A 576716-nucleotide genomic window follows, 5' to 3' on the forward strand; every position below is an offset into this window, starting at 1 on the left:
GAAAGGGGGAGAGAAGAGTCCAGGCAAAGTGAAGAACAGGGTTGACCCTATGGAAGCAGGAAGGGGAAAAGGCTGGGTGATAGCAGACGTCCCTGGGGCATCCAACTTAGCTAGAAGGTAGAACTCAGCTCACATGTGCCCTGCATTTGGCAAACACAATCTGGTTTAATCCTCACAAACAGATCCGCAACTTCCACTATTTCATTTCACAGATGCGGACACCAAGTGTCAGTGTGTAAAGAAAGTTCTTTAAGGTCATATGCCTGGCGCTAGAGTCAAGCCTGGTTCTGTGAGACACCAAGATAGATATAAGAAGGAAAAGAAAAATGATGGTTCATAGGATGGGAAAAGGCAAAGGAGAAGTGGAGAGAGATGTCAAAGACAATGACTCTGTGTTATCTTTATACCCGTAAACATTATCATCACTGACAGGAAAGGGAAGCCAGGAAGAGTAAGCTTCTGAAGGAAGAGCGTGTCTTTGCTTTTTGATAAAATCAGTTTAAAAGCCAGAGAGATAATTCGTTGGAAATTTCATATAAAGCGGTATTTAGCAAGCTGGAGAAGGCTTCTGCAGCTGGGGGCAGTTTGCCGATGTCTCTGGCCCTGCTGGGCACCACCTGGCTGCCAGAAGGGCCAGGTGGTTATCTCAGTACGTGTATGAGCCGTTTGGGAAGGCCTGAGGAATAGATGATAGTTAGAAATGTGAGCCTGGAACTTGAGAGAGGGGTGTGTGACTAGAAATAAACTTTTGAGAGTAAAAATAATGTTACCTGACATTTTCTTTATGGCTTGCAAAGTACCTTCATATGCTTTATTGCTACCCATGGGTTAAGCAGAAGAAGTTTTTTTTGTTTTTTGTTTTTTTCCATTTTACAGATAAGGAAACTGTGTTCTATTAGAGAGGCCATTGAAAAATTTAAGTTCATATTACTAAGTGCAGGTTGGGATGGGAATCCAACTTTTCTGTCTCCAAATGTGATGTGCTTTCCACTACATGAAGTCCAGCCCACTAGACCCAGAATGAACTCAGATTTTTCCCAGTTGAAATGGGAAAGTTAAATGTCTTTTTACTTGTTTATATTTCAAGGTGCTCATTGGTGTACCGGTGGCTTTCTTAGTAGCTGATGGTAGGAAAACTGACAGCAAACCTAGAGAATCGTGCCAGGGCCCTCTGTTCATGCCAGGCCCTGAGTATAAGCAGATGCCCTGCACATGCCGGTTAGGCCAGCTGGACTGAGACGTCTGGCAAGGCTGCCTTCTCCCTAATAGTTTCCCCAGGGAGAGTCCTGGAGAGCGACTTTGGGCCTCTGGTTTCCATTGACTGACAAACTTAAATGACATGATGAGTCACCCGTCAGCTGGGAGACTCACTACTCAAGATTCCGGCCAATCAGATGTGGAGGGGCTCAGGATGGCAGGAGGGTAATATGGCTTTTCACTTATAAATAACTCCAGGGCATCTGTGGAGCTGGCTTTGGGTCCTCTCTTTTTACGTCACCCCAAGAAGACCACTGGTTCTGGACCGATAACATTTCCGTTTGCCCAATGGTTGGCTCAGAAAAAGGGATGGTGATGAGAATCTTGTATCTTGTAATATATGTCCACACCCATAAAACCTACACATGCCCTGGGTATTTGGAACAAAGTAAGACTCATTAGAAAATAATGATTGTTTTCAAGTGTGCGTGGTTTGCTGCTGATCCCTTTTTTTGTTTCTTTTCCCCTTGATCCTGCCACTAGATCCTCGGGTTACATTGCCAAGTGTTAGTAAGAACTGGTGTGACAATGGCAGACTCCATTCTTAAAAGGATCTACAAGTCAAATCTGGTTAACATTCCAAATCAGTATAATAAAAACATTCCCAAGCCCTGAAAGATAGTACAGACCAACTACAATTTGCTAGTGTTCTTCAAATCAAATTTTCTTCTCAGGATAATTTAACATAGACAAGCTTCCTTTGCCTTGTCTTTATCCACACAGAAGTCACTTATTCAAATGCAGAAAATAAATAAATAAAAGGAGAGTATTGACTTTTTAATGACTGCCAATCATGTTGTATCAATTTGCCTTTCCTCTCCATGAGATAACTGCTATCTGAAGGCAGCTGTTCTGTAAAAAAATATTTGTACTCTGAGAAGTCACATATTTAAATCTCACAAAAGGCTATCAAAGGTCAAGAAAGTTCCCACATCACAACTCGACATGTGCAGTTCGGAGTGCTTTCTGAATAGTAAAGCCAAGTTGTGTTAGGACACAAATAATTTCCAAGGAATGATTTTGTTGGTAGCAAATCAATAACCTTTAGAATGATCTGTAAGAGAGTTCCTACAGTTTCTTCAAATGTCCTAGGAAATATTGCTCATGAACTCAACACTGCTCTTGACTTCTCTACTTTGCCAGGTAACCTGCTAAAGGGACCTTAACTTTGAGAAGTCAGACGGTGACTGAGGAGCAATAAAACACTAAGATGAGACATGAGAAGTATTCAGAGAGGTACAGAAATGCCCAAGGTGGCACAGCTAATAAGTGGCAGAGCCCTGATTTAGACCCTCGGAGTCTGGTTCTAGGGTCTATGCATTAACCCTCTATGCTCTAACAGAACACTCCCTCTCTGGGGAAACCACACACATAAAGCACAGTACTTAGATTTATAGGTTCTCAGGCTTGAAAGGGTCTCCAAAAGACTGAATTATTCACATAAAGTTTCCTACCATGGGTTGTCCTGCCTAACTGTGAATCAGTCTAGTATTAAGGAAATCACTGTCTCCAAGGGCTACACATTTTATATCTGGACTGTTCTGACTTTAGTGAAGCAAAAAAAAATACCCATATAGCCGGTGATATCAATAAATATTTATTGAGCACCTATTCTGTGCCAGGTGCTAGGGATACGGCAGTGAACAAAACAAAGCTCCTTATTTGGAAAGACATTGGTGGAGACAAGACTATATAGTGAAGGGTGCTACAAAGAAAACTAAGGTGCAGTAAGTGGGGTAAGGAGGGGCCGGGGTGGGGAGGTGCTAGTTTCTATAGGGAAGGTCTGTGAATGCTTCTCAACGGCAGGAAGTGAGCTGCCCCGTGAATACCTGGGGGGAGAGTGAGCCAGAACAGGGAGCAGCAGGAGTGAGGTGGGAGAGAGCTTAGTGTGTCTGCAGAAGAGCAGAACAAGGGAAGCAGGTGAGGGCAGAGAGGGATGGGGGATGGGGAGGGGTCACAGAGGGTCTCCTTAGCCGCGGCAAGGACTCTGGCTTTTACTCGGAGGGAAATCGTTTCCCACACCAGTTTCTCTGTATCTGCACATAATCCATCGCATCTGCTTCCTAACTCTCACATCCATCCTCCTCCTTTCGGTTTGCCTTCCTCTCACCCCGGCTTGGGCTGCCATCACCTCCTCAGCTGCCATGGTAACGTCACCAAGCCAGGTCCCTTCTCCTGTCTCTTCCCCCGCAGTCCATTGGCACACCTCTCGTCCGGTCACCCGGGACTCAGGGAAAGGAGCTCACAGTGTCTGCCTGTCCTGAAGGATCAAACCACTCTCAGCACAGCCAACCGGTTACACTGGCTTCCCGCTGCTTCCGAACTAGTGGTCCTCCCCAGCCCCACACCACCCCCTGCCCCCCCCCCCACTTCCAGTCAAAGAGGATGCGTACACAGCCCCTGAAGCTCTTGCTTCTGCTTGTGCTAATCCCTAGCCTGGACGCCCTCCCTCCATCTCCACATGCCCCAAAGCTGCTCATTTCCCAGTCCCCTCTCGTGTTCTCCAGTTCCCTGAAGCTGTGCTTCCTCCCCCATCTGATGAGATTTACTGTGCCCATGGCTCCATATTGTCCTCTCCCAGGATAATCAATCTGGTTGACTGATGTTTTGTTAGCTGTGTTCTTGTCTTTCCCTCCTATTCAATCGTAAACTCTTCAAAGCCAGGTGAACTCAGGGCTCCACTAGACCATTCGATACCTTTTCTGAGAAATAAAAAAAAGCACCCCTTCATCTGAGTGAAAGCAAACCAATGTCAGAGAGCATGGCTTGAAAAGGATAGCACGGGCTGGCCATATTCACCCCCCTGGACCAGGCAGCCTCGGGCAAGACACAACTTTACATCTCTACATGGTGGCCCTAGAAACACTATCTTACTTGATTTTGGATCTCTGACACTGCCTTGCACAGTGCCTTGCCTGAATAAAACCTTAAAATTTGCTGAATTGAATCCCAATCCTGATTTTGGGAATGTGAGAATCAAAAGAAAAGAAGATGTTGTGTTTGGGGTTGGAGATGGGTGGGTGGGTCTGTGGACACTCGAGTTTTATGCTTTGACTGGTTCTGTAACAATAGTCTGAGCAATGATGATAACACAGGGCCAACACAGAAGACTGTGGGTTGTGAGTGCATAGTTTCAAAATAACTCATTTTGAAGTTGACCATTGAATTCAGGGTTTGTCGGTCAGTTTTACGTTGAGGTGTGCTTTAGCTCAGCTAAGATGTGCACATTTTGGTTTTAGATGTGTAGCCCACATGGATTAGGAAGAAGTAGCAACTGTTGATTAGGCAAGATTGAGAATCTAAGAGACAACCTGACCTGAGATGAAGTGAAGTGACCTTGAGCAAGTTATTTAATGGCTTAAGACTCAACTTTCCCATCCGTAAAATGGAATGATAATTCCTAACTTAGAGAATTTTGATGCAGATTTACTACAATAATCATGAAGTGCCTTCCATGGAGGCACTTTTTTCTTTCCCTTTTTTATAAATTTATTTATTTATTTTTGGCTGCGTTGGGTCTTCGTTGCTGCACACGGGCTTTCTCTAGTTGCGGCAAGTGCGGGCTACTCTTTGTTGCGGTATGCGGGCTTCTCGTTGCGGTGGCTTCTCTTGTTGCGAAGCATGGGCTCTAGGCATGTGGGCTTCAGTAGTTGTGGCACGCGGGCTCCAGAGCACAGGCTCAGTAGTTGTGGCACACGGGCCTAGCTGCTCCGTGGCATATGGGATCTTCCCGGACCAGGGCTCGAACCTGTGTCCCCTTCATTGGCAGGTGGATTCTTAACCACTGTGCCACCAGGGAAGTCCCCATGGAGGCACTTTTAAAATGGTGATTATAAGTATTATTACCCGAGATCAACAGAAGTATCCCTGGTACAGAAGGAACAGAGTAGTGGGGATGGTGATTGGCTGGCTTTTGAGTTTCCACATACTTTCTGGCCTAGGATGTGAATTATTCTAATGGGTATTCCTCTCTCTCTCTCTCTCTCACACACACACACACATACACACACACACCCCCATATACACACACTCACATGCTCACATGCAATTAAGTGTTCTATGAACCTTTGGCTATGTTTTAAATATAATTTCATTTAAAGCCATGCTATGTGCCAGTTTGAGGCCCCAGATTAAATAGTTAGAATGTGACCCTGATTCCAAGTATTAAGGGGAGGAAAAAATTGTTTAAACTATGTCATCAAGAAATGTAATTTATTCACGATTTTAGAGGGTCATGTTGATGCCAGAGCATGTCCTGGGGCTCTGCCTGGGCAGCATACTCACGAATAAGCAAACCGGATCCACCCATACGAATTGTAGTTTTAGACAATTTACCTTCACGTAGTAAAGAGGGCCCCAGGCAAGGATCGTGGCTTGGGGAGAGTAACAAGTTTTCCTCTAGATGTAAATGCCATTCCTGGAGGTACCAAGGCATCAAGACTTGACTGTCTCAAAGTAAACTTTGGTAGAAATTGTAGGTATTTATGTATTCATCTTGCTCATTTGGAGAGCACAGACCTCAGACTGAAGACCTAGTGTGGACTCCCAGTTCAAGGAGATGTTGGGCAGATGAGTCTTTTAGGGCCCATTTATAAAGTGGGGATGAGTTTATATTTGCAGGGCTATTATGAGCACTCGATAGGGTAACCTTAGTAACCCTTGAAAGCACTTGGTATACAAAGTGTTCTGTGTGAGTTTCTTTCCCATAGCATGGCTGGAGTTCAATAAATACTTATTAATAATAAATAGTTATTAGTGAAAGAATTTCCTTCCTTCTTTTCCACTGAAGTGCCCAGTACCTTCCTATTACCATTTCAGGTGTACTTAAAATCTCACCACTTGTTTCCAGTTTCCATTCATGCTATAGCTCAGACAAGAGTTTCCTCTATGCTAGTTAAGGCTTCGGGGAAGAGGAAATCGGACAGGAAAGAGTTGAATCTGGAGAAGGGTTGAGTCTGGCAAGACCTGGAGGTGAAGGCAAGGTCAGATTCTGGCAATATCTTTTCTAGGCTCTAGAAGGGAGTTCCAGGCCTCCTTCCTCATAGACAACTTGGCCAGCAGTTGTCCACGCTACCTCATTATTATCAGGATTTCTATGACTCTCCTGGCTAGTGAAGCCGCATCTAAGCAGTGGGCTTCTGACACAGACCCCGCCTTGACCTCAGGCTCTTGTGTGCTCCCCAACTCCAACTCTTCAAGTCACGCCAGTCCCACCCCTTCACTGTCCTTGTGGTCTCATCTCTCCTGGCGCCAACATCTTTCCAGACTTGCCTCTTCAACCCCACTGCTGCCCATTCCCGTTGCTAACAAACACACACCACGGATCTGTCTTCTGTTTGATCCAACTGTGAGGGTTTTGAGATCCCAGGTCCATGCCCACAGTGAGAATACCACGTTGGAGAAGGGCAGGCAGCAAAGGAAAAGACAGAAGCGAACTTTTGCAGGGAAGAACTTTCAAAGTGCATGTTCATACCCTGAAGAATGCCCAGTTCAGAGTTTTTGGGGAAAAAAAAATAATTTGTAGATCAAGTCTCTTTTGGCTCTTTGTGGAGTTTTCCAAATTTCTTCTGGGAGGTCCCCATTCTGTGCCCGGGGGAGAGGAAAACCCACACCTGGGAGGTCAGCTTGTCTTTTCCGTGCCTGTCTTCGTCCTGAGGAGTCCTGAGAGGTAGGGCAGTCCTTGCACGTGGCCTCAGCCCAGGCTCTGTGGGGAGGAATGAAGCTCCACTCAGACATTCCAGCGGCTGCTCGAACCCAGCGGCACTTTGTTAAGTTCTGGGCCACACCCTCTCCTTTGAGTGTTTGCTGGTATTGCTGTGGCAGCCAAATGCCCTTTCTTTATGTTCCCCTCTCCTTGCCCCACACCAGTCAGCTCCATCACCAACACCTCTACTGTGGGTCTCTTCAGATTCCTTCCTAGTCGCCAAGGGACATGGAAGCTACAGGGTGAGGATCAAAACATCATCCCCTGTCTGATACCCGAGAGTGAGGAAGGTCCAGAGATCTGAAGTGCATTAGACTGACCTTCTTGGTCAGGGGTTACCGTGGTGTAGACACAGCAGACCCATGGGTGTGGCTGAACGCTTCTGTTCTAGAACTGTAGAGACATCTGAGTAGCTGGAATGGTCTGCCTGAGAATACGACCAGGCTGGAGGGTGGGAATGACTTTTACGCCAGTAGAGATACAAAAGTCAGTGAGATCAGACATGGGAGGAATTCCATTTCCATGCATGCCAGTAAACTCACATCACAAGAATCCGTGAAAGTGCATAGGCCCAGCTCCCTAGCCACGCCTTCTCCACGGCAGGGACTGACGCTGTGCTGATGACCAGGAAGAAGCAGCAAGACGTGGACATGTAAAGATTGCCGAGTCTCGTTTGTCGGTTCTGCTGCATACAAGGAAAGCCCGACACCCCCGTCAGCAAAACAAAACAAAGAGAAACAAAAGACAAAAAAAGCATGTTCAGTCAAGTTTTGCTGTTGGGTTAGTTGAATCACCCTGTTGACCTCACATAGGTTCCAAATCCCGGGGTGATTTAGGTGGGACACATGGCAGCATTGGAGAGCAGTAAAAAGGGTACACTCTGGCTCCCATACTTACCTGCCTTATGGCCTTGGGAAAGTTACTTAAGATTTCCAACTTCCCTCATCTGTAGAATGTAGATATTAACAGTATCTGTCCACAGGCTTGTTGGGAGAATTAGACAAGAGAAGCCATGTCAAAGTGATTGGATGGTGCCTGGCACATAATAAGCAATCAATCAATGTTACTCGCTATTAAAAACAACAACGTCTTCAGTGACAAATCTCACATAAAATGGTAAAACCTCTTAGAGAAAGTTCAGTTTCAAGGATAGCACGTTGTAGTATATACAGAAGTTGAAATATAATGTTGTATACATGAAACATGTAATGTTATAAACCAGCGTTACCTAAAAAAAACCATAGGGAAAAAAGAATGCATAGTATAAACTTGAAACATGTTTTCTTGCTACCCTATAATGTTGTCAAGAAAAAGCTACTGGGAAAGGATAATAGCTGTGGCACTTGTGGCTCCATTTCAGTGTCTAAAAACAGTAAAGACAGCCAGGGGGCACCAATACTGTGGAGCATTTACTAGGTGTGTTCCAGGCATTGTGCTAAGCGCCTCCAAAGCATTATCTCATTTCATCTTCAGGCCACTTGTGCCAGTTATTAAGCTACTGTCTCTCAGCTCAAACCCACCCTCTTGTCCTCTGCTTTGTGAGGCTGCTGTTGAAACACTGCAAGCTTCAGTTCTTTTGTGTCAGTTTCATGTCAGGTTTCATCAGTAGGGGCCACTAGGGGGAGATTGGAAGAAAGAAGGAGAAAGGACTGGTTGGTTCATTTGGGTTTACTTGCGGTTCAAGCAGCACCATCCTGCCAATGGCTCTTTACCGTGGCAGCAGCAGTTGGTTCTAGTCTCTGTCTTCTTTGTGCCCTTGAAGGACCAGCTCTATTATGTTCTCACAAAGAAACTCCATCACCAAGCAAATGGTCTCTCCTGGAGGAAACCTACTTTCTGTTTCCTCCCTTTGTTCTCTGAGTCCAAGAGGGGTGGCTGCTTCCTGCAGTTATTCATACCTCTGTGTTATCTCAGTATTTCAAACGGTTTTGCTCTTTTGCTCCTCCAGTGTCTTTTAACCAATTCCCTACATTAAATTCTCTCTGTGGAAATCTTGACCGGATCTTAACTGACACACTGTTCAAGAGGCAGAAACAGATGGAGACTTTGAAATCCTTTGTTTCCTGCCACCTAAGGTACCAAATTAACACCATTAAGACTATCTTAAAATACAGATTTAGAAATGAAAAAAGACAGTTCAGAAAACATAAATAAAATGCTGTGAAAGTGATCACGTAGTAATGGGGCCAGAGGTTTCAGAAATGTGTTTTTTGTTCTCACTCTATTTCCATTATTAATGCACAATGAACCTATGTTCACTTTTGTATACGTCATAAGTTATATGACATTATTATATTATATTATGGTGCATACATAAATGATTTTCCTGGATAGTCCTGATTTTAGGTATTCTGTGTCTATTCTTTTTCTATAAGTTAGGGAAGACAAATGCATGGCACACATCTTGCCATTCAGCATTTCCATATCCATGTTAGGCATTCATCACTCATCTCACCACTCTTTCTGGACAGATACAGATCCAGTCTCAGAATCCTTTTCAAATTACAGGCAGTGGGACTTCCCTTGTGGTGTAGTAGTTGGGAATCTGCCTGCCAATGCAGGGGATATGGGTTTGATCCCTGGTCTGGGAGGATCCCACATGCCGCAGAGCAACTAAGCCTGTGTGCCACGACTACTGAGCCTGTGCTGTAGAGCCCACGAGCCACAACTACTGAGCTTGCGTGCCCTAGAGCCCACACATCACAACTCCTGAGCCCATGTGCCACAACTACTGAAGCCCACGTGCTCTAGGGCCTGTGTGCTGCAACTACTGAGGCTGCGTGCTGCAACTACTGAAGCCCGTAAGCCTAGAGCCTGTGTTCCACAACAAGAGAAGCCACCACACCGCAACGAAGAGTAGCCCCCACTCGCTGCAACTAGGGAAAGCCTGTGTGCAGCAACAAAGACCCAACGCAGCCAGAAAAAAAAAGAAAAAAAAAATCACAGGCAGCCACTACACTTGATCAAATTTAGCACTCAAGTGAAAACCCATTCGCCATCCTTGTTGTGATCTATCTTCAAGTTTATGGAAATTTCTTTACTTTTGTCATCAGAATTTATCTTCCAGATTGTCATTCAGACCCTAAAGAGTTATAAAATTTTTATGCCATATGATATGCAATAATTTTTAGTTCGAAGTACGTATTAGTTAAGACCCAGTTAGGAAAGCAGAACACATTTTAGATAATTCAATAGAGAAAATTCAAAATGGAAAACTAATTAGAAAGGCTTTGGAATAACAGAAAGGGCATGTGAAAAATCGTGGGCCAACCCAAATATTGGCAACAGCAGGAAGCTCCTGCTTTGAGGAGATAAGACCCTGTTACTAAAACTCAGGACTTGGAGCCACCTAAAGGGAGATGAAAGCATGGCAGGAATTTGCTGGAGGAGTTCTGAGGCCAGAGAGGCAGCTGGAATCACAAAGAAGATGCTAAGGACACCATCCAGTCAGAGAGAGGAAGAAATACACTGGTTTCCTCCCTCTCCCCGTCCTCCAGTCTTCCACAAGTGCCTGCCATGGTCCCACGGGCTGGAAGCCTGTTGGCAAGGCTGTGTGGAAAATGTAGCTTGCAAGAGCCAGCTCTCTGTGACACAGAGCAGAGCAGCAGAAGGCTGGGGAATGGATCTGAGGACAAAGAGGCAGTTGGCTTTAGAGTAGTATGGGCATTAACAAGTTATACTCAACAGTCACTGGGGCAAAATGGCAGTGAAGGCATGTCCAGCCTTGTCTTATCGACAGGCTCTTAGGTCCCGGGACATCACAAGGACATGGCAGGAGACGGTTTCATCTCTAAGCCAGTAGGTCACAGAACACCGTCTGACTCATTGGACAGCAAAGGCCTCAGGGTCACCTGACATTTGAATTTTTCTGAACAAAGGAAGTTGCTCCTAATTATTAAGCACAGAATATGGCTGAGGTTTTCTTCCTGGGGGAGGTAGCAAGAAATCAATTACACTAATGTGTAGCGCTGTGTGAACAGACATATTCATAAACTCTAAGAAAAGGCAGTTTTGGTGAAGAAACAAGATATCAAAACCTGTGCATCCCTACAGGAATCAATTTGATTACAGCACACACTGCAAAGCCCTGGCACAAAGAGGGGTTTTTTTTTTCCCCTCACTTTGGAATAGTGCAGACATGAGCCAAAGCCTGGAGTCCCACATGTATCAAGAGAAATTGTCAGCTGTTCTATATAACGCTGAGGTTTCATTTGACACTAAGCTGCTCATTCATTGGTTCACTTGAAATGACAATGAAAAAGGAGGTGGTGATGGAAACAGGGCTGGGAGCCAGTAGGTTATCAAAATCAGGCTGGGTCCTGGATCAACATGTCAAGCTATGCTGTCCTGAAGGGCAGGAGGCTTTTGTTTCCCAAGATCTCACTCAAGTATCGGGTGTTACCAAGGATGCATGCAGAGCACAGAGAACAGGGCAAAAGAACCATTAAAAGCCAACACAAGGCTACGTTCAACAGATAGAGCTTGAGTCACGGTTTTTCTTGACTCTGCATTATCCTCATGAGAGAGACAGACAAAAAACAAGCCAAACAAATCCCAAACCAAGCCAAACAGACAAACAAGCAAACAAGCTTGGAAACAAGCTATGCATCCTGAGTTGTTTTCCTAATCGTGGTAGTTTTGTATTGATCCAGCCACATTCTCTTTTATGGTCTGACATAGGGTAACCAGCCAGTGATTTGTAAAAATCTCAGTGGGAGTTTTTCCCTTTCTAGGAAACTCAATAAGAAGCCAACTCATGAATGGCGGAGGCAGGATGGTGTAATGGTTAGAGTCAGACAGCCCTTGGTTGAGAGGCCTTACTTCTACTTCACTGTGAACTGGGGCAAGTTATATAAAATCTCTGAGATTCTGCTTCCTCTTTCCTGAGAGTATCCAGTTCACAGAATTGCATGAACATTGAGGACGAGCCTGCAGTTAAAGTGTTTAGCACGGTGCCTGGCACACTTTAAGTGTGGGATGTACACATTCACATCCAGGAAGTTCCAAATGCAAAGGGGCAGAAAAGCAAAATAATTAGAAGAAACCCTTCCCTTCTAATGTTCCTATTTTGTCCCCAATTGTCTTCTCCTTTCTCTTTTTTTTCTTTTGCTGGCCCTGGAACAACTGTCCCCCTTCCCAGGGCTTCCACTAAGTTCCTGAGGTTCGCCCTCTGAGAGGTATTGGGGTGAAGCCTTCTTTTTTGCTCTTCTCTGTTGCAGAAGAGATTCACTGCTGCAAGGTGGTGAGAGGGACGTTATGTTTACGTAGCCCAGCCTGGGTAAAATCACCTCTTCCTTTCATGGTGAATTCACACCCAGGACAGAAACTTAGATGCTCTGTCACTGGCTGGGTGGAATAGACACCATTGAGCTCTCATCCGATCCCCTTTATTTAGCAGACCAATCCCCATAGTGGCTTAAAGCAATAACCATTTTATTGTGTTGCATAATTTTCAGGGCCAGGAATTCAGGCGGGGCTTGGCAGGTGATTCTTCTCTTCCATGTGACATTGATAGAGGTCGCTGGGTGGTGTGCAGCTGGCAGAGGGACGGGTCTCGTGGGGCCAAGACAGCTTCATTCATGTGTCTGGTGCCTTAGCTGGAATGTCTGGAAGGCTGGGCTCAGCTGGGACAGTGGCCCAGAGTGCTTACATGTGATGTCTCCAGCATGGTGGCCCCAGCACGGTGGCCTCAGATTTCTTCTCCAAGAGTAAGAGTTCCAGAGAAAAAGGCAGAAGCCCCAAGGCCTTTTATGACTCAGACCTGGAAGTCAGAGATTTCCACTACCATTCTCATCTATTGGTCAAAACAGTCATCAACCTGCCCAGATTCAAGGGCAGAGGCAGTAGAACACCATTCTAGTTGGGAGGCGTGTCGAAGAATTTATGGGGCCATCTTTTAAAACTGCCAGTCTTCGTCTTCTTTTAATAATTCCCACTTGCGCGCACAGACCAGAACTCTCACGGTTACTTTTCAAGAGGGCCAACTAGTGCCTAGGCACTTAATAGCTGGCTATTGAAGAATTTAAAGGGAATCATATGCGTTGGTGGCAGCACAGATAACATCTATTTAAAGTTACATTGTAGAGAGGGGGCAAAAAAGACTGAGGGTTCTGAGCTACAGTTCATATTAGCCAGCCTCTCCCAAATGCCTCTACAGAATGCAAGAGAAGAATGTGTCAGGCAGGGCCTTTTGCAACATTATTCTTAGATGCCCAACGTATAAATTTCAGCAACTCCCATAGAGTCCTGTATGTCTCTGTCATAGTTCTTGTCACCCTTTTAATGATGGGTTCAATGTCTAACTTTCCCTATAAAATGCCATTCTCGGTGACGGAGAACAAGCTTGTCCTACCACCCAGTGTATCTCCCGCACCAGGCACAGTGTCTGAAATGCAGCAGATGTGCAATAAATACATTTCACTGGCTAATTATTTGGAGATGGTAGAAAGAAGATGAGAATAGCTAGTACCTAACAATAAGCTTATAATTTGCTGTGAAGGATTTAACTTTTTTTCTACATAAGATGATGGGCTATAAGGCCTATGTATGTGTCAATAGAATCTAAAGTATAACATTTAAAGCTTTAATAATTCCCCAGTTGGTCTAACCAGATCACTCCGATTATTAAAAGACACAGGTAACATCCACACACCCGACACTTACTGACAGCTTTGTTTATTATTTAGTTGATTATTCCATTTGTATAATCGTACAATGATTCTCTTTTAAACAATACTGCTATACCTGAAGTTGGTCACACTATATTCTCCCTTCCTTCTATAGTAGTAAAGTGGGTTTTTTTTCACACTCAGGTTTTTAATAGAACATTTTCGAATATCAAGAAGTGCGATTAACTGAAAGTAACGAACGGACCAAACTCCATGGAAAACGACTGCACACTCTGTTAAAGGTCTAGTGCTATTACAGTGGGCCACGTCCATTCAGGAGGAAACACCAGTGGCCTCGTGGGATCCCGGGGCTGGCAGAGTGTTGGTGGGTATAAGCAACTCCCTTAAGACCTGTTTGGCAGCTTGGAAAGTTGAGGTTTAATAGTGGCCCCGTCCATCACCCTTCTAGTCAGAATGGGTTCCTCCAGTCAAACTGTGGGCAGTGTTGTCAAGGTGTGAGCGAGCTTGCCTTCCTTGGGCAAAATCCTCGAGTGAAATCCTCAGGGGGCCCAAGCACTCTCTCTTGCTCCATTCATATTGGCCTTATTTTTAACTTGAAAGTAGGTGGGACCCAGGTATAGAGGTTGTGTGTACAGTGTGCATGTGTGCGTATAGAGTGTGTGTGTGTAGTTTGTGTATGTAACGTGTCTGTAGTGTGTGTGAATAGTGTGTGCGTAGACTGTGTATATATAGTGTGTCTGTAGTGTGTGTATATTGTGTGTGTGTATATTCTGGGTAGTGTGTATAGTGTGTTGTGTGTGTACAGTGTGTATGTAGTGTGTGTGTATACACTGTGGGTGTAGAGTGTATGTGTAGTGTGTACATCTGTGGCTGCGTGTAGTATGTAGTGTGTGTGTGTAGTGTGTGTGCCTATGTGTAGTGTGTATAGTATATGTATAGGGTGTGTGCATACAGTCTGTATGTGTATAGCGTGTGTGCCTATAGTTCATATTTGTGTAGTGTGTAAATAATGTGTATAGCCTACACTGTGTGTGTGTAGTGTGTACATATGTACAGTGTGTATACTGTGCATGTAGTATGTGTATATACTGTGTGTAGAGTGTGTGTTGTGTGTGTTGTGTAGTATGTGTACACACTGTGTAGAGTTTGTAGAGTGTGTGTGTAGTGTGTGCACATGTAGTGTGTGTGTTGCGTGTGTAGTGTGTGCATGTGTCTGGTGTGTGTAATATGTGTATATACTGTCGAGTGTGTACAGTGTGGGTAGTGTGTGTTTTGTGTGTGTAGTGTGTGTATATACTGTGTAGAGTGCGTGTTGTGTGTGCGTGTGTGCACATACTGTGTGTATGTGTGGAGGGCACAGGGGACACTGAAGGAGGGAGAGGGTCCCAGAGGGAGAAGGAGAAGGACGGGGCTGAGGAGGAAGGGTATCAGGCAGGAGAAGCAGACAAAGATGAGGAGGGGCCTGGGGGGAGACAGGAGGAGGGAGGGAAAGCGTGAGCGTGCTTTATTTTAATAACACAGAAGGAGGGACAAGGAACGGTGTCCCTGATGCCACTCCCCAGCCCCCCGCTCTGGCCCGAGGTCCTGGTCCTCTGCTGTGCAGACCCAGCTTTCTGTGCAGACTTGAATAAAGGAGTAGCAGCGGCGAAACCAGCTCTCACCAAGGCCCCGCCCCATTGGCTGGGGTCCCACTGCTGCCTCCTGTACCCCTTCCTCTCCGGTCAAGGTGAGACACTGGCTTCTGAGGCTTTTCACCCACCGCCCGGCATTGACCCCAGGTGGGTCTCAGAGTTTTCTGCCAGCCTTTGCTCTGGAACTGAGGGGGGTGCGTTCCAGAGTCGATATACTGTCTTTCCATCTTTCTGCAGAAAGATGCAGAGAGGGGCGTGAGGTCACCTGTGCTTGCAGCCCTGCCATAGGCTCACTCCCAGGCACTGGCGGGGAGAAGGCTTGTGCTGCAGATCCGTGGTCCCAAAGGGCACCCCGGCTGCAGGGTTAGGATGCACTCTGCCCTCCTCCCACTGCAACGCACTGCAGGCATATCTGTGCCACGGAGGTAGGGGGCCAGGGAGAGCTGCGCGCCCCGGCAGAACGGAAAGCAGAGCTGAGGAGGGCGAGGGGTTAAAATCCTGTGCTCTGGAGTCCGACAGCCTGAATTCAAATGGTGGTTCAGGTAGGTAAGAAACGAGCTGTTGTTAGAATTCAGCGATATGTAAAGTGCTTAGAGCAGCGTCTGGCACACAGTAAGCACTCAACAAACAAGCTCTGTCATTCTAACCATTTAGAAAAAAATTCAATAGGGCTCAATGACAGGCCTTATAGATTCTGCATCTCCTTCCTGACCTTTCTCTTGTGTTTCCAAATGAGGAGCCCTGGTCAAAGGCAGGGTGGCTGAAAGTGTGCGTTCAGGCCTCTGAGGTGTGTGAGGACAATTAAGGCCATTGCTGGTCCACAGGGCCCTGCAGAGCTCTTTCTGAGAGGCTGGACTTCCCGTTGGCCAGGCCCCCACTTGTGCCAGTGCCAGTGCTCAGGGAGCAGGGCAGAAGCAGTGGCCTGGCCCTTACCTGTGGTCAGGGGAGCTCACCTACACAGAACCTCTGCTGCTCCTGGCAACTAGATGGGGGGTGAAAATGGTGGAATCCTCATCTAGAGAAATGATTTGCAAAACTAGCAACATAACTAAGCAAATTTGGCAAAGGATGGAAGTGTTTTGTGATGGGTAATAACTTGAGTTCACTAAAACACTGATATGGACGTCTTGACCCGTCCTGACCAGAGCGGACATCAGCCAGGACGGATCTGTGCAAGGTAAGCGGCGCGGACACCACAGAGAATCCGGGCATGCCATGTGCACTACTGATCTGCAGAAGTTCACCCTGGAGGTACAGGAGTTCTTTTAAAAGAAGAAACTACATTTTTTTTCTAGAACATGGACTGCTAACCAGACTCCCAGGTAGACTGCTCTGCAGGTGCATTAGACAGGTAGCATTTTATTGCCTCTTAAAGATATATTGTTCAGAGGAGAGGGCAGAGTTCTTCCAGAGGGAGATTTAATTCCCTTAAAATGGGGGAGGACCTAAAAATCCAGGAGGCCGACGGGGGCCCATAATGGAGGCTAAGTTCACCTTTGCAGCGTGAAGATAGCAGTCGGAAGGCTGGGGAAGGGGGGTGGGAAACCATGAGACCTACACAGGGCCCACCTTCCCAGTTTTCTTGCTGTTGTTGTCTGTGAGCAGAGCTTAGGCTCTTAGTGTGAGAGCTTCCCTAGGACATCTGAGGCTGGGGTCTGAGGCCACTCTACAACTTTCCGGCCTCATCTCTGTCCCCAGGTGCAAGGGACATAGGAACTCAGTGAGCACAGGGTGCGCCAACCTGATGGCCCTTTCATGAGAAGCATGGCAGAACCCGAGCATTTTGATGAACCTCTTGGACAAAAAAAATGAACAAAACAAATTAACCGCAAAACAAGCCCCAAAGTAATTCCCGAAGAAGAAATTTAGGAAGCCCGGGCTAGCAGGCTTACTGACCACACAGATGGAGAACATGATACCCGAGAAGTTCTGCAGGAAGCAAGGATCACCTTCTCCCTGGTTTAGATGTTGCCTGTGGAGGTTTGAACGTTCCCTTAAAAATATTAAAAATCCACACACCAACCCAGACATTTCCCCTCCTTTTCTCCTGCTTCCTTTTGGCAGCTGCTCTCTGGCGTCACGGCGCTAGATGTCCTTGCTGGCCCCATAATCGTTGTAAGGGATGCTCAGGGTCTGCTCCTCACACGTCTTCCTAAGGTCCCGGCTAAGCTCTGACCAGTCAAGTCCGTAGGGCTTGATCTCGCTGTAGCGGCAGCCCAGGTACTTGAGGGGGCTGCGTCGCAAGCTTATCCTGGGTTCCTGAAGGAGTCCATTGCACCAGCTGCTGAGATCCCCAAGCTGAGAAAGGATGAGGCCAGCTTTCCTACGGAGCAAGCATGGAGTATGCGCAGGTTAGAAAGAAGAGAAGGCAGGAAAGGTACACAGTGTGAGACTTTAAACTTCAAGAGGGAAGAGCCCCGTTTATTTTGCTTACTGTGCCATGGTTGGCACTTAGAAGAGGGGGGAACCTCCATAAATACTTGGCAAGAAAATGAATGAATGAATGGAAGAATGAATGAATGAATGAATGAATGAAATAATTAATTAATAAAGATGGACGAGCAAAGTAGGGCACCAAAATGGAAACAAAGAAACAAAATGCAATAAGGACAAATAAAGAAGAGAAAATGACATACTTTAGTGGGAATTTATGCTCTTTTAAAATCATAGAGCTGACAAATCAGATCAATTTACTTTAAAGCCAGTAATTTATCACCATTAAATGACAAATAATGTGTTTGACTGGGTATTTCCCTTTTCAAGGGTATTTCTGAACTGAGTAGAAGCAGCCAATATATTGCACTTTGGAGGATATCAAGTGTAACTAATTATGCCTGTATGAAGGTAATTATAGTGTAATAAGGGCACGAACAATAATGCCCTCAGTGCACATGGACATAGGGTCATTCTTTGGGAAAATGCAGACTCTCAGTGGCACGCATCACCTAATTAACCCCCAGGTGAGCTCCTGCTCTGTTCTGCAATCTCCCTCGGAAAGTCAGGAGGCCAGTGCCCTTGAGACCCCTGAGACCCCATCCAAAGAGTGGGAAGAAGAGGAGGTGATGAGAGGGCACCTGAGCTGTTGCAGATCCCTGAGAGAATGGGAGGAGGAGGGCAAGGTCTCCCCAAGTTCACGCACGCTGGAAAGGAGTGATCCCACTGGGCCAAGGATAGAGTGTGAGACCCCCTGCGCGTAGCTTGGGGAAGCGGGCTATCGCCAGGATCTAGCTCACCGGTGTACGGCTTCTTCTTGGCATCTACTTCTGGTGTTAGAGATGGGACTGCCTGATAGCCAGTTCTCAGCCCGCACTGGCTTTGACTCTGAACACTTAGGATAAGTGAAAGAACGGGGATCCCCTCATTTAGCGGTGTTCTTTCCCTTCTTCAAAAAACCATGGGTGACCAGAGACCCATGAAAGAATAGTCTCTTATTCCAACAAGCCCATGGTGAGGCTCTAAAATCTGTTCTGGAAAGTTCAATGAACAGGACCCCTTGCAGTATTTATCAACTGCTAGGCTAACTTCACATGTGAGGAAGCATCTCTTTTCTAATTCAATCAACAATTCTTTCCAGAAACTGGAAGTTTCTTCACCAAGTTTAGAATGAGCTCTCAAGAACAAGAAGCACATTCATTTCATGCCTCTTCTTCCGTCCTGGCTACAAGCATCACAAGGGGTGAGCTCACCGCATTCCTAGGAGGGCAAGCGAGAGACGGGCGGGGATGACGGACGTTGGAAGCAAGGTGTTGAGCTGTGGCAGCAAAGTCAAGGGACCAAGAGAGTGTGAGGTCATCGGAGGCCAGTCAAGTTTTCTCCCACTGCAATGGTGGGTCAGAGAAAATCAAACAAACACTCTGCCGACTAAGTCACATCTTATGCAGATTGCCTCTCCTCTGCCCATCAGCCTCGGCCGTTTGGCCAAGCAGGCTTTCCAAAAGTCGTCATCAACAGGGACTTTGGTGGCCTTCCTCTTAATCTATCCTGCTGCATCCTGCTGCATGTCATTAGCTGTTGACACATTCTTGGGATGTGGACAAAGGGGGAGAGAAGAAAGAGTGATGGGCAGCATCTGCCTCATCTTGAAGAAATGGATAAAGGAACACATCCTAGCCATCCTTTCAAACAAATGGATTTAATTAGCCCATGGAGTTTTTTGTGGCTATTTTCATTGCTCACTTTTTAAAAAAGATAATAATTAATTTGGGTATGTCCTTGACCATCTCAGAGCCTTCTTCTTTCTTAAGAGCAATGCGACCAATGTTGTCCTCAAAGTATTTCAACTCTCATGGAGGCTTCCATGAATTTTAATGGAATTGGATTTAACTGAAGCAAGGGAATACTTTCTGCTTGCTTGCAGGGCGTATGTACCCTCTGACCCTTTTGTATTTATTCTCACAACTAACTCCAAAGTGGGTTGAAGTATCTCAAGGCAGGAGACTTCTTGTTTCCTGTGGTTCTACCCCAGATCCATGATACTGAAAAGCAAAACTTGATTTTCCACGAGCTAATGAAACTACAATTTTTCCCCCTAATATATAGCCTTAAAAAAACCAGTATTACACATGAAAGAGTCTCCTGGGAAGACTCTTGAGAGCCTTCTCTTTTTGAGAAGACAGTGTCAAGTCAGCAGCAGCCCTTACTTTACAATGAGATCCACATTTTTTTTCCCCTGCTCACTTTCTTCATTAACCAATTTTCCTTCTGACTCTTGAGTTACAAGAGAGAAATTTTAAAAGCAGTCCAAATTCCCTTGGAAATCAAGATGATGTATGCAATGTTAGTGCTATTCAAATTGTGACATTTATGCTCCCTGACAAAGAACTGCATATATGTACTCAATAAATGTCAGAAGGAGGGAGGAAGGGAGCAGGAAAGGGAAGGGGGAGGAGGGAGCATGAAGGGAATTGGGGAGAGAGCTGGAAAGAGGGGATGGTATTAGGTATGAGTAATAATAAGGGCAGGAGTAATGGTAAGGTATGGAGCAGGGAGGCTATTTCTTAATATATATCTACCTTCTAACCCAGGGTTTGCTTTTTACCAAAATTGAGACAGAACAAATTAAAGGCCCCTTATATATTTCCCTCTGTGTCCTGTCCATAGCCATGGCATCTGTTTGCCCAAGAATAACCAACCTTTATAAACTTTGGGAAATAATTTATGGAATGCAGAAAGCTTCTTCCTGACCTTACACATAAAATCATTTTATTTTAGGAAGGTAATCCTAAATTTCCTCCTTTCTTCAAAAGTAAGAAAATAGGCAGGGGGGCGGGGGATGTCCTGTACAATGGTCTTCTAGGAAAGTTTATAAATTCAGGTCATAAGAGGCATCCTGAGACTAAGTCTACTTTCCGATTGATCAGATGTCAGACAAACGGGATGACTTTTCGGTGATACTTTTATTGATCCCTTTTGGCAGGAGAGCAAGAATTCTGAGTGCCAGAGGATCCTACTGTATTGATTTTCTTCATTTATTTTCTTCCTCTCTTTCTTTCTCTTCTTTCCTTCCTTCCCTCCCTCCCTCCCTTCCTTCCCCTATTTTTTTTTTTCTTTATGAACTCCTAAATAGTTTGGGGACATATAAGTTTGGGGACATTCCATGTGAAAAGCCTCTTCACTGTGTTTATCTGAAAATCTTAGTATTTCCAGAGAAATCTTCTCTTCTCAGAGCAGCAATACACAGCCATGTTGAATGGAACAAACGAAAGGTGTTATCTCTATCTACGCATTCTTCCCATTCCTCTCTTTCCAAGAACTCTATCTGGGTTATATAACCTAAAAGCAGGGGTACTGAGTATTAGGAAGTTGTAGCCTCGGGGCCAGGGCAAGTTGGCAAACACTACATTATCCTAACTTTGGCCAAGTTAGATGTCAAGATGGGTCATTGGCTACCCCCATTCTGCTTTTCAAGAGAATGTAGAACTTAGCTCGAAATACGTCTGTATAGTGCACATAACATACGTAAAGTTCATATGCAGTAAATATTTTGGGATAACCTCTTCAATAATATTCCTAATTTTCTTTCAAAAGACTAAGCTTTTGGCTCCTACAGTTTAGCCTTTGGAATGCTGTGTCAGCATGATAAAGAGGGGGTAAAACAGCTCAAGGGCAAAGGTTTTTTCAGAGTTCAGGAAATGCATTCATGGCTTGACTTAAACACAGCATAAATACAGCTTATCCATAACTAATCAGTATGAACTGAGCTGTCTAAAAGCACAGGACTTACAGCAGCTAAGCTCACCCAGGATATCTGCAAATTCATGAGTGCAGTATTATAGTGGAAGAGGTACAAAATTTCAAAAAGCTGAGGTTCTTTAAAAGAGATAATAAAGCTTATTGATTACCTGGGGCCTAATTCATCCTCACATCGCCAGGTGAATTCTCCAAAACTCTCATAATGCTGGTTATAGTGGTAGAGGACTCGATGGAGGGTGGGGGAACCCAGATCCAGAAGGGTGTTGTAGGCGGTCTGCTGCTCCTTCCCACTGGTATAGCCATTGAAGAGATTGTAGATCTTGTCTGCTATTTCTGAGGATGGGAGAAAAGGCCAATAAATAAGATTTTATACATATATATATATATATATACACACACACACACATATACATATATATATATACACATATACATAAATGATTATAAATACAGGCACGTAGGTGTGTATATGCATGTATATGTGTGTGTATATATACACGCATATGTGTGTGTGTGTGTGTGTGTGTGTGTGTGTGTGTGTGTGTGATATTACTCAAAGAATACTGAACCTACTGCCCTGTCAGGTTTCAGTTTTCTCTTCTATAAAATGAAAGGCTTCAAATAGAATCTCTCTAAGGTCAATTTCGGTGATAATATTCTTTGTCTTCACCCATGTTTCCTAATAATACAGAGCCTGAGGCAAGAGCTCATAGATTGAAACTTTATTGGCAAATGCAATCCCAGAGAAGCAGAAGGGAGGACAGAGAGAAACGAGGCAGGAAAGGAGGCAGAGTGAAGATAAGAAATTGCTCTAAGGAGCTGATGGCCATGTTTTGCAGGAGAGGATGTATGAAGCTATTGGATCCTCACTGGTCCATCTGGGGGAGAATAGAAGAAGACTTTATATCCAGCTCCCATTCAGGATTGGTCCGTGGGGACTTTTCACATTTGCCCCCATGAGGCATTAACTAGCCTGCACCTCTAGGCTAGACAAAGTGGGTCCTGCAAAAGCAATGGGGAAGCCCTGGGCAGCAGGGAGCAGCCTTCGGCTCAGGGATGAAGTCAGGAACTGTCAGGTCACGCCTCCAGCAACGTGAAGAACCTGGAGTAGCCACAGTGCCAAAAGCAACCTGGTCCCGTGACTGCAGGAATGCAGGTCTTTTTGCTAGGGCCACCCAGGCAGGTAGTAAGGCAAGCTTGCAGATCTGTGCTGACATGTACGTTGAATCCAGTGCATTCTGCGGTTCCAAACGAGTGATCTTTTGGCTTAATTTATACCTCTTATATTTCTGCCTCCAAGGTATACATTTCTAAGATTGAACTTGGTGATGTGGCAAAGTGGCAATGAATTTGTGTAGCCATGGCATTTTTTCCTGTGGAGCTCAAAGCACTTTATCATTAAATATTTTCTCATTAAACCTGTCAGAAAGGAGATTTGTTGACATTTTCTTCCTAAACAGCTGGGAACTGAGATCTGGAGAGCTCTGTCTCAGATCCAGTGTTAAATCTGGGGATGAAGAGACTAAGTCTACAGGCTTCTAAGCCAGACTTTGCCCACTTGACCCCCTGTTAGCCTAAAGGCCCTGATCCCTTGTCACCACTCCAAGTGAATTCAAGGCTGCTGGTGACGACTGAGTCATCATTTTAAGAGTTTCCTGGGTTGGAATGAATAAAATTTCTACCTCTACTCTGCCCAAGCATTGCAATAATTTCCCTTTTTGTCTATCTTGCCCATTGCCTATGAAAATAGGAGCCAGACCTTACTTCCTCAGTGTCCTGAGTGGCAAGAACAAGGCCAGACAAAATAATAGATCAAAAAATGTTAGCTAAATGAATGAAATTTATGACCTTGGCAGTCATTTGAATCCACTTTGGTGGAGGGTTTCTGGTGATATATCTCCAGACTTGGGTTGTACCAACCCTTTAGCAATTAAACCCTTGTAACCAGCATCTTTAAGCTGCGATAAAAATAATTTCAGCTGAGAAACCCATTCAGGTTTTCAGGACTTTAAAATCCTCAGGTTGTTAAAATAAGATCAAGAGATAAAGTAGACAGTGATTTAGACTATAAAGATCTCTGGTATTTATTATATAGAATATAAAGAATATAAATAAAAATTATATAGGATATAAAGAGCTCTGGTATTTATGTATTAACAGCCTATTGATTGCCAAGAACTTTACATGTGTGAATTCTAATCCTCATACCACGACTGCACAATGAATACGAATGTCTTTGTGCTACAAATGAGGCCAGGTTACCTGCCCAAGGTCATATAGCCAGTGTGGGCTGGAGTCAAGCTTTAAAACTCTATCTATCTTCCATTGCTCTTTTGCATCTATGCTCAGGGGATGGTAGTGTTTAACCAATTTAAGATACAGGAGGCAGGGTCTTGGGGGATGCTTTCTGGGGTGACTATTTCTGGTGGAGGACATTGCCCTGGCTGGCCCATAAATTCCAAGTAAGAGAGAGTCCTAGTAGATATGCAGGGAGTCTGTCATTTCTGGAGTAGAAATGGAAAGAAGCAGAAGGACTATTCTAAGAGCTGTGCTTGTTCACTGGGAGGCAGGGAGTACGTACTTAAAGAAGAATGACCAGCAGTGCAGAAACGCAGGTGAACAGACCAGAGCCCAGACAGGGAGGTTCGGGGTTCCTTCTCCCATCCTTTTACTGCTGTCAATCTGTTCTTATTTCCGGTGATGGGACATAGCATCCCAGGCCTAAGGCCCTGGTTGTGACAGTCTGCTGAGCAACAGTGATGACTGAGGTGTTTTCTGGCATATTTACTATTCTCCTAACACAACAGTAATATACAGCTAGAGTAGGCTAATGCTTCCCGTTAGCAGAAGCATTTGTGCCTGAGACCAGATGGGATAGTCACAGTTTCTACCATAAATCTCCTAAAACCAAGATAATCTAACGCCAGGGTGTGCTTAAAAGGCTTCATCGGTAAATGGGTTATTATATTCAGAAAGATCTACATGCTAGGCTCCTAGAGACCGAGTATTTCTGGCCCCTCCTAGCTCCACTGAGGGAATTTATGGATATTATTTCATTAGCCTTCATAGCACCTCAAGAATTCACTAACTCAAAGAAAGTTAAAGACTATAAGATATTTTTGGTTATCATTTAACCCAGCTTTCAGCTTCACAGAAGTCTCGAGTTTTCCAAAATAGGTATCTGTCTTCCCTCTCTTTGACATGCATGGTGTTCAGGAATATTTAAAATGCAGGTGAAGAGATGGCAGGGTGTTTACATACACAGCTCCATCACAAAAAAAAAAAAAAGAGAAGGGAGCCAAGATCTCTCGGGCATCAGAATAAATGAACAGGGCTGGGACTGAAGGCTTCAGACCCAAAGGTATGGTTAAGAATAGGCACCATGACATCAAATGGAGTTGGGCTCCACTACTCTAGCTGTGTGGCCTTGGACATGTTACTTAACCTCTCTGGGTTTTAGTTTCCTTGTCTGCTTAGTGATGGTTAATAACACATATCCTCCAAGATTATTGGGAGGCTAAGAGTGTTATCGAATGTCAAGCATTTCTTTAGCACGGTGTCTGGACAAAGCAAGTACACTTTTATTCATTAATTTATTCCATAAATATTTTTACTGAGTGCTTACCACGTGCTTGACATTTTTCTAGGTACTTGGCTACACCAGGGAGAAACTTTGACAAAAGTCCTCATCCTATGACACTTACAGTCTGGTGGTAGGACACATTCAGTTAAGCAATAAACATAATAAATAAGTAAAATACAGTGTGTTAGAAAGTGGGAAAAAGTAAAACAAGAGAAGGAAGATTGGGAGTGCTGGATGGGGCATTGCAATTTTAAATAGAGGGGTATCACTGAAAAGATGACAATCAAGCCATGGCTTGGAGGAGGGGAGAGAATGATCTGTGAGGATATCTGGGGCATAGCATAGAAGGGAGAGGAAATGCCAGCACGGAGTCCCCTCAGCTATGGTGGGCAGCAGATCTGAAAGCAGCAATAAGCCATGGTGTTTGGAAGTGAGTGAGGGGGAGAGTTGGGCAATAGCAGATATTATTTTTTTAAATTACTGTTACTGGTTCTCTACTAGATCATGCTTTTCCCAATGCCATGAGACAGAGAGAGACTGAAACACAAGAGTCCAAGAGTGGGGAAATAGTCTTATTTAAATGAGAGGAGTGACTCCAGGGGAAGAAGGGAGCTTCCTTATCCCCCAGCAGTGGTTGCTCTTTTTCCTATGAAATAAGAATCCTGGCAAGCACCTATACCTTCTGCCAGTGGCTTCCTTGGCTGCTGTAACAAAAGTCTCCTGAGTGGAGGTCCTAAGTCATCATTTGCATTATTTCGGGGGCAGCTACCTGAAACCCCAGTCTGTCCCCACACTGAAGTAACTGACCATAGAATTCCACATGAAAACTTGAGGACAATCAATCCCAACTGGCTTTATATTTTTGTCATTCTAAGCACTGTCCAAATTGCAAAGCCCCTTTCCCCCATCCTCCAAGTCTGTCTGTCCTCTCCCCTACCCTTCTCTCCCCATGCTGCTCTGTGCTTCCTTCACACCAATGATTCTCAAACTTGAGAATTAAACTCGATTCACAACCTGGAAGGCTTGTGAAAGCACAGATTTCTGGTTCCCACTGGAGCTCCTGATCCAGTAGGTCTCAGCTGGAACCTGAGTACTGGCAAATCTAACAAGTTCCAAGGTGACGCTGATGCTGCTGGTCTGGACCACACTTTGAGCACCACTGTTCTGTGCTCACTCATTCTCTCAAAACTTTCTTACTTCCTCTGGGACCAACACTGTTACATGGCAACCAACTCTCCCTTCACCCTTGACCTTGGCACACGCTCTTCCTTCCCTCCATATCCCTGTGTTGGCTGAAACCTGCATGACACCTTCTCCAGTATTGAGGGATCCTTCTCATACCCCAGAAAAGAGCCATCTCCCCGAAAACAATTATTTCTCTCAATATATGTAAAAGTCCCTCCACTTTAAAAACTTACCTGTCTCTTTCTATTTCCCACCACTCACTTCCTAACTACGCTTCTCCAGACATGGCAGAATCTAGCATCTGGTTATCTTCTCCACCTCATTTCTTATCACCATTTTGGGTGACTTCACTGCCAAAATGAAAGGCCTGCTTAAGTCTAGAGACTCCCCCATCATCAAAGCCAATCATTGGGCTGAGAACTTCTCCATTTCTTCTCTGAAATAATAAATCCAAATATCACGTACGTACTGTGAACACAACCTCTTTTCATGGTTCCTATACTACTTATTGCTACCAAATCTGTTCTTCAGTGACAGAAACCCCAAGTCCTTTGACATCTTTGTTCACTCCAGGCATCAGTCCTGTATTTACATCCTTGCGTACCCAACCTGATCTACGCGGCCCATTGCTAGTGTCCTCAACTAGCTTGCTCCGTCTTCTGCCTTTCCTTTACCTTCACATAGGCTGCCAGGGTCTGCCAGGGAAAAATCACAAGCAGTTGAACTAGGTGGTCTTGCTTGCATTCCCTGAGCACTTTGGACACACCTCTATACATCACTTTTCACAATATAGGATAAGGCTGGAATAACTCTTCTTTCTCTTATGCTCCACATCCAATCCATTTAGCAAATCCTTTTGGTTCTACCATCAAAATAATTTAGAATTGGACCACGTCTCATCACCTATATCCTGATCATTCTAGTTTAAAACAATATCATCTTTCCTCTGTATTCCCATAGCCTTCTAATTGGTCTTCCCACTTCCACCTTGGACCCAATATTTGGAGTCCATGCTCAACAAAGCAGACAGAACGATCCTGTAAGTCTGATTATGTCATTCTTCTGCCCAAAGTTTTCCAGGGCTTCCCATCCCAGTCCCTAGCAGAATCCCATTGCCTACTCTGATGACCAAGCACAACAGGATCTGCCCCACAGCCTCTCAGAGCTCCTCTCCTGCTCCTTTCCTTCTCATCATCTTTCTCACCAGAGGAGCCTCCTTTCTCTTCTTCAAACACGCCAAGGATGTCTGCACTGCGGTTCCTCTACTGGAATGAACCACACCTCCAGATATCTGTGAGTTTTCCTCCTTCTCCTTCTTCCCAGCCCACTCTAGTTGAAATTCTACCCCCTGCACTTCCTAAACCATTCCTCTGCTTATATGTCTCCATAACGTATGTCACTATCTGAAATGTTATTTATTTTGCTACTTTTTTCCTTTGTCACCCCTGCTTAAATATAATCTCCATGAGGCAGGGGAATTTTGCCCCCAATGCCTAGACCAGGTATTTAGTAAGGGCTTAAAATAAGTTGTCTGATTTGATAAATTCATGAAATCTGATTATAAAGTTCTTGAAAACAGATTCTGAGCCTAGTTCTTTTTGTTTCTTCAGCATCTAACACCAGGCTGTGGTATTAATTAATAAATGACTGTGGAAGAAGCAAATGAAGAAATGGATAGGATTTATGTTTGGCATCAGGAAAGGAGGATGGATGTTGGAGGAAAGATGGATGAGAACTAGCTTTCACTTAGTGAAGCCACATGAAGAACCCTTGAAGGTCATGCCCCAACCTAGAGACTAGGTTGACCTTATTACTGACTCTAGCCTTTCCTGCTGGGAAAAGGGTGTTTTCAGTAAAACATGGGTAGAAACTTCCTTGCTCAGTGACTTTACTGTCATGAGGCAGTAAAATTCTTCATAGAAAGTATCTAGTTTAGGAAAATGATCGTATAAGAAATAGGGTCTGGACTGACATGGACACACTGATGTGTATAAAATTGATGACTAATAAGAACCTGTTGTATAAAAAAATAAATAAAATAAGATTAAAAAAGAAATAGGGTCTGGCTTCCTGCTAGATAATTAGGAGCTGAGGTCATGCTCTGGGTCAATTAAAAGGTAATTCCCATTTGTCACTAGTTGTAAACTCAACCCAAGTGAGCTATATTTATGATCACCATCTGGGTTTGAAGGAGGCAAAGCATGTTTTTTGGTATAACGGCCAGGCCTGTATTAATTTGCAAGGATGTCCTCAATTAGTCTAACTCATTAATCTCCACATCTGCCCGGTAAAGGACTCCTTTCTGGCTGAAGGATAACGGGACCTGGGAATGTTATTTCATTCTCTCAGCATTAAATTGCTTCTCGTGCTCCCAGCTGGTCTGCTGGGATTTCAGAAAGTCTTCTTTTTCAGGGAGCACAGATGGTCAGAAGCACATCTTGATATGCTTTGGGGACTAGAATTAACACAAAGAAGCCTCATAGAGAAATAGTATACTGGTCTCTCCTGGGCAGATTATTCTTTGTTGGCCACTCTTTATTCCAGAGTTGCTTCTATCCATCTATTCCTGCATGTGGCATTGTGTGGCATCTCTCCTACGTGCTAATCACCCCACTGATGTCCAACCAGCCTGCTGCCTATTCAGCAAACAAGTCCAAGGTGCCTACCACTGCTGGCAAGGACATCAGCAAATTCTCCCAAACGGAAATAGCTGGGACACCTTCTCATCACCTGTTCTTACTCTGGCTTGGAGTAAGAAATCAACAGATGATGAAATAAGTGTAACTTGGGTCCTTCCCAGTCTCTCATCTAGGTGTTTTCAACCCCAGATGCTGCTTTCATCATCAAGGGATTTCAGAGACCTTCAAAAGTCATTCAGTCCATACCCTACAAACCAGGCAACACTCACTCCAGAGAGAAGCACATTTGTCTTATACTTAAAGGTCTCCATTCTACTATAACATCTCAGTGGACACCAATAATCCTGAAAAGGAGAATTATTTTGCTATATAACTTAACATTATTTTTTAATGTATTGATATGTCTTTTCTTCATCAGTATTGAGAGACAAAGAAAGGTTTTCAGTCTTTTACATAATAATCCTCTAAAAATCTAATTTAACATTGCAAGCAAAATAAGGATTGATGTCGAATAATGAGTCTGAGCACAGGCCCTGTAAGATGCTAGCTTTGTGACCCTGGTCAGCTTACTTACTCTGCTCTGAATCTCAATGTCTACATCTATAAAATGGGGGCAATATTCTATTTATTCAGTAAATATTTATTAAGTTTAGTTAGGTCCCATTTGTTAATTTTTGTTTTTATTTTCTTTACGAGGTAGGTCAAAAAAGATCTTGCTGTGGTTTATGTCACAGTGTTTTTCCTATGTTTTCCTCTAAGAGTTTTATCGGGTCTGATCTTACATTTAGGTCTTTAATCCATTTTGAGTTTACTCTTGTGTGTGGCGTCAGGTAGTGTTCTAATGTCATTCTTTTACATGTAGCTGTCCGGTTTTCCCAGCACCACTTATTGAAGAGGTTGCCTTTCCTCCATTGTATATTTTTGCCTCTTTTGTCATAGATTAGGTGACCAAAGGTGTGTGGGTTTATCTCTGGGCCTTCTATTCTGGTCCTTTGATCTATATTTCTGTTTTTGTGCCAGTATCATACTGTCTTGATTACTAAGCTTTGTAGAATAGTTTGAAGTCAGGGAGCCTGATTCCTCCAGCTCTGTTTTTCTTTCTCAAGATTGCTTTGTCTATCTGGGATCTTTTGTGTTTCCATGCAAATTGTAAAAGGAAACCATAAACTAGACAAAAAGACAACCCTCAGAGTGAGAGAAGATATTTGCAAATGAAGCAATGGACAAAGGATTAATCTCCAGAATATACAAACAGCTCATGGAGCTCAATATAAAAAAAACAACCCAATAGAAATATGAGCAGAAGACCTAAACAGACCTCTCTCCAAAGAAGACATACAGATGGCCAAGAGGCACATAAAAAGATGCTCACCATCACTAATTATTAGAGAAATGCAAATCAAAACTACAATGAGGTATCACCTCACACAGGTCAGAATGGCCATCATCAAAATATCTACAAACAATAAATGCTGGAGAGGGTGTGGAGAAAAGGGAACCCTCATACACTGTTGATGGGAATGTAAATTGATACAGTCACTATGGAAAACAGTATGGCGGTTCCTTAAAAAACTAAAAATAGAACTACCATATGACCCAGCAATAACACTACTGGGCATATACCCTGAGAAAACCATAATTCAAAAGGACACATGTATCCCAATGTTCACTGCAGCACTATTTACAATAGCCAGGACATGAAAACAACATAATCTCCAACAACAGATGAATGGATAAAGAAGATGTGGTACATATATATACAATGGAATATTACTTAGCCATAAAAAGGAATGAAGTAGGGTCATTTGTAGAGATGTAGATGGACCTAGAGTCTGTCATACAGAGTGAAGTAAGTCAGAAAGAGAAAAAAATATATCATATAGTAACGCATATATGTGGAATCTAGAAAAATGGTACAGGTGAACCTATTTGCAGGGCAGGAATAGAGACACAGACACAGAGAATGGACATGTGGACATGGCGGGGAAGGGGAGGGTGGGACAAATTGGGAGATTAGGATTGACATACATACACTACCATGCATGAAATAGATAGATAGTGGGAACCTGCTATAATGCACAGGAAGCTCAGCTTGGTGCTCTGTGATGACCTAGATGGGTGGGATTAGGGGGGTGGGAGGTCCAAGAGGGAGGGGATATATGTATACGTATAACTGATTCACTTTGCTGTACAGCAGAAACTAACACAACATTGTAAAGCAATTATCCTCCAATAAAAATAAATAAATACATAAATACATAAATAAATAAATATTTATTGAGTTCCTACTTGAGAACAAACTCTATGCGTGGTTAATGATCTTAACAGAGACATTGACTGATGTTGGAAGTTTAGGCTGGGTAAGTTTCAATAAGAGAGATATTGTGTCTAAGCTGATGTGCTAGTAGCCTGAAAATCATCTTGTTCATGGCTCCTGACTCCAGTTGTATGAGGTTGACCATGAGGGACACAATCTCACAAGGTATACTCCTTAATATTTACTGAATACTTACTACTGGACAGGCACTTAAAAACACTTTACATAAATTCACTAATTTAACTCTCACTAGAAACTTATTATCTAGGGTACCATTTTCCCCCACCCCATTTTACAGAGTAGTAAACTGAGGCACAAGGTGAAGTAACCTGCTCAAGGTCAAGTAGTTAGGTGGTAGAGCAGAAATTTGACCCTGGGTGGTCTGACTCCAGAGTCTAAGTTTCCTGGAACGAGTCAGTCACCATGCTCCTTTCTAAGTATTAGGGACATAATCATAGGCAAACAGGGACCAAAACTCTGCTCTCATGGAACTCACTGTCTAATGAGGTAAATAGATATTGAACAAAGCATTATAATAACAAACTGAGATAAATGTTCTGAAGGAAAGAAACACGGTACTATGAGGGCATCTAGCAGTGGCCCTGGACCCCTTCCCTACTGAGGAAGGACACTTGCTCTGAGCTCTGCAGGCCGAGAGGAGTTAATCAGTGAAAGGGGTGGAACTGGAGAGTATTTGAGGTAGTGAGACTAACATGTGCAAAGGCTCCTTGTTGGAAATGGAAATGGTGTGTTGGAGGAACTGAGAAAGGCAGTGAGGCTTCAGGAAATACAGAGATTGATGGGGAGTGTGGGCAAGAAGAGGCTGGTGAAGTGGGCAAGGGCCCCTCCATTTAAGTCCTAATATGCCTGTTACATATTTTGATCTTCATCACAAGAGGAATAGCAATCCATTAAAGAGTTGTAAGACGAGGCGTTAATATGATCACATTTCTGTGTTGAAAATAACAGTGCCTTTAACATGCCATGCATGTTAAATGAGGCAATAAATGAAAGTCCTTTCAGAAGGTGTAAAGTGCTACAGCATCAGTGATTTTAATTAAAGTAGGTCTAGGTCTCTCTACCCACTGTGACTTTGCATCACCCTTTGAACACTGTGGGATTGTGTCAACTCATAGCCAACTTCATACAGCTGGAGTCAGGAGCCACAGTTAAGGTGATTTGAGGTGTACCACACGCCAGCTTGGCAACAGCATTTCTCTTATTGAAACTTGCACAACCTAAACTTCTAGCATCAGTCACCATCTCTGTTAATGTGCGTATGCTGTCGGTCCATTAGCAGTCCAACTGTTAATAGAAATTACTAGTTGATCAGATCACTTTAACTGGTGCCAGAGCCCCACAGAAGTGGTGCCCAAGAGAGTTAAATTCTGGTTGTGGAGGGGATGTAATAAGCCTTAGAGCAAGTGACGATATCAAGACCTCCAGGGAGCTTCATGAGGAGAAGAAGCAGCGAGAAGTGTGCTATTCGTGTAATGATGTTGACTGAAAACAAACTCTTCCTAATTGACAGGGGCTCATTCTGGTGCACTGAAGAGGGACAATTCTTTACCAAAGAACTGGTCCATAACAACTCTAAAATATAGAATGACACCTCTTTGGTAGGGAGGGAGGGATATAGCAATTAATTCTAAATCTGTAGGCTTCCTATGCTGTAATTCAAAATAATCTTTCAGATGTGTACCAAAAAATACGAAGAGAGTAAGTTATCCGATCAGCATCCTGAGGGCAGAGGTCACAGGTACTAAAGCACCTTGTACCACGTACCTAAGCACCTGGTGTATCGCCATGTGTGTCTGGGGCTTTCACCAGTATCTCCTACTGGCTCTCTGACTTACAGACTATGTGTAATAACGGGATGCAATGCAGATTTCCGCCGGAGGCAGAGGTTGAGGAATTCCTGGAAAGGAGATGCTCCGGTCCTGAGCCTTGAACTCCCCCCCTTCCCTGCTGAACTCCAGGTTGTTCTGTTTGACTCTCTTGCTCCCCCTTTCCCCATGGCGAGGGGAGGTCCCTGGAGCAACCCTCTGCAGACTCTGCTGGCCTCAGCGTCTCTTACCTTGGGCTTTGACATCATCCACCACTGGGCAAGGGGTCTTCACGATCACGTCACTTGGCCTGGAGCGTCGTCCTGTGTTGTCCACTCCCCACAGGGTGAACCTGGCAGGGAGGGGAGGGTAGCATTAACAGAGAGAACCTGCGGTCCAGCTGACAGCCAAGCCTTACCGGATGGGCGGGTTTGCCCCTGGCTGCTCTCGCCACCCTGCCAGGCACTTACTGCCATCACCAGGTCATAAAGTATGCAGTCTAGAGCCTCTTGCTGCTTCCTGGTAGGTCTTGGGCTGTCATTTGCTGTCTTGAGGATATTACCTCATGGCGAGCGTCACGGCATAGAGCAGTGGTTCTCAAAGTGGGGTCCCCAGACCAGCAGCGCCACCGGGGAAGTTGAGAGTAATGAACATTCTCATGCCCCATGCCAGACCTACTGAATCAGAAACTCTAGGGGTGGGGACAAAAATCTGTGCTAGGACAAGCCTTCCAGGTGATTCTGATGCCAGTTACATTCTGACAACCACCAAGCTGAGGGAAAGAGCGTGTATCTGTGGAAACAGATGGTCTGAAGTGGGTCTGAAGCCTCCACTCCCTGCCATGTGGAGTTGTAGTTAACTCCTCTGAGCTTTATTTTCCCGATTCTGTGAAATGGAGCTGATGATAAAACTGCTTGTAGGTCATTGCGATGATGAAATGAGATAATAAAGCACGGGAAGACCTAGCGCAGTACCTGGAGCTCAATGATGTTGCATAAATTATATTAATTCTGTTCTGTCCATCTTGTACCCAGTTGAGGCTTTTATGCCGAGCACTGAGGACAATTTTCCTCTTTAAGTCAGAAGTGAAAACGCCAGAGCTGGGGGGTCCTGACTTGCCTGTGACTAGGGGTTCTATTTCCTGCATGCAGCTCCTTCTGACCCACTTAGATGCTACCCGCCATGGACCAGGAGTCCAGAGTGGAAACCTTATGCTACCCCTGGCAACGAGAAGATGTGGTTCTAAGAGCCCCCTCCACCCTTCAACACACACACACACACACATACATATACATACACACATCAGGAAGAGGATGAAGACCCGGCCATCAAAGGCTGAATGTAAAATTTCCCCCTTGGGTGATGGAATTGGATGGAGAGGAAAGAGCAACACCAGGTTCTGCTACTCAGAGAGGAATTTGAATATACGCATAAAGATAACCTCTGGTGTCGGTGCCCGGGACCTCTAACAACTAATCTAGTGAGTCTAAAGCAAATCATTAATGCTGCCTTTCTTGTCTATTTCTCTGTTGCTGTGTCGCCATGGGAGGTTCCATTTATTGGCAAGTCTGGATTTTCTTTCCTCTTGGCAGAGCTACAGGGAGGAAGAGAGGTGAAAAGAAGAAAGATGCCCCGAGACAGAGGGTCCAGGTACATGTTAAGGTAAATGAGCCTCAGACAGCTGAACCGATGAGGTAGAAAAGAAATGGAAATTGCCTAATGATTCTGCCAGGAAATATAAGTTTCTCTCAGCAGAGAAAAGACAGCCTTGCATCTAGGACTGCCTCCCCACAGAGAAGCCCAGGAAACGGTCAGTGTTAAGAACCTGTGTGTCCTGATGTGTTGTTTTCCCTCCCTCTGCCTTCTCCAGTCTCATGCTGGAATCACATCCCACTGGCCCAGCTGGGTGCAGACCTGCCCGTGTGCTCCCGCGGGACTGCCCAGCCTCCTTGCTGTCAGTCAGACAAGGACCAGGTGCTTGGCTTTCTCATCTTATCTGCACAAGGTGTCTCTGTCCGTTCTACAGTCCTCTGCTTCTTGTCTTGCTACTCAGTTCAGATCTACCACCTTACCTAGTACTAAACCCCTCTCCCACCCTCATCCGAAATCCAGGGACTGGCTTCTCCCCCGTCACCATCCCTCCCCTCCTAGGTCTGAGTGAGCCCTTTGCATCCAGCCTCACACACTGGGCTGCCTGGATCCCTAGCAATGGCAGCCCCTGGAATTTTTCATCATTCCCCACCCCCCATATACACACCTGATCAGCCTTTTGCTACTATTTGCTACTATTTCTAGAACTGTGACTGAGGCCACCAAACCTGAAGCCAGCATATCCGCTCTACCCTGTCTGGCACCTGCTCCATTTCCCAGTCGTATCCCACAACCCGGTCTCAGGCCAGGTCTCAACTCCCTCCTCTGCCCTTCTGCTCCAGACCACCTTGAGCTGCTTCTCAGAGATGGGCCCCGAGGTACCCAGGGCAGACTGCAGACCTGCATCTCATGATAAGGGGTTCCCAGATGGGTGAATTCCCCCTCACCCTCATGTGCCCTTCATGGAGCAGGAATCTCTCTCACTGGAGATCCTGACGACAGGGCCCCTGACGTGTAGGAAGTCCGTCTCCCTGCTCAGAGGTGGGTCGCTTGATCTTTGTTGCAGACTCTGCCCTGACCTCACTTCTGGCTGTCCCTTCTCGTCAGAGTCAGGAGATAGGAAGCCCTGTTTGATGCCCAGGCACTGGCAAAGTCACAGGGCTGCTAGTGTGAGCCAGGCCCTGGGCCCCGGTTCTCACCTCTGTGCTCTCTTCCTTCACCGGTCCCTCCCCAACTGTGTGTCTGAGCCCACACTCCTGAGCCCCCGCCCTGAGATCCAGACTGCCTGCTGTCATGTCCTCTGTAAGATGGCCCTGCTTCATCTTTTCCCGTCCGCCTCCCAGGGCCCCGAGCATTGCCCTGGGACTCCAGGTCAGGGCTGGCATCTTGCTACATGGGCTTACATGTAGCCCATGGGCTACATGACGCTGTCTGCCTGGATATTTACAGGCTTAGGGGTCACCTGCCCTAGACTGTCTACGGTGGGTTCCAGCCACCTTTTGCAGCACACCCTTACTTAACCTTGAACCTTTAACTTCTAGCAATTTCCCTGGACCGTGGTGAGACATGTCCTAAGCTTCAGATACCAAAGTGGCTGCCAGATGGGCGCTCTCTCTCAGCGCCTGGGGTGGAGTTCATCCTCACCCCTTCCCGCTGTCCCACTCCTCCGAGTTTGCTTTGTGCTCCGTCCTGCTGTGAGTTCCCACTAACTCTACTGGATCTTGGGCTGGGATGAAATTGTGTGTGATGTAATTAATTCTCATTATTCTCACGGGGCAATTAGTATAAAAATTTAGGGTCCTAAGCCCTTACCATTTTTAATAGCAAAGCCCTTACCTTTATTAGGAAACAAAAGTCTTCCCACATCCATCTAAGTAGAGAGGATGCCTGACCTAAAAACCCATCCTCAGCGGTCCCGGCTCCCGGCTCCCTCGGTCCTGGAGGGACCCTGAGGAGTAGCCAGATTATTTTTACTATTGAAGCCAGCCTGGGGAACACTCTACACGTTTCATGTGGCAATGTCGTGTGCAGTTATTCCAGGAAGGTCCTCCGTTTATAGTCAGCAGCATCTTTTCCGCCACTGGACACTCGTAGGATAGTAAGAGGATTATAGCCGGAATTACTGGACAGAAGAGACAAGCCCTGCTCCCAGTCCGGAGGGATAATGTGTAAGTACATTCACTGTCTCGTCCAAAGCTCCCGGGCCCTTTCCACCTCTGCCTGGCTGCTGGGACTGTTCAGCCTGTTGTTAGAGCCTGTGTGACGACATGTATATCGTGTGTGTGCGTGCGTGCGTGCGTGTGTGTGTGTGTGTGAACCAACGCAGCCCTGCTCTGGCTCCAGGGCTGATGTTTTAAAGACTGAAACTTGAAGTGCATGGAGCATCCTTGGGCCTCCTGCCAGGGGCTGACTGTCTCGGTCTGCGACTTTCACACTTGCCCCCTCCAGGTGTGGTGGTTTCTACGGATGGCTACGAATCCACTCCCTTTTTCTGAATGATCTGTTCATTGTCTCATGCTCCCTAAGGCAGCGGCTCTGCTGTGAGCACACGCTGTGGTGGGGTGTGGTAGGCTACAAGGCCGGGGAGTCACCTCCCAGCTCTGGCCTCAGTTTCCTCATCTGTAAAATGAAGATATAGTACCAGACACACTTTAAAGACACAGACCTCCTAGAGAATGGACTTGAGGATATGGGGAGGGGGAAGGGTAAGCGGTGACAAAGTGAGAGAGTGGCATGGACATATATACACTACCAAACGTAAAATAGATGGCTAGTGGGAAGCAGCCGCATAGCACAGGGAGATCAGCTCGGTGCTTTGTGACCACTTAGAGGGGTGGGATAGGGAGAGTGGGAGGGAGACGCAAGAGGGAAGAGATATGGGAACATATGTATATGTATAACTGATTCACTTTGTTATAAGGCAGAAACTAACACACCATTGTAAAGCAATTATACTCCAATAAAGATGTTAAAAAATATATATATTTGTAGTTTTCAGCATACACATCTTTTGCCTCCTTAGTTGGGTTTGTTCCCTGGGTATTTTATTCTTTTTGGTGCTATTGCTAATGGGTTATATTCATAATTTTCTTTTCAGATAGTTTATTATTAGTTTATAGAATGTAACCGATTTTTGTATGTTGATTTTGTATTCTGCAACTTGAATTTGAAATAAATCCTGAATTTATCAAAAAAAAAAAAAAAAAATCTCTTTTAACCAGGGATTCTTAACTGTTTTTGTACAGTCGACCCTTCTCAGAATAATGCTTTTCCAATGCATTAAAGTGCATAGGATGACAAAGTAAGCCATCTATACTGAAAGGCCATTCTGCCTCCGTGGACCCCAGATGAAGAGCCAGCCCTATGCTTGCACGTGAGTTATAAGATCATGCTTGATCTTTCCAGTAGCCTGGACTGGTTGGGGAGTGAGACGCACATAAGAGAATGCAAACCTTGATTCAATTCTTAACCACCCGCCACACCCAGACAACAAGCTGTGTGATTCTGAGGAAGTTACTCAGTGTTGCTGAACCTCAGTTTCCTCATCTATAAAATGGGAACAATAACCCTAATCTCACAGGGTCGGGGGTGGGGGTTCCCAGAAGCACCTACACGTAGTGAGCCCTCCGTAAATGAAGGCTGCCTTCCTCCATATTACGGATAAGAAAACTTAGTTGCAGAAACGTTCAGTGTTCTGCTTAATCACTTAGTGGTTAGAAACAAAATCAGGTTTGGGGCCCATGTGTTCTCAACTCTTAATGCAGGGCTCCTGTCCTTGCACCAGGGACTGAAGCTCTGGTCCACTCGATGGCTCTGCAGGGAGGAACGTCTCTCCCAGGCCCGCCGGCATGCTCTCTGCACATGATCTGCAGCGCCACCTAGTGGAAATTGGCTGTTTTTTTCCCTCTGCCCAGTGCACTGTCTCTTAATTTCTTCAGCAATCAATCTTGACAGAACGTTTGTGTTTTACAAGACTTAAGAGGGAGACACTAGAAGCTCACCTAGGATAGCAGAGTGGGAGAAGCCATCGGCCTCGGGTCTTTGTGAAATGTAGCCAGACCAAGGCCCACATGAGGAGGGTCCCAGAGTGGGTAAGGGCTGGCACTCCTAACGGACAACCACGCCAGCCTCGAGCTCGTAGGAACTTTGAAATTCCTAATTAACATTTGTTACTTAGTGACAGGAATTATTGAGCCCTCATTATAAATGGTAATTCCAGTTTCACTGAGTTTGAGGCATTTACAGCGGGTTAGGTGTTCCATGTTCCCAAATCTTTGTTCCTTTTACCTGTTCCCCCCACTAATGAAGGGCCAGGCTGCCCAAATCTCAGGCCAGCTGATGAGAATCCTAAGTAGACTTTCCTTTGTCCTACTATTATCATTTACGTCTCTCTATATTTTCCAACCCCTCCAGAATACCACTTGTCTTTATGTGTTTTACTTTCATCAGCCTGGCCCCTTGGTTACATCTCCTTCCTGTACTGAAGATATTCAGCCTGAGCATCTAAGTTCATCTTGCAATCCATGCCACTCACATTTCTAGTGCTTTTCATCTTTGAACTCTTCCACTATGGAAATGGAAATGATTTATTCCAGAAACCTTGACTCTGTTCCCGTGACCTCATCTGTAAACTGTTAAATGTTTTTCATACTGATGGGGTCAAAGAGTCCCAGAACTACATCACTATGAATTCTGCCTTCGCCCCACCGCAATTTTCCCGTCATGACTTAGATTCCATCACTATCTCTCCTCTCTTGGTGTCTTTTATGTCTGCTTCGCAAATACTTTACTGTTGTTCCCAGAGCACCAAGGGAAACGGGGAAGAGCTACCAGAAAGAATAGAGCTGTTCCAAGTGCCATAATACTTGGAGCTCGCTGTACTTTCTTTGAAGGAAGACCATCTCTCACCTCTATAAACTATCTATTTCAATGCCACTAGAGCAGAATTCTTGGTATTCTACTCCTTTCCTCCAAAACAAAATTAATCATCTCCTCTGACTTAACAGCATTCACTCTATTTTCCCGAGCTCACTTTCTTCTACCCCCTTTATTCACTATCTGCTTCTACCCTGTTGTCTACTCGCCGCTCACCATAGCATGCCTCTTTGCCTTTGCCCTTGTTGTTTCCTCTGCCCGGTGTGCCTTTTCCAACGTTACGCTTCCTACTGAAATTCTACACAACCTAATTCAGATGACATCCTCTCTAGTTAGAAAGAATCACTTCTTTCTTTTCTACAACAGGTTCCTTGCTCTTTTACATCTAGCTTTAATTTCAGTCTGCCTGATGTTAATGTTAGTTGTTTATATGTTTTCCTTCTGTTGCAAACTAGGATGGGACTATACTATCTTTCTTGATCCTCCCCCTCCAGTACCGAGAAGGTTCTCTATAATGCTGACTGAGACAAGGCTTGAGACACTCATATTTTTCAAAGTCTCTAAAGGAACTCAAGTAGCCAAAAGGAACCAGCTAAAAGCCTGGAGGCATTCAGGGTAAGGAATAACTAGACAGGTGTCTGTCACTCACATGTAGATGGTGTCAGGTTCCAGGCATCGTATGATCAGAGAGATGGTGGTGAGCTGCTTGTCTGGGACCTGAGAGGGCATCGCACAAGGAGACTTTGCTCCGGAGATGATGTCATCAACAAAGCTCAGCACCGTTTCTGCCCAGAGGGGAAGGAATGGAAAAGGCATGAGAAACAGTGATGGCCAAGCGACGCCTGGTTGGGATTGACTCCGTTAGAACTTAACATTAAAATCACTCGGTCCCCGGTCTTCTCAAATTCCTAGTAGGGAAAGGAGACCCAGAAGGAATGGTCTTTTTCTGTTTCATATTTAATCAGTTTGGAGCCATCTGTCCAGAGTTAGCTGAGACGACCAAGGCAAGATGTACGTAGCACATCTGTGAGCTCTTTTATGACATGTTCTTGGCTTGGGCAGAATACAGCTGTTCTGGTCAATGGTCATTGCCAGACCTTTGCAGTACCTGTGCACATCAGGGAAGGGCCTCGGAAGAAGCAGTAGCCAGCTCTCCATGCCCGAAGGCAGTGCATATGTTTCCAAGCCACTGTGATAGTTTCACCAGAAGCTATTTACCCTGCACTAGACTGTAGATGCTACCACCCTGTGGTGCCCATACTCATGCGTCAGTTTTAGGAATGATTTATGTTCACCTTTCCCTATGTGTAGACAGTAAAATACTAAGGCATGAAACATTTTTCATGGGGTGTTTCCACTCCTTTAAGACGCCTCTCTTCTAGCTGTACCTGGCAAAAGCAAGGTTTGCTTTAGGACAAGACATGGGGTAATAAGCACATCTGTTCCTACATGCTTTTGCCTGGGCGGGGCGGGGAGTGGGGGTTATTAGCAAAGAAACTTTTTTCTGTAATCACGGCAGTGGTTAACACAGAATTGTTTCCTAATTGTGGGCTAGGATAACTAGTGTACTGTATTGTTGTTTCTTTGTGTGCCTAGAGACAGTGAAATGGACACCTCTTTTTTAAACAAAAACAAAATCAAAACAAGCCTTTGTCAGATGCTCACTATGCAAAAACTCTCAAATGGAAAAGATGGCTGCTGCTTCTCCCTGCTCCTCCTACGTTGCCCAGGGATACTGGGGACCCAGGGCAAAGCCAGGAGGCAGGACATGTTCCTTTTCTTTTCTTTTTGCCGCCCTGGATCAAGATGAGCCTGTGAAGTGGGAGATGCTCACCTGTCTCCACTTTGGAGTGGTCCATCCTGTCAGTGACCTTTTCTTGACGGATGAGGTAATCTACAATCTGCACCCCGATCGGAGGCTCTGAGTGTTCCCACTCCAGGACCACGAGGGTGCTGCTGGGCTCGTGAACCATGGAGAGTCTGAGCCTGAGTGCAGACGGAAAGAAACATGAAATGGGGGCCCAGCCGAGACCTGTGATGTCTTCTGATACCACCACTGGCCACCTTCTCAATTATCATTATAGCGTAAACTCTTCTTTCTGACCTTTCTTAACCAACCACTAGGATGATTTCTTTGAGGGTGTGTCTCCTTCACTGTAAAATAAAGCTTCTTGAAGATCCTTAAAGTCTATATTTTGTTCACCTAAGTGCCTGTTACAAATTGGGAACTCAACATATGTTTGTAAATAAATAAATAAGCAGGTGAGTCAAACATGAATGAATGCCTGCATTTTACAGGGTTAGTGGATAGGGCCTCTGGAGTAGCGCTTTATAGGGCTTGAAAATGTAATTTCCGGGTTTGCTCTTGAAAAATAAGAAAATCTGCCTATAATGCTCATACCAAGGCCCACTAAAGGTGATGTCTGGGAGAGCCCTGCATTAAGAAGGACAGTCAGCTCAGCTTCGAGAACATTACAGGATTGCCCTGCTGGCGGAACCCTGGCCTCCCCTCTTGCTACGGGTACTAACACGTGCTCAGTTTGCAGGTAATGCTCATAGGGGGCTTTACCGGGCCAGAGAAAGTTTGACACATGTCAAGTTCCCCTCAGGGCATCATCCTACGTCTGCACACTCAGGTTCTGATTGCAGTTTCTGTCTTTACTCTTGGGTTTCTGTGCACATCCTGATTCCAGACTCTAGTCTTTCCTTGCTTTTCCCAATTCACTGTCTCCTTGTGTCATGTAAATTGTCCATTTTGACCACTCTGCCATCTCGTAACTCTTTATGCCTTGTAGAGACTCAATAAACACTATTAACATTCATTGGCATGGATTGTCTAATGACCCAAGAGGTTTCAATTCTCTGCCTTGTTCTGACTTCATGTGTGTGTGTTAGGTTTCTCACTTGCTTCTTGTCCCGTTTCTTCCTAGACCACTGGCTTTAGGGAGTTTTCCCTGTTTATCTCACGCCAGCCTCCCTCCCTTACATGAGTCTCTGCCATTCATTCCCAACCTTGGCTCCCATATCTCATGACCACCCATAATCCTGGTGCTCTAGCCTCCACTCAGCTCACCAGACGTGTCATTGGTCTCAAGGATCCCCAGGCAAGGTACTGTGGATGGATCCCATCAAAGCAATGTTCAATTACAATTCAACAAATATTTATTAAGCACCCACTACTTATAAGAATGTGCTCGGTGCTGAAGACGCACTGGGGAAAAAGCCAACTCCAGCCCCTTCTTTTATGGAGTGGTCACTAGACCAACATACAAATTATACATGTGATTGTAATAATGTGTGATAAGAACTTTAACAAGAAATCATGGGAAGCTGTGGGAGCAACAGTAAGGAATTCAACTGGTGGGAAAATAACACAAACCACATGCTCTTTAGTGGCTTACTATGAAGGAGTGCATAGTTTGCATATGACATGAAAGATGGAACAGACCCAAAACAGTGCGGATATTCATTAATTAGAATCATATGCAGAGGACTATTTTGAAGAAAAAAGCATTAGGAAGCTTAAGTAAGTAACTAAGCCTTACTGAGAACTCAGATTCCATGAAAATATGGACTAAGGCTGGCCTCTACTGAGAAATAGGAGTATGTATGATTTAAACAGGCTTGTGTAAAACTAGAGTGCATTTCTATATCCAACTACCGATAAAAATTCAAGAAATTACGGTTTGCGGCTGGAAGAAGTGATTAGAGTTGACAAGAAAAGTGAAGTCCTTTACAGATGTTCCTGTTTATGGAAATTTAGCCCAATTTGATCTCTTTTGCTATGACATTTAGTAAATGCAGATTTAGAAATGAAATCAGCCCTAGGACACTAATGGCTGGATCTGGCATCCACCTGATGATAACAATTTCGTAGCTTTAGTGTTGTGTGTCAAAGGTAGCTTTCTTAGTTGGTGAATCAGTCTAGAAGCACCATCTTCTAGAGTTCCCTTTCTACCAAAAGAAAGACCTTTTACTAATAATGGGCTTGATTCTCTTTTGAGCTAAGAGGTCTAAGTCATGGCTGTAAACAGCAAGAAGCCAATGGCTGGTGTGTCTAAAATGACCCACATAGAGAAGGCCTGTAGACAAAGGAAGACATTGGCTTGTAATGACCCTGTACCACTGTGCTCTCCTCTTTCTCAATGTTCTTCCTGCTCAGTCCTGGCCCTTTAATGCCCACCCACACTTTCATGGAACAGACCAGATGGCAGTATGCACACAGACCAGCCTCTCACTTGCTGGTTTCCTCCTGCCATCTTGCTCCCGCTTAGTCAGCCCTGCAGTTACTAAGTCCTAATCCTCCCTTTGGGCTCTCTTTGCCTTACCAATCCATGCTCCTCCAGCTCGTCCTACCATCCCTCTTTATTAGACACAATATTTCTGTGCTTCACTCCCAAGGCAGATGCCACATTCGAGGCTAACAGGGGTTCCTGCCCTTTACATGAGTTCAGCCAGTTCTGTTCAGCCTTCCTCCGAGTGTATGAAAACTGGATACGTTCATTTTCAGCCACCTTTGCAGCCCTTTGTACTCTGTTCACCCCTCAAATGCAGATGCCCCTTAATGCACATCCCTGACCCTCTGCTCTTCCCAGTTGACAGTCGTTCTGGAGCATCCTTTCTCACAGCTGTGGTTCCATGTCTCATTTCTTTGGGGCTGAGTTCAATCTTCTTATCTCGAGTGTTCACTTTGTTATAGGGCTCCAGATCATCTTTCCTCATGACCGCTGACTATCTCTATAGGACTGCCCCACTATACTTCTAAGGCAGGTCCAAATGGAACCAACCTCCTTCTCAAACCTGCTTATCCTGCGATGCTTCTTTTCTCAGCTGTAGCCTGTTCATCTTCCCAGACACTGAGGTCATAAGTCTTAAGTCCATTCTCAACTTTTCCTTCCTTCTCACTCCCACAGTCAACCAGTCACCAAACCCTGCTGGTTCTACCCAAAGTCATCTCTCAGTTGTATCCTCTGTGTACTATACTATTATGGTTAAGATCACGGTCTCTTAGCTATGGCCCTGCTTCCTGCTCTATGACTGTGGAAAAACTGTTCAGTCCATCTGAATCCATTTCCCTGTCTATTAAAGAGGGGGTGGTGATAACAGTACCTAACTGCTCCACACATTGCCCGACACCCAGTAAGTGTGTTGTTGTCCTGGGTCTTATTACTGATCTCTATCTTCCTCCATTGCAACATTACATTTACCCCTCTTTTCTTCTAGCCATGCTCTCCTGCTTTCTCCACCTTTGGGGAGAAATTGAAGTGCTATGTCCTTTATGAAGCCTTCACTATTCTTCAAGTTCAGACTTGACTGTTTCCTTTTCACACTGTCTTTAAATGTCTCATATAACTCATATCCTACTATTTCTGCTACTGTTAAATTGGTTCACTTGCCTCCCTAGAAGACTGAAAGCGCCCCGAAGGCAGGTACTGCACCATGTTTTTCTTTCTGTTCCCCAGTACCCAGCCCATTGCTTGGAAGAGAGTAGACACTCTTCAAAATATGTTTGCAGAATAATGGCGAGGCACCCAAGCCAGAGAAAGGCCGAGAAAGGGAATCGTACACGGGCTGTGGGAGAGGCGCACAGGCAGGGAGTCCGTCAGTTCCGAAAGCGGTGGGGTCACATCGACACCAGTCCTCGATGACATCTCCTGTCCCGGAGCACCAGAGGGAGCTCATGGTGGCCTCCAGCAAGAGCTGCAAGAGAGGGCAGAGAAAAGAGTAAGCATCAGGGAGCCAGGGCTGGGTGCCCAGAGTCAAGAGACAGAGCATCAGGGCTCTGCTTGGCCCTAAATAACTCCAGTCAGCAGCTTGTAGCACCACGTCTCCATTTACTTCTACCCCAGGAGAGTGTTTCTGGGAAGCCTGGACCTTGTAGGACCTGTAGGGTGTCTCTGTCTCATTAGCATAATAGTTCATCCCTGTGGTTGAGGGCCGTCATCTTGGAATCAAGTCTTATTCCACCTCGCATCTCCCTCCCTCCCATTCCGCACCATCATTCCACACCTAGGGTTCTAGAGACATGACCTCTTCCCCATACGCTCAGCAGGGCCAGTCTTGACCACTCTCCCTCGGGCCAGAGGCACTCAGCCTTTTCTCAAATGCCTCTCTGAGCATCCTTCTCTGCCCTCTTCACCCTGCCCCAGTATTTCCTCTGCATTCCTTCAGCATGCCTTGTATCTCACTTACAATATGTATGCAGTTCTGCTTTGGGTTGTGATTATGCATTAGGCCTCTCTTTCCTCGTAGGTAGAAGGTAGAAACCATGAGACACACAGGCTAAGAGCTGTGCTCTGGGGCAGTCCCTCTGGGTGAGAACTCCAGCTCTGCCAACCACTGCCATGTGACCTTGGGCAAATTACATAAACTCAGGCTCCTCAATGGTAAAATGGGATAAAAACAGCACTTTCCTTATAAGGATGTTGTGACAATTAGATGAAATAAATACATGCCAAAGGGCATGGCATAGTGCCTATGCTATGCACACATTAGTTGCATATAAATAGTACACGTTAGTCATCAATAAATAACAGCAATTGTTATCGTCTTTGAATGACAGGGTTGGGTCTTATGTGGAAGCTTGTAAATAACACAGAACCTAGAGTAATTCTTTACATACAGTGGTTTCACAGCAGATATTCACTATTCAATTAAAGGACAAGATAAAATTCGATCACTGAGGGAACAGAACTTATGAGAGGGGCAAGTCCCTGGTGAGGAACTGGGTCCTGACAGGCACTGACCCCTGTGTGAGGCCCTGCTGCCTCAACCCCAGCCCAGGGCGGGGGAGAGCCTGAGACAGCCCGCAGGGCAAGCTCAGGGCTTTCTCTCCAGGTCAACTCAACCTCTGCAGCCTCTGCTTTGCCTTTGATTCTCTTCCCTCTGTTTCATCCTCACCACACCCACACATAATGGATAAATTAGAGAAATGAAACAGCTATCCTGGAAAGTTTTAGGCCAAACAATTAAAAGAAAGAAAAAAAGAGAAGAGGATAAGAAAAAGAAAAAGAAGAGATAATCCTACAAAAATCAACATGTCCAAGCCCAAAGCCAGTATCCTATGTCCCATCCATCCCAGGTTACAAGAGATGACATAAAGTTCATACTGACCCCCCTCTTTGAATTGGGAGCCTCAAGGGAGCAGAGATTCTCTGTTATCACTATGATTTGTGTAGAGCTTTAGAATTTACAAAGCCCTTAATTTATTTTTTTCCCTATTTTTTTATAAACATCTTTATTGGAGTATAATTGCTTTACAATGGTGTGTTAGTTTCTGCTGGATAACAAAGTGAATCAGCTATACGTATACATATATCCCCATATCCCCTCCCTCTTGCATCTCCCTCCTACTCTCCTTATCCCACCTCTCTAGGTGGACACAAAGCACAGAGCTGATCTCCCTGTGCTATGTGGCTGCTTCCCACTAGCTATCTGTTTTACATTTGGTAGTGTATATGTGTCCATGCCACTCTCTCACTTTGTCCCAGCTTACGCTTCCCCCTCCCCATGTCCTCAAGTCCATTCTCTACATCTGCATCTTTATTCCTGTCCTGCCCCTAGGTTCATCAGAACCAATTTTTATTTTAGATTCCATATATATGCGTTAGCATACGGTATTTGTTTTTCTCTTTCTGACTTACTTCACTCTGTATGACAGTCTCTAGGTCCATCCACCTCACTACAAATAACTCAATTTCGTTTCTTTTTATGGCTGAGTAATATTCCATTGTATACATGTGTCACATCTTCTTTATCCATTCATTTGTCGATGGACACTTAGGTTGCTTCCATGTCCTGGCTATTGTAAATAGAGCTGCAATGAACACTGTGGTACATGACTCTTTTTGAATTATGGCTTTCTCAGGGTATATGCCCAGTAGTGGGATTGCTGGGTCGTATGGTACTTCTATTTTTAGTTTTTAAAGGAACCTCCATACTGTTCTCCATAGTGGCTGTATCAATTTACATTCCCACCAACAGTGCAGGAGGGTTCCCTTTTCTCCACACCCTCTCCAGCATTTATTGTTTGTAGATTTTTTGATGATGGCCATTCTGACTGGTGTGAGATGATACCTCATCGTAGTTTTGATCTGCATTTCTCTAATGATTAGTGATGTTGAGCATCCTTTCATGTGTTTGTTGGCAATCTGTATATCTTCTGTGGAGAAATGTCTATTTAGGTCTTCTGCCCATTTTTGAATTGGGTTGTTTGTTTTTTTGATATTGAGCTGCATGAGCTGCCTGTATATTTTGGAGATTAATCCTTTGTCAGTTGCTTCATCTGCAAATATTTTCTCCCATTCTGAGGGTTGTCATTTTGTCTCGTTTATGGTTTCCTTTGCTGTGCAAAAGCTTTTAAGTTTCATTAGGTCCCATTTGTTTATTTTTGTTTTTATTTCCATTTCTCTAGGAGCTGGGTCAAAAAGGATCTTGCTGTGATGTATGTCATAGAGTGTTCTGCCTATGTTTTCCTCTAAGAGTTTTATAGTGTCTGGCCTAACATTTAGGTCTTTAATCCATTTTGAATTTATGTTTGTGTATGGGGTTAGGGAGTGTTCTAATTTCATTCTTTCTCATGTAGCTGTCCAGTTTTCCCAGCACCATTTATTGAAGAAGCTGTCTTTTCTCCATTGTATACTCTTGCCTCCTTTATCAAAGATAAGGTGACCATATGTGTGTGGGTTTATCTCTGGCCTTTCTATTCTGTTCCATTGATCTATATTTCTGTTTTTGTGCCACTACCATACTGTCTTGATTACTGTAGCTTTGTAGTATAGTCTGAAGTCAGGGAGCCTGATTCCTCCAGCTCCATTTTTCTTTCTCAGGATTGCTTTGGCTATTTGGGGTCTTTTGTGTTTCCATATAAATTGTGACTTTTTTGCTCTAGTTCTATGAAAAATGCCACTGGTAGTTTGATAGGGATTGCACTGAAATCTGTAGATTGCTTTGGGTAGTATAGTCATTTTCACAATGTTGATTCTTCCAATCCGAGAACATGGTATATCTCTCCATCTGTTTGTATCATCTTTAATTTCCATGATCAGTGTCTTATAGTTTTCTGCATACAGGTCTTTTGTCAAAGGAGAAGTAACAACTGACACTGCAGAAATACAAAGGTTCATGAGAGATTACTACAAGCAACTCTATGCCAATAAAATGAACAACCTGGAAAAAATGGACAAATTCTTAGAAAAACACAACCTCCTGAGACTGAACTAGGAAGAAATAGAAAATATAAACAGATCAATCACAAGCACTGAAATTGAAACTGTGATGAAAAATCTTCCAACAAACAAAAGCCCAGGAGCAGGCAGATTCACAGGCGAATTCTATCAAACATTTAGAGAAGAGTTAACACCTATGCTTCTCAAAATCTTCCAAAATATAGCAGAGGGAGGAACACTCCCAAACTCACTCTACAATGCCACCATCACTCTGATACCAAAACCAGACAAAGATGTCACAAAAAAAGAAAACTATAGAGCAATATCACTGATGAACATAGATGCAAAAATCCTCAACAAAATACTAGCAAACAGAATCCAACAGCACATTAAAAAGATCATACACCATGATCAAGTGGGGTCCATCCCAGGAAAGCAAGGATTCTTCAATATACACAAATCAATCAATGTGATGATAAACCATATTAACAAATTGAAGGAGAAAATCCATATGATTATCTCAATAGATGTAGAAAAAGCTTTTGACAAAATTCAACACCCATTTATGACAAAAACTCTCCAGAAAGTAGGCATAGAGGGAACTTACCTCAACATAATAAAGGCCATATATGACAAACCCACAGCCAACGTCATTCTCAGTGGTGAAAAACTGAAACCATTTCCACTAAGATCAGGAACAAGAAAAGGTTGCCCACTCTCACCACTATTATTCAACAGTTTTGGAAGTTTTAGCCACAGCAATCAGAGAATAAAAAGAAATAAAAGGAATCCAAATCAGAATAGAAGAAGTAAAACTGTCACTGTTTGCAGATGACATGGTACTATACATAGAGAATCCCAAAAATGTTACCAGAAAACTACTAGAGCTAGTCAATGAATTTGGTAAAGTAGCAGGATATAAAATTAATGCACAGAAATCTCTTGCATTCCTATACACTAATGATGAAAAATCTGAAAGAGAAATTAAGGAAACACTCCCATTTACCATTGCAACAAAAAGAATAAAATACCTAGGAATAAACCTACCTAAGGATACAAAGCCCTTTAAATGCTAACACTTTTGTAAGGGAGCAGACCCTATGGGGCCTTCTGGGGGCAGACCCTTCCCCCATATCCTCTGCTTTAGCTCCTCTCTGAAGTGCCTAGATAATAGTATCTGATGCACATTTCCTGAGTTGTTTTACAGATGTGAAAACCCCCCAGCAAATGGAAGATGTTAACTACTTGATGACCATGAGCAAGTAGCCCTCAGGCCTCCTGGAGCCTAAGGACTGATAATGTTAACCCCTGCGACACCAGCCTGTTACCACACCATCAACCAATCAGAGAACTGTGCACAAGTTGATCACACACCCTGCAACCCCTCTCCCTCACCTGGGCTTTAAAGTTGTTTTCCTGAAAGCCTTTGGGGAGTTTGGGGTTTTAGAGCACAAGCCACCTGTCCTCCTTGTATTGGCACTTTTACAATAAACGCTGCATTTTCCTTCACCACAATCTGGTGTCAGTAGATTGGATTTACTGTGCGCGGGTGAGCAGACCCGAGTTTGGTTTAGTAACACTTTAATTTGAGCTCCATGTTAGACAGTTATCATGATTCACAGTGGAGGACACTTAGAGTCCAAAAGGTTAGGTAACTTGCTCATGGTCACAGGTTAGTAAATGGGTAACAGGATGGAGTTGACATCTCAGGCTTGATGGAAACATCAAGCTCTCTTGATTAACACCGTATCCACCAGCTTCCAGGATGAATACCAGTTTACAGTAGGTACTCACTTTATGCTTTACCTGACTAAACCAAATTCAAATCGAAAGGTGTATTTTTTTAACTAGGAAAACAGACATCCTTTGAGATAAGCAGAATAAAGAGGACATCATGGCTGCAGCCTTACAGTCTTCGATCGACTATTATTGGCTAAGTACCTGTAGGGACGATTTCCTGTCCTAAGCATTAAGGATACAGTGCATAAGATATATATGGCCCCTGCTTGCATTAAGTCTTACAGCTAAATAATAAACAAACAAAAGTTATATAAATAACCATAACTGTGATAAGGGCTCCAGAAAAGGGTGAAATGGTGGCAGGAGGGACAAGGAGGGGGCCGATCTCACAGAGGAGTTTGGGAAGGCCTCCATGAGCTTGGAGGGATAGGTCAAGAGTAATCCGGTCACAAAGCTTGCAGGGGCGGGGAGGAGCGGGGGCAAAGAGATGCTAAGAAAGTGAGAGGGTGGCAGGCCGATTACAGAGAGTCCTTAGGACACCATATGGGGTGGGTGTCACATTCTAAGAGCAACAGGAAACCATCAAAGTGTTTCAAACAGGGGAGCAACCTGACCAGATTTTCCTTCCAAAGGTATTGATGACAATACGTATGATGACAAACATTCTAAATGCCATTTCAGACCATTTGCTGAGAGTTCCTACTCTCTAAATCCTGGGCAAGTGGTAACTGTGTAGGTAGGATGAGGGTACAAGAGAGGAATCAAGAAGGAACACTTTGGGAAAGGAAGAGAAAGGAAAACTACATTTTTCTTAGTACCTACAATGTGCCAGGCATTGCATATGAATCCTTGTTTGTTATTAGATTTAATCCTGATTCCAGAAAAGAAATCAAATTTTCCAATTTTTTTTTAAAGATTTTTAAAAAATTAATTAATTAATTAATATTTTTGGCTGTGTTGGGTCTTCGTTTCTGTGCGAGGGCTTTCTCCAGTTGCGGCAAGCGGGGGCCACTCTTCATCGCGGTGCGCGGGCCTTTCACTATCGCTGCCTCTTGTTGCGGAGCACAGGCTCCAGACGCGCAGGCTCAGTAGTTGTGGCTCATGGGCCTAGTTGCTCCGCGGCATGTGGGATCTTCCCAGACCAGGGCTCGAACCCGTGTCCCCTGCATTAGCAGGCAGATTCTCAACCACTGCGCCACCAGGGAAGCCCAAATTTTCCAATTTCTATTATTTTTCTCTAAGGAAAGCAGGTGAACTTTTTTTTTTAATATAAATTTATTTATTTTTACTTTTGGCTGCATTGGGTCTTCGTTGCTACACGTAGGTTTTCTCTAGTTGTGGCGAGCGGGGGCTACTCTTCCTTGCTGTGCGTGGGCTTCTCACTGCGGTGGCTTCTCTTGTTGTGGAGCACAGGCTCTAGGTACGCAGGTTTCAGTAGTTGTGGCACGCGGGCTCAGTAGTTGTGGCTTGCGGGCTCTAGAACGCAGGCTCAGTAGCTGTGGCGCACAGGCTTAGCTGCTCCGAGGCATGTGGGATCTTCCCAGGCCAGAGCTTGAACCCCGTGTCCCCTGCATTGGCAGGCGGATTCTTAACCACTGAGCCACCAGGAAAGTCCAAGCAGCTGAACTTTCAAGCCAAGTTCATCTATCCATTCATTTGTCCATTTATTCATCATTTTGTTCATTCATTCTGCAGAATGCCAACTATGTGTGACTACTGCTGGGCACTGGGATTCCATAGAAGAGAAAGTTTCTCATAGTCTAGAGGAGAGTGAACAACTATATAAACACTAGGACAGTAGGTGATGCATGCTTTAAAAGATGTATGCACATATACAGTGGGAGCTACATGAAGGAACATCGGGTTGGCCTGGGAGTGTAAGGGAGAGTCATGTTTGAGCTGAAACTTGGAAGTAACAGTAAGAGTTTGCCAGTGGCAGTAATGTGGGAAAAGGTACTTCTGGGAGAAAGAGTTGCAAGTCTGAAGGGCCAGATGCATGGGAGAAAATGTGTTTTGTTTAAGGAGGTACAAGGAGTTAAATTTTGGAGGATAAAGCACAAAGTATAGAGTGGGTACAGCCTAACCATGTAAGCGAAGACAAAATCGGAGAGTGAACTGCCCTTGTAATGATGTGCTAAGGACTTTAGATTTATTCAATAGATTCTGCAGAGCCACTGAATTACCTTGCTGGTATATGATCAGAAGTCCATATTAGACTTAAGACTAATTAGTTAGATGACTCTGACCCATCTAACAGGGAAACCAGGAAGAAGGCTACTGTAACAAGAAGATGGTGGCCTGATATTAACAACGGATGACTGAAATAGTTAGGCTGTGACAGGGGGTATAATAAAAAGAGGATGGATTTGAGATATTTGTGGCCCTAGGTGATGGATTAGGTGTTGGGGACAAGAAAAGTCTAGGAAGCATCCCTGGTCTCCAATTTGGGCAACTTGGTAGAAAAGAATGCCATTCACTGAAGTGGAAGCACAAGCAGGTATAGTTTAGGGTGGAAGGTGGTGAGTTCAAGTTTGTTGGGTTTGAGACACCTGGTTTGTTATATGGTTTGACCTACTTGTTTCTAAATTGCAATCACAGACTAGACTGAAATATGGCATTGGAGATTATTTAGTCCAACAGAAGGAAGACAATGAGGCCAAGAGGTTGGAAAACCGGCCCGAAGATCTACCAGACAGGTAGGGATAGGAACACACCGAGTTACTAATGCCAGGACTTAGCTCCCCTCCCCTGGTCCTTTGCTTCATCACTCCTCATCTCTATTCCTTGGTAGAAAGGGCACAATTAGAAAGAAAAGCAGAGGAGTGGAGAGAATGGTGAACACAGAAAATGTCTAAGGAAGAAGAGAGAGAAGAAACAGATATGGTGACTGAACTCCTGCTCAGGCCACCTTTCTATGTGTTTAGAAATTAAAGGTTCAAAATATGGCCAGATGGGAGGTATCTCTCAACCACTCTCCTAAGACCAGTGCAGGGAGACAGGGAGGGGCTAAATTCTGGCAAGCAGGGGATCCAGAAAGGGGCGTTGCTAAAGACAAAAATTCCTTCAGCTTCCTCATTCTGCGGGTACTGGTCCGACGGGAAGCAGGGGCTCCAGGCCCCCCTCTCCCACCAAGTTCTTGCCTGTCTGCAGCTTCGCATGCCCCGTCCCATAGGATGGTTCTATGCGTGAGCTCCCTGATTCTGCTGCTCCCAGCCAAGTGCACAGGAGCTCCTGGGGTACCAACTGCAGCAGCCTTGGGTGCTCACAGAAGACAGAGTGGGACAGGTAAGGGGAGGGCTGGGCATTGGATTAAAAGCACTGCAGCTTTGGGGTTTCCACGGTGACACAAGCCCCTCCTTCTCCTCATCCTTTCAAGCCCACCTCCAGTGGTCTCTTCTCTCCCACTTCTCTTCCCATAGTCACTTCTATCAGATTGAAGAGAAATTTGCAGGCCAAAGGAACAATTTATCGTTTTTGTTCCTGTGAAAAACCTTATTTTCCAACACTCAATGAAGTATCTGTAGCAGAGGCAGAGAGGCGAGAGAAACACACACACATGCAAAATCCCTCCTGTTGGTTTGAGCATCGCCTATGAAACAAACTGTGACGCACCAGGTGTCCCTTAAAAGAGAAAAGAGAAAGCAATTATCACCCCACCTGGAGAGACACCTCTCAGACAGGCAAGCAGCTCACTGCTGTGACTCTACTATATCTTTTCCCCAAAGTGGCTTTGCCTAGTCTCAGAAGTCCCCCACCCTGAGCTTTTGTGTTTTTTATTTTTGTCATTGTTGTTGTTGTTGTCTGTGTTTTGACCCGCTCTGTTCTTAACGTCCTTGAGAAGATCAGAGAGCTAGGAAATGAGGTAAGTCACTGCCTCTGCTGCATTTATTTAGCTTACCCTTTGGGTCCATTCATTTCCCGCTAGCACCTTGGGAAAGGGAGGGGCAGAGGAAAAAAAAGGAGTGGCTGGGAAATGTCATGACCCAGCTGCATAACATAAGGCGGAAAGATCTGCATGGACGTGGAGTTTTGTTCTTAAGAGTCAGAGTGATGGGCAGAAAACCAACCCCCTCCAGACTAAGGTGGGCAGATCCTTCCCTTGGGGATCTGTACCTAATGTGCTCCTTCTAGCCTGCAGACCCAGTCTTGGATCAGTTAGGGGAGCTGGTCCACCTGCCGTGCCAACGAGGGGGTGGTACTGTTGAGTCCCCTCCCACAACCACCCCCTGAGGCTTTCTGAACAAAGCTTTGGTGACTGTGATTGCTATGCCTCCTTATCTCCCTTCTTCCTTCCAGCCCTTGTTGCTCAAAGACCTGTACAAATGCCGAGCGGTGACTCCTGAGTCATCACCATGGGTGTTGCAGATGCATTGATTTGATTTAATATGCAAAAATGCAAATCTAAGCAAATTAGGTGGCTGGAGTAGTTAAATAAGAAGTCTCACTCTCCATATTGTAGCGTTGAGCTCAGCTGACCCTGTCACCTCCTCAGGCCATTTGGAAAGCCCTCTGTTGTTGTTGATGCCACCTTGAACCACGAGTCCCAGGCCTCTTACCCTCTGTGTCTGGTTGTTGGTGACCAGTTCATAGATGGGGGCTGCTCTGGTCACCTCCAGCAGAACTGGCTCGGCAGGGGTGTCAGGGCTGGATGTCACATGACACAGGGGGCAGGACGAGGGGCACCGTCCCTTGCTCTGGCACTCCATGCGGACTCCAGCCGCCATGCGCTTGGTGCCAGACTCTGACAAGCTGGCAATGTATTCTGGGAATGTCAGCACCTTGGGGTCTCTTTCCCGCTCCTCTGACTCGTCGGATGGGGAGTTGCCTGCCAGACACAAAATAAAAAGGAACAGTGAGGGAGGTGAAACAGCAGGGACTTGCATGGCCTCGTGGCCCCTGAGTGCTAGACTCAAGTCCTTGAGAGGTCAGAAAATGACTCTGAGGGGGTAAGAATGTGATGCTGTTATCCCACTCAATTTGGGGAACCCATCCTCCCAGAAACCCACACAGCTGGAAATGACCCTTCCAAATGTGAAAGCAGGTTTTCTTCCTTTCTGAGAATCATCAGCTCCACGGATCCTTTCAGACGGATGCTTCTGCGGTATCTGTTGCAGGATTTATGGCTGTCATCAATAATATAAACAATAATAGCAGTGATTATTCTATGAATCATTTTCTTCATCTAAAAATGAAGATATTAATAATACCTACCTCTAGCATTGGGTTATAAATAAACAGCCAACTATTTTTAGAGCACAAAACACAATGGCTAGTGCATGTTGAAGCATCCTCATCATAGTTTCCATCATAACTATCAGTAAGATTTATCAAGTCTGTACAGTGAAAGTGAGATCTGTTACAGATCTCCCTTAACCCCTATAACAACTCTCCGCATGAGCTCTGTCATTACACCCATTTTATAGATGAGGAAAGCGAGGCCAAGAGCCTCAAGATCACACAGCTGGTGTACAGTGAGATCTGAAATTGGAATCCGGTCTTGTCTGATCCTAAAGCTGTTAAGTCATAGGGAATAACAGGACTTCTCTGCTTCATTATTAATCAAGGTATTAAAGATACAGAGGGAAGTTTGACTTGTTCAGAAAGATTTGCACTACAAAGCCTGAAAGATGGGTCCACATTGCCCTTGATTGATGAGTAAAAGGTATTTGGGGAAGCTCTTGATTTACTTTTGGTGACGAACATTGGAAATGCCTACCAGAAGAGTTTTTCCCTATGGAAGAAAGCATTGCTTGATATTTCTCTTCCAAGCCTTCATGATTTTTCATTTAATTTATTAAGTCTAAAGAAAGATGGAAGCAGAACCTGCTAACAAAAAGCTTTGGGTTCCTTAGGAGATCCCTGGTCCTTTGTGCACAGTTGTATGTCTGAATGTGAAACGATTTCAGGGAGACGGCTGGGCTTTTGGGAACAATAGGCAGACACAGAATGTTCCTTCTGGTCCTCAGGCTCATCCAGAGTGCCAAGCTTGAGGGACCAGATCTTTGGGGAAACTGGTTGGAAGGATTTTCAAAGCGGTTCCAGAAGGTAATTGTGAGATGCGACTTATGACTTCATAGCAGAGTTCCCTCTTACGGGGCTCAGGGAGCACTGCTATTCTCCCCTTGTTTGCGATGTAATGTAAGACGGTTTGGAAGCGTCCAGAGGCATTTCAGCACTGCTGTTCCCCACAGGAGCGTCGCCCCTGTGCGGATGAGGCATTTTTACCAGCAGCTCCATTGACACCAGATTCCCTCTGGGTGCAAAGGCAAACACTCACTTAGAAACTATAAATATGGACTATAATTTATTTCACACGTGCATTTTGTTTAATAACGGATCAAAGATTGAGCTCAAGCCCTTGCTAGGTTATAAGAGAACTGCATAACCGCACACACCAAAACCAAGAATGATGGCCTCCAATAGGAGGTCCAGAAGCCCACACCAGCTAGCCCCAGAGTCAACTCCAAGCCAGGTGTACATCTTGATTGACATTCAGGCTCATGAAACTTAGTGAACCCCACTGGGAGGGTTCGTAAAGCGGCCACGACCTGGCAGGACTCTCCACACCCAGCCCCTGGCCAGGTCTCCAATCTTCTTCAACAGGCTGTATGAACTGGGCTGCGATAAGTGGGCGTGGGGTGAGAGCTTTGCAACTGTGATGTGATTTCTAGAAAAACAGGCCCTCGTTTTAAAAAAAAAAAAAAAAAAACCAGTAAAGAGACCATGCTTCTTTTCAAGATAAGATTTAAAACATTTCACTGTGCAAGCCTTGCCGGGGAGCTGGAGGGTCTCTTGCTGGCCCTCCTGACCCTCACAAGCACTTCATTATCCATCCATGTGTCATCGCAACCTCCCAGTTGAGAAAGTATTCAACAAAGAGGCTGCGAAAAGCATTTCTACGAAATGACCACTAGATGGTGATATCAGTTCTAAAATGACTTTTGTGAGAGGAAAGAAAAGGCGTGATCAATCCGGTGTGGCCACTTTGGTACCACAGAAGATAAACTTACGGAAAAGTAACACCTGGCTACTTTAAAAAAAAAAAAAAGGCCATGGTACAATTTCCTTTCAATCAAATAATAAAAAGCCGAGTAAAACAAATCCATAAAACTTATCCTAAAGAGAAAAATAGAGAGAGAGAGAGAGACATAATTGTGAGAGACACAAGATAAGGAAGGGAAAATAAAACTCTAAAGGGAAAATAAAAATCCCCCTCCACATCCTTCACATGGAGTATAGTTTATTTCAAGGGGGAAATAATATGCCACCAAATTACTCTCACTTTTACTCCCCAAACACCCAGAAACTACCCCTGCACCCTACATACACATCCGTATATATGACATATAACCCCTGCCCATTCATCACTTAGGGTGCACCGTCTGACAGACAAATTGGGCCACGAGAGGGCACTGCAACCCCAAACGCAGTCGAGCTGAGTGACAGCCTCCCTGCCCTCCAGCGCTGCATCATTAAGGCTTGTAATTGCTGTAAACATTTGAGGGGCTGCTCCCCTTGCTTCCGTCTTCTGGCTTTCCCAATTAAAATCAAGATGCAACTAATCCCCTTCAGTATCCTTCAGCCCTGGATTGGTGTAAGATTAGGACGTAGAGAAGCACAGGAAGGGGTTTACAGAGGAAGATGGTGAGAGGTCACCAAACTCTTGTTTTCATCAGAATTGTATTTTCCTTCTCCTGATAATATTCAGGCCCATATAGAGCAGGCCCTGCTGGAGGCCAAGATGAATCGCCCCTCTGGTCCCCTCATCATGCAGGATGGAGCTGTCTAGAGAGGAGCGAGATTTACACAGAAGTAATGAGCAGCTAACTCCCCAAAGCCATCTATTCAGGCTCCAGCGAAGAATAGATGTGTGTGTATGAGAGAGATTTTTCAAAAAGGAAATGCATTTTCCATGCACCATTAAAGATACAATCGGGAAATACTCCTTAAAACGATGGAGTCCCGTGGTGAAAGCCCAGATAAATCTCCCTTTGCCCAAAGAGCGCACCAATAACCATCGTGTCTGTGGGGAGTGAAAGAGTTCAAACGTAAAAGCTTCAGGAGAGTCTGAGCTTTGACATTTGCTTTTAACCCCCAGCTCAGTGTTGGAGTGGGTGGTGGCGAGGTCTGTGTGTGGAGAGTGGAGGGAAGAGTCTCTGCCTTATTTCCTTAAGGTTCAATGGCCACCTTCCTCCATTGTCCACTCCAATGACAGTCCTTTCTTACTTCATCCCTCTGCTGCCCTCTAGATCCTGGGTAGAAATGCTCTAGTAATTTGAGACACTATCTTGTTTCTTAATAAAATGAACATTCTATTTCAACAAATACACAGTTTCTGGACAAAAATAAGCTACAATTAAGGTCTTAAAAGAATATAACTGACAAAGGTAACTTCTGACCAAGAATACCCAAGTGTGCCCGCACCCCCCCCCAACTCAGCCCCGTTTGCAAAATTCACCCTATTGCTCTCAGGGGAGGCTCTGGGGTCCTCATCACACTTAGCTTTCTTACAAGTAGAAGAACAGCCAACCTGGAATGTCGTTAACAACCCCAAAACTGCAAAGCGTTCTGCAAATACAGTTTGCTATAAATAAATGCCATTTGCTTTAGGCTAAATCTGTATCCTACAGCACACAGTGGATGAATTTCCCCAATAGAATATTGTGGTATGAGATTATTGGCATCCTCAGTGTTCAAAATCTCTTTGTGGATGTGCCTGTGGCCTTAGGCATGTACCTATTGACCAACCTAGACTCAGGAGCATAGGAGGATGATAAAAGTCACTGACCATCCTCATGCAGGGTCTGCTCTGCTGCTGGAAACTGACAGGTCATGAAGGTGAATTAGTTGTTATGAAGTAAATTGGTACCATTCCTGTAGGATTCTGGGACTGCTTAAGAATCTCTCTCCTGAGTTGGTGCCCAAGGCAATGAGATGTTAATGACATCACAGCTAGAACTACAGAGGCAGTTCATTAGGCAGCCAAGAAAAATCAAATGCAAACTTGTCAGATCCCAGCTTTTGGAGACAGCTTAGGACCCACAGGAAAGAAAGCTTGACATGGGGTAAATGAAGCACAGCCATAGTGAACTGCACCCTGAAGCCCACGGACACCCTGATTTCCATGACCTACCCCCACTCCCACTCCCCCCACCCCAGTCTACTGTTCACACCAGAAATTCTGAAGTTACCCGAATTTACATTTCCACCCATGTACCCAGGCTCAAATCAGCCTCTTAGGGTGTTTAATTATGTCTGTAAACAGAGAGGGTCAGGTTGCTCTGGATGGCCTTAAATTGAACTCCTAGATCTGCCAAGAGACACACTTTCTGAGACCTGACCAAAATACAATACGATAGATTCATAATCAGGGACAAGTGGATAGGGCATGACCCGGCCACTTCTCTCTACACCTCAATAGGAGATAATGGGTGCTCTGGGGGCAGGGATTGTGTCTTCTTCATATTTGAAACTCCTTTCCCTGGTTTAGGTGTATATATCCATTTCCATATCTCTTTCTATCTATGTCTATCTATATATCCATAGATATATTTTTTTTTTTGGAGGGAAAAGGGGAGTGAATTAGTAAGTCATGACCATAGATTTAAATTTTAAAAACAAGTCAAACATAAAGAATAAAGCCAACGCATCTGTAAATAGTCTCTAGCCCCTTGCCAAAGCTTCAAGCAATCAACTAGAAAGAAAAAAAACGTTATCTGATGACAGCCAAAGCTACATTTCTAGCTGGGATTGCTTCCCCAAGTATAACAGAACTTAATATGCTTGCTTGGAAATCCATCTGAATGTTCAATAGGCACCTCAAACTCAATGTGTCCCAAACTGCAGTCCTCATGTCTCCACACCCTCCCAGCAACCTGTTCCTCCTTCCGTAGGTCCTTGCTCAGCAAAGGGCATCAATTTCCCTATTGCTCGAGCCAGAAATCCTGGCTTCTTTGTGGGTTCCTTCTTGCTCTCCCAATCAATCTTAAATCTATGTACTTTACCTCCCCCAAGCCATCCACTTCTCTGCCAGGTCTGAGTCAGACTGCCTGGGCTTGATTTCTGACCTTACCACTTGTTAGCTGTGTAATTTGGGGGCAGTTTCTTAACCTTTCTGTGCCTGGGTTTTCTCTTACATAACATGGAGATGATAATAATAACTGATTTAGTCAGGCTGTGGTAACGATGGACTGATAAAATCTATGCAGAGAGTTTAGCGGAGCTGGGACATAGTGAGTACTCTCTAAAATTAATGATTCTCACAATGCCTGTCTACTTACCTACGCTGCTGCCAGACACACCATCAAATGATGGGCTCCTTGAAGGACGAAATTATGTCTTGTTCGCCACTATAATATCCCACAGTGCCTAACATGTAACGTAACTAATGCATTTGACAATTCATTAAACAAATATTTATGGAATGCCTACAAATGTTTGTCCAACTAATAAATCATTTATAATGACTTGTATACAAAGTGACTACTCCCTGTGTTCTGCAGGTACTAACTAGACAGGCTGGGTTTAATTTCATTTCTCACCTTGCTGTCCTGGGTTCTTTTGAGATTTTCTAGTTTTCTTCGAAGAAGAGAGACATCAACTCAGAGTGAGTTCCACTACTTTCATGTACAAACGGGAATTGGTCAGAGATAATCTCGTTGCAAAGATTTGAGATAATATTGCAAAAATACATTCTGCAAATTTTGAAAGTATACACACATATCTCAAAGGTTACTAATGTGCACTGGGTAATCACCTTGGGACTTAAGGATTTACGCTTAAGAAAAGGGGTAGCCGATTGTGGCACTGAAGAGCAGGCAGTGATTCTCCTGTGACTATAAAATGTGAGAAAGTTGTGGTCACTAATGTCACGATGTGTCAAAAGGCCGTGATTGGTGTCCTGGGCCTGCGGGGCCATGGGTACCAGTAGCTGAGCTGGAGGTACATTGCTGTGGGGTTCTAGGCAGCTCTGAGAGCTGAGCGATAGCATTGTACTGGGATTCAACATTGTGTGGACCACTTCACCAGCAAACAAGGCAGTGTGACAGCAAGAGAGAGAGGCATTCTGGACCCCAAGGACGGTCACAGAGAACCACGCCTTCTGTACTTTTTCTACTCTGCCCAGTCTCAGCCTGCACACTGCAGCCCATCCACCTTTCCCACTACACATTCATCAACTACCCATTAGCTCAGAGGAAGCACATCTTTCTTTTGGGATTAAATACTAGACAACTGGGCTTCCCTGATGGCGCAGTGGTTGAGAATCTGCTTGCCAATGCAGGGGACACGGGTTCGATCCCTGGTCCGGGAAGATCCCACATGCTGTGGAGCAACTAAGACCGTGTGCCACAGTTACTGAGCCTGTGCTCTAGAGCCAGCGAGCCACAACTACTGAGCCTACAAGCCACAACTACTGAAGCCCACATGCCTAGAGCCCGTGCTCTGCAACAAGAGAAGCCACCACAATGAGAAGCCCACTCACCGCAACGAAGACCCAACACAGCCTAAAATAAATAAATTTAAAAAAAAAAGAATACTAGACAACTATCCAACATGTTCAGAAACAGTCCCAATTCCACAGAGTTTATACTCTTGTCCTTTCTTACAAATAAATCCACAATTAAAAAACAAAAATCCTTTGTCAGGATGTATCCTTTGTGTTCTAAAATTAAAGTTACATTAAGAGGTACAAACTACTAAGTATAAAATAAATAAGATACAGGGATGTAATGTAAACCAAAAAAATATTAAAGTTACTGAACACTTCAGCTCTAGTTCTTTGGTATTCCTTCAGGAAATTTCTGGAAATAGCAGATCAGATGGTCTTTGTTATAAGCATGAACAGCATGTCTGGGTGTGGTGAAGTCCAGTGTAATAGTCAGTGGTCATCAAATACCCACTGGGCACCTCAGCAAAGCACCATTAACGGGGACGTTCAAGAAAAGGTGCCTTCTGGAAAATTAAATGTTTTGTTTAACTGGCACTTAGCAGAAAATGCTTAGTTTTCCTCCAGTTCTTGTTGACATTTTTCTTCTCTAAAAATGTTGTTTTCCAATTTTCTGCCTCCCTCATGAAGCATGACCTACCAAACAGAATTAAACCTTTCCCCAAGGCGCCTGCAGGTGATGATTTTGTTCATCAATTATGACCATGCAGATGTGGAAGCTGTAGGAGACAGAAAGAAAATGGTATCTCGTCCCCAAACGGCTCTTAAAAAGTGGATCAATAACATAAGGTTACATTTTCTGAAGATTGCCCCCCTCTTAATAGGCACGTTGTCAAACAAATAATTGCCTGGTTGAGGGTCCTGGTTCAGTAGGTTCATGTGAAATTGAAGTTTTGGTGTAGCTGCAGTGCTTTGTCTTTGCCAAAAGCTGTTAGTCAGCTTTGATGTGGGAACAGTTTTAATTTCATAACAAATTGGCAAATTGGCCAAAGCCTCCGTCAGCCTCTTTTTGGTCAGTAATAGTGATGTTCCATTTGGGATGAGAAGTTGAGTCCAAGAAATAGCAGGAGAGCAGCCTCTACCAAGGAATCAATAAAAACACAAAGATAGCCTTTGTCTAGCAGTGACCCCAAGTGCTAAAAAAAAAAGTGACCTCTTTTCAATCTTAAACTTAGTGTGAAAAGGAAAATATGAAGACAGCCCAGTGATGCAACCACCACTTTAAAGATGCCTGAATATGCGTCTCTAAACAGCCCAGGCGTCTCAAGAGGAACAAAAATAAAATCCAAGAATTCCTGGGAAGCCCTAAAGCTTTTACTACAAAAATGAGCTCTTCTAATCAGCTAGACTGCTCGTCCCCAGTGGGCAAGAAGCTGCCTCTGTTTTGTTGGATCATCGCGGCTCTCACCCAGGCCCTGCACTTGATAAGCGTTCAACAAACACACAGGGATGGAAAGAAGCAAAAGGTTTTTAGCTCTTTCTACTCTCTGACTGCCTGCAATTCCTCAAGGCTGCAACCTAAAGCCTCATTAGGATTCATCATAAAGGCCAGGCCAGGAAGCCTGAGTGGCTCAGAGGGATTGTCCGGAAGCACTTGGGCACAGAACACTTAGTGCACACATGTGTGGGCTGTGGGAGACCCGGTGGATATCACTGTTGTCCCAACACACCCTTAAAGTGTCTTTCTTTCCCTTTTCCTTTCTTTCTCTCTCTTTCTCTCCCTTCCTTCCTCCCTCCCCACCTCTCTTTTCTTTCTTCCCTCCTTCCTTCCTCCCTCCCCCCCCCTTTTCTTTCTTCCCTACCTTCCAACCTTCCGTGTGTGTGTATATATATATATATATATATATATATGCCACGCTGCTCCCATCATCCCTAGCAGAAGGTACTTAGTGCCCGTGTCCAGAGGGGTACCTACCACACTGTAACAGACTGAGTTTAGTTTTATGTCTCGTCCGTCCCACTCACTTCCAGGGTGGGACTTGCTCATCTCTGCATCCCTAGAGCCCAGCACCTGGTACTCTGTAGGTACTCCCTATCACAAATTGTAATAAATTTGTGTGTGCATTGTCTAACACCCACATTTATAATGTTTATATGATTCCGGTTTTTCATTTTCCTGTTACAGTCTCATTTCTTTATTCACCAAATGCCTCTCATGTGACTCTCGGTGGATGGCCAAGTTTTTTGTTCATATCAAATCTTTCCTGTTTCGTTTCCTAAGGCTGCCATAACAAATGACACCACATGGGTGGCTTAAAACAACAAAAATTTATTTCTCCAGTTCTGGGGGTTAAAAGTCGAAAGCCATGGTGTCGGCAGGACCACAGTCCCTCTGAAGGCTCTAGGGGAGGATCCTTCCTGCCTCTTCTAGCTTCTGGTGGCTCCTGGCAATCCTTGGTGTTCCTTGGCTTATAGCTGCATCACTCCAATCTTGGCCTCAGGTGTTACCTGGCCTTCTTCTCTGTGTGTGTGTGTCCAAATCTCCCTCTGCCTTCTCTTGGAAAGACACAAGGCCCACCCTAAATCCAGGATAACCTCATCTAAATTACATCAGCAAAGACTCTATTTCCAAATAAGGTCACAATGTGAGGTTCCAGATGGACATTGATTTTGGGGGGACGCTATCCAACCCACTGGAACAGCCTCAGCCTCTAACACTGTGACACTGACAGTCAGCCCTGCCCTGCCCCACAGCCAGTGATGATTCATTGGCTGGCCATTTGGGGGCTGGTCATCCATCCCCTTGACCTCCTCCCAGCACAATGGGAAGAGGGAAGAAGTTTCCAGCTCCATCAGCGTCCCCAGCCCACCCGCAGCTGTGTGCAGCCGGATTGAAGATGGCCCCCAAGGCCTCAGAGGATCAAGAACCAGCCCTGAAGCCCTGTTGGCTAAATCTCAAAGGCATCAGGGTCCCCCATCTCATCCACAGGCCAGCTGATGATTCTCATGTACCTCCTCCTGGTAGGGAAGAGGAGAACAGGCCAAAGGGACCTGGGCCACAGAGGCTGTCCCCTTAACTCATTGCTCCTGCCTCTCCAAACTCCATCATAAGGTAGATTTCCCTGTGAAATGGATGAGCATTGCCAGACTTTTTTTTTAAAGTATAATTATCAATATGAAGATTATTGATGATAACACCACATCTTATAGCTTACAATGCGTGGTATCATTTTTTTATCCATTTTCTTTATTTTTTGAAAATTCAACTTGTGATTCCAAATGGTAAAGATAGTTAAAAAAAAAAAAAGTTAATATCTTCTTGGCTTGATACTAAATTTATTGTAGTTATTATTCCAATAACTATCCATTGCATTAAAGCTTCTTCCAAAGCAGCAAAAATAAACAAACAAACAAACAAACAAACAAACCTGACATAGAGATTCAGAGTCACAGCCTTCCGGATGTGCAGAGCTGCAGTAGATTATCCCTGCTGATGCGCTACAGACAGAGCAGCATGGAGAGAGGGAGGGGGAGGGAGGACGAGGCTGGGAGAGAGGTGAAAATGAGGAACACCCGTGGGATTAGTTATTTTCAAATCTCCATTAGCAGAAAGACCACGTGAGGAGTGGGCAAGCTCAGCGGGCCACCAGGAAAGAACTTTCTGTGCCCCTGTCTGGAGATTAAAGGCTTTTTTTCCCCCAGCCTTGTTTTCCAGTCTGGAAGGCTTAGATGAGAAGCCAAGTGTGCACCCCCCAGACCACTCAGGAGCCGGTGCCTTCCCTCTTTCCTGGTCCTCCCCAAGAAGGAGCCAGAAAAACACAGGGGAATAGCCCGGGGTCAAGTAGAGGGAGAAAACTGTAATAGAAACAGAGAGAGTGTAGAGAGAGAGCAGGGAGCTCCCTGCACCAGCTTTGGCCTCTGCTAATGTTGAGGGCTCCACTGGGGGCCTCTGTGAGCTTCCTGCCAGATCCACAGAGTGAAATTGATGCTTCCCTTTGTTCACCACGCAGCTTTATTTCTCAGCTGGGCGTGCCCATGAGCGCCTTTAGCTTTGCCAGGACCATCAGCAGAGCAACATTCTCTTTGTGACTCCATTTATTCCATCTCTTCTCCTATTGGCTCCAGCTCCTACCTCATCACCTCTTTTCTTTCTCGCTTCAAACCTGGACAAGAAGAGAACAGTCTGGGGACACCCCGTGACAATTCTGAAATGGGTAAAACTGACATATGACCATTACTTGCCTTGTCTCCACATTACAAAAACTCGGCAGTACATTGTGTACAGAGTGTGTGCGTGTGTGTGTGTGTGTGTGTGTGTGTTCGGGGTGCTAACCTGAGTTACCGGGGCAGGTGGGAGGCCTCGGGGCTTGTGTGGCTCCACAGCGAGAGATTTGATGCCTTGCTGGATGCTGCAAGGACTCACTTATAAATATCTTTAACTACCAAATGGTCTAGAAATTTTTAATAAAAATATTATTCAATAATACTACTACTCCAACAGGCAAGGGAATGTTATAACGGTCTCCATTTTCCTCTCGATGCTCATCTAGCTTCTGTTTTGCAAATGAATTTGGATGTTAAATCCTTTTGTTGCCCTGACCAATTTATTCTGCAAATTAACTATATATGAGAGGACTTAAAGTCCATTACCACTTAGCTTTGCCTCACTGAAATTTATGCTCCTTTCCTGCTCCTTGGAGCCCTGAGCTCAAATAGACTGTGGCTCCTGATGGTGATTTTGGATTCCACACGTGTCCCACACCTCTTGGTCCTCTTGAGTTTAAAATGCACTGAGTGGACCAGGCTCTTTTCAGCTCCTGGTAACTTGTGCCCTCTGTTATCAGACTCTCTGGTCTCTGCAGCTGCCTGTCCAAACTTAATGAAACTCTCATTATAAGATGGGGTTTCACCCAGAGCTTCAACCCACACTGGTCTGTGTGGGCCACTCAGTGGCTCAGCCTGGTGGCAACACCATTTGTAAATGGTGGAAAGAGCCGGATGCATGGGAAAGCAAAGGTTACAAGATGAAGAGGCTGGCAATGAATGGAGCATGGCTGCTAAGCCCATGAATATCTTAGATTGTATTAAGAAAGTGTAGTGACCAAGGTGATGGAGAGAGACAGTGCCTTGTCAAGCCACACGCCTTGAGTTGGTTTAGGATTGAGTGTCACAAGTGGGGAGAGACTCCAATGAAAGGCCAGGCAGTCAGGATTCCGGGGCACCTGGAGACAGTGTCATATGAACACTGGCTGAAGGAACTGGGGCAGTTAGAATGGATACAGGGAGACTTGGAAGCAGACTTAGCAGTGCTCTCTGTAAATATCTGAAGGGTCGTCATGTGGAAGAGGGATCTCATGAATTCTGTATATCTCAGAGGGCAGAATGAAGATCCAAGGGAGGGATCTTATTAAGTGAGAGGGAGTTGAGTTGACTGAACCACAAATTTTCATTGAGTGCTACTATGTGTCAGGTACAGTACTCAGTGCTAATGTACACAGATAAATAAGAAAAAAGAAAGCTCATTTTCCAGTGTGCATGGTGGGAGGAGTAGATAGAAAAGGAGACAATGATACGACAGGGAGTGATATTAGAGGCATGGAAGACAGGCTTTGGGCACACCTAGGAGGAAGTTTTGAAACCTACGGCTGAGGGTGGGGAGGCTAAAGGAAATCTCTTGGTTCCTTCAAGGACAATTTTTATATTAATTTATAACTGATACCAAGTAGGATGGGCAGCCTTGGAGATGACGAGCACTGGCTAGCAGCAGGGTTCCTGTAGATGCCAGACAGCCACTTGTCAGGGATGTCACAGCATGGGGAGCATTTCAGAAGAATGAGTTCCACGTCCCTTTTTTTTTTTTTTTTTATGCTTGTACTCATGGTTTATTACAGTCAAAGGATATAGATTAAGATCAGCAAAGAGAAAAGTCCAGGAGAAACTAGACGTGAGCTTCCAGTGGAGTCATATAGACAGCACTAAATGTTAAACGTCTATTATCCTGTGACCTGATCTTCTCAGTATTTCCTTAAATCAGCAGGGTGGAGTGGGGGATATACATGTTACCAGGCACACCAAATGGTTCTGACTTCAGATAACATGTTGGAGGTCACCAAGAGTCATTTATTTTATAAATATCGTCAGAACACTTCTTAAAAATTCTACAACTAACCCGAGTATGTAAAAGAGATGAAAGTCAGGAATAGACTCCTTAGGCATTTAACATCATTACTGTTTGGTAAAAATAAACAACTCTATTGTTTATGGAGCCATTCAAGCATCTTCTCAGAGCCCCAGGGTACAAGCAGCCTAATTTGAAAACTACTGATTCAGACTCTGATGACAATGGCCTGAACTGTTCCAGAAGTAACCAAGCATGCTCCCCAGCCAACAGGACCACATGCTGGCCCTGGGAAGGGTATTGCCACAAGGAGCAGATTCCAACTGGCCATCTACGGTCACCTTGCCTGCTGGATTTTGCTAGAAAAAAGCACTGTGTGGTCAGTCTTACTTTAGGTGCGTAATAACGAAGGTCAGAAAACTTTTATACTCTTAATCAAAAATAGACCTACTCAATCATGCATGTTCATCTCATAAAGAAAGGATTTCATGGAAAGTGAAAAGGAGGGAACACCTATGCAGACAGTTCCATGCAGGGGGACGAAAAAATAAGGGGCAATTGTAGAAGCCAGACCTAATACTCTCCTTCAGACAATGATTAAAAGGTGTGTATATATCAACAAATTCCACTGTTAACTCATCTAATTCAAATGCCATAAGGAAAACTTAATCCTGACGTTCAACCCAGGAAAGTAACGTAAAATCACAGTGGCAGTTACTTCCCTGAATTCTTGTAATTATAGTAGATACTAAAATAATTATAAATGCTAAAAAGACATAACTTTGTGGTTTCTTCCTTGAAGGAAGCTCTTACTCGTGTAGCAGGGCCCAGTTGGCAGTTACGATAACCAATAAAGATAACCATCTTGTTTCTTTCCCCATTAAAGCCAAGGTCTCCTATAATGTCTAACTCTCTCTCATGCACACACATGCTTTGTTTTTTTCCATAAAAAGATGACTGGGCAGTGACTTACAGGGAATAGCAACAGTCACAGCCCCAGAAGCCAGCCAGCCAGCCAGACATGGCCCCACTCAGCCACCGAGCCAGCAGAAGCTCCCAGACCCAACGGTGTATGAGGACATGGTCTATGAGGAGGCCAGAGTCTCTGGGACCCTTGAAGTTGGACCACCAGTCAAAGTGGGAAAGCCGATGTCTGGTCCTGGAAATGAAGGGGAAGGCCATTGAGGGGTGCAGCAGTCCTTCTGGTCTCAGAGTGAGCACCAGAGGCGGATGCTGGGAGCATGTCATATCCCAGGCTCCCACCTCAGCTGGCAAAGACCCATGTTCAAATTCAGAGCTCAGAGACTTATCATAATGCTTCACCACTTTGAGCTGAAGTTTCCTTATCTGTAAAATGGGTTTATAACAGAACTTATCTCATCTCATAGAATTGTTCTGAGATTAAATGGGATAATAAAGACAAAGCCCTTAGCACGGCCTCTGGTATCTTAGCTTTCAATGGCAGCCATTGTTCACCATCATTACTCCATTGCCTAGCACAGTCTTGGCACCCAATAGGTACTCAATAAATACATAATGATTTTTCTTAAATTGATGCTCAAGAAAAACAAAACAAAACAAAACAAAAACCAACCGAGGATCTCTATGGGCTAGAGATAGCAGAATACTCAAGAATACTCAGTAACAGGGACTAAAGTAGCAGGCTTCAAGTCTGCAGGAACTTAACCCACCAAGGTGGCTATAAAGTCAGTTCCTACATAGTAAAGGGATCAGAAGTCCCTCACATTGTGGGGAAACAAAACGAGGATTGAGGAAGGGCTCCAACACTTGCCCCCCAAAACGAGGCTGAGAAAGCCATGACTTAGTCCAGACCTCTGACAGTCCCGAGCTGCCTGACTGAGCCGGCAGGAGGTAGCAGAGACAGAATATGTCTGAGTCACTGGCTTCAGTACTGGAGTCACAAAGTCCCCAAGAGCCCCACGGGATGGGAAAGAGGGAAGGAAGAGATGCCATTAAATTTATAATTCGTTTATGACAACATCCTTCCACGTACAGGTTTGATGCATGACATCAATCAAAAGATGTGGTTGGTTGTCTCTCAGGCATCCTTGCTATTGACGGCAAGCCTGTTCAGAGTGACGTGATCTCTACCATCCCAAGGGGACCCTCAAGGCTGCAACCAATTTCTCTGGGAATTGGGTGATTCTTTAATTAATGTTAGGGGGGAAAGGGGTAGAAAAGATGCTGAGCTTTAACTAATTCAAATAAAAATGCTACACTAGTGGCATAAGATTAAATTTTGATCTCCCAAACCAACCTTTCAAGTTACAAAATATTTCTCCCTGAAATGCAATGCTATTTGGATGGTGCTTGCATGGGGTGGATAGTTTATAAATGCTAGTATTTCAGGACCTCCACTCCACGTCTTGAATGATTATTTACAATACTTAGGTGTTAGTACTAAAAGAGTGCTAGGATTTTTAGATTCTTTCTTATTTTCACAGAAAAGAGAGAAAGCAAATCCCTCCTAGGTATCAGCAAGATCTCAGGGGTATCTTTCCCTTGTATCAATCTGGAATCAAAAACCCACAGCGAAATACAGAAAATAAGCCACTTCAGATATATTAAGTCATGAATTCTATCTGTTTCTAAAGCTTGCCACTATAGGGTCTTGTATTTAATTTTCATTCCTATGGTAACAAGTCTACTGGAGGATAATTCGGATATTTGTCTTTATTCTAGTCTAATGCCAAACGAATAAAGGAACAAAATGGAAAGAATATCTGTCCTTATGTGCATGTGCACGCATGCACACACACACACACCCCTAACAAAATACAACCTCTCTCCCAATGCCAGGAATTTAAAGGGTGTCAAGAAAGCTGAGAGACTAGGACCCTTTTAAAATGATAGATAAGAAAATTCATCTTTAACTTCTCCAAATCCCTGAGGCACATCTAATTTTGTACTTTCAGAAATAGTAGGAATCGAATGTTGTCAACAAGTAACCGGTGCTGAAATTTTGTGTGTATAGTGGTAAGTACTCATTTCAAGGTTGTTACCATTATTTATTTTTTTGAGTGTACATCTTTTTAGACCCTTTTTATGTTTCTGTCTTCAGACTCCCAGGACTTTCTTTCCATCGCAAAGTTGGTTGACATCAGGCAAAATCAGAAGACCCAAACTGGAACTCAATTCAACAGAGCAAATACTAAGTTACTGAATGTCTGTTTACAAGGTACTGTTCAAGTCTTCTGAATATACCAAAATGAATTATGTGTAATCCCTACATTCAAAGGATGTATATTACCTTATAGAGGCGATAAGACAGACATACAGAATTTAAGTGCTATTTTTTTTTTTTTAAAGGATCAAAGAAGGACCAGATAATATCAGGACAGTTAGATCAGGGGAGGCTTCACTGAGGAGGGAGCTGTTGGGCTTGGCCTTGAGGAATAACAGCATCCTTAATAACAAGAGCTACCGACCACTTATGGCAGGAATTGGCACATTTTTCGGTAAAGGGTCAGATAGTAAATATTTCAGTCTTTGCAGGCTACTCAATTATGCCTTTGAGTGTGAAAGCAGCCACAGACAATACGTAAATGAATGCTTATGGTTCTGTTCCAATAAAACGTTATTTGTGGATACTGAAATTTAAATTCTATATAATTTTCACATGTCATAAAATATTATTTTCCTTTTTATTATTATTTTCCATTTATTTAAAGAGAAACCATTCTTAGCTTGTGTGCCATCCAATCACAGGAAGCAGGTCAGATATGCCTCCTGGTCATATTTGCTGACCCCTGATCTATGGTGCTCTCACTATAAATTTAATGCTTTGTTATACTTGATCTCATTGAATCCTTACACCTTGCTCTGTATCTTTTCTAGATATCCAAAGTGAAGCTTAGAGAACTAAGGTTATACAGATTTCAAAAACCTTGCTTTTAACCACTAGGCCATACTGTCTCCCAGTGATGGTAAGGAACGCATGGGAATGGTGAAATGAATAGGTTTTCTTTGGCCAGGGGCATTTAATCATAAAAATACTTTAAACAATGAATATGAGGTTTGCTATCATGGCTGACTCATAGTAAACTCATTTTACATCTCTGTTATCACCACATTCTCTATTTTCACAAGTCATGCCGGGCATGGGTATAATGTTTAATAACATCTACTGTCCAGAATATAATATTCTCCCATATTTGAAGAAAAGACAACAGCCTTCTAGCATTTGTTCCAACCTCCCCACTCCCACTCCCACCCATGGTTGCCCAGAGCCACAAATGGAAGGTGTTGTTTGGCCCTGCAGGTAATGAGAAGCTTGGAGACATAATTCTCTCCAAGTTGCTGACTTCCCTCTTTCTTTCTCTCCTCATCATTTCGAGCAACGATTCTATCTTACATGGTTTCTTTACTGTCTACTGTTTAAAAGCAATTTTATGAGCTAGAGAAGATGGAAAGGAAACAGGAGTTGCCATAGTCTCTCATCACCTGTTAAGATGACCCCAGGTGGTGTCTCAATCCTTCTTTGGTCACCTTCTTTCTCCAAACAGAGGTAAAGTATCCTTTACACTGTCTGTGGAGTTGTTCACAAATGTAGGATCACACTGGGTTGTCAGCTTCCAGATTCAATGGCAGGTTCATTAGTTAGTCAGTATACGTCTATTAAAGATCTATACCCAGATCTTTCTGTTATGTACCCAGGATTGTGTTGGGTACTGTGGAGAGCTCTAAAGTATGAGACTGACCTCAAAGAGTTTGCAACCTATCTGGGATAGCAAGATAACAAAACATAATAATAATAGTAATTATAAGAATAGCAGCTGCTCTCTATTACACATCTTGGCACTCTGTGGAACACTTTCCATGTATTCTGTCAAGTAGAAAGCAAATCTAGACTTAGTAGGGAGTGCCTTATTCAAAAAGACTATTGCAAGACATGGCTGGGAGACTACTGCAATAATAGGGAGAGACAATTATAATTGGGAGAATGCTCTGATAAGGTCTGCCAACATCTCGAAAGTTAGAAAAAAAGAGTTTTTCTTTTATAGAGAGAAGTAAACAAAGCTAGAAAGAACCACATGTGGGCAGGTGGTATGAGGCCAGCCCATTCTCAGGAGGGGCTGTATACTGGCTCAGGCTGAAGGTGGGCTACAATTCAGGAGCCTGGAGGAAGGAAGGAAGTTTAACCAAAGTCTGATTAACAAGCATTCTGTTTTGAATGATCAGTGGGGACAAGCAGTTCAGCTAATCATTTATATGACAAAGAATGGGAATTTTGAGGGATCTGTGAGTCTTGTAAGTCTCAGGGGGAAGGATGGTTCTTTGCAGCAAGCCATCTTGTAGAACATGAAGGGATGACTGGATTTCTTAATCTCCAGGTAAGAGTTAACACTGAGGTCAGTTCTCCATATTGACCTTCGTGGTTGGTGCTGAAATTGTCCCTATTTTAGAGATGACAAAATTGAGCAACAGAGAGGTTAATTACTTTGCCCAAGTTCACAGCGTGCTCACTAGAAGAGGTGGAACTTATACCCAGGTCTGTCTGACTCCAGGGTATCCAAGCAGTCCTCTATCACATGGCTGAGACTGTAAGAAGAGAAGAGCGGTTATCATTGAGGCTGGAGAAGTCCCAGAAGGCTTCATGAAAGACTATGTTTGGAAGAATGGGAGAAGCTGACCAGGTAGTTAGGACAATGAAGATTATCAGGGTAAGGGCAGTAAGGTGAAAAAAAAAATAGAGGTGAAGGTAGCCAAGGAGACCATTAAAGAGTTTAACTCTGTGACACAAGAGGTTTTAACTGGAAAAATAATGAGCAATACAGTTACATAGATAGCATAGGGCCATATTGAATGGGCCCCTGAAGAAGCAGACCAGGGATTTAAGGCTTGAAGCAACACTTACGAGCCAGGCTTTGCTAGAGCTAGACAGGAAACAGCACAAAGGATGAAAATAGCCAAGGAATATGAGTCAGGTGGTGAAATGTAGACTGAATGAATGAATGAATGTTTGAATGAATGAAAAACTAGAGGCCAAAATGACTAGCCAGGGGGCTGTAGTAACAATGCAGGCGTGGAGGTCTGGGGGTCAGACTGGGGTGACAACCATGTGCAGAGAATGAGGGGTAAACTGGGGGAGTATTTCAGAAGAAACAAGAGGATTTGGTGCCAGATCTGGAGAGAGGAATTTAAAGGGAAAGCTTCTCCCTTATTAGAAGCAGCATAACTAAAAACTCAGAATTTTTCTAAGTAGATCTCATAGAACTTGTTTTTAGGATCTGTTGATAGCATTACTCAAAGTAACAAACAGACAGACAAAAAAATTTTCAAGCTCTAATGTGAGGGAGCAACCTGAGTAAAAGTTACGCAGGTTTTTGGTAAATCTTCAAAAAGCCTTTAAAATGCTCATATGTAGGGACTTCCCGGTAGTCCAGTGGTAAAGAATCCGCCTTCCAATGCAGGGGACACGGGTTCGATCCTTGATCGGGAAACTAAGATCCCACATGCCGAGGGGCAACTAAGCCCATGGGCCACAACTACCAAGCCTTTGCGTCTCAACTACAGAGCCCACACGCCCTGGAGCCCGCGCGTCTCTAGAGAGAGAAAACCCGCACACCACAACTAGAGAGAAGCCCGTGCACCGCAGCGAATGATCCCACATGCCGCAACGAAGACTCAATGTAGCCAAAAAAAAAAAAAAAAAATTCTCATATGTATTGCACATCTCCAAGAAGGAAATATAGCAGGCAGTGCTGTCAAAAATAATCTGAACACGGAATTCACGTCTTGTAGAAAATCTGTGGGACTAGTGTGCTAGAGCCCATCCTGGAAAATCTCCTAATGGTTACATTATTGAGGACCTACTATGGGCCAGAGGCTCTGCCAGCCTTAACACTCTTGGTCCTGACTATCCTCTGCAATATTCTCATTATCCTGCTTTGCAGATGAGGATTTGTCTTAAAATCACTCAGCCACCGAGTCTCTTAACTCCCAAATCCTCCTTCTCCCGTTGCATCCTGCTTCCTTCCACATCATAGATATACAAGATCTTCGGAAACAGACTTCCCCGGCTTTTTTGAAAACACCTGATTACTGCATTTTGCTGAGTTGTTTTCGACAATTTCTGAAGTCCTTTCCTGGGATGCAGGATTTCATGCATCACGGGCCTGCTGATACCAGCTTGCAATCTGTTGGCATTCACCTGCTGTTATACACAGCTTCCGGTGGTATCATTCGGATTTTAGATTACTCCTCTCCTTTTGTTCCCCAGAACCTGACATCTATAAACATGACAATACAGAAAGGAAAGGGCACGAGGAGCAATTTCCAGCTTCTTAATATGGGCTGGTGTGACGTGGGGAGGAGAGGGAGGGCACGGATAAGGTCCTGACATCTCACGTGGCCCTGGAATTGACATGTACCACACTAATGCTCACAGTTGCCGCCATCACAAACTGCTTGGTGTTAAATTTAGATAAAAACCAATTAAAAGATAACAAGTAAACATATGCTCGGGATGGCAAGGATCTGAGTGTTTACAGAAATATGACTTCTAGCTGCTGCAGGAAAGCATTGGCGTGTTTTAGAAACCTGAATCCTCCCCGCCCAACTCATTCTCCATCTTTCACCCATGGCCCTAGTTCATCTCCGCCCAAATGGCTTTCAGGGAAAAAGCTGTAGTGATTTTTACTGTGGTGGATGGACTCACTTGTATCTGAAACCCAGAGATCATGAAGATCACCGTTGACCCTTTTCCCCTACACTAGGCCAGACTACTGAGTCTGGGCTGGGTTCAAGGAATTGTTGGCATCATGCTTTGAGCTGGGTTCAAGGTGCTTCTACTTAGGGTTCCAGCCAAAGAGCAGGCTGTTAGTGAGATAAGGACGCAGGTGAGTAGGTAGGTTTCCCATTCCACCCTTGCATCTCAGCAAGGCATGCCTGCAGTTCAGGAGCCCCTAGAAAGGGAGATACTGCTAGGATGGACACCCCAGAAAGGTGAGTTTGCTGCCTTTGGCATCCTCTGCCGTGTCAGCATCCAGAAGCAAACTGTACTATCATGAAGAGCAAAAATTCTGCTGCTCAGCAATCCACGTCAGCTCAGTTTAATGTCTGGACTAAAGAGTTTTCAATTCTTGCTGTTCCATAATTGGGGAAATCACCACAGGAGCCACAAGTTTTCCATTTATGCCTACCTAGGAAACTTCCAGGGCTGGGCCTTGCCATGGCTTACTGCATCCTCACCCTCCACGTCCAAAGAGTCACCTATTAGTGATATTTCCAAAAGTATTGTCACATCCATCTTACACTTGACGTTTCCTCCCCCTTACTCCAGACCCTCAGCAGTTCCCATCCAGTCTACTCCAAAATTGTCCTGACTGGTCAACCTACCTCTAGTTTTCACATCTCCCAGTCATCCGTACTGTCCAGACGTAAGCTTCTAATGCACAAGAGGAACATATCCTTTCTCTGCTGAAATCCTTCAATAACTCCTAAACCACAGTAAGATATAAGTAAGTCCTTCAAACCGCTTTAAGTTAGAAGTAGGAGGATAGGGCTTGGCCAGTGGGCCCTTTATACCTGCCTCCCCACCCCAGTTCCCCCTCACGTTTTCTCATTCCCCGTGTTTATGTGCCTTGCCTTTTCCTACTTAGAACACCCTTCTCTCAGAGGTTGCCCCTCAATGTCCACCCACCTTCCATCTCTTTGTCCAGGCAACACTTCCTCCAGGAAGGCTTTCTCAATCCTACGGGCTAGGAGCCCCTCTTCCGTGCTGACTGTTCTCGGGTCTCTTATAGTCCGTATCACACTATATTGTAATTTCTGGTTTACTGGACACCCTCCCGCATATTTTATGAACAGCTGGAGCACAGGGCCCAGCTCTTATTCATCAGCGTATTCCGGACACTTAGCATTGGACCTGGGATTCAATATACTTTTGGCAGTAGGCACTTAGTGAGTGTTTCTTAAGTTGTGGAATGGAATTCTCTCCCCAGGACTGGGATAGCAAGGTAAGCTGGGCAGAGTAAGGACTTTATTTTGTTCGCTATTATGTTGATAATGCCTAGTAATAATAAAACTGTTAAGAGTGGACAATCTCAGGGAGGGGGTGTTTATCCCGGGACAGCCTTGTGGGATGATCGAAAATTCAAAGAGATGTACCCAGGCAGTGGAACAAGCGTCCCGAGCCCTTCCGGTTTTTAGCACAGGCAGAAAGCAATGTACAGATCTGTGAGACAAGGATGATGAATGATCAAGCCTGGGTTCCTCCTGGTTCTGCCACTCTGTGTGTGACCACAGACTAGTGTCTTCACACTGTGGGCCTCAGCTCCTCCCCCTGGAATTAGATGTACAGGTGTGCCAGTGGGAGGAGCGGGGGCATCCGGCAAAAGCACATGGTCTGTGGGCAGACGTCCCGCATGGGGAATGGTTCCACCGCTCAGCATCCCAAGGACCTGGGACAACACGCTCGCTCTGAAGATACCCCAAGGGACAGGGCTCTGCTTTGCAAAGTGCCTTTCAGGGCTTTACAATTCAAAGTGAAGCCATTGTGACTGAGCACAGCTCACCAAGACCCTTCACCAGACAAGGTCATAACGTGTAACCTACCTCCTCACTTCATAGGGTGGTGAGAAGTACGAGATATATGAAAAATACTAATAATTGTAAGTTTCTGCACATATATTACCAGGGCCTTTGCAGTTATATAATATTTTAGGATTCTCTAAAGGAACACTGCTCTAAGGCAATGATGTTTGACCTACAAATCTCACTCAGCAGGACAAGACAGCCGCCCACTGTCCTCTTCACCACAGCCTTCTTCTGATTCTCCCACCTCCCGGCTGCTCCCTCACGGTCTCCTTTGCTGAGCTCCCCCGCAACCTGCCACCTCTGCTCGGCCTCTAAGTGTGGGAGCAACTCAGAGCTTGGGCCTGGGCCCGCTTCTCTTCTCTTCTCCGTCTTCCTCCCTGGGTGAGCTCATCCGAGATGCTGGTTGAACTCTGCAGGCTCAGATTGGCATCTCTAGCACCGACCTCCCTTCTGAGCTCCAGACCTGCACATCTAACTGGCTCCTTGACTTCTCCACTTGGCTGTCTCCATGGAAACTCAAAGTCTGCATGAAGCTCTATATTCCCCACCATCCCCCAACCTCTTCCATCCCATTGCCGCCCAGTTTGTAAATGGTGCCCCAGCATAATCAGTTGCTCAAGCAAATATCTAGGAATTATCTCGACTCCTCTTCGCCTCCTCCGCCCTGTCTTCAAGTTTCTCTATTCCACAAACCAACCTTACCCAGTTCTTTCCTCTCCATGTCCACTGCCAGGGTTCCTGCTTTAGGTCCTTAACTGGTGTCCTTGTGTCCACTCTGGCCTCCCTTGAAGCTATTCTCCACCCAGTGCAGGACGGATCCTAACATATAGGCCATGCAGAGTCACGGGGCAGTTGCCTCCGTGTCTGTGCATGGCCATCCTTGTCCTTTCCAGCTCCAGCCAGGCCATGGTTTCCTCACTCCCTAGGCTGCAATCCCACTGGGCTGCCCCACCTCAGGACTTTGCACTGGCCATTCCCCCTTCCTGGGATGCCTTTTCTCCAGCGCATCTTCCACATCTCAACATAAACACCACTCATACCCTCCCTGAAGACCCTTTCTAAAGAGGATACTGACTCTGTCACCCTTCATCACAGCACCCTCTTCATTCCCCTCATTGCCCAAAGTTTCTAGTATTTTGTTTATTCTTTATTTACTTGTTTATATTCTGTCTCATCCATGTCTTCTCCGTGAGAGCAGGGATCATGTTCCTTCTACAGTGCTGATTGTCCAATGCCTACACAAAGTAGAAACTCAATAAATATGCATTGAATCATCATTCCATTTTTCCATCATTCCATCATCAACCATTTTTTAAAATGGTTGATTGAATTATAAGAGAGCTTTTCTTTGGTTTCAATTTGCTTTTACGTGTATCTGTAGATCATTAATGATCTTTACCAGCCCAACAAATGCAGGATGCATGATCTATACAGGGCCCAACACATGAGTTACCCTTGAAGGGAGATATTGTGGAAATTCTCAAGAAATAACACTTCTTCTTTCTACCCAGCTCTGTAAAAGAATGCAGCGATCAGCAAATCTTGGGGGCTGGCGTCTCCTGATTATCTACATCCACATTACTGTGATCAATATTGACTGTGAACACACTGTGAGCAGAGTCTAAGGCAACAGCTATGGGGAGACGCAAAGAAGTGGGCAGAGTCCCTGCTGTCTAAAGGAGAAGGCAAAACAGACCAAATAAAAATACATAAAGCCATAAATGCCCCAAACACATCAATATAAATAGAACCAATTACCACGGTAATACACTGGACTTGTAATAAATTTACAGGAGGGACCATAGCAGTCAAGGTGGGCAACAGAGGCACAGACAAAGAGAGACTTTATAAGCTGCCTCTGTGGAATCAACCTGATTAAAGAAAAACCCCAAGGAAACAAAAAACTGTCAAGGGAGTCCAGGATGTTGGTTTACCCGATTAGGCTGTTCTTCCCTGTCACTGGCACTCACATTTCACCTACAAAGCACATATTTTAACTGGCAGATTTATTGAAAAATTGTGCTGGAGAAATGCTTCTTTCTACCTTTCTTTTTCTTTCTTTCTGTGTTATTTTTTTTTGTAATCGGCCAAAGAAAAATTAAGTCTTTTGAACCTGCTTGATTTTTGCAGTTGCTCTAAACTGAGGGCTTCTGTGGTGTTACATTCTAACTATGTGGAATGAACCCTGTCCCCTGCCAGACTTAACCAGGTGGACGGGCCTTGTGTGGTTATGACTTAGCCAAGCTATCTATTCCTTGCTAATCATGTTAGGCTTTAAGGGGAGATGGGTGTGACCACTTTCTGGAGCCCCAGGCCATGAACTCCGTTTAGGCAGGTACGGTCCCCTCTCTGGCCTCAGTGGGCAGTCACCAGAGCACAGGTAGTCTACAAACAGCCCTGCACGAAGCAGCAAGGCAGTGGTGTGGGCACCACACGTGACCCAGGGATGGCCCAACCTGGTCCAACAGCCCCTCGCCCCAGGAATTGTTGGTGGTGCAAGGGGTCTTCACCTAAAGCTCTCCACATGTGCCCCTTTGTTTCCCCGCTTCCGTGTCTCACAGATTGCTCCTGGGGGCAGCAGCCACCTTCAGTATGGGCACTTCAGTAGTTGACAGGATATGCAGAGCTCTGCCCCCTGAGAAACTTTCCAAGGAGTGGGATGAACTCTCAAGGTGGAAAGTATGTTCCGGACCTCACAGTGACCTTCTTTGCCTCTTTCGTGGGTCCCCCAGAGGGTTCAACCATGCTGTCCCATAGATACTGACTAGCCAATTGCAAGGAGAGAAGAAGTAAGATGAGGCTGGCAAAGGAAAGAGTTATGCTTTACACCTCAACATCTAGAATCCCACAGTGGGTTAGGAGCCTTCTTTTATTACCCATCATATTCCTGATGCCCAGCACAGCACCTGATCTACAGTAAACAATACACATTTCTGAATGAATGCTTAAACATCATTGCCTTGCAGAACTCACAGCCTTCCCTCAAGGTGCTGCTAATTGAGGTCTACGTGTTCCTGACTCTGCTGGCAGCAAAATTAACAGCAATAATGTCAAAGTACACTTGGGAATTTTTTAGACGGAAGTTGATCTGATTGGAAAACCATCTTCCTCTCATCAGTAACGGAGACAGAAATGATGTATTCTGGAGCCTTTGACTGTTGTAACATTAATCAGCTGCATTTTGTAGTATAGCTGGCAGTTGGGGCCAGGTTTGAAAACGATGTCAACTACTCTCATTTTTTTTTTTCCTAAATTAATTACTTACCTAATCCATTTTTTGCTGATTTCCTTGACATTAGTTTTTTTCTTATGTGTTTTTAATTTTTCCTCTTAATTTATATCTTTTAATAATTGAACCAACTTCCAAAGAGTTCCATGAGATTCAGGGAGGCTGTCTCTAACAACAGAGGCATGGAAACTAGGAATGAACCAGAAATGGTTAGTGGCCAAATGGGTAAGCTTAGATGAAAGGGGTTTGTTGATGTGTTGGTTTAAGTCAGCGTAGTTTTATGTCTTGTGTTTCAGTTTAGACACAAGTTGCATGTTACACCTAACACATACCCCCTTACCCCCTCCCTCCCTACAAAGAAAACTTTCCTACTTGCTTTATTTTTAAAAAAGCAATTATAGGAAAGGTGGTAAAAGAAAGACTATTGTTGGCTCCTTCAACATTAACTGGTAGCCAGAAGCTTGAAGTAACGATCGCAAATTGGAGGTCCACACATGGATTTACCCCAGTTCCTAGTATGTAACCTCAGTCCTACCTCGTGCTGATCGCTTGGTTTTAAAGACTAGTCTATTTTTCTAATGTCAAATCCCAGGACATGACGTAATTCCGGGGTCGGGGGGCAAGTGGATAATGTCCCCCACACAAAACAATCAATCCTGTGGCTATGGAAGAGGGATGACAAGGGGGTGGGCTGGTGCCGGGGGGCTGAAGGGGAAGGTGTTTGAGGAGATGCTGTCCTGGACAATACGGTGCCATTTCCATTGGAAGAGGAAAAGGAGGAGGGAAAAGTATGGTATTTGCTCATTTATTCATTCAACCAATATTTATTGATTGCCTGCTAGATTCGGTGCATGGCGTTATGTATTGCAAAAGATGGGGTAGGAATAGGGAGTGACCTCAGAGATTTGCTAGAGACAGCCCTCACCTTCCAGAAACTGGTGACCTCCTCAGGCCTCTGAGAATACAAGAGCTTTCTTCTAAAGCAGATTATTCATGGAAAACAGGAGGAGACAGGAGCCTAACAAAAACCCAAAAACTACTAATCAGTTATCTTTCTACCTCAACATCCACTTATGTTGGAACCTGGGTTTTTACTAGGGCCAGGGTCCCACCTCTGGGGCACGAGAGGAATGACAGTCCGCATCTGTATGCAGGCAGTGGAACCAGACAGCACAGGCTTTGAGTTACAGGTAACAGGGAAGGCTAGTACAGCTGGACACTTGCATGAATTTTCCCCCTTTGGAGAATGCACCTGACAGCTCCTTTGCATTTAAAAAGCAGTAACACTCAGGCTGCTTATCAAAAAAACGTCCCCAGGGATTCTTTTCCACAGAGAGCATATTCTTACAGCCTCCCTTACCCCACCAAAAAGAAAAAAATCCCTCTCATATGGGTGGTGTTTATTTCCTGGTCTTTTCTTAGCAAAGGAGCTATAACTGGGACTGAAAATAGCAGCCAAAAGATGTGATTCTGGTCTTAATTTTTGTAATGGAGGTTTGACGTCTCCTGTTCCACTAGCCTAATTAGTGATTTTTGACTTCTAAAATATACATCAGTGTTTCTGTGAAGAAAAAATTTACCCAGTTTTACTGACATCTCCTTGACGTTTTGATCAGCTGCTATTTTGTTCAAAAATAGTGAACTGAACTGCAAATTTCACTGAAATAATGCTAGTACTAATAATAGTCATAATAATATGAGTCACAATGCACTGAACAGTTACAGTATGCTAGACATTGTGTTTCATAAATAATTATTGTACTCGACCCTTACACTATCCTTACTTGTAAGCTAAGTATCAATAGCCCTATTTTACAGACATGGAAACTGAGGCTCACAGCCATTAATTAAACTTCTCAATAAAAATTTTGATGCCAATCTGACTCTAAATCCTCACTATAAACAGCTGCATTAAGCTCCTTCCATTGCAGTATCAGTTGAGTTAGCCTATTTATCCTTGAGCCAGGCAATATTAAATGTTGCATTCTGTTATGAGAAGTAGAAATCATTTGCTGAATATGTAGAAGTCACAGAACACTAAAAGTAGAAGAAACTCTAAGTATAATCTAATTCAAGTTAGTTATTATACAGATGGGAAGATGATTTTGAAGAGGGCTAAGTAATTTACCCACGGTCAGCTGGCTGACTAATGGTTCAACTGAGACCAATAACCCAGATCTCCTGACTCCCCATCCAGTGCTCTTTCCCTCAACATGCTGCCTTAGAGTTGGATGGACAATATAGACATATTACCACTTAAGACACAAGGCACCCATCCCAAAAGATGTGGGAAGCCCAAGTGATGTCAAGTTCAGATTTCCACATTTGGGGCAGGATTTCCCACTGCCTCACCATTTATCTTGTAATTTTTTCCCAACATATTTTTTTGTGCAGAGATAAACTATTAGTTTTGGTATGGAGACCATGGCTTAAGACCGAGATAAAAGTCATGGTAGATATATGTATTGTACTCTTAAGCCTGTCGCCATATGCTTATTTCTCTTGGGTCTATAGCACCACGGCCAGCCCACCTGAGCATTGATCTAAATGTTGGATAAAAGATGATGGGCTAAACAAATTGATCTCAGCTTAGCTTACTGAATCTAGGAAACAGAACAAGTGTGGCTAGAAGTAGAGCTTCTTCTCTCCATATTCCACCAGAGAATCCAGGCCTCTTTCTTCTCAGTCATGTTGGTTAACAGTCTGATATTTACCAACTAACTTCTATACGCCCTACCTGATGCTAGAAGCTATGAGAATTCAAAAAATTACGAAGCTTTTGCATTTGCTATGTCCCCTACCTGGACTGTTCGGCCCCCCGATCTTTGCGTGCTCTGTCTTGTCTGCCAGGTCTCAGCTCAAACTCACCCCTTCATTACCACCATTGAGGCCTTCTCTGTGCCTGCCATCTTCTTCTTCTTTTTTTTTTTTTTGGCCTCTCGGCATGCAGGATCTTAGTTCCCAGACCAGGGATTGAACCTGTGCCCCATGCAATGGAAGCATGGAGTCTTAACCACTGGACCAGCAGGGAAGTGCCCTGTGCCTGCCATCTTAATCAGCTCCCCCACCCATTCTCCAGTCACCCTCTATTATACCCCCTGATTTTAGTTTCTTCATAGTATCTGTCACTATCTAGAATTATTGCTTTCATTTGTCACTTGCCACTTTCTTTCTCTCTTCGCTAAGATATAAGCTCCATAGAAGCAGGAAGCTTTTCTGCATCACTCACCATTATTTGACCAGTGCCTAAACCAGTGTTTAGATATAGAAGGAACTGAATAAATGAATGAATGAGCCCACTCTCAGGAAGCAATCCATCAAGTTGTGAAGGCAAAACTTACATACTTGGAGGAGAGAATAATCCAGAAAACTATATAATCAACTACTAAATTGTATATTATGGACAAGATGCCACTACTGTCAGACCCATCATTATATGAAAGGAGTTTGACATCACCACCAGAATTGTCGCATCAACTAAAATAATAGCCAGGTAAAAATAGGAAACTCCAATAATTTTTGGTTTTGAGAGGAAAAAAAGTGGGGACCTCTTGAACACTATTTTAAAAAAGAGAGAGAATGTTGGAGGTAGTAAGATGAGGGCAGTGCTGCCTACAGCACAAAGTGTTTTTAAAAAAACAGCTCATCACCTTTAATCCTGCTCGTTGGCATGCTTCCAATTCCCTTCAGTGCCTGAGGGCTCAAGACTGTTCAATTCTGCACACAAGCCTAATGATCAATGGCTTCATCAGAGAAAAGTCCTGGCCTAACGTGAAAACCATTCAGGCTCGTCCTCCTGCCTGTGACAGACTCTCCGCTGTGGAGATGATACCAGGACACAGCCCTGGAGGCCACCGTGCCGTGGCTCCCGTGTTGAAGTTCCTGCACTGGACGTGGTGAGCAGGGATGATGGGGAAACCCACTCCCTGTTGGTCTTCGAGGAGAGAATCTAGCTTTGCTATTCAGAATGTGGTCCTCAGACTAGCAGCTTTGGTGTCATCCAAGAGCTTGTTAGACATGCAGAATCTCAGGCCCCACCCAGACTCACTGAATCAGAATCGCCATTTCAACAACATCCCAGGTGATACATACGCATATGAAATTCTGAAAAGCACTGCTGTACAGAAAAACAAAAACTCCTCCAGAAACTGGGTCATCATCGTATATCATGGCCAAGAAAAAAAAAAAAAATCCCACAACAAATAACCAAAAATCCTGAAAACTCAAGATGAAAGGCAGTGGATCCTTCCTGAAGTCTAACCATGGTTGACAACTGGCCCTGTAGTGGTCACTTTAGACCAGTCACCTGGCTTCAATTCCATCTTGATCCTACTTCCATTGTGTCCACTCATCTTCCCACCTTCATCTCTTCTTGCGTCACCGGCAGGCAAAGCAGCAAGCTGCCATTTGCAATGTATCTCAGTAAGTGAAGGCCTCCTTCTTACCCTCGCTCTGCCACTTACTGCTTAGGTGACCACATGCAAGTTTTTTAAGCTCTCTGAGGCTTTATTTTCTTATCTATAAATAGGGAATGTAAGACTTAAGTGATGTGTATGTTTGAGGATTAAATGAGAACAGTTATGTAACAGGCTGTTTGGTAATATTATTTTGGTAACTTCTTCCCTCAACCTACAGATCCAGTTTACTCCGGACTCTGCATCAGAGCCTGGGGACTTGAAGACTCAAAATAAATCCTCACACATATGTTTAGAAAAGCTTAGATCCTCTTGGAAGCCTCTGTTTATGATACCACCCGGCTCAGCATCAGTGGCACCTTCATCAGGCCTGTCTGCCTGGGAATGCCATAGAACAGATGTCTTCTCTAAACCCCCTCTCTGCTCACTTCAGGGTTTTGCATGTAGCAGGCCCTCAGCAAACGTTTGTTGAATGAATTAATTAATCATTGAAAGAAAATAGCTGTATGCCATAATCGCTTTGCCACTTGCGTGCTAACTTTGTCATTGTAAATGTGCATAAAAAGAGCCTTTGCAGCTGGTTTGCAACCCTGGGGTTGTAAAACATAAAGCATTATACGAACTTAAGTTATTACTCTTCATTGGCATCAAATACACAAGACTAGGTCTCTGCTGACCAGCACTCACAGACTGGATCAGAGGCTGATGGCTGATTCAGCTGTTGTTTTTGCTTCAGCCATGGAAGAAATCTGTTCACTATCCTGGGCAGATGAGCCAACTGAGTCTTTCTTGGGCTCTGTCTGCCCAAAAAATAATTGATGAAAAATAGAAAACGTGGCATCCTGTGTGGTAGAAATACAATGCCATCCAGGTGGTTTACTTCTTTCTTTGATTCTAATCTAACTTAAGACTTCTCAGAGCTAGAGGGTCCCCTTAAGGGACAAACTCTCAACTTGTGTCTTGGAAGAAGAGGAAGCTATTCTTCTTAGCTTTCCCCATGGAAAGGAAGCAACTGGCTGGAAACCAACCAACCAACCCCCTGTGGATTATGCCCCAACCCCCAGTGGATTATGGACTACAAGGTACAACAGAAAGGAAGAGCTTGCTTATTGCCAATTGTCAACCCAGATAACCCCAATGATATGCCCCAAAAGCAATGGCAAGGAAAAGCTATGGCAAAGGTCAGATCTAACGCAGCAATGAAAGTGATATTGGAAAAGAAAAGGAAGAAAGATCTGAGGAAATCCACTCCTGAATGGAGTACCAAAAAAAGAAAAAAAAAAAAAAAGAAATAAAGAGAGAAAGAAAATGTACTGAGCTTAGTGTGTCAGGTTGAGGATTAAAATTAAGCCCTTGGAAGTTCTTATTTGAAGAAGGTTCAAATTTTGGTCACTTCTCTGGAATCTACAGATCTATGGCTCTTTTTACTGGTTTCTTCTGAAGTAAGAACAAAATAAAGGATCTATTCCTTCAACAAACAGTACAACAGATGCTAATAATATGCCAGGCCCTGTGTCAGGGGTGAAGACTCAAAGATTGGTAAGAAATGATCCTATTGTTTTGCACTTACTCCCAGATTTCTATCCAAAGTTCAGCTCTTTGTGGATACAATTGTGTGATTTGTTTTTTTCCAGTTAACTTTCTAAGTCTTTACTCTAGATAACAGAAACTTTTCAGAATATAATTTTCAGTGTGTTAAAAAAGTTTTATTATAAAAGTGGCACATGCTTATTGTAGGAAGAGCAACACAGAAGTTTTTAGTACAAAAAAAAAAAGCCCCTACCCTATACCATACCCCTAATCTTGAAACAAACAGATAATTTGTGTGTGTGTGTGTGTGTGTGTACATACATACACACACACATATATAAATATACATAGATAGTGAGAGAGAGGCTAAAGATTATACTTATATAGATGTGTATATGCATATATTTATATATAACATTTTTAAAGCAGACAAGACCCTAATATATTTACTTTTCTGCAACTTTCTTTGTTCACTTCCACATGGCTAGGAATAGAATATATTTGGATAGATAGACAGTAAACTGTAGTACTAGTTGCCTGGTTGCCTCTGGGGAGTGGAACTAGATGACTGCGAAATAAGAGTGAGAGGAAGATGTATTTTTCACTTTATTCTGTTTTACACATTTTGCATTTTTTAAATAAACTTTTTAAATTACAAAAAGAAGGGAAATATGGTACATGCTGTCAAGTCTATTATCATGGGATACAGTCATACAGGGAAATGTCAAGAGTACTGTCAGAGGATATATATAAGGAGCTCCAAGAGCATAAAACAGGAAGCACAGAATTCTGACTAGAGCATCAAGGAAGGCTTGGTGGAAGTGGTGATGTTAGAACTGGCTCTTGAAGAGTAGAAAGGTGATGGTAGAATAGGGGTAGATAGAGGACAAGGTTAGGTAGGCTCAGAAGTGTGGAAAGGCTCAATCTCCTCTTCTGAACCAGTGGGAAACTTGACCCTGGACCCAGAGTTGGGGCCTGACACTGGGTCAAGGTATCATTTAATTGCAGATGGCAATTTATAGAGCTGAAGGGGGCGATTAAAAGACACAAGCAAGAAACAGAAATCATAGCCAGGAAGACTAATCTGCTGATCCTAAGGGCCTAAGGAGAGAATAAGATCCATCCAGAAATGAGGCAAAGGAACAGACACCAGGGAATGGAGTAGGGTCAGGGGGCCGGGTGGGCAAGAGAGGGCCCAAGAGAAAATTTCTGAGTGGGACAAGTAATTGTGGAGACTTTAGAGCACATACCTCTGGCCTCAGACTGGGGCAGGAAGGGAGACTCGGAGGCCTTAAACTGTCTGGAATCAAATGCAAGGGTTTTGGATTGATAGCAAGCAGTCTTGTGTCATCAGAGTGGAGGAATGCTCAGGGTAGGGAATGGTCAGTGATGCAGCAGCCGGAGAGGGTGGAGGGTGTGGTAGGCTGAATATTTGCTCCCAAAGATGCCCAGGTCCTAATTTCTAGAACCTATGAATGTTACCTGTGCCTGGCAAAAGAGATTTTGCAGATATGCTTAAATTAAGACTCTTGAGATGGGGAGATTATCCTGCATTATCTGGGTGGACCCAATGTAATCAAAAGGGTCCTTATGTGAGGAGGCAGGAAGAGTCAGAGAGAAGACCATGTGACTCAGACATTGGAGTGATGCACTTTGAAGATGGAGAAAGGGGCCACAAGCCAAGGAATACAGGTGGCCACTATGAGCTGGAAAGGGCAAAAAAGGGGTTCTCTTCTAGAGCCTCTAGAAGGATCCTCCAGCCCCACTAGTACCTTGAGCTTAGACCACTGAAACTGATTTTGGACCTCTGGCTCCAGAACTTTCAGGAAATAAATTTATGTTGTTTTAAGCCACCAAGTTTGCAGTCATTTGTTACAGCAGCCATAGGAAACTAATACAGGGAGTGAAGCCATGTTCATGCTGAGAAGGCAGTAAGGCATTAGTGAAGGGCTCCAAGCTGAAGAGTCATGTCATTAAGGGACATTTTAAAAAGATAACAGATAGTGAAATGCAGAATGGATGAGAGTGGCAGGAAACTGAAGAAAAGGAGGCACCTGAGGATGCTATTTCAATATTTCTTATGAGAGCTGATACTGTAAACTCATACAATTTTGAGAAATGGATGAGAATACACCTGCTGAAGAAATATTTAGGGGGTAAAAAGAACAGAACTTGTAAATGGTTGAATGTGGAGGGTGGAGGAGAATATAAAAGACCCCTCACTTTATATTTTGACCCATCAATGTGGTTCACGAATCTACTAGCAGATACAGAGAAAAGTGATGCTGATCATTGAGGTGCCTATAGAATATCCAGGTAGAAATGGTAAACACTCACAGACAAATGAGCTTTTGAATTTCAGGGAGAAGGGAAGGATTTGAGATGTGGGTTGATGTAGATACAAAAGAGAATCACCCAGCAACAGTGAAGAAGAGATGAACATTAAGGATGAAATCCTAGAAAATGACCAAAATGTAAGCAATTTCTTTAGAGGAGTGAGGGCAAAAAAGAATGAGAAATAAAGGCCAAAGATTTATGAAGAGAATCTGGACAGAATAGCATCAGGGACACAAAGGGAGAGGATTTGCAAGAAGGCAGCCCTGGCCAAAAGGGACAAATTCTTTAGCTGAGATAGATGAAATGGTCACAGAATAGAAAAAATGAACCTCTGCTTATAAAGTCTTTGATTTCCTTCTCCAGAGCAATTTCTGTAGTGTGACGGGGCTGAAAGCAATTATTTGAAGAGTGAAAAGAAGTTGAGGAAGTAGAGAAAAGATGTATAAACTACTCGCTCAAGAAATTTGATGGTGACATGTTGAAAGGAAACAGTGGTAAAAGAGTTGCATATTTATAAAAATATTATTTTTTGGAAAATAGAAGGTTGGGGAAGGGATAATTGTGGCTGAAGAGGTTTCAGAGATTAAAAAAGAGGAGGCTAATGAATGAGTGAGGACTAAGAGGAAGCAGAGAGGGAAGGAAGGAAGTGTACAGGTGGAGAGATTCACCTGAAGAGGAGGAACTCACTGCATTTCCTGAGGCGCAAGGGCAAAGGATGATGAGAAAAGATGGAAGTCAGTTTAGAAGTAGAGAGAGCGAGGTTGGAAATTTCAATTCAGATAGTCTTTATTTGCTCTGCAAAAGAAAAAGAAGAGAGGCTAATCTTAGACCGTGAGAAATGGAAATATGTTATTCATGGGCTCCAGTCAGACTTATCTTAAGACAGGTGCTCCTAAATATTGGTCTGACCAAACCATATAGTGGTTGTATGACGAATAAGTGGCTGTTGAATAAAAGGCTGCCTCCTGAAGATCTGTTCAAAAATATCCATCTCTGAGTTCTTATCAGTCAGGCATACCTAAAGCATTTTATGTGTCTATGATAAAACCCACGTGGGAAGTCACCACATCAGAAGGGCTTTTAACCACCATTCCCACTGAGACCACCCCAACTGCCATCACTAACAACAACCTCAACAATAACAAACACTTGTTGAGGGATTGTCATGTGCCCAGCTCTGTGCTGGACCCTGGGATTTTAAAGTTGAATAAGGCATAGAACCTACCCTCGAGAAGTTGTGTAGCGATTTGTAGAAAGAAGAGGAAAGTCTTTAACTTAAATGTGTGACCTGAGAAAGCCTCTCACATAAAGGGGGACTCCTAGGATCCATAAACTGTCAGAGCTGGAAGAAACTACAGAAGGCTTTACAGGGGAGATGCCGATAGTTAACTGACTAAACAAAAGTCACCTGGCAGATTCTAGAGTCCCAGCCCTTCAGTCCTACGATCTTTCCATTTCATTTCACCCCTGATAAACCTCTTTCCTATTCAATCCATAAGCAATTTTAGGTATCTAATCATAGGTACAAAAGCAAAGAACAAAAAACCCCTTTTCATTGGAAAGTTTTTAAAGTTAGAATAGGCAAGAACATACAATTAAAGGACTCAAGTCTAAAAAGGTGTCACTTTCATGCCATGGTAGGTATAGCCCTCTCAGAACACTTGTCACCACTAGTGTATAAATTCCATTCTGGAGTAATCCTCTCCAGAGTGCAGAAAAGCAGAAGAAAATCTTCCTTTGTCTTATGCACTTATAATTCTTAATCAGTAGTGTGCTTCGTGCTTTTGGAATAAAAAGAAATTAGTGCCTAGGGAGAAGAAAAATATTTAAGGGTAAGAGTCACATCCAACAATAAGAGAGATAAACTCTGTGACACAGAGGTAAGATTCAGGAGTCAGCTGGGGGGCAGGTATACGTGGACAATTGCAAGAGATCAAAATAAACATACTATAATGTTTGAATATCTTTTAATATCAATAACAAGCAAGGGGTGATATACATCATATTTATGAGAACTAAAGCCAACAGTTGGACTGTGACAAAACTAGTTCCTGTGTGTAAGAATGGAGAGGGATAGGGCATAGTGCCAAGGCCATGGACAAATTTCCCTCCTGGGCTTAGTATTTAACCTTAAGGATACTACAGTGCTCAGGATAGACGCAAGAGGTAGAACCAGGAGTTCTGAGGAAGGTCAGACTCGCATCTCCCAGCAGTCCTAGAGTCTGGTAATCCTTGAACCACTGGCAAACAGAAATAGAGGAGGCTTTAGTCCTTTGGTTCAGTCACTAGGCTCTGGCATGGAAACGTAACAAAGTTTTGCCAGCTGGAACTGGTCTTATCGAAATGTGCTTACATTATACTCCTTCTTGGCAAATTGGAATCAGAACAATTTTAAGATGCTGAAGTTTGAAGGGATACAAGAAGCCTGTGGTTGTGTCTTTGAGCTTAGAGGAATCAGGACCTGGGGGGGAAGCCTGCAGTCCAGGTACAAGCCTCTTGCTTCTTTTGGAAGAAAGCTCCAAGCCAGAAGAGGGGCTCTCATGCCTCTACTACCTCTTGAGCAAGACAAAACAGAAAATCTGTATGGAGCTCAGAGAACCAACAGCATCTCAGCCACGGGAGCATATTTTCCCCCACTGTAGCACTGATGACAGCAGGGGATCCCTAGTCTCAGAGGGACCCTTGATCATTAAATCTTAGGATGACCTACTTCTTGAGTTTTCACTGTGCTAATTTCATCACTTGCCCTTTAGCAACTCACACATCCATAATTTGAGCTCATCAGAATGCCATGAGGATAAGCTCAGAAGAAGAAATTCCACGAATGGAAATTCTAAACCAGTCTTGGTTGATCAGAACACAAATTTACCAGCCAGTACTCCTCCTACATCAGAAGGTGATTCAAGAGGTTTCAGAAATTCCAATTTCTTATACTTACTTGGGCTGAATACTAACTTGCCATCAAACAGTGGACCAAGATTTATTTGTGAGGCTGTTATCCAGAGCTATACAAACACCTGGGGCAATGGAGATTTCCTCATAGCACAGAGCAGTAGGAAAAATGCTCCTAAACACAGGGCAGGATGGAGTGAGAAGGGGTTTACTATGCAATTACCAGAAGGGGTTGCCAGCCAGTGTAGGATGGGATTGCCGGAGGCAGGGAGCGGTGGGGGAGACCGCAATGCTCTCCTTTTCTCCCCTACTCCATAAGAACAGTCTAGTATTTTGCCCGTGCTATGGTAACAGGATGCATGGTAGCTGGTAAGACCTTTAGAAGACTCTCTCTATGATAACCAGCTCAGTGGCCATACAGTTTGGACCCCCTCCTGCATATAAAGTTTTCCCAAATACTCCCATTTTGACATTCGGTTTTAGCAACCAAACCTTGGCAACTTAAAGGGTGGGCAAGAACATCGAGGCAAATATGAATTAGTCCTTCACCTACAGACTCCCTGTTTTTGGTCCTACAGATGTACCTAGGCAGCCAGGACTTGCACAGGGAGTAGAACTTGCTTATGAGCACGTCACTCACCTTTGCTGATGTCTTCATATTCCAGCCAGAGTCGCCGCTGGACCTGCTTGTTTGGGTACCAGATAGAGCAGGATTCCTCAAAGCCGTAGATAGCTTCCTGGATGTAATGGTTGCCAAACTGGTCCAACAAGGCTACAAAATCCCCACGAGATGTAGCCCCGTCTAGGGAGTGGAGAGCATTGCTGAGGGCTATGGAGAAATGTCACCCAAGAAAAAGAGTGAGGACTTACAATACGGGTATCTGGATTCCCAGGCCATCCAGCCTCAATGTGCAAGTGCCATGTGGCCCAAAGTGATGTTGGAGAGCTGGCTGGAGCTACCAGGTACTTCCAGGTAGCTAAATCAGACATTTCAGTTCCTAAAAGAATATTTCTTCCACCCAGTTAGTTATGTTGTTAACTTCGTGCAAGTTAAGTATAACATTATCAAATCTCCACTACCTCCCTGCTTAAGTCAAAGTTTTTTTTTTTTCAAATCACAAGTCATGACATTAAATCAATGTAGTGAGCTCAAATAATAGCATTTAAAAAATGAAAAAGAATAGCACAGTCTAAAATAGAAACGCAAATACCAGCAGAGAACATTTCACTTGGGAAGATGAAGTATGGCTTCATGAACCTTCTGTGGTGTGTACGTGGGGACGTGCCTGTGCACAAGGTCGCAGTGTAAAATGTGCTGTAACTGTGGGTAGTGACCAAAAAAGTTTTCAGGATGCTGCCTTCATGCAGAGAAATGGGTAATGGGAAGATAATGGAAGAAGAAAGGTAAGGAAAGCCACTAAAACACTGCTTATATTTATTTAAGAAAATCAAAAGTATAAAGACTTTGAAATGGCAAATGGAGGAAAGAATCTGTTTGCCTGCTCCCCCTCCTCCCCAGACAAATCTCCTTGGATTTGCCTTCCCTGTTTAAGAGAATCATATTTGTCAGAAAGATAACCTATGGCAAATTTTCCAAATCCAATACCTTCTCTACCTGACCAACTCTGTACAGCCTTCTTTTTGACACACCTGTGTCCTACCAGGACAAGGCAGAGCCCGGCCCAGGCTTGAGACCTCAAGTGCAGAGGTCCACATCGTCCATGATGCCATGTGTGGCTTTTAAAAGCACATGGCAACAGAGATACGTGATTGTTAACCCCTGATATGCATAGCACCTGTGCTGCGTGCAAACTGAGTATGTGAAAAATACTGCCGCATTTTTCTAGGATGAAGAGTAACTTAGTCTGTTCCAAGTGTTTTCTGCACCAGCAGAGTTCACTTCAGTAATAGCCACATCCCAATCCCTTCTTGCCAAGAACTCTTTCGTGATAGAAAATAAAAAGTTCTGAGTCCCTTTGTGTACTTTGGAGATGTTCTATATCCTTAATGCCTCTTCTTTCTCTAGTATATGTCTCACTTCTCTTCACAACCCTCTATCTATCCCCTACCCTCTATCTCTCTCTAGTTGGCCCTAAGGCTCGGCCTCCCTGTTGCTGACCCTGAGTCCTCTCTCCTTTGTCTTGTCACCCTTTGCCAACAATCGCATCTGGCTCTAGTTACCCTTTTATTCAACACAGCAAAGCCAGACTCTGGAGCATAAACTTCAGGTCTGGTACATTCTTTAGGTAGCCCCAGAGGAAGGAGTAGAGTAATATTCTTCTGGTCCATGGGGATGAGGCAGAATAGGGATATAAACCTATGTTAACGCCACTTTGTAGAAACTTTCTCTTTTGCAAATTGCACAGTGGGATTGCTCAAATGCTAGGAAAAACTTGACTCAAGGCATTTATCACTAAGATTTGAAGAATACTTATACAAGGTGCCTCATTTTTCTGTTTTGGAACAATTTATCCTAAGTTCAGAATTCACTACTCCTTAACTTATTAGATATAAAGATATATATATATCTTTATATATATAAAACATAGATGTAGATGTAGATAAATCTACATCCATCTATCTATCTATCTATCTATCCATCTATCTTGCCTACTTGCTTTTAGGAACCATAGCTGTTTTCTATTTTTCCACTCCCCTTCCTCTTTCTTGCTCTCTTTCCCTTATTTCTTTCATCATATAGAACCTCTAAAGTAGAGTAAAGTATACTCTTTGCATTTGGAAAGTTTTATTCTGTCAATTTATAAAAAGTTTGCTTTTGCATATCCTCTCTACACACTGGGTGACCCCAGGAAATATGATAAAGTAAGTGTTTAAATTTATCTCCAGTGGTTCCCGCCTTGCCCTTTCCATCTCTTCTATTATCCAAGATAAAACTTGCAATTTAATCTATGCTAAGAAAATGATCCGATTCCAGCCATTTGCCCTGAAGGGTGAATCGAGTGACTAGGTTATAGATCTCGTGGAGTGGCTGCATTTTGGATGGCATCTTCAACATTGATAAAAGGCTTGTGCCCTTGGGAAGAAACGCCACACCCCAGGAGCAGGTGGGAGGGATGGCTTGCAGCTGTGCTCACCCTGAGAGACAGTCACTTGTTTGAGTTTGATGTGGTACATCACAGAGCGGACCTTCCAGTGCTGCAGGACGGGGTATCCGGACACCTCGCTGAAGTTCACCATCCCTAGGGACAGAGGAAATGCGGGCTCAGTGCATGTAGTGGATTCTCAAGTCCCAAGTCTACTGGGTTAGGGGGTGTAACTGTGAGGTAATGAGAGAGCATTTTTGGATGGAGAAAATTTCTGGAATCATAGTAACAACAGCTATCACTTATTGAACCTATACTCTGTGCCAGGCATTTGGCTAAGCACTTTGTATACAGTCATATGATCCTTGTGAACTAGGTGTTATTGTCTGCATCTTATAAATGAGGGAACTGAAGCTTAGAGAGGAGTTTGCATAAGGGCCCTAGGCCACCAGGATAAAGTTCCAGATGTGTCTGAGACCAGGACAGGGTTTGTGACTATTCTACTACAATACTCCCTTAATAAACTCATATGAAACTCTGGGCTTACTGTAACACACAGGTTTTTACTCTCTTTAATAGCTGCAATAATTGACTCAGCTCAAGTTCCTGATAACATCGATTTTTGTGTCCCATTTAACTGATTTGTGTTCCGTATTTAAGTTTTAATTACTCTGAAGCTGATAATGCTTGTTTCGTCTTTACCAGGAGGGACAGTGTCAGCATGACTAAGTTAGTAAGGGGCAGGAATGGGCCCTATACTGAGTGTCATCTATGTGCTAGACACATGATAGGCACTTTATTTGTGGTCCCTATTTTACAGATGGGAAAACTGAGGCTCTGGGAAGCCAAGTTACTTACCCAAGGTCATTCTCAATAAATACATCCTTGTAGCCTCTTAGTGATATTGTAATGAGATGTTCTTGCTTGAACACCTTGGAGAAAGAGTGGCACTCTACTTGAGTTCTAGCCATTACTATAAATATAAAATGCTACAGAAACAAAATAATTAGGCCACAGGAAATTAAAAAATCACCTTGCTAAGTTTAGAGCACCAATTTTGGCTTCATTTCTATGCCTGATGTATGCACATGTGTGCATATATATGTACATATGCAAATATAATGGCCACATATATGATAAATTTAGATAGATAGTGAGTGTGTGTGTATAAATATAATGGCAATAATACATATGTAGTGAATTATCCTGCCATTTTGACCCATGCTTTCTTCAGGCTAAATCAACTAATTTAGTGCCTCAACTGGATGAAGAGTAGGTAGGATTAATTAGCTGCTTGTCGACTCTCATCAAATTAGGTGAGTAATTGCCAAATTTCCATTTCTGTGTGAATCATATGGGAATAATTATCGGTAGAAAAACAGGAAAAAAGGTCAGAAGAGGTGCTTACTGAATCAATTGCTTAAATTTGATCTCAGGTAATCAAAGATAAGTTACTTGAAACTAAAAGAAGGTTTTCAGCAATTTTCCTTTCAAATGCTCTTCTTTTAGGGCATTAAGCTTTGTGACGGCAGTCATACTTCTGCATACTCTGGCTTTTCGCCTTTATGTTAATTGTAAAAGCGTATAAAGGAAATTCTAACTTTACAAGTTTAAGGCTCCAGTCACATACCTCCAAGGTACGTTTCATTAGAGTTATAACGTGCATGCTCTGTAAAGCTGTTCTACGTAGTATGCATTCTCTAGCGACGCTAGCTCATCAGCTTGCTGTTATTTCAGAAACTCTATTAATAAAAAGATAGCAAGCCCGATAAATAAAGGTTTTTCAGTATATCAGAAAACATTCCCTTTAATGGACTTGTTTCCTAGCAGGAAAAGAAAAGGGCAGGAAATCAGGAGGCGGGAGCTCTAAGGCACCCATGTTGCCCAAGGGGGCAGTTTCTGCCTGCCAATCAACTGGCCTGAGCTTCCTCTCTGGCTACCTGGCCAGGGGACCTTGCGATTCTCAGTTGCTGCATCTGTAAAGTGAGCGGCTTAGCTCAGATGACCCCTTGTTTCCTTTTCAATTCTGTGATTCCAACCAGCTGTGTGACTTGGGGCTAGGCAACTCATTTCCTTCAGTTTTCGTATCTGAAAAGTAGGGATGATAGTATTCATCCTGCCTACTTTACAGGTAGGTTGTCAGGACAAAATAAAGTTACGGGTATAAAAGCACATTGAGAAAAGATAAAACATCATATCCATACATGGTTTCCATAATGTTGTCACCCTTCTCCCTACCTCTCTCTCATCACTTCTAATTGTGTGAACTTGACATTTGTTAATTGACGTTTTTGTTATAAATTCCCAGGCCTTAGTTCAGGTCAGTAGAGGGAAGGGAAAATAAAAGAAGCACGGCTGTTGGCGGTAGGCAGGAATGACAGTGTCCCACATTCGCCCAGGATGAGCCAAACAACCGAACTCCATTACTTCACTGCTAAACAACAATTCTACTGAGCGCATTTATGCTACACCATAGTCAGGGAAACAGTTATATAACCGTTAATGCTCAGGAAATGTTGTTCTGTGCCCACTTACAGATAATATTCCCATTAGTTAAAAGGAAAGGGATATTTTAAAATATATATTTTCTTGCTGAGTCATAGGATTCTTTCTCCTACATTGCAAGTGTGCCCTTGCAACGCGGTTAGTTCCAGTTTTTTATTTCATTTTATTATTATTTGTGATACATTTGTGAATGACTTTTTTTCCAAACAAAATATCTCTGTTTTCTCAAGAAAGAACATTATTTTTCCCTACATATGCTTGAAAAAAGAATGACTGAATAGACCTATGTGAAAGAAAAAGAAAGAAAGAAAGAAAGAAAGAAAGAAAGAAAGAAAGAGAAAGGAAGGAAGAAAGAAAGAAAAAGAAAGAAGGGAGGAAAGAAGGAAAGCAAGCAGGCAGGCAAGGTAGGAAAGAAAGAAAGAAAACAGAAAGAAGAAGGAAAGAGGAAGGAAAGAGGGAGGAAGGAAACAAGAAAGGGAGGGAGGAAGGGAGAGAAGGAAGGAGGGAGGAAGAAAGAAAGAAAGTTAGTTTTCTCCTGTTATTTTATTGAAATGTCAAGGGGATGTTTAAGATTTCGTGATTATGGCACCCATCGGACCCATGAATGTGACCAGCAGCCTCCTCTTCCTCCTTGATCTGCCTCTGGACTCTTTTTTTTTCTCAGCTGAGAGACTGAAAATACAAATGGATGATGGGCAGACCACATGTAAAAACAGAGCTCTGACCCACAATCTGCAGCAACCAGCCCAGCAAACCACCCTATTATCTACAGCAACCAGCCCAAGAAGCTAATCTACCGTCTCTAAGTCAGACTTGTAGGAAGTCAGACCACTATCTCTTCTAGTTCAGGAAGCCAAATAATAACCCCTGTAACAATCAGGCCAAACTCACCAGGACTTGATTAATAACTGACAGCTTCCCTCAGTTTTGTTCTTGCTTCCAAGTTAGGTTCCTCCAGAGAAAGTCAAATAGGTCTCCTAAACATTTCCCTAAGAATACCTCACTCCTGGTTAGTTGGATCACCTGCCAACAGCTTACATGCCTATCAGGGCATATCTGAAGCCCTCCCTTTTTTCCACTCTGAAGCTTTCCTACTTCTCTGCCTGCCTCTCAGTCTCTGCCAAAATGCAAGTGATGGGGGCTGACTCCCTTGCTGTGTGTAAATAACCTTCACCTGTTTTCATTTTGTTGGTCTTCATTTATTTCCACACAACTTATAACACCAAAAAGGCTGGTAAAGCATAAGAGCTCTTAACTGTTTTGGTAAGGAAGGAGGTAATCAGCAAGATAAAACACGCACATCAGAAATTTTCCAGTACATTCTTTAAGCCAATAATTCTGAAAGATCGAAATAGCTGTTATGTGTAAAAGGATTCTCTAGTTAAATAGATTTGGGAATTGCTGGGCTAAGTAAAGTAAAAGGTATTTCTTTAGTGCAGGACTTCTTGGACTCTGTTCCATGCTCAGGTGCGGCAAATTGCTGAGAGGTAGATGCTACTGTCTTTCCAAATTATTTGAAGATAGAACCTATTTATGAGTGGAGGGCTGGTTTTTCATGAAAAAAGCATGCTTGAAAATGCTGATATAGAAGAATCTGAAGATCACTTTCGCTCTAAAATCTTTTAAGCTTGTAGGTGTACGGGGATTGTGACCTATAATAGCACATAGTGCGGCATGATATGACATTCTCTGTATGACTCTCAAGAAAGATACAATTAAAATGTTCCCAGAATTCGGAAATAAATATGGAAGAAAAGTGGTCAACCATCTATTTAACTGATTCTTCTAGTTATTCTGGGCTTTGAAAAAACAAGACTGATTCCTTCTTACACCAAAGGAAATACCTGCTCTTGGACTAACTGGTATCACTTCTTAATCAAAATACATTAGAAAGAAAGGCTGGGTAGAAAACTAGCAGGTCAAGAAAAGTTCTCTGTACTTTTAGGAATGTCACTGTCTCAAGACCATGAAAAAGGAAAGGTCCCACCAGGACATCCTTCCACTCCTTTTGCCTCTGATATACCAAATCAGGAGAGGTCCAAGGGCACAAGGAAGAAAGACGTTTCTCTTGTGGATTTGAACAAAGTTTGGATCTTTTTCTTATTTCCAAAGATGGAGATTCAGACACATGTTTTTTCCTGATGTTTCTCAGATCTATCCTCCCCAAAAAGCTCAGGTAGCATCCAGCACTACTCTGTGTCTTCCCAGCCTGACAACTGAAAGTATAGCTCCTCACCTCCATGTAAGTTCTAATGCGTGAGAGAGTTGTCCTGGTGACTCTTTAAACAGAAGCCAGGTAGTTTATTGGCAGTGTGGCGCCTGCCCTACTTCTGTGCGCCATCTCACACCTCCTTTACAAGGCATTTTACACACACCCGACAAGTGTTTCTCAGACAATGACAGGGAAACAAGAAAACTAGATTGCCAAACACTAGAGATGTAGGCTTTCAGGACACACCCAGAGGTGCACTTTAATTTTTTTCAGGTGTGTGTGTGTGTGTGTGTGTGTGTGTGTGTGTGATCTTTTAGAAGGCAGCTTATTTCGATGAGATTTATTTCTGGTCCAGAATATATCTAATTGTTTTCTCTCTTGCTCCCTTTCCTTCTTCTATAAGGAAAACACAGTTTGGTAGTTTGAATGTTCATATTTTCTTTCTTCCTTGGTATATTTATTTATTTAATAAACATACATCTCAGTATGTATCAGGGACTGTTTTTAAAACTTTATGAATATTTATTCCTCATACTAATCCTATAAGAAAGATAATACTATAATATCCATTTTTACAGGTAAAAACCTGAGCCATGGAGAAGGTAAGTAACTTGTCCAAGATCACACAGCCATTTGAGCTTAGCTGTCAGGATCCAGAGCCTAAGCTAGTGATCACTATGCTATACTAACTCAGACAGACCTACTTCTAATCCCATTCCGGTCTAAACGAAATTTTCGGACATAACTTGATATCTGAAAAAGGCTTACACTCAGTTCAAGCCATTCTTCAGAAAAGGGGAAAATAAAGGGGAGAAGGGTCTAGAATAAGGAAGACAGAGAATGAAGAAGGGAGAGGAGTAATGGAGAAATGAACAAAGCTGACAGTGGAAGAGCTCATGTCGAGACTCCTAGTAAGTGAAGCTGAGTTCCCGGTTGGCTGCCTCTTAAGGGTCCCTGGAACACTTTGAAATGCCTTCTTTGGTCCAGGAGGTGCTAACTGGGGGTCTTTAGCGGCACAGAAAGGAGAAGCGACCCCTAGTATTCCTGCCTCTCCCAATCAGCCCATACCTTTGTTCCACAGTGAGCCGAGGAGAAGAGTGCCATTGGGCTCAAAGCAACATTGAGTGACAGGTGTTATGATCCCCATCTTATGATGGGGGCCATGAGACCCCAAGAGACTGTATTGTCTAATGTCACACAGCTAGAAAGTAGCAGAGCCAGGAGTCAAACCCAGGGTCGTTTGACAACAAAGCTCTATCATTCTCTATTCTCTCACACTGCTCTAGAAGCACTTGCCGGGGAACCAATGACAGATATTTAGGCTCTAAGCGATCCACCTTTCTACCTCTTCTGTGACCTAGTCACTTCCTCTAATCCACTGAGAACTCTGAACTCTTACATATCTATTATTTCATTTGTTTTCAAAGCATCCCAATAAGACTAGCAGGGAAAGGTATTATTATGGCCATTTTGCAGATAATGATGTAATAACATTGGCCGTTTTACTGACAAATAATCCTACTAGTGTTCAGTTTTAGGACTGAGCTTTTATCACATATCAAGAAAATCACTGGCTTTGAAACCAAAATAAGCAAGGTCAAGAGTCTTGAGCTCACAGAATCATAGGGAGCTGCTTGTTTGTTTCTGCCAGTTAAGTAAGGTGTGTGGCACACTCACCAGTCAAGAAGTCTGGGTCCGGGGTTGGTTCTGAGATTTCCTCCAGGCACTGGTTCTCCAGGGGGACAGTGGCCACCACAAGACCATCTGGCAGTTGCTGGTCTAAACCTCGAGCAAAGTTGTTTTGCCTGGAAACAGAGGCCGACTTTCATCTCTGAGTGTTCAAGTGAACCCCACTCTTTGGTGAGCGATCTATGTCTCAACCCACAATGGACAAAAAACTTCCCCTCGCCCTGAACCCCACTCAATGTACATGTCTGAAGCAAGACACAAGTGTGAGAAGCAGGGCAAGGGCTGAGGGAAATGAGAAATAAACCAGCTGAAAAGGTCTACTTACAAGATCGAGAATATTCTTCCCCCCATCCCACCCCAGTCCCTACTCCCTGATCCCCTCTCCACAAGATCTGGGCAAATGCAGCCACCACAATATTCATTATGACACCTCACTGCTTGCCATTGGCAAATGAGGTCCCAGGCTAAAAGGGGAAATTTTAGTAAAGTCTACTGTCTGTAACAGAAAACAAAACTGACTCCAAAAAATAGCTCGAATGTTTACTATCAGTTTGCTTGTAAGAGTCCAGACCTAGCTTGCTATCAACTGCTGGTCCATATTATAACACTTTCAACATCATTATCATCATCACCATCATCTCCTGAAACGCATGGATTCTGAGGACAATGTACTCAAATAACCTAAGATAGATTAGGGACAGGGGTCAAATGGAGAATTTCCTAGAAATATTCTAAGTCAGTGGTTTGAAACATTTTGTTCTCAAGACCCCCTTTACACTCTTAAAAATAATTGAAGGCCCCAAGTAGCCTTTGTTTATGTAGATTATATCTACATTTACCATATTTACCATATTAGAAATTGAAAGAAAAAATTAAAAAATATTTATTGATATATTTTTAGATGACAATAATAAATCCATTAAATATTAACATGTCTTGAAAAATGATGAGATGAGTGGCATTACTTTACATTTTTTGCAAGTGTTTTAAAATGTCTGATTTCATAGAAGACAGCTGAATTCTCACCTCTGCATTCAACTTATTGCAATATATTGTTTGGATTGAAGTATATGAAGGAAACCCATCCTCTCTGTAGTTGGAAAAGGCAGGACTTTGAATATCCCCTGAGAGGATCTCAGGGACCCACAGGGATTCTTGGACCATACTGAGGACCTATGCTAGACTGACTCATTCACCAAGACTCAGAGGGATGATAGAACCTGAGCATTTTGTGGTGGCTTCCATGGAAAATCTTGTAGTCTCTGCCTGGGCAAGGTAAAAATTTATTTAACATTTTACTGTTCAGGGTTCTTGGGTTCTGGAAGGAGGAGTGTGAACCTAGTAAAGACCAGGGGAGAGAAAATAACCTATCCTTTTAGGGTCACATTTACCTGGATCCAAGATACAAGACTTTATGCTGACTTTAAGACCCATCAGAGAAGAGATCCATCAATAGCCCTGAATAACCAGTGCTATGGACGTGGGGTTCACCTGAATGTTCCTTTCAGCACCTGTCCAGCAGCCACTTCCTTGGAATGGTTGTTGTAACCAAAGAACATCTCCCCAAAGAGGGTCTGGTTCATGGGGAGCTCTCTGCTTTCCCCACAGTCACCTCCCTCTGGACAGGTCTCTGTGATGAGTTGGCAAGAGCGTCCATCCACACCAAGCTTGTAATCTTCGATGCACCTAGCATGGTGGAAAGCTCAAGATAAGAAGTTATTCCATCAATGAGCCATGCAGCCGACACAACCCAATAGACTGGAAAAAAATGCCTTGGGAGAATGTGGGATAGCCAAAGATTATGAGTATCCTGATTTGATTTTGTCCCCTATATAACTCAGTTTCTTAGGTCTATAAACCGAGTCTTCTTGCATTATGTGATCATACAGAACCTCTCACCTTTCCTTCGCAGATAAGTGCTTCCAGAGCTCTGCCGTTCTTTCTCCTCTAACAAGTGTAGGATTTCCCAGATAGGTCTGAGTAAGAATCACTGGATATAAGCTTATAAATGAGTTAACACATTTCAATCCAAAATATTCTAGAGTCTTTCTCCAGAACAATCTATATGGCCAGACCCTGCATTTGTTTGGAGGGTAATTAGGCAGCAAAAAGAATGACACTGTGCTTAAGAAATTAATAACCTTCTAACCTGGTCCTGTGACAAGCCAGCTAAGAAATTAAAAAGATTGATCATCTTGCAGCTGTGCTCTGTTTGAATATATCCAAACACAAGATCAACCCATATTAACTCCCCCTTAATTCAGAGTAGCATTCCTGAACTAAAGAGATGTTAGGGCATGTTGTGTGGACACCTCCTTGATACCCTCCCCATTAAGCATGTGCAGTTACTCTAATGCAAGAGCAATACTGATGTTGGTAGACACGGGTCAATAACCCATAAGTCATTAATTGGACTTTATTTGTAGTTATAGTGAGAAGAACATAACTTGTTCGTTCAAGTAAGAACGGCTTTGATAAAGCTGTCATTTTAAAAGCATATTGATGTAATTTGGGTCTCTCCTTAGAAACATACCAAATGTGGAATTTATAGATCTTCATGACATTAAAACACATCATTTATTGCTATCTATAGTAATTGTTGCAATAAGATAAAGACCTCTGTTCTATATAGAGGAACAAATTATCATAGTTTTAAGTGGTGAGAAGCAATATTATCATGGCAATAACACCACCCTTTACTGGGTTACCTTGAATTAGTTGATTGAACTCCACATCTGTAAAAGTGAGAAAAACAGTAGCTGCTTTGTTGGGTTACTGGGAAGATTAAGTGAGACACTTAACTCAAAGAACTTACGCTGTGCCTAGCCTATAGTAGGTGCTCAATAAATGCTGCTATCGTCATTAGCAGAGGTACAAATGAAGCCTATGTTAATGCAACTTTGTTTTCCCCATTCACCATTTACATATCGTGTGAACAGGTGTGAGCAGAGCTCTTTAATTATAAGTGCATGTGATTTGGTCTTTCTAAAGAACCTCAAATCAAGGACTTCTTTTGGAAGGCTATATATAGTGGCTTGGAGAGTGCTAAATGTACATGTGTACCAAATTCTGATGAAATAGGAAAGAAAGTCCAGTTAGGGACCTACTGTATTAGTCCAGGCAACAGACCTGATTTGAGACCCACAAAGGACTTCATGGCACCAGCTTAGGTCTGGGACAAGATAAAGTGGTTCCTTCCTTGAGCCATAACACAGTGTTTCTGGAAAGAATTTTAAATTTGGCTGGTTCCTTCTTAGTCCATCCTGAGCATCTTGACAACTTGCCCTTTCACACTGCCCCATCTCTCCCATTCTCCTTTGTGCTCATGGCCGCACATCCCATCGTAAACTCCTTTGAGAGAGAGGAGACCAGATCTCACATCCTACTGTGTCTCCTATATCTGACACCTAACTAGGTTGTCTGCACAAAGTGGGTGCTCAAATATATGTTTATCAAATAAATAAATTCTATGCTACTTTGGCTAAATTTACCTCATTAATCGAAGTGGGTCAACCATAAGGATAACATTATAGAGATTTTAAAATTGAGATCAAGCTTCCGTTTATGGAATGGGATTTTACAAGAAACTAAACAGGAAAATTGCCACTTGCAAAGAAAGAAAATAAAATGAAATACAATAAAATAACATTACTCGTCCACTGAATAATCTTCTCATGATTATTCAGCAGGCACTGGCTTTCAGCAACAATCCAGCATGTCCCTTCTTTGATAATTGATTGGTTTCACACAATCTTTCCCAAGCTTTTGGACTGTGGAATCCTTTTGTCACAAAACAATTAACATAGCACCACAAACACAGTTTGGAAATTCTGGTGTAAGCAGGCAATGATTTAGGTAAACCCCTAGGTCAGTTTCCTCATTTTCAGTGGTGACACTAGATTTTCCCTAAGGGTCCTTCCAACTCTGACTTTAAAAATGCTCCTCCTCCAGTCCTGAAGGCTCTTTCCTCAGAGCCTAAGGGCTGGCCTAAAGTGACCAGTTCACCTGGATTTACTTTCCTGAAAGTCCCTCATCCCAATAAGCCGGTTGGCCTCATGAGCAGCTCAACTCACCCGCAGAACATGAGGATGTTGTACACAGCGGGGTCGTCCGGGAAGGGCGCCATCTGCTGCAGACACAGCTGCTCACAGCCACCGTTGAAGCCATCCGAGCAGTCCACCCCGATGTGGCGGTCATAGCAACCAGAGCTGTCCTTCATGGGGCTGAGTCCGGATGGGCACTGGCACAATCAGAAAGCATCCACACAGGTGGGTGAACCCGGGACCTGGGTTCTCTGGGAACCAGAGTGTAACCACTGATGCCTATTTTTAGCATTCAGCCTTGAAAACATCAACATTGGTAAGTAATGCACGAGTTTCCCACTATGCTGGACTCCCTGTAAAAGCCAGTGACCTTTTTTGACATCTCGCTTCTTCTCTCTGGGCACAGATCACACACATTTGCATTAAAGCTGATTCCTCCAAGCAGGCTGGACGGGAGCATTGCAGCAAGACAGGGCCGAGGTGTGCTGGCCTCCCAGTTGGGCCTCAGGCGGGCAGGAGAGTGGAAGTGATGGGCCTGAATTAAAATGCATTAGGAGAGACTCCTTTGGGCTAGGGGAAAGGAGTGCTGCTGTTTGGACTTAGGATTAATAGGACTTTATTTTTGACATCCAAAGCACTTTGTCAACGTTGGTACCGGATGGCAGTGTTGGAGAAAGCGGGCTGAGCCAGGGCTGCCGGCCGGAAGCAGGAAGTGGACTTTCTCTGTGACCTTGGCCGGAGCCACTCTCTCCTAGTGAGAGTGGCGGTACTCATGACCTTCCCACCTCAAGGATGCCCTGAGGAAGATGCACAGACAAGGTACCTGCTACATGAGCACCCACAGGTGCCATACTTGGGTTTGGGCTTTATCCCAGTTCCCTGGACACTCAGTGTAAAACATTTAGCTTTTCTGTACCACCACGTCCTCAATAAACTACCCAAGAATGACAGCAGAGGAGATAATGCAGGAAGAAATAATCAGGCAGGTCCCAGGCAAGATGAAAAGGCTTGGTGAGCAGTAGGAACCGTCACAAGGGATCCACGAGGGGCCAGGCAGTGTCTAATATGCCTGCATCTTACTCACGTAACCCTCACAGCATCCCGTAAGGTAAGCGGGATGATCATCCTCATTTTACACGTGAAGAAACTGGGGCACAGAAAGTTTAACCTCCCTAACGTCACATGGCTGATCATGGCAGGACCACACCTGAAACCTTGGCAGGCTGCCTATGGAGTCCGTGACTTGGCCGCACCATCACCAGCTCACAGCACAATCAGGCTCTCCCACAACAGTCACTGTTGACTGAACACTTAACTAGTAGCCGGGCGCTATGCTATGTGCTTTAGGTATTTCATCTCACAGCACCCTGTATTCTCCTCATTTAATAGACCTGGAAACTATTAACATTGCCAATCAACGCATGAACTTCTTACTGCACTGGATTCCATCTAAAAGCCAATGAATATTTTTTGCCATCCTGCTTCTTCTGTCTATGCAAAAGATACTCTGCGTTTACATTCCTGCTGATTCTTTCCAACAGGCTGGAAGGGGAAAGATAACTTGCCCAGGGTCCAGCAGCTTATATGGGGCACAGCTGGGGGTCTGTCTAGATCTGACCTGATTTTAGTGACTGCTATACACCTACTGTCAGCTAGCTAAAACACTCCTCCAAAACTAAAACCAAACAACAAAAAAAAAGCCTTTTAAAACTTGGTAGAACCGTGTTAAACACCTCCTCTCCTGCCCTGCTGCCTGGCTGGCTCTTGCTCCTGGTTGCCAAGCACCTTGGCCTAGTAGCCTGGAGCTGTCACAGGTGTGCCTCTGAAAACCCACCTCCCCTCTCTCCATGCTTCCCAACTGAAGATCACAGCAGGATGGGCACTGTTTGCTGACACTAATTCTGCAATTTCCCAAACAAATGGCCCCCTCATGAGCCTGCCAGGCTCCCAGCCTGGTCCATCCCCTTTCTCCCCAGGAAGCCAGCTGGAGTGCTGGAAGGTGACAGCATTTAAGGATGTTTCCAAGGGCTGCCTCATGCTGTACACACCCAGATGTTTCAGATGATGGTGAACGAGCAAATGAGGCAGCTGAGGATTGCACCCCACATTTCTATAGCCCCCTCCACGCACCCACTTTCTTGGCCACCCAGCTGTTAGGCCAGATTTGCGACCAGAAGGGAGCTGGCTTCACCACTGTGAAGCTGCCCAGGCATGGACATGGTGGGTATTGAAACACAGAAGTTTGATTGGAATTAAATGGGCTGCACTGGTTGCCATGAGTTCTTTTTTCCTTCTATAAAGCTTGAGAAGAGCCATCAAAGTAGAGACAAAGCCAGTGCTCCTGTTGTTCCCACCTCACGTGGTTTCAACCCTGGTACCAGCTAGCTACCTCAGTCACTAGCCAGGACTCCCCATCTTCTCAACCACCTGCCTTCTTTTCAGAATGTCCCATCAAGCGTGATATTTGACAAAGACGTCACCAAATGAAACCCGAGCAGGCTTTGTTCCAGAATCCCCAAACCTGGCACATCCACATCTTGTCTGGCCCTGGTGTCTAGATAACCATCGCTGTGCCAGATTGGACCACCTGATGTTTACACTTTCGTAGGAGATTTGGAAAGAAGACAGCTGCCTTGTCCAAGTTGGATTTCTTTTCTCATAAGTAAAGCTAAAAATAATAATAACAGCTATTGGGAATTAAGCAATTCCATGTGCAGGACAATCTACATAAATTATCTTCAATCTCACAATTAGACTTTCTTCCCCTTATTTTATAAGTGAACAGACTTAGACTCGGAAAGATTAGTAGTAACTTGTTTAAGGTCACAGAGGTGGAAAACGGCAGAATCAGAATTTGGACCTAGTTCTATCTGACCCCAGTGTTCATTTGTGTCCCTTCCACTCTGGCATACTGCTTCTCAAGTGTGAGAAAAGCTGGATTTTTGGAATTGCTAAAGAATAAAGTCAGTGTGTCAACAAAATAAAGCAATCCCGTAGATTTGTTGTTTGTTTGTTCAATTGTCGTAGGCAATTCCTTGAGTACATTCTGGAATCAATTATGGATTTGTAGATCCAGCCTAATATTCTCTCTCTCCCCTTCTCTTCACACACACACACACACACACACACACCGTATTATGGGTGCATATATTTATAGGACAAAACACTGCAAACTGTCCAGAGCAATGACCTTGAAGGCAAGACAAGATCCTCAATCACTAAAAAAGATGTAATTATCTTTACTGCGCTGTAACTTACTTGGGCTGCAGTTCAGAGTAAAACATTTTTGAAAGATTTCAAAAAAAGGAAGCTGAAACCAAAAATAGAGTTTTCTTCTTAACTCTTGCTGAACCAGAACTCCCATCCCCAAGGAGTCTAATCAATCAAGTTTCCCACGGTATAAATTTGCTTTTGTTTTTGCCTGAATATTTCATGTGCTGTTATAGTCACATTTTGAGCTCCTCAAAATCTATATCTAAACACAAAGAAACTATAGGCTCCAAATCATGGCCTCTTCCTAGAAGTATCTGCAGCCAGAGACCAGTTGTCAGGAGAGAAATCCGGCCTCCAGGAGGAGCTTGAATTTTCCCTCTGCAAGTGCTGGCCATTCTCTTCTGCCGGCTTGTGGACAATCCCTCCACTTCTTCCTTAAAAGAGAACTGTTTGCTCAGGATTGAGCACCAAGTTCAGACATTAACCCCTCTTTGCATAGGTTACATTTAGCAGTCCCAGGAAGAAAACTCCATTTATTATGGCAACCACCCTCCCCCATCAAGAAAGTCTAATAAATGAGCTCATATTTCAGTGACCCCTAAAATACACAAGGTTAATCATCTTTCATGTGATGCTCATGGCTTCTTGACTTATCACTGGTCTAAAGCATAATGTGCTAATGAGATTTAAATGATTCTCCCCATTGAATTCCTTTTCTTCACTGTCTTTCCTCTCTGTTTCTACCAATGATTTTTGGTTGATTAATTACTTAGGAGTCTAGTCAAATCTTACTCAGCCTGAGACACACACACCTCAGTTCCAGATTATGAGGTGGAGGCTCTGTTGGCAGATGAATATGACTGATGGACACAGGAGTGTATTCAGGGCCCCTGGGAGAAGAGGAACAACTTTCTGCAGCTGAGCCTGCCTTGCCTTACCTGGATGATTCATAAGACATGCAACCATAATTCCTACTCGAAATAGGTTCTTTTTCACAACATGGTAGTCTTATCCTTTTCATAAATAATGATTTCCCCGGCTGTTTGATGGGCTTTCACATGTAAGCCCAAGCCATGCAGGAGCAAGGGGGAAAAGTCTGATGGAATTAAATTTATATTTCAGCTTCCTGCCCCCACTTCTCTGAACGCTTCTGAGGCATAGCCTTCTGTTTACTGTCCTACAGAGAGAACGAGAGATGGTCATCTGTAATGGTCTCCGCACATCTGCGCTCCAGTAGAGGGGAAATGACATATTCTGTGGGAAACCATTGTGGACGGCAAGTGGACAGAAGGGCGGCAGGGTCGCTGGGTAATTCAGTGCTCATTAGAGCATAATGCTCTGGCAAGGAAGGTCATGTGTTCAATACATGAGAAAGCAGGACAGCAGACCTCTCGCCTTCCAAGGCCACAGTCTGCTCACCTAAGGGTGTGCAGACACCTCACAAAGCAGAAGGCATTTTGGGGGGTCACTGTCAGGATGAGTGTGAAGATAAGGAAGAAGCAGTAGAGCACAGGCTTTCCATTTTTATAATTTTTTAAAAATAGTTTTATAGTGTTGGAAATCATTTTCAAACTTCAAATACGGTTTTATATTAAACCTCAGTAGGTAGGCTTGGTAAGAATCAAGATGCTCTGGTTAAAGCTGGGAGAGAGGAGACTAGAGTCCTACCCACCAAGGCTGCTCCAGTTCCCACTGCTGTCTCCCACTGATGGCACCAAGGATGTCTGCGACATAATCCCTGGAACCTGTGACAAAAGGAGCTTTGCAGATCACGTTAAGGCTCTTGAGATGAGGAGATGATCCTGGGTTAACCAGGTGAGCTCAATGTAATCACAAGGCTCCTTAAAAGTGGAAGAGGGAGGACAGAAGAGAAGAGAGAGATGTCCTACAGAAGAATGGTCAGGAAAATGCAATGTAGCTGGCTTTAAAGATGGAGGAAGGGGACCATGAGCCCAAACATGTGGGCAGCCTCTAGAAGCTGGAAAAGACCAGGAACAGAGCCTCCAGAAAGGAATGCAGCCCTGCTGACACCTTCATGTTAGCCCAGGGACACGGAATTGGATTCTCACCTACTGAGCTGTAAGATAATAAAATCGCTGTTGTTTTAGGCCATCAAACCTGTGGTAATTTGTTACAGCAGCAATAGGCCACTAACACATGGACTCTGCAGGACCCTCTGGGGCTCCACGGAACAGAGACCGGCACTCCTGTGCTGTGCAGGTGGGGACCACTGCTCCCACCCTGGCACGGTGAGGACAATGGGTAGGAGTAAGACCTGTTGTCCGCGGTGGGAGGCGGACCTCTGCTCCAGGAATCATCCAAAAGTTCAGCAATCCCGCCGTTGGAGAGTGGTCTGGTTTGGAACGAAGTGACTGAGGCTGGTACAAGGCTATGCCTTTCACGGGTATTTGTTTCCTGTCCCCAGAGACTACATAAACAACAGGGCAATTAATTGGGTAGCAATTAACCCTGTGGGAGTCCATGCATAACAGAGAGACGTGTCCTGCCTTCCTAGAAAGAAGGAAGGTTGAGCAGCTGATGTGGACCAAGCCCACCTGTCTGGCTTGAACTCAGTCAGGAAAATATGCGGTCGAACCTGTCTCTTCCCGCATCTCTGTCCCTTTCCCAGGTTCATTAAGGGCCAGCATGCACTGAGTGCCTCCTCTCCTTCTTTCATAAGCATATGCCTTTCCAGGGAAGCCTTTCAGTTCAACACTCAGAGAACTGAATGTCAGGGTTGATGTGGATGGAACAAGGAAGGCAGCCCGATTCTCTCCACACTGCAGGTGCTGCAGCTGATGCCCTTGTCCCTGGTCCTCCTCCAGATGACACGGAACCCCTGGGCTAATGGGCTAACACACCAAGGCTGCGGGATGGTACTGATGCCCAGTGGAATCAGATCAGGCTCAACGTCAAGTTTTTCTCAGTAGGGTCACAAGATTATGAGGTGGCCCATCAGCTCTCAAGCCCCAGTCCTCCTGCCTCAGGGATCCCGTGCTTCACAGCCAATGAGAAACAGTCAGTTGAATGGGCCTGGCCCCCTTCTCCCTCCAAGAGCCACATGGGCCAGTGACTTCAAAGTCTTATGCTAATGCCAAGTGCTGGTATAATTGGGTGACTTCTGCAGTGGCTCCGATTTGTAAATGCAGCGGCCTTATTGCAAATGCATATTCATTGGAACTATTCCTGCAAGCTCCGTCTCACAGATCAGTCTTAAAAGTACAAAAATACATCAGCACGGCAATATGCCAACTAAAAGGGGCTGGGATCACCAACAGAAGGCAAACCCTGAGGGGCTCAGAGAAAGGGCAGAGAAGTGGGAAGAGATGGGGAATATATCCATGTGCACATGTGTGAGTGTGTGGGCATGCTCAAACTCGTATGAGGGTGGTAGGGGAGGGATGTTTACATGTGTGCACACACAGTGTTCCAGTACTTATAATGACCCACCCGAGAGAGCAGCAAGGGAGGAAAGGTTAAAATCTGGATGAAGAAATGCAGGTTGAATAGTTTTTAAAAAACGTGTCTCAGCTGGGAACTCCATTAGACAGTGGAATTGTCTCCTGAGGGTGCCGGTTGGGAAGCTCATTGCTTAAGACATCTGAAAGCGGACTAGCTATAGGGAGGGGAGCACCTGGGACATCGACTTACCTCCTGGCTGCCTTTGGAAGACACGACCTACAGAGCGCTTTTCTTTGTGTTCTCCTGGTAGTCCTCTCTGTTCTGCCTGCCCTTCCTTTTGATGGACCGGCCAGGTCCTCTGCCTCCCTGCCCCTCAGCCCTCTCTCTTTCCATTTTCTTTTCTTTCTCTTCTGTCCCTTCTCAGAGGAATCAGGCTCCTGCCAACTGCTGCCCAATCTGTGAAAGTCTGGGGAGGCCTTTGGGCTGAGAGAGTCGCACTCTGGACCCAGGTACGTATCCATCTTTGATGGAGAAGAGCTTCCTGGACAGGTGCTCAGAGACAGGGAAGTAGGGGGTGTGAAAGATGGAATTGGCCCCAGCATCCTCACAGCTTGCCCCTGCTCTGGGCCCCTTTACAAGAGCACAGCTGTCAGACTGGGAAGCAAGATGAGGTTCCATATCCTCTCCAGAGCTGGAAGCTCCCGGCTCTGCCCGGAAACCCTGCATAACAACGTGTCTCAGTGAATCACCTCTTCCTCTCTTTTATGCCAACTCTGTGTATGGCTTTCCCGTCTTTCTTCTCTGCCCTGTTCCCTCTCCTCTCTGTCAGGGTTGCATCATTCTGCCCTCAAAAGAAGGGAAGGCTGAAACCTGACAATGGTGTTGATGGGCATGAAAATGACTAATATAAAGGCACCAGGAGCTGAAGCCTTGCCCATCTGCTCCTGCCTCCATTTACCCGCATGGGTCCATCAGTCTTCATATCCACGGCATGGGAGATAGCTTGGTCCACTCTAACCCAAATAGTCTTTCTAGTTCATAGCATCACATAGTTTACACGTAGCGAAAGTCCATACAGCTGATAAAGTAGAAAACCACATTTGGGGAAGCAGGACTTCACTGCTATGGTCTCAAAGAGGACATATTTTTATTTCTTCTCTGCCATTCCTGGCATAACTTACTTCTTTCATCATTCTGGCCTTAGGTATGTGTCTTCTAAAATTTCCTATTATAGTCAATGTAATTTGACTCCTGACAAAGGTAGGTTTCTTCTAGAATTTCCCACTATAGTAAATGCAGTCTATTTCCTACCAGAGTCAATATTATACTATTAAGCAGTTATTTGTTCTCAAATTGTTTGAGGGGATCCCTCATCAACTAGAGTGCAAGACTGGCAAGAAAGAACCATGCTACATAGTTCATGACATTTTCCTAGGATAGTTATAGTACACACAATAGGGGCTCCATAAATACCTCTTGATTAAATGACTGGTAATTAGCTCCTCATCTCTGTCAAAAGAAAATTCATAATGTAGACTAGACGGTAGTTACAACTAGGGAGGAATCAATCTTGACCCTCTCTTTTACTCACAGTATGCTTTCAACTCTATCTGCATTGTGTCTTATCCTGTGGCCCCTCTTCCTGAAATTACAAGCTCGACAGGGCAGACATACCACGCAACCAGTGGAGTCCAGCTTGCGATCTGAGATGCAACGGAAGTTCTTACTGCAGCCCCCATTATCCTTGCTGCAATCACGGACTGGTCCAAAGGAATCTAAGAGGACCTCCAGGCTGTCAAAGGAGGATGAGGTCATCAGCTCCTCTCTGTAGGGAGAAAGTGCAGGAGGTAGGAGGAGGCCAGGGGACGCCAGGTGCAACAGGTAGCCTCACATTCCACATTGCTGTCTGGCCAACCGGATCATGTCTTACTCTCTCTTACAAATATTAAAGATCAACCATACTCTGAGCCTTGAACTAACAAATTGTGGACATTCTCCATCTCTGGGAAATAAGCCAAGGCTGTAACTCCTGGTCAAAGAAGAAGGTCTCAACTCAGGCAAGGAAATTAACATTTTATTGCCTGTCAGTCCAGAGGGTCTGTGGGAAGTGCTTATAAACTCTAATTTTATGTCCTCTCTCGGTACACGAGACTTGGGGTGTGCACTATTGACCCAGATAGTGTAGATCCTGGCACTGCATCTGGGGAATTGGAAGGCAGCCTGCCAACTTCTCCTTCCAGCTTGTCTTGATTCCCTTCCCAGCACCTTGGGCATTCAGGTAGTTTCCCACTCGGCCTCCCAAACCCATTGTGGGCCTCAGCGTCCCGAGGCTGGACTCACCTGACCTCCACAGCATCCTCCATCACTGTCATGTCTGTCTTACACTTTGCCGATGGGTTGATGGCCAGTTCAGCTGGTGGAATCACAAAGCTCTTGCTGAGGGGCAACCACATGCCCTCCCCGAGGGTGTAGGTGAATCTGCAGAGACACCCAACACCAGCTGGTTATGACTGGCGGGATAAGCACCCCACTGGAGGACCTGGCACTCTACCTCCAGCTGCTTCCTTCTTAACCCTCGTAGTCCTCTCCAAAAAGGAGAGCTTATTGTCATTTTATGGATGAGATGATCGAGTCTGAGGCAGGCAGAGAGGCCTACCTCTGCTCACGTGTCCAGCCGGTTGGAGAACTGATGATGGCATCCACTTGCCCGCTGTTAAAAGTGTCTTTTTTTTTCATATCATAAGCAATCAAGTTCCAGTTTCCTTCAGATTTGAAACTGGGTTTCCCCGATCTTAAGTCAGATATAATTGGAAGCATTTTAATTGGAAAGATGTACAGGCCTCCCACCATTCCCATCCCCCACGTTGCACACCCACAGTGGTAGCAACGGTTTCTCTCTGTGCCTGAAGGAGCCCTACCAAGGAAAAGAAAGAAGAAAAGCTCCCTTTTTCTGGCTTCTGTGTGATGGGAGCGGAAATGACTGAAGCCAGGAGCCTCCCAGGAGGAGAGAAGAGGGATGAAGAAGGCAGGCCCAGATGTATTCTCCGCACTCCTACCCATACCCCTAGCTAATGCCGCTAACCCTCAGGAGACAGGGAAGATTTTTCTTTTTTCTTATAACAAGGGCTAAAAGGAATAGCCAGGAGCCTCCCAGGAGGAGAGAAGAGGGATGAAGAAGGCAGGCCCAGATGTATTCTCCGCACTCCTACCCATACCCCTAGCTAATGCCGCTAACCCTCAGGAGACAGGGAAGATTTTTCCTTTTTCTTATAACAAGGGCTAAAAGGAATAAAGGAATCAATCAGCATTTCACGGGAGAGCTTAAGGAAACCATGAGAGATTATTTGTTTATTTATTCATTCATTTTATTTCAAAGGCATTCAAATCCTCTGTGTTCACAGTCAAAAATAGTCCCTGGGATAAAAGCCAGTGTGGGTGGGATAGCACGAGGCTGTGGCAGTCTGGCGTCCCCTTCCCACTTTAAGTGCAGGGAGGAACAATGGAAGGATGCGTACAATTGAACGGAACCAGCACCGGCTCCATTAGCAAGCTGGTCACAGAGCACCACTTCAGACTCCCGCTCCTTTCCCCTAACCTGTACACTCCCCTCTCCACTCCCCAGGTTGCCTGAGATGCTAGGAAACCAGACTGATGACATGAGATCTTTTATGAGACGTGTAGCCCTCTGCAGGACGCGGGCCACAGAGAATCCCCACTGACCAAGGCTCATGAGTTATAAGCAGCCAAGCCCTGTGATTTTCATGCACTCCCTAAACAACAGACCTGGGCAACAGAGCAGCTGAAAGAAGAGAAAGCAGGCACCCAGGGGAGAAGCAAAACCACTGAGCAAGTGGGACGTGGCCAGGATTGGGGAGATTTCTCCCTCATTCCCAGCCGTACTCTCAGTCCCCTACTTCTTGGACCTGTGGGGCAAACCTCTGCATTAAGCAGCATTGAAATAGCAGATATCCTTTTTGCTCTGAAGAAGGCACTCGACTCTCCCTGCCCACAGGAACAGGAGGCTAGGGTGGGGCTAGGTTTGTGCAGGAGGGGTCTCTACCAGGTGACGGAGACCCATTACTAGGGGGACAGAAGAGGAAACCCACCACCCACTCTTCTGTGAAGCAGCTGGTGAAATTGAAGGCATGCCAGTTCCTTCACACATACACACACACACACACACACACACACACACACACACACACAATCACCTGGCAAGATTAAGGAGCCAAATTCAGGGCAGGTGATTGCCCCAAGGTGCCTGGAACCTGGGACTTAAGGAAGAATGTGGGTTCAAGGCAACAACATTTAAGTGAGTTTCGTAATGGGCATTGTTAAGACAGGGAGACTCTAATAGGCAGGCTGGGGTGGGCACACCACTGATCTTACGCATAATACACTGTTTCAGAGAGGACATATGCAATATTGAACGGTACCAGGGAGAAGGCGGTTTATTTGGACATAGACGGGAGTTTTTGTTTTCTATTTCGGTTTTAAAATGACAAGTTTTGCATTGATGCAGAGCAACAAATCTGTGACCTGTAGCTTATAACTTCTGTAACAGATTTTAGAAGACGGTTGGCAATTCTAGCATATTTCTTTTGGGAGAGAGATCCATGTCCATCCAGTCTCACAGTTTTCCCTTCCTCCTCTGCATGCAGTAATCTTTCGAAAGGAAATGCAAACCACATCTTTCTCCAGCTGACACTGTTTAAGGGCACCCAGACCCACAGAACACCGTCCACACCTCCGAAGATGTCACACTTCAGCTTCTTCTTTCACCAAGCCCTGCTTCAAACTCTGTGTTCCTACAATGCGATCTGACTGTAACTCCAAAAGTCGTCCTAATTTTCTCGCCTCTTTGCCTTTGCTCTTAATAGTCCTTCTTTCTGAATTTTCCTTCCTCTCTCCTTTGCCACACTCCCACTCATTTTAAGACTCAGTTAAGGTCGCATCTCTTCCTGAAAGCCCTCCAGGGCCTTCATGCTCTTAGGCTGAGTAAGGGACTCTCTTCTGCGTACGTACACATGGTGCCTTGTCACCCCTGAGATGTTGATCTGCACCCATCTTTTCATGTGTCCATCACCATTCATAAGAACGTGCTCTCTTGGTAGGCAGAGGACGGTTCTTTGTCATCTTTGTATCCCCACTGCCAAACATAATTTCTGACCCAGGAATGTCACTCCATAAATATTTATTGACTGCTCGACAAGGAGATTTAGCTATGCTCTTTAGTTTGAACAGGCTGCTAGGGGAGATAATCCCAATTTTCCAATTTAAAGATAGAAATGGTGGTGAAAATTACTCTTCATTTAAAACAGGATATGGGTTAACCTCTGGGTTTGAATACATTTGATGTTTGAGATGGATCTGGGTTTGATAGGATAAAGAACTTCCTCAGAGCACAGAAACTTCTGAAACATGACACTCTACCAAGTTAACAAGAAAACCTTCACTCTCTGGTAGGGTCAAGGTGAAACCTTGTAGGGGAAGCAAAGTCAGGTGTGGGTAGAGACTAACCTTTATTGAGAACTTTCTAAAGGCAGGTGCTCTTAGAGTTGCCTCATTTATCCTCACAACAGCCCTCTGAGGTTAGTCATTTGGTCCCATTTTACCAAGCCATCAACCAACATTTTAAGAAGTTTTGTAACCTCCCCAAGGTCACCTCTCCATAAGTGGGAAGGAGGGGGGTTGGTCTGATTCTCAGAGTATTGCTCAGAGCCGCTTTCCAGCCCATGTTGGCTCATGCCTATGAAATTCTAAAGTTTTCTTTTATCTGCAAAATCTACGGAGTGACTCCAAAAACTAAATATAGAACAAACTGTCAGAGGAAAGCTGCGTCCTAAAATCTCATCTATCCCTCATCCATGCAGATTTGGCAGGAACAACTTCAAAAAGGCACCAAAGAGAAGTTGGGTGAATATCTGAAATGCTTTCCCAGGTTGGGCCTTCTCGCATGACAGCTGGTGGTGACCACTGCAGTTAATGGCTCAGCTGTGGGCTGAGTCCTGCACATGGCCCTTTTGAACTAGAGCTTGAAATTTCTGTCCAGAAGCAAGGGCTTGCCAGAAAGCACTGGACAGAAAAAGCCTGTGCTCTCATCGTGGCTTGGCATGATATAGAATGTGGGAAAACTGATAAATGGCTCTTAGCCTGGCATCTCCACCCTTTCTTAGAGAAAGCCATGCCAGAATGAGGTATTATTCCAAAGGATGCAGGTACGCATTTGGGAGGAAGGTCTCTGAGAGAAAAATTTGGTCTGTACTCACCCCTGCCACGAGAGGGCCTAGTGGAATGGAGTGATCCTAGCTACCATAGAAAGAACATCTTCAGTATAAAGCTGAGTTGGGTGAGGAGACTTATTCTGGAGATTCAGGGTTCCCTTGGACCCTTTGAGTCTAGCTTGGACCCTTCCCAGGTTCTTTGGGATTACAGATTACCAAGGTTAGGTTAGGTATCAAGGTTTTTTCCTAATCTGGCTAGGAAATACCTGACATGATCATCTACAGATATTTATTGAAGACCAACTATGTTTAAAATGGTATGTTAGATATTAAATATTTAAAACCATATAGGGTATTTCCCCGCCCTTCAGGAAGACAACCATTTCATTGGAGAAGCAAATAGGCAAATTAAAAATCAACATGAAATAAATAATTGACAAATAAATATTAAAGCTAGTATATATACAAATTTGGAAGGAAGAAGTCATTGTGGATTGACGCAATGGATTGGAGAAGCTTCAGGCCAGTGTTTCTCAATCCTGGGTACAGATTAGAATTACTGTGGTGTTTTAAAAAACACTCATGCCCTGGTCCCACCTCCCAGAACTTTTGAATTAATTGGTTTATTCTGGGTAAGATCATTGGTAATTTTTTTTTTTTCTTTTTTTTTGCCACACCAGATGGCATGTGGGATCCTAGTTCCCCGACCAGGGATTGAACTCGTGGCCCCTGCCTTGGAAGCCCAGAGTCTTATCCACTCTCACTGGGGATTCTCATGGAGGCCCATGGTTGGAGAACAATTCTTGGATGAGACTGTAAATTCCTTGACATCAGGGACTATCTTGGTCACATTTGTTTGGTCATATCTACATCATCTTGAACAGTACCTTGCAATAGTAGGTGCTCAATAGATGTTGAGTTTAGCTGAAACTGGGTCTAGACCATGACAATGGGTAGTGTTTATAGTAGGAGAAGAATATGCATAGAGGACAGAGTCTGAGCAGATGTGCAGAGTGGGAAATATGCAAGTTGTCAGGGGCAGTGGATCAGTTAGAAGGTAGATTTGACTATGAATGGAAGGTTCTATAAGAGAAAAGCAGCTTATTAAGAGGGAGTTGTACATTGACATTCAATTGTGGAAAGATTTGAAAGTCAGAATTTAAATTTTATTCCACAGTCCAGGGAAATACGCAGTGGCTTGGAATTTATCAAGACTCTAAATCGTAAGTGAACAGAGTAGCAAGTAAATAGTCATTTAGCTCCTTTAAGAAATTGCAGTCACTGACCAGGTCATAGAATTTTCCGGACTGGCCACTGGCAGTTGGTTTACTCAGATCACAGAAGGTTCTCATTAAAATTCTTAGTACCTGAAATAAGGAGGTCATGACCTGGTGTTTTCATCTGAGAGACTAGTTACTGTTATGTTAAGGATCAAAATGATTAAACACTTATTGATTAACCCACTGGTTTCTGAGATAGTTGACTGCATGGGTCAAACCACACATGTGATCCCCTCTGTAGTGATTGGGTATCACATCTAGTTGGTACTTAACAAGCTTGAAAAGAACAAATGATGCTTGTGGGGATGGAAGCACATTTTTTGAGCAGGTTCTACTCTAAAAGCAATTTCATTAAGGGCCTGGTTTTTCAAAGTGTTAGTTTCGGACCTTTAGGGGAGAGGGAACTTATCCATGTTAACAGAACTCCACCAGGCTCTCCATCTGCCTTATCTTTATCACCCTTCATAAGTTCCAACAGACCAGCAGCAGGAAAAAGGGAGAAAAAAGTTTGCCAAATAATAAATCATTGTTGGAAAGTTTAAATGCCCGAGTCATAGTCTAAGGAATATAGCTAACACCTCTTGTGGCACAAATCCTCAAAAGCAGCCTGTGGCCAATGTCATTAACATGACCCAGCCCATCCCCGGAGAGACATCGGGAGAGAAAAGGGCAAGGGAAGGCTCTGTGAGGAAGTGGTTCTGTGAATCTGCACTCTAGCTAGAAGCGTGCCTTAGGAGAGCACGGCAGTGGCAGAACCCAGAGCATCCAAGGCAGCAGGGAGGAGCAGGAGAAGCTGAGGCAGAGAAGCCAGCTCGAGGAGGCAAATGCAGGAGCAAAATGAACACCAAGGCCAGGACTGGCTGACAGAGAGGGTCTGGGGAAGGGGTTTGGAAAGACAGCAGTGAATAGGTGAGACTCCTCACAGTGTATGAGTGCAGTGAGAACAAGGAAGCAAGTTTTCCATTCGCTCACCATTCCTCCAGTATGGCTATGCAGTAGCTTAATGCCTCCTTTGACATCAGACACGCGGGCAGGACTATCTACTTCTTCTCCCAGAGGGCTTGCTCATGAAGGGAGATGTATTCGTGTCCATACCTCCTGCACAAGCATAATCTCTGGCACTTAGTGGGTACTCAGTTGATGCACGTTAAGTGAAAAATAGATTGACAGACAGAATAAACGGATGATAAGATCTTAGCTTGGAAATGAACTTGTGTTCCAGCTAAGGTCTGGTGTGAACTAAACTTTATGAAAATCTCATAGTTCATGGCTGGCACCCAAATTCTTCCTGTGCTTGCTGACTTTTCTAATATGTACCATTCCCAGGTGTGTAGGTAGAAATTTGGGAGGGACTAGGAACATCCAATTTGTTCAGGAGGGTGGTAGATGAAAGAAAATGATAATGAGGTATAGCTGAGAAAGGAGGGAGGCAGGGATGGGAGGGATTAATTTTGAACAACTTAAGTCTTTATGAGGAAGGTGCAAATTAGATGCAAAATGAAGAGGCAAAAACTAACATTAGTTGCTTGTTCTGTGTCAGTTTCTGTGCCAGGGGCTTTCCCTGCATTATCTCATATACTCCTCACAACAATAGAGCAAGGCATGTAATGAAGCTCTGTTTAACAAATGTGGAAACTGGGGGCTCCAAGAGGTTAAGTAAATGACTGGGGGTCACAGAGCAGGCAAGGAAGGAAGCCAGGACCCCAACAGAATCTGTCCGGCCTCAACATCCTCCATGCTGTCACTGGATGAAGGGGGGCAAGCGCTGCTGTTACTAGGAGGGCAGAATGACTAAAAGTGTTCCCCATTTTATAAATTATCACTAGGAAAGGAAGTTCAGTGGGAAGTGGGACATGGGGCTTGCAGAGATATAAAAGCAAGTCCCTAGACAACAACTTACCTGAATATTTTATCAGAAGGCTGTTCTCCCAAAACCAGGTCAAAGCCTCGCTGAAATATTGTATAAGGCCAAGGCCTGAAAGGAGAAATAGCATGCAATTAAAGTCAACCAACAAACACTCCCTGAATGTCTACTCTGTGCCAGTTACCATACCAGGTTCTGGAGACCCAAAGACAAAGAGGACATAGTCCCTCAAGGATCCCACTAAAGTGAGCTTACAAGACCTGGAATGCTGGAACCCAATCAAGAACAGGATCAATGCAAAAATCACTGACCCACTAGGAAAGTGGAATTTAATAGACATGACAATTGGAACTCTGTACAGAGTAAAATTATAATAATGTCCGTAAGATGTTATGGAAAAACCCAAACGAACTTTTTGGCCAACCCAATAGATTTAACAGACACTTAGCTTTGCCTCACTGAAGAAAGAGAAGCAGTATGATTTCTTGGAAAGACGAAGCCTCTGGAATCAGACAGTTCTGGGTTCAAACTCTGTTCTGCTGTTGAGCCAACTGTCTACCTCTGGGCAGATTATTTGCCTTGTTGAGTTTAATTTCATCACTTGTAAAAACAGATCTGCTAATAGCTGCTTCACAGACCACCGTGAAGATGAAGCAAACCTTTTAGGCCAAGGTCACAGTTCATATCGGGTCCTCAACATGCCCCCTTTCCCTCAAAATGACATGAAGGTTCTGGGTCTTTGACGGGTTCCAGATGGTTTCAATCATTATAATGTCACTCATTCAATCAGAAACAACTGAAATGGTAGTTTTGAATAAGACTTAAATACGGGTCTCTCTAGTGAGCACCTGGACGTCCCATGTACTTGAAAGTAACAAATCTATTCCTTTTCAATAGTATATATCTCTTCACTAACCCAGATGTCCAACCCCAAAATTATTTACTCCTTCAAGCAAGACGTATAAAGCCCAGCCTTGTGCAGGTACTAGATATTGTGCACGTGGGGTGAACTGGGCCCTTGCTCTCATGGAACATACAGTCTCCAGTATAACCCAATCACACCAGCCCAATAACCTAATTACTGAGGATTTTACTGTAGACATGCCTTTGGTTTTCAAGGACCACAAAAAGTCAGGAGAATAAATCGACATAATTATTTGGGACTAAATCTAATACTAGGAATTGACCCAGTGGTTGTCAATGAGGGTGGTGTCACCAATACAGAGTATTTGGGGAAATTTAGGGCAGTTGCCCTTGAATGACACAATGATTGCAGGACATTACTGGCATTTAGAAGGCAGGTCTAGGAAGGCTAGAATAGGGCAGTGCTCAGAATAGCCCTGCACAACAAAAAAATTCCCCCGTGTCCTGCAAACTTCTGAATGTCTTGCTGCACATTTATGTAGAAAAAACCTGCTTATAATTATCTGAGCCTAGATGCTAACTCCATTTACATACAAGCAACAAAGCAGCTTGTACTGTTTTAATATAAGATGAATTGTCTAGGTGCATAACTACCATGTAATTTAAGAGAAGATTATACACTATTATTTAGAAATTTTACCAAGGTTTGTTCATAATTTTGGAAAATCACACCATTGTCTACAATGCTGCTCGTGGTCTTTGAATCACCAATACAGCATGTCTGTTTCAGTCTAATTGCTCTTACATATATCCTGTATTGCATATTACTTTACATATTATATTTTGGTGAATCTACATTAGATGCAAATGTCTGTCAACTTTATTATTTCTTCCATTGTAATATTGCAGAGAATTTATACATTAAAATAGTTATATCATTATAAATTCTATCTTAGCATTTCTCTTTTAATTACTATTAAGACATCATAGCATTTCTCTTTTAATTACTATTAAGACATTATATATATATTTATTTTTGTGTATTTAGATTTTATTATATATGAATTTCATTTAAGGATTATAAAAAAGGTTAAGTTTATTTGTCATAAAATAGGGTGTTGGGTCTGATAGGGTTGAGAACCACCAACTTAACCCAACCAGCTAACCAATTAACTACTTGAAGGAGTTGGTAGTTCCAAGGGGGAGGCCACTGGGACTCCATAAGGGAGTGGCTGGGATGAATACACTCCTTTCTTATGCTCATTATTTATAAACACTTTATTCCTGGAATTCAATTTAGAAATACCCTGAGGCAACTAGCATTGGCTCCAGAAAGTACCCAAACACTGTACTATGAATAACCCCTACATCAAATAAATAGCCCGTGTGTTTTTCATGTTTGTTCTGTTCTGGGGTTTGAATCTGATTTTATTTTGCTGAACAGTGAGTGGTGGCTTGTGAGCAGCTAAAAAATATGTACTAATTCAAGAAAAAGACTAAAAATCAGGAGAAAAAAATGTCTGATCCTAGACACCTAGAGAGGGCAATAAAAAAAGAAAAGGGAGCTGCAACTTAATCTCTCTTTTGGGCAAAATGACATTTTATTTACTATCAGTTTAATAATTTTAAATAACACACGTTTTGCCTTCAAGTCATCTCTAGTGCTCAAAACGGGTGCAATGTGTAATTAGAGTTAATTCTTGGCGTGGTTCCTCGGTTGTTTGAAAATATATCTTGAGGAGCCAAATTTTAGGACGAGTGTTGATTACGATGCGAACAATTAACTGCGTAGAATAACATAAATAAACCTGTATTCAGGCCATAGGTAATGAATCAATAAGCCCAGAAACATCGATTAAGCACACGTTGACATGTTGCTAGGTAGTCACGTCAAAGAGACTTCCTGCTCTCGAGAGGCCTGAATGTTAAGAAAGGCAGCTCAGATGTGCGGTCTGGACTCTGCCCTGATCACTGACAGGCAGCAGGACACAGTGGGTAGGACGTGGGTTCTGGAGCCAGCCTGACTATTCGAATTCCAGCTTAGCTAGCAATTGCTGTGGGACCTTGGGCAAGTCCCTTAATCATCTGTGAAATGAGGCTGAGGGTTATAATTTTATCTACCTGGCAAGGTTGTTATAAGAAGGAACTAGTTACTATGGTTAAAGTGTTCAGAACAGTGCCTGACATTCAGTATGTGCCATGTAAGCATTTGTTAAATAAGTTAAATGTACTAGTTGCCTGAATCCAATATACATACTATAAAAAGGAGATTCCCAAATTTCTAATGAGGAAGAGGTGTCTTCCCCTAAGGTACAAACACAATGCAACACCAGGCTTTAACTCAGATCGTAAATGTATCTGTGGCAGCTGGAGAGGAGGTAACGATGAGTGTGGGAAGACAACCCCCCCGCACCTCCCACCGAGGCCCACTTCACAGAGCAGGGACGCTGCAGCACTGACATGAAATGCAGAGAGAGGGGAAGAGCACATTGTGAAATGGCAAGGGAAGGCGGAGAGACTGCGAACTGCTTCAGCAAAGGAGGAAAAAAGAATTGACTTCCTTCCTTCCCACGAGTCAGGGATGGTGTGTCAGGGAGATGGGGATTCTTATTTGATTTATTTAGCAAATATTTATGGAGGGCCTATTGTGTGTGAACTGTGATACTAGGCAACAGGAGTCGGGATAAAGAGATTCTTGCTGTCGAAGGAATCTACAGTCTTTCTGAAGAAACATACATATGCCAGACAAATAGGAGAGGATGAGTAAAAGGGGGGAGGAACGGGATTGTCGGAGATAAGCTAAGTGGTCGTGGCAGTGGCAGATCACTCACCCTGGGCACCAGGAGGGCCGGGTGTTGGCGGCGCATGGCAGCGTAGCAGAGGGGAGCTTGATGCAGGTGAGTGGAGAGGCCACAGGGGGCCACCTAGGAAAAGGCAGGGGCAAAGTGATGAAGAGCTGGACCTGAAAGTGCTGAAAATACTTGGAGCTGAGACCAACTGAAAGAGGAAGAGGCCTCTGCATTAGGGCTTTCTGGGTGTGAGTCCAAGTAAAAAAATTGAATTGGCCTCACCAAAAAGAGGCCCATCATTGAGGATATATACACCTATATCCAGGCTCAGATGGAAGCTGCCTTGGGGATGCCCGGTAACAGGGTCTAGATGCCCTTATAATTGTCCCTCTCCTCTCTTGGCTCTATGTCTCACTCTACAGGACCATTTTTTCAAAATGTCTCATGCACATGGTGGAAACTTGGCCTCCCGCAGGCTCCAGCTGATGTCTTTACAGGCTCAGACCACAGAGAGACACTACCCCTCCTCATTAGGAAAAACTAATCCGTGGAAGAACTGCTTGATCTATCTTTGATCAGATGAGGAACCTGGACCAGTCTCTGGGGCCCGGGAAGTAGAGGCATCTAAGTGGCTGGAACTCCCACTTGGTTTTCAGGACTAGAGTGGGGAGGAGGGTGAATGTCAAACAAAACAATCATTTCCACCTCAGCTTCCATCTGCTTGTGGTGGCAAGAGCGTGGCCTCCATCAGGAGTGGGTGGCATTACCGAGCAGACTGTGCCAATGTTAGTTTTGTGGAAAGACCACCCATCGAGGAGCCCAAGGATGGTAGTGTCAGGCCAGATGCTGGGCAGGAGATTGAACACCGCAGTTGGAAGGAAACGTCAGTCTTTTGACTCCAACTTAGGTAACGTGGTCTTGACTATTCTCTGTCCTGCTCGGGCAACCCAGTCACATGTTGGTTTAGGAAAATTAGCAGCATCAGAAGTCAGAATAGAGCTTGTTTGTTTGTTAATATCTTCAGTCTGACAAATCAACACCCTGAAGATTTTCCTCCTGTGTGGGCAGCAGATGGCCTAGATTCAGGGGCCTCACAGGCCAGCACCGGAACCATCTGGGATCCATTGCCTCGAGCAGGGACATAAGCTGTGCCACAGAGGAGCCCCACTGTAACGGAAACACAGCAGCCAGCAGGACACACCTGCAAATTGTGTATGCTCAGAGCTATTAGTAATCTCTTACTTGCCTTTTCTTTTCTGTCCCTGTCTCACACAATACGCTCGGTTTATGCAGAGTCTTTCTTAAGCACTGGCAGTTTCTAAGCTTTCAGTTTCTCTCCTCAATTCTCGCTCCTCTTTCTCAAGACACATCAGCTGTCACAGTGTTGTTTCCTTTAGTTGTTGGGTTAGGCCAGAAGTTGGTTGTGGCCTTGACTTGACTTGATTTGACTGGTTGCTTGTGCATTCCTTCCACTGTGTAACCTAGACCCAACTGAGTGAGTGGAATCCTGCATGGCCAGCCTGATGGAATGATCCCTTCACACCGGCTCTCCCAGGGCAGAAAGGCACCACTTCTGCTCTGGACAAGAGTATTTTAAAATCTGCTTTTTGATTACATGCTAGTCCCAGCTTTCCACCTAACAGTGGCACTTGGAAAGGGAACTCGGAAGTTTCTGGTCAGCATTGTCTGGTGATGGGCTTCCTTGTGGAGGACATAAGACTTATCACCTGGGGGTGAGTTGAGAAGGAAGAGATACAGATGATAGACAGATGACAGATAGATAGATATAAAATAGGTGGGGGGATAGAGAGTGTGAGAGAGAATACATGTATGTATGTATGTATGTATGCATGTATGTATGTGCAGACACAGTTCAGTGTAGGGGGAGAATGTTTCAGCTGGAGGCAATGATGAAAAAGGCATTTCATGATGGGCTTTCGAAAACTAGGAGCTTCTTCTGAACTCATATATTCTTCCACCTATCACTAAAGAGATCATTTTACAAATGAAAATAATTTGTCCATAGTTAAATGAAAGCACATCCTTTTAAGCTTGCTTCTGGCCACATTAGGCTAAGTTTCTGGTGGAAGCATGGTTCCAAAGTTTCCCCCCAGCTAGTCACAATACTTTGGGGTCCGGGTACAGGATGCCATATCCATATGCAATGTGAGAGCTTTTGAGCAAATGTTCCTTTTCTTAACTAGGTAAATGCATTTGCAAGGAGAGGGCAGTGAAACAAATAGAGTTTCATTTCTAAAAAGCTTCTGAAAAAAGGTAGTTTGAGAGATATACAGGAGAAAAGGTAAAAGGAAAACTGGCAAAAATAACTTTTCCAGCTATGCAGTTAGCTGATACATTCCACACCTCAATTTACCCTAATGATAAAATGAGGAGATTATTATGTGCTACTGCCTTCACAATCAGCACCAGTTCTGGGAGGAATAAGTACTGGAATCCCTAGATTGTCTGGTAAACCTGTGGCTTTATCAGAAGTTAAATGATAAGAATAATGATGCCCAAAGTTTCTATAGGACACTTTAGGGCCCGAAGGCCTTAGCAGATGTTGTTTCTTTACCTGGATTTTTTCCCTCTCATTTACTTATTTAATTTATACTGTTCGTTAATTCTGGCCTAAAAATTACTTCCCAAAACAGACCTTCCCCTCCAGACTAGGTTACGTTCCCTTGTTATATAAAGCACCTGGCACTTTCCTTTATAGAATCTATAACTAATATGCTACATATTTAGTTAATATGTTCCCTTCCTCATATATAAAGGACTCTGTCATCATCTCTGCCATATCCTCACTGTCCAGCATAGAACCATCACATAGCAGGTACTCAGGAAAGAACTAGACCACACTGCAAATGAGGTTGAGGGTTGCACAGATCTGGATTTGAGTCCTGGGTGAGGCGGTCCATTGCCTGGTAAGTCCCTCAATTCCTTTCAGTGTCTTCATCTATAAAATATGGTTAAAATAGTACCTAGAGTTAAGCAAGCAGGTATATACTTTACACAGTGCCTGCCACACAGAACAAACTCAGCAAATAGGGCTTCCCTGGTGGCGCAGTGGATAAGAATCTGCCTGCCAATGCAGGGGACACAGGTTCGATCCCTGGTCCCGGAAGATCCCACATGCCACGGAGCCAACTAAGCCCGTGTGCCACAACTACTGAGCCTGTGCTCTAGAGCTCACATGCCACAACTACTGAGCCCACGTGCCACAACTACTGAAGCCCGCATGCCTAGAGCCTGTGCTCCACAACAAGAGAAGCCACTGCAATGAGAAGCCCAGGCACCGCAACAAAGAGTAGTCCCCGCTCGCTGCAACTAGACAAAGCCTGCACGCATCAACGAAGACCCAACACAGCCAAAAATAAATTAAAAAAAAAAAAAAAAAGAAATATTTTCCTTAAAAAAAAAAAAAAACCTCAGCAAATATTAGTTATTGTCCATTATAATTAACGTTCCCATTTGGTAAATAGAAACGCATTTCTAACTTTACATTTTAAAACGAAATCCTGATGACAGGCTGTATTTTACAAACTTGTGTTATCTTTAAGCGTGTAAATCTCCTGTAAAGAAAAATGAAATATTGGTGTGATTTTATTCATTATTTACTGTCTATTAATAGGTAAACAAATTCATTTAGAAGTTCTTATGCAGAAAAGTAACACATTTGTCAGTAACTAGCAAAGCAGCCAGGAATGTGACTATGGAGCCAGACTCAGTAGGTTTAAAACCTGGCTCTGCCACTTACTAACCCCGTGTCCTTGGTTAAGGTCATTAATTCCTGCCATCAGACTATCCTATCCACTTCCTCCTTTTGCTCCAGTCATGCCAACACCACCCCGCCCCCATCTTCCCTCCACAGTTCAGAGCCTGGCTCACTTCATAATTTTTGGTGACTTCAGTAGCCACTAAGATGATCCTTTCAATTCTCAAACCACTCGTTTCCTTGACTTTTCTCCTCAAATGATCCTGTCCCCACCCTCACTCCCATGCTCATAGACTAGATTACCAATATCTGCAACCCTTCCTTGGTCACAGTTTCAAGAATCCCAGTATCTGACCGTCACCTCCTACCCTCCCAGTTCATTCCTCCTAAAGCCACAGAATATTTTCTATCCACCTGAGCCTTAAAATCCATTCATCCAACCACCATTTTATCAACCCTCACCCACCTCACACACCCGCTTCCCTCTTTACTCAAATTAGATTCTGTGATCCATTATTGTAATCACCCTTTCATGTAACCTCAACTCTCTTGCCCTCCATTGCTTCATCATACTTGTCTGAAACACTCCGACGCTGGTTAAACTCAATGACCCCGTGGCTCCATTTCTGTGTCTGCACACATGAATGCCATTGGCAACCACACGGATTGGTCTCCCTTTAAATCCGACACCACTGACCTCAAGTGGGCTCTGCATACTGCCTACCGATCAGACTACATTTTCCTTGTCCCGTTGTCTCTCCCACTCTCAAGATCATTATCTCATAGCTTCTTCTTTCTCCTCACACCTCCAACACCTCCTCCCTGATCCTTGCCCTCAGCTAATGATCTGCGTCCTACGTAATTGAGAAAACAGAGGCAGTCAGATTAAAAGCTGTCCTCACAACATCCATCCACCTACCTGCTCCTGTGCCCACTGCTTGGCCCTCCTTCCAGTAATTAGGCAGGAACAGTTTGTGCTCCTGTCTGGAATACGTCCATTCTAACTCACACTTTGACTACTACAGGCAATGGGATATATGGAGAGGAGCCCTAGATGGAAGTTACAAGTTCAAATCCCCTTCTGCTATCATGACCTCAAGCAAGTAAGACTGCCCGAGAGCCTCTGTTTCTCCATATGCAGAATGGGAATCATGAGCTACAGCATACTCCACGCAAACTTTACACTGCTGAACAAGTGTGTATAAATAAATTTTAGATCCTTCATAATCTTTGATTTTTCATTTTTTTAATCAACTTTATTTTTGCAGTTTTGCTCTATGTTTTGTGTATGTGTGCTTGTGTGTGCTTAACATGTTATCTCATTTAAAGATAGAACAGTGAAAAACTGACACAGTCCCTGTCTCTCTGTGGCTCAGTTTTCTCACCTATAAAATGGGATAATAATAGAACCCACCTCATCAGCTACACAGGATTAAATGATCTAATATCTGCAAAAACTAATAACCTTGGATATAGTAAGTCCTGAATAAATTTGGTTGTTATTACACACATATTATTTGGAATGCTGGTTCTAAACCGTGAAAAGGGTTTTGCTCAAAGAAATTTTAGAAGTATATAAAATGATCTTGAAAATGACAGTAATAAACAAATGTTGTAACTTTTCCCCCCAAGTTTGGAATTCAGGGATACAACCTTGGCCCCCAAAAGTGGCAATGAAGACAAATACATACATTATGATGGTTAATTTTATGTGTCAACTTGACTGGGCCACAGGGTCAGTCTAGATATTTGGCCAAACATTATTCTGGGTATGTCTGTGAGGGTGTTTGAATGAGATTAAGATTTAAATTGGCAGACTGGGTAAAGCAGATTGCCCTCCCTAATGTGGGTGGGTCATATGCAATCAGTTGAAGACCTGAATAGAATAGGAAGGCTCACCCTCCTCTGAGTAAGAGAGAATTCTTCCTGCCTGATGGTCTTCAGACTGAGACATCCACTTTTTCTGCCTTTGGACTCAAACTTAAACACTGACTTTTCTTGGGTCTTGAGCCTGCCGGCCTTCAAACTGGAGCTACATCATCAAGTCTCCTGGGTCTCAGGCCTCTGGACTCATACCCAACTACACAACTGGGTCTCCTGGGTCTCCTGCTTGCTGACTGCAGATTTTGGGACTTGTCAGCTTCCATAATTGCATGAGCCAGTTCCTTAAAATACGTCTTTCTTCATATTCTACATCCTATTGGTTTTGTTTCTCCGTAGAATGCTAATACACTTACATACACACGTGTACATACAAATACAGAATCCACAGCTAACCTTTTTGTCAACACGAAGCATGTCAGAGAATTAGAGTAGTGAGGAAACATAGGCATGGACCCCAGTTAGGCAGGACACCTTGATCCCTGTCACCTGTCTTCTGGGCAGAAAGGATAAGCGCCTGCTTCAGTAGACTCAAGGGGCATCCTAGAAGGCAGAGTCCATCTGTCCTCACATGGGAAAGCTGGCCCAGGAACTTGCAGTTTCCCTGTATATTCTGGGATCAAGGATTATATAAAGCAGAAGGAAGAAATCTTGAGTGGGTCAGAAAAAGCTGGAAAGAGTAGCTGCCATTCACTGACCACTGACCACGTGCCAGGCAGTCACATGCTCAGTGCCGCACACACATTGGCACACCCTTTCACTACCACCTGGAGAGCCACACAGCTGTACAGTTATTATCCTCAGGTTGCAAAGGTAAACAAAGGTCCAGCATGGTTAAGTCAGTTGTCTAAGGTCACTCAACCAGCAAGGGCACTGGTGAGTGTTATCATGGATCACAGAGCCCATACTTTGCCCTACATCTTGCCTCCCTACACCTTGGATTAAAGTCACCTGTTTATCTGTCTTCCTCTTTAAATGTCCTTGCACTGACATAGCTACTGAATCTACTTTATCCCTGCATCTCTCGTAAATGCTATCTAGCAGAATGGTTCTCAAAGGTTGGGGTACATTAGATTCACACCACACATGGGCACAATAGTTCTCAAACTTTAGTTGCTCTCATCCACCTATCTAGGGTGCGGCCAAGCATCAGTATTTTTTAAGTTAGGTAGCTGATTCTAAAGCTCACAATATGTTGAGACTTGCCGACCTAACATATGTCCACTCACACCCTCAAGCAATCTTTACGGATGTGTTCGGTCTTCTATACAATATGATTGCCATAAAAATGGAAATTACAATCTAGCCTAAGGATTCACTGGAACCCAATTTTTAAATTTCTGAATAATAATGAGGGATGAAGCATATTGAGTTCCCTTCTGTCCCCTTTATTGATGAATTAAGATATCCCAAATTTCATTACAATTATATAAGATGTGCATTTGTTTTTTTTTTTATTGTCAGTCATTTTGATTTTAGTGGATCATTTTCATTAAAACAGCATTATACAGAATTGAGATTTTCATGTTTATAAATGCATCCACAGGTACAGATGTACCCCCATACATACATACATATATACATACGAGTGTCTGTGTACATGCCACACACACGCACACACACACTCATTCACAAACTCACACACATTGCCATAGCTACTGCGACATTTCCTTTGGGGGCTGGGGGAGGGGGTGGGCAGATGGCTAGTAGGACTCACGATTACTCTCTGCCACCTCTCTTAACCCCATGGCAGCTGCTGTGGACACTGAAAGCAGTTCTGCAGAATAGCCACTGACAGCAGGGTCCCTTGCAGACACCTCTGTGCCTTTAGTAGTTCATGTAAATCACCCCAGAAAAGCCTCACTGTGGCTCAGATTTTGTGGGTGGGCTCTGGGGTCAGATCTCCCCAGAGTCCAAGGTCTGGATTTGAGTTCCTTGCCAGCTGTGTGAAACTGACCAGATATTTAACCTTTCCAAGTCTCTCTGTCTTTTCCTGTGAAATGGTGATAATAATAACTGCCTGTTACTTACAGGACGACAGAAGAATAAATGAATGAATAAACACAGTTCCAGGGCAATGACTGACATACAGTTGTTACTTTCTAAACGTAAGTTTCCTTCCATTTTTCTCTGGACGCTGCATCTAAAGGCTCAGTTGATTTTCACCCAGGGCTAATGCAGTCAGGGTCTCAAGTTCAATCCTCCTGAAAGCTTGTTAGTCTCACTTACTCCTGTCCATGGGCAAAGCCTGTACCAGGTATCCCGGGACACCCATCTTTGCTCACAAGTGAACAGGACGCGAGCTTAGTGACGGATCTGTGAAAATCCATCCCTGCACAAGAAAAACAGCTCGACACCTATTCACTGCTGAGTGTGGCCTCCCCGTAAAAGGAGGGTGCAAACCTGGGACTCCCTCCTCCCCCACAGACGCACCCCTTCAATTCCAGCGAGAAGGCAGGAGAGTGAACAGCACTAACACAGAAGAAGAGTGACAGATGAGAGGCAGAGGATGTGCAGGAGAAGAGACAGCTTCCTCCATTTCTATGATTTTATGTGAGGGGAAATTGACAATGTAAATAAACCAGGGAACCAGGAGAGAATCACAATATCCACCAAGGACTTGTATTTAGTATGAGTATAGTGCTTTTACCCTTTCCCCAAAGTCCTTTCCTATCGACTAAGTTGTTTCCATTCAACATGTTATTTAGCAAGTTCACTATTAATTCAATCTCCCATTCATTTATTTATTTACTTGAAAAATATTATTGCACTGCTAAACACTGTCAAGGGACACAGAAATGATTAATACACATTCTCTGCCTTCAAGGACTTCATTAATGTAGTGAGTCATTCCTCAAGCAGTTATTCTGCACCTCTGATGAGCCAGATGCAATGGAGAGTGCTGGGACACAGCGATGAAAGGCAGGTCCCTGTCTGGGATCATGGCTTAATGGCATAAGAATGATAAGTAAACAATTCGTGGCATTTGGTTTGTCAGTTTTTATGATAAAGCAAGTAAGAACCATTATTTATTGCACATTTACTAGTAGTCAATGAGTCAAGTGTTTTACATTTATTATTTTACTTAGTTCTCATAAAAACCCTGAGGCGTAGGCACTATCGTATTCCCATTTGATAGATGGGGAGAGTGAGGCTTAGGAAAGTTAAATAACACTTGGCAGAGTCCAAGTTCCAGCCTAGCGCTCTCAGACGCCAAAGCCCTTGCCACGACCTCAGTGAGTACCATCCTCCCTGGTGCTGCGGAGGACAAAGGAGAGTCGCTGAGCTGCACTGGCTGGAAGGGTTAATGAGATGAGGACACATCTGAGCTCCAAGGCAGAGATGAGGAGGTAGGATGGAAGAGGCTGAGTTTTAACTGTGAGCATCTGGCGAGATGTGGAGTAGGTAGCTAGACAAGCGGGGCTGGTATTTGAAAAAGAGGGAAGTACACAGGGAGAATGGGAGTGAAAACAGAGGCCGTGGGAGGAGGAGAGATAGTAGTAATGGGACAACTGATCAATCATTTACTATCCCCGTTTACCTCTATTTCGCAGATAAGATCACTGAAGCTCAGAGAGGTTACATTGCCAAAAATGACACAGGAGACAGATGAAGTATGATCACTCATTCATTCATTCATTCATCCATTTATTCAGCACATATGTACTCAGCAGCCGGCGCAGGCCAAGTTCTGTGTTCTGGGGATACAGAGGTGAACAAAAGCGAAGATGGTGGGGATCTAGGTCATGAGTTCATATTAATGAATATACAATCATTAGTGATGTGAGTGCTCCGAAGAAAGGAGTGTGGTCCTTGGGTGTTTATGGTCAAGGAGAGCCTTTCTGAGAAGGTGAGGGTTAAGCCCTGGGTGAGGCGATCTTTACATACAAATCTGATCCTGTCATTCTCACCCTTTAAATTCCTGTCCTGCCCTCAAAGCTCCCCTGCGTGGCCTGATCCCTGCCTACCTCACCAACTTCATGCACAGCCTCTCTCCCTGCTTGCTGTGCCAGAGTCATGAGCCTGGCAGTTCCTACAGAGGGCCAGGGCTTTTTTCCTCCCCAGGACCAACCAGGATATGCTAGCCCTACAAAGCCTTACTCCTCATTCTGATCTGGCTGGTGCTTTCTCATCTCTTAGTTTCAACACAAACACAGCTTCAGAGACCTCAGATTTTAAGTTACCCATCTCCTCCCCTCACTTTAGTCACTCTTGGTTAACCCTCTCTTTTCCTTCCCTGGACTTTTCACAACATGTAAGTACTTTGTGATGTGTTTGTTTTCTTGTTTGTTCTAGTGCCTTCCTCATTAGAGTGTTTACTCCTTGAGGGCAGGAGCTCTGTGAGTCTTTTCCTCATGGTATCTGCAACTCTTAGCAGAACCCAACACACAGTAAACCCTCAAGAAAAATACTTTAATGAATGATTTTGGTAATTATAAATAAGCAAGCGTGTGTGTGGGGGGTGTGTGTCTGCGTGTGGAAGAGAGGAATAGAAAGAGAGATTGCCAAGCTGAGTTTAAAGTTTCAAGGTAATAATTATAACACTAGCATCAAGTCTTCATGAAGAAATTAGCTGACAATAAAAGCAAAGATAAAATATGTTGATATTTTCCGTATGAAATTTAGGTAGTGGAAGTAAATGAGAAAAATCATAGGGAGAGATAATAGGGTGAAGGGATCATTTGACATTTGAATAAGGGATAGAAGGTGTCTGGTTATAATAGTAGATGCAAGAAATAGTCATCTGGGGAGCAAGGCTGTCTAGAAAGTAAGAAGAGCTGGAATGATGAATTAAGGTAGGGAATTTAGCTTTGGCACTGACAAGAACACATCCATTTCAAAGACAGGAGTGAGAGAGGATAAAGATGAGGAGAGACTGAAAGTAAGATGGAAGGAAGGAAAGGGAGTCTGTGTCACACGGCTTAAGTTAGGGCTGAGGTTATGGGCTGAGGGCCAGGGGCCAGGACAGAACTGGGTACTTGAGGAGAGTGAAAAGGTTTCTGGCCCATGACAAGAGATGGGAAGGAAGATTGTGATGCTGCTATGAGTCCCTGGTTGGAATTACAGAAAGAATATCCATGAGCAGGTTTCTACGGGATTCTCCCTAGCTCTAGGAAGCCCCAGAGCAGCAGAGAAGCAAACGGAAAGCTCTTATAAAGGTTGGAAGGGGCCAGGGAGGAGTGGCAGAAAATAAAAAGGACAAGGATTTGGGGGTGACTAAGAATGTATTTTTATAAATGGCTTTGCATGGCATCCAGGCTGGCTGGAACCAGGAAAGAAACAATGGATTTGACGGATTTTGAAAAATGAAGTCGAAGAGTCTTTGGGAGGCTGCAGTGGGGCAAGGAGAAGCTGGGAGGCTGTGGTGAACTTCAGAGCTCAAAAGCTTCATGCCTGGATGCTTTTCAAATATAATGCCATCAAGGAGTGCCCTTGCTGGTAATCCCCTAAAGTAGAGAAGAATTAGAAGAAACTGAGATGTCTGTTATAAGGACAATTAACATACATGTTTCTTTGTTCATGCAGTCAGCCAACAATTATTAAGGGTTTACTAGGTGTCAAATACCACACTCATCATTGGGGAAATAAAGTCAAGTAAGACACAGCCCTTTTCCAAAAGGACCCATGGCCTAATGAAAGAACCAGATAAATCAATGGATTATTATCATACTTGATGATATGGGTGGAATTGTGTCCCCCACAAAAGTTATGTTAAAGCCCTAAGCCTCAGTTCTTCAAAATGTGACCTTATTTGGAAATCGGGTCCTTGAAGATGTAATTAGTTAACATGAGGTCACACTGGAGTAAAGTGGGTCCCTACTCCATTAAGACGGATGTTTTTATAAGAAGGTGACCCGGTGAAGACACAGACACACAGAGAGAACACCATGTAAAGAGAGAGGCAGAGATTGGAGTGATGCAGTTGCACGTCAAGGAACATCTGTGGCTACTAGAAGCTGGACGAGGCAAGCAAGGGATCTTCAGAGGGAGCCTGACCCTGCCAACACCTTGATTTCAGACTTCTGGCCTCCAGAACTATGAGATAATACATTTCTGCTGCTTTGAGCCACCCAGTTTGGGGCATTTTATATGGCGGCCCTAGGAAACACACACACTTCTCTCAGTAAAATGTACTCAATGGAGGGATATTTGGGGTGTTATGGATCCACAGAGGAAAGGTATCCATACCTGGGGGCCAAAGAATGATTTGCAGAGAAGGTGGAAGAAACCCAATTTTGAAGGATCAATATGAATTGATTTGACAAAAATGTGGGGAAATGCAGTCCACAGGGAGACAAAGTCCTGCCTTCAGTCACAGAGATTAGCACAGCAGGTGGATCTCTTCCCCTGGAGCCCAGCAGCCAGGAGACCAGCACTGGAGATGAGGCCAGAGGTCAGGGCAGAACAGAGCCTGATAGGGAAGAATTTGGAATTTTATCCTGAAAGGTAACGGAGCGCTGCTGAAGGAATTTAAGCAGGAGAGGCAGGAAGAGTGGTTAACAGGCTCAGGGAGTAATCCCCATGAGAAATGAGAAGGGCCAGAATGAAGGAAGCAGTCAGAGGAGAGGGGACAGTTCTAAGTGAGATTAAGAAAATAGAAATTAACCGGACACAGAGAGTGACTGGGTGTGAGGATGAGGAAGAGAGAGGAAGTGAGAATGAAACCCAGATTTCTGGCTTGAGCAGCCAGGAGGTGGCAGCTCCATTCACTGTGCTGGGTGGGGCATCTCAAAGAGGAAAAAGTTTAAATTAAGAGCTCAGTTTGGGATACACTGACTTTGAATTGTTCAAGCTCGGTAGGAATGAGGTCCTGAGAGGCAAAAAGGTGAAGATCTGTCCTGTTTTGCTGTGGCAAATAAAAAGAGTCTTGAGAAGTAGGAAGTTAGGAGGTAACTGGAAGGTCAGGTCAGCAGAAGGATGGAAGTGGCCTGAGTGCACAGAATTCAATTTCAGTTGAACCTTGAACAGCGTGGGTGTCAGGGATGCTGACATTGCCCCCGCTCCGGGCCCTCTGTATCTGTGGCTCCTCCACGAGCTGCATCGTATAGTACCGTGGTACCTACTATCGAAAAAAATTGGGGTATAAATGCACTTGCACAGTTCAAACCTATGTTGTTCAAGAGTCCACTGTATAAAAGGACTTATAGGGCTTCCCCAGTGGCGCAATGGTTAAGAATCCGCCTGCCAATGCAGGGGTCACGGGTTCGAGCCCTGTTCTGGGAAGATCCCACATGCCGCGGAGCAACTAAGCCCGTGCGTCACAAGTACTGAGCCTGCGCTCTAGAGCCCGTGAGCCACAACTACTGAAGCCCGCGTGCCTAGAGCCTGTGCTCCGCAACAAGAGAAGCCACTGCAATGAGAAGCCCACGCACTGCAATGAAGAGTAGCCCCCGCTCGCCGCAACAAAAAGAAAGCCTGTGCGCAGCAACGAAGACCCAACACAGCCAAAAATAAATAAATAAATACATTTAAATTTAAAAAAAAAAAAAAAAAAAAGGACTTATAGTGCCCCAAAGAAGTGTGAGGCAGAGTCTCTGCAAATTTCCTTCTCCAGGGGGCTGGCCAATGCACAGAAAAGTCCTGTAAGTTACATAGGGTTGGTTATTAATTGATTTCTGTGAGGAAGAAATAAAAGGAAGGCAGAAAACAAGATTCCAAAACCTTGGCTTTATCAACTGCACCTACTCTGGGAAGTAACGTAAGCCACGCAAACCTCAGGGTGAATACTTCAACGATCCCACTCAGTGATTGTTGATCAGCCTGCACCTAGCACAACAGTTGTTCTCAACCATCAGTGTGCATCAGAACCCCCTCCCTGGTGGGCTCGCCAGAATGCAAACTGCTGGACCGCACCTCAGAGTTTCCGATTCAGTAGGGTGGGCTGTCTGGGGTGGGCTGGAGAATGCACATTTCTAACAAGTTCGCAGGTGATACTGACGCTGCTGGTCTGAGAATCACATTTTGAAACCTTATACTAGTGGTATGAACCCTCACTGGGCATCAAAATCACCTGGGAGCTAATAATAGCAACAACAACAACAAAAATCACCAGGGAGCTTTTAAACTATACCGAGGCCAGGTTCAACCCCCTGAGGTGTCTGATTTCATGGGTTTGATATGGGGCATGGCCATGGGTGTGTTTTAATAGACTCAACAAGATTCTAATGTGCAGCCTGGGTAAGAGAACAATAGTCCTGCTTTTTTCCCCGACACAGAGATAGACACCCAGGCACACAGAGTTAGAAGACCTGGCCCAGGTCATAGGAGTTCATAGTCTAGAGGGAGAAGCATATATATGCACATTGTTATGTAATGTAAGAGAAGGGAGTAATGGAGGTTCAGAAAAGTACAATGCAAAGCTGAGGGGAAGCAGGGGAAAGCCACAGAGTTGATGATTGAGGTGGGACTTGGAAAGGGAGACTGGAAAAGAGAAGAGGTTTGACTTTCCAGGTAGGCCACTGGGGAGGTGGAGGGCAGTGGATGAGGTTGGATGGTGACCGAGGGGGCGCTCCAGTGCAGGAAGGGGAGAGCGCCTAAGAATGTGGTTTGTTTGGATAATGCAAGTGGTTCAATGGGGCAGATACACAAGGGCCAGGGAAGTTAAAGCCTGGGATGAGGCTTTAACTGGGCTGGGCTGGTGGGTGGCAGGTCAGGAAGCGGCACGCATGCCAGGCTGAGGCTCTGGGTCGTCCAGGGTCACGGGGAGCGTCTGAAGAACTCCCTGCAGTGGCCCTGGCTTTCTCACTGGGCTCCCTTGCCGGGCTCATAGTTACGGCCTCCCACTGAAAATCATGACAGCTCCTCAAATTTTCTTGTTATTTTTCATGTAAAAGACAGATAGGAAAAAGCAATTCAGCTCCTCAGTCTTGTTAGACTTGCAGTAGATTTTGATCCCTTTTACTTATTTATGGACCTATTTTTCCCAAGTGTTCTTTTTCCCTGGTATATTTGTAAACACCATTTTTATTCCTCTTAATCCTTTTGGCAGCATTAACTCATTCTGTACTCACTGCCCTTATCTTTCCTATGAAAAATGTTCATAGACATGGTTAAAATTCAGATTTTTTTTTTTTTCTTTGCTGTTCTCTCTCAAAACTTTTTCTGATTTGGGGTTTGGGGATGTTTTCTCTCACAGACCAGGTTTGTTGAAGGCAACTCACTCATCAGCTCAAGACATGTTCTCTGCCTTTTGCACCTCAGTGCCCTTGTGCTGCACACACGGGCCTCTTTCTCTCTCTCTCAAAGCCTTCAAAGTATTCACTCTGACCTTGGCCTTGGGCATAGTGGTCAAGTAGCCTCAGGCCTCTGGACTCGCAAAAGGTTTCAGATCCCCATGGCGGTCCCTCCTGCGTCTCCCACCAGCCTCAAATGCACTCCTACAAATGACAGCTGCTGGGCCTGCCACTCTTGGGTTGTGCTGCTGTAGAATGTTCCAGCTGGAACCTAATCCATACTGTCAAGCCCACTGCAAGTGGACACTTCAGGAAGTCCGGTGATTGTAAGGGCTCAGTCAGAGGCCAGATAGGGAAAGACAGCAGCAGAGGCTGTCCTTACTCGCTGATACCGTGAAAGCGCTGCTATTTCTTGGCTCTTTTAGCATTCTCCAAGAGGGGGCCTTTATTCTCCCTCCACACTGCTGGTCCAGGTGCCAGGAACAAAGGCCAGGCTCAGTGATTGCTCCGTGCAGGCAGCAAGGAGAAAGGAGTGTTTGAAAGTGCCCTTCTGCAGTGTTTGGCTTTTGATTTCCTCTCCCTCCAATTTAAGTGTTGGGGGATGGTCAACATTGCTCTGGGGAGGAGGAAATGGGAGGACTTCACCTCCATTAAAACCATCCAGAAATGAAAATCATTGCCTGGTAGGTGGTGAGGTCACCATCACACTGAAGACCGAGAGGGCAGATCCTTTGGGAAATGTTGTCGAGATGATTATAGCCTCCAGGGAAAGGCTGGGCTTGAGGAGATCACAAACTCATAGGACTTTGAGACCACGTCCCTCACTGCAAAGCCACTACCATGCGTCCACTGAGCCATCGTGAGCCTCGGCTCCAAAATTTCAGGGATTTCAGAGGATTTTGAGATGGTGTTAAGCATTTGACATTTTTCTTGTTTGAATTAAAATCTGCTTACTTCTCATCTGTACCTGTTAGTCTTGGGTCTGCCTTTCTGGGGCAAAACAGCACCAGTCTAACCTTCTTGCTGCAGCTGTTACCATGTCCTCCCTTCAATTCTCCTGCTCTAGACTGAACACCTCCGGGAGCTTTACCCAGCCTACCAACTGGCTGACCAGCCTCTGGTCACTCTCATCTGACACTCTTCAGGTTGTTACTGAGCTGCCTAGACCTAAACCTTGAAATCTATGATTGACCAAACCAGGGTACCATAGAGCAGGATTCACACACGCCTCCACCCCACCCCAAACACTTTCCTGGACACCCTGACCCCACTGACTGTGCAAAACCACCTTGACATGGCGCAGGTAAGAGCTCTCACTCCCCATGAGTTTGGCACCTGGGGCAGATGCCGATGAGGACACCCACATTCTCACTACTATGCCGCTGCTGTTGAGGATGCTCTGGGGCCCCACCCATGTGCTTCTTCCTTCAGGACCCAGGCGCTCATGCCCTAGGCATGCGAGTGTGGCTGCAGATGGACCTCAGCTGAGACCCTCTCTGGGACGCTGCTTTGCCTGATGTAGGCCTTCCTCTTCAGGGCAGCCCACATCCAGTGACCGGTCCGTGTGGAGGGGGCAAAGGCCAAATCCCCTTGCCTCAATTTGGGACACCTCCGAAGGGTCGTCCCAGCTCCAGAGTTCCCCTGGGACGGGCCGAGGCCTCCGCTGTCACTGCCTGGCAGATGACTTTCTCCCTCTGCCCAATCCGCTTCTCTCACTGCCTCCCTCCGAGTTGCTGTTCCCGAGGAGAACTCCCCCAGCATGCAAATCCTGCCCCGGAGTCTGCACGGGGGAAAGCTGACCTGCTACAGGCTGCACACCCGTCCCCCTCCACCCGGGCCTCAAGTCCAGCTTTCAGGCACTGGTGAGAAAGGACCTCTGTGTCCTCGCCTTCTGTAAGGTCTCATCTTCTGCTTCAAGTCTAGGGACTTCGGTGCTCGGAACACCTGTCCAGCCGAGAGAAATCACCTGTTCTGTGTGCACCACAGGCCCTCTCTCACTTTCCCCTCTGAGGGGTAAAACAAGGCCTAGATAGCATGAAAAGTGACCTTTCCTGGGGCAAGGACATCTCAGAAAGCAAGACCCAGAGCCCCCCTCCACCATCGGGCAGCATCCTGTCCGCTTTCCCCACTGTTCTGCAGCGCCGCTCCACCCTGGGCTGCCCTGCTGCCCCTGCTTCCTCATGCTTCTCTCCTCACACCCCGTCCTCACTTCCCCGCTCCCAGTTCTCACGGTCACTGCAGCCTCTTGCTTCTGCTGTGCGTTCCTGCTCTTGCCCGCCACACACCCCTGATAACGTTGGCAGTTATAAAGGAACTGTAGCTGATCTACCAAGGAGCCTGGCCTGGATGCAGAGGATGAGAAGGCCCTTAGGCCATTAGGATGGCAGGATCCTGCTTTCATGATTGCCCTGTGCTGCTTGTTGATACCCGGCAGCTCCTTGGGACCAGCCCAAAGCCGAGGAAGCAGCTTGTGAGCGTTGGTTTCTTCCGTGCACCTCATTCCTCTGCCCAAAGTTCCAGGTGCCAAGAAACCCTCTATCTGGACAGGTACTGACCACTCATCCACCCACCTGTCCTGTTGGGGTACAGTATTCAACCCCTGTCCTCCATTAGCTGGGCTAATTTACTTCCATACTGCTATCTTGAGACCTAGCTATTTTATTGCCACCCTCTCTCCAACACACACACACACACACACACGGGGTATTTTGTTTTTTCTTTCCATGCAGGTCACCTTCTGAATAAAAGAGGATCTACCATGTCTGAGGGAGACAGCATTTTCTGTTCTCACTGTAGAGGTGGACGACCCAACACACACCTGGAATCCCTGATACACTCAGCCCATGAGCAGAGAGTATTGGATGGCAAATTCCAGAGGCAGCAGTGGAGATCTGGTTCCCAGCACTGCCTCTGAAGCTGATGCTCAAACTTGCCCTTTTGTCCCTAGAAGGATTGTCTTCTTTTATACACGGCTTCCAGCTTATTTCATTTTCCCAGACTCATCTCCCACCCATTTGTCTTCACAATGTCTGCACTCTCCATTGACAGAATAACCAGGAAGATGACAGAACAGTTGCCAGGTACAAACAAGAAATAAAGACGATGCCGAACCACAGGAAAGGTGTTGTAATCACTTCATAAGAGTGAACACGAATTCACTACTTTAAAAATGTGGTAGAATGATAAACAATATTAACACCCAGACAAAGGCAACCATGGCCATTTTGACAGTTCAAACCATGTGTATCATGCCTGACTCAGGGACATTTCTATGTGTGCAGTGTGTGGTGTGTGTGGTGGTGGGGAGGAAGAGGGTAGCTGGGGGTAACACCTTAAAGGTGCAGAGATACCTGAAGAGATTCCCCAGCTGTTTGAGGTTAGAGTGAAGTAAAAGTAGTTTGGAAGTGGGGAGAAGGCAATAGTTCAAAATGCCTATTTTCTAACCACTTCCATGTCCATTAAGCTATCAGGACAGATCCATTATTTTTTGTGTCACTCAGTATAGTCTCATGGTTAAGCACGTGAATTCAGGAGCCAGACCACCTGAGTTCAAAACTGGCTTGCCACTTATTAGCTGGGTGACCTTGAAAAAATCACTTTACTCTGATCTAATTTCCTCACATGTAAAACGATAGTAACTATATTCCCCCTACAAGACACTAATGATAAAATAGTACCCACCTCACAGGATTGTTGAAAAGATTAAATGAATTAATACATGGAAAGTACTTATAGTGGCAGGCACATGGTAAGCACAATGTAAGGGTTTGCTGTAACTATCATCATCATCCTTACCTGTTGTAACTACCTGTTAAATTGTCTCCAGTACCGCTGGCTTCACCATAATCTAATGGGGGGAGGTGTTGACCCCTTTCCTGACTGGGTAATGTCCGGAGACACTTTTGATTGTCACATCTGGGGGTAAGGGTGCTACATGTATGTAGTAAGTAGAGGTCAGGGATATTATTAAACATCCTGCAACACACAGGACAGCCCCCTGGCAACAAGGAATTATCCGGCCCCAAACGTCAACAGTGCTGAGGTTGAGAAACCCTGATCTAATATAGGAATCATCAAACATTTTCTGTGGAGGGCCAGACAGTAAATATTTTTGGCTTTGCAGCCATATGGTCCCTGTTATAACTACTCAACTCTGCCTTTGTAGCAGGAAAGCAGCCATGGACAATACACAAACAAATGAGTACCACTGTGTTCCAATAAAACTTTATTTACAAAAACAGGTGGCAGGCCAGCTTTGGCTTGAGGGCGGTAGTTTGCAGGTCCCTGAGCTAATGCCTGTTGTGCCTTCCTGAAATACCATCTTCATCACCCCCTCCCTTACTCAAAATACACTCTACCAGCTTCCCATTTCCTCCAGGTAAAACCCAGACTCCTTGTTGGGAATCCAAAGCCCCTGGCCACTGCCTTTCTTTCCCCACATATCCTCCATGCCTCTCCTATCAGGTTCCACAGCCCCATCACACCCACTATTTCCTGAACAGGCCAAGTGCTTTTCCTCCTCCTCCCCTGGACTCTGCCCATGGTCCCTTCCCCACCATGCACATCCTCTAATTCCTGGGCTCTTTCCTTCTCTTCCTCCCAAAAGGTGAGCCTAATGGCATTGAGAGCAGTGAGCAAGGATATTAGAGATTGTCAAAGGCTATGGATTGTCCGAGAGTAAGGCAAAAGCTTTGGGAGTAGAAAGGAACCACTGGGTTTGAGAGGCATTTCTGAGAAGAGCAAAGAGGATTTGGTGGCTAACAGGGTGTGTGTGAACGGGAGAAAGGAGAGGTAATTGTGGGGGATTTAGGGGGAGAGTGGCCCCCAAGTTTCTCATCTGGGAGACTGAGTGACGGATGATGCTATTTACACAGGCCAAAAACTGTGCGAGTTGGAGCCAGGTATCAGGGTGGGAATGGGTTTCGTGTTCAATTCTGGACAAGATAATTTGAGATACTTGTAGGAAATCCATGAGCAAATATCCACAAAACAGTTGGAAATGGAGGCCTGAAACCAAGAAGAGAGATTCGGGCAGGAGAGACAGATTTGGAAAACACAAGCACACAGATCATGTTTGAGACACTGGGAGAGGGAGGATCAACCCAGGGAAAAAGGACAGACGATCTAGTAATAGAAGGGAACCAAGGACCCTGCCAGCACCTCTTCCTGGAGGTTTTGGCTTCCCTTTCAGATGCTTAAATGTTTGACCTTTGTCCAGGACAGTTTTAATGTGGGGAAAGCTGAAGGCCAAGGTTTCACTTCAGGTTACTTGCAAATTAATAGACATGAAAAGAAAATGAACTCTCATCCCTAGGTATAGCAACAAAGCAATTTCCAAATTAATTCCCTACTCCTTCAAAATAACTTGGCTCTGGATATAAGCCTATATTCTCTCCAAACCTAAATGTTTTTGAGAGTCTCCAACTGATGTTACTTCTACCCAGGGCTGTGAAGCTGGGAGGCAGCATCTATTCCTTGAAGGGACCTAAGAGTCACATTCCCATTTGCCTCTCTGCACTCTTCAAAGATATTTTGGTTTAAAGATTGTGAAAAATTCCCAGAGCTGTAGTTGATACTGATATGTATATTTATATGCCTGGCACCTAGTACCGGGTCATGGCCCTAAGCGCAAGGACAAGAGGAATGTCACTGATGAAGGAAATCAAGATGCAGCATTAAGATGTAGAGCTCAGATGCAACTCGGTGTTTACACAAATACACACATTCTTTTGTCTGTTCAGATGAGGCCAAAATGATTGATTTCATGTGTAAGGAACATTGGCTGGGATAGTTCCTCTTTTGTTAAAATTGCAAGGCTCTGAACAATGGGATTAGCCTCATGTCTAAGCGTCTGCTACGTCTACAATTATTTGGGTTGACACTTCACCAACAGAGAGGTCTTAAGCACTTAATATGCTGAAACCCAGGGGTAAGAAGGGGTATGCCTCTGATTTTGACTTTGCCCTGGCCCTCTGCAGAATTGGATTTGGGGAAGTAAAGCAGATTTGCCACTATTTTACTCACATAGAGTTTTAAGTGTGATGGGGGAAGAACACTTTGACAAGAAGGTTCCTTTTGATCTTTAGGATTTGTGTTACCTTCTGATTGACTCCGGGTTTAGGCATTCAATTCATTCTCATTTAGTAACTTTTCATCCAGCTGTCAAAGGCATTAGACCTAATCACTGCCACTCTCTTTAGAGAACAGTAACCTCTGCAAGGAGATATTTTTTTCTCCTTTTCAATGGTGGGAAAAGAGCCAATTAAGCTTCATCCTGCAGAGGTACAATGGCCTCACACACAAAACAAAAACCTAGCAACTCCATTAAACTTTTGCATTTGTTTCCTTAGAAAAATGAAATAGGGAAGATGATGTCAGCCACTCTGGGTCTCCGAGGTTCACGTTCTTTTTCTAAATCAAGGATGTGGGTGACCCCTTCCCTCCTGTTTATTTCTTCTCTCTTCCTGCAGAGCACAGGGAGAAGAGAGAGAAGAGAAAAGGAGAGAAGAGGTTAGCCAGGACCATGATTTTTGCCAGTAATGGAGGAATAATGGCTCATTCCAGGAAGACGGAGAAAATGGGCTAAATTAGAAAACATTTCACAATGCCGGGCCTCAGTATCAAGTTGAGCCAAACTCAGTCCAGCACAGCAATTTCCCACCTCCCAACTGTGTCTGCTTGTGCTCACAGCTCCAATTATATCAGCCTGAATGATTCTCCTGAAACCACTACTTCTCTTGTCCGCCTTCCCCTGCCCCCATCCTGAGCTCTCTCTGGCTCCACAAAGGGAGTTTTAACTGTCAGTGGATTCGGGCGTCAGCCCCTCCTTCAGCTTTCTTGAGCTGCCTCTCTCTCCTCCAGCTTCTTTATTAAAAATGCTAATACTACCATTTTCTGCCTGGATTTCCAAAAAAATGCAGCTAAAAGGATCTGAGGCTGGGAGGGAACAGGAGCGGAGATGGATCTGAACCAAGGAGGGGCTTTTTATCTGGCTGCCCCTCAACTGATGAGCACAGCCCAGAAAGCAGTGAAGGCGCAGCAGGGGGAGGGAGAAGAGGCTGCAATTTTTTTTTTCCTTTTAAAATTAAAACTCCCTTAAAAGAGAAAATGCTGTCTTGTAACTTTGGCACGGACTTTCAGCTTTTGTTCCCTTTGTCAGAGTGGCAAATTCGTTTCCTATTTTGGAAGAAGAGAGGGGAAGAGCAATGGCCTGGAAACCCGGAATGTGCCAGGTACCAGAGAAAGACGAGGAGGAAGATGGGCAGGGGGAGAATAACTAGAGAGGAAAAAAAAGCAAATCAAAAGTGACTCTGAGGATGAGGGGGTAAAAAGAAGTAAAAGAAAAAAAGAAATATGGAAAGAAGTACCTGGAATGGCTGGAAATGAACAGGAAGGGAAAATATAGAAAGGGTAAAGAACACAGTAGAAGACACATGAAAAACTACAGCTGTTAAAGAATCATAAAAATTGCCAATAGGAAAGACTATCTAGATAATCCCTGGGGGGGGGGTCAGTGTAATCATCCCCTCGGGCATTTTCCACAATGTTTACATGAATCAGGCCACAGAGTCTTCCACTCTCTCCTCCTCGCACCGGCTAATAAATATCAGCATCATATCTTCAGCCTGAATTTTTCTTTCTCCTTCTCACCCATTTCCTAGTTATGTCTCCTGAATAACTTCTCTGCCCTTTTCTGTAACATTTATACCACTTAGATATTAATAGATGATTCCACATCCCATTTATGTTTGCTTAACCTAAATTATACATTGCATGATCATTCTTTTGCTCTCTCCCTTTAGGCCAAACGCTTTGACGCCATAATGAATCTCAGTGCTGTTCCCCAAAGTCCCTCATTTCTCTGTGCTTTAGGTAATAAAGCATCTTCAACATTTTGGTCATGAAAACTGGAGAACGATAATGGGTGGTTGTCCAAAGCTGGGAAGAGAGAGGAAATACGCAGAAGTAAGAGTCAGGAGACCAGATCCCCAGACTGAATTCTATTACTAATCCGTTGTGTGATTGGGCCAGATTGTGAGTTGAGCTGGATTCCTGTCGAAGCCTGTTTTAGCTCGGACAGTCTAAGATCTAATCTTCATTAACTCTGTAGTAGAGCAACTTTGTGGAGGCACAGGGGCTTCAGAATCTGGCAGTGTTGGGTTCAAATCTGCTCCACTGCTTACAAGCCATTTGACCTTGTAGTAATTTACTTGATTCTTCTGACCCTTAGTGTCCTCAGAGGTAAACTTGAGAAAATATTGCCAACCTTACTGGGGACCTTACTGTACGAAGTAAACAGAAGTTCCCAAACTTGCCCAACTCACAGCACCCAAAGTGACTCCCCTAAGTCCAAAGAAAGATCTACTAGTTTCATTTATTAGGGGTCAGGTCCAAACAACTTAATAAGTATTCACATCCTAACAACTTAGTAGTCATTTGAAAAAAAACAATACCTATAAAATTGAAATACTTTGTGTGGTCTCTGTCGGATATCCCTGTGTTTCCCTTGACAACTTAAAATATCTCACAGCTGCCTTGTAAGATTGCTGTGGTGCCCCAAATTCTTCAGGGTGTAGTTGGGGAATCAGGAAAGTTAAGTGTAAGTAAAGTTACAGTAAGTACAGAGTAGGGACCCAACAAATGGCAGCTATTCTGCTACCAATTGGAACATTCCTTTAGCATCTAAACTGGACCTAGAAACGTGAATTGAAGTTGATCTCATTCGGATTCACTGCTTCCTCATGTGCTAAATACAGGTCTGGAAGAGCTGGAAGAAAATGGGAGAAGTGAACTCTTGGGTTGAATACTGCATTTAAGAAAAAAACAGGGCTTCCCTGGTGGCGCAGTGGTTGAGAGTCCGCCTGCCAATGCAGGGGACACGGGTTCGAGCCCTGGTCAGGGAGGATCCCACATGCCATGGAGCGGCTAGGCCCGTGCGCCACAACCACTGAGCCTGCGCTCTAGAGCCCGCGAGCCACAACTACTGAGCCTGCGTGCCACAACTGCTAGGCCCGCGCCTAGAGCCTGTGCTCTGCAACAGGGGGAGCCACTGCAATGAGAGGCCCGCACACCGCAGTGAGGAGTGGCCCCCGCTCGCTGCAACTGGAGAGAGCCCGCGTGCAGCAACAAAGACCCGACGCAGCCAAAAATAAATAAGTAAATAAATAAAAATTTTTTTTAAAAAAGAAAAAAACATATACTTTGAACACTGTGAAAGAGAGTTACAAAGATGACCTTGGAGAATGAGAATTCTACTTCCAAACTCATTAAGGACCCCAAGTTGGACCCAGTGGCTCCTGAAATGAAAAGTCTAGATGAGGATCAGAAATGATCCTTCTCAACTGTCTAGAATGAAATGGCAAAAGAAACTCGTGTCTCCGTTCTCTTTCCAATGAGATTTGGCGTCTCTTCTAAGATGATCTTTGTTGCAGTCCCTATCATCGGGTATTACTTTGGGGATGGATACAGGAGTAGATAGACACTCAGAAGGGCAAGAAAAATTCCTGCTACTCTCCCCTCTCAGAAAGTGACTACAGTGGAACTATCAACCATCTGGCACTATTTGTTCATTGATTCTGTCATTGATTTAATGTCTATTGAGCACTTACTGTGTGACTAAGAGGGCCTGGTGTCACAAACACAAAAAAGACAAGACGAAAAAGGTACAGTGTCTCTGTCCTTAAGGAGTCTCCCACTGCTTGTACAGTCCAATGGGAAACCAGACCAGGGATTATACTGAATTGAGCTCTTATTTGGCTATCTGCTGGTACTATTGAATCTCAAGGAAGAACCTTTTAAATCTACTATAGCAGAGATGAGGAGCAGAACAAAAGCAAGTGCTTTGGGAAGGTTTTTTGGAATAGGCATTGGAGGTAAATAGGGGCAGGACAGTATTTACCCTTAACCCTCCCATCCCCCCAAATAAATCAAACTAAAAAAAAAAACAAAACATAAAGAAGCTAGTAACTCTCCCAGGAACACTCTCCTCTTAGAAAAGCACCTGCTATAAAATCTGGCTACATCCATCTCACCAACACACACCTAGGCCTAACCTAGGTCAGTGGGGACCCTGTTAGCTTGACTTCTTTTCATTGTGATAGTCATCGTCCCACTTGTGTACTAATGCTCTGGTTATCAGTCAGGCCCTTTCAGGACTACTCTATTTTCCTCTACTGGACCTAAGTCATTCGTCAGGATGCTTCCTTCTCATTCTTCTATTCATCTCGACTCATTCATCCATTCATTCATTCAACAGACTGTATTTATAGTCAGCCTCCAATTTTCCTGTATTTAAAATCTCTCGTATCCTGTGCTTCCTGCACATTATGCATTGACCTATGCTGAAAGTAAATGTTCATCATAATTCTGACACAGACTCCTCACTTCCTCACTTGAGGCTGACCCCTGTCAGAGCCTCACCTGGGTGGTAACAAGTGTCAGTGTGCGTGTGTGTGTGTGAGGGCAGTGGAAGCATAGGTTCCATACATTCTAATATTGTAGATTTTGAAGTTAACGTCCCTGTCCATGAAAACCAGCAGATTGGAAAGAACCAGCAGATAAATTCTTCTCCATTCCTGCTGATCCTCTACCCCCATGGACTGTTCAGAGGTATAGATTTCCATAACGCTTATCTGTGCTACATCCTGTGTGTCCAAAAGCTGGCTTCTTCTAAAGCTTAGAAGTGGCCAGCTTACTAGAAGTAGCCAGCTTACTAGTGCACTATCTTGCATTTGTTTTTCTTCTCTCTCTGCCTCAATTATGTTTTCCCCTCCCTCTTGCTACCCTGGGATTGTGCCTTCCTATAGAACCTTAGCACATATGCTTTGTTTCTAGAGTGCTCAAGTTAGGATGGTCTACATTCTTCAATTTCTTCACCTGCAAAGTGAGGGTATATAGTAATAGTACCTACTTCATAAAGTTGTGAGGATTAAATGAGTTAATACTAAGTGTTTTGAACAGTGCCTAGCATATAGTAAGGCCTACATGATTGTTGACTATTATTATTCATCTCTTTTTTCCAGGCACTTAACACAATCCCAGAGACATGGACGGTCATTGGTAAATGTTTTTCAAATGAATAAATTATGGAGGTACCCTACTTTAGTGGCACTGGGAAGATCGATGAGTTAACTCAGAAAGGAACACTATGGCAAATATTAAATATAAATAAGCCAATTTCTCTTTTGTTCCTGGAGAGACCTAAGCACCAAGAAATACACTGAGAAAATCATGCAAAGGTTTGCAAAGAACTTGCATGTATAACTTCATATACAACCATTCACTTATTCATTCAACCAACATTTATTCAGTGCTTAATACTGAATGTGACAGGAAATGTAATAGGGTTACAAAGATGAATAAAACACAACCCTGAACGTGAGGAACTTACAAGCTAGGATAGTAGGGGCCAAGGTAGATACATGAACAGATGATTAGGTTTATCAGATCATGATAATTATGCTGTGAAAACAATGGTGGAGATAATACCTGGGGGTAACAGGATCACAGATGAGGGTCGCTTTGTGAAGACTGGGTAGCGTCAGATAGATATCTCAGGGGGGGCTATCCGGATGCAGACTTAAATAGTAAGCAGGGAATAGGCAGGGAAGTTTGGAGTAGGCTAGGAATCGAGGTAAGAAAAGCCATTCTAGGCACAGCACACCCCCTAAGCAAATACACAGACATGTGGTATAGCATGGTGCACACACAGGCTCTACAACAGATTCAGCGTCATTGGAACCTAAAATTCTGGGCAGAGAACGGTTGGAGATGCTGAGCTGAAGGGGTTGGCGTGAATCAGGTCAGAAAGAGCCTGTAGGCCACCTTAGAAAGGCCCAAATTTATCCTGTAGGGCCATAGGTTTCGTTGGCAGGCTTTAGGCAGGGTGTAAAATGAACAGCTCATTTACATGGATCTTTTTGGTGACTGAAGAGGAAGGATGTGAGGCCAAGTTAGGGGGCAGGGAGCCTATCATGTGGTCCAGGTGAGAGATAAAGTGCTGGCCTGAGAGAGTAGGGGTGCAGGTGAGGCCATGCGTGTGCGATGGGCCTTTGGACAAATGTTACAGTGGTGAAGAGGAGAAGCTGGAGCCCACCAGGGGCATCCTGTGGTCCTCAGCAAGGTCCCCAGAGATCTGCACTCAAATGCTCCCCTTAAGAATTCCTTCATGGGGCTCCACCAACTGATCTTCCAAACGCGGAGTGGGTTATTCTGGTCACAGCCCTGGGACTTCAGTGCTGAAACCTCAGGCTCAGGTTCACGCAGAAATCTAAGATCTGGGTCTAAGTGAATGGCTCTGTTAAACATTATTTCATTCATAATTGTCACTGAACTTCCAAGGGACTAAGAGACTGAAAGTCAGAAATTAAGAGGCTGCCCAGGTAAATGACAAGTGAGAGGCAAGGCCAGGATACAAATCCAGGTTTCTGTAACCAAAGTCCAGGATCTCTCTCTCTCTCCATATGTCTTTCACACACACACACACACACACACACACACACACACACACACACACAGAATTCTAACTTCACAGCAGATTCCTCATAGTCATTATCAAGTACATGCTAAGTGTCTAGAGCCTCAGAGCCACTTTTGTTACCTTCCCAACCCCCATCCCATAGGGCCTTAGATTATAGACTGGAACCTTAACCATGTCCTACATTTCATATCCTTGGCCCTAGCAAGTTTAATTGTTAAATTGGTTAAAACTGAAAGAACAGGGAGAGGTTCTGTGATAGCATCACCAGCCCTCTCCCTGGGCTTCAGTTCAAAGGGATCGCGGCCCAGGGCCAGAGGAGAGAACAGCGGACTTAATGCACTTGTAGGCTCTTCTCTCTCTCCCTCTGCAATCCTCTGGTGAGCAAGGGCACAGCAGGGGTTGCTGGGAAACGGAATCTTTGATGATGTGCTCTCCCTGCTGTGAAGACTAATGACTTCAAAGAGGGCATCCTGCCACGATAGGGGCTTGCGTGGAAAATCTGACTGCAGTGTAATTAGGCAAGAGGCTTGAGTTTAGGCTACTGTGCTCAACCGCACCCTCCTCTGCCGGGTGGAAAGCGCAATTTGGGGAAGGGAGAGACAAAACTTTTGAAGAACGGGAGTGCGTCTTCACGATGCACTGATGCTGGCAGAGAGGAAGAGAAAAGTTCAAACCAAACCAAACAAAGAGACCCAGCCTAGTCAGTGGTCAAAATGGAAAGATTTTAAATAACGGAAGCAGGACCTCCCTCCTGAAAACCATCCCCCTGGCAGGTATTATGATACCCGCTGCTAGATTCTCTGACTCTCGGAGGAAGGGCCATCTGATCCCCTTGCCACCTGGCATTACCAACACCCTCCATGAGCTAGACATTCTTGCTTTCCATGGTTCTGTCGTTTACCTCTTACTACAACCCTATGAGGTAGGTACTATGATCACGCCTGGTTCACAGGGGAGGAAGCTGCGGTACAGAGAACTTAAGCAGTTTGACCAAGGGAAGTGGGTACAGCCAGTAAGTGGTAGAGCCGGGATTGAGACTCAGGTGGTCTGCTTGTATAGTTTAAACCATTATGTTCTATGGGCTCAATTCCTAATGTATTTAAGCACCTAGTGGGTTGGACCTTATAGGACTATTGTGAGCCTGGAATAGGGTGTCCAGCACAAAGGAAATCCTCAGTAGAAGTGATGTGTTGTGAGTGATCTCAAGGTGATCTCCTTCCTGCCTCCAACGTAAATACAGTAAATCCCCTACATACGAACCTTCAAGTCGCGAACTTTCAAAGATGCGAACATGCCCCTGTATGCCAGCTGCTGTACTGTGCTACTGTACTTTTCAAGGTACTGTACTGTAAGATTAAAAATGTTTTCTTTATTTTTGTGGGTTTTGTTTTTTATGTATTATTTGCGTGAAAAGTATTATAAACCTATTACAGTACAGTACTATATAGCTGACTGTGTTAGTTGGGTAACTTTGTTGGACTTTACAAATTATGAACATGCTCTCAGAATGGAACTCGTTTGTATGTAGGGGACTTACCGTATCTTTTCTATTAGTTCATTTCTCATAATGCTTGGAATCTCACGAGCAGCAATTATTTAATTTTTATTGAGCACCTACTACATGCAAGACACTCTGTACTTGAGAATGAGACTCAAAATTAAGCCCTTGCGCTACAAGTCTTATTGTCTACAAGGAGTTAAGACAAGTCTAGGGATATAAACAAGGCCCCATGTGCCAGTGGCCACAAGAGAGAGTTACAGGCCTGAGGCAGCCCAAAAGGACGAAAGGGTGGCTTCAAATTGGAGAACGGGGAAAGCTTTATAAAGGAGCAGGTATTTGGGCTGCACCTGGGAGACTGGGAATGAGGAGGGGCATTGGAGGGAGAGAACTGCAGGGGAAGAGATGTCCTGAGCAAAAGTGGGGAGAAGATAAAGTAAAAGGTCAGTGGGATCAAGAGCAAGCAGTTCAGTCAGGTTGGAAACAAATGCTGGGAGCCTTGAGAGCTAGGAGGGACCTATCCTGAGAGGCTCTATGGTGGCCAAACTCATCCTCATGCATCCCACTGAGGGCCTGGACTGAGAATCAGACTGTTGGGTTCATCCCTTCTTCTCCCACTGCTACTGTGTGCTCTGAGCAAGTGATTGAATCCTCTGTGCCACTGCTTCCTCATCTGCACAGTGTGAGGAAGGGATGCTGTGAACACTCCCAAAGCATCTACAGATAATGCCTTCACATAGAAAGCACTGAGTGAGATTTCCTATTATCATTTAAATGAGGTAACAGATATAAAGCACCTGGAAAAGAACCTGACCCACGGAAGGAGCCCATGACGCGCTGACCTCCTCCCCTTGCTCGGGTGGAGCACCGCAAGTACCTCTCTACATGTACTTCATTGACGCCTGAAGCGGCTCATTCCTCTGGGCTAAGCTCCACCTCTGCACAGGCTTTCGAAGAGCAAGTGCTTCTGGGACCTGGGAGGAAAAGCCCCTTAAGTGGCTGACAGTGGAGAGAAGATGGTGACACTAGCTCAATCCCCCAAACTGGAGAACTGAGAACATGCGGTGGAGGGTGATCCTGACCATCGTGCCTGCAGCCAGCTCAGCTGCCTGACTCGCATTACTTCAGAGAAGGGAGTGGGGAGGATGGGGCAAGACACCAGAAAAGGGGGCATCTGCTGCCCACAAATCTGCTTGCTCATAGAGTAAATCCTTTCCTTGTCAGGCAGCACCCTGTGAGTTATATGCACGGACTCCAGACAGACTGCCTAGGTTTGAATCCCAATTATGGCACTTACTATGGTGCAAGCTTTGGCTAAGTTACCAAGCTTCTTGGTGCCTCAGTCTCCCCATCTGTAAAAAGGGATAGCTTCAAAGAGTTGTGTTAAAATTAAAATATATAAGCTCTCAGAAATGTGCCAGGCACAGTGTAAACTCTCAGTAAATATTAGCTCTTACTATGACCTTTACCTTCACTTATCAGGTAGGAAATTGTTGAGACTCACAACGCTGGAACTCCTTGTGAGGCAAGACTCTTAATGAGATAAAACTGCATGGCCTGGAGGACTAGATGGTCTAAGAGCCACAAGTGTGGAAGCAAAGTTTCAGCAGCTTTGGGCTCTTTAGAGAAAGAGGATGGATCAATATAAAAAAAAACAACAATGCCAAGATGTCTAAGAGCTAGACTGGATTCACTAACAAGCGGGGTGTCCCAAGCTAGACTCATGACCATTTTTGATGGCATCTCTAGGTCAGCATTTCAAAGGGCAGCACAGAAGTCATCTACCCTGATTTCAGAAAGGCATTCATTCCCTGACTTAGAAAATGTATTGAGCACCCATTCTGGGCCAGACACTTGACAAAATCTTTTATATGGATTTGATGGAAATATGAAGGTTGAATGATTATACAGCTGATGAATTTCTGTGTAATTGAACAAATGTAACCAACAAGTTTCGAGTAAGGGGTCAAGGTCAACCTGCAGGAAAGTCTCTGATGGGAGCAGGGCTTGGTGGTGTTCTCTTTAACAATTTCATCAGTTACCTGAAGAAGGTCACTGAAGCTGTGTTAATTAAGTTCACAGATAACATGAAATAGCAGGGATAGCTAATACATGGGATAACAAAAGTCAAGATCCAAAGGATTTCAATGGCTACAAGCTAAAATTTAATAGAGTTTTATATAAGACCTGAATTTAGGTTAAGAAAGTTGACTTCAGTCTTAAATATACTTTCTCTTTTTGACAGCAGTCCCTGTGAAAAAGACCTTTAGTTGACCATAAACTAAATATAAGCTAACATTATGGCTCTTAAAGGACCTAACACAAACTTAGCTTGGAATTCATTAATAGAAAATGCAGGGGAAGAAACAGGCATGATATATTCTATAGGGTGATTTCATTAGCCCTGGGCAACATCATCTGAAAGGTATAATGACAAACTAGGGAGATGCAGAAAGCAGTGGGTAGGATCTTTAAGGGATTCAGGAAAATTGCAATCTAAAGAACAGCTGAAGGAATTAGGTATATTCAGCAGAGAAGGCTTGGGGAGGAGAGATCATCGTTAACTATCTGAAACATTAACGTGTAGCCAGACCATATATGGTGGTCCCATTTGTTCACAGTCATCCACCCCACACTCTGCAACAGATAAGCACATTTTTCTAATCCACATAAAGGCACCGTATAAGCTAGCAGTCCTGAGCATAGAAGAAGGAAATCAACATATTCTTTATTGTTCCAAAGGACAGAGCTGACCAAATGGATCGAAGTTACAGGAAAACATATTTTGGCTCAGCCTGAAGGATAACTGCCTAAGAATCTGCATTACAACAACGATATGAGCTGCCTTTTCCAAGAACATAGCCTTCGTCACTAATAGTATTCAGGTGGCCATCTGCTAGAAAGGCTGGAGGACGGATTCCTATACCAGGTGACAGGTGAGATGATATGACCTTGAGGTGGGCTTCCAGCTCTGAGTGTATAGAATTGTGAGTGATTCAGCTGATATTCTTACTCCTACTTCCTGAAATTACGGAGGTGAGTCACCACTCTCATAAGAGAGTCTAAGGATCTAATTAGGTTCAGAAAGCAGAAGTCTGTGTACGTCTTGCCCAAAGATGACCACATGCCTTTATTTATTTTACAAATATTTATTGAGTACCTACTATGTGCCAAGCAGTGTGTTAGGGTCTGACAATGCAATGACAGATAAGAGACATTGTTTATGCCTTCGTGGAATTTACATTCTAGGGGTGGATTACTCTAAACCCAACTTGCCAAATTGATGTTAAGATCTCATCATTTGGAGGCAGTTCAAAGAACATAAATGAGGCTATGACCAATGCAAAACATCATCAATGGGATACTTGATGCCATCACTTATTTAAGTGCTTACATATTTTATGTAACATTATTGAGTGCAACATTCTTATTCTTACTGAAAAGGAAATTGAGGCTCAGAAGAGTTATGAAGCTAGCCAAAAACAGAGCGCTTTTAGTAGAAGAAATGAGATTCGAGCTCAAGCCTGTCTGACTGCAACTCTGTGCTCTTCCCATTGTGCTATGCTGGCTCCCATACAGATAAAAATATGAGCAGGTGAACATGAACTCTCTAGGAAGTGAGGTATCCCCAGCCTCCTGGTTAAGATGAGATAATCTGACCAAGGCTATTAAGTGAAGTCTGGTTAACAATATTTAAGACTATACCTGGAAAGAAGAACCTCTGAACATATCCCACACTACCTTCTTTCCAGGCCAAGTAGTCTGAAGAAAATGGATGGCCCCATCCTTCAAACGTGAAGATCTCACTCCTGACCCACCGGGCAAAGGCTCTGGAATCTTTGCCAATAGTAAGGACTTGCCTAGGTGTTTTAGTCTCCCACATTTGTGCCAGTAAATGGGCAAATGCAATGCCTGCACAGGGTCCATGGCGAAGAGTATGCCATGGCCTCTGCTACAATGGGCCATCTTGATTTGAATCCACAGTTGTGGTTTTACACTGGCCAGAGCACAGAGCTACTCAGTAACAGGTGCCCGGTCCCGACAGTTACCAGCCTAGAGCATTTACTATGTTTAGGCCCCCAGCTAGGTCCCTCTAGTGGCGTGTCACTTTCCCTAGGACTCTACATCATTCTGGAAGAGATACTTAACTACAGACTACATACTTGTCATTGTTTTAATCAAGGCATCGACTCAAGGATCCCCTGTCCCCAGAGCCTCAAGACCGAATTGTAGCCTCTCTCCTGCTTTCATTTTGAGACTCTCAGAACAGTAGCCCTTGAGGGGTTTGGCAACAGAAAGTTGTCCTTAGGGACCGAGATTCTCTTTTCTTGCCAATGAGACTTTCAATATTGCTGCAATATTCAATAGATCACCAGTAAAATGGGGAAAACTATAGTTTCTACTCATAGTGTTGAAATGAGAAATAAATTTGTTGGTACATGAAAAGAACTTAGAGGGCTGGTTGATGCATCCCAAGAACTATATGTGTCAGCTATTATTATTACTATATTAGTATCACGACTATTACTACTGCCCCTGAAGGGTAGAGTGTGGGGAGTGCTATAATACCAGGCATGCAAAGTACTATGGCTCACTGGCTTTGATGTTAATTTAACTCCAGGTAGGCTTCTCTCAGTGTGGAATATGTTCCCATTTGTGACCATCCCACCACGGTGAGCACTCACTCCATTTAAAGTCATCCTTCTCATGTGGAAGGAATATAACAAGGCCTAAACAGACTCACGGATATACAGAACAAACTAGTGGTTACCAGCTGGGAGAGGGAAGGGGGTAGGAGCAAGACAAGGGTAGGGGATTAAGAGGTACAAACTACTATACAAACAGGGATGTATGGCAATGTTTTATAATAACTCTGAATGGAGTGTAATCTATAAAAATATTGAACCACTATGTTGCACACCTGAAACTAATATGATATTGTGACTCAACTATACTTCAATAAAAAAATAAATACAGACATAAATAAAGTCATCTTTCTCACTTGGTTATAAGCAATGGAATCTCTGCTGTACGTCAGGATTGGACGAAGCCCATGCCGGGCACTGTGGTCTGGGCAGCCACGCGGAAATCCTCCACCTCCAGGGCTAATTGGGCTACTGCAGCACTGGGGCATTGAACAGCTGTCCACGGCCTCCTTTCACAGTCCTGCACAACAGAAATCTGGGGACTCTCCTCCATCCAAAGATCTTAGATCCAAAAGCCAACCTCAACTGGAAAGCTTGGTTTCCAGGCTATCTCTCCTTAAGCCAACCATGCTACTCTCAGTGTGGAAAACCGTGTGGAAAGGTTAAGAAACTTGATGGGAAGAAGAGTACCAGGGAAGGAAAAGATTATTCTAGTTGTTGAGCGGCATCGTGGTCTAATGAAAAGAGCCTAGATGTTGGCATCAGGCAATTCTGTTCACCACTGTGACCCTGGTCACCATACTGCTAAGCCTCACATAATAATAGGCACCTTTCTCATTACATATACATACATATATATGTATGTGTATATATGAATATATATATTTTAAAAAGCAAGAGATATAACAATATAGTGTGATTTTTGTTAAAAAAAAATATTATCCCTAAACAAACAAAAGAGTTCAGAATGAGTTCCTTCCAGGGGATGCCACTTCAGGTGGCTTGGACTGTCTTCTTTTTACTGCTCTGTGGGTGATTTTTTTTTTTTTTTTTTAGATTTTCTACTAATTATATGCATTCCTTTTATAAAAACGACAAAAAAAGATAAAATAAAAACCAAGACATGCAGTGACAAAATGTTTGCTCTCCAATTCCTGAGATTATATAAAGTTAAAACTTAGGAAAAAATAATTGTAGTGTGAATGTTCGAAGCAGAATTCAAAGTACTTATCTAGGAAGAATAAACCTTAAGATGACTTTTACTGAAATTGTTTTCACAGAAATTGCAGGTGGAATAAACACTACTAACTGCTCACCTCTTAACCAGTTTGGAGGCTTTTTATCAAGATTAGTGATGATATTAAAAACAAAAACAAAAACACTGAGCCCAGCATTACACGCTTAATAAATGGCAGCAATTAATCAGCATTATCTGAGGGACTGCTCAAAATCTTCAGTGACACTGAAGTTGTACTGCATTAAATGTTGTGCTGAATTCAAGGGTCACTTCTTGGTGTTCATCCAGCCCTTTGTTATACACAAACTTACAGAGATGTTTACATTAGAGGAATTTGACCTGAATGTTAGACCCTGAGCCACTTTCTTCTTTCCTCCAAAACCAGGTTTTCAGCTGAGGGTTTTCAGTTAGACATTAAGAATAACTTCCCCAGAGAAAACGTTTTGAGAAAAATAATATACAACAAAGACACTTTTAAAGCTTCCTTCTTAAATTTCCCCCAAATTTTGTGGTTACAAAAGTAATAAATGCTCACTGTTAAATTACGAAAGAGAACAAAACTGCATTCAAATTTAAGGGGGGCAGTGGAAAGCAAAACTTTTGATGCATAGAAAAAGAAATTGGGAAGAAATGTGACAAAATGGTAATGGTAGTTTTCTCTGAGCCTGGGATAATGAGTGGATTTTTTTCTATTTATTTTAAAGAAAAAAAAAGATAAATAGCCCAGATGTCCAAAGCCAGGGAAGATGACAGCACTCTCAAACCTAGTATTCTTAGACCGAAACCCAGAGAAGCTGCAGGTACAGGGAGCATTCCTAGTAGAAAACATCAATGCATTCAGTAGAATATATAAATTCAGGACACTCCCTGGAAAGCCTGGGCCAAACATAAAACATTAATTTCTATAAAATTGAAACAATTTATCTTCCATTCTCGAGCAGATGGGAGGGTAAATCGAGGTTGATTTTTTCACCCTGGTGGTCATATTGGAGGAAATATGAGTGTTCCCGCCTCCGGCACTGTTTAAAATAAGTCTCTTGGTGCCGTGACTGGACTAGTCAGAGAGAACACTGTGGACGTTTCACTCTCCTCCAGGGGAGGAGGAGTACTGTAGGGGGACTGCAGACACTTGTCGTGTGGGGAAGGGTGGGATGAAGCTGAGTCCCCTCGGCGCCCTGGGGAGGAGGACGCAGAGAAGCAGGTGGGGAATGCCCACCTCTCATCCACAGCTGATGACTGACTTCCAGAATGTCACAGGCTTATCACACTGGGCTCTCTTTGCAATCAGTATTTACCCAACTGATTTATCTCCAATACCCACCTGTCACTATAAAGCTTGGCCACCAGCTATGTGACCTTGAGCAAGTTTCTTCACCTCTCTGGCCCTCTATTTCCCCATCAGTAAAACGCAAGAATCCTTTTAGGATGCACTCAGCCACTAGTCTACAAACCCATTATTTTCATCAGAGGGGATGGTGCACTGGTGAGAGGATGCCTTCCTGGTGGGGATGTGGAGACTCCACACCTTGCTTAGGAAGGGCCTCTTAAGTCTGGTTGGGCTGCAGAAGCATTTGGGGGAGCTTTTCATCTGTACAGAGACTGGGCCCTCTCCCAGACCCATGAGATTAATGTATCTCTTGGGATAGCAATCGGAAATCAGTATTTTAAATAAGCTCCCCAGATGATTCTTAAGTATTTGCTCCATGAACTGGCATCAGGGAGTCAATTATTAGGCATATTTTGCTCTCTTATCATCTTGAGTAACCAAGAAGGTTACAGTTGCCTCTAAGAGGGGAGCAAAGGGCATCACCTAAAACAACCCCGACCAGGGGCAGCTCTAGCTCCTCAAGTGCATTTGTGCAAATGAGAAAAAGGCACGCATCAGGACAAATGTCCCCTGCATCTCAGAGTTTGCTTTCCTGGGCCTGCAGGGGCGAGGTTTCACCCCTCAGCTGCTCTTTCTGCTAGATGTCTACCTGCAATGTACAAAGCATATAGCTGTACTCAGCTGACTGACCACACACCTTTTGTGAAAATGGGCCAAATTAAACATGTTTCCACTTGAGAAAAATCCCTAAGAATGAGGTGCAGGGTCCCCCAAGACAACTGGGGGGACTTGGTCCCGTTAAGCCCATCTAAGGAGGTCCTGGTAGGTGGAGATCCACTTTCAACCACTCAGTTCCTGCCTGCTCACCCAGAGGGGGTCAGTTCTCCTTCTTTCTACAGGGCAATATTTCAGCTAGAATCAGGTTACAGCAGAGTTTCCAGCGAGAGAAGGAACTAGGAACTTTAGGTTTAGTACTAAGAGCTAAGATGACCTGTTTGACACTGAAATGGGTGGGAGAAAGGACAGCCACATTTCCACTGACTCCTGGGGGAAGAGGAGGAGATGCCAAGTAAAGGAAAAGGGAGGGAAGAAAAGAAGAATGAGAAATAAAGGGCCAAGTAAAAACACTGGAAACCCTTGCTAGGAATAAGTGAGAGGTAATTAGAAAGAGTCACACACGCACGCACGCACACGCACACACACACACAGAGAAAAAAGGACAATAAAAAGAGAGCTAATGGGAGGATAATCCCATTTGTGCCTGGCATGGCAATGACAGGAGCTGGGCACAGACAATGAAGTTGGGGCTGGAGGGGAGGGGAGGAGGGCACCCAGAGATAAAAGAGCAGCAGCAGGCTGGCCTGCAAATCTTGTCTGAGGGGTTGGAGGAAGGTGAATAGGGCATCACTGATACAGAGACAGGCATGGGGGTGGGGAAATAAAAGCCAGATGATGAGCTAGAAACGGACAAATGAAAGTCAGGAAATGTCAAATGTCACGCAGGACTGTCTGACTCTGTCTGAGTCACTTCTGACGAGACTTTGGGAAGGTCAAAGAAGGCCAAACACTGCCCAAGACCTGGGCTGGGAATCAGAGCTACCCCCTAGCATTCTAGTCACTGCCATACAATGGTTCAGCATTTGCACTCTGATGGTCTGACAGCTGAGAGAATGTTCTTGCTCCGCTTTAGGTGGCCAGAAGGTGCGAATAGGTTTTAGATCATTTTGAATAATCAGTGCAGGTTGGTCTCCGCGAACACCTAGAACTCAGGGGCAAAGGCATCCTCTCTAGCGGGCTGTGGTCATTTTTCCGTGAGTGGTCTCCAGGGAAATGTTTAGGATGGCATCATTCAGACAGACCCAAATAAGACTACTTTCTGTCAAGGACGTTTTGGAGCAAGACCGAGGGGCTGAGGTCAACCATGACAAACACGGGCCCCATTCTTGGCTTGAAAAGGAAACTGGATTCTATGGTGTGGGGCATTTGCTCCTTATACAGATTTAGAATCCCTAAGCAGGGATCCCTGGGAGGTGAGTAGCAGGGATGAGTTGTAGAAAGAGAAAGAACAGTACAAACCTGGAACAATGGAAAGGCCATATTAAGGTGGCACGGGCTACGTACGAGTGTGTGTGCGTGCGTGCGCAGGCACAAGCACACACGTGTACTAGTCTGGGGGGATGTCATGGTAAGTAGGTAAGTATGTTGCCTCCTGAGCAGGCAGTGAAACAAGTGCTCTGATGAGCAGGACTATTCCTGACAACAGCTTCTAAAACCTTGGAGAAACACCTGTTCAGTTTCCACAGCTGGTCTTTTCCCATCTCATAAATTATCACTCTATCCCCATTCTTCAGCACTGAAATCTAGTAATATGTTCTCTAGTGGGGAATCTCCCTGGTATTGCCCTCTGTATCTGAGATGCCAGAATAAGAAATCAGGCTATTGTTTACTGGGAATCTTCAAATGCATGAATTTAATCTGACTGTGGTGTTCTGAAAAATGTATCTAGAGGCCACTGGGTATACTCTTAATTTAACAAAAAACATTATTAGAGCCTTTCTTAATAATCTCCAAAGTAGCTAAATAAATTTGTTTTTTCTCTTCTAATATTTTCATGTAAATCATCTCTCTTGCCTCCTCCACCCTCATTTATTGGTTTCATTTCTTGTCTGTGAAATTTTTTAATTTGTCCTTGTTGTCCTAGCAGACAAATATCACATAGAGACACTAACAGTCCCTGGCTGTGTCTGTGAAGCCACAGGGTTGGGAGGCTGAGCAGCTGTGAATTCACACAGGTTAGACAGAGATGTGGTGAAGCCCTGCACTAGGGCAGGATCCTTCCATCCTGGGTCCTCTGCTGGGCACCTGGGTCACCAGGGGTGCTGGGGCAGGCAATGATTGATTTTGTTGCCAACCTCAAAGACCAAGGATGTAACCTCAAACATCCCATGTTCTTTTAATAACTCATTAGAAGTCCGTCATCCATGACTTTGTTTAAATCTTTTTGAAGCTATTTTTACTTTTAGTGAATCAGAGCCTCTTGTGTAATGAGTTCAGTGATTTTACAACCTGCCACCCTGAATCCTGTCACCTAGGTGAACTACAGTGGCTGGCTTTATCACCAAGATTCACACATGAATGTCTCAACTAGCCTCACTTCTCCTTGGGCATTTCTGGCAAAACCAGAGTCACCAAAAATGGCTGCAACCCCCTCGATTCACATGTCTTGTACCTATGGTCCCCAATTTTCCGTCACTCTTTGCTGTTTGGTCTTCAAAACTTTTATCTACAGGATAATTTTAAGACTGCTTTATTTGCAGGATCCAGATAAATAAAACCTTAGATAGTCTTGAGAGGTTTTTTTTGTGTGTTTGTTTTGGTTTTTGTTTTCTTTTTAGGATTGTTTTAATTTCTTTTGAAGGGTCCAGAAAAATAATGTGTAGTGAGGGAATAGCCCTCCACATATACAGACACCTCCTGCTGACAATTCTAGGGGTGTACACATGGAGCTTTAAGGTTCAAAGCCTTAGTAAGCAAGAGCTCTTCAAGATCTAGTCTTTACCCACCTTATCAGCCTCTTCTCCTGTCTCTATAAACTGCACCCGTGAGCTACACTGAGTTATTTGTTTGCCATTCCTGGAAAAACCATGCTTCTTAAGTCTCCATGCCTTGGCATATGCTGTTCCTTCTGCTTAGAATTACCTTCGTTACCTGTTAAATAGAACAGTTCAAGATCTAACTTCCTCATGAAATCCTATTCCAGATTCTTAGATGTCACATGAGTCTTAAACTGTAATCCCATTGAACTTTGCTCAAACCTTTATTTTAATAGGTTTTAGAATTCATTGTAATTTTCTTGTTATGTGCCCATCTATCTATTCTAGACTATTAGTTCTTCCAGAGTAGAGACAACATCTTCTTATAATTAGCAACCTACCTTATCCTGGGCCACAATGGGTAATACAGTGAATATCTGCTGAAAACATGAATGAGTGAGAGAGTAGATGAAGGAGTAGGGTAGGGAGAGGATTTCTATAAATAAACCAGCTCACTCACGTACACATACACACACACATCACACACACACACACATACAGGTCCAGGTAAACTGAAGCACAAAGCAGAGTCTGGATAAAGTTGCAGGTATAACTCCTCTGTCTCACAGAATCATCCATTTGTAATTTTTTGTATTAAGGTCCTTGACCAATTTTCTTCCTTGTCTGAAAGTCATGACTGCTTGTTGATACTTTTGTCCTGGTACATTAACCTAGATTTTCACAAGGGAACTCATTTTAACTTTCACTGGCCTAGGATTTGGTTGTTTGACTTCAAAAGAATGTTCAGCTATTTTAATGTATGCAATATAGAATACTAAGTGAAAAACATAAATACCCATACACGCCGTTCACCTCTACCTCCTGGACGATTAAATAAAATATTCAGGAAAATCAGGCCTACCACTGATTTTTCCATAATACCCCAGTACGTGTCATTAGTCAGCAATCTGTCAGGTACTTTTCAAGTGACAGTCTTCACGTTCAAATCAATTTTCATTAATTTTGTAAGAATCATTTAAAGAAACGTGGCATCAGATGCCTGATTTAAATCAAGATGTATGAATCTTCTACTTTTCATTTATCTTGTCATTTTATGAGGAAAATGCAGTCCTTTGTCTGGCACTTTTTTATATACATGTAAACATGCTGCTTACCATTCCTGGTTCCATTATTCTCATGATAGTCACTTTTTTTCCCCTCCTAACAGTTGCTCCATTATTTTATTAGTGTCCAAAGTGAGACCTTATAGGCAGTGATGATCAGAGAATAATGGAAATTAGAGATGGAAATGATAGATTAGGTCTCCTTGTCTGTTTCCTGGGGCTAATGTTCCTGTCAGTCTCTAACTCAGGGCTCTAACCTGTCTTATTTTAAATGACACCAACGTGGGGCCTCCACCATTTCCCTGGAGGCTCTTGTCTACATCCAAGACTGTCTCTACACACAGCCAGAGGGAATGATGAAGCCTTGTGCAATTACCCAGTGAAGTCAGGCCCATCCTCACATGATCTGTCTACAAGGCAAGGGATGTGGAGGCTTGAGCGATTAGCCACCAAATCCAATCACTGCAGAGAGCCAGCCTGGATCATTCAGGGCACAAAAGTGAAATGATTTTTTGTCATTGTTTACTTCAGCAGCAGGTATGCAGGCTAAGAGATAGAGAGCTTGTTATCCATCACCTTTTCCAATATTTTACTCAATATGAATCATAGTCAACTGAGATTTTCGGCCATCACATAAGCTAAAATCTTGGCTCCTTGGCAACTATGCAAACATGTCAGAGGGCAGAGAGTAAGGGGACTGAACTGACTTTACATAGCCATAGCGAATGGCACTCTTTATTCAAACTCCGCTTGGCATCTATGAGCCAAGTTCTCTGCCCTTCCCACCAATCTTTCAACAACCGGCCACCTCATATGCATTTACCCTTCTCCAAACATCTTCCTCTACACTTTGTGGACTGCCTCCCTGATAAGATCCCAAATTCAGTGGAAAAACGGAGCCATCCTTCATTTTCACTAACAGAAAAATTTCATGGCATTTTGACTTCCCCCAAGTTTTCTGACCTGTGACTCAGATATCCTTTCCTTAACTTCATTCTCTCTTGTCCTTATCCCTCAACTTCAACCTGTTCCAGCACATTTGCTCTCTTCGAACATCTACAGGCATCTATCATTCCTTGACTTAGTCATCAGCTGGTCAAGTCCTCTGAGTGGAGTTCTTCTTCCCCTTCATCATAAATCACTCCTTTGGGCTCTTCAATCATTTTTATTGCTCTTCTCCAAACTCTCACCCATTTTTCTCCATATTTATTGCTTTGAGAGTCCAGAACCACATTCAATATTCTAGGCTTGGGCTCCTCCGAATCATAGAGAGGAGGTTGAGCATCGAACTCAGGGCTAGGAGTCCCCCTTGGCGCCGTGGGAAGGGACGGTGATTCCTTTTCTCCACCTTGCCAGGCTACAAACACGTTTCCACTCTGCAGTCCAAGCAATCACTCTGAGATGGCTTTTGCCTTGATTTCTTTCTAGTTTCCCCTGTCCCATTGATTGCTATTATTAGTTAGCGTTTATTGATCCCTGTCTTCCCACACACTCCTCCACAGCCCAGCCAAGTCAGAAAGTAATCTCTCAGCACCCAAAACAAAGTAGGAAGTTGCTTTTAAAAGGCAACAGAAGATGGCTGGTGGTGATGGTGGCACAATAATGTGAATGTGCTTAATGCCACTGAACTGTACACCTAAGAATGGTGAAAATGATCATTTTTATCTTATGTATATTTTTTCTCCATGAAAAACTTCAAAAAAAGTAAAATGAATAAAATATAAAGCAATAGACAAGGTAACTATTTTATCCCAGTCGTCTGTGCTTGGGGAAAAGCAAAGGTCTTACAAGGAAATGGTAATTGGAGATCAGGCGAAAATCCTTTGACTCAATGCCAAGCACTCCCTGAGTCGTTGCATTTCACCCTCTCTGACAGTACTGGTGAAAACAAGTTTCCACTCATATCAGTCTTGCAAAGCTCGTTGAGCTCTGGGAGAGCTACACTGGAGTCTGTGCGACTTCACGTGTCTCCAACAAAATCATCAGCTAAGTTCTGTCTGTGGAATCCTCGTGGCTGATGGCGGTGTGAAAAGGAAGAGAGGGACAGCTTGATCCCCAGGTCCCAGCTGGAGGCTTGGGGCTGCGAGTCAGAGGCATCGTCTCTGAACTCGTAAATGGAGAGGAAGATGAGACGGACATCACTGGGATGATGTAAACATGGAAACGCACAGTGACACGTTTACCCGTTTGCTGTTCAGAATAGAACCACCCTTTAGCTCTGTCCCTCTCCACGCAATTGCTCCACGTCACGTCTGCGTGAGGGAGCGGTGACGTCCGGGAACTGGCTAACTCGCCGTCCCCTCACTTACCCTTGGTTGGTTCCCCATTCATTCCGAATGCAAAGATGCTTGTGCACTGGATCCTTCATGTAACCCTCGTAGCAGAGGCATTCCCCTTAGAAGCAGGGTGAGGAAGAAGAAAAAGAAACAAGAAGAAATTGATTAACATGTCTGTGTTGGAGAAAATTAATATGAAATGATCACATCAAACTAACACTGGCACGGATGAGACCATAAATCCTATTATGCCATACATGCCCGTCTCCACTGCCCACGTGAAGGAACACACCACCAATCTCTCCATATTCACTATGTGATAACTTTCACTAGTTGAGGACACTGCGTTTACAAAGCACCTATTACATGGGCTCTGCAGACACAAAGTCCAAGAACTCTTTGAGCAAAGGGACTTCTTCATTGTTATTTTCTCAGTGGCCAGTATACTGTTAAGACACATGTTAGATATGTGACACATATTAGATATTAGACACATATTAGATCAACACATGTCTGAAGACCACGTAAGTGAGTTATTTCATCAAATGTTTCTAAGAAATTTGAAAAGTACATATGATTAGCCATGCTATCCTGATGAGGGAAATCGAGGCTCAGAAGAATTACGGGATCTAGAGACAGATTTAAATGGCAGAGTTAATATTTGAACCTATGTCGGTCTGACTCCAGACCTTTTGTCCCAACCAGGCCATGCTGCTAGCCCAAGAACAACTGCTGTATTTAGAGGAGGCCACTTATACCTATCATAGTTTTATAAGAACTCTGGGTTTTTATTTTTAAGTGAAAATGGCTCATTATCTTGGTGCTGATAAACAGAAGGATCATCTATGTTTGTTTAGGATATCACTATGTTTCATTATCATTACTTACTTCAATAGTGTACCAAGAGGTCCACGACCCCTCTGGAGTCGTATGTGAAACTGTACATATGTGTATGTGCGTCTTTCCTCAGCAGGCCTCCATAACATTCATCAGATTTATAAGCAAATCCAAGACCCCCAAAAGATTAAGAAGCATTGCTCTACTTAGTCTGACTTTGAAGAAAATTGTAACTGCTTCCTTATATTAATAATTCCTTAGGCAATGCTATGTATCCCTAAACTGCTGAGATCAGTTCCACTGAAGCACCGGTATTGTCTTTTTCACTGGCTGGTTATTTAATTTATACACAGTGAAAGAACAGAGTGTGACTTCCTAAAATTTGAAAATTACAAAGGTGCCAGACCCCACCTAGGGAGACAAAGGATAAGGTTTCTTTATCTTCCTGGGAAGAAACACTCAAAAAGGATATAGATGGAGTAATAGCTTTGAGAGCTATTCTCTCTTTTCAAAGATAAAAAACAATAAAAATGAAGTGAAGGGGCCTCACAGTTATGGGGGCAAGGATTGGGTAGGCTCTGAGCAAGAAGTTTTTGTTAGGATCTAAGTGCATCCATTCTTGTTGAGATTGACCTATAAGCTACTGTCCATCAGGGTCTCACTACCAGATAACACTCGTCTTCCTCTCCAACACCTGCTCAGTCAAGGTGCTGAGGAGTGGAGTAGAAATGAGTAACGTAGTTTGTGAGGGATCCACAGGGAGTGTTAGATCAGTATTTTGTCTCCTGTATGACAAACTCAGGCTTCCATGCGGGCTAGATTCACAATAGGGTGAAACTTACTGTCTTCAGTGGTGCTGAGCTGTATCTAGGAATGGTCAGGGAGCTGGGAGTCGAACATAGGAAAACACAGCGGGAAATTCGGTAGCTGATGATAAGGCTTTCAGGTGAAGGCTGTTTCTCTGATAGAAGGAAAGATAACGAGGGCAAGGACCAGAGGAGGGCAAAAGAAGGGAAGTACCAGGAGCCAGGCTTCACACCGTATCAATTCCAAAGAAAGCATGGACTCTAGACTATAAGCTACACAAGAGCAGGAACAAGCTAGTTTTTCCTCTATTTGAGTAGACCTTTTATAAATACTGTATAATGGAAAATAAACAAATTAATTAAAGAGTATGTCCCAAATTTATAGATACCATCACCACCACCTCTCCCCAAGGTGCCAATATCAAGCCAACTAATGGGTCAAGGACCTGGAAATGATTCGCCCTTAAGGAGATCATCTTTCAATTTCCTTGTGGACATTAGGCATGGATATGATATTACAAAACAGGAAGGAATCTCAAGAGGTTGTCAAACCCATCAGTCTGACTCTTACAATGTTCTTGACTGGATGGCTTGCCTAGAATTAAAGACTGACAAAAAAGGTAGTCCTCCTTCCACACTTGGTATCTAGTTACCACAAAACATGTAAAAATAAATGCAGTAACAACTCAGAGTTCGAGCAGAGCTTGATTTTCCTAATGCTGGCAATATCTACCATTTGTAGAGCACATTCACCTTTCTCAAACTGCCTTCATAGTCGTTATCCCCTGACGAGATCTCCATCATTCATTACTATGTGGGGACACACTACTGACAACAAATAAAGCTTTCCTCCATATAATGTTATATGCAGCCCAAAGTCAGAGCAACAGAGACATTTTTCAAGCATATCATGTTAGAGTTTGAGGATTTCCAAAATTTGTCTCTTAAATCATCCTCATTTCCGGAACTCACCAAACTTGCCTCTTCTGTATTCCTCCTCTAAACCAGTCTGGCCATCTACACTGAAAGGAGTTCAGACTTGATGAGGGAAGTTGCTATGGCAACCAACTGCTAAATCTTGACTTTAAGAGGGGTTTCGTGCAAGCACAGGCTCTGACTGTTGTTAGCTGTGAATTTTAAAGACCCCACAAGGGTGTTGGATGCCCTCCTAAGCTAGAAGTGTTACAGTCTCTGCATCTGCTGTGACAGATGGCAGGGAACACATGACGTGCCGACTCTGTGGTGGTGTTCATAGGAATCCAAAAGAGAGACGTGTCACGGCCACAGAGAAGTGCCCAACTGGGATGAAGCATGCCCTGCAGGAGGCACTCACAGACAACTACACTGCCAGAGAGTAGAAGCCCACCCAAGAGATGATCTGTGCAGGGCCTGGAGATGCCTACACTGGATCTGTGCTTGACCCTGAAGGCAGATGCTGACAGGCAGTGCCTTCAGTCATTTCCCATTCCATACGTGGATGGAGGCACAAATCTCACCGAACGACTGAAGAAAGACCTTGAAGCTAGGGCTCCTCAGACATGACTGGGCTCACCACAAGTTCCTCATGACATAACTACAGATCAAGGCCAAAAGTCCTGATCACCTCCATCCTTCAGGTAGCAGTTGGCTTTTATTAAAGTGAATTGGGTACGCTTCATCCAAAAAGGGAAATCTTTGTAAGGCATCTGGGCTTGAATAATATCTAATTGCCTGGTCTCCTCCCCTGGGCAGACATCAGGCAAGAGGTAGGCTCAGAGTCAAACAACCCCACATGACGCTGGGAGGGCAGACAGAGGGAGATAGGCCAGAAGTACACCCTGAAGGGAGGTGCTTTAATTGAGCCACAAAAGAGAGTTTGGGATGAGTAGGCAATCCAGGTGGCAGGAACAAAATGGGAGCTGTGCTACCCCACCTAACTAGGTTCTAAAAACCAGGGAAGACTAGAGAGAGAGAGAGAGGCCCTTATTCAGAGTAAGGAAAGGGGAGGAAGGCTAGAGTGAGTCTGGAAAACTGGTCCAATGCCCCTCACCAGATTTTACACATTTCTTCATGGTTGGGACCAGCCTATGGGAAGATCTGGGACAGAAGGAATTTCAGTGACCATCTTGGATGGTGATTAAAACTTGATTTAGCTTGGAAGTACATGCTCCTTGCAGACTCAGAAAAGCTACATATCTTGAAAAGAGCAATGAGGGTCTGTGGCCAGAACTGAAGGGGGCTGTGAAATCAAGCAGGTGTGTGAAGCCTCCACAGCTGCCCACACGGCGGAATAAAGGCCAGGAATGCAGCAGATAGAGAAGCTGCTGAGGCAAGTTAGTCTGTGTTGCCCTCAGAAAACAAGCCAACATACAACCACCACGAAAACCCTTAGAAAGTACAGAAAAAGTCAACCCCTGGCTGGATCCATCCGGGCATTAAGCATTACAATTTCAGTGGTTTGCTGTTAGCCCCACGTGACCAGAGACACACCCAGGGTTACTAGCCTGGGATGATCTGAGAGAAGATGTCAGTATGCAGTTGGCAGAGGGCTTCCAGGCTAAGAGCTTTAGGCACATTACGTCCCTCCCTGATAGCACGTTGCTAGAATGGAAAAGGGAGGCTGGAATGGAAAATGGTCTCAAGTCTCTTCCAGGTCCGGTCCTTCCGTAGATTCCTGCCACATCTGCAGAAGGTCTGTGCAGCCACCTTCTATAAACTGTGCCAGGGTGATATAAAGAGGGCATAACAATGCTTATTTTTCTTCTGTCCTTTTTCTCCTTCCCTAGTGTGTTAGTTTTCTATAGCTGCCATAAACAACAGAAATATATTATCTTGCAGTTCTGCTGGTCAGAAATCTGATATGAGTCTCACTGGGCTAAAAACAAGGTGTCTGTAGGGCTATGTTCCTTTCTGGAGACTTGAGGGGAGAATCTGTTTCCTTGCCTTTTCCACCTTCTGGAGGATGCCCACATTCACTGGTTCCTCAACCTTCAAATCCAGCAATGTCTGGTGGAGTCCTTTTCATGTCATATCACTCTGGCCTCTTCTGCCCCCCTCTTCCACTGTTAAGCACCCTTGTGATTACATTGGGCCCACCTGGTTAATCCAGATACTCCCCTTATTTTAAGATCAGTTGTCTAGCAACCTTAATACCATCTGCAACTTGAATTCCTCTTTGCCAGGTAACGTAACATTTTCACAGGTTCTGGGGATTAGGACGTGAACATCTTTGGGGGCCCATTACGTCTCCTACCATACCTGGTACTCTGGACCTCTGTGCAGGTGACCAGTAAACACACACTTAAGTTTGAAACACGTTGGAAGGATGCCTGAGGAGAGCTTCAGGCACTGGAGGGTGCTCCTTTGCAGGGACTGAGCGCCTGTGTTTGTGTGTTTGTTTGCATGTGTGAAAAACTATACACGTGCACTTGCACAGTTCCACCCATCCATGTGGGCAGACCCCTCGGCATGGCTGGGAAAGCACATGTCCCAACACTATGACATTTCCAAGTGAGTTAGCTGGAGGACTGCAAAAATAACGTCAACTTGACTTGCAGCCAATGCCCACACTCAGCTCTTTGGAGAAAGGCTTTAGGATGGAGTGTGGGAGGCGATAAAGTTTCTTACTGATGAGCATGTGGGATGACCACATCATCCCAGGCACAGACAGAAGCAGGGCAGGAAGGGGGAGGGTTTCCAACCCCAGCATTAATGAAAATGGAAGTCCCTGCAGTATCATTTCTCAGCGGCTACCCCGGAATGAAGATGTCGCACCTTAGTTCTGCGGTGGGTTCTTATTTTTAATCTCCCTCCCTGGCTTTCCAGTTGGAAATTCATTAATTGTCACAGACACTGGGAAGTCACTAGCAGGGGAGGGGCTTCCCAAAGTCATTTTCAGTAAGGATTAGAAATGAGACATCCAGGAGGGATTGAAGAGGTGATGGGAGCTTTGTTATGGACAAGCAGGTTCTTCAGCTTCTGGCTCAGGAAACAGTGACGCTTAGCAACGGTGATTGCTTGAATAGTGTCACGGTGACAAATACGTTGGCTCTGACCTGTCTGGGGGAATTAAGCAACCCTTTACAATCCCACTTCTGCTCTGATTTCATGGTAGATAGAACACCGACTCTGCCTTAGGTAGCTGTGGGACTTCGGGCAAGTCGTGTAACTTCTTGGGGAATTTGAGCATTGACCTAAAGGAAGGAGGAGTTTATCTCTAAGACCCTCCAAGCTTAAAACACCAATCCCTCTTTCCACCTGTAATTCAAAGTGCTTCCTGTTCTTTAAAACCTCAGGTGAAGCTTTCAAAGCCCTCTGGAGATCACGTTTCTCTCAGAAGTAAGTTTAACAAGTGAGATGGTCCAGGGTCTCCTAATCCAAGTCAGAGGGGACCAGAGACTAGCTCAGTTGCATGGAGAGGCCCCATCTCTGAGACGAGCCTGCTTTTCTCTCCCGAGCCCACTGGCTTTTGGGCATGGTGCACGGCCCATCTGTCTAGTTTGGTGTTTGCCTGACAGCGTGGGAGGAGCAGCAAGTAAGCACAGTCTTAGATATCAGATGTTTAAAATGCTGTACTTTCTCCTTCATAGGGGGACCTAGAATCTCTGTGATGGGCCCACATAACAACAACTTTTAGACCTACGAAGGTGAGCTTTAGATGCTGCAGTTACCTGTTACTCCCCCAGAGAGCTACAGCAATGCACGGTAACAGAAGTAACGGCTAGATCTCTTGGAGTCAACCTCTACTAATATCCTTCTACTCCGGCACCTTAAAAAGATGCATCTGTGTGTGTGTGTGTGTGTGTGTGTGTGTGTGTGTGTGTGTGTGTGTGTGTGTGTGTGTGTGTGTGTGTGTGGAGGAGGAGGAGGGGCTGTAAGTGAGGTACAGAGAGCTGGAAGAGCTGGCCCTAGACTCCAACCATGTTTCACTTGGGGATCTTAGACATCAGTACCTCCCCTTCCTTGGTTCTTAGGCATCTTAACCACTCCTCTGGGAAGGAGCTATCTGTGGTACTGAACCTACTGGAAATAGGTCTTTATAAAGACTACCATAGAGGAACCCCTTTTACAATGAAAGGGCAAAGCAACGTGGGATGAAGGATCCATACTCCTGGATATCTTGGAGCTCAAGAAGCACTGAGAGCACCCCAGTACATGCTGTGTATGAATTCAAACCCCCTCTCTCAGAGCAGCCCCAGCCCCCCTGGACAATATAACAGCCTGAAAGATGGCTATACCCTTTGACCTAGTCATCTCTCTTCTAAGATTTATCTGAATAAAATAACTTCAAACATGCCCTACATTTATGTGGAAAGATATTCATCTTAGTAGTGTTTGTAAAAATTAAAAATTTAATGCGTCTTAAATGTCAAATAATAGGGGACTATTTAAATGAGCTATTATATAGACATACAGTGGAATACCAAATGGCCATTAGAATTACGTTATTAAGGATTATTTAGTGGTTCTGGAAAATTCCCATGATAGAATGTTAAGTGAAAAAAATCAAGAAAACTCTACTGGACTTAGTGTGCTTACAAGCCTCTAAGAATCAGGCATAGATAAAAGATAGGAAGGGAGGAAAGACATTAAAATTTTAAAATTATTTCTGCAGGAGATAGAATTATAGATGATTATCATTTTCTTCTATAAGCTTTTCTAATTTTCCCTTTTTTTAAAATTAATTAATTAATTAATTTTTGGCCGCGTTGGGTCTTCATTGCTGTGCGTGGGCTTTCTTTTTTTAGTTGCGGTGAGCGGGGGCTACTCTTCATTGCCGTGCACGGGCCTCTCATTGAGGTGGCCTCTCTCCTCGCGGAGCACCGGCTCTAGGCGCGCGGGCTCTCAAGCGCAGGCTCAGTAGTTGTGGTGCTCGGGCCTAGCTGCTCTGCAGCATGGGGGATCTTCCCGAACCAGGGCTCGAACCCGTGTCCCCTGCATTGGCAGGTGGATTCCTAACCACTGCGCCACCAGGGAAGCCCCCCCATATTTTCTACAATAAACATGCATAAAAGTTTAGCCCCCTTGGCTGATACCCTGACTGGAGGGCACATGGGCTGTGGAGGTCATCCTGAGCTGATCTGTCTGGCCTGGGGCTACAGTTAGGAGGCTTCCAAGGCTTCTGCCAGAAGATGACCTCACATTTTAAGCCAGCCAGCTCAGGGGCTCAACCACATGCTGCCAGCTTGCACAGTCTCGGCTCCCAATGGTAATGGGTCAGTTGGGAGGGATGGCCTGGATTTTGAGGGGTAGTTGCAAGAGGCATGAACTCTGACAGTTACCCGCTGCCCGGTGCTCCCGCCTACCAGTTTCGGGGTCACATTGGTGTTCACAGGGGTCCAGGAGCCGCCGGGCACAAAGGTCCATGGCCCAGGGCCCACTGGAGTTCTGCTGAGAGAAGAGAACCACTTGGGCAGGGTTCAGCCAGTCACTGGCATCCAGCTGGCTCCCCTCCAGCAAGATGAAGCGGCTCCCTGCAGGGGGAGAGAGAGGAGGCATGCCCGTGTGTGCCCACAACACACACACACGTTACTGAAGACAGACTGAGCGATGCTCTGCAGATTAGCCCCAACCCGAGGTCATTACTTCTACCAATCCTGGCCCGTCATGAGTCACAGAGCAAGGGGTCAGCAGATGGAGGCCCGGCCACCACTTGGATCTCCCGCCATATCATCCCCTGCTGCCTTGTCCCATCCCATGTCTACTAGGGTGGACCCAAGGGATACAGGGACAGAGCAGCTCTGTGATGGCCGTGGCACGGCTCCATCAGACCCTGGCAGTCATCCAAGGAACAGAGACCTGCTGCCTGTCTTCAGTTGCCATGAAATAAATAGCAGGCCCTCCAACACTCCAGATAGTCCCCACCTGTTTTCAGCCTTACGGCAACCAAGAGAACAGACATTAATAAGTCAATTAGGTGCTCTGGGCTTAACTAATTCAGGGACTCTCAGAATGTATATTATTCCCTCATTATATCAGGGTCCCCCTGGATGAAAGTAAATTATTGCTTCAGAGTTCTAGGCTCATAGCAAGTTACTGCAATTAGGAATTTCTCACCAGGCATATCAAACGGAAACGTGGCGAATGCTTAAACATTCTACTACTCCACTTAGCTTTTCCCCATTCAGAGGCTAAGAGAATCTTGGTGTCTATGTACCTATAGCCAGTATGTTCTGCATTTATCCACAAAGACAGGTGCTTAATTAAAAACAAACAGAAAAGGGAAATGGGCATAGAAAAGAGGATTCATTCTGTTCATTTTTTTTTTTTTTTTAACCTGCTTTCTGATTTCATCAGTGGACAATCTAACTTTGTCCTAAGTCTTTCTTATCCGGGTTTATTTTTTCCTCACTAATAGGTAACAGGGCCCCCTGGCTTGTCTGTATTTTCCCTGCCCACCCTGAAACATTCTTCTCAGGGGAGGGGGAGGAGGTGGCATCCTCAGGGGTGGACTTACCATCAGCGATCAGGTGCTCGGGGACGTGCAGGGTGATTCTGACAACGAGAGGGCAGCTGACGTGAGAGGAACACACAAGGCCGATCACGCAGCTGGTGATGCTGATCAACGTCAAGGTGGTCTTATTCACAGGACTTCGGGGAGAGCCCACTGAAAATAAGGCAAAAGCGGGACACTTGATGGTAAAAATCTTGGTAGTGAAGGGCCATCTCAGCCTTTTGCTGCCCAACCTGGAAAACAGGGCAGGCAGCTGGCAAACCCAGCCCAGGTGGGAAATGTGTCTAGTGCGTGAGCTCAGTGACTTTCACCCTCATGGAACACCATGTCATCGCCTGGTGTCAGAGGGGACTGGGCCACTGGTGGTCCTCAGAGTCAACAATGGTCAGCTGTGAGCGAGTCCTCTGCATGCCTCCTGGGCCAGGTCACAAGAGAAATCATAAAGGAGGGCACTGTCCCCCTCTACTCGCCTGGCAGGGCTCCAACCTCTTGCCCAAGGGTGGTGGGAATGCTTTTACCCCTACGCTGGAACTCCCTGCACATCCCATGGCTTTCCACAGAGGGCGCTCTCACAAACCAGCTCCTCCACTCCTGGGGCTCAAACTACCTCTCACCTACTCTGTGGGTGACAGTCTAGGGCTTGGAAGGAGGAAAACAAGGAACGTCTGCTCTATGCAAGTAGAAGATGTTGTCACACCAGAAGGCTCTCCCGAGTCCTGCAGTCCTTGGGGTTAGGCTATAAATGGAAGCTTAGGGAGAAAATATGAAAGCTGAGGGATAAGAAACACTTCCAAGTAGCTGGGGACAGGGCTAAGAAGGGAGGTTTTGGGGGTGTTTGTTTGGTTTTGGTGGAGAGGATAAACTGGTAGTAAGAAGAGGGACCTTTCACATGGAAACAGAACAGATGTGCGAAAGCAAGAAAGCAAAGCAAGCTGCCAACAAAATGTATGAATATTTTGGAATTTTCTTACAGTCTGTGTTAATATTTATTATTGATAGCAATGAAAGGCATCTATTATGGCTGACAACGTGCTAAGTGTTTTACATACATTATTTTAAATATTTGCTTCCTTACGATAAATCTTTTGAGTCTGTACAATAACTACCCACTTTATAGATAAGGAAAATAAGTCTCAAAGAGATTAACCTTATAGTGATAGTTAACACTTATGAATAAGTGTAATTACCTGTCAGGCACCTTACACCTGACATATCAGGTGTCTTACGTGTCTTATACCTGGGCATATCATTTAACGATGACACAGCCTGATGAGGCAGCTCCCACAGAAACAGTGCGTTAGAGAGGCTATAGGGCATGTCCAGGGTCAAGCAGCTACTAAGGAGGGGAGCCGGAATCAACACACAGATCCAGTGAGGCTACAGCCCCTAGACAATTCACTATTCAATCTCTGGGTCCAGTGGAGTCTTTGCAACTGCCGTTCTCAGGAACACGGGGAAAGATGTGGTCTATGGCTGCACACATCTTTCCTGGGAGCAGGTTCCCTGAGTGGGTGTGTTGGCAATAGCTGGGAGGGAGTGACTGCAGGGTGGCAGGCGGCCTCTGGATCCCCTGTCCCTTGCTACCTGGAGATTTTCTATTCATGTTAGTACCCTTTCAACACGGAGTCTATTTCCCACACTTACACATTTCTTCCTCCAGCCCATACCAGGCCTGAGCAGCGCCCAGATCCACCACCCGAATGGCCCTCAGGCACTCAAATGCGATATCCAAAACTGGGCTCTGCACCCTCCCTCCAGCCCTGCTCTCCCTACCATTTCCACTGCCCGGCGAATGGCACTGCCGTCTACTTGGTTCCTCAAGCCCCCAAACGCCATCATGTCTATCTCTTCCCTCTCTTTCATAAGCCACACCCACCCCCCACCAATGCCATTAAATCATTTTTCATTTTGTGTCCAAAATTTCTCTTGCTCCATCCTCTGCATCCCTACCTCGGTCTACCATCTCACCCCTGGACCATGGCAACAGCCATCCACCCAGTCTCCCTGCCTCAACCTCCCCCTGCTCTCACCTATCCTGCACGCTGCCTTAGAGGGATCGTTCACGAAGCAGAGCAGACCAGGGCTTTGCTCTTTAAAAAACCTTCAATGACTCCAACTGAAGTGTCAGGTCCAAGTCCTTCAGTCAAGGAAGATCTCCTGATCTTCCAGCCTTATTTCCGAAGCAGACCACAGGCTGCCCCAGAAGCTTGATTCTAGTAAACTATTTACTGCTCTCTGACTAGACAATTATTGTTTATGTCCCTGTGACTCTGCACTATTATTTCCTCCTCCACAAAATGCCATTTTGTCACCTTGTCAGCCTGGCATACACCTACTCTTCGAGTCTCAGCTCAAACAATATCTCCCTGTAAACACTTCCCTGAAACCTTCCAGAACCGATTCTCACTCATTCCTTGCTGTTCCTCCAGCCCTGTGCACCCTGCTGTTACAGCCCTTCTCACACAGTGTAGTCACTGTTTACAGGCGCTTGCTCTCCTGTGATGGCAATGACTTGCTGCTCTGCTTCTTGTCTCTCTGGTCCTTCTGCATCATCAACCCATCATCCAGCATCTCTACCTGACTTCAAAATTTCCAGTGGTCCCCTCTGACCTACAGAACCAAGTGCAAACCCATTAACATCGCGCATGCACTGGTCCTCTAGCCTGTTATCCAGCCCCTTCCCTCCTATCCCTGTGTGCCTATATATTCAAATCCTGGATTACAACTACCACATTGAACTCCTTTTACTTGCTTGAAAATGCCACGTTCTTTTGTGCATTCAAGGCTTTGTATCTGCTCTTTTCCTCTACTGAAATGCCCTTCCCCTAGATTTTCCTCTTTCAAGAAATTCTATGCATTGTATATAACCCAAGCCTAATTATTTTCTCCCTTTTTGCCTCCTTTTGCTGCCAGGTAGAATTAACTGTTCTCTCTTCTGAGTACTCATTTTACTTTATTCATATTATTAAATTAAGCCTTATCATTGTGCCATGTTTTCATGTTTCTACTACTGATCACAAAGCCTGACCCATGGCGGGTGGGTTATAAAATTTCCTGCTGGCCTGATTGATGTATCCAGTTCAATTCAACAAACACTGGCAAGCATCTATTATAGGCAAAATCCCTCACTAGGCACTTTGGAAAAATAAATTAGACATGCCCATCCGTAAGAAGCTTACAGTCTAGTTAAAAGCAGTAAACAGTTGATGCACTAGGAGAGCTTGGTATTTAAAGGTAACAATTTTATGCTGCAAAGAAGCTCATTCTAATTCATTACTATAGATTTTCTTAAACGGGATTTTATTAAAGCAGAACCCACCCTGCTTTGCTGTGGCCTAGGGTGGATGGGCCTAGGACGACTCTCTGCTGTATATAAATATGTAATGAGGATCAAGAGTCAACATTCTCACCTCAGGGATACTGGGGCACCAGAGATTAGGCGACCCAGAGTCCCACTGATCTCTTGAGAAAAGTGGTGGAAAGAACCTTTGTACTGATAGCAGCAGAGCCTGCAGAACTGGAACTGAGGAATTAACAGGGCTTCCTTCAATCTCTGGGAAGAATTCCTCAGTATGTCAAGAACTCAAATGGAGGTGGGAGAGAGCCAAAAGGGAGGTGTCTTTTGAGGGGGCATTGGTTGATTATTGGTTGGGGAAAATGTTATTGACTATCACACAAGATGACATCACTCAAATACCCTCCCCATTGTATCTCAAGGGGCCCCTGTCTAAAATTCTTTAAGATGAAGTGCTGTAGAAACCCAAGGCTGCACTGTGGAGAGTTCTAACAGCAACACAATAGAGATCTCATAGTGCCTTGCCAGTCACCAAAAAGGCACATTTTAATATAATTAAGCCCTATGCATGAGGTATTGTTAACCCATTTAATACGTGAGGAAACCGAGGCTCAGAGATGTTGTTGTCTTTATCCAATATCACACAGCAAGTAAATGCTGAAGGCTTTTTTGGTGCCTGGACACAGACCTCCCTCAGCAATGATGGTGAGACCACAAAGTCATAGGCACTGGTAGCCACAGCTGCAATAGCCACGCCTGAAGCCACTGAACATCAGGGTGGAGAGTCACAGACCGTGGCTGCGTGAAAGGACAACTCTATCAACACTGAGAAGAATGAACAAACCAACCTGGGCCCTGCCAGGAGAAGGGAGGGGACTTGGGCCCTGGGGGTCCTGTGATTCTGCTGGGCAGGGGATTAAAGGTCAAAAACCACTACACATGTTTTTCAGGCCACAGATCGTTCCTCAACTACCCCACCCCCCCAAGCTCTGCCTCACTCAATCCCAGGATGGCTGGGTAAGCAAGGGTAAATATACTGTCCATTTTTTCACGTATAACACACTTTATCAACTTTATTTCCTGTGTCTAAACAGCAAAATATGACTCCCGAGGCTTCCAGAAGGAATTGAGAGTCTTCTGACCAAGAAATAGCCTTTCAAACAACTTGGAAACTTGTTTGAGAGTGCCATTATCTGGGAGAGATGATTCTCTGAAATTTTCCACTCTAGGCTCTTCTTTCTTCCTTAGGAGGAAACACCAAGTTTGGTCCAAGAATTCTTCCTGCGGACACTGGCTTTGGTCCACAGAGCCCCCTCCCCGACCCAGCACCTCTGTAGCTCCCTGCCTTCCCCGCCCCATGGCCCCTCTCACCCCACTTTGCCCCTCTATCCTTCCTACCTCTACTGCGCCTTCGGCTCCGCGAGGGGTCAGTGTAAAAGGTCAGCTGGGGGTCATTTTCTGCCTCTGTGCTAGAATCCCCTTCAGGGTTCAGGAAGGCGGAACCAGCTGTAAGGAAAAGACAAGGGCAAAAGCAGTGTCTTCAGTTTTGTCTTCATGACACCAAATCATTGGGCAAGTTCAAGAGGAAAACACGAGCAGGGTGACTGACAATCTGGGAGGAGTAGCCACAGGGATTGGAGCTTACTGATACACAGATTTACTGGAGAAGGAGACCTTGATGTGATAACCATCACTAGAGCCCTACATCCACCCAGCCCATGCTCCTACTGAGGAGAGCCACCTGCCAGAGAGGACCATCGTGGACGGTACGTGGAAAAGGAAGAAAGGGAAATTTCCCTCATTACACGTCGTGATTCTGGTTGATAGAGGCTGGAATTATGTCCTAAGGGGCATATGTCTATATGTCTTAATATCTATGTTGTATTTTTTAACTGGTTCTAGGATTAATATATATTCAATGTGAAAAAGAGAAAAAAGAATAAACAGAAGACCCCCAAATGTTTAAAAGGAACAACGCTGGTGTCCTCTAAATCCTCCAAGTCAGAGAAAGACTCTGTTAACATTTGATGAATACACTCTCCATCTTTTTTCTGACACAGAAGCAGATAAAGGTTTTTTTAAGTTCCCCTTAAAAATGGCATTCTGCTGTACCTTCTATTTTATAACCTCATTTTTCCCCATTTAATAGATGGGTGGGCAACTTTCCATATTAACAAGTATAGATCTGTAGTATCATCTTAAGCCAGTGGACGGGAGACAGATGTGCAGGTAGTTAAGCAATTCCCCACTGATGGACATTTAAGCTACTTCCAATTTTTTGCTCTTTTAAACAACGCTGGGATGAACAGCCTTTTACACACATCTTTGCGCACTTGTCCAATTATTATTTACTAAGGATAAATTCTCATTGCTAAAATGACTTGCTCAAAAGGTGTGCATACATTTAAATTTGTTGGTAAGTAACACACAACAGGCCTGTAGAAAGACTGCGACCAAACACAGCCCCTCTAGCCGTGTCAGAGAGTGGGGGGGTCAAGGATATTAACGGCCCTGCCTTTGCTGATATTAAGGAAGCCACCTTCAAGCCCTAACACCGGACGCGGGTACCTCTTGCTTTGTTGTTGATCCTCTTTCTCTGGCTGCTGGAGGTGTGAGAAAGCAGAGTGGCCTGCTGGTGGTTGGCGTCCACGGGGCTGGTAGCAATGATGTTATCTTTATACTTGTTCATCAGCGACAGCTTGGCATTGTCGCTTCCTGTATAAGGAAAGGCCAAGGCAGAAACTTTAAGAGAAAAGGCCAAAGAAAGTGAGAGCAAGGAAATCTGCATGAACCAAGTAGATGGAGTTTCACAGAAACTGAAATATGAAAGCTTTAAAGTGAGAGACTGGCAGAGACTGAAATGCTTCTTTTTCATTTCTAGGGGACTACAGAGTTATGAGAGAAGGGGTGAAGGAAGGAAATCCAATTCAACCAATTCTGTATTGATAGGGTCACCACGTGTGGCTGTTTGGTGAGATACAGACTGCAGATTTCTTTCCTTTGGTCAGCACAGAGTTTCACAGAAATTTGAATTTGGGCACATTCAGGCAGAACTTGCCCCCTCTCTTTCATCCCAGTCTGCTCCGTTCCCTATTGTCGACGTCCAGCTCTCTCACGTATTTGTGCTATCTGCCTGCTCCCTGAGTCTCTAATCATATGGCTACTTGGTGGGCTTAGCACTACGGCACGTGCTGTGGAATATATGAGATATTGAAGACACATCCCCTAGTCTCAAGGGATGTCTAGACTTTAAATCTTATTAAGACATGCCTAGTCATAGGATCTTCTCTAGATAGCAAGCAGAATGGAAACCTCTATGATGTGATTTCAAGCCCCACAGAAAGTCCACATATCTTAAGCAATATTCAGTTTCAAAAATGTCTTCTTCAAAGATAATTGGGCAGTTCCTTGAAGGATCATTGTCTTGGGGTTTTATCTACAGATAGGTGTTATTTATAGAAGTATGAGAGATAGGCTATAAATGAAAAGTACAGTCATTTCCTCTCTGCATTTTACTGACTCTGGTCTTGTTCAGCCACGTTAGATCCAAGTCTCTTCCACCCAGTGTCTCATAGATGCACAAAGCGTCTGAGGTCAAACAGGTTGATTGTATTCCTTTATTTTCTCTGAAGAAGTACATCCCTTGTAAAGACCACAGAGGCATGGGCAAGACAACACAACTAAAACACTCCAGGCCAAAGTCTCAGTAGTCATAGAAAAGAAAGATACCTCTGTCCCCTCCACTTCAATGGAAAATTTAATTGCCCGCACAAACATACTATATACAAAAATGTCACACACACACACGTTGATCTTTTCTGCTATATCCCTAGTTTCCTGAGGACTGCTCATTATATATGAAAAAGCCTCTAACTCACTCTTCTGTTGGATGTAAAAGTACCTCTACTTCCAGTGCAAAGTGGAAGTGGAGAGGGATCCAATTTACCCTTGTTCTTCTGATTTCGTACATTAGAAAACAGCTCCCATCATCTCAGGAAAATGCTTACGCTCCTTGCCCACCTGGGAAAGGGCACTGGCACATCCCATTATGTATGACAACCAGCCATGAAATTAGAAAACAGCTGTTCCCTACCCACTCCCTAGTGCCCTGAGACAAGGACCGAGTCACCCACCTGGCGTGAGGTCCATCCCTGCCTTCTCGTTGCAGCCCTGCAGAGAGTCGAGGGTGCGGGTAACCTGGCTGGCGAAGTCCTCCCCTCCGTTCATGCACTCCCTCTGCAGGTGGTGGCGCAGGTCAGTGATGTCGTACTCGTAGCCATCCAGGATGGGTGTCTCCCGGATGCTCAGGGTGCCGCTGGAGTTGTGGCCCTGCACGCGGGCATTGCGCAGACTCTCCCGCCCGTGCCCGCCGATCAGCACAGAAGGAATGTAGTGAATCTCATTGGCAGCCTCAGCGCTGGCACTCTTCTGGGGCTGGGGGACCCGGCGGCGCTTGCACCAGCGCCGGCGAGTGTATAGGATCATCACAAGGCACAAGATGGACAGCAGCAGCGCTATCATGCCACCCTGGGAAGAGAGGGCAGCAGGTGGACGCAGGAAGATGGGTGAGCTCGTCCCACCAAGGGGCCTCACCCCTCCCGCTGTTACGATCCATCACTCACCCATTAATTCATTCATTCACTTAGGTGCAGTAAGCGCTTATAGCAAGCATCACTCAGCAGCAAAGGGACAGTCTGCTGTGATCGGTGATCAGGGTGAAAGAAAAATGGAACTGGGATGATCAGTGCATCATTTCAAGTGATCCATGGTTGCTTCTGGCTTAGCAAACAATTTGAAGAAGAAAGAAGTCTTTGTGATTGTATATGTGTGTGTGTGTGTGTGTGTGCGTGTGCATAATTTCAGCTGCAGAAATAAGAGAGAGGGTTTTTTTTAAGGCAGATCTGCTATATGTAAAGCTGGTTTCAGGCCAATTTTTAGCAGTGGGATGGCATCTGGTTTCTTTCTCTTTCATATCTTAAAATCAATCATATATAGATTCTAACTCTGCCTCCACCAACCATCAGCAAGTCCTATAAGTTCGAAACCTCAGATTCTGTATAATGGAGAAGATACCACAGATTCCTCATCTGTATAATGGAAAAGATACCACTTACCCTCACAGGGTGGTGTAAGCACTAAGTTAGGTAACTATGTAACACATCTAATAGATTGTATCACAGGGAGTCAAGGCTGTCAGCCTAACCTTAAACGTCTCCATCAGAGTAATTGCCCGAGCAGGAGAAAACCAGACCCATCGGAAGAGAAGTTTACATCCATCAGGAACTTACAACCAAGTGTGCAGAGAAATCTCATCATTTGAACATGACTTTTGGGGTCACTGCTGCTTTAGGAGACAGGCTTCTCCCACTCACACAGTCCTGAGTGATGTTCCCATTCTTGCTAAGCTCAAGAGAAGGGACTGAGACCCACGTCGTCCTGGACTCAGGCTGGCAGAGGAGTTTCCTTCTGAACCTTCTGGTACTCCAAGGCCATCCTCTGAGGCCATTACTTAAAAGCCTGAACACAGCTAAGTTGTCCATCAGAAACGAGGATGCAGTGCTCAGCGAGGCTGAACGCCTCGCCTTCACGTGTGCCCAGGGCAGTGTTTGGAGGGAAGGGCTTACGAGCCCATTGCTGCACAGCACTCAGTGGGCATAAATCTTCCCGTGCACAATCTGTATTCACTCCCTTTATTTTGGTCAATATCCCTCGGAACCTATTTCATTAGGTGGGCGTGTGCCAAATGGCTCTGCTCTCAGTCTTGGGCTTCAATCACTGCCGCCCCATCATATAGGCTAGAGGTGAAAACCCTCTATTAATTCCCAGGGGCTCGCCCACACAAGGCTGGGTCAAGATGATTCCCTTGAATATATTAGAGGGGGCTTTTTCCAGTCTCATAATAATTATATCTTAGATTTATAAAGTTCCTCTCCCTGTAAATTTTCCCATTTATCCTCCCTCTCCCCCCATCACTGTGAGCAAAGGAGCACGTGCGCACACACTCACACACACGATGTTGCTGCTTTCCAACAGGCAGCTCAGAGGAGCTGAGACAAGAAGTAACAGAGTCAGCTGTCAAGTGACCTGTCATGTCGGGTGGCTTTTTGGAGACACACACTGGCCTCCAGGTTTTCAAATTTTTCTTTTATCCGCATAACCCTTTCTCCTGGTGAAATCTCTCAAGCAAGTACACAGAAAGCATGAATGTGAAGCTGCTCAGGTTACAGTGGGGGTGGGAGTCCAGAGCCAAGCATCCTAGGTCCCTGATAAGTGCCACCCCTGCTGCCCATGGTCCCTCTCTCCTGACAGCCCTGCAGACGTGCACAGAGAGCCCCTGGGGCACCTCAACAGGGCAGAACTGAGCCCTGCACCCGTTTGCTGAGAATGAGCGTTTGAGTCCAACCTAGTGGTTTTTCGGCAGACCCTTTATATCTCAGAGTCAGACCCACTAACTTTCCTTCATCCCAAATTGAAGCTGCAACAATAGGTAATTAAGCCACACAGAAAGAATAACTTCCCGAGCGAGGGAAGTTGTCAGACATTGAATTAGGCAAGTGAAAGCTCGAGGTAATTTTATTCCCTAAAGAGCTGTAAGGGGGGGCATAAACATCAATCTCCCGGGAATGGTTTAAGCACCATCCTTCCTGCTCGCAGAGAGGTCTTCAGGCGCCCCTTCCACTCTTCCTCTCTGATTCTCCTTTCAGTTGCTCACAACGGGGTTGTGATAAGATCCAGGCCATAGGTTCATGCCCCATATTACACAGGAATAAAGCAACGACAGTGGTCTGTTAATGGGGCTTTTACTTTGTATCAGACATTTGCCCCAAATGCTCTACACTTTTAACTCTGAGAGGTAGGGTCAACTATTTCCCCATTTTACATTTGAAAAGGCTAGGGCACAGAGGCTGAATAACTTGTCCAAGGTCACACAGCAAATGAATCATAGGACTGGAATGGGGCCAAAATGACTCCCACTCCAGAGCCTACCTTCTTAACCACTAGGCTGCAGTCACCCTGAGTGAGCTTCGCTCACTGGAGACATATACACCCTGGCATCTATCTCATGAATTGTAAGAGGGCTGAGTAGGAGAATAGGGATAATTCCACCTGAATCCATCCTCACCTTTCGAAGGAAAAAGAGAAACTACTCAAAGCGCACATCTAGCTGACAAAGAGACACTATCGTAAACAAAGGACCTTGCACCAAGCACCCACTCAAGCGTCCGACTCAAGGTTAGTAGGCAGGGCAAAGACAGCAGGTGCATTTCAAGGTCTCTGTGCTAAAATAAGACTGTGCCTCACACACCACTACATGCATGGAGGATACCATTAGACTCTCAATTTAGTTGAATTTCAACAGAGAAATCTGTGTTCTCTCTCAACTGTGAGATCCAGTGAAAATCTTTAGACACAGCCCCTCCTCTTCTGAAGAAATGAAGGCCCAGAGAAACTACAAAACTAGACAGTGTAGAACTGGTTCTACACCCAGATCCTCTTCCACTGCTCTTTTCATGGTACTGTTTTGTTAGGTTCATCTAAAATCCCCTTTACCACGTAGGGGCCTAGACTAGACACTCAACTAGCAATATTTTATGCTAATTTTTTAAAAAAATAACAACTCATAGGGAGCTAGAATACAAGTTTTTGTTTGGCTAAGCCAGTTCATTTAGCAGCTCTAGTATTGCTTTAGCAAAACATTCCCTCTGCTTAGAGTCACGGACTCCAGATGACCTCAGTTTTTTAATAATCAGTTACCAATAATGAGCTCCAGCCGTTAGGTGAAACTCAGCACAGGCATATGAAAAAACATTCTCAGGCACTCAAGTTGTGGAATAGTCTCTCTGCATCTATCACCCAAAATGATGGCAGATGTCACAACACTTTGTTATGACTTACTAGTTGTGGACTATTATCGAAATAATAATATACATAAGTTATATGATATTAATTTGTAATACTATTTAATAATAATAATATGTTGTAATAATAATTTGTAAAATCACTACACACAAATCCCTCTGGACTGCTTATCTGCTCTATCCAGTGAGGAGGGAGTAGGTAGGAGAACTTTACGTACAGGGCCTCCACTATACTGGGAAAAGGCATGGGTGTAGCCACTTTGATAATGTTCCGTCTATGGTGAGGACTCAAATCCAGCGCTCAAATTCGATTGCTTTTGCATTCCTGTGATAAACCACGGTTCTTTGATGTTACCATTATTTTTAACCCTTCTACTTCCATCGGAGATTTTAAGCAGTTTCAGTGAAATTCACAGAGGCTCTAGGATTTTTCTTTCAAATAACCTAATGAAACCAAGAGGTGGCAGATGAATGGAAAGAAAGCCTAGGCCAAGAAGGGCTAGGAGCGTCCTAATAATCAAGTCAAAAAGAGCAAGGTGAGTTCTTGTCTGACAATAGAAAATTTGTTGGTAAACTTATAGTTACCAAAGGGGAAAGGGGGGAGTGATAGATTAAGAGTTTGGGATTAGCAGATACAAACTACTATATATAAAACAGATAAACAACAAGGTCCTACTGTATAGCACAAGGAACTATATTCAATATCTTATAATAACCTATAATGGAAGAGAATCTGAAATAATATATACACAACTGAATCACTTTACTACACCTGAAACTAACACAACATTGTAAACCAACTATATTTAATAAAAAAAAAAAAAAAGAAAAAAAAGAAAGTTTGTTGGGAGGAACAAACTTCCTCTAAGCATTCAACCCCATTCAAATAGACTTCCACTTGGCATGTGAACATGAACATACTGACAAACGCAGTGGGCAATGTGATCTCCCAGGCTTTAAAGAAGTGCACAGGAGTTCTTCCTATACCTACACCTTGCTTTGAGCTTCTGCATTACCCTAGCTGTGTTCAGAGTATGTGCTTCATTTATGTGTTAACTTGAATTTTTATGGCAAAACAAAACAAACAAACAGAAAAACCATTAAGGTACATCTGGACCCAAGTGAGAAGTAACAAAATGCAAATTTTGAACATTAAAAAAATAACACTGACAGCAAGATATGCAATTGTTTTGCTCTTTATTCATCTTTTCATGAGTTTTCTGATTATTCTATTGATTTCCCTCAAAACTGTTAAAATTTTTGTATCTACAAGTATGTTTGGGGTATATGAAATCTCCACATCTATTAATAAGATGCTTGCAAAAAATGGTATTTAAAAATATATTTTTCTTTACAAAACATCAATAAATCATTTCTGCTGGCTTTAATAGAGATCAAACAAATGAAATCAGCTTTTATTTTCTCATGAAACTGACATTTTGGGCACTTACCTGAGAGAGTAGTATGAGGTTTGTGAGATAATTTGCAGATTTTGTAATACTTATGTAACAGTATTTTATATAGCACTGATGGTGATTGCTCAGGGATAGAAAGTTCTAGGCAGATTTCCCTTTTATGCTCATCCCAGTCTTGCAGGCCAACCACAAGACTGTCTCATTATCTGACCTGTGTATTCATCCTGGGTCTGGGTCATCCTCACTCCCTTAGCTAACCCTTACTTGTCCTTTAAAGTCAGTTCAGTGACATAACCTCAGCCAATTCTTCCCTATATCACTGAACCACCCATAGAACCTTCCACATAACTAACCACAAGTACTTTTATCTCTGATTTGCTTGTTGATCTCATCTACTAGATTATAGACTTCATGAGAGCAGAGGATGCTAAGTTCCGGGGTCAATCCTAGTGCCTTCCATGAAGTAGGTGTTCAATAACTGTGGAAGGAAGGGTGGAAAGAAGGGAGGGAGGAAAGGAGGGAGGGCGGGAGGGGGGGAAGAAGGGGAGGTCAACTTTGAGTATCTCTCAATATGGACATCATCTATGTGCCTGCAAGCAAAGCTTATATGTCAGTTGCTTACGTGACTCATCCATTCAATTCATTACTCAATCATTCAACAGATATGTACTCACTTTAGCGAGTCATTTTTCTTATGGTCACTGTTATGCAGATACTGCAGTGAATAATAAAGGAATAGGTCCTGATCTCATGGGGTTTACATTTGAGTTAGAGAAAATAATCTCTATAATTTGGTTTTTAAAGGTAAACATAGGCACAAAAGGAAGATAAAAACAGATCACAAGGACTGGAAATAGCCTGCCATGACTTCTTTTCTTATAACAGAAGAAACTGTGATAGGTAAAGATATTTGGACTGGAGGTTATACTCTAGGTATAACCTATAATGTCAGGGGCCAGTAAAATCCTTCCATTATCCCAAATCAGTGTCATATGATCGGTAAATCCCAACAAAAAGAATCCATATTTATCAAATTTCACCAAAGTTTAGGGAGTCACCTGGGTTTTGTGAACCCCTGGCAGAGAAGTGGAAAAGCTGAGATTATGTTTCCAGCTACCATCTGTCAAGTGGCTGCAGACAATCAATCAGCTCACATTTCAGAGCTTAGCTTTGCCCTAGGAGTAACCGGAAGAGTGAATCTGAGACATAATTAATTATCCCTCAAGGCAACTGGACACACTGAATTCAAATTATATTCCTAAAGGAATTAAATGGTGGTTAAAAACCAAGAATAAAATAGACGAGTTTGGTGGCCTGTCACCTATTTTTCCCCAATAACAAAGCCCAAAGGTCTAGGGCAAATGCCCTCTCTCACAGATGACAGTGATCATTTCTATCTCTCTCCAGCTTTCAAAGAAGACAGACCAAGAGGAGGAAAACTGTGTAAGCCCATATGGCAATGCTGCTCGCTTTCTAATCTAGATCCAAATATCCCAGGGGTAGGGAATGGATGAGGTGAATAGACGATTTTCAAGGTCCCATCCAATCCTACATTTCTCTGAGCCCAGTGGAAAACTATAGTACGTTTCTAATAGCATGTAAGTCACCAATAAAATAGCAGAGCTAACCAGAACAACTTTGTGCAAGTTGCACAGCCTCTCTGAACCTATCCCAGGCCTTCATCTATCAAGTGAAGTGATTAAAAGAAATGCACTGACTCTTCCAAATTGGAAACTTCCTGATTATAACACTGATACCTGTCAAACTGGAAATCGCTCTCAACCGGTAAACTGATTATGGAAAAAAATATTTGTGAGCTCTTCTTGCCCAGTAATGCCAGAAACTACAGACCAAGGAACTGATCCTTCAGAGGCAGGCTATCAACTCCAGCTAGCCAATGCAGCCCTGATAAGCAGACCCACCCGCTTCCCCAAAGGCACAATAGGCCTTGGAAATCAGAAGATGTCATCGAAATTGTATTAACACATTCTTGACCTTGAGGATCCTTTTACTGCCAGGAGTCCCTAAACTAGAAGAGAAAGCCCCTTGGTTTGCTCTTCTGGCAGACTCTCTTTTCTGTGGTGGCTGGTGAACAGAAATCCATTATCCTCTGCCCATCTCCTTCCCAAGCAGAAGACAAAAGCTACAGGTTAAGCCTATTAAGTAGTGGGTGCAATTTATAAATTATTAGGAACATTACCTCCCCTTGGGGGTTTGCTGAAGTCTTTAATCGTGTGGAAATGCTTTCCAGTTGCCACAGGCCACCACGTTAATTAAGAGGCTTCAATATTCCTCTGGGGCTTCTGACGTGAATTGCACATCCCACTGGCAGGGGACAGATCTGCCCTGCCTGGTTAGCCTCTCACTGGAGCCTGCTGCCATGAGATGCTTCAGAACCCCAGCCCCACCCTTCTAAGTCCAAATATCCAAAGCGTAGGGAAGACATAGGATGTCCCCCCAAGATCTCTCATTAAAATGCCATTTGGGGGGTAAAGATAGGGACCAGGCAGCCTTCCATATATAAGCAAGAGAAAAACTCTAAGATCAAGCGCTCCCTAGGTTAGGCAGGTTGACATCAGAGGGCCCTCCCAACCCAAGGAGGCTATAAGCATGAAGTTCTTCTCAAGAGGAAACTCAACTTTATAGCTTTTAATTTTTTTTTATTTTCCCAGGTCTAAAAGTTTTGATTCTATTAGGTTTTGATCACTGTCTTTCTTCTTTAATCTGGGAAGTTTGTCTTCAACTTCTCTGTGAGGCTTCAGGATTTTCAGCTAATGAGAGCCTGAAGCTCTGCAGGGAAAGTGGCTACAGTCTAGCATGCTGGAGCCAGCCTGGGCTATTTCAAGTTGTCCTCTTTCAGGTTCTTTTTATAGAGCTGCTTTTTTAGTTCTTGGGATTTTTCTTACCTCTGAGGCTTGACTTTGCTGTCCCAAAGAAAAAGCAAGGGAGTGCATTTGTGCATAAGGAGCTCAGAGCTCTCTGATCACTGGTAGCTTGGGGAACCTGCCGTTTGCCTTAATGAGAAGGCTGAGGTCGAGTGGAGCTGGACGAAGCAGGGTGACAGAAGCAGCTTGCCACGGCTGGCTTTTCCGGGCCCAAGGCTACCCTAATGGATCCCCTAATTCCAAAGACTGACCTAGATTGTTGCAGAGTGAGAGAGCCGCGAGGAATCAGGCAACAGAGGCAAAGCTGAGGTCCTCCACTCCCTCAAGATGTAGACTTAGAAAATTTCTGAGACGTGCTGCTGCTTAGTCAGACATTATGGATGGGACCGCAATCAGTGCTATGTTAAGAGGCTGGCCCCACGTGTGACCCACCGTGTGGGTGTGTGCGTGCATGCACGTGCACAAATGTGTGCATTGTGCATGACAGGCAGGCTGGGAGATAAACGGGTCCACACGGAAGCAAAAGCACGCCAGGTCGCTGTCTCAGCAACCCATGGGCAGAGCTGCGTGAGACAGGCTCCCTCCACGGACCATGTGCACCAGCCCTTCAGGACTTCACAAGCCAAGCGTGAAGCCAATAAATAAATATCTCCAGCTGGATAACGCTCCACGCCTATTCTTGGCCACGTTATTTTCCCCCTTCCCTCTTTGTTTTTATGCAGTAGGTGATCTCAATGAAGTAAAATAATAACAATAATCTGCTCCATTAGGACCAAGCATTAAGGGAATTATTGAACAAGTAACAGAAGAGGCATCTGGCACGGTATATGCTAATGACCATTAGACTTTAACCCTCTTTCTCTCTGAACATAATGGAGTTGTTAAACCCTCTTCCTCCCATCTCCCCAAACGTCAGGCAGCCCAGCCCAAGGGGAGGAGAGGAGGTCTCAGAGACCTAACAGCTCTGTGGGCAGCAGCTGGGGCTGAGCAAATGAAAACCAACTGAGGGCAGACATTGTGCAAGACCCCTGTGGGGATTCCAATGCCCTGTGGAAATTCCAATGACTTCAGATGAAAAAAGTTGGGAATAAAACAGAGAAGAGTGTCAAGATGTCAAGATTTCCCTCATTTGGGCACATATTCATCAATATCACTCTCTGAACCAGGTCTTTTTTTTTTTTTTTAAAAAAGGTCTTTTTTTCCGCCCCAGCTAAAAACTGAGATGCACCTTTAAAGGCTGCATAATCCAGGAGATGCCTGCGAGGCGACAGGTAGAAGGCCCTTCACATAGGTGCGGGCCTTGACCATATTTTTGTCCCACAAACAGAGGTCCAACTTTATCATTATGATTGCCATGAGGTCTGCTGTGGCAGGGTCTAGTCAAGTATTCAGAAGCCCTGCCAGGGTTTTCTTTCACAGTAGAACCTCCAATGGCACAGTGTCTGTATTGGGAGAGGTGACAATCCTACAGAGCTGACGGTTAGCTTTGCAAAGATTTCGGAGCTACATACCACTACAAAAGCATTTCTCAGCTGCTATAGCAATCCCATTACATATGCTTAATTCCTCCCCTGAATTCCTGCCTCATTCTGCAATTCTACACACACACTGCCTTATTCCTATAGTATCGGCACAATGGAGGAGAAATAATAACAACCATTTGTAAAGTACATACCGTGTGCCAAACACAGTGAATGGTGAGCTACCATTATCATTTTATTTAATCCTACCAATAGATATAAGTAGTAGGAATTACCATTTCCATTTTTTAGGTGAGGAAACAGGAGATCAGAGGGGCTACATAATTTGCTCAAACCAAGACTCAACCACTGATCTTAACAATGTTGTTTTATGACCTTGTTGAGTAGAAAGGAGCCCATCACTGTAGCCTGGGCTGCAATTCCCCAACTTCCCATCTTCTCCAAATTAAGCCCTGGTGGTCTTGCTCCTATATCTAACTCTTAGGGTTATGCAAGTAAGGATTCTCAAATGTCTACACTCAGTACTGTCTTCACTGCCTGCTCCAGATGCCCCCAATCTTCTTCAATTAAGCTGATCAGTTAATGTAATCACTGGGTTGACCAAGTGCATAATTTCAAGCAATAATTTAATTGTGCCAAGGGCGGCCAGACTTACTGGGCTGTCGTTTTGACATGGGAAGAGAAAACTTACGGAGATATCTGTTCTTGGGTGGATGTTTTCTAAGTGAAATCAAATGCCTTTAGGGCCAACAGGCACAGGCGCTCAACTATCTCCTTGAGAATAGCCTGCCACACTTGCACACAAACTCAGGTCTCTTTGCTGCCTGTAAGCCCTTGTTCTGGGGTCAGAGCCCTAAGAGGAACAGTAGATGTGTTCCATAATATAACAACACACGTAGAAGATAGGCTGGGGAGAAAATGCGGGACTTGAACACTTTCAGGGAAATTAGAACCTGCATCAGTCAGGTCACCCAAAAGACTGCTGGCCAACAGATTTGGATAAGGTAGGAGAAACCCTGCAGGTCATGTTTTGCATTAGGGCCCTAACAATGATAATGGTCACTCCCAATGCAAGTCATTTAATGCTGATCAAATACAGAGGTTAGCAAAACTCTTATTCATGGCTTTCTGCTCATAAAGCTCTTCTAACTCGTAACTTATTTGACCCACAATGCTAAGGAGAATAACGGGCATCCATGGTCACATCTCTTGTAACATTCCAGCTGTGACTCAATCTTGGCACCAAGTAATATGCATAATAGAGCTGAAGAATTGTAGCAAAGGAACAGGCAAGGGAATTAAGGACTGGGGGAGACGCTGACCTACGAACACAATTAGTGTTTCACATGCTAAGATTCCCTCCAAGCCCCTCACTCCTTGCCAGCAAGCTTTGTCTGACACCAAAGAGGGGAGGGGGAGGGAAGACTTACAGTCAAGAGTCTCCTCCTGGGCCATATACTAAGTGCTGTGGCTCTTGTTTCTCCCGTTAAAACAAATTATTACAATTCAATTTTTCTCTGGAACTAATCAAGCACAAAATCTGGAGAAGAGGCCCTGTTTGTGAAGGCAATCTCCGAGCAAGACACTGACGTTCTCATTAGGGCAGGCTTCATTAAACCACCGGTTCCAACATCAGCAGCATGTTGTCTTCAGCTAATTACATTTTCGCTGGCAAAGTCATTGTACAAGTCTTCAAATCCTTCCCATCATTAATTTAAAACACATGCACACACAACAACTCCCTGCCCTGCCTCCTCCCTCGCTGGCCTCCCACCCACCCATCTCTGCGTGCTGTCAGCTTTGTTCTTCTGGTTTTCCAGGACTTCTTTCTTGTATTGGGGCTTTGGAGGGGGAGGTGATGAGGTGAAGTAGAGAACCTGTCACCTGTAAGCTTGATTTCTTCACTAGCTGACCACGGCTCACTCTGTTCCCGGCCAGATGCTAGTTATACATCCCAGGACCTTGGAGGCAAGCTCAGTGCTTGCCCACAAAGACGGGCCAGAGCGAAGGGAAGCTGGAAGTTGAACCCAGCTCTGCCCCATCCCAGCCATGGAAAGTGACAAAAGGCCTAACTCTGCTATTGCTGTTGATTTACTGATCAACAGCTTGATCACGCAGAAGTGCATCCACAGGTCAGCCTGATCTGGCCAGAGACACTCACATGATACAAAGACAGTCGGGGGTTTGTGCTTCCAAGACAACTGAATGAGGCAGACATCATCCACCCAGCAAATGCATAATCCTGTTCCCGGGGCAGGCATGTTTTCCTGACCCCGTGCAAGTTGTTCCCAGCCAGCCTGCAACATCATTACGACTTAGTGCATATCATGGCGTCCACGAGGTTTCACTTTTCTACTTTTTAATAGGAGTGATTTAGTTTTTTTTCTATTCTTAACATTCAGTTCAACTGTAAGGGAGAGAGGGGCAGAGAGAGAACAGGATAGGGTGACAGGGTTGTCTATGCCCATCTCTGCGCCTTTGCCCTCTCCCTTCCCCGACACGTCCTTCCTCACCCTCCTTCTACCTCAGTTCTTCACACCCTTGCAAGTCCCAGCATAAGTTCCTCTCCTTCCTGAAACCTACTTTGATTACTCCAATTCTCAGACATGGCATTCGCTCCCAATTTTTAAAGCATATAAGAGCTTTTCTTAATTAATCTTTAATCCCTGATTCTGCTGTTTCCCATATCATAGCTCTGACTAGACTTGCAGGCAGAGACCATGGTTTAAAAACTTTCTACAGTCCCAGCCTTAGCGGAGGGCCCAGCCCAGAACTGACCCTCTGTAAACAGCTCACTGCTTGATTAATTACAGGGAGGCACATTCAGCTGGCTTGGCAAAGCTGATAAAGCACAAATAGCATGATATCTACACTGTCTGCTCAGAATTAAGGCTTCCATCTGGAAGCCCTCTTTGCTCTTCTCAGCTGGCTCCTTGGCCAACCCTGAGGTTCTCCCTCGGCGGTAGAGCCTCCCAGGAAGGAGTCAGCTACAGTAGGGGGTCTGCTTCCTCACCCCAAGGGAATGAGGAATGGGAGGTCCACGCTACAGACCCATCAACCAGAGGATATTAGCTGTGTTTTCAGAAAGCATGATGGCTTCTACCTACCCAACTTCATTCTAGCTTGTATCTTTCTGTACCATTAGCAAGCCGCTGTGAGATGGCAGAGGGCTCGTTTAAGCTGACAGAGATGCTTTTCTAGTAAAACGAACTGACCTGTGCTCGGATCTGACTGTTCTTGCTGTCCTCCACAGAGCTCTGCATGAACAGAGTCTCATCATCAGAGACGTCAAAGACATTTGTTATCACGTTTTAAAACACCGGTTTAGCACCTAATTATAGGAAGAACGATACATGTGCTTTACAGAAAGAATAGTGTAAAGAAGTCCCTTTTCTTAGAAACTAAAGCTTTAATTTTTGTTTTTATTAATATAAGCATTATTTGTATTTATGTGTGTATATATATATTTACATTTGTATGTCTAGTTCTGCAGAGTGACTGCAGGTAGGATGGAGAAGTTCTTGTTCACTCCATTCTGTAGTTGGAGAAATTAAATCTGGCTTAGCAAGAGGGCCAAACACCGTCAGGACCAACAATGTGAACAGTTTCCTCTGCCACCGCACCACGACAAACGCGGGCTGTACCCTGGGCAGATCCCACAGGCACACCGAGGGTTTGACGTACTCCCAGCACCAGCTGTCACTCCATTTTTTTTCTCTCTCTGTCAAGAAGCCACACCAGAATACAAGTTGAGTGAGAATGACCTTATTACAGGTCATTTATAACATTGACTCCACTCTTAATGGAAAAAAAGGAAACCAGTCACAAATTTCAGGACTTTACCTATGATTAGTATCAGATTCACTTGGCACACTTTACAATTGATGGGGTCACGGCACTGTGGCTGCAAACTGCAGAGGTATGAACACAGCCACTGAGGACAGGGGAAAAAAAAAAAAAAAAAAAAAAGAAGAACAAGATTTTTTTATTCCTGGGAGCCTGGCTTTGCCCAGAAGTCTGGGTCAGGGACTGTCGAGTCTTCAGGTCCTGGGAGAGGCCTCTTCATTGTATAACACCAGGTGGTACCACCTTGGTCCTCATGCCATGCCATGTAATACACTCACAGCTGAAGTTCTCACTCTGAAGATCTTTCACAGTGATTTTGCTTAGTGTCAATTAAACCAAATTTTTTTTTTTTTTTTTTTTCTGTGTTGGGTCTTCGTTTCTGTGCGAGGGCTTTCTCTAGTTGCGGCGAGCGGGGGCCACTCTTCATCGCGGTGCGCGGGCCTCTCACTATAGCGGCCCCTCTTGTTGCGGGGCACAGGCTCCAGACGCGCAGGCTCAGTAGTTGTGGCTCACGGGCCCAGCTGCTCCGCGGCATGTGGGATCCTCCCAGACCAGGGCTCGAACCCGTGTCCCCTGCATTGGCAGGCAGATTCTCAACCACTGCGCCACCAGGGAAGCCCCCCAAATCTTAATATAGATAGAGAGAGAGAGATGGCCTTGTGACCTGGCCAGCTCTGGTGTGTGTGTCAGTCTTCCCTAAGTTCCTTTTCCACGACTATGTGGAGAGAAGAAGAGAGGTGAGGGTTTAGCGGAGAGAAAGGAACCCCAACGACCAGAGAGGAGCCCTGAGCAGAACATTCCACCAAAGGCCTTGCAACACAGAGGAAGCGGCCCTGACTGAGCACTTGGGCCCCAGTCCCAGCAGTGCCACGTACCAATCATTCGGCCCTTTGGCCTCTTTGAGCCTCAGCTTTCTATGGTGGCAGAATTGCTCGGCCTTCCCCACAGGGTCGTCTGTTCATTCCCAGAGTCTCTTTCGGCCAGGCCCTTGGCTGGGATACAGAGATACACGATCCCTCCTAGCTAGGAGATCACACTCAGTGGAGGCAGCCTCCTGCAGGGATGAGGGCTAGGGCAGGAATATGCACCAGGGAGTGCACTGGCAGGACCCACCCTAGAGGGAAGGGGCCCAGGGACGCCTCCTAGGCGAAGTCATGGACTAATTTTAAAGAGGCATTAGAAGCGACCCCACTCGGAGGAGACAAAAGACATTTTACACCAAAAGTATGGCACTAGTGAAATCACAGATGAACTAAATAGCAAGGAAGGGAGGTCCAGGAAAGATGACTGAGCTGGTCGGTGCACCTAGGATGGAGAGTGGACACCAAGGCTTGATGGAAGAGAAGGGTCAGATCATGAGAGGTTCAACATCTTGGAATTTACGCTTCAGAGTGAGGAACTACTCAAGGCATTTTACCAGGAAGGTGACATTGTCGAAGCTGGATTTTACTAGGAAGAGCCCGGTGGTAGCGAGAGGGGAGTTTTGAGGGGATGGTATCAGAAGGCAGCGTGAACAGGTGGAAAACCCATGCAGCAGTCAGCTGAGAGGTGATGGGGGCCTGTATCAGCGGTGGTGGTGGGGAGGGAAGGAAGAGAGGGATTCTAGAGACTTTCAGAAAATCAGATGAGCAGAGCTTGGTGCTGGATTGAATGAGGAGGGAGAGGGAGGAAAGGGGATCTGACCTGGGTAACCATGCCGATGGCCCTTGCACCAAGCGAGGAGAGAACACAAGAGGTGGAGAGGGTGGTGGGGAAGATAGATGATACATTTCATCCGTTCTGTGTTGTTCGGAGTGCACGTGGGACATCCAGACAGATAGATCTGTAAAGTCAGAAGCCTGAGGGAGAGAAGCCAGAGCTGGAGAAAGAGACAGATGTAAGGACCAAGGGGGAAAAAACATGATACAAACAAATAATATTCATTCCACAAACACCAACTGGGGATGTTTCTTGTGTGAAGCGTTGTGCTGGTAGCTGTAAGAAATATAAAGATGAATCAGACTCAGACCAGATCCTGCCATTTAGGAACCTAGTAGAGAAGAAAAGACTCATCAAAATACTAACACACTGGATAGAAATAGATACCAGCCATGAGAGAGGCTCAGAGAAATCTTTCCTGTTGGCCTGGCCACAGGAAACCAAGAAGAAGGCATGGTCTCTGGTTGAGAGATTGGGGAAGGTGGCCAGGGGGAGATGTTTGAGGGAGGACGTAAAAGATAGGTAGGATTTGAACACATACACAGGGAGAGGAGTGGAGGGCGCAAGGGGACAATGCCATGGCCATGACAGGTACAGGGACGCTGGACAGGAGAGTGCAGAAAGGGGGATCCTGGGCAAAAGAATGAGTAGGAAGACTGAGATCCTTCTGTTCCCAGATAATAAAATGCACTATTTGTGTGGATGATTCATAAGTGAAATAATGGCCTTTCTCCTCTGCAACCCTAGTGAGCTGAAATGATATTTTCTGGGTAAGGCAGCATGTAGCACGACTGCTGGTGAAAAATGTCTGGATGTAGAAATAGCCCTTTGAATGTGTTCACAGAAATAGTTACACAGCCCACTTCCCACTCTAACTTTTTCCATTAGATAAAACCAGGCAAAAATGAACATCGAATCCAAACTTGAGCAAAGAGGCAAAGGAACTCACAAAAAGCATGTAGGAGAGGGAAGCGAGGAAGAGGAAAACAGCTGAATGTCCAGTGCCTCAGAGAGGACCTCGCATTCCTGGTTCCTGATGGAAATCTGGCATTGCCTTGTCCTTGTCTCCACACAAATGCTGTGCTGAGAACCAGCGGGACCCACCAGGAGGGGAAGGTGCCCTGTAAGTGCCTTCACTGTTAGTCGGCAAGGCAGAGTTCATTATCCTGTCAGGAATTTTCCTTCTAAAACAGACTTTTCCTCCTAACTGCTGTCCTGAGAACAGAGCACACAGGGCAACTGAGGCAGTCAGGTGAGGAAGAAATATAAAACCACCGGCTCGGCTGTGCTTGCCAGGAATCACGCCACCTCTGGCTTCGCTGAAGGCCTTTTACGTAGGAGGATAAACATCTTCTTCTTAGAGCACCCAAAGTCCTCCAGAGGTGATTCCACAGTGCTCTGTGGGACACTTCCCCTTACCAAGTCCCCCAAGCTGGAGGCTGTGGGCCCTTCCTATGACCTGATCCCTCACGTGGTCCGGAGGCCACTCCGTCCTGGAGCACTTCCTGCCAGCAAAGGTGGGGGCACGTCTAGGGAGACTCCCTGGGGACTGTGAGAAGCAAAGCTGGCTGAGCACAGGGGCCCTGGGCCAGCAGTTCAGCAAAATCTCAGAGTGCCTGCAGAGAGAGCCCAGTGGGCCACAGGCAAGGGCTCACAGACACCAAACTCCTTCCAACAGATCAGCACCGTGGGAAGTGACAGCTCCCTCCCAGGGCAGAACTGCCACCATCAACCCAACCTATAGGCACAGAAGCCCATCCTTTTCCCCACAGACCATCATCTCATGCTCATAAATGGAAAAGAGAAGAGCAGGGTTGCTGAAGGGGATGGAATCAAGTTTCTCGATATACTACCCTGAGGTCTGTTTTAACCAGGGATCGCTAGTGTCCCATCCGTCCTTCACTGTCATATTCCTAGGAAGTGAGACCCGGAGGCACCTTGAAGGGCATCTAGGCTGGGATTCCCGAGGCAGGGTCCACACAGCCCATGCCGTGCTCCTGGTCGATGGCATGCTGATGGCTGGTCAAAGTATGAAACATTTTTATTTATTTCATAAAATTTTATCTTTCCTAACCTATATTGAAATAATTAACTATTACTTCAAACCTATGATTTTGTTGGCATTTTCGTCTGAGATAAAGCTAAAATAACTGCAAACTGAGAGAGACAGTCAATTTAAATAAAGACGTTCTGAAAACACTACACAGATTGTATAAAAATTTGGCAAAAACCCTGGATGCCTAAAGTTTTGAGAACATTCATATACCGGTAAGAAAACTGCCGTTCAGGACGGTGGAGGAGCTTGCCTAAGGTTTCACAGACTCCTCTGGGGAAAAGGACTATAGCGAACGCCTGCTGACTTCTAATTCAGTGGTCTTATCCAACATGAGGCTGCTCGTCTCCTCGACCGAGCTTTAATCACTGTCGAAGAGAGAAAAAGGAAATACAGTCTGTGTGAGTACAGCTGGGCTCTCAGCCTGCGCCACTCTATCAGTATCATGTGGATACTGCCCCATCCCAACTCCAGGTGGAGTCACAGGAAGGCGACCGTGACCTGGAGAGGCTGGAGGCCTTAGGTGCCGGGGCTGCTCTCGCTGGTCAGCAGAGCGTTGAGGCGAGTGGGGCTGGGGACGGACGCAGCCAGCGGAAAGCCTGAGGATGGTGACCTGGATGTATACACTCCGTGAAATTTCGGGAATAGAGAATCAGAGAGAGATGCTTTAACGTCACTGGTGGGATGCAGAGCACGTCTGCGTCTGTTCTGTGTGGCAACTTACCTCACTCTGTAGTAGTGTGTCTAAGGCCCATAAATGCCAGTTCCTGACACGTTCACTCATAAATCCAAAACACTTTTGTGTCTTAATCCCAAAGCCTTCCATCTTTTCCCTCAGACAAGAGAGAAGCAGGGAGAAAACAAAAGGTTGAATCCTTTAATAAAACATTTGGTATCAGATCTCCTGCAGGGATCTCACACAGCTCTGCCTTCTTTATGGCGTTGGAGCAGCAGACGTCACCTTAGGTTCACGTTAAGCAAACTGTGGGATTGGGAGCCAGAGCCCGGAAGGCTCCGGATACTGTTCCATGAAGCACTTGTACTGTCAGGCACAGTCCCATGTATCAACAGAGCATCTGATTCATCCCAAGTTAGAAGGCTCCTTGACTCATCTCTGTTGCTATTATGGACGTCAGCAGCAGTGATAGAGGTGTCAGGAGAATTCATAAATAGCAGGGCAGTATTAAGAGGCTCCCAACCTCCCCGGATATACCATGGGGGCCCCTATGCAACATTGAGGAGGGCTCCTGACATCAGCCTCTCACGTAGGCAAGACTTTGAATAAACTTGAGCAGATACTTGAAAGAGTCACAGCTGACTTTATGAGACGAGGTCTTAAAATGCTTTGTCCACCCTCAGCCTCCTCAGCAAGGCAGAAAGCCACCACCAACTCGTAAAGTCCTTCCGTATCACCAACTTGATGGTGATGTGTCTGGAAGCACAATTCTACTTCATGCCCGCATGTACATTTATATCAGGCATTTCGCTTTAAGGAGATATTCTAACATGAACAGGCATTTCATATAAGTCTACTGTGTATGGCAAAGTTGAAACCAAGCAGGAGCCACAGGGAAGAGAAGACAGCATGTTTGCTAATCGGTATCCTGTTTATATTTCTTTTTCTTTTAAAGGAAGCTAATCCTGCCATTCACTTATTTGTTTTTTTAATTTTATTTATTTTTTATTTATTTATTTATGGTTGTGTTGGGTCTTCGTTTCTGTGCGAGGGCTTTCTCTAGTTGCGGCGAGCGGGGGCCACTCTTCATCGCGGTGCGCGGGCCTCTCACTATCGTGGCCTCTCTTGTTGCGGAGCACAGGCTCCAGACGCGCAGGCTCAGTAGTTGTGGCTCACGGGCTTAGTTGCTCCACGGCATGTGGGATCTTCCCAGACCAGGCCACGAACCCGTGTCCCCTGCATTGGCAGGCAGATTCTCAACCACTGCACCACCAGGGAAGCCCCTGTTTATATTTCTTTTGTCAAGTCTAAGCACATTTTTGTTTTCATCAACTTTTGTCTTCACTAAACCCATCAATACCTCTCTAGAGAGGTTAATGTGAGTGCATTTCACCTGAACTTGTAAATACCATATGCCTTGAATTTTAGTAAGAACAGTCTTTATCAGTGCCTTCCTTAAGTGACAATTATAATCAGTCTATGGGAGTCTAACAAAAACTAGCAAACCATTATCTTTTACACTGCAAATAGAACCCTATAACTTCTACCGAGTTGTCAGAGTCTAGTCTCTGTTTGGGCTCTGTAGACAAAATGAGGAGAACGTACTAGATCAGGGTCACTAAACTATGGCCTCTAGGCCAAATGTGGCCCACTGTCTGTTTTTATAAATAAAGTTTTATGGAACACAGCCACAACCATGCATTCATATACTGTGTATGGCTTCTTTGGCAATATAATGGCAAGAGTTAGATAGTTGCAACAAAGCTTAAATGGCCTGCAAAGCTGAAAATGTTTACCATTTGGCCCTTTACAGATTCTTGGCCTAATCTCCTGCCATTGTCCATGCTAGAGGTCTCTCTGTGGGCCCAGCTAGCTCTATCTACTCTACCTAAATCTAGTTTGTCTCCAACCAAGGCCTATGCGTGTGGGTTTGAGGTCATATTTAAGGACAAACTTCAGGTCTGTGAGAGAATCCCAAAGCTTTAGGGAGGGGCAGAAGGTGAGGGAAGACAGCATGATCTGGAGGAAAGATAACAGCATTAAGAATAAGAATCTCTGAGTTTTTCCACCAATGCTGACCCTGAATATCACCCATCATTATATGCCTTCTTTTTTCTCTTGTGAATGTAATAACAATCTTTGTATCTGTGGATACCTGGGCAGAAAAGGAATTCCCATAATGACGTCATTTGGTTTGCTGAAAAAAATAAATAAATTAATGAAGTTCTTCCAGGGAAGTTTGGAGCTGAGATTACCATCCTAAACCACAGGATAGCTGCTAGGAAACCCTGTAAACAATAAAAGTGACTTAACAATGCCCTGGATGTCCATGACCACATCCCAGCTTTGTAATGGGCACCTTCTGTGGCCCTGATGTCCCTAATTGCCTCAGTCTTTTCCCTGAGCAAAACCCCTCTAGGACTCCTGTAAGATGTTGCTATGATCCCACCTGCTTTCCTGGCTCCCTAAGGTGGCGGGCCCCTGGGTAACACATTGCACACAGAAATTGTTACATCCAGCTTACATGGCACCCCAAGAGTTTACCTAGGCAATATTTACTAGGCACCTCCCACGGGCCAGGCACTGTAGGAAGTGCTTAATAAGAATCACCTCATTTAATCAGCATAACAGCCCTATGAGGTAGAATCTATTATCATTCCCATTTTACAGATAAGAAAAGTGAGTTTAGAGAGACTGAGCAATTTTTCCAAAGCCACTAGAAAGTCTAGTAAGTGGCTGAATGAGGATTTAATTTGGTCTCTCTGATAGCAAAGCCACTGCTATAAACTACCATAGCTAGACCATAGAACTAAAGTACTATACTACAGAACTTATAGTCTTCAGTGCCTTCTTGGCTTCTCAATGACCTCTGCTCAGATCCAACCCCAGGCTTCTGTAATGCTTGATCTTGTTGCCCAGTCTAGCTCTTCACTTTTTGAAGTGACTCAGAGACTCCACCATGACAGTATCTTGCCCAATTCTCTATGTGCCCTCTTAACCTTCATCAACAAAAGGGTTTCTGCTGTGCTAGCCAAAAGAAGCACATTTGTTCCACAGCCTACAAAACTGGAGAAGCCAGCCAACCCTCATGCCACCAAGCTGCAGTCTTACAGCAGAGTGAAGTCTGAAGTCAGATACACTTGCCTGGAATCCTGGCTCCACCTATGTGAAATTCGGTCTGTGATTTACTTTCTCTACGTCTCAGTGTTCAAATCCGAAAAATGGGAGATTTAATACTATTTCACAAAGCTGCTATGGAAATTGATTGATATTATTCATGAAAATAATCCCATATGTTGTCTGGGACGCAGTGAGTAAAGGGATAGCTTCATTACTATGAATATTACCAGCTCTTAATATTGATTTAAACCCCACAGAGATTATGACTCTTTATTTCAAAAAGATCTTCAGGGATTTTTGGAACTAAGTACTTAAAAGTAAATTGTTGGCATCTATATCAAGTGAGCTAAATTGCTGAACAGGATATTACATCAAGTTGTCAAAAGACATTAGCATCCTTGTGAAAATTTGGCCTCTTAGCTATTTTCCTTGCTGTCTGGAGAAATGGGGGTAACTGAAGGCCTCTATGAGCTTCAGGAAAGAGAAGAATAGAATTGTAAAGAGGACGTAAAGAATGGAATGGAACAGGGAACCACTTGACACTCAGTTCTGCCAAAGGCCATCCTCAAACGTTAAGTGTTAATAATATGATTGAATGTTCCTTGAAAGCAGAATCTTGTCTTATTAGTTTTCTATCTCCTTAATAGTTAAAAAAGTACCTGAAGCCTGACATATCATTGAATGAAAGAATCAATAACTAAATGAATGAATGAGTCAATGATTTTTTAAAATCAATGATAGGTCAATAATGTTTTTAAAATGCTTTTTTGGTTTCTAGAAATTTACTGCAAAAGTGTGAAAGTATGTATATGAAGAAGCCTAAGTTTACTGTTACATGACTTTCACAATTTTAGAGTTCGAAGTCCTCAACTTCCCTCCTCCCTTCTCTGCCAATAAACCCGCTGCCAGCTGTGAGGCAGAGTGGCTGCAGCCAAGGTTAGTAGGTGGGGTCAGCTGAGCTGAACAGACTCTCAAATTTCGGGGTTAGCTTCCTGGTGTAGCCACAGAAAGACAGATCTGCATGCCACCTTGGTTGTGGGTCCTAGCGCTCAAAGAGTTATTGGCTTTGAAGTAACAATGGGGACACATGTCAGATGAGTCTCAGCAGACAAAAGTTGACAAAACAACAAAAGCTGGTAAAAGGACATGTAATAAATATATCATGGGCGCTCACTATGGGCCAGGATATGAGCTGGTTGCTTCTTAGAGTATATAGACTCTGACAACTGCCTCAATTCAAATCCTGGCTCTGCACCTTTAGGGTTGTTTGACTTCAGGTAAGTTTCTTAGCTTGTCTGGCCCTCAGCCCCTTCGTTTGTAAAATGAGATAATAACAAACTCTACCTCATGCTGTTGTGATACGAATAAAAAATAAGCTAATGTATATTGGAAGTACTTAGATAGTAAGTACATAGTAAGTGCAAAATTAAGACTGTGATGATGATGTGATGGTGGTGATGAAATCTTTCGATCCTCCTAACACCTCTACAGGTTAGACTGTAGCTGCCCACTGTATTAAACAAGTGAATCATGGACTCATGACTTACCAGCCTCTACTAAAGGAAGCGGTTCCAAGCTGTGCCTGGAGCAGGAGTGACCATTTTCTGTGTCACCTAAGCCAACCTCCCCATAACTATAGCCAACGGAAGAAGGCTGGTTAAGCTTACATCTACCTACGGGATAATTTGATAGGAAAGTCTCTGAACATACAGGAACTATAGTAACTAGGGAGGTCCATCTGCTTGTTTCCCTGAGTTAGAAAAAGGGTGGGGGGAAGTAGGGAAGCTGGCAGCCGCAGGAACAAAACTGGAAACGTTGTAAAGCTGAGAGCAGTCAGGTGAGGTCATAAGTGAGGTGACTTGATGAGTGAATGGATAGTACAAACATTTTATAAAAGTGTCAAAATGGGGAAAACATTTACAGAGTAGACTGGACAAAGTTTCTCATTATGGCAACAAAAGTAACAGAAACAGGTGCAAAAAGCTAAACCACAAAGGGCTGAGGTTGGGGGCTGACAAGATGACTTGGATCCTGCACAACCTAACTGTTCCAGGCTTCATGAAATTCTGCTTTTTAGATTTTTTTTTAAATCAGAGGATTTCTGTCTCCCTTACCTCCATATGAATTGCTATAGTAAACCTCCATTACAAAGAAGGTCTGAGTAGATCTCCATTCTTTAAAGCTAAAAAGCCTAACCAATGCATTCATCTCACAGATGAGGTAATGAAGCTTCCCAAAAGGACAGCAGATTACATAAAGTGGTAAAGCCAGATCTGAAGACCACCTTCCAACTAAATGCAGTGTTTCCTTCCACTACACCCCAGTTCCCACTCTACAGGAATAGGGGAGGGCAGCCAGCAAGATGGAATAGCTGATCAATTGAAATGGCTAATGGAGTCACATGTACCTGCACCTAATGCGTGTTGACAAGAGATGCACAGCCAAACAATGGTGCCGGATGGGGGAGGTTTGCAAGCCAACTCTCCCTCAGTACTTGGAATAGCCTTCAAATGGACCCTGGCATCTCCAGTCTGTTGCACATCAGACAGTCAGAGACAACCCAAGAACAAAGGGGTTTTGTTTTTAGGGGTCTTGCTATTTTAGGAACTGCCCACCCTTTTCCTCATGGAAGGCCAAGAACACAAAGATGGCTTTGGTAGGTGAACAGTATGGCCAATAGGTCAATCTAGCCCCATGATGGATGGCTTGAGTTCCTAGATAAGCTCCTTGGACTGAATCAGGACCTGTCTTTCTGTACCTTCCAATTTATTACTCCAGTTCTGTCCTTTGTGGTAACACAAGATGTCTTAACGCCTCCATTTATTTCTTAAAGATCAGAAGGACTAGCCCTGATAAATTAGGGGATCCTCTCTCCAACTCAACAAATAATATCAATTGACAATAAAGATGCAAAAGTGATCCTGATGAATGAATTTGCTAACAAATTTTTTGTAACAGATTTGTTGAAGGTAAAAGGTACTGAAAGAAAAAGCATCTAGCCCTCTCTCCTACGCCCACGTACACCTAATGAGTACCTGACAGTCTTGGTGGCATATAGCAATGACCATGCTTAGAACTGCTCTTCTCTGCCCTAGAAATGGCTGAGCTTTAGGAGTGAAATGAAGACACCTTCAAGCAAGTAATATGTGACGCTTTGGCAGGTGAACTGAACTTGAGTAAGGATGCTCAAGTAAGAGCAAGGATGGGTCCTCGGGCACAAAGTTGTCTGCAGTCCTGGAAACGCAATCTTAGGGTCCCCCATACGTGTGTTCTGTGGGCTTTGTACTAACTCAGCCCCAAGTGTGATCTCCCCAGAATGGAACATCCTGAACCTTGTTTCCTACATTTTTTCTCCCCAAAGAAAACTATGCGTCATGGGCTCACCTGGGGTTCCCAGAAATGAGGAGCCTGGGGACCCCTGAGGAGCCAGCAGTTTCAGGCCACAGGAACCTGCAGACACTGGCCAATGGGCTCCACACAGCTGGGGCTAGTGGTCCTGAGTAGCACCCAGGCTTGATTGATGGGATGGGTTCTCTTCATAAAACTCTCAGGGGGATAGACAAATGCTCAAAGATTATTTTTTTCCTCAATTGTGAATTGTGCCTAAGAAGGCTGAACTACAAAAGATATTATCTACCAATGGGAGTTATCACTAATATATATATATATATATTACATATATTAGTTATCACTAATATATATATATACATATCAAACTGAAGCATTTTTGAAAGGCTGCTTGCTGTGAAAAATATACTTAACCAACCCATATGCATACAGGAAGTCTATTAACACTGCCATCTTTAATTACAAAGATGAAATAAGTAGATAATCCATTAAAATTATATTATGCACCATTAAATTCTTTTGTGTACTTTAAGAAGAAAAATGTAGATCACATGGTAAATTAGCAAAAGTACAATATGGAAATTTAAATCCACACAGAGTCTGACTATCTAATGTAAAGTCATATTAAAACTTGATCTTCAATGGAGTAAACAATTTGCTTATAACTGAAGAATTCCTTGACTTCTGGTTTAAGCTCACATAGCAATTTTCATTTGATGATTTTGCTTTCACTTGTTCAAGAGTTTGCAAAAGAGAATCCTCGTTTACTTTTGTAGTTTTAAACATCAATTATCTTGCAAAATTCGAAATCTCTTCAGCCACATTTGAATCATGCAGGAGGTTAAAATACATCATGTGACCCTCAAAGCAATAATATAAGATTTCAGGAAGGAAATCCAATTATTCTATGTAAGGAAGAAATAGTACTTCTTTAGAAAAAATAATTCAAAAATTTTAGGATGTGATTGAAAAATAAGAAAAGCAAAAGGTTTTTTAAAGTTTTAAATTGCCAAGTTCCTAGCTGAGGTATTGGTTTTCTGTAAGCCCATGATTTTGCTGATGGTATATATATATATACTGGGCACAGTGTAAGAAAGAACTTACCAATTTTCATCCATACAATGTCAAAAGGATACAAAAAAAGGGTCTTCCTCTGTATCTCATTCTCTCATTACTTATATTGACATTTTGTGTGTAAATAAAACACAGTAAATGCAAAACATAAAAATAAACAGCAGTCCCTGCCCTGAGGCTATATGGATGAGAAAAGTGTAAATACAAAATGAAAGAAATGTAAACTTTAAGGTGTTCACAGAACCATTAATTCCCTCTGCACATATTAGAAATATTTCGGCTTATTAGTTAAGCTTTTAAATATACATTTTCTTAACAAGAGAGAAATGGTTGGGTGTATTCATGTTTTGATAACCTTAACTTTTCTCTTTTTTGAATTACGCTATTTGGATCCAATTAAAAACTGCATCAGTATTGATTGTTATAGTTAATGAAAAATAGCCCTGCTATTGTTATTTCATAACTAACAGGGTTTGGGTAATAAGACTTCATTTAAGTGCATTTCGCTGCCCAATACTGTTACTAGTCAAAGGATTTTGCTATCTTCTAACATTTGTAATGTTGTCATTCCAGATGACTCAAATGGCTGCCTACTTACTTCCAAAAGATATGGCATAAAGTGTATCAGATAAAGTCTACCAATCCCTGAGTCTCTTAAGAAGAAACCATCAGAGACTCTGGGAACGACATCTTCAAACAGGATACCTTCAGGCTTGATTTCTAAGTTGAGGACAGATACGAAACTTCAAACTTTGAAACTGTTTCTAGAATAGAATGTAAAGGATAGGAGAAACAGTGTCTGAGGGTGGATGCACTAGGAATGGAGGAAGGTGGGATAGCAAGAAGGGCTGCAGGAGGCTCCACTGACCACACCATCTTTGCAAGGATGGGAGGGAGTACTTATATCTTCAGTTCACCTTGGGGGCCCTGTGCTCCTGCAGAAGCCACAGGCTTTCCTGAATTTTTCATGGAGATGTGGACCCATCCACATCCAAGAGGGCAAGCCAGAGACAAATAATAGACTTGCCCACCCTTACCCTTCACTCAAGCCCTTTGAACCTCTGCCCCCTCCAGCTTAGTTGAAAATAACATAGAATAAACTAAAGTCAAGCTGAAGCAGTAATCTCTCCCATTTTATTTGGAAAACTGAACATCATTGTTGGTCTGCCACGGGTAACCAGTAGCATATAAAGGAAAGAGCTCAAAGAGTCCCAGGTTTAAGGCTGACTTTTGTTCTCTTTCCAGTTCAGTGTCCACTTTCCATTAATTCCTGCCCAGGGGGGCTCAACAAAAAGCATTAGCAATGTAGGGCTTCTTGTAAGGGTTATTACGTTTTAAGGACACCATTTATTTCCTCAAATTCTTTGGCATCCTTGATCAGCCACCCATCCCCACAAATATGTGCACACATACACATGCATACACACACACTTCTCTAGAGAATCTATTGGAGCACCTCATTCTGAGGATGGAAGATGGGGTCCTTGCTACACTGAAGATATCATGTAGCAACTAGGGCAATCTTTGGACTGTCCTCCCACAGATGCTCACACCACTTCCCCAACCCCCACTAAACACACCTTCTGACACCTCGCCTGTCTTAACCTCTTACACTCAGGGTCTTTCTTTCAGACACAGCCACTCCCAACGTGAGTTCCTGGGAATCTCTTTACAGTTCTCTTTACCCTAAACATTTTTGTGGTGTTACAAAAACTGGACCTTTGAAATGGCCTTGGACCAAAAGAAAACAAAAACTATCCATCACAATGACCGCTTCCCACGTTGGTGGGAGGATGTGGAAAGCTGGTGGGAAGTCTACCATTGTACCCTTCTTTTCCATCAGACCACATGATAAATACAAAAACAATCTGACCCCTGCATCTGTCACCCCAAGCGATGCCAGGGCTGATTCTGCAGGTCTGCCCGATCTCACCACAATCTGGAAACTACAAGCTACATTGAAGAAGACAAGCTTCCCTGAGAGAAGAAACAGTGGTCTTTGACTAAGGATGTACAAGTACTCTAACTCTAATGTTATAAATCTCAATTAATTTGTAAATGTGAGGCACAGTAATCTGATTTACCTGCTCACTTTCTGGCATATCTGGACACTGAAGTTTTTCCATTTGCTATTCAAGGACTCTTTTCTCAACCACATAGTTTAAACAAAGCAGAGCAGCTGTGCATATGCAGGTAATCTATCAAGTCAGTTATTCATGGAGACACTGGCTGAGGAAGAAATAGAAGGCTTGCATCCTGAGATTTTATCAGAGATTTTATGGGGATATTTTCCATGCCAAATATTTAGATAATGAAAATTTTAATACATCTAAAATGTGCTCAGTTTTCCCCAATCTAATACACAAAACTAAACAACACATAGTGATGGTACCAGAGTAATAGATCAATTAAAGTTTAGATCAAGACCTCGTTTGGTTCTCTGTTGAATTTCCTAACAGTGAAAGAGCCCATCCCCTCCCATACATATAGTCCGCAGATAAGCAGTCAAGTCTCAACCTGCTTTCAAGCTACCCTAGGAGCAGGTGATGTATTGATTTTACTAATAAAAGTACCAAGTGAATTAGGCATGTTTCATTTCTACTGGGAAATGCATTCATTTATTCCACAAATAATTATAATTAAGCATTAACTATGTGAATGCATTATTCTAGGTATTGAAGATACACCAATGAGCAAAACAATACCAAACAAAGCCCCTGCCTGCCACTGTAGCACTTACCTTCTAGTGAGATTCTAAAATACAAGTTCCTAGAATTTTAGGAAAAATTCTCTAATTTTCAGAAGGGATATCTTAGAAGGGATGTTGATGGTGATGTTTCTGAGATGGGCTAGAGAGAAAGGCAAGTATCAACTGGCACACCCTTTATTGTAAGAGGAGAGAAAGCCAGGACTGACTTTCTCCCATCTGGGAGAAGAGGGCTCAGTAGCAGCAAGCAGCTTGGCAATTCAGTCCCTCAGCAAACATTTATGGAGAAACTGTTATAAGATATTCTGATCTAAATGAATAATGCCTTTCTAAGACAATCCACTACCCCCATCTGACACTGTCTCTGGTTTGTAGAAGTTACTCCCCATCTAGGCATGTTCTTAGAACACTCGGGTAATGGTGGTACAGAAATAACTGCAATTTTTACTTACACCACAGGTGGAGATATTTCCCATAAATGGGAAATGTACTTATTGACAAGTTCAACGATCAGACTGTGGAGTTGGGTCCTACAGAGCTATGTCTACGGCACCCACACTCTTAATGTCAAGGAAATATAAGCCATAGCCTGAGAGGCTACAGTTGTGCTGCTTTTACCATGACTGAGATGTGGAGGATTCTCAGCTCCTCTTCTGCCGACTCATGCTGGGGTTCTTCAGTTGGGTCTTGTCCAGGGAGGCTCGGGGCACCATCTTGGTGGTGGATGTGAAAAAGTAAAGTGCCATTCTCCAGCCACTGCTGCCTCCAGCGCACCAGAGGGATGTCCTCCGTGTTCCCCGAGATCTCTAGAGGACAAACATCAAAGGCACAGGTCAGAATTCCAACTGGACCAGTCCAAATCTCCTTTTCATCTCCTTCCTAGACATTGGTACCAATTAGCCAATGTCAGATGAAGACAACAAAGGGTTTCTAACTATAGTTAAGTCAGGCTTACTGCTGCTCCAAATCTCAAGGAAGGGAAGAGGCCCTGAGAAGAAGAGAATTATTCCCCCATCAGTCTTTGTACCATAAACTAGTAGCCCAGCCTCTCACCCACTGAGAAAAATACAAAGGTAAAAATTCAAGTTCTTCCCCATATTTCTATGATCAATAGCATCCTTTACTTAGCACAGTTTGAATACCCTGATGACCCCTTGAGGTAAATAGAAGATTCTTTGCCTCTTGTAAATTTGAAAGTGTGAGTTCCCTAGAAATTACTCTGAGAAACCAGTGAATCTGCCAAGGAGAGAGTTGGTAATTACTGTGCAGGGAACTGGCACTTATAGAAGAGTCCTGAGAGGTTACTGCAGAGCCACTGGAGCTGGCAGGTTATTTCTAAAACCGCCATCATTTGCTGCATAGTCCACTGGAGATGTCTGATACTTGCTTTGGCAGGTAAAGTAACGTTTTAAGTCCCTTTAATTTTTCTCTTCATTTTTGCAGAGCAAAGGTGGTATACATGAGAGGGCTGCAAAGAAGCAGGCCCTTACCACAGACATAAGCACTCACCTGCTTTCAGAGCTCTAGACCCAGGCACTGAAATATCAACAACAAACAAATAACAATATACCAGAACCTACTATGTACTTCATACTGTAGGTGTTAAGTGATGCTGCAGAATTATACTGTTATATGTCCCTTTCTCTAATATTCCTAAGCAATATCAGATCAAAACTTTGAGACATCCCACAACAGAAAGAACCTGATTAATCCAGCTTTCTTGAACTTCATTTGACCCTAAGACCATTTTTTCCTTAACAACTATTATCATCCTCGGAAACTAATATTCTGCTGAACATACTTTGGCAAAGCATTGCTTTATAAAATTTCATTTTTTTTTGAAAGGCATGGCTTCTTCTCCCAAAATTTATCACCTTTGACTAAACAATTCATTACACGTAAAGAAGATATAGTAAGATCCCTTTAGAATAGTATTCTCATCAAGTTACCACAATCATAAAGAGGAAAGCCATTTTAAATATTTATAGAGTTTATAAATATCTTTCACTCTTTGTGGGAGTGTACAAATGATGTTCTGCTGTATTTATTTACTTATATAGTTATTCATTAATTTATTTAACAGACACACAGTGGGCATGTATTATGTACGCACCAGGCACTGTTCTAGGCACTAAGAGACTAATCTAAATGAGGCTCTCAACAAGTTCTCCAAAGCAACCCACTGTGAATGAATGTGTAAAGTGTTACACCACATGCATAAAAGTTTTGTGGAAACAGAAGAAGGCAGGAGTAATCTTGCTTGGGTAGAGGGGGGAAGATGGGAGGAAAGTAGCGTTGCCAGAAGAAGAAGATACTATAGTTTTGGGCCTTGAAGGGTGAGTGGACTTCCTATAATAGATAGAGAAGTGGGGAACAGACATTCAGACATTGATAGGAGAATACGGAGGAGGAGGAGGAAGATGAAGAATACTGGCTGGTCCTCTCAGGGAAGGTCAGTGAGAAGGATTCATGAGCCACAGGTCATCAGCCCATGATGATTCCCTAGCTCATCCTACCATCCTACCTCTCCTCCGGGAAGGAGAATAAACTTTGGAGTGTGCAAGAGGACGAGGGTGCAGCAAAAACAAGGTGCTCGGAGTCCCCTTCATTCTTAGCCTCTCCCCCTAATCGCCTGAAGGGCTTAGCCATCCTGTTGGGCTGGTAAGCTGTCCATGCTCTGGAAGTGACCGGCACAAGCATCTAGGAAGCTGTGGTGGGCAGAGGGTATGCAAATGGAAGATCCCCTGCAGCCTGGTCCTGGTTTTCCCCAGGCACAGCTCCATTTGTTAAGTGAGGCAGTGGCAAAAGCTTCCCAAGCGCATCTTTCCTCTAAGGGGTCTTTACAGATTTCCAGGTGAACAGAAACCCTTCGGCGCACCTCCAAGGGTGCCTGCATAGACCCGCGGCTGCTGCATGACACTTCATCACAAGTCCTGCAATCACAAACCCCACTCGACAGCACTCACCCTTTCTAACCACTCATCAAGCCTCCACATCAAAGCACTGGGAAGGTTCTTCCTGGGAAACACACCCTTCTCTCCCAAGTCCATTTCCTGACATTACAGTAGAAACCAAACTCCACCTCCTTCTCATCACAGACATAAGAATCACAAGCAGCGACAGCTCCTAATAGAGCACCTAATGGCACAATTAAATCACCTAGAGCAACACACATCCAGCCTCTTGCCTGCACCTGCTCTATTCCACACATGTCAGGTCCCACTTTAGCCCTTCCTGTAACTATTCAAGAGGAATCCAGCACCTCATACCTCTAAAGCACTCAACAAACTGGCTTTTTATTTCCCAGGAGAGCCTCCTCAAGGAGGTCAGGCTCATTACCCCTGTTTTAACTGTGGAAGCAGAGACAAGTAAATACCCAGACCAAAGTCACCCAAGCCTGACACAGAACAGGGACTAAGACAGATGAATGAATTTCTATCACATCCCTTCCACCTCCAACACAGGCATCAGATGACATGACCTTTGAACATGCATAAAGAGAGGAAGCAATTGAGTTGAAAGCCCATGGGGTCTTTCAGGAATTTTTGTGCTGCAGTATTTAAATTTTTTGCACAAAGCCTTAGTATTCCATGAGTTCTTTTACAACTCAAATATAATTCACATACAATAAAATTCACCCTTTCAATATATACAATTCAGTGGTTTTTAGTATATTCACAAAGTTGTGCAACCATCACCATTCTAATTCCAGAACCTTTTAATCAGCCCCAGAAGAAACCCTGTACCCACTGGCAGCCAAGACTGTTTTTGAGAAGGAAGGACTCCTGCTCCAAGGTTCTAGGAGTGATGGTACCAAGGAAAGAACGGGTGCAGTGGGGGTATCGGGAGGTGGGCTGAGAGCACAGAATCTCTAGCCTTGGCTTCCAGCCCAGCCCTCTGAACCTACGTATGGGTTATTCATGCCAAATTCCTTTGGAAAATGATATCCTGATTCTGCCCAGACCAGAATCATCATAGAGGGGAAAGGGTGAAGGAAGGAGGGTGCCATACCTGCCAGTGAAGGTGCCTGTCACTTTTTAGATTGAAGATAATTACAGAATGATAGTTCCCTCGTTGGTTTTTTTCCCCTCTCCTGGTAAGATCTGACACGGGAGAGCTAAAATGCTAAACTAGGAACTTACTTACTTATGCTATATCTGGCCTGGGTCAACCAATGAAAAATCACACAGGGCACAGTAAATGTCTTGTGAATTTCATCGCAGTGGGGCTGAGATCAGAGCTTGGAACATCAGTGTAATCATGTTGGTCTGGATGTCAGCAGAATAGCTCAAGAAGAATAAATGCTCAGAAATTGCTTTACCAATGCAAGCCTGACCGGGGACTCCCAAGGAGCAAATATGGGAGGTGATCAAATAAGTTACTTTAGTCCAAGACCTCCTGAGGGCTGTGGATGAGGCTCAAACAGAGCCTTTGCCAGTGTACTGAATAAAACAAGTGCCAACAGGAGCCTGCACAGTCATCTCAATATACCACAGGTGGCATGAGCACCACAGCCATCATCACACTGTGGGGCTGAGATCTCCAGAAAGGTAAGGCTGCTCTTACTTTTAGCATTCCATTTGTCCCATTCTTCCCCTCTGTTAACCTCACAGATCTCAGCACCTCCAAAATTCTGGAATGCCCGAAATTTACAGAAACCAGGGTGCCATTCATTCTTTTTTTTTTTTAATATATGTTTTTTTCCCTTGTAATGAGAACTCTTTTTTAAAATAGTTACTTATTTATTTATTTTATATTTGGCTGTGTCAGGTCTTAGTTGCGGCACACGGGATCACCTTTGCGGCATGCAGGATCTTTCGCTGCAGCACGCGGGCTCTTTGTTGCAGCATGCGGGTTTCTCTCTAGTTGTGCCATGCAGGCTCCAGAGCATGTGGGCTCTGTAGTTGCAGCACACAGGCTCTCTGGTTGTGGCTCGCATGCTCAGTAGTTGTGGCGCGGGCTTAGTTGCCCCGCCCCCTGTGGGATCTTAGTTCCCCAACCAGGGATCGAACCTGCATCCCCTGCATTGGAAGGTGGATTCTTAACCACTGGACCACCAGAAAGTCCCAGCCATTTATTCTTGAATACACAAAGATCCTTGGAGCACACTCTATTTGCCACATTTAGCAAGTTGTGCTACAAGGTTTCTACCCTCAAGGAGCTTTTGGTGTAGTAAGAAACTGAAGACAGAGCCATGAATAAGTACTCTAAACCGTAATAGCAGTGCTGGGTGACAGGGTGGTACTTGGCTGGGCATATAGCCTTGGAAAGGGATAAAATGGGAAGAAATGTTGGGGGGCAATTCGAGATGAAGAGAACAGTGTGTGTAAGTGTGTAAAGGAACAGCAGGATGATGCATGTTTGCAGAGCTGCGGGAGGTCTGGTTATGCTGCAGAGTGAGGATATGGAGAGGAGTAGTAGAGGACTGGGCTGAAAATCCAGATTGGTGTCAACTGTAAAAGTGGTGAATGCCAGTTTTAAGGAGTTCAGAGCTAATGGAAAGTCATCCATGGTTTTATTAAGCAGAGGAATGAATAAAGCCACGAGTAGAAAGATGAAGAAGACCCAGAAAGAGTAGCAGACAGACTAGACTCAATCACAGTCCCAATGTAACTCTGATCCTATATTCTGCAGGGACCACAATACTAAACTGGAACTCAGGAGACCTCGGTCTAGAGTAACTTTGAATGGGACGCCTGGCTTTGAATTTTCTCATCTGTATACGGATGAGCTGTATTGATGAATTTTAAGATCCTTTTGTAACTTGCCATTCCACAATTCTAAATCCAAAGGGTGTGCTTCATGTGACCACCTAGAAAGGCAATGATTTCAATGTCCCAAGCGTGTCAAATCCTCGCTCCAGTCTAACCTGCACTCTACCTCTTCCCTCCCTCTGAGCACAGAGTGGACAGGTTAGAGATGATTCGATTAGAGTCTTTAGAGGCCAGGCCCATCTTCAGACTGGACCTCAGGCTGGTGAGAAAGGTTCTTATTCATGCTGATACAGATATGTGGATTCTAAGAAAGAAACCTTGGAACTTCTGGACACAATAGAGAACCAGGAAGATGGGACCTTGGGCAGGGAAAGTCACACTGCAGAATAACCTGGGATGCGGAAAGGCAGAGAGAAGGAGAGTGAGATGAAATCACTTTTAAATTGGCCTTAGTCATTGTTCTAATGTTAGCTTGTGTGCTGTGAGCTTGCAGCACTGTCTTTTTGTGGGGTTAGCTTAGGACACCCAAAACTTGCTACAAAAATCCCTGGTCCTTCTTTAGGCAACCCCACAGGCTGAGAGTCCCTGAACTGAACTGCTAAGACACATCATATCAGAATCAGAATTTCCCCAAAGGACAACTTCACTGTGGACCAGATGCATGATGTCTTCTTTCAAAGAATCTGGCAATTTAAAGTCAAATGTGGATTTGAACTAGGGAAATTCTCAAAGATCCTTTAATTCATTGAAGAACTTAGAGTAGCTTAGGTTAGTCCTGGCATTCTGGGCCCCTTTCCCACTCCTGGCAAGGCTGAGTTTCAAGCTAAATCCAGTTGTGTAGTAATGAGGTGGCCCAGGTGTTGAGGTCAAGTCAGAAGGAAGCATTAACTTGTCAATTCTTAGCCTCATGTTGAGGGCACCTGATGAACTGACCCTGCAGTCTTTCGAGATTGAGGGTGACACCCCTGATGGCCATTGCTGACTATTATAAGACCCTGCTTAGATCAGGATTTTCAAACTCATTGTTAATCTTAAAAACCCTTCCTCCAAACCAAATCTAATATGGCTTCTGAGGGGGTTACCAGAGCAGAGTTAGAAAAGAACTGGATCAATTGGAAGACAAATAAAATGCACAACCATGAAATTCCCTGCCATTAGGGGATTGGAGGGGGAATGTCTATGGGTTATTAGTTTTGCTTGGTTATTTTTTCAATTCTATTAAGTGTGGTATTGTGAAAAGCCTCATGTTCTTTATGAAATAATTACAAGGGAAAGGGAACATCTCTAAAAATAGAATCTAGCCACCCGTCCACCCTATGCTATCTCAGCTGTCTTTCTGAGTTTCCCTGTGCGACGAGGATTAAGCGCAGAACTGTAGTAGTGATAAGCTAATTATCCCAAACTAAGAATAACAAATGGGTCTTGTCCATCAGTGACTATCATTAAGGTGACCAAAGGTAGGCCTGTGATAGAATTACCCCCTTTTCTTCCATTCTTTTTTACTCCCCGCCCCCAATCCCCATTTCAGAGCTTGAAAGATATTGATGGTAGGTCTAGTTTCCCACATGGTCTCATTATGGTCTTCCAACTAAAACTATTAACAGTGGCATTAATTTTCAACACCTTTGTAAGAAAATAACCTGCTTAAGTCAGGGGTTAATAACAGTAGAGGATCACTAATTATCCTGTAAATCTTTACTCTGGTATCAAACGTGACCCAAGTCTTTAATGTCTCTGGAACAGCAGCCTCTAAAGACCCCAACTTGTTCCATAAACATAATGAAAGCAGTGCATTAGTGTCCTGGCCATCTGTGAAGAAAGATGAGGGCCAGATGAAAATCAGACAAAGGAGAGGGATGCAGAGAGAAAGGACAAAGTCGGGAGAAGTGAGGACAGGAAACTAGCCAGAGAAACAAGGTCCCATAGGTTGAGTTGGCTGGGCCTCCACACCTCTTGCCATCTGGTATGGAGTTCTGGTGATGCAATCCCACATCACAGAGTAATAGCCACATAAAATAAGGTGCCCTGCTGAGCCTGAAGTCCACCAGCTCACCAATGGCTTGCCTGAAGTTTGTGCCTATGTAGGCGTGGCTAAGTGAACAACCAAATGGGAGATAGTACAGCTAGGTAATTCTTTTGTGAAGATGTTCAGAATCCAACTGGAAATGGAACTCTCTTTGTGGTTCTTCTATTAAACTCACAGTCGGCCGTGGAGCTGCTACTTATCATCTCATTCTCACTCCTCTGCCCCACCACACACAACTATGTGAGCAAAAGCTTTATAGCAAAATGGCTTAAGATTTCAAGAATCTCTCGCCCAACGGAAGAACAGGATGTTCCTTTTCCAAGTAATTCAAACCTTTTTGACTTTCTAAGATTTGGAATAGAAATTTCCACTTGTGACAAGAAGGATAACTGAATTTCTATTTCCTCTGCTTGGTGACATTTGTTCTCAATGGCAAAAGGAAGAGAGCCTCAAATCATTAATGATCCAATGATAAGAAACAGAATGGCAGGTTAAAGAGAGCTTTGCATTGGGGTGGGAGGGCAGGAAAATGAGGCTGCTATAATTTCCCTGGAGCCCACTTTTCTCATCTTCAAATGATGGGACTAGAAGGTCTCTAAGAACCACACCCCCAGCTCTAACCATGGTATTCAGTGACACTGGCTCTAGTTAGACTCCAAATCAGGTACAGTCTAAGTTTCTGCATGCCAACTGGATAAAAGTCTCTAGAAGTTTTTTCCACATCAGACTTTCCTCTTGGACTTTGGGATGCTTCCAGCTTAGTCCAGCCTGCCAACTTATAGACTGGCTGTATTGCAACTCTTGATAGTGACCTATGGAAACTCCAATCAGCGGTCCCCAATAAGAAAGAATCATCTCGTTTATAGATGTCTGCAAAGGGTCTCCGATGAGTTTTTACTTTATGTGTTTATGTGAACAAGGTAGTCTAAATAAGAAAATTTCACCTGATTTCTCTCTGCAGCCCCACAAATATCCCTCTATAGAGCTATATTCTAAAAATCAGAAATGTCAGCTTCCTTTAAAGCTGCTTACCCACCCACTTCTCTGTTTTCTGAAGAGGTTTACAATGGACTGAAATAAACTGATACCAAAAGCAGGAGTGATGAGAGAAAGACATAACGACTCGTACAGTCCATAGTATGTTGTCTCTGGTGGTGGGTGGGGGAGGAGCAGTGGAAAGCGGAGGGTGGCTTTGTAAATCAGACTTGATGAAAAGCAGTGAAGCATTCTATGGATGCAGCTGGAAGTAGGTCACTCTGTGCTACTCTGTGCTGGCATGAATAGCAATCGAGCAACTGTGCGCACATTCTATTTACCTAGCCATGGAGATGAAAACATTCCTGTGGGGTGAAAATGCAGCCAAAACGTTCTGACACAACCAGAGAGATGAGGAGATGTTCAAATGCCTTATGATTTTATCCAAAATGGTTTGCTTGTTCCTACAACCGTGTTTCTCTGGATCTTTTCAAACCTCTGCAAAGAGTTTATCCACATGATACTCATTAAAGTCTCATTTGAAAGGGAAAAAAAGCCCAAAGCTCTTTGAAAAAGGCAGAGTTATCTGAGCTACAGATGTACAAAGAAGATTTTTAAATATATCTAATTCTATTCTCCACTGCCATCTGACTGACCTTTGTAAATTCAGATAACAGCACACACTTAACAAAATCTGACATCAAGTAAGATGTGTAATAGTATTTAAACTTGGTAAAGTTAAAATATGTATTTACGGATCATTTCATACACTGTAACGAGAATAAGTCATCTTGAAGCCTGCGGTTTCACAATTGAAATTCTGATTTGAGCTTTGCAAGCCCTTGGGGGCCACTTCCCCGTAGTGCGGCGTTGGAAGCAATATGGACACGTGGGTTTGGGAAAACCAGGACGCTGGTTGTAGGGTGATTGCAAGGAAACTGCCTAGTAGATCCAGTGAGAGCTCTGTGCATTTCGAGTCCTCTCTCGTACTCTAGTCTTTTATTAACAAAGAGCTTAGTATTTGCTGTAATTCTCTGATCTCAAACACTGAGGTCCCCTCACCAGTTCTCATCTTATAAAATGTATGGGAAAAGAAAATGATAATGACCAAATCACCTATAAATGACTTACAAAAGGAGACTAGCCCATCGCTTGCCCTAAACTGTCTTGATTCATCTCCATTTCTAATTAGTTCTCATCCACTTGGATTTCTGTTCTTATCATCTATGATTCAACTCAACAGTAATGATGTACATATTATGTGCTGGCCTCTGCTAAGAAGCCCTTTCAACATTCATGAACTAACTTAATCTTTAATGACCCTTTAATGTGGGTATTTATATTTCCATTTTACAAATAAGGAGCTCCAGAAAAGTCAAACTACTTGACCAAGTTCACCCAGTAAGTAAATACTAAAATTAGGGGAAAAAAATTCCTAGTTGTTTTGGCTTCAAGGTTACTGTCCTTTTCCACTATTTCAATTCCCATTCTCTCATTTTGCACATCTCAACCCCAGGATAACAGAAGTGCTTAGCAATATCTGGCATACAATGAATACCAATCAACATCAATATCATTGTCATTATTAACACTGTGGTTTTCGTTGTCATTATTAGTACCACTCACATAAATTCCAGAATTGAGCAATAATCTTTGACAGAGTTAAGCAAAGGGTAATTTTAACTGTCACAAGCTGCTTAAAAGTCTTCCTAAGTCCAGGAACCATTAAGAATCAGTTCACTTCCAGTGAGGAACCTGGCCAAGTCATATTTGTATATCTCTCTAATGCTCCTTAACAAATTGAACATTCCTTAGATACCTCTGATGAAACCCCACTTAAACTATGTTTGCTTTAAGATCTGGCCACAGGGGCTTTCACAGATGATGCCATGCTGTCCATGTTCATTCAAGGCTGGCATGCAAGGCCAACTTGGCTAAGCTTGCTATAAGGCACTTAGCAAGACACTCAGTAATTAAAATGGGCAGGTCATCCCAGATGGACATGGGGCTGGCTGACACCGAGCAGGACCCTCTGGGGCTCCTGGGCACAAAATCCTTTCTGTGTCCCCCATTTCTTGATTACAGGAAATAGGCTTCATTCATCCTCCATGACCTTCCCTGAGTTCCAACTAGCAGGTTCAAACAGTTGCTAATTAGGGAAGGGAGAGGATTCGAAGACAAAGGAACGGTCAAAAGAAACAATAGTGCAGCCTTGGGGCAGAGGCCCGGTTGCCCCTCAAGGGATACACAGAACAATATCTTTAAGCTGTTTTGCAGGTAGTGGAAGCCCCACCAGGTGGGAAAAGGTAATGATATGCTGCCCACAAGCACCTAGACCCCAGACCAGTTGAACCAGAAGGTTGATGATGCTGACTCCCACTTACCTCACCACCAACCAATCAGAAGAATGTCCACGAGCTGATCACGCCCTCTTTGAACCATTACTAGAAAACCTCTCACAACCACCTCCAGGTTGGGACACACAGTTTTGAGGGCATTAGCCCACTGTGACCCCCTTTGCCTGGCAAAGCAATGAAGCTATTCTTTTCTACTTCACCCAAAACTCTGTCTCAGAGCATTAATTTGGTGTTGGGGTACAGAGGCCAGATTTGGCTTCATGATGACTGTGCTCAAGGAAGAGGGAAGGACCAAATAGAAATGGTGTTAAAATAACAGCTGAGCTTCCTTCAGGGGTAAACTGAGTCCTTTTCTGCAGATTAATTTGTATAAGTGCTTGTTACCATAAACACCTAGAGATGCCACTCAAATGGAACCTTCCATTCTCATCTTCCCCCTGACGGACAAAGCTTTCTGTCCCATTCCTACAGACCTGTGAGCTCACCTTGCTGACCGTGAGCTCTGCCTTCTTGCACACACGTAGGCGGGGAGCCTGAAGCTGGGTGGCCAGTCGTCTGTCTAGGCTCTTCTCTCTAAACCACTTTCTCCTACAGGAAAAGAGGGTCAGAGTAGCTTCTAAAGCCTCATACTAAAATTCTCTGATTTTATTTTTTATCTTCCTACGATCTGCAATTACCATAGTGGGGGCTGAACCTTAAGTTCCTACAAAGTGAAGCTGGGAAGTGGTAATAATCTTCTGTGTCTCTGTTGTGTTATTCAGCCTGAGAAAGGGGAGTGGGAGGGAATTCTACAGACTGGAGCACATAGAAAATTCCTATCCTAATCACTGTGTTTCAACTTACAAAGACCTTTCTTATGAGGCCCCTTCTCTTTTCATTCATCAGTCCTCTGTGGTAGGTTTTACAGAATTAGGATCGAAGGCCAAAGAGGGTAACTGATGATCTCAAGGATTAGAGCTAAAGTGACGGAGCTAATAGGGATCAAATCCAGCCTTCTGACTCCTAGCACGGTGCTCCTTCTACCAACCTGTGCTGTCTACCAAAGCGATGTTTATTTATACTGAGAACTCGTGAACCACTGTGCTTGTATGTCAGCTTAATGAATTAGATATACAGAAGATATGTATCACTAGTAAACACTGTCAACAGTTTGAAGTTTGGGCTTATAGACCGGGGAATGAAATTGAGTTATTAACCAATTCACACTAGTGTACAAATCACATGACAATCTGATGTGATTTCCCTGTGACGGACTCCCCCAGCGGATCAGATCTGCTTCTTACTGGATTCCAGCTACTGGTCTGAAGACTCTCTTGGGCCCATTTCTGCAGGCTATTGTGTAAATGCTCCTTTCAAAAGAGGTCAAGATGAACTCTAAGTGACCTGCCAGACAGATATCTCCATGGAAATATTAATCTAGCCATCTAGTCCCTGCTGGGTGAAAGATAATGATTTACGAGAAATACAAGGCCACTTGATTGCTAAAATATGTTGCTGCTCAGCTGGGAATAACGTACAGTACATTGACAGTACCAGTTGCTAACACCTCTCTACTTTTCTCCTCCTCTTTCTTTATTATAGCCCTCTCCCTACTCTATCTTAATTCTAAAGCCCTCCCTCCTCTACAGGCCTTCCACACAAAACACCCATTATGGGGCTGGCAGTGAGAAGTGGGAGCCATGCATTCTTCACGAAGGATGTATGTGAGAAAACAGGTCTGCCATTTTGCATTGGTCAGTAGCACCACTCTTCACGCCTCCTGTGTTCCTCCGGCTCCTCTCTGTGCTGGGCCCTGCTCTGCAGTGTGTGTCTGAATCTCTGTATTCAGATAATCATATGCACTTCATAGTGCCAAGGATGTTTTCCTCTTTTTCTCATCTCTGTTATGAGTTTATATTTATGCTTTGCACAAGCCAAGTTTAGTGTTCATAAAGTTCTCAGTGATGTTATGATCAGGCTGAATTTGACAAGATCAAGTAGGACAACTGATAATTATTACTATTTTTCAAAACAATAAAAGCTAACTTTTATTGAGCACTAACTATGTGGTAGGTAATGGGCTAAACACATACATTCTCATTAAGCTACTTGACGGCTGATAAGGTAGGTACTATTATTATCCCCAGACTAGGAAAGTGAAGCACAAAGAGGTTAGGTAACTGATCGTATGACTTTGGCATTGTGACTGTAGAAAAGGAACACACCCTTCCTGAAGCCTCACCCTTTCCACTTGCCACTTAGTGAGAGATCATCAACATGCAGGCCAACAAATCGACTTCAACTATTGCCCCCCTTGACCACTGTGGTAGGAGACAAATGAGGCAGTGTCCTTGGTATCACTGACCGTGGTCGGGAGAATGGGGAGTGGTGATGCATGAACTGGGACCTGATAATCTGTCTATAGTTCTCTTTTATTTTTTTTTTTGACCTTGGTCAAATCAAGAGTGGAAAGCATTACCTGGGTGCATGAACAACATCAGTCTCTAAACATAGACTGTCTATTAACCCAATATACAATATGGCTAATGCTTATGAAGTATGTAAAACATGACAGGTGCTACCTAAGGACTTTTGAATATATTAACTCATTTCATCTTCACAGTCATTATGAGTTGGATAACAATCACCGGTAAGAGGGCTGAGGTACAGAAAGGTTATGTAACTTGCCTAGCATCACACATTTAGCAAGTGGAGAAGACTGGGTTCAAACGGGATGTCTAGCTCCAGATTCTGGGTTCTGTAACACTGTACTTTCCTGCCTCTTCCCTATGAAACACCCTAATATATAGTCCCTGTTATAAAACTAATTTCTAATCAACCTACTTGCTCACTATGTGTTCCTTGCCCCTTTTCTCTTAGTTTTCTGCCCTAGCCTTGTTACTATTCTCATATCTTAATGGACATTACATTTCTTCTGGAGTTTAATTTTTAATTTTCAGTAGCTCTCCACACATATTTCCACTGCAAGGTGACCTCCCATGGTTAGTTCTCCTCCTTAGCTGATCCTAGCATACCCTACCAGCACCAAAGATCAGGAAATTAACAGGTGGCACTGACATTTCCATTCTCTACTTAGTAGCACTCGCCCATTAATTAGAGGGTCTAACTAAAGCAATGTTAGTGGAGTTTTGCAGAAAGAAAAAAAGTGCTGGGTTTTCTGCTTCTGTTTCTGCAAGAACACACTGTAAAGGAATACAGCTATGTTTCATGATCAAGTCATTATATTGTGAATACAAGTGATGGTAACTGGATGATTAGACTTAAGTCAGGACACAAAGACAGGAACTTAGGGACAGCTAATAGCTTCTCCATCTAGCTCTCAGCCTATGGCCAGAAAGGCACAGAGCTGGAAGGCAATTCTGTGTCAGGGGCATATATCCTCTCTGACATCAGCTGTAAAGCTGATCTCAGCTCCTTAGCAATTATGTCTTTTTCATTCATGAAATTTTCAGTATCTTTTTTGTTTTGTTTACGACATCTATATTTTCTGATTGTACCACACACTGGAAAATAAGTTCTCTATGAATAATACCTTCTCAGTGAAGTGGAACTTCCTTTCATTTGCCCTACACTCACCTTCTTTGGGTTTCAGATAGAGCTTTGAGTCCTAGCAGTTGAGTATTTGGTGAACAAGGTCACATATACTTTATGTGATAAATATGGGCACATTCTTCTCTTAGTCTTTGTATCCACAGACTCATTCATATATCTTTCATTCTTATTTGGCTGTTGTGTCTAGCACGTGTCAGGTTTTTTATTCTTCCTTCATACAACCACACCCACTTCCTGCTGACCATTACAGCTGCCTTTCTGTGTACTTTCTCTGGGTTCATTAAATGCATTCTCTGGAGGGGGGTAATGCAGCATAGCTTAAATAGGAAGGATTCTAATATCAGAAAACCTAAATCTGAGACAAAGGTCCTGCACCTGCAATCTAAATGCCTCAGTTTCTCGATCTTTCAAAAAATGGAAATACAAATATCTACCTCACAGGGTCATAAAAGTGAAAATGCACATGGGAATGCTTTGAAATATGAGAAATAAGAGTTGTAGTTATTATTAATATTATGTTCATTAAAGATTAGCAACAAGAATAACTTCTTTTATTCCTGGTAAAAAATCAATGTGATTCTACTTAAGTGTAGAGTGCTGTTGTGTTTCCCATGCCCTTCATGATGCCATTTCATTCCTCTTTTTCAGCCAGGGTAGCATATCGGGTCAATGTTTTCAGAGAATGATTTTAATGAACTCTAGGTTATTTTCCTGAGTCATTAATGAAATGACAGAGAGCCTTTTATTTTATATTTTATAACTATAGCTAGAGCCTGTATCTGGGAGAACATTACCTTGAAGTTGATGACATGAAAATCACCACCCTCTTTTCTGTCCTCTACATAGATTCTACTGCTCTTCTTGCAGTTTGTCTCCATCAATTTGACTTCCGAGTATATAAAGTTAGTATCATCTAAACCATGTATGAAGACTTTTATACTGCTTTCCTAACTAAGGCTCCATGCCCAACAAATACGGTAGTAACTTACCATTTAAAAAATAGATTTCAAAGGTAGAACCTGCCAGAGCTTTTTGAAAATCTAAGTAGATCCCCTTGATCAGCATGAATGGTACCCCTACAGAGCAGTGATCATTCAGACTTGATTTTCCTTTATGGATTCCCACTGTTACCATGTCTTCCCCCACCACTGTGCCTACCTCTTCCATGCATGCTAGGTTCAATTATGTAGAAGTATTTACAGATCTCATCCATTAGCATCAACTTTAGGGGTTTGCCCCCAGTAAGGGCTCAGAGTCCTTACAAACTGGGAAGGTCTGCCAGATCAGGTTAAACTAGATACTTTGTACCACTTTCCCTAACTTCATCTCTGAAGTTCTTCAGGATGCATGGGTGTATCTCAGGCAGCACCAGTAATTTAACTATTCTTGTTACCCAGTTTGGGGTACTCTTTGTACTCAATATTACTTGTTTTAGTACTTAAATTTCAGGAAGTAACATGCTTGATGAAAATTCACAAATTCTTCAATATAAAAAAGTCATTCCATCAGTTAATTTTATCATTTTCCCCCTCCTACAATCATGAGAGAATTTACGGTTTTTCAGACTGGCATCATTTCTTTACATCTTGTGGGGGATCTCTTATATGCTTGATGGTTATAAAAATCTATTTTTGGTCAATTAATTTCTATTTAGCATGCATTTTTCATACATAATAACCTATTAGAGTTTTCCAAATCCTTGCCTTTTTTGTTTTCAATTTTGATACTTAAATTGTTCCATTAGTACAAAACATACGCTAGGGAGTTTTGTTTTCTTTGTGAGAGGTTTCTTCAATCATTTAAGAGATAATTTATATCCTACTTTGTGTTATCTTTGTTTTTTCATGAACAGCCAGACCTGGATTTGGTGGGGGAAAGAAAGCTTCTGGTGTAAAGATGGCTTTTCTTTTTCTGGGCAGATCTTTCAATCTTAGGTGAGGGATCCCTAAACTGCAATGGAAACCCCTCACCACATCCACTCTCCTCATAGGAGGGAAGCAGAAAGCCCAGCTGACTGGCCTCTGGAGTGAGACGAATGGAGGGGGAAACACAGCCTTTGCCAACACGGAGGGCCAGTCATTTGGGGAGGGATGGGAGAAGGAAAGATGTTTCCCGTCTAAGTTTCTAGGATTGTGTTACAGATGACAAAACTAAGATGAAGGGACTTTTGAAACTACCCGTCTCGGCCTCTTTAATTATCCTGTCTAGAGAGAAAGTCTGTCATCAGGGCTGGAGTCTGGGACTGTTCAAAGAGATTGATTGGAAGAAGACACTTTTTCGTCCCATCTAGATTGCTGCGGTTTTACTGGAATTGAGGCAGGCCATAAACCTATCAGTGACTCAAGAAAATGGAAGCAATTAAGTCTGCAGGTGCGCCTATTTGTCATATTAATGATAGATCTGTGTTAATGTAAGTCACAGGAGGCTTCTGCATGCGCGCTCTCGGCTGCGGGGGCGTGAAAGGACCTGGGGGCGGGGCTGCGGCTCCACCGCTCCCATCCAGGAGTCCGGGCTCACGGCCGATGAACCCCCGCCCCCAAAGCTCATCCCCTCCATCCAACTCAGGCTTAGACGCTCTCTCGCAGGGGCTCCAATTCCAATCAAACTATTTCATAGATGCTGGATTTGACTCAGGTGAAGAAGACTCTAGTCGAAGAGACGTGGTTCCATGTGGAAGGAGTATGATTTGCAGGCCTGATTTTGCAGTCAGACAGACCGGGTTTGAATATCAACCTTTCTACTTCGTACTGGTTTGTCTTGAACAGGTTATTTAAGCCCAATAAGGGTTATGATAGTTACTTTAGAAAGTTGTCGTGAGCAAGGAATTAAGTCATAAATGCAAAGCTCTTAATAGAGTGTCTTGGAGCTACGGCCACTTTAATGATTTCTCCTTTTCTGACCTTGAAAACATTTTAGCTCCTAGAAATTAATTGCCAGTCATTCCTCATAGGCTGCTAACACCTTCAGGGTGAGGAGTAGTATTAGGAAGGTTTAGTAAAGATGGGTAGGCCAGTCACTAGGCACGCCAGTCCTAGCGCTTGCGCACTGCTCCTTCCACAGGAAGCTGCCCCCCCCCCCACAGCCCCTTCCTCAGGCCCTTCTTTCCACAGGAGCCCCTCAGGGTGGGCACTTCACCCAAGGACAGCCTGTCCATAGACTGGGCAGGAACTCACGAAGTGGCTCAGCACAAGAACTTGAGCTAGTCAGATTCTCACTCTTAGGAATCTGAAATAGGGAACGTGGAAGGAATCAGGCCTAATCAACAGAAGCAGAACTCAGAGAGATGCTTAGTAAAAGCACAGATGGGGAGTCTGGGCCATAAGGGTCACTTCAAGCTGGATAGATGAAGAAACAGAAGAAACATGAGTAAGCAAAGCTCTGAGGTAGAGGAAAGACATTGAGCACAGAGGGAAATGCTAGTCAAGATGGCAGGGGGAAGAGAAGGAGCAGATACACAGCAGGAGCTGAGGCACATTCATGCAGGACAACACAGGGAAGACCCCAAAGCCCTTCCCTGAGCCCCAAGTGCCATCTTGGATCCGGGTCCACCTGCCTTGAGGCCTGAGAGGAGCATGGCTCCCATTCCTTCAACACTTCGAGGTCACTGCCTCCTGCTGACATGAGGGAGTCCTAACAAGGACCACCCCCATCACTGAGTAACATGAGTTACTGTGCCTTACAATCAAAGGAGCCTACCCACTGAGATGTGATACCCTTCAGAGGATCTGGAATGCTCTGAGAATTCCAAACGCTGGCCCCTCACTAGATGGCCTTGATCACAGCACCCAGCCCGAGCCTCCTCTGATCGCCTGTCACAGCTTACAGAAGACTCTTTTTCCCCCCTAGAACAACAGGTAAATACATGTAACTCTTTATGAGAGAAGTCCTAAAAAATGTTTGTTTAGACAGTGAAAGAGTAAAGGGAACCCCGGTTTCTTCAGAATTGTGTCTTTTCAGAGTCTAGCTATGGCTCTGAAGTCTCTTTGTAATTTTGTTTCCATCTGAAAAATGGGAGTCATGATAGCACAATGGCAAACCACAATATGCTGCTTGCTGTAAGGTTGTGAAACATGCCGGCAGATAATGACACTGGAAAGGCAATGCCTTCTTCTTTATTATAAAAGAAAAGATTTTCCTTTGTCAACCCACATAACTTAACAGTCAGAAATAATGAGAAAGGAAACAAAAAAAAGCACTGTACATGACAGCTAAAATCAGAATTTGATAAAATACTCTACTTCTAAAGGGATACTGTCAAGTAAAAAAAAAATCAATTTGAGTAGAAAAAAATCTGGTTTGTTTATTAGTTTTGCTCCTAATGCCACCAAATGGACCTCAATCTGAAATGGCCTTTGAAATCAAATTTGCTGTTTTCCAATTCTGCAACTTACTCTTTATGCTAATTTGTCTGCACCTGCAGGGACAAAGAAACTGGCAGCATTGAACATGAGATCCAGGAAGAAAAAGCAACACAAAGATTCAGGAAATGAAACCAGGACTAAATCATATTAGGTGTATAAAGGTTGGACTTTTTATAAAACAAGGAAAGAGTGGATTGAATGTCTGAGGGAGTATTCTGACTGTAAAAATGACAGATCCTTGGTGAAGGACCTGGTGTCTTTCCCAGGTCCCAAAAGAATGGCAGCATGGGGTGTGGGGCAACTTGTAAGGCCAATTGTTGGGGCCAAGCTGGGTCTCTCCCAGCTTTCATGTCCCTTAATCATGGGGGTTATTACAAAAATGTCTCAAAGAGTTTCATCCTTCAGGAATTTAGCCTCTAGAAGTTCAGGTTAATTCTCCCTTCCAGTTTAAAAATCTATTTAGGGCTCTATTTTGAAAGAAATATCACGATTTTAAGGAAAAGACCCAGTCACCATTTTCCCATTGTTTTTCAGAGTCTGGGCCCCATTTCCCTTCTCCTGCTTCCCTGCTGCCATATTACCAGGTATGCTCTAAAGGTGCCTGGGAACCAAACTGAGTATCCCAGCCATCATAAAACCTAGAGACATAATTACTACCAAGGAACTTAGAGATGCTGTCCTCATTTTACAGATGCCCAATCCTTCAAGGGCATAAATGCCACACCCCCATTTAAAATATAACAAAAGCTCAGAGAGTTAAGTATTTTGCCCAAGGTAACACAGAGCATTAGCCCATAAGAAATCCAGAGAAAGAATCTCAGACCAAGGCTCTTTCCGTTATACTGCCTCTCAAAATCCAGAAAAAAATTGAAAAGATTTTTTTTTAATATTCTAAGATGCTTCTACTTTGAATATTTTCTCTATTGCTCTGTCCAGTATATTTAATTTTAGACTCTCCGCACGGTATAAAGCACTGTCAAAATTCAAGTTCTGTCAATAGGCAGTAACTGTTGAGGTCCACTAAGTGCTGTGAATGATACGTGTTTAATGCTCAAGTAGAAATGTCAATTGCCACCTTGGAGTTATTAGACTTAGGGAAAAAAATCAATTTGGCAGGTAAAACGCTCCACAGCCACACTCCCACTATCCTTCCTATTCTCCTCTTAAGCATCTCTTCACTTCTCCATTTTCTGCCCTATCACCAGGGGTAAAAGAATATTGGCATCACACATCCCAAAAAAGACTTGATATAAAATTAAATAAAAAGGGAATCAATTTTTTATCCACTGCTTAATTTTCACTAGACCAACTGTCTTATCTCCTTTAGACCAATACTAGTTTCTTGTAGAAATAAGGTCACTTTTATGGTTAGTAATTGCATCAAGTGCATTTCTGTAGCAAATGACGCAAATTCATTTATGAAGTAACTTTTTTATTAATTGTGTGACTGATGAGGAAAGTCTGTGTGTCCCATATTTGTGAATATAAAGAGATGGGATATAAGAGATTAACGGACTTTCTCAAAATCATACCACGCAAGAGGATAAGAGTTAGGGTTCACAGCTCCTGTCTCTTCAGTCCAATTTGTTACTGGAGTCACAGAGGAATGTCTTTTAGTGAAACTTCTTGAGATTTTATGTCCCTAATTCTGTTCTGTTTCCCTAGGGAGGAAACGTAGTGAAGGGGAAAGAGAATGGACTTTAGAATCAGACGTGGTTAGACTCCCAACTCTGACATTTGCTAGTCACGTGATTCTAGGCAAGTTACATCACCTCAGAGTTTCTGTATCTTCATTTGTAAAATGTAGATAATAATACACACTTCAAAGACTGTATGAGGATTAAATGAAACGATATGTGACGTGTACAGCAGGCACTCAATACATGTGTGCACGTTTCCTGTCTGTATTTTTTTTTCTTGGACAATTAAACTATAATTGAGCCGCAAGAGAAAGATGACAAAGTCTAGAAATTGAAGACTCGTCTTCACTTATTTCTAATTAGTTTGTGAGTTCTAACATTTCAACTTGAAAATAAGATCAATTTTGTAGAGAAAATACACTGATGGTACGACTTTAAATGCCTGGGTCTTCTCCCTGGGCAGCATGCTCCATTGATCTTTCGATTCATGTGCCAATGCCACGTTTCATTACCAAGACTTTATAATGCGTAGTAGGGAAAACATGAACTGGAAGGAGGAAAACCAGGGATCTCTCACTTGACTGGATCACTAGTGGGCTGTGTGCACTTTTATTCATTCATTCATTCTTTTTTAAAAGTATTTTACTGACTCCTACCTTCATGCCAAAGGCTAAAGTTTACAACTATGAATAAACCTGCCCAAAAGGAGTTTACATACTAGAATGGGCAGGGGAAACAACAACAACAACTAAGAATGCAATAACAGGGCCGTTGGAGAAGTATACACAGGATGGAGTGAGGGTATAAAGAAAGAGTGGCCCATTCTTCCTAAGGAGAGGGCATCAGCACGGTTTAAAAGATGATATCTGCACTAAGCTTAAAGATAAGTGTGGTTATCGCAGCAGAGTGCGTGTGGTGAGGGGAAGCTACTGCATGATGTAGAGCCATACAATAATAGCATGGCACCCTCTTAGAACGTCAAGATGGCACTTGGCAGGCTGTGCTACGCTGAAGAGCTCACTGGAGGTCACACTACAGGGGACACTGTGTGGCATGCTTAAGAGTTTGAACTTTATCCTCCAGGCAAAAGGGAGTGGAAAGACAAGACCTGCTTTGGGCTTTTAAAAAGGTGCTTGTGGGGACTTCCCTGGTGGCTCAGTGGTTAAGAATCTGCCTGCCCATGCAGGGGACATGGGTTCAATCCCTGGTCCCATGTCCCTGGTCACATGCCGCAGAGCAACTAAGCCCACGCGCCACAACAACTGAGCCTGTGCTCTAGGGCCCGCGAGCCACAACTACTGAGCCCGCATGCCACAACTACTGAAGACCGCATGCCTAGAGCCCGTGCTCCACAACAAGAGAAGCCACCGCAATGAGAAGCCCGTGCACCGCAACCAACAGTAGCCCCCGCTCGCCGCAACTAGAGAAAGCCAGCTCGCAGCAATGAAGCCCCAACGCAGACAAAAATTTAAAAATTTTTGAAATAAATAAATAAATAAAAGGTGCTTGTGGAATGCGAAGACCAGAAGGGCTGAGATCAAAGTTAGGGAGATCAACTACTGCAGTCTTCAAGCTAAGAGGGGTTAAGGGCTTGCCCTGTAGAAAGGAGAAGCAAGAAAAGGCAGGGGAGTAATGGAAGGGGACGAATTAACAGAGTGAATCACTGCTTGGATGTGGGGACAAGAGGAAGGGAGGACATGTGAATAATCCTGAGAGACCAGTGTGAGGTTTACACCATTCACCCAGAGAGGCAACACGGGATGGGGAGCAGGTTTGCTGGGGAGTGATGGTTCAGACATGCTGAGTTTGAATTACATGTTGGACCTCCAGGTAGAAATGCGCCATAGACAGGTGCATGGACACATCAGAAGCACATGGGAATATCTCCTCTGTGGTCATGTACAAGTGACGTTAAGGGGAAGCCATGTGAATGGATGAATTCACCTACGAGTCTGCAGTGTGTAAAGTTCAAGGGCCAAGGATGAGACCAGGGACAACTGTCCTTTAAGGGGAAAGGCTTCTCTGGGCCTCAGTTTCCTCTCCTGTTAAGTGAGAGGGATGGGCTTCTGGGCTCTCTTAGGTGACTTTCACCTCCACAATGCCTCATTTCATGCCTTTTTATTTGGCTCCGGCTTTCACTCACAGATGGTTCTTTCTTCCTTCCACCTTTGTTATTTTTGGAAAAGACTGTTTGAAGCTTAAGCTCCTCTGAAGTGGCCCCTTGATCTTTCTGTCATAAGGACACGCATACAAAGAGTACAGCAGGGAGACTTTGGAGCAGAAGAAAAGGCAAGCGAGAACCAGGGCCAATCTCAGTGCCAGGACGTGACCCTTCTCATCCCTTCAAAGGAGCCACAATAGCATGTATTTCCCTCCCACTCCTCAGTTGTTCAGGGTAGGTGTTTTTGATACAAACCAGAAGAATAACACCAGCACCTTGTGTTAAATACTCCTGGCTTCCCTTTACTACTCTCCCTCCTGATACTGGAGGGAACTCCGCCACTACAGATTGGCCTAAGGTATTAGTACTTCATTACTCACTAGTAGATTTTGAATTATTGGGACCATAACATTTTCATTGGCCAAATCCCCATTTATAATTTTACCTACTCTTCCACTTATCAATGTACCATATTTCCTATTTTTTCATATCCTGCCTGCATAAAGCACATGTAGATGTTCTCTGTGGAAAATACACCCAAATTCCTATTAAACTCAAGATAAAGAGGGGGAAGTTCAATTTATTTTTTGTATACTGCCCGTTTCTCATTAGCCTTGACTTCTTAAGCCCTTGGGTTATGGGCCAGTGCTTATTTTCATGGCTGCATTACTAGATTTTATTACATTTGTACTGCAAGGTAAGATAGTCTCATTTTATATCTGGAGAAGTAGGTTTAGTGACCTGATGACAACAACTGGCCGTGGATAAGTATATTTTCCTTATTATGTGAGTCCAGAGCCATATGTTTTTGGTTGTCTGGGCAGAGTATAAAATGTATTGCCGATCACATACAAATTCAACACTAGTGATCTATCGTCCTCTCTCTGGCACCACCCAATATCAGAAGATGACAACCCTCTGCATTTTCTAAAATTCTTGTAGGAAATCTGTAGGTCCAAAAGCATCATTCTTTTCTCTATGCCAAATTAGGTCAAGTGCCATTGAGGAAAAAATGTTTCATCTCACCTTTAAAAGTAAAAACATTGTTTTTAGGTATTAGAAATGAAGAATTCCAAGTGTAAAGTTAGAAATTAATGAAAGTCATCCACTGGGCTTTCCCTGTATAAACTGTGATGAGGCATTAGGTTTCTAACCCCTGGAATAAAATAGTTTCCTCCTGCAAAGGCCCATTATATATCAGGAAAGCAATAGAAGAGTTCTTTCTCCCTTGTTTTTTGTGGAGCTCTTCCCCAAATCCTCAATTGTCAACATGGTCTCCTAAGTGAACCACTCCCAGCGATCACCTGTGGTCAGGCTATCATGATTATAAATGAAATACAGAACTGTAAGGGAGTCTCGGTCCCACCTGGACCAAACCTCTGCAGGAAGCTCTTCTACATCCCACGTATCCAGACAAATGAGGGCCTGGAGGTTTCTAGGGACAGATGTTCTACATCCACCAAATCCTCTCCACAGCATACTTATCCTACCTTACTAAGGTGTTTTTCTTCTTTTGTCAGAGTCAGTCCCCCTGTTGCTGTCATTTAAAACTGTTCCTTTCATCTTTGTCTTCTGTGGAGATGGAAAGTAGCTAGGTTGGAGCCTTGTAATAATATCTGCAGATACGTGACCACTGCCTCTGAAGTGCCATATGCCTCTGACGGCAAAGCACAGCACTGCTCCAGGTCCCCATCACGACAGGGAGTGAAGTTCTCCGTCATACTCCTGAAACCACCAGGGAGCGAATGGTTGGAGGCGTCACCATTTTCACTCAGGAAGAAAGAAAGGCAAATGACCACCTGGACCAAGGACGAGAGAACCAGCTAATTATGCTCCACCACAATTCCAGGCCCTGCATGTCTCCCACTAAAAGCAGAGGCTGCTATGTAAGCTCTTATGTACAGTTTATGTACCTTCCCAATCACAAAGGTGCCAGAGAGTATGTCCCTCCCCAAATAAAAATCTCAAGAGTGGGTACATTCTGAGCCCAAGACCTGTTTTCATAACTCAAACCTATTATCCCCATCCCAATCCATCTGCAGGAGAGGTGAACTCCATTAATTTTCCTGTCCTTTACTTCAGAACTCTTCCTATCTTCACTTTTCCTTTCATATCCCTTCCAGCCTAGAAGGAAAGCTATTCTTTTTCTTCTCAAAGTTCAACCCCTCTCCCTGGGCCCTTAACTTCTCCCTCACTTGCTACCTCTAAAGATTTTGCTCTACTCTCCTGTCCCTTTTACCTTCAATCTATCTTCCCAGTATTTCTTCCTCCTTGGTCTAAAATAATGGTAAAAGTCATCCTCACCTCCATCTCCTCCAAAAGAAGACAAGCTTCTGATCTTGATTTTGACTTTTCTTATTATTTTTCCTTTCATTAATTGCTTAACCCTTCAAAAATTAAGCCTACGAATTTATTTTCTCTACTCATTCTCTCTTTTACTCCTTAACCCATTAACATCCAGTTTTTCCCCAAATAATATAGGGTGTGAGCAGAAGAGCACTAGCATAAGATTCTATGAACTTCTACCTGGGCCAAGAACCTCTTGAATACATGGCTTGGTCACAGCAAGTGATGGCTGAATGAAAAAAGGCATGAACACAGGAAAGGGATGGGACAGCAGAGGGTAAGCAAAAGGAATGATCTTTATTGAATGACTGGTACTAATCCATGCCACGCACCGTGTTTAGTGTTAGAAATACTTGTCTTATGTGATCAGAGATAACTTTGGTTCTGAATTCAGTTCTGCTTTTAACCATCCACATGATTTTGAACAAGCCAATGACCTTTTTCTGGAGCCTAGTTTCTTATGTATAAAACAAAGTGATTGGACTAAAGGATTTCTCATGCTCCTTGACACCTAAAAGATATGAAAGAAAAGCATTTGGTTGTATATGTTGGAGAACTTAGAGATGAAATAGTCCCGAGTGTCTAAGGCTTTCTTTTTTTCTCTCCCTCCCTCCGTCCCTCCTTCCTTCCCTTCCTTCCTTTCATTTTTTAAAAATCTGATATGGAACCTTGTATCATATTTTTCTTCCTGTTTACCAAGCTTATTTATTAATCATTTATTTTTTCCTCTTTTTATTCAAAGACATAGATAACTGGGGTCATATGGCCCAGTTGCAAGAGCATAGGTTTTTAAAACAGGCAGTATGAATTTGAATCCTGCTTTGCCACTTACTAGTCCTATGACCCTGGACAGGCTACTTAACTGATATTAGCCTTAGATTCCTCACCTATAAAATGAAGCTAAGGCAGTAAAGGGCACCTGCAAAATCCCTGCCCCCGAGGATTTTTACAAGAGGTGGTAGAGATAAAAAGCCTGGTTCAAAGAATGGTTGGCACAGGAGGCATGGAATGAGTTTCCCTGGTTTTCTCTTTATCTTTTTCTTCAATAGCAAGGGCAAAGTTTCTATCAGGTTCTTAACAAAGACTGCAAATACAAATACCTTGTAGGTACCCTTTACTCTCTCACTGGCTTCTAGGTGGGCTGGTGTCTTTCACAGGAAATGACTGACCTACTGGAATTCCCTCATTAAATGATGAAGTAACAGAGTTGGATCACCTGCCCAAGTTCATGGCAATGTCAAAATCAGCAACCAGGTTGTTTCACTCTCCATGTGGTTCTTATTCAAGGTCCTCACGATGCTCCTCAGGGGTGGGGTGGGGGGATTCTCCACAGCTGATTTTGTGTTCCTCAGAAATGGAATATTTTTTCACTCAATAATTATGATCTGACAAAAGACTTTTCTGTTATTATTGAGGTTGTCAGATGTCCTGGTCTTGCATAATAGCAGAGAAACCCTCCCCTTCCTCCACACACATCTTCTCCTAGTGTTTTTGTTTCCTCCTTCTTGTCTCTCTAGTGGTATCTTCTCTGTAGTATCATGGATCATTCAACCAACCCCTTTCTCCATGTTTAGCTTTCTTTCCATGTCAATTAGTTTTAAACATAAATATAAATTTCAAGAAGGGAAAAAGCCTTAACCTTAAATACATATATGGTGGAAAAAGAAGTATTGCAAAAATGTTCCTCTTAGCATTTAACTTGCAGACACTGGAATCCATCTAGATGCTCAGCACTAGAAAAGGGATGGATAAATGATGGTATGGACATATGATGAAATACTATGTAATACTAAATACAATTAACCATCATATGTTTCAAAGAACATTTAATGATGTGGCAAATCACTTACAATATAAGGTCAAATAATGTTTTTAAACTCTTTTTAAATTGTGTAAAATATGAGCTCAGTTTTCCAAAAAGAATTTTATATGAATAGAAAGTTGGCAGAACATGTTAACTATTGTTTACAGTTTGTCTCTGGAGAGTGGGGGTATGGGAGATTGTAAATTTCTTCTTTATATGTTCTGTGTGTTTCTTCTCATTTTTAGTATGACCGATAGTTTTTAATGAAAATAAAATAATAGCTTTTATTTTGACACCAGAGATTGTTAGGTATCTTCTATGGCAACTAATGTGAATACTCTGGGTGTTTGGTTTGTAAAACTGCCAAAGCTATTTGCATGGGCACAGAGTATTATAGCCGGAGAGAACTAGAAAATAGCATCTATTCTCAAAATGTTTTCAACAGCAAAACTCTTTCTTCAAAAGAAACCTTTAAGGAGATGCTTACTATGTCAACAGAGATAAAAGAAGAATGGTTCTCATCCCAGCAGGGATAATGGGCTCAGAGTCCCATCATTCCCATCTTCCCACCCTCCTGATGGCAGCTGAAGCCTGTTAGTGAAATCCCTAGGACTCTGGGAGACACCATTTGTAAAGATCCTGATTTGGTACAACCTCTCTGTGCTGCAAGTGAAGAATCAGGCACCAAGAGGGGCAGTGACTTGCATGAAGTCATCAGGGTTCCTGACCAGGACAAAACAGAAAACACCAATTTTCAGACTCCTAAGCTGGTTGCATGACAGACTTGCCCAGAAGAGAAAAGCATCTTTCAGTGATGTTCTTGAGATACAAGACTAAAGAAACAGGACCTGGGATGCTGACCATGAGGAGTCAGCCATCCTCAGCAGTGCACTCAGCAAGCCATATGTGGAATTCTGCCCATTCAGCAGGAGACTGAATGTTATTTATTATTTGGAGGTGAGCATGGCCTCTTTTTCAACCTTCAGACCCTGTGAATCTCCTCTGATCCCCACCTCCATCCTCAGGCTGCCTAGGCTTACAAGAAATACTGCTAAATCCTTTCCCCTCATTGCAATGAATCAATGTCTCTGTGGTCTGCAGTCCTCAACCGTGTTTCAAACAGAGCCAGCTTTTGGATGGAAGCATAAAACCCCATATCTTGCTGAAGCTGTTCAGAGAGCCCAAGGTGCTGGTGGGAGCAGGGGAGTGTTAATCCCCACTTTCGAGGCCAGCTCCTACTCTGGTAATTACATTTTGCTTCAAAAAAGTGTCCCTGCCGCTGCTGGTAGATACAGTCTTCATTTTCACCTCTCCAAGTGAAGTTGGGAGTTAAGGTCTCTCTGAGGGTGGCTTGCTGACCCTGGAGGTGGCTTTGTTCAGGGCACGGCTGCATTTCAGCACTGGCCGAGCCGGGCTCTCAGTCCTGGGGTTTGCTGAGCTGTTTGCAAAGAGCTTTGATTAAAGAAGTTATACACCTGTAGGGTATTATTCTCACCTCATCTTTTTCAATCTTCAACTCCAGTCATAGTGATGAGGAACCAACCTCGTGTGCATCAGAGTTTCAGTTTAGTACAAGCCTAAAGGCTTGGGTTTTGAAAATACATCTGAACCCCTCAGATGTGACAGAATTGAACTGGAAATCTGCTTAAGCACCTAAAGAGAATGGAAGGCTTCCTACTGCTACCCATGGAGAAGCCGGCCTGCCTCTGCTTCTGCCACCACCGAGAAGCCAAGACAAAGTTCCATTGCCAGAGTTGAATAATATTCACTCCTAAGTGTCCAGCCAAGCTTTTTGGTGCTCCCCATCTCATAAGGGGCAAAACAGAGGCAGTTTTCTTGAGCTTGGGAATCAGGCCGATAAGCCAAAGACATAGAGAAGTTGGAACAGCTGTGACATTCGCCACATGCCTGATTAGACACTTCACTGAATGTAGCTAGTGTCACCATCAGTAAAATCAAAAAGGCAGGCAGGACATTCACAAGGGAAAAATACATGTGTTTTGGAGTTAACAACAAACCAAGAGGTGCTACTTTAATTTTTCTGAAAAATCCTATACTCTGTTGATATTACCTATTTTAAAAATTATTTTAAACATTTCTCGTTTAAAATGCAGCATGCTCATTCTAAGACGTCAAACAACTGAGAAGCTTTTGAAGTGAAACTTCTGCCCGTCTGCCTTGCAATCCCACTCCCAGAAGTGACCAATATTAAAGTTCAAAATATATCTTTGCACACCATTCTCCAAGCTCATGTAACTATATACAAGCACATGTGGAGTATTTCTTCCCTCCCGCCTTCTTCCTTCTCTTCCTCCTTCCTTCCTTCCTCAACAAAACAGGGTAATCAAAACATCAAAATTCTTCCATTAAGGTTTAGAAACCAGCAATACTTGTTGGATATGAACTGCTTTGTCTGGCCCAGAGTCAGAAATGGCCAAATTACTGCATGTTGTCTCTTCTCTCTCCCCCTACCACACACCCCTCCCGTCTATGGGAGGGACAATGGGCAGTAAGCCAGCAAGAGAGGATGGTGATTTTTCTTGGTTTACATAACCAGCACAGCCAGTCCTTCTCAAAAGCAGAGGAGGTGACCCAGGAGCCCCTGCCTAATCTCATCAAGGCGGAGGCATGGAGCTCCCAGATCTCTGTACTTTGTTTGATGTCAAGAGTCTTCCTGCTCAGAAACAGAGACACAGATGTAGAGAACAAACGTATGGACACCAAGGGGGGAAAGCCGCGTTGTGGGGGGGGGGCAGTGTATGTGATGAATTGGGCGATTGGGATTGACATGTATACACTGATGTGTATAAAACTGATGACTAGTAAGAACCTGCTGTATAAAAAAATAAAATAAAATAAAATTCAAAAAAAAAAGAGTCTTCCTGCTCAGTGGGGAAGCTCACACCACCCGGGGGTCCTTGATGGCTCCATGAGAGTTTCTGGATTGTTTCTGAATGGGACCAGATTTGACCCTTCCAATAACAAAAGCTCCTATGGAGGGCAGTTAAAGCCATTTGTATCATTTAGTTAATGTATTAATTAATCTTTGTTCCATAGCTATGTCTGGAAGGAGAGAGACAGGTTCAGAGAAAGAGGCACCGGAGGGACTCTATATGCTGAAAATGTTTGAGGCAAATAAGATCAATGAATACAAGTACTCCTCAATTTCCAGAGTCCAGTTCACAGAACGGTAGAAGCCTTACCTGATACCCCACAGGATACATATACTTACCCACACCACCCTCTCTCACACACACTCATAACTCACACAGAGACACACGCAGAAAGAGCTGTATCTTTATTCTCACTCGCCCTCCCTGCACCACCCAGCCCAAGCCCGGCTCTCCACCTGCATATCACACTCTCCCCAGTACTGGCTGAGGTTCTTCCACAACCCTACAAACTCCATCAAAACTGACCCTTAGGGCTTCCCTGGTGGCACAGTGGTTAAGAATCAGCCTGCCAATGCAGGGGACACGGGTTCGAGCCCTGGTCCAGGAAGACCTCACATGCCGCGGAGCAACTAAGCCCGTGCGCCACAACTACTGAGCCTGCGCTCTAGAGCCCACGAGCCACAACTACTGAGCCCACATGCCACAACTACTGAAGCCTGCGTGCCCTAGAGCCCATGCTCCGCAACAAGAGAAGCCACCACAACGAAAAGCCTGCGCACTACAACGAAGAGTAGCCCCCGCTCACCTCAACTAGAGAAAGCCCGCGCACAGCAACGAAGACCCAATGCAGCCAAAAATAAATAAGTAAAATAAATAAATAAATTTAAAAAAAAAACAAAAAAAAACTGACCCTTAGCAAAGAGCTTGCAATCAGACACTGAAATAGAAATAGAAGTCACTGAAAACAGTCACCTTTCCCAGGGTGTTATCAGTCAGTGGCTGAGTGAAGCTCTTATTTTGTTTAATAAAAATAGGGGATCCTCTTCACTTCTGACACCAAAAGCACTAGTGGCCCACGTATTAGTTTAGCCCTGCTCACATGAGCATAAATGTACACACTTGCGAAACACACCACACACACACAAACACTCCTCAATCACCACCAACATCATCACAATACAAACAACACAACTCAATACAATATAATACAACACATGGTGTTGGTATTCTTATAATTCTTTTTAGACTGTGAGCTTCCTAAAGGACAAAGATCCATGAGTCCCTTGGTAGAATGTCTAATAGATAAACCAGCAGGGTGGCTTGACAGATAATTAGCATCATGATGAAATCTTAAAACTAGAAGAGATTACAAAAGTCATCTAGATCCTATATCCATTTAAATGGTCATCCAGCTTGTGCCAACAAAGCTCAACCAACCCTCCACCTTTGAATAAAGACCACCCATCCACGGGGAGCTCAGTTGAAATGTTCTCTACTTTGAGTCAAAACATCTCCTTCTCTGAAGCCTCAACCCATCAATCCCTTGTATTCATTAGTCTTTTCCCACATCTACATGAAAGACCTTCAGATATTTGAAGTCTGCTCCCATGGTTCCCAGATCTTTTTCTGATGAAGCATAATAGTTCATTCAATTGTTCCTTATCCTTTCAACATGTCTTGGGATGCCTTTACCATCCTTTTTACATGCCTTTGTTTTCAAGAGTGGGTGGAGAGAGGGGCTAAATTCAAATGTTAATAAGGAGAATGTAGGTAAAATACATGCATGAGTCTGGCCCTGCTTGTGGTAATGAAGGAGTGATAGGGCTGGTGGTAAAGGAAGAGGCCCATCTTACCAAAATGCCCTCAAATGAGAACACAGACTTCGTGAAAGCCAAATATAATATGTATTTGGGCTAGATTCACCCACTGAACTAGATATTTCCTGAATCACAACGACCAGAACTGACGTTAAAAGTCTGGGTGTCATTTGACCAGCTCAAAAAAAAAATGATGTTAATCTCCCATTGGAGTAACTATACTTCTGTTAATGCTGCAAACATTACATTAACCTTTTAGGATGTGACATTCTGCTGACTCACAACAGGCTCCCCGTGAACTAAAGCCTGGAATTATTTTATAGGGCTGTTATTAGTTGTTTTTCTTGAATGCAGTTTTAAGACTCTATGTTTATTCCTACTAAATTTTACCTTTTCAGATTCAGCCCATCTTTCCAATCTGTCAAGATTCTTCTGAGTATAGACTTTGCCATTTTTGCCGTCCAATGCAAATATTCCCCTTGCTAGTTTCATGTAACTTATAATTATGATAAGCATTTTTATTGATATAATTCACATGCCATAAAATCCACCCTTTTATATTGTACAATCAGTGATTTTTAATATTTGCAAAGTTATACAACCATCACTACTACCTAATTCCAGAAAATTTTCATCAGGCTAAAAAGAAACCCTATTCCCATTAGCAGTCCCCATCCCTCCTCCCTCCATCCTCTGGCAACCACGAATTTCTGTCTCTATGGAGTTGCCTGTTATGGACATCTCATATAAATGGATTCATATAATATATGGTCTTTTGTGTCTGGTTTCCTTCACTTAGAATAATGTTTTTTAAGATGCATCCATGTTGTAGCATTTATCAGTACTTTATTTCTATGGCCAAATACTAGTATATTGTATGGATACAGAACATTTTGTTTATTCATTCTTCAGTTAACATACACTTGGATTGTTTCCATTTTTGAATGCTATAAATAATGCTGCTATGAACGTTCATGTGTAAGTTTTTTTGTGGACAGATGTTTTCAATTCTCTTGAGTATATACCTAAAAGTGGAATGGCTGGGTCATATGGTAACTCTATGTTTAGCTTTTTTGAAGAAATGCCAAATCATTTTCCACATCAGCTGAACAATTTTACATTCCCACCAGCAGTGTATGAGGGTTCTGATTTCTCCACATCCTTGTCAACATTTATTATTGTTTGTTTTTGATTATAGCTATCCTAGTGGCTATGAAGTGGTATTTCACTGTGGTTTTTATTTGTAGCTCCCTAAAGACTAATGCTGTTGAGCATCTTTTCATGGGCTTTTTGACCATTTGGATATCTCTGGAGAATGTCTATTCAAATCTTAGCCCAATTTTTAGTTGGATCATTAGTCTTTTTATTGTTGAGTTGCAGGAGATCTTTATATATTTTAGATACATGATTTTTTAAAGTATTTTGGATACTTTATCAGATAACGATTTGCAAATATTTACTCTTACTCTGTGGGTTGTATTTTCAATTTCCTGATGTCGTTCTTTGAAACACAAAAGTTTCAAATTTTGATGAAGTCCAATTTATCTAATTTTTTCCTTTGTTGCTTGTGCTTTCAGTGCCACAGTTAAGATGCATTGCCTAATCTAAGATCACAAAGACTTACACCTATGTTTTCTTCTAAGGGTTTTATAGTCTTAGCACTTACATTTATATATTAAATCCACTTTGAGTTATTTTTTGCATATGGTGTGAGGTAAGCGTTCAACATCATTCTTTTGCATGGATACACAGTTTTGCAGTTGTACCAGCACCATTTTCCCCATTGAATTGTCTTGGCACCCTTGTCAAAAATCAATTGCCTATAAATATAAGGGTTTATTTCTGTACTCTTAATTCCATTCCATTTTTATATGTCCAGCCTTATGCCACAGTAGTGCACTGTCTTTATTACTGTGGCTTCATAGGACAAACATGTTTTTGAATGTTACAGAAATCACTTATAGAAATGCTGAACAAGACAGGACTGAGGAAAGAACCCTGCGGCACTAGAATATAAGTTCCATGATGACAGGAGCTTTGTCTCCTTTGGTCACTAGTACATTCTCAGTACCTAGAAAAGGGTCTGACACATGGTAAAGCTCTGACTAAGTATCTGTTGCCACTGAATGAATGACTGAATAAAAAATATGATTAGAATCCACTATCAAATTACAGCCACATATGAATCTACTTACTTGGACCAGCATTCTTCCTTCTCCTTCCATCAGGTCTGGAAAGCTCATGTGGAAGACCTTGCCAAATATTTTGCTGAAGTCTAAAGGGCACTTATTTTAACACTCAGTGTCAGAATACCGTATATGACATCAACTTAGAGTTACCAGAAGAACCGTGCCTTAGACCATTCCTGGCACAGGCAGGACACCACCTGATGACTTAAGAAGGAAATCCTCTCTTACCTATTCCTTTAAAACAGTTATTACCAACTTAGAAGAATTGCAAAATCCTATGGCAACCACATTCATATCATTTAATAACCCCTGTCTGGTAAGTTAATACTCTGAGATGTCCCATTTGCCCTTTTCGGAAGAGCAAGCCCAGGAAGCAACAATGAAAAACAAGCAAAAGAAGACCCTGCACACACCCGCAACACTGGCTCTGCCAGAGCTCTCCCTGCTTCTGAATGGGACCTAGATGATTGAAAGATGACAGCGTGGGGAAATTTCATCAAAAAATGAAGAAACATCAACAAAGAAAAGGAGAGATTTCAACTTTTCCCATAGATTAACGACTAACAGTTTTATTTTTTAAAGTTCAATTTTTTTCTTAATTGTATGTGAAAGCTGACTTTTCAGCTGTGTGTTTGTATATAGGACTGTTAGGTCTCTGAATTTCATTGAAGGTTTATATTCTGGGGTTTATGTTTTGGGTACAGATCTGCATACAAATACTGATACTGACATCAGCTCTCAAGAGAGCCTGCCTTGTAGAAATATCCTTGCCTGAAATCTCACAAACTTTCAGGCTCCAGCCTTAGGTACTAATGCTGCCTCCTTGCTAAAAAAAAAAATCTCAATTTTCAGTTGAGATCACTACACAAATTACCTCACTTAATCTTCTCAATTGAAATAGATATTGTTCTCTGCTATACAGATGAGAACAGCAAGGCTGAGAGAAGTTAAGAAAATTATCAATTCATAATCAGAGGAGCCAAGACTCAAACCCAGGTCAGTCTGACACCAAACCGCATGTTCTTAGCCACTGTATATCCTGCCTCTCAAATGAATATAATGCACTATAAATGCACACCGGTGGTTTTAAATGAAGAGAGGCTGCCTGAGCACATGATTTTCTTCTGAGTAAAATCCAACTGCCCTTCTTCCTCTAGATCCTTGCCCTGGACTTTGCCAATTCAAATGCCCATAATCTCAAGCCCACTGCCTTCTCTTTTTATCCTTCTCACATTCTCAATATGTATTTCCATTCTCAATGTTTGCTTTTGGGGGGGCACAATTCACATGAAATCTACCTTCTTAACAAATTTTTAAGTGTACAGTACAGTACTGTTAACTATACACACACTGTTGCACAACAGAGCTCTAAAATTTTTTCATCCTGTATTACTGAAACTCTGTACCCATGGAAAAGCAACTTCCCATTTCTTCCTCCCTCTGGCCCCTGGCATCCACCATTCTACTTTCTGTTTCTCTGAGTTTTACTACTTTGGATACCTCATGTAAGTGGAACTATGCACTATTTGTCCTTCAGTGATGGATTATTTTCATTTATTCATCAATGGACATTTAGATTGTCCCATATCTTGGCTATTGTTAATAATGCTGCAATGAACATGGAAATGCAAATATCTCTTCAAGATCCTGTTTTCAATTATTTTAGATAAATACCCAGAAGTGGGATTGCTGGATTATTTTATATAGTAGTTCTACTTTTAATTTTTTGAGGAAACTTCATAATGTTTTCCACAGTGGCTGTACCATTTTACATTCCCACAGTGTACAGAAGTTTGAATTTCTCCACAGCATTACCAATGCTCACTATTTTCTGGTTTTTTTTTTTTTTTATGATAGCTATCTTAACAGATGTGAAGTGATAGCTCATGATCTGCACTTCTCTGATGATTATGTTGAGCATCTTTCATAAACTTGTTGACCATTTGTGTGTCTTGGAGAAATGTCTATTCAAGTTCTTAGCACATTTTTAAATGAAGTTATTTGGTTTCATCACTGGAGTTCCTTAATATATTGGCTATTAACCTCTTATAATAATATGGTTTGCAAATATTTTTTCCCATTCCATAGGTTGCCTTTTCACTCTGTTGATTGTTTTCTTTGCTGTACAGAAGCTTTTCAGTTTGAGGGACTTCCCTGGTGGTCCAGTGGTTAAGAATCCGCCTTCCAAGGCAGGGGACGCGGGTTTGATCCCTGGTCGGGGAACTAAGATCCCACATGCTGCAGGGCAAATAAGTCTGTGTGCCGCAACTACTGAGCCCACACACCTCAACTAGAGAGAAGCCCATGCGCCACAACTAGAGAGACGCCTGCGTACTGTAACAAAGAGCCCATGCACCACAACGAAAGATCCCGTGTGCTGCAACTAAGACCTGACACAGCCAAAAATAAATAATTTTTTTTTTTTTAAAAAGACCTCTTCAGTTTGATGTAGTCCCACTTGTCCATTTTTGCTTTTGTTGCCTGTGTTTTTGATGTCATATCCAAGAAATGACTGCCAACACCAATCTTATGAAGATTTTCCCTCTGTTTTCTTCAGGAAGTTTTATAGTTTCAGGTCTTATGCTTAAGTATTTAATCCATTCTGAGTTGATTTTTAACATAAGGATCCAACTTCATTCTTCTGTACATGGATATCCAGGTTTCCCAACACCATTTATTAAAGAAATTATTCTTTCCCTATTGTGTAGTCTTGGCAATCTTGTTAAAGATAATTTGACAGTGTGTGCCTGGATCTAGTTCTAGACTCTCTATTCTGTTCCATTGGTCTATATGTCTGCCATTGTGCCAATATCATACTGTTTTGATTAGCACAGCTTCGTATTATGTTTTGAAGTCTAAATGGAAACACATCCCTGTGCATGGATTGAAAGACTTAATATTGTTAAAATGTCCATACTATCTAAAGTGATCTACAGATTCAATCCAATGCCTATTAAAAATTCCAATGGCATATTTTGCAGAAATAGGAAAAAAATCCTAAAATTCATATGGACTCACAAGGATTCTGACAGCCAAAATGATCTTGTGAAATAAGAACAAAGCTCAATGAGTGTTTTTGCTCTTGCTGCTCCTTGCAGATCAACCCACTAACAAGACCACAGCAGTAATTTTTGCACGTCTATGACACACTCTCTTTGAACACTAGCTTTGAGAGAAAACTTGGATGTCATTCAGATGAACGAATCCCAGATACCCAAAGCCTGCTTAAGCACCTCAAGTCCAATATAGCTAACTTCTAAAAGTAAACCCAGTTTAGAACAACTCATGCAGAGATCTTAACAGTTTCCTCATTCGTCCCCAGTCTTGACAAAACTCCTATCATTTTCGCTCATCAGTATCTGTTCTCCAATCATCACCACCACTGGGAAAATGCTGTGATATTTTCAAAGAAAAGTCCCATTACTATTTTTTTTTTCCCCTACTGCCAAACACCTCCATCTTATTTCATACGGAAATGTCTCCACATAGGTTCACCCGTAACAACTGCAGCTTCCATGAACACAGTCTTTGGGGTTAGAACATGGTTTAAATCCTAATCTCATCATCTGTCAGCTGTGTGTCTCTACACAACTCATTTAATAAATCTAAGCCTCAATTTCCTCACCTAAAACTGGCTATAGTAATGATACCTCTATCAAAGATTTGTCATAAAGATGAAATAATACAGTGCCTGGCACTTAGCAAAGCCTGCATGATAATCATTATTATTATTATTAATATTATTTTGGTTTCATTTTCCTTTATTTTTTTAAAAAAGCCCCTAAATTCTGTGGCTTCCAGGAAGCATCAGAGAAACGAAGTGCCATTTCTGTACACTTTGTAAGGCAAGACCTAGATGCACAGGCCGCGGGGAACGCCCCCAGTTGCTCTGACCGCGCAGCACTCTGGCCTCCGGGAGACCACGCTGACCGCACGGACCGGGCCCACTGTGGGTCTGGGGCTGGCTTTAAGGCGCTTATCTCCCACTGCTCGGCCGGCAGCGCTGAGCCAACACAAGAAAACCAGGCGCACCTGGCACCGCCCAAGGGGCCCAGTGGCGGCCGCCCAGAGGTCTGGGCCCTGGGGCAGCGCCTGGAGTAGGTGCGCAGGAACTCCCCGCCGGCCACACCTGCCGGCCCAGGCTTTGGAGCGGCACTTCGGCTGGGGGCCGCCCTCACCCAGCCTTCCCCTTTGGCCTGGGGAGGCCCAGGGCGGGCTCACCTCTGGCAGCAACGTCCCACAGCGACCCCTGGAGAAAACGGCCTCCGGATGGAGGGAGAGAAGCTGCACTTTACCCGGAGGCTGCACTACTTACTCAACGGACACTGGCGGAGGCGCAAGGCAGAGCGGCCGCTGGAGTCTTCTTTTCTCCTTGTTTTAAACAGCTAATGCTCTTGGAAGGGCGGACTAGACACAGGTGTAAGGAATCTCGTCCAAAGTCTCATGTGAAGGAAGTGACCCCACGTGGGGAGGGCAGCTCTATTGGCCCGGCAGTCTGCGTCCGGCTGCGGCCACGTGGCCATGGACAAGCTGGCCCCGAGGGGCTGCAGCGGGAGGATTCAGGGGCCACCACTCCAGGGTCACTTGCGTGGCCCCAGCGATTTTCTCTTTCTCCTCTGAAGGAAACAGCAGCACTTGGTGTCGTCAGCTACCTCCACGTCTGCGGGGACTGTGATGGGGACACTGAAGTGACCAGCGGTGGTGTCATCGGCATTCAGCTCCCCGTGGATGGAGTTCAGTGCCTGGTTTTTGCTGTGTAGCAAGGCTTTGTCCGGAGCCTGAGGCTGCGAGGGCAGGTTGGTGTGGACCGTGCCACAGGCGTGGGCCGGGACTTCCCGGCCTGGTCGTACTGGTAACCAAACACAAAGCGGCTGCGGTCAGAGGTAGTGAAGAACTTGTGCAGGGAGTCAGAGTTCAGCTTCCCGAAGAAGTCCAGGCGCCGGCCGTAGCACAGGTACGTGGCCATGTCCGGGAACCTCTCGGGGAGGCTCTCGATGGGCGTGGCCCGCTTGGTGTCCCGGATCTTCTGGTCCGGGAACCTCTCGGGGAGGCTCTCGATGGGCGTGGCCCGCTTGGTGTCCCGGATCTTCTGGTCCGGGAACCTCTCCGGGAGGCTGTCGATGGGCGTGGCCCGCTTGGTGTCCCGGATATTCTGGTAGCGCTCCTTGAGCGTGCGGGCCTTGAGCCTCTGCCCGCACAGGCTGTCGCACAGGAAGCACGGAAGCACGTAGCCCAGCACCTCCAGGTCATCACAACGGCTCTGGTCCTTGCCCAGGTGAGTGTTGATGCTCATGCAGCACGTCGTGCTCGCAGTACGGGATGTGCTTCTTGGTCTCGGGGTTGATGGACTCCTTGGCTAGGCCGGAGTCAGTCGATGATGTGGATGGCGTTCCCGGCAGCCAAGCCAGGAAGTTCTCCGGCTTTACGTCCCGGTAGATGAGGCCCTTGGTGTGCACGGTACTTCATGCACCTGACCATCTGGATTGCGATCATGAGCACCATTTTGAGCGTGAACGTGTGGTTGCAGGAGTGGAACAGGTCCTCCAGGCCAGACCTGAGCAGCTCCAGCACCACGGCGTTGTAGTGCTTCCCTCACGGGCCGAAGTAGTAGACCTGGCGGACGCCTTCTGCGGCGCTGAGCTGCTCTTAGAAGCTGCACTCCAGGTGCAGCTGCGGCGCCTGGGACTTGATGGGCTCCAACTTGATATAGTTAAGTATTCATTTGTATAGCGATTCTTTTCTAGCCGAAGCTCCCCGAAGTTGCTAACTGGCCGTCTACTCTCCCCAGATCTCTTAAATGACCCTGCCTGTGATTTGGGTTCCAAGAGGTCATGAAGTGAACCGAGATCACCTTCTATTAATGTTAAATGAGCCTGTAAGTGAATGTTGGGCAGCAAATCAAAACCACTGTTAGCAGCTACTCTGAGGAAGTTCCTCTCTTAAAGGACCAGCTGCCCTTTCATAAAAGACCCCTTTTTTCTATGAATAATACATATGATAGTAGGGAAGAAAACGTTTCCATTAAGCAATATCAATTCTCAACACACTGGATATAATCTCTTATGCCTCCATGATTAAAAATTAAACACAAAGTATTATGTTAAAAAACTCCAAAGCTGATTTTTACATCATTCTTACCAGCCTTTCAATATAATTATATTCCAGGGAAAAACAGGCAGGTAGAAAAGAATAAATCAACATATAATCTTCCTTTAAAGTCCTAGCTTATATTTTATGATGTGTACAGGCTGTTCAAAAAAAAAATCAGGTCTGAAATTTTCCACAATGAACATATAGTATATGCCATTATTTTGTTATTTTAAAAGGGAAAATCATGTAAAATATCAGATCTGTTGTATTTTTAGACACAAGAGACTTTCATTGACTGTGCAGGCTTTCATTGACTGTGTGAGTTTCTGTTAACCTATTTCTAGATCTTAAGTCCCTGACAAATAGCTGGTGCTTAATGAATATTTTTCTAAATAAATAAATACTAATATTAAAAATAAAAACTAAGAAGATATTTGAGCTTGGGACAGTTCAATGTTTTGCCAATATTATTGCCTAGTGGATTTCCCCCTCCTCTGCTCCACTTCCCTCTTTACTAAAGAAAGAGCAATTTCAAGGAAACTATCACTGGGAAATAGGAGGATTCTTACTGTTGTCCTTAATTCACTTAGGACAAGCATTCTCATCTTATTTATTTAAGAAAGTCCATGTGAAAGTCATTGAACTCAGAAAAGCATGGGCATCTATCTTCTTAAGCTATGAAAGTAAAAATAATGATAATATATTTAATTACAAGAAAAAATTTGGTTGTATGCATTTCGATCAACATACTCAAATTGATTAAAATTCAAATCACAGGATTTCTAAAGCTGGAAAGATTCTTACATGTGTTGGAATCTAACCCTTCCTTTTTAAAATTGTGGAAGCTGAGGTAGAAGAAGTTAAGTGATTGTCCCAAAGATACAGAACTAGTAAATGGCAGACAGACTTGTTCCCAGGTACCTAATTCCAATTTCAACACATGTTCCATTTCACTTCACTCTACTATAAACCCTTTAGTGTTTTACAGACCGATAATAAAAATTAGTTAATAAAGATGATGATGATAATGAAATTTCACTGTGCTGGAAACAGGGAAATGAGGTCAGTTAGCTGGCATTTGGTGATGCTTTTGTTAAGGCAGAACATCTATTATTTTCCATCTCCCTCTGCATTTAAAAAATATCTATGTACTTTGCTAAAAAAAAAAGCCTTAGGCAACTAAGTATCATTCATTAAAACATTTAAGACAAGTGACAGCTCCTAGTAATACACTTCCAGAACAGAACAAGCAGGATAAAGATAACTTAGCAACTGCATACACATAGAAGTTTTCTACTGACACCCTAATCCCCTGCTGGCCAATTTTTTAAAGTGGGCTTTTATTGTACCATAAAAATGAACAAGCTGAAGCTTTCACATCCGGAGAAAGGTTGGTACCTGCATGGAAAATGTTTTGCCTTCAGGAGTCCAGGATGAGAGAAAACCATTATTACTCCTAGGTAAGGACAACTAACTATGTGATAGAACTGGGTATTGAAATTCCATTTGTGAGTAGCACATAAACTACAGCTTTAGCAAGATGATTCCATTTCTAAGTATAAGATGATTACTGATACAAGGTTGGTCTTGTTACCACTAATATGACTTTGTCTTTTAAAAACCAAAGACCCAGCTTTGGAGAACTATTTGACAGCAGCTATGAAAGCTAGGCACTTGCATCCACTATACACCGGATATTCCACTCATCGGTATATACCTGCCTAAAATGCATTTATATATGAGTCAAAAGACATGCACAGGGCTTCCCTGGTGGCGCAGTGGTTGAGAATCTGCCTGCTAATGCAGGGGACACGGGTTCGAGCCCTGATCTGGGAAGATCCCACATGCCGCGGAGCGGCTGGGCCCGTGGGCCGCAACTACTGAGCCTGCGCGTCTGGAGCCTGTGCTCCGCAACAAGAGAGGCCGTGATAGTGAGAGGCCCGCGCACTGCGATGAAGAGTGGCCCCCGCTTGCCACAACTAGAGAAAGCCCTCGTGCAGAAACGAAGACCCAACACAGCCAAAAATAAACAAATAAATTAATTAATTAAAAAAAAAAAAAAAGACATGCACAGTTCATAGCAGCCCTATTCAAAATAGCCCCAAACTGGAAGCTACTCAAATAGCCATCAAAAATAGGATGGATAAACACATTGTGATATAATCACACAATGGAATACCACTTTGCAGTGATAGTAAACTACAGCTACTCTCAGTAACACGAACAAATTTCTACAAAAACATATTGTAGAGTAAAAGAAGCCACCTACGGGAAACGTTTGCACTGTATGATTCTGTTATATAAAATTTTAAAGTGATCATATTAATCTATGGTGTTACAAATCCAGTTAATGCTTCCCCTGGGGGAGGGGTGGTGACTGGAAAGGGCACAAGGAGGATTTGGGGAGGGTGCTGTTTTCTTTCTTGATCAGGGTCCTGGTTATACAGGGTTGCTATCTTTGTTTAAATGCATTGACCTATACGCTTATGATTTGTAAGTTAATATGAGTTTATGTATATGTCATTTAAAAAATCTGAAGCCCTAAACATTTTCCTATAAAAACATGATAGGGCGAGAGTGACACATTAGTAGAAGCGATGTGCCATCAGTAAGATAAAGAATGACTGCACCCACAGGCAGCCTTCCCTCCCTTGCCCTGTTTTTCCCTCATCATTGCTTATGAAATTGGTCATCAGCCTGCAAATGAGGAACACAAATGTATAAATGTCACAGTCTTATGCAGGAACAAAGGCACTCACTTCTTTTTGCCCCAAGGCATGATTGGGTCTCAGTTTTCATATACTAAAAATGGACCTATTAGGGTAATGTGTTCACGTCTGTCATTTCAAGTTGATTGCTGGCAGTCTGTGTTGTGTGAGATGTGTCCCACTAAGTAGAAATCGGATAAATTCAGGGAACATACATCATTTGGGGACATGGACTAATTGGGCATTTGTCCTTCGTGCTCCATCTGTAAGGTCTATTGAGGGAACAACAGAGGTCTGTCCTCGAGATTTAATAAATGGAGGAAGGAATAAACTTTTAAGTACTTATTGTGAGCCAATACAGTGTTAGGCATTTATATAATCTTCACAGTAGCTTTCAAAGGCAGGTACTATTGGCCTCATTTTACAGAGAAGGAAACAGACTCTGAGAGAGGATGAAGCCTATGCAAGTTATGCTGCTACTAAATAAGGGAAGAGAGATTCAAATTTAGGACCACTGACTCCTCAGGCTGTTTTCATATAGCACAGTTTCAATAGAGGTCAATAGCCCTTTGACAAAATGTCTGCATTCCCTAGAGAAAAGAACCAAAGGGTTCTTTTCAACTCTGCTTTAAGTCTATCCTAATACCAGGGAGTATTCCAAGTGCAAGAAAAAACACAACCACCCTTTTGCCTGAAAAACAGTCTTAAACAGCAGGGGTAGTGAAGGTATAAGTTTTTAATAATTGTCATCACTGGGTCAAAACACTTTCTCAGTCAAGCCCAATATTCTTTCAGAAGTGATGGTATCCAAGGTGTGGATACCTTCCAAAAGGCAGGCCTCAAAAGTTTAGGTATCCACGTTCAATGTGTCTAACTTCCTTTAGACTCAAGAAAGAATCACTCCTAGCACTACAGAACTGGCCAACAACCAAAGAGGAAGAAACCAATGGTGCCACCCCAGAAGACTTCAGAGAAACCGTAAACCAGCTGTATTGCTTTGAGGTATCCGAGCTCCAACTAGGAGCAGGCCTCCCCTGCAAGCTATTCTCTGACCATCACGGCTGATGCTATGACCCAGAATAAACATCTGACTCTCCCTACCTCAGCTTCTCCACACTGCAAAAGGATGATAAGAACTCCTACCTCTCCTTGAAGGTGTTAAAAGAACGAGCTTATATCTGCAGAGAGAAGCACTGTTTAAGTGCTAAGTGACCACCAATGCAGGGAGCCTTGAACAATGCAGATTGGTGTCGGTCTTGCACAGATCACACATGTTCTCACCTCCCAACAGAGAAGGTTTGAGAGTGACCCCCTAGCTCATAATGAGACACAAAAACAAATGGATGATGTGGAGATATATTTGGGGACTAAATGAAGAAATAAGAAAAAAAATTGGAGTGAAATTTGCCAGGCTAAAAGTGACCTACAGTAGCCCTGCCCTTGCATACAAAATCACAGGATGGACATTTGTCCTCTGCATGCTCTCTGGCAGGGTTGGCCGGACTGGGCACTGGGAGAGTTGACTGAACCCACACCAGAGACAGCAGCCACAGAGACTCAATTAAAACTGATCTAACAGGAGAACAGAGAAGAGGATACACTGAGCTACAGAGATGGAGCAGTATAGTAGGTACTCAATGGGTATGCAAAAGTAGTAAAGCAATAGATAAATCAGACTTAATAGCTGGCTCCTGATCAGGTGACTCTCCTCCAGGGCTTCCACCTGTTGGCAAGCATAGGTGAATACTAAGAACAAGCTCCCAGGCTCTGAGTTAGGTCATTTTACGTGTTTATCACACAGTCCTCTCACCAGCCCCTAAAAAGTGGGTATTATCACTTTTCAAGAAATGAGGGTCAAAGTGACAAAGTAACTTGCGTTAAGACAGTGTCGCCATCACTAAAATATAGGTCTGGCTGAGACAGGAGCCCTTGCTCATTAAACTAGGTCCTCCATCTCTCATCACAGTTATTCACTGTGTATACTAGCTCTGAGCAGATCCCCAGGCCGACTCAGTAGGAAATCCAAACCGTGGTACCTGGCTTTGTAATTAAATGGTATGGCCTGTAGTACAGTAACTGATCCAATAAGCATTTGAAGAGGCCCTGCTATGGGCCAGGCTTGTGCTAGATGAGAATAATGCAGAAAAAAGAAGACCCACTCCTTCACCTTGGCAACATCCATTGGCATCCAACAAGCATGGTGCAGCAGCCATTCTGGGCAAGTTCTGCAGCACAGACTTCAGCCACCGTTGGTGAGATGCGTAAGCAATCACAGAGGTTATGGCCCCCTTGAAAGCCATTCTCAAGGAGGCCCTCTGCAAACAGAGGATATTCTTTAGTCTGAGTTTTGACAGTTCTTTATTAATCTCCTGAGGATTATGGCTAAAAACTGCTGCGTATTCTTTTACTTTTAATTACAGTCCTATAGAAGGTTTGATTTTATTTAAAAAAAACAAACTAGTAAAATTATTGCAGAAGAAAAAAAGTTCTTAATAATTTATTCATAATGTTATTAAGACAAAGTCATGTTTTATTGGGCTCTGCGTGTTTCTGTTGTGACACAGAAGTCAATAAGAGGGAGCTTTAGTAATATATAATATCTATGAATATTCTCCATGTATGTTCACCAATGTCTCAGCATCAATAAAGGATTTCGATAATTAAAAAGTTTGATTTTTCTCGATTTAACTATTTCCTACTAAAAAGATGCCACAGACGCTTATACTGACAGCCTCTCATTCCCAGCAAAAGCAACTGCACTTTATGGGGAGAGAGATAGAGTGGAATGAATGTTAGTCCAGGAAGGGGCTCTTGTCTCCATGCTGACGCTAACTGCATATGACCTTGAGGTCTAGGCCCTTCCCTCTTCATCTGTACAATGAAAAGATTTAGATGAGGCAATGCCCACGTCTTCCCCAGCTTTCCAGCTGTGAAATAGCACTCCCCTGGGCCTTATCTTTATCCCTTCTTGATCACCACTACCTTTTGTCCGGTGTCATTTTGAAATGAGTTTCTTGTTTCCCAAATGGGCATTGTTCTTTGACTACTTAGCCTGGCTCACAGAGTTAAGAGGCAGAATGGAGGCCCACTGGCTATGGAGACAAGTGATGGTTCCCTCTCCAACTTGCTGTTTGCCCTTGATCAGGGAGTCACTTAGGAATTCCAGGACCATCATTTCCTCACTGATGGGGGATTATGTGACAATATTTAGCTACCAAGAAGGAGTGAGAGAGGATTAAATAATATGCTTGTATGTGACTTAGCCAATACTTGATGTAACACTGGATACTTGGTAATAATTACCTTTTGAGTCTCACAGAACTCACCTGAAATACCTTCCTGATTCAAGGGCTAAATGGTTCCATAAGACGGTTTAGTTCCTTTTCATTCCCTAAAAGAACTGTGCCACAAACTGAGAGCCTTGATATACCATTGCAAGCATGGATTTCCTTTGCCCTAGCTCCCCAGAATCACTAAACAATCATGATCACTATGTTTTACAGGCTCAAATCATTTTCCCCATATTCCTTTATAGATAGACGCTTATTATGCTGTAAACATAAAGGGAAAATATCCAGTGGGTATTTTGACACTGTTAACACTCCCTCTCGGGGAGACCTTCAAGATGGCAGAGGAGTAAAATGTGGAGATCACCTTCCTCCCCACAAATACATCAGAAATACATCTACATGTGGAATAACTCCTACAGAACACCTACTGAATGCTGGCAGAAGACCTCAGACTTCTCAAAGGCAAGAAACTCCCCACGTGCCTGGGTAGGGCAAAAGAAAAAAGAAAAAACAGAGACAAAAGAATAGGGACGGGACCTGCACATCTGGGAGGGAGCTGTGAAGGAGGAAAAGCTTCCACACTCTAGGAAGCACCTTCACTGGCAGAGATGGGAGGATGGGCGGGGGCGGGGGGAAGCTTCAGAGCCACAGAGGAGAGCACAGCAACGGGTGCAGAGGGCAAACTGGAGAGATTCCCGCACAGAGGATCGGTGCCGACCAGCACTCACCAGCCCGAGAGGCTTGTCTGCTCACCCGCCGGGGCGGGCGGGGGCTGGGAGCTGAGGCTCGGGATTCCGAGGTCAGATCCCAGGGAGAGGACTGGGGTTGGCTGCGTGAACACAGCCTGAAGGGGGCTAGTGCACCACAGCTAGCCGGGAGGGAGTCCGGGAAAAGGTCTGGAGCTGCCTAAGAGGCAAGAGACCATTGTTTTGGAGTGCGCAAGGAGAGGGGATTCAGAGCACCGCCTAAATGAGCTCGAGGTGGGCACGAGCGGTGGCTATCAGCGCAGACACCAGAGACGGGCATGAAACACTAAGGCTGCTGCTGCAGCCACCAAGAAGCCTGTGTGTGAGCACAGGTCACTATCCACACCTCCCCCCCCAGGAGCCTGTGCAGCCCTCCACTGCTAGGATCCCGTGATCCAGGGACAACTTCCCCAGGGAGAATACAGGGCATGCCTCAGGCTGGTGCAATGTCACGCCTGCCTCTGCCGCCGCAGGCTCGCCCTGCACTCTGTACCCCTCCCTCCCCCCCCCCCCCGCCTGAGTGAGCCAGAGCCCCCCCAGTCAACTGCTACTTTAACCCCGTCCTGTCTGGGCAGGGAACAGACGCCCTCAGGCAACCTACATGCAGAGGCGGGGCTAAATCCAAAGCTGAACCACAGGAGCTGTGTGAACAAAGAAGAGAAAGGGAAATCTCTGTGCAACCTCAGGAGCAGCGGTTTAAATCTCCACAATCAACTTGATGTACCCTACATCTGTGGAATACCTGAACAGACAACAAATCATCCCAAAATTGAGGTGGTGGACTTTGGGAGCAACTGTAAACTTGGGGTTGATTTCTGCATCCAATTTTTTTCTGGTTTTATGTTTATCTTAGTTTAGTATTTAGAGTTTATAATCATTGGTAGATTCGTTTATTGATTTTGTTGCTCTCTTTTTTTAATATATATATAGCTATATATATTTTTTTTCCTTTTTCTCTTTTTCTGAGTGTGTATGTGTATGCTTCGTTCTGTGATTTTCTCTGTATAGCTTTGCTTTTACCATTTGTCCTAGGGTTCTGTCTGTCAGTTTTTTTTAATTTGTTTTTTTGTTTCTTTTTTAGTATAGTTTTTAGCGCTTGTTCTCATTGGTGGGTTTGTTCTTTGGTTTGGTTGCTCTTTTTTTCTTTCTTTTTTTTTATTACTTTTTAATTTTTTTTATTTTTAATAATTTTTAAAATTTTTTTATTTTAATAACTTTATTTTATTTTATTTTATTCTCTCTTTCTTTCTTTTTTTCCTCACTTTTGTTCTAAGCTGTGTGGCTGACAGGGTCTTGGTGCTCCGGCCGGGTTGCAGGCCTGTGCCTCTGAGGTGGGAGAGCCAAGTGCAGGACATTGGTCCACCAAAGACCTCCCGGCTCCATGTAATATCAAACAGCGAAAGCTCTCCCAGAGATCACCATCTCAACGCTAAGACCCAGCTCCACTCTACGACCAGCAAGCTACAGTGCTGGACACCTTATGCCAAACAACTAGCAAGACAGGACACAACCCCACCCATTAGCAGAGAGGCTGCCTAAAATCATAATAAGATCACAGACACCCCAAAACACAATACTGGACGTGGTCCTGCCCACCAGAAAGACAAGATCCAGCCTCATCCACCAGAACACAGGCACCAGTCGCCTCCACCAGGAAGCCTACACAACCGACTGAACCAACCTTAGCCACTGGGGGCAGACACCATAAAGAACGGGAACTACGAACCTGCAGCCTGCGAAAAGGAGACCGCAAACACAGTAAGTTAAGCAAAATGAGAAGACAGAGAAACACACAGCAGATGAAGGAGCAAGATAAAAACCCACCAGACCAAACAAATGAAGAGGAAATAGGCAGTCTACCTGAAAAAGAATTCAGAATAATGATAGTAAAGATGATCCAAAATCTTGAAAATAGAATGGAAAAAGTACAAGAAATGTTTAACAAGGACCTAGAAGAACTAAAGAGCAAACAAACAATGATGAACGACACAATAAATGAAATTAAAAATTCTCTAGAAGGAATCAATAGCAGAATAACTGAGGCAGAAGAACAGATAAGTGACGTGGAAGATAAAATAGTGGAAATAACTACTGCAGAGCAGAATTAAAAAAAAAAAATGAAAAGAATTGAGGACAGTCTTAGAGACCTCTGAGACAACATTAAACGCACCAACATTTGAATTATAGGGGTCCCAGAAGGAGAAAAGAAAAAGAAAGGGAATGAGAAGATATCTGAAGAGATTATAGTTGAAAATATCCTTAATATGGGAAAGGAAATAATCAAATCCAGGACGCACAGAGAGTCCCATACAGAATAAATCCATGGAGACAAATGCCAAGATACATGTTAATCAAACTATCAAAAATTAAATACAAAGAAAAAATATTAAAGGCAGCAAGGGGAAAACAACAAATAACATACAAGGGAATCCCCATAAGGTTAACAGCTGATCTTTCAGCAGAAACTCTGCAAGCCACAAGGGAGTGGCAGGACATATTTAAAGTGACAAAAGGGAAAAACCTACAACCAAGATGACTCTCCCCAGCAACGATCTCATTCCGATTTCACGGAGAAATTAAAACCTTTACAGACAAGCAAAAGCTAGGAGAATTTAGCACCACCAAACCAGCTTTACAACAAATGCTAAAGGAACTTCTCTAGGCAGGAAACACAAGGGAAGGAAAAGACCTACAATAACAAACCCAAAACAATTAAGAAAATGGTAATAGGAACATACATATCGATAATTACCTTAAATGTAAATGGATTAAATGCTCTAACCAAAAGACACAGACTGGCTGAATGGATACAAAAACAAGACCGGTATATATGCTGTCTACAAGAGACCAACTTCAGACCTAGGGACACATACAGACTGAAAGCGAGGGGATGGATAAAGATACTCCATGTAAACGCAAATCAAAAGAAAGCTGGAGTAGCAAATCTCATATCAGACAAAATAGACTTTAAAACAAAGAGTATTCCAAGAGACAAAGATGGACACTACATAATGATCAAGGGATCAATCCAAGAAGAAGATAGAACAACTGTAAATATTTATGCACCCAACATAGGAGCACCTCAATACATAATGCAAGTGCTAACAGCCATAAAAGGGGAAATCGACAGTAACACAATCATAGTAGGGGACTTTAACACCCCACTTTCACCAATGGACAGATCATCCAAAATGAAAATAAATAAGGACACACAAGCTTTAAATGATACATTAAACAAGATGGACTTAATTGATATTTATAGGACATTCCATCCAAAAACAACAGAATACACTTTCTTCTCAAGTGCTCATGGAACATTCTCCAGGATAGATCATAACTTGGGTCACAAATCAAGCCTTGGTAAATTTAAGAAAATTGAAATTGTATCAAGTATCTTTTCTGACAGCAATGCTATGAGACTAGATATCAATTACAGGAAAAAATCTGTAAAAACTACAAACACATGGAGACTAAACAATACACTACTAAATAACCAAGAGATCAGTGAAGAAATCAAAGAGGAAATCAAAAAATACCTACAAATAAATGACCATGAGTACACGACAACCCAAAACCTATGGGATGCAGCAAAAGCAGTTCTAAGAGGGAAGTTTATAGCAATACAATCCTACCTCAAGAAACAAGAAACATCTCAAATAAACAACCTAACCTTACACCTAAAGCAATTAAAGAAGAACAAAAAAACCCCAAAGTTAGCAGAAGGAAAGAAATCATAAGATCAGATCAGAAATAAATGAAAAAAGAAATGAAGAAAACAATAGCAAAGATCAATAAAACTAAAAGCTGGTTCTTTGAGAAGATAAAAAAAAAATTGATAAACCATTACCCAGACTCATCAACAAAAAAAGGGAGAAGACTCAAATCAATATAATTAGAAAAGAAAAAGGAGAAGTCACAACAGACACTGCAGAAATGCAAAGGATCATGAGAGATTACTACAAGCAACTATATGCCAATAAAATGCACAACCTGGAAAAAATGGACAAATTCTTAGAAAAGCACAACCTTCCAAGACTGAACCAGGAAGAAATAGAAAATATAAACAGACCAATCACAAGCACTGAAATTGAGACTGTGATTAAAAATCTTCCAAAAAAAAAAAGAAAAAATCTTCCAACAAACAGAAGCCCAGGACCAGATGGCTTCACAGGTGAATTCTATCAAACATTTAGAGAAGAGCTAACACCTATCCTTCCCAAACTCTTCCAAAATATAGCAGAGGGAGAAACACTCCCAAACTCATTCTACGAGGCCACTATCACCCCGATACCAAAACCAGACAAAGATGTCACAAAAAAAGAAAACTACAGGCCACTATCACTGACGAACATAGATGCAAAAATCCTCACCAAACTACTACCAAACAGAATCCAACAGCACATTAAAAGGATCATACACCATGATCAAGTGGGGTTTATCCCAGGAATTCAAGGATTCTTCAATATACTCAAATCAATCAATGTGATAAACCATATTAACCAATTGAAGGAGAAAAACCATATGATTATCTCAATAGATGCAGAAAAAGCTTTCGACAAAATTCAACACCCATTTATGATAAAAAAAAACCCTCCAGAAAGTAGGCATACAGGGAACTTACCTCAACATAATAAAGGCCATATATGAACAAACCCACAGCCAACATCATTCTCAATGGTGAAAAACTGAAACCATTTCCTCTAAGATCAGGAACAATACAAGGTTGTCCACTCTCACCACTATTATTCAACATAGTTTTGGAAGTTTTAGCCACAGAAATCAGAGAGGAAAAAGAAATAAAAGGAATCCAAATTGGAAAAGAAGAAGTAAAGCTGTCACTGTTTGCAGATGACATGATACTATACATAGAGAATCCTAAGGATGCTACCAGAAAACTACTACAGGTAATCAATGAATTTGGTAAAGTAGCAGGATACAAAATTAATGCACAGAAATCTCTTGCATTCCTATACTCTAATGATGAAACATCTGAAAGAGAAATTAAGGAAACACTCCCATTTACAATTGCAACAAAAAGAAGAAAATACCTAGGAATAAACCTACCTAAGGAGACAAAAGACCTGTATGCAGAAAACTATAAGACACTGATGAAAAAATTAAAGATGATACAAACAGATGGAGAGACATACCATTTTCTTGGACTGGAAGAATCAACATTCTGAAAATGTAGTAGCAATCTACAGATTCAGTGCAATCCCTATCAAACTACCAAAGGCATTTTTCACAGAACTAGAACAAAAAATTTCACAATTTTTATGGAAACACAAAAGACCCCGAATAGCCAAAGCAATCTTGAGAAAGAAAAACGCAGGTGGAGGAATCAGGCTCCTGGACTTCAGACTATACTACAAAGTTACAGTAATCATGACAGTATGGTACTGGCACAAAAACAGAATTATAGATCAATGGAACATGATAGAAAGCCCAGAGATAAACCCAAGCACATATGGTCACCTTCTTTTTGATAAAGGAGGCAAGAATATACAATGGAGAAAAGACAGCCTCTTCAATAAGTGGTGCTGGGAAAACTGGACAGCTACATGTAAAAGAATGACATTAGAACACTCCCTAACACCATACACAAAAATAAACTCAAAATGGATTAAAGACGTAAATGTAAGGCCAGACACTATAAAACTCTTAGAGGAAAACATCGGCAGAACACTTTGTGACATAAATCACAACAAGATCCTTTTTGACCCACCTCCTAGAGAAATGGAAATAAAAACAAAAATAAACAAATGTGACCTAATGAAACTAAAAAGCTTTTGCACAGCGAAGGAAACCATAAACAAGACAAAAAGACACCCCTCAGGTTGGGAGAAAACGTTTGCAAACGAGGCAACTGACAAAGGATTAATCTCCAAAATATACAAGCAGCTCATGCAGCTCAATATCAAAAAAACAAACAGCCCAATCCAAAAATGGCCCGAAGACCTAAATACACATTTCTCCAAAGAAGATATACAGATTGCCAACAAACACATGAAAGGATGCTGAACATCACTAATCATTAGAGAAATGCAAATCAAAACTACAATGAGGTATCACCTCACACCGGTCAGAATGGCCATCATCAAAAAATCTACAAACAATAAATGCTGGAGGGGGTGTGGAGAATAGGGAACCCTCCTGCACTGTTGGTGGGAATGTAAATTGGTACAGCCACTATGGAGAACAGTATGGAGGTTCCTTTAAAAACTAAAAATAGAACTACCATACGACCCAGCAATCCCACTACTGGGCATATACCCTGAGAAAGCCATAATTCAAAAAGAGTCATGTACCACAATGTTCATTGCAGCTCTATTTACAATAGCCAGGACATGGAAGCAACCTAAGTGTCCATCGACAGATGAATGGATAAAGAAGATGTGGCACATATATACAATGGAATATTACTCAGCCATAAAAAGAAATGAACTTGAGTTGTTTGTAGTGAGGTGGATGGACCTAGAGTCTGTCATACAGAGTGAAGTAAGTCAGAAAGAGAAAAACAAATACTATATGTTACCACATATATATGGAATCTAAAAAAAAAAAAAAAAAAAAAAAAAATGGTTCTGAAGAACCGAGGGGCAGGACAAGAATAAAGATGCAGACATAGAGAATGGACTTGAGCACACGGGGAGGGGGAAGGGTTAGCTGGGACAAAGTGAGAGAGTGGCATGGACTTATATATACTACCAAGTGTAAAATGGATAGCCAGTGGGAAGCAGCCGCATAGCACAGGGAGATCAGCTCAGTGCTTTGTGACGGAGGGGTGGGATAGGGAGGGTGGAAGGGAGACGCAAGAGGGAGGAGATATGGGGATATATGTATACGTATAATTGATTTACTTTGTTATAAAGCAGAAACTAACACACCATTGTAAAGCAATTATACTCCAATAAAGATGTTAAAAAAGAAAAAAAAAAAAGACTTCCTCTCCACCATAACTAACGTGGTCATCCCACTATAAACTGGAAGAGACAACTTGGCTTCATGGAAAGAACTCACATTTAAGCAAGAAACCAAACTCGTTGAGATGAAAATAATTATTGTTAGCACCAATTGAGAGATTAGTCTATGCCAGCACTGTTCTGAATAATTTTCACTTATCAAGTCCTTTACTCCTGGAGACAACCCTACAAGATTGTTACTATTTTCATGTCTATTTCACCGTGTAAAAAACATGCAGCACAAGGAGGTTAAAAGCTTCAAAATGCCAGATTTCTAGGAATTGGTTCACACCAGATTTAAACCCAAGCAGTTTAGAGTCTGGGCTTTTAATTATGCTACTCTTCAGAGTTGGCAGGATGATCTGAAAGAAGTATGTAGAGAACTGGCCATACTGAAAGCACTCAATGAACAGTAATTTATATTGTTTACATTAAAATAGCTATTTTCTTAAATGTTGTTGCTTTTCCCAACTGATTATGACAGAGATTCATCCTCTGTATTCCTCTTTTCCACCTTCACTTCCCATATTTTTAGTTCCACTGTCCTCACTGCTATCTCAGTCCACAGACACAAGGCTCCATGGCATTCATGTCATCCCAGAGTGAATCTCCTCTCTATCCCATCTTGTAACTTCCCTAGGTCTGGCTTTCAGAGTTCCACTTACTGATCTATCAGCTTACTGTTTGAAATAAAATTCAGAGGAACAAGTCCCTCACCCTTTTCCTTTACTTTCCTCACTCTGTGTACAGCTTCAGCCTCTGATAAACTGGTCACTTGTTTTGTAAGATATGTTAAGATACACCAAAATTTTAGTCTGTGATACCTTACCCTGTTAAAGGGAAGCTTACCCCAAGATTATAGAGTCCTCATTTTCTGCAACTCACTGATCCAGTCACCAAAACACCATCAGCTTATTTGGCTCAGGTAAACATCAAGCTGAATGGTGTTCAAATGACAGCAACAGTGAGGCAGAAAACAGGTCTTATAAGACACCATTCGCAGAAGATAATCATAGTAATTTGCTGTCATCATTCCCTCACAAATCCAGGAAAAGGAGCAGCATTAAATCCCATACAGAAGGCAGACGTTTTGAGACTTGGAGAAGTACATGGTCCACGTGAATTCTGAGAACTGGTGGCAAAGCCAAGAAATAATGAAGTAGCAGATGGCAGGCCATCAGTGGAAAGGTGGACCCTTCCACTACCTCACCTAACCAATTTGAGGTAGCTGGTAGTTTATCTGAAGGCCATTTTCAAATCATGCAGTGCCTTGCTCCTCAAAATGTGGTCCATGGACCAGCTGCATGGATATCACTTGGGAACGTGTTAGAAATGAAGACTCTCAGGTCCCTCCCCAGACCTCCTGAGTCTGAATCTACATTAGAAGCTGGCTATTCCTGAGTGCATTACATATTGAGAAGTTCTGGTGGGGGCTTATAGCTCAGGTTAAGACTGGCAGGCCTGACCTACCTATAAAATAGACTCCATTTTGAAATTTCAATGAATAAGTAAGTACATATGATAGTATAAAAGCAAAATTAAGAAAGGGTAAAAAGTTTTTAAATTGTGCTCAGAATAAAGTTGCAACACTAAAGAAGAGATGGCAAGAGATCTGCATGGAAACCCAATAGAAATATTCCATTTGCTGCTCTGATACACCACCCACTTTTCTTCATCTTGCTCTGTGCCCAGGGAGGCTGACCTGTGTGAGAGCAGAGGAATGAAGAAGGGTGAGATTCCCCAGGGGCCAGCCTTGGGCTGGCCATGTCCCTCAGTGGAGGTCACAGCTCTGTCCCAACAGCCCTCACCATCTCTGGGTTCTAGTAACTGCCTCCTTCTCTTCCCCTTCAGGCCTAAGGCTGGTCACAACACTTCGCTGTTAATAGCCTCTGCATACTGCACTATTCCTTTTTGTACCTTTTAAATGATCCCTTAGTAAATTCTGTAAGACTCAGTTGGAGTATATAACTTGTTCTCTGCTGGGACCCTGATTGATAGATTTAGACAAAACTGTTGGTTCAAAGAAAGAAAGGAGAATTAACCTATCATAGGGGAGGGAACTTAAAATATAAGAATGGTCCAGGGGAAAGAGGGTGCGACAAATTTAATAAGGGCCATGTTCCATCACACTTAAGATGTCACACATAAGAAACATGCTCTTAACATGTTTAATAGCAAGGTTACCCCTCATCTGTTAAGGAATCCTAATTCTCAGAATGGGGTTTCCACTGCATTTCAATCCAGATTCACTATCAAGTACATCCTAGTTGTGTCTTGTCAAAGCAACACCCCTTTAGATGCTCATCTGGCCTGCATCTGCGAAACAGCCTTAGAAGGTAAGTCATCTCCTGAAAGTGTCCCCTCTCCTTCCCTTCTCCCTAAAGTACAGAGTTGATTGCATAAGCCACCTTTCTCCCTGTAAGATCTATCCTTTCACAATCAACTTCTTCAGGTCCCCATTTATTTGTATAGTATGACCCCTATTTTCCAGAAGCTTCCAGAATTAGATATGATCTAATTTCTCTCTGACTCCTTTACATCACAGAATGTCAAATGTGGACACGCATTCGACTATCTGCAAAACCAAATGCGACTCCATTGAGTGGCCCTTGGCCCACACCTCTCCAGAGGGCCCAACTCTACAAGGAGTCAGCATGACCAGCCTGGTCAGGCAAAAAGGCTTTCCTGCAGCTCCTCATCCATCACTGCCACTCACTCAGATGTCAAGCTTATTCCTACCGTATCTTGTCCCTCTATGTAGAATCTCATCTCCAACAACCAGTTCTTAAGTAATTCTATATCACCCAGCATTCAAGGCCCTTAGCAGTCTCACCTTCTTTGTAAAGTCTTCCCTTCAACTTTAAAACATAAAGATGTCTCCCTTATCCAACTCCTTTGGAGCTTGCTTGCTTCTAAGTGAGAACCCAGGGGGTTTCTGTAAGCAGAGCGCATGTGTGCAAACATAAATGGACACACGGGGCAAAATGATTCCAGCATGACTTCTAGGTTCCTGGCTTAAGAGCCTAGGTGGAAGGTATTGTTGTTTACTCATTTCTATAAATTAATTAATTTATTTTTGTCTCTTAGGTCTCCTTTATTCCATAATAGTCCTTCCCTCCTTCTCTCCTCCTTTTTTTATGCCTTTGATTTTTTAGTGACACTCGTGTATGTTCCACATTCTGGGTTTGGCTGATTGTTTTATGTGGTGTCTTTTAATGTGTTCCCTTACTTTTTTTTGTCGTTTTAAAATTTGTAGTGAGATACATACAGCATGAAATTTCACATCTTAACTATTTTTAAGTGGACATTTCCGGGGCATTAAGTACATTCACATTGTTGTACAATCATCACCATCATTCATCTCCAGAATTTTCCTCATCTTCCCAAAGCAAACTTCTGTACCCATTAAACAGTTACCCTCCCTTCCCATTCCCTGCTCCTCTCAGCCCCTAGCAGTGACCACTCTACTTTCTGTTTCTATCAATCTGAATACTCTAGCTACCTCATATAAATGGCATTGCACAGTATTTGTCCTTTGTGACTGGCTTATTTCACATAGCATAACGTCCTCAAGGGTATCCATGTTGTAGCATGTGTCAGAATTTCCTTCTTTCTTAGGCTGAATAATATTCCATTATATGTATATGGCACATTTTATTTATCCATTTATCTCTTGATGGGAACTTGGGTCCTTTCCACCTTTTGGCTACTGTGAATAATGGGTAGTGCCATTTATTGGGGTGGGGAAAACAGAAGGAAGAGGTATGGAAGGTAAAGGGAGAAATGGTGAATCCAGTTTGGGGCATGTTAACTTTCAGTGCCTGTACAAATACTATACATATGGCTTTTGAGTTCAGAAGACCATCTGGACTGGAGGAATAGATTAGCAGTTGTAGGCATTTAGGTAGCAATGGAAACCAAGAGAATAAATGAGATCACCTCTGGAGAACAGGCAGAAGGTCTAAGGCTGAGTGCTGAAGAACTGTGATTTTGAGGTGAGGTAGGGGAGGATGAGCAAGAAAAGGAGACAGAAAATGGGAAGAAATTCAACAGAGCGTGGGGTTATTTGACCCCAAAGAACATCTGGAACAGATAGAGGATATCAGGCCTCATCAGTTTGGTAAAAACTAAGATTGAGAACAGACCTAAGTGAAATTCTTTAAATTATGAATATTGATTTTTCAAATACAGTATGCTACATTTAAAAGTATCTACTTGAAGCTTGCAGAAAATAGGTAGTTAATCTAAGAAACTCATTTGTTCAGGAAATAGTAGAGGAATATAAATACTTACTAGGAAAGTGTGTATAAAATCACCAATGTTACATTTGTGACACATTGTTAGAAGATGTTTGAGACACACCTGATAAAACCCTCAAAGTGGTTTTAAAGGAGATAGATAAATTGTGTTTCACATACACACACATGCACACATACACTATCCCAAGGGACAGACAACTTCACTGCTTTGGATGTGAAAATGCTCTAGGATGGCATTTTCAAACGCCAGAGCTTAGCAGTAAACTATCTATAAAAATCACTGTTGAGCAAGGAATGTGAGACTTAGGTTAGATTTCAGGAAAAGCTCTCTGTGACTGGAAATTGTTTAAAACTTTCAAAATTCTGGAATGCTAATTGGAATCAAGAGACCAGAAAATATCTTCCTCTAACATTGTTTAAAAAGCAAAAACAGGGTTTTCATCTGTCTGGTACTAAGTGCAGGCATGACTCAAGATAAGAAAACAGACTTGAACTCTCATGGTTCCTTCATTTCATAATATTATATGATTCCCCCCACTGTTTTACCACTTTTGGTAGAAGAGCTTTCATCTTTCCAATTTCCAAACTACTAAATTAGATAGCCCGGCCAAGTTTCTCAGACTCACTGATTTTTCCACTTCCTTGAAAAGCTCAGCTGAAGGCATCTTTTATCTTTAATTATACTTGTATTTTCCTCTTACACTACTTATTATAATCCACTTGTTATTTGCCCTCCCTTCTCCATCCTTTCCCTACCTTATTTATCTACCTATAAAACACATTAATATTTGATTCTTTCTCATTGAAGTCTAGTATTTTGAGAACTCAAAGTTGGTAGGTAAATCTGAACCATATATTATAACACGCGTTACTAGGTCATAATTTTATTTCTTTTGGCCAAAGGCCATCACAAGACTTATGGAGGAAAGATAACGTACAAAGAGAACTTTAAAATAAGTTATAAAAATCAAACGAGGACTAAGTTAGAATGAGTTCCTAAGTGTAAAAATATGTAACGTTTCAAGGTTAATTTATTAAAATGAGTCATAAGACCAATTCATCATTATACCCTTTTGGCTGGAGTGTCTAACGTAACATTAACTCTGATTCTGAAATGGCCAGTGAGTAATAGAGGATCAAAAATTGTGCAGGTGTCCCTGACAGGCAAACCTTTTCCAGTGATGTTCTAGAGTAAATATTAGTTTTGATCACCACCCCCCCCCCAGAAATGGTTAGAGTTATTTCTAGATACAAAGCAGGAGGAAATAAATATGCATGACAATGACCCTATTAGATAGGATTTTTTAGATCCATGTTCGATTATACATAAGTTCACAGAGAGTAGATAACTCCTCCAAGTCATACTTTAGTAAATGGCAGAAGTAGAGTCTGGACCTAAGACTGTCACAGCCCAAAGCCCAAGCAGGTACACCACTGTCCGTTTTAGAGAAAAGGAAATGTGAAAGGTCCTCTGATTCCAGATTGCTTCCAATATGGGCTCAACAGACCAGGAAATAAGCCAGTATCTTGTCTTTAATTATGAAGTAGACATAATTTAGAAAAAGATTGCTGTGAAAGCCTGGCTACGTTTGAGAGCAATAAGATCGATCAAGCAAAGTGAAATTCTATGTAACCCTCCTATAACACTTGAAAACACCAGTTTCTATAAAAGCTAGCCTTTTAGGAACAGGGGGCAGGGTATTTCACTCAAAGGTTCTTCAACAAGAAGACTTGGTAGTAGGGAGACTGTTTGTTAATTCATTTTCATTGCAAGCCACTTGATATGAATTAGTTCACTGAATTCTCACAACCACCCTGGCATGATTTTATACTGGAGAGATATAACAGTCAATGGTCAATGTCATTAAGTAAAGGAGCTAAGATTTGGATATAGGGCTGAGTCCCTAGACCAGGTTTGCTCCACCATAAAGCCATGGAGAGAAACAGCACTGAAGACAGCTAAAGCAGTGCTTCTTAACCTTCAGTGTGCATATGAACCCCCCGGCATTTTGTTAAGTCACATGTTTAGTTCACTGGAGCCTTAGAATCTGCATTTCTGAAAGGCCCCCAGCTGATGCTGATGACGCTGGTCTGCAACCACTCTTAAGGATAGAAATGATGAGGTATTTACAAAACAATCCTTACAAGTGTATTCCCAAACAGGGCACTCTTCTGCTAGATGGCTTCAGTGAAACTTTGTGCTTTCTAAAATATTCAATCAGTGCTCTAAGTGATGGGATGGTGATCTTCTCTGCTACAGATGCTAAGATAGAGAGTGGGCGCACATAAAAGATTGGGATGAGAGGTTAAGTGTTCCCCACGTGTATCACCCCAAGCCCTCACCTCAGTTCTACGAACATCTGGTCAACGGCTCGGCAAAGGAAGGATTCCACAAAGCATAAGCCATTCCATTTGTCAGGTAGAATTTTGCTACGTCTCCTGTGGCTGCAGCAGTTCTCAAGTGAGCAGGATCCCATGTGACAGGCCCACATCCATAGTGGGTGCAGCCCTCAGCCAGTGGAGGGGCTGGCCACTTGGAGGTGTTTGGTACAAAGTTGTTTTGCAACCGTTTACTGTGTTCCTCTGCTCTGCTTTACATTTCACTCCTGTTCCCCTGTCCCCTCTCTCCCTCCCTTATAGGAGCCCAATGGCTAGCGACCCTCCTCTATGTCTGCAATCAGGAGTCAAGGCTGCTTCCATGAAATGTTCTCTATTTTAGTGAAAACCAACTTCACAGCAAATTGCTCTGGTTACCACTGGGGTCACTTAGGTGTTGCCTAGTCTGTGGTAATTGCTTTATTTCAGCAGGAAAAAAAAAAAAAACTTATTACCATGTTTTTGCAGCTGACAGTGGCTTTTGTGTAGGTAATCTTTCACATCAAAGGAAGAGGGAATCTGTTGATGACACACACACCAGCTGTTTCCAGAACTGCTCGCCTCTAACCGCCACGCCTCCTCTGCAGGCCAGCTGAGGCCCTGCTCACCAGGAAAGAGTTCCTTGAGGACACTTGGCATTCACCTGTGTCCGGCAGGGGTGGGTGCCACCCAGGCGACAACCAGACTAGGGACACTGACTCAAAGCCAGACGCGGGTAATGAGGTCCAATGGGGGAAATGGCTTCAAACTGCGCTCAATCAATGTTGCCACAATGAGTGGATTTTGCTTCCTCCCAAACAGACAGCTCTATTCTCTTCATCTCACATCCCTAACGCCCTTGGGTTTTAGATTTAGCCTGGGAAGGGGGGTGGAGAAGTAAAGCATGAGGTGCAGACATCCCCCTATTCTAATAAGATAGCTGAGTTACCTTTTATCTCTACTTTTGATGCAGCTTAGACAGTCCCGGGGCAGCCCAGAATCCTTTTCTCTTTTCCCCTTTTCAAGTCAGTCTGTTATCATGCCTAGTGCTTGGCTCATTAATTTCTTTTCCCCTACATCATCTCCTGCTCCTCCCTCTGCAGTGACCTCTCTCCCCTGTGACTGGTTGTGGAGGTTCTCTTTCATTTTCTTTCTAAGGCAATCTTTGTAGAGCTAACTTTAACTCACTGACCAATTCTTTCCCAAGCCCATAAAAGCATCCCATGAAAAGGGACACGCAAGAAGCCTGCAACCCTCCCCTCTCTCCAGCCTTCTCTGCACACACTCAGCCTCTTCCCAGCGATGGCTTGGAAACTGCCTCTTTATCACAAGTTCAGGCTTCGACTCGCATGCAGCAGTCAGTCCGCCATAGAAGAAGAAAAGTCATAACCACTGCACTTCCTCCAAACCAGGCCGTCAACACCTAAGCTTGTTTCCAGCTTCTATGTGGCAGAAAAGAGGCCATTTTCTCCCCAGAACTAAAGAAGATCACATATAATATTAGGACATTCAAGGTTCAGTGAGTAAAGTCTTAGAGAGCCAGGGCCAGCTGGGTGACGCGTGTTGCCATTCATGTTCTGAAACTGGTTGTTTCCCGTGGGAAGCATACATGACAATTCCAGCTGGAAAGAAAGTTTCCCCTGTCATCCTCTTGACCTTGGATTTGTTCTCTTCCATACCTTCCTCTACTACCATCTTGTTTCCTTTGAATGTGCCAGTTCTGGAGCTAGCCTTGTGTGGGTCTTTATTTTTTCTGTCTCCCCACTTCCCATGCACCTACCTGGTTTAAACTCACTTCTTTGCTCTCATTCACATGTGCTCAACCACCACCCTTGTTCCAGAATCTGAGCTCTGCCCTGATACCCGTTTTCAGGCCCTCCCAACCTTGCTGCACTCTCCTAGTTCCGGCTACAGGGTTCATCCATATTCCATCGCATACCCTGCATTAACAGAGTGTATAGACAAGCCCCACCTCATCTCCATAATTATTTAGTGGGTGGAAAGGGAGTGGGGAGTTTCTTAAAGAAACCTAAGAGAGTGAGTTCAATTTAAAAACACATAACTCTCTACATAGCAGGGAATAAACTTGATAGTAAAATTTGATATAGTAAACTAGAGATAGTAAAATTGGTCATATAAATAAGTGTAGTAAGTATTTAGATAAACTCTTAGGGGAACAGCCCCAAAGGATCGATGCCAAGAAATGATGTCTGGGAAGAGACAAGACACCCCCTACCTACCTGAGTTAAATATCATTCAAGGCAAACGTTTTACCTAATAGAACACAAAGGGAGTATAGCTTAGGGATTAAGTGTGTGTGCTTTGGAGCCATACCACCTGGGTTGGTTCCTTACTTTGCAATTACTAGCTGGGAGAGTATGGCAAGTTACTTAATGTTTTGAGCCTCAGTTTCCTTATATGTCACATAAGGACAATAATACCCATCATAAGGTTGATGAACTTCTTAAAAGAAAATAATGCAAAGTGCTTAGTTAGCATAGTGCCTAAGCATAATAATTTTGTAATGGATATTTGTCTAAAACCCTTTGTTCTTACTATCAGAGCAGAATCTTAAGCCATTTGGACAATGGCTCTTACAAGACATGAATGGCTAACACATACTTTTTATTTTTTAATTGAACTTTCTATTTTGAGATAACTGTAGCATGACATGCTGTTGTAAGAAATAATACAGAGAGATAGCACATGTCCTTTACTCAGTTTCCCCCAATGGTAAGATCTTGCAAAACTATAGTACAGTATCACAGTCAGGATATTGACACTCATACAAAGCACTGATCTTATTCAGAATTCCTCTTTTATACTCGTGTGTGTGTGTGTTTATCCTATGCAGTTTTATCACGTGTAGTTTCACATATCCACCACCACAGTCAAGATGCGCGGGCTTCCCTAGTGGCGAAGTGGTTAAGTATCCGTCTGCCAGTGCAGGGGACACGGGTTCGAGCCCTGGTCTGGGAAGATCCCACATGCCACGGAGCAACTAAGCCCTGGAGCCACAACTACTGAGCCTGTGCTCTAGAGCCCGCGTGCCACAACTACTGAGCCTATGTGCCACAACTACTGAAGCCTGCACACCTAGGGCCCGTGCTCCACAACAAGAGAAGCCACTGCAATGAGAAGCCCGCACAACACAAGGAACAGTAGCCCCCGCTTGCCGCAACTAGAGAAAGCCTGTGTGCAGCAACGAAGACCCAATGCAGCCAAAAATAAATAAATAAATAAATGTATTAAAAAACAAAAAACAAAAAACAGATGCGCAACAGTTTCATTACCACAAGCATACATTTTTTAAATCAAGTTTTTAAATGGCCGATTTGGGTGGCCACAGTCAAAATGCTCGTTTTTGCCTTTCTTCTGGTTCGTGGTGCATTTTATAAATGATGCCCATGAACTTCTCCTGAGCCAGCTCTTTATCCTCCAGTGCATGTGGTTCAAACACAGCAATGGAGCACTTGGCCAGCAGAGAAGCAGAGCCCGTGAAAAGAGGTGGAGGAGGAAAGAATGGAGGAGAGGGAGAATGGAAAGGAGGAGGGAGGGGAGGAAGGGGAGGAGAGGGAGGAATAAGAGTAAGGGCACGGGAGGAGGGAGATGAGGGAGAGGCGCAGGAGGCATGGCAGCCCCTTCCATGCCCAGCAGACCAGGAGTAACACCAGCATCTCCCCAATCTTGATGCCCACCCATTTCACCCACAGGGAAATAGCTCGTAAACACGTCAGTTCTGGTTTGCTCTAGTCCAGAGTCTAAACAGAGCCTGTTCTGATTCATACTGAGGTTTGAATATAAACACAAGACCACAGGGGTTATAAATTTAGGCTCCCCAAATCCAGACCCTATCCTGGTGAAAATGAAATGGAAAGACACATATGGGGAAACACATGTGCAGTTACACTTTTGTGAGATTGAAGTTCAGGTTTAAACAATTTTTATAATTATAAAAATAAAGTAACCTCATTATATAAAACTTGGAAAGTACCTAAAATATAAAGAGCAAAATAATTATTATTCATAATCCTATCACCATAGGTAACTATCATTAACATTTCTGGGGTATAATATTCCTTCAGGTCTTTTTCTGTGCAAATATATCTATATGTGCAGCATTTAATTTTACAAAACTTGTGTCATACTACATAGAGATTTGTATCCTGGATTTTCCGTGGAACATCTTAATTGGGTTTCCTCCATGTTTCTGAACATGCTAAATACTGCATATGATGAATTTAGAGAGGCATAGTTTATTCAACCACTCCCCTACTCAGATATTTTGTCCACTTCTATTTCTCAGTGCACTTGCATCAATGTTGCTTTCATCATTTATGTGCAGTTGTCTTTTAGTCCCGTTTTTGAAAGATTTAAAAAAAAAAAAAAAACTAAGCATTTTTGTACTGCCAGTGTGGTTTTCCATTCAATGATATATCCAGATACCCAGGTTAATCTAATCATGGTGGTTGTGAGATTCTGGTATGAAGAGGGCCTTGAAACGTGTAGAATCCTTTCTGCTCACATTTCAGCCAACTTCATGTTTCTATAACAGTAGTTCTTTCCTATTACTCTGAAGACACAGGACAAGATAAAATCTTCAACTTTCAGGAAAGGGATAAAAAAATTTACTTGCTTCTATTTGGCTATATTATTTGGTTAAGAAAAAAAGGGGGGAAATGTTTTTCCATTTGTTTCTATGCTAACTCTACTCTCTACCTGGTCAAAACAAAGCAATCACATAAAATTCCATGAGATCCTTTCCCATATAAACTAATACCACTACCACTGTAGGTCCCAGGCACATTAACATTGGGCAGGACATTATAATTCTGAAATACTTTTCATGGAAATCTTCTGGAGGACAAGGTGAAAGATCCAATGACCTTCCAAATTACCTCAACACCTAGAATTCCTAACGCTTCGGTGAAACACAAATCTAGGACTACCAAGTTCTCACACTGTCTGACCTGATTTTCCTCCTTGGAACTATGCAGCCATCACCAGGCAATGGTGAGACAGGGACAAACAGACCATGATGTCACCACCTCTCCAACCTCACAGCATTTACAGAAAGAAGCCCTCTTTCCATAGATAAAATTTGAGACTGATAAATTGATCATTATTAGTAAGACTAAACATCATCTTTATGTATCGTGCTTGACATTATCACATTAAAATTGTGCTCAGATGCATTACTGTATTTCATGTGTATGAAAGGTGTCTTATGCTACTTTTCTCAAAATCAAAATACTTTTCCTATATTATAGAAACAACTAAGAGTTTATTGTTGTTACATAAAAGCTTCCCTCTTCATGAGCTCACTTTCCTTCATAAAAAATGTCTTTCCTCAACTCTAATTTCCTCTGAAGCCAAACCCTCCTCCTTCTTTTCATTCACTGCCAAATATCTTAAAGAAGCACTCTGCATTTGTGCTCCATTTTGTCAGCCAACATTTTCATCTTTCTGTAATGTTTCGCCTCCATCATTCTACTGACATGACTAGTAGCTCTTGACTATCTAACCCAGTGGGCTCTTACCAGTCTTCACCCTGCATGGTTTTCGACCAGACTCAGTTATTCGGTCACATTCTCAATCAGAAAACACTCTCCTGACTTCTTTGACTCTCCGTTTTCCTAATTTAGTCCTGACTTCCCAATTCTCAAGCTTTTGAATTTCCTACCTATGCAAAGCAAGCCTTCCTCAGATTCTGTGTCCCATCCTTGCCAGTCTGGCTCTCCATGCCCTCCCCAGAGACCCAGGGCCCCTACTGTCTGCATTTTCATTATTACCTTTATCCTAATGACTCCCACATCCTTCACTCCAGTCCTCCTGTCCCAAACTGATCTCCACTCCCCAATTGTCCCTTTGAGTGTCCACATGAATTTCCCAAGTGCACCTCAAATTCAACTTTTCCAAAAGCAAAGCCATTGTCTTTCTCTTCTCAGCTTCTCCCCACCCTCAACTTGGGGGCAACTCCTCCCTCGGAGTTCTGAGCCTTGGTTAATGGCAGTCCTAGCCAGCTGTTTATTTTTAATCTTGCAGGGGACATATTTGACCCTCACCCTCACAGTCACTCAGTGACCAACTTCTCTGGTGCTTTCCTCAGCTCCCCATCCACAGTTGTTGTCCTTTCTCATGTGACTCTCAGCTTCAGTCTCTTAGGTGTTCATCTGAGCTTCTGGAAAAGCTTTCTACCTTGCCTCTCCTTCCTGAAATCCTTCCCGTTTCCTAACTTTTTCATCATGCCCAGAAACAAATTCTTAAAGCCCTGGTAGAATCCCATTCACCAGCTATCTACTGAAGATCTGCTGTGTGCCAGGCCTGGGTTAGCCCTTGGGGTGTATGAGTGAACAAAGGAGACAATAAGCCTCACCTGGTGGAGGCTGTGTTCTACTGAGAGCACACAGACAATAAGCAATAAGCATACAGCATCAATTCCCTCCTCAAACATCTTCACTGGCTACTCATTTCTGCCTACCCACCCCCCCACCATAAAAATAAAATCCAAACTTTGAGGCATGATGGTGTTCAAGATTCTCCAAAGCCAAGTGCCTGATTTCCAGGAGTCTCACACTGTATCCCTCCTCACTGGACCATTCACCATTTCCCAGGCACACCCATCATAGCCCACCTCCCAGCCTTTGCTCAGGCTGTTTCCTCAACCTAGATTGCCCTTCTCCTCCATACCTACAAAATAGCCCTCATTCTTTGAAATTCTACATAGATGTTATTTTCTCTATAAAGCCTTTCTGTCCTGAAAGCCCTGGACACCCATCAAAATGAATCATTTCTTTTATGAATGTTTACAGTATATTTATCCTATCAATCATTTTACACTTACAAAACGTGTTGTGAGGCACAGTGCTAGATCTCTCTCTCTCTCTCTTTCTCTCTCTCTCTCTCTCTCTATATATATATCTCATTATATACACACACATATATATATACACACATATACACACACAGCAACTACTTCATTTTGTTCTGTATTACATTTATTTATACATCTCCACCCTACCTTCCATAAACACAGTAAATTGTAAGAGTCTTCAGAATAGGACTTGTTCTTTTTCCTATTTATATCCCCACCACATTGTGTTGAACGTAGCTGTTGAGTGAATGAATAAAAGACTAAATATATATTAGTACTGTGGTAATATTGAGTGTGATAATGACAATCTGATTATTTAGTGAATCTAGGTAATAAAATAGTCTTTGGATAAAAGTGCCATCAGTTGAGGTGATTTTCTTCTTTAAGGATGATGGGTGTTATTTTTCAATTATCACCAATTAATATGCACGGAGTGTTCACAGGATGACTGGCACTGATCCTAGGGGGGCTCTGTGGAATATTACTGAGGTGAGCCTTGCTCTCCAGTGCTCTGAGAGAAGTAATTTATATTTATATTCTTGGTGTCAGTATGCAATATTAGTATATCTCTAGGAGCTTAAAGAAACCAGCTAGTTAAAATAAAGACCACTAAAGTAGTTCAGAACAGGTATGTCTCTCTTTAAAAAAGTCATTAGGCAAAGAGTCAAACAAATGGTGGGATGTCTTAGGGAGAAAGTATTCTAATCCCCAAACAAAAGAGTTTTCAAATAGATCATTATAAGCTGTCTTTAAAAATCAGCCCTAACCACCCTCTAAGCCCCTCATGTCATTTGGTTTACCAGTATTATCTTTCTACATAATGCTAGAAATGCATTTTTCCCATAAAGCGAGTGTATGAGTGAGCCCCATGAAAGATTGGGAAATTCTGTCAGCCCACAGGCTTTAAATCAACCCAAAGTAGTAATGCTGCAGCCAGAACCTCAACAGCTGGTGGGCAGAAGCTCCAGAGGGGGCAGAATCTAATGGGGGATGGGGGGGTGTCTCAAAGACATGTCAAGAAACAAAATCATAATTTGCTTTATTTCCTACTTAATAGATATTATTCCCACAGGAATTCCCTTCTTCTCATTCTCCACCTGGAAAACTTCTACTCACTTCTTTGTCAGTTTTTGAATGTCATTATCACTGGGAAGCCTTCCTAACCCCTATCAAAGTTAGCTATGCCCTCTTCTGTGCTGGTGCAACACCCAGAACATAAATGCTGAATGCCACAGATCTCCTGGGGTGGTAGCCTCATCAATGTCAAAGGCTATATCTTATTCACCACATTATCCCCAGAACCTACCCAGTGCTGGTGCCTCGTAAATGCTAAATAAATGCAAAGAATTTATGTTTAAGGTCAAGGAAGAAAAACGGCATTCACTACTGAATACAGATTCCTACATACCACTATGTGAATATATTTAATGTTAATAATCCAGGAAACCAAACTTCTCCCATCCCATTTTCTGGTTCGGCAACACTAGCTCCAGAGTGGGCTGTCACAGCTTTGCAGGCTGCAAGTGGGTTGCCATGGAAACAAGGTTCTGGTTGGAGGCTCTGGCTAAAGAGCCCTTCTCAACTCAAATGAAGCTGCAGAAATGCAAAGGGTATTTTGGTTCCCCCTCCTCCTCTCCTTCTTTTCTCCCAAACCTTCCACTCATTTGAACAACTTGAAAGCTGAAACCAGCTGAATTCCGGGAGCCAGTTCTCCTAGAGCTCCATATACTCCTGGAATGGCCTTGCCCACACAGAACAACGCAGATTTAGCTCCGGACTATTTTTAATGCCTCTGTGCTTCCTTTACCTTTCCTTCTGCCTTTTGTAGTTATTCTTGCTCCTCCTTCCACTTTGCCTCATTCTCAATATCACAAAGAACTGCCCCAAGTGTGTCCATTAACAACCTGCATCTTCTTGTTGTCTATCATCAAGCAGAAGCTACCCCTCAGTCCTAAAATAGCAGGGAAATTAAATAGGGCAGTTGTGGCAGGGAACTGTTGAAAGAACCCTTTCCCTCACACAGAAGCCAGGTACCTTGTTGCAGTCCCCTAGAGAGCCATGGCCAAAAACTTGTTAAGTCATCCGGGAAACAGCCTCCATCTCCCTGTTCTATGTGGCAACAGAAAGCAGTAATGTTTTGCTGATGTTTATTTGCTCCGCTTTACACCAAAGGAGCAGCACTATGGCCTCAGAGCTGGAAAATGGAGCAGCAGTGGAGCTCCTATCTCTGACCTTGTGCTGGAAAGTGCCCTAGAAGTATGTTTGTGTGATGCCTTGATATTTAATTGAAGTATTAAAATGCTGAGCTGCAACAATGATACTCACCTTAAAACATTCTCAACTACCCGGATGAAATTTAAACATTGGGAAATTTTGCATAAAGATAGTATGGAAACCAGGCATTGAGAAGCTTGACAGTGCCCTTGAGCCCCACTGGCTATGAAGTCACCCGCCCACCCTCTTTCCACAAAGGGCTTTCTCCTCCCCTCAGGCATCCCAAAGGGGTTTTCTTGATCTGGATTCACACAAAGCTAAAAATCCAAGGCAAAACCCTGACAGAAACTTACTTCCACCATCAAACTGAAAAGACCTTCCTAAGGCTAGTTCCCAGGAGTTATTTAATTCTCTCAGCTCCTGGGTTTCTTTTTCCTTTTCTTAAATAAGCTCATTATTTTGATGCAATATTCATGACTCCCAGACACAGGAGGGCCCTCCATTGCAGAAAGACAGCACTTCCTTCTACAATGAGTTTCACCCTTATCTCACTCACACAGGCTCTGCCTCTCAGTTTTGCTAAGTTGGTGTCTGCCTTAGCTTTCCTCTTAGCTGCAGGAATTCGATGGGAGAAGCCCATCCATTAGAAGTGCCCAGCCATTAGAAAGAGGGCTTCCACCTGACCGGACGATGTGTTCCAGCTGTACCGGATGAAGACAGTTCTGGGGCACAGGTTACTGCCTCCTGGTAGGGATCCTTAGCAAGGACCCCTCTCTCTCTTCTGAACTGAGCTCAGCAGATCTAACACCAGTCTGTCCTGTGATCATGGTTTTGTTTGTTTTTGGTTTAGTTTATTATTGTCACTGCTGCTGCTGTCTTCTTCATATAAGGAGCAGCCTTGCCAGTGTCAGACATCGGCGTTGACCTTACACACTATGTAAACCACATGTGAGCTTTATGAGGATCTTCACATTTCAATCATGACTCAGAGATAGGGCCACCAGCCATCCTCATAATCCTGCAGAGGTGAAGGGAGTTCTAGGTGCCTTATAGGAAGGACACCAGGTAAAAGATCGAGAGATATATGCTCCTTAAAAAAAGGCCAGTGACCTTGAACAGGTGATACCCACCCTGTTTGCTCAGCAGGGAAATGAAAGGATGAGCCCAGGTGACCCTGAAGTCAGGAAAAGGGCATTTTGGAGAAACATGGCCCTTGAGGTCAGATGGACCTGGGTGTGCAGTGGGATGGCCATGTGATGGTGGGCAAGCTGCTATCTCCTCTGACCCTCAAGTTTCTCATCTGCCCACTCTGACATTTTATGAGGTTTGGGGTGAAAATTCAGGGAGATAGCATTTTACTACTCGTAGCAGAAAAGAAATGCTCTGGGAAAGTTACAGTTTCCGCCTCCATCTCCTTCCCTTCCTCCAGCTCTTCCAAAGCTTCTATTAGCTTTCACATCCGAGAGGCCTTGACATTAGGTGAAAAGACAGGCTATGGCATATATTCTGCATGTCTCTTTCAAGAGTCTGGGTTTTGTGGTGAGGACCCAGATTTAACCCGGGAGGGAGGTTAAACGTATCAAGTTTGAAGCTGGGGGAGAACGGGAATGGTTCCCTTTTGGTGGAACAGAAGAGCTCACAGATACTGTCGACAGGGTTGAAGCAGATGCAAGCAAAGGAGAGGACCTCTCGACCCACGTAGCACAGAGCTGGCACTTTCATTTCTTGGCTCGAGCAGAGGCATAAAAGCTGAGGGAAAGAAGTACCGCTGCTACCTGGAGCACTTTGGGGTTATTGGGTTAAAAAAGAGATCGATGGGAACCCTACTGTTACCTGCCAAATCCCATTCTCCTTGAGCCAAAGTGGTTTTAAAACAAGTTGCAGTGAGGAGGTGGTGAGGGTAAGCCCTGTGTTACAGAGGGACTGAGAGAAAGCCCCATGAGTTAATGTGGACAGCCAGAGGCTTGGAGTAGGAGGGAGATGGGGACCAGAAGTGACAGGAGCCACGTCTCGCCTATTCTTCGAGAGGCAGAGCACGATGCCACTCAAAGCAAAACTCAGAGAGTGGAGCTGTCTTTGCTTCAACCCAATTAGTCATAATATCCGGGGACACTGGAGCGGTGCAACAGCAGCTCAGAAGTACTTGATTGGTGCTAGAATGTGGCAGCAGGGCCGAGCCTCAACTTGCAAGGTCAAGGGTGCTAGAGAGAAGACTTTTAAGGAGTCAAGTGGGGACACTCCCATCTCTCTCTGCCCTATCCCACCCCTCACCGGCCCCCAACCCCACATTCAGCTCAGATGCCTGCTGGTCAGGCTAGGGCCACACTCCTCATCCTGGTGATTTGACCACTCATGTCACCCCTTGGGGTTTTTTTTTTCTTGTTTTTTTTTTTTTTTTTTTTTTTGCATTTGGCCACCCTACACTCCTTCTTACTTCACAGGGGCCAGCGTTCTGTCTAGACATTACCTAACTCATCAGATTCACTGAATTCCCGCAAGGGAGGTGACAGGAATTATCCTCCTTATTGCAAGGAACAAGAGGCAGAAATGCCCAGGATCTAAAAGGTCTTCTCAAGCTGCTTGCAATAAATTATGGGAAAGGCTGAGAGAGAAGATCCAGTGAGATAGTGAGAATCAAAACACTAAACTGCATTGCCTCTTCTGGACCCCTCCCCCTTCTTCCTTCTAGGGATGACCATGGCTGAAGTACTCCTTGGAGCGCTAGCCCCCGGCTTCAAGGACACCTCTCAACATCTCAGGGAACGCCCAGTGCAGTAGTCTCTGCCTCACTTATTTTAAAACCACACATAACCACATGCAACTGGACTTGACCATAGGGTCAGTTACCAGCTGGGAGTGAAGAAACATTCTTCTGCAAGGTTTCATAGAGGGAGTCAAGGAAACCAATATATGCTGAATAGAAAGCATTGTCAGTGGTCCTAAGCAAACCCTCACGGTACATGACATGGCTTCATTTCAATAGTCAGTGGGAAATATGGAACGTCAACACAAATTTGCACAAAAATTTTCAAAGCATTCATTTACAACAAAGGAGAAAAATTGACCAAATAATAATCATTATTGGACTTTCATTTCCACTAATGACAATTAATATCCAACAACTGCCCAACACTTTTTATGCTTTACTGAGTTCTTGCATATATGTTGGAATCTCTGCTCCTCATCAGAACCCCAGAGAGGAAGTAGGGTAGGTACTATTTTTCTCTTTTTACAGACGAGATAGGCAACAGAGGCTCCAAAATACACAACCCTAAGCCAGCATCCCAAAGATGGTGATCACAGATCATGGAAGGTAGACCCTCACATTCCTACCCCATCTTCCTCACCCCAACCCAGTGGCTCCCAGTGGCCCATGGGCTACTTCTTCCTTTGTGTTAAGAGTTCAGGGTTCTTGACATCAGACTTTCTCAACAGCAGCTATTCATTTCAAGCTGCATCTTACCCACCCTGGCTCTGTGAGCTGATTACATCTTGGTCAGTGGTGCAGCAAGCAATTGGCATGGCCAAGACATCAGGAGGCCTCAGCATCTACTTGTGAGCTAACCCCAGGCAGGAAACCAAATTCAGTGGCTGATCAGTCAGGAGACGAGAAGTAAGAATTAAACCCCAGAGTTGTGAGTCTGTTTCCCTCTTGCCTAGGAAGGGACAGGTCCATTGTGTAAAAGGTTTGATTTAAGGGCATTTAATTTTGTTCTCTCCGATAGAGATGTTTTCAAGGAAGCCGTGCAGCTGCATATCTGATTATCTCAGGGCTTTAAGAGCTGCTTCCCACTGTGGGCTTGACTCTTCCTTCCAAGTAAACCACCGTCCTCTTTCTAAGAAGCACAGGGCATAGTTCATTATCTTCTCCTTGCCAGATGGACACATGAGCTTAAAGCAGGTAGCCATAATCCTGGGTAGGAGGCTCAACCTGCCAGTGGAGCCCCAACTCTCCTCACTTGCCCTGCATTTATGTGTTTTCATCTCACTCCATCCTCACAAGAAGCGTCTGGGAGATAATGAAACTGGGGCTGATAGAAGTTCAATAGCATGTTCCAGGCCAAATTGTTCAAGTCATTCTCACTTCAGTCTTTCCTCTGCCTCCTATTGCAGATGGATCCCCTCCCTCCAAATTCACTCCAAAAGAAAAAAGATGAAGGCTCTCGAGACCCCATCGCAGATTTGGTGAAGGTGTGAGTGTGAGCTTGATGTTGCTTTGGCTAAACTCGGTAGTATCACCTCAGATTTGAGCTTGGGAGGAATGTAGTAATGAGGGATTTCTCTATCTGATGTATATTGCCTGAAGCATTTTGCTAACAGCTACCACAGAAGCCACTGTCCAGAGGAACAAGAGGACAAAGGTAGGGAAGGCAAATTCTTTTTTTTTTAAATCGGGTAAAAGTTCTCTTTATGATCAATTAGAAGGTCTTTAGGATTCCCTGGCATGTTTTGATAGAGGAGGAGGGGGAGTGGGAGTGAGTTAGCACCACTGAAAGGGGCAGTAACTTTTATTACTCTCAGTGAAAATTAAGGACTGCTTTCATTATCCAAAAGCAATGAGGGAGCATTTTCACCTGGAGCTACAGTGAGCCGCCCACTGTCCCGAGTCTGTCTGGATGGCAGCACACACACACTCTTCTCACCTGCCAACCTGCTACCCAGCAAGTGTTCACCAAGCAACAACTAAGTGCCTGGCATTGTGCCTCCAGGTGGGGCCTACCTGAGAGTACCAGGCAACCTCACTCCTGCTCTCAACAGGGCTTCAAATCTAGTTAGAGCAAGGTGATTTATGTACAAAGTGATTAGCAACCAATTCAGGAGAGCCTAAAGCTGAGTATTTATGATAAAGATAATAAATGTCATATGATTTAAAGCAGTGAAAGGCCATGAGGAATGAAGTGGTCAGAGGTTTTATGGAGAAATGGGAATTGGCCTAAGCCTTTCAGTGCGTGGATTTGGATAAACAGAGAGAGAAGAAAATCCAAGTACAGAGATTAACTTAAGCAAAGAACTAGAGTTCAGAATGAGTATGATGAAACTAATGTAGTTTATTATATTTGTGTTTCAGATGACTATGCAAAGATCAAGTGGATTGATTGCCCATTTAATTCCCCATTGGTTTGTAGAGGAGAATTAAATGCTAAAAGACTGAGTATTGACAAAGGCAGAGTAATCCTTAAAGTGAACATCGACCCTCTATAGGAATGCAGGATGCTTACCTAGATTTGAAGACAACAGTTCTGATGCACCCTCCACTTCTCCCCCAAGGCAAAAAGTCCCTGAAATTACTATGGATATTAGTGATAAAAATAGATACGTAAAACACTTTATATTGGCTCAGACCAATGATCCACTGAGACCAGGATTCAGTCATTGAAAGTGACACCAAATATATTAAAGGAAGCACATTACTGTCTTTTGTGATCTCAATCTCAAAAGGTTAGGGCTAGTACCCTAAACACTCTTTATTTCCTCCTAGTAGCCGATTATGGCTCCATAAAATACAAATTTACCTAAATTATTCTTCAACCAGTTTGTATTTTCTGACAGTAACACCTCTGAGGATAATACAGTCTATGTGTTTACCACCCACTATATTCAGTCATAACAATACCCCCTTTCATTTCTCCCAAATTAAGTCTCTCCTTCAAGCTTCAAGGGATGCCCCTTATTTGTCATATTCCAAGATGCTGTGAACAAATGTATGTTCGTATAATAAGAACTTCTCTTGTCTTTCACCTTTCTAAATGGAAGAGTGTTGAACCTATCCTTACATTAAATATTTCTTCTACTTGTTTGTTGATTCTTGTTGATCTCTTCTGGTGCTTTCTTGTCTCCATTTCTTGCTGGCGGTGGTTCTTTATCATCATCATCATCATCATCATCATCATCATCATCATCATCATCCTATCAGATATCTTATTAACTTCATCTGACTCCCTTGGCTGCACCTGTCTCCGAGACCCTCAGCTGCTTGCTCCACCCCAGCTGTCTTTGTGGCAGATGAATTGACCTAAACCAGTTTGGAACCAACCAGTTACTGCCTGGGAGTGACAGACTTCCACCTTGGCTAGGGACATACAACCAGGCTAACCTGCTGGACCCCTTGAGTCTTGGCATCTCTTGCAATTTCCATCTCAGATGGAGCAGCACACTTCAGGGTAGGAGATCTGGCTTTCTGAGTGGCCACTGCAGGGGCCAGTTGATGCAACTCAGAAGCACAGGGGAGTTAACTCCTCTGGTGCAGACTTTGACCAATGAAAAATAGAAGATGGGAAGGAGCCAGGCAGATGAATAATCTCTCCTTCCTCCCTTCCATGGACTGCTCCAGGGTGTGCTACAGCTGAGTCCAAAGACTTCCCATTTGGCAGAGCCAAAAATGTGTGCCGGGCTTCCCTGGTGCTGCAGTGATTGAGAATTTGCCTGCTAATGCAGGGGACACGGGTTCGAGCCCTGGTCTGGGAAGATCCCACATGCTGCGGAGCAACTAGGCCCGTGAGCCACAACTACTGAGCCTGCGCATCTGGAGCCTGTGCTCCGCAACAAGAGAGGCCACGATGGTGAGAGGCCCGCGCACCGCCATGAAGAGTGGCCCCCACTTGCCGCAACTAGAGAAAGCCCTCGTACAGAAACGAAGACCCAACACAGCCAAAAATAAATAAATTAATTAATTAATTAAAAAAAAAATGTGTGCCAAGTGACCTGCTGTGTCTTCTTGCTGGTGTCATGAAGTAGCAGCCATTATGGTAATGCATCATCTCACATCTCTTCTCATTCTTCCCTTTCTCATTCCCCTTCTCCTTACTTTTGTGGTCCTTGCCTTGCAAATAAAGCATCAGAACTTGGTCCTAAGGCCCTGTTTTCTAGAACTTGGTTTATTATATATTATATATTATATAATGGTTTATTAAGGATCTAGTGGATTCTGGGCTTTGTGATAGGTTCTAGTGATACCATACCACAAGGAAAAAGACAATGTGATTGGAGATTCAACATATATACAAAAAAAGGTAAATAACATTTTAAAGCTAGCATATGCCCCATGTCAAATAAATAGCATATACAACAAGCATCAAAGGCATTAAGAGTGGTAAACAATCCTTGGAAGCATCAGACAAACCTTGTGCAGGTAGGCCATAATTATGTGGGCAGCAAAGAAAAAAGCTTTAAGTTTTTACGGAAGTTATCTTTCAATTCCCTCATCTAAATCTTCTCTGATATTCTGAAATGTATTTCTACTGGCTTGACATTCTTATGTGTGGAAGGCTTTAATGTCGATTGCACACTAAACAAATTTCATTATGGTCTCAATACCTTCTATAAAAATATTTAAATGTAGGGGACTTCCCTGGTGGCACAGTGGTTAAGAATCCACCTGCCAATGCAGGGGACACGGGTTCAAGACCTGGTCCGGGAAGATCCCACATGCCGCGGAGCAACTAAGCCCGTGTGCCACAACTACTGAGCCTGCACTCTAGAGCCCATGAGCCACAACCACTGAGCCCACGTGCCACAACTACTGAAGCCTGCGTGCCTAGAGCCCATGCTCTGCAACAAGAGAAGCCACGGCAATGAGAAGCCCGCGCACCACAATGAAGAGTAGCCCCCGCTCACCGCAACTAGAGAAAGCCCGTGTGCAGCAACGAAGACCCCAGGCAGCCAAATAAAGAAATTAATGAATTAATTAATTTTTAAAAATTAAAATGTTAAATTAAAAATTTTGAAGTGGCTTTTTGTAGAAGACCCCACGGTTAATGCTTTTTATTTCAAGAAACACCCATTTATCGTCTCCCTGATATCTAAGCCTATTCTTCACCCATGTCATAGTGTTTTCTGCCATTCTGCCCACACCCAGTGCCTTCCCCACAATCAAACATCTTTGGCACATCTGACCCACTGCATCTGGGTCTGAAACCCAAGATCCTAACCACCATACTGTCCTTCAACTCTGGATATGACTTTGTATCCATTCAATGACCCTCACTTCACCTCTTTCTTGCAGTAGAAGGAATCTGAGGGCCCAGAGGCCCCTTCTGCATATCCCTGGGGCATCCCTGACAGTTACCCAGGCAATCCAGTAAATCAGGTTGCTCACACAAGAGCCATCTGACATATTTGGCCCCCAGTTTTACAATTCCACTCTCAAGTTCTTTCAAAGCTATGGATGGATGGAGCCCATTTTGATGATTTATTTAAACAGTTTGTCAGGTCAACGACATCCTGTACGCATATGATCCAAAACATAAATGTTTGCTGTAGTTGTAATTTTTCACATCAACTTATGCACCAACAGAAAATGACCTTTATTCCAGAGAGATGCAATTTCTTTACAAATAGTAACTCGTAATGCCCTGGTGAAGCAATCATCAAGTTCTAATAAAAAAATATAATAATACAAATGTAACGTTTAATTGAACAGCAAAAATGGTTTAGGGGCCTTCAGCATTTCTTAGTTGCAGCCCTACACAAGAATTTAAGGTTATTCACATAGTATTTTGCCATTAGATGAATTTGAGCAAATAATACAATCCTGAAGAGGAGTCATAACTTGGAAGTACAGCATAAAAAGAAAACAAAAAAGGAATCCATTTCCGAATTTGTACAAGCCTCTCCAGAGATTCTTGAATCTGTAAGTTATACTCACCCCAAATTTTCTTATTATGCACAATAAGAATTCTATGCCTGGGATTGGCCTTTCCAAATTCAAACACTGCAAACCACATTTAACGTTTGCTTAATTGAATCAAAATTCTAAAAGTCAAATATTGTTAGAGAGTTAAATTTTTGCCCTCAGATTATCATATATTGCTTTCAAAAGTCAAATAAGTTACTTTCAAAAGGCCTGCAAACTGGAAAACATTATTTTCCTTAGTTTGGGGAACTCACAGTACCACAGCTATTTTTGAAGTTGGTACGTGTCTGTTTGTACGTGTATGCACAAAATACAAGATCTTATAAGCAACTCTGAATTAAAATCTAGAAGAAACATGTGTAAAAAAATGACTCTTCTCTTTCCTCTGTGATTTCAACAGTATGTTTATACTCTTTAGGTATTAGACAAGAATCAAAAGGACCCTTTTGGGCACTGAGGGAAAGAGTCATTTAATTTTATAGAATGGATTGAAGAGAAACTGGAGAAGTGGGTAGAACTAGCAACCCAACGCAGTAAAGTCTGGATCAGCCACTGACCTTAGGACCTAGCACTCACTTGTCTCTGCTCTGAATATAATATAAAGGTTGGGGCTTCCCTTGTGGTGCAGTGGTTGAGAATCCGCCTGCCAATGCAGGGGACACAGGTTCGAGCCCTGGTCTGGGAAGATCCCACATGCCGCGGAGCAACTAGGCCCGTGAGCCACAACTACTGAGCCTGCGCGTCTGGAGCCTGTGCTCCGCAACAAGAGAGGCCGCGATAGTGAGAGGCACGTGCACCGCGATAAAGAGTGGCCCCTGCTCGCCGCAACTAGAGAAAGCCCTGGCACAGAAACGAAGACCCAACACAGCCAAAAATAAATAAATAAATAAAAATTAAAAATAAAATAAAATAAGATAAAGGTTGGAATTTCCCATCAGCATGAAACAGGAATATGATAAACAGTCAAAAAAGAAGTGTGAGTGTAAGAACAGAGAAAGAATCAGCCCCTGTTTGTCAAAAGTGCAAAACGAGCTCCAAGGAAAGATGGTGCCACTATCAGGCTTTAAGACCAGTAGATGAAGATGCCTCATTTCACCAGATGATAGGATTAATCTTACTTGGGAAACAAAATAATGAGTAAGCTTCAGGAAATACTAAAAATCCCAGTAGGCACGTGTAAGGGATGAGGGTATAATTTCCAGGGCTGTATAATCATTGAGTTCACAGAACAAGTTGGTCTGAATTCCACGGGAGAAATTTACATCCTGGATGTTGGGGACCAGACATGAATGAAAGAGATAATTGTAGCTTCAACATCAAATTAAAAATCAGTTTAAAGACAGGCGAATAGGTTAGGGAGATGAAACATGCAGAAATAAGACTGGAGATAGATTAACCAAGATGGCGGAGTAGAAGGACGTGCTCTCACTCCCTCTTGCGAGAGAACCAGAATCACAACTGGCTGCTGGACAATCATTGACAGGAAGACCCTGGACTTCACCAAGGAGGATACCCCACATCCAAGGACAGAGGAGAAGCCACAGTGAGACGGTAGGAGGGGCGCAATCAGAGTAAAATCAAATCCCATAACTGCTGGGTGGGTGACTCACAGACTGGCGAACACTCATACCACAGAAGTCCACCCACCGGAGTGAAGGTTCTGAGCCCCACGTCAGGCTTCCCAACCTAGGGGTCCGGCAACGGGAGGAGGAATTCCTAGAGAATCAGACTTTGAAGCCTAGTACGAATTGATTGCAGGACTTCGACAGGACTGGGGGAAACAGAGACCCCACTCTTGGAGGGCACACACAAAGTAGTGTGCGCATCGGGACCCAGGGGAAGGAGCAGTAACCCTGGGGGAGACTGAACCAGACCTACCTGCTGGTGTTGGGGGGTCTCCTGCAGAGGCGGGTGGTGGCTCTGTTTCACCGTGGGGATAAGGACACTGGCAGCAGGGGTTCTGGGAAGTTCTCCTTGGCGTGAGCCCTCCCAGAGTCTGCCATTAACCCCACCAAAGAGCACGGGTAGGCTCCAGTGTTGGGTTGCCTCAGGCAAAACAACCAACAGGGAGGGAACCCAGCCCCACCCATCAACAGTCAAGTGGATTAAGGTTTTACTGAGCTCTGACCGCCACAGCAACAGTCAGCTCTACCCACCACCAGAGCCTCCCATCAAGCCTCTTAGATAGCCTCAACCACCAGAGGGCAGACAGCAGAAGCAAGAAAAACTACAATCCTGCAGCCTGTGGACCAAAAACCACAGTTACAGAAAGATAGACAAGATGAAAAGGCAGAGGGCTATGTACCAGATGAAGGAAAAAGAAAAAAACCCCAGAAAAACAACTAAATGAAGTGGAGATAGGCAACCTTCCAGAAAAAGAATTCAGAATAATGATAGTGAAGATGATCCAGGACCTCGGAATAAGAATGGAGGCAAAGATTGAGAAGATGCAAGAAATGATTAACAAAGACCTAGAAGAATTAAAGAACAAACAAACAGAGATGACCAATACAATAACTGAAATGAAAACTACACTAGAAGGAATCAATAGCAGAATAACTGAGGCAGAAGAACGGATAAGTGACCTGGAAGACAGAATGGTGGAATTCACTGCTGCGGAACAGACTAAAGAACAAAGAATGAAAAGAAATGAAGACAGCCTAAGAGACCTCTGGGACAACATTAAACGCAACAACATTCGCATTATAGGGGTCCCAGAAGGAGAAGAGAGAGAGAAAGGACCAGAGAAAATATTTGAAGAGATTATAGTCGAAAACTTCCCTAACATGGGAAAGGAAATAACCACCCAAGTCCAGGAAGCGCAGAGAGTCCCATACAGGATAAACCCAAGGAGAAACACGCCGAGACACATAGTAATCAAAGTGGCAAAAATTAAAGACAAAGAAGAATTATTGAAAGCAGCAAGGGAAAAACGACAAATAACATACAAGGGAACTCCCATAAGGTTAACAGCTGATTTCTCAGCAGAAACTCTGCAAGCCAGAAGGGAGTGCCATGATATACTTAAAGTGATGAAAGGGAAGAACCTACAGCCAAGATTACTCTACCCGGCAAGGATCTCATTTAGATTTGATGGAGAAATCAAAAGCTTTACAGACAAGCAAAAGCTAAGAGAATTCAGCACCACCAAACCAGCTCTACAACAAATGCTAAAGGAACTTCTCTAAGTGGGAAACACAAGAGAAGAAAAGGACCTACAAAAACAAACACAAAACAATTAAGAAAATGGTCATAGGAACATACATATCGATAATTACCTTAAACGTGAATGGATTAAATGCCCCAACCAAAAGACATAGACTGGCTGAATGGATACAAAAACAAGACCCATATATATGCTGTCTACAAGAGACCCACTTTAGACCTAGGGACACATACAGACTGAAAGTGAGGGGATGGAAAAAGATATTCCATGCAAATGGAAATCAAAAGAAAGCTGGAGTAGCTATACTCATATCAGATAAAATAGACTTTAAAATAAAGAATGTTACAAGAGACAAGGAAGGACACTACATAATGATCCAGGGATCTATCCAAGAAGAAGATATAACAATTATAAATATATATGCACCCAACATAGGAGCACCTCAATACATAAGGCAACTGCTAACAGCTCTAAAAGAGGAAATCGACAGTAACACAATCATAGTGGGGGACTTTAACACCTCACTTACACCAATGGACAGATCATCCAAAATGAAAATAAATAAGGAAACAGAAGCTTTAAATGACACAATAGACCAGATAGATTTAATTGATATATATAGGACATTCCATCCAAAAACAGCAGATTACACGTTCTTCTCAAGTGCGCACGGAACATTCTCCAGGATAGATCACATCTTGGGTCACGAATCAAGCCTCAGTAAATTTAAGAAAATTGAAATCATATCAAGCATCTTTTCTGACCACAACGCTATGAGATTAGAAATGAATTACACGGAAAAAAAACGTAAAAAAGACAAACACATGGAGGCTAAACAATACGTTACTAAATAACCAAGAGATCACTCAAGAAATCAAAGAGGAAATAAAAAAATACCTAGAGACAAATGACAATGAAAACACGACGACCCAAAACCTATGGGATGCAGCAAAAGCAGTTCTAAGAGGGAAGTTTATAGCTATACAAGCCTACCTAAAGAAACAAGAAAAATCTCAAGTAAAGAATCTAACCTTACACCTAAAACTAGAGAAAGAAGAACAAACAAAACCCAAAGTTAGCAGAAGGAAAGAAATCATAAAGATCAGAGCAGAAATAAATGAAATAGAAACAAAGAAAACAATAGCAAAGATCAATAAAACTAAAAGTTGGTTCTTTGAGAAGATAAACAAAACTGATAAGCCATTAGCCAGACTCATCAAGAAAAAGAGGGAGAGGACTCAAATCAATAAAATCAGAAATGAAAAAGGAGAAGTTACAACAGACACCGCAGAAATACAAAGCATCCTAAGAGACTACTACAAGCAACTTTATGCCAATAAAATGGACAACCTGGAAGAAATGGACAAATTCTTAGAAAGGTATAACCTTCCAAGACTGAACCAGGAAGAAACAGAAAATATGAACAGACCAATCACAAGTAATGAAATTGAAACTGTGATTAAAAATCTTCCAACAAACAAAAGTCCAGGACCAGATGGCTTCACAGGTGAATTCTATCAAACATTTAGAGAAGAGCTAACACCCATCCTTCTCAAACTCTTCCAAAAAATTGCAGAGGAAGGAACACGCCCAAACTCATTCTATGAGGCCACCATCACCCTGATACCAAAACCAGACAAAGACACTACAAAAAAAGAAAATTACAGACCAATATCACTGATGAATATAGATGCAAAAATCCTCAACAAAGTACTAGCAAACAGAGTCCAACAACACGTTAAAAGGATCATACACCACGATCAAGTGGGATTTATCCCAGGGATGCAAGGATTCTTCAATATACGCAAATCAATCAGTGTGATACACCATATTAACAAATTGAAGAATAAAAACCATATGATCATCTCAATAGATGCAGAAAAAGCTTTTGACAAAATTCAACACCCATTTCTGATAAAAACTCTCCAGAAAGCGGGCATAGAGGGAACCTACCTCAACATAATGAAGGCCATATATGACAAACCCACAGCCAACATCATTCTCAATGGTGAAAAACTGAAAGCATTTCCTCTAAGATCAGGAACGAGACAAGGATGTCCACTCTCACCACTATTATTCAACATAGTTCTGGAAGTCCTAGCCACGGCAATCAGAGAAGAAAAAGAAATAAAAGGAATACAAATTGGAAAAGAAGAAGTAAAACTGTCACTGTTTGCGGATGACATGATACTATACATAGAGAATCCTAAAACTGCCACCAGAAAACTGCTAGAGCTAATTAATGAATATGGTAAAGTTGCAGGATACAAAATTAATGCACAGAAATCTCTTGCATTCCTATACACTAATGATGAAAAATCTGAAAGAGAAATTATGGAAACACTCCCATTTACCATTGCAACAAAAAGAATAAAATACCTAGGAATAAACCTACCTAGGGAGACAAAAGACCTGTATGCAGAAAACTATAAGACACTGATGAAAGAAATTAAAGATGATACCAACAGATGGAGAGATATACCATGTTCTTGGATTGGAAGAATCAACATTGTGAAAATGACTATACTACCCAAGGCAATCTACAGATTCAATGCAATCCCTATCAAATTACCAATGGCATTTTTTACGGAGCTAGAACAAATCATCTTAAAATTTGTATGGAGACACAAAAGACCCCGAATAGCCAAAGCAGTCTTGAGGGAAAAAAATGGAGCTGGAGGAATCAGACTCCCTGACTTCAGGCTATACTACAAAGCTACAGTAATCAAGACAATATGGTACTGGCACAAAAACAGAAACATAGATCAATGGAACAAGATAGAAAGCCCAGAGATTAACCCACGTACCTATGGTCAACTAATCTATGACAAAGGAGGCAAAGATATACAATGGAGAAAAGACAGTCTCTTCAATAAGTGGTGCTGGGAAAACTGGACAGCTACACGTAAAAGAATGAAGTTAGAACACTCCCTAACACCATACACAAAAATAAACTCAAAATGGACTAGAGACCTAAATATAAGACTGGACACTATAAAACTCTTAGAGGAAAACATAGGAAGAACACTCTTTGACATAAATCACAGCAAGATCTTTTTTGATCCACCTCCTAGAGTAATGGAAATAAAAACAAAAATAAACAAGTGGGACCTAATGAAACTTCAAAGCTTTTGCACAGCAAAGGAAACCATAAACAAGACGAAAAGACAACCCTCAGAATGGGAGAAAATATTTGCAAATGAATCAACGGACAAAGGATTAATCTCCAAAATATATAAGCAGCTCATTCAGCTCAATATTAAAGAAACAAACACCCCAATCCAAAAGTGGGCAGAAGACCTAAATAGACATTTCTCCAAAGAAGACATACAGACGGCCACGAAGCACATGAAAAGATGCTCAACATCACTAATTATTAGAGAAATGCAAATCAAAACTACAATGAGGTATCACCTCACTCCTGTTAGAATGGGCATCATCAGAAAATCTACAAACAACAAATGCTGGAGAGGGTGTGGAGAAAAGGGAAACCTCCTGCACTGTTGGTGGGAATGTAAATTGATACAGCCACTATGGAGAACAATATGGAGGTTCCTTAAAAAACTAAAAATAGAATTACCATATGACCCAGCAATCCCACTACTGGGCATATACCCAGAGAAAACCGTAATTCAAAAAGACACATGCACCCCAATGTTCATTGCAGCACTATTTACAATAGCCAGGTCATGGAAGCAACCTAAATGCCCATCAGCAGACGAATGGATAAAGAAGTTGTGGTACATATATACAATGGAATATTACTCAGCCATAAAAAGGAACGAAATTGAGTCATTTGTTGAGACGTGGATGGATCTAGAGACTGTCATACAGAGTGAAGTAAGTCAGAAAGAGAAAAACAAATATCGTATATTAATGCATGTATGTGGAACCTAGAAAAATGGTACAGATGAGCCAGTTTGCAGGGCAGAAGTTGAGACACAGATGTAGAGAATGGACATATGGACACCAAGGGGGGAAAACTGCGGTGGGGTGGGGATGGTGGTGTGCTGAATTGGGCGATTGGGATTGACATGTATACACTGATGTGTATAAAATTGATGCCTAATAAGAACCTGCAGTATAAAAAAACAAACAAAACAACTAATAGTAAACTTTCACTGGGTTATTTGTATGGAAATATGTTAACATAAATGTTTCAGACATTACATGAAATTTCTAAAAATCTTATATTTGTATTTGTATGGAAATATGTATGGAAATATGTTAATATAAATGTTTCAGACATTACATGAAATTTCTAAAAATCTTATATGTTCTGGTATAATGTTATAAGTAATAATCCTAGTTATTACTTTAAAATGTATATCTCAGAAATAACTAATTTTCTTGTCAACTGCATTATTATGAACTTTCATCAAATCTTTAACCGTGGTCATTTTTAAGTCTTTTGTCATTTACAGACAGTTCTGGGTGTACTCTGATGATTTTGCAAATATGTTCCTATAAAAGGGTTTCATCTTCAAGAAATTCATGGAAAAGACTCTGACAAGTACAGGTTTCTGGTAACTGACTGTACTGCTGAACTGAATGAATAAGCATTTTCAGAACTCTAATGAAAAACTGATGAACTCATAAAAGTGCTAACAAAAGATCAAGATGAAAAAAAAAAAATTAATTACATGGGACTGAGTGAACTGATGAGGATGAGTATAATTTTTGTGACTTTCTGTCTGAATTAAAAAAAAAAAAAATCCCACAAGGACTCAGAGGCAAAGAATATACAAATCAATTTTCACTGCAAAGTAAAGGAGCTGTTACAGTGGAGGATTACTGGACTGAATGTCAATATTATGACATAGTACGAGTGTGTTTCATGTTTGGTAATTGCAATAATTGTTGCTTTTGTTGTGGTCATCCATGTACAATGCTTGGTGTCAGTCTATTTATCTCTTGTAAAAATAAAATACAGTGTGTGTGTGTGGAAAAAAAAAGAAAAAAAAAAAAAAAGAAATAAGACTGGAGAGCAGCTTTTGTAGGATCTGAGGATCCCAGCAGACAAAGAAGCAGGTTGTTGGAAAGGATCTATGCTGCTTTGTCCCAAGGTCATAAGAGCTTGTGAACAGACAGTCTCATTCATGGCTAAACCTTACTTTGCAAACTCATCTACTTTTTCGAATTCATTTGACTGTTTCTCTTTATAACGTTTCCTCTTATTGAAGTTCCTTTTTCAAAATAGTAATCTTGCCATGGTTAACAAAGAAGACCAGGGCTAAATCTTGCCGGATAGGATGGTTTATGTAACCCTGGTGATAAGGTTAGGCTATCCCTCCAGAGTAACCGGCTGGCCCACCCTCCCACCCAGCCCTGTCAATAAGGAGACTTTTAATGAGCAGCACAAAAGCAAAATGGTCCTTGTCCTCAGGAAGATGACTGCTTGGCAGGGAAAATGGCATGCACCCACATAATGCCTACAATCTTAAAATTGTCCCTGCAGTACTTACTTGCTAATGATTTAGGGCCAGGAAAATATCATGTGTCACCTCCCCACTTCGAAGCATTACTCTGCAGGTCACCAGATGCTGCCCTGTCACTTGCATTGAGGTCCCTGAGATGGGAGCTGGTTTTCTGCACCCGCCAGAGTTAGCCTGGGTGAGGGCCACGCCCTTCAGGTAGTGCTCTAAAACTCCAAGATGCAGCTCATTAGGGATCCTAGCTCGTTAAGGGCCATCACACCCTGTCAAGGGTAATTAAATCAGGGATTAGTGTCACCCAGAGAGTTTGGCACGAGCCTGGTCCATGTTAAAGTGTTTGACACTGAGTGGTGAAGGCAGACAAGGTTACTGCTGGATCCTAGCATGGAGCCTCCTCTCTGAGGCTTGCAGGGGCTGGCAGTTAGGTCCCTTGAGCAGACAAAAGCTACATATTTTAGTTTTCCTTGAATGTTTTCTCTCTACTCTGAGCCCCATTTTGCACTTAGTGGATTTTTTTAGTCAAAGTACATGACACAGTTCACTCTTCAGATCCTATTAAAAAACACCTTCCCCTCAATTCACCAGAAGTTGTTCTTGTCCATCCTCTTAGATGGATGGAGCTGCCTGAGTGGTCCTTGGTGTCTGCTAACTCGCTATCTGCCTCGGATACAGTGAAATGTGCCTCTCGCATACCTCTTGTGGAAGTATAAATTAATGCAACCTTTCTGGAAAGCAATTTGGTAATATGTTCCAAGAACTTTAAAAATGCTCATATCCTTTTGACCGAGTGTATAATTACACTTCTGGGAAACCGTCAGAAGAAAATCATTAGAAGTACAAAAGAAGTTTATTATACCAAGCACGTTAACTGCAGCATTATGTTTAAAAGCAAACAAATTGGAAATGTGAATACCATTCAGTAGAAAACCGAACATCCATATGGTTAGAATATCATCGTTCATTTTATTCAACAAACATTTATTTGCTAGGCACTGAGAATTTAATAGTAAACCATTTATATCCATCCACTGCATTCTCAGAATTTCTAAAGTTAGTATTTTTAGATTTTGATAATATAGGCTTTGTTTAAAGTTTCAGATGAAAACCCAAGATTTTAAATTATGTGTACAATAGTATTTCAAGTAGGTAAAAACTATGCTTAAAAAGAAGGAACTATATCTCCATGTCAACAGGTTACCTGGTTGATGAGGTTACGAGCGATTTTTCTTCTATATGCTTTTCTGGTTTTTTCTGACACAAATGCTGTGAACATATATTACCTTTATAATTGAAGGAGGTAGGGAGAGTATTGCATTTCTAAAAGCATGCAAACAAAGATAAATAAAAATATCCAGCTCCTTTCCCTCATGAGTAGGAAATATGATTCTTACCTTGGCTAAGAAGACTCACTTCTTTCAGGCTAAAAATTACTATCTTCCATTTGGATTTAATCATCACCAAGGAGAGATGATCAAGGAGAAAATGAAGTCACCAAAGAAGTATGGTGACAGTCTGCTTTCCCCATCCTGCAGCTTTATTCACATGGCTTTGTGATTCTGGGGCTGAATCCCTACATGCCTCCTGCTGACCCCAAAATCTCCTAAGCTCATTCAACAGAAGGAAAGTGCAGGTATACAAGCAACAGGGGTTCAGTTCCTCATTAAGATCATGCTTTCAACAAAAGATTCAAAATAAGAGGCTGGAAGCAATAATCAAGAATTTCACCAAGGCCCAAGTATAAGCTGGGGTACAGCTGGGTCCCTGGACTCCAAAGGCCCTGATGGAAAAACAGAGCTAATGTAACTCCTCTCTGCAAACCACCCAGTACCCTGCCTTGGTATCTGTTCTGGCACTTGCTGAACCAACTGCCTGTGTTTAACAGGTGTAACTGCTACAATGCCAACAAAGCTGTTCATTGTTAAGACCTGGAATCGCATATGTTCGCTTCTGCAGATTCCAAGTAGGATTATAGGTGTTAATGGATATTTATACCCAGAGTGAGAAGGGGTAAAAAGATGAGGGAGATGTTCCAGTGTTGGTATTCTCTCTCTATGTGTCACCTGGCTTGGGGCAGATTCTTCAGCAATAGAATCCTTTCAGGTTAGTTCATAAAGCACAGTTGATCACACAGTCTACTCTGAAAGATCGCTTTTAGAGTGGCCCTAATATCCTAGAGTCAGGAACGCATGTACCCATCCTATTGAATCTTGTTTTTAATCATGTACATCACCTTAGTTGTCCAACTGTGGTATCTGCACGGATACCTCAGTAATTGACCTAAGTAATAATCAGAAGAAAAAGAGCTATTCATCAACAATTATGTGCTAGGCAGTTTACAGTTTCTAAACTTCCCCACCGTCCAAAGAAAACCTAGGCTCAGAGAAGTTAAGTAACTGGATAGCAGTCACCCATAGATAGAATTCAAAAGAGGGTCTGTCTGGATACAAAGCCCAAGCTCTTCTCTGTCCACAAAATTCTGTCACCTCAAAAAATATTAGGGCTTCCCTGGTGGCGCAGTGGTTGAGGATCTGCCTGCCAATGCAGGGGACACGGGTTGGAGCCCTGGTCTGGGAAGATCCCACATGCCGCAGAGCAGCTAGGCCCGTGAGCCACAATTACTGAGCCTGCGCGTCTGGAGCCTGTGCTCCGCAACAAGAGAGGCCGCGATAGTGAGAGGCCTGCGCACCGCGATGAAGAGTGGTCCCCACTTGCCACAACTAGGGAAAGCCCTCGCACAGAAACGAAGACCCAACACAGCCATAAATAAATAAAAAATAAATAAATAAATAAAAATTAAAAAAAAAAAATATTCATTTGTTTTTTGAGACTGAAACATTTCTCCTCTACCTAACAGAAGGCATGGTACAAAATCCATGTGCTGTGTAAGCATGAATGCCCAATAATCCAAATATCTCATCATTGCCTCTTTCTTCCCTCTAACTGGTGACAGGAAAGTAAGGATAGAGATGGTCAAGGCATAATGGTGGGAAAGGAACAGGGCTATCTCTTGTGATTAATATTACTTGCACATTGAATACCGTCAGAACAAAGATGAAAACCATTATTCTATCTGCAGTCCAGCTAATGTAAAGACTTAAATATCCGACAGTAATTTGTAGGTAAGCATTTCTAGTTATCCAAATGGACGAGTTCACAGGTTAGCCCTGTAAAGGTCTAGTTTATTTTTATTTTTGAGGTGGGGAAAGTGAGACACAAGAATGTGACCAATTCTCTACAGACTACACACTTCTGAAAGCAGCATGAGGGTAAGGAATAGGTCCATTTGCTTTAGTTTATACACTAATTTATTCATATATTGATTTATTCAACACTTATCCTAAGTACCTGCTATGTACCAGATGCTAGAGGGACAAAATCATCTGTACCTAGGACGGTGCTGAGCCCGCTGTAGCCAGCCAGGGAATGTGCCTTGAAAGCATTTATTGATTACAGATAAGAGTAGCAGAAATGAGGGCACCAATGTCTGGATCCATAAATTCCAATCTATTGCTCTAACACCTTCAAAATTCATCATTCCGTGTATGTAGCTGGCCTCTATGCTTCCAAGGAGCACTGAGATCCTCAGATTAGTAATGGATTGCAAACATAAGAATGTCATTTCATCAACACTAAATGGGTTACATTTTCATTTCACTGAGTGCCTTCTTGCTTCTGAAACGTGGGCCTGGGAAAGCAGTTGCACCTCTCTGACCTCTGCACCTCTCATTAGCCACTCCTGCTCCATCTCATGGGTCTAATCAGCTCTTACAGTTCTGATCTTGTTAGAGAACACTTGTCTCCCACCCCTGAAGTCCTGCCTAATTCACTACTGGGAGCAACCTCACTGGAGTTGAGAATTACCAGGTGTCTAGATTCCAACCAGATAACCTGCTTCTGTTCCTGATGTGGGTCCTCTCCCCACCAACCCAAGGACTGAATTTAGGTCAACACTAAATTGCTATGTTTCAGTCTTACTATTATTCAAAATGGAATAAGAAGAGATACCCTCCTTAATACTTCAAAGGGGCACAAAGGGAATTTATGGTCTGATGTTTGCAAAAATCCTCAAAGAAAAATCCCGTGAAAAACAATGGATTTTTATTGCTTAAAATATTGATTTATTTCCCTCAAGTTTTAAAAATGGCTTCACTGGATGCTACTATAGAATGCAAAGAAGAAGTGTCAAGAATGCATACAGGAGGGAGAGGAAACTTTAACAATAATGACCACCCTATGAGAAGAGGTGGAATCATTATTTTCAAATGAGTTGTGAGAAATGTCTTAGGAATTCCCAGAGGGATGTCCAAAGCTAACCATAGTGGTTTGTTATAACAATGACCTGAAAAGCAACAAGATGCCAGGGAAGACATTATAGAAGATGAATAATGAAGAGGTTCAAGTGAATGAAGGCGCAGGTCTCCTCTCTCCTTCCTTCCCTTCTCTCGCCACCCTCCAATGCAATATTAATAGAAGCGCCTTCCCTTGCATCCTAAGAGAACATTTGCTGCATGCAGAGGGGCAGGTAGTTGTGCTTACTGCCACAAGAGGCTGCTTTCGCTATGTTGCCTGGGTCTCAGCAGCAAGATATGCCAGTTCACATTAAGCTCTGTGCATCTCATCACATCAGTAGTGGCCGAGCCAGCATGATGGGTGCCGGGATTCATTTGCGACCAAGGTTAGAGCCCATCTCAAAGAGGTATGCTCACCAAATGAAAATGGCACCTGTTTATCCTGCCAGCAGCCCATCATCAATCTTCTGCCCATCCAGCCCTGCTTCCTGCATCCCCCAGATTCGTTCCTGAGAGGCAGGAGGCAATAGGAAAAAGGATATGAGCAGTGGTGACCATCAGCATCCAAATCACAGAGGCTTGGAGGAAATGACATCTCAGCTACAGCAGAATTCACAGCGACCACAGCCCACTTGTTTCTAAAAAGAGCAATCCAAGACCCAGCAACAGTAGGTGATTTGCCAAAGACTGAGCAGTGATGCCAGAGTGGGGAAGGCGTGGGAACTGGGCTGGGCACAGACATCTGGTCACTACACTCTGTCCGTGCCTGCCCTAGAGACTCCAGGCCTCACTTTCATCATTTGTGAAATATAGGTTCAGTGGGACTCAGTAACCTTCAAAATACTTTCTGGCTTTACCATTCTAAAAACCTTGTCACTCCAAGTGTGCCCATGGTCCAGCAGCACCCATATGTATAGTATATATAACTGTAGCTTGTTAGAAATGGGACATCTTGGTCCCCACCCCAGAAGCACTTAAAGATGCTCTGCATTTTAACAATACCTCCAGGTGATTCATATGCACATTAAAGTTTTACAAGCATGGTTCTAGAATATTTTGTCACAGGCTTATAGACAGTCTTCCATCCTAACTTGAGAATTATAAAAGAAAGCAAAACAAATGCCAGACTAGATGACCTGTCTTCTTATAAAGTATCACTGTGGCCCATTAATAGGACCTGACACTGTGCTAAAATTTGTCATCAAATTAAATCCCATCCCACTCCAGGTTTTTGTTCACTGTTTCACTCACAGCAGGCACCCCATGCCTCAGAAGTCATTGCTGCAGTCCTTGTGGCTATTCTCAGGTGGAGTGTCCTCTTTTGAACATATCTCAGCTGGCTTGCTTGAGGGTCTTTAGTCTTCATGCATTTGGTTAAGAATCTCAATAGAACAGCGTTTAGACATGTCAAAGTTATTATACGGAATATCAAACAGTGCTTTTAGGCAGGCCTCCCTTTCTGGATGCAATTACAAAATTGTAACATGACTAAATTTGAAGTAATAGTGGCTCTGTTTACCAACACAGGGGTCAGTCAGTCCAACAATAATAAATAATTCCTCTCTTTCTTGTTATGTAGTCCTATGCTGCATGCTATTCACATGGAAATGGACATATTTGGTTCCTGCACTTGCAGAATTAAAAATGGTTATATGAGAGTTTCTAAATGCCAGCACTATTGACATTTTGGACCTCACAATTCTTTGTTGCAGGAGTTGCCCTGTACGTTGGAGGAAATTTAGCAGCATCTCTGGCCTGTAACCACCAGATGCCTGTAGCAGTCGTCATTCAGCTGTGGCATCCAGAATGCCTCCAGACATTGCCAAATGATCCTTGGGGAGGGGGGGTAAAATCACCCCTGGTTGAGAACCACTGAACTAGAAAAAACTAATCAGGAAAGTGTAAGGAAGAAGTCTATAGGGATGTGATTGGAAATAGCACAACACAAACGCTGAGCTATTATATTAATGGGAATTAAACAAAGAGGTATTAATAACACATGCAAGTCAAAGGGCTGGCGAAGACAGGAGGAAGAATCAAGAGAGATACATGATTCAGACAGGAGAAACCAAGGGGAGCAGGCTACCTCTAATTCCAGCAAATACCCATAGTAAAGAGCAGAGGTCCTGATCACAGGCTGTTTCTAAGCCATAGACATTAACAAAGACGGAAATAGTGTAAGAGACAAAGAAAAAAGTTCAAGGATGTCAGACAAGAAGGGTTGTTACAGTATGAAAATATCACTTTGAAGTATTAATTCTCAGATGCAGGTCTGCTGCACACAGATTCATAAAATCTATAGCTGGAATGGGCATTAGATTCACCTCCTCCAATGCCATCATTCTGCACATAACCCAGAGAGGCAAATGCACTTGTCCAAGGTTACTATTACCTCGAGACAGAGCTGGAACACTTGTCTGTGAAGGCGCAGGGTTGGTGTTAACTGTCTCTGGTTGCCCGGCACCCAGAGCTGGGCCTGGAGAATACTGAGGACCAAGGATGGCTGTATCGTCAAAGTAAACCTGGATCTCCTGCCCCACAGCCTAATACCCTTCCTACCATGCCACTCTACCTGTTGGGATTTATGAGGATTTTTAGAGTGTGGAAAGTCTGCTAATGAAATGCTAACTAAAATAGCATCTAGTGTATTAGAAAACATAAAATGTGCATCTATGGGTCTTCCAACAGAAAATGATAAGGATAGCATTTAGAATGAGGTTAAGATACCTCACTCAGGGGAGGGAGGAGATGCCTTCCAGGGTACAATGGCAGGGAATAGAACCCTCTGAGGCTGGAAGGGGCCTGCAGTACCAGTACTCACTTCTCTGTCTAGTCCCTGCCAGCTACCAGAACAAGCTCCAGAAGCCAGCTCAGGTCAACTCTTCCTAGGAGAAAAGGAAACAGAGCCATGGGGAAAGAAGAGATGCTTCTTCTGAACAAACATATCCTATCACCTTAAAAATGCTAAATTTTGGTTTATGTTCAAGGTCAACCTTGGAGCTGGCATATTGGGATTGAAGAATTCTCCTTCTCTAGACAATCTCTCTGCTTGCTAATGTGGGAGATCTCTTATCATGGGACAAAGTTTCTTATACCATCATAAACTGAAAAGGCTTAAAATACAACTGCTGGTTGGGGTAACACATTGGCTAAAACCCATTCACATTCAAGTACAATCAGTTAATCAAAGAGCATTAATTGTATCAGATCCTTCACAGTTTTTGTGGTGGGGTGGAGGCAAACTCATCGAGGAATCTCTGGTTGTGGAGGAGGGGAAGGAGGAAGGAAAGCATAGAAAGAAGGGGCTGTGGATCCAGATATATTTAGAACACTAGGTCATTTTACTGAGCCAACATGGCTCCCTCTTCAACTGGAATGGGACAAATAGCTGTATCCTGAGATGGCTTTGTCATGCTAATGCACCCAGACAGCTCTGCTTCACAAGATTTAAAGGAGGTTTTGTCAGTTTGCTTGCACCAAGCTGAGCTTCCTTAGAAACCTATCATTAATCAGGATATCACTGAACAGAACCAGCACTTGGGAACTACCTGATGAAAGGCAGAGGAGAAGGTACAGCCTGCGTGGAGTCCAAGTGGGTAGCAAGAAGCTGCATCTTCTCGGTGCCAAACGCTGTGTCAGCTTCCCTACAAAAGTAATTTCTTGTACTCTTAAAAGTATTATCTCTACAATGCAGATGAGGCAGCCGATGTTTAAGGGCTTTTGAATAAAACTTGGCTGTGGTCATTTAATGAATAACTGGTGGATTCTCTGACACCAAAGTTTATGTTCCTTCCACTCTACCATGCAGAAAAGCTAGAAAGAAAAGGACAATCCATTGAAAAACCCTTCCCGGTGTGAGTCACCAAAAGAGCTCAGGACTTAGTGAATCTCACCAAACGAGGACTCCTGCATTTATTCTGTAACTATGGAGTATCTTTGATGAGCAGAGCATTGTTCTGGGCTCCAACAAAGCCAAGGGCTCTAACAAAAGACACATAAGAAATAGTACCTCCTATACATGGCCTTACCATTTAGCTGGGAGGAAAAATAAGCACAGAGCAAATAGTTAAGTAATATAAAATGATGCAAGTCAGGTAACAAGAACTGTGGGACTTTGGAGATGAGGAATATCTATGTGAGACAGTGTAATTATGGGAAGCCTTTATCAAAGAGAGACTCAGGCTGATCTTTGCAGAATAACTAGTATTTCAGGGAGTAGAGAAGGGGAAAAGAACATTCCAGGAAAAAGACATGATCTGAATCAAGTCAGGACCAATGCACCTGTCCTGAACAGAAGCTCAGAGCTTGAAGCAAGCAAGGCACTTTGGATACAGTGATGGGCACAGCCTTGCTGAAGCAGAGATATTGTAGAAATGACAGAATCTTGAATGTCAGAAAGTCTATTGGAAATAGGGGAAAAACCTAGTGAGTTTTTAAGATTCACCTGATAGTAATTATTATTCTAATTTTACAAGTAGAATTTTTCTTGACTTTTCAAAGTCAACAGAGATCCAGTGACTTTGTCTATAGAGAACAGCAAGAGAGTATGACAAAGCCAGGAAAACGCTACTCATCTTCCTTGTTTATCTTCCAGGGGCCCCACTGAGAAAACATTCCCAACAGGATGAACCACAGGTCCTTGGTCTGTTCCATCTAAATATCCCAAGCACTTTCACTGCTTTATCAGGGTATTTTTATCACCTACAAATAAATCACTTTAGGATGGTTTTCCATACATAGCTGAGAGATGTTTGCATTTGGCATAGAAAGGAGACAATATAATTGTAAATAAGCGAATTCTCACTAACCACCCAATGAGTGAGAGCATCCCCAAAACACTGTCATTTTGAGCTCATTTTTTTCCCAGTTGGCCCCAATCAGGGAGAATCTTGAGAAATAAACTTACGGCTCCATAGCCACCTTTAAGCATGTAGCTGAACAAATGAATGAATGAATGACTTCCATCACTATAGTGATGCTAAAGGTGGCTGTGTCATAATAAGAAAGATGCGCCGGTCTCTGCCACTGGTTCCTGAACCAGAGCTCCTTAAATTCTTGTAATTTCCTGAGTGATGAGGGTAATAGGAGTATCTTACACAGAACTCCTAAATCCTTTGGAATTTTCTAGGTGTTGGAGCATCTTTTGTTCTAATGAAGTAACTCTTGGTGGGCTCCTGTGTGGGGTTCTGTGTGGGGATTTGTCACCTTGTAAAAAGACAAGGCCATGATTGATGCTTGGCACTTTCAGCCCTACCCCTGTCCTCTGGGAGAGGGAGAGGACCTGGAGATTGAGTTAATAATCAATCATGCCTACGCGGTGAAGCCTCCATTAAAAAAATCCTGAAAGTAGGAGATTCGAAGAGCTTGTGGATAGTGAATGTCCGTGTGCCTGGAGAGTGGTGTACCACAGCTCCACGTGAACAGAAGCCCCTGTGCTTGGGACCCTTCCAGACCACATCCTATGTATCTCTTCATCTGGATGCTCACCTGTTTCCTCTATTATAGTCTTCATAATAAACAGGCAAATGTAAGTAACTGTTTCCCTGAATTCTGTGAGCTATTACAGCAAATTACTGAAACTGAGGAGGGGGCTATGGAAACCCCAACCTATAGCTGGTTGTTCAGAAGCACAGGTGACAACCCGGGACTTGCTACTGGCATCCGAAGTGGGAGCCAGTCTTATGGGACTGAGCCCTCAACCTGTGGGGTCTGCACTAACTCCAGGTAGTTGGTGTCATAATTAAATTGTAGGACACCCAGCTGGTGTCCGGAGAGTAGGAAAATTGGTTAGTGTGGGAAAAAACCCCACCCATTTAGTGTCAGAAGTGTTGTGAGTAGAATAAAAGAGTGTTTTTCTTTTAGCAGTCAAATGCAATGACAGTGTTTTTGAGAAGAATGAGAATTAAGCTAGCTGAAAACAGCTCTGTCAAGAATCTACCATAGCTGAGTGGACATTACAATCTTTTAAACTACCTTTCCTTTTATGGGTATGTACAGAGCCTCATCGTCCCAGGTCACATGAGCATTCTCTCCCCCAACAAGGCATCCCCCTAACTTAGCCCCAAGCCTCCTGGTACAGAGTGGACACCTTATTAAGTGTTTTATGGACAAATAAATGATTCTCCCAAGCACAAGTGCCCCAGTTTACCACTTTATGGGAAACAAGGCTAACCTCCTTCACCCAGCTTGTGGCAGCTCTCAGATACAGAACATTTTGCAAAGAGTACGCTGCACTCCCCCCATCTAAAGTGTGTACCTTTCCTCCATATGTGGAGTCCTTGGGCACCCACGTGTGTGCCAGCTAACTGTAGTCTACAACCATCCTTTACTCTCTATTCCTTATAAGAGTTCTTTCATCTAAGTCAGGATTGTTCTCCGTATTGAGCGGAGAGTGAAACCAAGAATCAGAGACGTGTGGCACTATGTCCAGGTACAAGCTAAGGTGAGAAGTGCTACTAAGTGTAAAATGTCTGAGACTTTCCAGCGCTGTGGTTACGAGCATAGGATTTGGGGTCATCACACATAGGCTGCTGTGTGATGGTAGGCTGAAGGATGAATTGCGTTCACACTTTCTAGCTGTGTGATCTTGGGGAAACGACCCTTGCCAAGCCTTCGTGTCTGCCTTACTTTACAGAACTGTGGTGCTTGAGATCACGGAGGTGGAGCACTTAGCACAGGCCCTAGCGCACAGTGAGTGTCTGCGATGGTGGAGAGCCTCCTTTCCCCTGGATTTGTGCTTCCATATGTAAGAGGTCTCCATCAGGGTAGCACTGCTGTTCTCTCTGCCCCTGCGCTCCCTGTGTGAGCGGGGAGCATGGGGAAAAGAGCTGAGCTGGCAGCCACTCCTCACTGTGTGTTTTTGATGTCTGCAGGCCGGAGAAAAGTGCATCTTCTGCTCTACTCTCCACACTTTGTGCGAGCTTAGCAAGGCCAGCTCTATTTCCCAGGAGGCCTGACATTTAGGAATGAAAGTTTAGCTAGAAAGAATATTAGGCAAGCCTCTTGACCATCTCTAAGCCATGTCTCCCGGCATAGTTTTATCAGTAATAAAGGTGATACTTTCATATCCAACTGCCTATCTCCTGTTTCTGCTTCTCAATTGGTCCTGAACTTGGGTGGAGAAAAGGGGGGACATTCACTGGGTCCACTCAACTCCCAAAATAAGTATGTCACAAATGGCACCGGGGGGCACAACCAAAGCAGTCTCACTATGTGCTATACTGTCTCACTTGACTGTAGGAAATGACCCAACAGTTTGTGTCAGTGTCAGTGGTTAGCAGGGAATGACAGTGCACGTGAGGGTAGTGGCTTCCGCCTGCCAAGTTCGTATGAATAAATAAGCCAATTTACTGGCTGCCCCTCATGTTTCCAGGGGGGCAGTATCAGTGTCTACCAGACTAACAACAGCCATAGGAGATGGTGCACCTCATTATACCGTGAACCCCAGCTTGAATGGTTATGTAGAAGTGCTCAGATGACAGCTCCCTTTGGTCATATTTATTCTGTAGCAATTGTTGTTTGAGGCAATAAAAATAATAATTACACATTGCCAGCAAACTTGCAAATTTGAGGCAAGGTGGTCAGCATGTGGCTCAGTGGTCAAATAGCTGCTGTATTTTTTTAAATTACGCTTGTAGTGCCAGTGCTTGTTACGTGATGAGCGAATCCAGGAAAAGAAATAAAAGAATAAGAAAACAAGGTAATAAACAAATAAGAGCCACTGCAGAAACAGAGGACTGAGTTAACTACAGTTCGTATGCTTGACATTTAGAAATCAGAATCCTTCTCCTGTTATTCCCGAACACCCCAGGACTAAGTATTACTCTGGAAGACCAGTTTGATGTGGAATGGTCTAGAAAGCCAGGCAGATATAAACAGAAAAATACAGAAGGCTGTCAAGTAGCAGCTACCCATCAAATATTACTTTATACATCACTGTCACTCTTCATGTCCAAGATTTTACATAATAAATAAAATAGGGAAAAGCAAGGGCATCTGAAAGTCAGTGGGACTGAGTCTACTTTCCTTGAGAAAGACTCTGGTTAAAAAACAAAAAAAAATGCACAAAGTATACCATGTAACAAAAGGCACTTTTGCTCTATCTGGAGGTTATTACTTAATCTAGCAAATCCCTGACTTTTATAATGACCATGAAATTGGGGGACTTTAAGCCCTATGTCTCACCAGCTTTCACTCACTAACAATGAGAACATGCATGCGAAAGCAGGGAGAAAGCAGGGAGGAAATAGAAAAAGGAAGGCTGAGTTTCAAGACAAATTATTTAAAGTAATTTTGACACCTGAGGGAGGAAGAAAGGCTGAACTTCAGAAGAGAGATGTGGTCAGCAAATTCCCTCCCAGATTAAACACAAGTCCTCCTAGCCTTCTGCACAGCCCTCATGGCTGTCTAAACTCCTCAAATAGCTACCCTGCTCCAGAGTTCTTAGTAATCACCTCTGCACAGAACCTGGGAGAACATAAAACTGCCAGGCGTCTGTGATTTACATGGTGACCTGAAGATGAAAGCAGCTTTTGCATGTATACTGGGGAAAACCAATTAACTGGATAATTTACATTTCCCTCTCAAATCTCCCTCTAGTACGAATATTTCCAAGTTTTGGTCAATGTCCAGTCTTAGGAAGAACATTAACTTCCATCATCACCACCATAATCATCAATCTATATTGCAATGTGAGGATTCTAGGGAAGTCAGCTTTGCTATGGACATGGGCAGGGACATTATTCTAGCCTTGGCCATCATCGGCTTACTGGATGGAGAACACAAATCACTCAGGAGTGGCACTCTGAAGACATAAAGCCTGCCCTGGGAAGCCAGCATCCAAGGAGTGTCTCCTAAGATAGTAAGAAGGAAGAAGTAAATTCTTAAATTTCCAAGTCACGCATTTACTTTGACAGAGAGTCCCAAGTGTCACTCATTCAAGTAATACCTTTGTAATTTAATTTTGCCATGTCCACATACCACCTGAAATGTTAGTCACTTTCATGTTTTTAAATTAAAATTTACTTTAAATCAACTTTTTGCTTAATCTGAATCTTTGTGACAAATTAATGAAATTATGAGTTTGATATGCCTTTTATTTTCTAATACGCATATTTTCTACTATATGTTGAAATGTTATATTTTTAAATGATAGGCCGTGTATCACCTAAAAATATTCTCATACCCATGCTAATTTCTTAATTTTGATCATTCATTACACTTGGGCAACATGTAAATTAGGAGAAACTGAGTGAAGGGTATATGGGCATTCCCTGAATTATTTTTGCAACTGTTCTGTAAGACTAACATTATTTCAGAAAAATAAGTTACCATTTATTGGGCAGTGCTGACATTGAATAAGGTCCCACAGGTAAACAAAATGTCAAGTTTCTTTTCCTTTAGGTTTGGTTAGAACATTATCAAGTCCCAGTGGAAATTATGGTTAGTATAAGTTTCCACAGACTATAACTTGCTGTTGATAAGGTCATGAGAAATTCTGGAGCATGCCCTCTAAGCTAGATTACTGGACTAAATATGAGTAGTACCTAGAGCTAAGACCAAAACAGGTCAGGAGCAGGAGTGCAATCCAATGGTTTGGTGTTATCTCTGAGGTGGTTTAATCCACTGGATAATAGCCCCAATGGTTTAGGGGTAATTGGTCCAATTCAGAGGTACCACAGTTTTTAGATGCTTGGGAAGGTTATTAGTGATCTCTCACTTCACATAAGGAATCCATACAAGGTCTAATGAGATTCTAGCACGCCTTCCCACGAAGACACATTAGACTAGAAAAGAATTTCCCATTAGGTATGTCATAGCATACTGGTATGCTGCAAATGGATTACAGATGTGCTGTGATGTTCACCTCCAACCCTTAGTGTATCTGGTGGGATCCGGTGTTAAGCCACAGTCCCTAAACCCATCACCTCTAGCCATGAGAAGTCATGTAATTTACTCTAGGGAGACATAGAGAGATCATCATTTTTAGAGGTCTCCTGCCATGAAAAAGTTTGTGAAGCTCTGATCTAGAAGGTTTCAGAGTGCCTTAAATCCCCAAATCTCTGAAGTCTCCAAGTATCTAATCACCAGGATTGAGTAGTCCAGGACCAAGATTTAAGAAAGTTGGATTATTCACTAGATTGCTTTAACCCGCAGCCTTACAGCAATCAACTTCCAGCTCTGTTCCTCTGGTGGTAAATGAAGGTGAAAATGCCTTGGATTTATAGTCTCTGTCTTAGAGTAACTCAACTCTTCCACATGGCTCTAGAACAATAACCATCTCCCTTGCCTTTAATCTCAAGACCCCTGGGAAATAAACTAAAGTTACTTTAAATGTCATAGTCTCTCAAACAGCCTCCCCTGTGAACTTTAGGTAATGAAACAATGTGTCTTCCAGGCTCACTGTATATCCAAAACCCCGAAAAAAGTGGCTAAAGAAAAGCACCTCTGAAAGCAGCTTTAGGCACCATGATTCAGAGATTCGTAACCAACCACTTTTCCTTCCTGATCTCTAGAAGTTCACCACATGGCTGAAGGGGATGGGCCCAAACACAGCACATCTAATTGGTAGAGGTGTTAGTGTGTGTGTGTAAAGCCCTGCCCTCCAAAGGAGCCGCAGAATACTCATTAAAATTCAGTAACAAGAAACAGCTGGAGTAGAAGGAGGAGCCCAGGAAATTTCACTCATTCATTCATCAAGCACTAGTATCAGATATGCACCAGCACAAGGCTCATAGGCTACAAAAAACAGCCATACAAACTAATATGTGACTCTACAGGAAGTGTTGTAACAGAAATGTAAACCAAGTGCTGCAGTGCTCACATGAAAGATAATTAATTTTCCCTGGGATGTCAGGGTCAGTTCCCAGGTGAGGTGCCATGTGAGATAGGTCAGCAGTTCTCAAATATCTTGTCTCAGCAACCCTTTTCATCCTTAAGAATTACTGAGAACCACAAACAGCTTTTGTCTATGTGGGTTATATCTATCTATGTTTACCATATTTGAAGCTGGTCTGAGAAATGTCTTAAATATTTATTTAATTCATTTAAAAACAACAAGAAACCCACTACATGTTAACATAAATGATATATTTCATGAAAAAAATATTTTCATGATAAAAGAAATAGTGAGAAGAGTGACACTGTCTTACATTTCTTGCAACTCTTTTAAATATCCAGCTTAATAAGACAGGATTCTCATCTCTGCTTCTGCATTGAATATACCACAATATGTTATGTTGGCTAAAGTCTATGAAGAAACTCTTGCCTCACACAGAGATGAAGTTAGAAAAGGGAGGAGTATTTTCATAGCCATTTCAGAAAATTGTGGACAGTCTTCTTTGATACTACACCAAAACTCAATAAATATTAATGTCTTAAAGGTGAGTGGCAATGTGGAAATAGTAACCATACATTAAACATTGTGTTCATGCTTCAGTAAAATCCATTCCCATGTTGAAATGTGAACATACTTTTTTTTTACTCATTCATGGTTTTGAAACATTAGGCACTGGTCACTTCAAAAATACTGGCTAATGGATTTACACAGATCTTCCAACTGCTGGCACATTTCATTACACAATTTCAAAAACTCTCATCACTAGCAGTGCTAGTCTCAGGTGAAGAGTCTATAAGTATTGGAAAGCTGTCAAGTTCACTGTGCCAATTACAAGTTTTTAAAATATTTTTTTTTCTCTTGAAAGCTGGGACTTTATCACTGGCTACAAATATTGTCAGTCATGTTCCAAGCTCACTTTGTTCATTTTCAAGAAAACGGCAGCCAAATACCTATTACAAATACCCCAGTCTGAATAGCTATAGTTTGCTTGTTCTTTTAAGCAAAAATTGTGGTACAAGACAAAGGGAGATAGTTCAGCTGCCAACTCAAACAATCACACTTCAGCTTGGAGCAGAAGTGGTGTATGTGTACTTCACATTTTGTAAGTTAGAATGTTGAGAGGACACGTACTCAAGAATCAATTTTCATAAATTAATAATTTGTATTGTTTCATCTAGATTACCCCTAAGTAAAACCAGATATTAAAAAACTGTGGGTGTGGTGACAAGTGCAATGACAACTAGCATGGTTTGGTGTCACTGCATTAATTCCTGTTAAGCTGCCAACAGTTTTTCCGACAACCGCTTATGCACCACCAATGCAAACATCAACTCAGTGGAAAAGACAAGTAATGTCCTAATATTATGAGGAAAATAATTTTCACTTCAAAGATCCTCTGGAAAGGACCTCATCAATCCACAGGAAGATCTGAGGAACACTTTGAGAACCACTGAGCTAGACCTGAAGGCTCCTCAGGAATTAGTCCAGTGAAGTTCAATGGAACCAAGCTCAACACGCATTCACAAAGGACATCCTGCATGCCAAACTAGCACTGTGCTAGAAGTTGAGGATAGTGAGCTGCATAAGAAGTCGTCTGCCTTTCAGGAGCTTATCATATCATGGGATAGGCAAATGGGGAAGAAAATAATTTTAGAATGACAGTGTATTACAGGTCTTCATGGAGTGTTATGAGAATACAGAAAAACGGCAAAGAACCCACAGAAGAGGAGGTTGTATCTAAGATGTATACGGAAGGAGCTGAGGTGTCGGTGCAGCCATTTCTCACCAGGAGCTCTGGTCTGAAGGGCCAGGTGCAAGGCCTCTGCACGTGGCCACCTCTGAACAAGTGAAACTAGACTAAGCACCAAGGAAAAGAAAAAAGGATCCTTCACCAGGAGAGAAGCATCATCCTTGAGAAGAGGAGTCCTTGAACCTAGCATCAGAGTCATTTTGGAGAACTGGTTAACAGCACTGCCCCGTTTCCTCAGGACTCAGCCCCATCATGAGGGATAATCACCCCGGCAACCTCACTCAAACCTGTTGCCGCCATGTGGCTAGCAAGGTCTTGGTGCTCCGGCTGGGTGTCAGGCCTGAGCCTCCGAGGTGAGAGAGATGAGTTCAGGACATTGGACCACTAGACCTCCCGGCCCCATGTAATATCAATTGGTGAGAGCTCTCCCAGAGATCTCTGTCTCAACGCAAAGACCCAGCTCCACTCAAAGGCCAGCAAGCTACTGTCCTGAACACCACATGCCAAACAACTACCAAGACAGGAACACAACACCACTCATTAGCAGAGAGGCTGTCTAAAATCATACTAAGTACACAGACACCCCAAAACACACTGCCGGATGTGGCCCTGCCCACCAGAAAGACAAGATCCAGCCCCACCTACCAGAACACAGTCACCACTCCCCTCCACCACGAAGCCTACACAAGCCACTGAACCAACCTCACCCAGTGGGTGAAGACACCAAAAACAATGGGAACTACGAACCTACAGCCTGCGAAAAGGAGACCCCAAACACAGTAAGTTAAACAAAATGAGAAGACAGAGAAATATACAGCAGATAAGGAGCAAGGTGAAAACCCACCAGACCAAACAAATGAAAAAGAAATAGGCTGTCTACCTGAAAAAGAATTCAGAGTAATGATAGTAAAGATGATCCAAAATCTGGGAAATAGAACGGAGAAAATACAAGAAATGTTTAACAAGGACCTAGAAGAACTAAAGAGCAAACAAACAATGAACAACACAATAAATGGAATTTAAAATTCTCTAGAAGGAATCAATAGCAGAATAACTGAGGAAGAAGAACAGATAAGTGACCTGGAAGATAAAATAGTGGAAATAATTACCACAGAGCAGAATAAAGAAAAAAGATTGAAAAGAACTGAGGACAGTCTCAGAGACCTCTGGGACAACATTAAATGTACCAACATTCGAATTATAAGGGTCCCAGAAGAAGAAGAGAAAAAGAAAGGGTCTGAAAATATTTGAAGAGATTATAGTTGAAAAATTCCCTAATATGGGAAACGAAATATTCAGTCAAGTCCAGGAAGTGCAGAGAGTCCCATACAGGATAAATCCAAGGAGAAACACACCAAGACACATGTTAATCAAACTATCAAAAATTAAATAAAAAGAAAAAGTATTAAAAGCAACAAGGGAAAAGCAAAAGATAATATACAAGGGAATCCCCATAAGGTTAACAGCTGATCTTTCAGCAGAAACTCTGCAAGCCACAAGGGAGTGGCAGGACATATTTAAAGTGATGAAAGGGAAAAACCTACAACCAAGATGACTCTCCCCAGCAATGATCTCATTCCGATTTCACAGAGAAATTAAAACCTTTACAGACAAGCAAAATTTAAGAGAATTCAGCACCACCAAACCAGCTTTACAACAAATGCTAAAGGAACTTCTCTGGCAGGAACACAAGACAAGGAAAAGACCTACAATAACAAACTCAAAACAATTAAGAAAATGGTAATAGGAATATAAATATCGATAATTACCTTAAATGTAAATGGATTAAATGCTCTAACCAAAAGACATAGAGTGGCTGAATGGATACAAAAACAAGACCAGTATATATGCTGTCTGCAAGAGACCAACTTCAGACCTAGGGACACATACAGACTGAAAGTGAGGGGATGGAAAAGATTTTCCATGCAAGTGGAAATCAAAAGAAAGCTTGAGTAGCAAATCTCATATCAGACAAAATAGACTTTAAAACAAAGAGTATTCCAAGAGACAAAGAAGGAAACTACATAATAATCAAGGGATCAATCCAAGAAGAAGATAGAACAACTGTAAATATTTATGCACCCAACATAGGAGCACCTCAATACGAAAGGCAAATGCTAACAGCCATAAAAAGGGAAATCGACAGTGACACAATGATAGTAGGGGACTTTAACACCCCACTTTCACCAATGGACAGATCATCCAAAATGAAAATAAATAAGGAAACACAAGCTTTAAATGACACATTAGAAAGGATGGACTTCATTGATATTTATAGGACATTCCATCCAAAAACAACAGAATACACTTTCTTCTCAAGTGTTCATGCAACATTCTCCAGGATACATCATATCTTGGGTCACAAATCAAGCCTTGGTAAATTTAAGAAAATTGAAATCGTATCAAGTATCTTTTCCAACCACAACGCTATGAGACTAGATATCAATAACAGGAAAAAAACTGTAAAAAATATAAACACATGGAGGCTAAACAGTACACTCTAAATAACCAAGAGATCACTGAAGAAATCAACAAGGAAATCAAAATATACCTAGGAACAAATGACAATGAAAACACGATGACCCAAAACCTATGGGATGCAGCAAAAGCAGTTCTAGGAGGGAAGATTATAGCAATAAAATCCTACCTCAAGAAACAAGAAAAATCTCAAATAAACAACGTAACCTTACACCTAAAGCAATTAGAGAAAGAAGAACCAAAAAAAAACCCCAAAGTTAGCAGAAGAAAAGAAATCATAAAGATCAGATCAGAAATCAGTGAAAAAGAAATGAAGGAAACAATAGCAAAGATCAATAAAATTAAAAGGTAGTTCTTTGAGAAGATGAACAAAATTGAAAAACCATTAGCCAGACTCATCAAGAAACAAAGGGAGACGACTCAAATAAACAGAAATAGAAATGAAAAATGAGAAGTAACAACTGACACTGCAGAAATACAAAGGATCACGAGAGATTACTTCAAGCAACAACCTGGAAGCAATGGACAAATGCTTAGAAAAGCGCAACCTTCCGAGACTGAACCCGGAAAAAATAGAAAATATAAACAGACCAATCACAAGCACTGAAATTGAAACTGTGATTAAAAATTTTCCAACAAACAAAAGCCCAGGACCAGATGGCTTCACAGGTCAATTCTATCAAATATTTAGAGAAGAGCTAACACCTGTCCTTCTCAAACTCTTCCAAAATATACCAGAGGGAGGAACACTCTCAAACTCATTCTACGAGGCCACCATCACCCTGATACCAAAACCAGACAAAGATGTCACAAAAAAAGAAAACTACAGGCCAATATCACTGATGAACATAGATGCAAAAATCCTCATCAAAATACTAGCAAACAGAATCCAACAGCACATTAAAAGGATCATACACTATGATCAAGTGGGGTTTATCCCAGGAATTCAAGGATTCTTCAATACATGCAAATCAACCAATGTGATACACCATATTAACATACTGAAGGAAAAAAACCATATCATCATCTCAATAGATGCAGAAAAAGCTTCAACAAAATTCAACACCCATTTATGATACAAACTCTCCAGAAAGTAGAAATAGAGGGAAATTACCTCAACATAATAAAGGTCATATATGGCAAACCCACAGCCAACAACGTTCTTAGTGGTGAAAAACTGAAACCATTTCCACTAAGATCAGGAACAAGAGAAGGCTGCCCACTCTCACCACTATTATTCAACAGAGTTCTGGAAGTTTTAGCCACAGCAATGAGAGACGAAAAAGAAATAAAAGGAATCCAAATAGGAAAAGAAGTAAAACTGTCACTGTTTGCAGATGACATGATACTATACATAGAGAATCCTAAAGATGCTACCAGAAAACTACTAGAGCTAATCAATGAATGTGGTAAAGTAGCAGGATACAAAATTCATGCACAGAAATCTCTTGCATTCCTATACACTGATGATGAAACATCTGAAAGAGAAATTAAGGAAACACTCCCATTTACCACTGCAACAAAAAGAATAAAATACCTAGGAATAAACCTACCTAAGGAGATAAAAGACCTGTATGCAGAAAACTATAAGACACAGATGAAAGAAATTAAAAGATAATACAGACAGATGGAGAGATATACCATGTTCTCGGACTGGAAGAATCAACATTGTGAAAATGACTATACTACCCAAAACAATCTACAGATTCAATGCAATCCCTATCAAACTACTAAAGGCATTTTTCACAGAACTGGAGCAAAAAATTTCACAATTTGTATGGAAACACAAAAGACCCCGAATAGCCAAAGCAATCTTGAGAAAGAAAAACGGAGCTGGAGGAATCAGGCTGCTGGACTTCAGACTATACTACAAAGCTACAGTAATCAAGACAGTATGGTAGTGGCACAAAAACAGAAATATAGATCAATCGAACAGGATAGAAAGCCCAGAGAGAAACCCACACACATATGGTCACCTTATCTTTGGGAAGGGGGGCAAGAATACACAATGGAGAAAAGACAGCCTCTTCAATAAGTGGTGCTGGGAAAACTGGACAGCTACATGTAAAAGAATGACATTAGAACACTTCCTAACAGCATACACAAAAATAAACTCAAAATGGATTAAAGACCTAAGTGTAAGGCCAGACACTATAAAACTCTTAGAGGAAGACATAGGCACAACACTCTATGACATACATCACAGCAAGATCCTTTTTACCCACCTCCTAAAGAAATGGAAATAAAAACAAAAATAAACAAATGGGACCTAATGAAACTTAAAAGCTTTTGCACAACAAAGAAAACCATAAGCAAGACGAAAAGACACCTCTCAGAACGGGAGAAAATATTTGCAAACGAAGCAACTGACAAAGGATTAATTTCCAAAATATACAAACAGCTCATGTAGCTCAATATCAAAAAAACAAACAGCCCAATCCAAAAATGGCCAGAAGACCTAAATAGACATTTCTCCAAAGAAGATATACAGATTTCTAACAAACCCATGAATGGATGCTCAACATCACTAATCACTAGAGAAATGCAAATCAAAACTACAATGAGGTATCACCTCACACCGGTCAGAAGGACCATTATCAAAAAACCTACAAACAGTAATTGCTGGAGAGGGTGTGGAGAAAAGGGGACCCTCTGGCACTGTTGGTGGGAATGTAAATTGATACAGCCATTATGGACAACAGTATGGAGGTTCCCTAAAAAATTAAAAATAGAACTACCGTATGACCCAGCAATCCCACTACTGGCCATATACCCTGACAAAACCATAATTCAAAATGAGTCATGTACCACAATATTCACTGCAGCACTATTTACAATAGCCAGGACATGGAAGCAACCTAAGTGTCCATCGACAGATGAATGGATAAAGAAGATGTGGCACATATATACAATGGAATATTACTCAGCCATAAAAAGAAATGAAATTGAGCTATTTGTGGTGAGTTGGTTGGACCTAGAGTCTGTTATACAGAGTGAAGTAAGTCAGAAAGAGAAAAACAAATACCGTATGCTAACACATATATATGGAATCTAAAAAAAAAAAAAAAATTGTTCTGAAGAACCTATGGGCAGGACAGGAATAAAGATGCAGACATAGAGAATGGACTTGAGGACACAGGGAGGGAGGAGGGTAAGCTGTGACAAAGTGAGAGAGTGGCATGGACATATATACACTACCAAATATAAAATAGATAGCTAGTGGGAAGCAGCCACATAGCACAGGGAGATCAGCTCGGTGCTTTGTAACCACCTAGGTGGGTGGGATAGGGAGGGTGGGAGGGAGGTGCAAGAGAGAGGGGATATGGGGATATATGTATACATATAGCTGATTCATTTTGTTATACAGCAGAAACTAACACAACATTGTAAATCAATTATACTCCAATAAGGATGTTAAATAAATAAAATGTCTTAAAAATTTTTTTTAAAAAAGATGTATACCAAAGACTGAAAGAAATTAGGGGGAAATTTTAAAGAGAGAATGATAGGTCACCATTCCTGAAGCAGGAAGTGGAAGGGAGTTGTTGAAGTGACTTTGAGGATTCCTCCTCAACTTCCCTCTCCCCATGCAGTCTGGGAGTTTGACCCCAGCTCCAGGAATGGGCCCTGATTTGTTGAAGCTGACCGGTTATTGCATCCCTCTTGGTACAGAGATTGGTCCAGGGCTGGGCAGGCCTAAGTCAACTCATGCCAAGAATTGCAAGGAGAGGCTTGCAGGAGACTGCTGGGAGAGCACAGCTTTCTTCCTCTTATGAGAGAACTCTCAGAAGCAACCTGACTCTTCCTCTGGACACTTTTCCATACTTTTCCATATGGATGTGATACCTGGAACTGCTGCAGCTCTCTTACTACCAGTCTAAGGATGTAGTTGACCAAGGAAGCCAAAGCCTTGAGAACTGCAGAGACACACAGCTGGAGTCCTAAAAGAGGGAAGCCAGGTTACCGCCTTCATTGACCTGAGCCTATGGATCCTTTTTATCATTTACGTCAATTTGAGTTAAGTTTTCTCTTACTTGCAATGGAAGAGTTCCAAATTAATAACATGTTAATCAGAGATGGTGCTAGAGATAGAGGAACCAGATCATGGAGTACCTTTCATGCTTTGCTAAGAATCCCAAGCATCTCCAGCAGGTTCTGGGAGTCATTGCAGTATTGTAAGCTGGGAAATAGAAAGGCTTTTGAAGTTGCCACCAGCTGATTTTGGAAAAACGCTTTCTACTTTCATGTCCTGGCCACACTGGCTTTCTTTCAGTTTTATAACATACCTCCCTACCTCTAAAGAGTTTGTACAATATCCAAGAAAAGAAGGAGATGATTTCAGTGAAGATCAGCAGTGACAAATGCAACAGTGGACCATTAAGATAAGGATAGAAGGGCTTCCCTGGTGGCGCAGTGGTTGAGAGTCTGCCTGCCAATGCAGGGGACACGGGTTCGAGCCCTGGTCTGGGAAGATCCCACATGCCGCGGAGCAGCTGGGCCCGTGAGCCACAATTACTGAGCCTGCGCGTCTGGAGCCTGTGCTCCGCAACAAGAGAGGCCGCGATAGTGAGAGGCCCGCGCACCGCGATGAAGAGCGGCCCCCACTTGCCACAACTAGAGAAAGCCCTCGCACAGAAACGAAGACCCAACACAGCCATAAATAAATAAATAAATTAAATTAAATTAAAAATTAGAAGTTAAAAAAAAAACAAAAACAAAAAAACCAGGCAGGACCCTGTGAGGCTCCTGGGCACAGAAAAAAAAAAAATAATAAAATAAAGATAAGGATAGAAGAGTATTCCTTGGATTTAACATTAAGGGGTCAATGGTGACTTCAATGCAATGAAGCAGACAGGAAGCCAAAAGCCATTGTGATCAGAGAGAGACTGATAAGGTAATCACTAAGAGGGCACACAAGTAAGTGGATGACTTTTTTAAGATAGGAGAAACATGAATATATTGATAGGCTGGTGGGAAAGATCTAGGAAAAAGAGGGAGAAAAAGGTAAAGCTCTACAGAAGAGGAATGAAAAATACAGTGAGGCCCCAGAAGAGACAGAATTCTTGGTTCTATAAAGACAGGATTGTGTCTTTTTTATTTCTCATTGCATCCTGAGAGCCTAGTATCATGACTGGTACTTAGCAGTTGCTCAAAAAATACTGGAAGTTGGAGATGAGAAGGTAAGAAGGAGTATGGAAGTGGGTCTACAAATTTGAGAGTTGGGGTGTATAGAAAGTATGCTTGATAGTCTCAGTATTTTAGGTAAAGTTATGAGGCAAGGTCTTATGCTAAGTGTAAAGATGTAGATATTAAGTTGGGAGCTTAATTGTCTTATTAAAGGCTTGAAATGGTCACTGAGGGCAATGAAAAGAGAGGTTTATCAAGGACAATAAAAATTAATAAGCAATGTTTAGGACCAAACTGAGATTAGAATCTAGATATTTATAGTACCTCAAATCCATGCAACAGGGAATACTTATACACAGATCTCAGCATTCAGTCTGTGGATAGAAGTAAAGCATGTGGATTTAGGGGAATTGATCTACATTTGGACATTCAACTGGTAGATGCTGTATAATGACACGAAGCAATGAAATTGAGGATTCTGATGAAAAGGTACTTCAGGAAAAGGAGGAGATGCCAGAAACATTCTAATAGACAAAGGGGAAATAAAAAGATCAATGAAATGGTGAATTTCAAAGGACCAAAGATCAGTCAAAGGGAACGGGAGAGCATGAGAGCTGGAAAGAAGAATTTGTGGTCTGACTAGGACCAGTTTCAGAGTTGGAGAGTTCTGGGGGTGAGGAGTTATGACCAAAGTTATGGGTGAATAAAGTGTAGTTTTGTTGGTCAATGGAGTTATAGGAGTCGAGGAATTATAAAGTAGGAAATTGGATGCATTGTCTACATCAGGGGTTGACAAACTGTGGTCTGTGGGCCACTTGCCTATTTTTAAAAATAAAGTTTTAATGGAACACAGCCATATCCACTTATTTACATATTGTCTATGGCTGCTTTTCTGCTGCAAAGATATATTTGAGTAGTTGCAATGGAGATGACATGGCCTGAAAAGCCTAAAATATTTACAATCTTGTCCTTTAAGAATAGGTATGTTGAACCAGGTCTACATGGTTAATGATATGGTCTTGGGTAAAGAGAGCAAAACCAGAGGGGCAGTGCCAAGCTCATTAGTGAAAGGCCTGGAAGCGGATAAATGGAGACAACTAGGAGGGGCAGAAGGTGATGAACCTGAAGATGTGTACTTCCAAAAAGGAGGTGTTTCTTGAAAGGAGAGTAGAATTGTATGGTCTAAAAGGGTGGTTCTTAACTTTTTTGAGATCCCTGTGACAAAGACTGCTAATGTCCCCCCAAATCTTTGCCTTACCTTGCCCTCCTTCCCCACCCCTGCTCCTCCTCCTTCCCTTCCCCCTCCTCCTCCTTCTTCTTCTCTCTCTCCCTCTGTCTGTCTCTCTCTCTCATTTAACTTGAGCACATGGGCACCCAGCTAAGGATGTATTTCCCAGCATCATTTGCCAAGATTTGGCCCATGTAAACAATGACATGGGAGTAGAGAGGATATGTACAATTTTTGCTTCATTTTGCTTAAATTAAAAAGAAAAAACTATGAAAATTGTTACCCAGGACTTCTGCCCTTCTCCTTTGTATGAGCTAAAACACACATGCTGGTGAGCCTGCTTTCACGTGTGGAACAGGATAAAGACTTGGAGATTGGCAGAACAAGATGAAAGGATTCTGGATTTCTGAACAACTGCAGGGAGTGCAGCTGCCCTTCCAAACTTAACCACTCACCTTGGAACTGTCATCATCTGAGAGTAAACTTTTCTTCTTTAAGTCATGTTATTAAGGTATCTTTGTTCCAGAAGGTTAACCCCTTTCCTACTTATAGTACCCCCTTTAAAATCTGATTTAAGCTACAGACTCACTTTCCAAGAAATTGCACTTACACATAAAGTTTATACACAATAGACTCTGGAGTCCATACATGGTCCTAAGGCTAAGAACACCTGATATAGAAGCATCAGTGAAGACAATAGGAAATGGCCACTCCTCCCACACGCTGGGGAACATTCTGAGAAAGTGTCCAGAGGATACTTTTCAATAAAGTAGCCACTCTTTGCCATTGCACCCTTTCAGGTTATATCTCTGATTAGTGCTAGACTGAAAAGAGCCATCCAGAGAACGCTAGAAAGGAAAGGAGAAGGGACATGGGAAGGAGAATAAGGCCAAGGCACAGGATGAGATTACGATGGGGAAAAATAAGTGAGAGAATTTTAATTCTCAGAATTCATATTTGGGGGAAAAGTAGATATCTAGGGGAGGACAGGACAATCTGAAGTCATCAGTCAAGGCCATTAAAAGTACACAGACTTTCACTGCACAACTCTAGGTGATGCTATGTGTACATAGATTTCAATGGGAACAATGCCTCATGGAGCTATATAGTATGGTGGATTCCCTGTGAGTATTCCCCTCACTACTTAGAATTATAAAAACTACCTAGGAACTGGCAAGAGTAAAAGAATTCACTGGATGTTTCTTCGGTTTACATACTCAGCTTCATGCCCCTTCAACCAAAGGTTGCCAACTTTGACATAAGTGCCAAGCATGACACTTAAATATATCTATACTGCACATCCTTTCACCCATTTTGGTTTTTACATTTTCTACTTCCTGTTTCCTTAGGCTAGAGGTCATAATTTCTTTTCCAAACTCAGAACCCCCAATTTAGCAGACTAAATCCCACTATCCTTTGAATCTCAACTTACACCATTGTCTTTGGAAGGAATTCCCTATTATTCTGTCTGACTTAGTTAGTTGTTCATTATTTACTAACAAAGTAATCAGTTCTTCATTCAGTCATTACACTCACCATACTGTATGGTACAGTGGTTAAGATTACAAACTCTACAGATAATTGCAGTGCTATCTAAATTGTGCTAGAGCAAACAAAGACGGAAAACTTGACAATTATTTTGAAAAAATTAAAAAATGTAAATGCATCAAATGTAAAATAGATGACAAATTCTGACAAAGATTACACACACACAAAAAAGAAAATCTATGACTAATCTCACTTAGGAATATTGATGCAAAATATTCATAATAAAATATTAGCAAACAGAATCCAACAGCATATTAAAGGAATAATTTATCATTTACCATGTACGAGTTGTTTCAGGAATGTAAAGCTGGTTCATTATTAGAAAGTCTATTTATACCATTTATCCTTTTAATAAATCTAAGGAGAAAAATTATATGATTATCTCTATAGATACTCAAAAGATATTTTTAATTTTTTAAAAATCATTTTTGATAGGGAAAAAACATTCAATTCTTTCTTAACATGGTAATTTTTATTTACCTTAACCCAAAAGCCATTATCATAATTGTAAGACAGCAGTGTTATTTGCCATTAAAGTTAGGAAAAGAGACGAATTCACATTATCGAATGTGAATTCACATTCTTATTTGCCCTTATATTGGAATTAGTACCAGAATTAGTACCAGTGAGAATGAAATTAGAGATAAAAAACTTAAGGGAAGGATATAAAATTATCAGTATTTGCATATGATATGCCTATAGCTAAAAATTGAGGAGAAGCAACTGATACACTACTATGGCTAGAGATTCAATAAGGTGATGGGGTTGAAATTAACACAAACATCAATAGGTTTCATATATACAAACATAATTGTGGAGGATATATATAAAGAAAATACTCCTTTTACAAAACCACAAAATGATAAAATACCTAGAAGGAAATCTAATAAGAGATGCGCAAGAACTATATGAGGGGGCAAGAAGCCTTTAAAACTCTATGAAAGGACAGACTAGAAGACTTGAATAAATACAGACATACTAAGTTCTTAAATAGAAAAACTCAACATTATAAGGATTTAATTAATTCCCCCTCAGTTAATTTAATGGGATTTCAAGCAAAAAAATTACTAGTGTTTGTTTTCCTTGATGTTTTATATATATACATATATATGTGTGTGTGTGTATTTATATATATATATTTATTTATTTAGAACTAGACAAGCTTCTTTGAAAGTTTATATTTAAAAAAAAAAGGAGAAGAATGCTTTGGAGAATTCTGAAAAAGAATAGTAGCAAAAGTGACTACTCCTACCAAATACTGAAACATAGTACAGAGCTTCAATAATTAAAACAATACGGTAGGCACATGAATAGCTATATGTAGTAATAGAAGAGAAGTTCAGATAAACTTAAATATATTAAAGAATTTACTATAAGGTAAAGGTGATGTCTCAAGTCTGAGGGGAAGGCACAAACTACTTAATAAATGACACTGAGACATCTGAGTAATTATCTGAGGAGCTAAAGTTAGCACTTCATACAGTACATCTGGATAAGGTGTTATATCTCATAGGGTATACCAGAATAAGTTCAAAATATACCAAATATTTAAATGCAACAAATGAAACCACTAGAGTATGAGAACAGAAAGTAATAAATCCTTTCATAATCCTAAAGTGAGGAAAAACTTCTCTAAAGTGAGGAAGAACTTCCCCTAAGACTTAAGGTGTAGAAGCCAAAAATAAATAATTAATAATTAAAATACATAAAATCTAAAAGCTTCTGGAAAACCAACCAGCCAACCAACCAACCAACCAACTAAACAAAAACATAGGTGAAATCAAAAGACATACATCCATCTGAGGAAAAAAAAATTCTTTATAATTCATATTACAATCAAGGGGATAAGTGCCTTAGTATTTTAAAGTGCTACTTAAAATGCAGAGTGAAATCACACAATGAGATATCACTTTACACGCAGTGGATTGACAAAAATGAGAACACTGGACAATGCCAAGTGTTGATAGGAGTATGGGGATATAGGAACTCTCAAATACTACTGATGAGAGTGTACACTGGGGCAGCCATTCTGAGCACAATCTGATGGTACTTAGTCAAATTAAGGGTACATAATCTTTATGTACCAGCAATTCTACTCCTGCTGTATATCCCAGAGAAACTTTCACAATGATCCTTAAGGAAATATGTATAAAAATGGTTATTGCAGCATTATTTATAGGGATGTGGAGCTGGAGGCAATCTAGGCATACATCACTGAATGGATTGGTAAAAAGGGGAAGATGCCCATCATGGAATGCTAGACCTTCTCTGTCCAGTCATTCTTTCTGCAATGGTGGAAACGTTCTATATATGCACTTTCAACATCATAGCCGCTAGCCACACGAGGTTATTTAAACGTTAATTACTTAGTTTTTCTTAAAGAAAAAATTTGGTTCCTTAGCAGCACTAGCTAAATTTCAAGTGCGAAAGAGCCACATGTGGCTAGGGACTACCATATTGAATAAGGCAAATATAGAACATTATCATTACTGCAGAAATTTAATTGGACAGTACAGTGTCGGGCTATATTCACACATAGTAACATGAGTGGATTTTAAAATAGAGTGCTGGCTGAAAACAGTAAGAATCAGAATGTCATTAAATCACATCACCATTTAGTTAAAGTAAAAATAACATGAGCACACAAAAAACTATTCACATTTCACAAGAACATGTTTTAAAAAAGATACACATTGAAAAAATTAGAATGTTGGCCTGTGAGGAAGGGCAGCTGGAAATTGGAGGTAAGGATAAAGAGAAACAAACAAACAAGTGAGCCACTGGAACAAGGAGGGCTTTCACAGACCTATGATAAAATATATTTTGGATTCCGGTGTATGATTAACTCAAACCTCTCCACTGAGATTACAAAAACAAAACAAAACAAAAACGTCAGCACACAAAAAAGACATATGCTAATATTTATAGCACTATTATTCTTAATTGTTAAAAACTGGAAGCAACCAATATGTCTTTCAATAGGTGAATGGATAAACAAACTGTGGTACATCCACACCATATAATATTATTCAGCACTAAAACAAATGAGCTAACAAGCCATAAAAAAACATATGAATGAATCGTAAATGCATAATGCTAAGTGAAAGGGGCAAGTCTGAAAAGGCCACATACTGTGTAATTCCAACTACATGACATTCTGGAAGAGGAAAAACAATAGTGAGAGTAAAAGCTCAGCGGTTGCCAGAGTTTGGAGTAATGAAGAAAGGGTTGAATAGGTGAAGAGTGAAGAATTTTGTAGGGCAGTAAAACTATTTTGTATGATAATATAATTGTGGATATATGACAGTGTATATTTGTTAAAAACCCATAGAACTTTAGAGCACAAAGAGCCAACATTGAAGTTTACAAATTAAGAGAAAAGAAAACATTTAGGAGGTTGGGTGATTCCAGGATGGAATGCAGAAAGTGACAAAACACTAACTGTATCTTAAATACATGAAGCAACTTCACTGAGGGGTGAGGGGGTAAAGATGCTGACCTAAGTAACTAAGTATCTAAGAAAATGAGTGGAAGGGAGACCTTCAAGATGGCGAAGGAGTAAGACGTGGAGATCAATTTCCTCTCCACAAATACATCAAAGATACATCTACAAGTGGAACAACTCCTACAGAACACCTACTGAACACTGGCAGAAGACCTCAGGCTTCCCAAAAGGCAAGAAAATCCCCATGTACCTGGGTAGGACAAAAAGAAAAAAGAAAAAACAGAAACAAAAGAATAGGGATGGGACTTGCACCTCTGGGAGGGAGCTGTGAAGGAGGAAAAGTTTCCACTCACTAGGAAGCCCCTTCACTGGTGGAGATGGGGGGTGGGGTAGGGGGAAGCTTCGGAGCCATGGAGGAGAGCGCAACAACAGGGGTGCAGAGGGCAAAGTGGAGAGATTCCCGCACAGAGGATCGGTGCTGACCAGCACTCACCAGCCTGAGACGCTTGTCTGCTCACCCACTGGGGCAGGTGGGGGCTGGGAGATGAGGCTCGGGCTTTGGAGGTCAGATCCCAGGGAGAGGACTGGGGTTGGCTGCGTGAACACAGCCTGAAGGGGGCTAGTGCACCACAGCTAGCCGGGAGGGAGTCCGGGAAAAAGTCTGGACCTGCCGAAGTGGCAACAGACCATTGTTTTGGGGTGCGTGAGGAGAGGGGATTCCTTCCCCGTCTGCCCACAGAAAGCAGAGCACCGCCTAAACAAGCTCCAGAGACGGGCATGAGCCACAGCTATCAGCATGGACCCCAGAGATGGGCATGAAACTCTAACGCTGCTGCAGCCACCAAGAATCCTGTGTGCAAGCATAAGTCACTATCCAAACGCCCCTGCCCCCCTCCAGGAGCCTGTGCAGCCCGCCACTGCCAGGGGCCCATGATCCAGGGACAACTTCCCTGGGAGAACACATGGCATGCCTCAGGCTGTTGCAACGTCACGCCAGCCTCTGCCGCTACAGGCTCACCCCGCATTCCAGTTATGACTACAGTACCCCTCCCTCCCCACAGCCTGAGGGAACAAGAGCCCCCTAAACAGCCGCTGCTTGAACCCCCTCTTGTCTGACTGGAGAAAAGATGCCAGAGGGTGACCCACACGCAGAGGTGGGGCCAAACCCAAAGCTGAACCCCAGGAGCTGTGTGAACAAAGAAGAGAAAGGGAAATTTCTCCCAGCAGCCTCAGGAACAGCGGATTAAATCCCCACAATCAACTTGATGTACACTGCGTCTTGGAATACCTGAATAGACAACATATCATCCCAAAATTGAGGCAGTGGATCTTGGGAGCAACTGTAGACTTGGGGTTTGCCGTCTGCGCCTGATTTGTTTCGGATTTTTGTGTTTATCTTAGTTTAGTTTTTAGGGCTTCTTATCATTGGTGGATTTGTTTAATGGTTTGGTTGCTCTTTTTTTTAAGTATTATTATTTTTTTATGTTAATAATTTAAAATTTTTTTATTTATTATTTTTTTAATTTTAATTTTAATTTTTTTTCTTTCTTATTTTCACCCCTTTCTTCTGAGATGTATGGCTGACAGGGTCTTGGTGCTCTGGCCTGATGTCAGGCCTAAGCATCTGAGGTGGGAGAGCCAAGTTCAGGACATTGGACCACCAAAGACCTCCTGGCCCCATGTAATATCAATCGGCGAGACCTCTACCAGAAACCTCCGTCTCGATGTTAAGATCTACCTCCACCCAGCGGCCAAAAAGCTCCAGTGCTGCATGCCTCATGCAAAACACCTAGCAAGACAGTAACACAACCCCACCCATTAGCAGAGATGCAGCCTAAAATCATACTAAGTTCACAAACACCCCAAAACACACCACCAGACACTCTTGACCACCAGAAAGACAAGATCCAGCTTCATCCATCAGAACACAGGCACCAGTCCACTCGACCAGGAAGCATACAAAGCCCACTGAACCAACCTTACCCACTGGGGGCAGACACCAAAAACAATGGGAACTACAAACCTGCAGCCTGCAAAAAGGAGACCCCAAACACAGTAAGATAAGCAAAATGAGAAGACAGGGAAATATGCAGCAGATGAAGGAGCATGGTAAAAACCCACCAGACCAAACAAAGGAAGAGGAAATAGGCAGTCTACCTGAAAAAGAATTCAGAGTAATGATAGTAAAGATGCTCCAAAGTCATGGAACTAGAATGGAGAAAATATAAGAAACGTTTAACAAGAACCTAGAAGAGGGCTTCCCTGGTGGCGCAGTGGTTGAGAATCTGCCTGCCAATGCAGGGCACACGGGTTCGAGCCCTGGTCTGGGAAGATCCCACATGCCGCGGAGCGGCTGGGCCCGTGGGCCACAGCTACTGAGCCTGCGCGTCTGGAGCCTGTGCTCCGCAACAAGAGAGGCCGCGATAGTGAGAGGCCTGCGCATCGCAATGAAGAGTGGCCCCCGCTTGCTGCAACTAGAGAAAGTCCTCGCACAGAAACGAAGACCCAACACAGCAAAAAATAAATAATAAATAAATAATAAATAAAAATTAAAAAAAAAAAAAAAAGAACCTAGAAGAAGTAAAGAGCAAACAAACAATGATGAACAACACAGTAAATGAAATGAAAAACTCTCTAGAAGGAATCAATAGCAGAATAACTGAGGAAGAAGAACAGATAAGTGACCTGGAAGATAAAATAGTGGAAATAATTACCACAGAGCAGAATAAAGAAAAAAGAATTGAGAACAGTCTCAGAGACCTCTGGGATAACATTAAACGTACCAACATTCGAATTATAAGGGTCCCAGAAGAAGAAGTGAAAAAGAAAGGGTCTGAAAATATTTGAAGAGATTATAGTTGAAAACTTCCCTAATATGGGAAAGGAAATAGTCAACCAACTCCAGAAAGTGCAGAGAGTCCCATACAGGATAAATCCAAGAAGAAACATACCAAGATACATGTTAATCAAACTATCAAAAATTAAAAACAAAGAAAAAATACTAAAAGCAGCAAGGGAAAAGCAACAGATAATATACAAGGGAATCCCCATAAGGTTAACAGCTGATCTTTCAGCAGAAACTCTGCAAGCCAGAAGGGAGTGGCAGGACATATTAAAAGTGATGAAAGGGAAAAACCTACAACCAAGATGACTCTCCCCAGCAAGGATCTCATTCAGATTTGACAGAGAAATTAAAACCCTTACAGACAACCAAAAACTAAGAGAATTCAGCACCACAAAACCAGCTTTACAACAAATGCTAAAGGAACTTCTCTAGGCAGGAAACACAAGAGAAGGAAAAGACCTACAATAACAAACCCAAAACAATTGAGAAAATGGTCAATAGGAACATAAATATTGATAATTACCTTAAATGTAAATGGATTAAATGCTCCAACCAAAAGTCATACACTGGCTGAATGGACACAAAAAAAGACCCGTATACATGCTGTCTACAAGGAACCCACTTCAGACCTAGGGACACATACAGACTGAAAGTGAGGCTATGGAAAAAAGATATTCCATGCAAATGAAAATCAAAAGAGAGCTGGAGTAGCAATTCTCATACTAGACAAAATAGACTTTAAAATAAAGACTATTACAAGAGACAAAGAAGGACTTCATAATGATCAAGGGAGCAATCCAATAAGAAGATATAACAATTGTAAATACTTACACACCCAACAGAGGAGCACCTCAATATGAAAGGCAAATGCTAACAGCCATAAAAGGGGAAATTGACAGTAACACAATAATATTAGGGGACTTTAACACCCCACTTTCACCAATGGCCAGATCAACCAAAATTAAAATAAATTAGGAAACACAAGCTTTAAATGACACATTAGACAAGATGGACTTAATTGATATTTATAGGACATTCCATCCAAAAACAACAGAATACACTTTCTTCTCATTGCTCATGCAACATTCTCCAAGATATATCATATCTTGGGTCACAAATCAAGCCTTCGTATATTTAAGAAAATTGAAATCATATCAAGTACCTTTTCTGACCACAACGCTATGAGATGAGATATTAATTACAGGAAGAAAACGGTAAAAAATACAAACAAAAGGAGGCTAAACAATACGCTACTAAATAACCAAGAGGTCACTGAAGAAATCAAAGACGAAATCAAAAAATACCTAGAAACAAATGGCAATGAAACACGTTGGCCAAAAACCTATGGGATGCAGCAAAAGCAGTTCTAAGAGGGAAATTTAGAGCAAAACAATCCTACCTCAAGAAACAAGGAAAATCTCACATAAACAACCTAAGCTTACACCTAAAGCAATTAGAGAAAGAAGAACAAAAAAATCCCCAAAGTTACCAGAAGGAAAGCATAAATATCAGATCAGAGGTCAGTGAAAAAGAAATGAAGAAAACAATAGCAAAGGTCAATAAAACTAAAAGCTGGTTCTTTTAGAAGATAAATAAAATTGATAAACCATTAGCCAGATTCATCAAGAAAAAAAGGGAGAATATTAAAATCAACAGAATTAGAAATGAAAAAGGAGAAGTAACAACTGACACTGCAGAAATACAAAGGATCATGAGAGATTACTACAAGCAACTATATGCCAATAAAATGGACAACCTGGAACCAATGGACAAATGCTTAGAAAAGCACAACCTTCTGAGACTGAACCAGGAAGAAATAGAAAATATAAAAAGACCAGTCACAAGCACTGAAATTGAAACTGTGATTAAAAATCTTCCAACAACAAAAGCCCAGGACCAGATGGCTTCACAGGCGAACTCCATCATTTAGAGAAGAGCTAACAACTATCCTTCTCAAACTCTTCGAAAATATAGCAGGGGGAGAAACACTCCGAAACTCATTCTACGAGGTCACCATCAACCTGATACCAAAACCAGATGAAGATGTCACAAAAAAAGAAAACTACAGGGCAATATCACTGATGAACATAGATGCAAAAATCCTCACCAAACTACTAGCAAACAGAATCCAACAGCACATTAAAAGGATCATACACCATCACCAAGTGGGGTTTATCCCAGGAGTGTAAGGATTCTTCAATATACACAAATCAATCAATGTGATACACCATGTTAACAAACTGAAGGAGAAAAACCATATGATAATCTCAGTAGATGTAGAAAAAGCTTCTGACAAAATTCAACACCCATTTATGATAAAAACTCTCCAGAAAGTAGGCAAAGAGGGAAACTACCTCAACATAATAAAGGCCATATATGAGAAACCCACAGCCAACATCATTCTCAATGGTGAAAAACTGAAACCATTTCCACTAAGATCAGGAACAAGACAAGGTTGCCCACTCTCACCACTATTATTCAACAGAGTTTTGGAAGTTTTAGCCACAGCAATCAGAGAAGAAAAAGAAACAAATGAATCCAGGGCTTCCCTGGTGGTGCAGTGGTTGAGAATCTGCCTGCCAATGCAGGGGACACAGGTTCGAGCCCTGGTCTGGGAAGATCCCACATGCCACGGAGCAGCTGGGCCCGTGAGCCACAACTGCTGAGCCTGCGCGTCTGGAGCCTGTGCTCCGCAACAAGAGAGGCCACGATAGTGAGAGGCCCCCGCACCGCGATGAAGAGCGGCCCCCACTTGCCACAACTAGAGAAAGCCCTCGCACAGAAACGAAGACCCAACACAGCCAAAAATAAATTAATTAATTAATTAAAAAAAAATCTTTAAAAAAAAAAAAAAGGAATCCAAATTGGAAAAGAAGAAGGAAAGCTGTCACTGTTTGCAGATGACATGACACTATACATAGGGAATCCTAAAGATGCTACCAGAAAATTACTAGAGCTAATCAATGAATTTGGTAAAGTAGCAGGATACAAAATTAATGCAAAGAAATCTCTTGCATTCCTATACACTAATGATGAAAAATCTGAAAGAGAAATTAAGGAAACACTCCCATTTACCATTGCAACAAAAGAATAAAATACCTAGGAATAAACCAACCTAAGGAGACAAATGACCTGTATGCAGACAAATATAAGACAGTGATGAAAGAAATCAAAGATGATACAAACAGATGGAGAGATATACCATGTTCTTGGATTGGAAGAATCAACATTGTGAAAATGACTATACTACCCAAAGCAATCTACAGATTCCATGCAATCTCTATCAAAATACCAATGGCATTTTTTACAGAACTAGAACAAAAACTTTAACAATTTGTATAGAAACACAAAAGACCCCAAATAGCTAAAGAAATCTTGAGAAAGAAAAATGGAGCTGGAGGAATCAGGATCCCTGACTTCAGACTATGCTACAAAGCTACAGTAATCAAGACAGTATGGTACTGGCACAAAAACAGAAATACAGATCAATGGAACAGGATAGAAAGCCCAGAGAGAAACCCACGCACATATGTTCAGCTTATTTTGATAAGGAGGCAAGAGTATACAATGGAGAAAAGACAGCCTCTTCAATAAGTGGTGCTGGGAAAACTGGACAGCTACATGTAAAAGAATGACATTAGAACACTCCCTAACACCATACACAAAAATAAACTCAAAATGGATTAAAGACCTAAATGTAAGGCCAGACACTATAAAACTCTTAGAGGAAAACATAGGCACAACACTCTATGACATACATCACAGCAAGATCCTTTTTGACCCACCACCTAGAGAAATGGAAATAAAAACAAAAATAAACAAATGGGACCTAATGAAACTAAAAGGCTTTTGCACAGCAAAGGAAACCATAAACAAAACAAAAAGACACCCCTCAGAATGGGAGAAAATATTTGCAAACGAAGCAACTGACAAAGGATTAATCTCCAAAATATACAAGCAGCTCATGCAGCTCAATATCAATAAAACAAACAACCCAATCCAAAAATGGTCAGAAGACCTAAATAGACATTTCTCCAAAGAAGATATACAGATTGCCAACAAACACATGAAAGGATATTCAACATCACTAATCATTAGAGAAATGCAAATCAAAACTACAACGAGGTATCACCTCACACAGGTCAGAATGGCCATCATCAATAAATCTACAAACAATAAATGCTGTAGAGGGTGTGGAGAAAAGGGAACCCTTTTGCACTGTTGGTGGGAATGTAAATTGATACAGCCACTATGGAAGACAGTATGGAGGTTCCTTAAAAAACTAAAAATAGAATTACCATATGACCCAGCAATCTCACTACTGGGCATATACCCTGAGAAAACCATAATTCAAAAAGAGTCACGTACCACAATGTTCATTGCAGCTCTATTTACAATAGCCAGGACATGGAAGCAACCTAAGTGTCAATCAACAGATGAATGGGTAAAGAAGATGTGGCACATATATACAAATGGAATATTACTCAGTCATAACAAGAGACGAAATTGAGTTATTTGTAGTGAGGTGGATGGACCTAGAGTCTGTCATACAGAGTGAAGTAAGTCACAAAGAGAAAAACAAGTACTGTATGCTAACACATATATATGGAATCTAAAAAATGGTTCTGAAGAACCTAGGGGCAGGCCAGGAAAAATGATGCAGACATAGAGAATGGACTTGAGGACACGGGGTGGGGTAAGGGTAAGCTGGGACAAAGTGAGAGAGTAGCATTGACATATATACACTAGCAAATATAAAATAGATAGCCAGTGGGAAGCAGCTGCATAGCCCAGGGAGATCAGCTCAGTGCTTTGCAACCACCTAGAGGGGTGGGAATGGGAGGGTGGGAGGGGGACGCAAGAGGGAGGCGATATGAGGATATATGTTTATGTATAGCTGATTCACTTTGTTATACAGCAGAAACTAACACAACATTGTAAAGCAATTATACTACAATAAAGATATTAAGAAAGAAAAAAAGAATCCAAACTGAGGGACATTCTATAAAATACCTGACAAGTACCCCCTCAAAACTGTTAAGGTCATCAAAAACAAGTCTGAGAAACTCTCACAGTCAAGAGGTGCCTAAGGAGATGTGATGACTAAATGTAACATAGGATCCCGGTGGGATCTTGGGACAGAAAGAGGATACTAGGTAAAAACTAAGGAAATCTGAATAAAGTATAGACGTCAGTTAATAGTAACGTGTCAATATTGGTTCTTTATGTGTAATAAATGTATCATACTAATGTAAGATGTTAACAGGAGAAACTGGGTGCAGGGTATATGGAAACTCTCTGTGCTATCTTCACAATTTTTCTCTAAATCTAAAACTGTTATAAAAATTAAGTTTACTTTTTCAAAAAAGGAAGAAAAACAAAAATCAAGAACTGCCAGAATGTTTGAAGCCCTCTTTTTTCCCTCCTCCTTCACATCATCTTACATTTTCACAGGAGGTAACACCCATCCTTTGTGTTTTTCTGTTTCCTTGTTTTTCATACAAATTGTACATCGGTAAGTATCCTTAAACAATATGTTGTTATTTTGAATTTTATATAAATGAAATTGTATCATTTGTATTTTTAAGTTAGGTGCTTATTTTCACTTATGATATATTTGTGAGGTTTACCCATGTTGGTATATGTAGCTGTAACATTTATTTTCATGGCTGGATAATACTCCATTGGGTAACTATAACACCTGTATACTTCTAGCCTCCTATTAACGTGTTGGGTTGCTTCCAGGTTTTGCTACTACCAACAATGCTGCTACAAATATTCTTGTGTATAGATGTAAGAATTCCTATATAATAAATACTTAGAAATGGAATTGCTTGGTGATAAAGCATGTATATTTTCAACTTTACTATATAATATCAAATTGTTTTACAGAAGTCATCATGTCAGTTTAGATTGCCATCAGCAACAAGTTAAGTTTTCCAAATTTTGCTCCTTGGAAACTAGGAGATCAACAGAGGCACTTTGTTTGTTTCTCTCAGTATTTAAAGTGTATATGATTAAAAAATAAATTATTAACTATTTCATATTTATAATAAAAAATGGTGATAGATGCCAAATTGTGGTATGCTAAAAATCACCATAGGCCTAAACTTATCCTGGGAGATTAACTTGCTCAAAATAGACCTTTTTTGAGCAAAATACATCTGTTTGCATGTATTTGAACTTGGTATAAAAGTGAAGAAAGAAAGTCTTGGCATATCCCTGCTGAAAAGGTGCCACGTTCTGTTCGTAAACTGGCCTTAATCTGAGAAACTACTAGACTTTAGGTTTAATTACATTCCTTAAAAAGAAACAAAGAAAGAAAAAAATACATATATATACACACACACATATATATATATACACATATATGTGTGTGTGTGTGTGTGTGTATATATATATATATATATATATATATATATACTGTAAAACAAGACCTCAATCTTGCCTCCAAAGATATATAAAGAAATTAAGCTTCTATTTTACTTTTCCTTCAAAAACTTGAATTCAAACCATATCAGTATATCTAGAAGAGCATTTGAAATGTAAAATTCATCACTCTTGCATTTAAAATTCTTTTGATGTAAAATCTACAGTTCTGTAGAGAAATAGTAAATAACAACTCTCTCAATACTATAAATTAGTGCATTCTGCTAGTATGAGTTATATAAGTGCTGAAGACCCTACCTTAAGGTTGCTACTAATCACCCTCCCATGTCTTGGATGGGGCTGCCACTCTATATGAATTTGTTTGCTGTTAACCTAGGCAGCTCACTGTAGCAAAGAGCAAAAGGAAGGAAAAGAAACAATTTTAAAGTTTCTTCTTGAATGGGGAGATGGAGGGATATGTGGGAAAAAAAACTAGGATGCTTCCTATTAGGCAAAGCTCAATGGTAAGTAGCAAACTATGTCTAATGTTATATTTGAAGCCAATCAAAAAGCTCAGTAACTGCTATTTAAGCAGTGCCACTGGGCTCTGACAGTGAATTCTATGCATAAGATCCCCTAATACAAACTTCAGTGGACTTTGTCAAGAAGCTGAAACCACAGTGCCTTCCGGATGGCTCCATTTCACAGCAGAACCTGCTGTCTGGGCTTCCCAGTTTGCATTTCTGTGGGGCCCTTCTCAGAAGAGCACTGAACATGTTATCTTAATCCTCATATACCCTACTTTGTTCATCATGGCTGTGGGTGCCATAACACGCCATAAAACATGGCTACCCAGACCTGGAAACTATGAATGAAGTAAGAATTCCCCAATTCTGCTTAGGTAAGTATACCTACTTAGGTAAATATTTCTTGTGAAGTTCACCCTCTTCTGTATTAAGGCTTAAGTGAGAAATCGCTTGATGGACAAGGATGTTCAAAAGGTATTTACATAGAAACCAAAAAGGACTCCTTTATACAAACTGAGTGTGTTTTCCCTATTCTAACCATTGCCAGGGCTCCTTTTATTCAACCATGAAAAAGAACAGATTTTGAAAACTTTTAAGCCTATGAAATAGCAAATAAGAGAAAGACTTAAATGTCATATTGACCTGAGTTCAAGTTACAGATCCATCAATCGTCAACTATGTAACCCTCAGTAAGTTACTTAACCTCTCCAGCCTAACTTTTCTCCACTGTTGGAATAAGTGGAAAGTCTGGAGTTGACACCAGATCTGTCTTCAAAGCCTGTTCTTTTAACCACCACGCTGGCCTGCTCCAGACACCTTAAATAGCACCTTGCATGGGGGAACTCACTATATCTCTGCAGGCTGACTGATTTATCTTCAGGTGTACCTTCTTCAATCAATGACAGCTAAAGCTAAACTCCAAGGCACAGGAGAAATAGCTTTCTTCACTAAGTTTTACACAAGCTCAATAGCTGGGTCTGAAACAGAGGAGCATCTCCTTCAAAAAATAATGAGACTGATAAATATGTTCTGTTCACAGCACAGAAAACCACACTTCAGTGCAGAAGGCATACTTCAGGGTAACCAGTTGTCTCAAAATCAAATATGCCACCAAAGCAGGAAAGTCTACTATTTTCAAAGATGAGACACAAAATTTTAGCTAAGGTATGAAATTTTAATTGGCTAGTTCAGCAAAATTTTATATTCTCCTGAGAGGGTAATAAGGCCGATGTATCTAAATATTTCGAGTTAGGAATTGCAGTTATTTTCCCATATTATAAAAAGTTTTACAACACTTCTGAAAACAGGGGTTTAGGGCTTCCCTGGTGGTGCAGTGGTTGAGAATCTGCCTGCCAATGCAGGGGACACGGGTTCGAGCCCTGGTCTGGGAAGATCCCACATGCCGCGGAGCAACTAGGCCCGTGAGCCACAATTACTGAGCCTGCGCGTCTGGAGCCTGTGCTCCGCAACAAGAGAGGCCTCGATGGTGAGAGGCCCGCGCACCGCGATGAAGAGTGGCCCTCGCTTGCCTCAACTAGAGAAAGCCCTCACACAGAAATGAAGACCCAACACAGCTAAAAATAAAAATAAATAAATAAAAATTAATAAAAAATTGTATGAGAATAACTTTAAAAAAAACAAACAAAAAACAGGGGTTTAGATTACCTGGCTAAGAGGTACCAGATAAGAACCATAAAGAAGAGGTTCAGCCATAGTACAATCAACATTCATAGGAAGTATGGCAATCTAGAGATGGTATGACTTGACTAAGAACATTGAAATTCAAAACTATGTGTAGCCAAACAAAACACATCTGAAAGTTACATATGGCCCTTTCACCAGAATTTGCAAATCCTACTTCAGAGAACAGGAGATAATGCCACCCCCTCCACTGCCCCTCAGAGTTATCCTACAAGCAGAATTGACAACAATTTTGAAGGCTGAGATAGCCTCTGCAAGTCAGGCTTCAGTGCTTTCTCTGTCAAGTCAGCCGTCCCCTGCTTGGCTTTTAAGTGGTGAGCCATGTCCCACCCTACAGAGCCAGGCAGAGTCCTCTGTACTCTTAGACCACCAGGTTAATCTCTGTACTGTGCCATAAGCATGCTAGTCCCACATTCATTCCTACCACCATCCTTGGCTCATCCTTTCCATGACCTCAAATGGCTTCACTCTTCCTAGGCCAAGCCAAATCTAACCTATCTTTGATTTTGTTCATTTGTGTGTGTGTGTTTATTTTTTTTAATCCATGCAAAGAGCACCGAAGAGGGATGAATGAACTCAAACTACTTTGGTGGGGGTAGGGAAGGCTTCATAGAGAGGTGCCTATGTGTGCAGGGTATAGAAGGAAGAATGAATGGCTGCCAAGTGGAGGAGCGGGGAAGACCATTCTAGGCAGAGGGAAGAGCATGTGCAAAGTCTTGAAAGAGTCCTGAAAGCCATGGCAGGCTTGTAGAGATAAGAGGCTGGAGAAGGCTATAGTCACTTGTTTGCCTCACTGAGGTATAGGACTTGATCCTGGAGACAAAAGGATCTGATTTTGGTCAAGGCCCCTAGTCAAGCCCATATCTTCCATGGAGTCTGCTCTTGCCATGCAAGTATCTCCTTCCTCCACATTCCTACAGCCCTTGACAACCTTGCCACACAATCAGGTGTTATTACTCACAGCTCTGAGGGCAGAAGCCTTTTATTGTTTTTTAACTTCTGTATCCTAAAAGCACCTAAGAGTGTCAAGCAGGTAAATGCTCAGTAAATTCCCAGGACTGACTGATTCAAATTCCTCTAGCGGGTGGATTAAGCAAACCAGGTTCCAGAGGTAGGAGTAGGGAAACCTCTAAATCAGTCACTACAGACCTTACTGTTGGCCACGAGTGACAGGATCCAGGACAAAAAATGTTAACTTCAAAAGCAACCACCCTTGACTTCCATGAACTTGGACTCCTTTCCCTTTCTGCCCAGCTTTGCCCCACTACCCAAGCTGAGATTCACTCCTACTCCCCCTGGGAATACTGGGCCAAAAGGGAAGGTACCAGCACATCTCTGGTTCTGAACATACCCCATTAACTGGGAGGACAGGGGACAATCAATGCATTGAGCAAATGCATCTGGCCCTGAAATGAGAGAGTGTGTCTGCTCCTGTGTGTAAATGCCAAGTTGCAGGAGGTTACCATAGCAACTCCAGCAGGGTGCTGCAGTGGGCAGCTTTGCACAGAGGTGCAGAAAAGCCATTCTTTAACATCTGGGCTTTTGCTGTGCACATTGGATCCTAGTAGCCACATCATGGCTTTAGGCCCTGCTTTGGGATTCTGCAAAAAAGGAACTGGAATTTTGAATACCTGTTAGTCCAATCTTCTTTTTTTCATGCACCACACATGTCCCTCTTCATGCACAGTAAACACTGCATGTAGAGCCCAAAATAGGCTCTTTAGAAACATATAATTCCCTATACTCATTCTTACACATGACCATGAACAGATTGTACTTGCACATCAGCATGACTTCAACACAAAATTTACATCCACCGAATAACCCAGCAATTACACATTTAAATCAAGAGCGTATCCACAATGTCAGCATTCCCAGCCAGTCCCCAGTTTTTATTGTGTTATTAGTACATTTTTAATGCAAAACTAAATAATGCCATCAAGGCTGTAGGTTGGGCTTAATGGGGTCTACTGAGCTGTACTCCAGGAACTGTGAACCAACTTTTCAAAGGACCAGGCAATTTTTGAAATTGTTTTTCCATAGGGGCTGGAGAGTGGGGGTTTACCCATCCACTTCTTAATGTTTTATGTCTCATAAGGAAAGAGCATGAAGAGGATGTGAAATAGCATTCCATTTGGGGTTTTAACCTACATACGGCCATCAGGAAGCCATGTCCCTACAAAGTGAACTTTAGTTGGTCGGGCAGTCAATAGATGAAACAGCTTCCTGGACATTTTCACTTTTTTTTCTTGGATCTAGAAACTTACTTGTGGTTATATTTTAATTCTCTCCTGGGCAAAATAAGAATGATTTACAGCAGCACTAAAGAAATGGATCGCACGGTGGGCGTGCACAGCAGGGTGAGATGGATCTGCACATGGAGAAGTGAAGGAAATTTTGGTCAACAAAGTCACATGAACCTGTGGTACTTTGCAAGATGCTGGAGCAGGACTACAGTCTCTTTGCAGCTTGGAAGTGAAAAAAGAGGGGTGAATTAGAAGAGATGTAGAAGTTCCAGTATCTGAAGGAGTTTTGTGGCCTAAGGAAATTAAAATAGGGATACCAAGAGAGAGATGTAAATAAATAAACAAAGGAAGGAAGAGCTTCTTGGCCATGGAGGCTATTCTTCGTGCAGGAATGCCTAACTATCTAAGGGAGCTGGAGAACAAAGATGCCAGTGTTAACAGACTACAGTTGGATGATTTATTCATCCAAGGAATTGGAGATGTGGAGGTGTCTGTAAGGAGATGTCTGTTACATGTAAGCATGGAGGTAGGACTTGCCAGGATGGACACCAGGGGTGTAGGAAACTTCTGTTCTGAAAGAAGGTCAGAGAGTATCAGCAACCTGGTGACAGAAAAAGAGCTCTCAGTGAGTGAATACTGGAGATTCAGCTAGTGCAATCTGGCCTGCACATACCTGGCTAGGTGGGCACTGGAGACCTATTTCTAACTCCCCCAGGGGATGCTGTGGGTGGGGATGGGGGCCCAAGGGGTGCGAAGCAAAGAACTGAGCATGTGGTCTGGGAGTGGGAAAAGGGCTTCTGGGAGGTGAGCTGGGAGCTGCCAAGAAGTGCCCTGTCAACGTGCTTCTGAATGAAAGCTGGGAGGTCAAGGCTGGGAAAGGTTTCAGAGAGACTCCTGCAACCTGTTCCTCTGGGGCAGGGCGACTGAGGGGAGGTGGAAGGCCCAGCTTTCGGGTCGGATTTGGGGAGAGGTCAGGTGCACCGAGGAACCAGTCTGCAAGTCGGTATGGAAAATGGTCTGGGAATGGGGCGGATCCAGGGAGGTAGGAGTGGGGGAGGGGAGGTCGCCGGCGAGTGGGTGTGGAGAGCGAGCCCGAGTGGGGGGGTGAGGGCGCCGGGCCAGCGCCTCGACCTCCCCCGGGACTCACCCAGCACGAAGTAAGGCAGCTCCGTGTTCTCCAGGTCGTCCACCACGACCATTTCTCCCGGGAAGTCGTTGCGTACCGAGAAGAGGAGCTTGGGCTCGGAGGCCGAGGGGCTGTGCATGATACTCAGGTCGTTCTCGCGCAGGAAAGGCAGCGCCGACACCGTGATGCTCTTGAGCTTGCACTCCAGCTCCTTGGAAGGATCCACGTCGCCCGCGGCCGTGGCCAGCACCGCCGCCGGCCCCCAGCAGCAGGCGAGCAGGGCGCAGAGCCCGGCTAAAGCCATCTTGAGCCCCGGCCGCCTTCCTCCCAGCGCCGCGAAGGTGGGGGAGGCAGCGAGCGGGAGGGAGCGAGCGAGAGAGCGAGCGCGGGAGGCGGGGGACGTTGGGGAGGAGATGTGGAGCCGGGAAAGCTCTGGTCCCCGGAATGAGATGCCGCTTGCCTGGTGCAGGGCTTAAGCGTTGATGCCTGGAGAGCCCGCGCTCTTTGTTTCCCGGAGCTGCTTATCTGGGGAAGGGAAAAGGGGGGTGGGGGGAGGTGGGGAGTGGAGAAAAGGAGAAGGAAGGACGTCGGAGGAAGGAGGAAGGGAGCTGAAGATTCTAGGGAATCAGGTCAGCCCCCAGTAGGCTGCAGGTGCTGCCGCCTTTCTCCTTTGCATCCCTCAGCAGGAGCACACTCCTGGCTATTAACTACCTGCACAGCATTTTTTTTTTTTTAACCGTTTTTGCAATGCAAAATATTCCCTCTCGCATTATCTTCCAGATGCCTTGGGAAGGGCACACACACACACACACACACACACGCACACCCCTTATAAGGTGCTTCCTCAGAGCAGGTGATGGGGGTCTCTAGATCCAAATACGCCCCCAGTTATTTTGTAGATGTAGGTGGTCCCATTCTTGTCTTCTTTACCCACTAAAACTGTATTTGTATATTGGATAAGCGTGTGCTGGTATAAATGCACGTGTGTATTATTACTCAGCACTAACTTTGCAGAAGTATTTAAAGGAAATATTCTGTATGTAGATATAGATAGATGGTATGAATAACAAAGAACAAAGCCAGTGTACTGCATACAGTTAAGCAGGAGACCCGAACTTTTAATTGCAATTTCTCTCTGCCTCTTCAGTTTCATTTCTGTTACAAACGTTACCTATGATAAGCAATATAAAGATAATTTGGGGCATGCTATAATTGATAGAAAAAGTAGAGCTAGCTCAAAGAAGTGTTGAGCTTTTAGTTTTAGAGAATCCAGTAAACAGAACAGAGCTGAAAGAAAATTTGAGAAAAACAAAGTTTCTAAGCACCCTTAACAAATGGAAAAGGAATAAAAGAATATCCTTGGGCAAGGGCCAAGTCAATCCCAGCCCAATCAAGAGTAGAGCAGGGTAGATAACAACAACATTAACAACAAAAACCCATATAAATTTTCTTTCCATTAGTGCTGGACAGTGATACCTTAACAAAATAACGACAGTAAACTGTGATAGAAAAGTGATGTTTGTATGTGCTGGTATCTGATAATTAATTGAACTTTCACACGATAACCTATAACTTATTTCAAAAGTTTGCCAAAACTACACAACACTGTAAATCAACTATACTTCAATTTTGAAAAAGTTTGCCGCTCCAACATCATTTATTCAGTGCTGACTTAAATACTAGGTGCTGTAAGACTATGTTATAAATAACTCCTAATCTCTAGGAATTTAATGAACCACCCTCTTCAAAGAGGACCCCCACTTTAGAAACAATTTCATTCTCATTCTAGCTGGTGTTAATTTATTGGCACATGTGAATGTATGTCCTTTAAAAGAATTTTAAAAAGCTTTTGCCATATATTTCACAAGGTTACTCTAGTTGATGAATGGGAATAGAGAAAATGAGGCATATTTAAGGTCATGTTTAAGGAGTGAAAGGCCTGCTTACCAGAAAAGAGAGCAAAAATACTTTATTACAAGTTAAGTTTTTGTTTTTTTTAATTTGACATATCTGAGAACTAACCCAGAGGTATATTACCATGTAGCATTGCAAAGTACTGCAAAAACCATTTATCAGCTAATGACCTTTCTAAAACTCATCTTCATAGGAGATACTGAGGGAGAGAAAGACCCCATGATACTTTTTTTGCCTAGTCTCTCTAGCATAAAAAAGCAGTATTAACTTAGTTACTCAAGGTTTACCATTGAAAAATCAGAGCGGATAACAAGAAAATACACTTAGTCTTAGAATGTGAGAAATGGCATGAAACTACCAGATCATCTATTACTCCAGTCTCTCATTTAACAGATGAGGAAGTTGAGGACGGTGAAATACCGAGGTGTTTTACCCAAGATCAATATGCCAAGAAGGGGCGGGGGAGCTAAGGCCACAAACAAGATTTCTTTGCCTAGGGCTTTCTCCATTACACAGTTTTGGGACTGTGTACCCAGGTGTACCCATGGATAGTCGTTGGAATTAATGGCCCCCAGTAATTCATTCAGTAAACATCTGCATACCTACTATATGCTGTGCACTAGACTAAGCATCAGCAAATTCTAGGAAAAATATTCTTCCTGCTTTTGAGTAGCATATAATCTACTATTGTTTTGAAATCTTTCTCCCCAATTTTCTGATGTGTCTTGAGTCATTTTAGAAAACCCGAGTGAACCATTTGAGGTTGATTTTCTAATAAGTCAATATCTACTTTACTTTGCCTATCTGTAGTCATTTTTACATGCTTACATTTTTACCTGCCTTCTTATTCACAGTTACAAGAAAAAGAGTACATGGATCAAATGTCCATTTAAAAGTGTATATTGAGGCTTGCCTGGTGGCGCAGTGGTTAAGAATCCACCTGCCATTGCAGGGGACACGGGGTTCGAGCCCTGGTCCGGGAAGATCCCACATGCCACGGAGAAACTAAGCCCATGTGCCACAACTACTGAGCCTGTGCTCTAGAGCCCGCGAGCCACAACTACTGAGCTCACGTGCCACAACTACTGAAGCCCGCGCACGTAGAGCCCGTGCTCCACAACAAGAGAAGCCCGCGCACTGCAAGGAAGAGTAGCCCCTGCTCGCCACAACTAGAGAAAGCCCGCGCACAGCAATGAAGACCCAATGCAGCCAAAAATAAATAAATAAATAAAAATTTTAAAAGTATATATATATATTGATATGATCAAGTTACTTAAAAAAAAGTGTATAATGAGTTGGAAAGACTTGGAATTGGGGTCTCAAGCCTTTATAGACCTCTTTCTCTGTGGAAGGGTCAAGCAAGAAGACTATACAAATAAAAAGAGATAGTATAATGCCAGGGCACTGGATTCCTATAAACATGCATACACTGTCACATGGCCTTCTCTTAGGGAATTAAGTACCTAGAGATGGAGGAGAAGGTGAAGTTCGCAGAAACTAGACCATCTCTTCTGTATGATGTTTTACATTTAAATGGGGCTGGGAGAAATTTGTGTGCATCTACATAATTACCTTTGTGTACAGGCAACATGATGTAGTGAGACAACAGACTTGGAGTCAAGTCTCAACTCCATAATTTACTTATTTGGAGATGAGCCTGGACCATTCTTATCTTCATTGTCCCCCTCAATAAAATGGGGCCAGTGATCTCTGCCCATCGCACAGGCCACAGATAATATAAGTACAAGTACTTATACTTGTTTTCTCCTGAGGTTTCTCCTGAGGTCCAAATTCCTATATTCCAGTACCAACGGCCTTGCTCCTCGACCCTTATAATAGCTTTTGAATGCTTTCCCTGCTATTAACCTATTCTTTAGACAACTACCAGATTGATCTTCGTGAAATCTTGCTTTCCTCATGCCATTCTAAAGTTTTTCTTTTCCTACAGGATAAAGTTCGAACACCATAGTTTCGAAATTCAAACCCTCTTCCAAGTTTCATACGATTTATTCTCTTAGATGTATTGCTTACTACACTATCCCCTTCCCCTCCCCCCACAACACACATACACATCCCCATCGAATTAAAGCCCGTTCTCCATTTTCACTCCTCCCACGCCATTCTGTCCACCTGGAACGCACCACTCAGTGTTCTCCAGATTGCCCCTTCTCTGCAGGCAAATCTCAGGCCTTATCTATGTAGTGAGACCTTCCATCACTCCCTTCTCTCATAGTTCCTCTCACAGATCCCTTACACACACACACACACCCTACATTAGGAGGCCAAGGGTCATATCCCAATACAGTGTCTTGCATTCAACATTCTTATTAGAAAAATAGAAACAATAATACATGCTTTTTAGAATAGGTGTAAGAAGGAAATGAGAGTATGTATATAAAGAATTTAACGTTTTAGGCATTTAGTTTGTGCTCAGTAGTGATATTTTGCCATTATCTGCTCTTCAATTATTTCAGAAAGAAAATAGGCTTCTTTCATGAAACTTTCATGAGATTTTTTTTCGCATGTAGTAGCCAAAAGCAAACTAAATGATTTATGCTCTTTGGCGTATATCCAGGATAAATGATTGTATATATCCACCAAAAGAATGAAGATCATTCATAGCAGGTTTACTCATAATAGACAAAAATGGAAGCAACCCAAATATGCATCAGTAGGAGAATGGGTAAATAGCATTTAGTCATGTGATGGAATACTACACAGCAGTAAAAATAAACATGCAACTACGTGGGTGAATCTTGCAGACATAATAAGTGAATGAAACCAGACACAGAAGAGTGTATCCTATAAGAGTCTATATTTATGAACTTCAAGACAAGGTAACATTAATCTTTGGTGCTAGAAGTCAGAATAGTGGTTATCTGTATGAGGAGGGGAGTTTTGACTGAGAATGTCAGGACAAGCTTCCTGGAAATGCTGTGGGTGGTGGTCACATGGATGCATATTTAGGCAAAAATTTATCAAACTGTACACTTGTGCAATTTTGTGATGTCTATTATACCTCAATAAAGTGTTTTTTACATGGCTTAGGACTCCACAGGAGAAGAAAGCAGAGGCAAGTTTTTCTTTTTACAAGTTGTTTTCTTGTTTCCCAACTCTATACCCCCTTTACTTCTCCTTTAGAGGTTTTGGAAATTTTATCTTTCTTTCCATTGAGATTGGTAATCATTTATTCAACTACTTTCATTTACCCACTCCTTTCTACTATTTTTATGAGAGTCTCAACATTTGGCGTCTTGTCATCTGGGACAAGTTCAGGGGGCCTCTGTCTCTAGGAAGCACAGGAGTAAATAACTCAGGAGTCGGACAGCAGCAGATTTAGACTTTCACTGGTTTACTTAGATATATTATCCTGAGGACTATTCTCTGACATGTTTTGTTAGTTTAGGCAAACAGATACCTACAGTATGGAGAGGTAAGGTCAAACCTATATAAGATACAGAGGAGGGAATGGAGGTGAAAGAGATGGGTGGGGCTCAGGGTGTATACGTGAGGAATATTTCTAATTTTCCCCATTTATTCAGAACATCTGGCTCCCTGATGCTTTTTAGATAATCCTGATGTATATACTATTTTGGCATTCATTAAGCCTCTGCATACATTTCTTTTTCCTAGTTCTTTACAAAAATAATCTTTAATGTTGCTCTCTATTTTTAAAATAAACTAAATTGAAACACTTCTCTCCCTTTTTGACTCTGTATTTTCCTCTCCATATTTCCCGCATCATACAAGTTAGTATGAACCCCTCACATTCCTTTGCCAGCTCCCACCCCCAGCTCTTCTGTTGAATTGGATTCTTTCTTCAACTATTACTCTCCCATGCTCTGCCAAAATTTAGTGTAGTATGCTAGTTAGCTGGACATAATTCAGTTTTGCATCCTCATTAGGATATTAAGAATATATTTCACACCCTTTGATTCAAAGTTAATATTTTCTTTCTTTACTCTTTCCTCCCCACCTCCCCATCTCTCTCTGTCTCTATCTCTATCTCTGTTTCTTCCTCTTTCTCTCTCTCCTCTCAATTCACAGGCTCAGCAACAGCACCTGCTTCACAGAAACAAGGCTGTTCCTGTTCTTTCTCTAGTCTTCCCTTAAAAACCAAGTGGAGAGTCACAATCCCTCTTCCTGATACACACTGAAGTGAAAGGAGGCATGCAGAAGGAAAACACCACAGGCAAAACAATTCACTCTTTTGGAAGCAGGACAATTCTTTCCCCCTAAATTTCTCCCCAGAAACCTGAACCTGAAGTTCTTCTCTTTGCCTTTGTCTTCACAATCCTGGTTTGGGGACAGAATGTTTCTTGATTTAGCTGTTCAGAGTATCTAAATCTGTTTCTCTCTGTACTCACTGAGTCCCTGCCATCTTTGCCTCTCTCTCCTGTATCTCTGGGGTGTGTGTGTGTGTGTGTGTGTGAGAGAGAGAGAGAGAGAGAGAGAGAGAGAATATGCTGTGAGATAGGTATTCTCACCTGGGGACTCATTTCTAATTAAGTAATTCAGGACCAAGACCAAGAGGCTAAAATGCACAAAACAACAGAATAAAACCTCAGATTAGAAGGAAAATGGCTCAAATGGGTCCCTATCTCTGCTAGTTCTAGTTAAGCAAGCAAACAAAATGGTCTGGGACAAATGATTATCTTAGGAAGATTAGAAGAAAATTTAATTAGCTCCCAAGTTTCTTCCTGTTCCTCAGCCTTCTTCCACTCTCCAACTCCCCAGTCGTGAATTTATCCAAGCCTCCCTTATCCACACCAAAAAACTCCCTACTGCAAAGCTGGGAGGGTTAACAGAGTTGGTAGCCCCGCCAGACAGCTAACCAAAGGAGACAGCCGGTGAGGCCCCGAGCCCGCCCCCAGCCGAGCCGCCCAGCCAATGGGAGCTTGTGGGGAGTGTGGCGCTGCGTCCCATTGGCTGCCTGCGTACGTGCATAAGAAAGAAAGAGAGAGGCAGGCAGGGGAGCATTGTTATCTTAAGACACTCAGCTGGTGTCTGAGTCTGCAGGTGAAACTGCTTAGGTACGGAGCTCGGAGTCGGAGCAAGGACACGCCGGGCTGCAGCCTGGGATGGAATCCGCCCGCCTCGGAAGCTGCTCTGCCCGCGGCTGCTCGGGCAGCCCGTTCGCTGAGCTCGGAGGATCCCGTTAGCACTTGCCCAGGGATGTGCACCTGCCGTGCGCGGCGAGCGCCTGGGCAGGTCTGCAGGCAGCCGAGGGAGCGGTGAAGCAGGAGGAACTGTCTCTACCCATGTGCAAGGCAGTGATTCCGGGAGAGAGACAGGGTGAGTGAGTCTCTTTAGAGTTGGAAGGAAGGCACGATCTTGGTTTTCTCTTCGGTGGAAGGACAGAGGACTCCCCGGGTCGGGTTTGGCACTTTCCTTCCCTCTCCACCCGCGTGCGCCCCGGCCCAGCGTCGAAGCCCCACTTCAAACATGCTGTGGGTGCCGGGCAACCTTGCTGCTCAGCTGGAAGGCAGCAGGCAAGTGGTCTGACAGCGGCGGCGGCGGCAGCAGCAGCAGCAGCAAAGCGGGGAGCAAGGAATTTGAAAAGAGACATCGGCTCCTTTTCACACGCTGAGGGGGAGGCATTCACGTTTCCCCAAATGAGAAGGAGCCACAAGAAATCATGAAGTAAAAACTTTGGAAAGCTGCCACTGGAGATGTTGCACAAAATCCTGGAATCTTTCAGGAGTCTCCTGCCAGTCGGTGGAGGTTTGGGGAGCAGCTGATACAGCAAGGAGGGCTCTTGCAAGGATTCAAGGTAACAGTGCAGGGTTTTGGTGGTTTTTCTCCATCCCCTTTTCGTTATCTTTTTGGTGTGTCTCTTGGTAAGGGGATCGTTTTGCCCTCCTACAACCCTCTTGCCCTGGTGCCTGGCAGCTGCAGGCAGAGGGAATGATCCCCCCTCTTAGTTTCTGTCTTGTGGAGCTGAGCAGTGGACTTTGGGGTTTAGCTAGAGATCGTCCTATTATTGCCTCCTGGTGTTGCATGTCTGCCGCACGACTTGGGCGCTCTGCCTGACCTATATTGCTTTTGCCTGGTTTAAGTCCTCAAAGTTAGTGCAACTCCCATTAGCTTCAGAAAATCCAATCGTACTGCATAATTGCAGAAGATGACAAGGACTTCTGCATGCCCAGCAGATGCTGGACTGAACTGTACACGGTTCACTGTGTTTGGGATGGGGGTTGTGATACATGATACACATATTCACAGGTATTCACATGTTCCTAGAGCTATATTCACATGTCCATATAGCTCCCTGCTATGTCTCTAGAGGCCTGTCTCTTTCTCCCATGCACATGCAGCCAAGAAAAAAAAAAAAAAAAAAAAAAAACAGATTGAAGAGTGAACCCTGTGGGTTGCAAATAGTCTCCCCGGGTGGTGGCAGAAACCCCACTGACTGAGTTGAACCTGGCAGTGTGTTGGAGACACTGGGGAGAGCATTGCAGTGCTGGAAGGAGGGGCACACTGAGATTATCTGGGGATCTCTCTCCCTGGTTCTGTAATCATCTGGGTACACAGTCTAATGCTGCCTATGGTATGTGTGTGTGTGTATATATATGTGTGTGCCTGTGCTCACAGCTGTATGCAGGAAGCAGGCTGCCGCTAGAAGAAGCATGCTTGTGCAGCTCTCTGCCTAGGCCCCAGATGCCTGGAGTGTTCCTTCCTAGTAGAAACATGAACTTGGGAGCTGCTGTTCCAGCCCAGAGGAGTTTTCTCCTCACCAAGCAGTCCCTCTGCATGGTACATATTTATCCAGAGTATATAGACCTAAGCCAAATATGAACTAATAATCAAGCTAATGCACTGTAACGTGATTTAACAGACCCCTCCATAAAGAACTGTGTGTGTGCTCTTCCTAGCTCTGGGAGTCAGGTGTCCTGAGCAGGAGCAAATGTTTTGTTAAAAGGATAGCAATTATAACAAGCCAGGCTTCTAGCTGGGTAATCTGAGCCTTACCCAGCAGGGACAATGATCTGTCAGCACAGACCAATCTGGAGGATAAAAGGTATAGTGTAAGTCAAATATTTCTGCCTCTGTCCTTCTCCAGACATGTGCACGTTGAAGGGACACTCTTTCTGACCATACCTCCTAGAATACACGGCAATGCCAGTATTAACCAAGCAGCTAAAGTATTTTACAAAATCCCCTGGGGGGCAGTCTGATGACATCAGGCAACAGCAAAGTGATGTTGGAGTTTGTGTGTTTTCCCTCTTGACTTCACACAGTTATGTGTATGTTATTTGTTTAAGGCAAGACCCTCTGGAGTTCCCTCCGATCCAGAATAAGTTGCTTTGCAGCACTGGGGGCATGACCAAGCAATGCTGACACAGTGATCCTGAAATCTTATCAATATCATAGCTGTTGCTATACATATATATATATATATATATACCTTCTTTTTAGCTGCTGCCTACTCTGGGGAAAGATGCATGCTTTGCTTCTTTGAGGAGCGATATGATTTGAGCTGGTACAGAGCCTGGATACTGTGAAACGTTTGAGGGAAAGGAAGCAAATGTCAGACCATGGTCTCCCCTGTTGGAGGGCAACTGGCACCAAAGGGTTTAACAGCTATTCTGCAGCCATGGAGAAGACAGAAGCATCCCTGACTCTTGCTTCTCCCTCCTCACCAAAAATGGGGCCGGCTTTATCTCCCAGAATGGAGTGCTGTGTGCTGCAGTATGGCCACAAGGAAGGAGAAAAGGAGGGAAGGGCTGGGGAGGGAGGAGGGTTCCTGCTCTGCTAGCATTGGACCAGACTCATGGGTGGGGATCATCTTCCCCATTTAGGCCCTTAAGATCATCCTCTGGGTTTTCCCTTCTGGCCTCCTAACAGGTTGTTTACTGAGCGAGGCCAGAGGGCAGAGGACATCCCTGCGTCATCAACTCCTTCTGATCCCCTTTCCCAAGACACAGGCGAGCCACTGGGGAGTGTCGCGCAAAAACCATCCCCTCTGAGACGGTGCTCCAAAATCCCTCCCCAGCTCACAAACAAGAGGTAATCAGAAGGGACTGGAGACATCTGCGTGGGCACTTTCTGCTGAGTGGGATGCTTAGTGTTGAGAGTTCCCAGTTAGTGTTCTGTTTTCCCCACTGGGCTGTGTAGTTTTGGTGATTCAACTCTTTCTCTTAGATAATAAGACCTCGTATACATGTTATAATTGCATACTTTTCCAAAGGGCTAGGAGCATTTTAGGGAGCTCATCTCATTAATCCTCACACACCTTATAGCCTCATTTATCTTTGATTACCCTAAGAAGGAGACTAGAATGAGTTTAGCCTCCTTCTTGGAAAAAGGAGGGCAGAGGACCTTGGAAAGATGAACTGTTTTACTCTGGGTCACACAGCAATTAAGGGAACCTGTGGAGTAGGGTGTGGGTCTCATCATTCCCAAACCAACCCCAGACTCTCCTGACTCCTCCTAAGGGATGGGTTAATCTTAGTAACTGTGATTTGATTCAGCTGTTCTGTACTTGACAGGAATGGGAGGTTGCAGTGACGTAGGCTTTGCCTCTGGCTCTGACCTAAAGGCTGTGAGGGATAAAAGTCTGATAAGACTTTGTCTTTGCCCTCAGTGATCTTACATTCTAGTTAGGCAAATATGCTTACATCTGGGAAAAAGGTAAATGACAACATACATTCTAAACAGCAGTTCAATACAAGGGACTCTTGAGGCTGACCTAATTAATCTACAGTTGATTTGTACAGATAATGAGAGCTATCAGTATTCCAAGGAAGGAGAATTTGAGTTGTGCCTTGGGGGATAGGGTGGGATTTGTTTGGAGAGGGAGAAATGGGAAAAAGATTCCAGCTGACAGAGAGGCTAACTGCAGCACAGCTGAGAAGGCTGGAAACTTCAAGGCTTGCATGTTTCCTTGGGGTTTGCCCTAAACCACTTCTCCACTTGGATCCTGGAAACAGCGTACACCTGGGTTAATTACTTGAAGCATGTATTGGCCTAGAGGAAGCTGCCCTCAGATCAGGCAGAGGGCTTTGAAATGTTGGACATCTCATTAGGCACCGAAAATTACCTAAGCTTTCTACCCACCCTCAAGCCTAATCCATATATTATGGGAAAAATAGTGCTCAAGGTCAGGGAGCTTAACAACATATCAAAAAATTTGGAGAAAGATATTGGGGGAAAGTAGGCAAATTTCAAGAGAACACGAGAAAATCTTCTCATATTCTTTTTTTAGACTCAGAATCTCCTAAGAGAGAGCCTTGATTTCCCTTCATTTCCTGTTTCCCCACCCAAATATCCCTATTGGGGTTTACTTGGAGCCAGCAAAATGCCAAAGCCCTCAGGCATTTAGCATTGAGGAGAAGATTTTCAGTCTTAAGATTCTTGGCGTGCCCATATACAAAACCTCTCATCTCCCCTCCTTTTCCTTTTTAATAAAACATATGCTGTAGCAGTCACAAAGGAGGAGACCACAAAAGCAGAAGGGGCGGGTACGGTATTGCCCGCAGCTGCACCACGAGGTACTCTGATTGCTCAGCTGAACAGCAGAGCGGGGAGGTAGTCTGCCAGCCTGGGCAGTACCAAGGGAGGACCAAGGGCTGCATGGCACCAGGAGAGGGCTTTGGCTGGTCTGCCACACACATTTGCTCCAACAGTGAGCCTTGTTTCCTAGAGAAAAGGTCAAGGGAAAGCGTAGGTCCTGTGAGAGGACTGGTGAAACCCTATTCCTTGGTCTTCACTTGGTTTGAGACATCTATTCGCTCTACCGGTCACTGGTTGCTTGGGTGGCCCCTTCCGACATGGACAAAATTCCGGTGGGGCACTGAGAGTGGAATGACTTGCCTAAAGTCACGCCATCATTGCTCTCAGGTCAAGAGGAAAATCCCCAAGAACACGGTCTGTTTGATTGCTTCGGCCCAGGAGTTCATTCTGGGGACAAGTCCTGAGGGATATGGATTTTCTCTTGAAAATTCTCCCCGGGCCTTGTTGTCACCTTTGTTTCCTGTGTTAAGTGACCCTGCAGCTGGTCGGTGGGACTGAAGCATTTTTTCTTTATTATTCACAAGTATCTGCTGCCACGTTTGGGGGCTAAGGTAGAGGTCCAGGCCCATGGGCGTGTGGCTAGTGATTGTAGGCTAAAGCCTCTTCCATTTGGGAGTGAAGAGAGAGGCAGCTCAGTTATACTTCAGACTGGGGGCAGTGGTGGATGGGTTTCATCTGACCAGTGGGTCTCATCTGATCTCTCTGGAAACTGTCACTCTGCCATGCAGATGGAAGTAAAGTTGAGGAACGTTATTATAGCATGGAATCCTCAACAGCCAGTTCCATCATTCTTTTTACTGAAGCTCACATAAAATGCAAATACATCTGGAATGCTGGATTAAGCGAAGGGTGGGCAATCTGATACCTCATGGGACTGAGCGCTGCCCCACACTGTACTATTCATATGGAGGCCACTGGCTACATGTAGCTCTTGGAGCACTCGGATTGCATGTTGTCAGTGTAAAAATACACACTGAATTTTGAAGACTTGGCTTAAAGGAAAAGAATGTCAAATATCTCAGCACTGTTTCTTTTAATATTGATTACACGTTAAAATGATAATATTCTGGATATATTGGGTTAAATAAAATATATTAAGATTAGTTTCACCCATTTCCTTTTACTTTCTGATGTGGCTATTAGAAAAGTTAAAATTATATATGTGGCTCTCATTCTATTTCTTTTGGGCAGTGCTGGTCTAATCCTGCAGAGTAGTGACAGCGAATGTGGAGAAAGGACAGAGGCTTGAAACAAGAAGAGCCAGAAACGTAAAAAGAGAGAACATGGAGGGAGGGATGGTGAGCAGCCCAGAGAGTGTCTGGTCATGTATTTCTGAAATCGAAAGCCAAGGAGGGCACAGATAGCTTAAGTTGGCTTATTTGATGGGGACCTTATCAACAGTGACTCAGCCCACCCTAAGCATTTGTGGAGCATTGCTGCTCCCAGTTCCCATGCAAACAATCATCAGGTAGGAGGCCTGGGGATTTTATCCTAATATTTTTGTGTTTCTGCCTGACAGTAGAAATAACCAAGTTAATTATCTTTAGGGTCTCACTCCAAAGTCTGAGGACACAGCAGCTGGGATTAGCTGGGTCCGTTTGACTTTCAAATCTCCTCTTCCTTCTCATGTCTACCATATTATCATCTTTTCGTAGGAGAGCTCTCCTTCAGACCAGTCATGTTGATGGTGTGATGGGGAGAAAGAAAAGTCACTGCTATATGTGAGAGGTTCTTTTGTGGGCCTATCCGTAAGAAGAACGGGGAGAAGACATCATGATTGAATTTTATTTAATAAGTATGGATTTGAACTCTATAATTCACTTATCACTATGATCTTATTATTACCATTTGTTGCAATAAGGTTTGGCCACAACTGGAACTCCTCACATTTGAGCAGCATTCTATAGTTTACAAAATGCTTTACAAGCTTTCTCTCACCTGATTTTCACAACACCCCTGTGGCGTGGTTAATACCTCCATTCAAAGTTTTCCATGATCTGCTCCCGAACTACCTTTATTACTTTATTTTCTGATCCGTCTCTTTGTATGCACTTCATTCAATCTTGCTTAATCAAACTGGTCTACTTAACTGTTCTTTGGTGTTCACTATGTAAAGTAGGGATCGTTACTCATTAAGCCTCAGTTTTATCATCTATAAAAAAATGATAATGTCCCATCTCTCAATCCGCTGTTCTAAATATTAAATGAGATAAAATACATAAGGAGCCAAACACAGTTCCAGGCACATGATAGATGCTCATCAAATGTCAACATCCTTTCCTACAAAACATCCTTCACTTTGATGATCGCCAAGATGAAAATGTCCAAAGGTGAACTCGTTATGTACCCATTTCACACGTAAAATGATTCCCCTCTCCAGATTCCCTGCTTTGGTTAATGGAACAACAAATCGCCCAACGACAAAATTAAGAAATACAGTTGTCCTGGGCTCTGCTTTCTCTCACACAGCCCCTCACATCCAATCAATCCCCAATGACAAGCTCTACCTCCTGATGATTTCTCAAAGCCATCCTCCCCTCCTCCCTCCCTCCCTCCCCTCCCTCGTCAGGCTCTCACCCCTCTCACTTGGACTTTCCCGGTACTTGGTCTTCCTGTCTCCTCTTTTGAGGGCTAGCCAACCCAGCCTCCTCGTTGCAGCTGGGCTGATCTTTGCAAACCGGTAAATTTGCTTATGCTCCTTCCTTTACTGTGGTCCTGCAATGAGTCCTCACTGCTGTCAGAATAAAACCCAAGTTTCTTAGCATCACAAGCAGGAGACCCTTCACGAGCTGCTCCAGCAGCTTCTCCTTGCATCTCTCCATTTCCCCCTGCTCGCCCCAGCTACCTAAACTACAGGCAGTTTCCTCAGTATTCCGAGGCTGTTAGATGTGCTATGTTGCTTTTCTGGAGAACCTTCCCTTGCCCTGTTCTCTGTTTCCTGAGGGTTATCGAGCTTTAAGACTGTAAGGGTGATCTCCTCTGTGAAGTCTCCCTGAGACTCTGGGAAGGAATTAATTGTCTCCTCCTTTACACCCCTGCACAACTCACTCAGACTCTGTTTTTGTACTATAGCCACCACATTGTAGTGATTTGTTTATATGGCCCTGTCCTGCACTCAGAGGCAGGGTTGGGATTGGGCTTCTCAGACATATTTGTCAGGAACTATTTATTCAGTATATTATGAATATGTGCCAGGTACTTTTCTTAGGCATTGGATATTCTACAGTGAACAGCAGATAAAAGCCCTGCCATCAGGATGCTTACATTCTAGAGGGTAGATAGGAGGATAATTATAATAATGATTATTATTGACATAGCTGATAATAGTAGTACTTTAAGTACACTTTAGTAGTACTTATGTGTCTGGCATTATACTGAAGGCTTTACATACGTTAACTCATTTCCTTCACATAATGATTCTATAATTCCCATTTTAATAAATCCTATATTCCCATTTGACAGATGATGAATTGGAGGCCCAGCAAGGTTAAACAATTTGTTCAAGCTAGTAAGTGGAGTGGCTGACATTCTAACCCAGTTTAGATCCTGAGTTCACATCATCTCTAATTAGTATGATATCCATAAAGAGGAACATGTAGACAAATAAATGAGATAATTTCAGGTACTGATATGAAGAAAAGTATCAAAATAGAGTATAATAGGAGAGAGTGATTGCGGTGGTGGTCAGGGAAGGTCTCTTGGAGGAGGGAACATCTAAGTTGGAAACTGATTTGTCAATTGAGGAAGGTAGAAATCCCAGGGTGGGGTAGAATCTGGGGATCTAAAGAAGAGAAATTGTGGACTCAGTGTAACCAGAGTTCTAGCTGCCATGACGACCACTCCCCACTGCAGAAGGTACAAGACTCAGTTGCCCGGGGCTGGGGTGGGGGGGATGTCTTAGGGAGCAGCAAATTGCCCACATGTTAGCAAACCTCTCTCCCATCAGTCCACTTGTCCCTTCTGTTCTTTGGGGTTAAGACATATCTCACGAGATGTCTGGTTTGCTGCTCTCCACAGAGGTAGGAGGTGTGGACACACATACACACATGTACGCATGTGCGTCCCTGCTCTGCTGAACCACTTTATTTCACTTCTCTCCCATGAATGACGTGTCACTCAGAACCTTAGTGAAGCGACAGGCACAGCAAAGAGGCTGGAGACAACCCAGAGGCATGAGCGAAAGGGGAAAAGAAAATTATTTTTTAACAAGATGAGAAGTGAATTGGACTGGAGGGAGAAATGGGAATTTCATCAGGGAGGGACATACAGACGGCGGGTGCTTCTGAGATGCTGACAGTTGAGCTGGATGGTAGTTTGCACTGTAATTTTTCTTATATATGTATATATACATACACATAGACACATACATACATATATATTCACATGCAACACTCCACAGATACACACATACATACATATGTGTCTTCTCTATGAATATGTCTGGTAATAAGGTTAAAAAAAGAAATGATTTGGAGAGCAGATAAAACATGGCTGGGGCAAGTTCATACCTATTTAATATATATCCTAAGCCTACTTTATGATAAAAATTGTACTAGGCTTGTTTTTACTTATATTATCTCATTTAAGTTTTATTACAACATTATGCAGTAAGTATCATTCCTGTTTACAGACAGAAATTGAGGAAGACAAAGCCCAGAGCAGCTGACATTCAACCCTGGGCTCTTGTCCCTGCAGCATGCCCTCTGCCTTCCACACAGGAAAGTTCTGAGAGTCAGCAAGGGTGGTAGAAAAGGACCCTGATTTCTGGGTCAGACAAACTTGGGCGTCGGTCTAGTCTTGGTCACTCACTAGCTGTGTGACCCTGGATACATTACACAACCTCTCTGAGCTTCAGTATACCCATCTAGTAAAATGGAGAGGATATCCCTGTACATCATGAAACACAAACATCATGACGATTAAAGGCAGTGATTGAAGAATATCAGCAAAGTACCTGCCACACAATGGGCATTCAGAAAAAGGCAGCTACTGTTTTTGTGTCCCCAAGTATTAAAGCTCATAAGATATTGACTTCCATGGAGAGCAGTGATGGCATTTAGCTGTGGTCAGTGAGAGTCAGGTACTAGCTTGGGTATTTGCTGTTGGATGCCAGTGCATCCAGAACTACCTGGCAATGGTTACCATATGCCAGGCACCATGCTAAGTGCTTTCCAGGCATTGCTCATTTAATGACCTAACAACCCTCTGAGAAGGGTTGTTATCTTCTGTTTATAGATGAAGAAATTAAAGTTCAGAGACATTAAATAACCCGAGGCCACACAGCTTGGAAGTGGCAGAGCTCAGATTTGAACTCAGGTCTGTCAGATCCCAAAGCCCATGCTCTTCGACACAGGGCTTTCAATGTGATCATTGTCTTAGGTTATGTCCAGGGCAAAGGGCACCTTTGTGGTCAAGGTAAGGTTAACTGCTCCGAGCTCTAGGCTACATTTGTTAGGAAGGGGATGGAAGCGTTCTTACCCTCAGGGTATTTCTGGAGCAGGCCCAAAATGTTGGTGCTCATTCAGAAAAGCTGCAAAGTTTCAATTGCAGTGCTTTACACACATTGGGTACTTAAGATGTGTGGGCTGAATATTTCTCAATATTCAGTGCCTCTTTCTCAATACAGGTGTACTCCATTTTCAAAAGAGCAGGCTTGCAAAACAAATAAGAATTGAGTGTCCTTAGGCCTGGAGGAAAGGTTTCCCTGAATTACACAAGGGTATATTAGCAGTGGTTCTAACCTTTTTAAAAAGCAGTAGAAGACTCTAATCAAATAAATACTTACCTAGAACCCCAATATATGAAGCAGATAAAAGCAGACCTCCCTGACTGAAGCAGGCCTGGAGGCCTGGAGCTCCCTCACCTGTCGCTTCTCTTTCCTCACCTGCAAGTGGTCCCTGAGACACCTCCTTGGAACCTAAAGGCTGTTCAAAAATACATTGAAAACCACCATACTACAGAATTCCTTTAAAAAGCAAGACTTGTGATTCATTTAAAATAACAGGTGACATACTAAAATTGATTTAAAGTATAAGACTCTCATCAATGCCGACACACTGTGAAGTTCAGGGAGCCTAGGACAAATCCCTCTTGTTCTCCATGTTCTCAGTGATTGAAGATGCTTGAAATTCACTGCCTATGAACAGATGCCTGCTGTGTGTCAGGTACAGTGCTAGGCACTGAATGTACCAGCTGTGTGATCTTTAAGTCAGTTCTAACCACTGCCTATGAAATAGATACCATTATTCACATTTTGAAGATGAAAAAAATTAAGTACAGAGAGGTTAAGTCAATCACCCAAGACCTCACAGCTAGAGTGCCTAGTGGAGCTGGGATTTAAAGCCAAGTCATAGGATGGGTTAAAGAGCCAGAGCCTTGCCACCAACCCCTGCAACCTATTCAAGCATGTATGGGGAGGAACAGTGCCTCTCTCAAAGTTTCTTACTTTTTCCAATACTCCTTAGCTGTGAGATTTTCAGAAAAGCTCTCTCTGGACCCTCTGGCCTTCAATGACTCTGCTTTCATAGGGCACTCAGGTCTCCCAGGAGCCAGGCTGTGGCCCTCCCTCACCGTCCTGTCCTTTCCCTCCCTCGGCCTCAGCCTCAGGAAGAGTCTGGCCATCAGGGCAGGGTGGACCCCACTCTGTCCCTTACTCCGGGGGCCTTGTATAGCATCCTGAGCCCGGGCTGAGCCAGGGGCGATTGGCGCTCTGGTGGAGTGTGGTAGCCTGGAGATGGGGCTTCCAGGAAGTGTGTGGGGTGGGTCTGCGGAGGGAAGTCCTTGGAATCCCCTTGAGGTATAAGAATGCTTAAGCACTCAGTCAGGAGGGCGGGGGCAGTTAATTTCTGCCTCCCCCTCACTTGGTGTTCAGCCATTTAGCATATTATAAATACGCCGGCAGGCAGGAGCAAGGGAGGTGGATGAGCAGTGCTCCGGCGGGTGATGGGGTCCTCGGGGGCTCCCCGCACGCGCCTCTTCCGCTTTCCGCAACCTTGGCCCTTTGGGATTTGAGCCCTGCAGGATAACAGGGCAAGGTCAGCATCCTCCTGAAGCCTCGAGGCACTGGAGACCCCTAGAGGCAGAAGGCTGTGTTACAAGCCCCCAGCCTTGAGGCGCAGGCGGGGTTCTTACCTGTAAGTACAGTCCCGGCAAGCTCCAAAGGGACAAAGGAGGGTGTGTGTGTGTGTGTGTGTGTGTGTGTGTGTGTGTGTGTGTGTGTGTGTGTGTGTGTGTGTGTGTGTGTGTGTGTGTGTGTGTGTGTGTGTGTGTGTGTGTGTGTGTGTGTGTGTGTGTGTGTGTGTGTGTGTGTGTGTGTGTGTGTGTGTGTGTGTGTGTGTTTTAGAAGCAATACATTGGTCCTTCCGCCTTCCCTCCTGTAAGTACAGTCCCGGCAAGCTCCAAAGGGACAAAGGAGGGTGTGTGTGTGTGTGTGTGTGTGTGTGTGTGTGTGTGTGTGTGTGTGTGTGTGTGTGTGTGTGTGTGTGTGTGTGTGTGTTTTAGAAGCAATACATTGGTCCTTCCGCCTTCCCTCCCTCCCTGCCCCACCACCTCCATCAAAATATCTTTTCCTCAGGGCCCTTGACACCTCTCAGTAACCCGATCAACTAATTTGTGCTGAAGTATTAATGACTAATAATGATTTAATGTGCTGCCCTCTCAATTAACACTTGAGCATTTCGAAAGAGAAATTCACAGATTTTAACCCAAGCAGGAAACTGGAGTTTTTACCTTTTGAGAGGCACTGTAGGCCCCTCAAAAGGGACCGTACCGACAGCTGCCTGTTCAGGACATTTGCTGCATCACTCCTGATCTTAGCAAGGTTTGGAGGCATTATGCAGGGGCTCAAGCAGAATTTCCCAAGGGCTTGCTGTAATCCACAGTCCTTAAAAACAGTGCCTTGTGCTGGTGGTGGGAGAACATAAGACACCTCATCTCCTCCTCTTCCTCCTCCAAAGCTAAATGGGGAGTTATTTGACTGAGAGAAACCCAAGGCAACTGAGCCCATGACAACACCCCTATAACCTTTGTTAAGAAACCTGCAGTGCAAGAATTGGCCTAGATGCCCACTGATATCTCAATACCATGTCTGTAGAAGTTGAATGTGCTTTCAGTTACAGATGAGATGACCTAGTCATGGAGAGAATGGGCTCAGGGACTACTAACTTGGGTTCAAGTCATTGGCAAGCTCTGCCATGTACTAGCTATGTGACCGTGACAAGTTGCTTGCCAAGTTACTAGGTAAGCCTCAGTTTCCACATCTGTAAAATGGGTATATTCTGTACTCATATCATGGGATAGTTTTGAGTATGAAATGAAGTAATGCAGAATTAGCACTTCCTATAATGTCTGGTACATAGACAGTGCTCAATAAGTGACAGTTCTTTTTCTCTATCATCTTATTTTTTTTAATTTTAATTATTTTTGCACTATCCCAAATTTTCAGTGCAGGGCAGCATACATATGAGGTATTTATTACTTAAAAGTAGGTGTAGCAACCCAGCCTCTTAGGCGTGGTTGGCTTGATAATGAACTAGATTTCTCTCCAGGTGACAGCACTGTATGAGATTTCTTTTCCTCTGCTTGATTTCTTTAAATGTACCTCAAAAATGCAGTGAGTGAAATGTATTTAGCGATGACTTAAAAAGACTGAATGCATTTTGGAAAGAAAAGAAAAGCCACAACAAAAACTGGTTTGTTTCTGTGATATATGGTTCATGTGATATGACAAAAATCCATTTTTATGCTTAGGAAAATTGGCTAATTTTAAAACAGTTGACACATGCCATATGCATATAGAGTCATGATAGATTTTGCTCAGGCAAACAACAGAAGAATACAGGGCCAGTGACAGCTCTGTTAGGGCTTTAGTCATTTAAATTCTTATTTAGTGGCAGACCTTCTCCTCATAGGAGAGCAAAGTGAAATGGAAAATGGACTCACTGTGGCCTCAGGTGCTGGATATTTGATCATAAATATATCAGTGACTGAGCTTGGGACACAGACACTGTGTTGTCATGAAATGAGAGAGAAGAGACTGAGGCATCTACCAATATAGCAAGCTTTATGTGCAAGAATGTGGACAGTTTATTATAAAGATATTATCTGTATAAGAGAGGAGAATAGTGCAAAGGACACTGAATTGTTGAGCCATCCTGATTTGGGGCAACTCCTGAGCTTTGCCTGCTCAATTTTCCCGTTGGACACGTGGATGATTTTTAGACTTCAAATATTACTTATAATGTCCTTTAGGATCCTCTGGCTTATAGCTCTGCATAAATAACACTGAACGGGGAATTCCACATATTTTCAGTTACTGCTAGTTAGAACAAAGAGACTACATGTGAAAATAAATTACTATCAAAGTTGCACATGAAATAAGGAGTGATTATGAAAAGTTTAAGACAGAGATAAGCCCTCTATTGTCCTGATGTCCCTCCCGTAGATCCTTGCCACGTTCACGCCTGTGTAGGTCAGCCAGATACCTGGCCCCATTATAGCCTCATAATATGCCTTCTATGTGACTCAAAAAAAAAAAAAAAAAAAAAGAAAGCCATTTTATTTTATTTCAAGGGAATATTCAATTAGTGACTGCAGAGGAAAAACGCTGAACAGTTCAGAGAAGGTTTATGGTTCAGGTCTGCAGCACTCAGCAATTTGACATTCTAATCCTGTTATTTCTCACCTTAAACTGAACAGAGTCAGCAGGGTTTTTTGGGGGTTTTTTTCCCCCTCCCCCTAATCCATCTCGCTATTAGGTTTCCTCTCCCCTTACTTCCCACTCTCATCCTTTGCTTCATTTGCCTTCTTTGTCCTGTTTCCTACTGCATTTTTCCCCCAGGATATCAACAACAAACCAAAAAACATCTTCATTTGTGACTGAGCCATGTAAGAGAGAAATTAATTCTTCCTCTCCCTACTTTAATTCGTAGAAGGAGCCTCCCCCGACCCCATATCCTATGTGAACTCGACTACTAAGGTGACTGTGGCCAAGGCCCTACAATGATTCCAGGCAAGAGGCTAAGTGTCCCCAGTTCCCTTCTTAATTATAGACTGTAAACACCTTGAAGGCAGGATCTGAGTCATCTTTGTCATTGTATCCCCAGCTCCTTGGCACAATACCTAGCACAGGGAAAACTTTTACTGTTTATGCAATTAAACCAACAAACAAACCTCACTATTTATACCACAGTATAACTTTTCATTAAGATAGGGGCTTCTGGGAAGTTAACAAGTATTCTTCCTATTAAGGAAATTTAGTATTCAGGATTTCAAATGTATAGAATTCCAAAATTAGGGAAGTGTTTTCTTTAAGGCCACGGTTCTCGAAATTTAATGTGCACCTGGGGAACTTGTTAAAATGCAGAATCTTCAGCCCTGACTTCAGAGTCTGATTCTGTAGGTCTTGTGTGAAATTCAGAAAACTGCATTTTAACAAGCAGGTAATATAGAGACCACACTTTGAGAAACACCATTTTAAGGCAATCCAAATGAAATGTTACCCAACTTGGTTTGGTAGAACTTTAATGTCCCTTAAGTAGTTAATAGGTGTCATGTAGAATAAAAGTGTCTGTGCTTGGAAAAGTTGGGGAACAGAGTACTTTCCCCTCTTACACCCATCCCCTCATACACAATTGTAGGTTTACAATACATGTAGCATGTTAGAAGATCCGAAAAGTTCTGCAGTAAAGAAATCGTTTCAACTTTGTTTAACCAGATATTTCCAATATGCCTGGACCTTGAAACTTTTATTTATTTAAATTTAATTTGTTGCTGAACTTAATATGTTGCTTAATTTGATATGGAAAACATTGCCGTAAGGGAGTGTGCAACGCCTACTCGAAAAAGGTGATATTGCAGCCCAGATCTACTACTAATTAAAGTGCCCAAGGAGAGAATGAACAAAGTGAGTGCGGAGTTGGGGGAATCACTAACCGTGAGGATATCTTATAGTCTGGAGATGTGTTTGGTATAATAGCCATCATTTGTTCAGCATTTGCTATTTCCCAGGCATGACTCTACATTTTATTTGTAATATGTACTAACTCATTTATTTCTCAGGACAAACCATGAGTCAGACACTTTTATTATTCCCATTCACTGAAAATGAAATTGATATTCTTAGAGGCTAATAATTTGCTCAAGATCCCAGAGTTAGGAAGTGATGGAGTGGGATTTGAACCCAGGCAGTCTGCCTCTAGAGCCTACCCTGTTAACTGCTCTATCAGCCTCTCCTCCAGTAGTGAGGCTCTGGAAATTTATGCCCGGGAGGAATGACAACTCCAGCAGACATAACCTGTTCAGGAGCCATGCTACCTCAGTGCCTGAGGATTCTCTCCTATACATGAGGGCCTGGTATCACTGCCCTGTATTCATCAGAGACTTTATTATAATGACCACCTGAACCTCTGTAAGATTTTGCTGTACTTAAAGACAGAATATGCTTAGCAAAACAACCTGACAAAGATGATTCATGGACGGCAATTAGGTGCAGAATTCTGTGCCTACCAAATCCCAAACTGAGTTGAAGATCTGGCCATCCTGCTGACAACTTGGTATGGAATGCAATAGTCTGGCCCTAGTCTTTCTACTCCACTGTCAACTCCCTCATTGTTCCTGAGCTTGGGCGGTATCCCTGAAGGGCCAAGCTGGGCTGGATGATACAATTCCAATGTTGGCTTTTGGCAAGTTACTTCACCTCCTTGGCCCTCAGTTTTCTAATCTTAATAGAAAGAGAGGAGAAGAGAGACAAATGATACCTACATTGTTATAAGAAATAAATTTGCATATATATATATATATATACATACATACACACACATATATATACACAAATATATATGCATACACATATATAATATATATACATACACTGTATGTATACATATATACATACATTGTGTGTGTGTGTATACGTATATATACACATATATGTATATATACACATATATACAGTGCTTATGCACAGGGAAGGTGTTCACCTTCTTGTTCCTGTACTGTTAGGGCCTGGGGATGACATGGTACAGTAGGAGACCTTTGAGAAAAGGTCAGTACCTTCAAAGGTGTTAATGTGGACGTAATGGGAAGTCAAAGTTATAACCCTGGGAAGTGCGAAGGAACTGAGGAGTGAGAGGGAATTGGCTCCAAGATCCTGGCTCTCTTCCAAAATGCATGTGAGATGTGGGTCACTGGGACTTACAATCCAACCAGGACTCCTGGTTACTTCAATTGCCTCCTTTGTAAAAATATGGATAATATTAGTTATAGGCATATTTCACTAGGGATCTCTGCATCTTCTTCATTAATGAATGCTGAAGTGTCACATGACAGTGAGGAAGAATTTTCCAACCCTGATTCCCAGAGAATTAATGTGTTCCAAGCATCACTTTACACACCCTACAAACATAAACTATAGAAGCTGCCTCTTTTAAGATCAGGAAGCTGAGATTTAGACAAGTTTGTTATTAGCCTGAGGTCATGTAAGGGGGAGAGGCAGAATCTGAACCCAAGTCAGGTCTGTCTAACCCAAAACCGTGATTCTTCCTCTCAACCACTTGGAGAAGGTAGGGGAGGAAAGAAAGCAGGGGAGACATCTGTGGACTGGCTCTCCAATCATGGGAGCTTAGAAAGAGCTGCTCAAAATCACCTCAGGGTCTTTGGGAAATAAGCCTTCCCAGCAACCCCTCTTATACCCCAAGTTCTCTGACTTCCTAAGTCAGCTGTTTCTTGCTGTATTATTCTGTACCCATCTCTTAACACAAAGTGCTTATGGTGCCTCCAGGCTGACCATCAGTCGCCAGCCCCAGAAGCCCAAAGAGATATCTGGTCTTAGTCCTTGGCTACTTCAAAGGTCTCCTTTCTGAACTTGTTCCTCTGGACTCTGAACCCTGTGACTGTTATGACGTTTAGTGGAAAGTTCTTTCTTTCCAACCTTAGCACATACACCCACTGAAATGAGTTCTCATGCAATTTTCCTTTGGGTCAGGCCTCATGAATCCTGAGCACAGGGTCAGGAACAGAGCAGAGACAGGGCAGTCCATCCCCTGGGGCTTCACATAAAGCCTGGATGATCAGCTGGTGAGAAGGAGGAGGAAAAGGCGGGGAGTTTAACCAAAGTGGACCTTCTGGAGGCTTTCCTAACCACTCCCATGTGTAGATTCCTGCTCTTCTGCTCATAAGGAGTAAAATTTCTGTTTCACTTATTTCTTCATGCAGTAAGTGGTTAAGATCATGACCTCTGACAACTAAGTTGGCTATGGATTTATCATTGTTGGCTGAAGCTGAGCAGTGCGTACAGAGGGGTTCATAACGTGATTCTTTCTACTTTTATATATGTTTGGAATAGTTCTATAATTAAAAGGATAAAAAAGTTATGGATTCTGGGGTGAGAAAGTCTTGAGCTGAAATTCTAACCCAACAACCACTTTCCTGCTGTGTTATCTGGGGCCAGTGATTTAAATTTTCTGAGCCTTTGTTTTCTTATCAATATAATGGAGTTAATATCTATCTAAAAGGAGTATTGTGGAAATTAAACAAAATAAATAACGAGCTTAGCACAGTGACAAGTCCAAAATAAGTGCTCAATAAACAGCAACTATCAATGTTGTTGTTATTATTGTTTATCCTTGTTGTTAGTGACATTCTGTGAGTTCCTTATAGCAGGTACTGTAACTCATTGAGTTTCATTTATTTATTTATTTTTATTTAAAAAAAATTTTTACTTTATAGTGGAGTTTAGTTGATTTACAATGTTGTGTTAGTTTCAAATGTACAGCAAAGTGATTCAGTTATACATATATTTATATATATTTATTTATTCTTTACAGATTCTTTTCCCATTTAGGTTATTACAGACTTACAGAGTATTGAGTAGAGTTCCCTGTGTTACACAGTAGGTCCTTGTTGCTTATCTATTTTATATAGAATAGTGTGTCTATGTTAATGCCAAACTCCTAATTTATCCCTACCCCCAACCCTTCCCCTTTGGTAACCATGAGTTTGTTTTCTAAGTCTGTGAGTCTGTTTCTGTTTTCTATATAAGTTCATTTGTATCATTTTTTTAGATTCCACAAGTAAATGGTATCATATGATATTTATCTTTCTCTGACTTACTTCACTTAGTATGATAATCTCTAGGTCCATCCATGTTGCTGCAAATAGCATGATTTCATTCTTTTTTGTGGCTGAGTAATATTCCATTGTATATGTATACCACATCTTTATCCATTCATCTGTCGATGGACATTTAGGTTGCTTCCAGGTCTTGGCTATTGTAAATAGTACTGCAGTGAATATCAGGGTGCATGTATCTTTCTGAGGTATGGTTTTCTCCAGATACATGCCCAAGAGTGGGGTTTCTCTATCATATGGTAACTCTATTTTTAGTTTTTTAAGGAACCTCCATACTGTTCTCCATAGTGTTTGTACAAATTTACATTCCCACCAATGGTGTAGGAAGGTTTCCTTTTCTCTACACCCTCTCCAGCATTTATTGTTTGTAGACTTTTGTTCTTTTTGGCATCTTTATTGAGTATAATTGTGTTACAACGTTGTGTTAGTTTCCGCTGTATGACAAAGTGAATCAGCTATACGCATACATATATCCCCATATCCCCACCCTCTTGCGCCTACCTCCCACCCTCCCTATCCCACCCCTCTGGGTCGTCACAAAGCACTGAGCTGATCTCCCTGTGCTATGCAGCTGCTTCCCACTAGCTATCTATTTTACATTTGGTAGTGTATATATGTCAATGCTATACTCTCAGTTCGTACCAGCTTATCTTTCCCCCTCCCCGTGTCCTCAAGTCCATTCTCTACATCTGCATCTTTATTCCTGTCCTGCCCCTAGGTTCATCAGAACCATTTTTTTTAGATTCCATATATTTGTGTTAGCATACGGTATTTGTTTTTCTGACTTACTTCACTCTGTGTGACAGACTCTAGGTCCATCCACCTCACTACAAATAACTCAAGTTCGTTTCTTTATATGGCTGAGTAATATTCCATTGTATATATGTGCCACATCTTCTTTATTCATTCATCTGTCGATGGACGCTTAGGTTGCTTCCATGTCCTGGCTATTGTAAATAGAGCTGCAATGAACATTGTGGTACATGACTCTTTTTGAATTATGGTTTTCTCAGGGTATATGCCCAGTAGTGGGATTGCTGGGTCGTATGGTAGTTCTATTTTAAGTTTTTAAAGGAACCTCCATACTGTTCTCCATAGTGGCTGTATCAATTTACATTCCCACCAACAGTGCAAGAGGGTTCCCTCTTCTCCACACCCTCTCCAGCAATTCCTGTTTGTAGGTTTTTTGATAACGGTCATTCTGACCGGTGTGAGATGATAACTCATTGTAGTTTTGATTTGCATTTCTCTAATGATTAGTGATGTTGAGTATCCTTTCATGTGTTTGTTGGCAATCTGTATATCCTCTTTGGAGAACTGTCTATTTAGGTCTTCTGCCCATTTTTGGATTGGGTTGTTTGTTTTTTTGATATTGAGCTGCATGAGCTGCTTGTATATTTTGGAGATTAATCCTTTGTCAGTTGCTTCATTTGCAAATATTTTCTCCCATTCTTAGGGTTGTCTTTTTGTTTTGTTTATGGTTTCCTTTGCTGAGCAAAAGCTTTTAAGTTTCATTAGCTCCCATTTGTTTATTTTTTTTTTTTAATTTCCATTCCTCTAGGAGGTGGGTCAAAAAGGATCTTGCTGTGATTTATGTCATAGAGTGTTCTGCCTATGTTTTCCTCTAAGAGTTTTATAGTGTCTGGCCTTACATTTAGGTCTTTAATATATTTTGAGTTTATTTTTGTGTATGGTGTTAGGAAGTGTTCTAATGTCGTTCTTTTACATGTAGCTGTCCAGTTTTCCCAGCATCACTTATTGAAGAGGCTGTCTTTTCTCCATTGTATATTCTTGCACTTTGATAAAGGTCACCTCCTTTATCAAAGATAGGGTGACCATATGTGCGTGGGTTTCTCTCTGGGCTTTCTACCCTGTTCCATTGATCTATATTTCTGTTTTTGTGCCGGTACCATACTGTCTTGATTACTGTAGCTTTGTAGTATAGTCTGAAGTCAGGGAGCCTGATTCCTCCAGCTGCATTTTTCTTTCCCAAGATTGCTTTGGCTATTCAGGGTCTTTTGTGTTTCCATACAAATTGTGAAATTTTTTGTTCCAGTTCTGTGAAAAATGCCATTGGTAGTTTGATAGGGATTGCATTGAATCTGTAGATTGCTTTGGGCAGTATAGTCATTTTCACAATGTTGATTCTTCCAGTCCAAGAACATGGTATGTCTCTCCATCTGTTTGTATCATCTTTAATTTCTTTCATTGGTGTCTTATACTTTTCTGCATACAGGTCTTTTATCTCCCTAGGTAGGTTTATTCCTAGGTATTTTATTCTTTTTATTGAAGTGGTAAATGGGAGTGTTTCCTTAATTTCTCTTTCAGATTTTTCATCATTAGTGTATAAGAATGCAAGAGATTTCTGTGCATTAATTTTGTATCCTGCTACTTTACCAAATTCATTGATTAGCTCTAGTAGTTTTCTGGTAGCATCTTTAGGATTCTCTATGTATAGTATCATGTCATCTGCAAACAATGACAGCTTTCCTTCTTCTTTTCCAGTTTGGATTCCTTTTATTTCTTTTTCTTCTCTGATTGCTGTGGCTAAAACTTCCAAAACTCTGTTGAATAATAGTGGTGAGTGTGGGCAACCTTGTCTTGTTCCTGATCTTGGAGGAAATGGTTTCAGTTTTTCACCATTGAGAATGATGTTGGCTGTGTGTTTGTTATATATGGTCTTTATTATGTTGAGGTAAGTTCCCTCTGTGCCTACGTTCTGCAGGGTTGTTATCATAAATCGGTGTTAAATTTTGTCGAAAGCTTTTTCTGCATCTATTGAGACTATCATATAGTTTTTATCCTTCAGTTTGTTAATGTGGTGTATCACATTGATTGATTTGCGTATATTGATGAATCTTTGCATTCCTGGGCTAAACCCCACTTGATCATGGTGTATGACCCTTTTAATGTGCTGTTGGATTCTGTTTGCTAGTATTTTGTTGAGGATATTTTCATTTATGTTCATCGGTGATATTGGTCTGTAGTTTTCTTTTTTTGTGACATCTTTGTCTGGTTTTCATATCAGGGTGATGGTGGTCTCGTAGAATGAGTTTGAAATTGTTCCTCCCTCTGCTATATTTTGGAAGAGTTTGAGAAGGATAGGTGTTAGCTCTTCTCTAAATGTTTGATAGAATTGACCTGTGAAGCCATCTGGTCCTGGGCTTTTGTCTGTTGGAAGATTTTTAATCATAGTTTCAATTTCAGTGCTTGTGATTAGTCTGTTCATATTTTCTATTTCTTCCTGGTTCAGTCTCAGAAGGTTGTACTTTTCTAAGAATTTGTCCATTTCTTCCAGGTTGTCCAATTTATTGGGATATAGCTGTTTGTAGTAATCTCTCATGATCCTTTGCGTTTCTGCAGTGTCAGTTGTTACTTCTCCTTTTTCATTTCTAATTCTATTGATTTGAGTTTTCTCCCTTTTTTCCCTGATGAGTCTGGCTAATGGTTTATCAATTTTGTTTATATTCTCAAAGAACCAGCTTTTAGTTTTATTGACCTTTGCTCTTGTTTCCTTCATTTCTTTTTCATTGATTTCTGATCTGATCTTTATGATTTCTTTCCTTCTGCTAACTTTGGCGTTTTTTTTGTTGTTGTTGTTCTTCTTTCTCTAATTGCTTTAGGTGTAAGATTAGGTTGTGTGTTTAAGTTTTTTCTTGTTTCTTGAGGCAGAATTGTATTGCTATAAACTTCCCTCTTAGAACTGCTTTTGCTGCATCCCATAGGTTTTGGGTTGTCGTGTATTCATTGTCATTTGTTTGTAGGTATTTTTTGATTTCCTCTTGGATTTCTTCAGTGATCTCTTGGTTATTTAGTAGCATATTGTTTAGCCTCCATGTGTTTGTATTTTTTACAGTTTTTTTCCTGTAGCTGATATCTAGTTTCATAGCATTGTTGTCAGAAAAGACACTTGATATGATTTCAGTTTTCTTAGATTTACCAAGGCTTGATTTGTGACCCAAGATATGATCTGTCTTAGAGAATGTTCCATGAGCACTTGAGAAGAAAGTGTGTTCTGTTGTTTTTGGATGCAGTGTCCTATAAATATCAAATAAGTCCATCTGGTCTAATGTGTCATTTAAAGCTTGTTTCCTTATTTATTTTCATTTTGGATGATCTGTGCATTGGTGAAAGTGGGGTGTTAAAGTCCCCTGTTTGTAGACTTTTTGATGATGGCCATTCTGACTGGAGTGAGATGATATCTCATTGTAGTTTTCATCTGTATTTCTCTAATAATTAACCATGTTGAGCATCGTTTCATGTGCTTTTTGGCTGTCTGTATGACTTCTTTGGAGAAATGTCTATTTAGATCTTCTGCCTCTTTTTCAATGGAGTTTTTTTTTTTTTGTTATTGAGCTGCATGAGCTGTTTGTGTATTTTGTAAATTAATCCCTTGTTGGTTTCATGGTTTGCAAATATTTTCTCCCATTCTGTGGGTTGTGTTTTCATTTTGTTTATTGTTTCCTTTGGTGTGCAAAAGCTTTTAAGTTTAATTAGGTCCAATTTTTTGTTTTTGTTTTTATTTTCTTTAGGAGGTAGATCCAAAAAGATATTGCTGCACTTTATGTCAGAGTGTTCTGCCTATGTTTTCCTCGAAGAGTTTTATAGTATCTCATCTTACATTTAGGTCTTTAATCCAGTTAAAGTTTATTTTGGTATATGGTGTTAGAGAATGTTCTAATTTCATTCTTTTACATGTAGCTGTACAACTTTCCCAACACCACTTGCTGAAGAGACTTTTCCCCATTGTATATTCTTGCCTCCTTAGTTGAAGATTAATTGACCATAGGTGTGTGGTTTTATTTCTGGGCTTTCTATACTGTTCCATTGATCTATGTTTCTGTTTTTGTGCCTGTACAATATTGTTTTGATAACTGCAGCTTTGCAGTATAGTCTGAATTCAGGGAGCCTGATTCCTCCAGCTCTGTTTTTCTTTCTCAGGATTGCTTTGGCTATTCGGGGTCCTTTGTGTTTCCATACAAATTTAAAAATTTTTTGTTTTAGTTCTGTGAAAAATGCCATTGGTATTTTGATAAGGATTGTATTGAATCTGTAGATTGCCTTGGGTAGTGTAGTCATTTTCACAGTATTGATTATTCCAGTCCAAGAATGTGGTATATCTTTCCATCTGTTTGTGTCGTGTTTGAATTCTTTCATCAGTGTCTTATAGTTTTTGGAGCCTTTTCCTCCTTAGGTAGGTTTATTCCTAGGTATTTTATTCTTTTTGATGTGATGGTAAATGGGATTGCTTCCTTAATTTCTCTTTCTGGTTTTCATTGTTGGCATATAGAAATGCAACAGATTTCTGTGTATTAACACAGTAAAGTTGTATCCTGCAACTTTACTGAATTCATTGATGAGCTCTAGTAGTTTTCTGGTAGCATCTTTAGGATTTTCTGTGTATAGTATCATGTCATCTGCAAACAGTGACGGTTTTACTTCTTTTCCAATTTGTATTCCTTTTATTTCTTTTTCCTCTCTGATTGCTGTGGCTAGGACTTCCAAAACTATGTTGAATAAAAGTGGGCATCCTTGTCTTGTTCCTGATCTTAGATGAAATGCTTTCAGGTTTTCACAATTGAGTATGATGTTAGCCTTGGGTTTTTCATATATGGCCTGTATTATGTTGAGGTACGTGCCCTCTGTGCCCACTCTCTGGAGAGTTTTTATCATAAATGGATGTTGACTTTTGTCAAAAGCTTTTTTTGCATCTAGAAATCGTATGCTTTTTACTCTTCAGTTTGTTAATGTGGTATAGCATACTGATTGATTTGTGGACAGTGAAAAATCCTTGCATCCCTGGGAGATCCCACTTGATGATGGTGTATGATCCTTTAGTTTCATATTCATTCTATCTAACTCAATTTCAAGCTCATACAGTGAGAATATATATTTTATTGTTTCTCCAAGGTGCCAGGCTCTTTCTAGGAGCTAGAGATATAGCAATGAACCAAGTAGACAATAATTAAAATCCCTACCCTTATGGAGCTTATATTCTTGTAGGAGAGAGAGAAAAAAATCAAAAATCATAATTAGTGAGTTTATTTTTTGTTAGAAAGTAGTAAGTGCTATGGGCAAAACTATAGCAGGGGAGATTGGTGCACTAGAGGAGGGTTGCAAGATTAAATGGGATAGTCAGGGTAGGGCTCAATGAAGAGGTAACATTTGAGCAAATACTACAAGAAGGTGAGGAAGTGAGCCATATGAATATCTTGAAGATTTTCCCCATAGGAGGAAATTAATATATTTTGTCTGATAACTCTTTGATACCTATTTAACTCTTATATTACCTCTTTTTAAAAATTATTTATTTTGGCTGCATCTGGCCTTCGTTGTGGCATGTGGGATGTTTAGTTGCAGCATGCATGTGAGATCTAGTTTCCTGACGAGGGATCAAATCTGGGCCCCTGGTGCATTGGGAGCCTGGAGTCTTACCAACCTGACCACCAGGGAAGTCCCCTTGTATTACCTCTTAACTTCCAAGATAGGTATGTTTTATCCCTGGGTAGCCTCGTTGATTGCTTACAGCATGCATTATACTTTACATTTGTGCTAGTTCACAGAGCTCCCTACTCAGTACTATGCATAGGTTAAGAACTCTGTGATTGTTTATAGAAAATAAACCCACACCTATCTTTCCTGAGAATTTTTTTTTTTTAAGGGCAGAAACTGAAGTGTATAAGTTTACAGTAAAACTCATCCCTTTCACCTGTACCTTTATGAAACATCTTTTCTGAGTTTTATTAGCTTGATGTTTTCAATTAAGCTAACTCAGGACAAAGCACAAGTTAATTGTAGGGAAATCTGTAGCTTGAGAGAATTCTTCGGGAGGCGAAAAAGGTCAGGATATAGGATCAGGGAGAAACATAACTGATGTCTTTAATGCAGTCCTAACTGTGACAAAACATTTTTAAAAGTCTTATTGCAAATTGAAAATTGCAGTTATACGTTATGTGATCTTAATTGAAACCGGTTAGATTTAATTTCAAAATTCCAAACAAATGACCAAAGAATGCTGTTAAGAAAGCTGAAAAAAATATACCTAAAAATATATATATATATTTTCTTATGCGTTCAGCAGGATTTTCTGCCATAGAGTTATCTGACAGGTGAGACCTGTTTGTCAACATGGTCTGTTTAGTAATCAGGTTTCTTAGTAACCAAACCTCCCAGAATAGGGCCCAAGACAGCCCCACCTCTGGCCAAGCCCCTGTCCACAGTGAATGGTGTAGAGAGATGGCAGAATGATTCATTTGGTTGCCCCTGATCTCTTCCAGAGAAGAACCACGGCCGACAAAGGTAAATTACCTTCAGGATGGTAAATTAATTACTGTCAGGCTTGCTACAGATCCAACCAGTCAGAGGTACTGATCTGTCCTCCTTAACACAGACTTACACTGTCTGGTGCTGAGGAATCTCTTGATTTTTTTCTTCAAGCAGCTATATCAATATAAATGCTTCTCAACCTGGGACCTATGCAACACTGAGCATTATTTTAAACAGAGGCCTTTACATTGAGATGTTTTGTCCCCATAGAGCGTGATGGAGTAACACATTGTACAGCTGCCATTCTCCAGAGAGACCCTCACAAAAGCAGGTTGTCTACCTCCTGTCTCCTAAGGCAGCCTCATGAATAAACCATCTTAATGTTAGGTCAACTGCATAAATAATTTAAGGCTAGGCTTGGGAGGGAAGAGGAAAGGTGAGTATGCGGGACACTGATCATACCACCAGTAGTCTGTCAGCTAAGGTTTGGGAGGGTCCTTGCCGCTTGGTGACAGGTAGTGCATCCATAAGGTTCAGCTGAACAGAAATTCCATTTCACCTTATTGTCCCCTTTCTGGAACTCAATTAACAATGGATGGGAACTGATACAATCTTAAGCTTCCCCAGAATGTGCCCAACTCCTGCTCTTCTGTGAGGCTAACTCCAAACTAGAATGACTAGGGCTAGTTTCCTCTGGACATGAATTTGAATCCCTATCTCCTTGTAGAGGGAACACCAATCACAGGTCTTTTGAATCTTTCCACTGGGAAGCTGCAGAAACACTTTGGAGAGAAGCTTGCTTCTCTCATTTCTGATTGTGTGTTCTCACTCACTTTTCCTCACTAGACTGGAGTTATGTGGCATTTAAAAAATGTTCTTTCAAGTCTATTTATCCATCTGTCTCCTAGATCAGTCCCCATCCCTCAATCTTCTTCTCTTCCATGTATATTTCAAGTTTTAGCTCTTTCTGCTTATGTCACACTTCCCTCCAATCTCTTTCCCTTGTTCTTTGTCAGCCAGCAAAAATCTCTCTCTTCTCATCTCCAAAACAGCCTACACACCATCTGTCGAGGTTGGCAGGCTCCTGTTCTCTCCTCTCTTTCTTCCCCTGGTGGGAGTCAGTCAAGATAAGCATGTGGATCCCCTGTGAAGCAGCTATAGGCAAACTGGACCCATCTGATGGTTCCTTCTTCACTAATGACTGCAGTTTCATGGGATTAGAAGTGAGCTTTGGGTACCAGTCTGTCTACTTGGACCCAAGCAAAGAGATACACACAGGGGGTGTTTAGGAGAACAGACTCTAGGGTCAGACAGTTTTGGTTTCAGTTCTGGGCTCTACTAGTTCTGTGATCATGGGTGAGTCACTTAACACATCTAAGAATCCTTATATAGAAAATAGATATGTATCTTCCTCATAGGGCTTACGGTGAGGAGTGAATGAGATAATTCAGAGCTTAGCACAGTCGCCTAGCCCATAAATGTTAGCTCTTATCATTATGTCATCCCAAACTGATAAGCAAAAGCCCAATATTTTTCTCAGCAGTTAAGAGAAATATTCAACACTTTCATGTTGCAGAAATTATTGTTCCAATAAGTGCTCTGCTATGAGCAGAGGTAATCGGGGTCTCCTGCGAACTTCATTTCCTATCATTACCTCTTATTTTTGATGGAGGTTCCTTGACAGTTTGAACCTCCTTTAACATGGAACGGGTAAACCTTTTGCAGCTGAGACAAGAGACCTGGCTTCTTTAATTGACAGCCCACTGCATATAGCATCATGCCTCTCAGTATACTGGTGCATGCCCACTTCAGCTGTGGATGGATGGGTCTGGTAATTATCAAAGGATTAGTCTAAGAGGGAAGTGATTTGCAGAAATAGAGATGAGATTAGAGAGACCCACTGTGAAAGCCGTCTGGTCCCAAACTCAGTCTAACATTTTCTTTTCTCTTACTACACTGCCTGGGTCTGTGTATATATGTTGGTTTGTGGAGAGGAAATGAGCCCATCCAAGCCCTACTCTTATTAAGAACATCACTCATCTCCCTGGTACAACTGAGTTTCAACTTTTATTACTACCAGTGGCCAGACCTTACGTTCCACTTTGGATTATTTATAGTGGTGGGTCAGAACATGAATAAATGCAATTCACAAAACACTTAAAACTTATTTTACCCAAGCCTTCCTACAAATATCTCATTGGAGCAATGAACAGGGCAAAAGAGATCAGGTTTTACTCTTCTCAGCCAATAATCAGAAATGAATAGCAATCAGGTAATTGAAACCATAGGTAAACAAGCAAAGACCCCAAATATCTTAAAAACCAATTAGATTTAGGGATATCCAAGACCGAATAGTCCAAGAATAGCAGAAATTTGACCGAATGGTAAGAGCCAGCCTGCAGGGGCTGTAGGGTGAGCCCGTTCCAGTGGGTGTAACTACCCAGCAATAGCCAACCACTGCCCATATAGGGTAGAAGAGCCTGGGAAGAAGAAACCCACCTGGGCTGTGAGGCATAAACTGTTCATGGGACCAGTCTTGTGTCCAGATGCAGTGCAGTGAAGACAGGGGCAGGCTCTGGCCACACTTCTCCTTCCTCCCTATACGTTTCAATGTGAGGATCTCAGTACATATGGTTTTTTTCACCCACCTGGAAGACAAAAGCATGGTCAGAAGACAAAAGCATGGTTGGAAGACAAGAGCATGTGATGGGTGAAGGGAAGGAGCCAAACCTCCTCAATAACACTGTCATGTTTCCAAAGCAGTTTTGATCAGCAATAACAAATGCCTGGATTTGAGCAATTGTAAATGATTTCCCAGGCTGTGAGGGGGAGGGATTAGAGAGACAATTAAACAAAATCATCTGTGTTATCTTATTGAAAGCAAATATCTGCCTTATGTTAATGGCATTTAAAGGATCCACAGAGGTAATACTAATGGAATTATAGGGGACGTGGCCAGGAATACCCAACAAGCGCCTATGGTAATTCAATTAGAAGAACCTTTAGGAACCCTAAAGTTGCATGATATTCGTAGTTTCCCCTTTGTTGGGCAATTTAACAAAATATTTATCAGTCTCTCTTTGCACGGGGAAGGAAATGAAAGTGTGTGCTTTGTTGAACTTGAGCCATGCTACTAAACCATGCCTCAGGTAGAATTTAACAGTGAGAACCTTGCTGTGTCCAGCATGTGCCCTCAACAAAGGCGAGGTCTTTTCAGCACACTGTTGAGGCAGTCACAGAATGAATTGTTCTGTGCATGTATGTCTTTCCCATCACATGGTGAAACTGTTTAAAAAGTATTAGCATGCCAGTGCTGGAAGGAGACCCAGCTGTCATCCATTCCAATCACCCCATTTTATTCAGGAGGCAACAAAAGCTCAGGGGAGTAACTTGTTCAAGGTCACAGAGCTAGTTATGGCTGAAAGCTGCAACTAGAACCCAGATCCCATTCTTCCCCGTCCATGACCCTAGATTTTCCCATGCTACTATTGCAGTAGAAATACTGGTGTTAGGGCTAGATAGAGATTGACATATGGAGAAGGTAGTAGTGATGCTTATGAGGTGTTTAGCTGTATATCTTATTGTTTGTACCATGCAGAAAGGAATATCATTGACATTCTTTATGTCCCATTATTACTCAATAGAAGACACATGGGAGGGGTTTTTTTGGTTTGTTTTTTCTGTTTTATACAATAACATTTTTTAAGGTAACTTGTAGAAAGCAAATTTTCTACGCGACACCCTAAAAATCTGTCTGTATCATATGACTCAGTCCTACTTCTTTCCATAAAGAGGATATTTTACTTTGCCATTGTATTGTCATCCACAATTCAAAGAGGATAGATAATGGGGTTCTTTCCCCTAATATGTCTCTGAGAATCCAGGTCGAGACTGAGGACACTGTGCTGTGTCCCAGACTCCACCTCACCAGGATACCCAAGGACAGGATCACAAAGAAGATGAGAAATAATCATTTGCCTGATATCAGGCAATAGGGATAAGATACATTCTTAATTTGCAGGCAAAATCTTGCATCTAACCATTTAGTGTATCAAATCTCCTTCTATCCCTTTTTGATTTTCATAAGCCTTCATTTTTCCCAGTCTCCTGAACAGCTGCCCATGACTAAGAAGATTTAACTCTCTTTCCATACATATAAGGATGTCTTGTACACATCTGCATATGGAGAGAAAAGGTACGACTATAAAGTGATGAGTTTTGTGTGTGTGAACACGCGTGCGTATGAATGAAGCATATACATCAGGACCTGCATTACCCAATCAGAGTTGGCCCTCAAATAGCCTCTAATTCCCTTGAGAGGCTCATCACTATCTCCAGTGATACTCTACTAATTAGAACATCTTGGGTATCCTTTTTAAAATATCACTTTTGGGACGCATACCAAAATGTTTTCTACTCATTTGTTCATTGTTTCGTCGAACACTTTTCGGTCACTTATCATATGTCAAGCAATATGGCAGAACCTGCAGGTATAAAATTTAAAAATTTAAACTCCTCCATTATTGAGGAGTTTACAGCCCAGGATTTTCCTAAACGTATCCCACTCATTTTCATTGTCTTCTTTTATTCATCATATTTGGTTCTAAGGGACTTTTTATTTAAACATAAAATATTTCCTCAAGGGACAAATATTTGCCACCACTAATTATATTTACAAGGATGTGCTTCAGGTTTTGGAAACACTTCCAAAAATATTTTGGGTCATTGCCTCATCCCTGGAATAAAATAGTGTACCTAAGGGACTTCTCTGACGAGCTAAATACTCTTTTTAGATGTTTAAATTCTGGCATATTTAGCCAACTATTGTTACAATTTTATCTTATTTTTTAAACTCTTTCATATCTTTAAATATTTATGTACACCATTGGTTTCCATGCTTCTTTGACTCTTCCACCATATGGAATGAACTTTAGGTGCTGACAGTACACACACACACACACACACACACACACACACACACACACACCACTGATCCCAACAGGTCAAGAAACAACACTCACCGTTACAAGGAGGGGTGCTCTCTAATATTTTCCTTTTTTGTGTTTTTAGGCCCTAACATAATGCATTAATTCAGTTCATAGGCCACTAAGGGGTATTGACTGCAGTGTAGGGTACTTGGTGTGACACTGTTATTTTTTATTACATATGTTTAAATACTTCCCTAAAATACAGTACAGAAGAACTATCACATTTATTCCCCCAAATTACAATCTTCCAAAGTATCCTGCAAGTACCACTTTTAAAAACAGATTTACTGCACATGTTTGTAGTACTTATTTATTATCTAGCTAGGTAGCAAGCTATTGCTACTTTCCCTGTTTTTACCCTATTCTTGATTCCTAGGTGACAAAAGTGTTGCCAATGCACCACGATGACTTTCTTCTTTCTATGTTTACCCCATCTCTGTGCTGTATTTATTTCTATGCTGATGGTGTTTTCTTATTTAAGCACTTAACAGCTATATCAAAATAAGCATTTAATAAAGTTAGGTTTACCACTTAATAGGGATTCTTTTATTATGCCAGATGACAAACTAATTGATTTCTTTTCTTTCAGCCTTTTGACCCGCTTCCTTTATTTAAAAATAGTATCATTACCCTTTTATAGTTTAATCTTATGCCCACAGGCTCAGATGTGGCCCTGGGCAGACTTGCATAGGGCAAAGCATGTGTCCAGCACCCTGTCTTTCCTTACAGCATCCTCTTCTGTGCCCACGCCTTCCCTCAGAGCACTGAGTCCTCCTAAGTTGTTTCCTACCTGATCTGGGTTTGATTCCCAGTCCTGCCTCTCACTGACTTTGTGCCTCTAAACAAGCCATTTAAGTCCTCTCAACTGAAGTTTCTTTAACCATAAGATTGGGGAAATTGCAGGTTGCTGTGAGCAGAGTGAAGTCAATCCAACAGCAACTCCTGCAAGCAGAGGAGGGACTCAGTCCCTGAAAAGCATCTAGGAGAGAGCCACACCAGCCTAGGGATGCCGAGAGGCAGAGCAGATGTCACTGGCCAGCCGTGGAACAAAGTATCCCCAAAGCCAACTGGAAAAAAATGTTTGGAATCCAAGTCCTAGATGACCAGCAAAGATGGCCTGTAGGTAGCATTGTTGATATCAGATCCGCCAAGAGCAAAAAAACCTGGCAGATGGCATTTTGCTGGTTTGTTGTTTCTTTTAAAAGTGTTTGGTGTGTACCCCACCCCCCACCCCCGAGGCTGTTGCCTCAAAGCATTTGTAAAGAATAATGATACCTTCCTCACTGGGTTATTTTAAGATATTGATGGCACTGAGTATGAAAGTGCTTTGAAAATGGTAAAGCGCTCTACAAATGCTAATTTCTCTATTTACCCCTTTTCAAAACTGTTCAAAGCTGGCAATTTATACTGGGATAAGAAACAAATTCATGGTCAGGAATAGAAGACTGATATTGTTAAATGAAATGCACACTTTAGTTGATTGCATTCTCCTAACTCCTTTATTTCCAGCTCAAGCTATCCATTAGAATCACCTTATGAACTTTGAGGACTTACCAGTGCCCAGCCCTCTACCCAGAGACTCTGCGCTGCTTGGTCTGGGGAGGGGCTCAGGTAGCAGCTTGGTGTAAAAGGTAATTCTAATGTGTTGTCAGAATTGAGAGCCACTGTCAAAAGAGGAAATCTCATATGTTAGAATTGAGGGGAAAACCTAAATGATAACCAGACAAGGCTCTTACTGAGTCCAGGCAACCCTGCATATACTCTCACAGATGCATGGGATTCTTCGCATTAATTTCTTCAATCAAAATATATTCATTGGGCAGCTGCTCTCTGTCAGGCATATTCTGGGAAATCAAAGATAAATAATACAAAACTCCTATCCTTACGCAGTTCAGTCTGTGGAAGACATAGGCTTTCGTGTTAGTTGTAAGTAGTTACAATTGTATGTGTGAGTTCTATAATGGGGTAAGGAGGCTATAGGTGTAAGACTATACATTCTACCAGGGAATATCAGGAAAGCTTTTCATCAAATGTGAAATTTAAACTGAGTGATGACAAACGTGTACAGTTTTGTCAGGCAGAGAATAATTATGACAGCTAACATTCATTGGGCCATTAGCATGACCAGTCACCACTCTAAACACCTTACCCTATAACTCATCCGATCATTCCAATGACAAACTTAGGAGGTGAGAGCTAATATTCGCCCCATTTTATTACAGGGAAGTGGTCCTCCAAATGCATGCCTCCTACAACAGAGGGCCATCCCTAGGTACCTTGTTAGAAATGCAAATTCTCAGTCCCCACCCCAGACCTACTGACTGGGAAACTCTCTGGTTGGGCTTCTCCCTCCCCCTTCCCCTACCCTTCCCCCTACCCTTCCCCCTCTCCCCCTTTCTCTGTCTCCCTCTCTCTGTCTCCCTCTCTCTACCATATCAGGACACAACAAGAAGGTAGGCATCTGCATGCTAGGAAGGGATGTCTCAGCAGAACCCAACCATGCTGGCATTCTGATCTTGGACTTGAATTTTCTGTTGTTTAAATCACTCAGTCTATGATATTTTGTTGTAGCAGCCCAAGCTGACTAATACAAACCTCCACCCAGGAAGAGGGAAGATTGTATGCAAAGGAGCAGAGATAAGAGAGAGCATGGAATATACCTAAAAACAGATGAATAGGATGAGGGATACGGTGTTGGATGTGGGGCCCACGATGGAGTATGTATGAGGTGTGACGAAAACTAAAGCATGAGAGATTGAAGTCAGATACTGAAGGCCCTTGTATGCGAGGGAAATGTGTTTAAACTTTTTCATAGGAGCAATGAGGAGCCACTGAAAGATTTTAAGCAGATCAGATTCGTATTTTAGAACAGTAACTATTAGGGGAGAAATGAATGGATATGCATCTGGTGATTAGAGGGGTAGATTGATGTGTTAGGAAACTCTTGCATGATTCCAGATTCAAAGCAAAGAAAACATGAACTGAAGTCATAGAAGTTTGGGTCTGAAGTTTAAATATAAGATGCACTGAGATTAAGATGCCTATGGAAAATGTATATAGAAATATATATATGTAACATATAAACAGATGTATGTATAGATTTATATGAGTATGGATGGGAGAAAGTTGCTTAAAGACAGACACTAAGCTGTTCATATTTCTTATTCAGACTAGAGGAACTGGAGAGGGAAGGAAAAAATAATTAATGTCTCCTTATACCTCTGTATTATACTTGTTGCAATAAGCACACAGTACCTAACTAATTTTTTAACAAACCCAATAATGATCACACAACGCACACACACATGCAGTTCTGGGGCTCAGGTGTGAGAGCTCGGCTTGAGGTGTAAATTTGGGTGACACCGCTGTAGGGGTAACAGTGAAAACTGTGGGAGTTGAGAAACCTTGGGACTGAGGAGAAAAGTCCTCCAAGGGTGGCAGGTGGGGACCTACCCTGTTTAAATGTTAGACAAGGAAAGCATGGGAGCCTAGAAGGAGTAACCCGAGAAGGGATGCCAGAAGAGTCCATGATCCTGAGGAAGCAGACCTGTCATCCCTGGCGTACCCCCAGCCTTCTTGACACGTAACAGATACTCCGTTGGCCATTCAACAGCTGAGGAATGAAAGAATATATTTTAGCAAGTGGAGTGACATCTGTGTCACACATTACTAGAAGAGTCATTAGCTGTGCAATACACCCTTTAAATTTGTCAATTAGAAGATTTCTGAGTCAAAAGAAAAGCCATTTTTATTTTTATTTTCTTCTCTCTGTTGTTTCTCATATCTGACATCTCCTTTCCTAATCCTGAAAAAAAAATATTCACTCATAGATACACAAACACATATCATGCACACCTAGATTCAAATGGATGTAGCATTCTATTTTTATCCCTGAGGTAGTATCTTAGGAAAGAAAAAAAACACCCTTAGATATTTTTCTCATTGCAAGATGGGGGTAAGGGTGGCGGTAAGGAATTGTATGTAAAGGTCTTTCACCCGTATTATACTGTATTGCTCCCAAATGGTTGAAGTCATGAACTTTTAATCTTGGCAGCATGATAATTCTCTTAGAGACAGGAGGAAACATGAGGAAAATCAATGACCCGTTAGCAGCAGGGTGGTGGTTTGCGTTCTCAACTTTGGCCACATGCACTGGAACACATGCTGTTTGCCTTTTTAAGGGCAACTTTGCAGAGCACGAGACCAGCAAAGAGAAGGATTAGCTGATCATTTTGACCATCATCTCCTCTGAGGTAGAAAGAGACTGGAGGGCCACCAACCCTCCCCCAAATGTCCCAGACAGATTGAATTGAGGGCTGTTAAGGATTAATTCCCATAGTTGGTTACTCACAGCATCTGATCTAGATTTCCTTGTATTCAACAGTTCTCCATCATGCTCCAGCTGAAGCCCTTTGCCTCATCTTTCTTTGGGGAGGATACAAAAATGACAGCATTTTCAGGGTAAAAATTGCTTCTTAGCATTCTGATTTTAAAATTTAGTTTAGATTGAGAAACTTGGGATGCAGGCATGTCCCAAGATTATTTTGTTGATGTTGTTGCATGAAAGCAGGGTAGGAAAGGGATTGAAGGATATCTTCTTTTTTAAAAAAATGCACTGAATTCTAGAGCATGACCAGACTCCTCTTTTTTCCTTATTCTTCCAACCAGTGAACGCATCAGTAGATACCAATGGCTCTGGATGTAAAATATAGAGAGAATTTGACCATTTTTCACCATCTCCACAGCTACCACTTTAGTCCAAGCCATCACCATCTTTTACCTGGTTGTTCTGACCTCTGAACAGTTCTCTACTCCACCCAGGGCATCCTAGAGGCTATTCTCAACAGAGAAGCCAGAACAAGGCTGCTACAACAGATTATTATATTCAGATTACAGCTGGAGTCCTTACGGAGTCCTTACAGAGTCTGACAGAATCTGGTCGTCTACCTCTCTGACCTTGCTTCCTCCTACTCTCTCACTCCCTCTCTGCCCTGTAGCCACTCCGGCCTCTTTGTCATTCCTGTAGCTCCTGCCTGCACTCACTCCTACCTAAGCCTGGCATGCTTTTATCCTCCAAATGCCCTCTTAAGTTCACACCCCACTTGCTTCAAGTTTTTGCTCAAACACCCTATTACTTGAGTACTCTCTGCAAAACAGCAACCCTCGCTGTTTCTCCCTATCCCCTTGCCCTGCTTTATTCTTCTTCATGGAACTGTTACTACCTGATATATTATGTATTTATTTGTTGATATGCTTGCTGAATGTACCCTTCCCCATTAGAATGTAAATTAAGGAAGCAGATGATTAGTGCGTTGCCTGTAGCAATTAGTCAATATTTTGTGGAATAAATATAAGCTACAAAAATAATATTTATTGTGCCTCATAGTGTATAACACAGGTGTTGAATAGAACTTGGACATCCAAGGGTTCTGGAAGCCTAAACTTATGATGCTGTATCTATACTTTCAGATTATTTTCTCCTAATTTGTCCCTTATTTAATTAGGATAGGCTTGAACAGGAGTCTTCTGGCAATTTCAACTTCATCAATTGGACCATAAAGGACTGTTTCTTTAATAAAAGAGAAGGTGGAATGTTTCTTCAACTTTCTTTTGAGACCCTAAGGTGGGTCCTTCCTTGTTATGGGAAGTCAGAGATTTTGCATTGTACCTCTTGGCAGCCCACATGATAACTAACACATTGCCTTACGTGTAGTTGGTTGTCATTAAAAAGAGTTTGCCTGAAGAGTAAAAATTGAGTAAATATTTCGCTGGTTGTAGTAGGTTTTTCCCAAAGCCTAGGGCATGTCTGGAACTCCCATTCTTGAATCTGGAATGAGGGTCAGCCTTATAAACCTTGATCTAATTGGGATCCGTTGAGATGAAGTGAGATCCAGTGCTCTAAACAAAAGCCATATCCAGTTCACTTTTCATTCACTCAAGAAACATTTAAATGCCTATTATGTGTTAGGTAATATGCTAAGTACTGGGGATAAATGATGAGCCCAAAGGAGTCATGTTGCAACCTATACGGAAATTAAGACTAGTAGGGGAGACAGACCTTGATCAAACAATGATTCAAACAGTTGTGTAAAATCATAGTTGGCAAGTGCTATGAGTAAAAGAGACACAAGGTTGCAGGTGGCTATAATCGGAAATTTGACCCTGACAGGGAGATTCAAGGAAGGCTTCCTTAAGGAAGTGAATTGAGTTAAGAGAGAACTGGAGCAGAGCCCTCAAGGCAGAGGCAACATGAGGAGCAAATGCCCCATGGTTGAAGGACGTTAGACCGGTCTGAGGTCCTTAAGAAGGTCTTCATGGTGAGTGCACAGAGCAGGGTAGAACATACAAGACTGGAGATGTGGGTGAGGCAGGTCATTCACAGCTTCATAGGTTATTTTGATAATTTCTTAAACATATATCTAAAGAGTGATGGGAAGGCATGAAATAATTGATATGTTTGGGGGTTGAGAGTAAGGAGCTGCTTAACAAATTACGACAAATCTAGTGACTTAAACCAACACACATTAATTATTCCATATTTTGCATGAGTCAGGAATCCAAGCATGACTTAGACAGATTCTCTGCTCAGGGTCTCACAAGTCTGCAGTCAAGGTGTTGATCAGGCTGCATTGCCACCTGGAAGCTCAACTAGGGAAGAATCAACTTCCAAGTGCTTTCAGCTTGTTGACTGAATTTTTTTTTTAAGATTATTTTATTTTATTTTGATTTTTTAAAAATTTATTTTATTTATTTATTTTTGGCTGCATTGGGTCTTCGTTGCTGTGCTCGACCTTTCCCTAGTTGCAGCAAGTGGGGGCTACTCTTCGTTGCGGTGTGTGGGCTTCTCATTGCCGTGGCTTCTCTTGCTGCGGAGCACGGGCTCTAGGCGCCTGGGCTTCAGTAGTTGTGGCACGTGGGCTCTAGAGCACAGGCTCAGTAGTTGTGGCGCACGGGCTTAGTTGCTCCTTGGCATGTGGGATCTTCCCGGACCATGGCTCGAACCCATGTCCATTAGCAGGCGGATTCTTAACCACTGTGCCACCAGGGAAGTCCTTGTTGACTGAATTTATTTCCTTGCAGCTATAGGTCTGAGGGCCCCAGCTTCTTACTGGCTGTCAACTGGAGGCTGCCCTCAGGTCCCCGACCCATGGCCCTGCAGAGGCGGTTCACGACATGGCTGTTTGCTTCTTCAAGGCCCCAGGAGAATCTCTGTCTCCAGTCTGGTAATATGGAGTCTTACATCATGTACTGTAATCATGGGAGTGACATCCTATCCCCTTTGCTGCATTCTACTGGTTAGACATAAATTACGGATCCTCCTTGTACTCAAGGGGAGGGAGTTATGCAAGGGCCTGAGTCATTGGGGGCCACCTTAGGGTGTGTCCACCACAGGAGGGAAGAAGGAGCTGACAGATGTTCAGATCTGATGGATTATGCAGAGTGCATTGAAAGTCTAGATGAGAGATGATGGTTTAGATTAGGGTGGTGGCAGTGAAGACAGAGACGTAAGGTTTAACTTTGAGCGTTATTTTAGAGGTCAGATTAATGGAACTTAGTGGTGGCTTGCACTTAAGGGGCAAGGAAAGAGGAAGATGTCAAAAATGACTACCCGGTTTCTATTGAATAAGTAGATCAGTGGCGCTAACTCTGTCCACTCAGTAAAAGTCATTGGGAGGCTTTAAAAAAAAGTACTCTAGGGTCTGACCCCAGGCTTTTAAAACCAGAATCTTTGGGGGTCCAGACATTGGTATCTTTTTTCTTATTTTTTTATTGAAGTACAGTTGGTTTACAATATTGTGTTAGTTTCTGGTGTGCAGCAAAATGATTCAGTCATATATATATATATATATATATATATATATATATATATATATATATATATATATATACTTTTTTCCATTATAGGTTATTACAAGATATAGAACATAATTCCCCGTGTTATACAGTAGGTCCTTATTGTTTATTTTATATATAGTAATGTGGCATTGGTATTTTTAAAAAGATTTTACAGATGATTTCAATATGCACCCAGGATTGAGAACCACGAGACTAGATGTATTATTGTACCCTTCATTCTGATAGGAAACCACTTAAGATCATGAGGCTGGTTTTCAGGATGTTGAATTTGAGGAAGTTTTGAGACATCTAGTTAAAATACTCAGTCAGGCTGTACACAAATCATATGAGCTCAGGATGGAGACCTGGGCTAGAGGTATGAATTTCACATGATCTATGGGTAAACTGCCTTGTGTAGCCACGAATGGGGGTGAAATCACCTAGTGGTAGAATATATAGTAAGAAGAGATAAAGGCCTGTCCTTAGGCTTTGAGAAACTCCAACATTTAATGACTTGGTGTAGGAATATGAGTCTACAAGGAGTGGCCACAGAGAAAGCAGTAAAAACAGACTGTGGGATCAAGGAAGTCAAGAGAAGAGAATGTTTACAGAAGAGGCAATGGTCAGTGATGTCACATGAACTTATGGAAGTGGGCTGGGGGATACTCAGATGCCTGACTCTCTCCCCAGTAAAAGTTGTGAGTTAGAAAGCTTTAATTACTTTTAATTGAATTCCCAAACTAGTATCTGCAAACTTTTCCTCTTGTTTTCCTCATTACAAAGGTAATGACTGTAAAATGTAGGAAATTTAGGAAGAACAGATTAGCCCAAATGAAGGAAATTTTAATTCCCCATAAACCTACCAACGAATGGTAACTATAATTGGTATGTATCTATCTCCTTGGAGTTCTTTTTTCAGCAGATATACATTATTTTTTAACAGAATAATAACTTGCATACTGTTTTATAGCCTGTATTTGTCACTTAATATATCCTGTACAATTTTTCATATTCTTACATAGCATACTCTCAAATGATTACATTATACTGAATTGTATGGATATGCCATAATTTGCTCAAGCAATCTATTATTTGACATTTAGGTTGTTTTGATTTCTCCACTATTATGAAGATAACATTATAAAATATAAGACATAATTGTGAATGTGGGGGGTCAACAAAGCACTCAAAAGTTGGGATCCAATTTAGGGATAAGACACAGGTAAAGATCAGCTTTATTTCTGAAAGAGATGAGTAGAGGATGTGACCTAGATCTGGAACTAAATCTGGCATAGACAAAACAAGCCTTCCCATTGCGACCTCTCCAAACCAACCACCGTGCAACAGAAGCAGAGCCTGCTTTGCTAACTTATTGGATGATAGAACAGGCAGAATGCATATCCACTGCAGGCAGACAGCTTACAAAGAGAAAGAAGTCTAGAACTAACAGGGCCAGACCAGATCTGTTCTTCTCTCAGACATACAGTACAAACAATTCCTGGTGACTACTTCTCTTGGTGAAGTCTTCCGCATATGTGGTAGCCAGCTTTCAAGATGGTCTTCAGTGATTCTCAGTTCTGGTATTCAAACCCTTGTGTAACCCCCTCCCACGGGGAATCAGGCTTGGTCTATGTGAGCAATAAACACAGCAGAAATGATGGTGTGTGACTTCCAAGGTTAGGTCATAAAAGGCATTACAGCTTTTGCCTTGCTTTCTTTTGGATCACTCACTCAGAGGAAAGCCAGCTTCCGTGTTGTGAGGATACTCAAGCTGCCCATGGAGAGGTCCATATGAAAAGGAACAGAGACTTCCAACCAAGAGCCAGCACCAACCAACCTGTCAGCCTTGAAAATGACCCAACTTAGACATGAAGCCTCTATCCCAAGTCAGACCTTCAGATGCCTGTAGCCCTAGCTGACATCACGACTACAACCTCACAAGAGACCCAGAGCCAGAATGACCCAAATTCCTGACCCACAAAAATTGTGTGAGAAAGTGAATGTTCTTTATTGTTTTCAGGCACTAAGTTTCTGATAATTTATTACGCAGTAATGGATAATTAACATACCTTAGAAACATAAGTGGCTCTTTCTCTCTCCCAGTTGCCAAACAGTAAACATCTTTGTAGCTGAATCTTTGTGCATATCTGAAATAATTGTCCAGATGTAGACTTGCTAGATCAAAGGAAATGCAGAATTCCAGTGTTAAATATGGTTCAATCTTAACTGTGCTATTTTAGACATCATGGCATTGGCCTTAAAGTATGCGGTCAAACCATCACTACTCTTGTCCCATTCACACACTTGCCTGCAGGACTGTGTGTTTGTTTTCTGCCTGGAGAGAGTGGGACTGGAACAGGAGGAAGGGCGGAACAATGATAGGCATCCCCAAAGGTTGATAGAAAGCATGAGGGGTCCTAGGGCATGTGCTGACTTTTGGAGGGTCACCTTTGTAAATATATCAGAAAGATATGTGTTTATGAAGGCTCAATGTGGCAACACTGACAAATGAGACTTGATGTACTGACAGAAGTATTTGGTGTGTTAGATAGAAACACACTGATAGATGGAAATTCAAAATTCCTGGAAAGAAGAAAAAGGACAGATGCTGAGCCCAGGAAAGAGCTGCGTGGAGAGAAGAGAGAGAAGGCAAGAATAAAAGAAACAAAGAACCCCACAGCAATAGATAACACATATGGTACTCCAGTTAGAGGAAGACATAACTACTGCAGGAGAGGGAGATTTCAGCTAATGATCCCACCCATAGCAAGCTGCTCCTGTTTATGGGCAGGAAGCTATAAAGTTCCAACAGTGGCAGCCTCATGCTTTTCAAAGGCCTAATTTTAGAATTCTCTTGATAATGCCCCAGGAGTTGCTAGATCTGAATTAAAAACTCCAGGTCCCTCGCTCCCCCTTTGCTAAATAAAGGCTTATTGATTTACTAATGGCCTTTATATCCTGCTGAAAACAACCCTGTAGAAGGAAAGATGTTACCTAGAGCCGGAGTGGCTAACACCTTGGAAAAACCCAAATCTCAGGTGGGAAGGTAGACAGAAGACAGGCTCAGAGAAAACTCAGAGCCTGAGACAAAGGGAGGGGAGAAATGCAGGGTAGGAAGAGGTTTTGAAGGGGAAGAGTGGGGCTGCTGAAAGTAAGTGTTGCCCTAGGATCCAGATACGTAAGGACAGATACGTGGAAGTCCTGTGCGGAAAATGGTGCCCCTTGGGGGTTTGTTGGAACCATAGATTTGTCAGAAGAGTGGGGTGCAGTAAAGGGTCTCTGGGCTGAGTGGCAAAGACCTGTCTTGATTCTAGTCCCAGATCTCCCCACAGCGAGCTACATAAACCTACATTTTGTAACCACACTCTGGACTCTGGTGCTCCCTCTATGAAACAAGGGACCTTTCTGTCTATAAGTCTAGAATTCCAGATGTCAGCTACTGATGTGGTAGCTGTCTTTCTGGGATTTTTTTCTCTACCTGTATCATTTAGAACAGGCCCACACTGAATGGATGGAGGATCACAGGAAGTGAGGGGAATGGATCAGGAAACCAGATTCGGAGGAGGAAGCAGGAGAAGCAAGAAAAGGCAGAAATACAGACACAAGGGGACAGAGAAGTCGGGTGGAGGGGCGGGCAGTGGCCAGAACTGCAGAGAAATGGGGCCTTGAGGGAGAAATAGGCTGAGGAGGGTAGAGCCGAGGGGTTACAACCTGGCCTCTGGATCCTGACAGCCCACCCGGACCATTAAATTCTGGCACCTTGAGAAATTACTTAATCTCTTTAGCTCCTAATTTCCTGATCCATAAAAAGAAAATAGGGCTTCCCTGGTGGCGCAGTGGTTGAGAATCTGCCTGCCAATGCAGAGGACACGGGTTCGAGCCCTGGTCTGGGAAGATCCCACATGCCGCGGAGCAACTGGGCCCGTGAGCCACAACTGCTGAGCCTGCGCGTCTGGAGCCTGTGCTCCGCAGCAAGAGAGGCCGCGATAGTGAGAGGCCCGCGCACCGCGATGAAGAGTGGCCCCCACTTGCCGCAACTAGAGAAAGCCCTCGCACAGAAACGAAGACCCAACACAGCCATAAATAAATAAATAAATAATTAAAAAAAAAAAAAAAGGAAATAACAGGAGAACACAATGTTATTTATTGTCCTGCGGATCAAATGAGACAGTGTCTGTAAGGAAATGAGCACAACATCTGGTACCCAGTTATTACTCAGTAAGTAGTTGCCACAGGTCCTAACAAGTCTCTCCGGTTTGGAGATTGGAAAGTTGTGGGTTTGCAGAAGCCAAGCTTAATGATGTCTGTGGACTGGGGGGCGGGGCTGTATGTGCATAGCTTCAAGAACTGTGTAGAGAAAGTTTGAGGAGTGATAGTTTTGTGTCTCTGAAATAAACTGAACAAGCAAAAATGGGAAGATAAGTATTTTAAGAAGTGTGCTTACCATCCCCTCTCCCCAGTGTAGTAGCAGGTATGACCCACTAACTGCTGATAACTGCCCTTCAGAGAAATACCTCCCAGGTACTGAGTCTATAAACCACGTGCATGACTCTCTGGACCCTCCTCCACAACGTTCTATATTTGCATCATGGCTTCAAATGTTTTAATACTGGCAAGCTACCTCTGGGGACTCTACTCTTGGGGTGTGTCAGTGGTACCCAGCAACGTCCTTCATGATCAGACAAATTTACCTTTTTTCCTTTGCCCTTTGAGTCTTTTCTTGCGTATGGTCCCTACTTCTGTACAACTGTGCTGTGTTACAAAAAGGGAAGCTTAATTGTCATTCTGGAGGTTAAGAGAAAACATAGGACCTGGCAAGGGCCCAGATGTGACTGACCACACAGGTTGTGTTCTGCTCAACAGTGCAGGTCTAAGTCATTCACTTAGATTACGGTGTGAATGGCGTCTCTTGGTATTGTGCAAGGGTAATCGGAAACGCAGTATGGGGTGGCCCTGTCGGGGAGGGGAGCGTTCTAAGCCAGGATGAAAAAAAGAACCAAAACACAAGAACTGGGAGCATCTTTAATTGAAACTTCAGGGGACAGCGAGAACAGAAAGCATATGGGTAATCGCTCCCCAGGCCCTCCATGCCAGCTGCCATGTCAGGAGGGCAGTTTCAGCCTTCGGGCAGCTCATTAGGGCAGAGACTGAGGATGGATGGGGTGAGAAGAAAAGCCCTGTCCTGCTGAATCACCAGTGCCGGTTCCAGGAGCTGCCTGGCCATCCCCACAGGCTGCCTGGCCGAGGACTGAGCAAGCACGAGGCTGGAGAGTTGGCAGAATATCAAAGGGTGGAGGGGCCAGTTGAGAGCTGAAGGAGCGACATTTGTGAATGAGTGTGATGATGAATCGTTTCTGTTTGTTCCGACTAAACCCAAGCTCCACCTCACACAAGTGGAGCAACCAAGTGTAAGGCGCTGAGATGGTTGGAAATGAAAGGATTGTCTGACCAGCTGTTCTAATTGGTGGTTGAAACTCTTAACTCAGAACAGCTAAGACTCGGGTCTTGCTCAGTCGGATAGATGATGAGAAAAACGGAGACAGAAGAGTCCTCTTAATGCCTTACGCTCATTTTTTTTTTTTTTAATTAGAAAAGGTTATTTTTTTTTTCTGATTGTAAAACTAATTCATTGTTTTGTAGAAAATTTGGAAAAAGAAAATTGTAACAAAGACAATAAAATGTATCCATGATTGCATCACTTGGCAACAATTATCAGTATAAATTCACTTGCAACACTTTTCTCTCAGGAGAGCAAGGCATTTTGCGAATATTTTCTAATTCATTTGGCAATGCAGGTGTGTGAGGGTTGGTTGGAAGTGGGTAGTGCATCCTTTTTTTTTTAAAATTAATTAATTAATTTATATTTATTTTTGGCTGTGTTGGGTCTTTGTTTCTGTGCGAGGGCCCTCTCCGGTTGCGGCGAGCGGGGGCCACTCTTCATCGCGGTGCGCGGGCCTCTCACCGTCGCGGCCTCTCCCGTTGCGGAGCACAGGCTCCAGACGCGCAGGCTCAGTAGTTGTGGCTCACGGGCTTAGTCGCTCCGCGGTATGTGGGATCTTCCCGGACCAGGGCTCGAACCCGTGTCCCCTGCATTGGCAGGCAGATTTCCAACCACTGCGCCACCAGGGAAGCCCACATCCTTTTATTATAATTATGGAGAAGTCAAAATAGCAAATTCACTGACTTGTTCAAAGTCTTTGTGATGGCAATGTCTTCTGTCCACTGGTTCTGGCCTCGAATAATAAAAATAACCTGAACGATTAACATTTGTCTAGTGCTTTTCAGTTGTAAAGAACTTTACCTTGAGGTACCATTCTGCTATGTACCTTCCATATTTATTCACTTACATTCTAGTTCACAGGCAGCCATGATTTTTTTTTTTTTTCTTTATTGAATCTGTTACCATATTGCTTCTGCTTTATGTTTTGGTTTTTTGGCCGTGAGGCATGTGGGATCTTGGCTCCCCTACCAGGGATTGAACCCACACCCCTGCATTGGAAGGTGAAATCTTAACCACTGGACCGCTAGGGAAGTCCCAGAAGCCATGATTTAAGGGAGATTAATTTAGTAGTTGGAAGTAGAAAGCCAGGAGCCAGGACTTCTGATCCCTTCAGTTGTGTGGAACCATGCTTCATTCAAAATCTTCATGCTTAAGGCAGCAGAAGAAAAGAGTATACTGATCCTCATAAAGTTATAGTGTGTCTGCATTTATGGGAATAGTGTAAGCAACGTGCATACACAGGGGTATATAGGAGCAGATGAACTGTGGACCTATCCAGCCATGTTCAATAGGTAGCCACTAGCCACATGTGGCTCTTGAGCACTCCACAAGTGGCTCAAGCAACTAAGAAATTGTTTTCAGACTTGATCTAATTTTGATTAATTTAAAAGTTAAAATGCATATATATACTCCATTCAATTATCATAAAAAAAAGTTTAAGTATGCTTAAAGTAACTTGTGTTTATGAATCTTTTTCAACTGTAAATTATTTCAAATCTAAATACAGAATCACGTATTTCTGATGAAAAATTTGTATCTACGTTGAGACGTGCTGTAAGTGTAAAATACACCCCAGATTTCAGACTCGGTGTGAAAAACTGTAAAATATCTTGATAATAATTTTCTCATATTAATTACATGTTCAAATGAAAATATTTTGTGATCATTAGGTTAAATAAAATATTTTATTAAAATTAATTGCATCTATTTTATTTTACCTTTTGAATGTCGCTGCTAAGCAATTTAAAATATTTATGTAGTTTGCATTATATTTTTATTGGACAACACTGGATACAGCCACCTTAGCAAGTCCCCAGTTGTATCTTCTAAGCTATGAACAATGAGGGTGCATCTTAAAACTATGTATTAGACATCTCTCCTTGAGTTCAGTAGACAAACGTATTTTAGAATCATGGGTTGGTAAATGGCATAGGTGTCAAAGTTAGAACAGCTAGAGGCTCAGTGGGGGCTGCATGAGCTGTGTAACAATGTATGACTTTATTTTTCATTTTTCCTTTGTACATTACAATAATTTCAATCTTACAGGAAAGGTATACAAGAGTACAAAGGACTCCCATGTGCCCTTTCCCCAGAGACCCCATTCAAGGGTTGCACCTGACCCAATAATGTCTCTTACAGCAGAAGAACCAACCCAGATTGCACATGGCACAAAATTGTCACGTCTCTCCAGTGCCCTTCAATCAGGAATGATTGGTTCCTTGGACCTTCATAACCTTAATATTTTTGAAGATTACAGGCTTATTATTTGTAGGATGTCCCTCAATTCAGGTTTGTCTGATGTTTCCTCATGTTGAATTCAAGTTATGAATATTTGGCCAGAATGTCATGGAAGTGATGTTGTGATCTCATTGGATCCTGTCAGGTGGACGTGATTTGTATTTGTCCAATTTCCGATGTTGACTTTGATCACTTGAGTAAGATGGTGGCTGCCAGGTTTGTTCACTGTAAAGTTATTTTTTCTTTGTATAATTAATAAGTATTTTCAAGGGAGATATTTTGAGACTATGAAATACCATGTTCTTCACCAAATTCTACCTCCTAGTTTACAGTGATTTATGTTTCTTGCCTGAGTGGATTATAACTGTGATAATTACTAAATTATGATTTTCTAATTCTATCATTTTTCTGTTTATTATAAATTATTACAAATTATTATTTAATTATATCTCAATTATAAATTATGATTATTTTCTATATTTACTTTTCTACAATATATATAAATGATGATTTTTCTAATTCCATTATTTTTCTACATTTATTAGGAATTTTATTCTAAATTATTATTTAATTAATTATATAATCAATTAGAAATTATTATTTATTTTTTCCTACATTTATTATATAAATATAATATGGCTTCTTGGATTCCTATTTTATTCAAAGGAATATAACCCATTACTGATTGTCCCAGGATTCATGAGAGGAAGCCTTTCAAGGCAGCTCTGTGTCCTTTTGACATGCACCCATCATTCTTTGGTATTTTTTAATCCAGTGGTTTGCTGGAGCTGGCTTACACTGGTTTGTAAGAGTCCGTTCTAAATTTTTCAGGAAATTTGCAAGTACTAACTAACATGAAGTTAGTAGTTTAGAATTAAGCAATTGGGAATATTTATTTACTCCATGGAAACTGGCAAATGCTACAACCAGAACTTTTTCCTCCAAAGATGGAGTTGTTAAAAATTTGTCAGCACACACAAGGTTTCTGTCACAAAATTGTTCCAGACTCATCTTATACCTTAACTGACACAGGCCTGTAATCATCCATTTCTCCAAGGATCCCTGATTCCTTTTAATGGAGAACAGGACTTAGAAACCAAGATCTTGAAGCAGGGTGAACTCTATTGTATGTACGTGGGTGGACAGAACTGGGAAAGGTTGCTTATGTGTGTGTGTGTTATGTATGTGTATGTACATATGCACTAGGAAACATGTATCATGTACCTATATGCATGTATACACTCTAATTTTAAATACACATTTTATTTTGGAGTAATTTTAGATTTACAGAAAAGTTAGAGCACAGGATTCCAGTATATCCTTCACCCAGCTTCCCCTAACTTTATTTTACTTTTTTAATTGAAATATAGTAGACTTACAATGTCCTGTTAATTTTTGCTGTACAGCAAAGTGATTCAGTTATACATATATATATATATATATACATTCTTTTTTAATATTCTTTTCCGCTATGGTTTATCATAGGATATTGAATATAGTTCCCTGTGCTATATAGTAAGACCTTGTTGTTTATGCATTCTATACATAATAGCTTAGATCTCCCAACCTTCCACTCCATCCCTCCCCCATCCGCCTCCCCCTTGGCAACCACAAGTCTGTTCTCTTATGTCTGTGCGTCTGTTTCAGTTTCATAGATAGGTTCATTTGTGTCATATTTTAGATTCCACATATAAGTGATATCATATGGTGTTTGTCTTTCTTTTTCTAACTTACTTCATTTAGTATGATAATCTCTAGTTGCCTCCATATTGCTGCAAATGGCATTATTTCATTCTTTTTTATGGCTGAGTAGTTTTCCATTGTATATATGTACCGTATCTTCTTTATCCATTCATCTGTCCATGGACATTTAGGTTGTTTCCATGTCTTGGCTATTGTGAATAGTGCTGCTATGAACATTGGGGTACATGTATCTTTTTGAATTATAGTTTCATCTGGATGTATCCCCAGGAGTGGGATTCCTGGATCGTATGGCAATTTTATTTTAGTTTTTTGAGGACCCTCCATACTGTTTTCCATAGTGGCTGCACCGACTTACATTCCCACCAACCAGTGTAGGAGGGTTCCCTTTTCTCCACACTCTCTCCAGCATTTGTTATTTGTAGACATTTTAATGATGGCGATTCTGACCGGTGTGAGGTGGTACCTCATTGTAGTTTTGATTTGCATTTCTCTAATAATTAGCAATGTTGAGCATCCTTTCACATGCTTTTTGGCCATCTGTATTTCTTCTTTGAAGAAATGTCTATTTAGGTCTTCTGCCCATTTTTCAATTGGGTTGTTTGTTTTTTGTTGTTGAGTGGTATGAGCTGTTTGTATATTTTGAAAATTAAGCTCTTGGAGGTAGCATCATTTGCAAATATTTTCTCCCATTCTGTAGGTTGTCTTTTCATTTTGTTTATGGTTTCCATTGCTGTGCAAAAGCTTGTAAGTTTGATTAGGTCAAATTTGTTTATTTTTGTTTTTATTTCTATTGCTTTGGGAGACTGACTTAAAAAAACATTGATAGGATTTATATCAGAGAATGTTTTGCCTCTAACCTCTGCTAGGAGTTTTACAGTGTCACGTCTTATGTTTAAGTCTTTAAGCCATTTTGAGTGTATTTTTGTGTATGGTGTGAGGGTGTGTTCTAACTTCACTGATTTACATGTGGCTGTCCAACTTTCCCAACACCACTTGCTGAAGAGACTGTCTTTTTCCCACTGTATGTTCTTGCCTCCTTTGTCGAAGATTAATTGACCATAGGTGTGTGAGTTTATTTCTGGGCTCTCTGTTCTGTTCCATTGATCTATATGTCTGTTTTTGTGCCAATACCATGCTGTTTTGATTACTGTAGCTTTGTAGTATTGTCTGAAGTCTGGGGAGGGTTATGCCTCCTGCTTTGTTCTCTAATTGTTTTGGCAATTCTGGGTCTTTTATGGTTCCATAGAAATTTTAGGATTATTTGTTCTAGTTCTGTGAAAAATGTCATGGGTAATTTAGTAGAGATCACATTAAATCTGTAGATTGCTTTGGGTAGTATGGCCATTTTAACAATATTAATTCTTCCAATCCAAGAGCATGAGATATCTTTCCATTTCTTTGAATAATCTTCAGTTTCCTTCATAAATGTTTTATATTTCTCAGTGTATAAGTCTTTCACCTCCTTGGTCTTATACTTATTGCTTATTGCTAAGTATTTTATTTTTTTGGAGGGAGGTGTGTTTTTAAAAGGTACTTTTTTTTTTTTTTTTTACATTCCCTTTCTGATATCTCATTGTTAGTGTAAAGAAATGCAACCAATTTCTGTATGTTAATCTTGTATCCTGCTCCCTTGCCAAATTCATTTATCAGTTCTAGCAGTTTTTGTGTGGAGTCTTCAGGGTTTTCTATATACAGTATAATGTCATCTGTATATAATGACAATTTTACCTCTTCCCTTCCAATTTGGATACCTCTTATTTCTTTTTCTTGTCTGATTGTTGTGGATTTGAATAGAAGTGGTGAGAGTAGGCATCCTTGTCTTGTTCCAGATTTTAGCAGGAAGGCTTTCAGCTTTTCACCATTGAGTATTATATTAGCTGTGGGTTTGTCATGAATAGCTTTTATTATGTTGAGATCTGTTCCTTCTATACCCACTTTGGTAAGAGGTTTTTTATTATGAATGGATGTTGAATTTGTCAAGTGCTGTTTCTGCATCTATTGAGATGATCATGTGTTTTTTGTTGTTTCTTTTGTTGATGTGATGTATCACATTGATTGATTTGCATATGTTGAACCATCCCTGTGAACTTGAGATGAATCTCACTTGGTTGTGGCGTATGATCTTTTTTATGTGCTGTTGGATTCAGTTTGCTAATATTTTTTTGAGAATTTTTGCATCTATATTCATCAAATATATTGGTCTGTAATTTTCTTTTTGGGTGGTATTTTTATCTGGTTTTGGTATCAGGGTGATGGTGGCTTCATAAAATGTCTTTGGGAGTGTTGCCTCCTCTTCAGTCTTTTGGAAGAGTTTGAGAAGGATCAGTATAAGTTCTTCTTTGTATATTTAGTAGAATTTGCCTGTGAAGCTATCTGGTCCTGGACTTTTGTTTGTAGGGCGTTTTTTGTTTTTTTTTTAATTACAGATTCTATTTTACTTCTAGTGATCGGTCTGTTCAAATATCTGTTTCTTCTTGGTTCAATTTTGGTGGACTATATGTTTCTAGAAACTTGTCCATTTCTTCTAGGTTGTTGAATTTGTTAGCATGTAATTGTTCATAGTATTCTCTTATTATTTCTTTTTTTATTTCTGCAGTATTAGTTGTTATGTCTCCTTTTTCATTTCTTTTTTTTAAAAATTAATTTTATTTATTTTTGGCTGCATTGGGTCTTCGTTGCTGTGTGCGGGCTTTCTCTAGTTGCGGTGAGCGGGGGCTACTCTTCGTTGCAGTGTGCGGGCTTCTCTTGTTGTGGAGCATGGGCTCTAGGCATGCAGGCTTCAGTAGTTGCAGCATGCGGGTTCAGTAGTTGTGGCTTACAGGCCCTAGACCACGTGGGCTTCAGTAGTTGTGATGCGTGGGTTCAGTAGTTGTGGCTCGCGGGCTCTAGAGTGCAGGCTCAGTAGTTGTGGGACACGGGCTTAGTTGCTCCGCAGCATGTGGGATCTTCCTGGACCAGGGACTGAACCCGTGTCCCCTGCATTGGCAGGCAGGTTCTTCACTGCGCCACCAGGGAATTCCTCCTTTTTCATTTCTTATTTTGTTTATTTGGGTTTTCTCTCTTTTCTTCTTGGTGAGCCTGGCCAGAGGTTTGTCAATTTTGTTTACCCTTTCAAAGAACCAGCTCTTGGTTTATGGATTTTTTACTATTTTTTTAATCTCTATTTTATTTATTTCCTCTCTGATCTTTATTATTTCCTTCCTCCTGCTCACTTTAGGTTTTGCTTGTTCTTCTTTTTCTAATTCTTTTAAGTGGTAGGTTAGGTTGTTTATTTGAGATTTTTCTTGTTTTCTGAGGAAGGCCTGTATCACTATGAACTTCCCTCTAAGACCTGCTTCTTGATACATCTCATAGATTTTGTATGGTGTGTTTTCATTGTCATTTGTCTCAAGGTATTTTTAAATTTCCTCTTTGATTTCATGATTGACCCATTGGTTTTTTAGTAGCATGTTGTTTAGTCTCCATGTAATCATTTTTTCTCATTTCTTTTTCTATGGTTGATCTCTAGTTTCATGCAGCTTCCCCTAATTTTTATATCTTATGTAACTGTGGAACATATGTCAAAACTAAGAAATTAACATTGGTGGAGTACTGTTAACTACACTATAAACTACTTAGATTTCATCAGTTTTTCCACTACTGTCTTTTTTGTTCCAGAATTCAATCCAGAATATCATATTGTATTTAGCACATGCACACACACACACATTTACACTATCCATTTCTTTCAAAGAAATCCAAATCCAAAATCTTTCCATCTCTTCATCTCTGTATCCCTCTATTTCGCTACCTATATTTAGAACCACAAGTTCATACCTGTAATCCCAAGTCCATACCACAGGGTTTATTTTAGCTTTTGTATTTTCCTTATTTATAATTTCCTTGACCATGAGAAACTTAGCACCTGTTATCCTCAATATAATTACTTATTGGCTAGATCCCCCTGTATGTAACCAATTTCCTTACTCCACTGGCTGCTGGCCCTTTCAACCACCTACCTCACATGGATTCAGACCCTTACTAGGTTGCCCCCATCACACAGGCCTGCCTATTGGCTTTTTGATTGAATTAGGAAAGAAAGAAGGAAGGCAGAAAGTTGTACAAGTTTCTTAATCTCTTAGAATCTCATTTTCCTTATATTAATTGTTTAGGGATCAATAATACCCACCCTGTTGCAAGTAAAGTGCTAAACACAGCATCGAGTAGGAAATAAGCACTCAATAAATAGGACTTGTACCGCTTGATTGTTATTGTTATCAAGGATCAATTAAGCATGAAGCAGGAGGCCTAGAAGGAGGGACTGCGAAGGTGAGTGATTTTGGTCTTTGCCACCATGACAAATGTTGGCAAACTAGATATACATGAAAAACTTACCTAAAAAGTCGATCTTCTATTACTCAGAGACACTTTATGAGCCTGGGCTTATTAGAATTTGTTGGCATAAGTCAGAGCTTCCCAACCTCAGCACTACTGATGTTTGGGGTCAGAGAATTATTTGCTGTGGAGAACTGTTCTGTGCATTATAGGATGTTTAACAGCTGCCTGGCTTTAACCCCCTAGAAGTAGCACCCCTCTCCAAATTGTTAGAACCAAAAATTTCTCCAGAAATTGACAAAGGTCTCCTGGGGTCAAAATCTCACACATACACCCACACCCACACCCCTTGCCCCCTAGCTGAGACCCGCTGGAGTAAATGGTCGGCTTTGTCTTGACTATATTCTCTGTTACCATGTTTGAGAAATGGAATACTTGATTTAATTTTAAAAATTTTTAAAAAAGTTACCTTATAGTATTTTTCCAAAGATTTGGACTGAAAATCAATGACACAATTCAAAATTGGGCTGAAAATAATTTAATCTCAGTTTTGAGTCAGAAGTTGCTGATTTGAGCCTTAGTTACCACTGAATTGTGGACATATGCAAATCCTGGTCAGCACAGAGTCTTCCTAATGTGACTTTGGCTAATAAGGCTTGCCATAAGAAAATTATAACAAGGATTTGCACTCTCCTTTCTTTCAAAGCAATCCAAGCACTGCTTTCTAGTCTTTTCTCCCATAGTTCGCTTCATGCATTTTACATTCTAGCCAAATGGGATGTTCTTTGTCCAATAAACATTAGTTGGAATAATGAGTAGATATTTATTAACTTTCCTAAAAGAAAGGAAGTGGGAAATTTATTGCCCCATCTTACCAAGGGCTAAATTTTTCAAAAATGGTTTAGGTAGTCGGTAGCAGTGTGAGCCAGAATGAAGTGTGAATTAAGATTTTTAAAGAATTGCTCTAGTTCTTCCACTGAAGTCTCTGAAAGCTTTTTTGCACAAGGATCTCCTGATAGTGCCCAAGTCACTGCAGTCTATCGAAGTCTACAGTTCCACCTTTTACTGGAGAGAGAACTTGCTGTTAAAGAATTGGAGGGGAACATCAAAAACAACCAAACAAATAAAATAGGCAATTACACAAATTAAAATGATCAACACAAGTAAAAACCTTAACTCCTCAGGATGACACTGAACAGGCCCTAAATTCAAAGTACTTCTCATTTTGCACCACCTCACAGAGTAGGGGTTTTGGTGATCTGTGCAGGGCGAGCTTTGCATCAACACAGAGGATTGCATGGCAATAAGCCTTCTCAGCTGAAGCCTGAAGGAGAGCGAGTGCCTAGTAAACTCTTGCAGGGTGCTGATTTTAGGAATACCAGCTTCTGGTAACCTGCCATTATTAATTTAAGAGGTTGGTAATATACAGGCCACCTGTGTTAATCAATGCAAGGGAAGGCGAGTCATTTGGCTCGAGAACGAAAGAGCGGACTCCCAGTGATGGATAAGCTTGCTCCCCCTCAGACAGTCTTTCCAAACGACCAGTGAGCCTCAGACCATACTTTTAGAAACGGTGCCCTTTGGCCATCAATCTCAAAAGTTTGACAGTAATTTCCCTGTCTACCTGGTAACCTGCCACCATACTGTACACACGACACCCAACACAGCAAACTTACTGATTGCACCCACTTTGTCCCCTCATGCCTCCCCCCTCCCCGCAGCTGCCTGCCAGTACCAGTCAAACACCTGCGGGAGAAAAAAGTCGCCTTCATCAGAGAAACAAACAACCGGAAAACCACTTAGGGATGTGTTCCTTGGACCATGCTACAAAAAGAGATAATGGTTCTTTCTCAGTGTACCTATTGACATTCATTGAGCAGCATATAGTTTATTTTAGCTAGAGTTTGTGATGTAGCATCTATATTTAATTCCACAGGCTGTCGGGCAACTCATATATTTACAAACACACTCCGGGAAACAATGTTGTTTGCTGGTCACAGCTGCATCTGTAACATCTCTGGAGCTCTGCGCTGTTTGGCAGAGCCCAGGGCATTGTCATTTTACATTCCGGTCTGTGCCAAGGCCCCAGTAGGGCAGAGCTTGGGCTAAAAGTTCAGATTCGGTGACAGGCGTGGCAGAAAGCCAGGAGCAAGAGTAACTGTGAGGGCTGTGGGTCAGGATGGAGAGTTCCTTGTCAGCCCGGCCTTAGTGCTGCAGCCTGCACAGTGGTGAGCATTTTCCATGTGATTGCCTTAGGCTTATTTCAGCTTCCCAGGCCTGAAAGAAACAAACTAGCCTATGTATACAGAGGCTGGCTCTGCTGGCAAGTGAGCTGGGGCTTCAGCGATGGAAGCCAGCCTGGTGGGAAGGAGGCAGGAAAAGAGAAGGTTTCCTCTCTGCAGGGTGGAATCAGCTGTCTGCCAGGGATGGGGAGGGGATGACTAAGGCAGCTTCAGTAGCTGGATCCAGGGAGAGCGACTGGGCATAGCCAGGGGCAGGGGCCAGATGGCATGATTCAGGCAATCTTGGTAACAGAATACATAAAGGAGGGATATATCAAGAGCTGGTGGGACAATTCAAAATTAGGAAAAGGGGCAGCCAATTCTTGGAGGTCTGTCTCCCACGACAGAAAGTAGGGAGCTGAGAGCAGGGGGCGTGGGAGCCAGCAAGGGTGCAAGCCCCTTACACCTTAGACGGACACCCTGAGATTGGGCAGGAAGGAGAGGATGGGGAACTTGGGTACAGGCTCAGTTGGGTTTGGGGGTCTAAGGGAAGAGCACTGTAACTCAGGGGAGGAAACCAGCAATTGTGGGTTGTCCACCAGGGCCCAGTTTGGGGGAACATGCCGGACCTTATGGTTTCTAAGACATCACAAGGGAGATACAATTGCCTTCTTATAAGGCCATGCTGACAGGCCATCTAAACAGGAGCCACATGGCTTCTTCCAAAGCAGAAGGCTTAAGCATCCTTGTCCAAGCCAGGAAATTTATTTTAGGTGCATCTTGATTTTGTTCTCTAAGATTTTTAGACTTTTCATAAATCCATGGAAATTTTAAAAATAAGAGTGACCTTATTTTTAAGGTCATTCTTATTCCACTCTTATAGAGGAATTTAGGATAAACTTCTGTGAGCACAGCTCCCTTTTGAGACTCACATCTGTGGATCTTAGGTTAATAGGTCATTTAGACTATCCAAAGGACTTTCTTGGGATAACATCATTGACTTCTCTGTTCTTGAGTTTCTTCCTCTGTAAAATGTGCATAATAACAACATCAACCTCATAAAGTTTTACAAGAATTAAATGAGCCAAAGAATGGAAAGTTTTGAGACCAATGTCTGGCACATAATAACTGGTATCAAAACGTAATTGTCGATGATGATGATGGTAACTCTGAAACTCATGGATTCCGGCTTCTGAAAATTTCAGTTGACCTCTGACACATGTGAAATAAAGATGAAATGAGCTCTAGGCTTAGCATTGAGAGACCCAGGTTCAAGTCTTGTTTTTGCCCCCAAATCGTGAATAACTCACAATAACTAACTGCACTTCTGTGGCCCTATGTTTTCTCATCTGTCAAACAATGTGAAAGGGGTTCTATCACTGGCTTACACTGGAGAGTTACATCAAAATCTTCTTAGGGGGTTTTCAAAATATTCTATAATGAAATATAGAAATACACACCAACCCAAGATATCAGTCATTCCTCTCTTCTCTTTCCTTGTCTCCGTACCTCACCTCCCCACACTGACACGTACCACACACACACTCCAGGCTGCTGAGACCCACTAGGCCATGTAATCGCTAGGATCTCACCCCTTCCCCCAGTTCCATGATCTGATCAGGTGGAAATTAATCAGGGACCAGAGGCTGTAGGAAGGCAAAGTAACAAAGTAATCAACACACAGTCTAGCTTTGACAGGCTTCTTGGAGAACAAGAGTCTCAAAGATGTAATAGACAGATATAGACTCACGGAGAAAAAAGGAAGGCAGCAGTGAGTAAATGGTGGGGCCCATAGCCAGACTATCGGGGATCAAGTGACAGAGGCCACAGATAAAAGCAAAAGGACTGCCCACCTCTGCAGTCATTATCTATGGAGGACCGAGGGAGGAAGACCAGTGAGGCCACTTGGAGTGACCTGTGGAGACCCCTGAGGCCTAATGAGGACACATTTTTAACAGAGACTTTATCTTCTCAGGCTTCTTACCTGTAAACAACAACAACAACAGCAGCAAAAACAAACAAGAAACCCGTATTGAATGAGGTGGTGCCTCTGGACTCTTTTTGGCGTCAATAACCTATGTTGATGCCTTTGAAGAAATAACAGTGAACACACACACAGCACTCACTGTGGGCCAGGCACTTTTCAGGGCCTTTACAAATGTTGTTGCATTTAATCCCCACAAGCCCATGAGGAAGCACTATTATTATTGTCGTTTTTTCTTTCCTTTTTTTTTTTTTTAACAGTTGAGGAAGCTGAGCCAGAGAAGTGGCCAACGTGAGAAGCCAGGTGTTCTGGCTCCATGGTCTCTGCTTGTAACCCCTCCACTGATGAGCTGCTGATGGAGGGCTTGGTGCCTGGGGAAGGAAGGAAGGAAGGCAGATGTGTTCTCAGGCCACAGGGAGCTGCTGGGGTCTCATAATGCAGGCGTATAATGGAAGCGGTTTTGAGGAAGGTTAATATGCATGGAGATCAGGTTTTAAAGGCTTTGAAATGTGCAACTTTTCATTTAGAGATCCTGTTTGATCGGCAGTGCTTTCCTTCTCTTTTCTGGAGACCCCTGTGACCTCAAGGGAAGTTCTGGGCCGCAGGGCCCACCCTGGTCTGCACATGGTGACCCAGGCTTTATCACATGAGACTCTGGGCAAGCCTGTCAGTTAGCTTGTCTCCCCAAGGAAAGTGCCAAGGACACCCGGCAGGCAAGTCTGAAACCTCTGCCGCTGACACATGAATCCGTCCTTGATGAGTGAAGGGCTGGTTATCACACAGCAGAAACCTATAAACTGGGGGCCCTGAGGGGATGGAGCCTATGACGTCTAATGTAACTAAAGCTGTGTGTGTGTGTGTGTGTGTGTGTGTGTGTGTGTGTGTGTGCGAATGTGAGAGAGAGAGAGAGAGAGAGAATATTGTTTTAAGCTCATTACAGGATCCTCAAGTCCTATGTTTTGTTGCTGCTCCAAGAGGGCAAGTGTTGGGTCTGTCTTGTTCATCAGATTTACCACCATCACCTGGTACAGTCCTGGTGTGTAGAAACTGCTTAATAACTGATTGACTATTCGATGGACAGAGGTGAGGGAGGGTGAGGAGAGCTGAGTGATAGGTTTTGGAGTCGGAATATCTGAGTTTCATTTCTGCTTCCTTGTGGAATTGTCTTCAGCAAGTCCCTTAGCCTCTCCCAGTCTCTCCTCTTAAAGGTCTCAGATGAATGCAAGAACATTTAGTAATCATGATAGTAAATAGTAAATCATGATAGAGCTTACCTTCGTACAAATCATCCTTAACATTGTTAACCTGAGTCTGTGCAGGGAAGCTATCCCTATTCCTCACCTATCTTAAGTCTAGCAGTGGAAGAATGCATCAAGTGGACCTTGGTAGGTCCAGGCCAGGTCTGAGGGTGACACTGAAGGTCATATCCCAGAGCCTGGAAAGGAGAGTGGCAGTCGGGGTGTGACATCTGCCCGGGTGCACACGGGGAATGGTGGGCACTGCTGAAGCTCTCTGAAGTGCAACGAGGAACATATTATCGGGATAAAAAGGCTGTGGTTAGGGTCTGTTGAGGCTGGCAGATCATCCCAACAAGAGAGGAGAATACAAGTCATTCATCTGAATGGATAGCACCCCCATCTACCCTTCACCCCAGGATGTCCTGTCATTTCTCTGGTCTCCTCTCCCTTTCTAGTCAAAACAGGAGGTTTTGTGTCCAGATGTTGTGGATGACAAGAACAAATAACACTTTCTGTGAGTTTTTACTACTGACACCCTCAGATTTAGTCAAGAAAACATCTCTTCAATAGAGTTGACCAATTAACCACTCAAATGGCTTGAAAACTTATTTAATGTCACTGCCTAATCATTTTATTAAATGTCACTGCTCCAACAGGCAAGAATGTCTGCTTTATCCCTCACTTCTCTTATGCTTCACTCCCTTTCTAAAACACAGAGCCTCCTCTCAAAGAAGACTAAAATCTCAGAGCCTCACCCCTCATATTTGTGCCCCTTTCATTTGCATAGAATTTAGGGATTTCTGTTTTGGGCAGGACCATGGGGATCATCTCACCTCTTAAATCATTTTACTGATGACCAAAGGGAGGCTCCCAGGGGAAGTGACTTGCTCCCAAGGGCACCGACTTGTAAGTGGCAAAGCCTGAGTGTTTTTATAGCTGTAAATCATGTAAGTGGTGCAGTGAAGTGTAAATACTGTAGGAGCTAGAGTAGGTAGACCCAGATCTGCCACCGACACACATGACCTTGTGCAACTCACTTATCTATTCCTAGCCTCAGTGTTCTCATCTGTTAAAAGGGGATCCTACATTTTGAGAAACAAAGGTCGAGCGTCATTTTATTATCTGTGCTTCATAAGTAGTAATGACCACACAAATAGAAAATGATGTCTGCTGGTATTGATTCATGATAATTGTTAACAACATTAACAATTTTGTTAATTATAGTACTAATTTCACATCTATTTCTCCTTTTTTTCTGGCCTCTAGCAACAGCTTAGCCATAGCCTTAACTCCTTCAACATGGAGCCCCTCCCCTGCACAGTATTTTTCAAAGAGGAAACTGTACTTCTATCTCCCTTGCCAAGATTTAGTACCTAAGCAGCTGATGCCCCAGATCCTAACTGCTCTATTGACACACCTAGCGTACATGGAGATGGAGACCAACAGAAGGACACAAAAGAGTCCCCAGAAGTCTTCAGCTGGGTGACAGTCTTGGTGGAGATGTGATTCTTATAAGCTTTCCCCTGTTGAAGACCGTGCTGCCCACCTCTCATGTGATTTCATCTACACCTGATTTTCTCAGTTGACAAAACTGGAACCCATTGAATTCATGGCTTAACGAACAAATACGAGCTAATGTACTCACAAAGGAAAAGCCATGACTTATTCTACTAGTACGTTTGGGCCAAAGCTGATTTATAATTTGTGTAGGTGTAGAACTCTGTCTTGAGTAGGGTCTAAGTGAAATTATTTGGCTTTCACAAATAAATTTCTAATTTTTTCCTCAAGGAGCTAGCTTAGCCCTGACTTTAATACACTCACATGTAACATAGAGATTTACTTTCACAACCAGTTTTAGGATAAAATGGATACATAGAAGCCTCATGGGGAAGGTGAGAATTGTTTTAACCTGCTGAATATTAACAGTACCAGCGCAAGACTCGAGAATCTAGATGGTTAAGATTTGCTTGACAGGTTGCTGTTACAAAATTTCTAGTAATATTATTTGTGGAACATAAACAGTAAATGCCCGAAAGCTATCCTCCTTGAAAAGTCTAATTTTTATGCAACTGTCAATGCAGCAATTACTTTGTCTTTTTTTTTTTTTTAAAGGTGAAGGAACATGTTCTAGGTATTTTTTTAAGGAAAATTTTGAAACCTGTTTAAAACTTTTTTCTTAAAAAGAGATTTTTTTTTTTTGTCAAAATGTTTTCAGATCCTGAGAAAAACCAATGAAACGGAAACCATATGATTCTGAGGCCAGGTTTTTTAGAGGCGCCGTCAGCACTGAATTCAGGCGTTCTTGCTGTGCTCAGCAGACCCGGCCCAGCAATCAAAGCCATTTGATTCTAAAGCTGATACTTCTATAACCAGGCAGGTTCCAGCACATTGTGAACCCTGAAAAAGCATAATTACAAACAAAGAATGACAAGAAGCACACGTTGACTTAATATAGCTCGCTTCTTTCAAAGAGCGCACAGCTTTTCACACACATGCTCTCACCTGTCCTTAGAAACCCGCGATTAGCAGGGGAGGGGGCAGCTGCCACCCCTGTGTTACAGCACGGGCCACCAAGAGGCTCGGTGGCTGGGCCAAGGCCACACATTGTCAGTGACGCCTCTATGAAACGCATCGAATTGATTGATCACGTATTTTTGAAGACTGACTCCGTATGAGAGCTGAAGTTTTTCAGAAAAACAAAGACCTGGACTTTGACCTTGAAGGGTCCATAACCTAGGCAGGGCTGGTGTTACGGCTCAGCAGAGATGATCAGACTTAGGGGAGATGATCATCATCACTCTGCTCAAGAAATTGCCACGCTAGCTTTTTCTCATGCCGAGAATAATCGCTAGTGTTCTCCAGAAATCACCAAGAACCCTCAAAGGTGTGCAGAATGGGAGCGAGGTCCTTCACGTGTCTATTATTTTTCAATTGCTGTGTAAGGAATTACCACAAACTTAGTGACATAAAGCAGTATGAATTCATTATGTCACAGTTTCTGTGGGTCAGGAGTCCAGGTACGGGTTCGCTGGGTCCTCTGCTCAGGGCCTCACAAGACTGAAATCAAGGTGTCAGTCAGGAAAGCAGTTCCCATCTGGGACTCAGGGTTCTCTTCCGGGCTCATGTGGTTGTTGGCGGAATTGGTTTTCTTTTTCTTTTTTTTTTTTTTAACTGGAGTTTAATTGCTTTACAATGTTGTGTTGGTTTCTGCTGTACAGTGAAGTGAATCAGCTATGTGTATACCTATATCCCCTCCCTCTTGAACCTCCCCCCACCCCACCCCCATCCCACCCATCTAGGTTGTCACAGAGCACTGAGCTTCCTGTGCTTTATAGCTTGTTCCTACTAGCTATTTTACGCATGGTAGTGAATATATGTCCATCCTAATCTCCCAACTTGTCCCACCCTTCCCTTCCCCCCCATGTCCACATGTCCATTCTCTACTTCTGCACCTCTATTCCTGCCCTGGAAATAGGTTCATCTGTACCATTTTTCTAGATTCCACATATATGTGTTAATATACGATATTTGTTTTTCTCTTTCTGGCTTACTTCACTCTGTATGACAGACTCTAGGTCCATCCACATCTCTACAAATGACCCAGTTTTGTTCCTTTTTATGGCTGAGTAATATTCCTTAGACATTTCACTGAAGAAGACATAGAAATGGCCAAGAGGCATGTGAAAAGATGCTCAACATCACTAATTATTAGAGAAATACAAATCAAAACTACAATGATGTATCACCTCACACTGGTCAGAATGGCCATCATCAAAAAATCTACAAATGATAAATGCTGGAGAGGGTGTGGAGAAAAGGGAACCCTTTTGCACTGTTGGTGGGAATGTAAATTGATACAGGTATTGTGGAGAACAGTACGGAGGTTCCTTAAAAAACTAAAAACAGAATTACCATACGACCCAGCAATCCCACTACTGGGCATATACCCTGAGAAAACCATAATTCAAAAGGACACATGTACCCCAATGTTCATTGCAGCACCATTTACAAGAGCCAGGACATGGAAACAACCTAAATGTCCAACAACAAATGAATGGATAAAGAAGATATGGTACAAATATACAATGGAATATTACTCAGCCATAAAAAGGAATTGGTTTTCTTGGGGTGGTACAACTGTGGTTCCCATTTTCTTACTGGCTATTGACTGGGAATTGTATTCAGTTCCTAGAGGCCACCCACAATCCCTTGCTGCGTGGCCCTCATAGACTGTACACAGCTTAGCTGTTTGCTTTCTTCCAGGGCAGCTAGACCCTGTCTCTCTGACACTTCACCTTCTTTTAGAGGTTCACCTGATTAGGCCAGGCCCACCCAAGATACTTTTCCTTTTGATTAACTCAAAGTCAACTGATCAGTAACCTGATCCTGGAAGGAGTATCCCATCATATTCACAGGGCCTGCCTGCACTCAGGGGGAGGAGATTATAAAGGGCCCACAAAGAAGGGCTCAAGAATCTTGGGGACCATTTTAGAAACCTGCATTCTGCAGTGCCCTACCTGTGTCAGTGCTTGTCCGCCTTACTGTGTTTGCTGCCTTGGCCTGCTGTGTCAAGCAGCCCCAGTCTCCAAAATGTGCCTCCATTAATATGCCTTTAGAAAGAGAACAATATTTTATAAGAGGAACTAATCACTAACGGTAGGTAGTGTTTCAGACAATGTAACGAGCACTTGCTTTCATATTGTCGGTACTTAGCAGAGTGTCTGGCACTTAGGAGTCCTCAGTTTCTGTTTCTCAAGCAACGAATGCATGGACGATTAAATGAGAAATATTTTGGGCATCCTCATCAGATTACATCCCATAAAAATAAATGCCTACCCCTCCATGTGCAAGGCTGATTCCTCCTTTTAGTTTATAGCACTATTTCCGCGCCCCCCCCCACCCCGGTTTAAAAGTAACGCCTGCTTATTATAAAAACACTTGGAAATGTGTCTTCTTTCTATGGTTTTATTTTTTATATTTAACTTCTTAATCCATCTGGAACTAATTTCCCAATATTATGTATAAAATAGTCTACCCCCTACCCATTTAATCTGTGATGCATATATATATACACACACACACACACACACACACACACACAAGTTCTTATGTATAATAAGGTCTATTTCTGAGCTAGCTGTTCTGTTTCATTGATCTGCCCACCCACTTTGTGTGCCAGTATCACCTAGTTGCTTACTGGAATTTTATAATATGTTTTAGGATCTGGTAGGGCAGATGTTGCCTCACTATTTGTCCTTCAGCCCCCCGTCCACCAGTTCATTAAGTACGGGTCTATCTTGCTGCCCACTCTAGCGCCTTAGAGAGCAAAGCATTCTTTGGAAAAGTCTGGACATGGAACCAGATCTAGGTTCATATTCTACCTTTGCATCTTCCTAGGCCAGCACCTCTGAGTCTCAGGGTAATGTAAACTTGCAATAATAATGCTTATAGTAGAAACTTTCTGTGAGAATTAACTGGGGAAACTTCTAAGAATTACCCAGTGCGTAGTAGATGGTCAATACCTACTAACCAGAGTAGAGGAGTGACTCTGAAGGTCCATGCACCCATGCTTCTGTCCCTTTATCCTTACCAGCAGGCACTGCAACACTTTTGAAAGCATCTTGTACAAATGCTGAGGCTCAGATCTGTCAGACTCAGGCCAGCTTTTAGGCTGGGAGTAACCAGGATTAAGAATTGGCCCCAGCCTCTGGGCAGCCTCTTCAGGGTTTGCACTGGTCCAAGGGAAGTTTGTTGAACTGGAGCCATTCCTGAGTGACCCGGGGTCCTGGGGAATGGGAGTGAGTCAAATGCTGAAGCCCACTGTACCTGGCCTTATAGAAGTCTGGAAGTGCCAGTGAATTGACACCCCTTGCTTCATCACAGGAAGCTCATCTCTGGACTTTGGCAGCCAGAGAAAGCCCTCAAAGCCACAAATTACACGTGTTGGGGATTGGAAGTCATTCTAGCACAGACCAAGGTGGTACTGGTGAGGGGAGATGGGTGAGACTCTGACAGCATGTGCTAGACATTGAAGATTGAAGAAATGAATTCGATTGCAAGAACCCCCGCAGTACTGAGTCAGCCAGGAGTCTTGAAGGCCAAAGTCTTACTCCCTTCCTGGCACTTTCCCTCCAACTCAGAGAGGGCAGGGCAAGAATGCACTCATTCATTTCTTCAAGAAGCATCTCTGAAGGCCTACTGTGTGCTCTCAGGAACTAGGGTAGGGGGATACACAGCCCTGCCCTCAGAGAGCTTCCATACTACGCAGTGAGGAGAAAGCGCAACGGCCATCCTTGTGTTCACGGATCTGTTCTCTGATGATGGTGATTTCCCACTGTAACTCTATCCCTGCATGGCCTTTTGTAAAGGAGCAGATGGATGTTCAAAGCAGGAAGTCCAAAGCTTGACTATTATCTAGTCAAGCCTCTTTCTTTTCTCTTCTTTTTTTTTAAAAAATATAGTATAATCCTACATTTGTTTTTTTTTAAATTGAAGTATAGTTGATTTACAATGTTGTGTTACTTTCAGGTGTACAGCACTGTGATTCAGTTATTTATATATTAAGGTATTTTTATTTATAAAGTGTATATATATATATACTTTTTCAGATCCTTTTCCCTTATAGGTTATTACAAAATATTGAGTACAGTTCCCTGTGCTATACAGTAGGTCCTTGTTGATTATCTGTTTTACATAGAGTAGTGTGTATATGTTAATCCCAAACTCCTAATTTATACCTCCCCTACTCCCTTTTCACAACCATAAGTTTGTTGTCTATGTCTGCAGGTATATTTCTGTTTTGTAAATAAATTCATTTGTATTTGTTTTTTTTAGCTTCCACATATAAGCAATATCATATCATATTTGTCTTTCTCTGTCTGGCTTACTTCACTTTGTATGATAATCTCTAGGTCCATCCATGTTGCTGCTAATGGCATTATTTCATTCTTTTTTATGGCTGAGTAATATTCCATTGTGTGTGTGTGTGTGTGTGTGTGTGTGTGTGTGTATCACATCTTCCTTATCCATTCATCTGTCAATGGATACTTAGGTTGCTTCCATGTCTTGTCAATTGTAAATAGTGCTGCTGTGAACATTGGGATGCATGTATCTTTTCAAATTATGGTTGTCTCTGGATATATGCCCAGGAATAGGATTGCTGGATCATATGGTAGCTCTATTTTTAGTAGTATTAGGAACCTCCATACTGTTCTCCATAGTAAGCATCTTTATTTTCCGTAAGGGATAACTAAACTGAGAGAAGGGAAGTAATTTGCCCAAGTTCACCCAGCTTCATAACAGTGATGGGACTTCACTATTCTGCCCACAATTCACCATCAGAAAAAGGGGGCTGCTCTTTGCTTTACATCAAGCCTCTAGAGGCTGCACACAATCTATGAGGCTATTATTGAAACATAGTGAACATTTTTGAGAGAGGAAGACAAGCGGATGGTGTTGAGTCTACACAGGAAACAAGGAAGCAACACAGTATAAAGGTTGGAGTTGGACCCCCTGCGGTCAAAATTCTGGTTTCTTCACTTGAAATCTGCGTGAAATTAAGCAACTTTCCTCCTATCTCTAAACCTCATCTTCTCGTCGGCAAAGTGACAGTGGTGTTTCCTGGTGGAATGTTTTAAGAATTAAATGAAATATACATCAACACGTAGCTCAATGCCTAGAAGGAAGATGTGTTACTAAGATAAGGGATTTCTAGAATGGGCCCTGCCCAGGGAGATTCGATGCTCTCAGGCGCATGAGGTCAGACCAGGGTGTGCAACTGACATCCTCGTGTTGTACTTTTCCAGTTCCAGGAGCCCTGGTGGAGCGGCACAGAGCGAGAGAGAGTGGCGAGAGAATGAAGACACCAACCGCCTGGGAGAAGCATGAGGTGGCAGTGCGGCGCTCGGTTTAGAGGGCTTCGGCCGGAGGCGGCGGCCCCATGGGCAGCTCTGCTGGCACTGGCGCTCCCCGGTTGGGTGCTGGCTGTCTCGGCCACGGCGGCCGCTTTGGTACCCGAGCATCATGCCTCCGCGGCCGGCCAGCCGCCCCTGGACTGGCTGCTCACAGATCGGGGCCCGTTCCACCGCGCGCAGGAGTACACCGACTTCGTGGAGCGCTACCGCCAGGGTTTTACTACCAGATACAGGATCTACAGGTGAGTGGGGCGTCCCACTGAAGCCAGCCTGGGTCTGTGCAGGGCGCCAACCGCCAAGCCAGCTGGCAGGCCGCAGACTGCACTAGGAGAGAGCCGGAGAAGCAGCAGGCAGGGAGAACAAGCTTGCCATGTTGGTTTTTAAAAAAAGAGAGAAGAAAACACATACAAGCTGGAAAACCTGCTGATGCCTCCTGGGGAACTTAGCAAAAGGGTTTCTATTTATAGGTTGTGCTGCTTATAAATTGAGGACAAATCAGGCGGCATGGCTTCAGCATGCGGCCTGAGCTGCTGCAGGAGGTCAGAGTCGAATGCTGGGGCCGGGTTTTAAATAATGGGTGAGATACTTTTATGAGTTGTAATTACCTCGATATGCAAATGAAGGAAGGGCAGCTCCAATTCCTGCCTTAGAGGTGGGGGGAGCCCCGCAGGGGCAGGGATGGGCCTGCCCCTCACCCTTGTCAAACACCACAGCCTCAGTTGGCCTTGTGCAAGGAAATGGGCTGCATCGTCCCTGCCCCTCGGCCTGTCCTCAGGAACATCAGAGCTGAATGTCAAACATGTGACCTGTCTGACCCATCTGACAAGGGATGAACCAGGTGCAAATTCCTGACTGCTGGACCAGCACTTCAAAAGCACGAGGCTCCTCAAAATCCTCACCTCAGGTGACCCAGAGACCCTCAGGGCTCCCTTGAGTGCATCCCTGAATTCAACTTTCTCCTTCCTCCCTCTGCTCAGTCTCTGCCTTAGTGTCACCCCTTTTCCTCCTCACCTTGACCATAGTCTTCAGACAAACCTGGGAACTTGGCTAGAATTTTTTTCTTTTATTAAAGATATTTATTTTCCGATTACAGATTCATTTCTAATGAAAGAGAGAGAGAGAGGGAACATATGAAAAAGCACAAAGAGAAACAGAGCCAGAAAATCACCTATTCTTTTGCCAGCTAGAGGTTGCTATTGGTAACCTTGGGCATGTGCATTCCTAGTCATATGAACATACTAAAGGTTTTGGCCCTCTTGCTGGATCTAGCACTTTACATGCCTTAGGTACCTGAACTCATTTAATCCTTCTAATAGCCCTCTTTTGGAAGAACAATTATTCTCCCCTTTTTACAGATGAAGAAATTGAGGTCCAGAGAAGTTAAGGAACTTGGCGAGGGACACACAGCTAGTAAATGGTGAAGCTAGGATTAGTTCCCAAGTAGCAGGCAGACTCCAAAGTCTGGGTTCTTAAATTATATTTAAAGAAACTATATTTTTCTGTTTCTAAGAGGCTTCTTTTTTTCTTTACTTCTGCAACACCATGCAGTCTGTTTAGGTTAGTACGGAGTCTCAGAAATAAGGTTTTAAGGTATTGAGCACTGGGAGAGTCCCAAATGGTAAGTGCAGCCATTTACAGGGGACATTTTCCTGGTACACGATTCCCACATGCAGATGCAGACAAAGGGGAAGATGAGGTATTTGAGGGGCTGGTGCTTCATGGGTGCAGAGGTCCGTAGAAACAAAAGCCATTTCTCCTCCAATCTGGTATTAGAAGGGATTGCAGTTCATACTCCCTGGTTCAGCGGCTCTGGTCCTTGTCATCCTCCAAAGACTGTAGTGGAAATTCACACAGGGCCACTGAGGCAGAGAGCGGCCAGCCCGGGCTGGGAGTGGCTGAGCTGACACCTGCTCCGGTAAAAGAGGTTAACTTGACTCTCAGTAAATATATAAGAAATTAGACCTGTTTTCCCCCACGAATTTTCTGTAAGGTAAATTCAGGGCGATGCTTCTCTTTATCAAAGAATTTCTTTTTCCATCCCTCCAAAAAAAAAAAAAAGAAAAAAAGGGAAAAGAGAAAATCCACCCTAGAATGTGTTTAAGCAGCGAATCCCTCCAGTTCCGGAAAACAAGATTTAATTCACCTCAGACTTCTCCGTTTATCCCAAATCTTTCAAAAGCACTGTTATCACAAAAAATTTTTTTTAAAGTATGTTGGAACTGAAATGTCAGGCTGGGAATCCTAATACCACCGTTCACTTCAAAGGGCTATAGGAACTAGAAGGAGTGAAGCACCAGTTTCCTTCACCCCTCCACAGATTTCTCTTGTCATCAGGCCCCAGCGCCAAGGCTGGCGACCACTGAATGCCTGCCGGAGCAGCGGCTCAGAGCCGGCCCACGGGGAATGTCTGGAATCACTTCTGCACCATCAACCATTCTGTCAGTCCGCAATGGTTTTTTGATCATTTAACGTGACAGGCTCTTACACTGTGCCATTGTGTTTCTCTGGGGTCAGTTATTGCACATGAACCTGTACCTGGGGAAACAGTAACCAGTCATTCTGACAGGAATGCAGCGTTGCGATTTGCAACCCCTCGGTGGGGCAAGGGGAGAATGGTCACACACGGCTGCTCCAGGAGCATTCTGGGAGTCCTGCCTTTAGCTATTAAGCACAATGGTGGATCCATGGACACTTGTTGTAGGGCTCTATATTATCCCCAAGGGAACTCACTCTTATCCCTTTCCCTTCTGTCTCTAGTGGTAATTCCTTCTAGCAAATTCAAGACCTTGCTTACTGTGACTAGAGCAGGTCACAGAAAACTGGTCTAGTCATCCCGAATGACTAGAAGGGCATTTTTTCCAGAAGGGCAGAGGGAGAAAGAGCTTACAGAGAATATCAGAAATGCTCCATGGTGAAATTTTGGGTCTCGAACAGGATTAGTCTTTTATTCAATTCTTTAAGAAAGCTTTTGGTACATGGAGATCATATGGTATCCATATGTGCTTTCCATGTAAGAAGGGAGGTGAGCTGTGGTGGGGGAAGAATAAGACTTTCCAATGGGGCTAGAATATTCGGTGCAGAATTACATGAAGCTCTCTTACACAGCAGAAGAGAGACCCTTCTTCTCTTCTAGCTGTGTGTGGACATATTACAGCAATTACACAACCAGGTTCTAACATTAAGCTCTGAACCCCACCTATTGTTATTTGGAAATCAGAGTGTGCTCTCTGTTGGAGTAGATGACAGGTTGGTCTAGAATAGCTCTGGCCTCTCTAACCATGGGTCCCCAGAGATCGTTGCTCTCTCCATAAGTTTGTATTCTCGTAGGCATCGATGCTTCAGAGCGAAGGTTCTGGAGCCAGATGACCTGGACTCTAATCCTGGGGCCGCAGCTTACTAGCTGTATAATGTTGGGTTAATTATTAAATTTCTTTGTTCCCCAATTTCCTTATTTGTAAAATTAGGACAATAATAGTGCCCACCTAATGGATTGATGTGAAAATTAAATGAGTTAATTGATGTAAAACACTTAGAACGGTGCTTAATAAATATTACCTATTATTAGAGTATCCTCAACAAATATTAACCAATGCAAAAATTATAATGAGATGAGAGCCATGGGTACTATCTTCATGATAACATCTGCTAATGGCTTAGCATTTGGCAACTTATATTAATGGAAAAAAAATTGTTCTCTTGCTTTCTTTTTTAAAGCATATTAACCTTAATTCCTCAATCTCTCTCTCTGCTGGGAGAGGAACTCAACTGGAGAATGAATGCATGTTTTCTGGGGCACACTCTTACTGGTCTTATGGACTGCCAGAAAGAGCTGATCATTTCCAGCATGTTTTAGAGTCACCACAGGGAATGATCTTTCTCCTATAAAGTCAGGGGTTGCCAACTGAGCAGACCTTCCTTAGGATGTCCTACAGAAGCTGGGCACTGGTCACTGCCAGCTCCCTGGTCCCAGGGGTAACTTGAACAATCTCAGGATGGCACCATTACGAGAAGAGAGACAATATACATTCTTGTTAAAACTTCCTAAATAACAGGATGGCCTTGGCCATCTCACCCAATTTTTGGCAAGCTTTTAAATTCCATTAGCCGACCTCTCAGCATATTCTCAAGCCCTATCAGACCAAGATCTGAGCAATCAGTCCACTTTTCAGATACTGTCTCTTAATAGGCTAGTGGTAAGAGCTGGAAGAGCAGAGATCCTGTCTCGGATTCCATTTGTGACCCCAAACGGCCTGCCTTTGCTCCACTCTATAGCCCCCAGTACAATAAACCCTTAAGCGATCAACCTCTCACAGCAGCCCTGTGAGGCAGATGGGGGTTTTTAGGGTTCAAGGCGGTGAGATGGACTTGTTCAAGGTCAGAGAGGTAGCCAGTCACAGCCAGAAATAGCACTCAGAGCTCCTGACTTGAAGTCTCCTGCTCATTACTCTAGACCACGCCACTTCCCTTTGACTGGTAAGTGCATCTTCATCATAACACGCAACCTAATCAGGCACCTAAATTGAGCTGATGCAAATGTAAATATGGTTTCTCAAAACACTCTAGCAGTAATGTTCCATTCTCTCTTTGCTACAAATCAAAGTTATGAGCAGTCTGGTTTTATTTTTTTTAGTTTCTTTTTGTATTAAAGCTTTAATAGAGAGATAATCGTGGGATTGGAAAAAATCCAAGCCACTATGATGAAACACTTAAAACTCGGAAAGAATAAATTAAAATTAAGAGATAAACTTAGAGATCATATAGAACAATGAGTATAATATGGTGGTTGGGAGAAAAGCAAGGCCAGGTATAATTCCAAATTATTGACCTTAGTCACTAATACCTCCATTTCTATTATCTGCCTCTCTTTTAGAAAAGAAGGGTCTAGGGATATGTTAGAAGTCTTTTAGGAGGAAAAAAAAACAAACCAAAAAATAAGTAGATATCTTCATATTATATATGATCATATTCTGATCATGATTTTCTGATCATATTCTGGGCAAAGTTTGCAAATTTTGAGAACCAAAGTAGAACATAGCTTAAAACCAAGAGGTTGGAGTGGTACCCAAAGGTAGGCAATGTTGAAGCAGGAATGTGTTTTAGCAGGTGCATCTGGAAACATACAATAGGGCAGGCTGGGGTAGAATCAGATGATGTGCCGAATGAGGGCCGTTAAGGCAAAAGAACCTTTCTACAGGCACCAGAGCAAATACCCTAAGAAAACATAATCTGTTTATAATTCAACAGGATGAAAAATAAGGTTTGGCAATAGCTTACATGTGAAAGAAGTGAGAAACGGGCAAAACCGAATAATTTATCCACACTGCTCCAGGTGTGGTCTGTGGACCAGCAGCGTTGGCATTACCTGAGAGCTTGTAAAAAATGACAGAACCTCAAGTGTCACCCTGACCTACAAAATCAGAATCTGCATTTTAACAGGAGCCCCACATGAACAGTATGACATTAAAGCTTGATTATACTAAGTGCTTGGGAGGTGGAAGGAGAGCAGGAATAACCAGGGTGGAGAAGGACAGAAGGCTTAATGGTAAGGCAGCATCCCCCATGATGCACTTGAGGTCATGAGAATATTTACAGGAGATGTTACAAAAGAAATAGAACAGTAATCATGGGAGGTTAAATTTAGGAATTATTAGTGCCAAGGCACATGAACTCATAAGATCCAGCAGCTGGGAGAAAAGTTTAAAAGCAGAAAAGGCTGGAGGGCCTAGAACCAGACCATGGGTGCCTCCTGGGAGATGGAGAGGTGAGGAAGCAGAGAGCAGCTGTGCAAGCAATCACAGAAGGAACTCCAGAGCTGATTTATCATCTGGACCACGTCTCAGGGACTGACAAATACTGATTTGAATAAACAGTGAACCCTGGGAGAGGCACCGTCTCCAATTAAGAGATCACAATCCACATAAATAAATGGCAACCAAAGGCAACCTCAGTCTGCCTGGGTAAATCCCAGTGATTTCCTAGGTGTTCCTTACAGCTACGGAGGTACAGAAAGTTTGTGTTATTACACAGCTGCAGGGCACCATAAGGGAAGCCGTGGTTCTCACGTGGATGGGACAGGCAGGGGAGAAGGTGAGCTCTGCCGGAGAAACGACCATCACCCGAGCAAACTGGGTGATCTCTGCCCTTCTCACTGGGTTTATATTTTGACAAGGGAGTTTGTTGGAATAGAAGGCGAGAAAGGAACAGTACACAAACTAGAGCAAAACAAATCAGAGCGAAATCAGAGGCAATGTGGAGCAATGAGCCTGTAGTCTGGTCACAGGTACTGTTTCTCTGTCCACAGAGATAAGGAGGTGGCAGAGGGACAGAACGAAACGTCTAGAGTTTGCTTTCCTCAAGAGTTCAGTGCTGGCTAAATGTATAGCCGAATAGCTGACATAAACTATCTAATCTAGGCTGTAGACCCAGCAGAAGGCCTTTACTCAAGGAATTTTATTCCAGAAGTGTCTGGATGATGAGCCCCAAAAGGGTGTCTGGGCCCTTGAATTGGGCCTCGCAGATCCTCATCCTCGTGCAGCATCCTGTCTGCACCTTAACGTGGAAACATCCGCACCAGTGCAGCCGACCTATGTGAATGAGGACGTGTGCTGCTCACTTCGAGGAAGGAGAAAGAGCACATAAACATGCAATGACAATTCAAGAGCGTAGGAAGAGCAATACTCATTCAATCCGTTGTATTGAAGGCCGACTCTGTGCTCATGCTTCTGCAAGATTCTGCTAATAAACCATGAATGGGGAGGACACAGTTCTTGATCTGGTGGAACTCACAGACAAGTATATTTGGAGAAAGTGCTAGGTCGCTCTGCACAGAGAGGTCAAGGAAGGCCAGAATAAAAGGGGATGCGTCAGCCAGACTCTGATGGCTGAGTGGGAGATCTCCAAGTGGAGAGCTTGGGGAACGGTGCTGTGGACACAGGAGCAGTATAACCAAAGTTGTGGGAGTGCCAGGTGTGCTTTAGAAACTGAGCAGCCAGTCCCATGCATCCAGTGTAAATGCCAAGAAGCATGTGAATGTCCCTCCTCCACCTGCTCTGCCCCACCGTGTTGTTTCTGCCGTATCTTGTCACTCCAAAATGCCAAAAGGGTCTCCTAGACACTGATTTCTTCCAAGGTGCAATTTTAAAAGCCTCTCACCTGGAGGGCATGTCATTTTCCTGTACTGGCAGTGAGTAAAATGAAGTGAGAGTAATTGCATATCTGGAGAAGGTAGGACCAAAGGCAATTCCTTGCATTTCTACCTTGGAAAAATGGAGTGTGAATATGCACCTGGTGAGAAAATGGTAAGCAGTGCTTTGAGGGTCTTATAAAGCCACTAGTTCAGCTGAAAATCCAGCATCACTTAGGCTTAAAAAATTGAATTTAGAGCAAACTTCCCACACCATGTGTTTGCTTTCTTGGTCCTCTCGCAAGTATTTACGGAGCATCTACTTTGTGCAAAGCATTATTCTGGGCACTGTTGAAGGCTACAAAAGATAGAGAAAACAGGGTTCTACTGATTTCCAGGAGTTCAGCTGTCCAGTTTGAGTGACAGCACACATAAACGGAAAAAAACGCATTGGAATGTAGCATCTCAGGCTCTGGGAGAAGATATTTAGCACATTCTCAGTGATTGATGGATAGATTTGGTCCATGGATGCCATATCAGAATGAATTCTCAGGATGTCAGTCCCACGTTCCCCCAGGACAAAATGACTCTTGCCCCAAATTTTCCTGTGTGTTCTAGGACTATTTCCAGGTCATCCACCTGGCTTGAAATAGGATTGCAAAGATGGTCTGTGAAGAGAAAATGTAAAAATAAAAACATGCAAGAAAAGCAGGGAAAATCCAGGAAGGCCAAGGGGAGAAAGCTAGTTCAGTTTTGTTTTCAGATGAGATTTAGTAGAGAGATCTTGAGTCAGTCAGGCAGAGAAAAAGAGGATTAATATTTGCTTTGAGAAATAATTAATTTTATTCATGAATGAATTGCTACTTAGAGACACGTATGTGTAGAAAGGAGTGAGGTAAGCTTCATCTAGAAACCGTCACGACACAGACGCAGGCAGAAAGGGACACTGGCTAGCCGCGTGGTCTTTTCATTTTTTTTCTCCTCAAGAGAACAGCTTCTTCTGGGTCAGGGATTCTCAATTTTTTTCTCTATTCAGCTTCTGCCACATTTATCCCACCTCAGGGCTTTCCACATCTCCCACAAGGAAAGTATTTCAGTCCACATTGCTTAGAACAGTGAGTGGCATGTGGTGGGACATTTATTCAGTCAGCGTATGTTTATTATCTCTGTGTGCCGGCCACTCCCCAAGTGCTGGGGACACAGCTGTGAATGAGACACGGCCCAGGCCTCAGGGAGCTCTGCCCTCAAGGAAGACAGACCCCCGGGAGCAAGCGGTTGGAAGTGGGCTGAGGTCTGTGCAGCAGACCAAAGCGCTCTGTGTGAGTTTGGTTCTCATGCCAATCATCCGTCTTCTCCTCCAGGATTAGAAACAGGTGAATGTGCTCGCAGAGCTGCTCAAAGCAAGTTGAACAGATTTATGACCATAGAGCTGGGCTGGAGATGAAAATTTGGACCTGAGTCTGAGACAAAGATTTCTATCCCCACAAACTATCCCTGACTCAAATTAAAGACAACTGGAGCCTTCTTGTCTTTCGGACTGATTTGCCCAATCCTATATGAAGCCACTGAAAAAGGCATCACTGGATACTGTGGATGGGCTGGGCAGGTGGCCTCAAGTGGAGCTCCATGAACTGAACAGGAGGAAACCTTCAGAGGGCCTGTTGACTGGAGGGCGTGGATGTCCAAGAGACAAAAGCTTTTTGTGAGCAGGGATCTCAAGGCATTGACTGCACAGTATTGAAGTGTGGACCACGGGGCAGCAGGCTCTCACCAATTTCCCCAGTTTCTTTATGGGATGAAAGGAGTAAGGGGGCAAAGAAAACAGACTGTTTTGGGAGGGCAAATGCATAACTTAGAAGAAAGCAAAGCATTCCTCTATGTGGTGACATATTAATAACAATAATAAATAATAGTGACTATACATATGGAGTATTCACAATATACCCAACATCTTACTAAGTGCATACTAATATTATACATATATGCTAAAATTATTGTTATGAGAAATGTACAAGGGAGATGCTCTTTGTATACATGTTGTACAGATGAAGACACTGAGTTTTAGAGGGTGTCGCACAACTGGTAAGAGGAAGAGCCAGCACTCAACCCATACAATAGCGGATCTGACCATTAAATGATTATTTTTGAATCAAATACATAATCTGAGCCTGGGATTCTTAATGCTCCAAGGGAAATGGTGCCTCCACTTGTAACCACCTGTGCTCTCTGCCCCTCCTACTCTTCCTTCTGACGTTCTAGCAGACCTTTGGGATGGAGAAGATGGGTCTCGGGGCTAGAAGGTGTCTCATCCCACTCAAAGACCCTGTAGTTCTCTGTTTCCACCAGAGTTCTCCATCTGCACTTGGGCTCTGGGGAACCCTTTGTGGGAAGAAGCTACAGATGAACCTTCCTGAAGCAGGTCACCTGCAGAGAATTTTGTATGTGTTGGCTTTGCACTGCCAGTGTATTTCTATAAGGGTGCAGTGTAAAGCGAATTTCTGTAAATCAAATCCTCTGCTGGAGGGACACTTAATGCCATTTCCAAAATGCAGTATCTTATTTTTTGCCTGGCAATGGCTTATAAAATTCAGTGCAAAGTCAATCTCTAGCCCCTGACTTGAGGATCAGGTAGTACTGATTTATAAAACACAGACATCCACTTGGAAATGTCTTATATTTCAAGAAATATTTTAATACAACAAGAAGAAACCTTTGGTGATGCAAATAACCTCTGCTTATTGGGCTACTTTGCAAATTTGGAGTTTCATATAACGACAAGATTGGTACGTGCTCTGGGTCACTCCTACTTACCCTTTGCATCCACAGCACATCATGGAATCAGATGAAGCAGTGAAAGAGACCTAGAGGCTGGGACTCCCAAGTCAGCTTTAGGATTTGTAGGTATAGGGTGGACAGATTAGGGCTGCTGTACTCGGGCCATGGCTTAGAGAGGATGCAAGAATCTGGCACAGCTCCCTCTGCCTGCTGTGTTTTCCCCTCTGCACCTGTTTAATGCTCCCTGGTTCTGCCACCACACCAGGCTCTCCCCTGAACCCAGAAATGTGCCTCTTTCTCCCTCTCCCTGCAAAGAACAAGCAAGCTCTGGACGTCAGAATGAACAAGAAGTCTCACTGGCCAGGCAGGAGGCCCTGGTGGGAGAAAAATGAGGTAGCCAGACCGAGTGCTGCCCCAAGCCCTTCATTACTGGCCTTGGTGCCTGGGAGAATTCTCGTTTTCCTTGTGTGCCGGGAGAGTCTGTGCCTCACCTGAGGACACGCTAGTGATGGAGGAGGAAGAGGAAGGAAGACTCTTTGGGGAGCGAGTTCTCCTGGATCCACAGAGGCATGTAAACACCTAATGATCCCTCGACAGGGGTCACATAGTTGGTTTACTAGTAACAGAGGTAAACTTCAGCGCAGTGAGCCAGGCTTTGCTTAGCTGCGTTCTGTTTATGTTCTAAAGTGTGAGTCTGATAAAGACCACGTGGAGAGGAAGGGAGGCTATGCAAGTCCTTGAATGCCAGCCTTGGCCATCTGGAAATTCATGCTCAAGTGGGACTTGATAGAAGAAATGTGGCTCTAGAGGCTGATAATACATTCTTTTACCTTCTGTTACCACTAAGTAGGGCAATGTCCATTCTGGTGCCTGTAGGCCAGGAGACTAAATCAGAGAACACCAGATTTAGTGGTTAGCCTGGAATAAGAGGCCAGAGCTGCAAAAACAGTGTCTCAGGATGCAGGGAAGCCTGGGGACATGGGATGGCAGAACAGAACCAAGGTGCTCGGATCTGTGAATTAGAAGGAAACTTTATTTTTTTATAAATTTATTTTATTTATTTATTTTTGGCTGCGTTGGGTCTTTGTTGCTGCATGCGGGCTTTTCTCTAGTTTCAGCGAGCGGGGGCTACTCTTCGTTGTGGAGCGCCGGCTTCTCATTGTGGTGGCTTCTCTTGTTGTGGAGCATGGACTGTAGGTACATGGGCTTCAGTAGTTGTGGCTCACGGGCTCTAGAGCGCAGGCTCAGTAGTTGTGGCGCACGGGCTTAGTTGTTCTGCAGTATGTGGGATCTTCCCGGACCAGGGCTCGAACCCGTGTCCCCTGCATTGGCAGGCAGACTCCCAACCACTGCGCCACCAGGGAAACCCCTATTTTTATTTTTTATTGAAGTATAGTTCATTATATTATAGTTCAATATATATATATATATTCTTTTTCAGATTCTTTTCCATATGGCTTATCACAAGATATTTAATATTGTTCCCTGTGCTATATAGTAGCTCCTTGTTGTTTATGTATTTTATATATAGTAGTGTGTATATGTTAATCCCAGACTCCTAATTTATACCTCCCGCCCACCTTTCCCCTTTGGTAAACATATGTTTTCTATTTCTGCGAGTCTGTTTCTGTTTTGTATATAAGTTCATCTGTATCATTTTTTAGATTCTACATAGAAGTGATATCATATGATATTTGTCTTTCTTTGACTTACTTCACTTAGTATGATAATCTCTAGGTCCATCCATGTTGCTGCAAATGGCATTATTTCATTCTTTTTTATGGCTGAGTAATATTCCATTGTGTGTGTGTATGTATGTGTGTGTATATATATATATATATATATATATATATATATATATATACACCACATCTTTTTAATCCATTCATCAGTTGATGGACACATAGGTTGCTTCCATGTCTTGGCTATTGTAAACAGTGCTGCTATGAACATTGGGGTGCATGTATCTTTTTGAGTTACAGTTTTCTCTGGATATATGCCCAGGAGTGGGATTGGTGGATCATATGGCAGTTCTGTTTTTAGTTTTTTAAGGAACCTCCCTACTGTTTTCCATAGTGGCTGCACCAATTTACATTCCCACCAACAGCATAGAAGGGTTCCAGAAGGAAACTTTAAAATCAGTTATTTCCTACCCATGGCAGACAACCACTCTACAAATCCCCAAGAAGGTGCCTTGGCTTGGGCAGGTCCAGTTCTGCGTGTTCTCTGAAGCCAACTTCCATTCAGCAGCCCAAAACACTCTACAGATCTTTATGAAATTGAATCTCAGTATTTCCTTCCATAATTCCACTTATTGGTCCTGACTCTGCTTTCTCCTATTTCTCTAGAATAAGTGTAAATTCCTCTTCTTTGCAAAAAGGTCTTCAGATATTTGAAGACAGTTATTCTTAGACACAGTAGCACACTGTGACTTCCCTCCAGATGTTCTTTTCTCTCTCTTTCCCCTCTCACAGTCTCTCTCTCAAACTGTCCTTGTTTCTTTTTTCCCAACTCTCTCTTTTCCATCTTTGATCTTCATGAAATCATTCAGAATCAAGACTCCTATCCAGTCACTCTGTCATCACCCAGAGCCTCAGAGTTCTCCTGGGTCCTGGTAAACAAAGAAAGGGATAATAAATAAGAAATTGATGTTGACATAAGGTTTTCTTCCTGAACCAATTCTGGCTCCTGGAGAGCTTGCTTGCTTGCTTGCTTGCTCACCTTTCAAAATCCTCAAGAATTTTGTCACAGATCAGTATCAGTTCACCATCCTGGAGTTTCTCAGACCAGGCATTTTCCTCTCCACAGATTTCTTTAACTTCTTGCATTCTGTGCAGTTCTTGAAAATTAGTGATGGTAGTTCAAGGTCATGGGCTCACCTCAGAATATGTGGTGACTCTGCTTGGGACCTGAAGCATCAATTTTACAAGAAAAGTGGGAAATATGTTCTGGGTTTATCGTGAGAGCATATAGGTTTTTCATTCAAGTGAAATGTAGACAAAAAATCCTAAATTTTTTCTCAGCTTCTCGAAGAATTGCACCTCCCACTTGATTTGGTTTTGTTCACCTAGACTTAGTTTGTGGTAAAATCATAGCCAGAACTGCACTCATCCTGTTTTCTACTACACTTATTATGTCTCCTATATTCTTTCCTGTGCTTCCTACCATGACCGGCCACCACTGTAACTCGTGCTTTTTCCCCATCTTCCATTTGACTTATGTGGCTTCCATCTCAGAACTGCCTTTCAAAGCCAGCCTCTTCTCTCTTGTCTTGGCTTCATCGTTTACCACTTGGCCTTTTCTCTCTTCTCCAATTCAACCTGCCTAAAATCCTCTGTTGGTCCCTCTGTGCCCAAAGGATAAAATCCAAATGTGTTTTCTTAGCATGAGAGTCTCTTCTAAATCCATCCATTTACTATTTCAACAAATATTCCATGAATACTGACCTTGTGCCACTGATTATGCCCCATCATTTCTTCCTGCTTATGTTCCAGTCTCAGTGAACATTTCCAGATTTTCCTAGACACAGAGCCTTCCTTAGATCCCACGTGTCTTTCCATGTCCCATTCCGTTTTCCTGCAAAGCTCTTTCCATTTTCTCTACCATCTGAGCTCCGACTCACCTCTCATACCCGTTTAAATATCACCTCTCTATAGCTTCTTCTTTGGCTCCCGCAAGCAAGTTAGTTATTCCTACTTCTGCTTCCCCATCAGTCTGTTCATATTTCTGCTTTAGAACTTATTTTGTGCATTTAATTATTTATTTATTTGCCTATCTCTATTTGCTCTTCACTTGGCTCTGAGCTCTTCCAGGCAAAAATGTCTGCCACATGTAAAGATATAATAAAAGAATGAAGTCGCTCTTTAAGAGTAGGGTGTTCTGGGACTGAATTAGATGAAGCAGAGAGCAAGTGGGTGAGGTTCCAGCCTCTGCAATCATACTCTGTTGGCTTATTTATTTATTTTTAAAAATAAATTTATTTATTTATTTTTGGCTGCGTTGGGTCTTTGTTGCTGTGCTGGGTCTTTTTTGCTGCGCGCGGGCTTTCTCTAGTTGCGGCGAGCAGGGGCTTCGTTGCAGAGTGGGCTTCTCATTGCGGTGGCTTCTCTTGCTGCGGAGCATGGGCTCTAGGTGCACAGGCTTCAGTAGTTGTGGTGGGTGGGCTCAGTAGTTGTGGCTCGCAGGCTCTAGAGCGCAGGCTCAGTAGTTGTGGCGCATGGGCTTAGTTGCTCTGCAGCATGTGGGATCTTCCTGGACCAGGGATTGAACCCGTGTCCCCTGCATTGGCAGGTGGATTCTTAACCACTGCGCCACCAGGGAAGTCCCCTCTGTGGGTTTAAATGGAAGTTCTGCTACTTCCAGCTGTGTGATCTTGTACAAGTTATTTCTCATCAGTCAAATGGGTAGAATAATAGGAATTTCTTTATAGGCTTATTTGGTGATAACTAAAAAATAAATTTAGTTCATTTCTAGATAGGTGCTTATTCTTGTGAGAGGTCTCCTGAGAATAAATATGGAAAACAATAGAGTGGAAAATCTTGAGGAAGGAAGAGAAAATGAAGAGAGATTAATTGAGAAAGATGGAACAAAGAAGGGGAAGCCTTACTTTATCAAACTCTTTCTACTGCAATCTTCATGCATTAATCAAATTTATCACTTAAAATCTACATATTGTTCTCCCTAACTGTAGCCTGAGTTAATCTATTCATTGATTTTATAGTTATAGATAGTCCCAGATAAATCCCTAACTGTGACAGGTGCTTTCCCTGTAGAACACAGCTCAGACACCGTAATCCCATAACGTTAAAGTCAAGGCCTCAAGACCAACACCATTTCCATCTAGACTCACAAAGCAAGGAAGAGAGACCCTATATGGGAATGTTACTGAACTGGGGAGATATGGGAGCATGGATGTTTGACCACATAGGCAATAAAATCAGATAATTGAAAGGGACCTTTATCCAGATAGGCAGTAATGTCAAGAGTGAAGATTATTTGCCCAGGCTGCAATGTGAGATTGACATGATCAAGGTGGAATTAGTCAGAGTAGGCTAACTGCTGGAACAAACAGTTCCCAAATCTCAGTGACTTAATACAAGTTTATTTTTTTGCTTATGTCCAGTGCACTTTGTGGTAGGGTTAAAAGGAGATTGCCTCATGAAATCACTCAGAAACAAGACCCCTTCTATCTATCCAGTCACTCTGTCACCTCCTAGGTCCTCAGAGTTCCCCTCTGGGTCCTGGTAAACAAGGAAAGAGAGCATGAAAGATTTTATGGGAAGTCTTATGGGCTAGGCCTGGGTTCACATTAAACCAGCCAAAACTCAGTCATGTGGCTACACTTAAATGCAGAGGAAGCTGGGAAAAACTATCCATCTGTGAGCCCAGGAGGAAAATGAAATCGCTTAGAGAACAATTTTCCAGTCTCTGCCACAAGTGAGGGAATGCAAGAAAAAGGGGAAATGCAAAGCCTTAAATTCAAGTTCAAAATGTCGACTTCACAAATATAGGGTATAGGAGTCATGGATTAGCTGTGGAAAAAAAATATCTGGGGTTGGAAAAATGTGGGGGTGTCTGGTTCACCATGAGATTACTGTCAGCCAAGAATATTTTTCTCTCAAAAAAGGAATGCAATATTCAGGTGTATTAATAAAGGAAATAGGTATAGTAGAAAGATCACAGACTATCTTCACTTTTGGTTGGTTATGTGTCCTTGACTAAGATACTTAAATTATCTCAGTCTGAGCTTGCTCAGCCATAAAATGAGACTTAAGCTTGTGGAGGGTATCAGTGTATCAGTTAATTATTGCCACAATTATGGATATAAAAGTATCCCCAAAACTCAGTAGTTTAAAACAATAATCATTTTTCTCACTCAGCATCTGTAGGTTGCTTGAGTTAGCTATGCTTCAGGTTGTGGGTCTGCACAGGGGCCATTAGGTCTTTACTCCAATGATGCTTATTATGGGTCTCAGGCTGAAAGGGCAGCATCTTACAGCTTCATGGAGGGAGCAGTTCTCATGGTGAGGGCAGGGATGCGAGAGAGAGAGTGGAGACATGCCCTTTGGGGCCCAGAATTGGCACCTGTCACTTCTGTCCATGTTCCTTTGTCCAAAGCAATGCTACATAGCTAAGCCCAATATCAATGGGGGAGGGAAATAAGCTCCATTCATATGAGTGAGTGATACTGCAAAGTTACATGTCAAAGGGCATTCTAATACAGGCAAGAATGAGGATTCTACCCCACTGACATTTGCAAGATTGTGGTGATGACTGAAAAATATGTAAAGCATCCAGTCCCATGACTGGCAGCATAAGGACTCAGTAAATTGACACTATGATGATACTTACGATGATACTGATGTGTTCAGATATTGTATCCTAGTGTACTCTTGGTGGCTCAGAACACATCTACTGGATTGTGTTTAATTTTGGTTGTCATCTTCAAAAAGAAATACATTGACAAACTAGATTGCCAGCAGAGAAAGTTAAAGCATAAGGGCCTAGAGATCTGGGAACTATATTGAAGGAACTAAAAATAGTTAAAGAAGAGTAGCCCATATAAAAAGTAAATACACCCAAATACCAGAAGGGCTATCTCATTGCAAGAGGAATAAACTTGTAGAATAATGGGAGGAACTGCCAGTCAGGGGGAATTCTCTTGGGGTTGAATAGATAATGGGAAGCCCATGGATGTTTGCTGGGGAGAAGCCTGGCATGGGCTGTCAGCTTGCTAGGCAAAGACAAGCACAACGGGAGGTGAAGAGTAGTGAACAAAGCGATTTTCTCCACAGTTAAAAAGAAGAGCTGTGGGGAGCAGGTTGGGAGGTCAGGGCAGAACGGGGGTTTCTGTGCCTCAGAAAACACAGGTCTTAACTCCCTTTTCAGTTCCTTCTGGCCGCATAGATTCACTGGCCCTTCATTTCAATGTGTCTGCTGTACATCCTGTTGACTCTACAAACACACCACTCTCAACACCCTCTCCAAGACCCTGAGCCTGTCGGGCAGTATGAGATTCGCCAAAGAGTGATCTCTTCCTCCTCCTCTAAGCTTGAGTCTCCCCTCCCCATTTCTCCCAATCAACCTTAATTAAACTGTGTGAAAGCTACAGCTTGATTTTAATTAGAGCAAAATTGGGAAGATTAGAATGAAATTGGCCAATCATTGTTTACGGGCAGTTGTTTGAGAACACAGCAGGCTGCTAAATTACCTCCGTGCCAGGCTTCTTGAATTCTTCCAGTGGGTGGACCGGGGCACTGGGGCATGGGGGGAGGGCTGGCCTACTTTCTCCTCTTGTGCCTCCTGGAGTTGCAGGGGCCGAGATATTATTTACCCAAATGCTCTGGATCGAAGCCTTTCTGCCTGGGGATTTCTCCCAGCCACAGTGGTAAACGAGGCAAAAGAATTTCCAGGGAAGTATGACAAAGGTGTACAGTGGTCTTTGAACTTGAGCACAGGTCATAGACAAAGGCAGAAAATCATTTGTGGCGTGGTGTGGGTTCTCATCAAACTCTACCACTGATCAACTGAGACTTGGTCCCTTTTTTCAGTTTCTCTGTCTCTTCATTTGTTAACTTCTAGAAGGTTCATACTTGAGTAGTAATAACTCCACTTCCTCTTTCTTCAGGTCCTTGCATTGAAAAAATTGTTGAGCTTGTGTAAAAATTGCAATTATTTTTTAAAAAACTAAAGGAAAGCTTTACACCAATATAAGAGATTATGGTTTTATTATAATTTCTTTTTACAGCTCCGATTAATCATGTCTTATTCATTATAGCAGTAAAGACTCTAATAGGCAAGTACATTATAGTAATCTCTGGTTGAGATGGAAATCTCCTGATGAGGTGCTGTATCTAGAAATACTGCCTTCTGTACAGGAGCCAAAGCATGATATATCCCTCAGCTCTAAAATTTCCAGCTCAAGAACATGAAACCATCTTAGCTGTGTCACTGAGGTAAACAACTGGCATCCCTCAATGTATATGTTGGCTTTGGCTATTCTCCTTCATGTGAATTTTCTAAGGCAAATATGAGCCCTATGAAAAAGAAAACACGGTACTGTCTTAGCTTGATGGATGGAGTTCTATGAAGAGAGCACTAGCCCTGGATGCAAGGTATATTGTTAGAAAGATGAAGAAAGAGAAGGTGCCTTTCCTAGAACACTTTAGGGAAATCAGCAGGCCAGCTCTCAGTGTTTATTGAGACTCCTGCATCAAATTGGCGAGTGAAGCTAGTTGGGCAAAACCACCTCTCCAGGAGAAAGGTGGGCTCTGAGAACAAAGACATTTGTATTTATCTAGTACTAGTTGGTATGGGAGAAATTTGCCAATGGTCATTGGTTGACAGTTCACATAGACAAAGTCAAGTCACAGTAAAAATGACAAGAAACCTATTTTTGTCCTTGGCCTAAGGCCAATCCATCTTTTTGGCTCCAAAGTTCTTAAATATTTTATTTAATGACCTGTCCTGTGTCTCCCTTCATTTTTCAAGGAAAATCAGTCACATTTTTTTTCTTACAAGTATGGTTCATATCAAAACAACCTTTTAGAGGATGGTAGCTCAGTCCCTTTCAGCACTAAGGGTTGGAGGAGGGTACCTCCAAAAGAGAGGTTGTTGGAAATACATCAGAAGACTAGAGAAAGGCGACGTTCCCGACCACAGCAGTCCACTCCTTCTGCCATTGTGTTTAAAGTGGGGCCTGGAGCTGGACATCCAGGGCTCAGTGGTGGCCTTAAGACTTCTCCCCAGCCTCTCAGGTAGTACCAGAACCTCTTCTAGAATGGCTGCCTGAGTGAGCAGGTGATGATTGGTTTTCTCTGCTGGAGACAGCATTGAATCCTTCCCTGGTAAACCCAGGCTGGATTCTAACTCAGGGGCAACAAATGGGCTCTGAGCACTCAGGGGCACACTGACACTGGAACAGGATGGTGCAAGCCTGCAGGGGTGCCACAGCAGAGCGCGGTGGGTCAAGCTGCATACTCAGGATACAGGAAATGTGATTTTTCCAAATCGCAACCATATTGGTGGTCTCGGAAATGGGCCTAAATGTGCTTCCCACACAGAGAGGGAAAGACATGTCTATTGGAAAGTTGGTAAAAATAATCTGGCTGTAAGCACAAGGTCTCAATGCAGCCACCCATACTGTAGGTTGCAGTGCTCATTACTACTGGGTTTCAGCCTCACTGAGGTATAGTTTTGTTTTTAAACTATGGATTTTTATTTTTTTAATTTTTAAAAATTTTTAATGGAGTATAGTTGATTCATAATGTTGTGCTAGTTTCAGGTGTACAGCAAAGTGAATCAGTTATACATATACATATATTCACTCTTTTTTAGAGTATTTGCCCATATAGGTCATTACAGAGTATTGAGTAGAGTTCCCTGTGCTATACAGTAGGTCCTTATTAGTGATCTATTTTATATATAGTAGTGTGTATATGTCAATCCCAGTCTTCCAGTTTATCCCTCTCCCCACTACCCCTTGGTAACCATAAGTTTGTTTTCTACATCTGTAACTCTATTTCTGATTAAACCATGGATTTTTAAAAAAATACTCTCCTCCTTAAGGTTTATAGGGAGGGAAGCTTCATGGGTCATGACTCTTCAAGGAGGCTGGATCAATGTTCTCAGTTTACAAGCCCGAAAAGTGGTTCTTCAGCATGTGGCTGCTGGAAACCGCACCTGGATGGAAGCCCCCGGCTGTGCTCTTTCTGTCTTTCATGGCTGAGAGCGCAGGACTCTGCAGGGGGGACTCTCAATGGCAGTTTTTGTTGACCTCGTGTATGGTGGAGGAACACGGTGCTGCAGGGGGTTTGGTGACCTTAGAGTCAGTAGCTGCTACGTGGAGGCATTCCTTTTCGTTTACATCTTTCAAATTGGGAACACCTTGTAGCCATTTAGTATTCTAATCGGAGACCCTTTTGCTTCAGATCCAGAGCTGGCCTGGTCCCCAAGCCCTGCTGAAGCTCCCGTTGCCTGAGGCTTGGCATGGGGCTCGGTTCCGCCTTCCTGTCACAGGCCCCTTTGGATTCCGGAAAATCCCTAAACTCACGTGCAACCAGAAGCATCCTGTGTTGGCAACTGGACTGTCAGTGTTTAGCAGTCTGGGACAGAGATTAACTACGATCACTTAAGAATACAGATAGAGATTTTTTGTTACGTATACAATATCCTCGGTGTCAGTGTGTACGCTCGCTCCTAATAACACACGGGATTTTACCCTCCAGTCTGGATTGTACCTTTCCTAAACTTTGTTTTGATTATTAATAATTTTATGGGTATGTTAATCCTTTGACAAAAATATTTGCGATTCACTCTAGGCTAATCTAAAATGCAATAGAAAGTGGCCTAAACTTCTGTTAGTTGTAGCCCTTAACTGAAGCAACGTTTTGAAGTGCTTCAGTTAACGGCAGGCAGAGTCCACATTGGAGAGCTCTGGTCACCCTTGGTTTAACCTGTGAGCTCTTTATGTAGTGACCTCTGTTGCTTTAAGGGCCCTTTCCATATGGCCTTCCCTAGTGCTTAAAATGTTTGCTTTCTCATACCGTTGACTGTGAAACAAACACAGTGGGAGAAGATTTTAGGAGAAATGGCTAAATTGAAATGGAAATTTACTTGATGTCTTAATTGAAACAAAGATGATGGCTTAATTGAAGTAGCATGTGTTAATATAATTGATATCTAGAAAACATCCTTTTCCTAGGGGGAAAAAAGAGACTTGATTATTTTATTATGAAAAAAAACCCTACGAAATGAAAAATCAGAAATGAACATTTATTCTTTGAATAGCTCAGGCTGCCTTCCAGTATTGCCTTCTGAGGTTTTCAGATGCTGGAAAGAACCAGGTTAATAAGTTCTAGAAGCACTTTTTTTTTTTTTTTACCACTCTGGCTCAAACTCCATTCACAGATGTTTCCTCCGTTATTTTGATTCAGTGAAGGGCCCCAAAGGGCAGGCAGGAAATGGAGTAAAGTAGAAGAGAAATCCACTGGGTGCCCTCAGAGCCTGAACCTTCCTGCAGCCAGCTGAGGCCTTATGCCTAATTCTGAGTCAACACCCCGCCAGTTTATGGAAGCGAGTTTTGTTTATTTGTTTTGGGAGGGTGTATTTCTCCAGTGAAATTCTCCTACCCCCTCACTTACGCACACACACACACTCACTCTCTCTCTCTTCCACTCACAAACTCGTGATTGCCCCTTTGACTTTCATGGGGGAGGTGATATAACACGTTGGTAAATACTGTGGATCCCGGGACCAGACAGCCTGTGTTTCAGTCCTGACTCTGCCACCTACCAGGTGTTACCTACTGGGCAAATTATCTGTGCCTCGATTTCCTTGTCTGTAAAATGAGGATAATTATATTTTACCTCTTATAGGGGTGTTTTGAATATTGTATTGGTTAATACTTGCAAGATACTTGGAATGCCTGGCACATGCTAAGAATTCATTAAATGTTAACCATTGCTTTTTATTACTGGCTCATAAAAACCTTCCTAAGACAGTATCATTCATTTTCTAAGTCATTTGTTATTCTGTGTTATGATTTTCAGAGCAGCCATAGGAGCTGGAATCAGGCCTTTATCTCTGATTCCTTGCATGGTAACCTGTGTATGGAGTTGATTTTTTTTCTAGGTCTTAATTTCTCCTCCTGCAAATGGGTATATTGAAACTACCTTCATCCAAAAAAGGTTTTGCTTTGGTGTATGTGTTGCACTACGTTTTGCATATACAGTACATTCCTTTTTTGTGTAGATAATTAAAGGAATTAAGTGTTCTGGGTAATGAAAATATCTTTGTTAAAAGATAGTAAACTTTTAAAAAGCATTAGAATGAAATAAAATACACTTAATCGAATGTACACAAAGGAAAATAGTGTTATAGAAACAGCAATATGGTATTGACCTGGGTTTTGGTCATGGCTCGGCCACTTACTGTGTGACTTTTTGCAAGTTACTTTCTTAACTTCTCTGGGTCTCATTGTTACTATTGTCACCATCATCATAGTTGTTGTTAATAGCACTGGGATAGGGTTAGGACACTAGATTTTGTTCTGGTTCTAGTGCCAAATGGTTATATTGTTTTAGGCAAACCACTTCCCTCTTTGTTTCATGATTTTCTTATAATGTAAGAGGAATGGAACAGATGTTCTCAACTGCTCTGCATGCTGGCATGTGGTGGTGCTACAAGTGGATTATAGGGGTGTCCATATATTGATTCCCTCAGCCCTTGGGGTGATTGGGCAGGGTCTGGGGTAGCAGGACTCCCTGTGCTTGTCTCCTCAGGCCTGAGAAGCCTCATTCGTTGATCCCAGTGCATCACATACAGAGAATTTTCAATGTACACGATAACATGAAAGAGGTTGGCAAATAGTATTCAAATGTTTCTTCTAATTCTAATAGCCCAAATTTCCCTCTTGGTAATTTTGTGACATCAGGCAAAATACTTAGCTTTCTGAGCTTCAGTATATTCATTCACTTGAGTAAGATACACTCAAAACTTTTTGTTTGGTTTGGATAAAATATGTGATACAATAAAATATGTCAAGTCTGATGTTGGACAAAGGAAGATGAAGACTAAGGAAAAGTGCAGAACATCAAGATTGTTGCCTCTTTGGGGCTCTTTAACACTATGAGTGTGGCAGAAATTGTTGTTAGACCTAGTATAGAGGATTGGAGCTGTTGATCTTTAACATTGGGTGTAAAGCACAGCAGAGCCTGAATGGGCGCTCCATACTCGCGGGACTTTGGCCTGTGGACTGTGGACCGTCATTGGAAGTTGTCCATGTCCACTGAAGACAATGGAAGAGGATTCAGACTCAGTTTACCAAAGCATAAGAAAATACCTTCAGTGCCTTGATTTATATATAAAAAATGCACAAAAGTATGCCCATAAGTTACATTTTTATAAATCAAATCTAATTTTCTCATTGATATGTATACACACTTAGAATGCTTTACTTTTATTTCACATCAATCACTGATTGGTTGTTGCTTCTGTGTATTCTCATCACTAACTTTTTTAATCTAGTTTCAATAATTTGCAAACAACTAAATGATTAGGAGAGCTGAGACATAAAATAATGGTTGTTTATTTTAAATAAATAAAATAAATGAGAGAATCATTCAGCAAAAATCTATTGAAAATCTACTATTGTTCTGTTTCACAACATCTAGCATTGTTCTGTTGCTGTTGAATAAGACAGAAAGAATCAATCCTGACCTCATAGTGTTTATGTTCTAATGGGAGAGAAAGAGAATTAAAAATATATATTATGTCAGGTAGTATAAGTGCTAAAAAAGATATATAAAGCGGGGCATGGGGAAGCAGAGGTAGGTGTGCTCCTTTGGATGGGATGGTCAGGGAAAAAGCTTCTTGTAGGAGATACTGTTCAGCAGTCCTGAATGAAGTGCACTGAGAAAGCAATGTGACAACCAATTTTTATTTATTAGATTTAATTAAAGTGGGATTCACCTCTTTGGTAAAATGGCCTTTCCTTTCAGTGAGGAGCTATCACCATTGTAAGAAACTGTGGAAAATGGAAGAATACCTGCCTTTTTCACCCCCTAACAAACTAAGTGATACGATAGAAATTCTTTGTTACATAATGAAGTCTAGGTGTGGCCTGCAACAAAGCAGGGAGAGTGGGTTTGGTGCCAGAAACAAACACCATCACCAAGATTCATGTCAAGGAGCTTACTGCCTATGTTTTCTTCTAGGAGATTTATAGTATCAGGTCTTAAGTTCAAGTCTTTAATCCATTTTGAGTTGATTTTTTGTGTGATGTAAGATAGGGGTCCTGTTAAATTCTTTAGCGTTTGGTTATCCAGTTTTCCCATTATCATTCCAATTATGTCAAAGGAGACTATCCATTCCCCATTGAATATTCTTGGCTTCTTTGTCATAAAATAATTGACCATATATGTATGGGTTTATTTATGGGCTCTTTTGTTCCTTTGACCAATGTGTCTGTTTTATATCAATATTATACTGTTTGGATTACTATAGCTTTGTAGTATAATTTTAAACAAGAAGTATGATACTTCCAGCTTTGTTCTTCTTTCTCAGGATTGCTCTGGCTATTTATAATATTTTTTGGTTCCATACTAATTTTAGGATTGTTTTTTCTATTTTGTAAAAAATGCCATTGGAATCTTTATAGGGATTGCAATGAATTTGTAGGTTGCTTTGGGTCATATGGACATTTTAGCAATACTAATTTTTCCAGTCCATGAGCATGGAATATTTTTCCATTTATTTGTGTCTTTTTAACTTCTTTCATCAGTGACTTACAGTTTTCAGTGTACAAGTCTTTCACCTCCATGGTTAAATTTATTCCTAGGTATTTTATTCTTTTTGATGCAGTTGTAAATGGGATTGTTTCCTTAATTTCTCTTTCTGATATTTCACTATTAGTTTATAGAAAGGCAACAGATTTTTGTATATTTATTTTGATCCTTCATCTTTACTGAATTTGTTTATTAGTTCTAACAGTTTTTGGTGGAGTCTTTAGGGTTTTCTATGTATAATATTATGCCATCTGCAAATAGGGACAATTTTACTTATGCCTTTCCTATTTGGATGACTTTTATTTCTTGCCTAATTGCTCTGGCTAGTATTTCCAGTACTATATTGGATAAAAGTGGTGCTAATGGGCAATGCTGTCTTATTCCTGATCTTAGAGAAAAAGCTTTCAGCTTTTCACCATTAAGTATGATATTATCTGTGGACTTGTCATTTATGGCCTTTATTATGTTGAGGTATGTTCACTGTATACCCACTTTGTTGAGAGTTTTTATCATAAATTGATATTGAATTTTGTCAAATGCTTTTTCTACATCTATTGAGATGATCTTGTGATTTTTATCCTTTGTTTTGTTAATGTGGTGTATCCCATTGATTGATTTGATGTTGAGCCATCCTTGCATCCCTGGAATAAATCCCACTTGATCAAGGTGTATAATCCTTTTATCGTACTGTTGAATTCAGTTTGCTAATATTTTGTTGAGGAGTTTTGCATCTATGTTTATCGGGGATATTGGCCTGTAATCTTATTTTCTTATAATGTCCTTGTCTGGTTTTGGTATAAGGGTGTGGGTGGCTTCATAAAGTGAGTATGAAAGTTTCCCTCCTCTTCTATTTTTTGGAAGAGTTTGAGAAAGATTGGTATTAATTCTTCTTTAAATGTTTGGTAGAATTTGCCATTGAAGCCATCTGATCCTGGACTTTTGTTTGTTGGGAGGTTTTTGATGATTAATTCAATCTCTTTACTAGTAATTAGACTGTTAAGATTTTTCTACTTCTTCATGATTCAGTCTTGGTAGGTTATATATATATATATATATATATATATATATATATATATATTTATATATATATTTATATATATTTATATATATATATATATATGTTTCTAGCAATGTATCCATTCTCTCTAGGTTGTCCAATTTTGTGTATAATTGTTCATAGTAGTCTCTTATGATCCTTTGTGTGATATCAGTTGTAATGTCTCTTCTTTCATTTCTAATTTTATTTATTTGACTCTTCTTTCCTTTTTTTCTTGGTTAGTCTAACAATTTATCTATTTTTTTTTAAACCTTTCAAAAAACAGCCTTTAGTTCCATTGGTCTTTTCTATTGTTTTTTTAGTGTCTATGTCATTTATTTTCACTCTGATCTTTGTTATTTTCTTCCTTCTACTAACTTTGGCCTTAGTTTGTTCTTCTTCTCTAGTTCCTTGAGGTGTAAAGTTAGGTTGTTTATTTAAGATCTTTATTTTTTCTTAATGTAGGCATTTATTGCTATAATCTTCCCCCTTAGAACTGCTTTTACTATACCCCACAGGATTTTGTATTTGTGTTTCCATTTTCATTTGTCTGTAAATATTTTTTGATATCTCCTTTGACCCATTGGTTGTTCAGGAGCATGTTGTTTAATCTCCATGTATTTGTGAATTTTCCAGTTTTCTTCTTGTAATTGATTTCTAGTTTCATACCATTGTGGTCAGAAAAGATGTGTGATATGATTTTAGTCTTCTTAAATTTATTAAGATTTGTCTTGTGGTCTAACATATGATCTATCCTGGAGAATGTTCCATGTGCCTTTGAGAAGTGTATTCTGCTGCTGGATGGGATATTCTATAAACATCTATTATGTCCATCTGGTCTAACATATAGTTTAAGTCCAGTGTTTCTTTGCTGATTTCTGTCTGGATGATCTATCCATTGTTGAAAGTGGGGTATTGAAGTTGCCTTCTATTATTGTATCACTGTCTATTTCTCCCTTCAGATCTGTTAATATTTGCTTTACATATTTCAGTGCTCCTATGTTGGGTCCATAAATATTTATAAATGTTATATTTTCTGGATGAATTGATCCCTTTATCATTATATAATGACCTTTGGCTTTACATCTATTTTGTCTGAAATAAGCTACCCCAGCTTTCTTTTGGTTTCCATTTGCATGGGATATCTTTTTCCATCCCTTCACTTTCAGTATATGTGTTCCTAAAGCTGAAGTGAGTCTTGTATGCAGAACATGGTTGGATCTTGTGGTGTTTTGTTTGTTTGTTTAATCTATTAAGCTGCTCTATGTCTTTGATTGGCCATCCAGCCAATAAGAAGTGAGATCAAGCAACTGTTCTTTATGCTGCAGTGGGATTTGGGATGGAAAATATTTTGACAAATACCCTGTCCTTTAAAGTTTAGCATTTCCTCCACAAAGGAAATAAAAGATAATGTATTATTATGAACTTACCTGCTTAGATAAATAAAGCCACACAGTGGGAATTTTAAAAGGCTTTGTCAGAACCCTGAATTATTAGTCATCCCTTTTCCTTTGTTTCCCTGGTAATGTTTGGCACATGCCCCCGCTCTCTGTCTTAGTTTCTAGAATTAGATAGGGGAGTTCTATAGCCTCAAATGGGCATGGATTTTTATTTATTTATTTTGAATTATTTTATTTTTTTCTGTGGACTTGTCATTTGTACTTCATGGATTTGGGGGGAAGTTTAGACCAAGGTTTAGCACTGTCATGAACAGCAGAGTTGGGATGGGTGAGAAAGTTGAGAAGACTTTACATTTTGTGGTTTTCTAAGGCAGTGGAGATGATCCTTACTAGTATAATTTGGGAGGCAATGGAAAACCCCTTTTTTACTAGTGGATATGATCATTTAAATTTCATCCTTTAAAATACAAATATTTCATTGAGGAGTAAAGCACGAAGATTAAAATTCCAGATGGAACTAGAAAGGAAATTTGCCATCGTCTAGAATAGAGCTTTTCAAAATGTACATCCTCTTAGTTCCTTTCAGAATGTCCATGCTGACATTTGCAATAAAGGTGCAAAAGCAATGGTGAATGAAACTGCTGGCATCTTAACTTAAATAAGGGCAGTCTGACCAAATGACACTAGTAGTCATGTATTCAACATTGCATACCTAAACATACACACACATACATGCATGGTTAACTTCATGAATGTCCTTGAAGCAGTAAAATTTATTAATTTTATTGGACCTTGACCCATGAGTACATGTCTTTTTTAATATTCTGTAAGATGAGATGAAAAGTACAGATAGAGCATGTTCGAGGTTACTGAAGAATGACGGTCTCAGAGAAAAATACATTTGTGATTGAGTTGTGTGTTGAACTAGCCACTTTTTTCATGGGACTGAATTTTTCTTGAAAGAACAACCAACAATCTATGGTTATTCAGATTTTAGTGTTTGGCAGACATTTTCTCAAAAAAAAAAAAAAAAAAAGAATGAAGCAAGCCTGCCTCTTCAAGGAAAGTAACTGACAGTATTTGTTACCAATGATAAAATTTAACCTTTCAAATGAAAATTGAAAATTTGGAAAACTTGTATTTGTCATCATAAGCTTGACAGCTTTCCAATATTTAAAGACTTTTTTCTTGAGATTTGTGGTGATATTAACAAATATGATGTTTTGATGTTATATAATAAAAAGTGTCAAAATGTGGAAGATCTGAATAACTCAGTGGTCCTGTATTTTCCAGATGGATGACCAATACATGATGTTATAAAATCATAAAGAGTAAAAAGATCCACTCGAAGTACAATATAGAACACTGGATTTTAATGTAACTGAGTATGAAAAGCTTATTGATATGGTTTCAGATTCCACACTGTAATTAACCTTTAAGAAAGTACATTCGTTGAGTTTCGTGTGGTACCAAAGAAGAATATCCACAATTATCACAGCAGATTGAACGCAGAAGAAAATACGAGAATGCAGCTCTCTTCTGCTAAGCCAGAAACTCGACAGATTTGCCAAAAGGCAAAGCAATGCCATTCTTCTTACTAAATCTGTTTTGTTTCAGAACATATAGTGATTGTCATACAAATATGTTATTTATGTTATATATAATGGATTTATTTCTGTTATCTTTAAATGAAATAATAGATAAATAAATTTAAATTTTCTCAGTTTTAATTTCTAAAGGGGTAATTATCATTAGATATAAGCCACCTAAATACAGGGACTCAATCATTTTTAAGAGTGTGATCAGGTCATGAGACCAAAAAGTTGGAGAACTGTTGTTCTAAACCAACCTCCTGACTTTAAAAATGGGTAACAGAGGCCATGAGGTGACTCATCCACTGAGTTGCAGTTGTGACTAGATCTTATTTCAGCAAACCACTTCCAATATTTTCATTGTTTGTTTGTCCCCATTACACTACTACCATGACTGCCTTCAGGTGCATAAGCCTCTCTTCAATGGGAGCATGTTCTAATGGAGGTCAGCTGACGTAGGGCTTTCTTACCGACTGGGAATCAGAGACCAGAGGGCCTCTTTCAGGCAGTGGTCCCTCCATCTGCAGAGATGTATGCTGACAGGAGATGAGGGGGTGCAAGTGGAGGAAGAACATTACCTGCTTCCGATGTTATGCCTCTTGTTCCAAATTACAAAGAGCTTTTCCTTGCCCCTCGACTTTTCCTCCAGGGAGTTTGCACGTTGGAAAGTGAACAACCTGGCTCTAGAAAGGAAGGACTTCTTTAGTTTGCCATTGCCTCTTGCCCCAGAGTTTATCCGGAACATCCGCCTCCTCGGAAGGAGACCCAACCTGCAACAGGTCACCGAAAACCTGATCAAAAAGTACGGCACTCACTTCTTACTTTCTGCCACCCTTGGAGGTAAGCAATACCACGATCCTACACTCATTGGTTGCCAGCTCATCGAAAATAGCTTTAAGACCCATTGACTATAGCTTCAATACTCTTCCTGGGTCTTTTATTCTTCCTGGCCTGTTATTGACTGGGAAACGTTTTCTTTCTGGTGCATTGTCAACAGTGTAATCTCTTGACATCCCAGTTCACCCCAGAACATTGCTATTTGCTTATAAGCATCCTCCTGGGGAGGGGACGTGGGGTAAGGAGGTTGGGGGACAGACAGACTCCTACTAAGCACTTGCCAGAAGGGGGTGCTCCCAGTTTTCTTTTGACTGAGCCATCTAACCCCGAGGTTTCTCCATATCTTAATACTGGTTGTGGCTACAATAGTGAGACCCATAGGCAAAGAAGTAAATGTCCGCTGAGTCCCTGACCTCTCTGCTTCCACTCTATAGAGATTGGTAACCAGCCAAACCAATTAGAATGACTTTGGGCTGGATGGAGGCAAAGGTGGAAGGGGACCTATGGCTAGGGGATGGCGCAACCTATGGCTAGGACCCAGCGCAGAATCGAGAGCTGGGAATAGGCAGCATTCTCTCTGCCCTGGCAAGTAGAAAGCAGGATTTATTATAACATTTAGCTCCCTGTCTGATGGACAAAAGGAACTCTCCAAGGGTTCAGGCCAGCTGCCGGCATGTGGTAGGCGCTGAGTGTTTGATGGGGAAAAGGGAGGTTGAGCTTCAAGGCTTTTGCCCTTTCTTAGAGAGCAGAAATATCCACGGTGACTTCTTATAAACAACTTGAGACGGAGAATTTTATCTTCCCCATGGAGGTAGATAGCCTGAGACAGAGATCAATAGAGGATGTTAAATGGATAAGCTGCAGGGGCGGGGGATGAGCTTTGGGAGATTACAGAAGTAGGGAGGAGGAGGAGGGCCTCTCAGGCAGTGGTGCCCTCATCCTGTGGCACAGTCTGACAAGATTGTTCTGAACGTGTTAGGGATGAGGAGAGTCCATCAGCAGGGGCCATGGGCTCCCTCTTAGCTCGCTCTCCACTGGCGAAGGGTTTCACATTCTTATCGGTAGGGGATCAGGGAGCGGAAGGCCTTACCCGTGCACCCATGTTGTTTGCTGTAGGAGAAGAGTCCCTGACCATTTTTGTGGACAAGCGGAAACTGAGCCGAAAGTCAGAGGTGGCAGGAATTGCCCCTATAGTCGGGGGCGGTGGGAACGGCTCTGCTGTGTCCCTGGAGACCCTGCACCAGCTGGCAGCCTCCTACTTCATCGACAGAGAGAGCACGCTGCGACGGCTGCACCATATCCAGATAGCCACCGGGGCCGTCAAGGTAAGGGCCTGAGCGGTCCTGGGGGAGGGAGGGCAGACAGGCAGAGAAAGCAGGGGGAGGCCTGGGTGGTAACTGGTTCCAAGTGAGCCAGGCCTGACTGATGGAAGTGGGAAAGCAGCTTTCCGACGTGGGCACAACCCTCAACCAGCCCTAAAACATGGTCTGTGTCTTCCTTCTGCAGCAAAGAGTCACGTGGCATCTACCCTAAGGCAGGCTCCAGCCGAGGGACTGTGGTGAAAGGTAGACAAGGGCCCTGCTCTCCAGAGGTTACATTCTGGTGGGAGATGAAGATAATAAACAAGTAAAGAATCAGCCAAGTAATTCCAGATAATGATAGAAGGAAAAGACTGAGTCGTAGGTACAGATTTCCTGAGGTGAGAGAGGGGAACAGTGAGTATTAGCCAGATTGGTCGAGGGAGGGCACTTTGGGTTTAGACTTTGAGGCTGAGATCTGAATCCTTAGAAGTCAGCTGTGTGTAGATCCGAGGGAAGGGTGTTCAGGCAGGGGGAACAGTAAGCGCTAAGGCCCTGAGGCAGGAACCAGCGTGGTGCCTTGGTGAAACACAGAGAAGACTGCTGTGACTGCAGTGAGATGAACAAGAAAGATGCTGGTACAAGACGAAATTCAGAGGTAGGCTGGAGCCAGATCACATGGCTGTGAGAAAGTGCAATAGAAAACAAGCAGAGGAGTGATATGATTTCATGTATGTTTGAAAAAGCTCAATAGTTACTGTAACTTTAATAACTATAACTTCCATCCCGTGTTCTCAACTGACATCTAGAAGATTTCTAGGACAGTTGATGTTGTTTGAGGGAAGACTAATGAAGATACTTGAGAACACTGGATATTCTATTTCTAAATATAAAGTTAGGATGCTGAGGAGAGGTCAATCTTGTCTTACATCCTGCTTTCATCCCATCCAAGACTCACAAGGAAGTCTTATCATTCTTTCATTCATTTGTTCAATAAGTATTTAAAATTTTTTTAAAATTTTATATTGGAGTACAGTTGATTCACCACATTGTGTTAGTTTCAGGTGTACAGCAAAGTTATACATATTCATATATCTATTCCTTTTCAGATTCTTTTCCCATACAGTTTATTACAGAGTATTGAGTATAGTTCCCTGTGCTATACAGTAGGTCCTTGTTGATTATTTGTTTTACATATAGTAGTGTGCCAATCCCAACCTTATTGAACACCTGTATGTGTCAGGCACTGTTCTGGATACTGAGAATCCAAGAGTGAACAGAACATATAAAGTCCCTGCCCTCGAGAAGCTGAAATTCTAGTGGTGGAGACATAATTAAATACGTAAACAGTGTCAGGTGGGCTTAATGGTATAAAGACATGAAGTCAGGGAAGGAGATAGAGGGTGATGGGGACATGGTACTTTAGGGAAGACCAGACGGAGATCTTAATGAAGCAAGGGAGTGAGCCACATGTGTATCTTGAGTGAGTGCATTCTAGACAGAGCGGGGAGTGAGGGCAACTGCCCTGAAGTTGGGAGTGTGCTTGGTATGATCCAGGAGCAACGGTAGTGTAGCTGGAAGGAGTCAAAAGAGAGGTGAGGTGGCAGAAGAGGCTACAGTGGTCGCAGGGCCTGGATCATGAGGGCATTACCGATCAGGGAAGAGAGGAGAAAGAGGAATCCTGGAGACCAACGCAGTCATTACTGCACTGGTCAAGGTGAGGAACAATGGTGGCTTGGACAAAGCTGGTGCTATACAGGTAGTGAGAAATTCACAGGTTCAGGTTTTGATGGTAGAGCCTATCGAGTGTTAGCTAAGAAACTGGAAGAAAGGAGTCAAGATTAACCGTGAGATTTTTGGCCTGAGCAACCTGATGAACAATGATTTCATTAACTGAGGATAACACTAGGGGGAGGTGCAGATCTGAAAGAAATAAATCAAGAGTTCAGTTTTAGACATATCGTATATGACATTCCTATTAGATGTCTAACTAAAGGTATCTAACAGGCAGTTGGCCTTCAACACCAGGATTTCAAGAGAAATGTCATGATTGGAGATATAAGTTTGGCTTACAAATATATCCACATGTGTCGTTGGTATTTAAAACTTTGGGAAAGGAGGAGATGAGATCACTCGGGAACTGAATGCAGCTAATCAAGTGGCCCCAGGGCTTTGAGTTGTGAAGCACATCAATTTTCAGAAATGGGCCAAAGGAGGAGGATTCAACAAAGGAGGGTGAGACAGAGCGTAAAGGTATGAAGAGAACCAAAGCTGGATCACAAAGCCACGTGAAGAAAGTGATTCACAAAAGAAGGAGCAGGCAGCTGTTGAGCAGTCAGATTGAGAACTGACCTTCAACTTGGCATCACGGAGGTAACTGGTAACCTGGATAAGAGTAGCTTCAGTGACATGAAGGGTATGAAAGGCTGAGTGGAGAAGGTTCAAGAGAGAGAACAAAGTGAGGAATCAGAATAGTAGAGACAATTCTTTAAAGGTCTCGCTGTAAAGGCAAATAGAAAAATATGTGATAGCTGGAGACTGATGGGAGGTCAAAGGAGCTTGTGTTTTTGTTTTTAAAATGGGAGCTATTCCAGAATATTGGTATGTTGATTAAAATGACTCAGTAGAGAGGAGGAAAGTGATGGTGCAGAGAGACAGGAGATAATTGCAGAAGCAGTCGAGGTGGTGAGAGGGGTTGCTATTCCAGGCACGAGTGGAGCAGCAGGTCTCACACAGGACCATGAACACTTCATCCTTTGGGGCCGGAGGCTGTACGGAGCACACAGCTCACACACACAGTGGGATGGCAGATGTGGCAGTGGGAGGAGGCGGATGTCCTCTTATGATTTATTCCATTTCCGTGATGAAACAAGCAAAGTCCATGGCTAAATGAAAGAAGGAATTGTTGAGAAAAGAATGTATGAAATGGTCATTCAGAGAGTTAAGGTTATCAACTGACTAGATGACTAGATAAGTGGAGTGGATTGTTGGGTGGCACCAAGGACTCATTTGAGACTCATGGTCATAATTATAACATGAGGCCTGTCAGCAGCGTTGTGAGTTTTATCAGCTACATTCAGCACGTCTTGTTCAGACAGGCATGGGAGAGATGGAGAGTTGGATTTAACCAAGATGTGTGTGTGTGTGTGTGTGTGTGTGTGTGTGTGTGTGTACAAGATGAAAGAAAAAATAGGCAAGGGAGTTGAGAGTATATAGAAAGGAGTGATTACAGTGGTGGATCAAGGGATCTGAGACCATTACAGGATGATAGAAAGTGAAAAGTTGGCCAGGTCAAAAGATTGGGAGTCTAAGTATGTTTGATGACTTGTTATAGGGAAGAGACTAGAGTAGGTACAAGTGTGTAATGCTTTATATCGCTATTACAGAGGGTCAGGTTCTGGGGCATGGCCATGGGCGTGGGAGCCTAAGGTGGGGTTGGATAGAGGACAAGATAAGGAGGTGAGGAGGCCAGGGGACTGGGAGGCTGGGTATTAAAGGATCACCTATATGGATGCTGAAGTCAGCAGGAATGATACAGACCTGGGTGGTGGTAAGAAAGATGGTGGTGAGCAAGCTAAATACTGAAAATCCTCAGTGAGGGAGGGGGAGTGACAAGAAAAATAGACGGCAACACAGAGGAGTAGTGGGTGATAGTCCTGATGGTTAGAGAGGAAGGAGGACCAGTGTTCAGGATATCACAGTGGAAGACCCACCTCACTTCATGCCAGCGTGAGGTGTGGGAAGGCAGACAGCCACTGCTAGAGAAGACTGCAGGGGAAACCACATCCTCCAGAGCTGCTAGGTTGTGCTTAGAACAAAAAGGTGAAGCGGACTCTTGAGAAGAGATTGAGGTTATAGAGGTTCGTGCTGAGGAGTGATCATGAGATTCAGAGAGCATGATGGAGGTTAAGTGAAGAAAAGGGGTCAGATTAGGGGATGGCCAGTGTCTGGAGTGAGAGTCTGAGAGAGGAGGAAGACGGAAGTTCAGAAGGACTAGGGTACATTTGGGAGGCTGGTATCTTAGGCAGCTTAAAATGATGAAAAAAGAACTGTAGTAGCACAGAGTGGGTTTTACCAAGAAGACAGAACTCTGTGGAAGCCCTCTCACCCTTCAGTCCTCTAGCGGGCTGTGTCAAAGTTGGAGAAGAATTGGTCTTATCCATTCGTGAAAGGTAGGCCTGGATCAGTAACTCCATGGTCCCATTAATGTCCCTTCCTATCCTTTGACCAACTTTTCACTTTCTATCATCCCTCCACGGCCTCATTGTCTTTTTGCCCAACTTAGATCTCTTGATCCATCACTATAATCACTCCCTTGCATGTTCTCTTCAGCTTACCCTTTGCCTCTTCTTCATGCCCATGGCCATTCCTATAGTTCAGAACCTCATCTACGCTTACCTGATTTTCTCACATAACTAGTCTTCCCATCTGTGTTCTCAGCTCTGCTCCCTGATTCACGATCTATGCTGCTCGCGTGAGTGCACATCGTCATATCGTATCGTTCCGCTGCTTAAAATCCTTCAGTGGTTTCTGACTACATGGGACAGAGCCCAAACCACCGCCTCCCACCCAGGGCGGCAGTGTGAGGCATTGGAAAGAACCCGCGAGCCTGAGCTCTACCACTGCTCATGGCAAGGCTTTGATCAAGTCACCAAACTTCTCTGAGCCCCCATTTGCTCCTTCTAAAATTGTTGAACAATTAGAATAATTTTCTAACGTGAAGGATTTCTGGGAAGTTCAAATTAGAAAATGTGTAGACAGCATGAGCCACAGCACAAATGGACCTTGAAAAGGGATAATTCCTCTTCTAAACTAAATGGGAAGCCAATTGAAGACCTACTATCCCTGTTGTCTTTTTAGTTTCAGCTCCAAATGCTCCTTTTACACTCTTAACCCTTGTTTCCCCCCTCAACCCTTCACTTACCATTTATACCATGTAAGCCAGTCCTATCTACCTCCTAGTCTTTGTTCAAATATGCCATGCTCTTGTGTCTCCCTTCCCTGGTATCTGCTGTCTTTTTTGCTTGCAATCCTCGTCTGTTCACTTGAGTGGCTGTTCCTAACCCTTCTTTGCTCGGCTCAAAAAGGCAACTCTTTTGTGAAGCCTTTCCTGACTCCCAAGGTAGTTAAATGTTCCTCTTCAGTGTTTCAAACACATGCCTCCTTTATAGGGATTATCATTTGAACTGATTGCTAGCTAACATGAGAGCCTCTGAAACTATGAGATCCTTATGGAAGGGACTGGGTCTCAGGCATCTTTGGTTCCCAGTAAGAGTACAGAGCTTGCCACATTATGGATAATGAGTAAAGGTTTGCTGAGTGAATGAATGAGTCACTGACCCCACTTTTCACATGGGGTGGGCTCTTCTCAGTGTGTGTGCAAATGCCTATAAGCATGTTAAGTTGAAAGAAACAAGGTAGATTCAGTATCAAGATGGTTTGTTAAGAGAACTCTGGTGAAGGATACCATAGATCTCTAAGAACAAGACACTAGATCCAATCCAGACACATAGGTATGGTAAAAGAACAGTAACTCTCCCAGGTTACTCTCTCTGTTTCTTGTTGGAACACGCCTCTACTTTTTCATCTCTACCTGCTTCATCTTCCTGCTTCTCTTGTTCAAGTTCTTTCCTCTGTTTATTCTAGACTTTCTGTACACCAGTGACTTCAGCCTACCTTTAGCTTTGTCTTGCTCTGAAGCTGACTCTGGCCCTGGCTGAACGTAATCTTTCTGTTTTGTCTCTCAGCCAGTGCCCTCAGGACAAGGACCCTTCTCTGGTTCATTGTAGTATCCTCAGTTCCTGGTACATAGTAGGTGCTTGATAATTATTTATTCTGAGTTTTGTAAGTGTCCGTAATCAACTCTTAAATTTTTTTTTCTCTCAGTATCACAGTTCTAAATTCCCCAGAGAAAGAATCTGGTTCAGGATTCATCTTAGTCCAACACAAAGAGAGGGGATTACATAATCTCAACCATGGCTCACCGGATTCACTTCTTTAGCAACGACTGTGGGTTATAGCGTGAGAGGTGGGCAGGCACTCAAATCCACGTCTGTTATAGTGCCTGTAGATGCACGTTCTAGAACTAGATGGGCCACTGCCCATCTCCTCCAAAGAAGGGCCATCGTCCTCGGAAGCCTCTTCTTGGAACTCCTCAGTCCCACATGGAATGAGAGATGATTATTCAGCTTCCACTGAGCTGCTTGACCTGTAGCTGTTTCTGTTTGGGAGCACCGTGGGTTCTCCCCATGGGTTGCAATTCAGAGAACCATGAAAAAACAAGGCATTTAGTGTCTTCTCCCCCCTCTGCTCACCTCCACATAGTTTAGTGAGGTCTGGAAACCTGTGTGACCTGTCCAAGGACACACCCCTAGACTAAGGAGCAAAGGGAGGTGTTGGCATCCTGTCCCACAGCTCTGCTCCCTTGATAGGGTTGACCTGACCATTTTGTCCTGATAGTAATGGTGTCCCACAGGAGGCCATCTCTTTGCTTTAACACACAGCATTTGCAGATCCAGACAGCAAGGTCCCCCTGCAGCACACCCTTGCGAACTCACACTCCTCTGCTGGTGCTTCAGCGCCTGCCACCTACTTCCCTCTCCTGAACATGCCTTCGCAGGGCTTCAGCTGGCTTCCAGCGTGGTCATTACTCTGGATGGAGGTGAGGGGCTCTGCCCACTTGCTCAGCCTTGGTGAAGGAAAGACCCTCGAGCATATCTTCCTGTTGCTTGTTTCTCTAAGCAAAGGTGCTGTTACTTTCTACCCTTTGTTAGCAACTTCTTTTCACTAATGTGGAGAAAGAGGCACCCTGCCCCCTTTTGTTTATCCAACACATGCCCGAGACCCCACTGGACATCCCCCTCTGTTGCAAGGTTTACTCTGGTCAGTACATACCTCTGTTAACAGGATTTGTCACATTAGACCGCAGCTGTTTACATGCCCATCTCCGCCTGCTCACACACAACAGCAGGGCTTAGATCAGTGGGGACTCTGTCGCATGCATACAGTTCCAGGTCCCTTCACAGTGTCGGGTGTGTGGTGAGACACTCAGTAAAATGCCTGACTGATAGCGGAAGGCAGGTTACCTGGTTTAGTGGGAGACAAACTTACTCAAGTGAGAAGACTGGGGATTGGGTTTCAGCCTTGATACTTACTATTCCTATGACCTTGAGAAGTTGGTTATTGAACTCCATGACATGGACTTACCAACTGTTTTACTCACCTGTACCCAGGGCTTATATTCAGCTGATATGACCACATCAGTTATTAAAATATTAAAACACTTCCATACAAGCTGGTAAATCATCTTCACCCAATCTGCTGTGTGCCACCCTAACCACCTTTATCCCTCCCCTGGAACCCCGGGATCTCCCCTAATAGTAACCACAGGACTAATGTAACTCTGGAGACCCTCAGAACCCTGCTTTGGCACTACGGCTGGCACCTCTCCTGATTAGTGACGTCCTACCTGCTGATACATATTGTGAATAACATATTGTAAATATCACCCCTTACTCTACCGTAGGATGTGGGGGTGACACCAAATGATATAGTTCACATGAAAACACTTTGAAAACTGTAAAGGGCTGAACACATACTCATCCTGTCCATAATTCCCAGGAAGGGATCAGAGCCCTGAAGGAAGGGAGGGGCCTATTTCCTAGTTGTAGCTCACCCTCTACTTAATTGAAGGCTGAGGAAGGACTTAGTGGGGAGGGTTTGAGATGTTCATGAGGTGCCCGAAAAGAGCCCACATAAAAGCTCACGTGGATTGCAGGATGGCAAGAGGGAGCGGTTCTCACAAGCATTCTTAAAGTAACTTGTCCAAATTTCTCCCTGTAGCAGCCTGGGATTCAATTTGCAGCTCTTTGAATCACACACACTCTCAGCCGTGCTCTCCTGGCCAGCCCTATCGCTCACAATTAGAAGCGCATTTCACTCGAGCTTAGCTTCGCAGGTGCCCCCCTAGGTAGGACAAGAGCAGCCAGGGAGTTAAGGGCAGGGGGAGGAGAGCAGGCTCACTGGAACGAGGGTTTGCACAATCTGGCATTTATGGAAAATTGGATGTGCTAATGAACCTGAGATCCATCAGGGGTTTCTGAAGGCAGGACTGTCTCTATCAACAGGCCAATTAGCACACAATTATTTTCTCCTGAAAGCTTATCTGAGGCGCTCTTTGAATGCTTGCGCCTGAGTGAGCTGCACTTTCCATTACCTCTGGGGGCCCTCTTTATAATCTGCCAAAGCTGTCTGCCTCTTCTACAGGGAGAGGCACGGGGTTCTCTGCACCAACCTGCCAGGGACTCTGGAACTTTCATCACTCGGTGGGGAGGGGTCCTCAGCTCATCCTGCTTATCAAGTCAGTGCTCAGGCAGTATCTGCAAGAGGACCCTCTCCAGCTCCCCTTCTCTTTCCCACCTCCTTGCTTCTCTAGGGAGGACAGAGGTGGCTCAGAGCAGAGTAGCAGGGGTAAGAGCAATGACTTTGGGATCTAGTAAAACCCGAGTGAGCCTTCCTCACTCGTGGAGATCTGGCTTGAGGCATTTCCTCTAACAGGAAATGAGCAGGGGATCATGGTCTTTGTCTCTTCTTCATTCCTGTCCTTGTGCCACAATTAACAAAGTGGAGCTACTCACACCCTTTCAATGACTTACCTAATTGATTATCCTCTTGTAGAACTGACCTTTGGAAATAGCACAGTAAAGGTCAGAAAATCGCATCAGAGCCGGCCCCAGAATATTGAACAAGATGGCGGTGGGGGGAGGTTGGGAAGCAGATGGGTTGGTGGTAGATAGGTAGGCATAGTGGTAGGATAAAGGGGAGGAGAGTGGCTGTGCTATATTTGCCCCCTTGGGAGTCGTCCTACTTCTGTGTAAGGTGTGTAGCTTTCTCACCTGTTGCTGGTGAGTGTTCAACTCAGGAGTGGGTGGATAGAAAAGCCAGTGCAGAACTCAGGACAGTAAGGTGGCCAGCTTACCTGGAGGTGGGGACAGGAAAATCTCCCAAATACCACACTCACCATCCCACTCTGCCCTTCAGCCCACCCCATTCCAAGAGAGGCAGGGTTCCCCAGGATAGCTGGGCTAGTCCTTGGCTACAGCTCTTCTTATAGGAATTTTTGCACCTTATAGATAAAGAAGACTTTACCTTGACATAAGCCTGACTCTGCCTTCCCACTGCAGTTTGACAACTAGCCAATCACCAGCTCACTCAATACAGAGACATTATTCAGCACCAAGTGCCCACCTGTGGAGGGAGGTAGGCTCACGTGGAACACCAGGATTATAGAAACACGTTTCCTTGTCTGTAAACTCCTTATGGTAGTGACCGTGTCTTACTCACTGTGAGTTTTGGATTCTCCTTGAATATGTAATAGATGAATAAATGAGTGAAAGAATAAATGAATGAGTCAAATGAATCGTAGCCCTGCAGGTGACTTGCTGTGTGACCTTGAAGAAATCATTTAACCTATCTGGCCTTGGTTTCCTCATCTGTAATATAGGATAATAATATCTAAAGTGTATACAATTTGTCTTACCCCATGTTCACATTCTGAAGAGAGGGCAGATCACTAAAATACTTTGGATGAACTGGTCTGTTTACACTTGTTTTTTAGAGTGATATTATCTAAATGGGTTTACCTCATTTTAATTTTCTGCTGCCCTTTGACGTGCCCTCACGGGAGGCACGGGGCTTTGAACTGGAGTCTGAGGACTAAAAAGTCAAAATCCTGTTTCAGCTACTCAACAGCTCTGTGGTCTCGGGTACTGTAACTCTCAGAACCTTGGTTTCCTTCTTTGAAGAGTGACAGTAGTGGGATTTGTCTCAGAGTCAGTATGAAGGTTAAATGGGATGATCTTGGAGGATGAACTTGGAAACTGTGCAGAGGTTTCCTGCCTCTGTCATGGCCTTGATCCCGTCCCCCATCCATGCTGGGTCTTGCTGCTTCTCATGCACTGTGTCTATTGCTTCCCCTTGGTCTTGGTCTGCAGTTACCTCTTTTTCTCCCAATTCCCCCCTTCCCTCACATCCCTCCTCATCCTTCAAGACCAATTTATGGATCACCTTCTCCATGAAGCCTTCTCAGACTCCTTTAAGCTACAAGTTTCTCTCCCGTCTCTCTGTTTACTGTATTAGTCTGTGTCATACCATCTCTCACTTAATTACTCTCTTCCATGTGTATTTTTTAAGACTAAGTATACTCAATTCTCTTTCAACATGTCGCTTACACTTTGGTATTCACCACGGTAACTAGTGGGATGGCAGACAACTACACTACACACTTTCAAGCCCATGGGTTAGAGATCATGCTGCCCCTTCTTTTTCTTTTTCTTTTTTTTTTTTGGCCGCGCCGTTCAATCCCTGGTTTTAGTTTTCCCCAACCAGGGATTGAACCCGGGCCCTCAGCAGTGAAAACCCAGAGTCCTAACCACTGGACCACCAAGGATGCTGCCCCTTCTTCTTCTCAGAGTACTTTCCCTCCCTTCTCTTCTTGTCCACTTTCTACTCATCTTTAAAGACCAACTCAGTTGGTGTCTCCTCTGAAACTCCTTGCCTTGTTTAGAGCTGTGGTTTCCTCAGGGCTCCTCCTGACACTTTGCTTCTGCTCGATGTGGATGTGTATCAGTCAGTTGGATATGTACCTGCCTCCCTGACAGGTTGTAACCTCCTGGAGGACACACTACATAACTTGTACACCTTTGTGCCCACCTCTCCACCCCCCAAAGCCTGGAACAGATTACTCATACATTCTCTAATTTATTGAGTACCTGCTATGTGCCAGGCACCCTGTTAAGTGTTATTGAGAACATCGTGAGCAAAATAACTACGAGCTTACCTCCGTGGAGCCTTTAGTGTGTGGAGGACCCAGGCTTTAACTAAATACTCGCAGAAAAGGATGGAAAACTGCAAGTTGTATGCTCGTTGCGGAGCTGAGGTGCCCGGAGCTAGGAGAGAAGGTCAGAGGTATCAGGGCCAATTTCCTTGAAGAACTCCGAGAAAGGCACGCTAGGAATGTTTGCTAAATTGTAGGGAATTGAACAGTGGCTGCCCAATAAATACTCGTTGATTGTTTGATTGATTTTTGGCAAAGCCTCTGGAGATCCTGAGAAGAAAGGGCCTCAGGTCCCCATCATTCTTATTACATAATTATTTCAGTGCGTTTAAAGCTCCCCATTTTTCATCTTATACTTTAAACATCAGGGAAAAACTGATAGGCCAACTTTATAATATTTTAAAATGACTCTATGGTGTTTTGGAATATTACATAGCTATAAGAGTTTATGTATATTTAATATACTTATTAAAATATGCAGTAAGCCCATGGCTGATTTTCTCTAAGGACGTCTCAGTGCCGAGGTGGGACTTAAATGTTTAATATTAATAATAATACTCATAGCTCATATTTCTCTAGTGCTTTTCATCTTCGGGATCCCTAAAGCCTGTGAGCACCACATCAAGTGGATGCAGCTGGGCTTGCCGGCGGGCTGACAGCATCCTCATCTGGCCTCCTTTCTTCCTCTGGGGGAGGAGAAGGGGGAACTCCAACACAGAGGTCCAGCTTCCACTGCCTACATTGAGTTTCCTCTTCCAGACTCAAATTCCCTCTGGCTCCCTCTGAAAGGCTTCCAATTATGTACAACTGCTGCTGCCAGCCCTATACCACTGATACTCCCTATCTTAGAACAAGGGAAAAAGTGGCTTTATGCTCCTGGGGTAGGGAGATACATGCCCTTCCTTGGGCTGGTCCAGGACAGGACATAGAGCCTGAGATTGGCTGACCGGAAAAGGGAAATGCAAAGGGAAGGTCTCAGCTTGTTATATAAACCCACCCCCTGTCCTTTCTTCTCTAGGTCACGGAGACCAGGACCGGTCCCCTGGGCTGCAGCAACTACGACAACCTAGACTCGGTCAGCTCTGTCCTGGTACAGAGTCCGGAGAACAAAGTGCAGTTACTCGGTAAGGTGCCCTGTGATGTTTTCACACTTTCCATACACGGTAAAAAAAAAAAAAACAAAAAAAAACAAACTTGGATCACCAAAAGGAAAAAGTCCTGCCTGCCCCATTTGGCTAAACCCTTCTGAAGACAAGAACTACCACTAGTTCTGGAACTTGTATTTAACAACTTTCCATCATTCTTTTGAGAAAACTTCTGACATGGTTCACTTTACACCTCGACCATTGCTCAAACCACTGGACACCCAAATCCACCCACCTCCCAGTCCTTCCCAAGACCTCTGTCACTATCCTACAGCAACAACACATCCATCGTTATACACCTTGATCTCGTTGGCGATCTCCTTTGTTGTCCAAAGAACCCTCTGCTTTATCCTAAGTATACACTGGGGAATAGCTGGCCTTTGCAGAGTGGTTATGGGGCACCGTCTCTAGCTTGACTAAGAGCTACACAAACTGCGGGACCATTGGTTACCCTGAGAGTGTTCCCTGCTTTCTGTTACTAGTCTGCAGTCTTCCATGGGAGATCAAAGCCAGGAGAAGAGTTTGAGAGGAATAGGAGCCTTAACCGGGGACAGAACAGGCAGAAACAGAAAAGCGAAAGGAATGGGAACGACCGTAGGTCTGGAGGCTGGGAGATAAGGGGAGGCACTCAGCTGCTCTCTGTCCCTCAAGCATCCTGGGGGCAGAGCCATGCAGACTGATTCAGACAGAGCTGTTTGGCAATGGGAAAAGTTCATTCTTCTTAAGGCCTGAGTTGGACTCTGTTTAAGATATTACTGTCTTGGTATTATGAAATCAACAGCCGTCACCCAGGATCTATGATTACAAATTCCAGGCAACCTGAGCCAGACGCAACCCCTCAATGCTTTAGGCATCAAGAAACATACAAGGGTTTCCCTGGTGGCGCAGTGGTTGAGTCTGCCTGCCAATGCAGGGGACACGGGTTCGAGCCCTGGTCTGGGAAGATCCCACATGCCGCGGAGCAACTAGGCCCGTGAGCCACAACTACTGAACCTGCGCGTCTGGAGCCTGTGCTCCGCAACAAGAGAGGCCGCGAGAGTGAGAGGCCCGCGCGCCGCGATGAAGAGTGGCCCCTGCTTGCCGCAACTGGAGAAAGCCCTGGCACAGAAACGAAGACCCAACACGGCCAAAAATAAATAAATAAATAAATAAATAAATAAATAAATAAATAAACCCAAAGTTTTAAAAAAAAGAAACATACAAAAAGGAGGAAAAGGCTCCTGTATTTAAAGCCTCCCAATGCAATTAGCATCCCTCTTCTCTCAGGTCCCTGGATGGGCTGGGTTTGTGTCTGGAAATTAGTGATGAGTGAAGTTCAGAGTGTCTGGTGGTTCATTTGGAATAGTTTATGCCATTTAATTTTATAGCCCATCACTCATGCAGACATTGCTCAGGGCACTTATTTTGTAGCAATAGGAAATGTTATGGTGAGGAGGAGGGAGCTGATGGGGGAGGTGAAAGGAAAGGACTTGGAGAGGAGTGAGTGTTGAAAGCAAGCGTATGTGGACAGTACGCGTGGGGAGGGCTGCTCAAGTGCCACTGTGGGCACATCGTCAAGAAAGGAAAGTTTAGGAGCAGTTCAGAACAGGAGGTAGATCACAAACAAGGACAACAAACATCTACCGCAGCTGCAATTCTAAGTTATAGTTTGAGGTCCGCCGAGACTGGGTTACATACTTTGGGCTCTCTGATTTCCTGCCAAGGACAAGGTCAAGGGTGTGACAATAAAGAGCTGGCAGACATCTGATGAAAGGGGAGTCATCCCGTCCAGAAGTCCTCGCATCCCTCCCTCTCCTGGTGCAGTTTCTCCCAGTGTCCCTGCTGGGAGAGCCTCCTGCAGGTCTGACCTCGAACCGGGCTGGGCTGCAACCAAAGGCATGCCCGTCCTTCATTCACCTCTTGATATGCTCCCAACAGCCACCCTGTGTGGCTTGAAGCCAACTAGGAGTCTATTCTGCTGCTGGTGAACCAATATCCACCACAGATAGGTAGGAAAACTGAAGCTTGGAGCAATTTAGTGGGTTATATTCAAGACCAGAGGCAGCTAATTAGAAAAGAGAGCTGAGAGACATTCGTATCTATCCAGGCTCGACTGAACTTGGGGCATCCATCACCATCTTGCTTTCACATCGCGTTAAGGGTTAAACCCTGAGATAGGCAGCCAGTCCCAGTTATGCAGTATGACCCAATGGGACAAGGACAGGGTCAGTCACCAAGCTGACTTTACCAGAACTGTGACTTGGGCAGGTCACCATGGTCACTGGGCTGGGATTTCCTCATTATAAGAGCCTCAGTATGACCACAGTGTTGCTTGTAGTTGTATATGGAAAGTGCTTGGTATAGTGCCTGGCCACTGTGTACCCATAACACCTTGTCCCTACCTCCTAAGCAGGGCAGCCTCCTTCGTCATCGGGGCTAAGGTGGGAGGCCCAGGAGGGTCAGCATTCAGAAGTATCCTAGGAGGCCTGCTGCTCATCTCAGAGAAGCTAGAAACAGGATGGCAATTGGAGGCAGAGCAAAAAAGCCCATCAAGCCTTGATTCTTCCCCCACGAGGGCTATAAGCTCTTCCTTTATCTGAAACATCTTCCCATTTCCATCCTAGAAACGCTGACGTGTAGCCAATAAGCCCGTTCATATGATATGCACGCTCTCAATTTGGCTGATGTGAGGGGTTCGACTAAGCCTTGAGCTTTGACGTGCCCCATCTGTCACTGGGACAGCAATAACCCTCTGTCCCAACCAGCTCAGCAGGATCAGGGCCTGGAGTGGCCATTCTTGGGCTCAGGATGCACAAGTCAGCAGAACGCCAGCTGGGGATCCTGCAGCCTTGGGTGTGGGAAACCGAGTACTCCCTGGCCCTGCCAGGCAGTTCCCCGACACGTCCTTTCCTTAGGCCTGCAGGTGCTGCTGCCCGAGTACCTGCGGGAGCGCTTCGTGACCGCCGCGCTCAGCTACATCACATGCAGCTCTGAGGGCGAGCTCATCTGCAAGGAGAATGACTGTTGGTGCAAGTGCAGCCCCACCTTCCCAGAATGCAACTGTCCTGACGCTGACATCCAGGCCATGGAGGACAGCCTGCTGCAGATCCAGGACTCCTGGGCGACTCACAACCAGCAGTTTGAGGAGTCAGGTGAGCAGTCAGTCAGCCCAGGTTTCCTCCCTGTCAATGGGAGGTGGCTGAGAGGTGCGGGATAAGAACCCGGGGCGCTCAGCTTGGCTCCTGGCTCAGCCACTTAACTGGTTGGGTGACCTCCAGCAGGTTATGTGACCACCCCAAGTCTGAACTCATTTTCTTTTTTTGTATATGCAAACAGACCTAATACCTACCAAAGTGATGCGTTTCAAGGACTTAATAAGCTAAGGTAAATATAATTGAGGCCAGAGGCCTTGTCTGTCTTGTTTGCCACAGATTCCACAGTGCCTGCACATAAGGTGCACAGTGAATATTTGTTGAATGAATGAGGCACATAGCATGTTTCTAGGAGGCACCTAGTACATGCTGGTGATTGCTTATTGCAGGTGTAACTGATATCAATGTCACCTTGAGACTTAGATTCAGAGGGCTTGGTTTTGAGTTCTTATTCTGTTATGGCTTGAATGTTTGTAGCCCCTCAAATTCATATGTGGAAAATCTGATGCCCAAGGTGATGGTATTAGGAGGTGGGGACTTTGGGATTTGATTAGGTCATAAGAGCCGAGCCCTCATGAACGGTATCAGTGCTCATATAAAAGAGGCCCCAGAGAGATCCCTTACCTCTTCCAACATGTGAGGACCCAGCAAGAATTTTGCCATCTGCAACCCAGAGGAGGGCCTTCACCAGAACCTGCCAGCAGCATCCTGACCTTGGACTTCCGGCCTCTGAAAATACATTTCTGTTGTTTATAAGCCACCCAGTCTGTGGTATTTTGTTATAACATCTTGGACAGACCTAACACACTCTATTACTGATCCTTTGTATGACATTGGTTTAGCCATTCAGCTCCTCAGTGCCTCCATTTCTTCATCTGTAAATGAGGGAAAATGATAATAATAGGTGGATGGATGGCTCATATGGAATAATGTAGATAAAATTAAAGTATAAAGAACTCTGCATGATATACTCATACATTTCAATATTAAATGACTAATAGTTATATGGATATATCTCAAAAAACAATATTCGATAAAACAAAACAAATGAAAAAGGTTATGTATTATATACATATTTGTATTTATATAACATTTATATGTAATACTATAATAACATGTTAAATATACATATTTAGTACTATTTATTTGATGTTTAAAACATACTAGCCAATACTTAATATTTTTATGGATAAATATATTTTTAGAAAACGTTAAAAAATATATGATAGTAATAAAGAAAACATTCAAGAGAGTAGTTACATCTAGATAAAGATGGAGGGGGAAGTTTAGGGCCTTCAAGTATATTTGCTTTGCCTTATTTCTTTAAAAAAAAATCTGAATTCAGTATGGCAAAATGGCAAACTCTAGGTGGTGGGCACATGGGAGTTTATCTTTTTGTTCTCTGTGCTGTTTTGTATACCTAAGTGTTTTATAAAAAGAACTATGCACACACTACTAGTTGTTAATGTCATTACTAGGTGTGATTTTTCCAATCATCTGGGTGGGGGATGAAGAACCAGGGGCTTGAGAAATCAGAATGAGCTGAGGCCCCAGGCATTGCCATCTCAGGTCTTAAACAAGACATTCAGTTGCTAAGGAGAATATCATATTCCGGCCCCCCAGCTGCATTGGACCAATGGTGGTGGGATGTGTTAGGTAATGCTCGAGTATGTGGGAAAGGACTTTGGGCTTTCAGCACTATGAATTACTGCCAGTGAGTGAAGGAGGACTATGCAGATCCCCATCAGGAGACGTGATGGCTGCAGATTCCAAGTAAAAGCAGGTCCATGGACAGAGATCTGAGCATGAATTCAGAAAACACATTGTGCCCAGGAAGCCCTGAGGAGGACTCAGGCTTGCAGTAGGAGCTAAGAACCAGAAAGCACATTGCTTCTGGATTAGCTTCCAGGAAGAATGGGTGTCTGGCCAAGAGGTGACTCTCAAAAGAGAGGAAAAGTGTCCTAGAGTCAGAGACAAGGACATGGAGGGAAGAGGCTGGTCTCAGGGACTGAAAGGCTTCTAAGAAGACTTCTGAGCTGGGTGCTCCCTCTTCTGTGTCTGCATTTGCCAGTCTTGCCCGCCCTCACCTTCATGAGTGCCTCACACCTTCCCTAAGGGTGCGGTGGTGTGATTGAAGAAGATTGTGCATGAATTATAAGGCGGTATAAAGGGCAAGAGAGATGCATCCCAAGGTCATTGGCCCCGTGGGTGGTGGCAGAGATGTGTTTTGAAATTCAGAAGCATATTAGAAACAGGAAAGATGGGAAAGAATCCATATCTTATGGTACGTCAATCACCTCTGAATAAGGCTGTTGGAAAAGAAAGAAATAAAAGAGCCCTGGAGGGTGGATGTGAAGCCTCCTTCCTTCCTCATACAGTAACTGAAGGGCGGGCTGGGTCTGGGGGTAGTGGGGAGGTCCTCCTGCCCATCCAGGGTCCCCCTCAGCTCAGCTCTCGTGTTCTTACCCACAGAGGAATTCCAGGCCCTGCTGAAGCGGCTGCCAGATGACAGGTTCCTGAACTCCACAGCCATCTCCCAGTTCTGGGCCATGGACACCAGCCTCCAGCACCGCTACCAGCAGCTGGGAGCCAGCTTGAAAGTGCTGTTCAAGAAGACCCATCGGATCGTCCGCCGGCTCTTCAACCTCTGCAAGCGCTGCCACCGGCAGCCCCGCTTCCGCCTGCCCAAGGAGAGGTGAGCACCCCAGATGCCCGAGCCAGAGCACGTCACCCACGACAGCCACTGAGGCCGGGGAGGACCCCTGTCCAACACAGCAGAGCTGGGCATGCTGACCCACACACGGCCTGTTAGAGTCTCCTGTTATCTTGACCTACTTGCGTGTCATTCTCAGTTATGAGTTGCATCTGAAGTGAGAGAGAGAGAAAAAAACAAAGAGGCTAATTTTACTTTTATATAAATTATAGTCGATTCGAATGTTATTCGAATAATACGCTAATTCTCACTCCTATTTTAATAAGTCTTTTAGGAAAGTAAAGGGTGGAGTTAAAGCTTTTAGACCAATTGCGTATGATGAGAACCACACAATAGATTGTTTCCAACAAGTGACTCTGCCCTGAGTCACAGGAGGGAGGCGAGCTGAGGCCCTGTGCCCTCGGGAGCAGAGTGGGGCTGGATTGTCAGAGGCCCTCATGCATCCATCCATCCGCTCCTTCACACGTGCATCCAACAAGCCTTTAATGAGTCCACCTCGTATGTCCTAATATTAAGCAGTGAGGGATATTTGTTAATTGAGAAGATATAATAAATATACAGGAACATCAACATTATAAAATGATTATGTGGCAGCCCCTTAAAAGCATGTTCGTGGACCATAAATCAAAGGCATGGTCTAATAATAGTAAAGGTCAGAGAGAAAAGCCACCCAGGAGAAGGACCTCTTGGCCAGATTGTGTGGGAGGAAATGGAAGTGGGCTGGTGCGTGTGAGCCAGAGCATTCCAGGAGGGGGCGCCGCCCTCACAGCAACCCAGGGGTGCACTTCTAACTGAGGCACAGGTAACGAGGGACATATGAGTGAGAGGACAGACCAGCAAGGGCATTTGAGAAAGGTTCATTTTTTTTTTTTTTTTTTTTTCCAACAAATAGTTAGGAAATGCTTACCAGGCACCAGGAACAATCCTAGTTTCTGAGAATATGTTGGGGAATAATGCATGGTCCCTGCTCTCATGGCATTTGCAGGGAAGCCATCTCTGAACAGGTTAACAATAACTGAACACAATCCATTTTGATAATGAACATTGCTGAGGATCACGTCAAAGCAGGGTGATGTGACAGAGAGGGACTGGGTAGTGCTTTGGACAGGGGAGTAACTGAAGAGTTCTTTGAGGAGGTATCGTAAGAGCTGAAGTCTAAACCTTAAGAGGGAGCCAGCCATAGAAAAGTCCTATCCTTGGTGGGAGAGTTCTAGAAAGGACAGAGACTGTGAAGGGGGAAAGAGGTTGGCATGCCACTGGAAAGTTTGGAGAGCCAGCTGTTGGAAGATCTTATTTAAGAGGCTGACAACTAGATTGGATACGAAAGACGTTGCAGATCTTCTGTAGGCTTTTGAATAAGGGAATGAGGTGGTACTTGGGAGGGAGGAGCACAAGTTTGCTGTCAGATATTTCTGGTGCTGATCCATCAGACACCCAGCTCCAGGACTTGTTTGGTTATCCCAAAGTGGTAAAGTAGGGTTTCTGTCATTCAGAGAACCTGGGGCTTTTATCTTCCTTATCACCTATTAGTCAAATCTCCTGCCACCCTCAGGGAAGCAGCAGTGTGTGGCTTCCTATGACTCTTGCTTCATTTTTATCCCCCCTCCCAAAGGTCTTTGTCCTACTGGTGGAACCGTATCCAGTCCCTCCTCTACTGTGGAGAGAGCACCTTCCCTGGCACCTTCCTGGAACAGAGCCACAGCTGCACCTGCCCCTACGACCAGTCTTCCTGCCAGGGCCCCATCCCTTGTGCCTTGGGCGAAGGGCCCGCCTGTGCCCACTGTGCCCCAGACAACAGCACACGCTGTGGGAGCTGCAACCCAGGCTACGTGCTCGCCCAGGGCTTGTGCCGCCCCGAGGTGGCCGAGTCGCTGGAGAACTTTCTGGGGCTGGAGACAGACCTGCAGGACCTGGAGCTGAAGTACCTGCTGCAGAAGTGGGACAGCCGCATCGAGGTGCACTCCATCTTCATCAGCAATGACATGCGCCTGGGCAGCTGGTTCGACCCTTCCTGGAGGAAACGCATGCTGCTCACCCTGAAGAGCAACAAGTACAAGCCCGGGCTGGTGCACGTGATGCTGGCCCTGTCCCTGCAGATCTGCCTCACCAAGAACAGCACCCTGGAGCCTGTCATGGCCATCTACGTCAACCCCTTTGGGGGCAGCCACTCTGAGAGCTGGTTCATGCCCGTGAACGAGGGCAGTTTCCCAGACTGGGAAAGGACTAATGTGGATGCCGTCGCCCAGTGCCAAAACTGGACTATTACCTTGGGCAATAGGTGGAAGACCTTCTTTGAGACAGTCCATGTTTACCTACGGAGCCGAATCAAGTCCCTGGATGACAGCTCCAACGAGACAATCTACTACGAGCCTCTGGAGATGACCGATCCCTCCAAGAACTTGGGCTACATGAAAATCAACACCTTGCAGGTCTTTGGCTACAGCCTGCCCTTTGACCCGGATGCCATCCGGGACTTAATTCTCCAGTTAGACTACCCATATACTCAAGGTTCCCAGGACTCTGCCCTCTTGCAGCTCATCGAGCTTAGGGACCGGGTCAACCAGCTTTCTCCGCCTGGCAAGGTGCGGCTTGACCTTTTCTCCTGCTTGCTCCGGCATCGGCTCAAGCTGGCCAACAATGAGGTGGGCAGGATCCAGTCCTCTCTGAGGGCTTTCAACTCCAAGCTGCCAAACCCTGTGGAGTATGAGACAGGCAAACTCTGTAGCTAATGGGGGACCCACTCCAGCGCCGGGCAGGGAGGGGATCCATGAATCCGGGGTGCAAAGATCTAAGCCCTCACCTTAGTGCCAACGGGGTGTTCCCTTAAGACTGCACCCAGCAGATGGGACTTGGGGCTTGAACTGAAGCAGGCAGGAGAGAAAGAAACAGCCGCTGCACACATGCACACACCACGCGTGTGCACACGCGCGCGCGCGCACACACACACACTCACAAGGGGAGGCGAGCACTCAGCAGCCTGGGATCTGTAAAGTCGGTGCTTTCTCACATGAATGCAGTTGAAGGAGAGGGAGCCAAGGGAGAGCTTCAGAAAAGGAACCAGCCCAACCGTGCAACACACAAATTCTTAAAAGTGATTCTTAGCATTCAAGAAAGCAAGAGGGAACAACAGTGGGAGGGGTGGGAGCACCGCCTCCCCCTCTGTGGAGTCACTTTTGTATTCTTTTTAGCCAGATTTCTTAAATGGCGTTGTTTCATGATTCCCCCACAGTGGTTCTTACTTTTTGTTCGCTGCCTCCTCTGAGCCCTCCAGACACGGACCGCTCCTCAGGCCAGCTCCGTTGAGGAAACGGGAGGTAACGCCCACAGAGGACCCCTCAGGGCAGCAAGGCAGCCCTGCTGCCCTCCCTCTCCCTCGGCCCCCTCGCTTCCTTGGCCTCTTCGGTGTCAGGGCCTGGCTGGCTCCACGTTCCCCTTGTGGTCCAGCCAGAGCTCCTCTCCCAGCAGCATCTGTTCTGTCCAAGAAAGCAGCTCTGTCAAGTTAGAGACAATGTATAGGGAAATGTTCTTTTTTAAAAAACAAAAAACAGAAAACAAAAAATATTTATTTTGTGATTGTTTTTCTTGTCAATCTGCTCCAGCCACATGAACATATGAGTAAAAACTTGCCTGGTTTAATATATATATGTTTTAAAAAGGCTGTTTTTTAGGGGAAAAATGAGAGAGAAAAGAGGGGGAAAAAAGAGTATAGTTCCCTGGGCTGCCTGGATTTTTAAAAATTGGGTGTCCATGGATGGAGGATATTGCTATATAAGAGGCTGGTTGATCCGTGTACACACAAGTGCATGCATGTCTGGCTTGACTGTGTGTGTGTGTGTGTGTGTGTGTGTGTGTGAGAGAGAGAGAGAGAGAGGGAGAGAAATTGACATTAAATAAAGAATGGAGTGAGGCAAAACTCTTCCAGAGATTTATCTGGCTTGCCCACCTCCTTTTTTCCCAGGTGTGAGGGCTAACACAGGTCCGACAACCAGGATAGGCCACTATCAGGAGAGTAGTAGAAAAGTTCTTGCTTTCCAGGAGAACTGTAGCCTCTGTGCCTAGGGCAAATGCCTGCTAACAGGGGTTCCTCTTTGCCTGCACTGCTGTGGACATCAGGAGAATTTTTCATCTTCTGCATCTTATGGTCTGGGATCGCCTTTGAGGAAATTGGGAACCATGCAGACATGGCCTTGGTTTTCTCCATTCTGTCTGATTACTACTTTCCCAGCCTAAAAATCAGGTTTGACATAAGCCACACAGAACAATGCATCATTCTCCCTTAGTGCCTCCCCCAGGTGGTATGAGAAGCATTTCATAGCAGATCTTTTGGAGAACCAATTCTCTGTCTGTTCTCCACATGATCCAAGTACAATGTGTAGGCATGACAACCCCCATTTTATCCAGGCGAAAGTCACCACGTAAATACTAAGTACCTCATCCCCTACCTGTGGTACATCTTGGTTGGTACAAAATGAACTGGGAGACAGAAAGGATGGTCATGTCTCTCTGCCCAGAGCCATCTACGTTTATTGTTGCAAAGGGAGGAATTCAGCAGTCTATTACTGCACCATCAATCCAGGAGGACCTGAAATCCTTGGTAGATAAGCAGCCTAGGGCATTTCTTTCTTCACAACTCCCCTGAAGGCTTCTGATGTAGAAATACAGAGTGATGGAATGATTTAGGGATGAACACAGGTATTGGCTGCCTATTTCTGGTTCAGCCGCTTCTTACTTTGGGGAGTTTTGTGTCAAGCTCCTCGTCTGTGGAAGATGGAACCAACAGATGTCATTTTCATCAGTGGGGGTGTTGATGTGCCAGAGAAGTGTGCTTTTGTTGGGAAAGGGGTTGCAACTGGTAGGAAGGCTTTGATACCTTCCCAGGATGGGGTTTGAGAGGTGTAAGGCAGATAGATAGGAGAGTCTGATTGTAGCATTCTGAGTGTGCATATCTATATGCTGTAGGAGTGGGTCGGCAGAGGCTTTCACCCACAAATTAAAGGCACACTGTGCACAGCAATATTCAGAGTGGGGAGGAAAGCAATTGAGAAAGCGCTGTGCACAAAAGTAGCAGTTGCATCCTCAGTAGCATGAAGGTAATTGTCCCAGTGGGAACTGAGTCAGTACACGAGGGCGCACATCCCACCTGAGCCAGTCCCACAGCTGAGGGGCGGGAAACCTCAGCTGTCAGTCTCTGAATCAGAGAGCAAACGGGGGGAAAAGCCCACCTATAGAGTTATTAGGAAGGATGCTGCGTCTCCTTACCTCAGACTCCTTGTCTTAGGAAGGCTCTGGGAAGATGCTGGTATGATATTGTTTTAGAAATATATGCATCTAGTTACAAAGATTTCCACTTCTTGCCTGCTGGAAGGTTTAAACCATGAAGCTGAGTGTATCAACTCCATCTAAAAGTACTATTACACATTGGTAAATATTTAGGAGTGCCCTTCTGAGCCCAGAAGCAAGCACCATATTGATAGAGGGTCTAAAAGACATTAATAATTAATTACAGTAGTAGACATGTTTATATTTGACCTCCTTACCTGATATCTGTGACAGATGTCTGACTCCTCTGTTCCAAGGCAGTGATGGGGTATCTGGTGTAGAAGAGCTTGGATCAAAGCAGCAGACCAAAGACTTGGCTTCCAGAAGGCAGGTGGAGGAAGGGGCGGAGGGGGGGGGGAGTAAAGAATGGGCAGGATTTCTTAAGAGGCTTTTAAAGGCTTGAAACCATGAATTCAGCATGAGTTTCTCAGAAAGCTAGGCTGAGAAATGCCATAATAAGGAAAGGCTGTCCCCAAATGATTGCCTTAAGAGTCTATAATAATCAGAAGATGTGAGTTATCTTTTCTCAGACACGGTTGCAAATAAAGAATTGTCATTAATTAATTAGTACTAGGTTTGTCAATGTTGGTGAACTCATTGTGGAATTAAGAGCCAAATCACAATTCAGTTACTGGATATAACAATCGGAAATTCAAGCATTAATTGTAACCCCAAAGAACTAATACATCAAATGCTAATCTGCCCTAATGTTCGAGACTAATACCTCTAACACTAAATAATACATTTAATACCTGCTGCTGATAATATAATGCATACTCGTGCATCCATAGCCAAAAACAGAAATGAAGATTGCTTCAAATACTGGATATCAGGAATAGTTCAGATCCGGTTCCTGGCTTCTTTTCACAGATATGAAAATAGTGGTCATGATGGGCAGAGCTACCTTACGAGTGGTTGGAATACATCGCCTACATGTTGTCCTGCCCCAAAAAATCACCTCCAATGTCTGTAATTTCATCATGTAAGTCTGTTCTCTTGCATATAAAAGAGATATTTTTGCCATTATATTTTGTATGAAAATTAAAATGCCCTTAGGAAGAAATAAGTCTTAGAAGTTTAGCCTACAGGCAAAATAGAGGATTAGATTTTTGGAGTTGGAAGTTTTTTAGAGGTCGTCCTGTCTACTGATTTCTGACATGAGGAAAAGGTGAAAGAACTTTCCCAAGGTTGTATCTATTAACAGGGCTAGGAATAGCAGTCTAATCTGCTTCCTTCTCTACCTCTCTCTGCCAGTAAATGACGTCTGGGTCCTGGGAGATGACAGGGACCCAGTTCAGGGCTTGGGAGTGTGAAGGTGGGGGAGGGAAGACCATTTTCCAGTAAGCATAAGAGAACTACTAAGAGGTAAGAGTATCCTCACATCTTCTTCTGGGATTGGTTCTAGCAAAAACAATCAGTTGCTATAACAAGTGAAAGAAAGAAGACTAAACTTTCTCCCCTGAGAAGCTTTAAACACGGAGTAGACATGTTTCCATCTAAGCTGGAGATAGAGGGATCAACTTTCCAGTTTCCTGATGACTCTATCAGCTCAATATTTTTTAATTACAGCATCCTGCCTCCAATTTCTTGCTATTTTCTAGAGACCATCAATTAGACTTTGAATATCTTTACAAATCTGGTACTTTCTGCAAAACATCTTCTGTGTAAAGACTAGAGGTATCTGGGTACCACTAACCTCCAAAGGCCTTAGGCTGCAGTCACCATGACAACACTCTGATATGCCCTGAGAGTCCTTATTCCTTCCAACAGAAGAGCAAGAGGCCGTGGACTGAAGGAGCCACCCAAGGCACAAAAGTAAGGCCTTAACTCCAGACCTGGAAGGATAGATGGGAAAATTCAGGAAGTATGACTGGGCTGTAGACACACAACTTTCTTCTGGTTTCTTGTTCTGGTTCTGCCACCAGCCAGCTTTGTAACTGTGGGCAAGTCACTCCACTTCTCTGGGAGTTTGCTCCCCTGTGGACCAGGGAGTTGGGTTTGCTATGCAGGTACTGGGGGACTTTCTAGTGCTATCCTTTCGTGATGATAAAAGCAGTGTGGTACAGAACACGCATATGCCCTCAGTCAGACAGACCTGGATTCCCATGTTAGCTCCACACTTACACTTAAGCGACCTTAATTCTTGGTTTGTCCCGTTATCTGTAACCCAACAGCTTCATCCCTACCTCCCTAAGATTTTTCTTTCCTTTCTCTTTCTGAACACTCACTTCTCTCCCTACTTTTGCTCCATACTCTCCAACATCCAGAACACATGTGTACCTTCAGTTCTCTAAAACTCAATCCCGGGGCTTCCCTGGTGGCACAGTGGTTGAGAATCTGCCTGCCAATACAGGGGACACGGGTTCGAGCCCTGGTCTGGGAAGATCCCACATGCCCCGGAGCGAGTAGGCCCGTGAGCCACAACTACTGAGCCTGCGCATCTGGAGCCTGTGCTCCGCAACAAGAGAGGCCGCGATAGTGAGAGGCCCGCGCACCGCGATGAAGAGTGGCCCCCACTTGCCGCAACAAGAGAAAGCCCTCGCACAGAAACGAAGACCCAACACGGCCATAAATAAATAAATAAATAAATAAATAAATAAATAAAACTCAATCCCATTTCTTCCCTCCCTCCCTCCCTCCTTCCTTTCTTCCCTTTTTCCTTCTTTTATGTATTCTTTTGGGCCAGGAAGAATTGTACAATATAATGTGAGGGATGGGGATGCGTGAACAAAGCAGAGTGGTGCCTTCTCTAGTAGAGATGTGCAAAGTCTTGATGGAGCACAGAAAGGGAGCAAATCACTCCCTGGAAGAGACATTGGTGACATTTGTTGTGAACCTTCTAATAACTATGGAAGCAATACTCCAGGTCTCCATATGATTTACATATTTATGAGGGAAGGATTTAACATATAACGCGTGCCTCCCTTCTCGGAGGGCAGAAGAGAGCAATGACAGTAGCAGAGCCCCACTGAAGGCACACACTACATCTGGCTGGTGCCCTTATTTGTAGCTCCTGAGCCCCATGTCAGCACCTTGTTATGCAGTCCAAGACACACTCAAGGCACTGCCATGGGAGATCTGTTTGCTAGAGGAGATGTTTCCTCCCCTGGAGGGTGAAGTGTTCTATAATCAAGGATTCCCAACTTTAATGTGTGCATGATTTACCTGCAACTTGAATTCAGCAGGTAGGTCTGTGGGAGCCCAGATTCTGCACTTCTAAGAAGCTCCCAGGCAATGCTGCTGCTGCTGGTCTGAAGACCATGCTTGAAGGAGCAAACTCTTAGAGAGTATGCCTGTTATTATCTTCCTGCAGTTCTCAGGACTCTTAAAAAAAAAAAAAAAAAAGGAGACTCCTAGGAAGCACAGGGGCTAAGGAAACAAAAGGTCAGTGATGTCTGGCCAGGAGGTGCAGACCTGACTTATGAAAATCTTGGTGCTCCCCTAGTCTTTAACCTCTCAACCAGTTAGGAGGCAGGTGCCTGACCTATATACACCAATAGTCCAAGAAAAGAGAGGAGAGAGGAGAGAAAGAAAAAAGGAAACTTAACTAAATCAAAATTCTGTGGGCTGAGAGCTAGCTTGCTTGTGAATGTGTTTACAGGTAAGCAGCCCTGCAGACCAGCTGAATCATGCTGGCTGAGAAAAGGGCTTTTCCCCCCAAGCCTATCAGAGTAAATCTGTTCATAAGTGGGACAGGGAGTACTTGTCACTCTACAGAAACATATGTCAGGCGAGATGATTAAATCCGCAGCAGCAATGTGCAAGCACCCAGAGGTCCCAAACTTCAGACTGCTAAGGTACCATGCCACCTCTAGGCACCTAATCTAAGAAATAGAATGAATTATTTCTGTTTTCAATTCTGTCCTCCTCTCTTCCAGCCTGTGCAATTACTACCCTTGCATCATTAATACAAACAGCCACCAGAATTTACGTAAGGTCATTCTTCCAAGGATCTCAAACTTGGAGGAATGAATCAATCAATGTTATTTATCAAGCATTTTCAGATAGGAGGTGTGGGAAATAAAAAAAAACAACAACATGTATTTAGTATGTACACTCCCTTAATTCTAAAATTTTGCAGATGACTTATAGAATAAAACTTGGGGGAGGCTATACAGCTAAATGAAAGCAGAGGCTGGACTTAGCATGCTTTCTGCTTTGGTTCAAATCCCATCTCTGTCATTTACAATTGTGAGGGGTGGGATATGTCACTTCATCTCTTTCAGCCTCAGTTTGCACATCTGTAAAAGAAGAACAGTAACTGTGTGGATATCATAGGATGTTGTGATGATAAAATAAGGTAAAGCCTATAAAGGGCAGAGCAAGCTCACAGTACATATTACATTAGATAGTTTCTATGTTTGGGGGAAAGGGAAGGGAAGGAAAGAGAAGTAAAGGAAAGCAAAGGAAAGGAAAAAGAAATATTCATATTACTCACTTGCAAAAGCAGACTTCTTCCTGGAAACAGAGAAATTTATCATCTGGGCCATTATATCAGGGTCACTGGTAATATAATAGAAAAGGTCTTCAATTACAGTTCTGTGGCAGACATAGATAAGCCATTCAAACAGATATTTCTTATATAGATCCTTTAAAAAAGCAGAGAATATAATAACATCACTCATCACCAAAATGCCTGTGCCTGCCTAGGTCACATGGCCCAGGTACATTGTTTCTGATGCTGTAACTTATTAGAGTGATAGAGCTTGGAGTATCAGAGAGAATGGCTAGTTAACATGCCCATTAGACTGTCTCTTTCAAAGAGCGCATCTTAAGTGCAGTACTGGCAAATACTGGATCGCAGGCAATTCCTAGTTGAATTCCTTGATGGGGAGCCAGGGTATAGTACTACCATAACATTTTTAGATGCAGACATGAGGGAGGCAGAGTTTCTATTCCAGTTATGGTAGAAGTAGGAGACATGGAGAGGCAGAAAGGTGGGGGAATGTTCTAAGAAGTGGGAGCAGCATGAGCCTAGGCACATATTCCTAGACACGGTGATGAGTCAGCCTAATGTTCACATTCCAGATCCACCCTCCTGCCCTTCATTCTTTTCATTTTCAAATAAGAATTTTATTGAGATATAATACGCAAACCATAAAGTTCACCCCTCTAAAGTGTACAGTTCAGTAGTTCTTATTCAAAAAGTTGTGCATCAATCACCACTCTCTAATTCCAGAACATTTGCCTGACCCAAGAAAGAAATCCTTTATCCATTAGCCATCACTCTGCATTCCTCCCTGACCCCCAGTCCTTGGCAATCACTAATCTCTTTTCTGTTTCTATAGATTTGCCTATTCTGAGCATTTCATATATATGGAATCATATAATATGTATGATTTTCTTTTCACTTTCTTGAAAGCGATCCTTTGAAGCACAAAGTTTAAAATTTTGATGAAGTCCAATTTATCTATATTTTTCTTTCGTTGCTTTGGTGTCATATCTAAAACTCCATTGCCTAATCTAAGGTCACATAGATTTACAGCTATGTTTTCTTCTAAGAGTCTTTTAGTTGTAGCTATTACATTTAGACCTCTGATCCATTTTGAGTTAATTTTTGTATGTAGTTTGAGAAGGGGGTCCAACTTCATCCTTTGGTATGTGTATATCCACTTGTCCCAACGTGTGTTGAAAAGATTTTTCCCCCTGGAATTGTCTTAGCACATGTGTTGAAAATTTATTGATCATAAATGTATGGCTTGATTTCTAAACCTTCAATTTCATTTGATTGATCTGTATGTCTATCTTAATGCTAGTTACCACACTGTATTTATTAGCCTAGCTTTGTAGTCAGTTTGGAAATCAGGAAATGTATGACCTCCAACTTTTTCTTTGTCAAGATGTTACTACTATTCTGGGGTTTTTGAAGTTCAACTTGTCATTTTCTGCAAAAAATGCAGCTGAAATTTGATAGGGATTGTGATGAATCTGTAAATCAATTTGTGGAGTATTGCCATCTTAACAATATTAAATCTTCTGATTTATAAAGATGGCATGTCTTTCCATTTAAATCTTTAATTTCTTCTGATGATATTTTGTAGTTTTTTGGTCTTAAATTCTCAGACTTCTTCTGCTAAATTAATTCCTAAAAATTTTATCCTTTTTGATACTATTATAAATGGGATTATTTCCTTAATTTCATTTCTGGATTTTTCATTGTTTGTGTATAGAACTACAATTGATTTCCATATACTGATCTTATATCCTGAAACCTTGCTGAACTAATTAATAAGTTCTAAATTTTTTTGGTGGATTCCTTAAAATTTTCTATTTACAAGGGCATATCATTTTCAAATGTAGTCTTACTATGCCCTTTATTCTTAATGACTCTTCTTCAGCCTACACATTCTTGCTTTTGCTATCAAGATGCATTCTTGCTTTTGTTGCCTCCTGTGAAAGAAAAATAATCTTTTTAAATGATCTTACTGGGAGCACCTGAGAAAATTGTTTTACTGCAGAGTCAGATTGGCCTACAGAAAAACCTATCAGTCTCAACACTATTTGGGGGCACACAAATGCCTCCAAAAACTAACATAGTAAAAAGGTGAGAATAATCAATACTCTAAAGCGTTTGTTCAAAGTTCTCAGCTGCCTCCAAGGACCATTCATCAGCAGCAGTAACCAGATCAGCATGGGAAACCACACATAGCCTCCATACTTGTTCCCAGGACTATTTAGTTCATGCATCCATTGTGCCAGCACCAGAGTGACTAATGACAGATGCTGGCTTTCACCAGCTGACCAACTCATTCTAATTGTTTAGTACCTCTTCCACAGTAGAAGTTCTCTGCTGAGTGTTAACATGCAGTTCAAAAACCTTCACACTTCCTGTCCACTTTCATCCACATGCCTTTTTACTAGGCATCTTTGTCTTCGATTTTCCAATATTTCTCCTTTCAGGCCCTTGATCAACCTACCATGCCGTTCACTACTGCTTATGAGTTTATCTATATTTTTATTTCAGGCCACTTCTGTTTCTACCCAAAGTTGATGACTAGTTGCATCTAACATCAAAATTCTTCCCACTGAGAGGATTTGCCCTCATCACTATCCATCACCACCACACTAGAAATAAAGGTTGGCTTTTTTACTTCTCTGTTATCTGGTCATAAAGGCCTCCCAGTAGGTCACAGATGTGAGCTATGGGAGATACACTAAAGCAACACTGATGGATGGCATTTGACTCTGGGCCACCTGCTTGATTGGCTTACTTGTGCTCTCCAGCTTTGATATTTCCCAATCTTGGATGTACCATATCCATCTTAGAATGGACTGCTGCAGGACTAGCCCCACCCTATGACTTGGTGGCTTTGACTGAACCCAGCTCATGATGGATACTCTTGCCACAAGGTCGTTGGTATCTCATAGTCAGAAGCTCTGTATTTACCAAAGCCAAGCAGCACGTCAGTAACTGCTTTCTAATGGTGATAGTCCTCTGTTGTAGATGGTAGGGACTTTCTTCAGAACCCCACAGGTCCACATTGTGATTCTTCTGTCGGAGCTTTCCATAAACTCTACACACTGTCTTCACCCACCATAGATGCTGTTAGTCCTATAGGGTCTCCTGGGTCGTATGACTCAAGTGTCAAGAACACTGCACAGCCTTGTCCTTCTGCTGAGCTTTCCTGCTTGAGACACTACTCAAAGTTCACAGGCTTTAGTGTTACCCAGTAAATGGGTCAGCAGTATTGCCAGATATAGAATATATGTTCCCTCTAGAACTTGAAAAGGCTACTAAAATTTATGCTTTCCTAGTAGTGGGAGGTGTAAGATAGATATAATATTTTGTTGCTTAATTTGGAGAGGATGGTCTAGCTTTCTTCACAACTTCAGATCCCTAAATAGTTCATTAATGTGCTGGGGTTCTGAAGCTTTAATCTCCACCCTCTAGAGCACATCTGTTTTGCCAAGGCTTCCAACATACTTGCTTCTTCTTGCTCATCTGGTTTGATTAGCGTGACATTGTCAATATAATGGGCCAATTTGATGTCCTGTGGAATGTCAGACACTTCATATCCCTTCTAGCAATATAACAGAGAGTCAAAGTGTTAATATAACCTGAGACAAGACCATATTTGTATACTCTTGTCCATCTCACGTAAATATGAACTGTGTCTGGTCCTCTTTTCCTATAGGGATGGAAAATAATGCACTCACCAGATCAATGGCCACTTAATATGTGTTGGAACCTATATTAATCTGCTTTAGTAAAATCACATCTAGCATAGCAGCTGCATTTGGGGCCACTACTTGATTTGCAGTAGTGCATCATTTGGTCACAATTCATTCCACTTTTGTATGGGACATTTTATTGAATTAAATGGGGATTTGTCACAGATCATCCCCCTTGTATTCTTTACCTCTTTGAAGGTAGCACTAATATTTACTATTCTCCCCAGCTTGCAATATTATTGTTTTATTTGCTCTTGGCTTGGGTGGAAGTTGCAGAGACTTCCAGCCCGCTTTCACTACTATATTTCTTACTCCACAGATTAAGGAACAAATACCAAATCCAAGGGTTTCTGCCAAATAACAAGCATGTCAATTTCAATTTTTTACCAGCGAATGACCATCAGGTGTGTCCTTGAACCCTGTTGACCCACTGTGAGCCAGACCAAGGATTCCAGAATTTCATTTCTTTCCTGGTGCATACAGCACCACTGTATGGCAACACTCCCCAAATTGATCCCTAGATTCAACTCTAACAGGAAGGCTATTTTGGTATATTGAAGACTTTGGGTATTCCCTTTTACCAAATGCATGTCACTTAGTAAATAGCTGTAGTCCCTAGGAGAAGGACTAGAGGAATTTCAACTGAATACAATTGCAGGATCCCTTTTCATAGGAAACCAGCATCTCTTTCTGCCCTCAGTGTTCTGGTTCTGAGAACTGACTCAAGTTTGGAAACTAGACAAAGTAACAAGAATTTTAACTTGAGAGGTTTCCCTCATCCCTTCCTATCATCCATCCTTGATAACTTTTGCTTGTAAACTAAGAAGTATCCCCTTTGCCTAACTGTCCCCTAACTTGCCTCTGAAAACACCAAGTTCCCATTAATATCTCCATACCTCTTTGGAGGTTAAATTTCCTCTCCAGCCCAACCCAAAGACCCTTGGATTTTGCCACATAATGTGGTATCTATGGCCACCTTGCTTCATTACAATAATTGCAACTACCTTGCTTCTGAGGGTTTGAGTGCCACCAATGAACCTTTGCTGTTTGGGGATATAATTAGGCTATTAGGAAGCCCAATTCTATATTAGCCTCTCCTATCATCAGCCTTGATCTACAGAGAACTGTCATGACTAAGCTGATCCAACTTTCACCAAGGTATTCCTTATCGGTATGACACTTGGTGTGTCCTTCAGGCCCTCCCGTGGGACATATTCAACTGGTGGGTTTCCAGCCTTATGTAGTATATGCAGTCTAGTGTGCCAACTTCTTTGAAATTTTTGATCTATTCCTTCACCATACTTCATGGAAGTTCTAGCATTTCTACTTCACAATATGTGGGCCTCGGCTTTTTCCAGATCCTAAAGCCCTTCTAGCAATAGATCGGTATCATCTCTTGGGTCTTTGCGATTGTGTCAAATCACATAAAAAGAAGACTGTTCCCGTGTTGATAAACTCTTGATTATCTAACCTTATGTTCTGTCCCTCTTGATCCAGTACTCCAGGGTTCAGTCCCATGCATATACTACCAGCTACTACAAGTACCAATTAGCCATGCCTTGCAGCTCCTTTGGTGTATACCCTCTCTCCTTCCATAGCAGGCTTAGCACATCTCTAGACTGGTTTACTGAGATTCAGTCTTCCTTATTGGATTGGTTGCCAAGAGGGGTGGTGGGACTGATCCTGAAGCAGGCAAGCATTGTCTCATGAGGTGCATGACTCCTTTGAGGTCTCTGCATCACTTTCAAGGAAAGGGAGGGATACTGTCTTCTAACAAGGCAGAGGGGAGGAGGGGACTTCTGAAGGCCCAGCAAGTCAAGGTCCTTAACCACATCTACTTAGCCCATTACAAGTCTCAGTAGCCTACTCCTTCCCCATTAGGGCCCTGTATTTGGCATAGAAACTTACTAAGGCTTCAATCCTATCTGAAGCTCTACTACTTTAATGATTAAGTCCTGAGCCTAGTTTTTTTATTCTCTTGGTACAAACTCTGGTTGCAGGAGATCAGGGTTTCCCTAAATGCAGCTAAGGAGGCCCTCTAGCTTTCATATTTTGTCTTGAAATGTAGATTAGTCACCTGAGCCTGTCATTATTTATCTTTCAAAAATCAATGGTGCTCAGCAACAGCCACCCAATTCCATGGTCCTTATAATTATATTTTCCTTATCCCTTCAATCATGAGAAATACTGCAGCAGGGCGTGTATCCCCTTCTGTGGACATCCCATATCATTCTATTGCTGGTGAATGTTTTAACAATTGCACAGAAATTTTCCTGATTTTAACAATTGCACTGATATAGCATTTCAGGGGCAAGCTCTACTCCACCTACTACCGGTGATGGGGTTCGCATTGCCAGAGAGCCAATGACTGACCCATGTCCAAAATTCCATTTTGAAAGTCAGCTTCCTAAAACTACTTTTTGTATCAATGGATTCTTAGATGAGAAGTTGCAAGCAGAAGCTTTAGTAGGAAGGGTTCTTGAGAGACACATATGTAAGGAAGTGAAGATGGAAAGTTTGGGCAGAAGAAGAAGCCGACTTGAAATGAGGTTGTAACTGAGACCTAAGCAGACTCTATGGGGAGTTTTGGAGCTTGAATGGCCCTTCAGAGTTGTCCCAAATTGAGGCAAGACAGCTAGTCTTTTAAATCTCTAGGCAGGCAGTCATTAGCCATAGGTTACCCAGAAGGAGTTATGCATGGGAGGAGGCATAACTTTGGTCAAGTCAGTTCCTAGTGAGAGGCATAGCTGTGACCTATGAGCATTCAGCAGTCAATATTCCAAGAAGCAAGGGGATATGTCATCAACCCTGAAGAGGGAACCTCTGTGGCACATCACAACATCTGTTACAATGACCATCTCTATTATCACCCAACTAGGACCACTGCCTGCATTTCACAGTATCTTACCAGACTGGAATCTCCACACCCTTGCAGTTATAGTTGCTTATTCTAGACATTCAGGGTTGGATTTTAAAGCAAAAAGAAAATACTCTGCTGCCATAGTACCACCACAAAAGATCCACTAAGCTTGGCTGGCAAGTAGGGGCCATGGGTGATCATGTCAGCTATTTTCGCCATAAACATCTTTGCCGCAAGCATTTTTGCCACAAACGTTTTCACCACATAACTAGTTGGCCTTTAGGTGATTTTGTTGTAAAAGATAAAATAACAAAATATAAAAGGACATAATGAAACATGAAAAATGAATTAAAAAGACTTTATTGCAAAATACAAAGTATTTGAATATATTTTAAATGGGTGTAGATTCAGGGCAATGCTGTACAAATAATTGATTTTATTTTGTGGGTTGTACCTAAGTACTTGTCTTCCAAGTCTTTCATTCATAGTATATATATATATATATACTATATATATAGTGAATATATATATATATATTTTTCTTGTTGATTTGTCCCCTCACTCAGCATTGCACTTTTTCTTTTTCACTTAAATTTCTTCCTTCTTTAAGAAGAGGTAACCGTTTCCAAGTACCAGGATACATGTTTGTAACCGAGTTTTGTATTGTTTTGTGAAAGACTCTGCACTATTGTTTGTCCTTAGCACCTTGTCAGTTGTCCGTTCATAGACTTTCCAAAGTTCTATGGGAAGTGTAGGCTCACCCCTGCATCTTCGGGGCCCTTGGCTTCTTTCTCCTCCAGTGTAGTGTGTTTCAAAATAAGAAACCAACTTTTGGGGGTGAATCATTGTCATCTGACAGTTGGATAAAGCTATCAATAAAGTCACTAACTGGAAGAAATACTAACTCATTTCAATCAGTTGAAACCAAACTGTCAAACCAAAAATTGTCAACCAATTATTTTATCTTTCATAGCAAAATTGCCTTACTGCCAATTAATTATGTGGTGAAAATGTTTGCGGCAAAGATGCTTACGGTGAAAATACCTAGAACCATGGATGACAACATGGTGCCAGTTAGTGATGGAAGACTAGACTAGCCCTCCACTCTGTTGGCACTCTGGTTGCAGCACCTTTCCTTTCTTGGGCTCAGAAACTGATGAAATAGGTCTGGAATACCGAGAGAAAAAATTTCGTTTGGCATTACAACTTTTTGACTATGACATTATGCTGATTAATAATCACCTTGAAACTGCAGAGCATCACCCTCTAATTAATGTTGCCCTGACTCTCAGACCTCCTGCAGTCTCCTGACTCTCAGACCTCCAGGGTCAAGTCAGAGCCCAAAACAGTCCATTTTATTCTCATCAGAGAAAGAGAAAGAGAGAGAGAGAGAGAGAGAGAGAGAGAGAGAGAGAATGACTGTTACAAAGACCGACTGGATGTTCAGCAAACCTTTTCCCTATTTCTCATTCACACACAGTTAGTCTGTATCTGCCAGCCTCCTGAAGTTAAGTGTGGCAATGTGCCTGAACTCTGGACAAAGGAATTGAGTACCTCTTCCCATGCCTGACCCATGGATGCTCCCAATTGCAATTCTCTTTTTTCTTTCCTCTCCTATGAGAAGGCAGGAAAGCGTTCTGAGGACTGAAGGTTAGAGTCATGAGATGTAAGGTACAAGGGTCCTTGGACCTCTGCTTGGACGAAAGCTGTCCAGGGGAGCTGCTCCTCTAAATTAGACTGTTACACAAACAATCATTTGTTATGTTATGCCAGTGGAATTTGGGGGTTGTTTGTTACAACGGTTGGCTTACGCTGACTAATACAGAGATAAGCAAATTAACACGAGTCAGAGGGAACCCAAGGGAACCTGAGCTGTGCTTCTCTCCAGTTCTAGGCATTAATTACTTGGTAACATTTAAAAATTCACAGCACCCACCCAGTGACTTGAGCTGACCAAAATAATCATTTTGAAAATGAACAAGTATTCATCCGAAAGCTACCTTGGTGGAAATATGAGGTAGGCAGGACTTCCCTGTGATCAGAAGGGTCTCAATGCAGCTGAGATTTATTTGTAGCCCCTGTCTTACTCTTTGGACACCCCATATGGAGATGGAGCTCTCATGCAGTAGCGAATGACCTATCTTCCTCCCTCCTATCCCCAGCCTCTTTCTTCAATACAAGTAAATCTATCTGGAGGGCTGTATCCTGCACCTACTTGGAAATACTTTTTTTTTTTAAATTCCAAAGAACATAGGATCTGTTGATCTGTTCACAGGGGTTTGTCTGGGGGCATTCCCCCAAGAGAGTATATGCACATCAACCTAAGGCAAGGAAGGTGGGCTTGGGAGAAACATTCTTGCACTTAGCCATGCTAGCCTGGCACTCTACAAAGTTCATACTCTTCCAATTAAGCTGTTCAGTTCTCAATCATCTGGAGCTGCTGCCAACTGCTGGCTGCTGATAGTCAGAGTGGCTGCTGCAGGGAATGTCAGCAATTCTGCTTTTCTGCCTGTCCTGGACTGGCTTCATGTATTCTTCCGGCCACCCCATGACAGTCAGGAACTAACTTCCCTTCACTTCGATGATATCAAGGGAGACACCTGGGAAGGTGCAGTGGTGCTACTATGCAATAATTTCTTTTAGTGACCACAGTCTATGCTTGATACTGTGCCATTCCAGTGCTTTAAACCCCACCTTATCTAAGTCAGATGTCAATTCTTGTTCCTGGAGAGAGCAAACAGCATGGGTAGTGGGGAGAATGCTGGCTGAGCATACTTTCCCTGCCAGCCTGGGCTGGTGATTTATATAACATCATCTCAGAGAATCTTTGAATCATCGAGGAAGGTAAATACTGTATCCTGATTTCACAAACAAAGAAGCTAGGAAAAGCTAAGTCACTTGACTATCAACTTCTCTCCATTCTCATTACCAACACCCTGGATTAGAAACTTATCATCTTCCCCTGAACCTTGTAAAAGGCTGCCTCGGTTTTTTAGCAACTAGATTCCATCCTCTAGACATGCATTGTTCAATATTGCAGCATTAGCCACATGTGGCTACTGAGCACTCGAAGTGTGGCTAGACAGAATTGAGATGTGCTAAAAGCATGAATTACACACTGGATTTTGAGGACTTAGTACAATAAAAAGGAATATAAAATATCTCATTAATATTGTTTAATATTGATTACACGTTGAAATGATTATAATGATTATATTTGAATATGTCAAGTCAAATAAAATATTCAAATTAGTTTTTCCTTTTCCTCTTCCTTTTTTAATGTGGCTAATACCAAACTTAAAGTTACAAATGTGGCTTGCATTTGTGGTTCATAATATCTATGAATTGGATAGCACAGAGGTTGACCAGAATGTTCTGTTTGAAGCACAAATGGACTGTGCTACTCTCCTGCTCCCATAGCAGTAGGATAAACTCCAAGGTCCTTAAAATGGCTGACAAGACCCCACCCCACCATGTTCTGTTCCTCATCTCTCTCATGTCTCCCAACTCCCCACATTTAATTTTATGCTCCTGCCACCTCCACGAGTGGGTAATTCTTTACCCACATCATAATGTTTCTAGCACCTCTGCTTTGTTTATGCTCTTCCCTCTGCCTGAAACAACTTTCTCCCTAAGAGACCCCTGGAAAACTACTTCCTGTTCATTTTTGCATACTTAATGCCTCCTTCCAGAAGACTTCTCTAAGGCTTCTCCTGACCAGAGGGCCAGGCCTAGGGTAAGGCAGGCAGGGCCCCCATGGCACAAAATTTAAGAGCGCTCTTCCGCAAACCTAAGAATAGCGCCTCCTTAAACTTGGTGCCCCAGGTACCTACCTGGCCTCAGCATAGCTTGCCCTGGCTGCCTTGTTGGATATTCCCCCTCTTGGAGTAACGTCCCTGTGTAAGTCTATGGCTGCACTGAAGGAATGTCTTAAAATTATCTCTGCATGTGATTGTTTTGAGGGTAGAGACATGTTTAATCATGAAACCAAGCAGAATCCTGTGGGGTTCCTGGGCATGGAAGCCTTTCTGTGTCCCCCATTTCTTGTTGTAGGGAATAGGTTTCAGCCTCTATGACCTTCCCTGTGTTCCAAAGGGCAGGTTTAAACAGTTGTTAATCAGGGAAGGGAGGGGATGCAGAGACAAGGGAGGAACAGTCAAGTAACAATAGTGCACGTGGAAAGGAGGGCCTCTGGACTGTGGAGTTCTGGAGTTTGGAGATTCTTTTCCATTATAGGTTATTACAAGATATCAAATATACTTCCTGTGCTATACAATGCTGCTGGCCTCACTGAATGCTGGAACAACCTCCCAAAGGCACAGCTGAAGCAACAGCTCAGATATAATTCTCTTTGAGGATGGTGCCTACATACTCTAGGACACAGTATCTACTTTGAGTAAAATAACTTGATATGGTTCTGTGGCCCAATAAAAAGAATACAGTGGTGACCAGTCCCTCACATCAGGAAACGTGCTCAAGCCTCTTAGATAGCCTCAACCACCAGAGGGCAGACAGCAGAAGCAAGAAGAACTACAATCCTGCAGCCTGTGGAACAAAAACCACATTCACAGAAAGATAGACAAGATGAAAAGGCCGACGGCAATGTACCAGATGAAGGAACAAGATAAAACCCCAGAAAAACAACTGAATGAAGTGGAGATAGGCAACCTTCCAGAAAAAGAATTCAGAATAATGATAGTGAAGATGATCCAGGACCTCGGAAAAACAATGCAGGCAAAGATCGAGAAGGTTCAAGAAACGTTTAACAAAGACCTAGAATAATTAAAGAACAAACAAACAGAGATGAACAATACAATAACTGAAATGAAAAATACACTAGAAGGAATCAATAGCAGAATAACTGAGGCAGAAGAATGGATAAGTGACCTGGAAGACAGAAAGGTGGAATTCACTGCTGCAGAATAGAATAAAGAAAAAAGAATGAAAAGAAATAAAGACAGCCTAAGAGACCTCTGGGACAACATTAAATGTAACAACATTCGCATTATAGGGGTCCCAGAAGGAGAAGAGAGAGAGAAAGGACCTGAGAAAATATTTGAAGAGATTGTAGTAGAAAACTTCCCTAACATGGGAAAGGACATAGTCACCCAAGTCCAGGAAGCACAGGATAAACCCAAGGAGAAACACGCCAAGACACATAGTAATCAAATTGGCAAAAATTAAAGACAAAGAAAAATTATTGAAAGCAGCAAGGGAAAAACGACAAATAGCATACAAGAGAAATCCCATAAGGCTAACAGCTGATTTCTCAGCAGAAACTCTACAAGCCAGAAGGGAGTGGCATGACATATTTAAAGTGATGAAAGGGAAGAACCCACAAGCAAGATTACTCTACCCGGCAAGGATCTCATTCAGATTCGAGGGAGAAATCAAAAGCTTTACAGACAAGCAAAAGCTAAGAGAATTCAGCACCACCAAACCAGCTCTACAACAAATGCTAAAGGAACTTCTCTAAGTGGGAAACACAAGAGAAGAAAAGGACCTACAAAAACAAACCCAAAACAATTAAGAAAATGGTCATAGGAACATACATATCGATAATTACCTTAAACGTGAATGGATTAAATGTTCCAACCAAAAGAAACAGGCTCGCTGAATGGATACAAAAACAAAATCCATATATATGCTGTCTACAAGAGACCCACTTCAGACCTAGCGACACATACAGACTGAAAGTGAGGGGATAGAAAAAGATATTCCATGCAAATGGAAATCAAAAGAAAGCTGGAGTAGCAATACTCATATCAGATAAAATAGATTTTAAAATAAAGAAGGTTACAAGAGACAAGGAAGGATACTACATAATGATGAAGGGATCAATCCAAGAAGAAGATATAACAATTATAAACATATATGCTCCCAACATAGGAGCACCTCAATAAATAAGGCAACTGCTAACAGCTATAAAAGAGGAAATCGAAAGTAACACAATAATAGTGGGGGACTTTAACACCTCACTTACACCAATGGACAGATCATCCAAAAAGAAAACTACTAAGGAAACACAGCTTTAAATGACACAATAGACCATACAGATTAAATTGATATTTATAGGACATTCCATCCAAAAACAGCAGATTACACTTTCTTCTCAAGTGCGCACAGAACATCCGCCAGGATAGATCACATCTTGGGTCACAAATCAAGCCTCAGTAAATTTAAGAAAATTGAAATCATATCAAGCATCTTTTCAGACCACAACGCTATAAGATTAGAAATCAATTACAGGGAAAAAAGGTAAAAAAACACAAACACATGGAGGCTAAACAATACGTTACTAAATAACCAAGAGATCACTGAAGAAATCAAAGAGGAAATCCAAAAATACCTAGAGACAAATGACAATGAAAACATAATGATCCAAAACCTATGGGATGCAGCAAAATCAGTTCTAAAAGGGAAGTTTATAGCAATACAACCTACCTTAAGAAACAAGAAAAATCTCAAATAAACAATCTAACCTTACACCTAAAGGAACTATAGAAAGGAGAACAAACAAAACCCAAAGTTAGCAGAAGGAAAGAAATCATAAAGACCAGAGCAGACAAAAATGAAATGGAAACAAAGAAAACAATAGCAAAGATCAATAAAACTAAAAGCTGGTTCTTTGAGAAGATAAACAAAACTGATAAGCCATTAGCCAGACTCATCAAGAAAAAGAGGGAGAGGACTCAAATCAATAAAATTAGAAATGAAAAAGGAGAAGTTACAACAGACACCACAGAAATACAAAGCATCCTAAGAGACTACTACAAGCAACTCTATGCCAATAAAATGGACAATCTGGAAGAAATGGACAAATTCTTAGAAAGCTATAACCTCCCAAGGCTGAACCAGGAAGAAATAGAAAATATGAGCAGACCAATCACAAGTAATGAAATTGAAACTGTGATTAAAAATCTTCCAACAAACAAAAGTCCAGGACCAGATGGCTTCACAGGTGCATTCCATCAAACATTTAGAGAAGAGCTAACACCCATCCTTCTCAAACTCTTCCAAAATATTGCAGAGGAAGGAACACTCCCAAACTCATTCTATGAGGCAATCATCACCCTGGTACCAAAACCAGACAAAGATACTACAAAAAAAGAAAATTACAGACCAATATCACTGATGAATATAGATGCAAAAATTCTCAACAGAACACTAGTGAACAGAATCCAACAACACATTAAAAGGATCATACACCATGATCAAGTGGGATTTATCCCAGGGATGCAAGGGTTCTTCAATATATGCAAATCAATGTGATACACCATATTAACAAATTGAAGAATAAAAACCATATGATCATCTCAATAGATGCAGAAAAAGCTTTTGACAAAATTCAACACCTATTTATGATAAAAACTCTCCAGAAAGTGGGCATAGAGGGAACCTACCTCAACATAATAAAGGCCATATACGACAAACCCACAGCCAACATCATTCTCAATGGTGAAAAACTGAAAGCATTTCCTCTAAGATCAGGAACGAGACAAGGATGTCCACTCTCACCACTATTATTCAACATAGTTTTGGAAGTCCTAGCCATGGCAATCAGAGAAGAAAAAGAAATAAAAGGAATACAAATTGGAAGAGAAGAAGTAAAGCTGTCACTGTTTGCAGATGACATGATACTATACATAGAGAATCCTAAAGAGGCTACCAGAAAACTACTAGAGCTAATCAATGAATTTGGTAAAGTAGTAGGATACAAAATTAATGCACAGAAATCTCTTGCATTCCTATACAGTAATGATGAAAAATCTGAAAGAGAAATTAAGGAAGCACCCCCATTTCCCATTGTAACAAAAAATAAAATACCTAGGAATAAACCTACCTAGGGAGACAAAAGACCTGTATGCAGAAAACTATAAGACACTGCTGAAAGAAATTAAAGATGTTACAAACAGATGGAGAGATATACCATGTTCTTGGATTGGAAGAATCAATATTGTGAAAATGACTATAGTACCCAAAGCAATCTACAGATTCAATGCAATCCCTATCAAATTACCAATGGCATTTTTTACAGAACTAGAACAAAAAATCTTAAAATTTGTATGGAGACACAAAAGACCCCAAGTACCCAAAGCAGTCTTGAGGGAAAAAAAAGGAGCTGGAGGAATCAGACTCTGTGACTTCAAACTGTACTACACAGCTATAGTAATCAAGACAATATGGTACTGGCACGAAAACAGAGACATAGATCAATGGAACAGGATAGAAAGCCCAGAGATAACCCATGCACCTATGGTCAACTAATCTATGACAAAGGAGGCAAAGATATACAATGGAGAAAAGACAGTCTCTTCAATAAGTGGTGCTGGGAAAACTGGACAGCTACATGTAAAAGAATGACATTAGAACACTGTCTAAAACCATACACAAAAATAAACTCAAAATAGATTAGAGGCCTAAATGCAAGACCGGTCACTACAAAACTCTTAGAGGAAAACATAGGAAGAACACTCTTTGACATAAATCACAGCAAGACTTTTTTTGATCCACCTCCTAGAGTAATGGAAATAAAACCAAAAATAAACAAATGGGACCTATTGAAACTTAAAAGCTTTTGCACAGCAAAGGAAACTACAAACAAGACGAAAAGACAACCCTCAAAATGGGAGAAAATATTTGCAAACGAATCAACGGACAAAGGATTAATCTGCAAAATATATAAACAGCTTATGCAGCTCAATATTAAAAAAACAAACAACCCAATCCAAAAATGGGCTGAAGATCTAAGTAGACATTTCTCCAAAGAAGACATACCGATGGCCAAGAAGCACATGAAAAGCTGCTCAACATCACTAATTTTTAGAGAAATGCAAATCAAAACTACAATGAGGTATCACCTCACACCAGTTAGAATGGGTATCATCAAAAAATCTACAAACAACAAATGCTGGAGAGGGTGTGGAGAAAAGGGAACCCTCTTGCACTGTTGGTGGGAATGTAAATTCATACAGCCACTATGGAGAACAGTATGCAGGTTCCTTAAAAAACTAAAAATAGAATTACTATATGACCCAGCAATCCCACTACTGGGCATATACCCAGAGAAAACCATAATTCAGAAAGACACATGCACCCCAATGTTCATTGCAGCACTATTTACAATAGCCAGGTCATGGAAGCAACCTAAATGCCCATCGACAGATGAATGGATAAGGAAGATGTGGTACATATATACAATGGAATATTACTCAGCCATAAAAAGGAATGAAATATGGTTATTTGTAGAGATGTGGATGAATCTAGAGACTGTCATACAGAGTGAAGTAAGTCAGAAAGAGAAAAACAAGTATCGCATATTAACACATGTATGTGGAACCTGGAAAAATGGTACAGATGAACTGGTTTGCAGGGCAGAAATTGAGACACAGATGTAGAGAACAGACATATGGATACCAAGGGTGGAAAGTAGGGGGGGGGAGGTGTGATGAATTGGGGGATTGGGATTGACATGTATACACTGATGTGTATAAAATGGATGACTAATAAGAACCTGTTACATAAAAACATAAAAAATAATTTAAAAAAAGAAACAATAGTGCAGCCTTGGGGCAGGGTCCTGGTTCAGCCTCAATGGATACACATAACAGTATCTTTGAGCTCTTCTGCAGAACTAAAACCCCCAACAAATGGAAGATGTCAACTACTTGGTGAAACATTCTTCATTCTAGAGAGAAGGTCTCAGATCAATAACATTGAGAACCATAAAAGCTCATCAAGAGACCACCTGAGGCCAGATTAAAGGACTATAGGCCCTGACCCTTATCAGCCACCCTACCCTTGAACTACTGCTATAAAACTCCTCACCAAATCCCCCTGGGTTGGGACACATAAGCCCACTGTGTCCCCCTTTGCCTGGCAAAGCAATAAGGCTATTCTTTTCTACTTCATCCAAAACCCTGTCTCTGAGATTCAATTCGGCACTGGTGTACAGAGGCCGCGTTTTTGGCATCAGTCATTAGTGAAATCCCAGAAGCCTGCTTTCTACCAAAACATTGATTGTAACACTCATGAAATAAAATTTTGTCGTGAATATCAATCTGTTGTTTTTCAGGCACTGTGCTATGTACTGGGGATTCAACAATGACGTAGTCCACGCCCTTCAAAAAATCAGAAAACCCTGTTATGCACCCTCCATTTTCCTATTTGGAGGAGAAATTTCCTAGCTTTGAAACACTGACTACATGTGCAGCCAGCAAAAGTACAGATTCTCAGGTCCCATCCCAGAGTTCCTGTGTCTAGATCTGCAGTGGGTTCAGATGTTCCATAATCAAATTTAGAGAAACATTTCTCTTCTACATCCATTTATTTATTTGTTCATTCGACTATTATTGAGTGCCTACTTGTGTAAGTCTTTGTGCCAGGGGCTGTCAGGGAAGCAAAGATAAATCAGGGAAGAATAATGTCTTATAGACTCCTATAGTTTATGAAATGTCTCTGTATGTGCAGTTTGTTTGATCAGTGGATTAAGGATTATCTCCCTCTTAGAGATAAGGCTTATTTGCTCAAAATCACACATAAGTAGGTAGTTGGAATTAGGATGAAGGTCACTGAGTAAACAGTGGGGACTAGGATGAAGGTCACATAATAAGTGGTGGGCACTGGAATCAAGGTTATATAGTAAATAGTGGGGACTGGAATCGAGGTCACATAGTCTTCACATAGCGGGAACTGGAATGCAGCCCAGCTATGTCTTCCCACTTGACACAAGAGTCTGCCCTGAAAAGGTGATCTTGAGATTCACCAGAATTTCAAACCTAGGAATTTAGGTCTAGCAGAAAGAAAGGGAGGAGAAAGATAGGGGATCCTGGAAACTGGTGTGTATAGAGGAGAAAAGGGGAGGGCCAGCTTGTCCCTGGAGTAGCTGCTACCTAGCCTGAAGGCTGTTAGTCCCGAGGTGACAGGGGCCAAAGGTGGGCTCCCTGCACCTGTGTGCCTGGAGTGAGCTCTGGGAATCTCTGAACTTCTTCCTCCCCCTGGCCTCCTCCACTTCCACTCTTCCCTAGCCCTGATGCACCTCTGCTATCCCAGCAGAGGTGGGATGTCCTGAGAGGACCTGACTCCTCTCCCACACAGCCACTTTTATACCCTGAGACCCCTTCTCCCCCTGGGTGACCAGTAGACCAGAGGACATGCCCCACCTCACTCCCCACGTGGTTGGCAGCCTGCCACAAACCCCCGCCCCACACCCTGGCTAGCCCTCTCCTCTCCCGGGCCTGGGCTCCCAGGGCTCCGGGTTGTCAGTTAAGCAGACCTGACAGCTGACAGCTTTCCAGAACAGCCGGAGCCTGGTTAGCTTTCCTTCTCTTTTTCTTCTGCTCTTCCTTTCCCCTGGTGTTGTTGCAAGGCTGGAAGCCTGACTGGAATTTAAAGCAAGGCTTTGGGATAAAAATATATACTAGCACCAAGCTTTGCTCTCCCAGCCTCCCCCCTCATATTGGCAGCTGCCCACTTTCTGGGTCCAAGAACAGAACACCTGCAAATGGTTAGCGGAGGGGTCTGGAGCGGGAAGGCGGGTGAGCGGTCACTGAGATGCCTGAGTAACCCTCTCTGTCAGGGCGCTGATTGTCTTTTTATTTGAGGCACAGGAGGGGCAGGAATTCTCCAGAGAAACACCTAGAACCTGTCCTCCAGGTCCCGAATCCCCTTCACTCTCCTGAAGTCTGGGATGCCAGGAGGTGCCCGTGCCTGCCACTAATCCATCCTACTCATGTTATCTGCCTGTTGCCCTATCGGTCCCTGCTTATGGCAGATAGATAAATTGATGGATAGATAAGAAGGAGAGACTTTAAACAGCTTAGATAAACTATCCTATTTACATCTCCGGGTCCAATCCATCAATCCATCGCTCTGTCTATTGTGTTTGTGCTCTCTCTCAATCTGCCACTTCAGTCCCCATTAACCATTCATCTGTCTTCCTTCTGCCCTACACTTTCATCTTCCACACCCCATTTCCCGGCCTCAGAATAAATCCAAAGCTGAGACTCCATGAGGCATGTCCTTCCGCTCCAGTTATCCTGGAAGGGTGGCCATGGTGACTGATGCTGGTGGCTTCCTACGATGCTCCTCCTCAGGACATATCCAAATAGCCCTGTGAACACTCTGGGGGACAAAGGCCAAGGGAGAGGTCTGCTGCTGGGCTGGTCCTGAATTCACAGATTTGCAAATAGAGCAAAAATTTCCTTAATCTAGGCTCTCTTGGGATAAGGGAGGTGGTGGGAGATGACAGTGCACTGGGGTCAAGGAAGAAAAGGAAGGCTTTGTATATTTGCACACAAAACAGTTTTATCATTTTTCAAGAAATTCAGACCAACTAGGTGAAGTGGGAGAGTAGGAGAGGAGAGATAAAGGGTGGGAATTTTATACATTTCATAACTGGTACTATTTGTTGTCATTCAGTTAATTTCTTTAGATCCTCTGAACTTCAGATTTCATTGCTAACAGCGTGAAGGGGCTACTTCGGATGATTACATTCCCAGAAAATGGAGTGAAAATTCATGATATTAATGATATATAAAAATATCAACAATATGGGCTTCCCTGGTGGCGCAGTGGTTGAGAATCTGCCTGCCAATGCAGGGGACACGGGTTCGAGCCCTGGTCTGGGAAGATCCCACATGCCGCGGAGTGACTAGGCCCGTGAGCCACAACTACTGAGCCTGCGCGTCTGGAGCCCATGCTCCGCAACAAGAGAGGCCGCGACAGTGAGAGGCCCACGCACCGCGATGAAGTGGCCCCCGCTTGCCGCAACTAGAGAAAGCCCTCGCGCGGAAACGAAGACCCAACACAGCCAAGGATGAAAAATAAATAAATAAATAAATTAAGAAATATATACATATATCAACAATTTAAAGGAAGATAGAAAGAATAAAAATTACAACCCGCACCCAATCAAGTCTCTTGTGCATGCTAGTTAGGCACACACAAAAAGTAGAGTATCTTGCCCTTTCCTGGGGCTACCAGGTATCTAATTTTGTTTGGCCCAGAAAATACAGCAAATCTCAAGCTTCTCATTGCCCTTATGAAGTCCATCATAATCCTATTTTCATAATCTATCCCAGGATTTGAGTCCCCAGCTGATGGCCCTGAGGCCTTTGGTGCCTACACGTTCCTCTGTTGACTTCTGGATAGATGTGACCAAAGGAAAGTAGTACCTCTGTCTAGAAACTCTTTTTAGAAAGAACACAATAAGATATGATAGGACTTTGTTTAAACTGAAAAATATCAATTGATTAGCCTGATCCCCTGACACCCAGGTCAGAGACATGGGTCCACCCCCTTGCTCCCCATAGAATGCGATCTGCCACAGGAGGGCAGCACCATCCTGGACCCTGTGAAGTTCCCATTGAGGACCCAGAGGAAAAGGGATAGCAGGGCTCCCAGCTGCTGCACCCCGACTCCAGCAGAGCCCCTGACAGCTTCCAGAACTGCCTGGAGACTTGCCTCCCTGTCACTGTTGGAGACTGCTGGTGACAAATGGACAGAGCATCCTTGGAACAGAGACACAGTAAAGACAGGAGGAGCAGGGCTGGTGGGGAGGCACTGTCACCCTCCAGGGTTAGAGAGACTCTGAAAAAAACTCAAGGTCCCACTGTAACCTAGGAAAATAAAGTACAGCTAACATTTTACTCATCCACCATTTAATAGACATAGGCTGACTCAGTCTGGGGGCATGTGATATTTATTTATAAGCCAACACTGGAGAATATCAGAAGATGTCAATAAGTAATTATGGACCCTGAAGAAGAAGAAAAGGTCCATTCCCCAAGCCAGCCAGATGAATATATGAAAGGAAGTATTTTTTAAATGGGAGAATATTGCTTTCACATACATTATTTTAGAATAAAAAGCTCTGAATAAACATTATTTTAAGAAATAAAAGGGGGAGATATAAGCCCTTATATTTCTTGATTCTGATGGTGGGAAAATCACTTAGTGCTCCCGACTTCTATTTAGTTTATTTGTAAATGGGGAAATGAGGATGATGCTTTCTTATCTTTTTGAGGACTGGGTCTTTTGAGGCTCCTCCCAACTATCTGATCCATGAATCTGAGGCATTCAAGGATTCATCATTGAAGGGAAGAAAAGCTTCCTTCTTACTTTAAAGATAATCCCTGGAAAAGAGAAAAGCAAACAGTGAAGCAGAAAGTCAAGTCTTCTTATATCTCTACTATTCAAATCAAAAAAGGAGAAATAAAAGGCTTTAACTCATGGGCTTCGTGTTGACAAGAGAGCTCCTGAGAAGGAATGCAGTGGAATAAATTAGCACAGTGTCGGGTACATAGTAGGTGCACAATAAATGTCTGTATGAATGGATAAATGAATGAATGAGTGAGTGCATGAACTAAGATGCCCTGAGTGGTGGTGTTTCACATGACTACTTGGTACAAATAGCATCTCTAGCAAAGGAAGTTGCAAAAATTCCATGGAGATCTTTAAAAAGAAATAGACTATTTAGTGTGTTGCTTTAGGAGTGGTTCTGTATGAAGATAGTGAGAACGGCTTGATCAGTTTATGGACAAGCTGTATCACATCTCTTAGGGAACTTGTTAAAAATACAGATTCCCAGGTGCCACCTCAGATCTACTGAATCTGAATCTCCAGGGTGGTGCCTGGTAACTATATTTAATGAGTTTCCAGCAGATTCTCATGTAGCCAGCCTTCAACAGTTCCCAGATCAGCATTGGGGAAATATTTTTCTAGATGATACTCCAAGGACCCTTCCAGTCTAAGGGATTCTGTGGAACGGACACTGGGGGGTAGCGATCCAGGCAAGGAGAGTTCATTCATCCCACATTTATTGAGCACATACTAGATGCCAAGTATTGGAAATATAACAGTAGATAAGAAAGCATAGTCAGGTTGCTATGGTGTCTCACTGAGCAAAAACAACTTGACCTCCAAAGAAGACCAGTAGAAATCTACCCCCACCATCTTCATCATCCTATAGGACACGATTATTTTTTTTTTCAATTTTGGGTCTCACAGAATAAAAGTAATTACTTAGATTACATAAACTTTCACAATTAATAAAGTGCTTTTAGACACAGCAGTCACATGACACAACAAATTAGGTATGGTTATATCCCAATTTCATATATGAGAAAAGTTTAATTACTTCCCCAGCATCATTTAGCTTGTATGTAGGAGGACCAGGAATCCAATCCAGGTTTTGAAACTCCAAATACAATGCTATTTTAACTGTTCTCTAGAGACACTTCATCTGTGAAGTTTGGCTTCGATGTCCCTGTGAAATTGCTGGTATTTTTTTCATATTTTATCTGTGCAATAATAGTATCTCCTAAGGCAAGGAAAGTGCCATCTTCCTCAGTAAAACAAAACCCAGATCTACAAGGAGAAGGGCAGCTGGACTGATCGGATTTCATTTTTCCCCTAGATTCATCTTCCCTTGGTGAAATTTCCCAAAGTGTGTTCCTCAGAAAACCGACCCTACAAAAATTTCCTGAAAGGAGGGTTGTTTTATCATAGAGGTTTAAGAAGCACTTCATGCTTACCTCATCCTAGAGATGCACTCTACTCGTAATGTATTAAAGGCTATCGTGAGTTAAATAGTGACCCTGCAAAAAGATATATTCATTTCCAAATCCCTGGAGCCTCTGAATATTACCTAATACAGCAAAAGATATGATTAAATTAAAGATCTTGAGAGGAGTAGTTTATCCCGGGTGGGCTCTAAATGCAATCACATGTGTCTTCATAAGAGGGAAGCAGAGGGAGATTTCTCACACACACACACACACACACACACATATACCCACACCCACACAGAGGAGAAGATGTTGTGAAGATAGAGCAGAGAGAGGTTTGAAGATGCTGGCCTTGAGGATTGGAGTGATGTGGACACAAGTCCAGAAATGTAAACACCCACCAGAAGCTGAAAGAGGCAAGGAACAGATTCTCCCCTAGAGCTCATGGATAGAACACAGCCCGGCCACTGAGCCCTGCTCAGTGATACTGACTTCAGACTTCTGGGCTCCAGAACTGTGAGAATGCAAGCCACCAGGTGTGTGGCAATTTGTTACAGGAACCACAGGAAACTAAAAGGCCTTGAGAAGTCTTGCTAGGAGTCAACTCATTTAAAATGCTTCACCCAACATTCCCCAAACCTGGTTAATCATGGCATTCTTTTTCCCATAGGCTTATTAATTTCCAAACAGAACTCACATTATATGCAACCCACTTTGGAAAATGTTGCCTAAGGGAAATCTTTTGTTAATTACTAGGGCCACCACTGCTCATCTGGGGACAGAACTGCTCCTACTTAATGATCTGACCAAACATGAGCCAGGATCCTGTCCTGCCAACTCTGCAGCACAGCCAAGACCAGGGGGAGTATTTAAACAAGACTTTCTGAAGGCTGGGGATAGCAAAAGAGGAAAGCCAAGAGGGATATAAACATAAAACTACATGCTGCTGCTGCCAAAGGACTTTTGGCAGAAGGTCCATTGGGCTACCCTGAAGGGATATTGCCTTGCCTAGCTCCTAGCCACTGGCATATGGCCCCAAATATAAACCCAACGTCCTAGAGCATATCAAAATGCCTCTAGGCTTCGCTCGAGAGCAAGGCCCACATGTAAAGAGTCTCTCTGAGATGGCTCTTCTGCAATGACCAAGACTTGGACAATGGTTGATGGGCCTAGTATAATAACTGTCCAACTATGGCAGGGTACCTCTGTCATTAGTGCAAGAGGTAAACATGGTAGAAGGCAATGCTACCAACTTCTTCCTTTCACCTAGTTCCAGATGAAAGCCTCATCCTCACCACGCATCTGTGCATAATCAAGGACCAAGTCAAAAAAAAGAGGCGTAAGGTCAGTGCGGTGGTTGTCCCTCACCCAGGAAGGAAATGCCTCCCTCTTGTTTTGTAGAAGTTACATACAGAATTACAATAATGGGAAAGCTGCATTTTATTACAACCCCCGTTTCCAGCCTTCCTTCCCTAATATCTACTTGTTGTTATGACTATTAGCATTATTTTACACACCTCTTTCACATGAATTGTTGGCTATAAAGCAGCACTTGTTTTGCTTTATTGCCATTTGCCTTACGTAGGCCATTAAGACTCCACCACTCAAGCAAGGAGGTTTAATTCTATTTTTAAATAAGAAAGTTCTATGACTTCAAGACATTTGTACACTCCAGCTAGAAGGTATTCAGCCTTTCTGTGGAGGGCAAAGGACTCGGTGTCCTGGCCATTGAGCAAGGGAGTCAGTCTGCATGACAGCTGAACAGTCGTTGTACGAGTTCTCCTGGCTGTGGATTTGTAGGAAAAAAATTCAGAAAGAGAGCAAGAAACAAAGCAAATAACTTCAAGATGGAAAGAATGTTTAGAGAGAAGAATGAACCCACAAAGGACATGTGACAGACACAGAAGAAAAGTGGCTGCAGGCGCAAGAGGCCAGGTTTCAGAGCAATGACTTAAAGTTAGACTGCCCATGCTCCTCACTGAGCTGATTCCTCTGGACAAGAAAGGGAAAGAGGCCCGGGTGGGAAGCAGACTTACTGTCTCCACCATGCCGCTGAATATTCTACGAATGCTCCCTTATGATAGGGAGAATGGCTATGTGAACTCAATTGATACTCGTAATGTGCCGAAGCCAGCCTCCCGGTAATAGACTCTAAAAGCATTCACAAAAGCCTTAGCAAGGGGCACTGAGAGGTGTGTGCATCTCTTCTTGAGATCTGAATGGAGTCCTTTTTTCAAAGAGTGACCGTGGGCTCTTAGCAGGCCATTTCACCCCCGGAAGCTACAGAATTGCTTTATTAATAAGCTGAACAGGTGAGTCTGAGGGGTACCTCTTTAAAGAAGTTTCTATAATTTCCATTCAACGATGGGAGAGGAAGCCACTTCCTCCCGCCAGGCTAAAGGATGGCAAACTCTCCAGGCAGCCTCAAGAAGGAAGGAGAGTACATTCTGGGGGCTGGGAGGGTGGTCAGAGAAGGGAAAATGTCACTCTGGAGGCTGAGCCGCAAGTGACCCTCTCCTCTCCGGCTGAACTCTTGGCAGCTTTGTGGATGCGCCTCAGAACAGTGACAGCTGGAAACAGGTGAACTGGTGCAGATAAAAGAACCGACCCCCGCCTTTGGAAGCATGGAAACAATCTCCACTAACCTTTATATGAGGCATTTGTTCTCTTCCCATCATTGTCTCTGCCTTTCTGAAGCCTTGGATAGAGTCAGCATCGTAAATACCAACGTGCCAATTAAAAATGCAAGGATGCAAGCCCAACTGTGCCAAAGTACGTTGGTCTGCAGTGGGACAGTGATCGAGGGGAGATGATTGAAATCTAATGGACCCTCTTGGGGATCACCTGCCTCTACACATTGTTTCCTGCCATCATCACTGACCCCAAATGGGACCATCTGATGGGGAATGAGCTGTGCAATCCGCAGACAGAGCCTGCACCATATGGAACAGGCATTCCAATTGCCCATTGCAATACATGAAAACAATTCAGGATTCTAACTCGATTTCCCTGGCAATCGAGTTTAACTATCACTGGGCTCACTCTAATCAGATCTGCTGCTGTATTTATTAAATATAAGTTTCTAAACATATGGCTCGAGGGATGGGTAATAGGATATGGAGTCAGGCTTAGCAGGAGGATCATTTTTCAGGTCTCCCACCAGGTATTCAATGCCAACAGTGTGAACCAGCCTATGGCTGCTCAGAGCCAATGAAGAATGGGTCTTCTCAGTCATGGAAGTGTATGTAGTTGGTTAGAAGTTACAACTAAGGAGGTCAAGGTTATGGGTTCAGATAGCTCTGTCTCCTCTTTATTCAGCCAACATTTTAGTGAACAGCTATTATGTACCATGCGCAGGGCTAGGACTTGCTGATACCAAGGTGAGTAAATCATGACCAATATGCTTGTCTAGAAGCCACTCAGTCTTATGTGGGAGAAAGACAGGAAGATAGACATTTTATTCTAGTGTGGTTTGTGCTGTAAAATAAATGTGCACAGATTGATATGTTTGGGAGCCAAGAAAGGGGAGCAATGAAAATCTAATGTTTCCCATTATTTGTACAGAGCTTTACAGTTTACAGTTTCTAAGCCTAACACAAAACTTAGAAGCAGAGGTGTGTTTTCTTTACAAGGGAAGGAATTGAAATCAGAGGTTGTAATTGTCCAAGGTCATACAGCCAGTGAATCACCGTCACGGGAAAAGACACTGCTCCCCTGAGCCTCGACAACCAGTTCACACGTGTGAATTGCTGATCACACACGTCGACTGATCAGGAAAATACCCTCTCAAGACTCATAGCTCAAATTCCTCACCCATGACTTGTAGCAGCATCTTCACAGACCAAGGTAATCTATTTATTAATTATCTGGATGGTGGCCCTCATTATTTACGGTCCACTAGGCAGAACACAGAATCATGAGAAATGCATTGAGAAGTACAATCGTGAAGAGTGGCAGATGAACACAGCTGCGTATCTCTGCATCTTCCTGAAACTCCACAAATGGGATGATTTTTTAAAGACTGCATACAGTCATGAGAGTCAAGAAAGATTAAGTGGGGAAAATGGCCACCAAATTTTAGCTCTAGAAAGAGTAGATGAACAAGTGGTAATAAACTGAGCACATGTCAGAGAAGGGCAAAACCAGAGCCTGTAGTGAGAAAAGTCCAGAAGCAAGCAGGTCAGTAACCCAGAAGCCTAGAAAAGCCCAGGAATAGCAAGCAACGATATTTTGGGAAGTGGGAGTGCAGGCAGGGCTAAAAACAAAAGGATTTGTTAAATGTCTATGTAAGAAGCAGATGGGTTCCCAGATCCCCTCTATTATTCTGCAAAACTAGGCGACTGTCAGCCCCAACCCCGGTGGAAGGCCAGATGTGGAGTCTCTGAAGAGGGGCTCCTAGCTAAGGGACATTAAGCCCAACAGAGGCAACCTGCTGAATACAGTGGGCTGAAGAGAAGTCGGCAGAGTGCCCTGGAGGGTCTGGGCCTCTTACCCGGCTCAGTTCCAAGAACCCTGGCTGCCAGATTTAGACGCCCCAGGCAAGAGATTAAGTAGCCCAAGACCTATACTACTCGGGGTCTCTACAATGAAACGTCCAGAAGATTACCTACAGTGAAACCTACCCATGCACAAGTCAGGTGCAAACACCAGAGCATCTAATCAGCATTTTTAAAAAAATTAATTAATTAATTAATTAATTATTTTTGGCTGTGTTGGGTCTTCGTTGCTGCGCGTGGGCCTTCTCTAGTTGTGGCGAGTGGGGGCTACTCTTCGTTGCAGTGCGCAGGCTTCTCATTGAGGTGGCCTCTCCCGCTGTGGAGCACGGGCTCTAGGCACGCAGGCCTCAGTAGTTGCAGCACTTGGGCTCAGCAGTTGTGGCTCGCAGGCTCCAGAGCGCAGGCTCAGCAGCCATGGCACGCGGGCCCAGCTGCTCCGCGGCATGTGGGATACTCCCAGGCCAAGGATCGAACCCGTTTCCCCTGCACTGGCAGGTGGACTCCCAACCACTGCACCACCAGGAAAGCCCTAATCAGCATTTTAAAAGATCCTGAAATGTTAGAGGAGAGCCTCATGAAAGAAAGAGACCAAAATGAACAGAAAAAAAAAAAAAAAAAAAAAAGCAGGGGCTTCCCTGGTGGCTCAGTGGTTAAGAATCCGTCTGCCAATACAGGGCACATGGGTTCGAGCCCTGGCCTGGGAAGATCCCACATGCTGCGGAGCAACTAATAAGCTGGTGCGCCACAACTACTGCAACTAATAAGCCTGTGCGCCACAACTACTGCAGCCCACAAGCCTAGAGCTCGTGCTCTGCGACAAGAGAAGCCACCGCAAGGAGAAGCCCGCGCACTGCAACCAAGAGTAGCCCCCGCTCGACGCAACTAAAGAAAGCCCATCTGCAGCAATGAAGAACTAATGCAGCCATAAATAAATAAATAAATAAATTTATTAAAAAAAAATGCAGAGACGAAGCAGGAAACAAAAAAAGATTTTCAAGAAAAAAAAAAACCCCTGTAATTAATATTTTCAGAAAGATGAAAGAAGAGATAACATACATAATAATAAGAGCTGACATGTACTGAGCACTTACTATATGCTAGGCAAGTGCTTTCAGGGTAACTTACTGAGTCCTCACAATAACCCTGCATGAAGTGGGTGCTGTTACTATCCCCATTTTACAGTTGAGGAAACTGAGACACAGAGGGTGTAAGTATGTTGTCAAATGTTAACACAGCTGGTTAAGCAGTTGAGCTGCAGTTTGCACCCAGGCAATCTGCTTGTTCAGTTTATAAGCTCAGCCATCATGCAAACTATGCTGCTGTAAGAGGCCATAAAATGGAACATTCAGAGAACAAAAAAGAGTTACTGGGATTTAAAACTACAATTACAGAAATGAAACATTCATTACTGAAAAATAAAGTCGAGGAAATCTTCCGGAAAGCAAAACACATGGGGAGAGAATGAGAAAGAATAGGAAAGAATATGTAAAAATAAACAAACAAAATAACCAATTCCCCTGCCCCAAAATCAATAGGATCAACCCAGTAGTTCCATCTGAAAAAAAAGACAAAATTGGTGTTCCAGAAAAAGAAAAGAGAATGTGAGAGGAGGAAATTATTAGAGAAATAATTTGAGACAATTTCCCAGAACTGAAAGTCCTCAGTTTCTAGAATGAAAGTACCTACTAGAATGAAAAAGGACATACAGACACAGTATTATGAAATTCCAGGGTTTCTGGGAAAATGATAAAATCTTAAATGCTTTCAACAGAGAAAAAAATAGATGAAATATTAAAAATTCAGATAAAACCAATCTTAGATTTTTCAGTAGTCACATAGGAAACTAGAAGACAATGGACAGATGACTTCAAGTTGTGAAGGAAAAACTATTTCTGTGCTCAATCTCTTAGAATAGAATAATGATTTTTTTCAGATATAAAAGTTATCTAAAATGTATCTCCAATTCATGTACCCTTTTCGGAAAGCTACTGGATAGATCTAAGAGTAAATCTGGAAAGGGGAAAAAGGGATCTAGGCAACCAGGGGCCCCAACACATAGGAAAGTGTAACTCCTGTGTATACTGTAGGTTAAAGAAGTTGCCCGGAGGGCAACTGGAAGCAGACACAGTGAGCAACCATCTAACCATCTAACCAGGAGAGGATGAAGGCTCCAGGACGGATGCTTCCAAGAAAAGGAGTAACGAGAGATTACCCCATGTGTTTTGAAGCATTTGAGAGGAGATCTGCTTTGGGGATGAATTAAAGATAGTTGCATGTACAGCTGGTCAAAAAGATAATTTAGGCAAAGTATTCACTTCAGGGGAAAAATTGCACAAGAAAATAAAAATCCTAGTGTTCTGCATGACTCAGCAGTATAAGCATCTTATTTATAACCTCACAGTAAGTAAACAATGCGTGTTGATCCCATGAAAAATCGTGATATAACTGTAGTAGGAGAATGAAGGGAAGAAGGGTGTATGTGTGTGCATGTGTGTACATGCACATGTGTGCGTGTGTGAGTGCACGTGTGCATGCACATGTGTGAGTATGTGTATGTATGCATCAGAGAGTCAAATCTCAACTTTTCATAGTAGGAAAATCGATAGATTATGTCTACCATTGAAAAACTAGCAGTGTAAGCATGTTATTTAAAATTATTGAGGTAACCACCAAAGGAAGGATTAAATAATTGAAAGTGATTGCCTCTGGGGAGTAAGAATCTGGGGCTGGGGCAAGGCACTGAGGATTTCATTGTAAACCTCACAGAACCATTTGAGCTTTTTGAATTATGCACATCTTGTCAAAATCAAATTTTTTTTTTTTTAAAGAACAATAATTGTCTTACCGAGGGCGATATCCAATGGACACTAAAGGGTCATTTTTGACTGGACTACTACAGCTCCTTTAGTGAAAACGCTGCTCCCAATCAGTTACTGGGAAGTGTAACCCTGAGCTGAAATTCAACCCTCAGTGGACTGGAGCATGTTAGGCCTGGCTGATCTCATTTCTGCCGGCCACAAATGCCAAGAAATTCACTGCTAATGGATCCTAGGGGACACGACAGGAAACACTGGGATAAGCAAGATTTCACTGCGTGTGAATCAGAGTGAGCCCCTTCTGCCTTCCCAAAGGACGAAGGGCTCTTGTCACTCTAACTAGGATTTTTCCCCTCTGGGCAGGTTGTTTCCCAGCAACCACAATATTTGGGAAGGAGGATAGAGGTTTTGAATGAAATAAGGAAGAGGTAACTTTTCTCATTGGCCTGAACCCAACAAGGTGGAATAGCTCTCTTCTTAACCTTATTAATCAGTAAGTCAAACAGCAAAAATGGAATTTCTATAATGGAATGAGACACTATGGATAGATATAAAAGCAGCCAGTGAGGTTTACACACTAAGGGAGGGACAGGGAATGCACGCTGGCCAGACACATACCTGCATGCATATAACCACAATAACAGGAGTTCAAAGACATAGGAATCAGCTGAGGCATTAGCTTAACTTAAATCCTGATGGACGGCATTTCCCCTTGTACATCCGGTTTAGCCATAACTGGATTAAAACCAAAACAGAGCTCTACCTTACCCATCTCTGCCATGATCTCTGATGGGTGCTGTTGGCTGGCACCATCCAAAGGGAAAAAATGTTGGTGAGGATTGTGAGGGGTTTCACCCATCAAAAGCCACAGCCTTTTCCATTTTACTGTGGTATCTTATTCCTTCCTTTCTGCCTTCTCTAGTCCAAACACACAGGCACAAACCTAAGTAGCTGTTGTGGAGGAAAAACCTTATTTGGCTTCAAGTTTCCAAATGAAGGGACCACCATTTGAGTCAGCCTCCTGGCCTCTGCTGTCCACAGGAAGAAGAACGACTTCTTTGTCTGGTGGGTTTGGGAGAAGGAATTGAGTCACGTGGTCCAGCCCCTTCTTTTTTCTCTCTTTTTGGGGTGGCAGCCTACTCGCTGGCAAGACTCATTCTCCGTTTCTCCACGGGGTAAAGTGCAGTTCCAGGTCCAGCTGGGGAAGCTGGTATCTTCCAAGCAGGCCTGGGTGGGCAAGTTTATTTCTTAGGCGTATTAACAAACCACTTACCTGGAGAGCTAGGCCACACCCTCTAATCTGGCTTTTTTCAGCAATAAAGCTCCCATTTTGTTTGTTTTGTTTTGTTTTTTGGTTTTTTTTTTTTGGCTGCACCGCACGGCATGTGGGATCTTAGTTCCCTGACCAGGGATCGAACCCGTGCCCCCTGCAGTGGAAGTTCAGAGTCTTAACCACTGGCCCGCCAGAGATTTCCCCTAAAGCTCCCATGTTGATCTCCAGCTGGCTACAGTTCCCTCACACTTCAACAGTATCACATGTCTCCCACCAGGCTGCCTGTTATTAGTTTCTAGAACATACCAAGCTGTCTCACCCTCTGGGCCTGCTGTCTCCTTTGCCTTCACAAGTTGGAACTCCCTCCCCACAACTCTTTCTATGACTGATTCCTTACTTTTCAGTTCTCCCAGGGAGGCCTTCCCAAACCACTCTATCAAGTAAGCCCATCTCTACTCATTTTTCTCAATCATAGCTCCCTGTGTGCTGTCCTTATTGTGCTAATGACAGCATATATTCTTATATATTTATTGATGTGTTGTGTTAAATCTTCCCTATATGATGAAAACGCTATGGGACAAGGGCTTAATCTTTATTGTGTTTCCAGCACCTACCATAAGCCTTGCACATAGCAAGTCCTTAATAAGTATCTGTTGAATCAATTAATGAAGTTAATGTTTTCTACAAAGGAAGTTAATGTTTTCTACATGTTAAGGTGTTAAAGCATGGAATAGCTCTGTTGCTAATATTGGTCAATAGCTCAACAAATAATACTCCTTCAGGGATCTCTTTTCCTCCGCTTCATTAATTCACCAGCCAGCTCCTGATCAGTATGTTGATAACATTGGGGCTTCCCAGACTAGCATGTGAACCTGGTTCTTATCTGGGACATTTTGACTTGTCTGTCTCGTTTCTTCAACCTGTGACAGGAGTCCTCATGCAGACTGTATTTAGCTTCTATACAACCCAGGCACCATTTTGGTTATTACTTGCTGTGTCATTCTATTCAAACATATCTTTTGTTTTTTTCACTCCTTTCTTTCTGCGTTCACTATACTTTCAAGTTTGCTTTTGTAACTCTTTGTCTCTCTGTCCAAAGGGAAGCAGTAACACTGCCTCTCAACTCCTCCTCCAATCCGGAGATCATTTTTTCCTTGGGATTTCTCCTTCATGCTTCATAGCACTTTGCATTTAAAAATTAATATCCGTATACCTTTAAAGATTTTTAAAAAGTCATGAAGACACTACATTTATATTTTAACAGGAATAATCCTCATCCACAGTCTACATGGCTTCCCTGGAATTTTTAACCACAGTTCTAGGAAGAGTCTATGCTATCTAACAGGGTTTGTGAGTGAAACTGCAGTTGGAAAGGTACTAATAAGGTCAAAGGGCTCCCTCTGGATCTAGAAATATCTATGACCATCTGTCTTAGATTGTCCTACCAGGACAAGGACATGGCACAAAGCAAATCATAGGAGGTTTTGTTCTCATGAGATTTTGAGTTCAACCCAACTACACTTGACCTATAAGGCTCTTAGGTAGTTCAAAGTCATTCTTAGACTTTCCTAGAACTAGTGTGAGATGTAAAGTTTATAGAGGTTTTACCCATTGTGACTCATTGTCTTAAAAGCATTCTGCCTGTGAATCATATATATATAATCATATATATATGAATAAATATATATGAATATACATATGATTATATATGAAACCTATTTAAGGTAGAGCTGTAAATGGCCTTTGAAAATGAAAAATTATATATACAATTGTAAGTGGTGTTCCAAATTAGAATATACTGAATTTGGGGGTGTTTTCTTTGATCTTTCCTTCCTGAGAGGAGTGGTCTAGGGTCACACTGCCTTCACAGTAGACTTTTCTGAATTTCAGGAAATTCTTATCCTTCTTACCCTGAATTTCCTTGGCCCTGAGTAGCTCAGAGGCTTAAATAGATGATAGTATGGAATATTCTGATTTAATACACAAATGGGCCTAAATGATATACCTAATGATGTCCAGGTAGCCTAAGAAAACTACTGGCTGGGTTCATGCTCTACACATGGAGAAAATATATAGCAAGATAAATACAATTTGATTATCTTTTCCTATTTTACCTTAATTTTTATTTTTTCATCCTAATATCTTGTGAACTGGCATATGTCTATTATGTCCATACTGTGTCTAATATTACAGACAGACAAAAGCAATATTGAATTGTCTTATGTATTGATATTATTATATATATGTACATATTCATATACATATATATCATATGTACTTATCTATGTATATGTGTGTGTGTATATACACACACACAAATTGAGAGATAATCCTATAATAAACATTTGGGTCCAATAACATGTCCCTATCACGACAGTTTGATCTGACAAAAGTATTGAATACTTTGTCTCCCATTTATTAAGACTCATTAAGTCTCCTGGCTATAAATGTTGTTGGAAAATGTTCTGTGGTGAGAGATACAAGCTTATGGGCAACAAATCTTGAAAGGAGAAGGTATGTCTGATGATATGCTTAAGCTAAAGCTGTTACTACAGGCAACCTGAGTCACTGATTGCAAATAAGAAACTGATCAGAAAGACAGAAAATTGAAGGACTTCCCAAGGTGGGGGGAAATACATATATATATCTACATATATATATATATAATGTGTATATATAGATATATCTCAGAAAAAAAACTATTGTCATTTCAGGGAAGTGGTCTTGAGGCTCTGTTATGTGACTTTTCTCATCCTTTCTATGTCAGCCTAGCCTATAGGAGAGAACACATGGGGATGTCAGGAAGAATAGAGCTGAGATGCAGAGATTTAAAAGACAAATGAAATTTGTCCCTCTAATTCAAAAGAAGTCAGGTTGCTGGTAATAAACAGCTAGAGACACAATCAGGACTCAGGATTCTGTCTTTCCTTAACCCCTCTGCTCTGTGCCATTCCCGAGGAGTGAGATCTAAGTACCCCCAGTGCCTACATTAGAAGTGGTGTAAGTCACGTGCTCCAGGCCTTCTCAGAGCAGTCCCAGACTCTGACATCCTATGAAGAACAGGACCTCAGAAGAAAGATCCCCAAAGAGATGAGGAGAATGTCTCAGACCTCAGATCAATAAATCCCTTGACTTTTGTCCATTATATCACATCACCTCTTCTTCACTATGAGATGGGGGTAAGTCAGGGCAGAAGAGGGCAGAGAGGGCATCTAGTTACTCCTGAGCCGAGCACCTAGCTCTAAACTCCAAACAGGGTGAATAGACCAATAATAAGGGGGATGAAGAAAAAGAAGTCCCTGGATCTCTGGCAGCCCCAGAGCCCCCCAAGGGGCTGCTGTTGCAAAAAGGCTCCAAAGTGACACACCAGTTCAGAAGAGCAGCACCACGACTGGATTCAGAGTTCATAACAAAGGAAGGAGGTAATTTTAATCAAGGTATGAGGATAAGATGAGAATTAGATTACCATAATTTGTGAGAAATGTTCCATAAGAGCTTGTTCTTTCTGATTAGGTGCATCATCAATAAACTAGAAATTGATAGTATAAAGTTTCTATATAAAATTGCCATAAATATATGATTACTTTCATGTAAGGCAAAATTTCTAGGATGTAAGTAGTTTTGCCTGGCAATGTTCCAGGCACATGGTAGGTTTATTAAATATATGCTGAATTAATAAACTGCTGAATGAATAAGCTATAATCTGTATTTTTAACCTCATAGTCTTATATTAGTGGCTGCATCACTAATTGTAAGCAAAGTGCCAGATGCGAGGACATGTAACAATATGGAAGTATTAGTAAATATTACTGACAAGGGGTTTGTGGGTTTGTTTTATTTTTGTTTGTGTTTGCTTTAACCAGAAATACACTAACGATAGATTGTATAAAGGTTTGTATTATTATTCTAAATGATCAGGGAAGCCAAAAAATGAAAATTATCTCAGAAGTCCTATCTTATTTACTTGGAATTTACCTTAGCTTCTAGAGGATTTTCTCATATTTAGGACTTTGAAACAGTGGAATTCTTTTTATGTTTATAATGTCCCTTGACTCATAAGTCACAGGAGAACTAATAACACTCTAAACTCTTCTGAAGAGTTTAAGGGAATATTCATTCTCCAGGTTCAGGAGATGAGCATATAGGTCCAGTGGGCTTTCGGAGCCACCTCTTCACTGACAAGGATGGACTTTACTTCTAGTCAAGAAGAGAACAGAGGGAGCTGACACAGACTTTCTATTTTTCACTCTAATGAATGCTATTTTCATTTGCGTTAGAGAGCAGTCCCCAAGAAGATTAGTGACAAGATGAACGTTCACTGGTTTCCTTTTTCCCTGACAGGTTCAAAAGTGCTGTGCAGGTGGCAAATTAGACTTGGCTTCCCATTAATTGGTAGGAAGAAACTTTCTCTCCTGCTGTTCAGACTGTCATTGGATCTTTTAGCACATACTGAAGTTTTGTGGAATTATCATTATTATATTTATCATTGCTTCTGCTAGTGCTGTAGGCAAAATCTCTGAGAAAATGGTGAAGGGCTGATATCCATGAGAGCCCCTCTGAATGAATGTCTTAAAGTAACCAGAAACTGGAGATAACTCTTGGTCGGGTGAGGAACAAACCAACTGATACAAATTCTGAGTTCTGGGTCTGGGTAAAGAACTTATTCTGTGGTTGTCTTTAAATACTTAGAGAAAATAATTTAAAAAATAATATTGAGATGATAATGATTATGATGTGCATTGCGTAGGCAGCATAGTGTTTTACATTTATTTGGCCATTTGACCTACAGAGCAATCCTAAGAGGTGATTATTCATGCAGCCCTGGGGAAGTAAGTGATTGGCCCAACTTCACGCAGCTTTTATTCAACTCCAGTTCATAACTGGAAGGACTATAACAAAGTAAACCACAAAGATAAGAGCATAGGTCCTTCCTTCCAAGGACATTCCAGCAAACAGAGTCAAAGACTGACATGGTGAAACCAGGTGGGATTTACACCCAAGGAGGACAGCTAAAGGAAGAACAGAAGAGGAGAATGTGTCTTTCTAAAGGATGATGGTCCCTTTCATGGAATTCAGGGAAGATTTTGTTTTTTGACAGACCAGCCCTAGATCCGCTGTGGGATAAAAACATGAGTGAAGAAGGATACATGTAAGTGTTGAACATTGTCATGGCTTTGTGACATGTCAGCTAAGCTAAGCCAAACTACATTCCCCAGAATTCCCTTTCTAGTATGCTTCTGATCATGGTGGGCTACAAGGGAGATTCTTCCAGGAGAATTGGAGTGTCAAAGGGAGACAGTAACCATTTTGTAATATATATACACCCCCTTCCAGGCATTTGATCAAACACTAGGCTAGATGCTACAGTGAAGGGATTTTTCAGATGCAATTAAATTCCCAAATCAGTTGATTTTGAGTTAATGAAAAGAGAGATTATTGAGGATGGGCCTGACTTAATTAGGTGGAAGCCCTTTGAAGACTAAGCCCTTGTTGAATAGCCAAGATTCCAAGCAGTAGAGGAGAAAGTAAACAGTAAAATATCTCTACATTCTGAAACCTCTACACTCACTTCATTTTTGCAGATCTGCTGACTCACCTCATTGGCGTGAAGCAGCAGCTGGAGCTATAATTGCTCTCTTTCTTTCCTGATTGCTTGCCCTGTGGACTTCAGGATGATGAAACCAGTTCCTACATTGCATAAGCCTATGCCTTGTAACTAATCATATATATATATATATTATTAACATACACATACACACACATACATACACATGCTCCTCTGGTTGCACTTGATACCAACACTGAAGGACAGTAGAATCATAGCACATTTGAACACCAGCCCTGTCCACCAGCTAAATAGGCTTGTATATGGAGTTGTATTTCCAGGAGAGGAGGGAACACTGACTAGTACAGCATTCTAGGTAAAAGAATAAGTGGGAAAAATTAATATAAAGCCATATCCACCAGTGAGGGGAGGGTGTTCTTTTAATGGAACAACACATTGTGTTTAGTCTGCTTGGGCTGCCATAACAAAATACCTCAGACTTAGTGGCTCAAACAACAGAAATGTATTTTCTCACAGTTCTGGAGGCTGGAAGTCCAAGATCAAGCTGCCAGCAGGGTTGGTTTCCGGAAGAGGCTCCTCTTTCTGGCTTGTAGACAGCTGCGTTCTCACTGTGTCCTCTGTGCGTGCAGAGAGAGAGAACTCTTTGGTGTCTCTTCTGCTTATAAGGACACCAATCTTATCAGATTAGGGTCCCACTCTTACAACCTCATTTAATCTTCATTACCTCCCCAAGTCCCTATCTCCACATTCTGTCACGTTGGACATTTAGGCTTCAACCTATGCATTTTGGAAGAAAGCAATTCAATCTCTAACATTTTTCTTCTTGTGAACAAAAAGAAGAAAAATGTTTCCAAAATTAGGGAAGTTGAAGGACAGTCATTCCTACTAAGGATTAGCTAGTTATTGGTAGAAAGAAGAATTCTTCTACTGTTCAGGTTGTCACTGGGTAGCTCGGCACGCTTTTTATTCAACTTCCCTCCTGCTCCTCTGGTTCCTACCAACCATGCAGAATGTCTTTGTCTTGTCTTTACCAGATTGTCTGTCAATACTGGTTTCTTCATTGTTTTTCAAAAGAAATCCAGTTCATGTTTGTTAATAGATTTTACTGAAGAAGCATAAGAAAAATAGAAAGCAGAGTTTATATTTCACTCCCCTACCCCCATAGCCAAATATCTCAAGTCTTCTTACCAGATATAACTCTCTCATACTCCTACTGTGATCCTCATACAGAATTCCCACACCCAGAGTCAGCCTTTTTTCCTCTAGTGTTCCATGTAATTCTGCCCCTCATCTGAATACTCCATCAGGCTATTGTTACTTAATAAAACATAAATCTGAAGTCTCATCCCACCAACATAAGTGATTTATCAAACAACACAAAATGGTCTCCCTTGAAGAAGTTCTGATAAAACATACTTTTCACCCTCTTGCTTGAAGAGAAATAGAACTGTTCAAGTGGTTTGATGCCTGTACAAGACAGCTGCACTCCATCAAAAGGACACCCCCACGTGGATGACTGTGGCACACCAGCTCATTAGTCATTGGTGAAAGTGAGCTGATTCAGGCAGGGGACAAAGACAGAGGGAGAGGTAGGCTTCAAGTGATCAAAGACAAGCAGATATTTTTTCATGAAGGCCAGACTAAGTTCTTCAAGAAAGAAGAAATGCAGCAAACCTGGTGTCATGTTAGCCACCTTAATCATCAAAGAGAAACAGGTGCTGTCTTGACAGCCTGTTGGGACAGTTGGGCTCATGGCATATCATGCAGCTCCCCCCGAAGGAATGCTCTCCACTGCTCATAAAAATGGCTAATTTAACACAGCAACAAATTAATAATGGAACATACCTTTGCCACAGCACTGAAGACCTCACATTATGTCTGCTGCACTGTTGGGACACGACCTCCCCATGCCCTTCCCTCATCTCATTACACAAGTACCTCTTTCTGGAACTCACTGAGAACTGTAGCCTGTGGAACTCTTATACTTGGGTGCCTGAAAAATGTTTTAGCAATTCGGTTTGGAAAGGCAACATGGTGTAACAGGGAGAGTTTGGGGAATAATGTGTGTGAATGTGCTTTGTTAATGAGATAACACATAAATGTACATTTTATTTTTTATGAGTCAGAAGCCAAGAGTACTAGTACCCATTTTACTAATGATCCTCAGAAAGTCACTTTACCTCTTGAGAATTGAGCTTCCTTATTTGTAAAATGGTATTATTTAACTAGATGCCCTCTAAGATCCATTCTGCATGAATAATGACCATCATCATAGTGATGACTTGGTATTTACTGCATGCCCAATATACCACGGCACTCTTCTAATCCTTGTACATGTACTAACTCATTTTTTTTTTAAATTTTTTTTTAAATTAATTAATTAATTTATTTTTATGGCTGTGTTGGGTCTTCGTTTCTTTGCGAGGGCTTTCTCTAGTTGTGGCAAGCGGGGGCCACCCTTCATCGCGGTGCGCGGGCCTCTCACTATCGCGGCCTCTCTTGTTGCGGAGCACAGGCTCCAGACGCGCAGGCTCAGCAATTGTGGCTCACGGGCCCAGCTGCTCCGAGGCATGTGGGATCTTCCCAGACCAGGGCTCGAACCCGTGTCCCCTGCATTGGTAGGCAGACTCTCAACCACTGCGCCACCAGGGAAGCCCTGTACTATCTCATTTATTCCTCAAAACAATCTTATGAAAATATTATTACCATCATCCCTATTCTTCACGTTGAAAAAAAACTGAGGCACAATGACATCAAGTAGCTTGTCCAAAGTCATTCAGCTAAGGAAAAGAGCTAGGATTTTAACCCAAGCAATGTGCCTCTTGCCTACATTCAGCCACTATGCTATACTGCTATTGTGAGTATGTTTTAATGATGTGCTCTATAAAACCAAAAACAAACAGAGCAAAAAAAAAAAAAAAAGCTTTGAGATTGCCAATACAGCATCAGTAAGCACAGCTAGTATCAAGCTGGGGATGTTTTTAGTGGTGGTGGCAGATTCATCATAATCCATTTATGTTCTTGTCCAGGCTTCTTATAACTAACATGGAACTGTTGACTTGGGGTTAGCAGCACTAACTCATGTCGTGAAACAAGCAAAGCTAACTGGTCTACCCAGGATTGAACCCTTGACCTTGGGCACTTGATCATTTGGAAATATTTCACTTCCCAAGTTGTTGATGGATATTTGCTCATGTTTTGCCTGGAGAACCAGGCTTTGAGATCACTGGCCCTGACTGTGTTGATGGTCTGCTCGTGGGCAAATGTCATCTTGTCTCACCTTCACCTTGGGAGCCATCCAAAGGTGCAAAATAAAATTCAAAAGAGGCAGGGTTTCACTCAGTACTTAGAGACGGCTCAGAGCATCAGCTTTGGGTTAGCTCTGATCCCTACGACAGCCGAGCACATTTTCCATACCTTGAATGTCTTTCTCCTTCTGCCTGCCAACCCCTAACCCACTCAACCCTGCAGAATAGCCATTCACATTGATTTATCCCTCTTTGAACTTGTGCAGTATTGTCAGCTCTGCATCAGAGTTTAGTGTCTGATTATGACTTTTATCCTGCTGATCTGTGGCTGTTTCATGTGTGGTTGAATCTCATTTGCACCAACAGGTACCTTGGAGAAAATGAAGCATACCTTTTTCATTCCTCCATAGTACTGGGGTCAGTGATGTACAGAGTGTATGTTTCTGTTACTACCAGCAAAATATTTGCTGAGTTAGATTGAAAGGAGGAATTGCATACAGGGATCATCCTTTGAAGGAAGAGCTTTAGAATTCAGGAGTCTGTAGAAATGAGAACTCCTGATCACCATATGCATGGGGGTTCCTATGGGCCTAACTCTCTACTGGCATGGCCACAATTGTCATTTCTTCAGATTGCAATATCAACAAAAGCTTTTAAAGAATAAATGCCATCTGGGAATGACCCTAGCACAAAAACTTGGGAAGTGAAATAGCCAGCCAGCCCTAACTCAATTCCAATTAGGCTGGTAGAAAACCAAGCAAAAAGTTAGATTCCCATGGGATTCTCCTTGGGAAGAAACAAAGGTCAGGTCTAAGGAGGGACAGTCACTCCTGGACAACAACACAGAATGTGGGAAGGCAGGAAAGTAGGAATGCCAAAAAAGGAAGGGAGAAAGCCACTGGAAAATGTGTCATTAGGCCAACCTTTGGGGATGCCTCTTGAGTATATTTCTGTGATGACAGTGTGCATATGTAGGTTCAAGATATTGCATTTCCTCAAGCAGGAGACACCAGACAACACTGCACCAGTTTACAATCTAAAGGAGCCAAGGACTCTCCTTGCATTGTCCTGATCTGATTGGCATTCTAGGCCGCAATAGAATTTGAAGAAACTGCTTTTGAATCATCCCTCTCTTTCTGTAAAGCCATTATAACCATGGTTCTCAAAGAGGACTTACTGGGTTGAAGGGATGTTTGAGCATCTTCCCTTCGCATAGTTTCCTAGGGTGAATAGCGGAACATCCGAACATCTCAGCTGAGTATGTGTGTGCAGAGTCTCTGCTACTTGTGTATGTGCTCAGGTCAGGGTAGAGCAGAAGAGAGACCTTTTGATTGTTCCCGTCAGCGTATGCATGACGTTGACTGTGAAACAAATGTAGGCAGTCCTGAGCCAAATGTCCATCGCTGTCCAAGGCATCTGCAAGCCACATTTGTTTTTGGGCTATGATGGAAAGGGGTTGGCTATCTCTGTCTTGTCTTCTTTTACTGCCCTGATCCCCTGAGCTAGAGGAAGGTGTTGCCATTGATGTCTTTCCCGGGTATGGTTTGTTGTTTTTCTTTGTAGATGCATTGACAGCCAAAAGCCTTGAGTAAGGAAATGATTCTTTAGGAACAAAAAAGCTCTTTTGTCTGTGACATTTAGGACATCAGGCAGAATGGTCTTTCCAGATAAAGTTGGCTGACGATGGGAAGAGTGGCGTCTACGGATCATAAAGCACCATGTCTGTACATACTTCCTGCCGACAGGCACTTACTCTGCGTGCCAATCCCATGTGTTAATGTCACTACTTCCTTCTCCACAGGGCATGCAGGTCTCTTTGCTGAATAATTCTGCCTGTGGTACTTCCATTGGTGGAGCTGGGAAGGAAGAGTGCACTGACCTGAACACCTTCTCCAATGAGTTTATTTTTTATTTGCCTATTTCTAAATGTTTAAAATTTTCTACCAAGCAAGACAAAAAGGTAGAACAAAAGGAAATAAACAGCAGCTAACTATACATTTCTTTTTTTACTGGATTCAGAGCTTAGAATCTGACTCGGTATTGAATCTGGCCCTAATGCATACGTTTAATAAACTTTTTAGAATACAACAATAGAGACAGGAAAGTCCCAAGCCCCCAATGGTACCAGAGGTGTCACAGACTAAGTGAGCACAAATATTAGCCAAGTGCTAAAAGAGGAGCATCCTGTCAAAGTGACTTGACTGTGGATGGAGACCTCCACTCCTGTTAACCCTGTCATAGCTCTCAAATGATTTGTCCTTCCCCCACCCAGGGCATTTTTATGACCTTTTATGTCATGAGAAAACATACACAGATATCGTCTTTTTAAGTCCAAACTGGAATTATCTCCCAGGGATTTGGTAAAAGAAATAGTTTGGGTTATTTTTTTGGGGGGGTGGGTAGGGAAAAAGGATCAGAGGAAGAGACGGTGTTTTCCCACATTTTACTGACACTGATTTTCTTGTAAGAGGGGGGAAAAATAGTTACAGAAAAGTGAGTAAAAAAATAAGCTTGTCTGACCCACCTTTTCCCCTAGATATTGGGCAGCTATAAATCTGGATTGAGCAATGCATAAAAGAAGTCTGGTCACTTTCACTGATTTGCATAAATAGTGTATCATTGTGATTGGTGATTTTAAAGATTGTTTTAATTTTTATATGCTTTATAACTCTAGGTTAGGTTTTTAAAAAATAAAATGTAGGGCAACAAAAGGAAATTGAAAATGCATATTTTCCTTGTTAAGTAAAATTAGTGTGCATCTTTAATAATATTTATTTAAAATATGTCACTTTGGAAAAAAAGTATATCTTTGGAGCATCTCTTTGATGCTCTCCTCAGGGTCCATAACTTAGAATTGCCTCAATCTAAAAATATTTCATAACTCTGGTGCTGCAAGGGCAGAGTATTCAGTCTGACGTAGAAGATTCTGAAGAAAGACATAAGAGGTGCTTTCAATTATAGGGACTGTTATTACACAAGGGATGGTTATCTTATGTTCTCTATTCCTAATGAAGAGAAAATGAAAAAAAAAAAGAAAACCTGAATAAGGAAAAGCTATAGTTAGATACAAGGAAGAATTAGCTAACAGTGAGGTTTGTGAAATATGAGAGCCAATGAGGGGTATTTTCTTGTCTCCCTTCTTGAACAGTATCTGGGTTAGAAGACACCAATATCCTAGAGGGGTCTTAGTTTCACCTCAGTGCAAGGGAGGGACTAGGACATCCAACTCACCAAGTCTAAGCAACCAAAAAACAAAAAAATAGTGCAAGCGTTCACAAACATTGGTGTCAGGAAAAAGCATCTGGGGAGTTTGTTTAAAATAACTCTCCCACGGCCCATTTCCAGAAATGGGCACCGCAGTGGCTCTGCGGTGGTCTCTGGAAATCTGTATTGATTTTGAAGCATGCCAAGGCTTGAGAAGCACAGATGTAATGTTGAGGCCTCTGACTTAGGTGCTGGGAGCCTGTGTTCCTCCCCTAGTCTGTCCCTAATTCATTAAATGATCCTGTCAAGCTGCGGCTTCTTTGCCTGAAAAATCCATATTTCATTTGGTCCTTCTGTCCTATGAGAAAAGAGCTGCAGAAGATTTCCTAAGGTAGAAAAGCATTTTACAAATCTGATGGCATATTCTTTTTATCAAATTTTACATCCCTCATTAATCATTTTCCCAAATTAATCAAAGAAAGCCTTCTCTTCCCCCAGCTAATTTTATACATGGAATTTCAAACCCACAGATACTAATTAGGAGCCTGCCCTGTGTGCAGACCTATAGAACCCAGTCTGCTACTTCCCACCTTTGTGATCTTGGGCAAATTATTCAAATTATCTGAGTTTCTATAACCTCATTTGTGAAATGGGGATGCTTTTACCTGCCTCCCTGGTTGTCATGAGAATAGAATCTGTAAAATTCCTGCTACCCTTACAGGAGTCTGATTCTTCTCCCCTGCAAACCCTGTCCATCCTTTTTCAACATTTCCTCCTCCTATTTTTGAATGTGACTGTCCTGTGGCAGAAACTGAATGACAAGATTGGACTGGAAAAAATAAGGTTAATAGAAAGTTACCCAGAATGAACAGAAATAAGCGTTTTACTTTCTCCAAAAGTTCAACAGGTTTCTCAATATATATATAAATCGAGAAAGGAGCCAGTGGTGCCTGTCCCTGGGCATGTGGTGAGGGACACAGAATTCCCTTCGGGCTTCTGCAAACTCAGCTTTATTGAGAGAGAACTCAAGGCCCTTCAGCAAACAGAACACATGGAATTTTCAGAGGTTCTGGTAATGATGTTTAAAAAGCAAACAAAAGTATGTTCAGTGGGGTCTTTTCTGGCCTCAGCTCTGGAATGATTTTTGCCCTCTTTCTGCTAAGAAGGGACTTAGGGGAGAAAATGGAAGCTGTAGTGTCAGACAGGAGAACAATGGAACCATGTTTTAGGTGGTATTTTAAAAATTACAGCTATGGAACCTTTCATCCATAAAAATCTCTGCCATCAACCAAGAGCAGATATGGCAGGTGCCTTTGGAAACATGGGTTTTCTTTTTTTTTTTTTTGGCAGTGGGTGGGGGAGTCCTTGTTGTTTAAAATAGGTTAGTGAATATGTTGCCTATTGTTGGCATGACTGCAGTCCTCAAAGACAGTATAATACCCAACCAGAAATTGCCTACTGTTTTCCTTTATTGCATACAAGCTCAACACGATGGGAGAAATGTCCTTGAAACTTCAACCTGAGAGTGTCTTTGTAGGAGGTGGTGGCATTGCCATCTGACAATCAACTGAGCACTTGGGCAGTTGCTATTGAACCCACCCTCATATACCGAATAGTCAGTGGCAGAAAAGATCCTGTGGCATAGGCTGGCTGGTCACTTCCCCCAGGCTAGGGGTGTGATAAGTAATCAGACTGAAGGCCAGACTCCCCAGAGTGACACCTGAGGGCTTTCCTGATATGCCACTGGCTGGCCTCTCCAATTGATCCTTTCTTCCTGCCCCTCCCCCCCTTCTCCCACCACAACTCAACTGTAGCCCTGACTGAATGCATGAAGGAAGGAAGGAAGGAACCCTTTCAAGCAGCTTCTTAAAAGCAAAAACCTTACCTTTCCCTACCTCCATGTCTCACAACTCTACATTTTGGAAGATGGAGCTATAATACTTTGTTCTAGAACCAAGAAGTTTTGGGGGGTAAGGATTTGCTGACAAATGATCCTTTGAGTTTACATGAGGCAAATACTCTAATCCCATTCCCCACCCACAGATATAGGATATCTATAAGTACAGACTGAATGTTTGTGTCCCCTCAAAAATTCATGTGTTGAAGCCCTAATCCCAAGTGTGATGGCATTTGGAGATGAGGCCTTTGGGAGATAACATTAGAGTTAGATTAGGTCATGAGAGGATCTCATGATGGGATTAATGCCCTTATAAGAAGAGGAAGAGACACGAGATCTTTGTCTGCCATGTGAGGATACAGCAAGAAGGCGGCCATCTGCAAGGGAGCCCTCACCAAACAGAACCAGCTGGCACCTCGATCTTGGATTTCCCAGCCTCCAGAACTGTGAGAAATAAGTTTCTGTTGTTTAAGCCACCCAGTCCATGGTATTTTGTTATAGCAGCCTGAGCAGACTAAGACAGACATTGGTATTGATCGCGGGGTGCTGCTGTAACAAATACCTAAAAATGTGGAAGTTGCTGTGGAACTGGGTAAAGAGCGGAGCTGGAAGAGTTTTGAGGTGCATGCTGGAAAGAGCCGATATCGCCACGAAAGGAGAGTTAAAAGTATTCTGGTTGGGCTTCCCTGGTGGCGCAGTGGTTGAGAATCTGCCTGCCAATGCAGGGGACACGGGTTCGAGCCCTGGTCTGGGAAGATCCCACATGCCGCGGAGCAAATAGGCCTGTGAGCCACAACTACCGAGCCTGCGCGTCTGGAGCCTGTGCTCCGCAAGAAGAGAGGCCACGACAGTGAGAAGCCCGTGCATCGCGATGAAGAGTGGCCCCCACTCGCCGCAACTAGTGAAAGCCCTCGCACAGAAACGAAGACCCAACACAGCCAAAAATAAATAAATAAATTAATTAGTTAAAAAAACAAGTATTCTGGTGAGGGCTCAGACAGTGTGGGAGCAATGGGCTTGGCTGTCCTTGAAGGCTCTGCTCACAACTATGGTTCCTCCACATGGAGGTCCTTGGGTAGCATGGACAATGGTAGAAGGGTAGGACTGGATCCTCCTTGTGCTGGTGGCAAAGCCTGGCTTCCAGGTGCCAACTTTGAAAGGGGGAAAGTGTTCTGGAAAGCCAACCTGGCATCTGTTTGCAGTTTGGAAGATAGAAAATTTTAAATGGAGAGAGAAAATTCCTGGGGAAACCTGCAAGAGATAAAAGTGGGGAAAACTGAGAGAGAGGGCAAGGAGCTTGTTTGAACTTTAAAAGAGAGCCATTTTGTCATGGGGTGTTTTTAAGAGTTGTCAGAAAAGGGCTCAGGTTCACTGCCACCAGGTGAGGGGCTGAGAACTCCTTTGCTAATCTTTCCTGCCACCAAACCCTACCCTCCAACTTGTTATAATACTTGTAGTAATTCAACAAATAGTGATGTCTCTTTCTGTTTCATTCAGCATTGTGCTAAGCCTTATGGGCCATATAGAAAATGTAGGAGACACAGGTGTGTACCCAAGTTGTTTACAGCCTCACAGAGGAAGCAAGGTTCACTCTTGCACAAACAAGCACGCAAAAATCAGCACAATAGTAGACAGTAGAGTTCACAAAGAGCTCTGGATGGTGGCTCTTTGCTGCATATTAGAATCGGTTGGGGAACTTTTAAAAATCTTGAGCCCAAGCCATACCCCATAGAAATGAAATTAGAATCTCTGGGAGTGGGACCCAGACATCAATATACTTTAGTTTCCCAGGTGATTCTGAGGTAGTACAAACAAGTTTGAGAAACCATGTTGAAGGAAGAGTATTAGCACTAACTGAAAAAATCCAAGCTGTCCATTCATTAGTTCTGTAACCTTGGACTAGCCAGTGAATTTCCTGGGGTCTGACTACTCCAGAGATTTTTGTAAGTCCCATGAAGGGCACTTTATGTCTCCAATGATTAGCATAATGACTGCCACATCAAAGGTGCCCAATAAAGATGTATTTATTTGAATGGATAACAATAGAAGAGTTATTTAATAAGCTTGCAAATTAACAGTGGAACTATTTGCAAAAGATAGTTTAGTGATAATATTAGTAGTAAAAATTGTGGTAATTCAGATTCCAAGTTAAACAGTAGAGTTAAGCCCCAGTGTTTAACATGGTAGCTGTACCTAATGGTGTTCCACACGTTTGCTAAATTGAGAAGTGCCTTGGTTGGTTTGGAAGAATCAAGAGTAAAGCTTTTTAGTTCACCTTGGGAAATTGCCTGCTTCATTGCTCTGGTCTCTGTCCATCTGTCTATGTACCATTGAGATGCCAAGCCAATAAGCCTATGGCAGAGTTCCAGGAAAGTACAGAGGATACGGGAAAGAGCGAGATGGGGGTGGGGGAAGAGGAGGAGGGGGAGCAGAGTAGGAGTTAAGGATTCTTGGGAAAGAAGGAAGAGGAGGGGTGTGACAACAATAACGGGAAGGGATTAAGAGAGGTTGGGAGGATGGAGAGTGACAGAAGAGACAATGAAACGCTGGATGGGCTCAATGGTTCAAGACGATGAGATGACAATAAAGGTTTGGCTTTATGATGATTTGAAGGTCCCAGGAGATGGGAGCAGAGGAGAAAGGGGGTTGGACTTGTAAAAGGAGCTGATAAACCGTAAGAATTCCGAGAACACGGCTATATAGCCCACCAAGAGCATGTCAGGTTTTACTTCCCTGACGCTTTGAAAGCATGAAGGTGGTTAACTTACCTCCCATTCCTGAAAAAGCCCAGGCAGGCAGCTCCCTCTGGGACTTGCATTAACCCTCGTGCTCCACTGCCAGAAGTGTGAGCTCACTCCACTCGTCCGTCTGCAGTCCTCACAAGCACGATCAAACTTTATGAGGCTTGTTACCAGCAAATTACATGGGAAGCTGCAAAGGACTGGAGGGAGGAGGATGGCAGCGGGGGGCCAAGTACACTGCCGGGAAAGGGGAGCAGGGGTAGAGACGCCGGGCTCAGCCTTGACTTGGAAGGCATCAGAGCCCATCACTGAGCAGCTGGCAGCTCCTACCACCAAGGCCCAATTTTCCAAGTGATGACTTGAGCGCTCACACCTGCACTGGCTGCGACCAAGGCCCTCACTCCGCAGAGTTAATGGTGCAGGCAGAACCCAGGAACGCTTTTGGCCGCAACAACAATTTCTCTCCTCTTTGGCCTCACCTTCTCTACTGGCAGAGCAGGTTTCTCTCCAGCTCCTCCTCAGCTTCTCCTTCCGGGTCTCTCTGCTGCTGAGTTGTGCAGATCCCACCCCCTACACCGGCTAGGCAGCCTCAGAGAGACCTGCTCCAAGACACAAAAGAATCCCAGCACCTTTCCCCTTAGATGGGCAGCTGGTCTCCCCCCCTCCCCATTGGCTTCCTCTTTCCCTTCCCAAAGTACAGACCCAAAACTATTTACTTTTTTTTTCCCTACATAACACAGCCTTGGACAATTCTCTTTACAGTTTTTGGCTTCCCTTGGTATATTCTCCTGGAAATAGACTGGAGATGGCATAACTAGAAATAACCCAGGAGCTGGGATTCCTGTGGCTTGGCGTAGCTCTTACAGAGAGAAGTAGAAAACTCATGCAGATAATTTTGCTTGAATACTTTCCTATAGCAATTGCCCCTTGGAGAGTCTCTGTAACCAGGGTTCCTCTCTCTTCAGTGCTACACACTTTTGTATGAGCACACACACACACACATACACACACACACACACACATCCAAGTGAAAACATGCTCACTCACGATCTTGCTGAAACAGCACCAAATCAGAGTGTCCAAACAGGCCTAATGGTTTGGGGACAATTTAGGAGATGGATGCAGGATAAGTTCAACCCAGGCAGAGTTTTGGACAGATGCTTTAGACCAATCTGAAATGCAGGAAACCAGGGAAGCAAAGGAAAGATGCCACGTGAATGTTGTTATATAAATTTTCTCTCCTGGCACAGCTTGAGGTGGTTAGATGCTGTTTCTATCCAATGGGAGTTCCTTAAGCTCTCCCACTAATGCTGGAAAAACATTCACTTAGCAGCCTTGTCCAAACAATTCCCTTTTTAATTCAGACATGATGAACTGCAGGGGAGAAGCAGTGCCCCAGGGCTGTCTGCCTCAATACCATCACTCCTGACACGGCACAGAGCCACACGTCCACTTCAGCGGTCCATTAAAAAGCCTGACAAGGAAACTATGTTTACAGTCAGGTTACAGAACAGGGCGGGGAGGCAATTAACACCTTCCCCATAACCCCTTTCCTTCTATTTTCTCTCCTTCCCAATGCCCACACAACATGCGCACACAAACCCACCTCCATCCCTGGCCTTAAGTGCTCCTTGACATGTCTTCCTCTGGCGCACCCACCTCCTTGCACAATGGTTCTCTCAGAGTGCACCTTGCAGGAGAAACCGTATTCACACGTGGACCACTCACTCACACTCCCTCTCAGATCACAGCTAGACCCACAGCCTCTTCTTTTTTTTCCATCCACATTTTTGCCTAAACACGTTCATGTGCCATTTCGTCTCCCTAACCTTGAACCTGCTCCCATCTTCTTTTCACGCACAGTCGTTCAGGAAAATATCCCTGCCTCCCCCCATGTCCCCGACCCAACCCTCCACCATGGCTCTTATCTCCCTCCACCTCTCAGCGGCCAATTCAGAGGCTCCTCCCCCGTTCCTGGTACTCACAGGAAACTTCTACACGAGGCAGTCTTATAACTATTTTTTTATCTTTCTTTTTTTTAAAATTTTTTAACATCTTTATTGAAGTATAATTGCTCTACAATGGTATAACTATTTTATTGCTCCCTAACCCTCTCAATATATTCCTGTCCTTCCAACTGAACTAGATTCCCCTGAGTTAAAAAACCTGCCTTTGGATTATGTAACAAGTTCCTCGGGGAATACATGAGGATTCAGCCAGTCACTTAAAAGTAAAGCAAACTGCCAAAAAAAAAAAAAAAACTATTAAAAAAAATGCCTAGTTTACACAGGAACCTAATTAAAGAAAGATCTAGTTGGTGAAAAGCAGTGGGAATCGAGGCACTTCTAGTGTGGATAATGTTAGTTTCTTGTCCAACAGCCATTTTGCAAGTGTTAACGGGATAAAAAATGCCATTGGGGAAAACATGCATCTTTGAATACCTAATATTGTGCTTCACGAGGTACAGCAACTGTGTCAAATATAGCAGTATTCACTGCAGCAGTACAAAATACATACCACAAGTGTGATTAATTAGCCAGACTATCTATAACACATGCTATCAAACATTCACTATTATGATGAAGTTTAATAACATCACATATCACACTGTGATTAATATACATTCAATGATTCAAATATGGCTGTGCTGTGCTTATAGTTTCTTTGTAAGAAATGGAAATCATTGTAACACATTTCACACATATTTCCATATATAACTTTATTTTTCTGTGATATTTCAAAAAGTTGGATATCGTCCCCATGTGATTGCTCAAACAAAACTCTCGCGCACACTGAGTTCCACTGGCAGGCTGACTTCCAAAAAGAGCGGCTTGAGATGTGCAGGGAATGCAGGTGGCTGAGGGGTAGAGGAGAGCAGGAGAGATCCTGGGAAGGCCTTTCTCTACCTGTCTTTGCAGCACTGGCCCTCCATTTACCAGAAAATCTGCACAATAACAAAGAACTGCTAAGCGCTTCTTGTTGGGGAAATTGAGACTACTAAATCCAATTGACAGACCAGCTTTTAACATGCTATCTAGTGCAGGGGTCAGCAGATAGCAAATCTGCCAGTAAAGGGGAAGATAGTAATTTTTTTTTTGATTTGGGGGCCATATGGCTTCTGTCACACCTGCTCAACTCTGCCGCTGAGGTCCAAAGGCAGTGGTAGTCAATAACCAGTGGGCAGAGCTGCATTCCAAGAAAACTTTATTTATGGACACTGACATTTGGATTTCATGTAATTTTCACATGGCACAAACTATTATTCCTCAGTTTATTTTTTTCATTCAAATATGCAGAAACAATTTGTAGCTCATGGGCTGTGGAAAAACAGGTGGTGGGCTGGATTTGGCTCATGGGCTGTGGTTTGTTGACTCTGATTTAGAGTGTTTCACTGCAGACATTTGCTGACTCTCTAAGCCCCTCCCTGCCCTGCCTTCTCTCACCTCTCCCTATCTCCTTCCCTCTCTTTTTTTTCTGCAGCTTCTGCCTGCTCGATCTCCAGCAGTTATCAAGGGCATCCTGACATGCCAGATACACCCTCTCTGTATCGATGGAATCCTTTTTTCATTTTGTTGTTGTCATTGAGAGTGGGGATTTCTGTTATTTCTTCTAGGAAAAAAATGCCACGGAAGAAATGCCTTTCTGGACCTCCTCATCAAAGAAGATGCTTCTTCTCACCTCCAGAGGATGGGAGCTCTTTACTCCTGTTCAGGAGTGGGGAGGGAGCAAAAACCTTCATGTAACTGGTGCCTTAGCATTGGTGATATTTCTTGACATATTCCTACAAGACAACCACAGCCAACCCTTCAGGGAGTGTGTGGAGGAGGATGGGGACCTGGTCAGTCATCTGGGGTCTTGAATAGGGTCTCACAAAGCATAGGTACTAACACCCACTCCCTATATCAATTCCCTGCTGGGGAATCTCCGGATTCCACTTTGACATTCACTCTGTACTTGTGAGCTGGGAGACATTCAGAGGCTGGCTACATCTTGTCTCTGAGTTCCTCATCCAGGAACACAGAGTTGGCATTGGAAGTGGACCTCCAAGGGTATTGCATGTGAACATGGCATGGGGTACACTTTTGCCTCAGGCCAGCCCTGACCTCTACAGGCTCTAAGAACTTAATAGAGCTAAACGATATGTGAGGGGCCGAGCAAAGTGCTATATTAGCTCCAATTTACAGAGACAGACGCTGAGGTTCAAAGTTAGGAAGTAAAATGTCCACAGTCAGAATATGAGATACAGCAGCAGCAGAAAATCACAAAGACTTCTCTCTATCACCAGTCCTTTGTCTCTATTACAGGAGTCCTATGTGAGTATGTGTTACTTTATTTGTCCTCAGTGAGCATTCTTGCATTTTTATAGCCATAACATTTGCCAAAATGCAACGACATGAGGTCAATTAATGTCACACTCCAGGCAGCCCCCTCTTCCACCCCCGGGTTCTGGGGGTGGGAGAAATTCGACTAGATGTAAAACAAGCAAAACTGTAGAACTAAAGACAAGTACACGTTGTAAACAAAAAGTCTGCGTCCCTGCTCTGGTGCTGTCCTTCCCCCGTGACCCAGGCTCTCTGCTTGATGATACCTGCCTGCAGAGAAACTAGTCAGCAAGGGGAGGTTCCTGAGAGGTGGGGAAAGTCTGAACATGTTCATAGCATCTTAAGTCTCTCTACATAGTCTGATACCATTGTAAGTCCGCACTCTCCCTCCAACTAGTTATTTGTAACAATAGCAAAACAACAGCAGCATAGCTGTAGGGATGGGCAGCTGGGAAGGACTGTACCAATCACCAAACCTCCCTTCTCTCTGCAAGCAGACAAGCAAAGCATCCTACCTTGGCATGGAGAACTCATCCCTCCAAAGGCCTAGAATCCATATCAGTATTAACTAATTGGTCAAGTCTACTAGAACTCTTGGGAAAACAACAATGCCTCGCTGCTCTGCATTGCAATTGCAAGAGGTCAAGATGGAGCTAATCAAAGCTCGCATTATGTGGGCAAAAGGCAGGAATCAATATAAAAAATAAAACTGTTATGTGGAAAGGGATAATGATAGGCCAGTGTCTAGTTACTTTGAATCAAAACATATGATCCCAGGAAGAGCAGCTAGGACTGGCATGATACAGCCGAGAAGTCCCCAGCAGGAGTTTGTAATGATGTTCCACTAAAGTATGAGTTACATGTTAAGCAAGTGTTCTAAAATATTTCATGAACTAAGCTGTCAACAGCCAACTGTTGACCTGTGTGCTTTCCTCAAGGCCCAGTATTTAGGACATTGGAAAGGGCAGATGAGTATACCCAAATCCCAACTTAGAAGATAAGCCTTGCAAGGCCAGTTGAACAGAATTATGCCTAAGCAACTCTTTAAAGAAATGGTTCTAACATTTGAGAACCATATGAAAATGCAGTTTACTTTTGGACAACATGGCACACCCGTCCACTCCCCGTGCAGTGAAAATCCAAGTTACCATCTTCTCTGGGCGTCTGTGGTTTTGCAGCCGCAGACTCAACCAACCTCAGATCGTATAGTACTGTAGTATGGATTTAGTGAAAAAAATACACATGTAAGTGGACCCACACAGTTCAAACCCGTGTTGTTCAAGGGTCAACTGTACTTCATAAGTTCCTCATGGGAACATTTCGATTGATTCCAACTCTTCAGAGCCAACAATGAAAAAAAATGTTGACGTGAACTACCAGGCAGGCAGAGTCATCTGGGCCCTGACCCTGGAGGAATGTATTAGTACTCACTGCAGATGTACCCATTTTCATAAATTCATGTATTCCTTCATCCAGCTAACATTTATGTGAACACCTACTTGTACCAGGCTTTATAGTAGGGGCTGGGGAAACAAACAAACAAACAAGTATTATCTCTCCCATCAATAGCTTACAATCTAATATGGAAATTGACATGAAAATAAACAATTACGATACAACACAATTAGACAATGCCTACAAAAAAAGATGTGTAACAGAAATAGTTACTATTTGTGTCAAGCTCAGTAAGTGACCTAGGGACAGATTATTTATATTATTTACATAAAATTTAAAAGATGTGAGAGTCTAGGATAAGTGCCTTAATCTTCCTAGGAAGGTCAGAGAAGGCTTCTCAGAGGAGATATTATTTAAGTTGACCAATAAGGCATATAGGCTACTTCCCAGGCAGAAGAGACAGCATACACAGAGGCATGGAGACACAAGAAAGCATGGTGCATGCAAGCAAATACTACTAGATCAGAGGCTTCTGGAAGAATTCAGCAAAGTGAGAATCTCCCCTAAATGACACCTCCCTCTAAGGAGACAAGTGATTCTTAAAACCCTGACAGCTTTTCTCCAGTGGGAGGCATGGATACCCCAGCCAACCTCTTGCAGATCCTTGAGTAACGTCTCCATACCCCTTTTCCTTATATTGTCTGCATCCTAACCATGCCAGTAATGATCTGTCCTAATAGAAGTGACAGACTGCACTCTGGTTTTCCAACCAATAGGCAGAGACAGGCCAAGCAGCATTGCCACAAGCTTGCCCTGCACTCCTAACCTGGACCACAGCCAGGGGTAAACACACTCCGAGGTCCTAGGGTACAAGCATATTTCCCTGTTGCTATGTCTAACCCTCACGCCTAGATATCTGCTATTTCTACTGACTAGGAAAGCAGCATTTTTAAACACAGTCTGATGTAGTGAGAAGAACGCTGGATTAGAAGTGAGGAGGTCTAGGGATCTCTGTGAGTCTACTATTAATTATCATGGTTCTTCTGCCAGGTCTCTTAACCTCTCTGGACTCTGGTTTCCACATCTGAAGACTGGATGGATTGGCATAGATGACTCCCACGGTCCTTTCTAGCTCTAAGATTCTCTGAGTTATTGCTACTCAGGGAACACAATGGGTAGAGGTTGTCACCATACTCACAGTTCAGCCAGACTCTGTGTCATGAAAGATTATTCTAGAACAGGGTTGGCAAACTACAGCCCATGGGTCATATCTGGTCTGCAGACTATTTTTGTACAGCCCACAAACTGAGAATGGTTTGCACATATTTTTTAAAAAATTTAAAATGAAACAAAAAAGAATATGTGACAGAAACTATATGTGGCTCCAAACCTAGTATATTTACTATTTGGCCCTTTACAGAAAAACCTTTGCTGACCTCTGCTCTAGAACACTCAGAAACTGGCCATATCAGAGGCTGTAGACATTTAATATTCTGGAAAAAGAGTATTTCCTAATTTTTCTTAGGCTGTGTGGCAGATTAAATATGGTCACAATTTTTACATTCTTCCTATTGGTCTGTGTCCCAACACCCTGGCTCTGGGTGGGCTCTGTGACTGCTTTGTCCAATAGGATACTGAGGACATGTACTAAGCCAGTGTTGGGGCCCAGGCCTTGAGAAATTGGCAGTTTCCTCTTTCTGTCTCTTGGGACACTCTCTCTGGGAGCCTGGAGTGGCATCCCCATAAAGGTGACAGACATATGAACTGAAGCTATCTTGGGCCCTCCAGACTGGCCCATGTGCTAGCTGAACACCACCAAGGATCCTCAGTCAACATCACATGGAACAGAAGAATTGTATAGTCAAGCCCTGCTCAAATTTGTGACCCACAAAATCTGCACATGTAATAAAATGACTGTTGTGTTGACCCTCTAAGTTTTGGTGTAGTTTGTTACATAACTAGAAATAACTGGAATAGGACCAGTGTGGGGTGCTTATGAAATATATAGCAGGAGCTTCCTCTGTCTTAGGTGGGATCCCAAATCTGTATTTTAATAAGGCCCTCCAGGTGATTCGTATTCTCAAACAAGTTGGTGAATTAACCTTCATAGTGACTTTGTTCTGGTAGCATGATTTTCCGGGATGTGCTTGGGTACCTAGATTCTTCTGTTGTACCTTCTGGACGTCTCTAGGTATGGCCTGGATCTGCCCACAGCCCACTCCCCAGTACTAGTCACCTCCAAGACACCGAGTCTCTTCTTTGGGCAGAACATTACCCAAGACACTGTGGGGACTGGATTGACTGTAAATATTGAAGGCCAGGTCTTGGTGTCATTTGTCATCATAACCCTAGCATCTAGCATAGATCCCAGCTGGGCACAAAGTAGTTGCTTAATACGTGTTTATGGGTTAAAAGCAAATAATAATTGCCATGCATTTATTGATCATTTACTTCATCCCAGCATTTGGTTTTCTATGATTGTTTCATTTAATCCTCACAGTGATCCTGAGAGGTAGTTGTCATTTGCTTTACCTTAAAAATAACAAACCTAAAGTTCAGGGGATGAATTCGCCCAAGGTAGCTGGTAGAACAGCTATTCAGATAGGATGCTTGACTTCAGTGCTCTTAACCACCCCACAACCCGCCCTCTCATAGGTGAGGCATTCATAGTCCCTGACTTTGAGGGGCTTAAAACCTGGGAGAGCCAGAGCACGAGTGCACACCTGGAAACATTGCACAGAGTAGATTGTGTAAGCGGTCCAGCTCTGTCAGCAGACTGCTGTAGGGATCCATGAGAGTTGTATCAGTTGACTGTTACTTCATAGCAAATAAACACAAACTTAATGGCTTAAAAATACCCATTCATTAGCTCACAGTTCTGTATGTCAGAGGTCCTAGGGCAGTGTGGCTGGGTTCTCTGCACATGGGTCACCCAAGGCTAAAATCAAGGTATCAGCCAGGCTGCAGTCTCACCTGAAACTCAGGGTCCTCTTGTAAGCTCACTTGGTTGTGGCAGAATTCAGTTGCTTGTGGTCGTAGCACTGACTAAGGTCCTTTTTCCCTTGTTGACTCTCAGCCACGGGCTACTCTCAGTTCCTAGAGGTCACCCATTTTCCTCATTCCCTGGCCCCTCTATCTTCAAAGCCAGCAATAGAGAATCTCCCTAGTGTTAAATCCCGCTCACACTTCAAACTCTTTAGGAAGAGCCCAGTGCCTTTTAAGGGTTCCTCTGATTAGGTCAGATTTCTCCAGGATACTCTCTTTTTTGTAAGTTGACTGATTTACATCTGCAAGATCCCGTCACAACACCCTTCAAACACAGTCTCTTCAAACACCTAGCTAAGTGTTTGCTTGAATAGGTGGGAGAAGAATGGGGATCTTGGGGACCATCTTGGAATTCTGCCTAGCCCAAGAGCACAGAGCAGGAACAGACTGACGAATAGAGGCTGCTTCACAGATGTGTTCTCTTGCAAAGATTTTCTCTTTCTCTGTACTTAGAGGCCCCAGTGGAGATGGTTCCATTCTGGAACCTTAAGGCAGATGATCATACAGTGGCTTCTGAGAGTGGGGTTTGGGGAGGAGGGAGTGCTGGCCCATAAAACAATGACTGCATGTTAATGTGCTGTACAAAGGTAGAGAGGCTGTGAAGAGTGGTACCCCATGCTGGGTCCCCGTCTTTCTCTTCTTAATAAGGTCTCTGTGGAGAGCATTCGCCCCAGAAGTGTGAGCTGAGAAGGGTCTGAGTTTGCCTTTCCCCCACAGCCCTGTGTTCTCGGCAGAATCTGCTGCTTTTGCAAGAGAAGTTGATTACTGAATAATGAATTATCATTCTTTTTTCATTTTCCAGCTCTCTTCAGAAATGTGCTGCTATTTTTCTACTTATTGAGGCTCAAAATGGAAAGAAGAAGAGGAGATTCATCTTTCACTCAGAGAGGGAAAAAAAATACAATCTTACCTAACAACTCCATCTCATTCCCGGGGATGATAGTAATAATTGTTTTAATTAATTCAATTTCTAACTTAGGAGTAATTTCATTACTTCCTCAACTGGATAATAATGTCTCCAATGAAGTGAAGCTTCACTAGATAATACCAGGCAGGGCCACTTGGTCAGATCAAAAGTCCTTACCCTCTTGGGAGGCGGTTTCCTCCCTGCTGGGCAGGGAGGGGACATATCCTGGAAATGAGTATTCCACTCAAAGAGAATAGAGCTGTTCCTGCATCAGAGACCAGAAGTGCGCTCGGAAGTCCTCCCAGGGCCGTGGTGGAGGCTGCCCTATATATCACAGGTGTGGGAGTTCTATATCACATGAGATTTATTCTCCTGGGAACAGGGATGCATACAGGGAACTTGCCATGAGCCAGGAGGCGGGTAGCCATAGGTAAGGAAGGGGTAACATTACAGGCTAGAATTCATGTATAGCAGAGTAAGCAGAAGGAGCCTGAAGGTGGCATCATGAAAATTGACCTGTGACCCAAGACCAGTCCTTAAGTAACTGCAACCCAAAATAAGTTCCTGAGGAAGGAAAAGCTGACAAATGGCTGGTTCAGGGATATGACCGCTTAGAGGCCCTTCTTCAAAGGTCAATTACAAGTTGCGCAGCATCAGTGAGTTTCTGTTGTAGGGATCTCAGTGTGTGTGAAGGTATGTGTGTGTGAGGATGAATGTGTGCGAGTCTGAGTGAGTGTGTGTATGTGTGAGAGGGTGTTGTGAGGATGTGTGCGAGAGACAGTGGAGGGTGAGTGTGTGTGTGTGTGTACGTGGTGCTGGAAGGAATCCTGACACAAGCCAGGTTTTGCCTGAGTGACCTTTACACCTTTACAATAGATTAAAATCCCCAAGGAGAAGGAATGGCAGGACCCGGCAGGGCAGCGGCAGGGAGAAGCAGGAATGGATTCAGCACTTAGCAAACAGAGACAACTAAATCGGGTGACTGGGGGAGGAGGGGAGGGGGGTGGAGGTCAGGAGGCATCTGAGCATCTGGCTTGAGCAGCTGGGTGAATAGTGGCCCCATTAACACGGAGAATAGAGAAAAATGGGAGCAAGTTTAACAGGACATCATTTGAAACGAGTATATGCTTTTGAGGAAACCACACGGGTCTTCAAGAAATACTTCCTGTCCTCAGAGTCTGCAAAAGCCTCTGGTCTGCTATCATCCACACACTGAACTACCAAGAATATTATCTCATGCTTTAATCACTGTTTCCTGTCTCTCACTCTGCCTTCCTCTGTGTCTGCCAAACTTATTCTGTCCTGCTTTTCGAGTTTTGCTTTTTCCCCCCTGCTGATCTTGTGTACCCTTTCTATAAAGCCAGCATTATCTCCACATTTTGTTAGCTCAAAACTGAATGCAAGCACGGCCAGGGCCCCAGGAGATACCCCCAGCTGTTTGTTGACTTGAACTGCACACAACTAAAGATCCAAGAGAGAGGAAACTTTTCTGTAGTTTTTATATTGTTTAAAACTTACTTAGCTTGACACCTACTAAAGAAGCTCCAGAATATCAAAGAATAAATAGCAATTAAAATAAAAGCAAAAGCTTCTTTTGCTTGTGAGGGATCTTGCCCCTCTCCATCATTAGCTTATTCAGCTAAGTATCATTAGTAGAACCTGGCCTTCCACGTGAGCTGGTAGCCCCTGGGGGGTTAAGACAATTGTTGGGGATGGAGGGGTGATGAAATGGCATCACTCTCCAGCTTCAGTTAGAAACATCTGGAAAGGACAAGGAACACTGAGACTTTGAGACCAGGGGAATGGGAGAGGACAATTTCCCTGAAAGGTGACCAGGCAGGCATGAATCAGGACACGTGACACATCACTGTGTCACAGGAGCCTCCAACTGAGAGAGAGACTGTCCTTTCAGATGGTCCATTACTGGAGGATTACAATTTTAAAAATTAACTAGCCCCCTTAGGAGAGGGACCAGATTTAAGACAACATGCTGCTTTGTTTACTAGTTCTCTTCCATGGCAAACAAGGCTCTAAAAATGCTTTGCAGAACTAAATCATGAATCATGCAGGAGAGAGCAGTAAAGTCCAGATGAAGGACAGGCTGCTATAAAAAACTCCCACAAAAACCTCAGGAAGGGTACCGCTGGCAGGAGTTGAAGGGTAAAACATTCTGCAGCAGGAATCGTGGAAATGTATAGAAAGACAAGGGCAAGAAATCTGAGGACTGAGAAAATTGGAGGCAGGGGACGGGGGAGGATCAGGTTATAAGGAGCAATAAGAGAGGCCGTGAATCTCATCTTATGAATTGTGAAGTATCCCTATAACAGGTCTGGAACATGGTGGATTGGTGTGCCTTGAAGGGCATGTGGAGAGCTTGCTTGCAGACACAGGTCAAATCAGCCTCTGGCAGACGCAGCCTTTTTCTCTGGCACCTAGATCATCAGCATCATAGAGATGAGCAGTCTTCTGACTCAGCCATCACACAAGCAAAACTCTGGAGGGCCCAGGCAGGCCATGTAAATGAGTGAACCCAGCTAAGCATAGGAAAAGCCATTCACCTGGATCTCTCGACTGATGGAAACTTGGATACAGAGAAATATTTCTCTACCATCAGGAAATCTGCAGTGTGAGAGGATGATCAAGGACCCATGGCACTCAGCCTCAGTGTCAGAAGCCAACATGGTATGGACGGAGAGGAGGCAAGCTGGACGGTTCATGGTAATGGTGTGGCCACACTCCCTACAACCCACTGCCAGCAAAGGAGATGGAGTGCCCTATGGCTGCCACATCTGATTGTCAAAAGAGGCTATACTGATTTTTATATGATGTCTGCCAATTTAAAAATATTCAGATTTTTAAAAGATACAAACAAAACACCTGGGAAGGTTGCATTCAACCTGTATGCAGTCAATTTAAAATCTCTGATCTGGTTCAACAGTCTCTCATTTTACAGATGAGAAAACTGAGGCCCATGGAGAAGTGTCTGGCCCTCTGTTACACAATGAGTTGGGGCCAAGGCTACACCTCGAGCTTAGATCTCCCTGACTCCAGGCCTCCTGCCATCTCCCTGCTTCTCTGGATACGTTATCGTCCCCTCTCGGAATCTGTTGCAGCCTCATGCTGCTCCCTGGTCATCAGCATCATCACTGCATTACCCCAGTCAGGAAGCTTTCTGTGTACCACACATGTTCTACAATACCTGCCAAAAGTAAACAAAACAAAATACCTTACCCATTCCTTCAGGACCTAGGGTGGGTTAAACGGTAGCCCAGTAAAGATATTCATGTCCTAATCCCCAGAACCTATAAATGCCATCTTACTTGGAAAGACGATCTTTGCAGACATCAAGTTAAAGATGTTGATATGAGATCATTCTGGGTTAGCCATGTGGATCCAAAACCCAATGACAAGCATCCTTATAAGAGGGAGGCAGAAGAAGATTAAATAGACAAAAGAGGCAGAGGCAATGTGACCACAGAGGCAGAGGTTAGCGTGATGCGGCCATAAGTCAAGGAATGATGGCAGCCACCAGAAGCTAGAAAACGTAAAGGGTACGTTTCCTCCAGGGCCTCCAGAGGAAGTACATCCCCGCCAAATGTTGATTTCAGACTTCTGGCCTCCAGAACTGTGAGAGAATAAATTGTAATTGATTACAGCAGCCACAGAAAACTAACACAGGACCCTTCCTTCTGCTAGGGAATAGGAATTTCCTGTGAGACTAATAATAACAATGACTACCATTTGTTGACTACTTCATTTATACCAGGCCCATGTGTTTTTTTCCAAACCTCATACCACTCTTTAAAATAGGTGTTATCTCCTCTCCCACCCCTCACCCCCACCCATTACATAAACAGGGAAACAGAGGCACTGAGAAACCACACAGCTCCTAAGCAGTAGAGCCAAGATTTGAAGCCCATGCTTTTTACTCTCTCCACCCTACTCATATGGAACTTCCTCGAATAAGCTCTTGTAATGTAATAGCGAGGATTTCTTAGCTCCGGAAAGCGGCTCTGAAGGTGGGAATCTCCCTCTGTTAGAACAGATCAGTACAAACATTGTTTTTGAACAGTGACCAAGTTTTTTAGATTTAATATTTTAAGCTAAATTATGCCAGTATTAAAGAAAGAGCTGTGCCTGGTGCACCGATCTGTGGGCAAATGCACATCACTTTCAGATGCAGGCACTGCTGAACTGTATCCTAAGATGAATCACCATCAGGAGAGACTCTGTTCATGTACTGATAACTTCATTTTTTCAGACTTCTGGGAATAACCACCACACCAATGTATGAAGTCAGGAAAAAACAACTTCACCCTAATACAGCAGAGGCAAAGCACAGATTGACCAAAACTGGGATCGGCTTTACTGGAGAAAAGGGAAGTACCTGGAATCATATGATGTTTAAGTAGCTAGAAATATTTTGAGGAGTTGATTGTGATCCAGAGAAATAGTGTGGATGTTGAATAGAAACCTTGAGTGTTTAGATAGTTGAATTTAATGTCTTTGAGCCTCAATTTGCAAATCTGTAAAATATAAGGATAGAAATAATGTGTACGTATCATATGGATAAGGATGTGGCAAATATCTGGTTCTCAATAACAATGGTTATTAAATTATTATTATTGCTGTTGTTAATTGTCCCGACTCTTCCCTAGTTTATTATACAAAATTTAAACTCAAATATTCTGTAAGAGGATATCACAAAAATTATCCAATCACCAGTTTATCTTTTTATAGTTATACAGAGAATTGAAATTCCACACCAGAAATATTGCACCCTTTCAAATTATCCTTTAAAATAACTTGTTGCATGTCTTCCTTGGTGAAATGTCTATTTAGGTCTTCTGCCCATTTTTTAACTGGATTGTTTGTTTTCTTGATATTGAGCTACATGAGCTGTTTGTATAGTTTGGAGATTAATCCTTTGTCTGTTGTTTCATTTGCAAATATTTTCTCCCATTCTGAGGGTTGTTTTTTGTCTTGTTTAAAATTTCCTTTGCTGTGCAAAACAAGTTTAATTAAGTCCCATTTGTTTATTTTTGTTTTTATTTCCATTACTGTAGGAGGTGGGTCAAAAAAGATCTTGCGTGGTTTACGTCAAAGAGTGTTTTCCTCTAAGAGTTTCATAATGTCTGGTCTTACGTTTAAGTCTTTAATCCATTTGGAGTTTATTTTTGTGTATGATGTTAGGTAGTGTTCTAATTTCATTCTTTTACATGTAGATGTCCAGTTTTCCCAGCACCACATATTGAAGAGGCTGTCTTTTTTCCATTGTATGTTCTTGCCTCCTTTGTCGTAAATTAGGTACCAATATGTGCGTGGATTTATCTCTGGGCATTCTATCTTGTACCATTGATCTATATTTCTGTTTTTGTGTCAGTACCATACTGTCTTGATTACGGTAGCTCTGTGGTATAGTTTGAAGAAGGGGAGCCTGATTTCTCCCACTACATTTTTCTTTCTCAAAATTGCTTTGGCTATTCGGGGTCTTTTGTGTTTCCATACGAATTGTAAAATTTTTTGTTCTAATTCTGTGAGGAATGCCATTGGTAGTTTGATAGGGATTGCGTTGAATATGTAGATTGCTTTGGGTAGTATAGTCATTTTCACAATATTGATTCTTCCAATCCAAGAACATGGTATATTTCTCCATCTGTTTATGTCACTTTTGATTTCTTTCATCAGTGTTTTATAGCTTTCTGAGTACAAGTCTTTCGCCTCCTTAGGCATGTTTATTTCTAGGTATTTTATTCTTTTGGTTGCAATGGTAAATGGGAATGTTTCCTTAATTTCTCTTTCTGATTTTTCATTGTTGGTGTATTGGAATGTCAGAGATTTCTGTGCATTAATTTTCTATCCTGCAACCTTACCAAATTCATTGATTAGTTCTAGTAGTTTTCTGGTGGCATCTTTAGGATTTTCTATGTACAGTATCAAGTCATCAGCAAACAGTGACAGTTTTACTTCTTCTTTTCCAATTTGTATTCCTTTTATTTCTTTTTCTTCTCTGATTGCCATGGCAAGGACTTCCAAAATTATGTTGAATAGGAGTGGTGAGAGTGAACATCCTTGTCTTGTTCCTGATCCTAGTGGAAGTGCTTTCAATTTTTCACCATTGAGTATGATGCTTGCTGTGGGTTTGTCATATATGGCCTTTATTATGTTGAGGTAGGTTCCCTCTGTGCCCATTTTCTGGGGCATTTTTATCATAAATAGGTGTTCAATTTTGTCCAAAGCTTTTTCTGCATCTATTGAGATGATCATACGGTTTTTATTCCTTAATTTGTTAATGTGGTGTATCACATTGATTAATTTGCGTATATTGAAGAATCCTTGCATCACTGGGATAAATCTCACTTGATCATGGTGTATGATCATTTTAATGTGCTGTTGGATTCTGTTTGGTACTATTTTGTTCAGGACTTTTACATGTATGTTCATCAGTGATATTGGTCTATAATTTTCATTTTTTGTGATATCTTTTTCTAGTTTTGGTATCAGGGTGATGGTGGCTTCGTAGAATGAACTTGGAAGTGCTCCTCTCTCTGCAATTTTTTGGAAGAGTTTGAGAAGGATCGGTGTTAGCTCTTCTCTAAGTGTTTAATAGAATTCTCCTGTGAAACCCTCTGGTCCTGGACTTTCATTTGTTGGAAGATTTTCAGTTATGGTTTCAATTTCATTACTTGTGACAGGTCTGTTTATATTTTCTAATTCTTCCTGGTTCAGTCTTGGAAAATTGTACCTTTCCAAGAATTTGTCCATTTCTTCCTGGTTGTCCATTTTATTGGCATATAGTTGCTTGCAGTAATCTCTCATGATCCTTTGTATTTCTGCAGTGTCAGTTGTTACTTCTCCTTTTTCATTTCTAATTTTGTTGATTTGAGTCTTCTTCCTTTTTTTCTTGATGAGTCTGGCTAATGGTTTATCAATTTTGTTTATCTTCTCAAAGAACCAGCTTTTAGTTTTATTGATCTTTGCTATTGTCTTCTTCGTTTCTATTTTATTTATTTCTGCTCTGATCTTTATTATTTCTTTCCTTCTACTGACTTTGGGTTTTCTTTGTTCTTCTTTCTCTAGTTGTTTTAAGTGTAGGGTTAGTTTGTTTATTTGAGATTTTTCTTGTTTCTTGAGGTAGAATTGTATTGCCATAAAATTCCTCTTAGAACTGCTTTTGCTGCATCCATATATTTTGGGCCACCACGTTTTCATTGTCGTTTATTTCTAGGCACTTTTTGATTTCCTCATTGATTTCTTCAGTGATCTCTTGGTTATTTAGTAGCATATTGTTTTGCCTCTATGTATTCGTATTTTTTACAGTTTCTTTCCCGTAATTGATGTCTAGTCTCATAGTGTTGTGGTCAGAAAAGATACTTGATACTATTTTAATTTTCTTAAATTTACTAAGGCTTGATTTGTGATCCAAGATATGATCTATCCTGTTGAATGTTCTATGAGCCCTTGAGAAGAAATTGTATTCTGTTGTTTTTGGATAGAATGTCCTATAAATATCAATTAAGTCCATCTATTTTAATGTGTCATTTAAAGCCTGTTTTTACTTACTTATTTTCATTTTGGTTGATCTGTCCATTGGTGAAAGTGGGCTGTTAACGTCCCCTAATATTATTGTGTTACTGTTGATTGCCCTTTTTATGGCTGTTAGAATTTGCTTTGTGTATTGAGGTGCTCCTATGTTGGGTGCATAAATATTTTCAATTGTTTATCTTCTTCTTGGATTGATCTTTTGATCATTATGTAGTTTCCCTCCTTATCTCTTGTAACAGTCTTTATTTTAAAGTCTATTTTATCTGATATGAGTATTGTTACTCCAGCTTTCTTTTGATTTCCATTTGCATGGAATATCTTTTTCCATCCCTTCACTTTCAGTTTTATGTGTCCCTAGGTCTGAAGTGGGTCTCTTGTAAACAGCATATATATGGGTCTTGTTTTCTATCCATTCAGCCAGTCTGTGTCTTTTGGTTGGGGCATTTAATCCATTTACTTTCAATGTTATTATCGATATGCATGTTCTTATTACCTTTTTTAAAATTGGTTTGGGTTTGTTTTTGTGGGTGTTTTTTCTTCTCTTGTGTTTCCTGCTTAGAGAAGTTTCTTTAGCATTTTTGTAAAGCTGGTTTGGTGGTGCTGAATTCTCTTAGCTTTTGCTTGTTTGAAAAGCTTTTGACTTCTCCATCAAATCTGAATGAGATCCCTGCTGGGTAGAGTAATCTTGGTTGTAGTTTTTTTCTCTTTCATCACTTTAAGTATATCCTGCCACTCCCTTCTGGCCTGCAGGTTTTCCACTGAAAAATCAGCTGATAACCTTATGGGGATCCCTTCGTATGCTATTTTTTGTTTTTCCTTTGCTGCTTTTAATATTCTTTCTTTGAATTTATTTATTGTTAGTTTGATTAACGTGTGTCTTGGTGTGTTTTTCCTAGGGTTTATCCTGTATGGGTCTCTTTCTGCTTCCTGAACTTGGGTGAATATTTCCTTTCCCACATTAGGGAAGTTTTCAACTATAATCTCTTCAAATATTTTCTCAGACTCTTTCTTTTTCTCTTCTTCTTCTGGGACCCCTATAATTCGAATGTTGGTGCATTTATTGTTGTCCCAGAGATCTCTGAGATTGTCGTCAATTCTTTTCATTCTTTTTTCTTTATTCTGCTCGTTGGCAGTTATTTCTGCCATTTTGTCTTTCAGCTCACTTATTCGTTCTTCTGCCTCAGTTATTCTGTTATTGATTCCTTCTAGCGTATTTTTCATTTCAGTTTTTATGTTGTTTATCTCTGTTTTTTGTTCTTAATTTTCTAAATCTTTGTTGAACATTTCTTGTATTTTCTCAATCCATGCCTCCATTCTATTTCTGAGATTCTGGATCATCTTTACTATCATTACTCTGAATTCTTTTTCAGGTAGATTGCCTATTTCCTCTTCATTTATTTGGTCTTGTAGGTTTTTACCTTGTTCCTTCATCTGTGACATATTTTTTTCTCATCTCTCTTTTTTTTTTTTTTATGAGTGGGATTGTGTTCCTGTCTTACTGGTTGTTTGGCCTGAGGTTTCCAACTCTAGGGTCTGTAGGCTATTGGGTAGAGCTGGGTCTTTGTGCTGAGATGAGGAACAATGTGAGACCTCACTCTGATGAATATTCCCTGGGGTCTGAGGTTCTCCATTAGTCCAGTTGTTTGGACTTGGAGCTCCCACCACAGGATCTTTGGCCTGACCCCGGGCTCATGAACCAAGATCCCGCAAGTTGCTTGGGTAGGAAAAAAAGAAAAACAACAACAAAGTAAAAAATAAAATTAGACTAGGAAACTAACAGATGTGTTAGGAAAAATATAAAAATAAAAATATAGATGAGTCAATAACTGCAAGGTACAACAGTACCACAATAGCAAAAAAAGAGGAGGAGGGACAAAAAAACGGGGGGGGGGATGGCTTTGGCTGTGGAGGGTGGGGCCTAAGCAAGCATGAGGTTTGGGCAGTGGGTGGGGCCAATGCTCAGGACCCACATCACTGGAAAATTCCCTGGGGGTTGTGGGGCGTGGGGCTTACACTCAAGGAACAGAAGGGACCCAGGTGTGCCCCCCAACCCTGGTCTCAGAGGGCAGGGGACCTCACCTGGGAGCCCAGCAGGCTTTCTGTGCTCGAGTGAGCCAGGCAAACGCCCTCCTCTCCTCTCCCGCTCCTCCTGGATGGCTCCTCCCACCTGCCTCTCCTGATCTCCCCAGCCTCAGGGGTGCCGATCCTGTCTGGCCTCCACTTCTCCTCCCCCCTCAGTCCCACTATGTCCTATTTGTTCACCTTGGGGTTCCTTCCCTCCTTGGGTGTCAGAGTCCCCCATCAGTGGCCTGCAGGATGACCAAGAGGCACATGAAAAGACGTTCAATGTCACTAATTATTAGAGAAATGCAAATCAAAACTATAATGAGGTATCACCTCACACCAGTTAGAATGGGCATCATCAAAAAATCTACAAACAGTAAATGCTGGAGAGAGTGTGGAGAAAAGGGAACTCTTTTGCACTGTTGGTGCAATGTAAATCGATACAGCCATTATGGAGAACAGTATGGAGGTTCCTTAAAAAACTAAAAATAGAACTACCATATGACCCAACAATCCCACTACTGGGCATATACCCTGAGAAAACCATAATTCAAAAAGAGACATGTACCACAATGTTCAATGCATCACTATTTACAACAGCCAGGACATGGAACCAACATAAATGTCCATTGACAGATGAATGGCTAAAGAAGGTGTGGCATGTATATACAATGGAATATTACTCAGCCATAAAAAGAAACGAAACTGAGTTATTTGTGGTGAGATGGATGGACCTAGAGTCTGTCATACAGAGTGAAGTAAGTCAGAAAGAGAAAAACAAATACCATATGCTAACACATATATATGGAATCTAAAAAAAAAAAAAATGTACCAATGAACCTAGTTGCAGGGCAGGAATAAAGAGATAGACATAGAAAATGGACTTGAGGACATGGGGTGGGAGGGGGAAGCTGGGCAAAGTGAGAGTAGCATCGACATACATACACTACCGAATGTAAAATAGTTGGCTGGTGGGAAGCAGCAGCATAGCACAGGGAGATCAGCTCTGTGCTTTGAGACCACCTAGAGGGGTGGGATAGGGAGGGTGGAAGGGAGACGCAAGATGGAGGGGATATGGGGACATGTGTATGCATATGGCTGATTCACTTTGTTGTGCAAGAGAAACTAACACAGTATTGTGAAGTAATTATACTCCAACTATTAAAAAATTAAAAAATTTTTAAAAAAGAAACGAAATAATAAAAAAATAAAATAACTTGTTGCGAGCATATATAAATTCATTCCACATATAATATTCTTTCAGTTGACTCAGAGATGTGAAGATAGACTTGTTAGAGGTTAAAAAAAAAGTCTATAAACGCTGCACTTATTCATTCACTAGATATTTATGGAGGAATGTCTCCAGAATCAATGCAAAGTACAATAATTTCCTAAGAGGTTTGAGTAAAATGCTATGGGATTATAAACAGAAAAAACACAGTTAAGTTTGTTAATTAAAAAAATTAAATGTGAATTCAAAAAAGGGAGAATTCCTTTTTAATACCATATAGGGTTGGGGAAGAGGGGAAATCAATGATGAGGAAGAAAGCATAGCATTAGAAGATGCTCTCTGAAGGAGGTAGCTTTCTAATTGAATCTTAAAGGCAGATTTCAACATGGGAGGCGAGGGTCTTCTACACATAAAGATGGAGACTGACAAGTTCTAGGTGACTGTGGGAGGCAGCAAATAAGTCTGTTTTGATGGGGCAAAGAGTATATAAAAGTGAATATTTGATTTAATATTGGAAAGGTAGGTAATAGAGACCTCACATATGAACTGAGCATAGATAGTGGATGTAATTAATATCCTTAGTAGAGGAGAGATATGGTGAGAAATAGGCATTTTGTAACTTGGGTGTGTAGCCTGTGTTGGTGGGAATGGAAGCAGGGAGACCAGTTGGGAGGCTAGCTGATAATCTAAGTGAGAGGAGAATGAATGATCAGCTAGCTAGGAGAGAGTGGGATGGGAAGGGAATGTAATACAAGAGGGAGTTAGCTGAAGGATGTGGTGGGCCAAGCAGGGATGCCCAAGAAAATCTCCTGGTAGTAATGGGAATAAGGAACACAGAACAAAGACTAGACTTTTGTGGAAGAATTATATGCTTAGTTTGGGATGCACAGAGATGCCCATCATACAAATGAAAACAAAACACCCTTAGTTTAGAAGAAAGTATGGCCCTGGAGATTTAGGATAGCATTCTACAAAAGGTAATGTTTATAGCCTTGAGAAAGCTCAGATTACTGAGGGAGAATATGAAGAGAAAGAAAAGAAGAAGACAAGGACAGGCTCTGGAAGGCAACACCTCATTTCATGGGGGTAGGTGTAAATTAACATCCAGAGAAAGGGCAGCCTGAGAAGTAGAAGGAAAATGAAATTTGTCCAATGTCTCTAGTCTTTGAAAATGAGGAAGGTAGAGATACTTTACAGACCACGATCTAGGAGAAAGCTATGCTTTTTCCAATGCTGTTTCTCTGTCTGGAATGTCTACCCTACCCCCACTCTCCTCCATCTAGCCAATTCCAATTCATCCATGAGGCTCAGTATGAATGCCACCTCCTCTGTGAAATCATCCTAAGCCACGTCCTAAGAAAAATTGATCATGTCCTCTCTCTTGTATAGGAATTCTCACTCTACATTATCATTGCTTCTAGTCATGCAGTCAGTCATATGGTAGACCTTCTCTAAATGCTGGTTGATGGGAACCAGGGCTAGGATTAAAGGCATAAGAGAAGGGGCTAGTCTTGGTCAGCAGGAATGATACTTTTCTTCTAAGATAGGAGACAAGGGAAGACTTCTGGGCTCAGTATCTAGGATCTACAGGTTTTTCAAGGGTTTCAAAAATATTTGAGACCAAAAAACAAACAAACAAAAATCCCTCCAAAATATGAAAAAAACTGAAAAGCAAAAATAATAAATGTTTAAGTATCTACAAATGTTATTATATCGAATAGTCAACAAAAATTCAAATCAAGTCTTCTATAATCTTGTGTAAATGTGATTTCATGTGGGGTGTGGGTGCATTAAATACATACATAATAGACAAACAGGTTTGATATGGTTTGAGGTGGTACATCCAATAGTACGCATGCCCAGAACCTGGGAAGACCTGAACCCATCCTGAAAGAAGGCCAGTGGAGGAATTTTGAAGCAGAGAGGACGGAAGTAACAAGGCATACTTTACAGGCCATCTATGGCAGGCTGCTTTATGTCACATACATTGTTAAAATAAAGGTGTATTAAGACTGAGAAACTAATTCCATACAAGTATTCTCTTCCTGGAGCCTGGTTACTACCTTCAACTCATCCTTGTTTCATCTGCAGCAATGACTGACATGGAGGCAGGTCTACCAATCACGTTGTTGACCTTCAGGAACAGAGAACAGTCATCTATTATCTTAGCAGTCTAGTGATCTCAGCCCAAACCTCACAAATAAGTACTTGATTATTATAAAAATTGAAATTATTAATAAACAAATGTAGACAAAACAAGTTCTTCACAGCCACAAAGAATAATTATGATATTTTCAGAAACAAGCTACCACTTGCCAGACAACTTGCTAGGCCACTTTCAGCCAGCCAGACAACTTGCTAGGCCACTTTCAGCCTGCAGTAAATCTATACACTTAGCTTTGCTGTCTTCATAAAACACATTAACGAAGTAATAGCAAAATGGCTGCTGAAAAGATGCAATGTCTAGATGAAGCCCTAAGGGAATTACATAAAGTAAAGCAATCAGATGAAGGTAAGCAGTGTCTTTTCCCTTAAAAAATTTCTATGAAGTTTTTTAAATTAATTTCAGATTTAAAAATTATTAAAATGGGACTATGTGCACAAAATATAATCTCATTTATGAAAATGACAGCCCCAAATCCTATTTCAAACCCAATTTTCAATACATGGAAGTTGTTCATGAGTATCTGAGTCATATTAGGATATTCTTGTTAAAATTACCACAGTCTGTGGAGAAAATTAACTTTCTGAAGTATCCCATAGATGCAAAATTTATAGGCTTTTTTAAAATTAGCATTCAGTTTTCTAAAATATATTGCTGGGTTTTTCTAAGACTGTACATTGAAATAAAATAGGCACCGTATATATAATATTAAATGTATATAAATTTAAAGTATATACAGTTTTTAATATAATTATGGTATTTTATATTACATATCTGACATTTTATTAATTTCTTCACACATGCATCTTTCTTTCTGATTATTTAAAATGAAAACTCTCACTGGTGTTTTATTACTGTATCTCTAAGAAGAGAAAGGCAGAGGCAACTGCCTTCCCTGGCAATCAACCGCTGCCACATTCTTTTCACATTTTCCTCATGAAATTGCATTTCTGAAAAGAAGCAGCCATGGGGGAGGGGTGGGGTGAGTATTATAAGAAACTGAAGTGAGAAGGCAAAGATAAAGTCAGAAACCAATGGTCATTTCGAGGGACACATATAAGGCCAGGCTTAATTTTTCTGAATAACCAAGCATTATCTCAACCTGGATATAAAGCTGTGGCTTGGAATATCTCCCTTCCCTGACACCACACCAAAGAATCAAGAATATAGTTCAGCTCCCTCAGACTGCTGTGGAGTTGGCAAAGGGGCAGCAATCATGCAGAATGACAGGGAGAGTCAGGCTGCCAGTCTGTAATTGCCCCATTTGCACTTTAATGGTTCCCTCTGCTGACTTCCATTTTGTAGAACTTCTATTAATGATCAACAGGCTATGGACAAGGTACTTACTGTGCTTTTTAAACTTTTAAAACTACTTGGAGCCACTTACATATTTGGGAAGAATTCCATTTGCAGAGACCACATTAGTTGGGTGAAAATGCATTTTATAAGGATTACATATTAATGAGACCAAGTAAAATTTGGTTATTTGAACAGCTGACCAGGTATGCAAATGCTGGGACTCTATGTACAAAAGGAAGTTCTTAATTGGGTCACTGATTTGCATAATTGAAACAATTCCCTTGGGGCTCTGCTTCAGCTGACCATAAAACTCACCAGACATGGAGGAGGGTCTGCATGTCAATCAGAATGATGACAGATCTTAACCCTTCCCCTGTTCAAGTTGTACCTCCAGGTTATCTGGTTGTCTGCCCTGTGGTGATAAGGGTATACCCAGTATATTAGATCATTGAGGATTTTTCTCTTATGATCAGTTTGGGGAAAGAGTCCGAGTCATTACTTTTGAGAGTCTTGATTTCTTGACTATCTATGCTCATTGAGCTCAGAGAAAGGGTATGAGAGGGAGGTCAAAAGAGTGGACCACGTGGAAGTTAGGAGAATAGATTTTGATCTAACGCTTGTGGCTACTGGGCTGTGTAACTCTAATCAGTCATGTCCACTCTCCATCCCTCAGAAGACCGCAGGTAGAATGACCAGAGGTACCAAGGTGAGGGCCAAGGAAAAGGGTCTGGATGAGGTAAAACCACTTCTTAAAGCTCAAATGTGGCCAAGTTCATCAGAGTGGGTTTGGGGAACCATGCTAAAGTTATTAGAATGAATCATACTAAAGGGTCATTTTCTATGACAAAATAAGTGGCCTCTTTATATGGTTCAATTTAGTTATAAAGTGTGTTTTGCTGGAGTTTCCTAACTGGGTCTTAGAAGTTCTGATGCTATCTCTTTCAATATGTTCCATTTCCTCATCAAATGTTGGTTTTAAATAACAACTTTATAAGTAAACCTGGTATAGCATTTGATAGCTTATGAATTGCTTCAACACATTTAATCTGATTGAATCCACACAGCCTAATCAGAAAAAAACCCATTATCATTCCTTGACTTCCAACACATGGCACTATTCTATTTACTCTCCCGTTCATGGTCCATTCCTTTTCTAACTTCCTAACAGGATTTTCTGTGTTGGCGGCTTGTTTAAGGGTATTTCTCAAGGTTCAAGCCTCATTCCTCTTCTCTATCCCAGAGACATCATCCATTTTTATACACATGACTTTCACATTTTTATCTCCTACCAGAACCTTTTCCCTAAATTCCACTTCTACCATTCCAACTGCCAGCTGGACACTTGGTACTTAATTTTCCAGCATCACCTCAAACCCAACAACTTTATAGCTGAATTCACCAGTTCTTTTCCCTCCTCCCTTCATCCCTTGTGGCTCCTCCTTCTGACTTTTCTACTCCAGTTAATAGCATTGTCATTCTCCCAGGAACAAAAGTTCAATATGCCCATCATTTTTGACTCCTCTTTCTCCCTTGTCTCCTACATTTCATCAGTCTTCAAGGTTTTCTGATTATTACTTCATAATTTCTCTCCACCAACAGGGTCAGAGAATGGAGACAATCACAGGATAAGTTACCCATTACTACCTGAATACACTATTACCTCACTAGCCCAAGGAACACACAGATGAATTTTTCCATGTTCCATAACACATGTGCCCTAGACTTTCCCTTTAGAGTGGTAAGAAATATTTAGTTCAAGAGCATCAGGTACAAAACAGGCAGACAAAACCTTCCCTGGGGCTGTTTGATTTGCAGTTGCTGGGTTAGGGATCTAAGGTAGAGAGGGGCTTTTGGACAGTTTACTTGGGGGATCCAGACTTTAAATTTGCAACCCTAAATAAATGGGAGACCACAAGGAAGAGTACAAAACTACAGAGGAAGATAGATTTGGCGCTGAGATGCTAATTTGCTACAATTTCAAACATTATTTTAGCCCTCAGGACAAAGAAAGTGATACATTGCAACTGTCAAAACAACAACAACAACAAAAGGAACCCCTACTCCATTTTCTTTTCTATTTCTTTTTTCTGAGCAGAGGTAAAGGTACACATTGCTATTTTCAGACTGGGCTGATGAGAAAAATAATGTAAAATTTTAAATAAGTAAACAAAATTAATTAGATGATTGGGAGCATAGTGCAAATGTGACCATGGACACAGCAGAGAAAGAGTGTTTGCCATGGAGTTGCTCAATACCCTTAGGTCTCTGTTGTAAAATTGTTACAATAATCAAGTATACATAAAGATTATAAGGAGAGATTAAGTCAGTGGACACAAGGGCTGATGTGTACATTAGGTAGAACAATGATATTTAATTTATTAAAACCATGTATATCCAAACAATGATTATAACCTTCACATGCTGGCACATTACTCCCAAGGGAATGATAAAGCATAGAGGTTCAGAGAAGAGAAATTCATACCAGACAGACTTGAAGATGTGTTTTTTTCCTCCACCAATTACCATAGTACTTTATTTTTAGGCTTCAAGTTTATCTCTACAGCATGGGAATTAATGATAGTGTCTACCTCATAGATTGTGAGGATTTAATAAAACAATGCACGGAAAGCACTTAGCTTTAGTAAACTTTAGTAGGAATCCAATTACTCATAGCTTTATCATCATAGTGTTATCATCCCATTTTCATGTAAATATGCACTGAGAAATCAAATCAAGCTGTAGACGGTGCTATTAGTTTAGGCAAATACTCATACTTCTTAACCTAGACTCATGGATACACACGTAGAATGTGGATAGATGCTGGTGAATTGGTAATCGTTTTAGAAGGTGAGTGCAGAACTCTTTTGTGTTTAAGCACAATAATTTAGTGTGTTTGAACAACCTACAATAACCTTCAGCAAATTAACATCCATTATTGTTTATTACATTATGGAATACTCTAACAGAAGCATGACGTTTGTCAGTCCTAAGCCTTAGGGTGAGTCTCATTTGATTCAGAGAGCCATGGTTGGTTTCCAGCCAAAGCAGGTCTCCCCAACATCTTCTATATATATAAATGCCAATGGTTCCCAAGGAGAAGACAAGAGGATGAATGCCTCAGCATACCTACTTGAATTGCTACAAAAGCTATTCAAAGGGCACCCCAATAGGATGCACGTAATCCAGAAGAGAGACCGAGAGGGAGGTCCTTCTCCTGTATATTCTTCTCATGAGAGGGAAGGAATGGAGGATTTTCTTTTCAGGGACAGTATTATGACACCAACATACTGGTCATCCAATACATAAACAAAGTGTTGGAGAGGAGACCATAAAACTTAAATATTTCACAAGGAGAAGGCTTACAAGAGGTTAAAGAACTTTTTGCAGATTATAAATACATTTATATTATTATTTTTTATTCCAGAGATCAGAATTCATTAAAGCTAAATGAACAGTTAATGGGCTACTTTGTGGTTTATCTTTGTATCAACCATCTTTAAATTTGAGAGTGTTCCCTTAAGTGTGCTGGAAGGCAAGATGGTTTCAGTTTTTTGTATTTATTGTTATTGTTCTTTCATTAATACCCAATGAATTATTCCTAAAGAATTATCAAAGGCACTAATGATACCGGGTTCCTCTTTTCCACTAACTATCTCAAGTGTAGGAAATTTTGCATTTTTTGGAAAGCTTTTTTTTTAAAACTCATTTCTTTGGCCTTCAGTTGACCTCAGATTGATCCCTGCCACCCTCCCATGAAGGTTAGAAGGAGGAGGAGGCTAGAGAGGGAGTGAGAAGTTTGGAAGAATGTCGTGGTGGTCACAGCCCTTCCTTACTGCCCAGCACTAGGGCAAGGAGCTCCAATAGGAAATCAAGACAACACCACACCTCTTGCTCCTTTGTCCTTTTATATACAACCACTTAGATTAGCTTTAGGTCCCCAGAAGATAGAAATAAGCTCTATTTTCAAACTGTGTTCAGGATCTAGCACCTTGCTTAATCAATGTTATATAGTAAGAGTGCATTTTAATTGGCCTACTTTCAGAGCATCAGATTAAATTATTCTGCTAATTAATTGGTTGATCTCATATTTCAATTATATTGTCAGGTTATTATTTTTCCCTTAAGGGCTCAAGATACCACTGACAGTTCAAATACTTCTTCATTAATTACCATGTCTTAGATTCCACATAATCTTATTATAATTATTTTGATATCATATTTATTGAGGACCAGCCTGTATTATGAGTGATTAAGAAGAGAGAATTAGTTTTACCTCTTCTCACTAATATGCACTTTGGTTCATTGCTCAAAATCCAATGGAAGGTGTACTTGGCTTGGCAGAGGAGAGCCTTCAATTGGGTTTAATTGGTCAGACATTAAACTAGTTTCATGTAAGTGATCGCTAAACATTTTATAACACTGGACCAAGTTTCTGTTTCACCAGCCAAATGTTTCCTGTTAATCGGCTCATCCTGTCTTCCCTGGGTAACTGTGATATATAACTAAACCAATCGCCACACTTTAAGAGAGAAAAAGGCAAACTGGTAGCTTTTAAGAGAAAAGGAAGCAAGCGAGACAAGGATTTGAAAGTCAACACAGGTCAAATGGTTAAAGGAACTGTGAGTTTAGCTTGGAGAACAGAAAATATGGTGAGACATAAAAGCTACATGAAGCATTTAAAGAGTTTACATGGATAAGAAATGGATTAATTTCATGTAACAGAACAAAGTCCAACGGGTGGATGTTACAGGGATAGAAAATTTTGCACAATATAAGAAAATACTAAACAAAATATTAGAATAATATATACATTGGAGGACGCTTATACAGAGAGTTCCCTGTCATTCATAGAGGTGCTAAAGAGACCAATTTTTAAAAATTCAACAAATAATTATGAATGCCTACTACGTGAAACACGTTTATAAGTAGAAGTGAATAAATCAAACTACAGGCTGCCAAGGAGCTTAGTTTTTAATGTGTGCCCGGTGTATGTTGGTGTATGTGTGTTTGTGTGTGTGGTGGTTTGGGGGCAGTAACAGAAAATAAGCAGTCAAACCATTGTGCCTGAGGTCATGGTAAATGTTGTGCTGGGATGTCAGGAAAGTGAGGTCCAGGAGATGGTGAGTGTCTAAGCATGCAGGGATTTCTGGGGCAGAGTGGAGAGTTAAGATTTTAATCTGAGTGCAGAGAGCCTTTGGAGGGTTTTCAGCAGAGAAGCCGTGAGGTGATTTGCATTTTCAGAAGCTCACTCTCTCAGTAGTGTGGAGAATGAATCATGGAGGAGGAAAAGAATGGAGGCAGGGAGGCCTGCTAGGAGGCCAGTGGAGTGAGACAGGTGAAAGACGTGGGGGACAGATTTGGGAAAAGTTCTGGAAGTGGAGCTGTTGCTAGATAAGAAGTGATGTATGAGGGATGGGTGGAAGATGGTGCCCATCTCCAAGGGATGTTTGAGACAGGAATTCTTGCTTTTTTTTTTTTTTTATTTTTTTAGGAATTCTTGCTTTAAATGGGAGGGTGGAGATGATGGTCTCTGAAGGCAATTTCAACTCTAAAGTTGTATAATCATATGGTAAAATTTGGGTGTGGCACCTCTATATCCTCCATCTAACCTTTGTGCTAATACAGAAGCCCTTATGTGAGCACCGACATTGATTATGGGACTGAAAAGAATATAACATCTATGTGCTAGCAGAGATGTTATTTTGTCTTCTCTACTGCTATACCTCTACTGCCTAGCACAGTGCCTAGCGAATCATCAGAATCCAATAAGTAGCTGGTGAGTGAATGAATGAATAAAAGGATGAAAAGTTTCTAAATGTATATTTTTTTGAATCTGTAATAGACGTTAGAACTAATTAATACCTACTAAATCTACCTTGCTCTTGTTGTAACGTACGAGTTGTACTTGGTGCCAACACAAAGGATAAACAGTCACTTACATATATGGGTGTCAAAGCTTAACAATTGAAATGGGTCAGAATGCTCCTTTCTCTCAAACTCACGAATCTTTAAGTTGTCTTTTCTTGTACAGTGATGCCAAATCCTCTCAAATAAAGAAAAATTAAAAATAAAAACAGGAATAAATACCATGCTAATGTTACGTAAAACCACTTGAATAGTATGTTAAGGATAATGTGTGCTATGTGGACACCAGGGAAGGTTTTTGCCAAATTGCACTAATAACCACAGGTTACCGGGGAGGAAGGGTGGAAGAGAGGGACAGATTGGGGGTTTGGAATTGACATGTACATACTGCTATATTTAAAATAGATAACTAACAAGAACCTACTGTATAGCACAGGGAACTCTGTTCAATATTATGTAACAATCTAAATGGGAAAAGTATTTGAAAAAGAATAGATACATGCATATGCATAACTGAATCATTTTATTGCTCCCCTGAGACTAATACAACATTGTTAACCAACTATACTCCAATATAAAATAAAAGTTAAAAAAAACCCCACAGTTGTCTGCTGGAAACTATGCAGTGAGGGATTGCACACAATTTGCATGTAAGGCAAAAACAAAAAAATGCTATTAAAAAAAAAATCACCACAGGGCCTACCTCCAAGCAGGCCTCAGTAAATTTCAGTGGATTCCCAAAGTTTAAGTTCCTTGAAGATGAGAAAAATATACCAAGTGTGGCTCTACAGTCTACCATGAGGAGATACTCAGCTCTGCCTATGAAGCCCCCTCTTCTTATGATCCTCACAGGAATTGGTCCATGTCAAGGGCTCTACATACCTGCCTTGAACTCACTCTAGATACATTGCTTCCTGGAGTTAATGGTTTTTGCTAAATGTCTAACTACCCAGTAGGTTCCAAAGGCCCAGCCGTGGTCTTTCTCAAGGCTTTCTGTGTCTGCTCTCACCCTCTTCCTATCACTCACTGGACTACTTCCTTTGTTTCACCTAATCCACAGTTTATTTGCCTCTTTTGTACTATGAGGCAGAGGGGAAAACAACAATGACCCAACACTAATCTGCACTTGCAACAAATAGAAGTTGTTGCCAAGGCAACTACACCGGAGAGTCCTGCATCCAGCCATCATGGTGTGAAGGGAGTTTCAGATGAGCTCGCCTGAGGGGCAAGGGGACCCTTCAGGAGAAAAGCTGGCCTGATAAGGGAACCAAGGATTTGCCGTTCCAAGTGATAGCTTTTTCTCTTTCTCAATAAAGAGAAGAGCTTGTGAAAGCCCTGAAAGACAGGCAGGCTGGGTAAACTAGACGGGATTTCAAAGGATCTTGTTCAATTAATCTGACTGAGGGTAGATCAGAACAGTTGTGCTTGTGGGGACATGCAGAGGAAAGACTTTAGGAGACACAAGGAAAGGGGACAGGGCATGAAACACACTTCTGAACCACAGTGTACACTCTAATAGGAGTGATCGCCTTTATTTCTACAATGCCTTTTGTCCAGGATCCTGAAAGCACAGCATAGACTTTACCTCCCTGGGCTTCCAAGCACCCCTGTGAGCTGAGGATCAAGGACGGGGATTATTTTACAGATGGGAAAACTGGCACTCAAAAGCCACATATGTGCCAAGGCCCCTTCACAAGGCAGTGGCACAGCCAGAAACAGGATGCAAGTAAAAATAACAACAATAAATTTCTTTTTTTTTTTTTTTTATTGCTTCTTAACATCTTCCCTGCTGAATTAAGATCTAGTTCACAAAACTTTAAAAAGCCAAAGTTTCCCATTTTCCCCAGTATGGAATATGGTGAGTTTATACACTCTGACTGCAATTGTTTCAGCTCTGAAACTACAGACTGAGAGGAGGGTCAAGGGTAGGCTTGTGGACTACAGGGATCACGGGAAAATGCCCCCAGACAGCACTGCAGCTGCTCTGGACTTCACTCTCTGGGTTTACTGGGCGTACTTTTAGGAGATTCATTTTGGCATGTCCCAACCATGTGGATTCTCAATCTGGGAATCTTAATCAATCAAACAAATATTTATTGATTGCCTACCATGTTCAGACCTAGCGCTGTGACTGAATAACAAATGTTAGCTTTGGTACTCTCCTGCCAAAAATACTATGTATCTATCACAGAGCCTTCTACAGAAGAAGTACTAAAAACATGTAGTGAACAGTAAATAAATGAACAGAAAATGAAAATGAAGACACCATAGACCATATGGCAGAAGCAGAGCGCAGCAGAGTTCTGAAAAAAGAGGAGTATGAGGACTTGAAGCCAGGGGAGCCTTGATCAAGGAGGGGTCCTTGAACCAATTGTCAGAGGCTTGTTCTCTGAATGGAATGATAAAGTGCCAGCCCCAGAGGAAACAGACCTGTACACACACCATTTCACAGTACCCTTCACATGTGCTTCAGTGAAAACCTATGATGAATAAATGCATGGGTGAATCGACATCCTGAGACAATCATCATCATCATCATCATCATCATCTAATGCTATCTTCCATGCAGCAAGAATTGATAGTTGATATTTAATAAATAAGTGAGACCTCTAAGTTCCCACACAATACAGAAAGCCAAGATCTGGGGGGTTTGAATCTTGCCTCTGCCCTTTACTACCCTTACGGCCTTAGGACAAGACTCCAAGTCTCTACTTCCTCAGTTATAAAATATGAATGAAATAATTGTGTTTACCTCAGTGGTTTTGGTAAGGCTGAAATTAAATAATGCATGCAAAAATGCTTTGTAAAGTGTAAAGCAGTGTACAAATCTGTCTTTATGGCCATCAATAATGTAATTTAGCATACCATTAATTGACGTCATCGATTACATACTTTCCCCACCAAAGTACTGTCAGATATCATAGGTCATTTAAGATAAATAAGCCAAAGTTGATGTAAAATTATTTTTCTCAAGGTCCAACAGCCAAAAGTAGAGCCGTGTTTCAGACTCCTGGCCTGTGCCCCTTCCACGAAGCAGCTCCTAGAAGGCCCACTCAGCAGATTCATGTTGGAAGGATAGAAGCTGTATGTTTGCCTTTCTCCCTTCTCTGTTCTCATCTCTCAGCATCACCACATCAAAGCAGAGTTGGAAACATTTTTGTACTCATTTCTTGTCTCTATCCTTACTCAAGGCCAGATGCTGCTCCTCTTTCCTGAACGCTGTGGCAGCACTGGGCCAACCTCCCAACTTGAGTCCTTCCCCCACCACAGTCCAATCTGGACTCTGATGTTCAATCATCTTCCTCAAGCATCACGTGAGCAGGTGACTGCCCTTCTCAGACTACTCAAGAAGCTTCTGATCGCTTCTTTTCCTAAAAGTCCCCTTCGTGGAGTTTGAACCTCCTACTGGATGCCCTCCCACTCTTGCAGAGCCCAAAGGTCAGGTGGGGTGGGACTATGTCTGTTGTCACTGTATCTACCAGCTTTTTGCATAGTACCAGCCCCCACTAGACCCTCGATATGAACTTATTAACTTAGAGGAAGCATATTGAACCCTACAAAGTAACCACTCTTCCAACTTCCCCTCTTAGTCCTAACACACAAGCTCACAAATTCCCAACCACACCTCACAGCCACAGATTCCATGGAATATATTCTGTGACACTTGATATAGGCAGCCCTTCCAGTCGGGGTGGACATTCATGATATTTATCCTTCTTCTCCCTTCTTGTCTACCAGCAGCTGTCCTCTTATTCACCGCCTTCCCTGGCCTGGTGGCAGGAATTCCCTTACCTACCAATCCCGCACATGCGTCCACTACCCTTCGCACTTTGCACAGTATACTTGCCATTAACCCACAGAACCATCCTCCCCAGTCTTCTTCAGCAAACCAGGCCCTTATCCCATTTAGAACTGTGCTCGAGTGCCCTCTAGCAGGAGCCCCTCCAGACACCCTCACCGTATACTCTTCCATGGGGTCTACTGTATTTCAAAATGCGATTCTCCTCAGCAGCAGCCAATAGGTATTGAGTGTCTATTATTGACAGGTCTTAGTATGAGATGCCAAGAAAGCTACCTGATGTGTGTTTTAGTCCCTGCCTTCGGGGACCTTAGGACGAAGTTGGTGATACAAGCAATATGCATCAAATAGTTACGTTGGCTTACAAGGTCCTTACATCTGTAGGCATTTCTTTCCCACCCTTGCATATGATCTATTTATACAGCTTGAGCCAGCTGTCCACTGGTTGTTTTCATGTCTGTGTTCCTTCTACACTGTGCTTGTTTGTGAGTGTTTCTCTGAGTGTCACTTCTACTCAGAGGTATTTGTGTACGTATTTTTTCTATGTATGCCCAAGCTCTCCCGCCAGAACAAGCTAGAGGGTTGTGGTAATTAGGTGCTTTCTGTCACTGCACAAACTGATATGTACAATGGCTTTCAGGAAGTGCTGGTGATGGAGGCTGGCTGAAAGAGGTCATCTGGCCCAGCTGTCATTGTCACACACACACACATACAGATCTAGAAGTATTGACCTCAGTTAGAATCTCAATGCCACACTTTCCAGAGGAATGCTAATCAACCCTCATCAACTTCCTTCCAATTGAGGGACTCCATAACTTAACCTGACACCAGATTTTGAGAAGTGACTGTGCCTGCAGACAAGTGCATAGGATCACAAAAACTGCCAGATCACTCACACTGCACTTGCTCCACAATTTTACCACAGTATCTCAAGGAATTACTTTCTCCATTCCCTTCTAAATTTGTTCAGAAGATGTTGTCTCTCCTATGCTTTTTGCACGTGATATACCCTACCTCTTATAGTTCATTGATTGATTGATTCATTCCTTCAAAAATATTTGTTGAGCCTCTCTCTATGCTGTATGCTGGTGATAAAACAGTGTGGTAGTCTCTGCTTTTAAAGGGCTTACTGTCAAAAATATGGCTTACTAATGAGAAAAAGAGACAAAAACACAAGAAATCACAAAGCGCAAAGGTAAAGGTTAGAAAAGGATTTGGTCATAGCCATAAGAGGGTGAACTAACCCAGGAAGGGCTAATTTCCTCAAAAAAGTAACCTCAAAATTTGACCTGAGGATGAGTAGGTCTTTAGTGAGACACAGGAGGAAGGAAGGAGAGAAACACCTGAAGATGTAAGGACTTTGTAAGCCACATAACTATTTGATGCATATTTCTTGTGTCACCCACGTCATCGTAAAGTCCCCAAAGGCAGGGACTAAAACACACACCATGTCACTTCCTTGGAACCTAATACTAAGACCTCTCTCTAACAGGCACATGATATCTACTGGCTACTGTGAAAGAGAATCCCGTTTTTGATGTGTCTCAGTTGTCAAATTCTGAGGAAATGTACTAGCCCTCAGGTGGGACAGCCCGCTCATCCACTGGCTTAATTGAAAACAGGATGGTCATAATATGCAGAAGATGGGGGATCCTCCACTCTTTCTTTGTCAGAGGGTGTAGTAGAGAATTAGACTTCTCCACCATCAACTATCCTCCTGTACACTGCCGATCTCCTGAGACTGGGAGGTGGTGAGAGTTGGGAAACCTAGCCACGTCAGAAAGTGAGGGGAGCCATGTCTGAGGCCCCTCTGGCAAGCCTCTGTTGTCTGGCACAGGGCCTGGTGGTTTGAAAGAAGCACCTAGAAGGGGCACATCAGCCCCCACCTAGGAACCCTGTTCATAATTGTGTGTGTTCTAGACAGCTTCTCTTTGTTCTCATGAAAAGAAGGTAGAATGGTAATGTTCACACTCAGATAGGCTCCTCCTATGACCCTCCCCAGAAAGAGCAGAGAAACTGCGCAGGCAGGAGCAAAGAGATGGCAATTTGGTAGCAGAATCCCACCCTTATTCTCTTTACTCAGCCCTACCTGGCTCTTTACCAAGTCAGGCCAGAAGCACTGCCAGCTCCGGTCCCAACCTACTCAGGGCAAACCACTCAGATGATTTACTCACAAGCCAATGATGTAAATGTTGGACAACATAGATTTTAAAATGCTTGACTTTTCTGAAAATGCCTGGATAACGTGAGCTCTAAATAACTAATACTCAGCAAGTAAAACATGTTATCTGAACAGTAGGCTTCTGGCTCTTAGGAGATTCTACCTATAAGTCTCCCAAGTCTCCTAGGGCAAGATTCTTTGCAAAGTCATCTTCAACTAAGCAAAGAAATCTATGGAGAAAAATGGAAAAGACATATATAGGGACAGCTAGGAGTAAACGGGAGTGAGAAAATTAGTAATGTGAGTTCTTGATCCCGTGCATACCTCCAGGCCGGTATTCTGTTGAGTTGTTACAGAACACGGCAAACAGTAAGATGAAAATTAAAACAAAACAGGGAAAAAAACAGAGATTTAAAAACAGATAAAATATAGACTAGAAATAAAAGACCAGAAACTTTAAAACGAGTTACAGATAACTGAAAGCAACAAAAGAAAGATTTAAAATTTAGGCTCAGCATTTCAAATGATTAAGGGTTGAAAAATAAGGCAGAGCCAAATAACTGGTGAGAAACCAAACAGAAGCCCTGAGCTATCAAGGCAAGAGATTAAAATGTGAAAGTTAAAAAATGTAAGAGTATGATAAATCTAAAATTCAAAGATAAACTTAGAGCTTTGGGGAAATGGGGCTAAGAATCAATAGAAAGAAAAAGCAAGGGTGTATCTGGAGGGGTGGGTGGGGCAGAGAAGGAGAGAAAAAAGGAGAATGCAGGTGGGAGGAAGATAAGAAGAGAGGGTCTGATGGGAGGGTCTTGAACCCTCGGCTTCTGAACAGAGAGTGGGCTGCTCAGGCCACAGCATCCCTGCTGCGTATTGGAGACAAATGTATCTGGAGTCAAATGCAGCCATTTCTGTCTTGACCTTACAGAATCCTTCTGGAGATTTCTGCCCCAATACCAGGCTACAGTTTCACTCTGCCTATGAGGAAGAGGAAAGAGGCACAGATCCTCCAGAGCTGGGCCATAGATAACTAACCTCCTCAGATCCCACAGATTCCAAGAGCTTTGATCATGTTACATTTTCCCAGAGGAAAAGCTCTACTCTAAGCCCTGCATCAGCCCTGCATCAGAACACTGGCCTGAGAGTCAGGAATCTGGTATTCATGACCCCACACTGCCCCCACAGAGAGCTGACTCTTGCTGTCCATCTCCTAAACTCTCTGACTTTCATCATCATGTCTGATGTAGAAAAATATCAGTAGCTAAATTATATCCAGTCCATCAAAAACCGAGTTGGGCCAAGGAGATGCTGTCAGGTGGAGCCATTGGGATCACCCTAGGTCCTGTCTCCCAGAGTCCTAGCTGTTTTCCCCCTTTCTGCTTCCCAGTTCTTGCTCCTGTTACCTCTGGAGACTGATTTGGCTTGTCTCATCATCTCCCAGCACCCACCATTTGACACAGCTTTTTGGATCATGAACTGAACTCAATATCTCTCTGGTTCTCTGGGGCAAACCTGGATGTCCCATAGTGTTGACCTTATTTCTGTGTAATGCTGGGTAAGGCAGCTTCTGTTTCTTCTGATGATAACATATTCTGATTCTAATTCCAACCAGCTGTCTTAAAGCATTGGTCACAAGGGAGATCAGGAGATTGTGTCTGTTTGGTTTCATGTAAACCCATCCTGACTGCTAGAAAAACAAAGCAAAATGCATGCTGTATGAAGAATAAACCAGTCACATCATGTTCCTATGTGAGGGGCAGGCCAATTCATTTTTTAAAATCAAGACACTTTAGTAGGAAGCAAATCTCTCATATTTCTCTTGTTCTTCGCCCTCAACTAATTCTTTGAAATGTAAAGACAGCACCATGGGAGAAATATGTCCTGGTATTACTAACACAGAGAAATCCTGGGAAACAAGAGAAGGTTTTGTTAGCATTGAGGTGATGTCCATTCAAACCTGTTATGCCTGACATTGCTCCCTGTCGCTTCACCTTAATAATGACTTTCCAGAGATCAAGTGAAGGCTCCCTGAGTAATGCAACGGGAGAGGAATCCATCTGCGATGCTGCAAGTGACAACGCAGGCCAATATTCATGTTGCTTAAAGTGCATGATATGCCATTCTTGTAACACAACAGCTCACAAAAACCTGTCCATGGAAATAATGATGGAGGAGCATATCAGCTCTAGAGTACCAAATCTTCCTCTTGATAAACTACACTTGCAGATAGAGCAACAAATTAGGCCCCATGTGCTGAATGCAGAGGAACTTTAAAATAATCTTTTATTTTTTGTTTCTGGGTGACCTGAGGCTGGAGAAAACAATGGGCAATTTAATGTAGACAACTGTGAAATGTTGCCTTCAGGGCAAGGGATCCATGGAGTGAGCCCAGTGTGAGTGCAAAGTGGTAGAGCCAAGGGGTCCGGAGTGGGCCAGGCAAGTCAGTGAATGTTTTGCTTGGCTAGCTAGGACACCAGAGCATCCTCTTGACAAATGCTGACCTTTGGAGATCTGGGTCAAGGTGGGGGAGGGAATATCTTTTGTTCATTAATCCCAGTGCTATTTGTTTCTCCTGGGCCTGGATTAGTGTCCTTTCAAAGAAAGAGCTGGAAAAACAGGCTCACAGCTTTACAATTCAACAAAAAAGCAGTCACCCAAGGGAGGAGTTAGGTAGGGATGTAGTCTCTTCTAAAATGTCAGGAATGTAAATTTGTGCAGCCACTACGGAGGAACAGTATGGAGGTTCTTTAAAAAACTAAAAATAGAGTTATCATATGATCCAGCAATCCCACTCCTGGGCATATATCCAGAGAAAACCCTAATTCCAAAAGATATATGCATCTCAATGTTCGTAGCAGCACTGTTTACAACAGCCAAGACGTGGAAACAACCTAAATGTCCACTGACAGATGAATGGATAAAGAAGATGCAGTACATATATACAATGGAATATCAGCCATTAAAAAAGAATGAAATAATGCCATTTGCAGCAACATGGATGGACCTGGAGATTATCATACTAAGTGAAGTAAGCCAGACAGAGAAAGACAAATATCATATGGTATCGCTTATATGAGGAATCTAAAAAAAAAAAAAAAATGATAAAAATGAACTTATCTACAAAACAGACTCACAGGCATAGAGAAAAAACTTATGGTTACCAAAGGGGAAAGGTGTCTGGGGGGTAGGGATGAACTGGGAGTTCAGGATTGATATATACACACTACTATATTTAAAATAGATAACCAACAAGGACCTACAGTATAGCACAGCGAACTCTGCTCAATAATCTGTAAGTTCTAATTGGGAAAAGATTTTGAAAAAAAAAAAAATATATATATATATATATGTATGTATGTATAACCGAATCACTCTGCTGTACACCTGAAACTAACAAATTCCCCCAAAAAGGAATTTATAGAAAAAAAAAAAAAGAATACAGTGATTGATTGATCTATCTATCTGTTGAGAGAAGGGAGACAAAAGGCAACCGTGGTTAAAATAAATAAATAAATAAAATTCCCAGATTTTCCCTTTATCCAGAAGCCCCCACTCCCAAATTTCAGGACAGCACACGCACACCCAGATGTCAAAGGGCACATACCACTGCCCAGTGTGGATCTTATTTGAGATACAACTATATCTGAGTCTATAATAATAAGAAATGAGTCTTATTATTCAGTTGAGTTTGGCACCCATGAAGTCAACACACGTCAGGTTTTTGACAACACCTCCATTTCTCCTTCCAGGCTTTTCTTTAAGTAGAAATCTAGAGCAATGCCTCAGCCTTCTTAGTGACTGAGGAGTCCAACTCCATTGTGTCTCAGTTATGTAGAACCAGGGCTTAGTAGACTCACCTCCCATCCTCTCAAAACTCAGCTTGCACACATCCCTACATTCTGTCAACAGAACTTCCCTGAACCTCCTCTCCCATGGAAATGAGCACTGTCAACAGGACTCTCCAGTGTCTGTGTTTTCAGGCTCTTGTTAATTGTAAATTATTCTGTTATGAATTACTTTATGCATTTTGACTCACAGTCAGAAGGTGACTGCACCCATATTCATCTTCTTTATGAATCTTCTCTCTGTTGGAAACACTAGATGAGGTTTTGCACTTCTCAGAGGTCCAAGCACGTGTTCCTTCTATACAGGGATCTTCACCTGCAGAAATAAACCTCTTAATATCGTCTCAGCGCAAATATTTTAATAATCTGTCTTCTTTTTTAATATCTACTGGCCCAATAATAGTGAGGTGAAAAGTGGGGATTCTTAATCCTTAAAGATAATTAGGTTTAGGGAGAATCATTGAAGATGATAAAATGGTAAAAATAAAAAAAGACAAATTAAAAAAAATCTGTTAATATGGAGTAAAATGTTCAGACTTTGTGAGCATTAACTCAAATTCTCCTTTTTTAACTCTCAGTGTTGTTAATAAGTCACTTGATACAGAGTGACAGGAAGAGAAAGAGATGGGTTGAAGTGAGGATACTGAAAAGTTCAGGTTCCCACGGTGAGTGACAAGCCAAACATGAGATGGTCCTTTTAGGAAGCCACCAATTGGAATACATCAACTGGAGTATGTTACTGTTTAAAAATAAAGAAGAAGTCAAGCAACTCAATTTCCTTTTACTAGAGAGATTCAGCTAGGGTAGCAGTGCAAGATGGGGACATCTATTTTATTTTCAGATGCACGTATTATGGAAAGAGTCCACACGAGAGCCATGAATGTTACCATAATTCTTGAAGGTGCCATCAGCGAGAATGGGCTGTGGAGCTGGATGAAAGTTGTGTAAGTCCTTCTAGCAGTGCCACTTATGAACAATGTGACAAGGACTGAAGTTCTGCATGCAGATTGCTGATACAACTGTTTGCATACAAAATGTCTCTGTGCTCCAATATTGCCTGCCTGCCTTAAATCATCATTTCCTAGGTGCCTACCCAAAAGGCTTATCTGCTCTTGCCCAACATCTAATGGGCAATCAAGTAAATATACCACATTTAAACTCCTAGAATCGTAGAGCTGGAGGAAACCTTAGAGATACTTTTGTAACCCAATTCTTATTCAATAATATTGTCTTTCCCTCAAATTATAAAATTGACGTGCTCATTTTAAGGAGTATGAAAAACAGTATGAAAATGAAATAACCTATAATTCACTTATCAGAATTCTGAATTTCTTCTTAGGTTTTTTGGTGGGAGGATGGTATACATATGTATATAAATATTTGTATATATGGTAAATATATATGTGCACATATATGTACACACACGTACATATGCACACACTGACGCATTTTTTTCCTGCATGTTTTATTTTATTTTTTTAATAGATCTTTATTGGAGTATAATTGCTTCACAATACTGTGTTAGTTTTTGCTGCACAGCAAAGTGAATCAGCCACATGCATACATATATCCCCACATCCCCTCCCCCTTGATCCTCTCTCCCACCCTCCCTATCCCACTCCTCTAGGTAATTGCAAAGCACCGAGCTGATCTCCCTGTGCTATGCTGCTGCTTCCCATTAGCTAACTATTATACATTTGGTAGTGTATATATGTTGATGCTACCCTCACAGCTCATGGTATTCAATATCAAAAAAAACAAACAGTCCAATTAAAAAATGGGTGGGACACCTAAATAGACATTTCACCAAAGAAGACATACAGATGGCCAAGAGGCACATGAAAAGATGCTCAACATCACTAATTATTAGAGAAATGCAAATCAAAACTACAATGAGGTATCACCTCACACCGGTCAGAATGGCCATTATCACATACATTTTTTAGCTTACAAAATCGAGATTATACTGAAAGTCCAGCTTCTAACAATATGTACATGAAATTAATTTTCCCATATCAGTAAATATTCTTCAAAAGCCACAATTCAAAAAAATTTAGTGAGGTGTTATACACGTAATGTAAAATTAACCATTTTAAAATGAACAATTCAATGGCATCTAGTACTTTCACAATGTTGTACAACCACCACCTCTATCTAGCTCCAGAACATTTCTGTCACTCCAAGACAAAACCCCACACCCATTAAGCAGTTTTTCCTCCCCTGCCCCCAGAGCCTGGACACTACCAATCTACATTCTGTCACTATGAATTACCTATTATGGATATTTCAGATACATGGAATCATACAACATGTGACCTTTTGTGTCTGGTTTCCTTCCCTTAGCATAAAGTTTTTGAGGTTCATCCACGTTGTAGCATGTATCAGTACTTCATACTTTTTTATGTTTGAAAAGTAGTCCACAGCATGTGTATACCACAATTTGCTTTGCTATTCAACTATTAATAGGCATTTGGACTGTTTCCACCTTTTGGCTATCGTGAACAGTGCTGCTGTGAACATGTGTGTACATAAACTTTTTTGAGTGCTTGTTTTCAATTCTTTTGGGTATATATGAAGGAGAAGAATTACAGGATCCCGTGGTAATTCTGTTTAATTTTTTACTTAACCCTGAAATTATTTTCCATAGCTTTTGGATCATTTTACATCTCCACCAGCAATGCACTAGGGTTCTACTTTCTCCACATCCTCACCAGCACTTGTTACCTTATGCTTTTAATAAGTATATACCCATCTATTACAGTGGGTATTAAGTGGTATCTCATTATGGTAAAACCACAATTTTTAAATATCATCTGGTATTTCCATAATATGTTAACCAGTCCCTATTCTGTTGTTGGCATTTAGGTTGTATTGAAATTGTCCCTATGGTAAATAGTTATATGATGAAATCCTTACACGATACATAAATCTTTAATTAAATCTCATTATTTCCTTATTGAAAGTTCCTGGGGACAGTCATCTGATTTTACAGATGAAGAAGCTGAGTTAACAGTTGCTGAGACCATAACTTGGGTTGCCTATACTTCAGCCAGTGCTTTCCATTAATTTTTTTGATGAGGTTGGGTGTTTCACATGTCAGATGTGTTGCATATTAGGTGGAACTCAGCTAAGAAATAGTGAATTCTTCAGTGTTGGGTCTGATGCTCTGTGGAACTGATGACTCCAAAGCTACTTCTAGCACTATTTTGACGTATCCTATTTTGCTCTAAATAGAGAAAATGCTGTAAACACAGCAAAACACTATGTGCTCCGTTGTGTACCATGTACCATCAACAAATTAACATGCATCACCTTAAATAAAGTCTACCGTTACTCCATCAATTCTGCATGTGCTACAGACTCCTAGTAGAGAGTGCTCAACTCAATCACACTGGGCCTGGTGCCCTTCTGTGACATTGTTTTTCCACCTCTATGGCGTTCTGTGAGAGAGTAAGAGAATGACATGTAGGTTTGTGCTGTCATTGGTAGACCTCTATTTAAATGGCATTTTCAGTGAGGTTCGAGTTGGTAAGAGAGTGAGATGCAATGATACATTTTGAAGTTTTTAGTGAGATCCCAAAAAGAAATATATCCAACCACATACAGTGCATAAAACTACAGTCTGTTTCCCCTCTAATTGGTAATAAATGTAAATGTTTAGTTATGCCTGACTAGGGAGCTATGAACAACACATCTGTCTGACTGCTTTTTCAGTCTTCACAAGGACTGCAGCATTTATACCATCTGTAGCTTGTGAAGGAAGAAAGAGACAGAGAAAAAGTGAGACTGAAATGTAGAGCATGGATATTACTAGAAGTTCATAAGGAATTGACTCGTTCAACAAATATTTATTGAGCATCTATTATGGCCTGGGAACTAGGAAAGAAATAGAGGGAGATAATAAATATCTTCCCTTCCTAAGTTCTGAATCAACTGATGGGGTGAGGATCAGGCAAATGAAGATATAAATGTCAAATCTGTTACTGAAAACAAATTCTCTAGTATCCATTATTGGGTTGGGGTAAGAATGGGTTTCCTAACAGTGAACTCCAGGATTAAACAGGCCCACCTGCCCAGACATAGGTAGCACTGGAGGACGGCAGGCCTTGCTCACAAGGGCAGAGCTCTGACTATTTATCTCGAGGCCTGGCCAGGAGAAGAGCAGGCAGCTCTCTGCAGGTCAGCAGGGTTGATAGAGGGAGAGGAGGGCTAGAGCAGGCTACAGGTCAGTCTTCCTCGTCTACTCAGTCAGATGAGTGAGGGGGTAACAGGGAAAGACCAGGACATACACACAAATACTCTGACTCTCTGCTCTGCCTATAGGTTAGGGTCAACTGGGAGCTTTAGCAAAATCTAGATTCAGTCCCCAAACCTAGAGATTCTGATTCCAGCAGGCATGGATTGGGCATGGATATTTTTTAAAACTCCCCACGTAACTCTAAGTGTGCAGCCAGGGGTTGAGCATCACCTAATAGAAACTGAGGGGAAATGAGCCCCCCATTTCCCACAGCCCAGCAGATACGATACACGAGGGACAGTTCCTATCTTCCAGAACCTCTCACTCTCCTGAGAGAGAAGTCATGAAAGCAACCACAGCGCTGTTCACCGAGTGCCGTGGGCACTCAGACGGTAGAAAGACCAAAGGCCCAGGGTTCCAGAGACCTTCCCAGGACCATGGGTGTCCTGGGTTCAGAAGATCACCCTGACAGCTGTGGAAGAGGCAATAAGAGAGAGGCAGATGACCAAGAGACCAGCTATGAAGTTACAATAGATCAAGCGAGAGAATAAAGTAAAAAGGAAGCAAGGCAGCTATGGACACAGATTGCTCATTAATTAGCATCCTTCTGGGTTCAGACTTGGAATAAAAAACCTTCCTTTCTCAAGCAGGCTGTCTGTGGTCTGCCTTGGCCATATGTGTGGCCTCCACTGGGGGCTGTGGTACTGTGCTGAGGAGCTCACGTTTCTTGGGGTTACACCGAGGATTAGAGGAGGGGATGTCTATCAGGTACATAGCCCAGTGCCTGGCACAGAGTACATCCTTATTACATGTTAGGTGCTACTGTTGTTTGTTTTGAGAAGCCACAGAAGCTACAGCAACAAGGTCTTTCCTTGGCTTGTTTGCTTTGAGCTCTGATTCACCTGTGTGAAAGTAGGGCTTTAAATGGCTTATCACGAACTAACAGTTTTACAGAAATTTCAGATGTTTTAGTCCATTTTTTGGTTCAAACATCAGTATTTGGCAAAAAAAGAAAAAAAATGTGGATTCCCAAACATTATATCTTAATGAGTTTTAATGATCATCAGACCCTAAACCAGAATTCAATACCAAACAAGTATTTTTTCTTTTCATTTAACTCTCATAGCTAGCCTGTGGGGTGCATTTCACAGATGAAAAGCTGAGGTTTGGAGAAGTTAAATAATATTTCTAGTGTCAGCTTTTAAGTAACAAAGGAAGGATGAAAAGCAGGGCTTTTGATTCCATATCTGGCTCTGTTTCAATTATATTACACCAAATTAACAGTGCTTATTGTCTACAAGGACAAGAAGGAAAAGAAAGGTATGATTCGTTAAGTCCTCCAGAAGTATTGCCTACAAGTTGCCTTTGTGGTATATGGAGATAGGGTTTTAACAATTTGAGAATTCTTGCTATGTTCTATTTCCGAGAATCGTCACTGTTTCCCTTCCATACATTGGAAAATCTCCTTACGCGAAGTCGAGAGTAAATAAATATTCATACTCTCTATGAATTTGTTCTTCAATGGGTCTATGGGGGACCCTGAAGAATATGGGAAAAAATGAGAACTTTCTGAACTCAGAGTCACTCTTTTCCCCAATTAAATTGCATGCCATGTCCCTTAGACAAGTATACTCATTTTAGGTTTTATGTGCCTGCAGACAATCCATGGGAAATACCATGAAGAATGTTGGCCACAAATTCCTTAAATTTGTACTTGTGACTTGCGTTTGATGAAGGACTTTTTAAATTTTTTAACATCTTTATTGGAGTATAATTGCTTTACAGTGTTGTGTTAGTTTCTGCTGTAAAACAAAGTGAATCAGCTATATGCATATGTATATCACCTCCCTCTCGCATCTCCCTCCCACCCTCCTTATCCCACCCCTCTAGGCGGTTGCAAAGCATGGAGCTAATCTCCCTGTGCTATGAAGCTGCTTCCCGCTAGCTATCTATTTTACATTTGGTAGTGTCTATATGTCAATGCTACTCTCTCACATTGTCCCAGCTTACCATTCCCTCTCCCCGTGTCCTCAAGTCCATTCCTACGTCTGTGTCTTTATTCCTGTCTTGCGCCTAGGTTCAAAAATTGGTGCTGAATTATGTCAAAAGCTTTTTCTGCATCTATTGAGATAATCATATGGATTTATCCTTCTATTTGTTAATATGGTTTATCACATTGATTGATTTGCATATATTGAAGAATCCTTGCATCCGTGGGATAAACCTCACTTGATCATGGTGTATGATCCTTTTAATGTGCTGCTGGATTCTGTTTGCTAGTATTTTGTTGAGGATTTTTGCATCTATGTTCATCAGTGATACTGGTCTGTAGTTTTCTTTTGCTTTAACGTCTTTGTCTGTTTTTGGTATCAGGGTGATGGTGGCCTTGTAGAATGAGTTTGGGAGTGTTCCTCCCTCTGCTATATTTTGGAAGATTTTGAGAAGTATAGGTGTTAACTCTTCTCTAGATGTTTGACAGAATTCGCCTGTGAAGCCACCTGGTCCTACGCTTTTGTTTTTTGGAAGATTTTAAATCACAGTTTAAATTTCAGTGCTTGTGATTGGTCTGTTTATATTTTCTATTTCTGCCTGGTTCAGTTTCAGAAGGTTGTGCTTTTCGAAGAATTTGTCCATTTCTTCCAGGTTGTCCATTTTATTGGTATAGTGTTGCTTGTAGTAATCTCTCATGATCCTTTCTATTTCTGCAGTGTCAGTTGTTACTTCTCCTTTTTCATTTCTAACTCTATTGATTTGAGTCTTCTCCCTTTTTTTATTGATGAGTCTGGCTAATGGTTAAACAATTTTGTTTATCTTCTCAAAAAACAGCTTTTAGTTTTATTGATCTTTGCTATTGTTTCCTTCATTTCTTTTTAATTTATTTCTGACCTGATCTTTATGATTTTTTTCCTTCTGCTAACTTTGCGGGGTTTTTGTTCTTCTTTTTCTAATTGCTTTAGGTGTAAGGTTAGGTTGTTTGAGATTTTTCTTGTTCCTTGAGGTAGGATTGTATTGCTATAAACTGCCCTCTTAGAATTGCTTTTCTGCATCCCATAAGTTTTGCGTTGTCGTGTTTTCATTGTCATTTGTTTCTAGGAATTTTTGATTTCCTCTTGATTTCTTCAGTGATCTCTTGGTTATTTAGTAGTGTATTGTTTAGTCTCCATGTGTTTGTATTTTTCACAGTTTTTTCCCTGTAACTGATATCTAGTCTCATAGCACTGTGGTCGGAAATGATACTCGATATGATTTTAATTTTCTTATATTTACCAAGGCTTGATTTGTGACCCAAGATATGATCTATCCTGGAGAATGTTCCATGAGCATTTGAGAAGAAAGTGAATTCTATTGTTTTTGGATGGAATGTCCTATAAATATAAATTAAGTCCATACTGTATAATGTGTCAGTTAAAGCTTGTGTTTCCTTATTTATTTTCATTTTGGATGATCTGTGCTTTGGTGAAAGTGGGGTGTTAAAGTCCCGTACTATTACTGTGCTACTGTCTATTTCCCCTTTCACGGGCTGATAGCATTTGCCTTATGTATTGAGGTGCTCCTATGGTGGGTGCATAAATTTTTACAATTGTTATATATTCTACTTGGATTGATCCCTTGATCATTATGTAGTGTCCTTCTTTGTCTCTTGTAATAGTCTTTATTTTAAAGTCTATTTTGTCTGATATGAGAAATATTACTCCAGCTTTCTTTTGATTTCCATTTGCATGGAATATCTTTTCCATCCCTTCACTTTCAGTCTGTATGTGTCCCTGAGTCTGAAGTGGGTCTCTTGTAGACAGCATATATACAGGTTTTATTTTTGTATCAATTCAGCCAGTCTGTGTCTTTTCGTTGGAGCATTTAATCCATCTATATTCAAGGTAACTATCGATATGTATGTTCTTATTACCATTTTCTTAATTGTTTTTAGCTTGCTTTTGTAGGTCTTTTCCTTCTCTTGTGTTTCCTGCCTAGAGATGTTCCTTTAGCATTTGTTTTAAAGCTGGTTTGGTGTTCCTGAATTCTCTTCACTTTTGCTTATCTGTAAAGGTTTTAATTTGTCCTTCGAATCTAAATGAGATCCTTGCTGGATAGAGTAACTTTGGATGTAGGTTTTTCCCATTCATCACTTTAAATATGTCCTGCCACTCCCTTCTGGCTTGCAGAGTTTCTGCTGAAAGATCAGCTGTTATTCTTATGGGGATTCCCTTGTAAGTTATTTGTTGTTTTTCCCTTGCTGATTTTAATATTTTTTCTTTGCATTTAATTTTTGTAGTTTGATTAATATGTGTCTTGGTGTGTTCCTCCTTTGATTTATCCTGTATGGAACTCTCTCCACTTCCTGGACTTGACTATTTCCTTTCCCATATTAGGGAAGTTTTCAACTATAATCTCTTCAAATATTTTCTCAGTCTCTTTCTTTTCCTATTCTTCTTCTGGGACCCCTATAATTCGAATGTTCATGCATTTAATATTGTCCCAGCAGTCCCTGAGACTGCCCTCAATTCTTTTCATTCTTTTTTCTTTATTCTGCTCTGTGGTAGTTATTACCATTATTTTATCTTCTAGGTCACTTATCCGTTCTTCTGCCTCTGTTATTCTGTTATCGATTCCTTCCAGAGTATCTTCAGTTTCAGTAATTGAGTTGTTCATCACTGTTTGTTTCCTCTTTAGTTCTTGGAGATCCTTGTTAAATGTTTCTTGTATTTTCTCCATTCTGTTTCCAAGATTGTAGATCATCTTTACTCTCATTACTCTGAATTCTAGTTCTATTTCATCTTCATTTATTTGGTCTTTTACATTTTTACCTTGCTGCTTCGTCTGTAATATATTTTTTTGTCATTTCTTTTTTTTTTTGATGGATGGTTCTGTATTCCTGTCTTACTGGTTGTTTGGCCTGAGACATCCAGCACTGGAATTTTCAGGCAGATGGACAGAGCCTGGTCTTTGTGCTGCAGTGAGGACCTCGGGGAGGCCTCACTCCAACTGATATTCTCTGGAGTCTGAGGTTCTCTGTTAGTCCAGCGGTTTGAACTTGGAGCTCCCACAATAGTACCTCTGGCCCGACCTCCAGCCTGGGAACCCAGATCCCACAAGCTTTGCGGTGTGGTAAAAAACAAAAAGAAAACAAACAAACAAAAAACAACAAAGGAAGAAAAAAAAAGAGCAGTATAATATCAAAGAACAAAAAACAAAATAAAATTAGAAAGATAAAAACTATATTAGGAAAAATAAAATTATAATTGAAAAAACTGCAACCAGGTATAAAAAAACCACAACAGAAAAAAGAAAAATAAAGGTGGGTGGGGGAAAAGCCTAAGCAGAGAACAATAACAAAGTATAAAGAATAAAATAAAATTAGAAAAATAAAAGATTTATTGGAAAAATAAAAATATAAAAGAATCAACAACAATGAATCAGCAAGGTAAAACAGAATGTCAGGCTAAAAGAGGAGAAAGGAGATAGCCTCATCCACCAGAGGGCAGAGAGCAAAAGCAAGAAGAAATACAATCCTGCAACCTGTGGAACAAAAACCACATTCACAGAAAGATAGAAAAGATGAAAAGGCAGAGGGCTATGTACCAGTTGAAGGAACAAAATAAAATCCCAGAAAAACAAGTAAATGAAGTGGAGATAGGCAACCTTTCAGTAAAAGAATTCAGAATAATGATAGTGAAGATGATTAGGACCTCGGAAAATGTATGGAGGTGAAGATCGAGAATATGCAAGAAATGTTTAACAAAGACACAGAAGAATTAAAGGACAAACAGAGATGAACAATACCAATAACTGAAATGAAAAATACACTAGAAGGAATCAATAGCAGAATAACTGAGTCAGAAGAACGGATAAGTGACCAGGAAGACAGAATGGTGGAATTCACTGCTGTGGAACAGACTAAAGAAAAAAGAATGAAAAGAAATGAAGGCAGCCTAAGAGACCTCTGGGACAACATTAAACACAACAACATTCGCATTACACGGGTCCCAGAAGGAGAAGAGAGAGAGAAAGGACCCGAGAGAATATTTGAATAGATTAGAGTCAAATACTTCCCTAACATGGGAAAGGAAATAGCCACCCAAGTTCAGGAAGCACAGAGAGCCCATAGAGGATAAACCCAAGGAGAAACACACTGAGACACATAGTAATCAAATTGGCAAAAATTAAAGACAAAGAAAAATTATTGAAAGCAGCAAGGGAAAAACGAAAAATAACATACAAGGGAACTCCCATAAGATTAACAGCTGATTTCTCAGCAGAAACTCTACAAGCCAGAAAGGAGTGGCATGACATATTTAAAGTGATGACAGGGAAGAACCTACAACCAAGATTACTCTACCTAGCAAGGATCTCATTCAGATTCAATGGAGAAATCAAAAGCTTTACAGACAAGCAAAAGCCGAGAGAATTCAGCACCACCAAACCAGCTCCACAACAAATGCAAAAGGAACTACTCTAAGTGGGAAACACAAGAGAAGAAAAGGACCTACAAAAACAAACTCAAAACAATTAAGAAAATGGTAACAGGAACATACATATCGATAATTACCTTAAACGTGAATAGATTAAATGCTCCAACCAAAAGACACAGGCTCACTGAATGGATACAAAAACAAGACCCATATATCTACTGTCTACAAGAGACCCACTTCAGACCTAACGACACATACAGACTGAAAGTGAGGGGTTACAAAAAGATATTCCATGCAAATGGAAATCAAAAGAAAGCTGGAGTAGCAATTCTCATATCAGATAAAATAGATTTTAAAATAAAGAATGTTACAAGAGACAAGGAAGGACACTACATAATGATCAAGGGATCAATCCAAGAAGAACATATAACAATTATAAATATATATGCACCCAACATAGGGGCACCTCAACACATACGGCAACTGCTAAGAGCTATAAAAGAAGAAATCGACAGTAACACAATAATAGTGGGGGAATTTAACACCTCACTTACACCAATGGACAGATCATCCAAACAGAAAATTAATAGGGAAACACAAGCTTAAAATGACACAATAGACTAGATAGATTTAATTGATATTTATAGGACAATCCATCCAAAAACAGCAGATTACACTTTTTTTCTCAAGTGCACATGGAACATTCGGGAGGATAGACCACATCTTGGGTCACAAATCAAGCCTCAGTAAATTTAAGAAAATTGAAATCATATCAAGCATCTTTTCTGACCACATGCTATGACATTAGAAATAAATTACAGGGGAAAAACTGTAGAAAACACAAACATATGGAAGCTAAACAATACGTTACTAAATAACCAAGAGATCACTGAGGAAATCAAAGAGGAAATCCAAAAATACCTAGAGACAAATGACAATGAAAACACGACGACCCAAAACCTATGGGATGCAGCAAAAGCAGTTCTAAGACGGAAGTTTATAGCAATACAAGCCTATATCAAGACACAAGAAAAATCTCAAATAAACAATCTAACCTTACACCTAAAGGAACTAGAGAAAGAAGAACCAACAAAACCCAAAGTTAGCAGACGGAAAGAAATCATAAAGAACAGAGCAGAAATAAATGAAATGGAAACAAAGAAAACAATAGCAAAGATCAATAAAACTGAAAGCTGGTTCTTTGAGAAGATAAACAAAATTGATAAACCTTTAGCCAGACTCATCAAGAAAAAAAAGGAGAGGACTCAAATCAATAAAATTAGAACTGAAAAAGAAGTTACAACAGACACCGCAGAAATACAAGGCATCCGAAGAGCCTAGTACAAACAACTCTATGCCAATAAAATGGACAACCTGGAAGAAATGGACAAATTCTTAGAAAGGTATAATGTTCCAAGACTGAACCAGGAAGAAATAGAAAATATGAACAGACCAATAACAAGTAATGAAATTGAAACTGTGATTAAATATCTTCCACCAAACAAAAGTCCAGGACCAGATGGCTTCACAGGTGAATTCTATCAAACATTTGGAGAAGAGCTAACACCCATCCTTCTCAAACTCTTCCAAAAAATTGCAGAGGAAGGAACACTCCCAAACACATTCTATGGGGCCACCATCACACTGATACCAAAACCAGAGAAAGATACTACAAAAAAGGAAAATTACAGACCAATATCACTGATGAATATAGATGCAAAAATCCTCAACAAAATACTAGCAAACAGAATCCAACAACACATTAAAAGGATCATACACCATGATCAAGTGGGATTCATCCCAGGGATGCAAGGATTCTTCAATATACACAAATCAATCAATGTGATAGACCATATTAACAAATTGAAGAATAAATCCGTATGATCATTTCAATAGATGCAGAAAAAGCTTTTGACAAAATTCAACACCTATTTATGATAAAAACTGAAAGTGGGCATAGAGGGAACCTACCTCAACATAACAAAGGCCATATATAACAAACCAAGAGCAAACATCATTCTCAATGGTGAAAAACTGAAAGCATTTCCTCTAAATTCAGGAACAAGACAAGGATGTCCACTCTCACCACTATTATTCAACACAGTTTTGGAAGTCCTAGCCACGGCAATCAGAGAAGTAAAAGAAATAAAAGGAATACAAATTGGAAAAGAAGAAGTAAAACTGTCACTGTTTGCTGATGACATGTTACTATACATACAGAATCCTAAAGATGCCACCAGAAAACTACTAGAGCTTATCAATGAATTTGGTAAAGTTGCAGGATACAAAATTAATGCACAGAAATCTCTTGCATTCCTATACACTAATGATAAAAAATTTGAAAGAGAAATTAAGGAACCACTCCCATTTACCACTGCAGCAAAAAGGATAAAATACCTAAGAATAAACCTACTTAGGGAGACAAAAGGCCTGTATGCACAAAACTATAAGACACTGCTGAAAGAAATTAAAGATGATACACACAGATGGAGAGATATACCATGTTCTTGGTTTGGAAGAATCAATATTGTGAAAATGACTATACTACCCAAAGCAATCTACAGATTCAGTGCAATCCCTATCAAATTACCAATGGCATTTTGTACAGAATTAGAACAAAAAATCTTAAAATTTGTATGGAGACACAAAAGACCTCAAATAGCCAAAGCAGTCTTGAGGGAAAAAAATGGAAGTGGAGGAATCAGACTACTAGATTACTACAGTAATCTAGACAATATGGTACTGGCACAAAAACAGAAATATAGATCAATGGAACAGGAACAAAAGCCCAGAGATAAACCCACACAACTATGGTCAACTAATCTGTGATAAAGGAGGCAAGGATATACAATGGAGAAAAGACAGTCTCTTTAGTAATTGGTTCTGGGAAAACTGGACAGCTGCATGTGAAAGAATGAAATTAGCACACTTCCTAACACCATACACAAAAATAAACTCAAAATGGATTAGAGACTTAAATGTAAGACCGGACACTATAAAACTCTTTGTGGAAAACATAGGAAGAACACTCTTTGACATAAATCACAGCAAGATCTTTTTCAATCCACCTCCTAGAGTAATGGAAATAAAAATAAAAATAGACAAATGTGACCTAATGAAACTTAAAAGGTTTTGCAAAGCAAAGGAAACCACAAACAAGACAAAAGACAACCCTCAGAATGGGAGAAAATATTTGCAACTAATCAATGGACAAAAGATAAATCTCCAAAATACATAAACAGCTCATGCAGCTCAATATTAAAAAAACAAACAACCCAATCCAAAAATGGGCAGAAGACCTAAATAGATATTTCTCCAGAGAAGACATACAGATGGCCAACAAACACATGAAAAGCTGTTCAACATCACTAATTATTAGAGAAATGCAATTCAAAAGTACAATGAGGTATCACCTCACACCAGTTAGAATGGGCATCATCAGGAAATCTACAAACAAGAAATGCTGGAGAGGGTTTGGAGAAAAGGGAACCCTCGTGCACTGTTGGTGGGAATGTAAATTGATACAGCCACTATGGAAAACAGTATGGTGGTTTCTTAAAAAACTAAAAATAGAATTACCATATGACCCAGCAATCCCACTACTGGGCATACATCCAGAGAAAATCATAATTCAAAGAGACACATGCACCCCAATGTTCATTGGAGCACTATTTACAATAGCCAGGTCATGGAAACAACCTAAATGCTCATCGACAGATGAATGGATAAAGAAGTTGTGGTACATATATACAATGGAATATTACTCAGCCATAAAAAGAAACGAAATTGAGTTATTTGTAGTGAGGTGGATGGAGTTAGAGTCTGTCATACAGAGTGAAGTAAGTCAGAAAGAGAAAAACAAATACAGTATGCTAACACATATATATGGAATCTAAGGGAAAAAAAAAAAAAGGTCATGAAGAACTTAGTGGTAAGACGGGAATAAAGACACAGACCTAGTAGAG

At 42.7% G+C, this 576716-nt stretch overlaps 2 protein-coding genes and 1 pseudogene across 3 annotated transcripts; 1 reads left to right on the forward strand and 2 right to left on the reverse strand.

Moving 5' to 3' along the window:
- Window positions 1–17306: 17306 nt before the first annotated feature.
- On the reverse strand, window positions 17307–344742 carry ASTN1 (astrotactin 1). Of its 2 annotated transcripts, none has more exons than XM_068538391.1 (23): window positions 344460–344742; window positions 212974–213161; window positions 184327–184720; window positions 182762–182908; window positions 181592–181699; window positions 176902–177051; window positions 175751–175918; window positions 167857–167941; window positions 121316–121390; window positions 114252–114389; window positions 113586–113736; window positions 105327–105493; window positions 102745–102939; window positions 101242–101369; window positions 94899–95003; window positions 92444–92632; window positions 54892–55160; window positions 44995–45128; window positions 41263–41414; window positions 40078–40213; window positions 33215–33315; window positions 21563–21746; window positions 17307–17544 (listed from the first exon to the last, which is right to left on the reverse strand). In XM_068538391.1, the coding sequence occupies exons 1-23, from the start codon at window positions 344740–344742 to the stop codon at window positions 17307–17309; spliced, it is 3885 nt and encodes a 1294-aa protein (XP_068394492.1). The 2 variants fall into 2 exon arrangements, with proteins under 2 accessions (XP_068394492.1, XP_068394491.1); XM_068538390.1 differs by having other exon boundaries at window positions 175727–175918.
- LOC137761730 (casein kinase I pseudogene) lies at window positions 250772–287595 on the reverse strand (annotated as a pseudogene).
- Window positions 344743–417168: 72426 nt separating the features above from the next.
- BRINP2 (BMP/retinoic acid inducible neural specific 2) lies at window positions 417169–468096 on the forward strand. Its single transcript, XM_068538392.1, has 7 exons — window positions 417169–417440; window positions 446059–446249; window positions 447363–447571; window positions 459397–459502; window positions 462418–462654; window positions 465127–465349; window positions 466980–468096. Exons 1-7 carry the CDS (start codon window positions 417169–417171, stop codon window positions 468094–468096), a joined length of 2355 nt encoding a protein of 784 aa, XP_068394493.1.
- Window positions 468097–576716: the final 108620 nt, after the last annotated feature.

This window comes from Eschrichtius robustus, chromosome 3 (genome assembly GCF_028021215.1).
Source record: "Eschrichtius robustus isolate mEscRob2 chromosome 3, mEscRob2.pri, whole genome shotgun sequence".
NCBI classification, from domain to species: Eukaryota; Metazoa; Chordata; class Mammalia; order Artiodactyla; family Eschrichtiidae; genus Eschrichtius; species Eschrichtius robustus.

What these genes read in the sequence shown, in the direction of transcription:
- BRINP2 (XM_068538392.1), top strand. Translation starts at nt 417,169, where the DNA reads ATGAGGTGGCAGTGCGGCGCTCGGTTTAGAGGGCTTCGGCCGGAGGCG. An exon ending in ACCAGATACAGGATCTACAG is followed by an intron (nt 417,441 to 446,058) that starts GTGAGTGGGGCG and finishes CTTTTCCTCCAG; the next exon opens with GGAGTTTGCACGTTGGAAAG. An exon ending in TAGCCACCGGGGCCGTCAAG is followed by an intron (nt 447,572 to 459,396) that starts GTAAGGGCCTGA and finishes TTTCTTCTCTAG; the next exon opens with GTCACGGAGACCAGGACCGG.
- ASTN1 (XM_068538390.1), bottom strand. Translation starts at nt 344,742, where the DNA reads ATGGCTTTAGCCGGGCTCTGCGCCCTGCTCGCCTGCTGCTGGGGGCCG. An exon ending in GAGCCGAAGGCGCAGTAGAG is followed by an intron (nt 177,052 to 181,591) that starts GTAGGAAGGATA and finishes CCTTATTTTCAG; the next exon opens with TGGGCTCTCCCCGAAGTCCT. An exon ending in GGACCCAGACTTCTTGACTG is followed by an intron (nt 95,004 to 101,241) that starts GTGAGTGTGCCA and finishes CTCTGTCCCTAG; the next exon opens with GGATGGTGAACTTCAGCGAG.